Source organism: Misgurnus anguillicaudatus, chromosome 6 (assembly GCF_027580225.2).
Source record: "Misgurnus anguillicaudatus chromosome 6, ASM2758022v2, whole genome shotgun sequence".
Taxonomy (NCBI): Eukaryota; Metazoa; Chordata; class Actinopteri; order Cypriniformes; family Cobitidae; genus Misgurnus; species Misgurnus anguillicaudatus.
In genome coordinates, this window is record NC_073342.2 from 4535534 (window position 1) to 5040777 (window position 505244).

The 505244-nt window shown below is 43.5% G+C and overlaps 2 protein-coding genes, 4 long non-coding RNA genes, 628 other non-coding genes and 1 pseudogene across 634 annotated transcripts; 3 read left to right on the forward strand and 632 right to left on the reverse strand.

Annotated features, from left to right (window-relative positions):
- Positions 1 to 19146: 19146 nt before the first annotated feature.
- On the reverse strand, positions 19147 to 19287 carry LOC141364577 (U4 spliceosomal RNA). The gene has a single exon (XR_012370288.1). It is a non-coding gene; the product is annotated as a U4 spliceosomal RNA (small nuclear RNA).
- A 484-nt stretch (positions 19288 to 19771) lies between these two features.
- trnas-uga (transfer RNA serine (anticodon UGA)) lies at positions 19772 to 19853 on the reverse strand. The gene has a single exon. It is a non-coding gene; the product is annotated as a tRNA-Ser (tRNA).
- A 362-nt stretch (positions 19854 to 20215) lies between these two features.
- On the reverse strand, positions 20216 to 20297 carry trnas-aga (transfer RNA serine (anticodon AGA)). Its single transcript has one exon. It is a non-coding gene; the product is annotated as a tRNA-Ser (tRNA).
- A 94-nt stretch (positions 20298 to 20391) lies between these two features.
- On the reverse strand, positions 20392 to 20464 carry trnak-uuu (transfer RNA lysine (anticodon UUU)). Its single transcript has one exon. It is a non-coding gene; the product is annotated as a tRNA-Lys (tRNA).
- A 574-nt stretch (positions 20465 to 21038) lies between these two features.
- Positions 21039 to 21179, reverse strand: LOC129434646 (U4 spliceosomal RNA). Its single transcript, XR_008640917.1, has one exon. It is a non-coding gene; the product is annotated as a U4 spliceosomal RNA (small nuclear RNA).
- A 2833-nt stretch (positions 21180 to 24012) lies between these two features.
- On the reverse strand, positions 24013 to 47649 carry LOC129428184 (uncharacterized). Its single transcript, XM_073869084.1, has 11 exons — positions 46668 to 47649; positions 43835 to 44056; positions 42268 to 43635; positions 41959 to 42172; positions 40878 to 41462; positions 40559 to 40771; positions 40306 to 40469; positions 27900 to 28271; positions 27548 to 27810; positions 25459 to 25716; positions 24013 to 25342 (listed from the first exon to the last, which is right to left on the reverse strand). Exons 2-11 carry the CDS (start codon positions 44054 to 44056, stop codon positions 24013 to 24015), a joined length of 4989 nt encoding a protein of 1662 aa, XP_073725185.1. The 5' UTR covers positions 46668 to 47649.
- Positions 33621 to 38342, forward strand: LOC141364240 (uncharacterized). The gene is made up of 3 exons (XR_012369914.1): positions 33621 to 35962; positions 36177 to 36242; positions 36318 to 38342. It is a non-coding gene; the product is annotated as an uncharacterized lncRNA (long non-coding RNA).
- A 447-nt stretch (positions 47650 to 48096) lies between the features above and the next one.
- trnah-gug (transfer RNA histidin (anticodon GUG)) lies at positions 48097 to 48168 on the reverse strand. The gene has a single exon. It is a non-coding gene; the product is annotated as a tRNA-His (tRNA).
- Positions 48169 to 48360: 192 nt separating this feature from the next.
- On the reverse strand, positions 48361 to 48442 carry trnas-aga (transfer RNA serine (anticodon AGA)). The gene has a single exon. It is a non-coding gene; the product is annotated as a tRNA-Ser (tRNA).
- A 94-nt stretch (positions 48443 to 48536) lies between these two features.
- trnak-uuu (transfer RNA lysine (anticodon UUU)) lies at positions 48537 to 48609 on the reverse strand. The gene has a single exon. It is a non-coding gene; the product is annotated as a tRNA-Lys (tRNA).
- Positions 48610 to 49202: 593 nt separating this feature from the next.
- On the reverse strand, positions 49203 to 49343 carry LOC129434645 (U4 spliceosomal RNA). The gene has a single exon (XR_008640916.1). It is a non-coding gene; the product is annotated as a U4 spliceosomal RNA (small nuclear RNA).
- Positions 49344 to 49827: 484 nt separating this feature from the next.
- Positions 49828 to 49909, reverse strand: trnas-uga (transfer RNA serine (anticodon UGA)). The gene has a single exon. It is a non-coding gene; the product is annotated as a tRNA-Ser (tRNA).
- Positions 49910 to 50034: 125 nt separating this feature from the next.
- Positions 50035 to 50106, reverse strand: trnah-gug (transfer RNA histidin (anticodon GUG)). Its single transcript has one exon. It is a non-coding gene; the product is annotated as a tRNA-His (tRNA).
- A 192-nt stretch (positions 50107 to 50298) lies between these two features.
- Positions 50299 to 50380, reverse strand: trnas-aga (transfer RNA serine (anticodon AGA)). The gene has a single exon. It is a non-coding gene; the product is annotated as a tRNA-Ser (tRNA).
- Positions 50381 to 50474: 94 nt separating this feature from the next.
- Positions 50475 to 50547, reverse strand: trnak-uuu (transfer RNA lysine (anticodon UUU)). Its single transcript has one exon. It is a non-coding gene; the product is annotated as a tRNA-Lys (tRNA).
- A 593-nt stretch (positions 50548 to 51140) lies between these two features.
- LOC129434651 (U4 spliceosomal RNA) lies at positions 51141 to 51281 on the reverse strand. Its single transcript, XR_008640923.1, has one exon. It is a non-coding gene; the product is annotated as a U4 spliceosomal RNA (small nuclear RNA).
- Positions 51282 to 51765: 484 nt separating this feature from the next.
- trnas-uga (transfer RNA serine (anticodon UGA)) lies at positions 51766 to 51847 on the reverse strand. Its single transcript has one exon. It is a non-coding gene; the product is annotated as a tRNA-Ser (tRNA).
- A 125-nt stretch (positions 51848 to 51972) lies between these two features.
- trnah-gug (transfer RNA histidin (anticodon GUG)) lies at positions 51973 to 52044 on the reverse strand. Its single transcript has one exon. It is a non-coding gene; the product is annotated as a tRNA-His (tRNA).
- A 192-nt stretch (positions 52045 to 52236) lies between these two features.
- trnas-uga (transfer RNA serine (anticodon UGA)) lies at positions 52237 to 52318 on the reverse strand. The gene has a single exon. It is a non-coding gene; the product is annotated as a tRNA-Ser (tRNA).
- A 94-nt stretch (positions 52319 to 52412) lies between these two features.
- On the reverse strand, positions 52413 to 52485 carry trnak-uuu (transfer RNA lysine (anticodon UUU)). Its single transcript has one exon. It is a non-coding gene; the product is annotated as a tRNA-Lys (tRNA).
- Positions 52486 to 53078: 593 nt separating this feature from the next.
- Positions 53079 to 53219, reverse strand: LOC129434650 (U4 spliceosomal RNA). Its single transcript, XR_008640922.1, has one exon. It is a non-coding gene; the product is annotated as a U4 spliceosomal RNA (small nuclear RNA).
- Positions 53220 to 53703: 484 nt separating this feature from the next.
- Positions 53704 to 53785, reverse strand: trnas-uga (transfer RNA serine (anticodon UGA)). Its single transcript has one exon. It is a non-coding gene; the product is annotated as a tRNA-Ser (tRNA).
- Positions 53786 to 53910: 125 nt separating this feature from the next.
- On the reverse strand, positions 53911 to 53982 carry trnah-gug (transfer RNA histidin (anticodon GUG)). Its single transcript has one exon. It is a non-coding gene; the product is annotated as a tRNA-His (tRNA).
- A 192-nt stretch (positions 53983 to 54174) lies between these two features.
- Positions 54175 to 54256, reverse strand: trnas-aga (transfer RNA serine (anticodon AGA)). Its single transcript has one exon. It is a non-coding gene; the product is annotated as a tRNA-Ser (tRNA).
- Positions 54257 to 54350: 94 nt separating this feature from the next.
- Positions 54351 to 54423, reverse strand: trnak-uuu (transfer RNA lysine (anticodon UUU)). Its single transcript has one exon. It is a non-coding gene; the product is annotated as a tRNA-Lys (tRNA).
- Positions 54424 to 55016: 593 nt separating this feature from the next.
- On the reverse strand, positions 55017 to 55157 carry LOC129434649 (U4 spliceosomal RNA). The gene has a single exon (XR_008640921.1). It is a non-coding gene; the product is annotated as a U4 spliceosomal RNA (small nuclear RNA).
- Positions 55158 to 55641: 484 nt separating this feature from the next.
- On the reverse strand, positions 55642 to 55723 carry trnas-uga (transfer RNA serine (anticodon UGA)). The gene has a single exon. It is a non-coding gene; the product is annotated as a tRNA-Ser (tRNA).
- Positions 55724 to 55848: 125 nt separating this feature from the next.
- On the reverse strand, positions 55849 to 55920 carry trnah-gug (transfer RNA histidin (anticodon GUG)). Its single transcript has one exon. It is a non-coding gene; the product is annotated as a tRNA-His (tRNA).
- A 192-nt stretch (positions 55921 to 56112) lies between these two features.
- Positions 56113 to 56194, reverse strand: trnas-aga (transfer RNA serine (anticodon AGA)). Its single transcript has one exon. It is a non-coding gene; the product is annotated as a tRNA-Ser (tRNA).
- Positions 56195 to 56288: 94 nt separating this feature from the next.
- trnak-uuu (transfer RNA lysine (anticodon UUU)) lies at positions 56289 to 56361 on the reverse strand. The gene has a single exon. It is a non-coding gene; the product is annotated as a tRNA-Lys (tRNA).
- Positions 56362 to 56954: 593 nt separating this feature from the next.
- LOC129434648 (U4 spliceosomal RNA) lies at positions 56955 to 57095 on the reverse strand. The gene has a single exon (XR_008640920.1). It is a non-coding gene; the product is annotated as a U4 spliceosomal RNA (small nuclear RNA).
- A 484-nt stretch (positions 57096 to 57579) lies between these two features.
- trnas-uga (transfer RNA serine (anticodon UGA)) lies at positions 57580 to 57661 on the reverse strand. The gene has a single exon. It is a non-coding gene; the product is annotated as a tRNA-Ser (tRNA).
- A 125-nt stretch (positions 57662 to 57786) lies between these two features.
- Positions 57787 to 57858, reverse strand: trnah-gug (transfer RNA histidin (anticodon GUG)). The gene has a single exon. It is a non-coding gene; the product is annotated as a tRNA-His (tRNA).
- A 189-nt stretch (positions 57859 to 58047) lies between these two features.
- On the reverse strand, positions 58048 to 58129 carry trnas-aga (transfer RNA serine (anticodon AGA)). The gene has a single exon. It is a non-coding gene; the product is annotated as a tRNA-Ser (tRNA).
- Positions 58130 to 58223: 94 nt separating this feature from the next.
- Positions 58224 to 58296, reverse strand: trnak-uuu (transfer RNA lysine (anticodon UUU)). The gene has a single exon. It is a non-coding gene; the product is annotated as a tRNA-Lys (tRNA).
- A 593-nt stretch (positions 58297 to 58889) lies between these two features.
- On the reverse strand, positions 58890 to 59030 carry LOC129434647 (U4 spliceosomal RNA). Its single transcript, XR_008640918.1, has one exon. It is a non-coding gene; the product is annotated as a U4 spliceosomal RNA (small nuclear RNA).
- Positions 59031 to 59514: 484 nt separating this feature from the next.
- On the reverse strand, positions 59515 to 59596 carry trnas-uga (transfer RNA serine (anticodon UGA)). The gene has a single exon. It is a non-coding gene; the product is annotated as a tRNA-Ser (tRNA).
- Positions 59597 to 59721: 125 nt separating this feature from the next.
- trnah-gug (transfer RNA histidin (anticodon GUG)) lies at positions 59722 to 59793 on the reverse strand. The gene has a single exon. It is a non-coding gene; the product is annotated as a tRNA-His (tRNA).
- A 189-nt stretch (positions 59794 to 59982) lies between these two features.
- Positions 59983 to 60064, reverse strand: trnas-aga (transfer RNA serine (anticodon AGA)). The gene has a single exon. It is a non-coding gene; the product is annotated as a tRNA-Ser (tRNA).
- A 94-nt stretch (positions 60065 to 60158) lies between these two features.
- Positions 60159 to 60231, reverse strand: trnak-uuu (transfer RNA lysine (anticodon UUU)). Its single transcript has one exon. It is a non-coding gene; the product is annotated as a tRNA-Lys (tRNA).
- A 593-nt stretch (positions 60232 to 60824) lies between these two features.
- Positions 60825 to 60965, reverse strand: LOC141364466 (U4 spliceosomal RNA). Its single transcript, XR_012370176.1, has one exon. It is a non-coding gene; the product is annotated as a U4 spliceosomal RNA (small nuclear RNA).
- Positions 60966 to 61449: 484 nt separating this feature from the next.
- Positions 61450 to 61531, reverse strand: trnas-uga (transfer RNA serine (anticodon UGA)). Its single transcript has one exon. It is a non-coding gene; the product is annotated as a tRNA-Ser (tRNA).
- A 125-nt stretch (positions 61532 to 61656) lies between these two features.
- trnah-gug (transfer RNA histidin (anticodon GUG)) lies at positions 61657 to 61728 on the reverse strand. Its single transcript has one exon. It is a non-coding gene; the product is annotated as a tRNA-His (tRNA).
- A 192-nt stretch (positions 61729 to 61920) lies between these two features.
- trnas-aga (transfer RNA serine (anticodon AGA)) lies at positions 61921 to 62002 on the reverse strand. Its single transcript has one exon. It is a non-coding gene; the product is annotated as a tRNA-Ser (tRNA).
- A 94-nt stretch (positions 62003 to 62096) lies between these two features.
- trnak-uuu (transfer RNA lysine (anticodon UUU)) lies at positions 62097 to 62169 on the reverse strand. The gene has a single exon. It is a non-coding gene; the product is annotated as a tRNA-Lys (tRNA).
- A 593-nt stretch (positions 62170 to 62762) lies between these two features.
- Positions 62763 to 62903, reverse strand: LOC141364467 (U4 spliceosomal RNA). The gene has a single exon (XR_012370177.1). It is a non-coding gene; the product is annotated as a U4 spliceosomal RNA (small nuclear RNA).
- Positions 62904 to 63387: 484 nt separating this feature from the next.
- trnas-uga (transfer RNA serine (anticodon UGA)) lies at positions 63388 to 63469 on the reverse strand. Its single transcript has one exon. It is a non-coding gene; the product is annotated as a tRNA-Ser (tRNA).
- Positions 63470 to 63594: 125 nt separating this feature from the next.
- Positions 63595 to 63666, reverse strand: trnah-gug (transfer RNA histidin (anticodon GUG)). The gene has a single exon. It is a non-coding gene; the product is annotated as a tRNA-His (tRNA).
- Positions 63667 to 63859: 193 nt separating this feature from the next.
- Positions 63860 to 63941, reverse strand: trnas-aga (transfer RNA serine (anticodon AGA)). Its single transcript has one exon. It is a non-coding gene; the product is annotated as a tRNA-Ser (tRNA).
- A 94-nt stretch (positions 63942 to 64035) lies between these two features.
- trnak-uuu (transfer RNA lysine (anticodon UUU)) lies at positions 64036 to 64108 on the reverse strand. Its single transcript has one exon. It is a non-coding gene; the product is annotated as a tRNA-Lys (tRNA).
- Positions 64109 to 64701: 593 nt separating this feature from the next.
- On the reverse strand, positions 64702 to 64842 carry LOC129435911 (U4 spliceosomal RNA). The gene has a single exon (XR_008641667.1). It is a non-coding gene; the product is annotated as a U4 spliceosomal RNA (small nuclear RNA).
- A 484-nt stretch (positions 64843 to 65326) lies between these two features.
- trnas-uga (transfer RNA serine (anticodon UGA)) lies at positions 65327 to 65408 on the reverse strand. Its single transcript has one exon. It is a non-coding gene; the product is annotated as a tRNA-Ser (tRNA).
- Positions 65409 to 65534: 126 nt separating this feature from the next.
- On the reverse strand, positions 65535 to 65606 carry trnah-gug (transfer RNA histidin (anticodon GUG)). The gene has a single exon. It is a non-coding gene; the product is annotated as a tRNA-His (tRNA).
- A 193-nt stretch (positions 65607 to 65799) lies between these two features.
- On the reverse strand, positions 65800 to 65881 carry trnas-aga (transfer RNA serine (anticodon AGA)). The gene has a single exon. It is a non-coding gene; the product is annotated as a tRNA-Ser (tRNA).
- A 94-nt stretch (positions 65882 to 65975) lies between these two features.
- trnak-uuu (transfer RNA lysine (anticodon UUU)) lies at positions 65976 to 66048 on the reverse strand. The gene has a single exon. It is a non-coding gene; the product is annotated as a tRNA-Lys (tRNA).
- Positions 66049 to 66641: 593 nt separating this feature from the next.
- On the reverse strand, positions 66642 to 66782 carry LOC129435913 (U4 spliceosomal RNA). The gene has a single exon (XR_008641669.1). It is a non-coding gene; the product is annotated as a U4 spliceosomal RNA (small nuclear RNA).
- Positions 66783 to 67266: 484 nt separating this feature from the next.
- On the reverse strand, positions 67267 to 67348 carry trnas-uga (transfer RNA serine (anticodon UGA)). Its single transcript has one exon. It is a non-coding gene; the product is annotated as a tRNA-Ser (tRNA).
- Positions 67349 to 67474: 126 nt separating this feature from the next.
- On the reverse strand, positions 67475 to 67546 carry trnah-gug (transfer RNA histidin (anticodon GUG)). Its single transcript has one exon. It is a non-coding gene; the product is annotated as a tRNA-His (tRNA).
- A 193-nt stretch (positions 67547 to 67739) lies between these two features.
- Positions 67740 to 67821, reverse strand: trnas-aga (transfer RNA serine (anticodon AGA)). Its single transcript has one exon. It is a non-coding gene; the product is annotated as a tRNA-Ser (tRNA).
- Positions 67822 to 67915: 94 nt separating this feature from the next.
- trnak-uuu (transfer RNA lysine (anticodon UUU)) lies at positions 67916 to 67988 on the reverse strand. Its single transcript has one exon. It is a non-coding gene; the product is annotated as a tRNA-Lys (tRNA).
- A 593-nt stretch (positions 67989 to 68581) lies between these two features.
- Positions 68582 to 68722, reverse strand: LOC129435914 (U4 spliceosomal RNA). The gene has a single exon (XR_008641670.1). It is a non-coding gene; the product is annotated as a U4 spliceosomal RNA (small nuclear RNA).
- Positions 68723 to 69206: 484 nt separating this feature from the next.
- On the reverse strand, positions 69207 to 69288 carry trnas-uga (transfer RNA serine (anticodon UGA)). The gene has a single exon. It is a non-coding gene; the product is annotated as a tRNA-Ser (tRNA).
- Positions 69289 to 69414: 126 nt separating this feature from the next.
- Positions 69415 to 69486, reverse strand: trnah-gug (transfer RNA histidin (anticodon GUG)). The gene has a single exon. It is a non-coding gene; the product is annotated as a tRNA-His (tRNA).
- Positions 69487 to 69679: 193 nt separating this feature from the next.
- trnas-aga (transfer RNA serine (anticodon AGA)) lies at positions 69680 to 69761 on the reverse strand. The gene has a single exon. It is a non-coding gene; the product is annotated as a tRNA-Ser (tRNA).
- A 94-nt stretch (positions 69762 to 69855) lies between these two features.
- On the reverse strand, positions 69856 to 69928 carry trnak-uuu (transfer RNA lysine (anticodon UUU)). The gene has a single exon. It is a non-coding gene; the product is annotated as a tRNA-Lys (tRNA).
- Positions 69929 to 70521: 593 nt separating this feature from the next.
- On the reverse strand, positions 70522 to 70662 carry LOC141364468 (U4 spliceosomal RNA). Its single transcript, XR_012370178.1, has one exon. It is a non-coding gene; the product is annotated as a U4 spliceosomal RNA (small nuclear RNA).
- Positions 70663 to 71146: 484 nt separating this feature from the next.
- On the reverse strand, positions 71147 to 71228 carry trnas-uga (transfer RNA serine (anticodon UGA)). The gene has a single exon. It is a non-coding gene; the product is annotated as a tRNA-Ser (tRNA).
- A 126-nt stretch (positions 71229 to 71354) lies between these two features.
- trnah-gug (transfer RNA histidin (anticodon GUG)) lies at positions 71355 to 71426 on the reverse strand. The gene has a single exon. It is a non-coding gene; the product is annotated as a tRNA-His (tRNA).
- Positions 71427 to 71619: 193 nt separating this feature from the next.
- trnas-aga (transfer RNA serine (anticodon AGA)) lies at positions 71620 to 71701 on the reverse strand. The gene has a single exon. It is a non-coding gene; the product is annotated as a tRNA-Ser (tRNA).
- A 94-nt stretch (positions 71702 to 71795) lies between these two features.
- Positions 71796 to 71868, reverse strand: trnak-uuu (transfer RNA lysine (anticodon UUU)). Its single transcript has one exon. It is a non-coding gene; the product is annotated as a tRNA-Lys (tRNA).
- A 593-nt stretch (positions 71869 to 72461) lies between these two features.
- On the reverse strand, positions 72462 to 72602 carry LOC141364469 (U4 spliceosomal RNA). The gene has a single exon (XR_012370179.1). It is a non-coding gene; the product is annotated as a U4 spliceosomal RNA (small nuclear RNA).
- A 484-nt stretch (positions 72603 to 73086) lies between these two features.
- trnas-uga (transfer RNA serine (anticodon UGA)) lies at positions 73087 to 73168 on the reverse strand. The gene has a single exon. It is a non-coding gene; the product is annotated as a tRNA-Ser (tRNA).
- Positions 73169 to 73294: 126 nt separating this feature from the next.
- On the reverse strand, positions 73295 to 73366 carry trnah-gug (transfer RNA histidin (anticodon GUG)). Its single transcript has one exon. It is a non-coding gene; the product is annotated as a tRNA-His (tRNA).
- Positions 73367 to 73559: 193 nt separating this feature from the next.
- On the reverse strand, positions 73560 to 73641 carry trnas-aga (transfer RNA serine (anticodon AGA)). The gene has a single exon. It is a non-coding gene; the product is annotated as a tRNA-Ser (tRNA).
- Positions 73642 to 73735: 94 nt separating this feature from the next.
- Positions 73736 to 73808, reverse strand: trnak-uuu (transfer RNA lysine (anticodon UUU)). The gene has a single exon. It is a non-coding gene; the product is annotated as a tRNA-Lys (tRNA).
- Positions 73809 to 74401: 593 nt separating this feature from the next.
- LOC141364470 (U4 spliceosomal RNA) lies at positions 74402 to 74542 on the reverse strand. Its single transcript, XR_012370180.1, has one exon. It is a non-coding gene; the product is annotated as a U4 spliceosomal RNA (small nuclear RNA).
- A 484-nt stretch (positions 74543 to 75026) lies between these two features.
- On the reverse strand, positions 75027 to 75108 carry trnas-uga (transfer RNA serine (anticodon UGA)). The gene has a single exon. It is a non-coding gene; the product is annotated as a tRNA-Ser (tRNA).
- A 126-nt stretch (positions 75109 to 75234) lies between these two features.
- Positions 75235 to 75306, reverse strand: trnah-gug (transfer RNA histidin (anticodon GUG)). Its single transcript has one exon. It is a non-coding gene; the product is annotated as a tRNA-His (tRNA).
- Positions 75307 to 75499: 193 nt separating this feature from the next.
- trnas-aga (transfer RNA serine (anticodon AGA)) lies at positions 75500 to 75581 on the reverse strand. The gene has a single exon. It is a non-coding gene; the product is annotated as a tRNA-Ser (tRNA).
- A 94-nt stretch (positions 75582 to 75675) lies between these two features.
- On the reverse strand, positions 75676 to 75748 carry trnak-uuu (transfer RNA lysine (anticodon UUU)). The gene has a single exon. It is a non-coding gene; the product is annotated as a tRNA-Lys (tRNA).
- A 593-nt stretch (positions 75749 to 76341) lies between these two features.
- LOC141364471 (U4 spliceosomal RNA) lies at positions 76342 to 76482 on the reverse strand. Its single transcript, XR_012370181.1, has one exon. It is a non-coding gene; the product is annotated as a U4 spliceosomal RNA (small nuclear RNA).
- Positions 76483 to 76966: 484 nt separating this feature from the next.
- trnas-uga (transfer RNA serine (anticodon UGA)) lies at positions 76967 to 77048 on the reverse strand. The gene has a single exon. It is a non-coding gene; the product is annotated as a tRNA-Ser (tRNA).
- Positions 77049 to 77174: 126 nt separating this feature from the next.
- On the reverse strand, positions 77175 to 77246 carry trnah-gug (transfer RNA histidin (anticodon GUG)). The gene has a single exon. It is a non-coding gene; the product is annotated as a tRNA-His (tRNA).
- Positions 77247 to 77439: 193 nt separating this feature from the next.
- On the reverse strand, positions 77440 to 77521 carry trnas-aga (transfer RNA serine (anticodon AGA)). Its single transcript has one exon. It is a non-coding gene; the product is annotated as a tRNA-Ser (tRNA).
- Positions 77522 to 77614: 93 nt separating this feature from the next.
- Positions 77615 to 77687, reverse strand: trnak-uuu (transfer RNA lysine (anticodon UUU)). Its single transcript has one exon. It is a non-coding gene; the product is annotated as a tRNA-Lys (tRNA).
- A 593-nt stretch (positions 77688 to 78280) lies between these two features.
- Positions 78281 to 78421, reverse strand: LOC141364472 (U4 spliceosomal RNA). Its single transcript, XR_012370182.1, has one exon. It is a non-coding gene; the product is annotated as a U4 spliceosomal RNA (small nuclear RNA).
- A 484-nt stretch (positions 78422 to 78905) lies between these two features.
- On the reverse strand, positions 78906 to 78987 carry trnas-uga (transfer RNA serine (anticodon UGA)). The gene has a single exon. It is a non-coding gene; the product is annotated as a tRNA-Ser (tRNA).
- A 391-nt stretch (positions 78988 to 79378) lies between these two features.
- On the reverse strand, positions 79379 to 79460 carry trnas-aga (transfer RNA serine (anticodon AGA)). Its single transcript has one exon. It is a non-coding gene; the product is annotated as a tRNA-Ser (tRNA).
- A 94-nt stretch (positions 79461 to 79554) lies between these two features.
- On the reverse strand, positions 79555 to 79627 carry trnak-uuu (transfer RNA lysine (anticodon UUU)). Its single transcript has one exon. It is a non-coding gene; the product is annotated as a tRNA-Lys (tRNA).
- A 593-nt stretch (positions 79628 to 80220) lies between these two features.
- LOC141364578 (U4 spliceosomal RNA) lies at positions 80221 to 80361 on the reverse strand. Its single transcript, XR_012370289.1, has one exon. It is a non-coding gene; the product is annotated as a U4 spliceosomal RNA (small nuclear RNA).
- A 484-nt stretch (positions 80362 to 80845) lies between these two features.
- trnas-uga (transfer RNA serine (anticodon UGA)) lies at positions 80846 to 80927 on the reverse strand. The gene has a single exon. It is a non-coding gene; the product is annotated as a tRNA-Ser (tRNA).
- A 126-nt stretch (positions 80928 to 81053) lies between these two features.
- trnah-gug (transfer RNA histidin (anticodon GUG)) lies at positions 81054 to 81125 on the reverse strand. The gene has a single exon. It is a non-coding gene; the product is annotated as a tRNA-His (tRNA).
- Positions 81126 to 81318: 193 nt separating this feature from the next.
- trnas-aga (transfer RNA serine (anticodon AGA)) lies at positions 81319 to 81400 on the reverse strand. The gene has a single exon. It is a non-coding gene; the product is annotated as a tRNA-Ser (tRNA).
- Positions 81401 to 81494: 94 nt separating this feature from the next.
- Positions 81495 to 81567, reverse strand: trnak-uuu (transfer RNA lysine (anticodon UUU)). The gene has a single exon. It is a non-coding gene; the product is annotated as a tRNA-Lys (tRNA).
- A 593-nt stretch (positions 81568 to 82160) lies between these two features.
- LOC141364473 (U4 spliceosomal RNA) lies at positions 82161 to 82301 on the reverse strand. Its single transcript, XR_012370183.1, has one exon. It is a non-coding gene; the product is annotated as a U4 spliceosomal RNA (small nuclear RNA).
- A 484-nt stretch (positions 82302 to 82785) lies between these two features.
- Positions 82786 to 82867, reverse strand: trnas-uga (transfer RNA serine (anticodon UGA)). Its single transcript has one exon. It is a non-coding gene; the product is annotated as a tRNA-Ser (tRNA).
- Positions 82868 to 82993: 126 nt separating this feature from the next.
- On the reverse strand, positions 82994 to 83065 carry trnah-gug (transfer RNA histidin (anticodon GUG)). Its single transcript has one exon. It is a non-coding gene; the product is annotated as a tRNA-His (tRNA).
- Positions 83066 to 83258: 193 nt separating this feature from the next.
- Positions 83259 to 83340, reverse strand: trnas-aga (transfer RNA serine (anticodon AGA)). Its single transcript has one exon. It is a non-coding gene; the product is annotated as a tRNA-Ser (tRNA).
- Positions 83341 to 83434: 94 nt separating this feature from the next.
- On the reverse strand, positions 83435 to 83507 carry trnak-uuu (transfer RNA lysine (anticodon UUU)). The gene has a single exon. It is a non-coding gene; the product is annotated as a tRNA-Lys (tRNA).
- Positions 83508 to 84100: 593 nt separating this feature from the next.
- Positions 84101 to 84241, reverse strand: LOC141364474 (U4 spliceosomal RNA). The gene has a single exon (XR_012370184.1). It is a non-coding gene; the product is annotated as a U4 spliceosomal RNA (small nuclear RNA).
- Positions 84242 to 84686: 445 nt separating this feature from the next.
- Positions 84687 to 84768, reverse strand: trnas-uga (transfer RNA serine (anticodon UGA)). The gene has a single exon. It is a non-coding gene; the product is annotated as a tRNA-Ser (tRNA).
- Positions 84769 to 84893: 125 nt separating this feature from the next.
- Positions 84894 to 84965, reverse strand: trnah-gug (transfer RNA histidin (anticodon GUG)). Its single transcript has one exon. It is a non-coding gene; the product is annotated as a tRNA-His (tRNA).
- A 192-nt stretch (positions 84966 to 85157) lies between these two features.
- On the reverse strand, positions 85158 to 85239 carry trnas-aga (transfer RNA serine (anticodon AGA)). The gene has a single exon. It is a non-coding gene; the product is annotated as a tRNA-Ser (tRNA).
- A 94-nt stretch (positions 85240 to 85333) lies between these two features.
- On the reverse strand, positions 85334 to 85406 carry trnak-uuu (transfer RNA lysine (anticodon UUU)). The gene has a single exon. It is a non-coding gene; the product is annotated as a tRNA-Lys (tRNA).
- Positions 85407 to 85999: 593 nt separating this feature from the next.
- On the reverse strand, positions 86000 to 86140 carry LOC141364475 (U4 spliceosomal RNA). The gene has a single exon (XR_012370185.1). It is a non-coding gene; the product is annotated as a U4 spliceosomal RNA (small nuclear RNA).
- Positions 86141 to 86624: 484 nt separating this feature from the next.
- trnas-uga (transfer RNA serine (anticodon UGA)) lies at positions 86625 to 86706 on the reverse strand. Its single transcript has one exon. It is a non-coding gene; the product is annotated as a tRNA-Ser (tRNA).
- Positions 86707 to 86831: 125 nt separating this feature from the next.
- Positions 86832 to 86903, reverse strand: trnah-gug (transfer RNA histidin (anticodon GUG)). Its single transcript has one exon. It is a non-coding gene; the product is annotated as a tRNA-His (tRNA).
- A 192-nt stretch (positions 86904 to 87095) lies between these two features.
- On the reverse strand, positions 87096 to 87177 carry trnas-aga (transfer RNA serine (anticodon AGA)). Its single transcript has one exon. It is a non-coding gene; the product is annotated as a tRNA-Ser (tRNA).
- Positions 87178 to 87271: 94 nt separating this feature from the next.
- On the reverse strand, positions 87272 to 87344 carry trnak-uuu (transfer RNA lysine (anticodon UUU)). Its single transcript has one exon. It is a non-coding gene; the product is annotated as a tRNA-Lys (tRNA).
- Positions 87345 to 87937: 593 nt separating this feature from the next.
- Positions 87938 to 88078, reverse strand: LOC141364476 (U4 spliceosomal RNA). Its single transcript, XR_012370186.1, has one exon. It is a non-coding gene; the product is annotated as a U4 spliceosomal RNA (small nuclear RNA).
- A 484-nt stretch (positions 88079 to 88562) lies between these two features.
- Positions 88563 to 88644, reverse strand: trnas-uga (transfer RNA serine (anticodon UGA)). Its single transcript has one exon. It is a non-coding gene; the product is annotated as a tRNA-Ser (tRNA).
- A 125-nt stretch (positions 88645 to 88769) lies between these two features.
- On the reverse strand, positions 88770 to 88841 carry trnah-gug (transfer RNA histidin (anticodon GUG)). Its single transcript has one exon. It is a non-coding gene; the product is annotated as a tRNA-His (tRNA).
- Positions 88842 to 89033: 192 nt separating this feature from the next.
- trnas-aga (transfer RNA serine (anticodon AGA)) lies at positions 89034 to 89115 on the reverse strand. The gene has a single exon. It is a non-coding gene; the product is annotated as a tRNA-Ser (tRNA).
- Positions 89116 to 89209: 94 nt separating this feature from the next.
- On the reverse strand, positions 89210 to 89282 carry trnak-uuu (transfer RNA lysine (anticodon UUU)). Its single transcript has one exon. It is a non-coding gene; the product is annotated as a tRNA-Lys (tRNA).
- Positions 89283 to 89875: 593 nt separating this feature from the next.
- Positions 89876 to 90016, reverse strand: LOC141364477 (U4 spliceosomal RNA). The gene has a single exon (XR_012370187.1). It is a non-coding gene; the product is annotated as a U4 spliceosomal RNA (small nuclear RNA).
- Positions 90017 to 90500: 484 nt separating this feature from the next.
- On the reverse strand, positions 90501 to 90582 carry trnas-uga (transfer RNA serine (anticodon UGA)). The gene has a single exon. It is a non-coding gene; the product is annotated as a tRNA-Ser (tRNA).
- Positions 90583 to 90707: 125 nt separating this feature from the next.
- Positions 90708 to 90779, reverse strand: trnah-gug (transfer RNA histidin (anticodon GUG)). Its single transcript has one exon. It is a non-coding gene; the product is annotated as a tRNA-His (tRNA).
- Positions 90780 to 90971: 192 nt separating this feature from the next.
- trnas-aga (transfer RNA serine (anticodon AGA)) lies at positions 90972 to 91053 on the reverse strand. The gene has a single exon. It is a non-coding gene; the product is annotated as a tRNA-Ser (tRNA).
- Positions 91054 to 91147: 94 nt separating this feature from the next.
- trnak-uuu (transfer RNA lysine (anticodon UUU)) lies at positions 91148 to 91220 on the reverse strand. The gene has a single exon. It is a non-coding gene; the product is annotated as a tRNA-Lys (tRNA).
- A 593-nt stretch (positions 91221 to 91813) lies between these two features.
- On the reverse strand, positions 91814 to 91954 carry LOC141364478 (U4 spliceosomal RNA). The gene has a single exon (XR_012370188.1). It is a non-coding gene; the product is annotated as a U4 spliceosomal RNA (small nuclear RNA).
- A 484-nt stretch (positions 91955 to 92438) lies between these two features.
- Positions 92439 to 92520, reverse strand: trnas-uga (transfer RNA serine (anticodon UGA)). Its single transcript has one exon. It is a non-coding gene; the product is annotated as a tRNA-Ser (tRNA).
- Positions 92521 to 92645: 125 nt separating this feature from the next.
- On the reverse strand, positions 92646 to 92717 carry trnah-gug (transfer RNA histidin (anticodon GUG)). Its single transcript has one exon. It is a non-coding gene; the product is annotated as a tRNA-His (tRNA).
- Positions 92718 to 92909: 192 nt separating this feature from the next.
- Positions 92910 to 92991, reverse strand: trnas-aga (transfer RNA serine (anticodon AGA)). The gene has a single exon. It is a non-coding gene; the product is annotated as a tRNA-Ser (tRNA).
- A 94-nt stretch (positions 92992 to 93085) lies between these two features.
- Positions 93086 to 93158, reverse strand: trnak-uuu (transfer RNA lysine (anticodon UUU)). The gene has a single exon. It is a non-coding gene; the product is annotated as a tRNA-Lys (tRNA).
- Positions 93159 to 93751: 593 nt separating this feature from the next.
- Positions 93752 to 93892, reverse strand: LOC141364479 (U4 spliceosomal RNA). The gene has a single exon (XR_012370189.1). It is a non-coding gene; the product is annotated as a U4 spliceosomal RNA (small nuclear RNA).
- Positions 93893 to 94376: 484 nt separating this feature from the next.
- On the reverse strand, positions 94377 to 94458 carry trnas-uga (transfer RNA serine (anticodon UGA)). The gene has a single exon. It is a non-coding gene; the product is annotated as a tRNA-Ser (tRNA).
- Positions 94459 to 94583: 125 nt separating this feature from the next.
- trnah-gug (transfer RNA histidin (anticodon GUG)) lies at positions 94584 to 94655 on the reverse strand. Its single transcript has one exon. It is a non-coding gene; the product is annotated as a tRNA-His (tRNA).
- Positions 94656 to 94847: 192 nt separating this feature from the next.
- On the reverse strand, positions 94848 to 94929 carry trnas-aga (transfer RNA serine (anticodon AGA)). Its single transcript has one exon. It is a non-coding gene; the product is annotated as a tRNA-Ser (tRNA).
- A 94-nt stretch (positions 94930 to 95023) lies between these two features.
- Positions 95024 to 95096, reverse strand: trnak-uuu (transfer RNA lysine (anticodon UUU)). Its single transcript has one exon. It is a non-coding gene; the product is annotated as a tRNA-Lys (tRNA).
- A 593-nt stretch (positions 95097 to 95689) lies between these two features.
- On the reverse strand, positions 95690 to 95830 carry LOC141364480 (U4 spliceosomal RNA). Its single transcript, XR_012370190.1, has one exon. It is a non-coding gene; the product is annotated as a U4 spliceosomal RNA (small nuclear RNA).
- Positions 95831 to 96314: 484 nt separating this feature from the next.
- trnas-uga (transfer RNA serine (anticodon UGA)) lies at positions 96315 to 96396 on the reverse strand. Its single transcript has one exon. It is a non-coding gene; the product is annotated as a tRNA-Ser (tRNA).
- A 125-nt stretch (positions 96397 to 96521) lies between these two features.
- Positions 96522 to 96593, reverse strand: trnah-gug (transfer RNA histidin (anticodon GUG)). Its single transcript has one exon. It is a non-coding gene; the product is annotated as a tRNA-His (tRNA).
- A 192-nt stretch (positions 96594 to 96785) lies between these two features.
- trnas-aga (transfer RNA serine (anticodon AGA)) lies at positions 96786 to 96867 on the reverse strand. The gene has a single exon. It is a non-coding gene; the product is annotated as a tRNA-Ser (tRNA).
- A 94-nt stretch (positions 96868 to 96961) lies between these two features.
- trnak-uuu (transfer RNA lysine (anticodon UUU)) lies at positions 96962 to 97034 on the reverse strand. Its single transcript has one exon. It is a non-coding gene; the product is annotated as a tRNA-Lys (tRNA).
- Positions 97035 to 97627: 593 nt separating this feature from the next.
- LOC141364481 (U4 spliceosomal RNA) lies at positions 97628 to 97768 on the reverse strand. Its single transcript, XR_012370191.1, has one exon. It is a non-coding gene; the product is annotated as a U4 spliceosomal RNA (small nuclear RNA).
- A 484-nt stretch (positions 97769 to 98252) lies between these two features.
- Positions 98253 to 98334, reverse strand: trnas-uga (transfer RNA serine (anticodon UGA)). The gene has a single exon. It is a non-coding gene; the product is annotated as a tRNA-Ser (tRNA).
- A 125-nt stretch (positions 98335 to 98459) lies between these two features.
- trnah-gug (transfer RNA histidin (anticodon GUG)) lies at positions 98460 to 98531 on the reverse strand. The gene has a single exon. It is a non-coding gene; the product is annotated as a tRNA-His (tRNA).
- A 192-nt stretch (positions 98532 to 98723) lies between these two features.
- On the reverse strand, positions 98724 to 98805 carry trnas-aga (transfer RNA serine (anticodon AGA)). Its single transcript has one exon. It is a non-coding gene; the product is annotated as a tRNA-Ser (tRNA).
- Positions 98806 to 98899: 94 nt separating this feature from the next.
- On the reverse strand, positions 98900 to 98972 carry trnak-uuu (transfer RNA lysine (anticodon UUU)). The gene has a single exon. It is a non-coding gene; the product is annotated as a tRNA-Lys (tRNA).
- A 593-nt stretch (positions 98973 to 99565) lies between these two features.
- LOC141364482 (U4 spliceosomal RNA) lies at positions 99566 to 99706 on the reverse strand. The gene has a single exon (XR_012370192.1). It is a non-coding gene; the product is annotated as a U4 spliceosomal RNA (small nuclear RNA).
- Positions 99707 to 100190: 484 nt separating this feature from the next.
- On the reverse strand, positions 100191 to 100272 carry trnas-uga (transfer RNA serine (anticodon UGA)). Its single transcript has one exon. It is a non-coding gene; the product is annotated as a tRNA-Ser (tRNA).
- A 125-nt stretch (positions 100273 to 100397) lies between these two features.
- On the reverse strand, positions 100398 to 100469 carry trnah-gug (transfer RNA histidin (anticodon GUG)). Its single transcript has one exon. It is a non-coding gene; the product is annotated as a tRNA-His (tRNA).
- Positions 100470 to 100661: 192 nt separating this feature from the next.
- trnas-aga (transfer RNA serine (anticodon AGA)) lies at positions 100662 to 100743 on the reverse strand. The gene has a single exon. It is a non-coding gene; the product is annotated as a tRNA-Ser (tRNA).
- A 94-nt stretch (positions 100744 to 100837) lies between these two features.
- trnak-uuu (transfer RNA lysine (anticodon UUU)) lies at positions 100838 to 100910 on the reverse strand. The gene has a single exon. It is a non-coding gene; the product is annotated as a tRNA-Lys (tRNA).
- A 593-nt stretch (positions 100911 to 101503) lies between these two features.
- On the reverse strand, positions 101504 to 101644 carry LOC141364483 (U4 spliceosomal RNA). The gene has a single exon (XR_012370193.1). It is a non-coding gene; the product is annotated as a U4 spliceosomal RNA (small nuclear RNA).
- Positions 101645 to 102128: 484 nt separating this feature from the next.
- Positions 102129 to 102210, reverse strand: trnas-uga (transfer RNA serine (anticodon UGA)). Its single transcript has one exon. It is a non-coding gene; the product is annotated as a tRNA-Ser (tRNA).
- A 125-nt stretch (positions 102211 to 102335) lies between these two features.
- Positions 102336 to 102407, reverse strand: trnah-gug (transfer RNA histidin (anticodon GUG)). Its single transcript has one exon. It is a non-coding gene; the product is annotated as a tRNA-His (tRNA).
- Positions 102408 to 102599: 192 nt separating this feature from the next.
- On the reverse strand, positions 102600 to 102681 carry trnas-aga (transfer RNA serine (anticodon AGA)). The gene has a single exon. It is a non-coding gene; the product is annotated as a tRNA-Ser (tRNA).
- Positions 102682 to 102775: 94 nt separating this feature from the next.
- Positions 102776 to 102848, reverse strand: trnak-uuu (transfer RNA lysine (anticodon UUU)). The gene has a single exon. It is a non-coding gene; the product is annotated as a tRNA-Lys (tRNA).
- Positions 102849 to 103441: 593 nt separating this feature from the next.
- On the reverse strand, positions 103442 to 103582 carry LOC141364484 (U4 spliceosomal RNA). The gene has a single exon (XR_012370194.1). It is a non-coding gene; the product is annotated as a U4 spliceosomal RNA (small nuclear RNA).
- A 484-nt stretch (positions 103583 to 104066) lies between these two features.
- trnas-uga (transfer RNA serine (anticodon UGA)) lies at positions 104067 to 104148 on the reverse strand. Its single transcript has one exon. It is a non-coding gene; the product is annotated as a tRNA-Ser (tRNA).
- A 125-nt stretch (positions 104149 to 104273) lies between these two features.
- On the reverse strand, positions 104274 to 104345 carry trnah-gug (transfer RNA histidin (anticodon GUG)). Its single transcript has one exon. It is a non-coding gene; the product is annotated as a tRNA-His (tRNA).
- A 192-nt stretch (positions 104346 to 104537) lies between these two features.
- On the reverse strand, positions 104538 to 104619 carry trnas-aga (transfer RNA serine (anticodon AGA)). The gene has a single exon. It is a non-coding gene; the product is annotated as a tRNA-Ser (tRNA).
- Positions 104620 to 104713: 94 nt separating this feature from the next.
- On the reverse strand, positions 104714 to 104786 carry trnak-uuu (transfer RNA lysine (anticodon UUU)). The gene has a single exon. It is a non-coding gene; the product is annotated as a tRNA-Lys (tRNA).
- A 593-nt stretch (positions 104787 to 105379) lies between these two features.
- On the reverse strand, positions 105380 to 105520 carry LOC141364485 (U4 spliceosomal RNA). The gene has a single exon (XR_012370195.1). It is a non-coding gene; the product is annotated as a U4 spliceosomal RNA (small nuclear RNA).
- Positions 105521 to 106004: 484 nt separating this feature from the next.
- Positions 106005 to 106086, reverse strand: trnas-uga (transfer RNA serine (anticodon UGA)). Its single transcript has one exon. It is a non-coding gene; the product is annotated as a tRNA-Ser (tRNA).
- A 125-nt stretch (positions 106087 to 106211) lies between these two features.
- On the reverse strand, positions 106212 to 106283 carry trnah-gug (transfer RNA histidin (anticodon GUG)). The gene has a single exon. It is a non-coding gene; the product is annotated as a tRNA-His (tRNA).
- A 189-nt stretch (positions 106284 to 106472) lies between these two features.
- trnas-aga (transfer RNA serine (anticodon AGA)) lies at positions 106473 to 106554 on the reverse strand. Its single transcript has one exon. It is a non-coding gene; the product is annotated as a tRNA-Ser (tRNA).
- A 94-nt stretch (positions 106555 to 106648) lies between these two features.
- trnak-uuu (transfer RNA lysine (anticodon UUU)) lies at positions 106649 to 106721 on the reverse strand. The gene has a single exon. It is a non-coding gene; the product is annotated as a tRNA-Lys (tRNA).
- A 593-nt stretch (positions 106722 to 107314) lies between these two features.
- LOC141364575 (U4 spliceosomal RNA) lies at positions 107315 to 107455 on the reverse strand. Its single transcript, XR_012370286.1, has one exon. It is a non-coding gene; the product is annotated as a U4 spliceosomal RNA (small nuclear RNA).
- Positions 107456 to 107939: 484 nt separating this feature from the next.
- On the reverse strand, positions 107940 to 108021 carry trnas-uga (transfer RNA serine (anticodon UGA)). Its single transcript has one exon. It is a non-coding gene; the product is annotated as a tRNA-Ser (tRNA).
- Positions 108022 to 108412: 391 nt separating this feature from the next.
- trnas-aga (transfer RNA serine (anticodon AGA)) lies at positions 108413 to 108494 on the reverse strand. Its single transcript has one exon. It is a non-coding gene; the product is annotated as a tRNA-Ser (tRNA).
- Positions 108495 to 111226: 2732 nt separating this feature from the next.
- LOC129435903 (U4 spliceosomal RNA) lies at positions 111227 to 111367 on the reverse strand. Its single transcript, XR_008641659.1, has one exon. It is a non-coding gene; the product is annotated as a U4 spliceosomal RNA (small nuclear RNA).
- Positions 111368 to 111851: 484 nt separating this feature from the next.
- Positions 111852 to 111933, reverse strand: trnas-uga (transfer RNA serine (anticodon UGA)). Its single transcript has one exon. It is a non-coding gene; the product is annotated as a tRNA-Ser (tRNA).
- A 125-nt stretch (positions 111934 to 112058) lies between these two features.
- On the reverse strand, positions 112059 to 112130 carry trnah-gug (transfer RNA histidin (anticodon GUG)). The gene has a single exon. It is a non-coding gene; the product is annotated as a tRNA-His (tRNA).
- A 189-nt stretch (positions 112131 to 112319) lies between these two features.
- Positions 112320 to 112401, reverse strand: trnas-aga (transfer RNA serine (anticodon AGA)). The gene has a single exon. It is a non-coding gene; the product is annotated as a tRNA-Ser (tRNA).
- Positions 112402 to 112495: 94 nt separating this feature from the next.
- On the reverse strand, positions 112496 to 112568 carry trnak-uuu (transfer RNA lysine (anticodon UUU)). The gene has a single exon. It is a non-coding gene; the product is annotated as a tRNA-Lys (tRNA).
- A 593-nt stretch (positions 112569 to 113161) lies between these two features.
- Positions 113162 to 113302, reverse strand: LOC141364487 (U4 spliceosomal RNA). The gene has a single exon (XR_012370197.1). It is a non-coding gene; the product is annotated as a U4 spliceosomal RNA (small nuclear RNA).
- Positions 113303 to 113786: 484 nt separating this feature from the next.
- trnas-uga (transfer RNA serine (anticodon UGA)) lies at positions 113787 to 113868 on the reverse strand. The gene has a single exon. It is a non-coding gene; the product is annotated as a tRNA-Ser (tRNA).
- A 125-nt stretch (positions 113869 to 113993) lies between these two features.
- On the reverse strand, positions 113994 to 114065 carry trnah-gug (transfer RNA histidin (anticodon GUG)). The gene has a single exon. It is a non-coding gene; the product is annotated as a tRNA-His (tRNA).
- A 189-nt stretch (positions 114066 to 114254) lies between these two features.
- Positions 114255 to 114336, reverse strand: trnas-aga (transfer RNA serine (anticodon AGA)). The gene has a single exon. It is a non-coding gene; the product is annotated as a tRNA-Ser (tRNA).
- A 94-nt stretch (positions 114337 to 114430) lies between these two features.
- On the reverse strand, positions 114431 to 114503 carry trnak-uuu (transfer RNA lysine (anticodon UUU)). Its single transcript has one exon. It is a non-coding gene; the product is annotated as a tRNA-Lys (tRNA).
- Positions 114504 to 115096: 593 nt separating this feature from the next.
- LOC141364488 (U4 spliceosomal RNA) lies at positions 115097 to 115237 on the reverse strand. The gene has a single exon (XR_012370198.1). It is a non-coding gene; the product is annotated as a U4 spliceosomal RNA (small nuclear RNA).
- A 484-nt stretch (positions 115238 to 115721) lies between these two features.
- On the reverse strand, positions 115722 to 115803 carry trnas-uga (transfer RNA serine (anticodon UGA)). The gene has a single exon. It is a non-coding gene; the product is annotated as a tRNA-Ser (tRNA).
- Positions 115804 to 115928: 125 nt separating this feature from the next.
- Positions 115929 to 116000, reverse strand: trnah-gug (transfer RNA histidin (anticodon GUG)). Its single transcript has one exon. It is a non-coding gene; the product is annotated as a tRNA-His (tRNA).
- A 192-nt stretch (positions 116001 to 116192) lies between these two features.
- On the reverse strand, positions 116193 to 116274 carry trnas-aga (transfer RNA serine (anticodon AGA)). Its single transcript has one exon. It is a non-coding gene; the product is annotated as a tRNA-Ser (tRNA).
- Positions 116275 to 116368: 94 nt separating this feature from the next.
- Positions 116369 to 116441, reverse strand: trnak-uuu (transfer RNA lysine (anticodon UUU)). The gene has a single exon. It is a non-coding gene; the product is annotated as a tRNA-Lys (tRNA).
- Positions 116442 to 117034: 593 nt separating this feature from the next.
- Positions 117035 to 117175, reverse strand: LOC141364489 (U4 spliceosomal RNA). The gene has a single exon (XR_012370199.1). It is a non-coding gene; the product is annotated as a U4 spliceosomal RNA (small nuclear RNA).
- Positions 117176 to 117659: 484 nt separating this feature from the next.
- trnas-uga (transfer RNA serine (anticodon UGA)) lies at positions 117660 to 117741 on the reverse strand. Its single transcript has one exon. It is a non-coding gene; the product is annotated as a tRNA-Ser (tRNA).
- Positions 117742 to 117866: 125 nt separating this feature from the next.
- Positions 117867 to 117938, reverse strand: trnah-gug (transfer RNA histidin (anticodon GUG)). The gene has a single exon. It is a non-coding gene; the product is annotated as a tRNA-His (tRNA).
- A 192-nt stretch (positions 117939 to 118130) lies between these two features.
- trnas-aga (transfer RNA serine (anticodon AGA)) lies at positions 118131 to 118212 on the reverse strand. The gene has a single exon. It is a non-coding gene; the product is annotated as a tRNA-Ser (tRNA).
- A 94-nt stretch (positions 118213 to 118306) lies between these two features.
- Positions 118307 to 118379, reverse strand: trnak-uuu (transfer RNA lysine (anticodon UUU)). The gene has a single exon. It is a non-coding gene; the product is annotated as a tRNA-Lys (tRNA).
- Positions 118380 to 118972: 593 nt separating this feature from the next.
- Positions 118973 to 119113, reverse strand: LOC141364490 (U4 spliceosomal RNA). The gene has a single exon (XR_012370200.1). It is a non-coding gene; the product is annotated as a U4 spliceosomal RNA (small nuclear RNA).
- Positions 119114 to 119597: 484 nt separating this feature from the next.
- trnas-uga (transfer RNA serine (anticodon UGA)) lies at positions 119598 to 119679 on the reverse strand. Its single transcript has one exon. It is a non-coding gene; the product is annotated as a tRNA-Ser (tRNA).
- A 125-nt stretch (positions 119680 to 119804) lies between these two features.
- trnah-gug (transfer RNA histidin (anticodon GUG)) lies at positions 119805 to 119876 on the reverse strand. Its single transcript has one exon. It is a non-coding gene; the product is annotated as a tRNA-His (tRNA).
- Positions 119877 to 120068: 192 nt separating this feature from the next.
- trnas-aga (transfer RNA serine (anticodon AGA)) lies at positions 120069 to 120150 on the reverse strand. Its single transcript has one exon. It is a non-coding gene; the product is annotated as a tRNA-Ser (tRNA).
- A 94-nt stretch (positions 120151 to 120244) lies between these two features.
- trnak-uuu (transfer RNA lysine (anticodon UUU)) lies at positions 120245 to 120317 on the reverse strand. The gene has a single exon. It is a non-coding gene; the product is annotated as a tRNA-Lys (tRNA).
- A 593-nt stretch (positions 120318 to 120910) lies between these two features.
- Positions 120911 to 121051, reverse strand: LOC141364491 (U4 spliceosomal RNA). The gene has a single exon (XR_012370201.1). It is a non-coding gene; the product is annotated as a U4 spliceosomal RNA (small nuclear RNA).
- A 484-nt stretch (positions 121052 to 121535) lies between these two features.
- Positions 121536 to 121617, reverse strand: trnas-uga (transfer RNA serine (anticodon UGA)). The gene has a single exon. It is a non-coding gene; the product is annotated as a tRNA-Ser (tRNA).
- Positions 121618 to 121742: 125 nt separating this feature from the next.
- trnah-gug (transfer RNA histidin (anticodon GUG)) lies at positions 121743 to 121814 on the reverse strand. The gene has a single exon. It is a non-coding gene; the product is annotated as a tRNA-His (tRNA).
- Positions 121815 to 122006: 192 nt separating this feature from the next.
- On the reverse strand, positions 122007 to 122088 carry trnas-aga (transfer RNA serine (anticodon AGA)). Its single transcript has one exon. It is a non-coding gene; the product is annotated as a tRNA-Ser (tRNA).
- A 94-nt stretch (positions 122089 to 122182) lies between these two features.
- Positions 122183 to 122255, reverse strand: trnak-uuu (transfer RNA lysine (anticodon UUU)). Its single transcript has one exon. It is a non-coding gene; the product is annotated as a tRNA-Lys (tRNA).
- Positions 122256 to 122848: 593 nt separating this feature from the next.
- LOC141364492 (U4 spliceosomal RNA) lies at positions 122849 to 122989 on the reverse strand. Its single transcript, XR_012370202.1, has one exon. It is a non-coding gene; the product is annotated as a U4 spliceosomal RNA (small nuclear RNA).
- Positions 122990 to 123473: 484 nt separating this feature from the next.
- trnas-uga (transfer RNA serine (anticodon UGA)) lies at positions 123474 to 123555 on the reverse strand. The gene has a single exon. It is a non-coding gene; the product is annotated as a tRNA-Ser (tRNA).
- A 125-nt stretch (positions 123556 to 123680) lies between these two features.
- trnah-gug (transfer RNA histidin (anticodon GUG)) lies at positions 123681 to 123752 on the reverse strand. The gene has a single exon. It is a non-coding gene; the product is annotated as a tRNA-His (tRNA).
- A 192-nt stretch (positions 123753 to 123944) lies between these two features.
- Positions 123945 to 124026, reverse strand: trnas-aga (transfer RNA serine (anticodon AGA)). The gene has a single exon. It is a non-coding gene; the product is annotated as a tRNA-Ser (tRNA).
- A 94-nt stretch (positions 124027 to 124120) lies between these two features.
- trnak-uuu (transfer RNA lysine (anticodon UUU)) lies at positions 124121 to 124193 on the reverse strand. The gene has a single exon. It is a non-coding gene; the product is annotated as a tRNA-Lys (tRNA).
- A 593-nt stretch (positions 124194 to 124786) lies between these two features.
- LOC141364493 (U4 spliceosomal RNA) lies at positions 124787 to 124927 on the reverse strand. The gene has a single exon (XR_012370203.1). It is a non-coding gene; the product is annotated as a U4 spliceosomal RNA (small nuclear RNA).
- Positions 124928 to 125411: 484 nt separating this feature from the next.
- On the reverse strand, positions 125412 to 125493 carry trnas-uga (transfer RNA serine (anticodon UGA)). The gene has a single exon. It is a non-coding gene; the product is annotated as a tRNA-Ser (tRNA).
- Positions 125494 to 125618: 125 nt separating this feature from the next.
- Positions 125619 to 125690, reverse strand: trnah-gug (transfer RNA histidin (anticodon GUG)). The gene has a single exon. It is a non-coding gene; the product is annotated as a tRNA-His (tRNA).
- A 192-nt stretch (positions 125691 to 125882) lies between these two features.
- On the reverse strand, positions 125883 to 125964 carry trnas-aga (transfer RNA serine (anticodon AGA)). The gene has a single exon. It is a non-coding gene; the product is annotated as a tRNA-Ser (tRNA).
- Positions 125965 to 126058: 94 nt separating this feature from the next.
- Positions 126059 to 126131, reverse strand: trnak-uuu (transfer RNA lysine (anticodon UUU)). The gene has a single exon. It is a non-coding gene; the product is annotated as a tRNA-Lys (tRNA).
- A 593-nt stretch (positions 126132 to 126724) lies between these two features.
- On the reverse strand, positions 126725 to 126865 carry LOC141364494 (U4 spliceosomal RNA). Its single transcript, XR_012370204.1, has one exon. It is a non-coding gene; the product is annotated as a U4 spliceosomal RNA (small nuclear RNA).
- A 484-nt stretch (positions 126866 to 127349) lies between these two features.
- Positions 127350 to 127431, reverse strand: trnas-uga (transfer RNA serine (anticodon UGA)). Its single transcript has one exon. It is a non-coding gene; the product is annotated as a tRNA-Ser (tRNA).
- A 125-nt stretch (positions 127432 to 127556) lies between these two features.
- trnah-gug (transfer RNA histidin (anticodon GUG)) lies at positions 127557 to 127628 on the reverse strand. The gene has a single exon. It is a non-coding gene; the product is annotated as a tRNA-His (tRNA).
- A 192-nt stretch (positions 127629 to 127820) lies between these two features.
- On the reverse strand, positions 127821 to 127902 carry trnas-aga (transfer RNA serine (anticodon AGA)). Its single transcript has one exon. It is a non-coding gene; the product is annotated as a tRNA-Ser (tRNA).
- Positions 127903 to 127996: 94 nt separating this feature from the next.
- trnak-uuu (transfer RNA lysine (anticodon UUU)) lies at positions 127997 to 128069 on the reverse strand. The gene has a single exon. It is a non-coding gene; the product is annotated as a tRNA-Lys (tRNA).
- Positions 128070 to 128662: 593 nt separating this feature from the next.
- LOC141364495 (U4 spliceosomal RNA) lies at positions 128663 to 128803 on the reverse strand. The gene has a single exon (XR_012370205.1). It is a non-coding gene; the product is annotated as a U4 spliceosomal RNA (small nuclear RNA).
- Positions 128804 to 129287: 484 nt separating this feature from the next.
- On the reverse strand, positions 129288 to 129369 carry trnas-uga (transfer RNA serine (anticodon UGA)). The gene has a single exon. It is a non-coding gene; the product is annotated as a tRNA-Ser (tRNA).
- Positions 129370 to 129494: 125 nt separating this feature from the next.
- trnah-gug (transfer RNA histidin (anticodon GUG)) lies at positions 129495 to 129566 on the reverse strand. The gene has a single exon. It is a non-coding gene; the product is annotated as a tRNA-His (tRNA).
- A 192-nt stretch (positions 129567 to 129758) lies between these two features.
- Positions 129759 to 129840, reverse strand: trnas-aga (transfer RNA serine (anticodon AGA)). Its single transcript has one exon. It is a non-coding gene; the product is annotated as a tRNA-Ser (tRNA).
- Positions 129841 to 129934: 94 nt separating this feature from the next.
- Positions 129935 to 130007, reverse strand: trnak-uuu (transfer RNA lysine (anticodon UUU)). The gene has a single exon. It is a non-coding gene; the product is annotated as a tRNA-Lys (tRNA).
- Positions 130008 to 130600: 593 nt separating this feature from the next.
- On the reverse strand, positions 130601 to 130741 carry LOC141364497 (U4 spliceosomal RNA). Its single transcript, XR_012370207.1, has one exon. It is a non-coding gene; the product is annotated as a U4 spliceosomal RNA (small nuclear RNA).
- A 484-nt stretch (positions 130742 to 131225) lies between these two features.
- trnas-uga (transfer RNA serine (anticodon UGA)) lies at positions 131226 to 131307 on the reverse strand. The gene has a single exon. It is a non-coding gene; the product is annotated as a tRNA-Ser (tRNA).
- Positions 131308 to 131432: 125 nt separating this feature from the next.
- Positions 131433 to 131504, reverse strand: trnah-gug (transfer RNA histidin (anticodon GUG)). Its single transcript has one exon. It is a non-coding gene; the product is annotated as a tRNA-His (tRNA).
- A 192-nt stretch (positions 131505 to 131696) lies between these two features.
- On the reverse strand, positions 131697 to 131778 carry trnas-aga (transfer RNA serine (anticodon AGA)). Its single transcript has one exon. It is a non-coding gene; the product is annotated as a tRNA-Ser (tRNA).
- A 94-nt stretch (positions 131779 to 131872) lies between these two features.
- trnak-uuu (transfer RNA lysine (anticodon UUU)) lies at positions 131873 to 131945 on the reverse strand. Its single transcript has one exon. It is a non-coding gene; the product is annotated as a tRNA-Lys (tRNA).
- Positions 131946 to 132538: 593 nt separating this feature from the next.
- LOC141364498 (U4 spliceosomal RNA) lies at positions 132539 to 132679 on the reverse strand. The gene has a single exon (XR_012370208.1). It is a non-coding gene; the product is annotated as a U4 spliceosomal RNA (small nuclear RNA).
- Positions 132680 to 133163: 484 nt separating this feature from the next.
- Positions 133164 to 133245, reverse strand: trnas-uga (transfer RNA serine (anticodon UGA)). The gene has a single exon. It is a non-coding gene; the product is annotated as a tRNA-Ser (tRNA).
- Positions 133246 to 133370: 125 nt separating this feature from the next.
- On the reverse strand, positions 133371 to 133442 carry trnah-gug (transfer RNA histidin (anticodon GUG)). Its single transcript has one exon. It is a non-coding gene; the product is annotated as a tRNA-His (tRNA).
- A 192-nt stretch (positions 133443 to 133634) lies between these two features.
- Positions 133635 to 133716, reverse strand: trnas-aga (transfer RNA serine (anticodon AGA)). Its single transcript has one exon. It is a non-coding gene; the product is annotated as a tRNA-Ser (tRNA).
- Positions 133717 to 133810: 94 nt separating this feature from the next.
- On the reverse strand, positions 133811 to 133883 carry trnak-uuu (transfer RNA lysine (anticodon UUU)). The gene has a single exon. It is a non-coding gene; the product is annotated as a tRNA-Lys (tRNA).
- A 593-nt stretch (positions 133884 to 134476) lies between these two features.
- LOC141364499 (U4 spliceosomal RNA) lies at positions 134477 to 134617 on the reverse strand. Its single transcript, XR_012370209.1, has one exon. It is a non-coding gene; the product is annotated as a U4 spliceosomal RNA (small nuclear RNA).
- A 484-nt stretch (positions 134618 to 135101) lies between these two features.
- trnas-uga (transfer RNA serine (anticodon UGA)) lies at positions 135102 to 135183 on the reverse strand. Its single transcript has one exon. It is a non-coding gene; the product is annotated as a tRNA-Ser (tRNA).
- Positions 135184 to 135308: 125 nt separating this feature from the next.
- On the reverse strand, positions 135309 to 135380 carry trnah-gug (transfer RNA histidin (anticodon GUG)). Its single transcript has one exon. It is a non-coding gene; the product is annotated as a tRNA-His (tRNA).
- Positions 135381 to 135572: 192 nt separating this feature from the next.
- On the reverse strand, positions 135573 to 135654 carry trnas-aga (transfer RNA serine (anticodon AGA)). Its single transcript has one exon. It is a non-coding gene; the product is annotated as a tRNA-Ser (tRNA).
- Positions 135655 to 135748: 94 nt separating this feature from the next.
- Positions 135749 to 135821, reverse strand: trnak-uuu (transfer RNA lysine (anticodon UUU)). The gene has a single exon. It is a non-coding gene; the product is annotated as a tRNA-Lys (tRNA).
- A 593-nt stretch (positions 135822 to 136414) lies between these two features.
- LOC141364500 (U4 spliceosomal RNA) lies at positions 136415 to 136555 on the reverse strand. The gene has a single exon (XR_012370210.1). It is a non-coding gene; the product is annotated as a U4 spliceosomal RNA (small nuclear RNA).
- A 484-nt stretch (positions 136556 to 137039) lies between these two features.
- On the reverse strand, positions 137040 to 137121 carry trnas-uga (transfer RNA serine (anticodon UGA)). Its single transcript has one exon. It is a non-coding gene; the product is annotated as a tRNA-Ser (tRNA).
- A 125-nt stretch (positions 137122 to 137246) lies between these two features.
- trnah-gug (transfer RNA histidin (anticodon GUG)) lies at positions 137247 to 137318 on the reverse strand. Its single transcript has one exon. It is a non-coding gene; the product is annotated as a tRNA-His (tRNA).
- Positions 137319 to 137510: 192 nt separating this feature from the next.
- On the reverse strand, positions 137511 to 137592 carry trnas-aga (transfer RNA serine (anticodon AGA)). The gene has a single exon. It is a non-coding gene; the product is annotated as a tRNA-Ser (tRNA).
- Positions 137593 to 137686: 94 nt separating this feature from the next.
- On the reverse strand, positions 137687 to 137759 carry trnak-uuu (transfer RNA lysine (anticodon UUU)). The gene has a single exon. It is a non-coding gene; the product is annotated as a tRNA-Lys (tRNA).
- A 593-nt stretch (positions 137760 to 138352) lies between these two features.
- LOC129435901 (U4 spliceosomal RNA) lies at positions 138353 to 138493 on the reverse strand. Its single transcript, XR_008641657.1, has one exon. It is a non-coding gene; the product is annotated as a U4 spliceosomal RNA (small nuclear RNA).
- A 484-nt stretch (positions 138494 to 138977) lies between these two features.
- trnas-uga (transfer RNA serine (anticodon UGA)) lies at positions 138978 to 139059 on the reverse strand. Its single transcript has one exon. It is a non-coding gene; the product is annotated as a tRNA-Ser (tRNA).
- A 125-nt stretch (positions 139060 to 139184) lies between these two features.
- trnah-gug (transfer RNA histidin (anticodon GUG)) lies at positions 139185 to 139256 on the reverse strand. Its single transcript has one exon. It is a non-coding gene; the product is annotated as a tRNA-His (tRNA).
- Positions 139257 to 139448: 192 nt separating this feature from the next.
- On the reverse strand, positions 139449 to 139530 carry trnas-aga (transfer RNA serine (anticodon AGA)). Its single transcript has one exon. It is a non-coding gene; the product is annotated as a tRNA-Ser (tRNA).
- Positions 139531 to 139624: 94 nt separating this feature from the next.
- trnak-uuu (transfer RNA lysine (anticodon UUU)) lies at positions 139625 to 139697 on the reverse strand. The gene has a single exon. It is a non-coding gene; the product is annotated as a tRNA-Lys (tRNA).
- A 593-nt stretch (positions 139698 to 140290) lies between these two features.
- LOC129435912 (U4 spliceosomal RNA) lies at positions 140291 to 140431 on the reverse strand. Its single transcript, XR_008641668.1, has one exon. It is a non-coding gene; the product is annotated as a U4 spliceosomal RNA (small nuclear RNA).
- Positions 140432 to 140915: 484 nt separating this feature from the next.
- trnas-uga (transfer RNA serine (anticodon UGA)) lies at positions 140916 to 140997 on the reverse strand. Its single transcript has one exon. It is a non-coding gene; the product is annotated as a tRNA-Ser (tRNA).
- Positions 140998 to 141122: 125 nt separating this feature from the next.
- trnah-gug (transfer RNA histidin (anticodon GUG)) lies at positions 141123 to 141194 on the reverse strand. Its single transcript has one exon. It is a non-coding gene; the product is annotated as a tRNA-His (tRNA).
- A 192-nt stretch (positions 141195 to 141386) lies between these two features.
- Positions 141387 to 141468, reverse strand: trnas-aga (transfer RNA serine (anticodon AGA)). Its single transcript has one exon. It is a non-coding gene; the product is annotated as a tRNA-Ser (tRNA).
- Positions 141469 to 141562: 94 nt separating this feature from the next.
- Positions 141563 to 141635, reverse strand: trnak-uuu (transfer RNA lysine (anticodon UUU)). Its single transcript has one exon. It is a non-coding gene; the product is annotated as a tRNA-Lys (tRNA).
- Positions 141636 to 142228: 593 nt separating this feature from the next.
- Positions 142229 to 142369, reverse strand: LOC129435915 (U4 spliceosomal RNA). The gene has a single exon (XR_008641671.1). It is a non-coding gene; the product is annotated as a U4 spliceosomal RNA (small nuclear RNA).
- A 484-nt stretch (positions 142370 to 142853) lies between these two features.
- On the reverse strand, positions 142854 to 142935 carry trnas-uga (transfer RNA serine (anticodon UGA)). The gene has a single exon. It is a non-coding gene; the product is annotated as a tRNA-Ser (tRNA).
- A 125-nt stretch (positions 142936 to 143060) lies between these two features.
- Positions 143061 to 143132, reverse strand: trnah-gug (transfer RNA histidin (anticodon GUG)). Its single transcript has one exon. It is a non-coding gene; the product is annotated as a tRNA-His (tRNA).
- A 192-nt stretch (positions 143133 to 143324) lies between these two features.
- trnas-aga (transfer RNA serine (anticodon AGA)) lies at positions 143325 to 143406 on the reverse strand. Its single transcript has one exon. It is a non-coding gene; the product is annotated as a tRNA-Ser (tRNA).
- A 94-nt stretch (positions 143407 to 143500) lies between these two features.
- On the reverse strand, positions 143501 to 143573 carry trnak-uuu (transfer RNA lysine (anticodon UUU)). The gene has a single exon. It is a non-coding gene; the product is annotated as a tRNA-Lys (tRNA).
- A 593-nt stretch (positions 143574 to 144166) lies between these two features.
- Positions 144167 to 144307, reverse strand: LOC129435916 (U4 spliceosomal RNA). Its single transcript, XR_008641672.1, has one exon. It is a non-coding gene; the product is annotated as a U4 spliceosomal RNA (small nuclear RNA).
- Positions 144308 to 144791: 484 nt separating this feature from the next.
- Positions 144792 to 144873, reverse strand: trnas-uga (transfer RNA serine (anticodon UGA)). The gene has a single exon. It is a non-coding gene; the product is annotated as a tRNA-Ser (tRNA).
- A 125-nt stretch (positions 144874 to 144998) lies between these two features.
- Positions 144999 to 145070, reverse strand: trnah-gug (transfer RNA histidin (anticodon GUG)). The gene has a single exon. It is a non-coding gene; the product is annotated as a tRNA-His (tRNA).
- A 192-nt stretch (positions 145071 to 145262) lies between these two features.
- On the reverse strand, positions 145263 to 145344 carry trnas-aga (transfer RNA serine (anticodon AGA)). Its single transcript has one exon. It is a non-coding gene; the product is annotated as a tRNA-Ser (tRNA).
- A 94-nt stretch (positions 145345 to 145438) lies between these two features.
- Positions 145439 to 145511, reverse strand: trnak-uuu (transfer RNA lysine (anticodon UUU)). Its single transcript has one exon. It is a non-coding gene; the product is annotated as a tRNA-Lys (tRNA).
- A 593-nt stretch (positions 145512 to 146104) lies between these two features.
- LOC129435917 (U4 spliceosomal RNA) lies at positions 146105 to 146245 on the reverse strand. The gene has a single exon (XR_008641673.1). It is a non-coding gene; the product is annotated as a U4 spliceosomal RNA (small nuclear RNA).
- Positions 146246 to 146729: 484 nt separating this feature from the next.
- trnas-uga (transfer RNA serine (anticodon UGA)) lies at positions 146730 to 146811 on the reverse strand. Its single transcript has one exon. It is a non-coding gene; the product is annotated as a tRNA-Ser (tRNA).
- Positions 146812 to 146936: 125 nt separating this feature from the next.
- Positions 146937 to 147008, reverse strand: trnah-gug (transfer RNA histidin (anticodon GUG)). The gene has a single exon. It is a non-coding gene; the product is annotated as a tRNA-His (tRNA).
- A 192-nt stretch (positions 147009 to 147200) lies between these two features.
- trnas-aga (transfer RNA serine (anticodon AGA)) lies at positions 147201 to 147282 on the reverse strand. The gene has a single exon. It is a non-coding gene; the product is annotated as a tRNA-Ser (tRNA).
- Positions 147283 to 147376: 94 nt separating this feature from the next.
- On the reverse strand, positions 147377 to 147449 carry trnak-uuu (transfer RNA lysine (anticodon UUU)). The gene has a single exon. It is a non-coding gene; the product is annotated as a tRNA-Lys (tRNA).
- A 593-nt stretch (positions 147450 to 148042) lies between these two features.
- LOC129435902 (U4 spliceosomal RNA) lies at positions 148043 to 148183 on the reverse strand. The gene has a single exon (XR_008641658.1). It is a non-coding gene; the product is annotated as a U4 spliceosomal RNA (small nuclear RNA).
- Positions 148184 to 148667: 484 nt separating this feature from the next.
- On the reverse strand, positions 148668 to 148749 carry trnas-uga (transfer RNA serine (anticodon UGA)). The gene has a single exon. It is a non-coding gene; the product is annotated as a tRNA-Ser (tRNA).
- A 126-nt stretch (positions 148750 to 148875) lies between these two features.
- On the reverse strand, positions 148876 to 148947 carry trnah-gug (transfer RNA histidin (anticodon GUG)). Its single transcript has one exon. It is a non-coding gene; the product is annotated as a tRNA-His (tRNA).
- Positions 148948 to 149139: 192 nt separating this feature from the next.
- On the reverse strand, positions 149140 to 149221 carry trnas-aga (transfer RNA serine (anticodon AGA)). The gene has a single exon. It is a non-coding gene; the product is annotated as a tRNA-Ser (tRNA).
- A 94-nt stretch (positions 149222 to 149315) lies between these two features.
- trnak-uuu (transfer RNA lysine (anticodon UUU)) lies at positions 149316 to 149388 on the reverse strand. Its single transcript has one exon. It is a non-coding gene; the product is annotated as a tRNA-Lys (tRNA).
- Positions 149389 to 149981: 593 nt separating this feature from the next.
- LOC129449296 (U4 spliceosomal RNA) lies at positions 149982 to 150122 on the reverse strand. The gene has a single exon (XR_008646051.1). It is a non-coding gene; the product is annotated as a U4 spliceosomal RNA (small nuclear RNA).
- A 484-nt stretch (positions 150123 to 150606) lies between these two features.
- trnas-uga (transfer RNA serine (anticodon UGA)) lies at positions 150607 to 150688 on the reverse strand. The gene has a single exon. It is a non-coding gene; the product is annotated as a tRNA-Ser (tRNA).
- Positions 150689 to 150813: 125 nt separating this feature from the next.
- trnah-gug (transfer RNA histidin (anticodon GUG)) lies at positions 150814 to 150885 on the reverse strand. Its single transcript has one exon. It is a non-coding gene; the product is annotated as a tRNA-His (tRNA).
- A 192-nt stretch (positions 150886 to 151077) lies between these two features.
- On the reverse strand, positions 151078 to 151159 carry trnas-aga (transfer RNA serine (anticodon AGA)). The gene has a single exon. It is a non-coding gene; the product is annotated as a tRNA-Ser (tRNA).
- A 94-nt stretch (positions 151160 to 151253) lies between these two features.
- Positions 151254 to 151326, reverse strand: trnak-uuu (transfer RNA lysine (anticodon UUU)). Its single transcript has one exon. It is a non-coding gene; the product is annotated as a tRNA-Lys (tRNA).
- A 593-nt stretch (positions 151327 to 151919) lies between these two features.
- LOC129434663 (U4 spliceosomal RNA) lies at positions 151920 to 152060 on the reverse strand. The gene has a single exon (XR_008640934.1). It is a non-coding gene; the product is annotated as a U4 spliceosomal RNA (small nuclear RNA).
- A 484-nt stretch (positions 152061 to 152544) lies between these two features.
- Positions 152545 to 152626, reverse strand: trnas-uga (transfer RNA serine (anticodon UGA)). Its single transcript has one exon. It is a non-coding gene; the product is annotated as a tRNA-Ser (tRNA).
- Positions 152627 to 152751: 125 nt separating this feature from the next.
- On the reverse strand, positions 152752 to 152823 carry trnah-gug (transfer RNA histidin (anticodon GUG)). The gene has a single exon. It is a non-coding gene; the product is annotated as a tRNA-His (tRNA).
- A 192-nt stretch (positions 152824 to 153015) lies between these two features.
- On the reverse strand, positions 153016 to 153097 carry trnas-aga (transfer RNA serine (anticodon AGA)). The gene has a single exon. It is a non-coding gene; the product is annotated as a tRNA-Ser (tRNA).
- A 94-nt stretch (positions 153098 to 153191) lies between these two features.
- trnak-uuu (transfer RNA lysine (anticodon UUU)) lies at positions 153192 to 153264 on the reverse strand. Its single transcript has one exon. It is a non-coding gene; the product is annotated as a tRNA-Lys (tRNA).
- A 593-nt stretch (positions 153265 to 153857) lies between these two features.
- LOC129434662 (U4 spliceosomal RNA) lies at positions 153858 to 153998 on the reverse strand. Its single transcript, XR_008640933.1, has one exon. It is a non-coding gene; the product is annotated as a U4 spliceosomal RNA (small nuclear RNA).
- A 484-nt stretch (positions 153999 to 154482) lies between these two features.
- Positions 154483 to 154564, reverse strand: trnas-uga (transfer RNA serine (anticodon UGA)). The gene has a single exon. It is a non-coding gene; the product is annotated as a tRNA-Ser (tRNA).
- A 125-nt stretch (positions 154565 to 154689) lies between these two features.
- trnah-gug (transfer RNA histidin (anticodon GUG)) lies at positions 154690 to 154761 on the reverse strand. Its single transcript has one exon. It is a non-coding gene; the product is annotated as a tRNA-His (tRNA).
- A 192-nt stretch (positions 154762 to 154953) lies between these two features.
- trnas-aga (transfer RNA serine (anticodon AGA)) lies at positions 154954 to 155035 on the reverse strand. Its single transcript has one exon. It is a non-coding gene; the product is annotated as a tRNA-Ser (tRNA).
- Positions 155036 to 155129: 94 nt separating this feature from the next.
- Positions 155130 to 155202, reverse strand: trnak-uuu (transfer RNA lysine (anticodon UUU)). The gene has a single exon. It is a non-coding gene; the product is annotated as a tRNA-Lys (tRNA).
- A 593-nt stretch (positions 155203 to 155795) lies between these two features.
- Positions 155796 to 155936, reverse strand: LOC129434661 (U4 spliceosomal RNA). The gene has a single exon (XR_008640932.1). It is a non-coding gene; the product is annotated as a U4 spliceosomal RNA (small nuclear RNA).
- A 484-nt stretch (positions 155937 to 156420) lies between these two features.
- Positions 156421 to 156502, reverse strand: trnas-uga (transfer RNA serine (anticodon UGA)). Its single transcript has one exon. It is a non-coding gene; the product is annotated as a tRNA-Ser (tRNA).
- A 125-nt stretch (positions 156503 to 156627) lies between these two features.
- Positions 156628 to 156699, reverse strand: trnah-gug (transfer RNA histidin (anticodon GUG)). The gene has a single exon. It is a non-coding gene; the product is annotated as a tRNA-His (tRNA).
- A 192-nt stretch (positions 156700 to 156891) lies between these two features.
- On the reverse strand, positions 156892 to 156973 carry trnas-aga (transfer RNA serine (anticodon AGA)). The gene has a single exon. It is a non-coding gene; the product is annotated as a tRNA-Ser (tRNA).
- A 94-nt stretch (positions 156974 to 157067) lies between these two features.
- On the reverse strand, positions 157068 to 157140 carry trnak-uuu (transfer RNA lysine (anticodon UUU)). Its single transcript has one exon. It is a non-coding gene; the product is annotated as a tRNA-Lys (tRNA).
- A 593-nt stretch (positions 157141 to 157733) lies between these two features.
- LOC129434660 (U4 spliceosomal RNA) lies at positions 157734 to 157874 on the reverse strand. Its single transcript, XR_008640931.1, has one exon. It is a non-coding gene; the product is annotated as a U4 spliceosomal RNA (small nuclear RNA).
- A 484-nt stretch (positions 157875 to 158358) lies between these two features.
- Positions 158359 to 158440, reverse strand: trnas-uga (transfer RNA serine (anticodon UGA)). Its single transcript has one exon. It is a non-coding gene; the product is annotated as a tRNA-Ser (tRNA).
- Positions 158441 to 158565: 125 nt separating this feature from the next.
- Positions 158566 to 158637, reverse strand: trnah-gug (transfer RNA histidin (anticodon GUG)). The gene has a single exon. It is a non-coding gene; the product is annotated as a tRNA-His (tRNA).
- A 192-nt stretch (positions 158638 to 158829) lies between these two features.
- trnas-aga (transfer RNA serine (anticodon AGA)) lies at positions 158830 to 158911 on the reverse strand. The gene has a single exon. It is a non-coding gene; the product is annotated as a tRNA-Ser (tRNA).
- Positions 158912 to 159005: 94 nt separating this feature from the next.
- trnak-uuu (transfer RNA lysine (anticodon UUU)) lies at positions 159006 to 159078 on the reverse strand. The gene has a single exon. It is a non-coding gene; the product is annotated as a tRNA-Lys (tRNA).
- Positions 159079 to 159671: 593 nt separating this feature from the next.
- On the reverse strand, positions 159672 to 159812 carry LOC129434658 (U4 spliceosomal RNA). Its single transcript, XR_008640930.1, has one exon. It is a non-coding gene; the product is annotated as a U4 spliceosomal RNA (small nuclear RNA).
- A 484-nt stretch (positions 159813 to 160296) lies between these two features.
- Positions 160297 to 160378, reverse strand: trnas-uga (transfer RNA serine (anticodon UGA)). The gene has a single exon. It is a non-coding gene; the product is annotated as a tRNA-Ser (tRNA).
- A 125-nt stretch (positions 160379 to 160503) lies between these two features.
- Positions 160504 to 160575, reverse strand: trnah-gug (transfer RNA histidin (anticodon GUG)). Its single transcript has one exon. It is a non-coding gene; the product is annotated as a tRNA-His (tRNA).
- Positions 160576 to 160768: 193 nt separating this feature from the next.
- trnas-aga (transfer RNA serine (anticodon AGA)) lies at positions 160769 to 160850 on the reverse strand. Its single transcript has one exon. It is a non-coding gene; the product is annotated as a tRNA-Ser (tRNA).
- A 94-nt stretch (positions 160851 to 160944) lies between these two features.
- On the reverse strand, positions 160945 to 161017 carry trnak-uuu (transfer RNA lysine (anticodon UUU)). The gene has a single exon. It is a non-coding gene; the product is annotated as a tRNA-Lys (tRNA).
- Positions 161018 to 161610: 593 nt separating this feature from the next.
- LOC141364502 (U4 spliceosomal RNA) lies at positions 161611 to 161751 on the reverse strand. Its single transcript, XR_012370212.1, has one exon. It is a non-coding gene; the product is annotated as a U4 spliceosomal RNA (small nuclear RNA).
- Positions 161752 to 162235: 484 nt separating this feature from the next.
- On the reverse strand, positions 162236 to 162317 carry trnas-uga (transfer RNA serine (anticodon UGA)). Its single transcript has one exon. It is a non-coding gene; the product is annotated as a tRNA-Ser (tRNA).
- A 125-nt stretch (positions 162318 to 162442) lies between these two features.
- trnah-gug (transfer RNA histidin (anticodon GUG)) lies at positions 162443 to 162514 on the reverse strand. The gene has a single exon. It is a non-coding gene; the product is annotated as a tRNA-His (tRNA).
- A 192-nt stretch (positions 162515 to 162706) lies between these two features.
- On the reverse strand, positions 162707 to 162788 carry trnas-aga (transfer RNA serine (anticodon AGA)). Its single transcript has one exon. It is a non-coding gene; the product is annotated as a tRNA-Ser (tRNA).
- Positions 162789 to 162882: 94 nt separating this feature from the next.
- trnak-uuu (transfer RNA lysine (anticodon UUU)) lies at positions 162883 to 162955 on the reverse strand. The gene has a single exon. It is a non-coding gene; the product is annotated as a tRNA-Lys (tRNA).
- Positions 162956 to 163548: 593 nt separating this feature from the next.
- LOC141364503 (U4 spliceosomal RNA) lies at positions 163549 to 163689 on the reverse strand. The gene has a single exon (XR_012370213.1). It is a non-coding gene; the product is annotated as a U4 spliceosomal RNA (small nuclear RNA).
- Positions 163690 to 164173: 484 nt separating this feature from the next.
- On the reverse strand, positions 164174 to 164255 carry trnas-uga (transfer RNA serine (anticodon UGA)). The gene has a single exon. It is a non-coding gene; the product is annotated as a tRNA-Ser (tRNA).
- Positions 164256 to 164380: 125 nt separating this feature from the next.
- Positions 164381 to 164452, reverse strand: trnah-gug (transfer RNA histidin (anticodon GUG)). The gene has a single exon. It is a non-coding gene; the product is annotated as a tRNA-His (tRNA).
- A 192-nt stretch (positions 164453 to 164644) lies between these two features.
- On the reverse strand, positions 164645 to 164726 carry trnas-aga (transfer RNA serine (anticodon AGA)). Its single transcript has one exon. It is a non-coding gene; the product is annotated as a tRNA-Ser (tRNA).
- Positions 164727 to 164820: 94 nt separating this feature from the next.
- On the reverse strand, positions 164821 to 164893 carry trnak-uuu (transfer RNA lysine (anticodon UUU)). The gene has a single exon. It is a non-coding gene; the product is annotated as a tRNA-Lys (tRNA).
- Positions 164894 to 165486: 593 nt separating this feature from the next.
- On the reverse strand, positions 165487 to 165627 carry LOC141364504 (U4 spliceosomal RNA). Its single transcript, XR_012370214.1, has one exon. It is a non-coding gene; the product is annotated as a U4 spliceosomal RNA (small nuclear RNA).
- A 484-nt stretch (positions 165628 to 166111) lies between these two features.
- trnas-uga (transfer RNA serine (anticodon UGA)) lies at positions 166112 to 166193 on the reverse strand. Its single transcript has one exon. It is a non-coding gene; the product is annotated as a tRNA-Ser (tRNA).
- Positions 166194 to 166318: 125 nt separating this feature from the next.
- trnah-gug (transfer RNA histidin (anticodon GUG)) lies at positions 166319 to 166390 on the reverse strand. Its single transcript has one exon. It is a non-coding gene; the product is annotated as a tRNA-His (tRNA).
- A 192-nt stretch (positions 166391 to 166582) lies between these two features.
- Positions 166583 to 166664, reverse strand: trnas-aga (transfer RNA serine (anticodon AGA)). The gene has a single exon. It is a non-coding gene; the product is annotated as a tRNA-Ser (tRNA).
- Positions 166665 to 166758: 94 nt separating this feature from the next.
- trnak-uuu (transfer RNA lysine (anticodon UUU)) lies at positions 166759 to 166831 on the reverse strand. Its single transcript has one exon. It is a non-coding gene; the product is annotated as a tRNA-Lys (tRNA).
- Positions 166832 to 167424: 593 nt separating this feature from the next.
- LOC129441212 (U4 spliceosomal RNA) lies at positions 167425 to 167565 on the reverse strand. The gene has a single exon (XR_008643390.2). It is a non-coding gene; the product is annotated as a U4 spliceosomal RNA (small nuclear RNA).
- Positions 167566 to 168049: 484 nt separating this feature from the next.
- On the reverse strand, positions 168050 to 168134 carry trnas-uga (transfer RNA serine (anticodon UGA)). The gene has a single exon. It is a non-coding gene; the product is annotated as a tRNA-Ser (tRNA).
- Positions 168135 to 170031: 1897 nt separating this feature from the next.
- Positions 170032 to 193935, reverse strand: LOC129427044 (uncharacterized). The gene is made up of 11 exons (XM_073868397.1): positions 193710 to 193935; positions 190900 to 191121; positions 189333 to 190700; positions 189024 to 189237; positions 187943 to 188527; positions 187624 to 187836; positions 187371 to 187534; positions 174315 to 174686; positions 173963 to 174225; positions 171864 to 172121; positions 170032 to 171747 (listed from the first exon to the last, which is right to left on the reverse strand). The coding sequence occupies exons 2-11, from the start codon at positions 191119 to 191121 to the stop codon at positions 170376 to 170378; spliced, it is 5031 nt and encodes a 1676-aa protein (XP_073724498.1). The 5' UTR covers positions 193710 to 193935; the 3' UTR covers positions 170032 to 170375.
- Positions 181893 to 184628, forward strand: LOC129440643 (uncharacterized). Its single transcript, XR_008643161.2, has 3 exons — positions 181893 to 182575; positions 182791 to 182856; positions 182932 to 184628. It is a non-coding gene; the product is annotated as an uncharacterized lncRNA (long non-coding RNA).
- A 1204-nt stretch (positions 193936 to 195139) lies between the features above and the next one.
- On the reverse strand, positions 195140 to 195211 carry trnah-gug (transfer RNA histidin (anticodon GUG)). Its single transcript has one exon. It is a non-coding gene; the product is annotated as a tRNA-His (tRNA).
- A 192-nt stretch (positions 195212 to 195403) lies between these two features.
- trnas-aga (transfer RNA serine (anticodon AGA)) lies at positions 195404 to 195485 on the reverse strand. The gene has a single exon. It is a non-coding gene; the product is annotated as a tRNA-Ser (tRNA).
- Positions 195486 to 195579: 94 nt separating this feature from the next.
- On the reverse strand, positions 195580 to 195652 carry trnak-uuu (transfer RNA lysine (anticodon UUU)). The gene has a single exon. It is a non-coding gene; the product is annotated as a tRNA-Lys (tRNA).
- Positions 195653 to 196245: 593 nt separating this feature from the next.
- On the reverse strand, positions 196246 to 196386 carry LOC141364506 (U4 spliceosomal RNA). Its single transcript, XR_012370216.1, has one exon. It is a non-coding gene; the product is annotated as a U4 spliceosomal RNA (small nuclear RNA).
- Positions 196387 to 196870: 484 nt separating this feature from the next.
- Positions 196871 to 196952, reverse strand: trnas-uga (transfer RNA serine (anticodon UGA)). Its single transcript has one exon. It is a non-coding gene; the product is annotated as a tRNA-Ser (tRNA).
- Positions 196953 to 197077: 125 nt separating this feature from the next.
- On the reverse strand, positions 197078 to 197149 carry trnah-gug (transfer RNA histidin (anticodon GUG)). Its single transcript has one exon. It is a non-coding gene; the product is annotated as a tRNA-His (tRNA).
- Positions 197150 to 197341: 192 nt separating this feature from the next.
- On the reverse strand, positions 197342 to 197423 carry trnas-aga (transfer RNA serine (anticodon AGA)). The gene has a single exon. It is a non-coding gene; the product is annotated as a tRNA-Ser (tRNA).
- Positions 197424 to 197517: 94 nt separating this feature from the next.
- trnak-uuu (transfer RNA lysine (anticodon UUU)) lies at positions 197518 to 197590 on the reverse strand. Its single transcript has one exon. It is a non-coding gene; the product is annotated as a tRNA-Lys (tRNA).
- A 593-nt stretch (positions 197591 to 198183) lies between these two features.
- Positions 198184 to 198324, reverse strand: LOC141364507 (U4 spliceosomal RNA). The gene has a single exon (XR_012370217.1). It is a non-coding gene; the product is annotated as a U4 spliceosomal RNA (small nuclear RNA).
- Positions 198325 to 198808: 484 nt separating this feature from the next.
- On the reverse strand, positions 198809 to 198890 carry trnas-uga (transfer RNA serine (anticodon UGA)). The gene has a single exon. It is a non-coding gene; the product is annotated as a tRNA-Ser (tRNA).
- Positions 198891 to 199015: 125 nt separating this feature from the next.
- On the reverse strand, positions 199016 to 199087 carry trnah-gug (transfer RNA histidin (anticodon GUG)). Its single transcript has one exon. It is a non-coding gene; the product is annotated as a tRNA-His (tRNA).
- Positions 199088 to 199279: 192 nt separating this feature from the next.
- On the reverse strand, positions 199280 to 199361 carry trnas-aga (transfer RNA serine (anticodon AGA)). The gene has a single exon. It is a non-coding gene; the product is annotated as a tRNA-Ser (tRNA).
- A 94-nt stretch (positions 199362 to 199455) lies between these two features.
- trnak-uuu (transfer RNA lysine (anticodon UUU)) lies at positions 199456 to 199528 on the reverse strand. The gene has a single exon. It is a non-coding gene; the product is annotated as a tRNA-Lys (tRNA).
- A 593-nt stretch (positions 199529 to 200121) lies between these two features.
- Positions 200122 to 200262, reverse strand: LOC141364508 (U4 spliceosomal RNA). Its single transcript, XR_012370218.1, has one exon. It is a non-coding gene; the product is annotated as a U4 spliceosomal RNA (small nuclear RNA).
- A 484-nt stretch (positions 200263 to 200746) lies between these two features.
- trnas-uga (transfer RNA serine (anticodon UGA)) lies at positions 200747 to 200828 on the reverse strand. Its single transcript has one exon. It is a non-coding gene; the product is annotated as a tRNA-Ser (tRNA).
- A 125-nt stretch (positions 200829 to 200953) lies between these two features.
- Positions 200954 to 201025, reverse strand: trnah-gug (transfer RNA histidin (anticodon GUG)). Its single transcript has one exon. It is a non-coding gene; the product is annotated as a tRNA-His (tRNA).
- Positions 201026 to 201217: 192 nt separating this feature from the next.
- On the reverse strand, positions 201218 to 201299 carry trnas-aga (transfer RNA serine (anticodon AGA)). The gene has a single exon. It is a non-coding gene; the product is annotated as a tRNA-Ser (tRNA).
- A 94-nt stretch (positions 201300 to 201393) lies between these two features.
- trnak-uuu (transfer RNA lysine (anticodon UUU)) lies at positions 201394 to 201466 on the reverse strand. Its single transcript has one exon. It is a non-coding gene; the product is annotated as a tRNA-Lys (tRNA).
- Positions 201467 to 202059: 593 nt separating this feature from the next.
- On the reverse strand, positions 202060 to 202200 carry LOC141364509 (U4 spliceosomal RNA). The gene has a single exon (XR_012370219.1). It is a non-coding gene; the product is annotated as a U4 spliceosomal RNA (small nuclear RNA).
- A 484-nt stretch (positions 202201 to 202684) lies between these two features.
- trnas-uga (transfer RNA serine (anticodon UGA)) lies at positions 202685 to 202766 on the reverse strand. Its single transcript has one exon. It is a non-coding gene; the product is annotated as a tRNA-Ser (tRNA).
- A 125-nt stretch (positions 202767 to 202891) lies between these two features.
- trnah-gug (transfer RNA histidin (anticodon GUG)) lies at positions 202892 to 202963 on the reverse strand. Its single transcript has one exon. It is a non-coding gene; the product is annotated as a tRNA-His (tRNA).
- A 192-nt stretch (positions 202964 to 203155) lies between these two features.
- On the reverse strand, positions 203156 to 203237 carry trnas-aga (transfer RNA serine (anticodon AGA)). The gene has a single exon. It is a non-coding gene; the product is annotated as a tRNA-Ser (tRNA).
- Positions 203238 to 203331: 94 nt separating this feature from the next.
- trnak-uuu (transfer RNA lysine (anticodon UUU)) lies at positions 203332 to 203404 on the reverse strand. The gene has a single exon. It is a non-coding gene; the product is annotated as a tRNA-Lys (tRNA).
- A 593-nt stretch (positions 203405 to 203997) lies between these two features.
- On the reverse strand, positions 203998 to 204138 carry LOC141364510 (U4 spliceosomal RNA). The gene has a single exon (XR_012370220.1). It is a non-coding gene; the product is annotated as a U4 spliceosomal RNA (small nuclear RNA).
- A 484-nt stretch (positions 204139 to 204622) lies between these two features.
- On the reverse strand, positions 204623 to 204704 carry trnas-uga (transfer RNA serine (anticodon UGA)). The gene has a single exon. It is a non-coding gene; the product is annotated as a tRNA-Ser (tRNA).
- A 125-nt stretch (positions 204705 to 204829) lies between these two features.
- Positions 204830 to 204901, reverse strand: trnah-gug (transfer RNA histidin (anticodon GUG)). The gene has a single exon. It is a non-coding gene; the product is annotated as a tRNA-His (tRNA).
- Positions 204902 to 205093: 192 nt separating this feature from the next.
- trnas-aga (transfer RNA serine (anticodon AGA)) lies at positions 205094 to 205175 on the reverse strand. Its single transcript has one exon. It is a non-coding gene; the product is annotated as a tRNA-Ser (tRNA).
- Positions 205176 to 205269: 94 nt separating this feature from the next.
- On the reverse strand, positions 205270 to 205342 carry trnak-uuu (transfer RNA lysine (anticodon UUU)). The gene has a single exon. It is a non-coding gene; the product is annotated as a tRNA-Lys (tRNA).
- Positions 205343 to 205935: 593 nt separating this feature from the next.
- Positions 205936 to 206076, reverse strand: LOC141364511 (U4 spliceosomal RNA). The gene has a single exon (XR_012370221.1). It is a non-coding gene; the product is annotated as a U4 spliceosomal RNA (small nuclear RNA).
- A 484-nt stretch (positions 206077 to 206560) lies between these two features.
- trnas-uga (transfer RNA serine (anticodon UGA)) lies at positions 206561 to 206642 on the reverse strand. Its single transcript has one exon. It is a non-coding gene; the product is annotated as a tRNA-Ser (tRNA).
- A 125-nt stretch (positions 206643 to 206767) lies between these two features.
- trnah-gug (transfer RNA histidin (anticodon GUG)) lies at positions 206768 to 206839 on the reverse strand. The gene has a single exon. It is a non-coding gene; the product is annotated as a tRNA-His (tRNA).
- Positions 206840 to 207032: 193 nt separating this feature from the next.
- On the reverse strand, positions 207033 to 207114 carry trnas-aga (transfer RNA serine (anticodon AGA)). Its single transcript has one exon. It is a non-coding gene; the product is annotated as a tRNA-Ser (tRNA).
- Positions 207115 to 207208: 94 nt separating this feature from the next.
- trnak-uuu (transfer RNA lysine (anticodon UUU)) lies at positions 207209 to 207281 on the reverse strand. Its single transcript has one exon. It is a non-coding gene; the product is annotated as a tRNA-Lys (tRNA).
- A 593-nt stretch (positions 207282 to 207874) lies between these two features.
- LOC141364512 (U4 spliceosomal RNA) lies at positions 207875 to 208015 on the reverse strand. Its single transcript, XR_012370222.1, has one exon. It is a non-coding gene; the product is annotated as a U4 spliceosomal RNA (small nuclear RNA).
- A 484-nt stretch (positions 208016 to 208499) lies between these two features.
- trnas-uga (transfer RNA serine (anticodon UGA)) lies at positions 208500 to 208581 on the reverse strand. Its single transcript has one exon. It is a non-coding gene; the product is annotated as a tRNA-Ser (tRNA).
- Positions 208582 to 208706: 125 nt separating this feature from the next.
- Positions 208707 to 208778, reverse strand: trnah-gug (transfer RNA histidin (anticodon GUG)). The gene has a single exon. It is a non-coding gene; the product is annotated as a tRNA-His (tRNA).
- Positions 208779 to 208970: 192 nt separating this feature from the next.
- trnas-aga (transfer RNA serine (anticodon AGA)) lies at positions 208971 to 209052 on the reverse strand. The gene has a single exon. It is a non-coding gene; the product is annotated as a tRNA-Ser (tRNA).
- Positions 209053 to 209146: 94 nt separating this feature from the next.
- trnak-uuu (transfer RNA lysine (anticodon UUU)) lies at positions 209147 to 209219 on the reverse strand. Its single transcript has one exon. It is a non-coding gene; the product is annotated as a tRNA-Lys (tRNA).
- Positions 209220 to 209812: 593 nt separating this feature from the next.
- On the reverse strand, positions 209813 to 209953 carry LOC141364513 (U4 spliceosomal RNA). Its single transcript, XR_012370223.1, has one exon. It is a non-coding gene; the product is annotated as a U4 spliceosomal RNA (small nuclear RNA).
- A 484-nt stretch (positions 209954 to 210437) lies between these two features.
- Positions 210438 to 210519, reverse strand: trnas-uga (transfer RNA serine (anticodon UGA)). Its single transcript has one exon. It is a non-coding gene; the product is annotated as a tRNA-Ser (tRNA).
- A 125-nt stretch (positions 210520 to 210644) lies between these two features.
- On the reverse strand, positions 210645 to 210716 carry trnah-gug (transfer RNA histidin (anticodon GUG)). The gene has a single exon. It is a non-coding gene; the product is annotated as a tRNA-His (tRNA).
- A 189-nt stretch (positions 210717 to 210905) lies between these two features.
- trnas-aga (transfer RNA serine (anticodon AGA)) lies at positions 210906 to 210987 on the reverse strand. The gene has a single exon. It is a non-coding gene; the product is annotated as a tRNA-Ser (tRNA).
- A 94-nt stretch (positions 210988 to 211081) lies between these two features.
- On the reverse strand, positions 211082 to 211154 carry trnak-uuu (transfer RNA lysine (anticodon UUU)). The gene has a single exon. It is a non-coding gene; the product is annotated as a tRNA-Lys (tRNA).
- Positions 211155 to 211747: 593 nt separating this feature from the next.
- LOC141364514 (U4 spliceosomal RNA) lies at positions 211748 to 211888 on the reverse strand. The gene has a single exon (XR_012370224.1). It is a non-coding gene; the product is annotated as a U4 spliceosomal RNA (small nuclear RNA).
- A 484-nt stretch (positions 211889 to 212372) lies between these two features.
- On the reverse strand, positions 212373 to 212454 carry trnas-uga (transfer RNA serine (anticodon UGA)). The gene has a single exon. It is a non-coding gene; the product is annotated as a tRNA-Ser (tRNA).
- Positions 212455 to 212579: 125 nt separating this feature from the next.
- trnah-gug (transfer RNA histidin (anticodon GUG)) lies at positions 212580 to 212651 on the reverse strand. The gene has a single exon. It is a non-coding gene; the product is annotated as a tRNA-His (tRNA).
- A 193-nt stretch (positions 212652 to 212844) lies between these two features.
- trnas-aga (transfer RNA serine (anticodon AGA)) lies at positions 212845 to 212926 on the reverse strand. The gene has a single exon. It is a non-coding gene; the product is annotated as a tRNA-Ser (tRNA).
- A 94-nt stretch (positions 212927 to 213020) lies between these two features.
- Positions 213021 to 213093, reverse strand: trnak-uuu (transfer RNA lysine (anticodon UUU)). Its single transcript has one exon. It is a non-coding gene; the product is annotated as a tRNA-Lys (tRNA).
- A 593-nt stretch (positions 213094 to 213686) lies between these two features.
- On the reverse strand, positions 213687 to 213827 carry LOC141364515 (U4 spliceosomal RNA). Its single transcript, XR_012370225.1, has one exon. It is a non-coding gene; the product is annotated as a U4 spliceosomal RNA (small nuclear RNA).
- A 484-nt stretch (positions 213828 to 214311) lies between these two features.
- Positions 214312 to 214393, reverse strand: trnas-uga (transfer RNA serine (anticodon UGA)). The gene has a single exon. It is a non-coding gene; the product is annotated as a tRNA-Ser (tRNA).
- A 126-nt stretch (positions 214394 to 214519) lies between these two features.
- On the reverse strand, positions 214520 to 214591 carry trnah-gug (transfer RNA histidin (anticodon GUG)). Its single transcript has one exon. It is a non-coding gene; the product is annotated as a tRNA-His (tRNA).
- A 193-nt stretch (positions 214592 to 214784) lies between these two features.
- On the reverse strand, positions 214785 to 214866 carry trnas-aga (transfer RNA serine (anticodon AGA)). Its single transcript has one exon. It is a non-coding gene; the product is annotated as a tRNA-Ser (tRNA).
- A 94-nt stretch (positions 214867 to 214960) lies between these two features.
- trnak-uuu (transfer RNA lysine (anticodon UUU)) lies at positions 214961 to 215033 on the reverse strand. Its single transcript has one exon. It is a non-coding gene; the product is annotated as a tRNA-Lys (tRNA).
- A 593-nt stretch (positions 215034 to 215626) lies between these two features.
- LOC141364516 (U4 spliceosomal RNA) lies at positions 215627 to 215767 on the reverse strand. Its single transcript, XR_012370226.1, has one exon. It is a non-coding gene; the product is annotated as a U4 spliceosomal RNA (small nuclear RNA).
- A 484-nt stretch (positions 215768 to 216251) lies between these two features.
- trnas-uga (transfer RNA serine (anticodon UGA)) lies at positions 216252 to 216333 on the reverse strand. Its single transcript has one exon. It is a non-coding gene; the product is annotated as a tRNA-Ser (tRNA).
- Positions 216334 to 216724: 391 nt separating this feature from the next.
- Positions 216725 to 216806, reverse strand: trnas-aga (transfer RNA serine (anticodon AGA)). The gene has a single exon. It is a non-coding gene; the product is annotated as a tRNA-Ser (tRNA).
- A 94-nt stretch (positions 216807 to 216900) lies between these two features.
- On the reverse strand, positions 216901 to 216973 carry trnak-uuu (transfer RNA lysine (anticodon UUU)). The gene has a single exon. It is a non-coding gene; the product is annotated as a tRNA-Lys (tRNA).
- A 593-nt stretch (positions 216974 to 217566) lies between these two features.
- LOC141364517 (U4 spliceosomal RNA) lies at positions 217567 to 217707 on the reverse strand. The gene has a single exon (XR_012370227.1). It is a non-coding gene; the product is annotated as a U4 spliceosomal RNA (small nuclear RNA).
- Positions 217708 to 218188: 481 nt separating this feature from the next.
- trnas-uga (transfer RNA serine (anticodon UGA)) lies at positions 218189 to 218270 on the reverse strand. Its single transcript has one exon. It is a non-coding gene; the product is annotated as a tRNA-Ser (tRNA).
- Positions 218271 to 218396: 126 nt separating this feature from the next.
- Positions 218397 to 218468, reverse strand: trnah-gug (transfer RNA histidin (anticodon GUG)). The gene has a single exon. It is a non-coding gene; the product is annotated as a tRNA-His (tRNA).
- A 193-nt stretch (positions 218469 to 218661) lies between these two features.
- Positions 218662 to 218743, reverse strand: trnas-aga (transfer RNA serine (anticodon AGA)). The gene has a single exon. It is a non-coding gene; the product is annotated as a tRNA-Ser (tRNA).
- A 94-nt stretch (positions 218744 to 218837) lies between these two features.
- Positions 218838 to 218910, reverse strand: trnak-uuu (transfer RNA lysine (anticodon UUU)). Its single transcript has one exon. It is a non-coding gene; the product is annotated as a tRNA-Lys (tRNA).
- Positions 218911 to 219503: 593 nt separating this feature from the next.
- LOC141364518 (U4 spliceosomal RNA) lies at positions 219504 to 219644 on the reverse strand. The gene has a single exon (XR_012370228.1). It is a non-coding gene; the product is annotated as a U4 spliceosomal RNA (small nuclear RNA).
- Positions 219645 to 220128: 484 nt separating this feature from the next.
- trnas-uga (transfer RNA serine (anticodon UGA)) lies at positions 220129 to 220210 on the reverse strand. Its single transcript has one exon. It is a non-coding gene; the product is annotated as a tRNA-Ser (tRNA).
- A 391-nt stretch (positions 220211 to 220601) lies between these two features.
- Positions 220602 to 220683, reverse strand: trnas-aga (transfer RNA serine (anticodon AGA)). The gene has a single exon. It is a non-coding gene; the product is annotated as a tRNA-Ser (tRNA).
- Positions 220684 to 220777: 94 nt separating this feature from the next.
- Positions 220778 to 220850, reverse strand: trnak-uuu (transfer RNA lysine (anticodon UUU)). Its single transcript has one exon. It is a non-coding gene; the product is annotated as a tRNA-Lys (tRNA).
- A 593-nt stretch (positions 220851 to 221443) lies between these two features.
- Positions 221444 to 221584, reverse strand: LOC141364519 (U4 spliceosomal RNA). The gene has a single exon (XR_012370229.1). It is a non-coding gene; the product is annotated as a U4 spliceosomal RNA (small nuclear RNA).
- Positions 221585 to 222068: 484 nt separating this feature from the next.
- Positions 222069 to 222150, reverse strand: trnas-uga (transfer RNA serine (anticodon UGA)). The gene has a single exon. It is a non-coding gene; the product is annotated as a tRNA-Ser (tRNA).
- Positions 222151 to 222276: 126 nt separating this feature from the next.
- On the reverse strand, positions 222277 to 222348 carry trnah-gug (transfer RNA histidin (anticodon GUG)). The gene has a single exon. It is a non-coding gene; the product is annotated as a tRNA-His (tRNA).
- A 193-nt stretch (positions 222349 to 222541) lies between these two features.
- On the reverse strand, positions 222542 to 222623 carry trnas-aga (transfer RNA serine (anticodon AGA)). The gene has a single exon. It is a non-coding gene; the product is annotated as a tRNA-Ser (tRNA).
- Positions 222624 to 222717: 94 nt separating this feature from the next.
- trnak-uuu (transfer RNA lysine (anticodon UUU)) lies at positions 222718 to 222790 on the reverse strand. The gene has a single exon. It is a non-coding gene; the product is annotated as a tRNA-Lys (tRNA).
- A 593-nt stretch (positions 222791 to 223383) lies between these two features.
- On the reverse strand, positions 223384 to 223524 carry LOC141364520 (U4 spliceosomal RNA). Its single transcript, XR_012370230.1, has one exon. It is a non-coding gene; the product is annotated as a U4 spliceosomal RNA (small nuclear RNA).
- Positions 223525 to 224008: 484 nt separating this feature from the next.
- Positions 224009 to 224090, reverse strand: trnas-uga (transfer RNA serine (anticodon UGA)). Its single transcript has one exon. It is a non-coding gene; the product is annotated as a tRNA-Ser (tRNA).
- Positions 224091 to 224481: 391 nt separating this feature from the next.
- On the reverse strand, positions 224482 to 224563 carry trnas-aga (transfer RNA serine (anticodon AGA)). Its single transcript has one exon. It is a non-coding gene; the product is annotated as a tRNA-Ser (tRNA).
- A 94-nt stretch (positions 224564 to 224657) lies between these two features.
- On the reverse strand, positions 224658 to 224730 carry trnak-uuu (transfer RNA lysine (anticodon UUU)). The gene has a single exon. It is a non-coding gene; the product is annotated as a tRNA-Lys (tRNA).
- Positions 224731 to 225323: 593 nt separating this feature from the next.
- LOC141364576 (U4 spliceosomal RNA) lies at positions 225324 to 225464 on the reverse strand. The gene has a single exon (XR_012370287.1). It is a non-coding gene; the product is annotated as a U4 spliceosomal RNA (small nuclear RNA).
- Positions 225465 to 225948: 484 nt separating this feature from the next.
- trnas-uga (transfer RNA serine (anticodon UGA)) lies at positions 225949 to 226030 on the reverse strand. The gene has a single exon. It is a non-coding gene; the product is annotated as a tRNA-Ser (tRNA).
- Positions 226031 to 226156: 126 nt separating this feature from the next.
- trnah-gug (transfer RNA histidin (anticodon GUG)) lies at positions 226157 to 226228 on the reverse strand. Its single transcript has one exon. It is a non-coding gene; the product is annotated as a tRNA-His (tRNA).
- A 193-nt stretch (positions 226229 to 226421) lies between these two features.
- On the reverse strand, positions 226422 to 226503 carry trnas-aga (transfer RNA serine (anticodon AGA)). The gene has a single exon. It is a non-coding gene; the product is annotated as a tRNA-Ser (tRNA).
- Positions 226504 to 226597: 94 nt separating this feature from the next.
- Positions 226598 to 226670, reverse strand: trnak-uuu (transfer RNA lysine (anticodon UUU)). The gene has a single exon. It is a non-coding gene; the product is annotated as a tRNA-Lys (tRNA).
- Positions 226671 to 227263: 593 nt separating this feature from the next.
- On the reverse strand, positions 227264 to 227404 carry LOC141364521 (U4 spliceosomal RNA). Its single transcript, XR_012370232.1, has one exon. It is a non-coding gene; the product is annotated as a U4 spliceosomal RNA (small nuclear RNA).
- Positions 227405 to 227888: 484 nt separating this feature from the next.
- trnas-uga (transfer RNA serine (anticodon UGA)) lies at positions 227889 to 227970 on the reverse strand. The gene has a single exon. It is a non-coding gene; the product is annotated as a tRNA-Ser (tRNA).
- Positions 227971 to 228361: 391 nt separating this feature from the next.
- trnas-aga (transfer RNA serine (anticodon AGA)) lies at positions 228362 to 228443 on the reverse strand. The gene has a single exon. It is a non-coding gene; the product is annotated as a tRNA-Ser (tRNA).
- Positions 228444 to 228537: 94 nt separating this feature from the next.
- trnak-uuu (transfer RNA lysine (anticodon UUU)) lies at positions 228538 to 228610 on the reverse strand. Its single transcript has one exon. It is a non-coding gene; the product is annotated as a tRNA-Lys (tRNA).
- A 593-nt stretch (positions 228611 to 229203) lies between these two features.
- Positions 229204 to 229344, reverse strand: LOC141364522 (U4 spliceosomal RNA). Its single transcript, XR_012370233.1, has one exon. It is a non-coding gene; the product is annotated as a U4 spliceosomal RNA (small nuclear RNA).
- Positions 229345 to 229828: 484 nt separating this feature from the next.
- trnas-uga (transfer RNA serine (anticodon UGA)) lies at positions 229829 to 229910 on the reverse strand. The gene has a single exon. It is a non-coding gene; the product is annotated as a tRNA-Ser (tRNA).
- Positions 229911 to 230037: 127 nt separating this feature from the next.
- trnah-gug (transfer RNA histidin (anticodon GUG)) lies at positions 230038 to 230109 on the reverse strand. Its single transcript has one exon. It is a non-coding gene; the product is annotated as a tRNA-His (tRNA).
- A 193-nt stretch (positions 230110 to 230302) lies between these two features.
- On the reverse strand, positions 230303 to 230384 carry trnas-aga (transfer RNA serine (anticodon AGA)). The gene has a single exon. It is a non-coding gene; the product is annotated as a tRNA-Ser (tRNA).
- Positions 230385 to 230478: 94 nt separating this feature from the next.
- Positions 230479 to 230551, reverse strand: trnak-uuu (transfer RNA lysine (anticodon UUU)). Its single transcript has one exon. It is a non-coding gene; the product is annotated as a tRNA-Lys (tRNA).
- Positions 230552 to 231144: 593 nt separating this feature from the next.
- Positions 231145 to 231285, reverse strand: LOC141364523 (U4 spliceosomal RNA). Its single transcript, XR_012370234.1, has one exon. It is a non-coding gene; the product is annotated as a U4 spliceosomal RNA (small nuclear RNA).
- A 483-nt stretch (positions 231286 to 231768) lies between these two features.
- trnas-uga (transfer RNA serine (anticodon UGA)) lies at positions 231769 to 231850 on the reverse strand. Its single transcript has one exon. It is a non-coding gene; the product is annotated as a tRNA-Ser (tRNA).
- A 391-nt stretch (positions 231851 to 232241) lies between these two features.
- trnas-aga (transfer RNA serine (anticodon AGA)) lies at positions 232242 to 232323 on the reverse strand. The gene has a single exon. It is a non-coding gene; the product is annotated as a tRNA-Ser (tRNA).
- A 94-nt stretch (positions 232324 to 232417) lies between these two features.
- Positions 232418 to 232490, reverse strand: trnak-uuu (transfer RNA lysine (anticodon UUU)). The gene has a single exon. It is a non-coding gene; the product is annotated as a tRNA-Lys (tRNA).
- Positions 232491 to 233083: 593 nt separating this feature from the next.
- On the reverse strand, positions 233084 to 233224 carry LOC141364524 (U4 spliceosomal RNA). Its single transcript, XR_012370235.1, has one exon. It is a non-coding gene; the product is annotated as a U4 spliceosomal RNA (small nuclear RNA).
- A 484-nt stretch (positions 233225 to 233708) lies between these two features.
- On the reverse strand, positions 233709 to 233790 carry trnas-uga (transfer RNA serine (anticodon UGA)). The gene has a single exon. It is a non-coding gene; the product is annotated as a tRNA-Ser (tRNA).
- Positions 233791 to 233916: 126 nt separating this feature from the next.
- On the reverse strand, positions 233917 to 233988 carry trnah-gug (transfer RNA histidin (anticodon GUG)). The gene has a single exon. It is a non-coding gene; the product is annotated as a tRNA-His (tRNA).
- A 193-nt stretch (positions 233989 to 234181) lies between these two features.
- Positions 234182 to 234263, reverse strand: trnas-aga (transfer RNA serine (anticodon AGA)). The gene has a single exon. It is a non-coding gene; the product is annotated as a tRNA-Ser (tRNA).
- Positions 234264 to 234357: 94 nt separating this feature from the next.
- trnak-uuu (transfer RNA lysine (anticodon UUU)) lies at positions 234358 to 234430 on the reverse strand. Its single transcript has one exon. It is a non-coding gene; the product is annotated as a tRNA-Lys (tRNA).
- Positions 234431 to 235023: 593 nt separating this feature from the next.
- LOC141364525 (U4 spliceosomal RNA) lies at positions 235024 to 235164 on the reverse strand. The gene has a single exon (XR_012370236.1). It is a non-coding gene; the product is annotated as a U4 spliceosomal RNA (small nuclear RNA).
- A 484-nt stretch (positions 235165 to 235648) lies between these two features.
- Positions 235649 to 235730, reverse strand: trnas-uga (transfer RNA serine (anticodon UGA)). The gene has a single exon. It is a non-coding gene; the product is annotated as a tRNA-Ser (tRNA).
- Positions 235731 to 235856: 126 nt separating this feature from the next.
- trnah-gug (transfer RNA histidin (anticodon GUG)) lies at positions 235857 to 235928 on the reverse strand. The gene has a single exon. It is a non-coding gene; the product is annotated as a tRNA-His (tRNA).
- A 193-nt stretch (positions 235929 to 236121) lies between these two features.
- On the reverse strand, positions 236122 to 236203 carry trnas-aga (transfer RNA serine (anticodon AGA)). The gene has a single exon. It is a non-coding gene; the product is annotated as a tRNA-Ser (tRNA).
- A 94-nt stretch (positions 236204 to 236297) lies between these two features.
- On the reverse strand, positions 236298 to 236370 carry trnak-uuu (transfer RNA lysine (anticodon UUU)). Its single transcript has one exon. It is a non-coding gene; the product is annotated as a tRNA-Lys (tRNA).
- Positions 236371 to 236963: 593 nt separating this feature from the next.
- LOC141364526 (U4 spliceosomal RNA) lies at positions 236964 to 237104 on the reverse strand. The gene has a single exon (XR_012370237.1). It is a non-coding gene; the product is annotated as a U4 spliceosomal RNA (small nuclear RNA).
- Positions 237105 to 237588: 484 nt separating this feature from the next.
- On the reverse strand, positions 237589 to 237670 carry trnas-uga (transfer RNA serine (anticodon UGA)). The gene has a single exon. It is a non-coding gene; the product is annotated as a tRNA-Ser (tRNA).
- Positions 237671 to 237796: 126 nt separating this feature from the next.
- On the reverse strand, positions 237797 to 237868 carry trnah-gug (transfer RNA histidin (anticodon GUG)). Its single transcript has one exon. It is a non-coding gene; the product is annotated as a tRNA-His (tRNA).
- Positions 237869 to 238061: 193 nt separating this feature from the next.
- trnas-aga (transfer RNA serine (anticodon AGA)) lies at positions 238062 to 238143 on the reverse strand. Its single transcript has one exon. It is a non-coding gene; the product is annotated as a tRNA-Ser (tRNA).
- A 94-nt stretch (positions 238144 to 238237) lies between these two features.
- Positions 238238 to 238310, reverse strand: trnak-uuu (transfer RNA lysine (anticodon UUU)). Its single transcript has one exon. It is a non-coding gene; the product is annotated as a tRNA-Lys (tRNA).
- A 593-nt stretch (positions 238311 to 238903) lies between these two features.
- Positions 238904 to 239044, reverse strand: LOC141364527 (U4 spliceosomal RNA). Its single transcript, XR_012370238.1, has one exon. It is a non-coding gene; the product is annotated as a U4 spliceosomal RNA (small nuclear RNA).
- Positions 239045 to 239528: 484 nt separating this feature from the next.
- On the reverse strand, positions 239529 to 239610 carry trnas-uga (transfer RNA serine (anticodon UGA)). Its single transcript has one exon. It is a non-coding gene; the product is annotated as a tRNA-Ser (tRNA).
- Positions 239611 to 239736: 126 nt separating this feature from the next.
- On the reverse strand, positions 239737 to 239808 carry trnah-gug (transfer RNA histidin (anticodon GUG)). Its single transcript has one exon. It is a non-coding gene; the product is annotated as a tRNA-His (tRNA).
- Positions 239809 to 240002: 194 nt separating this feature from the next.
- On the reverse strand, positions 240003 to 240084 carry trnas-aga (transfer RNA serine (anticodon AGA)). Its single transcript has one exon. It is a non-coding gene; the product is annotated as a tRNA-Ser (tRNA).
- Positions 240085 to 240178: 94 nt separating this feature from the next.
- trnak-uuu (transfer RNA lysine (anticodon UUU)) lies at positions 240179 to 240251 on the reverse strand. Its single transcript has one exon. It is a non-coding gene; the product is annotated as a tRNA-Lys (tRNA).
- A 593-nt stretch (positions 240252 to 240844) lies between these two features.
- Positions 240845 to 240985, reverse strand: LOC141364528 (U4 spliceosomal RNA). The gene has a single exon (XR_012370239.1). It is a non-coding gene; the product is annotated as a U4 spliceosomal RNA (small nuclear RNA).
- Positions 240986 to 241469: 484 nt separating this feature from the next.
- On the reverse strand, positions 241470 to 241551 carry trnas-uga (transfer RNA serine (anticodon UGA)). Its single transcript has one exon. It is a non-coding gene; the product is annotated as a tRNA-Ser (tRNA).
- A 126-nt stretch (positions 241552 to 241677) lies between these two features.
- Positions 241678 to 241749, reverse strand: trnah-gug (transfer RNA histidin (anticodon GUG)). Its single transcript has one exon. It is a non-coding gene; the product is annotated as a tRNA-His (tRNA).
- A 193-nt stretch (positions 241750 to 241942) lies between these two features.
- trnas-aga (transfer RNA serine (anticodon AGA)) lies at positions 241943 to 242024 on the reverse strand. The gene has a single exon. It is a non-coding gene; the product is annotated as a tRNA-Ser (tRNA).
- A 94-nt stretch (positions 242025 to 242118) lies between these two features.
- trnak-uuu (transfer RNA lysine (anticodon UUU)) lies at positions 242119 to 242191 on the reverse strand. Its single transcript has one exon. It is a non-coding gene; the product is annotated as a tRNA-Lys (tRNA).
- Positions 242192 to 242784: 593 nt separating this feature from the next.
- On the reverse strand, positions 242785 to 242925 carry LOC129435904 (U4 spliceosomal RNA). The gene has a single exon (XR_008641660.1). It is a non-coding gene; the product is annotated as a U4 spliceosomal RNA (small nuclear RNA).
- A 484-nt stretch (positions 242926 to 243409) lies between these two features.
- Positions 243410 to 243491, reverse strand: trnas-uga (transfer RNA serine (anticodon UGA)). Its single transcript has one exon. It is a non-coding gene; the product is annotated as a tRNA-Ser (tRNA).
- A 126-nt stretch (positions 243492 to 243617) lies between these two features.
- Positions 243618 to 243689, reverse strand: trnah-gug (transfer RNA histidin (anticodon GUG)). The gene has a single exon. It is a non-coding gene; the product is annotated as a tRNA-His (tRNA).
- A 193-nt stretch (positions 243690 to 243882) lies between these two features.
- Positions 243883 to 243964, reverse strand: trnas-aga (transfer RNA serine (anticodon AGA)). The gene has a single exon. It is a non-coding gene; the product is annotated as a tRNA-Ser (tRNA).
- Positions 243965 to 244058: 94 nt separating this feature from the next.
- On the reverse strand, positions 244059 to 244131 carry trnak-uuu (transfer RNA lysine (anticodon UUU)). The gene has a single exon. It is a non-coding gene; the product is annotated as a tRNA-Lys (tRNA).
- A 593-nt stretch (positions 244132 to 244724) lies between these two features.
- On the reverse strand, positions 244725 to 244865 carry LOC141364529 (U4 spliceosomal RNA). Its single transcript, XR_012370240.1, has one exon. It is a non-coding gene; the product is annotated as a U4 spliceosomal RNA (small nuclear RNA).
- Positions 244866 to 245349: 484 nt separating this feature from the next.
- On the reverse strand, positions 245350 to 245431 carry trnas-uga (transfer RNA serine (anticodon UGA)). Its single transcript has one exon. It is a non-coding gene; the product is annotated as a tRNA-Ser (tRNA).
- Positions 245432 to 245557: 126 nt separating this feature from the next.
- On the reverse strand, positions 245558 to 245629 carry trnah-gug (transfer RNA histidin (anticodon GUG)). The gene has a single exon. It is a non-coding gene; the product is annotated as a tRNA-His (tRNA).
- Positions 245630 to 245822: 193 nt separating this feature from the next.
- trnas-aga (transfer RNA serine (anticodon AGA)) lies at positions 245823 to 245904 on the reverse strand. The gene has a single exon. It is a non-coding gene; the product is annotated as a tRNA-Ser (tRNA).
- Positions 245905 to 245998: 94 nt separating this feature from the next.
- Positions 245999 to 246071, reverse strand: trnak-uuu (transfer RNA lysine (anticodon UUU)). The gene has a single exon. It is a non-coding gene; the product is annotated as a tRNA-Lys (tRNA).
- Positions 246072 to 246664: 593 nt separating this feature from the next.
- LOC141364530 (U4 spliceosomal RNA) lies at positions 246665 to 246805 on the reverse strand. The gene has a single exon (XR_012370241.1). It is a non-coding gene; the product is annotated as a U4 spliceosomal RNA (small nuclear RNA).
- Positions 246806 to 247289: 484 nt separating this feature from the next.
- Positions 247290 to 247371, reverse strand: trnas-uga (transfer RNA serine (anticodon UGA)). Its single transcript has one exon. It is a non-coding gene; the product is annotated as a tRNA-Ser (tRNA).
- Positions 247372 to 247497: 126 nt separating this feature from the next.
- Positions 247498 to 247569, reverse strand: trnah-gug (transfer RNA histidin (anticodon GUG)). The gene has a single exon. It is a non-coding gene; the product is annotated as a tRNA-His (tRNA).
- A 193-nt stretch (positions 247570 to 247762) lies between these two features.
- trnas-aga (transfer RNA serine (anticodon AGA)) lies at positions 247763 to 247844 on the reverse strand. The gene has a single exon. It is a non-coding gene; the product is annotated as a tRNA-Ser (tRNA).
- A 94-nt stretch (positions 247845 to 247938) lies between these two features.
- On the reverse strand, positions 247939 to 248011 carry trnak-uuu (transfer RNA lysine (anticodon UUU)). The gene has a single exon. It is a non-coding gene; the product is annotated as a tRNA-Lys (tRNA).
- Positions 248012 to 248604: 593 nt separating this feature from the next.
- LOC141364531 (U4 spliceosomal RNA) lies at positions 248605 to 248745 on the reverse strand. The gene has a single exon (XR_012370242.1). It is a non-coding gene; the product is annotated as a U4 spliceosomal RNA (small nuclear RNA).
- A 484-nt stretch (positions 248746 to 249229) lies between these two features.
- Positions 249230 to 249311, reverse strand: trnas-uga (transfer RNA serine (anticodon UGA)). Its single transcript has one exon. It is a non-coding gene; the product is annotated as a tRNA-Ser (tRNA).
- Positions 249312 to 249702: 391 nt separating this feature from the next.
- On the reverse strand, positions 249703 to 249784 carry trnas-aga (transfer RNA serine (anticodon AGA)). The gene has a single exon. It is a non-coding gene; the product is annotated as a tRNA-Ser (tRNA).
- Positions 249785 to 249878: 94 nt separating this feature from the next.
- Positions 249879 to 249951, reverse strand: trnak-uuu (transfer RNA lysine (anticodon UUU)). Its single transcript has one exon. It is a non-coding gene; the product is annotated as a tRNA-Lys (tRNA).
- A 593-nt stretch (positions 249952 to 250544) lies between these two features.
- LOC141364532 (U4 spliceosomal RNA) lies at positions 250545 to 250685 on the reverse strand. The gene has a single exon (XR_012370243.1). It is a non-coding gene; the product is annotated as a U4 spliceosomal RNA (small nuclear RNA).
- Positions 250686 to 251169: 484 nt separating this feature from the next.
- trnas-uga (transfer RNA serine (anticodon UGA)) lies at positions 251170 to 251251 on the reverse strand. Its single transcript has one exon. It is a non-coding gene; the product is annotated as a tRNA-Ser (tRNA).
- A 126-nt stretch (positions 251252 to 251377) lies between these two features.
- trnah-gug (transfer RNA histidin (anticodon GUG)) lies at positions 251378 to 251449 on the reverse strand. The gene has a single exon. It is a non-coding gene; the product is annotated as a tRNA-His (tRNA).
- A 193-nt stretch (positions 251450 to 251642) lies between these two features.
- Positions 251643 to 251724, reverse strand: trnas-aga (transfer RNA serine (anticodon AGA)). The gene has a single exon. It is a non-coding gene; the product is annotated as a tRNA-Ser (tRNA).
- Positions 251725 to 251818: 94 nt separating this feature from the next.
- Positions 251819 to 251891, reverse strand: trnak-uuu (transfer RNA lysine (anticodon UUU)). The gene has a single exon. It is a non-coding gene; the product is annotated as a tRNA-Lys (tRNA).
- Positions 251892 to 252484: 593 nt separating this feature from the next.
- On the reverse strand, positions 252485 to 252625 carry LOC141364533 (U4 spliceosomal RNA). The gene has a single exon (XR_012370244.1). It is a non-coding gene; the product is annotated as a U4 spliceosomal RNA (small nuclear RNA).
- A 484-nt stretch (positions 252626 to 253109) lies between these two features.
- On the reverse strand, positions 253110 to 253191 carry trnas-uga (transfer RNA serine (anticodon UGA)). Its single transcript has one exon. It is a non-coding gene; the product is annotated as a tRNA-Ser (tRNA).
- Positions 253192 to 253582: 391 nt separating this feature from the next.
- Positions 253583 to 253664, reverse strand: trnas-aga (transfer RNA serine (anticodon AGA)). The gene has a single exon. It is a non-coding gene; the product is annotated as a tRNA-Ser (tRNA).
- A 94-nt stretch (positions 253665 to 253758) lies between these two features.
- trnak-uuu (transfer RNA lysine (anticodon UUU)) lies at positions 253759 to 253831 on the reverse strand. The gene has a single exon. It is a non-coding gene; the product is annotated as a tRNA-Lys (tRNA).
- Positions 253832 to 254424: 593 nt separating this feature from the next.
- LOC141364534 (U4 spliceosomal RNA) lies at positions 254425 to 254565 on the reverse strand. The gene has a single exon (XR_012370245.1). It is a non-coding gene; the product is annotated as a U4 spliceosomal RNA (small nuclear RNA).
- A 484-nt stretch (positions 254566 to 255049) lies between these two features.
- trnas-uga (transfer RNA serine (anticodon UGA)) lies at positions 255050 to 255131 on the reverse strand. The gene has a single exon. It is a non-coding gene; the product is annotated as a tRNA-Ser (tRNA).
- Positions 255132 to 255257: 126 nt separating this feature from the next.
- trnah-gug (transfer RNA histidin (anticodon GUG)) lies at positions 255258 to 255329 on the reverse strand. The gene has a single exon. It is a non-coding gene; the product is annotated as a tRNA-His (tRNA).
- Positions 255330 to 255522: 193 nt separating this feature from the next.
- trnas-aga (transfer RNA serine (anticodon AGA)) lies at positions 255523 to 255604 on the reverse strand. Its single transcript has one exon. It is a non-coding gene; the product is annotated as a tRNA-Ser (tRNA).
- A 94-nt stretch (positions 255605 to 255698) lies between these two features.
- On the reverse strand, positions 255699 to 255771 carry trnak-uuu (transfer RNA lysine (anticodon UUU)). Its single transcript has one exon. It is a non-coding gene; the product is annotated as a tRNA-Lys (tRNA).
- Positions 255772 to 256364: 593 nt separating this feature from the next.
- LOC141364536 (U4 spliceosomal RNA) lies at positions 256365 to 256505 on the reverse strand. Its single transcript, XR_012370247.1, has one exon. It is a non-coding gene; the product is annotated as a U4 spliceosomal RNA (small nuclear RNA).
- A 484-nt stretch (positions 256506 to 256989) lies between these two features.
- trnas-uga (transfer RNA serine (anticodon UGA)) lies at positions 256990 to 257071 on the reverse strand. Its single transcript has one exon. It is a non-coding gene; the product is annotated as a tRNA-Ser (tRNA).
- Positions 257072 to 257462: 391 nt separating this feature from the next.
- Positions 257463 to 257544, reverse strand: trnas-aga (transfer RNA serine (anticodon AGA)). Its single transcript has one exon. It is a non-coding gene; the product is annotated as a tRNA-Ser (tRNA).
- A 94-nt stretch (positions 257545 to 257638) lies between these two features.
- On the reverse strand, positions 257639 to 257711 carry trnak-uuu (transfer RNA lysine (anticodon UUU)). Its single transcript has one exon. It is a non-coding gene; the product is annotated as a tRNA-Lys (tRNA).
- A 593-nt stretch (positions 257712 to 258304) lies between these two features.
- On the reverse strand, positions 258305 to 258445 carry LOC141364537 (U4 spliceosomal RNA). Its single transcript, XR_012370248.1, has one exon. It is a non-coding gene; the product is annotated as a U4 spliceosomal RNA (small nuclear RNA).
- A 484-nt stretch (positions 258446 to 258929) lies between these two features.
- On the reverse strand, positions 258930 to 259011 carry trnas-uga (transfer RNA serine (anticodon UGA)). The gene has a single exon. It is a non-coding gene; the product is annotated as a tRNA-Ser (tRNA).
- Positions 259012 to 259137: 126 nt separating this feature from the next.
- On the reverse strand, positions 259138 to 259209 carry trnah-gug (transfer RNA histidin (anticodon GUG)). Its single transcript has one exon. It is a non-coding gene; the product is annotated as a tRNA-His (tRNA).
- Positions 259210 to 259402: 193 nt separating this feature from the next.
- On the reverse strand, positions 259403 to 259484 carry trnas-aga (transfer RNA serine (anticodon AGA)). The gene has a single exon. It is a non-coding gene; the product is annotated as a tRNA-Ser (tRNA).
- Positions 259485 to 259578: 94 nt separating this feature from the next.
- On the reverse strand, positions 259579 to 259651 carry trnak-uuu (transfer RNA lysine (anticodon UUU)). Its single transcript has one exon. It is a non-coding gene; the product is annotated as a tRNA-Lys (tRNA).
- Positions 259652 to 260244: 593 nt separating this feature from the next.
- On the reverse strand, positions 260245 to 260385 carry LOC141364538 (U4 spliceosomal RNA). Its single transcript, XR_012370249.1, has one exon. It is a non-coding gene; the product is annotated as a U4 spliceosomal RNA (small nuclear RNA).
- Positions 260386 to 260869: 484 nt separating this feature from the next.
- On the reverse strand, positions 260870 to 260951 carry trnas-uga (transfer RNA serine (anticodon UGA)). The gene has a single exon. It is a non-coding gene; the product is annotated as a tRNA-Ser (tRNA).
- A 391-nt stretch (positions 260952 to 261342) lies between these two features.
- Positions 261343 to 261424, reverse strand: trnas-aga (transfer RNA serine (anticodon AGA)). Its single transcript has one exon. It is a non-coding gene; the product is annotated as a tRNA-Ser (tRNA).
- A 94-nt stretch (positions 261425 to 261518) lies between these two features.
- trnak-uuu (transfer RNA lysine (anticodon UUU)) lies at positions 261519 to 261591 on the reverse strand. Its single transcript has one exon. It is a non-coding gene; the product is annotated as a tRNA-Lys (tRNA).
- Positions 261592 to 262184: 593 nt separating this feature from the next.
- Positions 262185 to 262325, reverse strand: LOC141364539 (U4 spliceosomal RNA). The gene has a single exon (XR_012370250.1). It is a non-coding gene; the product is annotated as a U4 spliceosomal RNA (small nuclear RNA).
- A 484-nt stretch (positions 262326 to 262809) lies between these two features.
- On the reverse strand, positions 262810 to 262891 carry trnas-uga (transfer RNA serine (anticodon UGA)). Its single transcript has one exon. It is a non-coding gene; the product is annotated as a tRNA-Ser (tRNA).
- A 391-nt stretch (positions 262892 to 263282) lies between these two features.
- On the reverse strand, positions 263283 to 263364 carry trnas-aga (transfer RNA serine (anticodon AGA)). Its single transcript has one exon. It is a non-coding gene; the product is annotated as a tRNA-Ser (tRNA).
- A 94-nt stretch (positions 263365 to 263458) lies between these two features.
- On the reverse strand, positions 263459 to 263531 carry trnak-uuu (transfer RNA lysine (anticodon UUU)). The gene has a single exon. It is a non-coding gene; the product is annotated as a tRNA-Lys (tRNA).
- Positions 263532 to 264124: 593 nt separating this feature from the next.
- LOC141364540 (U4 spliceosomal RNA) lies at positions 264125 to 264265 on the reverse strand. The gene has a single exon (XR_012370251.1). It is a non-coding gene; the product is annotated as a U4 spliceosomal RNA (small nuclear RNA).
- A 484-nt stretch (positions 264266 to 264749) lies between these two features.
- Positions 264750 to 264831, reverse strand: trnas-uga (transfer RNA serine (anticodon UGA)). Its single transcript has one exon. It is a non-coding gene; the product is annotated as a tRNA-Ser (tRNA).
- A 126-nt stretch (positions 264832 to 264957) lies between these two features.
- On the reverse strand, positions 264958 to 265029 carry trnah-gug (transfer RNA histidin (anticodon GUG)). Its single transcript has one exon. It is a non-coding gene; the product is annotated as a tRNA-His (tRNA).
- Positions 265030 to 265222: 193 nt separating this feature from the next.
- trnas-aga (transfer RNA serine (anticodon AGA)) lies at positions 265223 to 265304 on the reverse strand. The gene has a single exon. It is a non-coding gene; the product is annotated as a tRNA-Ser (tRNA).
- Positions 265305 to 265398: 94 nt separating this feature from the next.
- Positions 265399 to 265471, reverse strand: trnak-uuu (transfer RNA lysine (anticodon UUU)). Its single transcript has one exon. It is a non-coding gene; the product is annotated as a tRNA-Lys (tRNA).
- Positions 265472 to 266064: 593 nt separating this feature from the next.
- Positions 266065 to 266205, reverse strand: LOC141364541 (U4 spliceosomal RNA). Its single transcript, XR_012370252.1, has one exon. It is a non-coding gene; the product is annotated as a U4 spliceosomal RNA (small nuclear RNA).
- Positions 266206 to 266689: 484 nt separating this feature from the next.
- trnas-uga (transfer RNA serine (anticodon UGA)) lies at positions 266690 to 266771 on the reverse strand. Its single transcript has one exon. It is a non-coding gene; the product is annotated as a tRNA-Ser (tRNA).
- Positions 266772 to 267163: 392 nt separating this feature from the next.
- Positions 267164 to 267245, reverse strand: trnas-aga (transfer RNA serine (anticodon AGA)). The gene has a single exon. It is a non-coding gene; the product is annotated as a tRNA-Ser (tRNA).
- Positions 267246 to 267339: 94 nt separating this feature from the next.
- Positions 267340 to 267412, reverse strand: trnak-uuu (transfer RNA lysine (anticodon UUU)). Its single transcript has one exon. It is a non-coding gene; the product is annotated as a tRNA-Lys (tRNA).
- A 593-nt stretch (positions 267413 to 268005) lies between these two features.
- Positions 268006 to 268146, reverse strand: LOC141364542 (U4 spliceosomal RNA). The gene has a single exon (XR_012370253.1). It is a non-coding gene; the product is annotated as a U4 spliceosomal RNA (small nuclear RNA).
- Positions 268147 to 268630: 484 nt separating this feature from the next.
- trnas-uga (transfer RNA serine (anticodon UGA)) lies at positions 268631 to 268712 on the reverse strand. Its single transcript has one exon. It is a non-coding gene; the product is annotated as a tRNA-Ser (tRNA).
- Positions 268713 to 268838: 126 nt separating this feature from the next.
- Positions 268839 to 268910, reverse strand: trnah-gug (transfer RNA histidin (anticodon GUG)). Its single transcript has one exon. It is a non-coding gene; the product is annotated as a tRNA-His (tRNA).
- A 193-nt stretch (positions 268911 to 269103) lies between these two features.
- Positions 269104 to 269185, reverse strand: trnas-aga (transfer RNA serine (anticodon AGA)). The gene has a single exon. It is a non-coding gene; the product is annotated as a tRNA-Ser (tRNA).
- A 94-nt stretch (positions 269186 to 269279) lies between these two features.
- On the reverse strand, positions 269280 to 269352 carry trnak-uuu (transfer RNA lysine (anticodon UUU)). Its single transcript has one exon. It is a non-coding gene; the product is annotated as a tRNA-Lys (tRNA).
- Positions 269353 to 269945: 593 nt separating this feature from the next.
- LOC141364543 (U4 spliceosomal RNA) lies at positions 269946 to 270086 on the reverse strand. Its single transcript, XR_012370254.1, has one exon. It is a non-coding gene; the product is annotated as a U4 spliceosomal RNA (small nuclear RNA).
- A 484-nt stretch (positions 270087 to 270570) lies between these two features.
- trnas-uga (transfer RNA serine (anticodon UGA)) lies at positions 270571 to 270652 on the reverse strand. The gene has a single exon. It is a non-coding gene; the product is annotated as a tRNA-Ser (tRNA).
- Positions 270653 to 271043: 391 nt separating this feature from the next.
- Positions 271044 to 271125, reverse strand: trnas-aga (transfer RNA serine (anticodon AGA)). Its single transcript has one exon. It is a non-coding gene; the product is annotated as a tRNA-Ser (tRNA).
- A 94-nt stretch (positions 271126 to 271219) lies between these two features.
- Positions 271220 to 271292, reverse strand: trnak-uuu (transfer RNA lysine (anticodon UUU)). Its single transcript has one exon. It is a non-coding gene; the product is annotated as a tRNA-Lys (tRNA).
- Positions 271293 to 271885: 593 nt separating this feature from the next.
- On the reverse strand, positions 271886 to 272026 carry LOC141364544 (U4 spliceosomal RNA). Its single transcript, XR_012370255.1, has one exon. It is a non-coding gene; the product is annotated as a U4 spliceosomal RNA (small nuclear RNA).
- Positions 272027 to 272510: 484 nt separating this feature from the next.
- trnas-uga (transfer RNA serine (anticodon UGA)) lies at positions 272511 to 272592 on the reverse strand. The gene has a single exon. It is a non-coding gene; the product is annotated as a tRNA-Ser (tRNA).
- Positions 272593 to 272718: 126 nt separating this feature from the next.
- Positions 272719 to 272790, reverse strand: trnah-gug (transfer RNA histidin (anticodon GUG)). Its single transcript has one exon. It is a non-coding gene; the product is annotated as a tRNA-His (tRNA).
- A 193-nt stretch (positions 272791 to 272983) lies between these two features.
- On the reverse strand, positions 272984 to 273065 carry trnas-aga (transfer RNA serine (anticodon AGA)). The gene has a single exon. It is a non-coding gene; the product is annotated as a tRNA-Ser (tRNA).
- Positions 273066 to 273159: 94 nt separating this feature from the next.
- trnak-uuu (transfer RNA lysine (anticodon UUU)) lies at positions 273160 to 273232 on the reverse strand. Its single transcript has one exon. It is a non-coding gene; the product is annotated as a tRNA-Lys (tRNA).
- A 593-nt stretch (positions 273233 to 273825) lies between these two features.
- On the reverse strand, positions 273826 to 273966 carry LOC129435906 (U4 spliceosomal RNA). The gene has a single exon (XR_008641662.1). It is a non-coding gene; the product is annotated as a U4 spliceosomal RNA (small nuclear RNA).
- A 484-nt stretch (positions 273967 to 274450) lies between these two features.
- On the reverse strand, positions 274451 to 274529 carry trnas-uga (transfer RNA serine (anticodon UGA)). The gene has a single exon. It is a non-coding gene; the product is annotated as a tRNA-Ser (tRNA).
- Positions 274530 to 274920: 391 nt separating this feature from the next.
- trnas-aga (transfer RNA serine (anticodon AGA)) lies at positions 274921 to 275002 on the reverse strand. Its single transcript has one exon. It is a non-coding gene; the product is annotated as a tRNA-Ser (tRNA).
- Positions 275003 to 275096: 94 nt separating this feature from the next.
- trnak-uuu (transfer RNA lysine (anticodon UUU)) lies at positions 275097 to 275169 on the reverse strand. The gene has a single exon. It is a non-coding gene; the product is annotated as a tRNA-Lys (tRNA).
- A 593-nt stretch (positions 275170 to 275762) lies between these two features.
- LOC141364546 (U4 spliceosomal RNA) lies at positions 275763 to 275903 on the reverse strand. Its single transcript, XR_012370257.1, has one exon. It is a non-coding gene; the product is annotated as a U4 spliceosomal RNA (small nuclear RNA).
- A 484-nt stretch (positions 275904 to 276387) lies between these two features.
- trnas-uga (transfer RNA serine (anticodon UGA)) lies at positions 276388 to 276469 on the reverse strand. Its single transcript has one exon. It is a non-coding gene; the product is annotated as a tRNA-Ser (tRNA).
- Positions 276470 to 276595: 126 nt separating this feature from the next.
- trnah-gug (transfer RNA histidin (anticodon GUG)) lies at positions 276596 to 276667 on the reverse strand. Its single transcript has one exon. It is a non-coding gene; the product is annotated as a tRNA-His (tRNA).
- Positions 276668 to 276860: 193 nt separating this feature from the next.
- On the reverse strand, positions 276861 to 276942 carry trnas-aga (transfer RNA serine (anticodon AGA)). The gene has a single exon. It is a non-coding gene; the product is annotated as a tRNA-Ser (tRNA).
- A 94-nt stretch (positions 276943 to 277036) lies between these two features.
- On the reverse strand, positions 277037 to 277109 carry trnak-uuu (transfer RNA lysine (anticodon UUU)). The gene has a single exon. It is a non-coding gene; the product is annotated as a tRNA-Lys (tRNA).
- Positions 277110 to 277702: 593 nt separating this feature from the next.
- Positions 277703 to 277843, reverse strand: LOC129435908 (U4 spliceosomal RNA). Its single transcript, XR_008641664.1, has one exon. It is a non-coding gene; the product is annotated as a U4 spliceosomal RNA (small nuclear RNA).
- Positions 277844 to 278327: 484 nt separating this feature from the next.
- On the reverse strand, positions 278328 to 278409 carry trnas-uga (transfer RNA serine (anticodon UGA)). Its single transcript has one exon. It is a non-coding gene; the product is annotated as a tRNA-Ser (tRNA).
- A 391-nt stretch (positions 278410 to 278800) lies between these two features.
- On the reverse strand, positions 278801 to 278882 carry trnas-aga (transfer RNA serine (anticodon AGA)). The gene has a single exon. It is a non-coding gene; the product is annotated as a tRNA-Ser (tRNA).
- Positions 278883 to 278976: 94 nt separating this feature from the next.
- trnak-uuu (transfer RNA lysine (anticodon UUU)) lies at positions 278977 to 279049 on the reverse strand. The gene has a single exon. It is a non-coding gene; the product is annotated as a tRNA-Lys (tRNA).
- Positions 279050 to 279642: 593 nt separating this feature from the next.
- On the reverse strand, positions 279643 to 279783 carry LOC141364547 (U4 spliceosomal RNA). The gene has a single exon (XR_012370258.1). It is a non-coding gene; the product is annotated as a U4 spliceosomal RNA (small nuclear RNA).
- Positions 279784 to 280267: 484 nt separating this feature from the next.
- On the reverse strand, positions 280268 to 280349 carry trnas-uga (transfer RNA serine (anticodon UGA)). Its single transcript has one exon. It is a non-coding gene; the product is annotated as a tRNA-Ser (tRNA).
- A 126-nt stretch (positions 280350 to 280475) lies between these two features.
- Positions 280476 to 280547, reverse strand: trnah-gug (transfer RNA histidin (anticodon GUG)). Its single transcript has one exon. It is a non-coding gene; the product is annotated as a tRNA-His (tRNA).
- A 193-nt stretch (positions 280548 to 280740) lies between these two features.
- Positions 280741 to 280822, reverse strand: trnas-aga (transfer RNA serine (anticodon AGA)). The gene has a single exon. It is a non-coding gene; the product is annotated as a tRNA-Ser (tRNA).
- Positions 280823 to 280916: 94 nt separating this feature from the next.
- trnak-uuu (transfer RNA lysine (anticodon UUU)) lies at positions 280917 to 280989 on the reverse strand. The gene has a single exon. It is a non-coding gene; the product is annotated as a tRNA-Lys (tRNA).
- A 593-nt stretch (positions 280990 to 281582) lies between these two features.
- On the reverse strand, positions 281583 to 281723 carry LOC129435910 (U4 spliceosomal RNA). Its single transcript, XR_008641666.1, has one exon. It is a non-coding gene; the product is annotated as a U4 spliceosomal RNA (small nuclear RNA).
- A 484-nt stretch (positions 281724 to 282207) lies between these two features.
- Positions 282208 to 282286, reverse strand: trnas-uga (transfer RNA serine (anticodon UGA)). The gene has a single exon. It is a non-coding gene; the product is annotated as a tRNA-Ser (tRNA).
- A 391-nt stretch (positions 282287 to 282677) lies between these two features.
- trnas-aga (transfer RNA serine (anticodon AGA)) lies at positions 282678 to 282759 on the reverse strand. Its single transcript has one exon. It is a non-coding gene; the product is annotated as a tRNA-Ser (tRNA).
- A 94-nt stretch (positions 282760 to 282853) lies between these two features.
- trnak-uuu (transfer RNA lysine (anticodon UUU)) lies at positions 282854 to 282926 on the reverse strand. Its single transcript has one exon. It is a non-coding gene; the product is annotated as a tRNA-Lys (tRNA).
- Positions 282927 to 283519: 593 nt separating this feature from the next.
- Positions 283520 to 283660, reverse strand: LOC141364548 (U4 spliceosomal RNA). The gene has a single exon (XR_012370259.1). It is a non-coding gene; the product is annotated as a U4 spliceosomal RNA (small nuclear RNA).
- A 484-nt stretch (positions 283661 to 284144) lies between these two features.
- Positions 284145 to 284226, reverse strand: trnas-uga (transfer RNA serine (anticodon UGA)). Its single transcript has one exon. It is a non-coding gene; the product is annotated as a tRNA-Ser (tRNA).
- A 126-nt stretch (positions 284227 to 284352) lies between these two features.
- On the reverse strand, positions 284353 to 284424 carry trnah-gug (transfer RNA histidin (anticodon GUG)). The gene has a single exon. It is a non-coding gene; the product is annotated as a tRNA-His (tRNA).
- A 193-nt stretch (positions 284425 to 284617) lies between these two features.
- Positions 284618 to 284699, reverse strand: trnas-aga (transfer RNA serine (anticodon AGA)). The gene has a single exon. It is a non-coding gene; the product is annotated as a tRNA-Ser (tRNA).
- Positions 284700 to 284793: 94 nt separating this feature from the next.
- trnak-uuu (transfer RNA lysine (anticodon UUU)) lies at positions 284794 to 284866 on the reverse strand. Its single transcript has one exon. It is a non-coding gene; the product is annotated as a tRNA-Lys (tRNA).
- A 593-nt stretch (positions 284867 to 285459) lies between these two features.
- On the reverse strand, positions 285460 to 285600 carry LOC141364549 (U4 spliceosomal RNA). Its single transcript, XR_012370260.1, has one exon. It is a non-coding gene; the product is annotated as a U4 spliceosomal RNA (small nuclear RNA).
- A 484-nt stretch (positions 285601 to 286084) lies between these two features.
- On the reverse strand, positions 286085 to 286166 carry trnas-uga (transfer RNA serine (anticodon UGA)). The gene has a single exon. It is a non-coding gene; the product is annotated as a tRNA-Ser (tRNA).
- Positions 286167 to 286292: 126 nt separating this feature from the next.
- On the reverse strand, positions 286293 to 286364 carry trnah-gug (transfer RNA histidin (anticodon GUG)). The gene has a single exon. It is a non-coding gene; the product is annotated as a tRNA-His (tRNA).
- A 193-nt stretch (positions 286365 to 286557) lies between these two features.
- On the reverse strand, positions 286558 to 286639 carry trnas-aga (transfer RNA serine (anticodon AGA)). The gene has a single exon. It is a non-coding gene; the product is annotated as a tRNA-Ser (tRNA).
- A 94-nt stretch (positions 286640 to 286733) lies between these two features.
- On the reverse strand, positions 286734 to 286806 carry trnak-uuu (transfer RNA lysine (anticodon UUU)). Its single transcript has one exon. It is a non-coding gene; the product is annotated as a tRNA-Lys (tRNA).
- Positions 286807 to 287399: 593 nt separating this feature from the next.
- Positions 287400 to 287540, reverse strand: LOC141364550 (U4 spliceosomal RNA). The gene has a single exon (XR_012370261.1). It is a non-coding gene; the product is annotated as a U4 spliceosomal RNA (small nuclear RNA).
- Positions 287541 to 288024: 484 nt separating this feature from the next.
- On the reverse strand, positions 288025 to 288106 carry trnas-uga (transfer RNA serine (anticodon UGA)). Its single transcript has one exon. It is a non-coding gene; the product is annotated as a tRNA-Ser (tRNA).
- A 391-nt stretch (positions 288107 to 288497) lies between these two features.
- On the reverse strand, positions 288498 to 288579 carry trnas-aga (transfer RNA serine (anticodon AGA)). Its single transcript has one exon. It is a non-coding gene; the product is annotated as a tRNA-Ser (tRNA).
- A 94-nt stretch (positions 288580 to 288673) lies between these two features.
- Positions 288674 to 288746, reverse strand: trnak-uuu (transfer RNA lysine (anticodon UUU)). Its single transcript has one exon. It is a non-coding gene; the product is annotated as a tRNA-Lys (tRNA).
- A 593-nt stretch (positions 288747 to 289339) lies between these two features.
- On the reverse strand, positions 289340 to 289480 carry LOC141364551 (U4 spliceosomal RNA). Its single transcript, XR_012370262.1, has one exon. It is a non-coding gene; the product is annotated as a U4 spliceosomal RNA (small nuclear RNA).
- A 484-nt stretch (positions 289481 to 289964) lies between these two features.
- trnas-uga (transfer RNA serine (anticodon UGA)) lies at positions 289965 to 290046 on the reverse strand. The gene has a single exon. It is a non-coding gene; the product is annotated as a tRNA-Ser (tRNA).
- A 126-nt stretch (positions 290047 to 290172) lies between these two features.
- trnah-gug (transfer RNA histidin (anticodon GUG)) lies at positions 290173 to 290244 on the reverse strand. The gene has a single exon. It is a non-coding gene; the product is annotated as a tRNA-His (tRNA).
- A 193-nt stretch (positions 290245 to 290437) lies between these two features.
- Positions 290438 to 290519, reverse strand: trnas-aga (transfer RNA serine (anticodon AGA)). Its single transcript has one exon. It is a non-coding gene; the product is annotated as a tRNA-Ser (tRNA).
- Positions 290520 to 290613: 94 nt separating this feature from the next.
- On the reverse strand, positions 290614 to 290686 carry trnak-uuu (transfer RNA lysine (anticodon UUU)). The gene has a single exon. It is a non-coding gene; the product is annotated as a tRNA-Lys (tRNA).
- A 593-nt stretch (positions 290687 to 291279) lies between these two features.
- LOC141364552 (U4 spliceosomal RNA) lies at positions 291280 to 291420 on the reverse strand. The gene has a single exon (XR_012370263.1). It is a non-coding gene; the product is annotated as a U4 spliceosomal RNA (small nuclear RNA).
- A 484-nt stretch (positions 291421 to 291904) lies between these two features.
- On the reverse strand, positions 291905 to 291986 carry trnas-uga (transfer RNA serine (anticodon UGA)). Its single transcript has one exon. It is a non-coding gene; the product is annotated as a tRNA-Ser (tRNA).
- A 391-nt stretch (positions 291987 to 292377) lies between these two features.
- Positions 292378 to 292459, reverse strand: trnas-aga (transfer RNA serine (anticodon AGA)). Its single transcript has one exon. It is a non-coding gene; the product is annotated as a tRNA-Ser (tRNA).
- Positions 292460 to 292553: 94 nt separating this feature from the next.
- Positions 292554 to 292626, reverse strand: trnak-uuu (transfer RNA lysine (anticodon UUU)). Its single transcript has one exon. It is a non-coding gene; the product is annotated as a tRNA-Lys (tRNA).
- A 593-nt stretch (positions 292627 to 293219) lies between these two features.
- LOC141364465 (U4 spliceosomal RNA) lies at positions 293220 to 293360 on the reverse strand. Its single transcript, XR_012370175.1, has one exon. It is a non-coding gene; the product is annotated as a U4 spliceosomal RNA (small nuclear RNA).
- A 484-nt stretch (positions 293361 to 293844) lies between these two features.
- trnas-uga (transfer RNA serine (anticodon UGA)) lies at positions 293845 to 293926 on the reverse strand. Its single transcript has one exon. It is a non-coding gene; the product is annotated as a tRNA-Ser (tRNA).
- A 126-nt stretch (positions 293927 to 294052) lies between these two features.
- trnah-gug (transfer RNA histidin (anticodon GUG)) lies at positions 294053 to 294124 on the reverse strand. The gene has a single exon. It is a non-coding gene; the product is annotated as a tRNA-His (tRNA).
- Positions 294125 to 294317: 193 nt separating this feature from the next.
- trnas-aga (transfer RNA serine (anticodon AGA)) lies at positions 294318 to 294399 on the reverse strand. The gene has a single exon. It is a non-coding gene; the product is annotated as a tRNA-Ser (tRNA).
- A 94-nt stretch (positions 294400 to 294493) lies between these two features.
- Positions 294494 to 294566, reverse strand: trnak-uuu (transfer RNA lysine (anticodon UUU)). Its single transcript has one exon. It is a non-coding gene; the product is annotated as a tRNA-Lys (tRNA).
- Positions 294567 to 295159: 593 nt separating this feature from the next.
- Positions 295160 to 295300, reverse strand: LOC141364553 (U4 spliceosomal RNA). Its single transcript, XR_012370264.1, has one exon. It is a non-coding gene; the product is annotated as a U4 spliceosomal RNA (small nuclear RNA).
- Positions 295301 to 295784: 484 nt separating this feature from the next.
- On the reverse strand, positions 295785 to 295866 carry trnas-uga (transfer RNA serine (anticodon UGA)). The gene has a single exon. It is a non-coding gene; the product is annotated as a tRNA-Ser (tRNA).
- Positions 295867 to 295992: 126 nt separating this feature from the next.
- Positions 295993 to 296064, reverse strand: trnah-gug (transfer RNA histidin (anticodon GUG)). The gene has a single exon. It is a non-coding gene; the product is annotated as a tRNA-His (tRNA).
- Positions 296065 to 296257: 193 nt separating this feature from the next.
- Positions 296258 to 296339, reverse strand: trnas-aga (transfer RNA serine (anticodon AGA)). The gene has a single exon. It is a non-coding gene; the product is annotated as a tRNA-Ser (tRNA).
- A 94-nt stretch (positions 296340 to 296433) lies between these two features.
- On the reverse strand, positions 296434 to 296506 carry trnak-uuu (transfer RNA lysine (anticodon UUU)). Its single transcript has one exon. It is a non-coding gene; the product is annotated as a tRNA-Lys (tRNA).
- A 593-nt stretch (positions 296507 to 297099) lies between these two features.
- LOC129435909 (U4 spliceosomal RNA) lies at positions 297100 to 297240 on the reverse strand. The gene has a single exon (XR_008641665.1). It is a non-coding gene; the product is annotated as a U4 spliceosomal RNA (small nuclear RNA).
- A 484-nt stretch (positions 297241 to 297724) lies between these two features.
- On the reverse strand, positions 297725 to 297806 carry trnas-uga (transfer RNA serine (anticodon UGA)). The gene has a single exon. It is a non-coding gene; the product is annotated as a tRNA-Ser (tRNA).
- Positions 297807 to 298197: 391 nt separating this feature from the next.
- On the reverse strand, positions 298198 to 298279 carry trnas-aga (transfer RNA serine (anticodon AGA)). The gene has a single exon. It is a non-coding gene; the product is annotated as a tRNA-Ser (tRNA).
- A 94-nt stretch (positions 298280 to 298373) lies between these two features.
- Positions 298374 to 298446, reverse strand: trnak-uuu (transfer RNA lysine (anticodon UUU)). The gene has a single exon. It is a non-coding gene; the product is annotated as a tRNA-Lys (tRNA).
- Positions 298447 to 299039: 593 nt separating this feature from the next.
- Positions 299040 to 299180, reverse strand: LOC141364555 (U4 spliceosomal RNA). The gene has a single exon (XR_012370266.1). It is a non-coding gene; the product is annotated as a U4 spliceosomal RNA (small nuclear RNA).
- A 484-nt stretch (positions 299181 to 299664) lies between these two features.
- trnas-uga (transfer RNA serine (anticodon UGA)) lies at positions 299665 to 299746 on the reverse strand. Its single transcript has one exon. It is a non-coding gene; the product is annotated as a tRNA-Ser (tRNA).
- Positions 299747 to 300137: 391 nt separating this feature from the next.
- trnas-aga (transfer RNA serine (anticodon AGA)) lies at positions 300138 to 300219 on the reverse strand. The gene has a single exon. It is a non-coding gene; the product is annotated as a tRNA-Ser (tRNA).
- Positions 300220 to 300313: 94 nt separating this feature from the next.
- On the reverse strand, positions 300314 to 300386 carry trnak-uuu (transfer RNA lysine (anticodon UUU)). Its single transcript has one exon. It is a non-coding gene; the product is annotated as a tRNA-Lys (tRNA).
- A 593-nt stretch (positions 300387 to 300979) lies between these two features.
- LOC141364556 (U4 spliceosomal RNA) lies at positions 300980 to 301120 on the reverse strand. The gene has a single exon (XR_012370267.1). It is a non-coding gene; the product is annotated as a U4 spliceosomal RNA (small nuclear RNA).
- A 484-nt stretch (positions 301121 to 301604) lies between these two features.
- Positions 301605 to 301686, reverse strand: trnas-uga (transfer RNA serine (anticodon UGA)). Its single transcript has one exon. It is a non-coding gene; the product is annotated as a tRNA-Ser (tRNA).
- Positions 301687 to 301812: 126 nt separating this feature from the next.
- trnah-gug (transfer RNA histidin (anticodon GUG)) lies at positions 301813 to 301884 on the reverse strand. Its single transcript has one exon. It is a non-coding gene; the product is annotated as a tRNA-His (tRNA).
- Positions 301885 to 302077: 193 nt separating this feature from the next.
- trnas-aga (transfer RNA serine (anticodon AGA)) lies at positions 302078 to 302159 on the reverse strand. Its single transcript has one exon. It is a non-coding gene; the product is annotated as a tRNA-Ser (tRNA).
- A 94-nt stretch (positions 302160 to 302253) lies between these two features.
- trnak-uuu (transfer RNA lysine (anticodon UUU)) lies at positions 302254 to 302326 on the reverse strand. Its single transcript has one exon. It is a non-coding gene; the product is annotated as a tRNA-Lys (tRNA).
- Positions 302327 to 302919: 593 nt separating this feature from the next.
- On the reverse strand, positions 302920 to 303060 carry LOC141364557 (U4 spliceosomal RNA). Its single transcript, XR_012370268.1, has one exon. It is a non-coding gene; the product is annotated as a U4 spliceosomal RNA (small nuclear RNA).
- A 484-nt stretch (positions 303061 to 303544) lies between these two features.
- On the reverse strand, positions 303545 to 303626 carry trnas-uga (transfer RNA serine (anticodon UGA)). Its single transcript has one exon. It is a non-coding gene; the product is annotated as a tRNA-Ser (tRNA).
- Positions 303627 to 303752: 126 nt separating this feature from the next.
- Positions 303753 to 303824, reverse strand: trnah-gug (transfer RNA histidin (anticodon GUG)). The gene has a single exon. It is a non-coding gene; the product is annotated as a tRNA-His (tRNA).
- A 193-nt stretch (positions 303825 to 304017) lies between these two features.
- trnas-aga (transfer RNA serine (anticodon AGA)) lies at positions 304018 to 304099 on the reverse strand. Its single transcript has one exon. It is a non-coding gene; the product is annotated as a tRNA-Ser (tRNA).
- Positions 304100 to 304193: 94 nt separating this feature from the next.
- On the reverse strand, positions 304194 to 304266 carry trnak-uuu (transfer RNA lysine (anticodon UUU)). Its single transcript has one exon. It is a non-coding gene; the product is annotated as a tRNA-Lys (tRNA).
- Positions 304267 to 304859: 593 nt separating this feature from the next.
- LOC141364558 (U4 spliceosomal RNA) lies at positions 304860 to 305000 on the reverse strand. The gene has a single exon (XR_012370269.1). It is a non-coding gene; the product is annotated as a U4 spliceosomal RNA (small nuclear RNA).
- Positions 305001 to 305484: 484 nt separating this feature from the next.
- trnas-uga (transfer RNA serine (anticodon UGA)) lies at positions 305485 to 305566 on the reverse strand. Its single transcript has one exon. It is a non-coding gene; the product is annotated as a tRNA-Ser (tRNA).
- Positions 305567 to 305957: 391 nt separating this feature from the next.
- On the reverse strand, positions 305958 to 306039 carry trnas-aga (transfer RNA serine (anticodon AGA)). The gene has a single exon. It is a non-coding gene; the product is annotated as a tRNA-Ser (tRNA).
- Positions 306040 to 306133: 94 nt separating this feature from the next.
- trnak-uuu (transfer RNA lysine (anticodon UUU)) lies at positions 306134 to 306206 on the reverse strand. Its single transcript has one exon. It is a non-coding gene; the product is annotated as a tRNA-Lys (tRNA).
- A 593-nt stretch (positions 306207 to 306799) lies between these two features.
- Positions 306800 to 306940, reverse strand: LOC141364559 (U4 spliceosomal RNA). Its single transcript, XR_012370270.1, has one exon. It is a non-coding gene; the product is annotated as a U4 spliceosomal RNA (small nuclear RNA).
- Positions 306941 to 307424: 484 nt separating this feature from the next.
- On the reverse strand, positions 307425 to 307506 carry trnas-uga (transfer RNA serine (anticodon UGA)). The gene has a single exon. It is a non-coding gene; the product is annotated as a tRNA-Ser (tRNA).
- Positions 307507 to 307632: 126 nt separating this feature from the next.
- trnah-gug (transfer RNA histidin (anticodon GUG)) lies at positions 307633 to 307704 on the reverse strand. The gene has a single exon. It is a non-coding gene; the product is annotated as a tRNA-His (tRNA).
- A 193-nt stretch (positions 307705 to 307897) lies between these two features.
- On the reverse strand, positions 307898 to 307979 carry trnas-aga (transfer RNA serine (anticodon AGA)). Its single transcript has one exon. It is a non-coding gene; the product is annotated as a tRNA-Ser (tRNA).
- Positions 307980 to 308073: 94 nt separating this feature from the next.
- trnak-uuu (transfer RNA lysine (anticodon UUU)) lies at positions 308074 to 308146 on the reverse strand. The gene has a single exon. It is a non-coding gene; the product is annotated as a tRNA-Lys (tRNA).
- Positions 308147 to 308739: 593 nt separating this feature from the next.
- On the reverse strand, positions 308740 to 308880 carry LOC141364560 (U4 spliceosomal RNA). The gene has a single exon (XR_012370271.1). It is a non-coding gene; the product is annotated as a U4 spliceosomal RNA (small nuclear RNA).
- A 484-nt stretch (positions 308881 to 309364) lies between these two features.
- On the reverse strand, positions 309365 to 309446 carry trnas-uga (transfer RNA serine (anticodon UGA)). Its single transcript has one exon. It is a non-coding gene; the product is annotated as a tRNA-Ser (tRNA).
- Positions 309447 to 309572: 126 nt separating this feature from the next.
- On the reverse strand, positions 309573 to 309644 carry trnah-gug (transfer RNA histidin (anticodon GUG)). Its single transcript has one exon. It is a non-coding gene; the product is annotated as a tRNA-His (tRNA).
- A 193-nt stretch (positions 309645 to 309837) lies between these two features.
- Positions 309838 to 309919, reverse strand: trnas-aga (transfer RNA serine (anticodon AGA)). The gene has a single exon. It is a non-coding gene; the product is annotated as a tRNA-Ser (tRNA).
- Positions 309920 to 310013: 94 nt separating this feature from the next.
- On the reverse strand, positions 310014 to 310086 carry trnak-uuu (transfer RNA lysine (anticodon UUU)). Its single transcript has one exon. It is a non-coding gene; the product is annotated as a tRNA-Lys (tRNA).
- Positions 310087 to 310679: 593 nt separating this feature from the next.
- LOC129434664 (U4 spliceosomal RNA) lies at positions 310680 to 310820 on the reverse strand. Its single transcript, XR_008640935.1, has one exon. It is a non-coding gene; the product is annotated as a U4 spliceosomal RNA (small nuclear RNA).
- Positions 310821 to 311304: 484 nt separating this feature from the next.
- On the reverse strand, positions 311305 to 311386 carry trnas-uga (transfer RNA serine (anticodon UGA)). The gene has a single exon. It is a non-coding gene; the product is annotated as a tRNA-Ser (tRNA).
- Positions 311387 to 311777: 391 nt separating this feature from the next.
- trnas-aga (transfer RNA serine (anticodon AGA)) lies at positions 311778 to 311859 on the reverse strand. The gene has a single exon. It is a non-coding gene; the product is annotated as a tRNA-Ser (tRNA).
- Positions 311860 to 311953: 94 nt separating this feature from the next.
- On the reverse strand, positions 311954 to 312026 carry trnak-uuu (transfer RNA lysine (anticodon UUU)). The gene has a single exon. It is a non-coding gene; the product is annotated as a tRNA-Lys (tRNA).
- A 593-nt stretch (positions 312027 to 312619) lies between these two features.
- LOC129434655 (U4 spliceosomal RNA) lies at positions 312620 to 312760 on the reverse strand. The gene has a single exon (XR_008640927.1). It is a non-coding gene; the product is annotated as a U4 spliceosomal RNA (small nuclear RNA).
- Positions 312761 to 313244: 484 nt separating this feature from the next.
- Positions 313245 to 313326, reverse strand: trnas-uga (transfer RNA serine (anticodon UGA)). Its single transcript has one exon. It is a non-coding gene; the product is annotated as a tRNA-Ser (tRNA).
- A 391-nt stretch (positions 313327 to 313717) lies between these two features.
- trnas-aga (transfer RNA serine (anticodon AGA)) lies at positions 313718 to 313799 on the reverse strand. The gene has a single exon. It is a non-coding gene; the product is annotated as a tRNA-Ser (tRNA).
- A 94-nt stretch (positions 313800 to 313893) lies between these two features.
- Positions 313894 to 313966, reverse strand: trnak-uuu (transfer RNA lysine (anticodon UUU)). The gene has a single exon. It is a non-coding gene; the product is annotated as a tRNA-Lys (tRNA).
- Positions 313967 to 314559: 593 nt separating this feature from the next.
- Positions 314560 to 314700, reverse strand: LOC141364561 (U4 spliceosomal RNA). Its single transcript, XR_012370272.1, has one exon. It is a non-coding gene; the product is annotated as a U4 spliceosomal RNA (small nuclear RNA).
- A 484-nt stretch (positions 314701 to 315184) lies between these two features.
- trnas-uga (transfer RNA serine (anticodon UGA)) lies at positions 315185 to 315266 on the reverse strand. Its single transcript has one exon. It is a non-coding gene; the product is annotated as a tRNA-Ser (tRNA).
- A 126-nt stretch (positions 315267 to 315392) lies between these two features.
- Positions 315393 to 315464, reverse strand: trnah-gug (transfer RNA histidin (anticodon GUG)). Its single transcript has one exon. It is a non-coding gene; the product is annotated as a tRNA-His (tRNA).
- Positions 315465 to 315657: 193 nt separating this feature from the next.
- Positions 315658 to 315739, reverse strand: trnas-aga (transfer RNA serine (anticodon AGA)). The gene has a single exon. It is a non-coding gene; the product is annotated as a tRNA-Ser (tRNA).
- A 94-nt stretch (positions 315740 to 315833) lies between these two features.
- Positions 315834 to 315906, reverse strand: trnak-uuu (transfer RNA lysine (anticodon UUU)). The gene has a single exon. It is a non-coding gene; the product is annotated as a tRNA-Lys (tRNA).
- Positions 315907 to 316499: 593 nt separating this feature from the next.
- Positions 316500 to 316640, reverse strand: LOC141364563 (U4 spliceosomal RNA). Its single transcript, XR_012370274.1, has one exon. It is a non-coding gene; the product is annotated as a U4 spliceosomal RNA (small nuclear RNA).
- Positions 316641 to 317124: 484 nt separating this feature from the next.
- On the reverse strand, positions 317125 to 317206 carry trnas-uga (transfer RNA serine (anticodon UGA)). Its single transcript has one exon. It is a non-coding gene; the product is annotated as a tRNA-Ser (tRNA).
- Positions 317207 to 317332: 126 nt separating this feature from the next.
- Positions 317333 to 317404, reverse strand: trnah-gug (transfer RNA histidin (anticodon GUG)). The gene has a single exon. It is a non-coding gene; the product is annotated as a tRNA-His (tRNA).
- A 193-nt stretch (positions 317405 to 317597) lies between these two features.
- On the reverse strand, positions 317598 to 317679 carry trnas-aga (transfer RNA serine (anticodon AGA)). The gene has a single exon. It is a non-coding gene; the product is annotated as a tRNA-Ser (tRNA).
- Positions 317680 to 317773: 94 nt separating this feature from the next.
- trnak-uuu (transfer RNA lysine (anticodon UUU)) lies at positions 317774 to 317846 on the reverse strand. The gene has a single exon. It is a non-coding gene; the product is annotated as a tRNA-Lys (tRNA).
- Positions 317847 to 318439: 593 nt separating this feature from the next.
- LOC141364564 (U4 spliceosomal RNA) lies at positions 318440 to 318580 on the reverse strand. Its single transcript, XR_012370275.1, has one exon. It is a non-coding gene; the product is annotated as a U4 spliceosomal RNA (small nuclear RNA).
- Positions 318581 to 319064: 484 nt separating this feature from the next.
- Positions 319065 to 319146, reverse strand: trnas-uga (transfer RNA serine (anticodon UGA)). The gene has a single exon. It is a non-coding gene; the product is annotated as a tRNA-Ser (tRNA).
- A 391-nt stretch (positions 319147 to 319537) lies between these two features.
- trnas-aga (transfer RNA serine (anticodon AGA)) lies at positions 319538 to 319619 on the reverse strand. The gene has a single exon. It is a non-coding gene; the product is annotated as a tRNA-Ser (tRNA).
- A 94-nt stretch (positions 319620 to 319713) lies between these two features.
- On the reverse strand, positions 319714 to 319786 carry trnak-uuu (transfer RNA lysine (anticodon UUU)). Its single transcript has one exon. It is a non-coding gene; the product is annotated as a tRNA-Lys (tRNA).
- A 593-nt stretch (positions 319787 to 320379) lies between these two features.
- Positions 320380 to 320520, reverse strand: LOC141364565 (U4 spliceosomal RNA). The gene has a single exon (XR_012370276.1). It is a non-coding gene; the product is annotated as a U4 spliceosomal RNA (small nuclear RNA).
- A 484-nt stretch (positions 320521 to 321004) lies between these two features.
- Positions 321005 to 321086, reverse strand: trnas-uga (transfer RNA serine (anticodon UGA)). Its single transcript has one exon. It is a non-coding gene; the product is annotated as a tRNA-Ser (tRNA).
- A 391-nt stretch (positions 321087 to 321477) lies between these two features.
- trnas-aga (transfer RNA serine (anticodon AGA)) lies at positions 321478 to 321559 on the reverse strand. The gene has a single exon. It is a non-coding gene; the product is annotated as a tRNA-Ser (tRNA).
- A 94-nt stretch (positions 321560 to 321653) lies between these two features.
- On the reverse strand, positions 321654 to 321726 carry trnak-uuu (transfer RNA lysine (anticodon UUU)). The gene has a single exon. It is a non-coding gene; the product is annotated as a tRNA-Lys (tRNA).
- A 593-nt stretch (positions 321727 to 322319) lies between these two features.
- LOC141364566 (U4 spliceosomal RNA) lies at positions 322320 to 322460 on the reverse strand. Its single transcript, XR_012370277.1, has one exon. It is a non-coding gene; the product is annotated as a U4 spliceosomal RNA (small nuclear RNA).
- Positions 322461 to 322944: 484 nt separating this feature from the next.
- Positions 322945 to 323026, reverse strand: trnas-uga (transfer RNA serine (anticodon UGA)). Its single transcript has one exon. It is a non-coding gene; the product is annotated as a tRNA-Ser (tRNA).
- A 126-nt stretch (positions 323027 to 323152) lies between these two features.
- Positions 323153 to 323224, reverse strand: trnah-gug (transfer RNA histidin (anticodon GUG)). Its single transcript has one exon. It is a non-coding gene; the product is annotated as a tRNA-His (tRNA).
- A 193-nt stretch (positions 323225 to 323417) lies between these two features.
- trnas-aga (transfer RNA serine (anticodon AGA)) lies at positions 323418 to 323499 on the reverse strand. Its single transcript has one exon. It is a non-coding gene; the product is annotated as a tRNA-Ser (tRNA).
- Positions 323500 to 323593: 94 nt separating this feature from the next.
- On the reverse strand, positions 323594 to 323666 carry trnak-uuu (transfer RNA lysine (anticodon UUU)). Its single transcript has one exon. It is a non-coding gene; the product is annotated as a tRNA-Lys (tRNA).
- Positions 323667 to 324259: 593 nt separating this feature from the next.
- On the reverse strand, positions 324260 to 324400 carry LOC141364567 (U4 spliceosomal RNA). The gene has a single exon (XR_012370278.1). It is a non-coding gene; the product is annotated as a U4 spliceosomal RNA (small nuclear RNA).
- A 484-nt stretch (positions 324401 to 324884) lies between these two features.
- Positions 324885 to 324966, reverse strand: trnas-uga (transfer RNA serine (anticodon UGA)). The gene has a single exon. It is a non-coding gene; the product is annotated as a tRNA-Ser (tRNA).
- A 126-nt stretch (positions 324967 to 325092) lies between these two features.
- On the reverse strand, positions 325093 to 325164 carry trnah-gug (transfer RNA histidin (anticodon GUG)). The gene has a single exon. It is a non-coding gene; the product is annotated as a tRNA-His (tRNA).
- Positions 325165 to 325357: 193 nt separating this feature from the next.
- Positions 325358 to 325439, reverse strand: trnas-aga (transfer RNA serine (anticodon AGA)). Its single transcript has one exon. It is a non-coding gene; the product is annotated as a tRNA-Ser (tRNA).
- Positions 325440 to 325533: 94 nt separating this feature from the next.
- Positions 325534 to 325606, reverse strand: trnak-uuu (transfer RNA lysine (anticodon UUU)). Its single transcript has one exon. It is a non-coding gene; the product is annotated as a tRNA-Lys (tRNA).
- A 593-nt stretch (positions 325607 to 326199) lies between these two features.
- LOC141364568 (U4 spliceosomal RNA) lies at positions 326200 to 326340 on the reverse strand. The gene has a single exon (XR_012370279.1). It is a non-coding gene; the product is annotated as a U4 spliceosomal RNA (small nuclear RNA).
- A 484-nt stretch (positions 326341 to 326824) lies between these two features.
- trnas-uga (transfer RNA serine (anticodon UGA)) lies at positions 326825 to 326906 on the reverse strand. The gene has a single exon. It is a non-coding gene; the product is annotated as a tRNA-Ser (tRNA).
- Positions 326907 to 327032: 126 nt separating this feature from the next.
- Positions 327033 to 327104, reverse strand: trnah-gug (transfer RNA histidin (anticodon GUG)). The gene has a single exon. It is a non-coding gene; the product is annotated as a tRNA-His (tRNA).
- A 193-nt stretch (positions 327105 to 327297) lies between these two features.
- Positions 327298 to 327379, reverse strand: trnas-aga (transfer RNA serine (anticodon AGA)). Its single transcript has one exon. It is a non-coding gene; the product is annotated as a tRNA-Ser (tRNA).
- Positions 327380 to 327472: 93 nt separating this feature from the next.
- Positions 327473 to 327545, reverse strand: trnak-uuu (transfer RNA lysine (anticodon UUU)). Its single transcript has one exon. It is a non-coding gene; the product is annotated as a tRNA-Lys (tRNA).
- Positions 327546 to 328138: 593 nt separating this feature from the next.
- On the reverse strand, positions 328139 to 328279 carry LOC141364569 (U4 spliceosomal RNA). The gene has a single exon (XR_012370280.1). It is a non-coding gene; the product is annotated as a U4 spliceosomal RNA (small nuclear RNA).
- Positions 328280 to 328763: 484 nt separating this feature from the next.
- On the reverse strand, positions 328764 to 328845 carry trnas-uga (transfer RNA serine (anticodon UGA)). The gene has a single exon. It is a non-coding gene; the product is annotated as a tRNA-Ser (tRNA).
- Positions 328846 to 353289: 24444 nt separating this feature from the next.
- On the reverse strand, positions 353290 to 353901 carry LOC141364418 (ADP-ribose glycohydrolase OARD1 pseudogene; annotated as a pseudogene).
- Positions 353902 to 376060: 22159 nt separating this feature from the next.
- LOC141364241 (uncharacterized) lies at positions 376061 to 377686 on the reverse strand. Its single transcript, XR_012369916.1, has 2 exons — positions 377104 to 377686; positions 376061 to 376732 (listed from the first exon to the last, which is right to left on the reverse strand). It is a non-coding gene; the product is annotated as an uncharacterized lncRNA (long non-coding RNA).
- A 33876-nt stretch (positions 377687 to 411562) lies between these two features.
- Positions 411563 to 413291, forward strand: LOC141364128 (uncharacterized). The gene is made up of 5 exons (XR_012369802.1): positions 411563 to 411716; positions 412262 to 412358; positions 412455 to 412586; positions 412670 to 412770; positions 412881 to 413291. It is a non-coding gene; the product is annotated as an uncharacterized lncRNA (long non-coding RNA).
- The last annotated feature ends 91953 nt before the right edge of the window (positions 413292 to 505244 follow it).

The window sequence follows — 505244 nt, forward strand, 5'->3', positions numbered from 1 at the left end:
ACTGTGGGGTTAAAGGAACATCTAGTGCCCGGCCTTTCTGCCTTATCCTATTCTCCATTCCCTTAGGGGGACTTGGAGGGCTTTTTGCAGACACTGGAAGAGGTCAGTCCCTAGTGGCGTTTTGGTAGGGATTCCCAATTCGTCGGTCACGACGTGACGTCGTAGTGACCGACTGAAAGGGAACGTCTCGGTTACGGATGTAACCCTCGTTCCCTGAAGGAGGGAACGGAGACGTCACGTCCCGTCGCCACACGTGCTGCCACCTGCTGTTACGGCCGGTCACCTTTCCGGCTTTCTCAGCGAACAGAAGCTGATTTCCCTATTTGCACGTGCTCCTTATATACGCACCTGGCGGGGCGGCGCCAGCATTATGCAAATATCTCAATGCCAAGTTCATTGGCGTTTTAGTAGTATTCGAAGCAGATTGGTCTCTCTAAGCGAGTTCCCAATTCGTCGATCACGACGTGACGTCTCCGTTCCCTCCTTCAGGGAACGAGGGTTACATCCGTAACCGAGACGTTTTCATGCTTCATTGAGTCAGGTTTATTTATAAAATGTGAACTTTCATATTCAAAACAGACAAAATGAGTCAAAGACATAAAGATACAATATGATTTTATTTGATGAATTGTCACACAATCATGAGTGAATGAATAAAGCAGACATAGACTTGTGTTGTTTGTGAAAAGAGATGTGATATGAGAGAGAGAAACACAGTTAGTCTGTTAGTCTTGATGTGAGACAGAGGAGAGAGTAAGTGGATCTACTGTGAACACTGATCTCTCCTCAATTCTCCAGTGACTTTATCACGCTGGTCTTTCTGTGTGAGCTCACAGCTGACTGAGATCACTGAGCTCCACTCCTGCTCAGAGAGAGTCAGACTGCTGCTCCAGCTGTACAGACCGTCCTTCTCCAGGAGAGCAACACTGCTGTACTAAGACCTGCTGCTGATCCCGTCCACCTTCCAGTTCAGACTCCAGTCTGAGGGGAAGCCCTTGTTGGCCACACACATCAGTGTTGCTGTTTGCTTTGTGGAAATCTCTTCACTGGACGGCGGCAGGACGCTCACTTTAGGACAACTGTTACCTGACAATCACATCAATAATCAATAACTCACACAAGAAAGAAAATAACTTCACTCTTTCCACGTTAAACATTAAATAACCAATAATAATCAAGATGTTTTATTATATGGCTGACTTATACGCCTAATATATTTTTCTTTTTTGACGTGAAAGCTCATATTTACAGTATTTGATTTCACTTTTTGTCAGGTTTGAAAATGATCGTTCTTTAAACAATAATGGTAAAACTTTATTTTACAGTCTCTTACATGTAATTATTATAGTAATAACAGTAAATTATGCATAATTACATGCAGCTAACCCTAAACCAAACCCCAATCCTATAGTACGTACATGTTATTAATCATTATTACTCAGTATTTAAATGTATAATTACACTGTAAAATAAAGTAAAAAACAAAAATGTAATAAGAACATAAATGTAAATATAATTCTACAAAAACAACAATTAGAAAATCTTTACAGTTTAATTACAATATGTATGTATTATACGTAGATAATATAAATATATAAAATTTACATAACGTAAATATGTTGTACAGATACATGTTTGACATGCGCTTCTATCACGCTTAACACTTATTAACTTAAATTTTAGTTGTAGGTTAATACAGACAAAACAACCAAAATAATTTAATTGATTTACCTTACAGTTCACCATAAACTATTAATAAATAATAATGTTTTTGTAACTCAATTTTACATTTGTTGCTCCATATATAACAAACTGAATATTAAAATTTAGCTGTACTTTGTTAACAAAATATTGAGTCTAAACAAAATAAAATTAGTTGTCAGGGTTCATATTAATACTAGAAAATTTGTAACAAATTTTGTATGTGAAAACAGATTGGAAAATTCAACTTTATGTACTAATGAATATTAGTCACATTATTAAATTATACCAAAACATCAAAGTCAAAATTCTATGGTGATCTACACAATATATTATTAATACTTAAGGAATTATCAACAGCCTGCCGTGCATTAAAGGATTTTAACTCCTAATTTTATTCCATAAATCCATTTCAATCTAGTGTTTAATACCTGATGTATATATTTATAAACAGTTATATATTTTATTAAAATTATTATTGAATTATTTACTTACTGCCAACATCCAGTCTGGTGCCGCTGCCGAATGTGAACCACAGTGATACAAACTAATAGAGCGACTGTACAAAACCTCTACACACTTGACTGAACACAAACTACAGCAGAATATACAACACTAACATCACACAACACAAACAACTATTATGAAAAACTATGAATGATTTAAGGTCAAAAATGTTAAGCACAAAACGATTACAACATTTCTCCAGTTTTCACTCTTTATTATTCATTCTCATTAATTGTGTTGTGTGGATACTTTGTAACTCTTTAACCTGCACACACAAACCTGAAGCTTTAGACAAATTAATTCTGAACATTTTGGACATTTGTTTTTACTTTGATTCAAAACTTTATTTGTTATGTGTTATTATATGATTGTATTATTCAGAATATTTTAGCATGCAAGGTTGAATAATGATAGTGTAGTAGTCTGTACGAGCAGAAGTTTCCTGTCGTCTTCTTTGCATTGTGTTGTCATGCTTCAGTGATGTGTGAGTGTTTATAGTGCTGTGAGTTTAACACTTCATGACCGAGATCAGAACAGAACAGAATCTTCATCATCACACAAACCAAAAGAACAACAATGACTTTCATCATCATCTTCATCTGGACACTCACAGTCTTTACTCAAGGTTTGTGTTGTAACATTTTTATCATGATCATTAATTCATTGAAGAGAAATATTGATTTGTTTCAGTGTTGTCTTATATTTCATTCTTGTTGTTTCTTTCAGTGTGTAGAGGACAGTACACTCTTACTCAGAGTCCATCAATAACAGTTCAACCAGGACAACAAGTTCTGTAAAGTCAGCAGTGCAGTGCATGCTGGTATTTGTTTAGCCTGGTACTTACAGAAACCTGGAGAAGCTCCTAAACTCCTCATATATCACGCAACAACCCTATACACAGGAACTCCATCAAGATTCAGTGGCAGCGGATCAAACACAGATTTCACTTTGACCATCAGTGGAGTTCAGACTGAAGATTCAGGAGATTATTACTGCCAAAGTTTACACATACCTAGTGGCTATGTGTTGACACAGTGAAAAAGAGTGATACAAAAACCTCTGACAGTCAGACTGCAGAGTGACTGAACTCATACACCTGACAGATACTGCAGATGATCATACAACACAATAAAACACACACATATAGATCAGCTCTGTCTTCAGAGATGATCTTCACATCACAAGAGATGGATTTTACATTTACTGCTACATAAACATTTTCATCAACTATTAAAACTATTGAAAATCATGATACAGGACAGTGGAGGATTGCTACTTAAAGTGAAAGGTTGATGGTTAGTGCAATTTACAACTCCACTTTTTTGCCAAACAAAATAGCACAACATAAACATAAATCCTATTTAAATACTGAATATTATTTAAATGAACAATATATGGATATCAGAAACCAAAACTGTCAAACAGAAGGATGATATGACAAACAACATTTAAAACAGTTTGAGAGCTGCTGCAACCTGAATTATAACTTATATCTACAAAGTCTATTTTTGAAGCAGGTCAGCTGGGTAAATACAAGATTAGAACATAATGTAATTCTTATATTTCAGTCAACCTGATCTCGCGAAAATCCGTGTTATTGTCACAGAAAATTTGATCACTTATCCATGTCCATGTCACGGAATTCAGCTTTTCAGATGTCTTTTCCGTGTCACTCCCATGGATTTCTTGTGTCATTTTATGTATTGTTTCTCATTGTTTTTTCCTATTTTCTTACCATTGTTGCTTGAGGTTGGGGTTGACTGAGTAGCATGTTATAAAACGCAAGAAAGATACATCACAATAATGAAAATAAAGCTTTACAGAGTGATGATGGGGCCAAACATTACAGCGTCATCACTACATGGTGGGTTTCAGAAAACAACATACAGTAGGTAAATGCAAGTGTCAGCATTTATGGGACTATCTTTTTACTATTTTTAAAGTCTATTGTAAGGGACAAACTTTCTGCTGTCATATGTGCTACGACGTGATTCACAATAGCCACATCCATATGATCAGACCCAATGACCAAACACACAGCTGAAGTTTAATCTTTATCATTCAGTGCATATAAAAAATATAACATTTTCTGTTATCTTTATTTCACCTTAAATTTGTTACCTCACCATGTAAACATCATTCAAGATATCAAATATTTGTTTGTATAGTACAATATAGTGTTGCATGTTCAGTCTTCATATGATTTAACCCAGTTTGGTGACAGTCAGATGAATCCCTTAAGTATTAAAGCAACACTATGTAGTTTTTTACCTTTAAATAATGTCTCTAAAGTTATTTTAGTGATAGAACAACTTTTATCTGGACAAATTGTACTGTTGCTGCAACCAGAGCAGCTCTGAAAGTGGCGGTGGAGGGTAGGAAACACAGCCCCGCCCCTCCCCCTGCCTGCAGAAGAGTGTCTGATACCATGCACTGTTGCACTTTTCAACCACATGGGGGAGCTGTAAGTCATTTTTACCTAGAAACTACATAGTGTTGCTTTAAGAGTGTTTAAAAAAGTTAACAACACAAAATCCAAAATATGTGACTTCTATCTAATGTCAGTGTTAAAGTTATACAGGGCATTGAGCTTACGCCACACACTGACATGGGTTTTTTAGGTCATTAAGAACAAATAATATATCTAGTTTGGTACATGTATGCATAATATATGCAAAAGGTTTATGTGCTCTTACCAGTCACATATAGACCTGATATGTATTTAAAATCTAGTATGCAAAAATCAATATGTGAAATATGGCTTATACCGCGATAATCCACTAGATGATGCACTTACCTAATTTATAAAAAAAACTTAATTTTACACTTCGTGTATGTTTTGATAATCATTGTGAATCTGATCTTTATCAAAAATTCCTTCACAAAAATGCAATTATTTCAGCTTTTTGCTAAAAAAAATATTTTTGAAGAAACATACCCATATTTAAGAGTTTTAAGCAGAGAAAAGAATATAGATAGGATGAAAAGTTTTTTTTCTAATAGGCTAATAGCAAAACAGATTTTATATACACATTGTGCTGCTCTTATCTCAAAATTAGGTAATATGTCCATTCTTATTTTAACAATCCATGATTTATGAGGTTCTTTGTCCTGTGGAAATTTGTAAAAGTATGTATTTTCTGAGTTTTGATGGCTGAATGACCAGCATCCCAGTACAAAACAATACAATTAAAGCACACGCTCTGGACGTCTATCCCCACAGCCTCGTTTTAAAATCAACGTGGTGGCAGGCTGAATAAGGCATATAGCGGTATTGCGGATTGCCGGAAATACTCGTCATTGGCAGTGAAGCATTTTCTCTAAACTAACAAGAAACTCGTCAATGCCGAGGAAAGAGTTAAAGTTCAATTATAAAACGGCTCGTTCTGGTTCTTCATTCTGATTGGTTGAAACGCGTTCTAAGCCGTGATAAAATACCCCGGTAAACCCACGGTTCAAACCGCATCACAAGTATCACTGCGCCACTGTTGCTGCGTACTGATTTATGAAAATAAACACCTCAGTCTTTAATCATTTTTTAATTTTTCTACCTTTGCACAATTATGGCGATATCCAGATAAATGTCAATAAATAAAAAATTTCAATAAAGAGAAAACGTTCTCTGAGGTTTTTTTTGTCTTATTGATATTTCCGCTATTATCCACAAGATGGCAATCTTACCCAACTTAAACACTGAGGCATTCACTCGACACAACAGCGTTGTGGTGGATTTAGCGTGACGTGTGTTTTGATCAGGCTCTGAATCTGATCTCTTACAAAGTTCTAAAAAAAAAAAAAAAATCTCTTACAAAGTTCTTCACAAAAATGGAATTATCTCCGCATTTAGCTGAAATTTTGAGAGGTGATAACTGATAAGAGAACAAATTAAGGTAGGATGAAACGTTTTTTGATGTTGTTGGAAAGCGGATGGGCTGTTCTTTCATTTGATATTTTATGTTTATTTAAAGAAGATAATTTTTCTGTAAGGCATTCAACTAAAACTGGGTGGCAACTTAAAAAAAAAACCGCTGACGGGGAAAGAGTTAATCATGCGTCCAAGCATATTTGATCATCACAACAGTTGCACGATATAAATGTTAATGTATATTTTAGATGAATGTTGATATATAAAAATAAACACCACAGTTTTTAATCATATTTTCATTGCGCCTTTGCTGCATCTGTGTTGTTTGTGAACTGCGCTCTGTTTCAGTCACACTTGATTCTGAGGAACTACTTTGTTTGGCGGAAGACTAATATTTGTACTAATATAATTACAACTTATGTGTGTTTTATTTTATAAAATCCCGCTAACGTTATGCATATGAAGTAACCGTTTTATAAACGCAATAAACCCCGCGAAGCGTTGGGTTACCAGTGCATTTTATAACAGCTAAGGGGGTTTTAGGCACTCCGCTTCGCGTCGTGCCTAACAACGCCCCTTAGCTGTTATAAAATGCACTGGTAACCCACTGCTTCTTGGGGTTTATTGCTTTAATAAAGTCCTTGTGTCTGATGATATCTTACTTACTGTTTGATATTTATCTGCCTCCTAAATTTAGATTTGTTAATAAAACTTCAAAGACCCAGTAATACTGCTCATGTTTCTGTCTCTGAATCTATTAATGTAAAAATTTAGTTTGTATTTTTATCTGATCTCACTTTAGTTTCACAAAGAGCTCACATTTCACAGAGGTTTTTGCATACAGATGATGTTTTGCATGAACAACAAACGCTTCACTGCTCTGTGTGTGTTTATAACAAACATGACTTGATCAAGAGCTCTTCATGATAAACCAAATCACCATCAACAAAAATGAATTTCATCAACATCCTTGTCTGGATTCTGGCAGTGTTTTTTCAAGGTTTATGACAACAGTTTATAAAGATCTGGAGAGGAAATTACATTTCTGATTTTGTAGCCATATATTTTTGAGAGCATATTTAACTTCTGATCTTATTTACTTGACAGAATCCATTGGTCAGGTGACAGTGACCCAAACTCCCTCACAGCTTCAATCTCAAACAGGACAGCAGGTCATTATCAAGTGTAAAGTCAGCAGCAGTGTTCCCTGCTGTTGTGGTGGGAGTGGATGTCTCAGCTGGTATCTACAGAAACCTGGAGAGACTCCTAAACTCCTCATATATGGAGTGACAGTTGTGCAGTCAAGAACACCATCAAGATTCAGCAGCAGTGGATCAAACACAGATTTCACTTTGACCATCAGTGGAGTTCAGACTGAAGATTCAGGAGATTATTACTGTCAGAGTTATCACTATATCAACAGTAAACAAGTGTACACACAGTGATAGTGATACAAAAACCTCTTTCAGTCAGACTGCACAGTGACTGAACTCATACACCTGACAGATACTGCAAATGATGATGCTGATAGTTTATTTCACTTACAGCTAATTTATTTTGTACTATAATTTATATATATTAAAAAAACTTTATAGATAGTGATACATTTATTTGTTAATTTATTTATTTTAGTTAATCTTGTAATTTGTTTATTGGACCTTATTTTAACACACATTCGCACAAAGCAAGTGTCCGAATCCACTTTTGCTGTTTTTAATATTGTGCCTTGTGTAACTTGATCATGAATGTTTCTTTATTAAATGAGACATATCATGTAAATCTGATCTTTTTCATGTTTAAGTGCTATAATTGAGTCCCCAGTGCTTCTACCAACCTAAAAAAATTTGAAAAACATGATATATTTAATATAATATTATACATTATCTATATTGTATTTTGAGCTAAAACTTCACATAAGTACTCTGGAGACCAAAGATTTATTTGACATCTTAAAAAAGTCTTGTGAGATGTCCCCTTTAATATTATTTCATAATATTTTAAAAACTGATAATACTCGTTCAGAGAACAGTCAGTATACATGTCACACAATAAAGTGTTAAACAGTTAAACTGAGTGACTTCAGTTCATATTTACATAATCAGTTTGAGTGTTTGTGTTTCTCTCAGATCCATCAGCAGATGTTCAGCATCCTCACAGGAGTTTAATGTTACAGTAATACTGGAAACACACAGAATAACTATCAAACTAAACACACTGACACATCAATCATATCTGACTGTCACACATGTTTATACTTCAATATCTCTTTATAATCATTGATGAAGATCACTGCATGTCTGAGGTTCTTCATTTGACTGTCAGTTATGTAAAATTACTTCATCTGCAGGTGTTTTCATGCTTCATTGAGTCAGGTTTATTTATAAAATGTGAACTTTCATATTCAAAACAGACAAAATGAGTCAAAGACATAAAGATACAATCTGATTTTATTTGATGAATTGTCACACAATCATGAATAAAGCAGACATAGACTTGTGTTGTTTGTGAAAGAGATGTGAGATGAGAGAGAGAAACACAGTTAGTCTGTTAGTCTTGATGTGAGACAGAGGAGAGAGTGAGTGGATCTACTGTGAACACTGATCTCTCCTCAATTCTCCAGTGACTTTATCACGCTGGTCTTTCTGTGTGAGCTCACAGCTGACTGAGATCACTGAGCTCCACTCCTGCTCAGAGAGAGTCAGACTGCTGCTCCAGCTGTACAGACCGTCCTTCTCCAGGAGAGCAACACTGCTGTACTGAGACCTGCTGCTGATCCCGTCCACCTTCCAGTTCAGACTCCAGTCTGAGGGGAAGCCCTTGTTGGCCACACACATCAGTGTTGCTGCTTGCTTTGTGGAAATCTCTTCACTGGACGGTGGCAGGACGCTCACTTTAGGACGACTGTTACCTGACAATCACATCAATAGTCAATAACTCACACAATAAAGAAAAAACTCTATTCATGTTAAAATTAAAAATCATAATAAAAAAATTAAGAAAATTTAGGTCTCCTAAAGAATGTTTAGGTTTTTTTAATCATATAGCTGCACTAAATGGCTAATATCACTTTCGTCATGGTTATCTGAAGACCGAAATACTTACTTCAATGAAAAAATATTTAAAGGCAGTTTCTAAAGGACTAGGGCTTCATTGTATTATGTTATTTAATTACTTTTAACAAACATATCTTACAATAAACATTACTGGCGTGCACCTTCAGAGAAAACAATGGCACTGATATGTTAAGATATTTCAGTGCAAACTGTTTTCAGTTAAGACAGCTTAAACATACATTTTAGCGTGGGACAAAACTTAAGCTCTGTTTGGGAAACTGACCCATATTCATGATTATGAATGAAAATATTAAGAAATTTGAAATATTGTATAGGACAGACAGTTGAAGTCTTCGTAGTTGTGTAAAAATGTATAACATTTATAAATAAAAGTAATAAATAATATTCCATTTGTTACACAATACAAGTTTAGCATACACTTAAAAATCATTTGTGACATTAAGTTTTGCTCCTTTTAACACTTTCTAATTTGAATTTTAGTCTAAATTAAATTCTTGTGAATATGAAATCAGTCACATTAAAAAAACAAACACCTATATAAAAATCTGTTTTAAACAACTGCAACTGCAGTTGAAATGTGTAACTTACTGATACCAAATGCTATGACAAAATAGTTTTTGTAACCCAGTTAGTTTTAACTACACATCAAATAATGCAGCTGCACTTTGTTAACAAAACATAATGTGTGCCTAAACAAAATATGACTAAATGTTCAGTTCAAATAAATGTAAATAAATAATTAATAGAAAATCATTTTGAATTTAAAAAAATCTAAATGTATGAATTATTAAACACAAACAAACATTAATCACAATATTACACCAAAAACCTTAAAGTTAAAATTTCAGGGTGCTCTGCAGTACACAATGTCTTTCTAATACAAATAAATATGGTAAAACATGCATCACTTCTTGTGTTTCATACCTGATGTATATATTTAAAAACAATGATCTACTGTATTTAAATTATTATTGGATTATTTACTTACTGCCAACATCCAGTCTGGTGCCGCTGCCGAAAGTCAACCACAGTGATACAAACTAATAGAGCGACTGTACAAAAACCTCTGCACACTTGACTGAACACAAACTACAGCAGAATAAACAACACTAACATCACAACACAAACAAATATTGTGAAAATCTCTAAATGATTTAAGGTTAAGAATGCTAAGCACAAAACTATTATAAAATCGTTTGTTATGTATTTTCTCCAGTTTTCTCTCTGTATCATTTAATTCTCATTTATTTACTAGTGTTGTGTGAACACTGCATGCACAGCTTTAGACAGATAAATGTTGAATATTTTGGACATTTGTTTTTACTTTTATTCAAAACGTATTTATTTATTTTATATCTATATAAGATTTTATTATTAATAATATTTTCAGCATGCAAGTCCACGTTGAATAATAATAGTGTAGTAGTCTGTACGAGCAGAAGTTTCCTGTCGTCTTCTTTGCATTGTGTTGTCATGCTTCAGTGATGTGTGAGTGTTTATAGTGCTGTGAGTTTAACACTTCATGACTGAGATCAGAACAGAACAGAATCTTCATCATCACACAAACCAAAAGAACAACAATGACTTTCATCATCATCTTCATTTGGACACTCACAGTCTTTACTCAAGGTTTGTGTTGTAACATTTTTATCATGATCATTAATATTGATTGGTTTCAGTGTTGTGTTGTATTTTATTCTTGTTGTTTCTTTCAGTGTGTAGAGGACAGTACACTCTTACTCAGAGTCCATCAAAAACAGCAGTTCAACCAGGACAACAAGTTAAAATAAACTGTAAAGTCAGCAGTGCAGTGCATGGGGGTAATTTCTTACACTGGTACTTACAGAAATCTGGAGAAGCTCCTAAACTCCTCATATATTATGCAACAACCCTCCAGTCAGGAACTCCATCAAGATTCAGTGGCAGCGGATCAAACACAGATTTCACTTTGACCATCAGTGGAGTTCAGACTGAAGATTCAGGAGATTATTACTGTCAGAGTTATCACTATACCGGCAGTAGCTATGTGTTGACACAGTGATAAAGAGTGATACAAAAACCTCTGACAGTCAGACTGCACAGTGACTGCACTCATACATCTGGGCTGGGTTTCCCGATAACGATTGAACTTAGCACAGAGCACTTTCTACGAGCTACTTTGGTTTCTTTAATCAGATTCCATTTCCCTTCAAAACATTTTTTTTTTACTGTATATGAATTATCAGGGGCGCAATGAACCGTTTCAAGGGGGGTATGCAAGACAGAATTTTGGGCCCCTTCCTTTAGATGATTGTTTGATCTTCAAACCATAATGTGTAGCTACATAAAATTACTCAGTTGAGTGCGTGTATTTAATTTTACAGGTCGCATTTGCAACTAAAAGTAAATCCATGAAGCAAAAAATAAATAATTTTATTCGAAAAACGAATAGCCTACCATTTTAATCTGGAAAGGCAAAAAACATTCACGTGACTGATTTTAAATAGATCACTAAAAGAATAATTATGCATGGAGATGCATTTCTGAATCTATGAAAATAAGGCGCTTTGAAAGTCACGGCAGTCGAGTTTTCTGCACGGTTTTAGAAGCGAAATGTTTACAATTAGGTTTAGCCTAAAAGAGTTCATTCTTCAGGGTTCATATTAATGATCTTATTGTCCATTTAAACATGTTCTGAGGAACTGACTGTATTCGTCAGAAAAACACTATCTTTATGTTGCTGTTCTCTGTGTGGTATGTGTTCTGTCTTCCACTCATGACAAAAAGGGTGGCCGGCAAAAGTATTAAAAAATTAATATTACGTTGATCTTTAAGAGTGTGCGCTTCTCCCGCACACGCCCTTCGCCAGTGACACAGAAATTGCAAAAAGCACAATCGGCTAAAGTTTTAAATATAACGTTGATTTTTAAAAGTCAAAAGCATGCGGCAATAAAATGTGCTGCTGATGGACATGGACATGCAAATTTAATTTCTGTGCACTGAAGGCTGTTTTTTGAAAAGCGATTAAAGTGATATACTTCATAATAGGATTTTGCACATCCAACAACAGCTATATCATTACAAAGATAATACTGCATGTTTTGGCATTTGGTAGCATATTGCAGTAGTTTATATTTGTTACGTAATGAGATGCACGGTGTTCTTTTTAATGTTCTTTTTCTTTAATATTCACAACACTTATCAACAAAACATTGATTAAAATTAAGAGACAAATTATATTAAACGAAATTCATTTTAAGCAAACATTTGAAGCAAACAAAACCTAATTTAAACTTGAAAATTATGTCTTATGACTCACTCCATTTGTACCGTCATATTAGCCTTCAATCCATTACAATAAATGGCGTTTAAAATTACAGACTAATCTAATTAAATTGAAACAATTAAGAACATTACAACAATATTTAAGCACATCAATACTCAAACATAAATATAAAACAGACATTCTCTATTAGGATACATGTTAAAAACAATCTGATATAGCGTTTATAATAGCTGCACTAAGTTTACTATTTTGGGCAAAACCTCCTGCAAACCTGTATAAAAATAAATCACTTTCACTTTGAAAATGATGCGCTGTCACATTAAATCCAGCTCTTAGTGATTTAAAATTTAACTCAATTATGGCTTAGACAATTCTCCTATTTCATGTTTATTTAGAAAATAATATTTTTAACTACGCCTATTAAGATATTGTCCGTCTTAGAAATGCAATAGTTGTCAGCGGTCGCTATGCTAATATTTCCTTAAATAAAGCCCTTGCTGTCCTTTTGTATTAACACAAATATTTTTCATTTTTCATAAAACATACAGTTTAAGGAGCAGCATGAACACTTTTTAGTGGCATGTGAAATCTTACCTTGAAATGGCAAACTGTAGGGCTGTCGATTATTTGTGGTAACTTTGCATAGCAAACGCACCAAACTGATCCCAAACCAAAATGTTGCCTACCCACCCAAATCCATACCCGCAGAATCAAATTAAAAACCACCAGATCCGCCAAATATGTAATTGCATCTACTAGGTCATGTTTGCACGCTGTTTTTTAAAAGTGTCTCAATTGTACTTAACACAAAGTAATTTACAGTAGTTTTATATTAATTTACTTTACATTTTACTACAGTGTTAATAACTAAACATGTACAATAAAAAAAACGGAAAAGTGCTGACGGTGGGGCCCCCTAGCGTACTCATGGGCCCATATGCCTGGCATACTAGCAACCATTTATCAATTTGCTAGTACCAACTTTTACCAAAATTGTACCAAATACGTTTTCCTTCTTTATTAATTTATGTTTAGTCACTTAAATTTGATTTATCATTTAAATTTTAAATATATTATATTCAAGTAATTTAAACAAATGAACAAACATGAACCCAATAAATAAATATACATTTAAAACATTGAATTATTGTCATTGCAGGACTACAATTTGCTGGTTGTCCTGCAGGTGACCTTGTAACTTTGTTGTCTTATGATGTACTTATGAATTAACGGTTACTCCAGAGCACTCATAGATCTACGATGATTTTGCTACTTAAGTTACAAAGCTTTTGGAAAACGGCCCGTAATTCTAAGATGATTCGTACGATAGTTTTTACGATCTACTTAGCCTTATGATGCTTTGGGAAACCTGGCCCTGTTTTGTCAAATCAACATATATACTTATATAAAACTTAAATTAAGTTAAACAATTTCAACTTGTTTTTCTAAGTTATGTCAACTTATCACTGACCACAACTTTAAATAGTAGGTTGTATTGATTTGCAAAACAAAGTTGTTTTAACTGCATTTTTTTACAGTTTGCTGATGATCATGCAACAAATATTTAACACACAAGACTGAACACACAAATAACACAACATCTTATGGTCAACAGAAATCATGCTAAGGTTTATACAAGTATGTATTTATAATCAAATAAACACAGATTATTTTAACATCCATCTGTCCATACTGCTTATTCATCAAACCATATGCAGACTCATCAACTTCAAATGAGAATAAAACAGAGGATTTTTTTATATAAAATGTGTTTATTCCAGTGGAAAGAAAAACGTTATACTTTGTTATGAATTAGCTAGCACAATGCATTAGAAAAATGTTTGTGAGAATTATAAAATGAAATGTCATTTAGCAGAAGTGAAACTGGTTTGTTCCATTTTAGATGATTTATCAATCCAACAGTGACACTGAGGGCTCTATCTTACACCCGGCGCAATGCGCGACGCAAGTGTCTTTCGCTAGTTTCCACCCTAATTTTCACGTTTAGCGCCGCGTTGTTTAAATAGCAAATGCATTTGCGCCCCCTTTGCGTTCATGGGCGTTCTGGTCTGAAAAACGAGGTGTGTTCAGGCGCATTGTTGGCGCGTTGCTATTTTGAGGCAACTAAAATAGACTACGCCATTGACCAACAAAAACCTGGTCTAAAGTCTAAAGTCAATGGCGCAATATGTTTTATGTTATTTAAAGAGCGCATTAGTAATATGCGCCTATAAACGGGAGGACAACGCGGGTTTGCTTATCACAAAGTACATAAATGCGCAGCAGCACAAAAATGCTTTTAAATATGAAAGATTAAAGGATTGAATTTAAGAGATTATTATTGAGTCTCTTGGACATATTTATAAACGAGGACTGATTATGAGACGTTAGAAGGCGCAAAGAGCTGCTTTACCTGCAGCCTGATATGTAAATAAATGCTTTGCTTTGAACAAATGCGTCTGTTTTTAAATGTTTTTTTTTAACGCTACCTCACGGATTTATTGTATATGATGACTCTGTACCTGTGGATATGGCGAGATGAGAAAAATTTGTAAGTAATGCTTAAAAAAACTCTTTGATAAAAAAAACGCTGTCCAAAGTGCTGAAACGTGAGGAGAGCCGTTTGTAAATTCTTTATCTCCTGTTTGTTACAAATAAAGTATTTTTAGAGTACAAACCTTATCTTAGATACTTGTAAATTATTTTTTTGATGATATTGGATAGCCATACATTTAAAGCAATTACAAGCCTGCTTTTTACTTCCATGACTAAAAGAAAACGGGTTTTAAAGGTTTTAATAAAAAAAATAACAATTTCAATATAAGGGAAAAACAACACAATTATTTAACATTAATCTTAAACTGGGGATCTTCTACCTCCGCTTAGTTTTTCAGTTTACAAAGTCCGTCATCTAAATAGGGATTAGACATTAGCTTGCTTTTAAAGGGAATGAGAGCTGTGACTCTCATTGGTTTACTGCACGTTACGCCCAAAAGACTCCCATTACAATAGGACCTACCCTTTTCGACCATGCGCTCGGCGCAAAAACGATTTTTTCCGTCGTTAAATTAGCAAAAGTGGATTCGGACACGCCCAGTTAGACGTTACGCTGTGCGCTTTAGACAATGCGCTTAGATCGTTAAAATAGGGCCCTGAGAGTGTGAAGTGAAAATCACATTTTCCTTTATGTGCTGTGTTTGCTGAAACAGTAAATGCATCTTCTGAAAACTTTATTTGTGTCTAAGGTAACAACTTCAGTGATCATAGTGAAAATAACATCAGTAGTATTTGTGCAGGATTGTCCTGTATCATGATCTTCAATACTTTTAATAGTTCATGAAAAGGTTCATGTAGAAGTAAATGTAAAATCCATCTCCTGTGATGTGAACACATGACTACAATATTTCAAATTTATTTAAACGGTATTTAAAAACAACACAGTCTCACACCCTATTCGTCACATACTGCCGTTTGGTCATGACCCCCTCACGTTCATAGCCGACGTTGAGGACACCCCCTATTTGTCGCTTGAAAACGTAGAAGGTCGTCCTATAGATTTGAATTCAAACCCCTCATCTTTGAATTTTGACGAAATGGGTTTATCGGTTTGCCTGTGCAATATGGTTTTAGGCGATTGATTTTATGCTGCAAAAATGCATTTTGCGCAAGCGTGCGGCGCATATACGGTTACAATCATTATTGGTGCGGTGACCAAACATTTTCGTGGGACGGAAACCCTTGTCTGAATCGGTGTATCCCGACTTTTCTCTCTCTTTTTTATATAGATATATTTGGTCTACAATAAAATGACATGTTTACAGGGCTGTATTTGCTGCATGCCTTAATTAACGTAGGATATTTTATTATTTTCGATCACGTACAGGCTACTGTTGGTCATTCCCCCTCACGTCTATAAGCTGACGTTGAGGGTACCCCCCAATTCGTCGCTTGACAACGTAGAAGGGTCGTCCGAATCCAAGTCCCTCATCTTTGGATTTTGATGAATGCCTGCGCTGCAAAGTATGTTTTAGGCGATTGATTTTATGGTTCAAATGTGTATTTTGCAGTAGCGTGCGGCTGTTACATTCATTGGTGTGGTGACTATACACTTTCGTGGGGCAGAAACCCTTGTCTGAAGAGCATCACAACTTTTTTCTCTCTTTTTATATATTTTTGGTCTACATTAAAATTAATTTTTTAAAGGACTGTATATTTTCTTTATGTTTAATTAAGGTAGGATATTTTATTATTTTCGATCACGTATAGGCTACTGTTGGTCATTCCCCCTCACGTCTATAAGCCAACGTTGAGGGTGCACCCTATTCGTCGCTTGACAGCGTAGAGGGGTCGTCCGATATTTGAATGCAAATCTTTGGATTTTGATCATCTAGCGGTTTGCTTGCGCTTGAAAAGTATGGTTTTAGGCGATTGATTTTATGCTTCAAATGTGTATTTTGCAGTAGCGTGCGGCGCATATACTGTTACAATCATTATTGGTGCGGTGACCATACATTTTTTGTGGGGCAGCCAGAAACCCCCTTGTCTGAATCGGTATCATGACTTTTTTCTAGTGATGGGCGGATCGATCCAAAATTATCGATATTTCCGATCCTGCCTTGGTATCAAAAGGATCGATTCTCAAGTACAAGTATTGATTCTATTTGTTTGTTTGTTTTTAACAAGTGATTTTAGAATTTTAAGTAATAGTTGGACGGCGTTTTGTATATAAATACACTTAAATCGTAATGTCAGTGGGAACTATATCTTCTTCCGCTGTATCACCGCGTTCGCTCATTTAGTCCCATCTCCCTCCACTGCGTTCATTCGATCAGTCACTACCAGCACACAGAGTGCAAGCAGGTTTAAAAATGGGTTTAAGTGCATTGTTGCGGTCAGTTAATAATGCGAAGCCTCGTGTGACATTGAACAACAAAAAAATATGCCATTTTGGTAATACCACAAATATGACAAAGCATCAAGCAAAATATCTTAGAGAGCACGACGCAATGCAGCCTCACTGTCATCCCTGGTTTGATTTTCAGTGCATTCGAGTTTACTGACTTTTATCAGGGTTTAATTTTATTTTCAAAAGCAGTAGATTTTATCAGTATAAAAAATAGGCTCAAGAGGAAAATGTTCATGTCAGCATTTAATTGTTTTATCTCCAAAAAGTATAAAGGGAAGAAATCTTGTAATAATGTTCAGTGCAAAAAGTTGTCATGTCTATTTTATTTGATATTATTAATGATGGCTATCAAAAGACCCCATAAAATTACTTTAATAAACTTTAATACATAGATAAAAAAAATTCATAGAAGTATCGGAATCGGTATTGGTATCGGTGATACTTGTCTTAAAAGTACTTGGTATCGGATCGACAAGAAAATAACTGGTATCGCCCATCACTACTTTTTTCTCTCTTTATCTATCTATCTATCTATATATATATATATCTATATATATCTATCTATATATACACACACACATATACTGCCGTTTGGTCATTTCCCCCCTCACGTCTATAAGCCGACGTTAAGGGTGCCCCCCATTCGTCGCTTGACAACGTAGAGGGGTCGTCCTATATTTGACTGCAAATCAGGTTCGTAACATAAACAAAGTTTTTCTTCCAATATGACTTGAATATATTTTGATACATACATACATATATGTACGCTATATATATTGCTGTATGTGGGATAGTGAGCCTACAACTTTGCTTTTTCCCAACAAAATAGCCTACTTTTATAGAACTTTTTATAGAAAGTTGTGATCAATTAAATAGCCTACTGCAGAAATGTGTATTGCTTTATATGGACATATCCTTTGGCAAAGAGATCGATGCATTCTGGGAAGTGATGCTTAAATATAATTGCTACATATAATACCCGTGTTTCATTCACTAAGACATTTATGCTGACCACTTTAAAATTTTGAGCAAGAATAAAAAATATTAAGACTGTGCTTTTTAATTGTGATTGATATTTTGGCGCAATTTTGTGCAACACGTCACTGTGTGCGACCATAGCAGAAACCATTGCCCTGCGCGATTCCACCATGGTAAGTCGCTTACAACAGTCTAATAAGCAAGATAAATTAATAAGCATCTAATGTTACACGTCCAAAATTAATAAAAGTACGAGTTTATTTAAAAGACAATTTTATTGTAAACATAAACTCATAATGTTAATTTTGGTCGTGTAAATGCTTAGATATAGATATAACAGAAGTCTGGCAAGGCAAAGTTTATACAAGTAACGTTACCCTGATCATGTTATTCCTGCTTGTTTAACCAATTGAATTAAGGCAGAACCAGGGTGTGTTCCAAATATCATGAACCCTTGCTTCAGGAAAAGCAGTCTTCATCCAAAACGTCACCAGAGAGGCAACGTTTCTAAGCTCAAGGAAATGTAGCTACGTCTACGTAACATGCCGAAGTGACTCTTGAGCTGCACGAGAAAAAGCACATTTGACAAAACGTGAGCCTGCCAGTGAAAACCCAGCTAAAATCTTTTTTGTGATTTGGTCTTTTCTACATAAAACCGTCCAACATAAATAAAGGGTGTCGTGTGAAAACGTCACCGTGATATCCTTGGTAGTGATTGCCCGACCGAGGGGCGAAATCAATGCGATGTCAAGTACCGGAATCAAACTTTGACGCTTTTAATCTCGGGACTATAAACATCAAAACAAAAAACCACACACAACAAACTTCTCTTTTGCAACAAAGTCGTAAGTCTCTCAAGAGACTGGCAAAAATTGCCAAAGCTGACTGTATTTCAAGTCATCCTGGCGGGGTATTGGGTAAAGTTTTCAACCAGCAATGATCACGCCTTGGATAAACCTCATAGGCTACGATATTGCCTCTGCGAAAGAATGATGGAAAAGGTCACGACCTCTCCTGTTCACATTCCCGGACGCTGGACGACAGGGTGGTATTCAAGCTTAAAAACTGAAATTAGACTTCAGGTGCTGCTTTGCTGCATGTTGTGCCTTTTCAGCAGGTGAGAGATCTGCACAACAAGTTTGTTCATGATCCGCTTTCTACTTAGAAAAGCAAAAGTGCAAATACACGTTTGAATTATTTAAGGAAAACAATCCGGGGGAGAGAATGGTGGGAATCCCGAAAACAAAGAGGGTGGAGCCATAGTCCTTAACCTCTCGGAAAATGGCTCAGGTCAGGATCAACTGGATTAGCGACGACCTACAACAGTTGTAAACAAAGACCTGTTCCAGCTCTTCTATGGTTTCATGCTGTAAGTGCAGTATGTGGTCAAAACCATACACTTGAGCTGCAGAAATAAAGCAGCTCGTGAGCTGGAACGTACAACAAGAGCAGTCCAAAGCCAGGGAACAGACACTCGTAGTCGGCAGGGTTTGAACCTGCGCGGGGAGACCCCAATGGATTTCAAGTCCATCGCCTTAACCACTCGGCCACGACTACAACAGGGCAAACCTGTGAACGCTCTGGGCCTGGAGTGTGCTGAAAAAACCCGAAGGTCAGGCAACAAGCCGATCACAAAAAAGGGCAGGGGCGGCAAGACCCCAACAGACTTCCCCGGGAAGGGCTGCCGTGACCCGGATTCGAACCGGGGTTGCTGCAGCCACAACGCAGAGTACTAACAGGGCTGCCCAAGAAACCTGCATGCGGGTCTGCCTGAGTACAATGGCCGTGAGGGGACTGCCGTCTCTATGCAGAAGTCACAATCATTTTTTAGTTTTTTTCAACGGCAAAACCCCTGTCGAAGTAGATTCGGTCCCCGAGGCAGAAAGCTGCCATGAAAGCCAAAGGGAGAAGTCTAAAGACGTAGTCGGCAGGATTCGAACTTGCGCGGGGAGACCCCAATGGATTTCTAGTCCATCGCCTTAACCACTCGGCCACGACTACATGCCGCTGCTGTTGGTAAACTTTATTCTTTGGCCGTTCCCTCCGAAACGGAGCTCTAGACACACCAGCACAAAAGGCGATCGAGGTTACTCATCGCCCGAACAGGGACTTGAACCCTGGACCCTCAGATTAAAAGTCTGATGCTCTACCGACTGAGCTATCCGGGCTCACAAAAGAGTCCCAGGGCTTCACGCCTCAGCCAAGTACGGGATTTCATTACAATGACCTGTTAGCTACTCTTTGGTCTATGGACAGGGTAAATATTACTAGAATGTCAGAATGAGCAGGTAACTACTTCAGCCTTCAATTTAAGTGGAGAAATCTTGCTTCTGCTTGAGACTCTCTTTACTTCAGGAAAAGCAGTCTTCATCCAAAACGTCACCAGAGAGGCAACGTTTCTAAGCTCAAGGAAATGTAGCTACGTCTACGTAACATGCCGAAGTGACTCTTGAGCTGCACGAGAAAAAGCACATTTGACAAAACGTGAGCCTGCCAGTGAAAACCCAGCTAAAATCTTTTTTGTGATTTGGTCTTTTCTACATAAAACCGTCCAACATAAATAAAGGGTGTCGTGTGAAAACGTCACCGTGATATCCTTGGTAGTGATTGCCCGACCGAGGGGCGAAATCAATGCGATGTCAAGTACCGGAATCAAACTTTGACGCTTTTAATCTCGGGACTATAAACATCAAAACAAAAAACCACACACAACAAACTTCTCTTTTGCAACAAAGTCGTAAGTCTCTCAAGAGACTGGCAAAAATTGCCAAAGCTGACTGTATTTCAAGTCATCCTGGCGGGGTATTGGGTAAAGTTTTCAACCAGCAATGATCACGCCTCGGATAAACCTCATAGGCTACGATATTGCCTCTGCGAAAGAATGATGGAAAAGGTCACGACCTCTCCTGTTCACATTCCCGGACGCTGGACGACAGGGTGGTATTCAAGCTTAAAAACTGAAATTAGACTTCAGGTGCTGCTTTGCTGCATGTTGTGCCTTTTCAGCAGGTGAGAGATCTGCACAACAAGTTTGTTCATGATCCGCTTTCTACTTAGAAAAGCAAAAGTGCAAATACACGTTTGAATTATTTAAGGAAAACAATCCGGGGGAGAGAATGGTGGGAATCCCGAAAACAAAGAGGGTGGAGCCATAGTCCTTAACCTCTCGGAAAATGGCTCAGGTCAGGATCAACTGGATTAGCGACGACCTACAACAGTTGTAAACAAAGACCTGTTCCAGCTCTTCTATGGTTTCATGCTGTAAGTGCAGTATGTGGTCAAAACCATATACTTGAGCTGCAGAAATAAAGCAGCTCGTGAGCTGGAACGTACAACAAGAGCAGTCCAAAGCCAGGGAACAGACACTCGTAGTCGGCAGGGTTTGAACCTGCACAGGGAGACCCCAATGGATTTCAAGTCCATCGCCTTAACCACTCCAATTAAAAAGGGGCAAAATGGACTGCTTGTGGGGGGGAAGAAAAGAAAAGAGAGAGGAAAGAGGGGGGAAAGAGAGGGGAGAAAAGGAGAAAAAATGAAGAAAAACGTACACTATATCAATTTTTTATCCACTCTTTTATCTTCTCAACATTGTTTACACATAATTCTCCACTTTTTGCAAGGTTTATCATCACTTTAATTTTCATGTCTCTTGCGGGATTCGAACCTATGCCTCACTGCAGAACACGACATCCAGGGGGCGGGGTTGGATTCAGATCCAGGGGCGGAGCTGGAGCTCTTCCCACTGCATTTTGATTGGTCGGCAGTTTTACCACAAGACACGTCATACACGTGTGGTTGCGTTACCATTTCCCCATTGAGTTGTAACTAAATTAAGTTATTCTTTTGACAGAAAAACAAACTTTACTTATGACTACAAAAAAAGTAGTGACTTTAAGATGAAATGTAAGTGTTTTTACTATGTTTTGAAGTAAAACATTTCGGGCACTACGAGTAATCTTACCACATGCAGTATAATACCTATGAATGTATACAGTATAAATTTGCAGAATTATTAACATATATATGGCATATAGTTATTTAGAAATTAATAAATTGAATGTTTATCTTGTAGGGACTTTAAATTTGTTTTAACGCGTCTTTGATTACAGGCATTAGGAAACGGGTTTCCTAAACATGGTTTACGGTTTTTTTAACGTGCTAATAAAATATATCAAATAAATGTGTGTTTTTATGTGTAATAAGTGGGATAATGTACAGCCAAGCGGGTCGAAAATATATCCCTTCAGTGATATCACCCGGTCGGGAACGTATCCCTTACCTCCCCTTACACTAACTGTGATCATTACTTAATAAATTATGATTAATTCTTGACTATATTATTAATCAAACGTACACTTAAACTGATAAGAGCAAACGTTGTTGCGGGCTGCAACAACGCAAATTTACTGGTTCATTTGGCGGAACAAAGTATATTAAGTGGGAGGAGTTGGATCTAGATCGAACCCCGCCCCCTGGATCTCTTGTTCAGCAGCGAGGACCGAGGACCATCTCTCTTCGCTTGTAGTCTCGTAGTGCATTCCGGAAGTACACATGCAATGCATTTTGGGTAATGTAGTACTATTTTAACACAGGAACTATTTTCCATATGAAACACCACAGTAATAACCCTGTGATTATGCAATTATGCACATAAATGCATTTAAAGCTAATTCTTTTGTAAGTAAACATATTTTGTGATGTAAACAAATCATTATTCAAATATTTAACTCAAAATGTCACATGCTACATTTACAGCTAAAACAGTATTAACAGTGTATAGCTTTAAATGTAAATAAATCCCACATCATGTTTCCCCTCCTTTTTTTTGAAAACACAATTATATGAGAGACTACATCTGTGCAACACAAGTGAATAAAACATATTATAAATTGAGCATTGAGTGTTGGGTTTTGTGAATAAATGTAAAATGATTCTGCAAGTAATTCTGGCTATAGTTTTAACAATTACATTCAATGGATGACATTCACTGTCCTGGTATTCAAGAGGAAATTACATAAAAACGTCAAGGCTGTTCTTGGCTCCATAAAATTCCTAAACTTAATGGTAACAGACATACAAACGACATAGAGAGATACAAGTAATAGTGACAGCAACTATACACTCTTTCTCCAGACACCCAGGGTCAGTCCCCTTCAGCTGGGTGTGTCCAGTCCTTTTATTTTTGTCCTGGCCACACACCTTACAGGTGTAGTTGTACTTTTCCTTTGTCAGCCTCTTCTGTGCCGGTTCCCCCACTGACACTAGCTCCTCATCAGAAATTGCTATGAATTGATTAAATATGGCTTAAAAACAGATACAAATAGGATTGGTATGAATAATAATGCTTTGTTATGATAATTATGAGTGCGGGTATATCTAGTAATAATTATGAGAAAAGTAGAAAATGCAGATTAAATGATGTCATAAATTATTTTTTAATTAAATACTGATTGGGCCAACAGTTGCACACTCTTGCCAGGATTTGCACCTGGAGTCTCCCACCCAAAGGATGGACGTGTTGCTATTACACCACAAGAGTTGTGTTTTTTTTTTGTTTTTTTTTGGAAATAGTTGCATCAGCAACTAATATTTTTTTCCATAATTTTTTTTTTCCATTTGCAACAGCAAATGGTTTGAACAGTGATTGTGAAATATTAAAATAAATAAAAAATATGATTAATAAAAGTATAAATAAAAAAGAATGAATTTCTTATATTTACAAAGAGCTTCTCCACTCCTCAAGGGTCTGTCCAGATGCAGGGCAGTACCATTTGCCTCGTACCTGTGAGTGTCCAGTTTGCTTTGATTTAGGCTGACCACACAGCTTACACTCATAGTGATAGCTCTCTTTTGCCTTTCTGACCTTTGGGGGCTCACCTTTCCTCACTCTCTCCTGGTTTTCAAGTTCTGCCCTGCGTAACCGCCATTCACGCTGGCGATTAAAGGGATCTAGTGCTTGGTGAGGGAGCCTAGGTTGGTCAGGACAGAAAGAGGTGGATGACCAGCCCTGGGTGGATGCTGAGGGTGGTGGTTGGGTGGCAGGCCAGCCCTGGGAGGATGCTGAGGGTGGTGGTTGGGTGGCAGGCCAGCCCTGGGAGGACGCTGAGGGTGGTGGTTGGGTGGCAGGCCAGCCCTGGGAGGATGCTGAGGGTGGTGGTTGGGTTGCAGACCAGTCCTGGGAGGATGCTGAGGGTGGTGGTTTGGTGGCAGTCCAGCCCTGGGTGGATGCTGAGGGTGTTGGTTCGGTGGCAGGCCAGCCCTGGGAGAGTGCTGAGGGTGGTGGTTCGTTGGCAGGCCAGCCCTGGGTGGATGTTGAGGGTGGTGGGTGGGTTGCAGACCAGTCCTGGTTGGAGGACCAGCCCTGTGTCAATGCTGAGGGTGGTGGGTGGGTTGCAGACAAGCCCTGGTTGGAGGACCAGCCCTGGGTGGATGCTGAGGGTGGTGGGTAGGTTGCAGACCAGCCCTGGGAGGATGCTGATTGTGGTGGTTGGGTGGCAGGCCAGCCCTGGGAGGATGCTGAGGGTGGTGGGTTGGTGGTAGACCAGCCCTGGATGGATGCTGAGGCTTGTGTGTGGGTTGCAGACCAGCCCTGGGTGGATGCTGAGGGTGGTGGTTGGGTGGCAGTCCAGCCCTGGGAGGATGCTGAGGGTTGTGGGTGGGTGGAGGACCAAACATGAGAGTGTGCCAGGGGCGCCTGGTAGGAAGACCAGCTCTGGTACTGTGTTGGGGATGGCTGGTTGGCAGAGGACCAGCCCTCCGTACTGATGTTTTGAGAAGAAGCAGCATCGTGTTGGGCAATACTTGCTTCTTCCCCTCCACTGTGTGGAATAGCAGGTGTTCTGGAACTGTTTCGCCTGCGGATTTTTGCCTCACCCTCACGGTTTTCAGGCTCCTGGAACTCCAAAGGAGTGTGTCCATGCTGAACTGGCTGTGATGGTAGGTCACGAACCTCCAGGAGGGATTCTTTAGCCACGGCAATCTGCCGTGGAAGCCGCACGCCCTGAAGTAAAGAACCCTGTTCTGATGTCTTAGAGCAATCTTGCAGCCTGCAGAGACAGAAAACAAAACACACAAGAGTAAATTTTTCAGTGTGTTAATATTTAAAATTTTTGTTCAAATACGCAATTTAATCAATTTATGAAGATATTAAAGATTAACTCACCAGTCGGACACTGTGGTGTTGTTAATATTAACCAGTACGAGGTCAGTCCTGTTCATGATCTCTTGGCAGTACTCAACTAGCTGCTTGATGTGTGAGTAGGTCATTACAATGGACTGGGGTATGGCAAATCTCCTCCCTTTATTGTCCTTTGGCCTATTTCTGGGTTGCTTGTACTCTTTGTACAACTTGAGAGCAACACATTCAGAAATTCGGTTCTTGTCTGGTCTGTGAGCAGCCTGACCATGGACCATGAACAATCTGCAAATAGATGACCAGATCACATAGTGCTTATTATATATGCATGTTAACATATTGACATAACTATGAAGAGTTTGGTTTCAAAACGCGATAAACGCCATTTTAAAAATAAAATAAAAGTTACTGCCAAAAACAGTATTGTATCAGGTCAGTATTAAAAAGTAAATTCTTAATTTTACACACAATCCAATAACTGTCGTGTTATTCTGTCATCTTTTCTCCCTTTTTCCCAAAATGCGATAAACACCAGTCCCCCTTTTCTGCAGAATGCAATAAATCCGCTCAACAAATCACAGCGCACCATTCCACGCAGTGTAAAGAAACAATGGCGGTGCGTTGAATACACACATAATCCTAGTTTTCCTCATCTACTTTGTACTTCGTGATCAACAAACAAACAAAAACAAAATAATACTTTTGATGGCACTGATAAACCTGTGGTGGTTTTCTGAGACGGGGAAGAAACATAAGCCACTCGAATGGTCTGACTAGTTGCTAAACTGCTCTCTTGAACAAATGTCTCGTCGAAAATAACAAATGTTTTGGTTTCCTAGGTAATCTACGTGTTGCCTGTATATAAATAAACTACATTTAAAGAACTTTGTTGTAATTTATTCTTAGCGGAGTTTACCGGAAGTTACGTGCGGACTAGGGCTGTTGAAACGAATTTCAGTAATCGAATATAATTCGAATATTTAAAAAAATAATACTAATCGAATGTTAAAACTACTATTCGAATGGGATTTAAAAAAAAATGTATTAAAAAATATTTTTTATGTGTTCACTATCTAACGCATTTATGCTGTTAAATACAGCTAGCTACCTCGACCCGCATTTCCATCGGCTAATTCATTTGAAACAAGACCAGCAGCAGGAGGTACGTGAGAAAGAGAAAGCGGAGCTGATAGCGGTTGCGGAGGAAGGTTATGAGAAAGACGAGAACGAAGCAGCCAAGGTGAAGAGGACAGTGTCAGGAGAAAACCGCTCTCAGTGCTATGGACGACCGTTTTGGGAATGTCTTTAATGCTAATTTGTTTGGATAAGTTTGTCTTTTCGACCAGTAACAAAATACTTGTTCAAGATCACACTTCCTCTAAGGTGTGTTTAAATGAAAAAAGAATAGTGAAATTGGAGGCCAGGGGATGTGTGTGCTGTGTGTAGGTATTGTATAACTAATGATGCGATCTACGCAGCCCTCATACGTGAACAAAGAGAACTGCGTTGATAATGACATTTTTCATTAAAGTTGACAACTTTGTTAATTTTGTGTCTAAGCTTAGTCATTAATTAGCAAGAAAGATATCACCTGTTATTAAATAATTACATGTTTATTAGTAATACTGCAATGGACATAATTTAAAACAAGTCAACTATACGAGCTCATAGTGGCATTGGCAATGCATAAGCCCATTTTTACAACGTGTGTAGATAGGTATAGTAAATATTAATTAGTCAAATTTGAGCATTAAATAATCGATTATAAATCAAATTTAAAAAAAAAAATTATGAATGAAATTCGAATGGGATAATAGAGGAAGATTGACAGCCCTAGTGTGGACCACGACACCCGCTTGTTTATGTTGTTACTGCTGAAACCGTCTATAATAAATCTTTGAAAATCAAATTATGGATTTGAATTTTTTATATTATAAACTAAATATGCTATGTGAAAGTTTGTAACAGAAAATAGTGGTTTTTATCTTTTCACTTTCTTGGTATACAAAACATGTTTTAGTCAAATTAGTCAAAATGGATGTATTGCGTTTTGGAACCAAACTCTTTAAATATTGATATGAATACTAAGGAATACAGTTATATGAGATGTAGATACCTCTCAGCTGCTTGCTGGCCTGGAGCAGAGCCACTGCGTTTTCTTGAAGCCCTCCAAGGTCCTGACAAATTTTGTTTTTTGCTCTTGAGGGAGTAACTGGTGGGGGTCTTGTCAAAGGCACTTAGATGAGAGTATAACCTCAAAATCTCTGCCACTTCAGCATTGGAGAGTGCTGTTATGGTTCGGTTAAGGCCAACCAGGTAACCTGCCAAGGCATCAACTGCCTCCCATCCAGGAATCCCTCTGGCATCACACCTGGTGTCCTGTTACAAAATTAAACCAATAAACATCTGGTACAAGGGCAAATATAAAAAAGCCCACATTTCTAATGGTGAAACATTATCCACTTTACCGGAGCTGGAGTGACGAACCCACTTTCCTCAAATGGGGCGAGGACAGTCCTGGTAGAGGCATCACTCTCAATTGGGGAGTGGACGGGACTTGCAGAGGCATCTCTCTCCTCAAATGGGGAGCAGACGGGCCCAGCAGAGGCATCACCCTCCTCCAATGGAGAGTAGACGGGCCCAGCAGAGGCATCGCCCTCATCCAATGGGGAGTAGACCTGCCCAGCAGAGGCATCCCCCTTCTCCAATGAGGAGTAGACAGGCCCAGCAGATGCACCACCCTCCTCCAGTGGGTAGTGGACGGGCCCAGCAGATGCATCACCCTCCTCCAGTGGGGATCTGGGATCTGGCCTGGGCCTTTGGCCACCGCTTCCAAATTGCTGAGGTGATTAATAAAAGTATACACAGAATTATTAATAAAGAATAAATATTCTTTTAAATGCTTCTTGTGTCTGTTCTACATTAAAAATGAAAAACTGGCTATTAGTTTACAGGTCGATAGTAGAGACACTGATCAGCCATGCTGTGATTGCCCGATTGTTACTATGGCCAAGAACATGCCCTTTTATTGCCCCTTGCAGTGCGAAAGTATTAATGAAAGGTTTTTGTGAACTTTTTATGAGGCTGAATTTGTAAACCCAGTCAAAGCTATTTTTGTACATAAAATCACCCTACATAATGTAAAATATTTTAAGTAAATATAATCTTGATATCTTTACTATTCATGTTAAAGACAGAAATTAATGATTGTAATCAAACTTTGATGCTCCTAAAGTACTTTAAGTCTCTTTTAAAAACAGTTAAATGCTGTTTTGTCTGTTTGTAACATCAACCTAAGTATCTTCATGAAATGTGCTAGCAGGAGTGATGTCTCTAAACTGATTGATTGTACAGATCATCTCTGGAGGCAGTTGCTCTTTCTTAAACCCACAGCCAATGCAACAATTTAATTTCTGATAAATAAACTTTGAATTGTAGTTTATTAAAATATGGTGTTTTCCCTCTTTTGTGCAGTTGTTGATAATACACCAACACTTTTAGCAGTTCCCAATAATGTGTTAAATGAAGTATGATGTGCAGTAAATGAATGTAAATGTTATTCTACATCAAAATATTATAAAATGCAACTGTATTTGATAACAATAGGGCTGCAGCTATCGTTTCTTTTTGTAATCGATTAATCTAGCACTGAATCGATCGATTAATCGAGTAATCGGATTTGTGTGTGTTTTTAAACAACCAAAACAAATAATGCATAACGAAAATGACTTGGCTTGTTCAATGTTCAAGCATTTGGCTTTTATTTCTGAAAAAACAGAGGTATTTGGCTCCAAAAAATAAGCCTATTTATTTCAATTTTTACCCATTTAGTGTTTATAAGTGCCAGTGCCAACAATTAAACACTTTAATTTATTAATATGCACAACAGGTTTCATGCTGTAATCTAGCCCTGACATCAAAGTAAATATCTGGTTTATGTAAATTTCTACACCTGCAGCATTTACCATTAGGCTACTAACATATAATATATCATTTCTGGGGTGAGCCTATTTGCTATGGTAACAACCTGTGTGTGTGCGCACGCACGTGCACCTGTGTTTGTGTGTGAGGAAGAGTGACACCCCAGTCAGACGTTCAGTTGCTTCATTGCATTTTGGTACGGCAGAAATACATACATTCATTTTCAATAGAACGCTGCATTTGGTTTGCATCACTTGCATTGCGGTGCATTTTAGGTTAAGAATCCGTTCGAAAAATCACAACATCACGTCCCGCTGTATACAGTGAATGCATGCTGAAATTATTGTTGCGTGGCTACATAAAAGTTTAAGCATATGTGATGCACTGCGCGATCGGTCTGACTCGCGTGAGAGAGAATAACTTCCTTATGCTAAACTCCAATAAAACAGAGATTATTATTATTGAACGAAATATGTCAGATTACAAGTTGCCCATATATGATTGCACTGTGGTGCCGTTTTTTGGTACACACACCTGTAAAGTGCATGCGTGTGTGTGTGAAGGGGTTCTTTTTTAAGCTATACTCTCCTGCAATTGAACGTGAATACGTTTACTACTTAAAAACATCAAAGCTAAACATCATATCTAGTCAAACCGCATAACGACATCGCTACAAATACAGTATGGGATTAAAATCAGCGGAAGCTACGTTACCTTGTTTCATCGACGCTTGGTGAAACAGCAGTGGATGTTTTCGGTTCAGATGCTGAATGTAATGATAATGTAATGATACCAAACTTTAGACATTCTCTCTCTGTCGTTTATGGACATATTTGCTCCGCCATCGCGCCAACTAAATTCAAAATGTACCACGCGCTATGATGTGCTTCCTGAACATTGAACAACGGTCCGTGTGAACAATGTACATGACAGCAAAGAAATGCTCTCAGATGAAATGCATTTAGAGAAACTATATGCAAGTGGTTAAATAAGTTTAATTAAATTGCGTTTTTCTTATATAACTGATTTCTGACTATATTAGCAGTAGCCACATTAACTGAAAGTCTTGCATCTGCTGAGTCTGCACAGAAATTTGTTGTAAAGAAGATAAAGATGTGTGAAAATATGTGCAAAAAAAAACTTATTTGGTTATTGGCATTTTTGTCACAGGAAAGGGACAGGGTAACATCATTGTAGACAGAGTTTTAAAGATAGAATAGATAGAAATGACTAGGCAAACCCTTCATGCATGAGATTGTAAGCCTACTTGACAATCTAAAGACAAAGCTAAAATCAGAGATGAGTTTATTCAATGGAAACTTATTTCACATTGAGTAATATTCTTTATTGTACATAATGTTAACTCTATGTGGGAGGGGATATATTATCGCGAGAGTCTACGAGAAGTGAGACTGAGTTGCGAGAGTCAGTGAGGCTGGGGAGAGGAAGTTGTTCTCAGTCTGTAGAGTGTGAGTGCATGTGGGGGATTTGGGGCGTAAAACGGAATAATAAAATCTTTCTTTGGATCTACGTTGCATCTATAGTTATTTGCATGGTAGCAGAGGATGGTTTCCAACTACAGAGTACCGTCTAAGCTTGACGAAGCCCAACCATACGAGTGCTGGAAAAATGAAGTTAGTATTTGGAGACTTGTTACGGACTTGGACAAGAAGAAGCAGATACTCGCGGTGGTACTAGGGATCGAGGGGCGAGCCAGAGAGACCACTTTGGAAATACCTGCGAACAATCTGAACAAAGACGATGGTATGGAAACTATGGCAGCTAAGCTGGACGCAATATTCTTATGAAGCATACTCTAATTTCGTCTCGATTTAAAAAAAATGTGGTGTCCATGACGGACTACATCATAGACTTTGAGCAGAGATACAACTGCATGAAGAAGTACCTGACCATGCCTGACGCTGTGTTAGCGTTTAAACTTCTGGACACGGCTTGTCTGAGAAGAGTAGAAAGCTAGCACTTACAGCGTGCACGGATTTAACATTTGCATCCATGAAGTCAGCGTTGAAGCCGATTTCGGAGGAAAAACCAGTGTAGTAAGCGAACAAAATGCGTCATTTGTCAGACACGTACCATTGGCCAAAAGACTGTCCTCATCGCAGAAATGAAGTAAAGCTAGCAGAAGATGAAAATGTGGAAGAGTGTAACATTAAACTGTGTACCAAAGTCATGACAGACTCTGAGATCTTCCTAACTGAATCACTGGGATCAGCTATCATTGACACAGCATGCACACATACTGTTTGTGGTGAGAAATGGCTGGATAGTTATATAAAAGATCTGAGCCAAAGTCAAATAAACAAACTGTTGCAAACAGAATCTTCAAGCTGCAGACCGTTCAGATTTTGTGATGGTCAGGTGGTATACTCCCAACAAAAGGGTGAAGCTTCCCGCTAAGATCGGACCAACAAAATGTCACATTAAAACGGAAGTTGTTCCTGTTAATATTCCTTTACTGCTGAGTAAAATGTCTCTAAAGGAAGCAGGATCAGTTTTAGACATGGAGAATGACAGAGTTGTCATGTTCAAGCAACCAGTGCCTCTTGAGCTCATTAGTTCGGGAGATTATTGTGTTGACATTAGAGATGGTAATAATGAAGCGGACACCAATGAAAGTGAAGTTCTTGTTGTCACAATAAAGATGTCTACAAAAGAGGAGCGTAAAGTTCTCCTGAAGCATCATAAGCAGTTTGGCCACGCCTGCGCAGACCAACTGCAGAGACTCATCCACAGCTCTGGAAATACTGACAAGGACTGTCAGGGAACTACACTGCGACCATATGCCTCTGGTTTCTATGCCGATGGTTCTTGTTACACCCACGCGCTGCATTTTCTTTCTCACATTTTTTAAATAATCTTATTATTAATAAACCATATCTTTTCTAAAACCAATCATGTCACCGGGACAGCAACTAGACTTTTAAATCTGAAATAATGAGTGGATTAAGCTTTTTAAATTGGCAAGAGAGAAATAGAAAGATTGTTAATGGCAAAGAAAGTTTGGGGTGGTTAGATTAATGAAATATAATGTGAAATTAATATTAATTTTCAATAAATCAAAGTATTGTGTTGTGTCACACATTATTAGTTCTTCGTCACATGTATAGTAGACCATTATTTATCAGTGGGTAATGATTGCCCTTTTCACCAGCTACCACCACAAGTAAATTTCAGATCTGTGGGAAACACTGCAACGTTTAAGAAAACAAGAAGGCATGTGGTTTAAAAGATGGCAAGTAAAATAAAAAGCATATCTGTATGCAATACATTTCATTATTGTTCATTATTATCCAGAGCGCCTTAATATAATTTGAAAAAAATATGTGCGACCAAATCATATTTTGCGCCAGTAACTGAAAAAGTTGGTAGCGCAAGTGCCACCAGTGGAAAAGGTTAGTGTAGTTCCCTGACTGTCAAGTTATTCTGCAAGAGATCATCCGTGACTGTGAGGTATGTCAAAGATACAGCAAGACCAAGCCCAAGCCTGCTGTTGGTTTGCCTTTAGCCTCAGAGTATAATGAGACAGTGGCAATGGATCTATATGAGCTGGAACCTGGCGTATGGTACCTCCATATCATCGACCACTTTACACGCTTCAGCGCTGGAAACATTGTGAGAACAAAAAAAGCCTCGGAGATCGTCAACTCTTTCATTCACTCGTGGATAAGTGTTCATGGTGCCCCGAAAAGAATATACACCGACAACGTGGTGAGTTTAACAATGAGGAGTTAAGAGAGATGGCAGAAAAATTTAACACTGAGATAAAGACTACAGCGGGATACAGTCCTTGGAGCAACGTGCTGTTGGAGAGACACAACATGACACTGACTGAGATCCTCCTGAAGGTGAAAAAAGGAAACGGGTGTGGTTGGCAGACTTCTCTAGGCTGGGCTCTAATGGCAAAAATGGCATGGTTATAGTCCATATCAGCTTGTGTTTGGTTGCAGTCCTAATCTTCTCTCCGCTTTGGTGGATAAACTACCTGCTCTAGAAGGCACTTCTATTGGTACTAGAGTAGGACAGCACTTAGCAGCATTGCAAGCTTCCAGAAGAGCATTCACATAGGTGGAATTTTCAGAAAGGATAAGAAGAGCTTTACAAAAGAAGATCAGGCTGAAAAGTACGAGACAGGAGACAGTACAGAGTGGAAAGGCCCTGCTGTAGTTATCGGTCAGGATGGCTCTGTAGTATTTTTCAGACATGGGGGATTCTTGTCAGAGAACATCAGTCCAGGGTGAATAAAGTTAATGAGGATGAGGATAAACTTGTACTACTCGATAATCCTGAAAATAGTAAAGAAAATGAAAGCGTAATACACACGGATGTGTCAGACAATTCAGATGATGAAATGAGTGTTAAGGGAGATGTTCAATTCCCTGACAACACATAAACAGATGATAGAGAAGACGTAGGACAAACTAATGAGACAGATAGTACTAATACATTGGGTTCTACTGGTGTCAAACTGAGAACAGGTCAGACAGTGACATTTACAAACAGAGATGATGGTACTAAGCACACTGACAGAGTTTTAGGCCGAACAGGAAAAGCAAAAGGGCAATATAAAAACTGGTACAATGTGTAGTATCTTAAAACAAATGGCAGTGGGGGGTCTAAAGGAAGCTTTAGACATGTCATATGTTGATGATCTTCTCAATGAATGTGAAAACACAGATGCTGATGTACTGATTACCAAAGACATCTCTTTTGATGCTGCTAAACAGGAAGAGACTGAAAACTGGCAAAATAATAATGTTTACGAAGAGGTTACAGACAAGTAGGGGTGTCAACAATAATCGATGCGGCAATGCATCGCAATGCGCGCATGCACAATTCAGCATCGATGCAGCAAAGTGCCATAATCGATTATGCCACTGTTTATTTTCTGGCCTCGACAATAAAATTGTGAAGTTTCAATTACCTTCGGGGGCATAACAACAACAATCAAGATGGCTGAGGTGGAGAGAGATGATCGTGATAGACGGGTAAATAAAAACGCACCCTTTTCCATGGAAAGTGGACATACGAGCACATTTCGGATTCTATGAAGTTAATGGGAAACTAGACAAGACTTACACTGTGTGTAAAATTCTCATCTCAGATATATAATTGTCATTGTCTTAAAGCTGCTTAGCTTCCGTTTTTGTTGAGAATATTTGCACTTGACTTTACTACTTGACTGGTTAAAAATTTGCCTTGTTGTGTACAGTAGAATTAAATTCTGATGCATCGCAATGCATCGTAGAATCGAATTGAATCGTTACCTAGTGAATCGTAATTGAATCGAATTGTGAGGACAATGCCAATGCACACCCCTAAGGGTCAAAGATGTATTTCTACTAGATGGGTCTGTACGTTGAAGGAAACTTCTAATGGTTTTGATACAAAAGCTCGCCTTGTGGTGAGAGGTTTTGAAGAGGTCAATATCCATGAATTACAAAAAGATTCTCCCACATGTGCATCAGAGTCACTCAGGCTGCTGTCAGTTGTTATTTGTCAGAACAAATGGAAAGTGAATTCTATGGATTTTAAGTCTGCTTTTTTACAGGGAATGGAACTCTCAAGAGACATTTACATTCGTCCCCCACCAGAAGCAGGTGTGGACAATGTATTGTGGAAACTAAAGAAATGTGTGTATGGACTTGCAGACGCCTCCCTCTACTGGTACAACAAGGTCAAAGAACTCATGCTGAACAGTGGGGGTAAAATGTCACGGGTTGATTCTGCAGTGTTTTATTGGCAGGATGAGCAGTCTGAGGTGACCGGCATACTGGCATGCCATGTGGATGATTTTTTTGGGGCAGGTTCAGAGGATTTTGTTACTAATGTCATACCTGTACTTAAATCTGTATTTCACGTGGGTCGTGAAGAGCATGAGAATTTTTCATATGTGGGTATGAATATTGCTACTGTGGGTGGTATAGTGCAGGTGCATCAGCACAGTTACATTGAAAACCTACAACCAGTTCACTTACAGGCAGCACGAGCTGTACAGAGAGAGGCTCCACTAAACGAGAAAGTAAAATAACAACTCCGGTCCAAATTGGACAGATTTTGTGAGTTGCTAAACAAACAAGACCAAATGTAATGTTTGACACATGTAGCCTAGCATCCAACATTAAGAATGATACTGTTCAGTCCATACATGAAATGAAAGTCACACTTAAGTTCCAACACTTGGGAAACAGTGAAGATTTAAGTTTAGTGGCTTTCAGTGATGCCTCACTAGGCAATCTTCAGGATGGAGGTACACAGGAAGGGGCTTTAATTGTCCTCATGGAAAAAACAGTAAAGTGTTCCCCTTTGTTTTGGCAATCTAAGAAAATCAAACGTGTGGTAAGAAGCACGCTGGCAGGAGAAACCCTTGCGATTGTAGCAGCACTACCCAGACGGGTTGAATGATAAGTGCTTTAATTAGAGACAGGTGTGCTATGGGTGTAGGTGTGCATAAAAGGAAGGTTTCCAGCATTGTTTGAGGCTGACGGGTGGTTGCTGCTGTGACTTTGGACGTTGAATGCCTAATGTTTTCTTAGTGGATTTTTTGAGCCGTTTGGGACCAGCATTTGATTGTGGACTTGCTGCATTTTGGGTATGTCACAGTGGATAAATAACTTGTTTTATTTAAGACGAGCTGTTGACTGTATGTGCTTTGTTCATTTGTCTTAGTATTCATTCCGGGCTGTATTTATCATGCTGTGCTTTGGCGTTAGCAAGGCTGACTCTATTAATCAAGTTTGTAGACTATCGTGAGTTATTTAATATAAAGGAGCTGTTGTTTGTAAGCGCTCTATTTGTTTACATAGTATACATGCCATGTGGAGTTTATCCATCACTGGATGTGTCAGCAGTGCCGACTCTCTAATAATCAGGTGGGTATGCTACTGATTTATTGCATGCTGATTATGAAAATTCCATCGTTAATGCTGTACTTTTTCTTTTATCAGCTTAAAGCACTCCGGAGGTATATGCCCATATGACACTGGGTAGCGGATTTGGATGGTGGCCCAGCTTCCCCTTCTTGGTGTTTTATTATTATTTTTCTAATTTTTTTGTTTAAGTATCTGCCTAGCGGCTTACTTCTGTGACACCTGGTCCACCCCTTCATTTGTGCCGTCCGCATTAAGTGGCCTGTTCCTGGGAATAACTGTGGGACAGGGTATTAGTTTTTCTCAGTCGCTTTGGTGCATTTCTCACATCACTATTTACATTCGCACAACAGTTAGTTCAACCTCCACAACATTTAGTCATTTGTGCACGTCATAGTAGCAGTTTCTCATTCCTTCGAACAAATTGCAAATGCTTTTGGACATGCATCAATTGCTTTCATACAATTCTCTGCTGTTTTATAACATTATCATTTGTTTGTCATGTCAGTCAAAATTAACTATACTTGTGAATGCTGAATAGTCATTCCATGTAAAACTAATAGTCCTTATTTCATTGCTTCAGTCATTACATACAAAAATTTTCAAGTTTTTTTAAGTCTTTTTTTATCCGAAAAGTCTCCTAAATTGAACAATTTTTGAGATGATGTGGCCAGACAGAGGAATGTCTGGATGTACAAGAATGATTACAGTACTATGTCTGTTGTATGTTCAGTTCCAATATGTACTGCAATGTTTTTTACAGTTGTGCACAGCCAAAGTTTGTTGTAAATAAGGATGTATTTTTTTCTTTTGCACAATACTATGAACAGATTAGAATTGCAAATAGGGATGGGACGATTACCGGTTTCACGATTAACCATGATAAAATGTCCTGACGGTTAGTATTATCGTTTAAAATGTAATTATCATTATAACCGTGTTTGATTACCGTGATTTTGAAAACTCGCGGTAAATCCTGTCCAGCCAGAATCAGCTTGACGCAGGCGCTCGCATGCAACATTAGCTTTTGTGCGAGAAGGCGTGGCGGATGCAGTAACAGGTGCACTGTGTTTTAATGCGTTGCTTATGTGTGCATTTGTTTTTATTTAAGCTACTGTTCATTAAAACAGGTTCATACATTTCAGGGCTCCATGTTAATGTTCATTTAATGCAGGGGTGTCCAACACAACCAGTCGATCGCAAATGCAATGCGGGTAGATCGCCTATAAGTTAATAACTGTATGCTGCTCCACGCCTCCACGAGCTTCGGAAAGCAAAGCGCCAAATTGGCATTATGGTCTTAGAAGTCTTTTTGAGTTGTTGAGCATTTCTTCTCAAGTGTGTTTTTATAAATCTTATGCCTGCCCGCTGCAGCGGAGTCGTCTAACTTCCGAAATTTGAATGCACATACATGCTGGAGTTGATCCACACGTACGGTGTATGTGCGCGCGATCGATCGACCGAACGAGAGAGAAATGCTTCTGATAATGTTGTCAGTTTATTTCATCAAAACCGCATCTCTGCTATATGGTCTCACCATGTACTCAAGGATTTTTTTTAACTAAAAAAAGTAGATTGCCACACAAAAAAAGGCCGGACACCCCTGATTTAATGTTTATGCTTAAAGTGCATATAGCTGCTAATTGTATTTGTTGTTTGCTGATTTTCAAAAATAAAACTTGTTAAAATTTTTCAGTGTGTGTATCAGTTCTTTTTGAACACTTCCATCTCAATTTAAGAAAACCATGATAATATTGATAACCGTGATAACTTTGGTCACTATAATCATGATATGAAATTTTCAAACCATCCCATCCCTAATTGCAAAGAGCATATGCAGTGAAAATGTGAAACATACATATTCAGTGTCTTGTACTCAGTTACCTCACTAAATACAGTAATGTGTAACTTTATTGTATTTTTCAAATAGCTGTGGAAAAGTGTATAGTCTTGAGTATTTTCAGGTAGTGTCACCAAGATTTTACTTTTTTGCATTGGAAAACATTTATAAAGTAAACTGTCATAATGAAAACATGACTAAGCCACTTGACTATCTTGTTCATAAACAATGGTGTCAGGACTTTTCATTTTGATGACACTGACACTTTCATTGACATGAAAACTTGCATTTTTGAAATGACCTATCCATTTTGAGCAAGTGACACACTTTTGCAGGTTATCAACTAGGTTTTGCAGTTTGCACTAATTGTTTTGAGAACTGCATTAACTGTTGTGCAAATGTAAATAGTGATGTGAGAAATGCACCAAAGCGACTGGGAAAAACTGTAAGTTGGGCATTCGCTACCCCGTATTGTTTCAACTGGAGGAGGTTTGCGTGGTTGTATGGTACATTTGTGGTCGTGTGCATGAGTTAAGTTAAGGTGTGTGTGACTTATAGCGTGTGTATAGTGTGAGAATGACACGTCGTTTAATGTGCGTGCGTGAATTATAGAGGGTGTGCGTGTGGTAAATAGATTATGGTTTAAGTGAGGAATGAATGCTAGTTTGTTTACTTTTTGTATTTTGTTAAACTATGATGTGATTTTTGTTTTCTGTTTATTTTATTTAATATTGGTTTCACAAGTTGGTGTGTTTATTTGGTTATTTTGTGGAGCTGTGTTATTTTATTCAACTGTTAGATCGGTCAGGGAGGAGTGTTAACCTCAATTTATTTTTTTGTAATTGTTCACTGAGTAGTTTGTGTAACTTTGTTTCTTTGAAACACGTGTGGTGAAGTGAGCCCAAAGAAACTTGTATTTAAAGTGTGTTGTGAAGTGGAAATTTGCTTTTCTTTCTCCCTGTTATCCGATCTGAACTTTTGATGTCTGGAACCTAATCCAGTGTTTTTAAATGAAGCTAGCTTCACTAGTCTTGTGTTAAAGATTACATTAAATTGTGGTTTTACTTTCTGTATAAATAAAGTATTGTTGTTTTTGTATTCGTGTCTCCTCTGAATCTTTGTGGGAACTAACCTGTGTCCCATTTATATTTCCCTGGGTGTAATTCCCAGGGTGGCGTAGTCCGTTACAAAGACTTGGGTGTTTAGAAATCTTTTAAGAGGTTCCGAATAGTACCTTGTTAGAGGTAAATTGTGTGTAGAATAACACCTCTGGGTGCAACACTGTCAGATGGTATTGACACTGCTATGTTCTTGCTTACTACTGGTAAAGCTGATCTTAATGATCTTCCACTTATTTGTGTTACTGATAATCATTCCCTGTTTAACGCTCTTCAGTCTACAAAGCAGGTCACAGAGAAGAGATTAAGATTAGAAATAAAGTGGTGTCAAAGAGCTTCTACATGCTAATAAAATCGAAGTGCGTTGGTCAGAAGCCAAGTCACAACTTGCTGACTGTTTGATACAGAAAAGGTGCTTCCTCACTTGTGCTTCTTAAAGCACTGTATGAGGGTGTATGGAAACTGTATTATCGGGAGAGCCAGTGAGACTGGGGAGAGGAAGTTGTTCTCGGTTTGTAGGGTGTAACCAATGTGGCGAAATGGGCTTAAAACGGAATAACAATCTTTCCTTGGAACTATGTTGCATCTATAGTTATTTACACACAACACCTATTATTGCTAAAATAAATTTAAAATGAATGTGATCATAAGCATGTTTGTCTTGTCATTCGTTTAAGAATAAGTAAAACAGCTGCTCCACAAAAAAAGATGCACAAGTACATAAACATTTTTCTTTTATATATATTTTTTAAATAACATTGCTAAAAGATTCAATCTATCCTTTTTTATGTGTTGAATTTGAAATGCTTTTCATATTTATCGTACATCTTACGCAGATTGCCCTCGTATAATGAGAATACATAACTCTGACAGATTTTACGTATCACATCCGCTTAAAAAGGTGCGATCTAATGTTGTTTACATGAAATAAGCCTGCTCCCGAGCTGGTTTAATCTTACGGACCGGTTGCTATGACAGCAACTCTAGGATGAGTTTCGAAGAACTAAATAATTCAAGATCAAGACAAATCGACAACAATCAAATCCAGCTGACTGATTAATCCACGTATGAAGAACAGACCCCAGATATACTGTTGACATAATATTACCTGCAATGTGAGGTCATGAGCCTGTGGTACGGTCACATCAGGACATTCATCCTCAAGGTCTTCATCCAAGATCTCAGGCAGGATGTCAGCATTACCAGTCTGCTGGCTCAGAAGATCTCCTCTGTTGGATTGTGCCAGAAGATATTCAACAGCAATTCGCTCTCCTGCAATAGATATTCATCAAGGGAAAAATTGTTTACTTGCGTACCATGTCACAGTATAGGTCTGATCATCAACAGCAGACTTTTCTTACCTGTAGGTTTCCCAGGGGGGATAAACTCTGGAAGAAGAGGTTTTCCCAAGACTTTGTTGCTGAGCGCATTTACATTGGACATCAAACGAATGTCATACAGCTTTGTCCTGGATGTCTCAGTCATTGAAAGTGCTTGTGCTGACCGGTTTAAATTCCACCTTGACACACCCTCAAGCATGTACATCTGAGTGTGCAATGCATTGCATCTCCACCCTACTCAGACAAAAAACAGGATCACTGATTACAACAAATTACAACAATATTATGTCAACATTCAATAGCAAAATATACCATGTGTGTGTGTGAGGTTTTAACATGCCTGGAATGAAAGCACACTGGTGCTTATGAAAGCTTTCCAAAGAGGAGGACCCTCTGGCGCATCTTAGAACATCCAGTGTCTTGTCTCCTTTCTCCAGCCCTGACCCAATGTTAGTATAAAGCTGCACTCCTGGTGGATCCTGGATGCAGGCAAGGTGTTTTTGCTGTACCTTCCACACTTCAGACATGCGCTCGTGGTTAATAAGGTGTAGCCCAGTGCCGTCCACAAGGTTCCACATGGAGTCAAGGAGACTTTTGATGAGGGCACGGGTCTCCTCCACTCCCCGGGTTTTCCTGCGGCAGTGCTTGGCTAGTTCTTTAGGGCTGATGCTCGCCAACACCTGGGCATCTGTTGGCTCATAGCCCTGATGCTTTTGCCTCAGCTCTGACCGCTTCGCCTCCTTCAGATTACTGATGTCCTGGTAATCCCACTCAAAAATGCAGCTCGACAATTTGGAGCAGAACGTACCATAGAGTGGATGGTGTTCCGTGATGAGACCTTTGGTGAATCGCCTCATAAAGTGGAACACATCCAACCGCACAGTGGACGTCCATGGCCGAAACCAATGGAGAACTGGGCTCACCCCTGTGTAAATTCACAAGATCATGAATAAAAAAAATTTCCTCACAACATGTATGCATTCGTCATGTGTGTGGTTTGTCATTTCAAAATATGTGTTCGGTGGGTCGAGTGAATGTGAATCTATGTGCATCACGTGTTTTGTCAAAATAAGTGCCTGCTGCAGGGTTTATGGGTTTATAAAAAAGACACTTGTGTTTGCCAGATACTCATATAATCTCAAGTTCACTGTAAGGGAGTGTCTTGTGTGTATTTTGTGAATGTGAGCGTCTCTTTTATCATAAACGGTTTTGACACGTGTGGAGCAGGCACTTATTTTGACAAAACACGTGATGCACATGGTTCACATTTTTTGAAACCACAAGCGACACACATGACACTCCAAACCCATATTTTGAATTTGTGCCCCTCAGAAGAGCAGTCACCAGCAGCCACTGGTTTCTAGTGTCATCAACTGCATTATTTGGCAAAAAAACATCAACCCAAATTACAGGTAACCCACCTCTGTCACTGCAACAGTCTCTATCCACATAGATGGCGGCTGGCTGTGGCTCACCAGCATCCCTGTACCGTTGGACGATCCCTTGGCACAGGTCATCCAGTCCAGCCCCCTCGCCGGTTGTGAGGACAGAGTTGAGGACCTGACCATACTCGTTCCCAACATTGGTCATCCATGTTGCCGTGTTCTCAATACCACCAGCCAGTTTTTTGGTCACCTGTTATAACAAAAGAATATACATCATTAGCACATGTATTCTTATTAAACCCTAAAAGAACAAATGAGCTCAAGCTTATACAGGTTTACTTTTACCTTCTTAGTGGAATCGAGCTTCAGAATTCTGCCAAACGTTGAAGTGATGACACCTTTGAGTTCATCAAGGTGGCCGACAACATCGTTGGCATGCACTGTCTCAAACCACTGGGCCAGGGGCAAGGGAATGAAGGGTGGTGGCGGGGAATAAACAGCCTGGGACTGCTTCAGGCAGGATCTTTTGTGAATTTCACAATCTGTGAAATAGTCACAGGATCTCCTGGCCCACTCCTCACTGTGTGCCTCTTGAAAGGCCTGCTGCAGGTAACTGGAGCTATTCCCTGCTGTTCTAGGACGCAAAAGTGTCACACATTTTCTGTCCAGTGCCAAATGTGTAGTCAACACAGCAGGGAATTTGTTGCGGTTAGAGGGGTCCAGTTGCTTTAAAATATCACTACTCCAAGGACAGACAGGTAGTTTGCACTGGCTGCACCTTGGGTAATCTCCCCCTATTAAATAGTACTTGCTGTCCACATCAATGACCTCTCTGACCTTGGTGTAAATGCCAGAGTGGTGCATCTTTCGGTTGCACTGATTACATTTCAAAGGTATGCCCCACATGCGCATTGGTGCCCACAGGAACATCCTCTGACGAAAGTAATCATGTGGGTTTGGAGGTGCCACAGATCTGATTGGGCTTGGGGGGTGGTGCCAATTTTCCCTGACATTCTGTTTCAGCTGCCCTCTTGCGTCATAGAGAATGTGGGCAATCCACTCCAAATCACCTGGCTTGATGACCCGGAGGAATGGCTTTGGTAAAAACCTGGCCCGGCTTACCTCTGGAAAGCGCAGAGGGACTGGTAGTCCTGGTGCTGCTGGAGGAGGAGCAGAAGCAGGAGAAGATGGAAGTGGTGTGCCACTCTGAGTCGCTGGTGCCATCTCAGATAGGGTTGGAGGGGTAGGAGCAGGAGCAACTTGGAGACAGATGGTTGGTGTCGTCTCCTGGGCTGTGAGGCAGACTGTAGCTGGAGCATCTCGGGGAGAGACGATTGGTGTCGGTGTCATCTCTTGGGCTGGGGTAGTGGAGGGATGGGCTGAAGGTGAGGTTAAGACATGACACTTCTCAAGGTGCTCTGATAACCTGACAGCACCCATGGCCTTTGTGCCACAGTGCTCACACTCCTCCTGGACATGGAAGTCTGACAGATGCTGTGTAAACTGGTCAGAGAGCACTTCCTGAGCACAAAGGGAGCATGTCATTGTATTACCACTGGTCCCTGTCTGCTGTGGACCTGCTGCGGTCCCTGTCTGCTGTGGACCTGCTGCGGTCCCTGTCTGCTGTGGACCTGCTGCGGTCCCTGTCTGCTGTGGACCTGCTGCGGTCCCTGTCTGCTGCGGACCTGCTGCGGTCCCTGTGTGCTGTCCTGACTGGGGGAAACAACATTTTGTATTTACTCTCTATATCCTCTTATTCTCTAAATCACACAAAACTCTGCATCAAAACAAGTCATTTGGAGAATCAAGCACATACAGCGAAGAACCAGCCATGGGGAACAGCTGTAAAGGAAGCATTTGTCAGCATCGTTGTCTCACATCATATGTTTAAGGATTCAATGACATTACTTACATCATGGTAGCCACATTTGCAGGGAATATTTTTCCCAAAAATATCTTTTTTTCTGACCGTTAGGCCATATGCAGGGGTCAGCGGACAATTCTTTATCCTCTCTAACACTGCCTTCCAACGTCTGCTCCCGGGTCTCTGGCCAGTGGAAAATTTATATTTCCCCTGGGCAAACAGCATCATGACGCCGGTCCAGAATGAATCTGGCTTTCCTTGCTTTGGCATCTATAGGGCAAGAGGCAGTCATTTAGGCTGAGTATGCAACATGTAGGCCTACATGCACAGACAGATAAACAGACAGACAGGTAGATAGATAGGAAATTAAGCAGCTACAATATAAGGTTGTATGTTTTTTACAGTCTTAACTTAATATTTTAGTCTTAAGTGTGTCAAAATTCTAAGAATAATGTCATTTTACTCTTATGCCTAGACTTAAGCATAAGTTTGATTTATAAAGCCTCCTAAGTGTTAAGACTAGGTCTCAGATCCTAAATTATTTAAGAAAGCTGGAGAGGTCTTATGCACTTAGCAACAAAGAATGTGTTAGAATTACTTTAATTCAAATGTATTTCTATGGATGGTTTTAGCAGTAACAACATAAACACGCAGCTTTCGTGGTCATCACATAACTTCTGGTAAACTCTGCGTAGAATAATTAAAAACAAAGTCCTTTAAAAGTAGTTTATTTATATGTACAATGAGCAGAAAATAGACAGTAGATAGGAATTAATATAACATGAAATATAAAGAGTATAGGGTTTTTTATACAATGTATATTATATTACACTATATAATATACAGTATAAGATGTATATTAGTGAAACTTATTCAAGTGCTTGCACAGTACCGAGATTTTTTATGGGATTATCAAGACAGCATACTTAAAGGTATATAAATTTGCATAATATATACTGTAAAAAGTTAAAGTTGGATCAAATAATTGATATTGCCTAAAAATGTAATGTTTTTTCAACTTACATTTTCTGAGTTTAAGTGAAATAAATAAAGTTAAAATGTTTAATTATTAGGTGTTACTAATTGAAGTAAGTTTTTTTTAAGTAGAGACGCTTTTGGTTTTACAGTTTATGACAGGTAAATAAAATACCATAAAATGTAAATAACAACTACAATAGCATTATCAACCTAAAAAATTGTGAAGTATCTACAAGATTGCAGTGACATCATTACATGTAAAGTGATATTAATAGTGTCATGATTCTGCCCTCTTGTCATTGCTTTATTCTAGTCTTGAGGCAGAATCATGATAGACTCATGTTTTGTGTGCCTGTACGTGGCCTTTTTGTCTCGTCACTTTATCCCCGCTCCCTTGTCATCCTCTTGTCTTCATTGACTAATCCTTGTCACCTGTTCCCCTCATTATTTTACCCCTATTTAAGGTCCTTGTGCTCTGTGTTCTGTCTGGTATCGTTAGCTCTGTTCCTGATCTGTTCCTGTGTGAAGTGAAGTGAAGTGAAGTGAAGTGAAGTGAAGTGAAGTGAAGTGAAGTGAAGTGAAGTGAAGTGAAGTGAAGTGAAGTGAAGTGAAGTGAAGTGAAGTGAAGTGAAGTGAAGTGAAGTGAAGTCTAGTAAGCCAAGTCTAGTAAGCCAAGTTCTTTGAATGTTGTTATTGTGTTGTCTAGTCAAGTTCAGTCTAGTTAATGTCAAAGTCTAGTCAAGTTTAGTGTTAGTCAGTACTAGTTATTGTTGCTTGTTTAATGTTTTGCTCCCACGTGGGCTCTGTTTACTTATTAATAAAGTCATCTTTGTTTTCCATCTGTCTGCGCTTGGGTTCGTTCTCATTCTAATCATGACAAATGGAGTATAAAACCCTGACCCCAAACATAATGTTACAATATTAGCAATGAGCAAGCCAAATGTGAAAGTGACAAGATGGCAAAAATTACAATTGTGTTTAAGTGGAGAAATCCAGCTTAACTTGATCATCTTGTTCAGGCTTGATCATCAAAGTATTTTTTATCTAAGTGTTTGCAAACTTTTGTATTTTCTTATATACACCTTGCCAGTGAAATAAAAATGATATGATTCATCATCTTAATTTTTTAAATAGCACTACGTTTGTCTATTTCATTAACATGTTAAAATCTTAATCAAAATGGTGCAAAATCTTGTAAAATAAATGTATGTACTTATTTGTAATATTGTTAAACTTTTCTTGAAGCAAATTTAAATTAATATATTTAAATACTAATATAATTGTAATGTCTTCATGATTCATGAATGTATGGTGTCACATGCCGCTGTGACTGTATAACATTGCCGGCTTTCTATTGGCTTATACAGAGGTTAAGGGCGGCCATTTTAGGATTAAATCATTGTAGTCCTCAGTTTGCAGCACTTAAGTCAGCACTTAAGAATGAGTCTTACACTTTACTGAAAGTTGCTTTCAGCCTCTTAATAAATGTCTCCTATTCTCAGACTGCTCCTACTCCTTACTAAGAATTTTCTGACACTTAAGCCATAGCTTAAGACTATTCTTAAGAGCATTTCTGAGAAGTTTTATACATACGGGCCCAGGAATTTTTTAAGTCTTAAGTTTCTGAAACACTGTTTCATTTACATTGTTAAGATCACATTAGATGGCATGAACTCACCCTGATGGTTGTCGGTTATTAAAAAATGTAATCAAAACAGTTTAGTGATGAAAGAAATGGGGAAAATGATACTCTCTTACTCACAATCTCTCTATTGTATGATAACTGAACTAAAATCACAACACAAGTCAATCCTGTTTCTTCATTGATGTTATGAAATGTTTTTTTTGATACAGAATATGATGAATGACATGAATATATATTAAAATATCCATTTCAGTTTACCTTGATGGCTATTTTCTGTTTCGATCTCTTGTCCTATTGCTGCAGACGTTATGGTCAAGTGGTGTAACCAGTGTTTTGTCTGAAAGACTAATATTATACAAAAAAGATCATATGAATAATAATGTAATACTCTACTACACTGTAATAATGGGTATTTCAACGATTTGTACTTAAATGGTCAAAGAATAGAACAAGATGTTTACAGCATATGGTCTTACTCAGTACAATGAAAAACGCATACAATTTAAATTTAGAAATAAATATAACAAAAAACATATTCTCATAGGATATTACTAATTAAAGTACTAATTTCATGAGAACTCATGAGGTGTAAAAGATTAGATATTAGTCATTTTTTGTGACTATCTATCTATTGACAACATATTTTGTTAAAAATAGTATACATGTCATATTAAATAATAATTAACCGCGTTATCCTTAAGGTTTTGTGACCGTCTTATCAAACTTAACAGCGACATAAACACTCGACACAGACACAAAATTGAGCATCTCTGTTCTAGTTTAATTTGATGAACAAAAGACAGACACACAAAAGACACTTAAAAACGTCCAGTAAAGAAAATAATTAATATAGCGATTAGCATTATCCCTTAAGGTTTTGTGACCGTCTTATCAAACTTAACAGCGACATAAACACTCGACACAGACACAAATTTGAGCATCTCTGTTCTAGTTTAATTTGATGAACCAAAGACAGACACACAAAAGACACTTAAAAACGTCAAGTAAAGAAAATAATTAATATAGCGATTAGCATTATCCCTAAAGGTTTTGTGACCGTCTTATCAAACTTCACGAAAAACATCCAACGTTTATCAGAGCAGAATTATTTACAAAAACAACAAATACTTTTACGATTTCACTTCAGTGATTTATAATTATATTCAGATAATTTAGTAAGTTCTACTTACTTTTAGTGTCTAGAGATATTCGCCGACGGTATTAAATACAGTTACCTGAGGATGAACTGTAACATCGTCTCCGTCAGTAACCTATCAGAACACTGTTTGCACGGGGCACCTGTTTCGACGCATATAATTGGCTCTTTTGCCCCCCTTGAAGCGGCAATTTTTTTGAAGCATATGATTGGCTCTTTTGCCACGCTGTTGTTAGGACTCTGTTCGGATTTGTTAGGAACTGTTAGGACCTTGTTAGGACTTGTTAGGACTTGTTAGGAACTGTTAGGACTTTGTTAGGAATTGTTAGGAATTGTTAGGACTTGGTTAGGACTTGTTAGGACTTCTTAAAGCAGTCCAATTAGTGGAGGGTACGGCCACGACTACAACAGGGCAACCCCGTGCACGCTCTGGGCCTGGACTGTGCTGAAAAAACCCGAAGGTCAGGCAACAAGCCGATCACAAAAAAGGGCAGGGGCGGCAAGACCCCAGCAGACTTCCCCGGGAAGGGCTGCCGTGACCCGGATTCGAACCGGGGTTGCTGCGGCCACAACGCAGAGTACTAACCACTATACGATCACGGCGTGCCACCGGGCTGCCCAAGAAACCTGCATGCGGGTCTGCCTGAGTACAATGGCCGTGAGGGGACTGCCGTCTCTATGCAGAAGTCACAATCATTTTTGAGTTTTTTTTAAAAACGGCAAAACCCCTGTCGAAGTAGATTCGGTCCCCGAGGCAGGAAGCTGCCATGAAAGCCAAAGGGAGAAGTCTAAAGACGTAGTCGGCAGGATTCGAACTTGCGCGGGGAGACCCCAATGGATTTCTAGTCCATCGCCTTAACCACTCGGCCACGACTACATGCCGCCACTGTTGGTAAACTTTATTCTTTGGCCGTTCCCTCCGAAACGGAGCTCTAGACACACCAGCACAAAAGGCGATCGAGGTTACTCATCGCCCGAACAGGGACTTGAACCCTGGACCCTCAGATTAAAAGTCTGATGCTCTACCGACTGAGCTATCCGGGCTCACAAAAGAGTCCCAGGGCTTCACGCCTCAGGCAAGTACGGGATTTCATTACCATGACCTGTTAGCTACTCTTTGGTCTATGGACAGGGTAAATATTACTAGAATGCCAGAATGAGCAGGTAACTGCTTCAGCCTTCAAACAGAGTGCGTATTATCTATTTAAGTGGAGAAATCTTGCTTCTGCTTGAGACTCTCTTTACTTCAGGAAAAGCAGTCTTCATCCAAAACGTCACCAGAGAGGCAACGTTTCTAAGCTCAAGGAAATGTAGCTACGTCTACGTAACATGCCGAAGTGACTCTTGAGCTGCACGAGAAAGAGCACATTTGACAAAACGTGAGCCTGCCAGTGAAAACCCAGCTAAAATCTTTTTTGTGATTTGGTCTTTTCTACATAAAACCGTCCAACATAAATAAAGGGTGTCGTGTGAAAACGTCACCGTGATATCCTTGGTAGTGATTGCCCGACCGAGGGGCGAAATCAATGCGATGTCAAGTACCGGAATCAAACTTTGACGCTTTTAATCTCGGGACTATAAACATCAAAACAAAAAACCACACACAACAAACTTCTCTTTTGCAACAAAGTCGTAAGTCTCTCAAGAGACTGGCAAAAATTGCCAAAGCTGACTGTATTTCAAGTCATCCTGGCGGGGTATTGGGTAAAGTTTTCAACCAGCAATGATCACGCCTCGGATAAACCTCATAGGCTACGATATTGCCTCTGCGAAAGAATGATGGAAAAGGTCACGACCTCTCCTGTTCACATTCCCGGACGCTGGACGACAGGGTGGTATTCAAGCTTAAAAACTGAAATTAGACTTCAGGTGCTGCTTTGCTGCATGTTGTGCCTTTTCAGCAGGTGAGAGATCTGCACAACAAGTTTGTTCATGATCCGCTTTCTACTTAGAAAAGCAAAAGTGCAAATACACGTTTGAATTATTTAAGGAAAACAATCCGGGGGAGAGAATGGTGGGAATCCCGAAAACAAAGAGGGTGGAGCCATAGTCCTTAACCTCTCGGAAAATGGCTCAGGTCAGGATCAACTGGATTAGCGACGATCTACAACAGTTGAAAACAAAGACCTGTTCCAGCTCTTCTATGGTTTCATGCTGTAAGTGCAGTATGTGGTCAAAACCATATACTTGAGCTGCAGAAATAAAGCAGCTCGTGAGCTGGAACGTACAACAAGAGCAGTCCAAAGCCAGGGAACAGACACTCGTAGTCGGCAGGGTTTGAACCTGCGCGGGGAGACCCCAATGGATTTCAAGTCCATCGCCTTAACCACTCGGCCACGACTACAACAGGGCAACCCCGTGCACGCTCTGGGCCTGGACTGTGCTGAAAAAACCCGAAGGTCAGGCAACAAGCCGATCACAAAAAAGGGCAGGGGCGGCAAGACCCCAGCAGACTTCCCCGGGAAGGGCTGCCGTGACCCGGATTCGAACCGGGGTTGCTGCGGCCACAACGCAGAGTACTAACCACTATACGATCACGGCGTGCCACCGGGCTGCCCAAGAAACCTGCATGCGGGTCTGCCTGAGTACAATGGCCGTGAGGGGACTGCCGTCTCTATGCAGAAGTCACAATCATTTTTGAGTTTTTTTTAAAAACGGCAAAACCCCTGTCGAAGTAGATTCGGTCCCCGAGGCAGGAAGCTGCCATGAAAGCCAAAGGGAGAAGTCTAAAGACGTAGTCGGCAGGATTCGAACTTGCGCGGGGAGACCCCAATGGATTTCTAGTCCATCGCCTTAACCACTCGGCCACGACTACATGCCGCCACTGTTGGTAAACTTTATTCTTTGGCCGTTCCCTCCGAAACGGAGCTCTAGACACACCAGCACAAAAGGCGATCGAGGTTACTCATCGCCCGAACAGGGACTTGAACCCTGGACCCTCAGATTAAAAGTCTGATGCTCTACCGACTGAGCTATCCGGGCTCACAAAAGAGTCCCAGGGCTTCACGCCTCAGGCAAGTACGGGATTTCATTACCATGACCTGTTAGCTACTCTTTGGTCTATGGACAGGGTAAATATTACTAGAATGCCAGAATGAGCAGGTAACTGCTTCAGCCTTCAAACAGAGTGCGTATTATCTATTTAAGTGGAGAAATCTTGCTTCTGCTTGAGACTCTCTTTACTTCAGGAAAAGCAGTCTTCATCCAAAACGTCACCAGAGAGGCAACGTTTCTAAGCTCAAGGAAATGTAGCTACGTCTACGTAACATGCCGAAGTGACTCTTGAGCTGCACGAGAAAGAGCACATTTGACAAAACGTGAGCCTGCCAGTGAAAACCCAGCTAAAATCTTTTTTGTGATTTGGTCTTTTCTACATAAAACCGTCCAACATAAATAAAGGGTGTCGTGTGAAAACGTCACCGTGATATCCTTGGTAGTGATTGCCCGACCGAGGGGCGAAATCAATGCGATGTCAAGTACCGGAATCAAACTTTGACGCTTTTAATCTCGGGACTATAAACATCAAAACAAAAAACCACACACAACAAACTTCTCTTTTGCAACAAAGTCGTAAGTCTCTCAAGAGACTGGCAAAAATTGCCAAAGCTGACTGTATTTCAAGTCATCCTGGCGGGGTATTGGGTAAAGTTTTCAACCAGCAATGATCACGCCTCGGATAAACCTCATAGGCTACGATATTGCCTCTGCGAAAGAATGATGGAAAAGGTCACGACCTCTCCTGTTCACATTCCCGGACGCTGGACGACAGGGTGGTATTCAAGCTTAAAAACTGAAATTAGACTTCAGGTGCTGCTTTGCTGCATGTTGTGCCTTTTCAGCAGGTGAGAGATCTGCACAACAAGTTTGTTCATGATCCGCTTTCTACTTAGAAAAGCAAAAGTGCAAATACACGTTTGAATTATTTAAGGAAAACAATCCGGGGGAGAGAATGGTGGGAATCCCGAAAACAAAGAGGGTGGAGCCATAGTCCTTAACCTCTCGGAAAATGGCTCAGGTCAGGATCAACTGGATTAGCGACGATCTACAACAGTTGAAAACAAAGACCTGTTCCAGCTCTTCTATGGTTTCATGCTGTAAGTGCAGTATGTGGTCAAAACCATATACTTGAGCTGCAGAAATAAAGCAGCTCGTGAGCTGGAACGTACAACAAGAGCAGTCCAAAGCCAGGGAACAGACACTCGTAGTCGGCAGGGTTTGAACCTGCGCGGGGAGACCCCAATGGATTTCAAGTCCATCGCCTTAACCACTCGGCCACGACTACAACAGGGCAACCCCGTGCACGCTCTGGGCCTGGACTGTGCTGAAAAAACCCGAAGGTCAGGCAACAAGCCGATCACAAAAAAGGGCAGGGGCGGCAAGACCCCAGCAGACTTCCCCGGGAAGGGCTGCCGTGACCCGGATTCGAACCGGGGTTGCTGCGGCCACAACGCAGAGTACTAACCACTATACGATCACGGCGTGCCACCGGGCTGCCCAAGAAACCTGCATGCGGGTCTGCCTGAGTACAATGGCCGTGAGGGGACTGCCGTCTCTATGCAGAAGTCACAATCATTTTTGAGTTTTTTTTAAAAACGGCAAAACCCCTGTCGAAGTAGATTCGGTCCCCGAGGCAGGAAGCTGCCATGAAAGCCAAAGGGAGAAGTCTAAAGACGTAGTCGGCAGGATTCGAACTTGCGCGGGGAGACCCCAATGGATTTCTAGTCCATCGCCTTAACCACTCGGCCACGACTACATGCCGCCACTGTTGGTAAACTTTATTCTTTGGCCGTTCCCTCCGAAACGGAGCTCTAGACACACCAGCACAAAAGGCGATCGAGGTTACTCATCGCCCGAACAGGGACTTGAACCCTGGACCCTCAGATTAAAAGTCTGATGCTCTACCGACTGAGCTATCCGGGCTCACAAAAGAGTCCCAGGGCTTCACGCCTCAGGCAAGTACGGGATTTCATTACCATGACCTGTTAGCTACTCTTTGGTCTATGGACAGGGTAAATATTACTAGAATGCCAGAATGAGCAGGTAACTGCTTCAGCCTTCAAACAGAGTGCGTATTATCTATTTAAGTGGAGAAATCTTGCTTCTGCTTGAGACTCTCTTTACTTCAGGAAAAGCAGTCTTCATCCAAAACGTCACCAGAGAGGCAACGTTTCTAAGCTCAAGGAAATGTAGCTACGTCTACGTAACATGCCGAAGTGACTCTTGAGCTGCACGAGAAAGAGCACATTTGACAAAACGTGAGCCTGCCAGTGAAAACCCAGCTAAAATCTTTTTTGTGATTTGGTCTTTTCTACATAAAACCGTCCAACATAAATAAAGGGTGTCGTGTGAAAACGTCACCGTGATATCCTTGGTAGTGATTGCCCGACCGAGGGGCGAAATCAATGCGATGTCAAGTACCGGAATCAAACTTTGACGCTTTTAATCTCGGGACTATAAACATCAAAACAAAAAACCACACACAACAAACTTCTCTTTTGCAACAAAGTCGTAAGTCTCTCAAGAGACTGGCAAAAATTGCCAAAGCTGACTGTATTTCAAGTCATCCTGGCGGGGTATTGGGTAAAGTTTTCAACCAGCAATGATCACGCCTCGGATAAACCTCATAGGCTACGATATTGCCTCTGCGAAAGAATGATGGAAAAGGTCACGACCTCTCCTGTTCACATTCCCGGACGCTGGACGACAGGGTGGTATTCAAGCTTAAAAACTGAAATTAGACTTCAGGTGCTGCTTTGCTGCATGTTGTGCCTTTTCAGCAGGTGAGAGATCTGCACAACAAGTTTGTTCATGATCCGCTTTCTACTTAGAAAAGCAAAAGTGCAAATACACGTTTGAATTATTTAAGGAAAACAATCCGGGGGAGAGAATGGTGGGAATCCCGAAAACAAAGAGGGTGGAGCCATAGTCCTTAACCTCTCGGAAAATGGCTCAGGTCAGGATCAACTGGATTAGCGACGATCTACAACAGTTGAAAACAAAGACCTGTTCCAGCTCTTCTATGGTTTCATGCTGTAAGTGCAGTATGTGGTCAAAACCATATACTTGAGCTGCAGAAATAAAGCAGCTCGTGAGCTGGAACGTACAACAAGAGCAGTCCAAAGCCAGGGAACAGACACTCGTAGTCGGCAGGGTTTGAACCTGCGCGGGGAGACCCCAATGGATTTCAAGTCCATCGCCTTAACCACTCGGCCACGACTACAACAGGGCAACCCCGTGCACGCTCTGGGCCTGGACTGTGCTGAAAAAACCCGAAGGTCAGGCAACAAGCCGATCACAAAAAAGGGCAGGGGCGGCAAGACCCCAGCAGACTTCCCCGGGAAGGGCTGCCGTGACCCGGATTCGAACCGGGGTTGCTGCGGCCACAACGCAGAGTACTAACCACTATACGATCACGGCGTGCCACCGGGCTGCCCAAGAAACCTGCATGCGGGTCTGCCTGAGTACAATGGCCGTGAGGGGACTGCCGTCTCTATGCAGAAGTCACAATCATTTTTGAGTTTTTTTTAAAAACGGCAAAACCCCTGTCGAAGTAGATTCGGTCCCCGAGGCAGGAAGCTGCCATGAAAGCCAAAGGGAGAAGTCTAAAGACGTAGTCGGCAGGATTCGAACTTGCGCGGGGAGACCCCAATGGATTTCTAGTCCATCGCCTTAACCACTCGGCCACGACTACATGCCGCCACTGTTGGTAAACTTTATTCTTTGGCCGTTCCCTCCGAAACGGAGCTCTAGACACACCAGCACAAAAGGCGATCGAGGTTACTCATCGCCCGAACAGGGACTTGAACCCTGGACCCTCAGATTAAAAGTCTGATGCTCTACCGACTGAGCTATCCGGGCTCACAAAAGAGTCCCAGGGCTTCACGCCTCAGGCAAGTACGGGATTTCATTACCATGACCTGTTAGCTACTCTTTGGTCTATGGACAGGGTAAATATTACTAGAATGCCAGAATGAGCAGGTAACTGCTTCAGCCTTCAAACAGAGTGCGTATTATCTATTTAAGTGGAGAAATCTTGCTTCTGCTTGAGACTCTCTTTACTTCAGGAAAAGCAGTCTTCATCCAAAACGTCACCAGAGAGGCAACGTTTCTAAGCTCAAGGAAATGTAGCTACGTCTACGTAACATGCCGAAGTGACTCTTGAGCTGCACGAGAAAGAGCACATTTGACAAAACGTGAGCCTGCCAGTGAAAACCCAGCTAAAATCTTTTTTGTGATTTGGTCTTTTCTACATAAAACCGTCCAACATAAATAAAGGGTGTCGTGTGAAAACGTCACCGTGATATCCTTGGTAGTGATTGCCCGACCGAGGGGCGAAATCAATGCGATGTCAAGTACCGGAATCAAACTTTGACGCTTTTAATCTCGGGACTATAAACATCAAAACAAAAAACCACACACAACAAACTTCTCTTTTGCAACAAAGTCGTAAGTCTCTCAAGAGACTGGCAAAAATTGCCAAAGCTGACTGTATTTCAAGTCATCCTGGCGGGGTATTGGGTAAAGTTTTCAACCAGCAATGATCACGCCTCGGATAAACCTCATAGGCTACGATATTGCCTCTGCGAAAGAATGATGGAAAAGGTCACGACCTCTCCTGTTCACATTCCCGGACGCTGGACGACAGGGTGGTATTCAAGCTTAAAAACTGAAATTAGACTTCAGGTGCTGCTTTGCTGCATGTTGTGCCTTTTCAGCAGGTGAGAGATCTGCACAACAAGTTTGTTCATGATCCGCTTTCTACTTAGAAAAGCAAAAGTGCAAATACACGTTTGAATTATTTAAGGAAAACAATCCGGGGGAGAGAATGGTGGGAATCCCGAAAACAAAGAGGGTGGAGCCATAGTCCTTAACCTCTCGGAAAATGGCTCAGGTCAGGATCAACTGGATTAGCGACGATCTACAACAGTTGAAAACAAAGACCTGTTCCAGCTCTTCTATGGTTTCATGCTGTAAGTGCAGTATGTGGTCAAAACCATATACTTGAGCTGCAGAAATAAAGCAGCTCGTGAGCTGGAACGTACAACAAGAGCAGTCCAAAGCCAGGGAACAGACACTCGTAGTCGGCAGGGTTTGAACCTGCGCGGGGAGACCCCAATGGATTTCAAGTCCATCGCCTTAACCACTCGGCCACGACTACAACAGGGCAACCCCGTGCACGCTCTGGGCCTGGACTGTGCTGAAAAAACCCGAAGGTCAGGCAACAAGCCGATCACAAAAAAGGGCAGGGGCGGCAAGACCCCAGCAGACTTCCCCGGGAAGGGCTGCCGTGACCCGGATTCGAACCGGGGTTGCTGCGGCCACAACGCAGAGTACTAACCACTATACGATCACGGCGTGCCACCGGGCTGCCCAAGAAACCTGCATGCGGGTCTGCCTGAGTACAATGGCCGTGAGGGGACTGCCGTCTCTATGCAGAAGTCACAATCATTTTTGAGTTTTTTTTAAAAACGGCAAAACCCCTGTCGAAGTAGATTCGGTCCCCGAGGCAGGAAGCTGCCATGAAAGCCAAAGGGAGAAGTCTAAAGACGTAGTCGGCAGGATTCGAACTTGCGCGGGGAGACCCCAATGGATTTCTAGTCCATCGCCTTAACCACTCGGCCACGACTACATGCCGCCACTGTTGGTAAACTTTATTCTTTGGCCGTTCCCTCCGAAACGGAGCTCTAGACACACCAGCACAAAAGGCGATCGAGGTTACTCATCGCCCGAACAGGGACTTGAACCCTGGACCCTCAGATTAAAAGTCTGATGCTCTACCGACTGAGCTATCCGGGCTCACAAAAGAGTCCCAGGGCTTCACGCCTCAGGCAAGTACGGGATTTCATTACCATGACCTGTTAGCTACTCTTTGGTCTATGGACAGGGTAAATATTACTAGAATGCCAGAATGAGCAGGTAACTGCTTCAGCCTTCAAACAGAGTGCGTATTATCTATTTAAGTGGAGAAATCTTGCTTCTGCTTGAGACTCTCTTTACTTCAGGAAAAGCAGTCTTCATCCAAAACGTCACCAGAGAGGCAACGTTTCTAAGCTCAAGGAAATGTAGCTACGTCTACGTAACATGCCGAAGTGACTCTTGAGCTGCACGAGAAAGAGCACATTTGACAAAACGTGAGCCTGCCAGTGAAAACCCAGCTAAAATCTTTTTTGTGATTTGGTCTTTTCTACATAAAACCGTCCAACATAAATAAAGGGTGTCGTGTGAAAACGTCACCGTGATATCCTTGGTAGTGATTGCCCGACCGAGGGGCGAAATCAATGCGATGTCAAGTACCGGAATCAAACTTTGACGCTTTTAATCTCGGGACTATAAACATCAAAACAAAAAACCACACACAACAAACTTCTCTTTTGCAACAAAGTCGTAAGTCTCTCAAGAGACTGGCAAAAATTGCCAAAGCTGACTGTATTTCAAGTCATCCTGGCGGGGTATTGGGTAAAGTTTTCAACCAGCAATGATCACGCCTCGGATAAACCTCATAGGCTACGATATTGCCTCTGCGAAAGAATGATGGAAAAGGTCACGACCTCTCCTGTTCACATTCCCGGACGCTGGACGACAGGGTGGTATTCAAGCTTAAAAACTGAAATTAGACTTCAGGTGCTGCTTTGCTGCATGTTGTGCCTTTTCAGCAGGTGAGAGATCTGCACAACAAGTTTGTTCATGATCCGCTTTCTACTTAGAAAAGCAAAAGTGCAAATACACGTTTGAATTATTTAAGGAAAACAATCCGGGGGAGAGAATGGTGGGAATCCCGAAAACAAAGAGGGTGGAGCCATAGTCCTTAACCTCTCGGAAAATGGCTCAGGTCAGGATCAACTGGATTAGCGACGATCTACAACAGTTGAAAACAAAGACCTGTTCCAGCTCTTCTATGGTTTCATGCTGTAAGTGCAGTATGTGGTCAAAACCATATACTTGAGCTGCAGAAATAAAGCAGCTCGTGAGCTGGAACGTACAACAAGAGCAGTCCAAAGCCAGGGAACAGACACTCGTAGTCGGCAGGGTTTGAACCTGCGCGGGGAGACCCCAATGGATTTCAAGTCCATCGCCTTAACCACTCGGCCACGACTACAACAGGGCAACCCCGTGCACGCTCTGGGCCTGGACTGTGCTGAAAAAACCCGAAGGTCAGGCAACAAGCCGATCACAAAAAAGGGCAGGGGCGGCAAGACCCCAGCAGACTTCCCCGGGAAGGGCTGCCGTGACCCGGATTCGAACCGGGGTTGCTGCGGCCACAACGCAGAGTACTAACCACTATACGATCACGGCGTGCCACCGGGCTGCCCAAGAAACCTGCATGCGGGTCTGCCTGAGTACAATGGCCGTGAGGGGACTGCCGTCTCTATGCAGAAGTCACAATCATTTTTGAGTTCTTTTCAACGGCAAAACCCCTGTCGAAGTAGATTCGGTCCCCGAGGCAGGAAGCTGCCATGAAAGCCAAAGGGAGAAGTCTAAAGACGTAGTCGGCAGGATTCGAACTTGCGCGGGGAGACCCCAATGGATTTCTAGTCCATCGCCTTAACCACTCGGCCACGACTACATGCCGCCACTGTTGGTAAACTTTATTCTTTGGCCGTTCCCTCCGAAACGGAGCTCTAGACACACCAGCACAAAAGGCGATCGAGGTTACTCATCGCCCGAACAGGGACTTGAACCCTGGACCCTCAGATTAAAAGTCTGATGCTCTACCGACTGAGCTATCCGGGCTCACAAAAGAGTCCCAGGGCTTCACGCCTCAGGCAAGTACGGGATTTCATTACCATGACCTGTTAGCTACTCTTTGGTCTATGGACAGGGTAAATATTACTAGAATGCCAGAATGAGCAGGTAACTGCTTCAGCCTTCAAACAGAGTGCGTATTATCTATTTAAGTGGAGAAATCTTGCTTCTGCTTGAGACTCTCTTTACTTCAGGAAAAGCAGTCTTCATCCAAAACGTCACCAGAGAGGCAACGTTTCTAAGCTCAAGGAAATGTAGCTACGTCTACGTAACATGCCGAAGTGACTCTTGAGCTGCACGAGAAAGAGCACATTTGACAAAACGTGAGCCTGCCAGTGAAAACCCAGCTAAAATCTTTTTTGTGATTTGGTCTTTTCTACATAAAACCGTCCAACATAAATAAAGGGTGTCGTGTGAAAACGTCACCGTGATATCCTTGGTAGTGATTGCCCGACCGAGGGGCGAAATCAATGCGATGTCAAGTACCGGAATCAAACTTTGACGCTTTTAATCTCGGGACTATAAACATCAAAACAAAAAACCACACACAACAAACTTCTCTTTTGCAACAAAGTCGTAAGTCTCTCAAGAGACTGGCAAAAATTGCCAAAGCTGACTGTATTTCAAGTCATCCTGGCGGGGTATTGGGTAAAGTTTTCAACCAGCAATGATCACGCCTCGGATAAACCTCATAGGCTACGATATTGCCTCTGCGAAAGAATGATGGAAAAGGTCACGACCTCTCCTGTTCACATTCCCGGACGCTGGACGACAGGGTGGTATTCAAGCTTAAAAACTGAAATTAGACTTCAGGTGCTGCTTTGCTGCATGTTGTGCCTTTTCAGCAGGTGAGAGATCTGCACAACAAGTTTGTTCATGATCCGCTTTCTACTTAGAAAAGCAAAAGTGCAAATACACGTTTGAATTATTTAAGGAAAACAATCCGGGGGAGAGAATGGTGGGAATCCCGAAAACAAAGAGGGTGGAGCCATAGTCCTTAACCTCTCGGAAAATGGCTCAGGTCAGGATCAACTGGATTAGCGACGATCTACAACAGTTGAAAACAAAGACCTGTTCCAGCTCTTCTATGGTTTCATGCTGTAAGTGCAGTATGTGGTCAAAACCATATACTTGAGCTGCAGAAATAAAGCAGCTCGTGAGCTGGAACGTACAACAAGAGCAGTCCAAAGCCAGGGAACAGACACTCGTAGTCGGCAGGGTTTGAACCTGCGCGGGGAGACCCCAATGGATTTCAAGTCCATCGCCTTAACCACTCGGCCACGACTACAACAGGGCAACCCTCCGAACGCTCTGGGCCTGGACTGTGCTGAAAAAACCCGAAGGTCAGGCAACAAGCCGATCACAAAAAAGGGCAGGGGCGGCAAGACCCCAGCAGACTTCCCCGGGAAGGGCTGCCGTGACCCGGATTCGAACCGGGGTTGCTGCGGCCACAACGCAGAGTACTAACCACTATACGATCACGGCGTGCCACCGGGCTGCCCAAGAAACCTGCATGCGGGTCTGCCTGAGTACAATGGCCGTGAGGGGACTGCCGTCTCTATGCAGAAGTCACAATCATTTTTGAGTTCTTTTCAACGGCAAAACCCCTGTCGAAGTAGATTCGGTCCCCGAGGCAGGAAGCTGCCATGAAAGCCAAAGGGAGAAGTCTAAAGACGTAGTCGGCAGGATTCGAACTTGCGCGGGGAGACCCCAATGGATTTCTAGTCCATCGCCTTAACCACTCGGCCACGACTACATGCCGCCACTGTTGGTAAACTTTATTCTTTGGCCGTTCCCTCCGAAACGGAGCTCTAGACACACCAGCACAAAAGGCGATCGAGGTTACTCATCGCCCGAACAGGGACTTGAACCCTGGACCCTCAGATTAAAAGTCTGATGCTCTACCGACTGAGCTATCCGGGCTCACAAAAGAGTCCCAGGGCTTCACGCCTCAGGCAAGTACGGGATTTCATTACCATGACCTGTTAGCTACTCTTTGGTCTATGGACAGGGTAAATATTACTAGAATGCCAGAATGAGCAGGTAACTGCTTCAGCCTTCAAACAGAGTGCGTATTATCTATTTAAGTGGAGAAATCTTGCTTCTGCTTGAGACTCTCTTTACTTCAGGAAAAGCAGTCTTCATCCAAAACGTCACCAGAGAGGCAACGTTTCTAAGCTCAAGGAAATGTAGCTACGTCTACGTAACATGCCGAAGTGACTCTTGAGCTGCACGAGAAAGAGCACATTTGACAAAACGTGAGCCTGCCAGTGAAAACCCAGCTAAAATCTTTTTTGTGATTTGGTCTTTTCTACATAAAACCGTCCAACATAAATAAAGGGTGTCGTGTGAAAACGTCACCGTGATATCCTTGGTAGTGATTGCCCGACCGAGGGGCGAAATCAATGCGATGTCAAGTACCGGAATCAAACTTTGACGCTTTTAATCTCGGGACTATAAACATCAAAACAAAAAACCACACACAACAAACTTCTCTTTTGCAACAAAGTCGTAAGTCTCTCAAGAGACTGGCAAAAATTGCCAAAGCTGACTGTATTTCAAGTCATCCTGGCGGGGTATTGGGTAAAGTTTTCAACCAGCAATGATCACGCCTCGGATAAACCTCATAGGCTACGATATTGCCTCTGCGAAAGAATGATGGAAAAGGTCACGACCTCTCCTGTTCACATTCCCGGACGCTGGACGACAGGGTGGTATTCAAGCTTAAAAACTGAAATTAGACTTCAGGTGCTGCTTTGCTGCATGTTGTGCCTTTTCAGCAGGTGAGAGATCTGCACAACAAGTTTGTTCATGATCCGCTTTCTACTTAGAAAAGCAAAAGTGCAAATACACGTTTGAATTATTTAAGGAAAACAATCCGGGGGAGAGAATGGTGGGAATCCCGAAAACAAAGAGGGTGGAGCCATAGTCCTTAACCTCTCGGAAAATGGCTCAGGTCAGGATCAACTGGATTAGCGACGATCTACAACAGTTGAAAACAAAGACCTGTTCCAGCTCTTCTATGGTTTCATGCTGTAAGTGCAGTATGTGGTCAAAACCATATACTTGAGCTGCAGAAATAAAGCAGCTCGTGAGCTGGAACGTACAACAAGAGCAGTCCAAAGCCAGGGAACAGACACTCGTAGTCGGCAGGGTTTGAACCTGCGCGGGGAGACCCCAATGGATTTCAAGTCCATCGCCTTAACCACTCGGCCACGACTACAACAGGGCAACCCTCCGAACGCTCTGGGCCTGGACTGTGCTGAAAAAACCCGAAGGTCAGGCAACAAGCCGATCACAAAAAAGGGCAGGGGCGGCAAGACCCCAGCAGACTTCCCCGGGAAGGGCTGCCGTGACCCGGATTCGAACCGGGGTTGCTGCGGCCACAACGCAGAGTACTAACCACTATACGATCACGGCGTGCCACCGGGCTGCCCAAGAAACCTGCATGCGGGTCTGCCTGAGTACAATGGCCGTGAGGGGACTGCCGTCTCTATGCAGAAGTCACAATCATTTTTGAGTTTTTTTTAAAAACGGCAAAACCCCTGTCGAAGTAGATTCGGTCCCCGAGGCAGGAAGCTGCCATGAAAGCCAAAGGGAGAAGTCTAAAGACGTAGTCGGCAGGATTCGAACTTGCGCGGGGAGACCCCAATGGATTTCTAGTCCATCGCCTTAACCACTCGGCCACGACTACATGCCGCCACTGTTGGTAAACTTTATTCTTTGGCCGTTCCCTCCGAAACGGAGCTCTAGACACACCAGCACAAAAGGCGATCGAGGTTACTCATCGCCCGAACAGGGACTTGAACCCTGGACCCTCAGATTAAAAGTCTGATGCTCTACCGACTGAGCTATCCGGGCTCACAAAAGAGTCCCAGGGCTTCACGCCTCAGGCAAGTACGGGATTTCATTACCATGACCTGTTAGCTACTCTTTGGTCTATGGACAGGGTAAATATTACTAGAATGCCAGAATGAGCAGGTAACTGCTTCAGCCTTCAAACAGAGTGCGTATTATCTATTTAAGTGGAGAAATCTTGCTTCTGCTTGAGACTCTCTTTACTTCAGGAAAAGCAGTCTTCATCCAAAACGTCACCAGAGAGGCAACGTTTCTAAGCTCAAGGAAATGTAGCTACGTCTACGTAACATGCCGAAGTGACTCTTGAGCTGCACGAGAAAGAGCACATTTGACAAAACGTGAGCCTGCCAGTGAAAACCCAGCTAAAATCTTTTTTGTGATTTGGTCTTTTCTACATAAAACCGTCCAACATAAATAAAGGGTGTCGTGTGAAAACGTCACCGTGATATCCTTGGTAGTGATTGCCCGACCGAGGGGCGAAATCAATGCGATGTCAAGTACCGGAATCAAACTTTGACGCTTTTAATCTCGGGACTATAAACATCAAAACAAAAAACCACACACAACAAACTTCTCTTTTGCAACAAAGTCGTAAGTCTCTCAAGAGACTGGCAAAAATTGCCAAAGCTGACTGTATTTCAAGTCATCCTGGCGGGGTATTGGGTAAAGTTTTCAACCAGCAATGATCACGCCTCGGATAAACCTCATAGGCTACGATATTGCCTCTGCGAAAGAATGATGGAAAAGGTCACGACCTCTCCTGTTCACATTCCCGGACGCTGGACGACAGGGTGGTATTCAAGCTTAAAAACTGAAATTAGACTTCAGGTGCTGCTTTGCTGCATGTTGTGCCTTTTCAGCAGGTGAGAGATCTGCACAACAAGTTTGTTCATGATCCGCTTTCTACTTAGAAAAGCAAAAGTGCAAATACACGTTTGAATTATTTAAGGAAAACAATCCGGGGGAGAGAATGGTGGGAATCCCGAAAACAAAGAGGGTGGAGCCATAGTCCTTAACCTCTCGGAAAATGGCTCAGGTCAGGATCAACTGGATTAGCGACGATCTACAACAGTTGAAAACAAAGACCTGTTCCAGCTCTTCTATGGTTTCATGCTGTAAGTGCAGTATGTGGTCAAAACCATATACTTGAGCTGCAGAAATAAAGCAGCTCGTGAGCTGGAACGTACAACAAGAGCAGTCCAAAGCCAGGGAACAGACACTCGTAGTCGGCAGGGTTTGAACCTGCGCGGGGAGACCCCAATGGATTTCAAGTCCATCGCCTTAACCACTCGGCCACGACTACAACAGGGCAACCCCGTGCACGCTCTGGGCCTGGACTGTGCTGAAAAAACCCGAAGGTCAGGCAACAAGCCGATCACAAAAAAGGGCAGGGGCGGCAAGACCCCAGCAGACTTCCCCGGGAAGGGCTGCCGTGACCCGGATTCGAACCGGGGTTGCTGCGGCCACAACGCAGAGTACTAACCACTATACGATCACGGCGTGCCACCGGGCTGCCCAAGAAACCTGCATGCGGGTCTGCCTGAGTACAATGGCCGTGAGGGGACTGCCGTCTCTATGCAGAAGTCACAATCATTTTTGAGTTCTTTTCAACGGCAAAACCCCTGTCGAAGTAGATTCGGTCGGTCCCCGAGGCAGGAAGCTGCCATGAAAGCCAAAGGGAGAAGTCTAAAGACGTAGTCGGCAGGATTCGAACTTGCGCGGGGAGACCCCAATGGATTTCTAGTCCATCGCCTTAACCACTCGGCCACGACTACATGCCGCCACTGTTGGTAAACTTTATTCTTTGGCCGTTCCCTCCGAAACGGAGCTCTAGACACACCAGCACAAAAGGCGATCGAGGTTACTCATCGCCCGAACAGGGACTTGAACCCTGGACCCTCAGATTAAAAGTCTGATGCTCTACCGACTGAGCTATCCGGGCTCACAAAAGAGTCCCAGGGCTTCACGCCTCAGGCAAGTACGGGATTTCATTACCATGACCTGTTAGCTACTCTTTGGTCTATGGACAGGGTAAATATTACTAGAATGCCAGAATGAGCAGGTAACTGCTTCAGCCTTCAAACAGAGTGCGTATTATCTATTTAAGTGGAGAAATCTTGCTTCTGCTTGAGACTCTCTTTACTTCAGGAAAAGCAGTCTTCATCCAAAACGTCACCAGAGAGGCAACGTTTCTAAGCTCAAGGAAATGTAGCTACGTCTACGTAACATGCCGAAGTGACTCTTGAGCTGCACGAGAAAGAGCACATTTGACAAAACGTGAGCCTGCCAGTGAAAACCCAGCTAAAATCTTTTTTGTGATTTGGTCTTTTCTACATAAAACCGTCCAACATAAATAAAGGGTGTCGTGTGAAAACGTCACCGTGATATCCTTGGTAGTGATTGCCCGACCGAGGGGCGAAATCAATGCGATGTCAAGTACCGGAATCAAACTTTGACGCTTTTAATCTCGGGACTATAAACATCAAAACAAAAAACCACACACAACAAACTTCTCTTTTGCAACAAACTCGTAAGTCTCTCAAGAGACTGGCAAAAATTGCCAAAGCTGACTGTATTTCAAGTCATCCTGGCGGGGTATTGGGTAAAGTTTTCAACCAGCAATGATCACGCCTCGGATAAACCTCATAGGCTACGATATTGCCTCTGCGAAAGAATGATGGAAAAGGTCACGACCTCTCCTGTTCACATTCCCGGACGCTGGACGACAGGGTGGTATTCAAGCTTAAAAACTGAAATTAGACTTCAGGTGCTGCTTTGCTGCATGTTGTGCCTTTTCAGCAGGTGAGAGATCTGCACAACAAGTTTGTTCATGATCCGCTTTCTACTTAGAAAAGCAAAAGTGCAAATACACGTTTGAATTATTTAAGGAAAACAATCCGGGGAAGAGAATTGTGGGAATCCCGAAAACAAAGAGGGTGGAGCCATAGTCCTTAACCTCTCAGAAAATGGCTCAGGTCAGGATCAACTGGATTAGCGACGATCTACAACAGTTGTAAACAAAGACCTGTTCCAGCTCTTCTATGGTTTCATGCTGTAAGTGCAGTATGTGGTCAAAACCATATACTTGAGCTGCAGAAATAAAGCAGCTCGTGAGCTGGAACGTACAACAAGAGTAGTCCAAAGCCAGGGAACAGACACTCGTAGTCGGCAGGGTTTGAACCTGCGCGGGGACACCCCAATGGATTTCAAGTCCATCGCCTTAACCACTCGGCCACGACTACAAGAGGGCAACCCTCCGAACGCTCTGGGCCTGGAGTGTGCTGAAAAAAACCCGAAGGTCAGGCAACAAGCCGATCACAAAAAAGGGCAGGGGCGGCAAGACCCCAACAGACTTCCCCGGGAAGGGCTGCCGTGACCCGGATTCGAACCGGGGTTGCTGCGGCCACAACGCAGAGTACTAACCACTATACGATCACGGCGTGCCACCGGGCTGCCCAAGAAAGCTGCACGCGGGTCTGCCTGAGTACAATGGCCGTGAGGGGACTGCCGTCTCTATGCAGAAGTCACAATCATTTTTGAGTTCTTTTCAACGGCAAAACCCCTGTCGAAGTAGATTCGGTCGGTCCCCGAGGCAGAAAGCTGCCATGAAAGCCAAAGGGAGAAGTCTAAAGACGTAGTCGGCAGGATTCGAACTTGCGCGGGGAGACCCCAATGGATTTCTAGTCCATCGCCTTAACCACTCGGCCACGACTACATGCCGCCAGTGTTGATAAACTTTATTCTTTGCCCGTTCCCTCCGAAACGGAGCTCTAGACACAACAGCACAAAAGGCGATCGAGGTTACTCATCGCCCGAACAGGGACTTGAACCCTGGACCCTCAGATTAAAAGTCTGATGCTCTACCGACTGAGCTATCCGGGCTCACAAAAGAGCCCCAGGGCTTCACGCCTCAGGCAGGTACGGGATTTCATTACCATGACCTGTTAGCTACTCTTTGGTCTATGGACAGGGTAAATATTACTAGAATGCCAGAATGAGCAGGTAACTGCTTCAGCCTTCAAACAGAGTGCGTATTATCTATTTAAGTGGAGAAATCTTGCTTCTGCTTGAGACTCTCTTTACTTCAGGAAAAGCAGTCTTCATGCAAAACGTCACCAGAGAGGCAACGTTTCTAAGCTCAAGGAAATGTAGCTACGTCTACGTAACATGCCGAAGTGACTCCTGAGCTGCACGAGAAAAAGCACATTTGACAAAACGTGAGCCTGCCCGTGAAAACCCAGCTAAAATCTTTTTTGTGATTTGGTCTTTTCTACATAAAACCGTCCAACATAAATAAAGGGTGTCGTGTGAAAACGTCACCGTGATATCCTTGGTAGTGATTGCCCGACCGAGGGGCGAAATCAATGCGATGTCAAGTACCGGAATCAAACTTTGACGCTTTTAATCTCGGGACTATAAACATCAAAACAAAAAACCACACACAACAAACTTCTCTTTTGCAACAAACTCGTAAGTCTCTCAAGAGACTGGCAAAAATTGCCAAAGCTGACTGTATTTCAAGTCATCCTGGCGGGGTATTGGGTAAAGTTTTCAACCAGCAATGATCACGCCTCGGATAAACCTCATAGGCTACGATATTGCCTCTGCGAAAGAATGATGGAAAAGGTCACGACCTCTCCTGTTCACATTCCCGGACGCTGGACGACAGGGTGGTATTCAAGCTTAAAAACTGAAAGTAGACTTCAGGTGCTGCTTTGCTGCATGCTGTGCCTTTTCAGCAGGTGAGAGATCTGCACAACAAGTTTGTTCATGATCCGCTTTCTACTTAGAAAAGCAAAAGTGCAAATACACGTTTGAATTATTTAAGGAAAACAATCCGGGGGAGAGAATTGTGGGAATCCCGAAAACAAAGAGGGTGGAGCCATAGTCCTTAACCTCTCAGAAAATGGCTCAGGTCAGGATCAACTGGATTAGCGACGATCTACAACAGTTGTAAACAAAGACCTGTTCCAGCTCTTCTATGGTTTCATGCTGTAAGTGCAGTATGTGGTCAAAACCATATACTTGAGCTGCAGAAATAAAGCAGCTCGTGAGCTGGAACGTACAACAAGAGTAGTCCAAAGCCAGGGAACAGACACTCGTAGTCGGCAGGGTTTGAACCTGCGCGGGGAGACCCCAATGGATTTCAAGTCCATCGCCTTAACCACTCGGCCACGACTACAACAGGGCAAGCCTCCGAACGCTCTGGGCCTGGAGTGTGCTGAAAAAAACCCGAAGGTCAGGCAACAAGCCGATCACAAAAAAGGGCAGGGGCGGCAAGACCCCAACAGACTTCCCCGGGAAGGGCTGCCGTGACCCGGATTCGAACCGGGGTTGCTGCGGCCACAACGCAGAGTACTAACCACTATACGATCACGGCGTGCCACCGGGCTGCCCAAGAAACCTGCACGCGGGTCTGCCTGAGTACAATGGCCGTGAGGGGACTGCCGTCTCTATGCAGAAGTCACAATCATTTTTGAGTTCTTTTCAACGGCAAAACCCCTGTCGAAGTAGATTCGGTCGGTCCCCGAGGCAGAAAGCTGCCATGAAAGCCAAAGGGAGAAGTCTAAAGACGTAGTCGGCAGGATTCGAACTTGCACGGGGAGACCCCAATGGATTTCTAGTCCATCGCCTTAACCACTCGGCCACGACTACATGCCGCCAGTGTTGATAAACTTTATTCTTTGCCCGTTCCCTCCGAAACGGAGCTCTAGACACACCAGCACAAAAGGCGATCGAGGTTACTCATCGCCCGAACAGGGACTTGAACCCTGGACCCTCAGATTAAAAGTCTGATGCTCTACCGACTGAGCTATCCGGGCTCACAAAAGAGTGCCAGGGCTTCACGCCTCAGGCAGGTACGGGATTTCATTACCATGACCTGTTAGCTACTCTTTGGTCTATGGACAGGGTAAATATTACTAGAATGCCAGAATGAGCAGGTAACTGCTTCAGCCTTCAAACAGAGTGCGTATTATCTATTTAAGTGGAGAAATCTTGCTTCTGCTTGAGACTCTCTTTACTTCAGGAAAAGCAGTCTTCATGCAAAACGTCACCAGAGAGGCAACGTTTCTAAGCTCAAGGAAATGTAGCTACGTCTACGTAACATGCCGAAGTGACTCCTGAGCTGCACGAGAAAAAGCACATTTGACAAAACGTGAGCCTGCCCGTGAAAACCCAGCTAAAATCTTTTTTGTCATTTGGTCTTTTCTACATAAAACCGTCCAACATAAATAAAGGGTGTCGTGTGAAAACGTCACCGTGATATCCTTGGTAGTGATTGCCCGACCGAGGGGCGAAATCAATGCGATGTCAAGTACCGGAATCAAACTTTGACGCTTTTAATCTCGGGACTATAAACATCAAAACAAAAAACCACACACAACAAACTTCTCTTTTGCAACAAACTCGTAAGTCTCTCAAGAGACTGGCAAAAATTGCCAAAGCTGACTGTATTTCAAGTCATCCTGGCGGGGTATTGGGTAAAGTTTTCAACCAGCAATGATCACGCCTCGGATAAACCTCATAGGCTACGATATTGCCTCTGCGAAAGAATGATGGAAAAGGTCACGACCTCTCCTGTTCACATTCCCGGACGCTGGACGACAGGGTGGTATTCAAGCTTAAAAACTGAAAGTAGACTTCAGGTGCTGCTTTGCTGCATGCTGTGCCTTTTCAGCAGGTGAGAGATCTGCACAACAAGTTTGTTCATGATCCGCTTTCTACTTAGAAAAGCAAAAGTGCAAATACACGTTTGAATTATTTAAGGAAAACAATCCGGGGGAGAGAATTGTGGGAATCCCGAAAACAAAGAGGGTGGAGCCATAGTCCTTAACCTCTCAGAAAATGGCTCAGGTCAGGATCAACTGGATTAGCGACGATCTACAACAGTTGTAAACAAAGACCTGTTCCAGCTCTTCTATGGTTTCATGCTGTAAGTGCAGTATGTGGTCAAAACCATATACTTGAGCTGCAGAAATAAAGCAGCTCGTGAGCTGGAACGTACAACAAGAGTAGTCCAAAGCCAGGGAACAGACACTCGTAGTCGGCAGGGTTTGAACCTGCGCGGGGAGACCCCAATGGATTTCAAGTCCATCGCCTTAACCACTCGGCCACGACTACAACAGGGCAACCCTCTGAACGCTCTGGGCCTGGAGTGTGCTGAAAAAAACCCGAAGGTCAGGCAACAAGCCGATCACATAAAAGGGCCGGGGCGGCAAGACCCCAACAGACTTCCCCGGGAAGGGCTGCCGTGACCCGGATTCGAACCGGGGTTGCTGCGGCCACAACGCAGAGTACTAACCACTATACGATCACGGCGTGCCACCGGGCTGCCCAAGAAACCTGCACGCGGGTCTGCCTGAGTACAATGGCCGTGAGGGGACTGCCGTCTCTATGCAGAAGTCACAATCATTTTTGAGTTCTTTTCAACGGCAAAACCCCTGTCGAAGTAGATTCGGTCGGTCCCCGAGGCAGAAAGCTGCCATGAAAGCCAAAGGGAGAAGTCTAAAGACGTAGTCGGCAGGATTCGAACTTGCGCGGGGAGACCCCAATGGATTTCTAGTCCATCGCCTTAACCACTCGGCCACGACTACATGCCGCCAGTGTTGATAAACTTTATTCTTTGGCCGTTCCCTCCGAAACGGAGCTCTAGACACACCAGCACAAAAGGCGATCGAGGTTACTCATCGCCCGAACAGGGACTTGAACCCTGGACCCTCAGATTAAAAGTCTGATGCTCTACCGACTGAGCTATCCGGGCTCACAAAAGAGTCCCAGGGCTTCACGCCTCAGGCAGGTACGGGATTTCATTACCATGACCTGTTAGCTACTCTTTGGTCTATGGACAGGGTAAATATTACTAGAATGCCAGAATGAGCAGGTAACTGCTTCAGCCTTCAAACAGAGTGCGTATTATCTATTTAAGTGGAGAAATCTTGCTTCTGCTTGAGACTCTCTTTACTTCAGGAAAAGCAGTCTTCATCCAAAACGTCACCAGAGAGGCAACGTTTCTAAGCTCAAGGAAATGTAGCTACGTCTACGTAACATGCCGAAGTGACTCCTGAGCTGCACGAGAAAAAGCACATTTGACAAAACGTGAGCCTGCCCGTGAAAACCCAGCTAAAATCTTTTTTGTGATTTGGTCTTTTCTACATAAAACCGTCCAACATAAATAAAGGGTGTCGTGTGAAAACGTCACCGTGATATCCTTGGTAGTGATTGCCCGACCGAGGGGCGAAATCAATGCGATGTCAAGTACCGGAATCAAACTTTGACGCTTTTAATCTTGGGACTATAAACATCAAAACAAAAAACCACACACAACAAACTTCTCTTTTGCAACAAACTCGTAAGTCTCTCAAGAGACTGGCAAAAATTGCCAAAGCTGACTGTATTTCAAGTCATCCTGGCGGGGTATTGGGTAAAGTTTTCAACCAGCAATGATCACGCCTCGGATAAACCTCATAGGCTACGATATTGCCTCTGCGAAAGAATGATGGAAAAGGTCACGACCTCTCCTGTTCACATTCCCGGACGCTGGACGACAGGGTGGTATTCAAGCTTAAAAACTGAAAGTAGACTTCAGGTGCTGCTTTGCTGCATGCTGTGCCTTTTCAGCAGGTGAGAGATCTGCACAACAAGTTTGTTCATGATCCGCTTTCTACTTAGAAAAGCAAAAGTGCAAATACACGTTTGAATTATTTAAGGAAAACAATCCGGGGGAGAGAATTGTGGGAATCCCGAAAACAAAGAGGGTGGAGCCATAGTCCTTAACCTCTCAGAAAATGGCTCAGGTCAGGATCAACTGGATTAGCGACGATCTACAACAGTTGTAAACAAAGACCTGTTCCAGCTCTTCTATGGTTTCATGCTGTAAGTGCAGTATGTGGTCAAAACCATATACTTGAGCTGCAGAAATAAAGCAGCTCGTGAGCTGGAACGTACAACAAGAGTAGTCCAAAGCCAGGGAACAGACACTCGTAGTCGGCAGGGTTTGAACCTGCGCGGGGAGACCCCAATGGATTTCAAGTCCATCGCCTTAACCACTCGGCCACGACTACAACAGGGCAACCCTCCGAACGCTCTGGGCCTGGAGTGTGCTGAAAAAAACCCGAAGGTCAGGCAACAAGCCGATCACATAAAAGGGCCGGGGCGGCAAGACCCCAACAGACTTCCCCGGGAAGGGCTGCCGTGACCCGGATTCGAACCGGGGTTGCTGCGGCCACAACGCAGAGTACTAACCACTATACGATCACGGCGTGCCACCGGGCTGCCCAAGAAACCTGCACGCGGGTCTGCCTGAGTACAATGGCCGTGAGGGGACTGCCGTCTCTATGCAGAAGTCACAATCATTTTTGAGTTCTTTTCAACGGCAAAACCCCTGTCGAAGTAGATTCGGTCGGTCCCCGAGGCAGAAAGCTGCCATGAAAGCCAAAGGGAGAAGTCTAAAGACGTAGTCGGCAGGATTCGAACTTGCGCGGGGAGACCCCAATGGATTTCTAGTCCATTGCCTTAACCACTCGGCCACGACTACATGCCGCCGGTGTTGATAAACTTTATTCTTTGGCCGTTCCCTCCGAAACGGAGCTCTAGACACACCAGCACAAAAGGCGATCGAGGTTACTCATCGCCCGAACAGGGACTTGAACCCTGGACCCTCAGATTAAAAGTCTGATGCTCTACCGACTGAGCTATCCGGGCTCACAAAAGAGTCCCAGGGCTTCACGCCTCAGGCAGGTACGGGATTTCATTACCATGACCTGTTAGCTACTCTTTGGTCTATGGACAGGGTAAATATTACTAGAATGCCAGAATGAGCAGGTAACTGCTTCAGCCTTCAAACAGAGTGCGTATTATCTATTTAAGTGGAGAAATCTTGCTTCTGCTTGAGACTCTCTTTACTTCAGGAAAAGCAGTCTTCATCCAAAACGTCACCAGAGAGGCAACGTTTCTAAGCTCAAGGAAATGTAGCTACGTCTACGTAACATGCCGAAGTGACTCCTGAGCTGCACGAGAAAAAGCACATTTGACAAAACGTGAGCCTGCCCGTGAAAACCCAGCTAAAATCTTTTTTGTGATTTGGTCTTTTCTACATAAAACCGTCCAACATAAATAAAGGGTGTCGTGTGAAAACGTCACCGTGATATCCTTGGTAGTGATTGCCCGACCGAGGGGCGAAATCAATGCGATGTCAAGTACCGGAATCAAACTTTGACGCTTTTAATCTCGGGACTATAAACATCAAAACAAAAAACCACACACAACAAACTTCTCTTTTGCAACAAACTCGTAAGTCTCTCAAGAGACTGGCAAAAATTGCCAAAGCTGACTGTATTTCAAGTCATCCTGGCGGGGTATTGGGTAAAGTTTTCAACCAGCAATGATCACGCCTCGGATAAACCTCATAGGCTACGATATTGCCTCTGCGAAAGAATGATGGAAAAGGTCACGACCTCTCCTGTTCACATTCCCGGACGCTGGACGACAGGGTGGTATTCAAGCTTAAAAACTGAAAGTAGACTTCAGGTGCTGCTTTGCTGCATGCTGTGCCTTTTCAGCAGGTGAGAGATCTGCACAACAAGTTTGTTCATGATCCGCTTTCTACTTAGAAAAGCAAAAGTGCAAATACACGTTTGAATTATTTAAGGAAAACAATCCGGGGGAGAGAATTGTGGGAATCCCGAAAACAAAGAGGGTGGAGCCATAGTCCTTAACCTCTCAGAAAATGGCTCAGGTCAGGATCAACTGGATCAGCGACGATCTACAACAGTTGTAAACAAAGACCTGTTCCAGCTCTTCTATGGTTTCATGCTGTAAGTGCAGTATGTGGTCAAAACCATATACTTGAGCTGCAGAAATAAAGCAGCTCGTGAGCTGGAACGTACAACAAGAGTAGTCCAAAGCCAGGGAACAGACACTCGTAGTCGGCAGGGTTTGAACCTGCGCGGGGAGACCCCAATGGATTTCAAGTCCATCGCCTTAACCACTCGGCCACGACTACAACAGGGCAACCCTCCGAACGCTCTGGGCCTGGAGTGTGCTGAAAAAAACTCGAAGGTCAGGCAACAAGCCGATCACAAAAAAGGGCAGGGGCGGCAAGACCCCAACAGACTTCCCCGGGAAGGGCTGCCGTGACCCGGATTCGAACCGGGGTTGCTGCGGCCACAACGCAGAGTACTAACCACTATACGATCACGGCGTGCCACCGGGCTGCCCAAGAAACCTGCACGCGGGTCTGCCTGAGTACAATGGCCGTGAGGGGACTGCCGTCTCTATGCAGAAGTCACAATCATTTTTGAGTTCTTTTCAACGGCAAAACCCCTGTCGAAGTAGATTCGGTCGGTCCCCGAGGCAGAAAGCTGCCATGAAAGCCAAAGGGAGAAGTCTAAAGACGTAGTCGGCAGGATTCGAACTTGCGCGGGGAGACCCCAATGGATTTCTAGTCCATCGCCTTAACCACTCGGCCACGACTACATGCCGCCAGTGTTGATAAACTTTATTCTTTGGCCGTTCCCTCCGAAACGGAGCTCTAGACACACCAGCACAAAAGGCGATCGAGGTTACTCATCGCCCGAACAGGGACTTGAACCCTGGACCCTCAGATTAAAAGTCTGATGCTCTACCGACTGAGCTATCCGGGCTCACAAAAGAGTCCCAGGGCTTCACGCCTCAGGCAGGTACGGGATTTCATTACCATGACCTGTTAGCTACTCTTTGGTCTATGGACAGGGTAAATATTACTAGAATGCCAGAATGAGCAGGTAACTGCTTCAGCCTTCAAACAGAGTGCGTATTATCTATTTAAGTGGAGAAATCTTGCTTCTGCTTGAGACTCTCTTTACTTCAGGAAAAGCAGTCTTCATCCAAAACGTCACCAGAGAGGCAACGTTTCTAAGCTCAAGGAAATGTAGCTACGTCTACGTAACATGCCGAAGTGACTCCTGAGCTGCACGAGAAAAAGCACATTTGACAAAACGTGAGCCTGCCCGTGAAAACCCAGCTAAAATCTTTTTTGTGATTTGGTCTTTTCTACATAAAACCGTCCAACATAAATAAAGGGTGTCGTGTGAAAACGTCACCGTGATATCCTTGGTAGTGATTGCCCGACCGAGGGGCGAAATCAATGCGATGTCAAGTACCGGAATCAAACTTTGACGCTTTTAATCTTGGGACTATAAACATCAAAACAAAAAACCACACACAACAAACTTCTCTTTTGCAACAAACTCGTAAGTCTCTCAAGAGACTGGCAAAAATTGCCAAAGCTGACTGTATTTCAAGTCATCCTGGCGGGGTATTGGGTAAAGTTTTCAACCAGCAATGATCACGCCTCGGATAAACCTCATAGGCTACGATATTGCCTCTGCGAAAGAATGATGGAAAAGGTCACGACCTCTCCTGTTCACATTCCCGGACGCTGGACGACAGGGTGGTATTCAAGCTTAAAAACTGAAAGTAGACTTCAGGTGCTGCTTTGCTGCATGCTGTGCCTTTTCAGCAGGTGAGAGATCTGCACAACAAGTTTGTTCATGATCCGCTTTCTACTTAGAAAAGCAAAAGTGCAAATACACGTTTGAATTATTTAAGGAAAACAATCCGGGGGAGAGAATTGTGGGAATCCCGAAAACAAAGAGGGTGGAGCCATAGTCCTTAACCTCTCAGAAAATGGCTCAGGTCAGGATCAACTGGATTAGCGACGATCTACAACAGTTGTAAACAAAGACCTGTTCCAGCTCTTCTATGGTTTCATGCTGTAAGTGCAGTATGTGGTCAAAACCATATACTTGAGCTGCAGAAATAAAGCAGCTCGTGAGCTGGAACGTACAACAAGAGTAGTCCAAAGCCAGGGAACAGACACTCGTAGTCGGCAGGGTTTGAACCTGCGCGGGGAGACCCCAATGGATTTCAAGTCCATCGCCTTAACCACTCGGCCACGACTACAACAGGGCAACCCTCCGAACGCTCTGGGCCTGGAGTGTGCTGAAAAAAACCCGAAGGTCAGGCAACAAGCCGATCACATAAAAGGGCCGGGGCGGCAAGACCCCAACAGACTTCCCCGGGAAGGGCTGCCGTGACCCGGATTCGAACCGGGGTTGCTGCGGCCACAACGCAGAGTACTAACCACTATACGATCACGGCGTGCCACCGGGCTGCCCAAGAAACCTGCACGCGGGTCTGCCTGAGTACAATGGCCGTGAGGGGACTGCCGTCTCTATGCAGAAGTCACAATCATTTTTGAGTTCTTTTCAACGGCAAAACCCCTGTCGAAGTAGATTCGGTCGGTCCCCGAGGCAGAAAGCTGCCATGAAAGCCAAAGGGAGAAGTCTAAAGACGTAGTCGGCAGGATTCGAACTTGCGCGGGGAGACCCCAATGGATTTCTAGTCCATCGCCTTAACCACTCGGCCACGACTACATGCTGCCGGTGTTGATAAACTTTATTCTTTGGCCGTTCCCTCCGAAACGGAGCTCTAGACACACCAGCACAAAAGGCGATCGAGGTTACTCATCGCCCGAACAGGGACTTGAACCCTGGACCCTCAGATTAAAAGTCTGATGCTCTACCGACTGAGCTATCCGGGCTCACAAAAGAGTCCCAGGGCTTCACGCCTCAGGCAGGTACGGGATTTCATTACCATGACCTGTTAGCTACTCTTTGGTCTATGGACAGGGTAAATATTACTAGAATGCCAGAATGAGCAGGTAACTGCTTCAGCCTTCAAACAGAGTGCGTATTATCTATTTAAGTGGAGAAATCTTGCTTCTGCTTGAGACTCTCTTTACTTCAGGAAAAGCAGTCTTCATCCAAAACGTCACCAGAGAGGCAACGTTTCTAAGCTCAAGGAAATGTAGCTACGTCTACGTAACATGCCGAAGTGACTCCTGAGCTGCACGAGAAAAAGCACATTTGACAAAACGTGAGCCTGCCCGTGAAAACCCAGCTAAAATCTTTTTTGTGATTTGGTCTTTTCTACATAAAACCGTCCAACATAAATAAAGGGTGTCGTGTGAAAACGTCACCGTGATATCCTTGGTAGTGATTGCCCGAACGAGGGGCGAAATCAATGCGATGTCAAGTACCGGAATCAAACTTTGACGCTTTTAATCTCGGGACTATAAACATCAAAACAAAAAACCACACACAACAAACTTCTCTTTTGCAACAAACTCGTAAGTCTCTCAAGAGACTGGCAAAAATTGCCAAAGCTGACTGTATTTCAAGTCATCCTGGCGGGGTATTGGGTAAAGTTTTCAACCAGCAATGATCACGCCTCGGATAAACCTCATAGGCTACGATATTGCCTCTGCGAAAGAATGATGGAAAAGGTCACGACCTCTCCTGTTCACATTCCCGGACGCTGGACGACAGGGTGGTATTCAAGCTTAAAAACTGAAAGTAGACTTCAGGTGCTGCTTTGCTGCATGCTGTGCCTTTTCAGCAGGTGAGAGATCTGCACAACAAGTTTGTTCATGATCCGCTTTCTACTTAGAAAAGCAAAAGTGCAAATACACGTTTGAATTATTTAAGGAAAACAATCCGGGGGAGAGAATTGTGGGAATCCCGAAAACAAAGAGGGTGGAGCCATAGTCCTTAACCTCTCAGAAAATGGCTCAGGTCAGGATCAACTGGATCAGCGACGATCTACAACAGTTGTAAACAAAGACCTGTTCCAGCTCTTCTATGGTTTCATGCTGTAAGTGCAGTATGTGGTCAAAACCATATACTTGAGCTGCAGAAATAAAGCAGCTCGTGAGCTGGAACGTACAACAAGAGTAGTCCAAAGCCAGGGAACAGACACTCGTAGTCGGCAGGGTTTGAACCTGCGCGGGGAGACCCCAATGGATTTCAAGTCCATCGCCTTAACCACTCGGCCACGACTACAACAGGGCAACCCTCCGAACGCTCTGGGCCTGGAGTGTGCTGAAAAAAACCCGAAGGTCAGGCAACAAGCCGATCACAAAAAAGGGCAGGGGCGGCAAGACCCCAACAGACTTCCCCGGGAAGGGCTGCCGTGACCCGGATTCGAACCGGGGTTGCTGCGGCCACAACGCAGAGTACTAACCACTATACGATCACGGCGTGCCACCGGGCTGCCCAAGAAACCTGCACGCGGGTCTGCCTGAGTACAATGGCCGTGAGGGGACTGCCGTCTCTATGCAGAAGTCACAATCATTTTTGAGTTCTTTTCAACGGCAAAACCCCTGTCGAAGTAGATTCGGTCGGTCCCCGAGGCAGAAAGCTGCCATGAAAGCCAAAGGGAGAAGTCTAAAGACGTAGTCGGCAGGATTCGAACTTGCGCGGGGAGACCCCAATGGATTTCTAGTCCATCGCCTTAACCACTCGGCCACGACTACATGCCGCCAGTGTTGATAAACTTTATTCTTTGGCTGTCCCTCCGAAACGGAGCTCTAGACACACCAGCACAAAAGGCGATCGAGGTTACTCATCGCCCGAACAGGGACTTGAACCCTGGACCCTCAGATTAAAAGTCTGATGCTCTACCGACTGAGCTATCCGGGCTCACAAAAGAGTCCCAGGGCTTCACGCCTCAGGCAGGTACGGGATTTCATTACCATGACCTGTTAGCTACTCTTTGGTCTATGGACAGGGTAAATATTACTAGAATGCCAGAATGAGCAGGTAACTGCTTCAGCCTTCAAACAGAGTGCGTATTATCTATTTAAGTGGAGAAATCTTGCTTCTGCTTGAGACTCTCTTTACTTCAGGAAAAGCAGTCTTCATCCAAAACGTCACCAGAGAGGCAACGTTTCTAAGCTCAAGGAAATGTAGCTACGTCTACGTAACATGCCGAAGTGACTCCTGAGCTGCACGAGAAAAAGCACATTTGACAAAACGTGAGCCTGCCCGTGAAAACCCAGCTAAAATCTTTTTTGTGATTTGGTCTTTTCTACATAAAACCGTCCAACATAAATAAAGGGTGTCGTGTGAAAACGTCACCGTGATATCCTTGGTAGTGATTGCCCGACCGAGGGGCGAAATCAATGCGATGTCAAGTACCGGAATCAAACTTTGACGCTTTTAATCTCGGGACTATAAACATCAAAACAAAAAACCACACACAACAAACCTCTCTTTTGCAACAAACTCGTAAGTCTCTCAAGAGACTGGCAAAAATTGCCAAAGCTGACTGTATTTCAAGTCATCCTGGCGGGGTATTGGGTAAAGTTTTCAACCAGCAATGATCACGCCTCGGATAAACCTCATAGGCTACGATATTGCCTCTGCGAAAGAATGATGGAAAAGGTCACGACCTCTCCTGTTCACATTCCCGGACGCTGGACGACAGGGTGGTATTCAAGCTTAAAAACTGAAAGTAGACTTCAGGTGCTGCTTTGCTGCATGCTGTGCCTTTTCAGCAGGTGAGAGATCTGCACAACAAGTTTGTTCATGATCCGCTTTCTACTTAGAAAAGCAAAAGTGCAAATACACGTTTGAATTATTTAAGGAAAACAATCCGGGGGAGAGAATTGTGGGAATCCCGAAAACAAAGAGGGTGGAGCCATAGTCCTTAACCTCTCAGAAAATGGCTCAGGTCAGGATCAACTGGATTAGCGACGATCTACAACAGTTGTAAACAAAGACCTGTTCCAGCTCTTCTATGGTTTCATGCTGTAAGTGCAGTATGTGGTCAAAACCATATACTTGAGCTGCAGAAATAAAGCAGCTCGTGAGCTGGAACGTACAACAAGAGTAGTCCAAAGCCAGGGAACAGACACTCGTAGTCGGCAGGGTTTGAACCTGTGCGCGGAGACCCCAATGGATTTCAAGTCCATCGCCTTAACCACTCGGCCACGACTACAACAGGGCAACCCTACGAACGCTCTGGACCTGGAGTGTGCTGAAAAAAACCCGAAGGTCAGGCAACAAGCCGATCACAAAAAAGGGCAGGGGCGGCAAGACCCCAACAGACTTCCCCGGGAAGGGCTGCCGTGAGCCGGATTCGAACCGGGGTTGCTGCGGCCACAACGCAGAGTACTAACCACTATACGATCACGGCGTGCCACCGGGCTGCCCAAGAAACCTGCACGCGGGTCTGCCTGAGTACAATGGCCGTGAGGGGACTGCCGTCTCTATGCAGAAGTCACAATCATTTTTGAGTTCTTTTCAACGGCAAAACCCCTGTCGAAGTAGATTCGGTCGGTCCCCGAGGCAGAAAGCTGCCATGAAAGCCAAAGGGAGAAGTCTAAAGACGTAGTCGGCAGGATTCGAACTTGCGCGGGGAGACCCCAATGGATTTCTAGTCCATCGCCTTAACCACTCGGCCACGACTACATGCCGCCAGTGTTGATAAACTTTATTCTTTGGCCGTTCCCTCCGAAACGGGGCTCTAGACACACCAGCACAAAAGGCGATCGAGGTTACTCATCGCCCGAACAGGGACTTGAACCCTGGACCCTCAGATTAAAAGTCTGATGCTCTACCGACTGAGCTATCCGGGCTCACAAAAGAGTCCCAGGGCTTCACGCCTCAGGCAGGTACGGGATTTCATTACCATGACCTGTTAGCTACTCTTTGGTCTATGGACAGGGTAAATATTACTAGAATGCCAGAATGAGCAGGTAACTGCTTCAGCCTTCAAACAGAGTGCGTATTATCTATTTAAGTGGAGAAATCTTGCTTCTGCTTGAGACTCTCTTTACTTCAGGAAAAGCAGTCTTCATCCAAAACGTCACCAGAGAGGCAACGTTTCTAAGCTCAAGGAAATGTAGCTACGTCTACGTAACATGCCGAAGTGACTCCTGAGCTGCACGAGAAAAAGCACATTTGACAAAACGTGAGCCTGCCCGTGAAAACCCAGCTAAAATCTTTTTTGTGATTTGGTCTTTTCTACATAAAACCGTCCAACATAAATAAAGGGTGTCGTGTGAAAACGTCTCCGTGATATCCTTGGTAGTGATTGCCCGACCGAGGGGTGAAATCAATGCGATGTCAAGTACCGGAATCAAACTTTGACGCTTTTAATCTCGGGACTATAAACATCAAAACAAAAAACCACACACAACAAACTTCTCTTTTGCAACAAACTCGTAAGTCTCTCAAGAGACTGGCAAAAATTGCCAAAGCTGACTGTATTTCAAGTCATCCTGGCGGGGTATTGGGTAAAGTTTTCAACCAGCAATGATCACGCCTCGGATAAACCTCATAGGCTACGATGTTGTCTCTGCGAAAGAATGATGGAAAAGGTCACGACCTCTCCTGTTCACATTCCCGGACGCTGGACGACAGGGTGGTATTCAAGCTTAAAAACTGAAAGTAGACTTCAGGTGCTGCTTTGCTGCATGCTGTGCCTTTTCAGCAGGTGAGAGATCTGCACAACAAGTTTGTTCATGATCCGCTTTCTACTTAGAAAAGCAAAAGTGCAAATACACGTTTGAATTATTTAAGGAAAACAATCCGGGGGAGAGAATTGTGGGAATCCCGAAAACAAAGAGGGTGGAGCCATAGTCCTTAACCTCTCAGAAAATGGCTCAGGTCAGGATCAACTGGATTAGCGACGATCTACAACAGTTGTAAACAAAGACCTGTTCCAGCTCTTCTATGGTTTCATGCTGTAAGTGCAGTATGTGGTCAAAACCATATACTTGAGCTGCAGAAATAAAGCAGCTCGTGAGCTGGAACGTACAACAAGAGTAGTCCAAAGCCAGGGAACAGACACTCGTAGTCGGCAGAGTTTGAACCTGCGCGGGGAGACCCCAATGGATTTCAAGTCCATCGCCTTAACCACTCGGCCACGACTACAACAGGGCAACCCTCCGAACGCTCTGGACCTGGAGTGTGCTGAAAAAAACCCGAAGGTCAGGCAACAAGCCGATCACAAAAAAGGGCAGGGGCGGCAAGACCCCAACAGACTTCCCCGGGAAGGGCTGCCGTGACCCGGATTCGAACCGGGGTTGCTGCGGCCACAACGCAGAGTACTAACCACTATACGATCACGGCGTGCCACCGGGCTGCCCAAGAAACCTGCACGCGGGTCTGCCTGAGTACAATGGCCGTGAGGGGACTGCCGTCCCTATGCAGAAGTCACAATCATTTTTGAGTTCTTTTCAACGGCAAAACCCCTGTCGAAGTAGATTCGGTCGGTCCCCGAGGCAGAAAGCTGCCGTGAAAGCCAAAGGGAGAAGTCTAAAGACGTAGTCGGCAGGATTCGAACTTGCGCGGGGAGACCCCAATGGATTTCTAGTCCATCGCCTTAACCACTCGGCCACGACTACATGCCGCCAGTGTTGATAAACTTTATTCTTTGGCCGTTCCCTCCGAAACGGAGCTCTAGACACACCAGCACAAAAGGCGATCGAGGTTACTCATCGCCCGAACAGGGACTTGAACCCTGGACCCTCAGATTAAAAGTCTGATGCTCTACCGACTGAGCTATCCGGGCTCACAAAAGAGTCCCAGGGCTTCACGCCTCAGGCAGGTACGGGATTTCATTACCATGACCTGTTAGCTACTCTTTGGTCTATGGACAGGGTAAATATTACTAGAATGCCAGAATGAGCAGGTAACTGCTTCAGCCTTCAAACAGAGTGCGTATTATCTATTTAAGTGGAGAAATCTTGCTTCTGCTTGAGACTCTCTTTACTTCAGGAAAAGCAGTCTTCATCCAAAACGTCACCAGAGAGGCAACGTTTCTAAGCTCAAGGAAATGTAGCTACGTCTACGTAACATGCCGAAGTGACTCCTGAGCTGCACGAGAAAAAGCACATTTGACAAAACGTGAGCCTGCCCGTGAAAACCCAGCTAAAATCTTTTTTGTGATTTGGTCTTTTCTACATAAAACCGTCCAACATAAATAAAGGGTGTCGTGTGAAAACGTCACCGTGATATCCTTGGTAGTGATTGCCCGACCGAGGGGCGAAATCAATGCGATGTCAAGTACCGGAATCAAACTTTGACGCTTTTAATCTCGGGACTATAAACATCAAAACAAAAAACCACACACAACAAACTTCTCTTTTGCAACAAACTCGTAAGTCTCTCAAGAGACTGGCAAAAATTGCCAAAGCTGACTGTATTTCAAGTCATCCTGGCGGGGTATTGGGTAAAGTTTTCAACCAGCAATGATCACGCCTCGGATAAACCTCATAGGCTACGATATTGCCTCTGCGAAAGAATGATGGAAAAGGTCACGACCTCTCCTGTTCACATTCCCGGACGCTGGACGACAGGGTGGTATTCAAGCTTAAAAACTGAAAGTAGACTTCAGGTGCTGCTTTGCTGCATGCTGTGCCTTTTCAGCAGGTGAGAGATCTGCACAACAAGTTTGTTCATGATCCGCTTTCTACTTAGAAAAGCAAAAGTGCAAATACACGTTTGAATTATTTAAGGAAAACAATCCGGGGGAGAGAATTGTTGGAATCCCGAAAACAAAGAGGGTGGAGCCATAGTCCTTAACCTCTCAGAAAATGGCTCAGGTCAGGATCAACTGGATTAGCGACGATCTACAACAGTTGTAAACAAAGACCTGTTCCAGCTCTTCTATGGTTTCATGCTGTAAGTGCAGTATGTGGTCAAAACCATATACTTGAGCTGCAGAAATAAAGCAGCTCGTGAGCTGGACCGTACAACAAGAGTAGTCCAAAGCCAGGGAACAGACACTCGTAGTCGGCAGGGTTTGAACCTGCGCGGGGAGACCCCAATGGATTTCAAGTCCATCGCCTTAACCACTCGGCCACGACTACAACAGGGCAACCCTCCGAACGCTCTGGGCCTGGAGTGTGCTGAAAAAAACCCGAAGGTCAGGCAACAAGCCGATCACAAAAAAGGGCAGGGGCGGCAAGACCCCAACAGACTTCCCCGGGAAGGGCTGCCGTGACCCGGATTCGAACCGGGGTTGCTGCGGCCACAACGCAGAGTACTAACCACTATACGATCACGGCGTGCCACCGGGCTGCCCAAGAAACCTGCACACGGGTCTGCCTGAGTACAATGGCCGTGAGGGGACTGCCGTCTCTATGCAGAAGTCACAATCATTTTTGAGTTCTTGTCAACGGCAAAACCCCTGTCGAAGTAGATTCGGTCGGTCCCCGAGGCAGAAAGCTGCCATGAAAGCCAAAGGGAGAAGTCTAAAGACGTAGTCGGCAGGATTCGAACTTGCGCGGGGAGACCCCAATGGATTTCTAGTCCATCGCCTTAACCACTCGGCCACGACTACATGCCGCCAGTGTTGATAAACTTTATTCTTTGCCCGTTCCCTCCGAAACGGAGCTCTAGACACACCAGCACAAAAGGCGATCGAGGTTACTCATCGCCCGAACAGGGACTTGAACCCTGGACCCTCAGATTAAAAGTCTGATGCTCTACCGACTGAGCTATCCGGGCTCACAAAAGAGTCCCAGGGCTTCACGCCTCAGGCAGGTACGGGATTTCATTACCATGACCTGTTAGCTACTCTTTGGTCTATGGACAGGGTAAATATTACTAGAATGCCAGAATGAGCAGGTAACTGCTTCAGCCTTCAAACAGAGTGCGTATTATCTATTTAAGTGGAGAAATCTTGCTTCTGCTTGAGACTCTCTTTACTTCAGGAAAAGCAGTCTTCATCCAAAACGTCACCAGAGAGGCAACGTTTCTAAGCTCAAGGAAATGTAGCTACGTCTACGTAACATGCCGAAGTGACTCCTGAGCTGCACGAGAAAAAGCACATTTGACAAAACGTGAGCCTGCCCGTGAAAACCCAGCTAAAATCTTTTTTGTGATTTGGTCTTTTCTACATAAAACCGTCCAACATAAATAAAGGGTGTCGTGTGAAAACGTCACCGTGATATCCTTGGTAGTGATTGCCCGACCGAGGGGCGAAATCAATGCGATGTCAAGTACCGGAATCAAACTTTGACGCTTTTAATCTCGGGACTATAAACATCAAAACAAAAAACCACACACAACAAACTTCTCTTTTGCAACAAACTCGTAAGTCTCTCAAGAGACTGGCAAAAATTGCCAAAGCTGACTGTATTTCAAGTCATCCTGGCGGGGTATTGGGTAAAGTTTTCAACCAGCAATGATCACGCCTCGGATAAACCTCATAGGCTACGATATTGCCTCTGCGAAAGAATGATGGAAAAGGTCACGACCTCTCCTGTTCACATTCCCGGACGCTGGACGACAGGGTGGTATTCAAGCTTAAAAACTGAAAGTAGACTTCAGGTGCTGCTTTGCTGCATGCTGTGCCTTTTCAGCAGGTGAGAGATCTGCACAACAAGTTTGTTCATGATCCGCTTTCTACTTAGAAAAGCAAAAGTGAGAGAGAATTGTGGGAATCCCGAAAACAAAGAGGGTGGAGCCATAGTCCTTAACCTCTCAGAAAATGGCTCAGGTCAGGATCAACTGGATTAGCGACGATCTACAACAGTTGTAAACAAAGACCTGTTCCAGCTCTTCTATGGTTTCATGCTGTAAGTGCAGTATGTGGTCAAAACCATATACTTGAGCTGCAGAAATAAAGCAGCTCGTGAGCTGGAACGTACAACAAGAGTAGTCCAAAGCCAGTGAACAGACACTCGTAGTCGGCAGGGTTTGAACCTGCGCGGGGAGACCCCAATGGATTTCAAGTCCATCGCCTTAACCACTCGGCCACGACTACAACAGGGCAACCCTCCGAACGCTCTGGGCCTGGAGTGTGCTGAAAAAACCCGAAGGTCAGGCAACAAGCCGATCACAAAAAAGGGCAGGGGCGGCAAGACCCCAACAGACTTCCCCGGGAAGGGCTGCCGTGACCCGGATTCGAACCGGGGTTGCTGCGGCCACAACGCAGAGTACTAACCACTATACGATCACGGCGTGCCACCGGGCTGCCCAAGAAACCTGCATGCGGGTCTGCCTGAGTACAATGGCCGTGAGGGGACTGCCGTCTCTATGCAGAAGTCACAATCATTTTTGAGTTTTTTTTAAAAACGGCAAAACCCCTATCGAAGTAGATTCGGTCCCCGAGGCAGGAAGCTGCCATGAAAGCCAAAGGGAGAAGTCTAAAGACGTAGTCGGCAGGATTCGAACTTGCGCGGGGAGACCCCAATGGATTTCTAGTCCATCGCCTTAACCACTCGGCCACGACTACATGCCGCCAGTGTTGATAAACTTTATTCTTTGGCCGTTCCCTCCGAAACGGAGCTCTAGACACACCAGCACAAAAGGCGATCGAGGTTACTCATCGCCCGAACAGGGACTTGAACCCTGGACCCTCAGATTAAAAGTCTGATGCTCTACCGACTGAGCTATCCGGGCTCACAAAAGAGTCCCAGGGCTTCACGCCTCAGGCAAGTACGGGATTTCATTACCATGACCTGTTAGCTACTCTTTGGTCTATGGACAGGGTAAATATTACTAGAATGCCAGAATGAGCAGGTAACTGCTTCAGCCTTCAAACAGAGTGCGTATTATCTATTTAAGTGGAGAAATCTTGCTTCTGCTTGAGACTCTCTTTACTTCAGGAAAAGCAGTCTTCATCCAAAACGTCACCAGAGAGGCAACGTTTCTAAGCTCAAGGAAATGTAGCTACGTCTACGTAACATGCCGAAGTGACTCTTGAGCTGCACGAGAAAGAGCACATTTGACAAAACGTGAGCCTGCCAGTGAAAACCCAGCTAAAATCTTTTTTGTGATTTGGTCTTTTCTACATAAAACCGTCCAACATAAATAAAGGGTGTCGTGTGAAAACGTCACCGTGATATCCTTGGTAGTGATTGCCCGACCGAGGGGCGAAATCAATGCGATGTCAAGTACCGGAATCAAACTTTGACGCTTTTAATCTCGGGACTATAAACATCAAAACAAAAAACCACACACAACAAACTTCTCTTTTGCAACAAAGTCGTAAGTCTCTCAAGAGACTGGCAAAAATTGCCAAAGCTGACTGTATTTCAAGTCATCCTGGCGGGGTATTGGGTAAAGTTTTCAACCAGCAATGATCACGCCTCGGATAAACCTCATAGGCTACGATATTGCCTCTGCGAAAGAATGATGGAAAAGGTCACGACCTCTCCTGTTCACATTCCCGGACGCTGGACGACAGGGTGGTATTCAAGCTTAAAAACTGAAATTAGACTTCAGGTGCTGCTTTGCTGCATGTTGTGCCTTTTCAGCAGGTGAGAGATCTGCACAACAAGTTTGTTCATGATCCGCTTTCTACTTAGAAAAGCAAAAGTGCAAATACACGTTTGAATTATTTAAGGAAAACAATCCGGGGGAGAGAATGGTGGGAATCCCGAAAACAAAGAGGGTGGAGCCATAGTCCTTAACCTCTCGGAAAATGGCTCAGGTCAGGATCAACTGGATTAGCGACGATCTACAACAGTTGAAAACAAAGACCTGTTCCAGCTCTTCTATGGTTTCATGCTGTAAGTGCAGTATGTGGTCAAAACCATATACTTGAGCTGCAGAAATAAAGCAGCTCGTGAGCTGGAACGTACAACAAGAGCAGTCCAAAGCCAGGGAACAGACACTCGTAGTCGGCAGGGTTTGAACCTGCGCGGGGAGACCCCAATGGATTTCAAGTCCATCGCCTTAACCACTCGGCCACGACTACAACAGGGCAACCCCGTGCACGCTCTGGGCCTGGACTGTGCTGAAAAAACCCGAAGGTCAGGCAACAAGCCGATCACAAAAAAGGGCAGGGGCGGCAAGACCCCAGCAGACTTCCCCGGGAAGGGCTGCCGTGACCCGGATTCGAACCGGGGTTGCTGCGGCCACAACGCAGAGTACTAACCACTATACGATCACGGCGTGCCACCGGGCTGCCCAAGAAACCTGCATGCGGGTCTGCCTGAGTACAATGGCCGTGAGGGGACTGCCGTCTCTATGCAGAAGTCACAATCATTTTTGAGTTTTTTTTAAAAACGGCAAAACCCCTGTCGAAGTAGATTCGGTCCCCGAGGCAGGAAGCTGCCATGAAAGCCAAAGGGAGAAGTCTAAAGACGTAGTCGGCAGGATTCGAACTTGCGCGGGGAGACCCCAATGGATTTCTAGTCCATCGCCTTAACCACTCGGCCACGACTACATGCCGCCACTGTTGGTAAACTTTATTCTTTGGCCGTTCCCTCCGAAACGGAGCTCTAGACACACCAGCACAAAAGGCGATCGAGGTTACTCATCGCCCGAACAGGGACTTGAACCCTGGACCCTCAGATTAAAAGTCTGATGCTCTACCGACTGAGCTATCCGGGCTCACAAAAGAGTCCCAGGGCTTCACGCCTCAGGCAAGTACGGGATTTCATTACCATGACCTGTTAGCTACTCTTTGGTCTATGGACAGGGTAAATATTACTAGAATGCCAGAATGAGCAGGTAACTGCTTCAGCCTTCAAACAGAGTGCGTATTATCTATTTAAGTGGAGAAATCTTGCTTCTGCTTGAGACTCTCTTTACTTCAGGAAAAGCAGTCTTCATCCAAAACGTCACCAGAGAGGCAACGTTTCTAAGCTCAAGGAAATGTAGCTACGTCTACGTAACATGCCGAAGTGACTCTTGAGCTGCACGAGAAAGAGCACATTTGACAAAACGTGAGCCTGCCAGTGAAAACCCAGCTAAAATCTTTTTTGTGATTTGGTCTTTTCTACATAAAACCGTCCAACATAAATAAAGGGTGTCGTGTGAAAACGTCACCGTGATATCCTTGGTAGTGATTGCCCGACCGAGGGGCGAAATCAATGCGATGTCAAGTACCGGAATCAAACTTTGACGCTTTTAATCTCGGGACTATAAACATCAAAACAAAAAACCACACACAACAAACTTCTCTTTTGCAACAAAGTCGTAAGTCTCTCAAGAGACTGGCAAAAATTGCCAAAGCTGACTGTATTTCAAGTCATCCTGGCGGGGTATTGGGTAAAGTTTTCAACCAGCAATGATCACGCCTCGGATAAACCTCATAGGCTACGATATTGCCTCTGCGAAAGAATGATGGAAAAGGTCACGACCTCTCCTGTTCACATTCCCGGACGCTGGACGACAGGGTGGTATTCAAGCTTAAAAACTGAAATTAGACTTCAGGTGCTGCTTTGCTGCATGTTGTGCCTTTTCAGCAGGTGAGAGATCTGCACAACAAGTTTGTTCATGATCCGCTTTCTACTTAGAAAAGCAAAAGTGCAAATACACGTTTGAATTATTTAAGGAAAACAATCCGGGGGAGAGAATGGTGGGAATCCCGAAAACAAAGAGGGTGGAGCCATAGTCCTTAACCTCTCGGAAAATGGCTCAGGTCAGGATCAACTGGATTAGCGACGATCTACAACAGTTGAAAACAAAGACCTGTTCCAGCTCTTCTATGGTTTCATGCTGTAAGTGCAGTATGTGGTCAAAACCATATACTTGAGCTGCAGAAATAAAGCAGCTCGTGAGCTGGAACGTACAACAAGAGCAGTCCAAAGCCAGGGAACAGACACTCGTAGTCGGCAGGGTTTGAACCTGCGCGGGGAGACCCCAATGGATTTCAAGTCCATCGCCTTAACCACTCGGCCACGACTACAACAGGGCAACCCCGTGCACGCTCTGGGCCTGGACTGTGCTGAAAAAACCCGAAGGTCAGGCAACAAGCCGATCACAAAAAAGGGCAGGGGCGGCAAGACCCCAGCAGACTTCCCCGGGAAGGGCTGCCGTGACCCGGATTCGAACCGGGGTTGCTGCGGCCACAACGCAGAGTACTAACCACTATACGATCACGGCGTGCCACCGGGCTGCCCAAGAAACCTGCATGCGGGTCTGCCTGAGTACAATGGCCGTGAGGGGACTGCCGTCTCTATGCAGAAGTCACAATCATTTTTGAGTTTTTTTTAAAAACGGCAAAACCCCTGTCGAAGTAGATTCGGTCCCCGAGGCAGGAAGCTGCCATGAAAGCCAAAGGGAGAAGTCTAAAGACGTAGTCGGCAGGATTCGAACTTGCGCGGGGAGACCCCAATGGATTTCTAGTCCATCGCCTTAACCACTCGGCCACGACTACATGCCGCCACTGTTGGTAAACTTTATTCTTTGGCCGTTCCCTCCGAAACGGAGCTCTAGACACACCAGCACAAAAGGCGATCGAGGTTACTCATCGCCCGAACAGGGACTTGAACCCTGGACCCTCAGATTAAAAGTCTGATGCTCTACCGACTGAGCTATCCGGGCTCACAAAAGAGTCCCAGGGCTTCACGCCTCAGGCAAGTACGGGATTTCATTACCATGACCTGTTAGCTACTCTTTGGTCTATGGACAGGGTAAATATTACTAGAATGCCAGAATGAGCAGGTAACTGCTTCAGCCTTCAAACAGAGTGCGTATTATCTATTTAAGTGGAGAAATCTTGCTTCTGCTTGAGACTCTCTTTACTTCAGGAAAAGCAGTCTTCATCCAAAACGTCACCAGAGAGGCAACGTTTCTAAGCTCAAGGAAATGTAGCTACGTCTACGTAACATGCCGAAGTGACTCTTGAGCTGCACGAGAAAGAGCACATTTGACAAAACGTGAGCCTGCCAGTGAAAACCCAGCTAAAATCTTTTTTGTGATTTGGTCTTTTCTACATAAAACCGTCCAACATAAATAAAGGGTGTCGTGTGAAAACGTCACCGTGATATCCTTGGTAGTGATTGCCCGACCGAGGGGCGAAATCAATGCGATGTCAAGTACCGGAATCAAACTTTGACGCTTTTAATCTCGGGACTATAAACATCAAAACAAAAAACCACACACAACAAACTTCTCTTTTGCAACAAAGTCGTAAGTCTCTCAAGAGACTGGCAAAAATTGCCAAAGCTGACTGTATTTCAAGTCATCCTGGCGGGGTATTGGGTAAAGTTTTCAACCAGCAATGATCACGCCTCGGATAAACCTCATAGGCTACGATATTGCCTCTGCGAAAGAATGATGGAAAAGGTCACGACCTCTCCTGTTCACATTCCCGGACGCTGGACGACAGGGTGGTATTCAAGCTTAAAAACTGAAATTAGACTTCAGGTGCTGCTTTGCTGCATGTTGTGCCTTTTCAGCAGGTGAGAGATCTGCACAACAAGTTTGTTCATGATCCGCTTTCTACTTAGAAAAGCAAAAGTGCAAATACACGTTTGAATTATTTAAGGAAAACAATCCGGGGGAGAGAATGGTGGGAATCCCGAAAACAAAGAGGGTGGAGCCATAGTCCTTAACCTCTCGGAAAATGGCTCAGGTCAGGATCAACTGGATTAGCGACGATCTACAACAGTTGAAAACAAAGACCTGTTCCAGCTCTTCTATGGTTTCATGCTGTAAGTGCAGTATGTGGTCAAAACCATATACTTGAGCTGCAGAAATAAAGCAGCTCGTGAGCTGGAACGTACAACAAGAGCAGTCCAAAGCCAGGGAACAGACACTCGTAGTCGGCAGGGTTTGAACCTGCGCGGGGAGACCCCAATGGATTTCAAGTCCATCGCCTTAACCACTCGGCCACGACTACAACAGGGCAACCCCGTGCACGCTCTGGGCCTGGACTGTGCTGAAAAAACCCGAAGGTCAGGCAACAAGCCGATCACAAAAAAGGGCAGGGGCGGCAAGACCCCAGCAGACTTCCCCGGGAAGGGCTGCCGTGACCCGGATTCGAACCGGGGTTGCTGCGGCCACAACGCAGAGTACTAACCACTATACGATCACGGCGTGCCACCGGGCTGCCCAAGAAACCTGCATGCGGGTCTGCCTGAGTACAATGGCCGTGAGGGGACTGCCGTCTCTATGCAGAAGTCACAATCATTTTTGAGTTTTTTTTAAAAACGGCAAAACCCCTGTCGAAGTAGATTCGGTCCCCGAGGCAGGAAGCTGCCATGAAAGCCAAAGGGAGAAGTCTAAAGACGTAGTCGGCAGGATTCGAACTTGCGCGGGGAGACCCCAATGGATTTCTAGTCCATCGCCTTAACCACTCGGCCACGACTACATGCCGCCACTGTTGGTAAACTTTATTCTTTGGCCGTTCCCTCCGAAACGGAGCTCTAGACACACCAGCACAAAAGGCGATCGAGGTTACTCATCGCCCGAACAGGGACTTGAACCCTGGACCCTCAGATTAAAAGTCTGATGCTCTACCGACTGAGCTATCCGGGCTCACAAAAGAGTCCCAGGGCTTCACGCCTCAGGCAAGTACGGGATTTCATTACCATGACCTGTTAGCTACTCTTTGGTCTATGGACAGGGTAAATATTACTAGAATGCCAGAATGAGCAGGTAACTGCTTCAGCCTTCAAACAGAGTGCGTATTATCTATTTAAGTGGAGAAATCTTGCTTCTGCTTGAGACTCTCTTTACTTCAGGAAAAGCAGTCTTCATCCAAAACGTCACCAGAGAGGCAACGTTTCTAAGCTCAAGGAAATGTAGCTACGTCTACGTAACATGCCGAAGTGACTCTTGAGCTGCACGAGAAAGAGCACATTTGACAAAACGTGAGCCTGCCAGTGAAAACCCAGCTAAAATCTTTTTTGTGATTTGGTCTTTTCTACATAAAACCGTCCAACATAAATAAAGGGTGTCGTGTGAAAACGTCACCGTGATATCCTTGGTAGTGATTGCCCGACCGAGGGGCGAAATCAATGCGATGTCAAGTACCGGAATCAAACTTTGACGCTTTTAATCTCGGGACTATAAACATCAAAACAAAAAACCACACACAACAAACTTCTCTTTTGCAACAAAGTCGTAAGTCTCTCAAGAGACTGGCAAAAATTGCCAAAGCTGACTGTATTTCAAGTCATCCTGGCGGGGTATTGGGTAAAGTTTTCAACCAGCAATGATCACGCCTCGGATAAACCTCATAGGCTACGATATTGCCTCTGCGAAAGAATGATGGAAAAGGTCACGACCTCTCCTGTTCACATTCCCGGACGCTGGACGACAGGGTGGTATTCAAGCTTAAAAACTGAAATTAGACTTCAGGTGCTGCTTTGCTGCATGTTGTGCCTTTTCAGCAGGTGAGAGATCTGCACAACAAGTTTGTTCATGATCCGCTTTCTACTTAGAAAAGCAAAAGTGCAAATACACGTTTGAATTATTTAAGGAAAACAATCCGGGGGAGAGAATGGTGGGAATCCCGAAAACAAAGAGGGTGGAGCCATAGTCCTTAACCTCTCGGAAAATGGCTCAGGTCAGGATCAACTGGATTAGCGACGATCTACAACAGTTGAAAACAAAGACCTGTTCCAGCTCTTCTATGGTTTCATGCTGTAAGTGCAGTATGTGGTCAAAACCATATACTTGAGCTGCAGAAATAAAGCAGCTCGTGAGCTGGAACGTACAACAAGAGCAGTCCAAAGCCAGGGAACAGACACTCGTAGTCGGCAGGGTTTGAACCTGCGCGGGGAGACCCCAATGGATTTCAAGTCCATCGCCTTAACCACTCGGCCACGACTACAACAGGGCAACCCCGTGCACGCTCTGGGCCTGGACTGTGCTGAAAAAACCCGAAGGTCAGGCAACAAGCCGATCACAAAAAAGGGCAGGGGCGGCAAGACCCCAGCAGACTTCCCCGGGAAGGGCTGCCGTGACCCGGATTCGAACCGGGGTTGCTGCGGCCACAACGCAGAGTACTAACCACTATACGATCACGGCGTGCCACCGGGCTGCCCAAGAAACCTGCATGCGGGTCTGCCTGAGTACAATGGCCGTGAGGGGACTGCCGTCTCTATGCAGAAGTCACAATCATTTTTGAGTTTTTTTTAAAAACGGCAAAACCCCTGTCGAAGTAGATTCGGTCCCCGAGGCAGGAAGCTGCCATGAAAGCCAAAGGGAGAAGTCTAAAGACGTAGTCGGCAGGATTCGAACTTGCGCGGGGAGACCCCAATGGATTTCTAGTCCATCGCCTTAACCACTCGGCCACGACTACATGCCGCCACTGTTGGTAAACTTTATTCTTTGGCCGTTCCCTCCGAAACGGAGCTCTAGACACACCAGCACAAAAGGCGATCGAGGTTACTCATCGCCCGAACAGGGACTTGAACCCTGGACCCTCAGATTAAAAGTCTGATGCTCTACCGACTGAGCTATCCGGGCTCACAAAAGAGTCCCAGGGCTTCACGCCTCAGGCAAGTACGGGATTTCATTACCATGACCTGTTAGCTACTCTTTGGTCTATGGACAGGGTAAATATTACTAGAATGCCAGAATGAGCAGGTAACTGCTTCAGCCTTCAAACAGAGTGCGTATTATCTATTTAAGTGGAGAAATCTTGCTTCTGCTTGAGACTCTCTTTACTTCAGGAAAAGCAGTCTTCATCCAAAACGTCACCAGAGAGGCAACGTTTCTAAGCTCAAGGAAATGTAGCTACGTCTACGTAACATGCCGAAGTGACTCTTGAGCTGCACGAGAAAGAGCACATTTGACAAAACGTGAGCCTGCCAGTGAAAACCCAGCTAAAATCTTTTTTGTGATTTGGTCTTTTCTACATAAAACCGTCCAACATAAATAAAGGGTGTCGTGTGAAAACGTCACCGTGATATCCTTGGTAGTGATTGCCCGACCGAGGGGCGAAATCAATGCGATGTCAAGTACCGGAATCAAACTTTGACGCTTTTAATCTCGGGACTATAAACATCAAAACAAAAAACCACACACAACAAACTTCTCTTTTGCAACAAAGTCGTAAGTCTCTCAAGAGACTGGCAAAAATTGCCAAAGCTGACTGTATTTCAAGTCATCCTGGCGGGGTATTGGGTAAAGTTTTCAACCAGCAATGATCACGCCTCGGATAAACCTCATAGGCTACGATATTGCCTCTGCGAAAGAATGATGGAAAAGGTCACGACCTCTCCTGTTCACATTCCCGGACGCTGGACGACAGGGTGGTATTCAAGCTTAAAAACTGAAATTAGACTTCAGGTGCTGCTTTGCTGCATGTTGTGCCTTTTCAGCAGGTGAGAGATCTGCACAACAAGTTTGTTCATGATCCGCTTTCTACTTAGAAAAGCAAAAGTGCAAATACACGTTTGAATTATTTAAGGAAAACAATCCGGGGGAGAGAATGGTGGGAATCCCGAAAACAAAGAGGGTGGAGCCATAGTCCTTAACCTCTCGGAAAATGGCTCAGGTCAGGATCAACTGGATTAGCGACGATCTACAACAGTTGAAAACAAAGACCTGTTCCAGCTCTTCTATGGTTTCATGCTGTAAGTGCAGTATGTGGTCAAAACCATATACTTGAGCTGCAGAAATAAAGCAGCTCGTGAGCTGGAACGTACAACAAGAGCAGTCCAAAGCCAGGGAACAGACACTCGTAGTCGGCAGGGTTTGAACCTGCGCGGGGAGACCCCAATGGATTTCAAGTCCATCGCCTTAACCACTCGGCCACGACTACAACAGGGCAACCCCGTGCACGCTCTGGGCCTGGACTGTGCTGAAAAAACCCGAAGGTCAGGCAACAAGCCGATCACAAAAAAGGGCAGGGGCGGCAAGACCCCAGCAGACTTCCCCGGGAAGGGCTGCCGTGACCCGGATTCGAACCGGGGTTGCTGCGGCCACAACGCAGAGTACTAACCACTATACGATCACGGCGTGCCACCGGGCTGCCCAAGAAACCTGCATGCGGGTCTGCCTGAGTACAATGGCCGTGAGGGGACTGCCGTCTCTATGCAGAAGTCACAATCATTTTTGAGTTTTTTTTAAAAACGGCAAAACCCCTGTCGAAGTAGATTCGGTCCCCGAGGCAGGAAGCTGCCATGAAAGCCAAAGGGAGAAGTCTAAAGACGTAGTCGGCAGGATTCGAACTTGCGCGGGGAGACCCCAATGGATTTCTAGTCCATCGCCTTAACCACTCGGCCACGACTACATGCCGCCACTGTTGGTAAACTTTATTCTTTGGCCGTTCCCTCCGAAACGGAGCTCTAGACACACCAGCACAAAAGGCGATCGAGGTTACTCATCGCCCGAACAGGGACTTGAACCCTGGACCCTCAGATTAAAAGTCTGATGCTCTACCGACTGAGCTATCCGGGCTCACAAAAGAGTCCCAGGGCTTCACGCCTCAGGCAAGTACGGGATTTCATTACCATGACCTGTTAGCTACTCTTTGGTCTATGGACAGGGTAAATATTACTAGAATGCCAGAATGAGCAGGTAACTGCTTCAGCCTTCAAACAGAGTGCGTATTATCTATTTAAGTGGAGAAATCTTGCTTCTGCTTGAGACTCTCTTTACTTCAGGAAAAGCAGTCTTCATCCAAAACGTCACCAGAGAGGCAACGTTTCTAAGCTCAAGGAAATGTAGCTACGTCTACGTAACATGCCGAAGTGACTCTTGAGCTGCACGAGAAAGAGCACATTTGACAAAACGTGAGCCTGCCAGTGAAAACCCAGCTAAAATCTTTTTTGTGATTTGGTCTTTTCTACATAAAACCGTCCAACATAAATAAAGGGTGTCGTGTGAAAACGTCACCGTGATATCCTTGGTAGTGATTGCCCGACCGAGGGGCGAAATCAATGCGATGTCAAGTACCGGAATCAAACTTTGACGCTTTTAATCTCGGGACTATAAACATCAAAACAAAAAACCACACACAACAAACTTCTCTTTTGCAACAAAGTCGTAAGTCTCTCAAGAGACTGGCAAAAATTGCCAAAGCTGACTGTATTTCAAGTCATCCTGGCGGGGTATTGGGTAAAGTTTTCAACCAGCAATGATCACGCCTCGGATAAACCTCATAGGCTACGATATTGCCTCTGCGAAAGAATGATGGAAAAGGTCACGACCTCTCCTGTTCACATTCCCGGACGCTGGACGACAGGGTGGTATTCAAGCTTAAAAACTGAAATTAGACTTCAGGTGCTGCTTTGCTGCATGTTGTGCCTTTTCAGCAGGTGAGAGATCTGCACAACAAGTTTGTTCATGATCCGCTTTCTACTTAGAAAAGCAAAAGTGCAAATACACGTTTGAATTATTTAAGGAAAACAATCCGGGGGAGAGAATGGTGGGAATCCCGAAAACAAAGAGGGTGGAGCCATAGTCCTTAACCTCTCGGAAAATGGCTCAGGTCAGGATCAACTGGATTAGCGACGATCTACAACAGTTGAAAACAAAGACCTGTTCCAGCTCTTCTATGGTTTCATGCTGTAAGTGCAGTATGTGGTCAAAACCATATACTTGAGCTGCAGAAATAAAGCAGCTCGTGAGCTGGAACGTACAACAAGAGCAGTCCAAAGCCAGGGAACAGACACTCGTAGTCGGCAGGGTTTGAACCTGCGCGGGGAGACCCCAATGGATTTCAAGTCCATCGCCTTAACCACTCGGCCACGACTACAACAGGGCAACCCCGTGCACGCTCTGGGCCTGGACTGTGCTGAAAAAACCCGAAGGTCAGGCAACAAGCCGATCACAAAAAAGGGCAGGGGCGGCAAGACCCCAGCAGACTTCCCCGGGAAGGGCTGCCGTGACCCGGATTCGAACCGGGGTTGCTGCGGCCACAACGCAGAGTACTAACCACTATACGATCACGGCGTGCCACCGGGCTGCCCAAGAAACCTGCATGCGGGTCTGCCTGAGTACAATGGCCGTGAGGGGACTGCCGTCTCTATGCAGAAGTCACAATCATTTTTGAGTTTTTTTTAAAAACGGCAAAACCCCTGTCGAAGTAGATTCGGTCCCCGAGGCAGGAAGCTGCCATGAAAGCCAAAGGGAGAAGTCTAAAGACGTAGTCGGCAGGATTCGAACTTGCGCGGGGAGACCCCAATGGATTTCTAGTCCATCGCCTTAACCACTCGGCCACGACTACATGCCGCCACTGTTGGTAAACTTTATTCTTTGGCCGTTCCCTCCGAAACGGAGCTCTAGACACACCAGCACAAAAGGCGATCGAGGTTACTCATCGCCCGAACAGGGACTTGAACCCTGGACCCTCAGATTAAAAGTCTGATGCTCTACCGACTGAGCTATCCGGGCTCACAAAAGAGTCCCAGGGCTTCACGCCTCAGGCAAGTACGGGATTTCATTACCATGACCTGTTAGCTACTCTTTGGTCTATGGACAGGGTAAATATTACTAGAATGCCAGAATGAGCAGGTAACTGCTTCAGCCTTCAAACAGAGTGCGTATTATCTATTTAAGTGGAGAAATCTTGCTTCTGCTTGAGACTCTCTTTACTTCAGGAAAAGCAGTCTTCATCCAAAACGTCACCAGAGAGGCAACGTTTCTAAGCTCAAGGAAATGTAGCTACGTCTACGTAACATGCCGAAGTGACTCTTGAGCTGCACGAGAAAGAGCACATTTGACAAAACGTGAGCCTGCCAGTGAAAACCCAGCTAAAATCTTTTTTGTGATTTGGTCTTTTCTACATAAAACCGTCCAACATAAATAAAGGGTGTCGTGTGAAAACGTCACCGTGATATCCTTGGTAGTGATTGCCCGACCGAGGGGCGAAATCAATGCGATGTCAAGTACCGGAATCAAACTTTGACGCTTTTAATCTCGGGACTATAAACATCAAAACAAAAAACCACACACAACAAACTTCTCTTTTGCAACAAAGTCGTAAGTCTCTCAAGAGACTGGCAAAAATTGCCAAAGCTGACTGTATTTCAAGTCATCCTGGCGGGGTATTGGGTAAAGTTTTCAACCAGCAATGATCACGCCTCGGATAAACCTCATAGGCTACGATATTGCCTCTGCGAAAGAATGATGGAAAAGGTCACGACCTCTCCTGTTCACATTCCCGGACGCTGGACGACAGGGTGGTATTCAAGCTTAAAAACTGAAATTAGACTTCAGGTGCTGCTTTGCTGCATGTTGTGCCTTTTCAGCAGGTGAGAGATCTGCACAACAAGTTTGTTCATGATCCGCTTTCTACTTAGAAAAGCAAAAGTGCAAATACACGTTTGAATTATTTAAGGAAAACAATCCGGGGGAGAGAATGGTGGGAATCCCGAAAACAAAGAGGGTGGAGCCATAGTCCTTAACCTCTCGGAAAATGGCTCAGGTCAGGATCAACTGGATTAGCGACGATCTACAACAGTTGAAAACAAAGACCTGTTCCAGCTCTTCTATGGTTTCATGCTGTAAGTGCAGTATGTGGTCAAAACCATATACTTGAGCTGCAGAAATAAAGCAGCTCGTGAGCTGGAACGTACAACAAGAGCAGTCCAAAGCCAGGGAACAGACACTCGTAGTCGGCAGGGTTTGAACCTGCGCGGGGAGACCCCAATGGATTTCAAGTCCATCGCCTTAACCACTCGGCCACGACTACAACAGGGCAACCCCGTGCACGCTCTGGGCCTGGACTGTGCTGAAAAAACCCGAAGGTCAGGCAACAAGCCGATCACAAAAAAGGGCAGGGGCGGCAAGACCCCAGCAGACTTCCCCGGGAAGGGCTGCCGTGACCCGGATTCGAACCGGGGTTGCTGCGGCCACAACGCAGAGTACTAACCACTATACGATCACGGCGTGCCACCGGGCTGCCCAAGAAACCTGCATGCGGGTCTGCCTGAGTACAATGGCCGTGAGGGGACTGCCGTCTCTATGCAGAAGTCACAATCATTTTTGAGTTTTTTTTAAAAACGGCAAAACCCCTGTCGAAGTAGATTCGGTCCCCGAGGCAGGAAGCTGCCATGAAAGCCAAAGGGAGAAGTCTAAAGACGTAGTCGGCAGGATTCGAACTTGCGCGGGGAGACCCCAATGGATTTCTAGTCCATCGCCTTAACCACTCGGCCACGACTACATGCCGCCACTGTTGGTAAACTTTATTCTTTGGCCGTTCCCTCCGAAACGGAGCTCTAGACACACCAGCACAAAAGGCGATCGAGGTTACTCATCGCCCGAACAGGGACTTGAACCCTGGACCCTCAGATTAAAAGTCTGATGCTCTACCGACTGAGCTATCCGGGCTCACAAAAGAGTCCCAGGGCTTCACGCCTCAGGCAAGTACGGGATTTCATTACCATGACCTGTTAGCTACTCTTTGGTCTATGGACAGGGTAAATATTACTAGAATGCCAGAATGAGCAGGTAACTGCTTCAGCCTTCAAACAGAGTGCGTATTATCTATTTAAGTGGAGAAATCTTGCTTCTGCTTGAGACTCTCTTTACTTCAGGAAAAGCAGTCTTCATCCAAAACGTCACCAGAGAGGCAACGTTTCTAAGCTCAAGGAAATGTAGCTACGTCTACGTAACATGCCGAAGTGACTCTTGAGCTGCACGAGAAAGAGCACATTTGACAAAACGTGAGCCTGCCAGTGAAAACCCAGCTAAAATCTTTTTTGTGATTTGGTCTTTTCTACATAAAACCGTCCAACATAAATAAAGGGTGTCGTGTGAAAACGTCACCGTGATATCCTTGGTAGTGATTGCCCGACCGAGGGGCGAAATCAATGCGATGTCAAGTACCGGAATCAAACTTTGACGCTTTTAATCTCGGGACTATAAACATCAAAACAAAAAACCACACACAACAAACTTCTCTTTTGCAACAAAGTCGTAAGTCTCTCAAGAGACTGGCAAAAATTGCCAAAGCTGACTGTATTTCAAGTCATCCTGGCGGGGTATTGGGTAAAGTTTTCAACCAGCAATGATCACGCCTCGGATAAACCTCATAGGCTACGATATTGCCTCTGCGAAAGAATGATGGAAAAGGTCACGACCTCTCCTGTTCACATTCCCGGACGCTGGACGACAGGGTGGTATTCAAGCTTAAAAACTGAAATTAGACTTCAGGTGCTGCTTTGCTGCATGTTGTGCCTTTTCAGCAGGTGAGAGATCTGCACAACAAGTTTGTTCATGATCCGCTTTCTACTTAGAAAAGCAAAAGTGCAAATACACGTTTGAATTATTTAAGGAAAACAATCCGGGGGAGAGAATGGTGGGAATCCCGAAAACAAAGAGGGTGGAGCCATAGTCCTTAACCTCTCGGAAAATGGCTCAGGTCAGGATCAACTGGATTAGCGACGATCTACAACAGTTGAAAACAAAGACCTGTTCCAGCTCTTCTATGGTTTCATGCTGTAAGTGCAGTATGTGGTCAAAACCATATACTTGAGCTGCAGAAATAAAGCAGCTCGTGAGCTGGAACGTACAACAAGAGCAGTCCAAAGCCAGGGAACAGACACTCGTAGTCGGCAGGGTTTGAACCTGCGCGGGGAGACCCCAATGGATTTCAAGTCCATCGCCTTAACCACTCGGCCACGACTACAACAGGGCAACCCCGTGCACGCTCTGGGCCTGGACTGTGCTGAAAAAACCCGAAGGTCAGGCAACAAGCCGATCACAAAAAAGGGCAGGGGCGGCAAGACCCCAGCAGACTTCCCCGGGAAGGGCTGCCGTGACCCGGATTCGAACCGGGGTTGCTGCGGCCACAACGCAGAGTACTAACCACTATACGATCACGGCGTGCCACCGGGCTGCCCAAGAAACCTGCATGCGGGTCTGCCTGAGTACAATGGCCGTGAGGGGACTGCCGTCTCTATGCAGAAGTCACAATCATTTTTGAGTTTTTTTTAAAAACGGCAAAACCCCTGTCGAAGTAGATTCGGTCCCCGAGGCAGGAAGCTGCCATGAAAGCCAAAGGGAGAAGTCTAAAGACGTAGTCGGCAGGATTCGAACTTGCGCGGGGAGACCCCAATGGATTTCTAGTCCATCGCCTTAACCACTCGGCCACGACTACATGCCGCCACTGTTGGTAAACTTTATTCTTTGGCCGTTCCCTCCGAAACGGAGCTCTAGACACACCAGCACAAAAGGCGATCGAGGTTACTCATCGCCCGAACAGGGACTTGAACCCTGGACCCTCAGATTAAAAGTCTGATGCTCTACCGACTGAGCTATCCGGGCTCACAAAAGAGTCCCAGGGCTTCACGCCTCAGGCAAGTACGGGATTTCATTACCATGACCTGTTAGCTACTCTTTGGTCTATGGACAGGGTAAATATTACTAGAATGCCAGAATGAGCAGGTAACTGCTTCAGCCTTCAAACAGAGTGCGTATTATCTATTTAAGTGGAGAAATCTTGCTTCTGCTTGAGACTCTCTTTACTTCAGGAAAAGCAGTCTTCATCCAAAACGTCACCAGAGAGGCAACGTTTCTAAGCTCAAGGAAATGTAGCTACGTCTACGTAACATGCCGAAGTGACTCTTGAGCTGCACGAGAAAGAGCACATTTGACAAAACGTGAGCCTGCCAGTGAAAACCCAGCTAAAATCTTTTTTGTGATTTGGTCTTTTCTACATAAAACCGTCCAACATAAATAAAGGGTGTCGTGTGAAAACGTCACCGTGATATCCTTGGTAGTGATTGCCCGACCGAGGGGCGAAATCAATGCGATGTCAAGTACCGGAATCAAACTTTGACGCTTTTAATCTCGGGACTATAAACATCAAAACAAAAAACCACACACAACAAACTTCTCTTTTGCAACAAAGTCGTAAGTCTCTCAAGAGACTGGCAAAAATTGCCAAAGCTGACTGTATTTCAAGTCATCCTGGCGGGGTATTGGGTAAAGTTTTCAACCAGCAATGATCACGCCTCGGATAAACCTCATAGGCTACGATATTGCCTCTGCGAAAGAATGATGGAAAAGGTCACGACCTCTCCTGTTCACATTCCCGGACGCTGGACGACAGGGTGGTATTCAAGCTTAAAAACTGAAATTAGACTTCAGGTGCTGCTTTGCTGCATGTTGTGCCTTTTCAGCAGGTGAGAGATCTGCACAACAAGTTTGTTCATGATCCGCTTTCTACTTAGAAAAGCAAAAGTGCAAATACACGTTTGAATTATTTAAGGAAAACAATCCGGGGGAGAGAATGGTGGGAATCCCGAAAACAAAGAGGGTGGAGCCATAGTCCTTAACCTCTCGGAAAATGGCTCAGGTCAGGATCAACTGGATTAGCGACGATCTACAACAGTTGAAAACAAAGACCTGTTCCAGCTCTTCTATGGTTTCATGCTGTAAGTGCAGTATGTGGTCAAAACCATATACTTGAGCTGCAGAAATAAAGCAGCTCGTGAGCTGGAACGTACAACAAGAGCAGTCCAAAGCCAGGGAACAGACACTCGTAGTCGGCAGGGTTTGAACCTGCGCGGGGAGACCCCAATGGATTTCAAGTCCATCGCCTTAACCACTCGGCCACGACTACAACAGGGCAACCCCGTGCACGCTCTGGGCCTGGACTGTGCTGAAAAAACCCGAAGGTCAGGCAACAAGCCGATCACAAAAAAGGGCAGGGGCGGCAAGACCCCAGCAGACTTCCCCGGGAAGGGCTGCCGTGACCCGGATTCGAACCGGGGTTGCTGCGGCCACAACGCAGAGTACTAACCACTATACGATCACGGCGTGCCACCGGGCTGCCCAAGAAACCTGCATGCGGGTCTGCCTGAGTACAATGGCCGTGAGGGGACTGCCGTCTCTATGCAGAAGTCACAATCATTTTTGAGTTTTTTTTAAAAACGGCAAAACCCCTGTCGAAGTAGATTCGGTCCCCGAGGCAGGAAGCTGCCATGAAAGCCAAAGGGAGAAGTCTAAAGACGTAGTCGGCAGGATTCGAACTTGCGCGGGGAGACCCCAATGGATTTCTAGTCCATCGCCTTAACCACTCGGCCACGACTACATGCCGCCACTGTTGGTAAACTTTATTCTTTGGCCGTTCCCTCCGAAACGGAGCTCTAGACACACCAGCACAAAAGGCGATCGAGGTTACTCATCGCCCGAACAGGGACTTGAACCCTGGACCCTCAGATTAAAAGTCTGATGCTCTACCGACTGAGCTATCCGGGCTCACAAAAGAGTCCCAGGGCTTCACGCCTCAGGCAAGTACGGGATTTCATTACCATGACCTGTTAGCTACTCTTTGGTCTATGGACAGGGTAAATATTACTAGAATGCCAGAATGAGCAGGTAACTGCTTCAGCCTTCAAACAGAGTGCGTATTATCTATTTAAGTGGAGAAATCTTGCTTCTGCTTGAGACTCTCTTTACTTCAGGAAAAGCAGTCTTCATCCAAAACGTCACCAGAGAGGCAACGTTTCTAAGCTCAAGGAAATGTAGCTACGTCTACGTAACATGCCGAAGTGACTCTTGAGCTGCACGAGAAAGAGCACATTTGACAAAACGTGAGCCTGCCAGTGAAAACCCAGCTAAAATCTTTTTTGTGATTTGGTCTTTTCTACATAAAACCGTCCAACATAAATAAAGGGTGTCGTGTGAAAACGTCACCGTGATATCCTTGGTAGTGATTGCCCGACCGAGGGGCGAAATCAATGCGATGTCAAGTACCGGAATCAAACTTTGACGCTTTTAATCTCGGGACTATAAACATCAAAACAAAAAACCACACACAACAAACTTCTCTTTTGCAACAAAGTCGTAAGTCTCTCAAGAGACTGGCAAAAATTGCCAAAGCTGACTGTATTTCAAGTCATCCTGGCGGGGTATTGGGTAAAGTTTTCAACCAGCAATGATCACGCCTCGGATAAACCTCATAGGCTACGATATTGCCTCTGCGAAAGAATGATGGAAAAGGTCACGACCTCTCCTGTTCACATTCCCGGACGCTGGACGACAGGGTGGTATTCAAGCTTAAAAACTGAAATTAGACTTCAGGTGCTGCTTTGCTGCATGTTGTGCCTTTTCAGCAGGTGAGAGATCTGCACAACAAGTTTGTTCATGATCCGCTTTCTACTTAGAAAAGCAAAAGTGCAAATACACGTTTGAATTATTTAAGGAAAACAATCCGGGGGAGAGAATGGTGGGAATCCCGAAAACAAAGAGGGTGGAGCCATAGTCCTTAACCTCTCGGAAAATGGCTCAGGTCAGGATCAACTGGATTAGCGACGATCTACAACAGTTGAAAACAAAGACCTGTTCCAGCTCTTCTATGGTTTCATGCTGTAAGTGCAGTATGTGGTCAAAACCATATACTTGAGCTGCAGAAATAAAGCAGCTCGTGAGCTGGAACGTACAACAAGAGCAGTCCAAAGCCAGGGAACAGACACTCGTAGTCGGCAGGGTTTGAACCTGCGCGGGGAGACCCCAATGGATTTCAAGTCCATCGCCTTAACCACTCGGCCACGACTACAACAGGGCAACCCCGTGCACGCTCTGGGCCTGGACTGTGCTGAAAAAACCCGAAGGTCAGGCAACAAGCCGATCACAAAAAAGGGCAGGGGCGGCAAGACCCCAGCAGACTTCCCCGGGAAGGGCTGCCGTGACCCGGATTCGAACCGGGGTTGCTGCGGCCACAACGCAGAGTACTAACCACTATACGATCACGGCGTGCCACCGGGCTGCCCAAGAAACCTGCATGCGGGTCTGCCTGAGTACAATGGCCGTGAGGGGACTGCCGTCTCTATGCAGAAGTCACAATCATTTTTGAGTTTTTTTTAAAAACGGCAAAACCCCTGTCGAAGTAGATTCGGTCCCCGAGGCAGGAAGCTGCCATGAAAGCCAAAGGGAGAAGTCTAAAGACGTAGTCGGCAGGATTCGAACTTGCGCGGGGAGACCCCAATGGATTTCTAGTCCATCGCCTTAACCACTCGGCCACGACTACATGCCGCCACTGTTGGTAAACTTTATTCTTTGGCCGTTCCCTCCGAAACGGAGCTCTAGACACACCAGCACAAAAGGCGATCGAGGTTACTCATCGCCCGAACAGGGACTTGAACCCTGGACCCTCAGATTAAAAGTCTGATGCTCTACCGACTGAGCTATCCGGGCTCACAAAAGAGTCCCAGGGCTTCACGCCTCAGGCAAGTACGGGATTTCATTACCATGACCTGTTAGCTACTCTTTGGTCTATGGACAGGGTAAATATTACTAGAATGCCAGAATGAGCAGGTAACTGCTTCAGCCTTCAAACAGAGTGCGTATTATCTATTTAAGTGGAGAAATCTTGCTTCTGCTTGAGACTCTCTTTACTTCAGGAAAAGCAGTCTTCATCCAAAACGTCACCAGAGAGGCAACGTTTCTAAGCTCAAGGAAATGTAGCTACGTCTACGTAACATGCCGAAGTGACTCTTGAGCTGCACGAGAAAGAGCACATTTGACAAAACGTGAGCCTGCCAGTGAAAACCCAGCTAAAATCTTTTTTGTGATTTGGTCTTTTCTACATAAAACCGTCCAACATAAATAAAGGGTGTCGTGTGAAAACGTCACCGTGATATCCTTGGTAGTGATTGCCCGACCGAGGGGCGAAATCAATGCGATGTCAAGTACCGGAATCAAACTTTGACGCTTTTAATCTCGGGACTATAAACATCAAAACAAAAAACCACACACAACAAACTTCTCTTTTGCAACAAAGTCGTAAGTCTCTCAAGAGACTGGCAAAAATTGCCAAAGCTGACTGTATTTCAAGTCATCCTGGCGGGGTATTGGGTAAAGTTTTCAACCAGCAATGATCACGCCTCGGATAAACCTCATAGGCTACGATATTGCCTCTGCGAAAGAATGATGGAAAAGGTCACGACCTCTCCTGTTCACATTCCCGGACGCTGGACGACAGGGTGGTATTCAAGCTTAAAAACTGAAATTAGACTTCAGGTGCTGCTTTGCTGCATGTTGTGCCTTTTCAGCAGGTGAGAGATCTGCACAACAAGTTTGTTCATGATCCGCTTTCTACTTAGAAAAGCAAAAGTGCAAATACACGTTTGAATTATTTAAGGAAAACAATCCGGGGGAGAGAATGGTGGGAATCCCGAAAACAAAGAGGGTGGAGCCATAGTCCTTAACCTCTCGGAAAATGGCTCAGGTCAGGATCAACTGGATTAGCGACGATCTACAACAGTTGAAAACAAAGACCTGTTCCAGCTCTTCTATGGTTTCATGCTGTAAGTGCAGTATGTGGTCAAAACCATATACTTGAGCTGCAGAAATAAAGCAGCTCGTGAGCTGGAACGTACAACAAGAGCAGTCCAAAGCCAGGGAACAGACACTCGTAGTCGGCAGGGTTTGAACCTGTGCGCGGAGACCCCAATGGATTTCAAGTCCATCGCCTTAACCACTCGGCCACGACTACAACAGGGCAACCCCGTGCACGCTCTGGGCCTGGACTGTGCTGAAAAAACCCGAAGGTCAGGCAACAAGCCGATCACAAAAAAGGGCAGGGGCGGCAAGACCCCAGCAGACTTCCCCGGGAAGGGCTGCCGTGACCCGGATTCGAACCGGGGTTGCTGCGGCCACAACGCAGAGTACTAACCACTATACGATCACGGCGTGCCACCGGGCTGCCCAAGAAACCTGCATGCGGGTCTGCCTGAGTACAATGGCCGTGAGGGGACTGCCGTCTCTATGCAGAAGTCACAATCATTTTTGAGTTCTTTTCAACGGCAAAACCCCTGTCGAAGTAGATTCGGTCCCCGAGGCAGGAAGCTGCCATGAAAGCCAAAGGGAGAAGTCTAAAGACGTAGTCGGCAGGATTCGAACTTGCGCGGGGAGACCCCAATGGATTTCTAGTCCATCGCCTTAACCACTCGGCCACGACTACATGCCGCCAGTGTTGATAAACTTTATTCTTTGGCCGTTCCCTCCGAAACGGAGCTCTAGACACACCAGCACAAAAGGCGATCGAGGTTACTCATCGCCCGAACAGGGACTTGAACCCTGGACCCTCAGATTAAAAGTCTGATGCTCTACCGACTGAGCTATCCGGGCTCACAAAAGAGTCCCAGGGCTTCACGCCTCAGGCAGGTACGGGATTTCATTACCATGACCTGTTAGCTACTCTTTGGTCTATGGACAGGGTAAATATTACTAGAATGCCAGAATGAGCAGGTAACTGCTTCAGCCTTCAAACAGAGTGCGTATTATCTATTTAAGTGGAGAAATCTTGCTTCTGCTTGAGACTCTCTTTACTTCAGGAAAAGCAGTCTTCATCCAAAACGTCACCAGAGAGGCAACGTTTCTAAGCTCAAGGAAATGTAGCTACGTCTACGTAACATGCCGAAGTGACTCCTGAGCTGCACGAGAAAAAGCACATTTGACAAAACGTGAGCCTGCCCGTGAAAACCCAGCTAAAATCTTTTTTGTGATTTGGTCTTTTCTACATAAAACCGTCCAACATAAATAAAGGGTGTCGTGTGAAAACGTCACCGTGATATCCTTGGTAGTGATTGCCCGACCGAGGGGCGAAATCAATGCGATGTCAAGTACCGGAATCAAACTTTGACGCTTTTAATCTCGGGACTATAAACATCAAAACAAAAAACCACACACAACAAACTTCTCTTTTGCAACAAACTCGTAAGTCTCTCAAGAGACTGGCAAAAATTGCCAAAGCTGACTGTATTTCAAGTCATTCTGGCGGGGTATTGGGTAAAGTTTTCAACCAGCAATGATCACGCCTCGGATAAACCTCATAGGCTACGATATTGCCTCTGCGAAAGAATGATGGAAAAGGTCACGACCTCTCCTGTTCACATTCCCGGACGCTGGACGACAGGGTGGTATTCAAGCTTAAAAACTGAAAGTAGACTTCAGGTGCTGCTTTGCTGCATGCTGTGCCTTTTCAGCAGGTGAGAGATCTGCACAACAAGTTTGTTCATGATCCGCTTTCTACTTAGAAAAGCAAAAGTGCAAATACACGTTTGAATTATTTAAGGAAAACAATCCGGGGGAGAGAATTGTGGGAATCCCGAAAACAAAGAGGGTGGAGCCATAGTCCTTAACCTCTCAGAAAATGGCTCAGGTCAGGATCAACTGGATTAGCGACGATCTACAACAGTTGTAAACAAAGACCTGTTCCAGCTCTTCTATGGTTTCATGCTGTAAGTGCAGTATGTGGTCAAAACCATATACTTGAGCTGCAGAAATAAAGCAGCTCGTGAGCTGGAACGTACAACAAGAGTAGTCCAAAGCCAGGGAACAGACACTCGTAGTCGGCAGGGTTTGAACCTGTGCGCGGAGACCCCAATGGATTTCAAGTCCATCGCCTTAACCACTCGGCCACGACTACAACAGGGCAACCCTCCGAACGCTCTGGACCTGGAGTGTGCTGAAAAAAACCCGAAGGTCAGGCAACAAGCCGATCACAAAAAAGGGCAGGGGCGGCAAGACCCCAACAGACTTCCCCGGGAAGGGCTGCCGTGAGCCGGATTCGAACCGGGGTTGCTGCGGCCACAACGCAGAGTACTAACCACTATACGATCACGGCGTGCCACCGGGCTGCCCAAGAAACCTGCACGCGGGTCTGCCTGAGTACAATGGCCGTGAGGGGACTGCCGTCTCTATGCAGAAGTCACAATCATTTTTGAGTTCTTTTCAACGGCAAAACCCCTGTCGAAGTAGATTCGGTCGGTCCCCGAGGCAGAAAGCTGCCATGAAAGCCAAAGGGAGAAGTCTAAAGACGTAGTCGGCAGGATTCGAACTTGCGCCGGGAGACCCCAATGGATTTCTAGTCCATCGCCTTAACCACTCGGCCACGACTACATGCCGCCAGTGTTGATAAACTTTATTCTTTGGCCGTTCCCTCCGAAACGGAGCTCTAGACACACCAGCACAAAAGGCGATCGAGGTTACTCATCGCCCGAACAGGGACTTGAACCCTGGACCCTCAGATTAAAAGTCTGATGCATGGGCGGAAATCCCGGGGGGGTCGGGGGGGACAGGACCCCCCCTCTCTGAGGGTTGTCCCCCCTAAAATATCATTAGAATATGTGTATTGAAAATAATTTAATGATTCATAATACTTAAAATAGTTGTGTAAGAAGTGAAACAATACAAATTCAAACGGAGCAACAACAAAAAAACGTTTTAAACATTTGATTCCCCCTCCCTTGCCTCACAGTGGTTTGGTCCACTGCCCGCGCCCCTTTTACCTCACCACTGACACACAGTCCGGTGGTAGAGAAGTGTACGGAGCCGACGCGTTAATCAGCTATATACACAATACAACGTTTCCCATCACTTATCAGTTTATCCTCATATGTTTTAAAACATTTAAAAATTGACTATTTTGACATATAAACATGAACATATTTCGTTTTCTGAGAACAGAAGCAGATAAACGATCGAGAAAACATTTTTATGCATTCATGCAGAGGTGAGGCAGAGCTGAAAGTAACAAATTACATTTACTCACCTTTACTGTAACTGAGTTTTCTGTGTACTTTTACTTTGAGTAGTTTTTAAAATCTGTACTTTACTTTTACTTAAGTATGTTTAAAGTATTGTAGGCTACTTAGCTACATGTTAAATCATATCCGTTACTGAGTAAATAATAAATAAAAAAGTAAGGTGATAAAGATGCGCCACGGTCGGATGATGGATTGATGGGCGGGGGAACGCGCAAAAAGAACCATGGAGAAGGACGAGACAGGCGCGGGCTAATGCAGACCCTCAATTCAATTCTTACGAAAGAAACCCCTGGCCATTGACGCAAAGCGATTGTTTCGTTCAATTAGGGTTCATGCTCTTGAGTACGGAGTTTGAGAATTGCCGACCGGGTTTTAACCGCTAATTTGCACGATGCTTTTTTAATACATGCGCATTATCTTCCGAGGTCTAGCAGCTGCGCGTCAAGTCAAACAACTTAAGAACGTCCTCGAGAGTGCCCAGATCATTAGACATTGCAGAGAGAGAGAGAGAGAGAGAGAGAGAGATTGAAAGACACCAGGTACACAGGTCTGGGAGCTAATAAACGTGTAAAGGATGTGTATAGCCATGGCACTCATCTCATTATATGCTCATTTATGTATATAGTTTAATAACATAATGTATGTTACCAGCAATACATCAATTACAACCTTCATATAATGATTGTATTTACTAGCTGCTGACCTCATATTATTTTTGCTTCAAAAGTGCATAACTCACCTGTACAAATCATTAAATAATTCCATAAATGTTTCTTAGTTATAAAAAAGCTTTTTATTTTATTAACATTTGTTATTGCACTTTAATTGCAGAGATGTTTACAATTAAAAACATAGTTTGAGATGTACATATCCTTCCTTTGTGAACTATACTAGAAACCTCTCCCCGCTGTAAAAAAGTAACTTTTACTCTTAAAATTAAAATGACTTACTTTTTACTTGAGTAGATTTTTAGACCAGTAACTTTACTTAAGTAAAATATTATTAAAGTAACTTTACTCTTACTTAAAGGCGGAGTCCATGATGTTTGAAAGCCAATGTTGATATTTGAAATCACCTAAACAAACACGCCCCTACCCCAATAGAATCTGGACCTTCTGTTGATAGACCCGCCCCACACATACGCAACCCGGCATTTGATTTGATTTGATTGGCTATAAGTGTGTTTTGGTAGTCGGCCTGTCTCCTTTTCCAACGCGTTTTTCAAACATTGTGGACTCCGCCTTTAAGTAGAAAATTTTATTACTCTTTTAACCTCTGCATTCATATGTATTAAAATTAAATTTGCGTCCGTTCATAGAGAAAGAGAAACGTTTTCTATCTGTACCCATTTCCTTGCAAGTACAATTTTGCCTGTATTATTGGTGTCCCCTTCAAAAATTGTTCTTGAAAAAATTAATGTTTATTGTCCCCCCAACATATAGATGAGATTTTCGCCCCTGGTCTGATGCTCTACCGACTGAGCTATCCGGGCTCACAAAAGAGTCCCAGGGCTTCACGCCTCAGGCAGGTACGGGATTTCATTACCATGACCTGTTAGCTACTCTTTGGTCTATGGACAGGGTAAATATTACTAGAATGCCAGAATGAGCAGGTAACTGCTTCAGCCTTCAAACAGAGTGCGTATTATCTATTTAAGTGGAGAAATCTTGCTTCTGCTTGAGACTCTCTTTACTTCAGGAAAAGCAGTCTTCATCCAAAACGTCACCAGAGAGGCAACGTTTCTAAGCTCAAGGAAATGTAGCTACGTCTACGTAACATGCCGAAGTGACTCCTGAGCTGCACGAGAAAAAGCACATTTGACAAAACGTGAGCCTGCCCGTGAAAACCCAGCTAAAATCTTTTTTGTGATTTGGTCTTTTCTACATTAAACCGTCCAACATAAATAAAGGGTGTCGTGTGAAAACGTCACCGTGATATCCTTGGTAGTGATTGCCCGACCGAGGGGCGAAATCAATGCGATGTCAAGTACCGGAATCAAACTTTGACGCTTTTAATCTCGGGACTATAAACATCAAAACAAAAAACCACACACAACAAACTTCTCTTTTGCAACAAACTCGTAAGTCTCTCAAGAGACTGGCAAAAATTGCCAAAGCTGACTGTATTTCAAGTCATCCTGGCGGGGTATTGGGTAAAGTTTTCAACCAGCAATGATCACGCCTCGGATAAACCTCATAGGCTACGATATTGCCTCTGCGAAAGAATGATGGAAAAGGTCACGACCTCTCCTGTTCACATTCCCGGACGCTGGACGACAGGGTGGTATTCAAGCTTAAAAACTGAAAGTAGACTTCAGGTGCTGCTTTGCTGCATGCTGTGCCTTTTCAGCAGGTGAGAGATCTGCACAACAAGTTTGTTCATGATCCGCTTTCTACTTAGAAAAGCAAAAGTGCAAATACACGTTTGAATTATTTAAGGAAAACAATCCGGGGGAGAGAATGGTGGGAATCCCGAAAACAAAGAGGGTGGAGCCATAGTCCTTAACCTCTCGGAAAATGGCTCAGGTCAGGATCAACTGGATTAGCGACGATCTACAACAGTTGAAAACAAAGACCTGTTCCAGCTCTTCTATGGTTTCATGCTGTAAGTGCAGTATGTGGTCAAAACCATATACTTGAGCTGCAGAAATAAAGCAGCTCGTGAGCTGGAACGTACAACAAGAGCAGTCCAAAGCCAGGGAACAGACACTCGTAGTCGGCAGGGTTTGAACCTGCGCGGGGAGACCCCAATGGATTTCAAGTCCATCGCCTTAACCACTCGGCCACGACTACAACAGGGCAACCCTCCGAACGCTCTGGGCCTGGACTGTGCTGAAAAAACCCGAAGGTCAGGCAACAAGCCGATCACAAAAAAGGGCAGGGGCGGCAAGACCCCAGCAGACTTCCCCGGGAAGGGCTGCCGTGACCCGGATTCGAACCGGGGTTGCTGCGGCCACAACGCAGAGTACTAACCACTATACGATCACGGCGTGCCACCGGGCTGCCCAAGAAACCTGCATGCGGGTCTGCCTGAGTACAATGGCCGTGAGGGGACTGCCGTCTCTATGCAGAAGTCACAATCATTTTTGAGTTCTTTTCAACGGCAAAACCCCTGTCGAAGTAGATTCGGTCCCCGAGGCAGGAAGCTGCCATGAAAGCCAAAGGGAGAAGTCTAAAGACGTAGTCGGCAGGATTCGAACTTGCGCGGGGAGACCCCAATGGATTTCTAGTCCATCGCCTTAACCACTCGGCCACGACTACATGCCGCCAGTGTTGATAAACTTTATTCTTTGGCCGTTCCCTCCGAAACGGAGCTCTAGACACACCAGCACAAAAGGCGATCGAGGTTACTCATCGCCCGAACAGGGACTTGAACCCTGGACCCTCAGATTAAAAGTCTGATGCTCTACCGACTGAGCTATCCGGGCTCACAAAAGAGTCCCAGGGCTTCACGCCTCAGGCAAGTACGGGATTTCATTACCATGACCTGTTAGCTACTCTTTGGTCTATGGACAGGGTAAATATTACTAGAATGCCAGAATGAGCAGGTAACTGCTTCAGCCTTCAAACAGAGTGCGTATTATCTATTTAAGTGGAGAAATCTTGCTTCTGCTTGAGACTCTCTTTACTTCAGGAAAAGCAGTCTTCATCCAAAACGTCACCAGAGAGGCAACGTTTCTAAGCTCAAGGAAATGTAGCTACGTCTACGTAACATGCCGAAGTGACTCTTGAGCTGCACGAGAAAGAGCACATTTGACAAAACGTGAGCCTGCCAGTGAAAACCCAGCTAAAATCTTTTTTGTGATTTGGTCTTTTCTACATAAAACCGTCCAACATAAATAAAGGGTGTCGTGTGAAAACGTCACCGTGATATCCTTGGTAGTGATTGCCCGACCGAGGGGCGAAATCAATGCGATGTCAAGTACCGGAATCAAACTTTGACGCTTTTAATCTCGGGACTATAAACATCAAAACAAAAAACCACACACAACAAACTTCTCTTTTGCAACAAAGTCGTAAGTCTCTCAAGAGACTGGCAAAAATTGCCAAAGCTGACTGTATTTCAAGTCATCCTGGCGGGGTATTGGGTAAAGTTTTCAACCAGCAATGATCACGCCTCGGATAAACCTCATAGGCTACGATATTGCCTCTGCGAAAGAATGATGGAAAAGGTCACGACCTCTCCTGTTCACATTCCCGGACGCTGGACGACAGGGTGGTATTCAAGCTTAAAAACTGAAATTAGACTTCAGGTGCTGCTTTGCTGCATGTTGTGCCTTTTCAGCAGGTGAGAGATCTGCACAACAAGTTTGTTCATGATCCGCTTTCTACTTAGAAAAGCAAAAGTGCAAATACACGTTTGAATTATTTAAGGAAAACAATCCGGGGGAGAGAATGGTGGGAATCCCGAAAACAAAGAGGGTGGAGCCATAGTCCTTAACCTCTCGGAAAATGGCTCAGGTCAGGATCAACTGGATTAGCGACGATCTACAACAGTTGAAAACAAAGACCTGTTCCAGCTCTTCTATGGTTTCATGCTGTAAGTGCAGTATGTGGTCAAAACCATATACTTGAGCTGCAGAAATAAAGCAGCTCGTGAGCTGGAACGTACAACAAGAGCAGTCCAAAGCCAGGGAACAGACACTCGTAGTCGGCAGGGTTTGAACCTGCGCGGGGAGACCCCAATGGATTTCAAGTCCATCGCCTTAACCACTCGGCCACGACTACAACAGGGCAACCCCGTGCACGCTCTGGGCCTGGACTGTGCTGAAAAAACCCGAAGGTCAGGCAACAAGCCGATCACAAAAAAGGGCAGGGGCGGCAAGACCCCAGCAGACTTCCCCGGGAAGGGCTGCCGTGACCCGGATTCGAACCGGGGTTGCTGCGGCCACAACGCAGAGTACTAACCACTATACGATCACGGCGTGCCACCGGGCTGCCCAAGAAACCTGCATGCGGGTCTGCCTGAGTACAATGGCCGTGAGGGGACTGCCGTCTCTATGCAGAAGTCACAATCATTTTTGAGTTCTTTTCAACGGCAAAACCCCTGTCGAAGTAGATTCGGTCCCCGAGGCAGGAAGCTGCCATGAAAGCCAAAGGGAGAAGTCTAAAGACGTAGTCGGCAGGATTCGAACTTGCGCGGGGAGACCCCAATGGATTTCTAGTCCATCGCCTTAACCACTCGGCCACGACTACATGCCGCCAGTGTTGATAAACTTTATTCTTTGGCCGTTCCCTCCGAAACGGAGCTCTAGACACACCAGCACAAAAGGCGATCGAGGTTACTCATCGCCCGAACAGGGACTTGAACCCTGGACCCTCAGATTAAAAGTCTGATGCTCTACCGACTGAGCTATCCGGGCTCACAAAAGAGTCCCAGGGCTTCACGCCTCAGGCAAGTACGGGATTTCATTACCATGACCTGTTAGCTACTCTTTGGTCTATGGACAGGGTAAATATTACTAGAATGCCAGAATGAGCAGGTAACTGCTTCAGCCTTCAAACAGAGTGCGTATTATCTATTTAAGTGGAGAAATCTTGCTTCTGCTTGAGACTCTCTTTACTTCAGGAAAAGCAGTCTTCATCCAAAACGTCACCAGAGAGGCAACGTTTCTAAGCTCAAGGAAATGTAGCTACGTCTACGTAACATGCCGAAGTGACTCTTGAGCTGCACGAGAAAGAGCACATTTGACAAAACGTGAGCCTGCCAGTGAAAACCCAGCTAAAATCTTTTTTGTGATTTGGTCTTTTCTACATAAAACCGTCCAACATAAATAAAGGGTGTCGTGTGAAAACGTCACCGTGATATCCTTGGTAGTGATTGCCCGACCGAGGGGCGAAATCAATGCGATGTCAAGTACCGGAATCAAACTTTGACGCTTTTAATCTCGGGACTATAAACATCAAAACAAAAAACCACACACAACAAACTTCTCTTTTGCAACAAAGTCGTAAGTCTCTCAAGAGACTGGCAAAAATTGCCAAAGCTGACTGTATTTCAAGTCATCCTGGCGGGGTATTGGGTAAAGTTTTCAACCAGCAATGATCACGCCTCGGATAAACCTCATAGGCTACGATATTGCCTCTGCGAAAGAATGATGGAAAAGGTCACGACCTCTCCTGTTCACATTCCCGGACGCTGGACGACAGGGTGGTATTCAAGCTTAAAAACTGAAATTAGACTTCAGGTGCTGCTTTGCTGCATGTTGTGCCTTTTCAGCAGGTGAGAGATCTGCACAACAAGTTTGTTCATGATCCGCTTTCTACTTAGAAAAGCAAAAGTGCAAATACACGTTTGAATTATTTAAGGAAAACAATCCGGGGGAGAGAATGGTGGGAATCCCGAAAACAAAGAGGGTGGAGCCATAGTCCTTAACCTCTCGGAAAATGGCTCAGGTCAGGATCAACTGGATTAGCGACGATCTACAACAGTTGAAAACAAAGACCTGTTCCAGCTCTTCTATGGTTTCATGCTGTAAGTGCAGTATGTGGTCAAAACCATATACTTGAGCTGCAGAAATAAAGCAGCTCGTGAGCTGGAACGTACAACAAGAGCAGTCCAAAGCCAGGGAACAGACACTCGTAGTCGGCAGGGTTTGAACCTGCGCGGGGAGACCCCAATGGATTTCAAGTCCATCGCCTTAACCACTCGGCCACGACTACAACAGGGCAACCCCGTGCACGCTCTGGGCCTGGACTGTGCTGAAAAAACCCGAAGGTCAGGCAACAAGCCGATCACAAAAAAGGGCAGGGGCGGCAAGACCCCAGCAGACTTCCCCGGGAAGGGCTGCCGTGACCCGGATTCGAACCGGGGTTGCTGCGGCCACAACGCAGAGTACTAACCACTATACGATCACGGCGTGCCACCGGGCTGCCCAAGAAACCTGCATGCGGGTCTGCCTGAGTACAATGGCCGTGAGGGGACTGCCGTCTCTATGCAGAAGTCACAATCATTTTTGAGTTTTTTTTAAAAACGGCAAAACCCCTGTCGAAGTAGATTCGGTCCCCGAGGCAGGAAGCTGCCATGAAAGCCAAAGGGAGAAGTCTAAAGACGTAGTCGGCAGGATTCGAACTTGCGCGGGGAGACCCCAATGGATTTCTAGTCCATCGCCTTAACCACTCGGCCACGACTACATGCCGCCAGTGTTGATAAACTTTATTCTTTGGCCGTTCCCTCCGAAACGGAGCTCTAGACACACCAGCACAAAAGGCGATCGAGGTTACTCATCGCCCGAACAGGGACTTGAACCCTGGACCCTCAGATTAAAAGTCTGATGCTCTACCGACTGAGCTATCCGGGCTCACAAAAGAGTCCCAGGGCTTCACGCCTCAGGCAAGTACGGGATTTCATTACCATGACCTGTTAGCTACTCTTTGGTCTATGGACAGGGTAAATATTACTAGAATGCCAGAATGAGCAGGTAACTGCTTCAGCCTTCAAACAGAGTGCGTATTATCTATTTAAGTGGAGAAATCTTGCTTCTGCTTGAGACTCTCTTTACTTCAGGAAAAGCAGTCTTCATCCAAAACGTCACCAGAGAGGCAACGTTTCTAAGCTCAAGGAAATGTAGCTACGTCTACGTAACATGCCGAAGTGACTCTTGAGCTGCACGAGAAAGAGCACATTTGACAAAACGTGAGCCTGCCAGTGAAAACCCAGCTAAAATCTTTTTTGTGATTTGGTCTTTTCTACATAAAACCGTCCAACATAAATAAAGGGTGTCGTGTGAAAACGTCACCGTGATATCCTTGGTAGTGATTGCCCGACCGAGGGGCGAAATCAATGCGATGTCAAGTACCGGAATCAAACTTTGACGCTTTTAATCTCGGGACTATAAACATCAAAACAAAAAACCACACACAACAAACTTCTCTTTTGCAACAAAGTCGTAAGTCTCTCAAGAGACTGGCAAAAATTGCCAAAGCTGACTGTATTTCAAGTCATCCTGGCGGGGTATTGGGTAAAGTTTTCAACCAGCAATGATCACGCCTCGGATAAACCTCATAGGCTACGATATTGCCTCTGCGAAAGAATGATGGAAAAGGTCACGACCTCTCCTGTTCACATTCCCGGACGCTGGACGACAGGGTGGTATTCAAGCTTAAAAACTGAAATTAGACTTCAGGTGCTGCTTTGCTGCATGTTGTGCCTTTTCAGCAGGTGAGAGATCTGCACAACAAGTTTGTTCATGATCCGCTTTCTACTTAGAAAAGCAAAAGTGCAAATACACGTTTGAATTATTTAAGGAAAACAATCCGGGGGAGAGAATGGTGGGAATCCCGAAAACAAAGAGGGTGGAGCCATAGTCCTTAACCTCTCGGAAAATGGCTCAGGTCAGGATCAACTGGATTAGCGACGATCTACAACAGTTGAAAACAAAGACCTGTTCCAGCTCTTCTATGGTTTCATGCTGTAAGTGCAGTATGTGGTCAAAACCATATACTTGAGCTGCAGAAATAAAGCAGCTCGTGAGCTGGAACGTACAACAAGAGCAGTCCAAAGCCAGGGAACAGACACTCGTAGTCGGCAGGGTTTGAACCTGCGCGGGGAGACCCCAATGGATTTCAAGTCCATCGCCTTAACCACTCGGCCACGACTACAACAGGGCAACCCCGTGCACGCTCTGGGCCTGGACTGTGCTGAAAAAACCCGAAGGTCAGGCAACAAGCCGATCACAAAAAAGGGCAGGGGCGGCAAGACCCCAGCAGACTTCCCCGGGAAGGGCTGCCGTGACCCGGATTCGAACCGGGGTTGCTGCGGCCACAACGCAGAGTACTAACCACTATACGATCACGGCGTGCCACCGGGCTGCCCAAGAAACCTGCATGCGGGTCTGCCTGAGTACAATGGCCGTGAGGGGACTGCCGTCTCTATGCAGAAGTCACAATCATTTTTGAGTTTTTTTTAAAAACGGCAAAACCCCTGTCGAAGTAGATTCGGTCCCCGAGGCAGGAAGCTGCCATGAAAGCCAAAGGGAGAAGTCTAAAGACGTAGTCGGCAGGATTCGAACTTGCGCGGGGAGACCCCAATGGATTTCTAGTCCATCGCCTTAACCACTCGGCCACGACTACATGCCGCCACTGTTGGTAAACTTTATTCTTTGGCCGTTCCCTCCGAAACGGAGCTCTAGACACACCAGCACAAAAGGCGATCGAGGTTACTCATCGCCCGAACAGGGACTTGAACCCTGGACCCTCAGATTAAAAGTCTGATGCTCTACCGACTGAGCTATCCGGGCTCACAAAAGAGTCCCAGGGCTTCACGCCTCAGGCAAGTACGGGATTTCATTACCATGACCTGTTAGCTACTCTTTGGTCTATGGACAGGGTAAATATTACTAGAATGCCAGAATGAGCAGGTAACTGCTTCAGCCTTCAAACAGAGTGCGTATTATCTATTTAAGTGGAGAAATCTTGCTTCTGCTTGAGACTCTCTTTACTTCAGGAAAAGCAGTCTTCATCCAAAACGTCACCAGAGAGGCAACGTTTCTAAGCTCAAGGAAATGTAGCTACGTCTACGTAACATGCCGAAGTGACTCTTGAGCTGCACGAGAAAGAGCACATTTGACAAAACGTGAGCCTGCCAGTGAAAACCCAGCTAAAATCTTTTTTGTGATTTGGTCTTTTCTACATAAAACCGTCCAACATAAATAAAGGGTGTCGTGTGAAAACGTCACCGTGATATCCTTGGTAGTGATTGCCCGACCGAGGGGCGAAATCAATGCGATGTCAAGTACCGGAATCAAACTTTGACGCTTTTAATCTCGGGACTATAAACATCAAAACAAAAAACCACACACAACAAACTTCTCTTTTGCAACAAAGTCGTAAGTCTCTCAAGAGACTGGCAAAAATTGCCAAAGCTGACTGTATTTCAAGTCATCCTGGCGGGGTATTGGGTAAAGTTTTCAACCAGCAATGATCACGCCTCGGATAAACCTCATAGGCTACGATATTGCCTCTGCGAAAGAATGATGGAAAAGGTCACGACCTCTCCTGTTCACATTCCCGGACGCTGGACGACAGGGTGGTATTCAAGCTTAAAAACTGAAATTAGACTTCAGGTGCTGCTTTGCTGCATGTTGTGCCTTTTCAGCAGGTGAGAGATCTGCACAACAAGTTTGTTCATGATCCGCTTTCTACTTAGAAAAGCAAAAGTGCAAATACACGTTTGAATTATTTAAGGAAAACAATCCGGGGGAGAGAATGGTGGGAATCCCGAAAACAAAGAGGGTGGAGCCATAGTCCTTAACCTCTCGGAAAATGGCTCAGGTCAGGATCAACTGGATTAGCGACGATCTACAACAGTTGAAAACAAAGACCTGTTCCAGCTCTTCTATGGTTTCATGCTGTAAGTGCAGTATGTGGTCAAAACCATATACTTGAGCTGCAGAAATAAAGCAGCTCGTGAGCTGGAACGTACAACAAGAGCAGTCCAAAGCCAGGGAACAGACACTCGTAGTCGGCAGGGTTTGAACCTGCGCGGGGAGACCCCAATGGATTTCAAGTCCATCGCCTTAACCACTCGGCCACGACTACAACAGGGCAACCCCGTGCACGCTCTGGGCCTGGACTGTGCTGAAAAAACCCGAAGGTCAGGCAACAAGCCGATCACAAAAAAGGGCAGGGGCGGCAAGACCCCAGCAGACTTCCCCGGGAAGGGCTGCCGTGACCCGGATTCGAACCGGGGTTGCTGCGGCCACAACGCAGAGTACTAACCACTATACGATCACGGCGTGCCACCGGGCTGCCCAAGAAACCTGCATGCGGGTCTGCCTGAGTACAATGGCCGTGAGGGGACTGCCGTCTCTATGCAGAAGTCACAATCATTTTTGAGTTTTTTTTAAAAACGGCAAAACCCCTGTCGAAGTAGATTCGGTCCCCGAGGCAGGAAGCTGCCATGAAAGCCAAAGGGAGAAGTCTAAAGACGTAGTCGGCAGGATTCGAACTTGCGCGGGGAGACCCCAATGGATTTCTAGTCCATCGCCTTAACCACTCGGCCACGACTACATGCCGCCACTGTTGGTAAACTTTATTCTTTGGCCGTTCCCTCCGAAACGGAGCTCTAGACACACCAGCACAAAAGGCGATCGAGGTTACTCATCGCCCGAACAGGGACTTGAACCCTGGACCCTCAGATTAAAAGTCTGATGCTCTACCGACTGAGCTATCCGGGCTCACAAAAGAGTCCCAGGGCTTCACGCCTCAGGCAAGTACGGGATTTCATTACCATGACCTGTTAGCTACTCTTTGGTCTATGGACAGGGTAAATATTACTAGAATGCCAGAATGAGCAGGTAACTGCTTCAGCCTTCAAACAGAGTGCGTATTATCTATTTAAGTGGAGAAATCTTGCTTCTGCTTGAGACTCTCTTTACTTCAGGAAAAGCAGTCTTCATCCAAAACGTCACCAGAGAGGCAACGTTTCTAAGCTCAAGGAAATGTAGCTACGTCTACGTAACATGCCGAAGTGACTCTTGAGCTGCACGAGAAAGAGCACATTTGACAAAACGTGAGCCTGCCAGTGAAAACCCAGCTAAAATCTTTTTTGTGATTTGGTCTTTTCTACATAAAACCGTCCAACATAAATAAAGGGTGTCGTGTGAAAACGTCACCGTGATATCCTTGGTAGTGATTGCCCGACCGAGGGGCGAAATCAATGCGATGTCAAGTACCGGAATCAAACTTTGACGCTTTTAATCTCGGGACTATAAACATCAAAACAAAAAACCACACACAACAAACTTCTCTTTTGCAACAAAGTCGTAAGTCTCTCAAGAGACTGGCAAAAATTGCCAAAGCTGACTGTATTTCAAGTCATCCTGGCGGGGTATTGGGTAAAGTTTTCAACCAGCAATGATCACGCCTCGGATAAACCTCATAGGCTACGATATTGCCTCTGCGAAAGAATGATGGAAAAGGTCACGACCTCTCCTGTTCACATTCCCGGACGCTGGACGACAGGGTGGTATTCAAGCTTAAAAACTGAAATTAGACTTCAGGTGCTGCTTTGCTGCATGTTGTGCCTTTTCAGCAGGTGAGAGATCTGCACAACAAGTTTGTTCATGATCCGCTTTCTACTTAGAAAAGCAAAAGTGCAAATACACGTTTGAATTATTTAAGGAAAACAATCCGGGGGAGAGAATGGTGGGAATCCCGAAAACAAAGAGGGTGGAGCCATAGTCCTTAACCTCTCGGAAAATGGCTCAGGTCAGGATCAACTGGATTAGCGACGATCTACAACAGTTGAAAACAAAGACCTGTTCCAGCTCTTCTATGGTTTCATGCTGTAAGTGCAGTATGTGGTCAAAACCATATACTTGAGCTGCAGAAATAAAGCAGCTCGTGAGCTGGAACGTACAACAAGAGCAGTCCAAAGCCAGGGAACAGACACTCGTAGTCGGCAGGGTTTGAACCTGCGCGGGGAGACCCCAATGGATTTCAAGTCCATCGCCTTAACCACTCGGCCACGACTACAACAGGGCAACCCCGTGCACGCTCTGGGCCTGGACTGTGCTGAAAAAACCCGAAGGTCAGGCAACAAGCCGATCACAAAAAAGGGCAGGGGCGGCAAGACCCCAGCAGACTTCCCCGGGAAGGGCTGCCGTGACCCGGATTCGAACCGGGGTTGCTGCGGCCACAACGCAGAGTACTAACCACTATACGATCACGGCGTGCCACCGGGCTGCCCAAGAAACCTGCATGCGGGTCTGCCTGAGTACAATGGCCGTGAGGGGACTGCCGTCTCTATGCAGAAGTCACAATCATTTTTGAGTTTTTTTTAAAAACGGCAAAACCCCTGTCGAAGTAGATTCGGTCCCCGAGGCAGGAAGCTGCCATGAAAGCCAAAGGGAGAAGTCTAAAGACGTAGTCGGCAGGATTCGAACTTGCGCGGGGAGACCCCAATGGATTTCTAGTCCATCGCCTTAACCACTCGGCCACGACTACATGCCGCCACTGTTGGTAAACTTTATTCTTTGGCCGTTCCCTCCGAAACGGAGCTCTAGACACACCAGCACAAAAGGCGATCGAGGTTACTCATCGCCCGAACAGGGACTTGAACCCTGGACCCTCAGATTAAAAGTCTGATGCTCTACCGACTGAGCTATCCGGGCTCACAAAAGAGTCCCAGGGCTTCACGCCTCAGGCAAGTACGGGATTTCATTACCATGACCTGTTAGCTACTCTTTGGTCTATGGACAGGGTAAATATTACTAGAATGCCAGAATGAGCAGGTAACTGCTTCAGCCTTCAAACAGAGTGCGTATTATCTATTTAAGTGGAGAAATCTTGCTTCTGCTTGAGACTCTCTTTACTTCAGGAAAAGCAGTCTTCATCCAAAACGTCACCAGAGAGGCAACGTTTCTAAGCTCAAGGAAATGTAGCTACGTCTACGTAACATGCCGAAGTGACTCTTGAGCTGCACGAGAAAGAGCACATTTGACAAAACGTGAGCCTGCCAGTGAAAACCCAGCTAAAATCTTTTTTGTGATTTGGTCTTTTCTACATAAAACCGTCCAACATAAATAAAGGGTGTCGTGTGAAAACGTCACCGTGATATCCTTGGTAGTGATTGCCCGACCGAGGGGCGAAATCAATGCGATGTCAAGTACCGGAATCAAACTTTGACGCTTTTAATCTCGGGACTATAAACATCAAAACAAAAAACCACACACAACAAACTTCTCTTTTGCAACAAAGTCGTAAGTCTCTCAAGAGACTGGCAAAAATTGCCAAAGCTGACTGTATTTCAAGTCATCCTGGCGGGGTATTGGGTAAAGTTTTCAACCAGCAATGATCACGCCTCGGATAAACCTCATAGGCTACGATATTGCCTCTGCGAAAGAATGATGGAAAAGGTCACGACCTCTCCTGTTCACATTCCCGGACGCTGGACGACAGGGTGGTATTCAAGCTTAAAAACTGAAATTAGACTTCAGGTGCTGCTTTGCTGCATGTTGTGCCTTTTCAGCAGGTGAGAGATCTGCACAACAAGTTTGTTCATGATCCGCTTTCTACTTAGAAAAGCAAAAGTGCAAATACACGTTTGAATTATTTAAGGAAAACAATCCGGGGGAGAGAATGGTGGGAATCCCGAAAACAAAGAGGGTGGAGCCATAGTCCTTAACCTCTCGGAAAATGGCTCAGGTCAGGATCAACTGGATTAGCGACGATCTACAACAGTTGAAAACAAAGACCTGTTCCAGCTCTTCTATGGTTTCATGCTGTAAGTGCAGTATGTGGTCAAAACCATATACTTGAGCTGCAGAAATAAAGCAGCTCGTGAGCTGGAACGTACAACAAGAGCAGTCCAAAGCCAGGGAACAGACACTCGTAGTCGGCAGGGTTTGAACCTGCGCGGGGAGACCCCAATGGATTTCAAGTCCATCGCCTTAACCACTCGGCCACGACTACAACAGGGCAACCCCGTGCACGCTCTGGGCCTGGACTGTGCTGAAAAAACCCGAAGGTCAGGCAACAAGCCGATCACAAAAAAGGGCAGGGGCGGCAAGACCCCAGCAGACTTCCCCGGGAAGGGCTGCCGTGACCCGGATTCGAACCGGGGTTGCTGCGGCCACAACGCAGAGTACTAACCACTATACGATCACGGCGTGCCACCGGGCTGCCCAAGAAACCTGCATGCGGGTCTGCCTGAGTACAATGGCCGTGAGGGGACTGCCGTCTCTATGCAGAAGTCACAATCATTTTTGAGTTTTTTTTAAAAACGGCAAAACCCCTGTCGAAGTAGATTCGGTCCCCGAGGCAGGAAGCTGCCATGAAAGCCAAAGGGAGAAGTCTAAAGACGTAGTCGGCAGGATTCGAACTTGCGCGGGGAGACCCCAATGGATTTCTAGTCCATCGCCTTAACCACTCGGCCACGACTACATGCCGCCACTGTTGGTAAACTTTATTCTTTGGCCGTTCCCTCCGAAACGGAGCTCTAGACACACCAGCACAAAAGGCGATCGAGGTTACTCATCGCCCGAACAGGGACTTGAACCCTGGACCCTCAGATTAAAAGTCTGATGCTCTACCGACTGAGCTATCCGGGCTCACAAAAGAGTCCCAGGGCTTCACGCCTCAGGCAAGTACGGGATTTCATTACCATGACCTGTTAGCTACTCTTTGGTCTATGGACAGGGTAAATATTACTAGAATGCCAGAATGAGCAGGTAACTGCTTCAGCCTTCAAACAGAGTGCGTATTATCTATTTAAGTGGAGAAATCTTGCTTCTGCTTGAGACTCTCTTTACTTCAGGAAAAGCAGTCTTCATCCAAAACGTCACCAGAGAGGCAACGTTTCTAAGCTCAAGGAAATGTAGCTACGTCTACGTAACATGCCGAAGTGACTCTTGAGCTGCACGAGAAAGAGCACATTTGACAAAACGTGAGCCTGCCAGTGAAAACCCAGCTAAAATCTTTTTTGTGATTTGGTCTTTTCTACATAAAACCGTCCAACATAAATAAAGGGTGTCGTGTGAAAACGTCACCGTGATATCCTTGGTAGTGATTGCCCGACCGAGGGGCGAAATCAATGCGATGTCAAGTACCGGAATCAAACTTTGACGCTTTTAATCTCGGGACTATAAACATCAAAACAAAAAACCACACACAACAAACTTCTCTTTTGCAACAAAGTCGTAAGTCTCTCAAGAGACTGGCAAAAATTGCCAAAGCTGACTGTATTTCAAGTCATCCTGGCGGGGTATTGGGTAAAGTTTTCAACCAGCAATGATCACGCCTCGGATAAACCTCATAGGCTACGATATTGCCTCTGCGAAAGAATGATGGAAAAGGTCACGACCTCTCCTGTTCACATTCCCGGACGCTGGACGACAGGGTGGTATTCAAGCTTAAAAACTGAAATTAGACTTCAGGTGCTGCTTTGCTGCATGTTGTGCCTTTTCAGCAGGTGAGAGATCTGCACAACAAGTTTGTTCATGATCCGCTTTCTACTTAGAAAAGCAAAAGTGCAAATACACGTTTGAATTATTTAAGGAAAACAATCCGGGGGAGAGAATGGTGGGAATCCCGAAAACAAAGAGGGTGGAGCCATAGTCCTTAACCTCTCGGAAAATGGCTCAGGTCAGGATCAACTGGATTAGCGACGATCTACAACAGTTGAAAACAAAGACCTGTTCCAGCTCTTCTATGGTTTCATGCTGTAAGTGCAGTATGTGGTCAAAACCATATACTTGAGCTGCAGAAATAAAGCAGCTCGTGAGCTGGAACGTACAACAAGAGCAGTCCAAAGCCAGGGAACAGACACTCGTAGTCGGCAGGGTTTGAACCTGCGCGGGGAGACCCCAATGGATTTCAAGTCCATCGCCTTAACCACTCGGCCACGACTACAACAGGGCAACCCCGTGCACGCTCTGGGCCTGGACTGTGCTGAAAAAACCCGAAGGTCAGGCAACAAGCCGATCACAAAAAAGGGCAGGGGCGGCAAGACCCCAGCAGACTTCCCCGGGAAGGGCTGCCGTGACCCGGATTCGAACCGGGGTTGCTGCGGCCACAACGCAGAGTACTAACCACTATACGATCACGGCGTGCCACCGGGCTGCCCAAGAAACCTGCATGCGGGTCTGCCTGAGTACAATGGCCGTGAGGGGACTGCCGTCTCTATGCAGAAGTCACAATCATTTTTGAGTTTTTTTTAAAAACGGCAAAACCCCTGTCGAAGTAGATTCGGTCCCCGAGGCAGGAAGCTGCCATGAAAGCCAAAGGGAGAAGTCTAAAGACGTAGTCGGCAGGATTCGAACTTGCGCGGGGAGACCCCAATGGATTTCTAGTCCATCGCCTTAACCACTCGGCCACGACTACATGCCGCCACTGTTGGTAAACTTTATTCTTTGGCCGTTCCCTCCGAAACGGAGCTCTAGACACACCAGCACAAAAGGCGATCGAGGTTACTCATCGCCCGAACAGGGACTTGAACCCTGGACCCTCAGATTAAAAGTCTGATGCTCTACCGACTGAGCTATCCGGGCTCACAAAAGAGTCCCAGGGCTTCACGCCTCAGGCAAGTACGGGATTTCATTACCATGACCTGTTAGCTACTCTTTGGTCTATGGACAGGGTAAATATTACTAGAATGCCAGAATGAGCAGGTAACTGCTTCAGCCTTCAAACAGAGTGCGTATTATCTATTTAAGTGGAGAAATCTTGCTTCTGCTTGAGACTCTCTTTACTTCAGGAAAAGCAGTCTTCATCCAAAACGTCACCAGAGAGGCAACGTTTCTAAGCTCAAGGAAATGTAGCTACGTCTACGTAACATGCCGAAGTGACTCTTGAGCTGCACGAGAAAGAGCACATTTGACAAAACGTGAGCCTGCCAGTGAAAACCCAGCTAAAATCTTTTTTGTGATTTGGTCTTTTCTACATAAAACCGTCCAACATAAATAAAGGGTGTCGTGTGAAAACGTCACCGTGATATCCTTGGTAGTGATTGCCCGACCGAGGGGCGAAATCAATGCGATGTCAAGTACCGGAATCAAACTTTGACGCTTTTAATCTCGGGACTATAAACATCAAAACAAAAAACCACACACAACAAACTTCTCTTTTGCAACAAAGTCGTAAGTCTCTCAAGAGACTGGCAAAAATTGCCAAAGCTGACTGTATTTCAAGTCATCCTGGCGGGGTATTGGGTAAAGTTTTCAACCAGCAATGATCACGCCTCGGATAAACCTCATAGGCTACGATATTGCCTCTGCGAAAGAATGATGGAAAAGGTCACGACCTCTCCTGTTCACATTCCCGGACGCTGGACGACAGGGTGGTATTCAAGCTTAAAAACTGAAATTAGACTTCAGGTGCTGCTTTGCTGCATGTTGTGCCTTTTCAGCAGGTGAGAGATCTGCACAACAAGTTTGTTCATGATCCGCTTTCTACTTAGAAAAGCAAAAGTGCAAATACACGTTTGAATTATTTAAGGAAAACAATCCGGGGGAGAGAATGGTGGGAATCCCGAAAACAAAGAGGGTGGAGCCATAGTCCTTAACCTCTCGGAAAATGGCTCAGGTCAGGATCAACTGGATTAGCGACGATCTACAACAGTTGAAAACAAAGACCTGTTCCAGCTCTTCTATGGTTTCATGCTGTAAGTGCAGTATGTGGTCAAAACCATATACTTGAGCTGCAGAAATAAAGCAGCTCGTGAGCTGGAACGTACAACAAGAGCAGTCCAAAGCCAGGGAACAGACACTCGTAGTCGGCAGGGTTTGAACCTGCGCGGGGAGACCCCAATGGATTTCAAGTCCATCGCCTTAACCACTCGGCCACGACTACAACAGGGCAACCCCGTGCACGCTCTGGGCCTGGACTGTGCTGAAAAAACCCGAAGGTCAGGCAACAAGCCGATCACAAAAAAGGGCAGGGGCGGCAAGACCCCAGCAGACTTCCCCGGGAAGGGCTGCCGTGACCCGGATTCGAACCGGGGTTGCTGCGGCCACAACGCAGAGTACTAACCACTATACGATCACGGCGTGCCACCGGGCTGCCCAAGAAACCTGCATGCGGGTCTGCCTGAGTACAATGGCCGTGAGGGGACTGCCGTCTCTATGCAGAAGTCACAATCATTTTTGAGTTTTTTTTAAAAACGGCAAAACCCCTGTCGAAGTAGATTCGGTCCCCGAGGCAGGAAGCTGCCATGAAAGCCAAAGGGAGAAGTCTAAAGACGTAGTCGGCAGGATTCGAACTTGCGCGGGGAGACCCCAATGGATTTCTAGTCCATCGCCTTAACCACTCGGCCACGACTACATGCCGCCACTGTTGGTAAACTTTATTCTTTGGCCGTTCCCTCCGAAACGGAGCTCTAGACACACCAGCACAAAAGGCGATCGAGGTTACTCATCGCCCGAACAGGGACTTGAACCCTGGACCCTCAGATTAAAAGTCTGATGCTCTACCGACTGAGCTATCCGGGCTCACAAAAGAGTCCCAGGGCTTCACGCCTCAGGCAAGTACGGGATTTCATTACCATGACCTGTTAGCTACTCTTTGGTCTATGGACAGGGTAAATATTACTAGAATGCCAGAATGAGCAGGTAACTGCTTCAGCCTTCAAACAGAGTGCGTATTATCTATTTAAGTGGAGAAATCTTGCTTCTGCTTGAGACTCTCTTTACTTCAGGAAAAGCAGTCTTCATCCAAAACGTCACCAGAGAGGCAACGTTTCTAAGCTCAAGGAAATGTAGCTACGTCTACGTAACATGCCGAAGTGACTCTTGAGCTGCACGAGAAAGAGCACATTTGACAAAACGTGAGCCTGCCAGTGAAAACCCAGCTAAAATCTTTTTTGTGATTTGGTCTTTTCTACATAAAACCGTCCAACATAAATAAAGGGTGTCGTGTGAAAACGTCACCGTGATATCCTTGGTAGTGATTGCCCGACCGAGGGGCGAAATCAATGCGATGTCAAGTACCGGAATCAAACTTTGACGCTTTTAATCTCGGGACTATAAACATCAAAACAAAAAACCACACACAACAAACTTCTCTTTTGCAACAAAGTCGTAAGTCTCTCAAGAGACTGGCAAAAATTGCCAAAGCTGACTGTATTTCAAGTCATCCTGGCGGGGTATTGGGTAAAGTTTTCAACCAGCAATGATCACGCCTCGGATAAACCTCATAGGCTACGATATTGCCTCTGCGAAAGAATGATGGAAAAGGTCACGACCTCTCCTGTTCACATTCCCGGACGCTGGACGACAGGGTGGTATTCAAGCTTAAAAACTGAAATTAGACTTCAGGTGCTGCTTTGCTGCATGTTGTGCCTTTTCAGCAGGTGAGAGATCTGCACAACAAGTTTGTTCATGATCCGCTTTCTACTTAGAAAAGCAAAAGTGCAAATACACGTTTGAATTATTTAAGGAAAACAATCCGGGGGAGAGAATGGTGGGAATCCCGAAAACAAAGAGGGTGGAGCCATAGTCCTTAACCTCTCGGAAAATGGCTCAGGTCAGGATCAACTGGATTAGCGACGATCTACAACAGTTGAAAACAAAGACCTGTTCCAGCTCTTCTATGGTTTCATGCTGTAAGTGCAGTATGTGGTCAAAACCATATACTTGAGCTGCAGAAATAAAGCAGCTCGTGAGCTGGAACGTACAACAAGAGCAGTCCAAAGCCAGGGAACAGACACTCGTAGTCGGCAGGGTTTGAACCTGCGCGGGGAGACCCCAATGGATTTCAAGTCCATCGCCTTAACCACTCGGCCACGACTACAACAGGGCAACCCCGTGCACGCTCTGGGCCTGGACTGTGCTGAAAAAACCCGAAGGTCAGGCAACAAGCCGATCACAAAAAAGGGCAGGGGCGGCAAGACCCCAGCAGACTTCCCCGGGAAGGGCTGCCGTGACCCGGATTCGAACCGGGGTTGCTGCGGCCACAACGCAGAGTACTAACCACTATACGATCACGGCGTGCCACCGGGCTGCCCAAGAAACCTGCATGCGGGTCTGCCTGAGTACAATGGCCGTGAGGGGACTGCCGTCTCTATGCAGAAGTCACAATCATTTTTGAGTTTTTTTTAAAAACGGCAAAACCCCTGTCGAAGTAGATTCGGTCCCCGAGGCAGGAAGCTGCCATGAAAGCCAAAGGGAGAAGTCTAAAGACGTAGTCGGCAGGATTCGAACTTGCGCGGGGAGACCCCAATGGATTTCTAGTCCATCGCCTTAACCACTCGGCCACGACTACATGCCGCCACTGTTGGTAAACTTTATTCTTTGGCCGTTCCCTCCGAAACGGAGCTCTAGACACACCAGCACAAAAGGCGATCGAGGTTACTCATCGCCCGAACAGGGACTTGAACCCTGGACCCTCAGATTAAAAGTCTGATGCTCTACCGACTGAGCTATCCGGGCTCACAAAAGAGTCCCAGGGCTTCACGCCTCAGGCAAGTACGGGATTTCATTACCATGACCTGTTAGCTACTCTTTGGTCTATGGACAGGGTAAATATTACTAGAATGCCAGAATGAGCAGGTAACTGCTTCAGCCTTCAAACAGAGTGCGTATTATCTATTTAAGTGGAGAAATCTTGCTTCTGCTTGAGACTCTCTTTACTTCAGGAAAAGCAGTCTTCATCCAAAACGTCACCAGAGAGGCAACGTTTCTAAGCTCAAGGAAATGTAGCTACGTCTACGTAACATGCCGAAGTGACTCTTGAGCTGCACGAGAAAGAGCACATTTGACAAAACGTGAGCCTGCCAGTGAAAACCCAGCTAAAATCTTTTTTGTGATTTGGTCTTTTCTACATAAAACCGTCCAACATAAATAAAGGGTGTCGTGTGAAAACGTCACCGTGATATCCTTGGTAGTGATTGCCCGACCGAGGGGCGAAATCAATGCGATGTCAAGTACCGGAATCAAACTTTGACGCTTTTAATCTCGGGACTATAAACATCAAAACAAAAAACCACACACAACAAACTTCTCTTTTGCAACAAAGTCGTAAGTCTCTCAAGAGACTGGCAAAAATTGCCAAAGCTGACTGTATTTCAAGTCATCCTGGCGGGGTATTGGGTAAAGTTTTCAACCAGCAATGATCACGCCTCGGATAAACCTCATAGGCTACGATATTGCCTCTGCGAAAGAATGATGGAAAAGGTCACGACCTCTCCTGTTCACATTCCCGGACGCTGGACGACAGGGTGGTATTCAAGCTTAAAAACTGAAATTAGACTTCAGGTGCTGCTTTGCTGCATGTTGTGCCTTTTCAGCAGGTGAGAGATCTGCACAACAAGTTTGTTCATGATCCGCTTTCTACTTAGAAAAGCAAAAGTGCAAATACACGTTTGAATTATTTAAGGAAAACAATCCGGGGGAGAGAATGGTGGGAATCCCGAAAACAAAGAGGGTGGAGCCATAGTCCTTAACCTCTCGGAAAATGGCTCAGGTCAGGATCAACTGGATTAGCGACGATCTACAACAGTTGAAAACAAAGACCTGTTCCAGCTCTTCTATGGTTTCATGCTGTAAGTGCAGTATGTGGTCAAAACCATATACTTGAGCTGCAGAAATAAAGCAGCTCGTGAGCTGGAACGTACAACAAGAGCAGTCCAAAGCCAGGGAACAGACACTCGTAGTCGGCAGGGTTTGAACCTGCGCGGGGAGACCCCAATGGATTTCAAGTCCATCGCCTTAACCACTCGGCCACGACTACAACAGGGCAACCCCGTGCACGCTCTGGGCCTGGACTGTGCTGAAAAAACCCGAAGGTCAGGCAACAAGCCGATCACAAAAAAGGGCAGGGGCGGCAAGACCCCAGCAGACTTCCCCGGGAAGGGCTGCCGTGACCCGGATTCGAACCGGGGTTGCTGCGGCCACAACGCAGAGTACTAACCACTATACGATCACGGCGTGCCACCGGGCTGCCCAAGAAACCTGCATGCGGGTCTGCCTGAGTACAATGGCCGTGAGGGGACTGCCGTCTCTATGCAGAAGTCACAATCATTTTTGAGTTTTTTTTAAAAACGGCAAAACCCCTGTCGAAGTAGATTCGGTCCCCGAGGCAGGAAGCTGCCATGAAAGCCAAAGGGAGAAGTCTAAAGACGTAGTCGGCAGGATTCGAACTTGCGCGGGGAGACCCCAATGGATTTCTAGTCCATCGCCTTAACCACTCGGCCACGACTACATGCCGCCACTGTTGGTAAACTTTATTCTTTGGCCGTTCCCTCCGAAACGGAGCTCTAGACACACCAGCACAAAAGGCGATCGAGGTTACTCATCGCCCGAACAGGGACTTGAACCCTGGACCCTCAGATTAAAAGTCTGATGCTCTACCGACTGAGCTATCCGGGCTCACAAAAGAGTCCCAGGGCTTCACGCCTCAGGCAAGTACGGGATTTCATTACCATGACCTGTTAGCTACTCTTTGGTCTATGGACAGGGTAAATATTACTAGAATGCCAGAATGAGCAGGTAACTGCTTCAGCCTTCAAACAGAGTGCGTATTATCTATTTAAGTGGAGAAATCTTGCTTCTGCTTGAGACTCTCTTTACTTCAGGAAAAGCAGTCTTCATCCAAAACGTCACCAGAGAGGCAACGTTTCTAAGCTCAAGGAAATGTAGCTACGTCTACGTAACATGCCGAAGTGACTCTTGAGCTGCACGAGAAAGAGCACATTTGACAAAACGTGAGCCTGCCAGTGAAAACCCAGCTAAAATCTTTTTTGTGATTTGGTCTTTTCTACATAAAACCGTCCAACATAAATAAAGGGTGTCGTGTGAAAACGTCACCGTGATATCCTTGGTAGTGATTGCCCGACCGAGGGGCGAAATCAATGCGATGTCAAGTACCGGAATCAAACTTTGACGCTTTTAATCTCGGGACTATAAACATCAAAACAAAAAACCACACACAACAAACTTCTCTTTTGCAACAAAGTCGTAAGTCTCTCAAGAGACTGGCAAAAATTGCCAAAGCTGACTGTATTTCAAGTCATCCTGGCGGGGTATTGGGTAAAGTTTTCAACCAGCAATGATCACGCCTCGGATAAACCTCATAGGCTACGATATTGCCTCTGCGAAAGAATGATGGAAAAGGTCACGACCTCTCCTGTTCACATTCCCGGACGCTGGACGACAGGGTGGTATTCAAGCTTAAAAACTGAAATTAGACTTCAGGTGCTGCTTTGCTGCATGTTGTGCCTTTTCAGCAGGTGAGAGATCTGCACAACAAGTTTGTTCATGATCCGCTTTCTACTTAGAAAAGCAAAAGTGCAAATACACGTTTGAATTATTTAAGGAAAACAATCCGGGGGAGAGAATGGTGGGAATCCCGAAAACAAAGAGGGTGGAGCCATAGTCCTTAACCTCTCGGAAAATGGCTCAGGTCAGGATCAACTGGATTAGCGACGATCTACAACAGTTGAAAACAAAGACCTGTTCCAGCTCTTCTATGGTTTCATGCTGTAAGTGCAGTATGTGGTCAAAACCATATACTTGAGCTGCAGAAATAAAGCAGCTCGTGAGCTGGAACGTACAACAAGAGCAGTCCAAAGCCAGGGAACAGACACTCGTAGTCGGCAGGGTTTGAACCTGCGCGGGGAGACCCCAATGGATTTCAAGTCCATCGCCTTAACCACTCGGCCACGACTACAACAGGGCAACCCCGTGCACGCTCTGGGCCTGGACTGTGCTGAAAAAACCCGAAGGTCAGGCAACAAGCCGATCACAAAAAAGGGCAGGGGCGGCAAGACCCCAGCAGACTTCCCCGGGAAGGGCTGCCGTGACCCGGATTCGAACCGGGGTTGCTGCGGCCACAACGCAGAGTACTAACCACTATACGATCACGGCGTGCCACCGGGCTGCCCAAGAAACCTGCATGCGGGTCTGCCTGAGTACAATGGCCGTGAGGGGACTGCCGTCTCTATGCAGAAGTCACAATCATTTTTGAGTTTTTTTTAAAAACGGCAAAACCCCTGTCGAAGTAGATTCGGTCCCCGAGGCAGGAAGCTGCCATGAAAGCCAAAGGGAGAAGTCTAAAGACGTAGTCGGCAGGATTCGAACTTGCGCGGGGAGACCCCAATGGATTTCTAGTCCATCGCCTTAACCACTCGGCCACGACTACATGCCGCCACTGTTGGTAAACTTTATTCTTTGGCCGTTCCCTCCGAAACGGAGCTCTAGACACACCAGCACAAAAGGCGATCGAGGTTACTCATCGCCCGAACAGGGACTTGAACCCTGGACCCTCAGATTAAAAGTCTGATGCTCTACCGACTGAGCTATCCGGGCTCACAAAAGAGTCCCAGGGCTTCACGCCTCAGGCAAGTACGGGATTTCATTACCATGACCTGTTAGCTACTCTTTGGTCTATGGACAGGGTAAATATTACTAGAATGCCAGAATGAGCAGGTAACTGCTTCAGCCTTCAAACAGAGTGCGTATTATCTATTTAAGTGGAGAAATCTTGCTTCTGCTTGAGACTCTCTTTACTTCAGGAAAAGCAGTCTTCATCCAAAACGTCACCAGAGAGGCAACGTTTCTAAGCTCAAGGAAATGTAGCTACGTCTACGTAACATGCCGAAGTGACTCTTGAGCTGCACGAGAAAGAGCACATTTGACAAAACGTGAGCCTGCCAGTGAAAACCCAGCTAAAATCTTTTTTGTGATTTGGTCTTTTCTACATAAAACCGTCCAACATAAATAAAGGGTGTCGTGTGAAAACGTCACCGTGATATCCTTGGTAGTGATTGCCCGACCGAGGGGCGAAATCAATGCGATGTCAAGTACCGGAATCAAACTTTGACGCTTTTAATCTCGGGACTATAAACATCAAAACAAAAAACCACACACAACAAACTTCTCTTTTGCAACAAAGTCGTAAGTCTCTCAAGAGACTGGCAAAAATTGCCAAAGCTGACTGTATTTCAAGTCATCCTGGCGGGGTATTGGGTAAAGTTTTCAACCAGCAATGATCACGCCTCGGATAAACCTCATAGGCTACGATATTGCCTCTGCGAAAGAATGATGGAAAAGGTCACGACCTCTCCTGTTCACATTCCCGGACGCTGGACGACAGGGTGGTATTCAAGCTTAAAAACTGAAATTAGACTTCAGGTGCTGCTTTGCTGCATGTTGTGCCTTTTCAGCAGGTGAGAGATCTGCACAACAAGTTTGTTCATGATCCGCTTTCTACTTAGAAAAGCAAAAGTGCAAATACACGTTTGAATTATTTAAGGAAAACAATCCGGGGGAGAGAATGGTGGGAATCCCGAAAACAAAGAGGGTGGAGCCATAGTCCTTAACCTCTCGGAAAATGGCTCAGGTCAGGATCAACTGGATTAGCGACGATCTACAACAGTTGAAAACAAAGACCTGTTCCAGCTCTTCTATGGTTTCATGCTGTAAGTGCAGTATGTGGTCAAAACCATATACTTGAGCTGCAGAAATAAAGCAGCTCGTGAGCTGGAACGTACAACAAGAGCAGTCCAAAGCCAGGGAACAGACACTCGTAGTCGGCAGGGTTTGAACCTGCGCGGGGAGACCCCAATGGATTTCAAGTCCATCGCCTTAACCACTCGGCCACGACTACAACAGGGCAACCCCGTGCACGCTCTGGGCCTGGACTGTGCTGAAAAAACCCGAAGGTCAGGCAACAAGCCGATCACAAAAAAGGGCAGGGGCGGCAAGACCCCAGCAGACTTCCCCGGGAAGGGCTGCCGTGACCCGGATTCGAACCGGGGTTGCTGCGGCCACAACGCAGAGTACTAACCACTATACGATCACGGCGTGCCACCGGGCTGCCCAAGAAACCTGCATGCGGGTCTGCCTGAGTACAATGGCCGTGAGGGGACTGCCGTCTCTATGCAGAAGTCACAATCATTTTTGAGTTTTTTTTAAAAACGGCAAAACCCCTGTCGAAGTAGATTCGGTCCCCGAGGCAGGAAGCTGCCATGAAAGCCAAAGGGAGAAGTCTAAAGACGTAGTCGGCAGGATTCGAACTTGCGCGGGGAGACCCCAATGGATTTCTAGTCCATCGCCTTAACCACTCGGCCACGACTACATGCCGCCACTGTTGGTAAACTTTATTCTTTGGCCGTTCCCTCCGAAACGGAGCTCTAGACACACCAGCACAAAAGGCGATCGAGGTTACTCATCGCCCGAACAGGGACTTGAACCCTGGACCCTCAGATTAAAAGTCTGATGCTCTACCGACTGAGCTATCCGGGCTCACAAAAGAGTCCCAGGGCTTCACGCCTCAGGCAAGTACGGGATTTCATTACCATGACCTGTTAGCTACTCTTTGGTCTATGGACAGGGTAAATATTACTAGAATGCCAGAATGAGCAGGTAACTGCTTCAGCCTTCAAACAGAGTGCGTATTATCTATTTAAGTGGAGAAATCTTGCTTCTGCTTGAGACTCTCTTTACTTCAGGAAAAGCAGTCTTCATCCAAAACGTCACCAGAGAGGCAACGTTTCTAAGCTCAAGGAAATGTAGCTACGTCTACGTAACATGCCGAAGTGACTCTTGAGCTGCACGAGAAAGAGCACATTTGACAAAACGTGAGCCTGCCAGTGAAAACCCAGCTAAAATCTTTTTTGTGATTTGGTCTTTTCTACATAAAACCGTCCAACATAAATAAAGGGTGTCGTGTGAAAACGTCACCGTGATATCCTTGGTAGTGATTGCCCGACCGAGGGGCGAAATCAATGCGATGTCAAGTACCGGAATCAAACTTTGACGCTTTTAATCTCGGGACTATAAACATCAAAACAAAAAACCACACACAACAAACTTCTCTTTTGCAACAAAGTCGTAAGTCTCTCAAGAGACTGGCAAAAATTGCCAAAGCTGACTGTATTTCAAGTCATCCTGGCGGGGTATTGGGTAAAGTTTTCAACCAGCAATGATCACGCCTCGGATAAACCTCATAGGCTACGATATTGCCTCTGCGAAAGAATGATGGAAAAGGTCACGACCTCTCCTGTTCACATTCCCGGACGCTGGACGACAGGGTGGTATTCAAGCTTAAAAACTGAAATTAGACTTCAGGTGCTGCTTTGCTGCATGTTGTGCCTTTTCAGCAGGTGAGAGATCTGCACAACAAGTTTGTTCATGATCCGCTTTCTACTTAGAAAAGCAAAAGTGCAAATACACGTTTGAATTATTTAAGGAAAACAATCCGGGGGAGAGAATGGTGGGAATCCCGAAAACAAAGAGGGTGGAGCCATAGTCCTTAACCTCTCGGAAAATGGCTCAGGTCAGGATCAACTGGATTAGCGACGATCTACAACAGTTGAAAACAAAGACCTGTTCCAGCTCTTCTATGGTTTCATGCTGTAAGTGCAGTATGTGGTCAAAACCATATACTTGAGCTGCAGAAATAAAGCAGCTCGTGAGCTGGAACGTACAACAAGAGCAGTCCAAAGCCAGGGAACAGACACTCGTAGTCGGCAGGGTTTGAACCTGCGCGGGGAGACCCCAATGGATTTCAAGTCCATCGCCTTAACCACTCGGCCACGACTACAACAGGGCAACCCCGTGCACGCTCTGGGCCTGGACTGTGCTGAAAAAACCCGAAGGTCAGGCAACAAGCCGATCACAAAAAAGGGCAGGGGCGGCAAGACCCCAGCAGACTTCCCCGGGAAGGGCTGCCGTGACCCGGATTCGAACCGGGGTTGCTGCGGCCACAACGCAGAGTACTAACCACTATACGATCACGGCGTGCCACCGGGCTGCCCAAGAAACCTGCATGCGGGTCTGCCTGAGTACAATGGCCGTGAGGGGACTGCCGTCTCTATGCAGAAGTCACAATCATTTTTGAGTTTTTTTTAAAAACGGCAAAACCCCTGTCGAAGTAGATTCGGTCCCCGAGGCAGGAAGCTGCCATGAAAGCCAAAGGGAGAAGTCTAAAGACGTAGTCGGCAGGATTCGAACTTGCGCGGGGAGACCCCAATGGATTTCTAGTCCATCGCCTTAACCACTCGGCCACGACTACATGCCGCCACTGTTGGTAAACTTTATTCTTTGGCCGTTCCCTCCGAAACGGAGCTCTAGACACACCAGCACAAAAGGCGATCGAGGTTACTCATCGCCCGAACAGGGACTTGAACCCTGGACCCTCAGATTAAAAGTCTGATGCTCTACCGACTGAGCTATCCGGGCTCACAAAAGAGTCCCAGGGCTTCACGCCTCAGGCAAGTACGGGATTTCATTACCATGACCTGTTAGCTACTCTTTGGTCTATGGACAGGGTAAATATTACTAGAATGCCAGAATGAGCAGGTAACTGCTTCAGCCTTCAAACAGAGTGCGTATTATCTATTTAAGTGGAGAAATCTTGCTTCTGCTTGAGACTCTCTTTACTTCAGGAAAAGCAGTCTTCATCCAAAACGTCACCAGAGAGGCAACGTTTCTAAGCTCAAGGAAATGTAGCTACGTCTACGTAACATGCCGAAGTGACTCTTGAGCTGCACGAGAAAGAGCACATTTGACAAAACGTGAGCCTGCCAGTGAAAACCCAGCTAAAATCTTTTTTGTGATTTGGTCTTTTCTACATAAAACCGTCCAACATAAATAAAGGGTGTCGTGTGAAAACGTCACCGTGATATCCTTGGTAGTGATTGCCCGACCGAGGGGCGAAATCAATGCGATGTCAAGTACCGGAATCAAACTTTGACGCTTTTAATCTCGGGACTATAAACATCAAAACAAAAAACCACACACAACAAACTTCTCTTTTGCAACAAAGTCGTAAGTCTCTCAAGAGACTGGCAAAAATTGCCAAAGCTGACTGTATTTCAAGTCATCCTGGCGGGGTATTGGGTAAAGTTTTCAACCAGCAATGATCACGCCTCGGATAAACCTCATAGGCTACGATATTGCCTCTGCGAAAGAATGATGGAAAAGGTCACGACCTCTCCTGTTCACATTCCCGGACGCTGGACGACAGGGTGGTATTCAAGCTTAAAAACTGAAATTAGACTTCAGGTGCTGCTTTGCTGCATGTTGTGCCTTTTCAGCAGGTGAGAGATCTGCACAACAAGTTTGTTCATGATCCGCTTTCTACTTAGAAAAGCAAAAGTGCAAATACACGTTTGAATTATTTAAGGAAAACAATCCGGGGGAGAGAATGGTGGGAATCCCGAAAACAAAGAGGGTGGAGCCATAGTCCTTAACCTCTCGGAAAATGGCTCAGGTCAGGATCAACTGGATTAGCGACGATCTACAACAGTTGAAAACAAAGACCTGTTCCAGCTCTTCTATGGTTTCATGCTGTAAGTGCAGTATGTGGTCAAAACCATATACTTGAGCTGCAGAAATAAAGCAGCTCGTGAGCTGGAACGTACAACAAGAGCAGTCCAAAGCCAGGGAACAGACACTCGTAGTCGGCAGGGTTTGAACCTGCGCGGGGAGACCCCAATGGATTTCAAGTCCATCGCCTTAACCACTCGGCCACGACTACAACAGGGCAACCCCGTGCACGCTCTGGGCCTGGACTGTGCTGAAAAAACCCGAAGGTCAGGCAACAAGCCGATCACAAAAAAGGGCAGGGGCGGCAAGACCCCAGCAGACTTCCCCGGGAAGGGCTGCCGTGACCCGGATTCGAACCGGGGTTGCTGCGGCCACAACGCAGAGTACTAACCACTATACGATCACGGCGTGCCACCGGGCTGCCCAAGAAACCTGCATGCGGGTCTGCCTGAGTACAATGGCCGTGAGGGGACTGCCGTCTCTATGCAGAAGTCACAATCATTTTTGAGTTTTTTTTAAAAACGGCAAAACCCCTGTCGAAGTAGATTCGGTCCCCGAGGCAGGAAGCTGCCATGAAAGCCAAAGGGAGAAGTCTAAAGACGTAGTCGGCAGGATTCGAACTTGCGCGGGGAGACCCCAATGGATTTCTAGTCCATCGCCTTAACCACTCGGCCACGACTACATGCCGCCACTGTTGGTAAACTTTATTCTTTGGCCGTTCCCTCCGAAACGGAGCTCTAGACACACCAGCACAAAAGGCGATCGAGGTTACTCATCGCCCGAACAGGGACTTGAACCCTGGACCCTCAGATTAAAAGTCTGATGCTCTACCGACTGAGCTATCCGGGCTCACAAAAGAGTCCCAGGGCTTCACGCCTCAGGCAAGTACGGGATTTCATTACCATGACCTGTTAGCTACTCTTTGGTCTATGGACAGGGTAAATATTACTAGAATGCCAGAATGAGCAGGTAACTGCTTCAGCCTTCAAACAGAGTGCGTATTATCTATTTAAGTGGAGAAATCTTGCTTCTGCTTGAGACTCTCTTTACTTCAGGAAAAGCAGTCTTCATCCAAAACGTCACCAGAGAGGCAACGTTTCTAAGCTCAAGGAAATGTAGCTACGTCTACGTAACATGCCGAAGTGACTCTTGAGCTGCACGAGAAAGAGCACATTTGACAAAACGTGAGCCTGCCAGTGAAAACCCAGCTAAAATCTTTTTTGTGATTTGGTCTTTTCTACATAAAACCGTCCAACATAAATAAAGGGTGTCGTGTGAAAACGTCACCGTGATATCCTTGGTAGTGATTGCCCGACCGAGGGGCGAAATCAATGCGATGTCAAGTACCGGAATCAAACTTTGACGCTTTTAATCTCGGGACTATAAACATCAAAACAAAAAACCACACACAACAAACTTCTCTTTTGCAACAAAGTCGTAAGTCTCTCAAGAGACTGGCAAAAATTGCCAAAGCTGACTGTATTTCAAGTCATCCTGGCGGGGTATTGGGTAAAGTTTTCAACCAGCAATGATCACGCCTCGGATAAACCTCATAGGCTACGATATTGCCTCTGCGAAAGAATGATGGAAAAGGTCACGACCTCTCCTGTTCACATTCCCGGACGCTGGACGACAGGGTGGTATTCAAGCTTAAAAACTGAAATTAGACTTCAGGTGCTGCTTTGCTGCATGTTGTGCCTTTTCAGCAGGTGAGAGATCTGCACAACAAGTTTGTTCATGATCCGCTTTCTACTTAGAAAAGCAAAAGTGCAAATACACGTTTGAATTATTTAAGGAAAACAATCCGGGGGAGAGAATGGTGGGAATCCCGAAAACAAAGAGGGTGGAGCCATAGTCCTTAACCTCTCGGAAAATGGCTCAGGTCAGGATCAACTGGATTAGCGACGATCTACAACAGTTGAAAACAAAGACCTGTTCCAGCTCTTCTATGGTTTCATGCTGTAAGTGCAGTATGTGGTCAAAACCATATACTTGAGCTGCAGAAATAAAGCAGCTCGTGAGCTGGAACGTACAACAAGAGCAGTCCAAAGCCAGGGAACAGACACTCGTAGTCGGCAGGGTTTGAACCTGCGCGGGGAGACCCCAATGGATTTCAAGTCCATCGCCTTAACCACTCGGCCACGACTACAACAGGGCAACCCCGTGCACGCTCTGGGCCTGGACTGTGCTGAAAAAACCCGAAGGTCAGGCAACAAGCCGATCACAAAAAAGGGCAGGGGCGGCAAGACCCCAGCAGACTTCCCCGGGAAGGGCTGCCGTGACCCGGATTCGAACCGGGGTTGCTGCGGCCACAACGCAGAGTACTAACCACTATACGATCACGGCGTGCCACCGGGCTGCCCAAGAAACCTGCATGCGGGTCTGCCTGAGTACAATGGCCGTGAGGGGACTGCCGTCTCTATGCAGAAGTCACAATCATTTTTGAGTTTTTTTTAAAAACGGCAAAACCCCTGTCGAAGTAGATTCGGTCCCCGAGGCAGGAAGCTGCCATGAAAGCCAAAGGGAGAAGTCTAAAGACGTAGTCGGCAGGATTCGAACTTGCGCGGGGAGACCCCAATGGATTTCTAGTCCATCGCCTTAACCACTCGGCCACGACTACATGCCGCCACTGTTGGTAAACTTTATTCTTTGGCCGTTCCCTCCGAAACGGAGCTCTAGACACACCAGCACAAAAGGCGATCGAGGTTACTCATCGCCCGAACAGGGACTTGAACCCTGGACCCTCAGATTAAAAGTCTGATGCTCTACCGACTGAGCTATCCGGGCTCACAAAAGAGTCCCAGGGCTTCACGCCTCAGGCAAGTACGGGATTTCATTACCATGACCTGTTAGCTACTCTTTGGTCTATGGACAGGGTAAATATTACTAGAATGCCAGAATGAGCAGGTAACTGCTTCAGCCTTCAAACAGAGTGCGTATTATCTATTTAAGTGGAGAAATCTTGCTTCTGCTTGAGACTCTCTTTACTTCAGGAAAAGCAGTCTTCATCCAAAACGTCACCAGAGAGGCAACGTTTCTAAGCTCAAGGAAATGTAGCTACGTCTACGTAACATGCCGAAGTGACTCTTGAGCTGCACGAGAAAGAGCACATTTGACAAAACGTGAGCCTGCCAGTGAAAACCCAGCTAAAATCTTTTTTGTGATTTGGTCTTTTCTACATAAAACCGTCCAACATAAATAAAGGGTGTCGTGTGAAAACGTCACCGTGATATCCTTGGTAGTGATTGCCCGACCGAGGGGCGAAATCAATGCGATGTCAAGTACCGGAATCAAACTTTGACGCTTTTAATCTCGGGACTATAAACATCAAAACAAAAAACCACACACAACAAACTTCTCTTTTGCAACAAAGTCGTAAGTCTCTCAAGAGACTGGCAAAAATTGCCAAAGCTGACTGTATTTCAAGTCATCCTGGCGGGGTATTGGGTAAAGTTTTCAACCAGCAATGATCACGCCTCGGATAAACCTCATAGGCTACGATATTGCCTCTGCGAAAGAATGATGGAAAAGGTCACGACCTCTCCTGTTCACATTCCCGGACGCTGGACGACAGGGTGGTATTCAAGCTTAAAAACTGAAATTAGACTTCAGGTGCTGCTTTGCTGCATGTTGTGCCTTTTCAGCAGGTGAGAGATCTGCACAACAAGTTTGTTCATGATCCGCTTTCTACTTAGAAAAGCAAAAGTGCAAATACACGTTTGAATTATTTAAGGAAAACAATCCGGGGGAGAGAATGGTGGGAATCCCGAAAACAAAGAGGGTGGAGCCATAGTCCTTAACCTCTCGGAAAATGGCTCAGGTCAGGATCAACTGGATTAGCGACGATCTACAACAGTTGAAAACAAAGACCTGTTCCAGCTCTTCTATGGTTTCATGCTGTAAGTGCAGTATGTGGTCAAAACCATATACTTGAGCTGCAGAAATAAAGCAGCTCGTGAGCTGGAACGTACAACAAGAGCAGTCCAAAGCCAGGGAACAGACACTCGTAGTCGGCAGGGTTTGAACCTGCGCGGGGAGACCCCAATGGATTTCAAGTCCATCGCCTTAACCACTCGGCCACGACTACAACAGGGCAACCCCGTGCACGCTCTGGGCCTGGACTGTGCTGAAAAAACCCGAAGGTCAGGCAACAAGCCGATCACAAAAAAGGGCAGGGGCGGCAAGACCCCAGCAGACTTCCCCGGGAAGGGCTGCCGTGACCCGGATTCGAACCGGGGTTGCTGCGGCCACAACGCAGAGTACTAACCACTATACGATCACGGCGTGCCACCGGGCTGCCCAAGAAACCTGCATGCGGGTCTGCCTGAGTACAATGGCCGTGAGGGGACTGCCGTCTCTATGCAGAAGTCACAATCATTTTTGAGTTTTTTTTAAAAACGGCAAAACCCCTGTCGAAGTAGATTCGGTCCCCGAGGCAGGAAGCTGCCATGAAAGCCAAAGGGAGAAGTCTAAAGACGTAGTCGGCAGGATTCGAACTTGCGCGGGGAGACCCCAATGGATTTCTAGTCCATCGCCTTAACCACTCGGCCACGACTACATGCCGCCACTGTTGGTAAACTTTATTCTTTGGCCGTTCCCTCCGAAACGGAGCTCTAGACACACCAGCACAAAAGGCGATCGAGGTTACTCATCGCCCGAACAGGGACTTGAACCCTGGACCCTCAGATTAAAAGTCTGATGCTCTACCGACTGAGCTATCCGGGCTCACAAAAGAGTCCCAGGGCTTCACGCCTCAGGCAAGTACGGGATTTCATTACCATGACCTGTTAGCTACTCTTTGGTCTATGGACAGGGTAAATATTACTAGAATGCCAGAATGAGCAGGTAACTGCTTCAGCCTTCAAACAGAGTGCGTATTATCTATTTAAGTGGAGAAATCTTGCTTCTGCTTGAGACTCTCTTTACTTCAGGAAAAGCAGTCTTCATCCAAAACGTCACCAGAGAGGCAACGTTTCTAAGCTCAAGGAAATGTAGCTACGTCTACGTAACATGCCGAAGTGACTCTTGAGCTGCACGAGAAAGAGCACATTTGACAAAACGTGAGCCTGCCAGTGAAAACCCAGCTAAAATCTTTTTTGTGATTTGGTCTTTTCTACATAAAACCGTCCAACATAAATAAAGGGTGTCGTGTGAAAACGTCACCGTGATATCCTTGGTAGTGATTGCCCGACCGAGGGGCGAAATCAATGCGATGTCAAGTACCGGAATCAAACTTTGACGCTTTTAATCTCGGGACTATAAACATCAAAACAAAAAACCACACACAACAAACTTCTCTTTTGCAACAAAGTCGTAAGTCTCTCAAGAGACTGGCAAAAATTGCCAAAGCTGACTGTATTTCAAGTCATCCTGGCGGGGTATTGGGTAAAGTTTTCAACCAGCAATGATCACGCCTCGGATAAACCTCATAGGCTACGATATTGCCTCTGCGAAAGAATGATGGAAAAGGTCACGACCTCTCCTGTTCACATTCCCGGACGCTGGACGACAGGGTGGTATTCAAGCTTAAAAACTGAAATTAGACTTCAGGTGCTGCTTTGCTGCATGTTGTGCCTTTTCAGCAGGTGAGAGATCTGCACAACAAGTTTGTTCATGATCCGCTTTCTACTTAGAAAAGCAAAAGTGCAAATACACGTTTGAATTATTTAAGGAAAACAATCCGGGGGAGAGAATGGTGGGAATCCCGAAAACAAAGAGGGTGGAGCCATAGTCCTTAACCTCTCGGAAAATGGCTCAGGTCAGGATCAACTGGATTAGCGACGATCTACAACAGTTGAAAACAAAGACCTGTTCCAGCTCTTCTATGGTTTCATGCTGTAAGTGCAGTATGTGGTCAAAACCATATACTTGAGCTGCAGAAATAAAGCAGCTCGTGAGCTGGAACGTACAACAAGAGCAGTCCAAAGCCAGGGAACAGACACTCGTAGTCGGCAGGGTTTGAACCTGCGCGGGGAGACCCCAATGGATTTCAAGTCCATCGCCTTAACCACTCGGCCACGACTACAACAGGGCAACCCCGTGCACGCTCTGGGCCTGGACTGTGCTGAAAAAACCCGAAGGTCAGGCAACAAGCCGATCACAAAAAAGGGCAGGGGCGGCAAGACCCCAGCAGACTTCCCCGGGAAGGGCTGCCGTGACCCGGATTCGAACCGGGGTTGCTGCGGCCACAACGCAGAGTACTAACCACTATACGATCACGGCGTGCCACCGGGCTGCCCAAGAAACCTGCATGCGGGTCTGCCTGAGTACAATGGCCGTGAGGGGGCTGCCGTCTCTATGCAGAAGTCACAATCATTTTTGAGTTTTTTTTAAAAACGGCAAAACCCCTGTCGAAGTAGATTCGGTCCCCGAGGCAGGAAGCTGCCATGAAAGCCAAAGGGAGAAGTCTAAAGACGTAGTCGGCAGGATTCGAACTTGCGCGGGGAGACCCCAATGGATTTCTAGTCCATCGCCTTAACCACTCGGCCACGACTACATGCCGCCACTGTTGGTAAACTTTATTCTTTGGCCGTTCCCTCCGAAACGGAGCTCTAGACACACCAGCACAAAAGGCGATCGAGGTTACTCATCGCCCGAACAGGGACTTGAACCCTGGACCCTCAGATTAAAAGTCTGATGCTCTACCGACTGAGCTATCCGGGCTCACAAAAGAGTCCCAGGGCTTCACGCCTCAGGCAAGTACGGGATTTCATTACCATGACCTGTTAGCTACTCTTTGGTCTATGGACAGGGTAAATATTACTAGAATGCCAGAATGAGCAGGTAACTGCTTCAGCCTTCAAACAGAGTGCGTATTATCTATTTAAGTGGAGAAATCTTGCTTCTGCTTGAGACTCTCTTTACTTCAGGAAAAGCAGTCTTCATCCAAAACGTCACCAGAGAGGCAACGTTTCTAAGCTCAAGGAAATGTAGCTACGTCTACGTAACATGCCGAAGTGACTCTTGAGCTGCACGAGAAAGAGCACATTTGACAAAACGTGAGCCTGCCAGTGAAAACCCAGCTAAAATCTTTTTTGTGATTTGGTCTTTTCTACATAAAACCGTCCAACATAAATAAAGGGTGTCGTGTGAAAACGTCACCGTGATATCCTTGGTAGTGATTGCCCGACCGAGGGGCGAAATCAATGCGATGTCAAGTACCGGAATCAAACTTTGACGCTTTTAATCTCGGGACTATAAACATCAAAACAAAAAACCACACACAACAAACTTCTCTTTTGCAACAAAGTCGTAAGTCTCTCAAGAGACTGGCAAAAATTGCCAAAGCTGACTGTATTTCAAGTCATCCTGGCGGGGTATTGGGTAAAGTTTTCAACCAGCAATGATCACGCCTCGGATAAACCTCATAGGCTACGATATTGCCTCTGCGAAAGAATGATGGAAAAGGTCACGACCTCTCCTGTTCACATTCCCGGACGCTGGACGACAGGGTGGTATTCAAGCTTAAAAACTGAAATTAGACTTCAGGTGCTGCTTTGCTGCATGTTGTGCCTTTTCAGCAGGTGAGAGATCTGCACAACAAGTTTGTTCATGATCCGCTTTCTACTTAGAAAAGCAAAAGTGCAAATACACGTTTGAATTATTTAAGGAAAACAATCCGGGGGAGAGAATGGTGGGAATCCCGAAAACAAAGAGGGTGGAGCCATAGTCCTTAACCTCTCGGAAAATGGCTCAGGTCAGGATCAACTGGATTAGCGACGATCTACAACAGTTGAAAACAAAGACCTGTTCCAGCTCTTCTATGGTTTCATGCTGTAAGTGCAGTATGTGGTCAAAACCATATACTTGAGCTGCAGAAATAAAGCAGCTCGTGAGCTGGAACGTACAACAAGAGCAGTCCAAAGCCAGGGAACAGACACTCGTAGTCGGCAGGGTTTGAACCTGCGCGGGGAGACCCCAATGGATTTCAAGTCCATCGCCTTAACCACTCGGCCACGACTACAACAGGGCAACCCCGTGCACGCTCTGGGCCTGGACTGTGCTGAAAAAACCCGAAGGTCAGGCAACAAGCCGATCACAAAAAAGGGCAGGGGCGGCAAGACCCCAGCAGACTTCCCCGGGAAGGGCTGCCGTGACCCGGATTCGAACCGGGGTTGCTGCGGCCACAACGCAGAGTACTAACCACTATACGATCACGGCGTGCCACCGGGCTGCCCAAGAAACCTGCATGCGGGTCTGCCTGAGTACAATGGCCGTGAGGGGACTGCCGTCTCTATGCAGAAGTCACAATCATTTTTGAGTTTTTTTTAAAAACGGCAAAACCCCTGTCGAAGTAGATTCGGTCCCCGAGGCAGGAAGCTGCCATGAAAGCCAAAGGGAGAAGTCTAAAGACGTAGTCGGCAGGATTCGAACTTGCGCGGGGAGACCCCAATGGATTTCTAGTCCATCGCCTTAACCACTCGGCCACGACTACATGCCGCCAGTGTTGATAAACTTTATTCTTTGGCCGTTCCCTCCGAAACGGAGCTCTAGACACACCAGCACAAAAGGCGATCGAGGTTACTCATCGCCCGAACAGGGACTTGAACCCTGGACCCTCAGATTAAAAGTCTGATGCTCTACCGACTGAGCTATCCGGGCTCACAAAAGAGTCCCAGGGCTTCACGCCTCAGGCAAGTACGGGATTTCATTACCATGACCTGTTAGCTACTCTTTGGTCTATGGACAGGGTAAATATTACTAGAATGCCAGAATGAGCAGGTAACTGCTTCAGCCTTCAAACAGAGTGCGTATTATCTATTTAAGTGGAGAAATCTTGCTTCTGCTTGAGACTCTCTTTACTTCAGGAAAAGCAGTCTTCATCCAAAACGTCACCAGAGAGGCAACGTTTCTAAGCTCAAGGAAATGTAGCTACGTCTACGTAACATGCCGAAGTGACTCTTGAGCTGCACGAGAAAGAGCACATTTGACAAAACGTGAGCCTGCCAGTGAAAACCCAGCTAAAATCTTTTTTGTGATTTGGTCTTTTCTACATAAAACCGTCCAACATAAATAAAGGGTGTCGTGTGAAAACGTCACCGTGATATCCTTGGTAGTGATTGCCCGACCGAGGGGCGAAATCAATGCGATGTCAAGTACCGGAATCAAACTTTGACGCTTTTAATCTCGGGACTATAAACATCAAAACAAAAAACCACACACAACAAACTTCTCTTTTGCAACAAAGTCGTAAGTCTCTCAAGAGACTGGCAAAAATTGCCAAAGCTGACTGTATTTCAAGTCATCCTGGCGGGGTATTGGGTAAAGTTTTCAACCAGCAATGATCACGCCTCGGATAAACCTCATAGGCTACGATATTGCCTCTGCGAAAGAATGATGGAAAAGGTCACGACCTCTCCTGTTCACATTCCCGGACGCTGGACGACAGGGTGGTATTCAAGCTTAAAAACTGAAATTAGACTTCAGGTGCTGCTTTGCTGCATGTTGTGCCTTTTCAGCAGGTGAGAGATCTGCACAACAAGTTTGTTCATGATCCGCTTTCTACTTAGAAAAGCAAAAGTGCAAATACACGTTTGAATTATTTAAGGAAAACAATCCGGGGGAGAGAATGGTGGGAATCCCGAAAACAAAGAGGGTGGAGCCATAGTCCTTAACCTCTCGGAAAATGGCTCAGGTCAGGATCAACTGGATTAGCGACGATCTACAACAGTTGAAAACAAAGACCTGTTCCAGCTCTTCTATGGTTTCATGCTGTAAGTGCAGTATGTGGTCAAAACCATATACTTGAGCTGCAGAAATAAAGCAGCTCGTGAGCTGGAACGTACAACAAGAGCAGTCCAAAGCCAGGGAACAGACACTCGTAGTCGGCAGGGTTTGAACCTGCGCGGGGAGACCCCAATGGATTTCAAGTCCATCGCCTTAACCACTCGGCCACGACTACAACAGGGCAACCCCGTGCACGCTCTGGGCCTGGACTGTGCTGAAAAAAACCCGAAGGTCAGGCAACAAGCCGATCACAAAAAAGGGCAGGGGCGGCAAGACCCCAGCAGACTTCCCCGGGAAGGGCTGCCGTGACCCGGATTCGAACCGGGGTTGCTGCGGCCACAACGCAGAGTACTAACCACTATACGATCACGGCGTGCCACCGGGCTGCCCAAGAAACCTGCATGCGGGTCTGCCTGAGTACAATGGCCGTGAGGGGACTGCCGTCTCTATGCAGAAGTCACAATCATTTTTGAGTTTTTTTTAAAAACGGCAAAACCCCTGTCGAAGTAGATTCGGTCCCCGAGGCAGGAAGCTGCCATGAAAGCCAAAGGGAGAAGTCTAAAGACGTAGTCGGCAGGATTCGAACTTGCGCGGGGAGACCCCAATGGATTTCTAGTCCATCGCCTTAACCACTCGGCCACGACTACATGCCGCCACTGTTGGTAAACTTTATTCTTTGGCCGTTCCCTCCGAAACGGAGCTCTAGACACACCAGCACAAAAGGCGATCGAGGTTACTCATCGCCCGAACAGGGACTTGAACCCTGGACCCTCAGATTAAAAGTCTGATGCTCTACCGACTGAGCTATCCGGGCTCACAAAAGAGTCCCAGGGCTTCACGCCTCAGGCAAGTACGGGATTTCATTACCATGACCTGTTAGCTACTCTTTGGTCTATGGACAGGGTAAATATTACTAGAATGCCAGAATGAGCAGGTAACTGCTTCAGCCTTCAAACAGAGTGCGTATTATCTATTTAAGTGGAGAAATCTTGCTTCTGCTTGAGACTCTCTTTACTTCAGGAAAAGCAGTCTTCATCCAAAACGTCACCAGAGAGGCAACGTTTCTAAGCTCAAGGAAATGTAGCTACGTCTACGTAACATGCCGAAGTGACTCTTGAGCTGCACGAGAAAGAGCACATTTGACAAAACGTGAGCCTGCCAGTGAAAACCCAGCTAAAATCTTTTTTGTGATTTGGTCTTTTCTACATAAAACCGTCCAACATAAATAAAGGGTGTCGTGTGAAAACGTCACCGTGATATCCTTGGTAGTGATTGCCCGACCGAGGGGCGAAATCAATGCGATGTCAAGTACCGGAATCAAACTTTGACGCTTTTAATCTCGGGACTATAAACATCAAAACAAAAAACCACACACAACAAACTTCTCTTTTGCAACAAAGTCGTAAGTCTCTCAAGAGACTGGCAAAAATTGCCAAAGCTGACTGTATTTCAAGTCATCCTGGCGGGGTATTGGGTAAAGTTTTCAACCAGCAATGATCACGCCTCGGATAAACCTCATAGGCTACGATATTGCCTCTGCGAAAGAATGATGGAAAAGGTCACGACCTCTCCTGTTCACATTCCCGGACGCTGGACGACAGGGTGGTATTCAAGCTTAAAAACTGAAATTAGACTTCAGGTGCTGCTTTGCTGCATGTTGTGCCTTTTCAGCAGGTGAGAGATCTGCACAACAAGTTTGTTCATGATCCGCTTTCTACTTAGAAAAGCAAAAGTGCAAATACACGTTTGAATTATTTAAGGAAAACAATCCGGGGGAGAGAATGGTGGGAATCCCGAAAACAAAGAGGGTGGAGCCATAGTCCTTAACCTCTCGGAAAATGGCTCAGGTCAGGATCAACTGGATTAGCGACGATCTACAACAGTTGAAAACAAAGACCTGTTCCAGCTCTTCTATGGTTTCATGCTGTAAGTGCAGTATGTGGTCAAAACCATATACTTGAGCTGCAGAAATAAAGCAGCTCGTGAGCTGGAACGTACAACAAGAGCAGTCCAAAGCCAGGGAACAGACACTCGTAGTCGGCAGGGTTTGAACCTGCGCGGGGAGACCCCAATGGATTTCAAGTCCATCGCCTTAACCACTCGGCCACGACTACAACAGGGCAACCCCGTGCACGCTCTGGGCCTGGACTGTGCTGAAAAAACCCGAAGGTCAGGCAACAAGCCGATCACAAAAAAGGGCAGGGGCGGCAAGACCCCAGCAGACTTCCCCGGGAAGGGCTGCCGTGACCCGGATTCGAACCGGGGTTGCTGCGGCCACAACGCAGAGTACTAACCACTATACGATCACGGCGTGCCACCGGGCTGCCCAAGAAACCTGCATGCGGGTCTGCCTGAGTACAATGGCCGTGAGGGGACTGCCGTCTCTATGCAGAAGTCACAATCATTTTTGAGTTTTTTTTAAAAACGGCAAAACCCCTGTCGAAGTAGATTCGGTCCCCGAGGCAGGAAGCTGCCATGAAAGCCAAAGGGAGAAGTCTAAAGACGTAGTCGGCAGGATTCGAACTTGCGCGGGGAGACCCCAATGGATTTCTAGTCCATCGCCTTAACCACTCGGCCACGACTACATGCCGCCACTGTTGGTAAACTTTATTCTTTGGCCGTTCCCTCCGAAACGGAGCTCTAGACACACCAGCACAAAAGGCGATCGAGGTTACTCATCGCCCGAACAGGGACTTGAACCCTGGACCCTCAGATTAAAAGTCTGATGCTCTACCGACTGAGCTATCCGGGCTCACAAAAGAGTCCCAGGGCTTCACGCCTCAGGCAAGTACGGGATTTCATTACCATGACCTGTTAGCTACTCTTTGGTCTATGGACAGGGTAAATATTACTAGAATGCCAGAATGAGCAGGTAACTGCTTCAGCCTTCAAACAGAGTGCGTATTATCTATTTAAGTGGAGAAATCTTGCTTCTGCTTGAGACTCTCTTTACTTCAGGAAAAGCAGTCTTCATCCAAAACGTCACCAGAGAGGCAACGTTTCTAAGCTCAAGGAAATGTAGCTACGTCTACGTAACATGCCGAAGTGACTCTTGAGCTGCACGAGAAAGAGCACATTTGACAAAACGTGAGCCTGCCAGTGAAAACCCAGCTAAAATCTTTTTTGTGATTTGGTCTTTTCTACATAAAACCGTCCAACATAAATAAAGGGTGTCGTGTGAAAACGTCACCGTGATATCCTTGGTAGTGATTGCCCGACCGAGGGGCGAAATCAATGCGATGTCAAGTACCGGAATCAAACTTTGACGCTTTTAATCTCGGGACTATAAACATCAAAACAAAAAACCACACACAACAAACTTCTCTTTTGCAACAAAGTCGTAAGTCTCTCAAGAGACTGGCAAAAATTGCCAAAGCTGACTGTATTTCAAGTCATCCTGGCGGGGTATTGGGTAAAGTTTTCAACCAGCAATGATCACGCCTCGGATAAACCTCATAGGCTACGATATTGCCTCTGCGAAAGAATGATGGAAAAGGTCACGACCTCTCCTGTTCACATTCCCGGACGCTGGACGACAGGGTGGTATTCAAGCTTAAAAACTGAAATTAGACTTCAGGTGCTGCTTTGCTGCATGTTGTGCCTTTTCAGCAGGTGAGAGATCTGCACAACAAGTTTGTTCATGATCCGCTTTCTACTTAGAAAAGCAAAAGTGCAAATACACGTTTGAATTATTTAAGGAAAACAATCCGGGGGAGAGAATGGTGGGAATCCCGAAAACAAAGAGGGTGGAGCCATAGTCCTTAACCTCTCGGAAAATGGCTCAGGTCAGGATCAACTGGATTAGCGACGATCTACAACAGTTGAAAACAAAGACCTGTTCCAGCTCTTCTATGGTTTCATGCTGTAAGTGCAGTATGTGGTCAAAACCATATACTTGAGCTGCAGAAATAAAGCAGCTCGTGAGCTGGAACGTACAACAAGAGCAGTCCAAAGCCAGGGAACAGACACTCGTAGTCGGCAGGGTTTGAACCTGCGCGGGGAGACCCCAATGGATTTCAAGTCCATCGCCTTAACCACTCGGCCACGACTACAACAGGGCAACCCCGTGCACGCTCTGGGCCTGGACTGTGCTGAAAAAACCCGAAGGTCAGGCAACAAGCCGATCACAAAAAAGGGCAGGGGCGGCAAGACCCCAGCAGACTTCCCCGGGAAGGGCTGCCGTGACCCGGATTCGAACCGGGGTTGCTGCGGCCACAACGCAGAGTACTAACCACTATACGATCACGGCGTGCCACCGGGCTGCCCAAGAAACCTGCATGCGGGTCTGCCTGAGTACAATGGCCGTGAGGGGACTGCCGTCTCTATGCAGAAGTCACAATCATTTTTGAGTTTTTTTTAAAAACGGCAAAACCCCTGTCGAAGTAGATTCGGTCCCCGAGGCAGGAAGCTGCCATGAAAGCCAAAGGGAGAAGTCTAAAGACGTAGTCGGCAGGATTCGAACTTGCGCGGGGAGACCCCAATGGATTTCTAGTCCATCGCCTTAACCACTCGGCCACGACTACATGCCGCCAGTGTTGATAAACTTTATTCTTTGGCCGTTCCCTCCGAAACGGAGCTCTAGACACACCAGCACAAAAGGCGATCGAGGTTACTCATCGCCCGAACAGGGACTTGAACCCTGGACCCTCAGATTAAAAGTCTGATGCTCTACCGACTGAGCTATCCGGGCTCACAAAAGAGTCCCAGGGCTTCACGCCTCAGGCAAGTACGGGATTTCATTACCATGACCTGTTAGCTACTCTTTGGTCTATGGACAGGGTAAATATTACTAGAATGCCAGAATGAGCAGGTAACTGCTTCAGCCTTCAAACAGAGTGCGTATTATCTATTTAAGTGGAGAAATCTTGCTTCTGCTTGAGACTCTCTTTACTTCAGGAAAAGCAGTCTTCATCCAAAACGTCACCAGAGAGGCAACGTTTCTAAGCTCAAGGAAATGTAGCTACGTCTACGTAACATGCCGAAGTGACTCTTGAGCTGCACGAGAAAGAGCACATTTGACAAAACGTGAGCCTGCCAGTGAAAACCCAGCTAAAATCTTTTTTGTGATTTGGTCTTTTCTACATAAAACCGTCCAACATAAATAAAGGGTGTCGTGTGAAAACGTCACCGTGATATCCTTGGTAGTGATTGCCCGACCGAGGGGCGAAATCAATGCGATGTCAAGTACCGGAATCAAACTTTGACGCTTTTAATCTCGGGACTATAAACATCAAAACAAAAAACCACACACAACAAACTTCTCTTTTGCAACAAAGTCGTAAGTCTCTCAAGAGACTGGCAAAAATTGCCAAAGCTGACTGTATTTCAAGTCATCCTGGCGGGGTATTGGGTAAAGTTTTCAACCAGCAATGATCACGCCTCGGATAAACCTCATAGGCTACGATATTGCCTCTGCGAAAGAATGATGGAAAAGGTCACGACCTCTCCTGTTCACATTCCCGGACGCTGGACGACAGGGTGGTATTCAAGCTTAAAAACTGAAATTAGACTTCAGGTGCTGCTTTGCTGCATGTTGTGCCTTTTCAGCAGGTGAGAGATCTGCACAACAAGTTTGTTCATGATCCGCTTTCTACTTAGAAAAGCAAAAGTGCAAATACACGTTTGAATTATTTAAGGAAAACAATCCGGGGGAGAGAATGGTGGGAATCCCGAAAACAAAGAGGGTGGAGCCATAGTCCTTAACCTCTCGGAAAATGGCTCAGGTCAGGATCAACTGGATTAGCGACGATCTACAACAGTTGAAAACAAAGACCTGTTCCAGCTCTTCTATGGTTTCATGCTGTAAGTGCAGTATGTGGTCAAAACCATATACTTGAGCTGCAGAAATAAAGCAGCTCGTGAGCTGGAACGTACAACAAGAGCAGTCCAAAGCCAGGGAACAGACACTCGTAGTCGGCAGGGTTTGAACCTGCGCGGGGAGACCCCAATGGATTTCAAGTCCATCGCCTTAACCACTCGGCCACGACTACAACAGGGCAACCCCGTGCACGCTCTGGGCCTGGACTGTGCTGAAAAAACCCGAAGGTCAGGCAACAAGCCGATCACAAAAAAGGGCAGGGGCGGCAAGACCCCAGCAGACTTCCCCGGGAAGGGCTGCCGTGACCCGGATTCGAACCGGGGTTGCTGCGGCCACAACGCAGAGTACTAACCACTATACGATCACGGCGTGCCACCGGGCTGCCCAAGAAACCTGCATGCGGGTCTGCCTGAGTACAATGGCCGTGAGGGGACTGCCGTCTCTATGCAGAAGTCACAATCATTTTTGAGTTTTTTTTAAAAACGGCAAAACCCCTGTCGAAGTAGATTCGGTCCCCGAGGCAGGAAGCTGCCATGAAAGCCAAAGGGAGAAGTCTAAAGACGTAGTCGGCAGGATTCGAACTTGCGCGGGGAGACCCCAATGGATTTCTAGTCCATCGCCTTAACCACTCGGCCACGACTACATGCCGCCAGTGTTGATAAACTTTATTCTTTGGCCGTTCCCTCCGAAACGGAGCTCTAGACACACCAGCACAAAAGGCGATCGAGGTTACTCATCGCCCGAACAGGGACTTGAACCCTGGACCCTCAGATTAAAAGTCTGATGCTCTACCGACTGAGCTATCCGGGCTCACAAAAGAGTCCCAGGGCTTCACGCCTCAGGCAAGTACGGGATTTCATTACCATGACCTGTTAGCTACTCTTTGGTCTATGGACAGGGTAAATATTACTAGAATGCCAGAATGAGCAGGTAACTGCTTCAGCCTTCAAACAGAGTGCGTATTATCTATTTAAGTGGAGAAATCTTGCTTCTGCTTGAGACTCTCTTTACTTCAGGAAAAGCAGTCTTCATCCAAAACGTCACCAGAGAGGCAACGTTTCTAAGCTCAAGGAAATGTAGCTACGTCTACGTAACATGCCGAAGTGACTCTTGAGCTGCACGAGAAAGAGCACATTTGACAAAACGTGAGCCTGCCAGTGAAAACCCAGCTAAAATCTTTTTTGTGATTTGGTCTTTTCTACATAAAACCGTCCAACATAAATAAAGGGTGTCGTGTGAAAACGTCACCGTGATATCCTTGGTAGTGATTGCCCGACCGAGGGGCGAAATCAATGCGATGTCAAGTACCGGAATCAAACTTTGACGCTTTTAATCTCGGGACTATAAACATCAAAACAAAAAACCACACACAACAAACTTCTCTTTTGCAACAAAGTCGTAAGTCTCTCAAGAGACTGGCAAAAATTGCCAAAGCTGACTGTATTTCAAGTCATCCTGGCGGGGTATTGGGTAAAGTTTTCAACCAGCAATGATCACGCCTCGGATAAACCTCATAGGCTACGATATTGCCTCTGCGAAAGAATGATGGAAAAGGTCACGACCTCTCCTGTTCACATTCCCGGACGCTGGACGACAGGGTGGTATTCAAGCTTAAAAACTGAAATTAGACTTCAGGTGCTGCTTTGCTGCATGTTGTGCCTTTTCAGCAGGTGAGAGATCTGCACAACAAGTTTGTTCATGATCCGCTTTCTACTTAGAAAAGCAAAAGTGCAAATACACGTTTGAATTATTTAAGGAAAACAATCCGGGGGAGAGAATGGTGGGAATCCCGAAAACAAAGAGGGTGGAGCCATAGTCCTTAACCTCTCGGAAAATGGCTCAGGTCAGGATCAACTGGATTAGCGACGATCTACAACAGTTGAAAACAAAGACCTGTTCCAGCTCTTCTATGGTTTCATGCTGTAAGTGCAGTATGTGGTCAAAACCATATACTTGAGCTGCAGAAATAAAGCAGCTCGTGAGCTGGAACGTACAACAAGAGCAGTCCAAAGCCAGGGAACAGACACTCGTAGTCGGCAGGGTTTGAACCTGCGCGGGGAGACCCCAATGGATTTCAAGTCCATCGCCTTAACCACTCGGCCACGACTACAACAGGGCAACCCCGTGCACGCTCTGGGCCTGGACTGTGCTGAAAAAACCCGAAGGTCAGGCAACAAGCCGATCACAAAAAAGGGCAGGGGCGGCAAGACCCCAGCAGACTTCCCCGGGAAGGGCTGCCGTGACCCGGATTCGAACCGGGGTTGCTGCGGCCACAACGCAGAGTACTAACCACTATACGATCACGGCGTGCCACCGGGCTGCCCAAGAAACCTGCATGCGGGTCTGCCTGAGTACAATGGCCGTGAGGGGACTGCCGTCTCTATGCAGAAGTCACAATCATTTTTGAGTTTTTTTTAAAAACGGCAAAACCCCTGTCGAAGTAGATTCGGTCCCCGAGGCAGGAAGCTGCCATGAAAGCCAAAGGGAGAAGTCTAAAGACGTAGTCGGCAGGATTCGAACTTGCGCGGGGAGACCCCAATGGATTTCTAGTCCATCGCCTTAACCACTCGGCCACGACTACATGCCGCCACTGTTGGTAAACTTTATTCTTTGGCCGTTCCCTCCGAAACGGAGCTCTAGACACACCAGCACAAAAGGCGATCGAGGTTACTCATCGCCCGAACAGGGACTTGAACCCTGGACCCTCAGATTAAAAGTCTGATGCTCTACCGACTGAGCTATCCGGGCTCACAAAAGAGTCCCAGGGCTTCACGCCTCAGGCAAGTACGGGATTTCATTACCATGACCTGTTAGCTACTCTTTGGTCTATGGACAGGGTAAATATTACTAGAATGCCAGAATGAGCAGGTAACTGCTTCAGCCTTCAAACAGAGTGCGTATTATCTATTTAAGTGGAGAAATCTTGCTTCTGCTTGAGACTCTCTTTACTTCAGGAAAAGCAGTCTTCATCCAAAACGTCACCAGAGAGGCAACGTTTCTAAGCTCAAGGAAATGTAGCTACGTCTACGTAACATGCCGAAGTGACTCTTGAGCTGCACGAGAAAGAGCACATTTGACAAAACGTGAGCCTGCCAGTGAAAACCCAGCTAAAATCTTTTTTGTGATTTGGTCTTTTCTACATAAAACCGTCCAACATAAATAAAGGGTGTCGTGTGAAAACGTCACCGTGATATCCTTGGTAGTGATTGCCCGACCGAGGGGCGAAATCAATGCGATGTCAAGTACCGGAATCAAACTTTGACGCTTTTAATCTCGGGACTATAAACATCAAAACAAAAAACCACACACAACAAACTTCTCTTTTGCAACAAAGTCGTAAGTCTCTCAAGAGACTGGCAAAAATTGCCAAAGCTGACTGTATTTCAAGTCATCCTGGCGGGGTATTGGGTAAAGTTTTCAACCAGCAATGATCACGCCTCGGATAAACCTCATAGGCTACGATATTGCCTCTGCGAAAGAATGATGGAAAAGGTCACGACCTCTCCTGTTCACATTCCCGGACGCTGGACGACAGGGTGGTATTCAAGCTTAAAAACTGAAATTAGACTTCAGGTGCTGCTTTGCTGCATGTTGTGCCTTTTCAGCAGGTGAGAGATCTGCACAACAAGTTTGTTCATGATCCGCTTTCTACTTAGAAAAGCAAAAGTGCAAATACACGTTTGAATTATTTAAGGAAAACAATCCGGGGGAGAGAATGGTGGGAATCCCGAAAACAAAGAGGGTGGAGCCATAGTCCTTAACCTCTCGGAAAATGGCTCAGGTCAGGATCAACTGGATTAGCGACGATCTACAACAGTTGAAAACAAAGACCTGTTCCAGCTCTTCTATGGTTTCATGCTGTAAGTGCAGTATGTGGTCAAAACCATATACTTGAGCTGCAGAAATAAAGCAGCTCGTGAGCTGGAACGTACAACAAGAGCAGTCCAAAGCCAGGGAACAGACACTCGTAGTCGGCAGGGTTTGAACCTGCGCGGGGAGACCCCAATGGATTTCAAGTCCATCGCCTTAACCACTCGGCCACGACTACAACAGGGCAACCCCGTGCACGCTCTGGGCCTGGACTGTGCTGAAAAAACCCGAAGGTCAGGCAACAAGCCGATCACAAAAAAGGGCAGGGGCGGCAAGACCCCAGCAGACTTCCCCGGGAAGGGCTGCCGTGACCCGGATTCGAACCGGGGTTGCTGCGGCCACAACGCAGAGTACTAACCACTATACGATCACGGCGTGCCACCGGGCTGCCCAAGAAACCTGCATGCGGGTCTGCCTGAGTACAATGGCCGTGAGGGGACTGCCGTCTCTATGCAGAAGTCACAATCATTTTTGAGTTTTTTTTAAAAACGGCAAAACCCCTGTCGAAGTAGATTCGGTCCCCGAGGCAGGAAGCTGCCATGAAAGCCAAAGGGAGAAGTCTAAAGACGTAGTCGGCAGGATTCGAACTTGCGCGGGGAGACCCCAATGGATTTCTAGTCCATCGCCTTAACCACTCGGCCACGACTACATGCCGCCACTGTTGGTAAACTTTATTCTTTGGCCGTTCCCTCCGAAACGGAGCTCTAGACACACCAGCACAAAAGGCGATCGAGGTTACTCATCGCCCGAACAGGGACTTGAACCCTGGACCCTCAGATTAAAAGTCTGATGCTCTACCGACTGAGCTATCCGGGCTCACAAAAGAGTCCCAGGGCTTCACGCCTCAGGCAAGTACGGGATTTCATTACCATGACCTGTTAGCTACTCTTTGGTCTATGGACAGGGTAAATATTACTAGAATGCCAGAATGAGCAGGTAACTGCTTCAGCCTTCAAACAGAGTGCGTATTATCTATTTAAGTGGAGAAATCTTGCTTCTGCTTGAGACTCTCTTTACTTCAGGAAAAGCAGTCTTCATCCAAAACGTCACCAGAGAGGCAACGTTTCTAAGCTCAAGGAAATGTAGCTACGTCTACGTAACATGCCGAAGTGACTCTTGAGCTGCACGAGAAAGAGCACATTTGACAAAACGTGAGCCTGCCAGTGAAAACCCAGCTAAAATCTTTTTTGTGATTTGGTCTTTTCTACATAAAACCGTCCAACATAAATAAAGGGTGTCGTGTGAAAACGTCACCGTGATATCCTTGGTAGTGATTGCCCGACCGAGGGGCGAAATCAATGCGATGTCAAGTACCGGAATCAAACTTTGACGCTTTTAATCTCGGGACTATAAACATCAAAACAAAAAACCACACACAACAAACTTCTCTTTTGCAACAAAGTCGTAAGTCTCTCAAGAGACTGGCAAAAATTGCCAAAGCTGACTGTATTTCAAGTCATCCTGGCGGGGTATTGGGTAAAGTTTTCAACCAGCAATGATCACGCCTCGGATAAACCTCATAGGCTACGATATTGCCTCTGCGAAAGAATGATGGAAAAGGTCACGACCTCTCCTGTTCACATTCCCGGACGCTGGACGACAGGGTGGTATTCAAGCTTAAAAACTGAAATTAGACTTCAGGTGCTGCTTTGCTGCATGTTGTGCCTTTTCAGCAGGTGAGAGATCTGCACAACAAGTTTGTTCATGATCCGCTTTCTACTTAGAAAAGCAAAAGTGCAAATACACGTTTGAATTATTTAAGGAAAACAATCCGGGGGAGAGAATGGTGGGAATCCCGAAAACAAAGAGGGTGGAGCCATAGTCCTTAACCTCTCGGAAAATGGCTCAGGTCAGGATCAACTGGATTAGCGACGATCTACAACAGTTGAAAACAAAGACCTGTTCCAGCTCTTCTATGGTTTCATGCTGTAAGTGCAGTATGTGGTCAAAACCATATACTTGAGCTGCAGAAATAAAGCAGCTCGTGAGCTGGAACGTACAACAAGAGCAGTCCAAAGCCAGGGAACAGACACTCGTAGTCGGCAGGGTTTGAACCTGCGCGGGGAGACCCCAATGGATTTCAAGTCCATCGCCTTAACCACTCGGCCACGACTACAACAGGGCAACCCCGTGCACGCTCTGGGCCTGGACTGTGCTGAAAAAACCCGAAGGTCAGGCAACAAGCCGATCACAAAAAAGGGCAGGGGCGGCAAGACCCCAGCAGACTTCCCCGGGAAGGGCTGCCGTGACCCGGATTCGAACCGGGGTTGCTGCGGCCACAACGCAGAGTACTAACCACTATACGATCACGGCGTGCCACCGGGCTGCCCAAGAAACCTGCATGCGGGTCTGCCTGAGTACAATGGCCGTGAGGGGGACTGCCGTCTCTATGCAGAAGTCACAATCATTTTTGAGTTTTTTTTAAAAACGGCAAAACCCCTGTCGAAGTAGATTCGGTCCCCGAGGCAGGAAGCTGCCATGAAAGCCAAAGGGAGAAGTCTAAAGACGTAGTCGGCAGGATTCGAACTTGCGCGGGGAGACCCCAATGGATTTCTAGTCCATCGCCTTAACCACTCGGCCACGACTACATGCCGCCACTGTTGGTAAACTTTATTCTTTGGCCGTTCCCTCCGAAACGGAGCTCTAGACACACCAGCACAAAAGGCGATCGAGGTTACTCATCGCCCGAACAGGGACTTGAACCCTGGACCCTCAGATTAAAAGTCTGATGCTCTACCGACTGAGCTATCCGGGCTCACAAAAGAGTCCCAGGGCTTCACGCCTCAGGCAAGTACGGGATTTCATTACCATGACCTGTTAGCTACTCTTTGGTCTATGGACAGGGTAAATATTACTAGAATGCCAGAATGAGCAGGTAACTGCTTCAGCCTTCAAACAGAGTGCGTATTATCTATTTAAGTGGAGAAATCTTGCTTCTGCTTGAGACTCTCTTTACTTCAGGAAAAGCAGTCTTCATCCAAAACGTCACCAGAGAGGCAACGTTTCTAAGCTCAAGGAAATGTAGCTACGTCTACGTAACATGCCGAAGTGACTCTTGAGCTGCACGAGAAAGAGCACATTTGACAAAACGTGAGCCTGCCAGTGAAAACCCAGCTAAAATCTTTTTTGTGATTTGGTCTTTTCTACATAAAACCGTCCAACATAAATAAAGGGTGTCGTGTGAAAACGTCACCGTGATATCCTTGGTAGTGATTGCCCGACCGAGGGGCGAAATCAATGCGATGTCAAGTACCGGAATCAAACTTTGACGCTTTTAATCTCGGGACTATAAACATCAAAACAAAAAACCACACACAACAAACTTCTCTTTTGCAACAAAGTCGTAAGTCTCTCAAGAGACTGGCAAAAATTGCCAAAGCTGACTGTATTTCAAGTCATCCTGGCGGGGTATTGGGTAAAGTTTTCAACCAGCAATGATCACGCCTCGGATAAACCTCATAGGCTACGATATTGCCTCTGCGAAAGAATGATGGAAAAGGTCACGACCTCTCCTGTTCACATTCCCGGACGCTGGACGACAGGGTGGTATTCAAGCTTAAAAACTGAAATTAGACTTCAGGTGCTGCTTTGCTGCATGTTGTGCCTTTTCAGCAGGTGAGAGATCTGCACAACAAGTTTGTTCATGATCCGCTTTCTACTTAGAAAAGCAAAAGTGCAAATACACGTTTGAATTATTTAAGGAAAACAATCCGGGGGAGAGAATGGTGGGAATCCCGAAAACAAAGAGGGTGGAGCCATAGTCCTTAACCTCTCGGAAAATGGCTCAGGTCAGGATCAACTGGATTAGCGACGATCTACAACAGTTGAAAACAAAGACCTGTTCCAGCTCTTCTATGGTTTCATGCTGTAAGTGCAGTATGTGGTCAAAACCATATACTTGAGCTGCAGAAATAAAGCAGCTCGTGAGCTGGAACGTACAACAAGAGCAGTCCAAAGCCAGGGAACAGACACTCGTAGTCGGCAGGGTTTGAACCTGCGCGGGGAGACCCCAATGGATTTCAAGTCCATCGCCTTAACCACTCGGCCACGACTACAACAGGGCAACCCCGTGCACGCTCTGGGCCTGGACTGTGCTGAAAAAACCCGAAGGTCAGGCAACAAGCCGATCACAAAAAAGGGCAGGGGCGGCAAGACCCCAGCAGACTTCCCCGGGAAGGGCTGCCGTGACCCGGATTCGAACCGGGGTTGCTGCGGCCACAACGCAGAGTACTAACCACTATACGATCACGGCGTGCCACCGGGCTGCCCAAGAAACCTGCATGCGGGTCTGCCTGAGTACAATGGCCGTGAGGGGACTGCCGTCTCTATGCAGAAGTCACAATCATTTTTGAGTTTTTTTTAAAAACGGCAAAACCCCTGTCGAAGTAGATTCGGTCCCCGAGGCAGGAAGCTGCCATGAAAGCCAAAGGGAGAAGTCTAAAGACGTAGTCGGCAGGATTCGAACTTGCGCGGGGAGACCCCAATGGATTTCTAGTCCATCGCCTTAACCACTCGGCCACGACTACATGCCGCCACTGTTGGTAAACTTTATTCTTTGGCCGTTCCCTCCGAAACGGAGCTCTAGACACACCAGCACAAAAGGCGATCGAGGTTACTCATCGCCCGAACAGGGACTTGAACCCTGGACCCTCAGATTAAAAGTCTGATGCTCTACCGACTGAGCTATCCGGGCTCACAAAAGAGTCCCAGGGCTTCACGCCTCAGGCAAGTACGGGATTTCATTACCATGACCTGTTAGCTACTCTTTGGTCTATGGACAGGGTAAATATTACTAGAATGCCAGAATGAGCAGGTAACTGCTTCAGCCTTCAAACAGAGTGCGTATTATCTATTTAAGTGGAGAAATCTTGCTTCTGCTTGAGACTCTCTTTACTTCAGGAAAAGCAGTCTTCATCCAAAACGTCACCAGAGAGGCAACGTTTCTAAGCTCAAGGAAATGTAGCTACGTCTACGTAACATGCCGAAGTGACTCTTGAGCTGCACGAGAAAGAGCACATTTGACAAAACGTGAGCCTGCCAGTGAAAACCCAGCTAAAATCTTTTTTGTGATTTGGTCTTTTCTACATAAAACCGTCCAACATAAATAAAGGGTGTCGTGTGAAAACGTCACCGTGATATCCTTGGTAGTGATTGCCCGACCGAGGGGCGAAATCAATGCGATGTCAAGTACCGGAATCAAACTTTGACGCTTTTAATCTCGGGACTATAAACATCAAAACAAAAAACCACACACAACAAACTTCTCTTTTGCAACAAAGTCGTAAGTCTCTCAAGAGACTGGCAAAAATTGCCAAAGCTGACTGTATTTCAAGTCATCCTGGCGGGGTATTGGGTAAAGTTTTCAACCAGCAATGATCACGCCTCGGATAAACCTCATAGGCTACGATATTGCCTCTGCGAAAGAATGATGGAAAAGGTCACGACCTCTCCTGTTCACATTCCCGGACGCTGGACGACAGGGTGGTATTCAAGCTTAAAAACTGAAATTAGACTTCAGGTGCTGCTTTGCTGCATGTTGTGCCTTTTCAGCAGGTGAGAGATCTGCACAACAAGTTTGTTCATGATCCGCTTTCTACTTAGAAAAGCAAAAGTGCAAATACACGTTTGAATTATTTAAGGAAAACAATCCGGGGGAGAGAATGGTGGGAATCCCGAAAACAAAGAGGGTGGAGCCATAGTCCTTAACCTCTCGGAAAATGGCTCAGGTCAGGATCAACTGGATTAGCGACGATCTACAACAGTTGAAAACAAAGACCTGTTCCAGCTCTTCTATGGTTTCATGCTGTAAGTGCAGTATGTGGTCAAAACCATATACTTGAGCTGCAGAAATAAAGCAGCTCGTGAGCTGGAACGTACAACAAGAGCAGTCCAAAGCCAGGGAACAGACACTCGTAGTCGGCAGGGTTTGAACCTGCGCGGGGAGACCCCAATGGATTTCAAGTCCATCGCCTTAACCACTCGGCCACGACTACAACAGGGCAACCCCGTGCACGCTCTGGGCCTGGACTGTGCTGAAAAAACCCGAAGGTCAGGCAACAAGCCGATCACAAAAAAGGGCAGGGGCGGCAAGACCCCAGCAGACTTCCCCGGGAAGGGCTGCCGTGACCCGGATTCGAACCGGGGTTGCTGCGGCCACAACGCAGAGTACTAACCACTATACGATCACGGCGTGCCACCGGGCTGCCCAAGAAACCTGCATGCGGGTCTGCCTGAGTACAATGGCCGTGAGGGGACTGCCGTCTCTATGCAGAAGTCACAATCATTTTTGAGTTTTTTTTAAAAACGGCAAAACCCCTGTCGAAGTAGATTCGGTCCCCGAGGCAGGAAGCTGCCATGAAAGCCAAAGGGAGAAGTCTAAAGACGTAGTCGGCAGGATTCGAACTTGCGCGGGGAGACCCCAATGGATTTCTAGTCCATCGCCTTAACCACTCGGCCACGACTACATGCCGCCACTGTTGGTAAACTTTATTCTTTGGCCGTTCCCTCCGAAACGGAGCTCTAGACACACCAGCACAAAAGGCGATCGAGGTTACTCATCGCCCGAACAGGGACTTGAACCCTGGACCCTCAGATTAAAAGTCTGATGCTCTACCGACTGAGCTATCCGGGCTCACAAAAGAGTCCCAGGGCTTCACGCCTCAGGCAAGTACGGGATTTCATTACCATGACCTGTTAGCTACTCTTTGGTCTATGGACAGGGTAAATATTACTAGAATGCCAGAATGAGCAGGTAACTGCTTCAGCCTTCAAACAGAGTGCGTATTATCTATTTAAGTGGAGAAATCTTGCTTCTGCTTGAGACTCTCTTTACTTCAGGAAAAGCAGTCTTCATCCAAAACGTCACCAGAGAGGCAACGTTTCTAAGCTCAAGGAAATGTAGCTACGTCTACGTAACATGCCGAAGTGACTCTTGAGCTGCACGAGAAAGAGCACATTTGACAAAACGTGAGCCTGCCAGTGAAAACCCAGCTAAAATCTTTTTTGTGATTTGGTCTTTTCTACATAAAACCGTCCAACATAAATAAAGGGTGTCGTGTGAAAACGTCACCGTGATATCCTTGGTAGTGATTGCCCGACCGAGGGGCGAAATCAATGCGATGTCAAGTACCGGAATCAAACTTTGACGCTTTTAATCTCGGGACTATAAACATCAAAACAAAAAACCACACACAACAAACTTCTCTTTTGCAACAAAGTCGTAAGTCTCTCAAGAGACTGGCAAAAATTGCCAAAGCTGACTGTATTTCAAGTCATCCTGGCGGGGTATTGGGTAAAGTTTTCAACCAGCAATGATCACGCCTCGGATAAACCTCATAGGCTACGATATTGCCTCTGCGAAAGAATGATGGAAAAGGTCACGACCTCTCCTGTTCACATTCCCGGACGCTGGACGACAGGGTGGTATTCAAGCTTAAAAACTGAAATTAGACTTCAGGTGCTGCTTTGCTGCATGTTGTGCCTTTTCAGCAGGTGAGAGATCTGCACAACAAGTTTGTTCATGATCCGCTTTCTACTTAGAAAAGCAAAAGTGCAAATACACGTTTGAATTATTTAAGGAAAACAATCCGGGGGAGAGAATGGTGGGAATCCCGAAAACAAAGAGGGTGGAGCCATAGTCCTTAACCTCTCGGAAAATGGCTCAGGTCAGGATCAACTGGATTAGCGACGATCTACAACAGTTGAAAACAAAGACCTGTTCCAGCTCTTCTATGGTTTCATGCTGTAAGTGCAGTATGTGGTCAAAACCATATACTTGAGCTGCAGAAATAAAGCAGCTCGTGAGCTGGAACGTACAACAAGAGCAGTCCAAAGCCAGGGAACAGACACTCGTAGTCGGCAGGGTTTGAACCTGCGCGGGGAGACCCCAATGGATTTCAAGTCCATCGCCTTAACCACTCGGCCACGACTACAACAGGGCAACCCCGTGCACGCTCTGGGCCTGGACTGTGCTGAAAAAACCCGAAGGTCAGGCAACAAGCCGATCACAAAAAAGGGCAGGGGCGGCAAGACCCCAGCAGACTTCCCCGGGAAGGGCTGCCGTGACCCGGATTCGAACCGGGGTTGCTGCGGCCACAACGCAGAGTACTAACCACTATACGATCACGGCGTGCCACCGGGCTGCCCAAGAAACCTGCATGCGGGTCTGCCTGAGTACAATGGCCGTGAGGGGACTGCCGTCTCTATGCAGAAGTCACAATCATTTTTGAGTTTTTTTTAAAAACGGCAAAACCCCTGTCGAAGTAGATTCGGTCCCCGAGGCAGGAAGCTGCCATGAAAGCCAAAGGGAGAAGTCTAAAGACGTAGTCGGCAGGATTCGAACTTGCGCGGGGAGACCCCAATGGATTTCTAGTCCATCGCCTTAACCACTCGGCCACGACTACATGCCGCCACTGTTGGTAAACTTTATTCTTTGGCCGTTCCCTCCGAAACGGAGCTCTAGACACACCAGCACAAAAGGCGATCGAGGTTACTCATCGCCCGAACAGGGACTTGAACCCTGGACCCTCAGATTAAAAGTCTGATGCTCTACCGACTGAGCTATCCGGGCTCACAAAAGAGTCCCAGGGCTTCACGCCTCAGGCAAGTACGGGATTTCATTACCATGACCTGTTAGCTACTCTTTGGTCTATGGACAGGGTAAATATTACTAGAATGCCAGAATGAGCAGGTAACTGCTTCAGCCTTCAAACAGAGTGCGTATTATCTATTTAAGTGGAGAAATCTTGCTTCTGCTTGAGACTCTCTTTACTTCAGGAAAAGCAGTCTTCATCCAAAACGTCACCAGAGAGGCAACGTTTCTAAGCTCAAGGAAATGTAGCTACGTCTACGTAACATGCCGAAGTGACTCTTGAGCTGCACGAGAAAGAGCACATTTGACAAAACGTGAGCCTGCCAGTGAAAACCCAGCTAAAATCTTTTTTGTGATTTGGTCTTTTCTACATAAAACCGTCCAACATAAATAAAGGGTGTCGTGTGAAAACGTCACCGTGATATCCTTGGTAGTGATTGCCCGACCGAGGGGCGAAATCAATGCGATGTCAAGTACCGGAATCAAACTTTGACGCTTTTAATCTCGGGACTATAAACATCAAAACAAAAAACCACACACAACAAACTTCTCTTTTGCAACAAAGTCGTAAGTCTCTCAAGAGACTGGCAAAAATTGCCAAAGCTGACTGTATTTCAAGTCATCCTGGCGGGGTATTGGGTAAAGTTTTCAACCAGCAATGATCACGCCTCGGATAAACCTCATAGGCTACGATATTGCCTCTGCGAAAGAATGATGGAAAAGGTCACGACCTCTCCTGTTCACATTCCCGGACGCTGGACGACAGGGTGGTATTCAAGCTTAAAAACTGAAATTAGACTTCAGGTGCTGCTTTGCTGCATGTTGTGCCTTTTCAGCAGGTGAGAGATCTGCACAACAAGTTTGTTCATGATCCGCTTTCTACTTAGAAAAGCAAAAGTGCAAATACACGTTTGAATTATTTAAGGAAAACAATCCGGGGGAGAGAATGGTGGGAATCCCGAAAACAAAGAGGGTGGAGCCATAGTCCTTAACCTCTCGGAAAATGGCTCAGGTCAGGATCAACTGGATTAGCGACGATCTACAACAGTTGAAAACAAAGACCTGTTCCAGCTCTTCTATGGTTTCATGCTGTAAGTGCAGTATGTGGTCAAAACCATATACTTGAGCTGCAGAAATAAAGCAGCTCGTGAGCTGGAACGTACAACAAGAGCAGTCCAAAGCCAGGGAACAGACACTCGTAGTCGGCAGGGTTTGAACCTGCGCGGGGAGACCCCAATGGATTTCAAGTCCATCGCCTTAACCACTCGGCCAAAAAAGGGGCAAAATGGACTGCTTGTGGGGGGGAAGAAAAGAAAAGAGAGAGGAAAGAGGGGGGAAAGAGAGGGGAGAAAAGGAGAAAAAATGAAGAAAAACGTACACTATATCAATTTTTTATCCACTCTTTTATCTTCTCAACATTGTTTACACATAATTCTCCACTTTTTGCAAGGTTTATCATCACTTTAATTTTCATGTCTCTTGCGGGATTCGAACCTATGCCTCACTGCAGAACACGACATCCAGGGGGCGGGGTTGGATTCAGATCCAGGGGCGGAGCTGGATCTCTTCCCACTGCATTTTGATTGGTCGGCAGTTTTACCACAAGACACGTCATACACGTGTGGTTGCGTTACCATTTCCCCATTGAGTTGTAACTAAATTAAGTTATTCTTTTGACAGAAAAACAAACTTTACTTATGACTACAAAAAAAGTAATGACTTTAAGATGAAATGTAAGTGTTTTTACTATGTTTTGAAGTAAAACATTTTGGGCACTACGAGTAATCTTACCACATGCAGTATAATACCTATGAATGTATACAGTATAAATTTGCAGAATTATTAACATATATATGGCATATAGTTATTTAGAAATTAATAAATTGAATGTTTATCTTGTAGGGACTTTAAATTTGTTTTAACGCGTCTTTGATTACAGGCATTAGGAAACGGGTTTCCTAAACATGGTTTACGGTTTTTTTAACGTGCTAATAAAATATCTCAAATAAATGTGTGTTTTTATGTGTAATAAGTGGGATAATGTACAGCCAAGCGGGTCGAAAATATATCCCTTCAGTGATATCACCCGGTCGGGAACGTATCCCTTACCTCCCCTTACACTAACTGTGATCATTACTTAATAAATTATGATTAATTCTTGACTATATTATTAATCAAACGTACACTTAAACTGATAAGAGCAAACGTTGTTGCGGGCTGCAACAACGCAAATTTACTGGTTCATTTGGCGGAACAAAGTATATAAAGTGGGAGGAGTTGGATCTAGATCGAACCCCGCCCCCTGGATCTCTTGTTCAGCAGCGAGGACCGAGGACCATCTCTCTTCGCTTGTAGTCTCGTAGTGCATTCCGGAAGTACACATGCAATGCATTTTGGGTAATGTAGTACTATTTTAACACAGGAACTATTTTCCATATGAAACACCACAGTAATAACCCTGTGATTATGCAATTATGCACATAAATGCATTTAAAGCTAATTCTTTTGTAAGTAAACATATTTTGTGATGTAAACAAATCATTATTCAAATATTTAACTCAAAATGTCACATGCTACATTTACAGCTAAAACAGTATTAACAGTGTATAGCTTTAAATGTAAATAAATCCCACATCATGTTTCCCCTCCTTTTTTTTGAAAACACAATTATATGAGAGACTACATCTGTGCAACACAAGTGAATAAAACATATTATAAATTGAGCATTGAGTGTTGGGTTTTGTGAATAAATGTAAAATGATTCTGCAAGTAATTCTGGCTATAGTTTTAACAATTACATTCAATGGATGACATTCACTGTCCTGGTATTCAAGAGGAAATTACATAAAAACGTCAAGGCTGTTCTTGGCTCCATAAAATTCCTAAACTTAATGGTAACAGACATACAAACGACATAGAGAGATACAAGTAATAGTGACAGCAACTATACACTCTTTCTCCAGACACCCAGGGTCCAGTCCTTTTATTTTTGTCCTGGCCACACACCTTACAGGTGTAGTTGTACTTTTCCTTTGTCAGCCTCTTCTGTGCCGGTTCCCCCACTGACACTAGCTCCTCATCAGAAATTGCTATGAATTGATTAAATATGGCTTAAAAACAGATACAAATAGGATTGGTATGAATAATAATGCTTTGTTATGATAATTATGAGTGCGGGTATATCTAGTAATAATTATGAGAAAAGTAGAAAATGCAGATTAAATGATGTCATAAATTATTTTTTAATTAAATACTGATTGGGCCAACAGTTGCACACTCTTGCCAGGATTTGCACCTGGAGTCTCCCACCCAAAGGATGGACGTGTTGCTATTACACCACAAGAGTTGTGTTTTTTTTTTTTTTTTTTTTGGAAATAGTTGCATCAGCAACTAATATTTTTTTCCATAATTTTTTTTTTCCATTTGCAACAGCAAATGGTTTGAACAGTGATTGTGAAATATTAAAATAAATAAAAAATATGATTAATAAAAGTATAAATAAAAAAGAATGAATTTCTTATATTTACAAAGAGCTTCTCCACTCCTCAAGGGTCTGTCCAGATGCAGGGCAGTACCATTTGCCTCGTACCTGTGAGTGTCCAGTTTGCTTTGATTTAGGCTGACCACACAGCTTACACTCATAGTGATAGCTCTCTTTTGCCTTTCTGACCTTTGGGGGCTCACCTTTCCTCACTCTCTCCTGGTTTTCAAGTTCTGCCCTGCGTAACCGCCATTCACGCTGGCGATTAAAGGGATCTAGTGCTTGGTGAGGGAGCCTAGGTTGGTCAGGACAGAAAGAGGTGGATGACCAGCCCTGGGTGGATGTTGAGGGTGGTGGTTGGGTGGCAGGCCAGCCCTGGGAGGACGCTGAGGGTGGTGGTTGGGTGGCAGGCCAGCCCTGGGAGGACGCTGAGGGTGGTGGTTGGGTGGCAGGCCAGCCCTGGGAGGACGCTGAGGGTGGTGGTTGGGTGGCAGGCCAGCCCTGGGAGGATGCTGAGGGTGGTGGTTGGGTGGCAGGCCAGCCCTGGGAGGATGCTGAGGGTGGTGGTTGGGTGGCAGGCCAGCCCTGGGAGGATGCTGAGGGTGTTGGTTCTGTGGCAGGCCAGCCCTGGGAGAGTGCTGAGGGTGGTGGTTCGTTGGCAGGCCAGCCCTGGGTGGATGTTGAGGGTGGTGGGTGGGTTGCAGACCAGTCCTGGTTGGAGGACCAGCCCTGTGTCAATGCTGAGGGTGGTGGGTGGGTTGCAGACAAGCCCTGGTTGGAGGACCAGCCCTGGGTGGATGCTGAGGGTGGTGGGTAGGTTGCAGACCAGCCCTGGGAGGATGCTGATTGTGGTGGTTGGGTGGCAGGCCAGCCCTGGGAGGATGCTGAGGGTGGTGGGTTGGTGGTAGACCAGCCCTGGATGGATGCTGAGGCTTGTGGGTGGGGGGCAGACCAGCCCTGGGTGGATGCTGAGGGTGGTGGTTGGGTGGCAGACCAGCCCTGGGAGGATGCTGAGGGTTGTGGGTGGGTGGAGGACCAAACATGAGAGTGTGCCAGGGGCGCCTGGTAGGAAGACCAGCTCTGGTACTGTGTTGGGGATGGCTGGTTGGCAGAGGACCAGCCCTCCGTACTGATGTTTTGAGAAGAAGCAGCATCGTGTTGGGCAATACTTGCTTCTTCCCCACCACTGTGTGGAATAGCAGGTGTTCTGGAACTGTTTCGCCTGCGGATTTTTGCCTCACCCTCACGGTTTTCAGGCTCCTGGAACTCCAAAGGAGTGTGTCCATGCTGAACTGGCTGTGATGGTAGGTCACGAACCTCCAGGAGGGATTCTTTAGCCACGGCAATCTGCCGTGGAAGCCGCACGCCCTGAAGTAAAGAACCCTTTTCTGATGTCTTAGAGCAATCTTGCAGCCTGCAGAGACAGAAAACAAAACACACAAGAGTAAATTTTTCAGTGTGTTAATATTTAAAATTTTTGTTCAAATACGCAATTTAATCAATTTATGAAGATATTAAAGATTAACTCACCAGTCGGACACTGTGGTGTTGTTAATATTAACCAGTACGAGGTCAGTCCTGTTCATGATCTCTTTGCAGTACTCAACTAGCTGCTTGATGTGTGAGTAGGTCATTACAATGGACTGGGGTATGGCAAATCTCCTCCCTTTATTGTCCTTTGGCCTATTTCTGGGTTGCTTGTACTCTTTGTACAACTTGAGAGCAACACATTCAGAAATTCGGTTCTTGTCTGGTCTGTGAGCAGCCTGACCATGGACCATGAACAATCTGCAAATAGATGACCAGATCACATAGTGCTTATTATATATGCATGTTAACATATTGACATAACTATGAAGAGTTTGGTTTCAAAACGCGATAAACGCCATTTTAAAAATAAAATAAAAGTTACTGCCAAAAACAGTATTGTATCAGGTCAGTATTAAAAAGTAAATTCTTAATTTTACACACAATCCAATAACTGTCGTGTTATTCTGTCATCTTTTCTCCCTTTTTCCCAAAATGCGATAAACACCAGTCCCCCTTTTCTGCAGAATGCAATAAATCCGCTCAACAAATCACAGCGCACCATTCCACGCAGTGTAAAGAAACAATGGCGGTGCGTTGAATACACACATAATCCTAGTTTTCCTCATCTACTTTGTACTTCGTGATCAACAAACAAACAAAAACAAAATAATACTTTTGATGGCACTGATAAACCTGTGGTGGTTTTCTGAGACGGGGAAGAAACATAAGCCACTCGAATGGTCTGACTAGTTGCTAAACTGCTCTCTTGAACAAATGTCTCGTCGAAAATAACAAATGTTTTGGTTTCCTAGGTAATCTATGTGTTGCTTGTTATATAAATATACTACATTTAAAGAACTTTGTTGTAATTTATTCTTAGCGGAGTTTACCGGAAGTTACGTGCGGACTAGGGCTGTTGAAACGAATTTCAGTAATCGAATATAATTCGAATATTAAAAAAAATAATACTAATCGAATGTTAAAACTACTATTCGAATGGGATTTAAAAAAAAAATTATTAAAAAATATTTTTTATGTGTTCACTATCTAACGCATTTATGCTGTTAAATACAGCTAGCTACCTCGACCCGCATTTCCATCGGCTAATTCATTTGAAACAAGACCAGCAGCAGGAGGTACGTGAGAAAGAGAAAGCGGAGCTGATAGCGGTTGCGGAGGAAGGTTATGAGGAAGACGAGAACGAAGCAGCCAAGGTGAAGAGGACAGTGTCAGGAGAAAACCGCTCTCAGTGCTATGGACGACCGTTTTGGGAATGTCTTTAATGCTAATTTGTTTGGATAAGTTTGTCTTTTCGACCAGTAACAAAATACTTGTTCAAGATCACACTTCCTCTAAGGTGTGTTTAAATGAAAAAAGAATAGTGAAATTGGAGGCCAGGGGATGTGTGTGCTGTGTGTAAGTATTGTATAACTAATGATGCGATCTACGCAGCCCTCATACGTGAACAAAGAGAACTGCGTTGATAATGAAATTTTTCATTAAAGTTGACAACTTTGTTAATTTTGTGTCTAAGCTTAGTCATTAATTAGCAAGAAAGATATCACCTGTTATCAAATAATTACATGTTTATTAGTAATACTGCAATGTCTTCTAGTGGACATAATTTAAAACAAGTCAACTATACGAGCTCATAGTGGCATTGGCAATGCATAAGCCCATTTTTACAACGTGTGTAGATAGGTATAGTAAATATTAATTAGTCAAATTTGAGCATTAAATAATCGATTATAAATCGAATTTAAAAAAAAAATTATGAATGAAATTCGAATGGGATAATAGAGGAAGATTGACAGCCCTAGTGTGGACCACGACACCCGCTTGTTTATGTTGTTACTGCTGAAACCGTCTATAATAAATCTTTGAAAATCAAATTATGGATTTGAATTTTTTATATTATAAACTAAATATGCTATGTGAAAGTTTGTAACAGAAAATAGTGGTTTTTATCTTTTCACTTTCTTGGTATACAAAACATGTTTTAGTCAAATTAGTCAAAATGGATGTATTGCGTTTTGGAACCAAACTCTTTAAATATTGATATGAATACTAAGGAATACAGTTATATGAGATGTAGATACCTCTCAGCTGCTTGCTGGCCTGGAGCAGAGCCACTGCGTTTTCTTGAAGCCCTCCAAGGTCCTGACAAATTTTGTTTTTTGCTCTTGAGGGAGTAACTGGTGGGGGTCTTGTCAAAGGCACTTAGATGAGAGTATAACCTCAAAATCTCTGCCACTTCAGCATTGGAGAGTGCTGTTATGGTTCGGTTAAGGCCAACCAGGTAACCTGCCAAGGCATCAACTGCCTCCCATCCAGGAATCCCTCTGGCATCACACCTGGTGTCCTGTTACAAAATTAAACCAATAAACATCTGGTACAAGGGCAAATATAAAAAAGCCCACATTTCTAATGGTGAAACATTATCCACTTTACCGGAGCTGGAGTGACGAACCCACTTTCCTCAAATGGGGCGAGGACAGTCCTGGTAGAGGCATCACTCTCAATTGGGGAGTGGACGGGACTTGCAGAGGCATCTCTCTCCTCAAATGGGGAGCAGACGGGCCCAGCAGAGGCATCACCCTCCTCCAATGGAGAGTAGACGGGCCCAGCAGAGGCATCGCCCTCATCCAATGGGGAGTAGACCTGCCCAGCAGAGGCATCCCCCTTCTCCAATGAGGAGTAGACAGGCCCAGCAGATGCACCACCCTCCTCCAGTGGGTAGTGGACGGGCCCAGCAGATGCATCACCCTCCTCCAGTGGGGATCTGGGATCTGGTCTGGGCCTTTGGCCACCGCTTCCAAATTGCTGAGGTGATTAATAAAAGTATACACAGAATTATTAATAAAGAATAAATCATCTTTTAAATGCTTCTTGTGTCTGTTCTACATTAAAAATGAAAAACTGGCTATTAGTTTTCCAATATTTTTTTTATGTCAGGGGTCCGTTCTTTGTACGTCGCCTAATACATCCGAGATCAAATGAGACATCAGAGATGTTCAGATCTGGCTAATTATGATCTTGCTTATTCAGTTCTTTGAACACCTCTGCTGTTGATGATTAGTATGGCAGGGTTGAATTATTTGAGATCATTGCACTTTTGTTCACTGCAAGAAAAGGCAATACAGGTCGATAGTAGAAACACTGATCAGCCATGCTGTGATTGCCCGATTGTTACTATGGCCAAGAACATGCCCTTTTATTGCCCCTTGCAGTGCGCAAGGTATTAATGAAAGGTTTTTGTGAACTTTTTATGAGGCTGAATTTGTAATTTGCTATTTTTGTACATAAAATCACCCTACATAATGTAAAATATTTTAAGTAAATATAATCTTGATATCTTTACTATTCATGTTAAAGACTGAAATTAATGATTGTAATCAAACTTTGATGCTCCTAAAGTACTTTAAGTCTCTTTTAAAAACAGTTAAATGCTGTTTTGTCTGTTTGTAACATCAACCTAAGTATCTTCATGAAATGTGCTAGCAGGAGTGATGTCTCTAAACTGATTGATTGTACAGATCATCTCTGGAGGCAGTTGCTCTTTCTTAAACCCACAGCCAATGCAACAATTTAATTTCTGATAAATAAACTTTGAATTGTAGTTTATTAAAATATGGTGTTTTCCCTCTTTTGTGCAGTTGTTGATAATACACCAACACTTTTAGCAGTTCCCAATAATGTGTTAAATGAAGTATGATGTGCAGTAAATGAATGTAAATGTTATTCTACATCAAAATATTATAAAATGCAACTGTATTTGATAACAATAGGGCTGCAGCTATCGTTTCTTTTTGTAATCGATTAATCTAGCACTGAATCGATCGATTAATCGAGTAATCGGATTTGTGTGTGTTTTTAAACAACCAAAACAAATAATGCATAACGAAATGACTTGGCTTGTTCAATGTTCAAGCATTTGGCTTTTATTTCTGAAAAAAACAGAGGTATTTGGCTCCAAAAAATAAGCCTATTTATTTCAATTTTTACCCATTTAGTGTTTATAAGTGCCAGTGCCAACAATTAAACACTTTAATTTATTAATATGCACAACAGGTTTCATGCTGTAATCTAGCCCTGACATCAAAGTAAATATCTGGTTTATGTACATTTCTACACCTGCAGCATTTACCATTAGGCTACTAATATATCATTTCTGGGGTGAGCCTATTTGCTATGGTAACAACCTGTGTGTGTGCGCGCACGTGCACCTGTGTTTGTGTGTGAGAAAGAGTGACACCCCAGTCAGACGTTCAGTTGCTTCATTGCATTTTGGTACGGCAGAAATACATACATTCATTTTCAATAGAACGCTGCATTTGGTTTGCATCACTTGCATTGCGGTGCATTTTAGGTTAAGAATCCGTTCGAAAAATCACAACATCACGTCCCGCTGTATACAGTGAATGCATGCTGAAATTATCGTTGCGTGGCTACATAAAAGTTTAAGCATATGTGATGCACTGCGCGATCGGTCTGACTCGCGTGAGAGAGAATATCCTTATCCTTATGCTAAACTCCAACTCCTACAAGACAGAGTTTATTATTATTGAACAAAATATGTCAGATTACAAGTTGCCCATATATGATTGCACTGTAGTGCCGTTTTTTGGTACACACACCTGTAAAGTGCATGCGTGTGAAGGGGTTCTTTTTTAAGCTATACTCTCCTGCAATTGAACGTGAATACGTTTACTACTTAAAAACATCAAAGCTAAACATCATATCTAGTCAAACCGCATAACAACATCGCTACAAATACAGTATGGGATTAAAATCAGCGGAAGCTACGTTACCTTGTTTCATCGACGCTTGGTGAAACAGCAGTGGATGTTTTCGGTTCAGATGCTGAATGTAATGATAATGTAATGATACCAAACTTTAGACATTCTCTCTCTGTCGTTTATGGACATATTTGCTCCGCCATCGCGCCAACTAAATTCAAAATGTACCACGCGCTATGATGTGCTTCCTGAACATTGAACAACGGTCCGTGTGAACAATGTACATGACAGCAAAGAAATGCTCTCAGATGAAATGCATTTAGAGAAACTATATGCAAGTGGTTAAATAAGTTTAATTAAATTGCGTTTTTCTTATATAACTGATTTCTGACTATATTAGCAGTAGCCACATTAACTGAAAGTCTTGCATCTCCTGAGTCTGCACAGAAATTTGTTGTAAAGAAGATAAAGATGTGTGAAAATATGTGCAAAAAAAAACTTATTTGGTTATTGGCATTTTTGTCACAGGAAAGGGACAGGGTAACATCATTGTAGACAGAGTTTTAAAGATAGAATAGATAGAAATGACTAGGCAAACCCTTCATGCATGAGATTGTAAGCCTACTTGACAATCTAAAGACAAAGCTAAAATCAGAGATGAGTTTATTCAATGGAAACTTATTTCACATTGAGTAATATTCTTTATTGTACATAATGTTAACTCTATGTGGGAGGGGATATATTATCGCGAGAGTCTACGAGAAGTGAGACTGAGTTGCGAGAGTCAGTGAGGCTGGGGAGAGGAAGTTGTTCTCAGTCTGTAGAGTGTGAGTGCATGTGGGGGATTTGGGGCGTAAAACGGAATAATAAAATCTTTCTTTGGATCTACGTTGCATCTATAGTTATTTGCATGGTAGCAGAGGATGGTTTCCAACTACAGAGTACCGTCTAAGCTTGACGAAGCCCAACCATACGAGTGCTGGAAAAATGAAGTTAGTATTTGGAGACTTGTTACGGACTTGGACAAGAAGAAGCAGATACTCGCGGTGGTACTAGGGATCGAGGGGCGAGCCAGAGAGACCACTTTGGAAATACCTGCGAACAATCTGAACAAAGACGATGGTATGGAAACTATGGCAGCTAAGCTGGACGCAATATTCTTATGAAGCATACTCTAATTTCGTCTCGATTTAAAAAAAATGTGGTGTCCATGACGGACTACATCATAGACTTTGAGCAGAGATACAACTGCATGAAGAAGTACCTGACCATGCCTGACGCTGTGTTAGCGTTTAAACTTCTGGACACGGCTTGTCTGAGAAGAGTAGAAAGCTAGCACTTACAGCGTGCACGGATTTAACATTTGCATCCATGAAGTCAGCGTTGAAGCCGATTTCGGAGGAAAAACCAGTGTAGTAAGCGAACAAAATGCGTCATTTGTCAGACACGTACCATTGGCCAAAAGACTGTCCTCATCGCAGAAATGAAGTAAAGCTAGCAGAAGATGAAAATGTGGAAGAGTGTAACATTAAACTGTGTACCAAAGTCATGACAGACTCTGAGATCTTCCTAACTGAATCACTGGGATCAGCTATTATTGACACAGCATGCACACATACTGTTTGTGGTGAGAAATGGCTGGATAGTTATATAAAAGATCTGAGCCAAAGTCAAATAAACAAACTGTTGCAAACAGAATCTTCAAGCTGCAGACCGTTCAGATTTTGTGATGGTCAGGTGGTATACTCCCAACAAAAGGGTGAAGCTTCCCGCTAAGATCGGACCAACAAAATGTCACATTAAAACGGAAGTTGTTCCTGTTAATATTCCTTTACTGCTGAGTAAAATGTCTCTAAAGGAAGCAGGATCAGTTTTAGACATGGAGAATGACAGAGTTGTCATGTTCAAGCAACCAGTGCCTCTTGAGCTCATTAGTTCGGGAGATTATTGTGTTGACATTAGAGATGGTAATAATGAAGCGGACACCAATGAAAGTGAAGTTCTTGTTGTCACAATAAAGATGTCTACAAAAGAGGAGCGTAAAGTTCTCCTGAAGCATCATAAGCAGTTTGGCCACGCCTGCGCAGACCAACTGCAGAGACTCATCCACAGCTCTGGAAATACTGACAAGGACTGTCAGGGAACTACACTGCGACCATATGCCTCTGGTTTCTATGGCGATGGTTCTTGTTACACCCACGCGCTGCATTTTCTTTCTCACATTTTTTAAATAATCTTATTATTAATAAACCATATCTTTTCTAAAACCAATCATGTCACCGGGACAGCAACTAGACTTTTAAATCTGAAATAATGAGTGGATTAAGCTTTTTAAATTGGCAAGAGAGAAATAGAAAGATTGTTAATGGCAAAGAAAGTTTGGGGTGGTTAGATTAATGAAATATAATGTGAAATTAATATTAATTTTCAATAAATCAAAGTATTGTGTTGTGTCACACATTATTAGTTCTTCGTCACATGTATAGTAGACCATTATTTATCAGTGGGTAATGATTGCCCTTTTCACGAGCTACCACCACAAGTAAATTTCAGATCTGTGGGAAACACTGCAACGTTTAAGAAAACAAGAAGGCATGTGGTTTAAAAGATGGCAAGTAAAATAAAAAGCATATCTGTATGCAATACATTTCATTATTGTTCATTATTATCCAGAGCGCCTTAATATAATTTGAAAAAAATATGTGCGACCAAATCATATTTTGCGCCAGTAACTGAAAAAGTTGGTAGCGCAAGTGCCACCAGTGGAAAAGGTTAGTGTAGTTCCCTGACTGTCAAGTTATTCTGCAAGAGATCATCCGTGACTGTGAGGTATGTCAAAGATACAGCAAGACCAAGCCCAAGCCTGCTGTTGGTTTGCCTTTAGCCTCAGAGTATAATGAGACAGTGGCAATGGATCTATATGAGCTGGAACCTGGCGTATGGTACCTCCATATCATCGACCACTTTACACGCTTCAGCGCTGGAAACATTGTGAGAACAAAAAAAGCCTCGGAGATCGTCAACTCTTTCATTCACTCGTGGATAAGTGTTCATGGTGCCCCGAAAAGAATATACACCGACAACGTGGTGAGTTTAACAATGAGGAGTTAAGAGAGATGGCAGAAAAATTTAACACTGAGATAAAGACTACAGCGGGATACAGTCCTTGGAGCAACGTGCTGTTGGAGAGACACAACATGACACTGACTGAGATCCTCCTGAAGGTGAAAAAAGGAAACGGGTGTGGTTGGCAGACTTCTCTAGGCTGGGCTCTAATGGCAAAAATGGCATGGTTATAGTCCATATCAGCTTGTGTTTGGTTGCAGTCCTAATCTTCTCTCCGCTTTGGTGGATAAACTACCTGCTCTAGAAGGCACTTCTATTGGTACTAGAGTAGGACAGCACTTAGCAGCATTGCAAGCTTCCAGAAGAGCATTCACATAGGTGGAATTTTCAGAAAGGATAAGAAGAGCTTTACAAAAGAAGATCAGGCTGAAAAGTACGAGACAGGAGACAGGGTCTCACAGAGTGGAAAGGCCCTGCTGTAGTTATCGGTCAGGATGGCTCTGTAGTATTTTTCAGACATGGGGGATTCTTGTCAGAGAACATCAGTCCAGGGTGAATAAAGTTAATGAGGATGAGGATAAACTTGTACTACTCGATAATCCTGAAAATAGTAAAGAAAATGAAAGCGTAATACACACGGATGTGTCAGACAATTCAGATGATGAAATGAGTGTTAAGGGAGATGTTCAATTCCCTGACAACACATAAACAGATGATAGAGAAGACGTAGGACAAACAAATGAGACAGATAGTACTAATACATTGGGTTCTACTGGTGTCAAACTGAGAACAGGTCAGACAGTGACATTTACAAACAGAGATGATGGTACTAAGCACACTGACAGAGTTTTAGGCCGAACAGGAAAAGCAAAAGGGCAATATAAAAACTGGTACAATGTGTAGTATCTTAAAACAAATGGCAGTGGGGGGTCTAAAGGAAGCTTTAGACATGTCATATGTTGATGATCTTCTCAATGAATGTGAAAACACAGATGCTGATGTACTGATTACCAAAGACATCTCTTTTGATGCTGCTAAACAGGAAGAGACTGAAAACTGGCAAAATAATAATGTTTACGAAGAGGTTACAGACAAGTAGGGGTGTCAACAATAATCGATGCGGCAATGCATCGCAATGCGCGCATGCACAATTCAGCATCGATGCAGCAAAGTGCCATAATCGATTATGCCACTGTTTATTTTCTGGCCTCGACAATAAAATTGTGAAGTTTCAATTACCTTCGGGGGCATAACAACAACAATCAAGATGGCTGAGGTGGAGAGAGATGATCGTGATAGACAGGTAAATAAAAACGCACCCTTTTCCATGGAAAGTGGACATACGAGCACATTTCGGATTCTATGAAGTTAATGGGAAACTAGACAAGACTTACACTGTGTGTAAAATTCTCATCTCAGATATATAATTGTCATTGTTTTAAAGCTGCTTAGCTTCCGTTTTTGTTGAGAATATTTGCACTTGACTTTACTACTTGACTGGTTAAAAATTTGCCTTGTTGTGTACAGTAGAATTAAATTCTGATGCATCGCAATGCATCGTAGAATCGAATTGAATCGTTACCTAGTGAATCGTAATTGAATCGAATTGTGAGGACAATGCCAATGCACACCCCTAAGGGTCAAAGATGTATTTCTACTAGATGGGTCTGTACGTTGAAGGAAACTTCTAATGGTTTTGATACAAAAGCTCGCCTTGTGGTGAGAGGTTTTGAAGAGGTCAATATCCATGAATTACAAAAAGATTCTCCCACATGTGCATCAGAGTCACTCAGGCTGCTGTCAGTTGTTATTTGTCAGAACAAATGGAAAGTGAATTCTATGGATTTTAAGTCTGCTTTTTTACAGGGAATGGAACTCTCAAGAGACATTTACATTCGTCCCCCACCAGAAGCAGGTGTGGACAATGTATTGTGGAAACTAAAGAAATGTGTGTATGGACTTGCAGACGCCTCCCTCTACTGGTACAACAAGGTCAAAGAACTCATGCTGAACAGTGGGGGTAAAATGTCACGGGTTGATTCTGCAGTGTTTTATTGGCAGGATGAGCAGTCTGAGGTGACCGGCATACTGGCATGCCATGTGGATGATTTTTTTGGGGCAGGTTCAGAGGATTTTGTTACTAATGTCATACCTGTACTTAAATCTGTATTTCAGGTGGGTCGTGAAGAGCATGAGAATTTTTCATATGTGGGTATGAATATTGCTACTGTGGGTGGTATAGTGCAGGTGCATCAGCACAGTTACATTGAAAACCTACAACCAGTTCACTTACAGGCAGCACGAGCTGTACAGAGAGAGGCTCCACTAAACGAGAAAGTAAAATAACAACTCCGGTCCAAATTGGACAGATTTTGTGAGTTGCTAAACAAACAAGACCAAATGTAATGTTTGACACATGTAGCCTAGCATCCAACATTAAGAATGATACTGTTCAGTCCATACATGAAATGAAAGTCACACTTAAGTTCCAACACTTGGGAAACAGTGAAGATTTAAGTTTAGTGGCTTTCAGTGATGCCTCACTAGGCAATCTTCAGGATGGAGGTACACAGGAAGGGGCTTTAATTGTCCTCATGGAAAAAACAGTAAAGTGTTCCCCTTTGTTTTGGCAATCTAAGAAAATCAAACGTGTGGTAAGAAGCACGCTGGCAGGAGAAACCCTTGCGATTGTAGCAGCACTACCCAGACGGGTTGAATGATAAGTGCTTTAATTAGAGACAGGTGTGCTATGGGTGTAGGTGTGCATAAAAGGAAGGTTTCCAGCATTGTTTGAGGCTGACGGGTGGTTGCTGCTGTGACTTTGGACGTTGAATGCCTAATGTTTTCTTAGTGGATTTTTTGAGCCGTTTGGGACCAGCATTTGATTGTGGACTTGCTGCATTTTGGGTATGTCACAGTGGATAAATAACTTGTTTTATTTAAGACGAGCTGTTGACTGTATGTGCTTTGTTCATTTGTCTTAGTATTCATTCCGGGCTGTATTTATCATGCTGTGCTTTGGCGTTAGCAAGGCTGACTCTATTAATCAAGTTTGTAGACTATCGTGAGTTATTTAATATAAAGGGAGCTGTTGTTTGTAAGCGCTCTATTTGTTTACATAGTATACATGCCATGTGGAGTTTATCCATCACTGGATGTGTCAGCAGTGCCGACTCTCTAATAATCAGGTGGGTATGCTACTGATTTATTGCATGCTGATTATGAAAATTCCATCGTTAATGCTGTACTTTTTCTTTTATCAGCTTAAAGCACTCCGGAGGTATATGCCCATATGACACTGGGTAGCGGATTTGGATGGTGGCCCAGCTTCCCCTTCTTGGTGTTTTATTATTATTTTTCTAATTTTTTTGTTTAAGTATCTGCCTAGCGGCTTACTTCTGTGACACCTGGTCCACCCCTTCATTTGTGCCGTCCGCATTAAGTGGCCTGTTCCTGGGAATAACTGTGGGACAGGGTATTAGTTTTTCTCAGTCGCTTTGGTGCATTTCTCACATCACTATTTACATTCGCACAACAGTTAGTTCAACCTCCACAACATTTAGTCATTTGTGCACGTCATAGTAGCAGTTTCTCATTCCTTCGAACAAATTGCAAATGCTTTTGGACATGCATCAATTGCTTTCATACAATTCTCTGCTGTTTTATAACATTATCATTTGTTTGTCATGTCAGTCAAAATTAACTATACTTGTGAATGCTGAATAGTCATTCCATGTAAAACTAATAGTCCTTATTTCATTGCTTCAGTCATTACATACAAAAATTTTCAAGTTTTTTTAAGTCTTTTTTTATCCGAAAAGTCTCCTAAATTGAACAATTTTTGAGATGATGTGGCCAGACAGAGGAATGTCTGGATGTACAAGAATGATTACAGTACTATGTCTGTTGTATGTTCAGTTCCAATATGTACTGCAATGTTTTTTACAGTTGTGCACAGCCAAAGTTTGTTTGTTGTAAATAAGGATGTATTTTTTTCTTTTGCACAATACTATGAACAGATTAGAATTGCAAATAGGGATGGGACGATTACCGGTTTCACGATTAACCATGATAAAATGTCCTGACGGTTAGTATTATCGTTTAAAATGTAATTATCATTATAACCGTGTTTGATTACCGTGATTTTGAAAACTCGCGGTAAATCCTGTCCAGCCAGAATCAGCTTGACGCAGGCGCTCGCATGCAACATTAGCTTTTGTGCGAGAAGGCGTGGCGGATGCAGTAACAGGTGCACTGTGTTTTAATGCGTTGCTTATGTGTGCATTTGTTTTTATTTAAGCTACTGTTCATTAAAACAGGTTCATACATTTCAGGGCTCCATGTTAATGTTCATTTAATGCAGGGGTGTCCAACACAACCAGTCGATCGCAAATGCAATGCCGGTAGATCGCCTATAAGTTAATAACTGTATGCTGCTCCACGCCTCCACGAGCTTCGGAAAGCAAAGCGCCAAATTGGCATTATGGTCTTAGAAGTCTTTTTGAGTTGTTGCGCATTTCTTCTCAAGTGTGTTTTTATAAATCTTATGCCTGCCCGCTGCAGCGGAGTCGTCTAACTTCCGAAATTTGAATGCACATACATGCTGGAGTTGATCCACACGTACGGTGTATGTGCGCGCGATCGATCGACCGAATGAGAGAGAAATGCTTCTGATAATGTTGTCAGTTTATTTCATCAAAACCGCATCTCCGCTATATGGTCTCACCATGTACTCAATGATTTTTTTTAACTCCTCAAAAAGAATAGAGTAATGGTGACAACCCTAAATTCAACGTAGAGATAGTCCTCCTAACACACATTTAAAGTGTTATTAAAAAATGTAACTGTTTTGTTAAATGTTTTTTAGCAGGTAGGTTTTGTCAGCTTTATCATTTTAAAAGTAGATTCCCACACAAAAAAAGGCCGGACACCCCTGATTTAATGTTTATGCTTAAAAAAGTGCATATAGCTGCTAATTGGTTGTATGGTACATTTGTGGTCGTGTGCATGAGTTAAGTTAAGGTGTGTGTGACTTATAGCGTGTGTATAGTGTGAGAATGACATGTCGTTTAATGTGCGTGCGTGAATTATAGAGGGTGTGCGTGTGGTAAATAGATTATGGTTTAAGTGAGGAATGAGTGCTAGTTTGTTTACTTTATTTTGTATTTGTTATAAACTATGATGTGATTTTTGTTTTCTGTTTATTTTATTTAATATTGGTTTCACAAGTTGGTGTGTTTATTTGGTTATTTTGTGGAGCTGTGTTATTTTATTCAACTGTTAGATCGGTCAGGGAGGAGTGTTAACCTCAATTTATTTTTTTGTAATTGTTCACTGAGTAGTTTGTGTAACTTTGTTTCTTTGAAACACGTGTGGTGAAGTGAGCCCAAAGAAACTTGTATTTAAAGTGTGTTGTGAAGTGGAAATTTGCTTTTCTTTCTCCCTGTTATCCGATCTGAACTTTTGATGTCTGGAACCTAATCCAGTGTTTTTAAATGAAGCTAGCTTCACTAGTCTTGTGTTAAAGATTACATTAAATTGTGGTTTTACTTTCTGTATAAATAAAGTATTGTTGTTTTTGTATTCGTGTCTCCTCTGAATCTTTGTGGGAACTAACCTGTGTCCCATTTATATTTCCCTGGGTGTAATTCCCAGGGTGGCGTAGTCCGTTACAAAGACTTGGGTGTTTAGAAATCTTTTAAGAGGTTCCGAATAGTACCTTGTTAGAGGTAAATTGTGTGTAGAATAACACCTCTGGGTGCAACACTGTCAGATGGTATTGACACTGCTATGTTCTTGCTTACTACTGGTAAAGCTGATCTTAATGATCTTCCACTTAAACCCCATTCACACAGACCTCTGGTCCCAGAAAATACCCGTAAAATTGCCAGACAAGCGTCTGTGTGAACAAAAACTCGTTCCGTTTATCTTCTGGGATCGTTGCCGGAAAGAGGACCTAGTAAGATACGCGGGTAACCCTCTGTGTGAACAAGAATGCCGTAAAGGGCGTGTCGAAGTGAGGACGCGCGCGTCATCATCACATCACAACACGGTTCACCTCCTAATACAACGACAGATAGCATGCATATAAACATTCACCACGAGAAATGTTGCAAACTAGATTGAAGCAGTTATCAGGAAATGATATATGAGACGCATAAACAATGACGCACGTGCTGTAGTGAGGACGCGCGTGTAAGGGCAACATGAAGTTGGTTCAACTCTTTAAAATAAGGGATTTACAACATTCACTACGAGAAATGTCAGCAAACTGGACTGAAGCAGATATCAGGTAAGTTAGCTCGTTACTTACTGCATTGAAACGGAGATCATTCAGCAGCATAAAAGAATATCGTGTCACGTGCTCATTTGAGCTATAATAAACTAAAATACCTGCATGTCATTCCAACGAGATATATTGTTCAGCTCCTCAAAATGCGGGTTTTAAATGCATATAAACAATCACGATGAGAAATGTCTGAAAACTGTATCAAAGCAGAAATCAGGGAGCTCGTCAAATATCCACTCTGAAGCTGAGATCATTCACCAGCATAGAACTGTGCATTGCATTCACGCGCTCCTTTGTAGTCTTATCATAAACAAAAATGCACGCGAGTTGTTTCTGGAGAGAGAAATAATATATAATATGCAAACTTCAGACGCTGCGTAGAAGAGAGGGCGGGACTTTCAACATGTCACGTGTCTTTCCGGGACCATCAGATGCCGTGTAATCTTGGCAGTGTGAACGAAAGAAAACACTAACTATTCCGGAAAAATCCAGGATGCATTTTACGTGTATTTTATGGAATTTCTGTGTGAAAAGGGCTTTATTTGTGTTACTGATAATCATTCCCTGTTTAACGCTCTTCAGTCTACAAAGCAGGTCACAGAGAAGAGATTAAGATTAGAAATAAAGTGGTGTCAAAGAGCTTCTACATGCTAATAAAATCGAAGTGCGTTGGTCAGAAGCCAAGTCACAACTTGCTGACTGTTTGATACAGAAAAGGTGCTTCCTCACTTGTGCTTCTTAAAGCACTGTATGAGGGTGTATGGAAACTGTATTATCGGGAGAGCCAGTGAGACTGGGGAGAGGAAGTTGTTCTCGGTTTGTAGGGTGTAACCAATGTGGCGAAATGGGCTTAAAACGGAATAACAATCTTTCCTTGGAACTAGGTTGCATCTATAGTTATTTACACACAACACCTATTATTGCTAAAATAAATTTAAAATGAATGTGATCATAAGCATGTTTGTCTTGTCATTCGTTTAAGAATAAGTAAAACAGCTGCTCCACAAAAAAAGATGCACAAGTACATAAACATTTTTCTTTTATATATATTTTTTAAATAACATTGCTAAAAGATTCAATCTATCCTTTTTTATGTGTTGAATTTGAAATGCTTTTCATAATTATCGTACATCTTACGCAGATTGCCCTCGTATAATTAGAATACATAACTCTGACAGATTTTACGTATCACATCCGCTTAAAAAGGTGCGATCTAATGTTGTTTACATGAAATAAGCCTGCTCCCGAGCTGGTTTAATCTTACGGACCGGTTGCTATGACAGCAACTCTAGGATGAGTTTCGAAGAACTAAATAATTCAAGATCAAGACAAATCGACAACAATCAAATCCAGCTGACTGATTAATCCACGTATGAATAACAGACCCCAGATATACTGTTGACATAATATTACCTGCAATGTGAGGTCATGAGCCTGTGGTACGGTCACATCAGGACATTCATCCTCAAGGTCTTCATCCAAGATCTCAGGCAGGATGTCAGCATTACCAGTCTGCTGGCTCAGAAGATCTCCTCTGTTGGATTGTGCCAGAAGATATTCAACAGCAATTCGCTCTCCTGCAATAGATATTCATCAAGGGAAAAATTGTTTACTTGCGTACCATGTCACAGTATAGGTCTGATCATCAACAGCAGACTTTTCTTACCTGTAGGTTTCCCAGGGGGGATAAACTCTGGAAGAAGAGGTTTTCCCAAGACTTTGTTGCTGAGCGCATTTACATTGGACATCAAACGAATGTCATACAGCTTTGTCCTGGATGTCTCAGTCATTGAAAGTGCTTGTGCTGACCGGTTTAAATTCCACCTTGACACACCCTCAAGCATGTACATCTGAGTGTGCAATGCATTGCATCTCCACCCTACTCAGACAAAAAACAGGATCACTGATTACAACAAATTACAACAATATTATGTCAACATTCAATAGCAAAATATACCATGTGTGTGTGTGAGGTTTTAACATGCCTGGAATGAAAGCACACTGGTGCTTATGAAAGCTTTCCAAAGAGGAGGACCCTCTGGCGCATCTTAGAACATCCAGTGTCTTGTCTCCTTTCTCCAGCCCTGACCCAATGTTAGTATAAAGCTGCACTCCTGGTGGATCCTGGATGCAGGCAAGGTGTTTTTGCTGTACCTTCCACACTTCAGACATGCGCTCGTGGTTAATAAGGTGTAGCCCAGTGCCGTCCACAAGGTTCCACATGGAGTCAAGGAGACTTTTGATGAGGGCACGGGTCTCCTCCACTCCCCGGGTTTTCCTGCGGCAGTGCTTGGCTAGTTCTTTAGGGCTGATGCTCGCCAACACCTGGGCATCTGTTGGCTCATAGCCCTGATGCTTTTGCCTCAGCTCTGACCGCTTCGCCTCCTTCAGATTACTGATGTCCTGGTAATCCCACTCAAAAATGCAGCTCGACAATTTGGAGCAGAACGTACCATAGAGAGGATGGTGTTCCGTGATGAGACCTTTGGTGAATCGCCTCATAAAGTGGAACACATCCAACCGCACAGTGGACGTCCATGGCCGAAACCAATGGAGAACTGGGCTCACCCCTGTGTAAATTCACAAGATCATGAATAAAAAAAATTTCCTCACAACATGTATGCATTCGTCATGTGTGTGGTTTGTCATTTCAAAATATGTGTTCGGTGGGTCGAGTGAATGTGAATCTATGTGCATCACGTGTTTTGTCAAAATAAGTGCCTGCTGCAGGGTTTATGGGTTTATAAAAAAGACACTTGTGTTTGCCAGATACTCATATAATCTCAAGTTCACTGTAAGGGAGTGTCTTGTGTGTATTTTGTGAATGTGAGCGTCTCTTTTATCATAAACGGTTTTGACACGTGTGGAGCAGGCACTTATTTTGACAAAACACGTGATGCACATGGTTCACATTTTTTGAAACCACAAGCGACACACATGACACTCCAAACCCATATTTTGAATTTGTGCCCCTCAGAAGAGCAGTCACCAGCAGCCACTGGTTTCTAGTGTCATCAACTGCATTATTTGGCAAAAAAACATCAACCCCAATTACAGGTAACCCACCTCTGTCACTGCAACAGTCTCTATCCACATAGATGGCGGCTGGCTGTGGCTCACCAGCATCCCTGTACCGTTGGACGATCCCTTGGCACAGGTCATCCAGTCCAGCCCCCTCGCCGGTTGTGAGGACAGAGTTGAGGACCTGACCATACTCGTTCCCAACATTGGTCATCCATGTTGCCGTGTTCTCAATACCACCAGCCAGTTTTTTGGTCACCTGTTATAACAAAAGAATATACATCATTAGCACATGTATTCTTATTAAACCCTAAAAGAACAAATGAGCTCAAGCTTATACAGGTTTACTTTTACCTTCTTAGTGGAATCGAGCTTCAGAATTCTGCCAAACGTTGAAGTGATGACACCTTTGAGTTCATCAAGGTGGCCGACAACATCGTTGGCATGCACTGTCTCAAACCACTGGGCCAGGGGCAAGGGAATGAAGGGTGGTGGCGGGGAATAAACAGCCTGGGACTGCTTCAGGCAGGATCTTTTGTGAATTTCACAATCTGTGAAATAGTCACAGGATCTCCTGGCCCACTCCTCACTGTGTGCCTCTTGAAAGGCCTGCTGCAGGTAACTGGAGCTATTCCCTGCTGTTCTAGGACGCAAAAGTGTCACACATTTTCTGTCCAGTGCCAAATGTGTAGTCAACACAGCAGGGAATTTGTTGCGGTTAGAGGGGTCCAGTTGCTTTAAAATATCACTACTCCAAGGACAGACAGGTAGTTTGCACTGGCTGCACCTTGGGTAATCTCCCCCTATTAAATAGTACTTGCTGTCCACATCAATGACCTCTCTGACCTTGGTGTAAATGCCAGAGTGGTGCATCTTTCGGTTGCACTGATTACATTTCAAAGGTATGCCCCACATGCGCATTGGTGCCCACAGGAACATCCTCTGACGAAAGTAATCGTGTGGGTTTGGAGGTGCCACAGATCTGATTGGGCTTGGGGGGTGGTGCCAATTTTCCCTGACATTCTGTTTCAGCTGCCCTCTTGCGTCATAGAGAATGTGGGCAATCCACTCCAAATCACCTGGCTTGATGACCCGGAGGAATGGCTTTGGTAAAAACCTGGCCCGGCTTACCTCTGGAAAGCGCAGAGGGACTGGTAGTCCTGGTGCTGCTGGAGGAGGAGCAGAAGCAGGAGAAGATGGAAGTGGTGTGCCACTCTGAGTCGCTGGTGCCATCTCAGATAGGGTTGGAGGGGTAGGAGCAGGAGCAACTTGGAGACAGATGGTTGGTGTCGTCTCCTGGGCTGTGAGGCAGACTGTAGCTGGAGCATCTCGGGGAGAGACGATTGGTGTCGGTGTCATCTCTTGGGCTGGGGTAGTGGAGGGATGGGCTGAAGGTGAGGTTAAGACATGACACTTCTCAAGGTGCTCTGATAACCTGACAGCACCCATGGCCTTTGTGCCACAGTGCTCACACTCCTCTTGGACATGGAAGTCTGACAGATGCTGTGTAAACTGGTCAGAGAGCACTTCCTGAGCACAAAGGGAGCATGTCATTGTATTACCACTGGTCCCTGTCTGCTGTGGACCTGCTGCGGTCCCTGTCTGCTGTGGACCTGCTGCGGTCCCTGTCTGCTGTGGACCTGCTGCGGTCCCTGTCTGCTGTGGACCTGCTGCGGTCCCTGTCTGCTGCGGACCTGCTGCGGTCCCTGTGTGCTGTCCTGACTGGGGGAAACAACATTTTGTATTTACTCTCTATATCGTCTTATTCTCTAAATCACACAAAACTCTGCATCAAAACAAGTCATTTGGAGAATCAAGCACATACAGCGAAGAACCAGCCATGGGGAACAGCTGTAAAGGAAGCATTTGTCAGCATCGTTGTCTCACATCATATGTTTAAGGATTCAATGACATTACTTACATCATGGTAGCCACATTTGCAGGGAATATTTTTCCCAAAAATATCTTTTTTTCTGACCGTTAGGCCATATGCAGGGGTCAGCGGACAATTCTTTATCCTCTCTAACACTGCCTTCCAACGTCTGCTCCCGGGTCTCTGGCCAGTGGAAAATTTATATTTCCCCTGGGCAAACAGCATCATGACGCCGGTCCAGAATGAATCTGGCTTTCCTTGCTTTGGCATCTATAGGGCAAGAGGCAGTCATTTAGGCTGAGTATGCAACATGTAGGCCTACATGCACAGACAGATAAACAGACAGACAGGTAGATAGATAGGAAATTAAGCAGCTACAATATAAGGTTGTATGTTTTTTACAGTCTTAACTTAATATTTTAGTCTTAAGTGTGTCAAAATTCTAAGAATAATGTCATTTTACTCTTATGCCTAGACTTAAGCATAAGTTTGATTTATAAAGCCTCCTAAGTGTTAAGACTAGGTCTCAGATCCTAAATTATTTAAGAAAGCTGGAGAGGTCTTATGCACTTAGCAACAAAGAATGTGTTAGAATTACTTTAATTCAAATGTATTTCTATGGATGTTTTTAGCAGTAACAACATAAACACGCAGCTTTCGTGGTCATCACATAACTTCTGGTAAACTCTGCGTAGAATAATTAAAAACAAAGTCCTTTAAAAGTAGTTTATTTATATGTACAATGAGCAGAAAATAGACAGTAGATAGGAATTAATATAACATTATGAAATATAAAGAGTATAGGGTTTTTTATACAATGTATATTATATTACACTATATAATATACAGTATAAGATGTATATTAGTGAAACTTATTCAAGTGCTTGCACAGTACCGAGATTTTTTATGGGATTATCAAGACAGCATACTTAAAGGTATATAAATTTGCATAATATATACTGTAAAAAGTTAAAGTTGGATCAAATAATTGATATTGCCTAAAAATGTAATGTTTTTTCAACTTACATTTTCTGAGTTTAAGTGAAATAAATAAAGTTAAAATGTTTAATTATTAGGTGTTACTAATTGAAGTAAGTTTTTTTTAAGTAGAGACGCTTTTGGTTTTACAGTTTATGACAGGTAAATAAAATACCATAAAATGTAAATAACAACTACAATAGCATTATCAACCTAAAAAATTGTGAAGTATCTACAAGATTGCAGTGACATCATTACATGTAAAGTGATATTAATAGTGTCATGATTCTGCCCTCTTGTCATTGCTTTATTCTAGTCTTGAGGCAGAATCATGATAGACTCATGTTTTGTGTGCCTGTACGTGGCCTTTTTGTCTCGTCACTTTATCCCCGCTCCCTTGTCATCCTCTTGTCTTCATTGACTAATCCTTGTCACCTGTTCCCCTCATTATTTTACCCCTATTTAAGGTCCTTGTGCTCTGTGTTCTGTCTGGTATCGTTAGCTCTGTTCCTGATCTGTTCCTGTGTGAAGTGAAGTGAAGTGAAGTGAAGTGAAGTGAAGTGAAGTGAAGTGAAGTGAAGTGAAGTGAAGTGAAGTGAAGTGAAGTGAAGTGAAGTGAAGTGAAGTGAAGTGAAGTGAAGTGAAGTGAGCCAAGTTCTTTGAATGTTGTTATTGTGTTGTCTAGTCAAGTTCAGTCTAGTTAATGTCAAAGTCTAGTCAAGTTTAGTGTTAGTCAGTGCTAGTTATTGTTGCACGTTTAATGTTTTGCTCCCACGTGGGCTCTGTTTACTTATTAATAAAGTCATCTTTGTTTTCCATCTGTCTGCGCTTGGGTTCGTTCTCATTCTAATCATGACAAATGGAGTATAAAACCCTGACCCCAAACATAATGTTACAATATTAGCAATGAGCAAGCCAAATGTGAAAGTGACAAGATGGCAAAAATTACAATTGTGTTTAAGTGGAGAAATCCAGCTTAACTTGATCATCTTGTTCAGGCTTGATCATCAAAGTATTTTTTATCTAAGTGTTTGCAAACTTTTGTATTTTCTTATATACACCTTGCCAGTGAAATAAAAATGATATGATTCATCATCTTAATTTTTTAAATAGCACTACGTTTGTCTATTTCATTAACATGTTAAAATCTTAATCAAAATGGTGCAAAATCTTGTAAAATAAATGTATGTACTTATTTGTAATATTGTTAAACTTTTCTTGAAGCAAATTTAAATTAATATATTTAAATACTAATATAATTGTAATGTCTTCATGATTCATGAATGTATGGTGTCACATGCTGCTGTGAATGTACCGTTGCCGGCTTTCTATTGGCTGATTCAGAGGTTAAGGGCGGCCATTTTAGGTTGAAATCATTGTAGTCCTCAGTTTGCAGCACTTAAGTCAGCACTTAAGAATGAGTCTTACACTTTACTGAAAGTTGCTTTCAGCCTCTTAATAAATGTCTCCTATTCTCAGACTGCTCCTACTCCTTACTAAGAATTTTCTGACACTTAAGCCATAGCTTAAGACTATTCTTAAGAGCATTTCTGAGAAGTTTTATACATACGGGCCCAGGAATTTTTTAAGTCTTAAGTTTCTGAAACACTGTTTCATTTACATTGTTAAGATCACATTAGATGGCATGAACTCACCCTGATGGTTGTCGGTTATTAAAAAATGTAATCAAAACAGTTTAGTGATGAAAGAAATGGGGAAAATGATACTCTCTTACTCACAATCTCTCTATTGTATGATAACTGAACTAAAATCACAACACAAGTCAATCCTGTTTCTTCATTGATGTTATGAAATGTTTTTTTTGATACAGAATATGATGAATGACATGAATATATATTAAAATATCCATTTCAGTTTACCTTGATGGCTATTTTCTGTTTCGATCTCTTGTCCTATTGCTGCAGACGTTATGGTCAAGTGGTGTAACCAGTGTTTTGTCTGAAAGACTAATATTATACAAAAAAGATCATATGAATAATAATGTAATACTCTACTACACTGTAATAATGGGTATTTCAACGATTTGTACTTAAATGGTCAAAGAATAGAACAAGATGTTTACAGCATATGGTCTTACTCAGTACAATGAAAAACGCATACAATTTAAATTTAGAAATAAATATAACAAAAAACATATTCTCATAGGATATTACTAATTAAAGTACTAATTTCATGAGACCTCATGAGGTGTAAAAGATTAGATATTAGTCATTTTTTTGTGACTATCTATCTATTGACAACATATTTTGTTAAAAATAGTATACATGTCATATTAAATAATAATTAACCGCGTTATCCTTAAGGTTTTGTGACCGTCTTATCAAACTTAACAGCGACATAAACACTCGACACAGACACAAAATTGAGCATCTCTGTTCTAGTTTAATTTGATGAACAAAAGACAGACACACAAAAGACACTTAAAAACGTCCAGTAAAGAAAATAATTAATATAGCGATTAGCATTATCCCTTAAGGTTTTGTGACCGTCTTATCAAACTTAACAGCGACATAAACACTCGACACAGACACAAATTTGAGCATCTCTGTTCTAGTTTAATTTGATGAACCAAAGACAGACACACAAAAGACACTTAAAAACGTCAAGTAAAGAAAATAATTAATATAGCGATTAGCATTATCCCTAAAGGTTTTGTGACCGTCTTATCAAACTTCACGAAAAACATCCAACGTTTATCAGAGCAGAATTATTTACAAAAACAACAAATACTTTTACGATTTCACTTCAGTGATTTATAATTATATTCAGATAATTTAGTAAGTTCTACTTACTTTTAGTGTCTAGAGATATTCGCCGACGGTATTAAATACAGTTACCTGAGGATGAACTGTAACATCGTCTCCGTCAGTAACCTATCAGAACACTGTTTGCACGGGGCACCTGTTTCGACGCATATAATTGGCTCTTTTGCCCCCCTTGGAGCGGCAATTTTTTTGAAGCATATGATTGGCTCTTTTGCCACGCTGTTGTTAGGACTCTGTTCGGATTTGTTAGGAACTGTTAGGACCTTGTTAGGACTTGTTAGGACTTGTTAGGAACTGTTAGGACTTTGTTAGGAATTGTTAGGAATTGTTAGGACTTGGTTAGGACTTGTTAGGACTTCTTAAAGCAGTCCAATTAGTGGAGGGTACGGCCACGACTACAACAGGGCAACCCCGTGCACGCTCTGGGCCTGGACTGTGCTGAAAAAACCCGAAGGTCAGGCAACAAGCCGATCACAAAAAAGGGCAGGGGCGGCAAGACCCCAGCAGACTTCCCCGGGAAGGGCTGCCGTGACCCGGATTCGAACCGGGGTTGCTGCGGCCACAACGCAGAGTACTAACCACTATACGATCACGGCGTGCCACCGGGCTGCCCAAGAAACCTGCATGCGGGTCTGCCTGAGTACAATGGCCGTGAGGGGACTGCCGTCTCTATGCAGAAGTCACAATCATTTTTGAGTTTTTTTTAAAAACGGCAAAACCCCTGTCGAAGTAGATTCGGTCCCCGAGGCAGGAAGCTGCCATGAAAGCCAAAGGGAGAAGTCTAAAGACGTAGTCGGCAGGATTCGAACTTGCGCGGGGAGACCCCAATGGATTTCTAGTCCATCGCCTTAACCACTCGGCCACGACTACATGCCGCCACTGTTGGTAAACTTTATTCTTTGGCCGTTCCCTCCGAAACGGAGCTCTAGACACACCAGCACAAAAGGCGATCGAGGTTACTCATCGCCCGAACAGGGACTTGAACCCTGGACCCTCAGATTAAAAGTCTGATGCTCTACCGACTGAGCTATCCGGGCTCACAAAAGAGTCCCAGGGCTTCACGCCTCAGGCAAGTACGGGATTTCATTACCATGACCTGTTAGCTACTCTTTGGTCTATGGACAGGGTAAATATTACTAGAATGCCAGAATGAGCAGGTAACTGCTTCAGCCTTCAAACAGAGTGCGTATTATCTATTTAAGTGGAGAAATCTTGCTTCTGCTTGAGACTCTCTTTACTTCAGGAAAAGCAGTCTTCATCCAAAACGTCACCAGAGAGGCAACGTTTCTAAGCTCAAGGAAATGTAGCTACGTCTACGTAACATGCCGAAGTGACTCTTGAGCTGCACGAGAAAGAGCACATTTGACAAAACGTGAGCCTGCCAGTGAAAACCCAGCTAAAATCTTTTTTGTGATTTGGTCTTTTCTACATAAAACCGTCCAACATAAATAAAGGGTGTCGTGTGAAAACGTCACCGTGATATCCTTGGTAGTGATTGCCCGACCGAGGGGCGAAATCAATGCGATGTCAAGTACCGGAATCAAACTTTGACGCTTTTAATCTCGGGACTATAAACATCAAAACAAAAAACCACACACAACAAACTTCTCTTTTGCAACAAAGTCGTAAGTCTCTCAAGAGACTGGCAAAAATTGCCAAAGCTGACTGTATTTCAAGTCATCCTGGCGGGGTATTGGGTAAAGTTTTCAACCAGCAATGATCACGCCTCGGATAAACCTCATAGGCTACGATATTGCCTCTGCGAAAGAATGATGGAAAAGGTCACGACCTCTCCTGTTCACATTCCCGGACGCTGGACGACAGGGTGGTATTCAAGCTTAAAAACTGAAATTAGACTTCAGGTGCTGCTTTGCTGCATGTTGTGCCTTTTCAGCAGGTGAGAGATCTGCACAACAAGTTTGTTCATGATCCGCTTTCTACTTAGAAAAGCAAAAGTGCAAATACACGTTTGAATTATTTAAGGAAAACAATCCGGGGGAGAGAATGGTGGGAATCCCGAAAACAAAGAGGGTGGAGCCATAGTCCTTAACCTCTCGGAAAATGGCTCAGGTCAGGATCAACTGGATTAGCGACGATCTACAACAGTTGAAAACAAAGACCTGTTCCAGCTCTTCTATGGTTTCATGCTGTAAGTGCAGTATGTGGTCAAAACCATATACTTGAGCTGCAGAAATAAAGCAGCTCGTGAGCTGGAACGTACAACAAGAGCAGTCCAAAGCCAGGGAACAGACACTCGTAGTCGGCAGGGTTTGAACCTGCGCGGGGAGACCCCAATGGATTTCAAGTCCATCGCCTTAACCACTCGGCCACGACTACAACAGGGCAACCCCGTGCACGCTCTGGGCCTGGACTGTGCTGAAAAAACCCGAAGGTCAGGCAACAAGCCGATCACAAAAAAGGGCAGGGGCGGCAAGACCCCAGCAGACTTCCCCGGGAAGGGCTGCCGTGACCCGGATTCGAACCGGGGTTGCTGCGGCCACAACGCAGAGTACTAACCACTATACGATCACGGCGTGCCACCGGGCTGCCCAAGAAACCTGCATGCGGGTCTGCCTGAGTACAATGGCCGTGAGGGGACTGCCGTCTCTATGCAGAAGTCACAATCATTTTTGAGTTTTTTTTAAAAACGGCAAAACCCCTGTCGAAGTAGATTCGGTCCCCGAGGCAGGAAGCTGCCATGAAAGCCAAAGGGAGAAGTCTAAAGACGTAGTCGGCAGGATTCGAACTTGCGCGGGGAGACCCCAATGGATTTCTAGTCCATCGCCTTAACCACTCGGCCACGACTACATGCCGCCACTGTTGGTAAACTTTATTCTTTGGCCGTTCCCTCCGAAACGGAGCTCTAGACACACCAGCACAAAAGGCGATCGAGGTTACTCATCGCCCGAACAGGGACTTGAACCCTGGACCCTCAGATTAAAAGTCTGATGCTCTACCGACTGAGCTATCCGGGCTCACAAAAGAGTCCCAGGGCTTCACGCCTCAGGCAAGTACGGGATTTCATTACCATGACCTGTTAGCTACTCTTTGGTCTATGGACAGGGTAAATATTACTAGAATGCCAGAATGAGCAGGTAACTGCTTCAGCCTTCAAACAGAGTGCGTATTATCTATTTAAGTGGAGAAATCTTGCTTCTGCTTGAGACTCTCTTTACTTCAGGAAAAGCAGTCTTCATCCAAAACGTCACCAGAGAGGCAACGTTTCTAAGCTCAAGGAAATGTAGCTACGTCTACGTAACATGCCGAAGTGACTCTTGAGCTGCACGAGAAAGAGCACATTTGACAAAACGTGAGCCTGCCAGTGAAAACCCAGCTAAAATCTTTTTTGTGATTTGGTCTTTTCTACATAAAACCGTCCAACATAAATAAAGGGTGTCGTGTGAAAACGTCACCGTGATATCCTTGGTAGTGATTGCCCGACCGAGGGGCGAAATCAATGCGATGTCAAGTACCGGAATCAAACTTTGACGCTTTTAATCTCGGGACTATAAACATCAAAACAAAAAACCACACACAACAAACTTCTCTTTTGCAACAAAGTCGTAAGTCTCTCAAGAGACTGGCAAAAATTGCCAAAGCTGACTGTATTTCAAGTCATCCTGGCGGGGTATTGGGTAAAGTTTTCAACCAGCAATGATCACGCCTCGGATAAACCTCATAGGCTACGATATTGCCTCTGCGAAAGAATGATGGAAAAGGTCACGACCTCTCCTGTTCACATTCCCGGACGCTGGACGACAGGGTGGTATTCAAGCTTAAAAACTGAAATTAGACTTCAGGTGCTGCTTTGCTGCATGTTGTGCCTTTTCAGCAGGTGAGAGATCTGCACAACAAGTTTGTTCATGATCCGCTTTCTACTTAGAAAAGCAAAAGTGCAAATACACGTTTGAATTATTTAAGGAAAACAATCCGGGGGAGAGAATGGTGGGAATCCCGAAAACAAAGAGGGTGGAGCCATAGTCCTTAACCTCTCGGAAAATGGCTCAGGTCAGGATCAACTGGATTAGCGACGATCTACAACAGTTGAAAACAAAGACCTGTTCCAGCTCTTCTATGGTTTCATGCTGTAAGTGCAGTATGTGGTCAAAACCATATACTTGAGCTGCAGAAATAAAGCAGCTCGTGAGCTGGAACGTACAACAAGAGCAGTCCAAAGCCAGGGAACAGACACTCGTAGTCGGCAGGGTTTGAACCTGCGCGGGGAGACCCCAATGGATTTCAAGTCCATCGCCTTAACCACTCGGCCACGACTACAACAGGGCAACCCCGTGCACGCTCTGGGCCTGGACTGTGCTGAAAAAACCCGAAGGTCAGGCAACAAGCCGATCACAAAAAAGGGCAGGGGCGGCAAGACCCCAGCAGACTTCCCCGGGAAGGGCTGCCGTGACCCGGATTCGAACCGGGGTTGCTGCGGCCACAACGCAGAGTACTAACCACTATACGATCACGGCGTGCCACCGGGCTGCCCAAGAAACCTGCATGCGGGTCTGCCTGAGTACAATGGCCGTGAGGGGACTGCCGTCTCTATGCAGAAGTCACAATCATTTTTGAGTTTTTTTTAAAAACGGCAAAACCCCTGTCGAAGTAGATTCGGTCCCCGAGGCAGGAAGCTGCCATGAAAGCCAAAGGGAGAAGTCTAAAGACGTAGTCGGCAGGATTCGAACTTGCGCGGGGAGACCCCAATGGATTTCTAGTCCATCGCCTTAACCACTCGGCCACGACTACATGCCGCCACTGTTGGTAAACTTTATTCTTTGGCCGTTCCCTCCGAAACGGAGCTCTAGACACACCAGCACAAAAGGCGATCGAGGTTACTCATCGCCCGAACAGGGACTTGAACCCTGGACCCTCAGATTAAAAGTCTGATGCTCTACCGACTGAGCTATCCGGGCTCACAAAAGAGTCCCAGGGCTTCACGCCTCAGGCAAGTACGGGATTTCATTACCATGACCTGTTAGCTACTCTTTGGTCTATGGACAGGGTAAATATTACTAGAATGCCAGAATGAGCAGGTAACTGCTTCAGCCTTCAAACAGAGTGCGTATTATCTATTTAAGTGGAGAAATCTTGCTTCTGCTTGAGACTCTCTTTACTTCAGGAAAAGCAGTCTTCATCCAAAACGTCACCAGAGAGGCAACGTTTCTAAGCTCAAGGAAATGTAGCTACGTCTACGTAACATGCCGAAGTGACTCTTGAGCTGCACGAGAAAGAGCACATTTGACAAAACGTGAGCCTGCCAGTGAAAACCCAGCTAAAATCTTTTTTGTGATTTGGTCTTTTCTACATAAAACCGTCCAACATAAATAAAGGGTGTCGTGTGAAAACGTCACCGTGATATCCTTGGTAGTGATTGCCCGACCGAGGGGCGAAATCAATGCGATGTCAAGTACCGGAATCAAACTTTGACGCTTTTAATCTCGGGACTATAAACATCAAAACAAAAAACCACACACAACAAACTTCTCTTTTGCAACAAAGTCGTAAGTCTCTCAAGAGACTGGCAAAAATTGCCAAAGCTGACTGTATTTCAAGTCATCCTGGCGGGGTATTGGGTAAAGTTTTCAACCAGCAATGATCACGCCTCGGATAAACCTCATAGGCTACGATATTGCCTCTGCGAAAGAATGATGGAAAAGGTCACGACCTCTCCTGTTCACATTCCCGGACGCTGGACGACAGGGTGGTATTCAAGCTTAAAAACTGAAATTAGACTTCAGGTGCTGCTTTGCTGCATGTTGTGCCTTTTCAGCAGGTGAGAGATCTGCACAACAAGTTTGTTCATGATCCGCTTTCTACTTAGAAAAGCAAAAGTGCAAATACACGTTTGAATTATTTAAGGAAAACAATCCGGGGGAGAGAATGGTGGGAATCCCGAAAACAAAGAGGGTGGAGCCATAGTCCTTAACCTCTCGGAAAATGGCTCAGGTCAGGATCAACTGGATTAGCGACGATCTACAACAGTTGAAAACAAAGACCTGTTCCAGCTCTTCTATGGTTTCATGCTGTAAGTGCAGTATGTGGTCAAAACCATATACTTGAGCTGCAGAAATAAAGCAGCTCGTGAGCTGGAACGTACAACAAGAGCAGTCCAAAGCCAGGGAACAGACACTCGTAGTCGGCAGGGTTTGAACCTGCGCGGGGAGACCCCAATGGATTTCAAGTCCATCGCCTTAACCACTCGGCCACGACTACAACAGGGCAACCCCGTGCACGCTCTGGGCCTGGACTGTGCTGAAAAAACCCGAAGGTCAGGCAACAAGCCGATCACAAAAAAGGGCAGGGGCGGCAAGACCCCAGCAGACTTCCCCGGGAAGGGCTGCCGTGACCCGGATTCGAACCGGGGTTGCTGCGGCCACAACGCAGAGTACTAACCACTATACGATCACGGCGTGCCACCGGGCTGCCCAAGAAACCTGCATGCGGGTCTGCCTGAGTACAATGGCCGTGAGGGGACTGCCGTCTCTATGCAGAAGTCACAATCATTTTTGAGTTTTTTTTAAAAACGGCAAAACCCCTGTCGAAGTAGATTCGGTCCCCGAGGCAGGAAGCTGCCATGAAAGCCAAAGGGAGAAGTCTAAAGACGTAGTCGGCAGGATTCGAACTTGCGCGGGGAGACCCCAATGGATTTCTAGTCCATCGCCTTAACCACTCGGCCACGACTACATGCCGCCACTGTTGGTAAACTTTATTCTTTGGCCGTTCCCTCCGAAACGGAGCTCTAGACACACCAGCACAAAAGGCGATCGAGGTTACTCATCGCCCGAACAGGGACTTGAACCCTGGACCCTCAGATTAAAAGTCTGATGCTCTACCGACTGAGCTATCCGGGCTCACAAAAGAGTCCCAGGGCTTCACGCCTCAGGCAAGTACGGGATTTCATTACCATGACCTGTTAGCTACTCTTTGGTCTATGGACAGGGTAAATATTACTAGAATGCCAGAATGAGCAGGTAACTGCTTCAGCCTTCAAACAGAGTGCGTATTATCTATTTAAGTGGAGAAATCTTGCTTCTGCTTGAGACTCTCTTTACTTCAGGAAAAGCAGTCTTCATCCAAAACGTCACCAGAGAGGCAACGTTTCTAAGCTCAAGGAAATGTAGCTACGTCTACGTAACATGCCGAAGTGACTCTTGAGCTGCACGAGAAAGAGCACATTTGACAAAACGTGAGCCTGCCAGTGAAAACCCAGCTAAAATCTTTTTTGTGATTTGGTCTTTTCTACATAAAACCGTCCAACATAAATAAAGGGTGTCGTGTGAAAACGTCACCGTGATATCCTTGGTAGTGATTGCCCGACCGAGGGGCGAAATCAATGCGATGTCAAGTACCGGAATCAAACTTTGACGCTTTTAATCTCGGGACTATAAACATCAAAACAAAAAACCACACACAACAAACTTCTCTTTTGCAACAAAGTCGTAAGTCTCTCAAGAGACTGGCAAAAATTGCCAAAGCTGACTGTATTTCAAGTCATCCTGGCGGGGTATTGGGTAAAGTTTTCAACCAGCAATGATCACGCCTCGGATAAACCTCATAGGCTACGATATTGCCTCTGCGAAAGAATGATGGAAAAGGTCACGACCTCTCCTGTTCACATTCCCGGACGCTGGACGACAGGGTGGTATTCAAGCTTAAAAACTGAAATTAGACTTCAGGTGCTGCTTTGCTGCATGTTGTGCCTTTTCAGCAGGTGAGAGATCTGCACAACAAGTTTGTTCATGATCCGCTTTCTACTTAGAAAAGCAAAAGTGCAAATACACGTTTGAATTATTTAAGGAAAACAATCCGGGGGAGAGAATGGTGGGAATCCCGAAAACAAAGAGGGTGGAGCCATAGTCCTTAACCTCTCGGAAAATGGCTCAGGTCAGGATCAACTGGATTAGCGACGATCTACAACAGTTGAAAACAAAGACCTGTTCCAGCTCTTCTATGGTTTCATGCTGTAAGTGCAGTATGTGGTCAAAACCATATACTTGAGCTGCAGAAATAAAGCAGCTCGTGAGCTGGAACGTACAACAAGAGCAGTCCAAAGCCAGGGAACAGACACTCGTAGTCGGCAGGGTTTGAACCTGCGCGGGGAGACCCCAATGGATTTCAAGTCCATCGCCTTAACCACTCGGCCACGACTACAACAGGGCAACCCCGTGCACGCTCTGGGCCTGGACTGTGCTGAAAAAACCCGAAGGTCAGGCAACAAGCCGATCACAAAAAAGGGCAGGGGCGGCAAGACCCCAGCAGACTTCCCCGGGAAGGGCTGCCGTGACCCGGATTCGAACCGGGGTTGCTGCGGCCACAACGCAGAGTACTAACCACTATACGATCACGGCGTGCCACCGGGCTGCCCAAGAAACCTGCATGCGGGTCTGCCTGAGTACAATGGCCGTGAGGGGACTGCCGTCTCTATGCAGAAGTCACAATCATTTTTGAGTTTTTTTTAAAAACGGCAAAACCCCTGTCGAAGTAGATTCGGTCCCCGAGGCAGGAAGCTGCCATGAAAGCCAAAGGGAGAAGTCTAAAGACGTAGTCGGCAGGATTCGAACTTGCGCGGGGAGACCCCAATGGATTTCTAGTCCATCGCCTTAACCACTCGGCCACGACTACATGCCGCCACTGTTGGTAAACTTTATTCTTTGGCCGTTCCCTCCGAAACGGAGCTCTAGACACACCAGCACAAAAGGCGATCGAGGTTACTCATCGCCCGAACAGGGACTTGAACCCTGGACCCTCAGATTAAAAGTCTGATGCTCTACCGACTGAGCTATCCGGGCTCACAAAAGAGTCCCAGGGCTTCACGCCTCAGGCAAGTACGGGATTTCATTACCATGACCTGTTAGCTACTCTTTGGTCTATGGACAGGGTAAATATTACTAGAATGCCAGAATGAGCAGGTAACTGCTTCAGCCTTCAAACAGAGTGCGTATTATCTATTTAAGTGGAGAAATCTTGCTTCTGCTTGAGACTCTCTTTACTTCAGGAAAAGCAGTCTTCATCCAAAACGTCACCAGAGAGGCAACGTTTCTAAGCTCAAGGAAATGTAGCTACGTCTACGTAACATGCCGAAGTGACTCTTGAGCTGCACGAGAAAGAGCACATTTGACAAAACGTGAGCCTGCCAGTGAAAACCCAGCTAAAATCTTTTTTGTGATTTGGTCTTTTCTACATAAAACCGTCCAACATAAATAAAGGGTGTCGTGTGAAAACGTCACCGTGATATCCTTGGTAGTGATTGCCCGACCGAGGGGCGAAATCAATGCGATGTCAAGTACCGGAATCAAACTTTGACGCTTTTAATCTCGGGACTATAAACATCAAAACAAAAAACCACACACAACAAACTTCTCTTTTGCAACAAAGTCGTAAGTCTCTCAAGAGACTGGCAAAAATTGCCAAAGCTGACTGTATTTCAAGTCATCCTGGCGGGGTATTGGGTAAAGTTTTCAACCAGCAATGATCACGCCTCGGATAAACCTCATAGGCTACGATATTGCCTCTGCGAAAGAATGATGGAAAAGGTCACGACCTCTCCTGTTCACATTCCCGGACGCTGGACGACAGGGTGGTATTCAAGCTTAAAAACTGAAATTAGACTTCAGGTGCTGCTTTGCTGCATGTTGTGCCTTTTCAGCAGGTGAGAGATCTGCACAACAAGTTTGTTCATGATCCGCTTTCTACTTAGAAAAGCAAAAGTGCAAATACACGTTTGAATTATTTAAGGAAAACAATCCGGGGGAGAGAATGGTGGGAATCCCGAAAACAAAGAGGGTGGAGCCATAGTCCTTAACCTCTCGGAAAATGGCTCAGGTCAGGATCAACTGGATTAGCGACGATCTACAACAGTTGAAAACAAAGACCTGTTCCAGCTCTTCTATGGTTTCATGCTGTAAGTGCAGTATGTGGTCAAAACCATATACTTGAGCTGCAGAAATAAAGCAGCTCGTGAGCTGGAACGTACAACAAGAGCAGTCCAAAGCCAGGGAACAGACACTCGTAGTCGGCAGGGTTTGAACCTGCGCGGGGAGACCCCAATGGATTTCAAGTCCATCGCCTTAACCACTCGGCCACGACTACAACAGGGCAACCCCGTGCACGCTCTGGGCCTGGACTGTGCTGAAAAAACCCGAAGGTCAGGCAACAAGCCGATCACAAAAAAGGGCAGGGGCGGCAAGACCCCAGCAGACTTCCCCGGGAAGGGCTGCCGTGACCCGGATTCGAACCGGGGTTGCTGCGGCCACAACGCAGAGTACTAACCACTATACGATCACGGCGTGCCACCGGGCTGCCCAAGAAACCTGCATGCGGGTCTGCCTGAGTACAATGGCCGTGAGGGGACTGCCGTCTCTATGCAGAAGTCACAATCATTTTTGAGTTTTTTTTAAAAACGGCAAAACCCCTGTCGAAGTAGATTCGGTCCCCGAGGCAGGAAGCTGCCATGAAAGCCAAAGGGAGAAGTCTAAAGACGTAGTCGGCAGGATTCGAACTTGCGCGGGGAGACCCCAATGGATTTCTAGTCCATCGCCTTAACCACTCGGCCACGACTACATGCCGCCACTGTTGGTAAACTTTATTCTTTGGCCGTTCCCTCCGAAACGGAGCTCTAGACACACCAGCACAAAAGGCGATCGAGGTTACTCATCGCCCGAACAGGGACTTGAACCCTGGACCCTCAGATTAAAAGTCTGATGCTCTACCGACTGAGCTATCCGGGCTCACAAAAGAGTCCCAGGGCTTCACGCCTCAGGCAAGTACGGGATTTCATTACCATGACCTGTTAGCTACTCTTTGGTCTATGGACAGGGTAAATATTACTAGAATGCCAGAATGAGCAGGTAACTGCTTCAGCCTTCAAACAGAGTGCGTATTATCTATTTAAGTGGAGAAATCTTGCTTCTGCTTGAGACTCTCTTTACTTCAGGAAAAGCAGTCTTCATCCAAAACGTCACCAGAGAGGCAACGTTTCTAAGCTCAAGGAAATGTAGCTACGTCTACGTAACATGCCGAAGTGACTCTTGAGCTGCACGAGAAAGAGCACATTTGACAAAACGTGAGCCTGCCAGTGAAAACCCAGCTAAAATCTTTTTTGTGATTTGGTCTTTTCTACATAAAACCGTCCAACATAAATAAAGGGTGTCGTGTGAAAACGTCACCGTGATATCCTTGGTAGTGATTGCCCGACCGAGGGGCGAAATCAATGCGATGTCAAGTACCGGAATCAAACTTTGACGCTTTTAATCTCGGGACTATAAACATCAAAACAAAAAACCACACACAACAAACTTCTCTTTTGCAACAAAGTCGTAAGTCTCTCAAGAGACTGGCAAAAATTGCCAAAGCTGACTGTATTTCAAGTCATCCTGGCGGGGTATTGGGTAAAGTTTTCAACCAGCAATGATCACGCCTCGGATAAACCTCATAGGCTACGATATTGCCTCTGCGAAAGAATGATGGAAAAGGTCACGACCTCTCCTGTTCACATTCCCGGACGCTGGACGACAGGGTGGTATTCAAGCTTAAAAACTGAAATTAGACTTCAGGTGCTGCTTTGCTGCATGTTGTGCCTTTTCAGCAGGTGAGAGATCTGCACAACAAGTTTGTTCATGATCCGCTTTCTACTTAGAAAAGCAAAAGTGCAAATACACGTTTGAATTATTTAAGGAAAACAATCCGGGGGAGAGAATGGTGGGAATCCCGAAAACAAAGAGGGTGGAGCCATAGTCCTTAACCTCTCGGAAAATGGCTCAGGTCAGGATCAACTGGATTAGCGACGATCTACAACAGTTGAAAACAAAGACCTGTTCCAGCTCTTCTATGGTTTCATGCTGTAAGTGCAGTATGTGGTCAAAACCATATACTTGAGCTGCAGAAATAAAGCAGCTCGTGAGCTGGAACGTACAACAAGAGCAGTCCAAAGCCAGGGAACAGACACTCGTAGTCGGCAGGGTTTGAACCTGCGCGGGGAGACCCCAATGGATTTCAAGTCCATCGCCTTAACCACTCGGCCACGACTACAACAGGGCAACCCCGTGCACGCTCTGGGCCTGGACTGTGCTGAAAAAACCCGAAGGTCAGGCAACAAGCCGATCACAAAAAAGGGCAGGGGCGGCAAGACCCCAGCAGACTTCCCCGGGAAGGGCTGCCGTGACCCGGATTCGAACCGGGGTTGCTGCGGCCACAACGCAGAGTACTAACCACTATACGATCACGGCGTGCCACCGGGCTGCCCAAGAAACCTGCATGCGGGTCTGCCTGAGTACAATGGCCGTGAGGGGGACTGCCGTCTCTATGCAGAAGTCACAATCATTTTTGAGTTTTTTTTAAAAACGGCAAAACCCCTGTCGAAGTAGATTCGGTCCCCGAGGCAGGAAGCTGCCATGAAAGCCAAAGGGAGAAGTCTAAAGACGTAGTCGGCAGGATTCGAACTTGCGCGGGGAGACCCCAATGGATTTCTAGTCCATCGCCTTAACCACTCGGCCACGACTACATGCCGCCACTGTTGGTAAACTTTATTCTTTGGCCGTTCCCTCCGAAACGGAGCTCTAGACACACCAGCACAAAAGGCGATCGAGGTTACTCATCGCCCGAACAGGGACTTGAACCCTGGACCCTCAGATTAAAAGTCTGATGCTCTACCGACTGAGCTATCCGGGCTCACAAAAGAGTCCCAGGGCTTCACGCCTCAGGCAAGTACGGGATTTCATTACCATGACCTGTTAGCTACTCTTTGGTCTATGGACAGGGTAAATATTACTAGAATGCCAGAATGAGCAGGTAACTGCTTCAGCCTTCAAACAGAGTGCGTATTATCTATTTAAGTGGAGAAATCTTGCTTCTGCTTGAGACTCTCTTTACTTCAGGAAAAGCAGTCTTCATCCAAAACGTCACCAGAGAGGCAACGTTTCTAAGCTCAAGGAAATGTAGCTACGTCTACGTAACATGCCGAAGTGACTCTTGAGCTGCACGAGAAAGAGCACATTTGACAAAACGTGAGCCTGCCAGTGAAAACCCAGCTAAAATCTTTTTTGTGATTTGGTCTTTTCTACATAAAACCGTCCAACATAAATAAAGGGTGTCGTGTGAAAACGTCACCGTGATATCCTTGGTAGTGATTGCCCGACCGAGGGGCGAAATCAATGCGATGTCAAGTACCGGAATCAAACTTTGACGCTTTTAATCTCGGGACTATAAACATCAAAACAAAAAACCACACACAACAAACTTCTCTTTTGCAACAAAGTCGTAAGTCTCTCAAGAGACTGGCAAAAATTGCCAAAGCTGACTGTATTTCAAGTCATCCTGGCGGGGTATTGGGTAAAGTTTTCAACCAGCAATGATCACGCCTCGGATAAACCTCATAGGCTACGATATTGCCTCTGCGAAAGAATGATGGAAAAGGTCACGACCTCTCCTGTTCACATTCCCGGACGCTGGACGACAGGGTGGTATTCAAGCTTAAAAACTGAAATTAGACTTCAGGTGCTGCTTTGCTGCATGTTGTGCCTTTTCAGCAGGTGAGAGATCTGCACAACAAGTTTGTTCATGATCCGCTTTCTACTTAGAAAAGCAAAAGTGCAAATACACGTTTGAATTATTTAAGGAAAACAATCCGGGGGAGAGAATGGTGGGAATCCCGAAAACAAAGAGGGTGGAGCCATAGTCCTTAACCTCTCGGAAAATGGCTCAGGTCAGGATCAACTGGATTAGCGACGATCTACAACAGTTGAAAACAAAGACCTGTTCCAGCTCTTCTATGGTTTCATGCTGTAAGTGCAGTATGTGGTCAAAACCATATACTTGAGCTGCAGAAATAAAGCAGCTCGTGAGCTGGAACGTACAACAAGAGCAGTCCAAAGCCAGGGAACAGACACTCGTAGTCGGCAGGGTTTGAACCTGCGCGGGGAGACCCCAATGGATTTCAAGTCCATCGCCTTAACCACTCGGCCACGACTACAACAGGGCAACCCCGTGCACGCTCTGGGCCTGGACTGTGCTGAAAAAACCCGAAGGTCAGGCAACAAGCCGATCACAAAAAAGGGCAGGGGCGGCAAGACCCCAGCAGACTTCCCCGGGAAGGGCTGCCGTGACCCGGATTCGAACCGGGGTTGCTGCGGCCACAACGCAGAGTACTAACCACTATACGATCACGGCGTGCCACCGGGCTGCCCAAGAAACCTGCATGCGGGTCTGCCTGAGTACAATGGCCGTGAGGGGGCTGCCGTCTCTATGCAGAAGTCACAATCATTTTTGAGTTTTTTTTAAAAACGGCAAAACCCCTGTCGAAGTAGATTCGGTCCCCGAGGCAGGAAGCTGCCATGAAAGCCAAAGGGAGAAGTCTAAAGACGTAGTCGGCAGGATTCGAACTTGCGCGGGGAGACCCCAATGGATTTCTAGTCCATCGCCTTAACCACTCGGCCACGACTACATGCCGCCACTGTTGGTAAACTTTATTCTTTGGCCGTTCCCTCCGAAACGGAGCTCTAGACACACCAGCACAAAAGGCGATCGAGGTTACTCATCGCCCGAACAGGGACTTGAACCCTGGACCCTCAGATTAAAAGTCTGATGCTCTACCGACTGAGCTATCCGGGCTCACAAAAGAGTCCCAGGGCTTCACGCCTCAGGCAAGTACGGGATTTCATTACCATGACCTGTTAGCTACTCTTTGGTCTATGGACAGGGTAAATATTACTAGAATGCCAGAATGAGCAGGTAACTGCTTCAGCCTTCAAACAGAGTGCGTATTATCTATTTAAGTGGAGAAATCTTGCTTCTGCTTGAGACTCTCTTTACTTCAGGAAAAGCAGTCTTCATCCAAAACGTCACCAGAGAGGCAACGTTTCTAAGCTCAAGGAAATGTAGCTACGTCTACGTAACATGCCGAAGTGACTCTTGAGCTGCACGAGAAAGAGCACATTTGACAAAACGTGAGCCTGCCAGTGAAAACCCAGCTAAAATCTTTTTTGTGATTTGGTCTTTTCTACATAAAACCGTCCAACATAAATAAAGGGTGTCGTGTGAAAACGTCACCGTGATATCCTTGGTAGTGATTGCCCGACCGAGGGGCGAAATCAATGCGATGTCAAGTACCGGAATCAAACTTTGACGCTTTTAATCTCGGGACTATAAACATCAAAACAAAAAACCACACACAACAAACTTCTCTTTTGCAACAAAGTCGTAAGTCTCTCAAGAGACTGGCAAAAATTGCCAAAGCTGACTGTATTTCAAGTCATCCTGGCGGGGTATTGGGTAAAGTTTTCAACCAGCAATGATCACGCCTCGGATAAACCTCATAGGCTACGATATTGCCTCTGCGAAAGAATGATGGAAAAGGTCACGACCTCTCCTGTTCACATTCCCGGACGCTGGACGACAGGGTGGTATTCAAGCTTAAAAACTGAAATTAGACTTCAGGTGCTGCTTTGCTGCATGTTGTGCCTTTTCAGCAGGTGAGAGATCTGCACAACAAGTTTGTTCATGATCCGCTTTCTACTTAGAAAAGCAAAAGTGCAAATACACGTTTGAATTATTTAAGGAAAACAATCCGGGGGAGAGAATGGTGGGAATCCCGAAAACAAAGAGGGTGGAGCCATAGTCCTTAACCTCTCGGAAAATGGCTCAGGTCAGGATCAACTGGATTAGCGACGATCTACAACAGTTGAAAACAAAGACCTGTTCCAGCTCTTCTATGGTTTCATGCTGTAAGTGCAGTATGTGGTCAAAACCATATACTTGAGCTGCAGAAATAAAGCAGCTCGTGAGCTGGAACGTACAACAAGAGCAGTCCAAAGCCAGGGAACAGACACTCGTAGTCGGCAGGGTTTGAACCTGCGCGGGGAGACCCCAATGGATTTCAAGTCCATCGCCTTAACCACTCGGCCACGACTACAACAGGGCAACCCCGTGCACGCTCTGGGCCTGGACTGTGCTGAAAAAACCCGAAGGTCAGGCAACAAGCCGATCACAAAAAAGGGCAGGGGCGGCAAGACCCCAGCAGACTTCCCCGGGAAGGGCTGCCGTGACCCGGATTCGAACCGGGGTTGCTGCGGCCACAACGCAGAGTACTAACCACTATACGATCACGGCGTGCCACCGGGCTGCCCAAGAAACCTGCATGCGGGTCTGCCTGAGTACAATGGCCGTGAGGGGACTGCCGTCTCTATGCAGAAGTCACAATCATTTTTGAGTTCTTTTCAACGGCAAAACCCCTGTCGAAGTAGATTCGGTCCCCGAGGCAGGAAGCTGCCATGAAAGCCAAAGGGAGAAGTCTAAAGACGTAGTCGGCAGGATTCGAACTTGCGCGGGGAGACCCCAATGGATTTCTAGTCCATCGCCTTAACCACTCGGCCACGACTACATGCCGCCACTGTTGGTAAACTTTATTCTTTGGCCGTTCCCTCCGAAACGGAGCTCTAGACACACCAGCACAAAAGGCGATCGAGGTTACTCATCGCCCGAACAGGGACTTGAACCCTGGACCCTCAGATTAAAAGTCTGATGCTCTACCGACTGAGCTATCCGGGCTCACAAAAGAGTCCCAGGGCTTCACGCCTCAGGCAAGTACGGGATTTCATTACCATGACCTGTTAGCTACTCTTTGGTCTATGGACAGGGTAAATATTACTAGAATGCCAGAATGAGCAGGTAACTGCTTCAGCCTTCAAACAGAGTGCGTATTATCTATTTAAGTGGAGAAATCTTGCTTCTGCTTGAGACTCTCTTTACTTCAGGAAAAGCAGTCTTCATCCAAAACGTCACCAGAGAGGCAACGTTTCTAAGCTCAAGGAAATGTAGCTACGTCTACGTAACATGCCGAAGTGACTCTTGAGCTGCACGAGAAAGAGCACATTTGACAAAACGTGAGCCTGCCCGTGAAAACCCAGCTAAAATCTTTTTTGTGATTTGGTCTTTTCTACATAAAACCGTCCAACATAAATAAAGGGTGTCGTGTGAAAACGTCACCGTGATATCCTTGGTAGTGATTGCCCGACCGAGGGGCGAAATCAATGCGATGTCAAGTACCGGAATCAAACTTTGACGCTTTTAATCTCGGGACTATAAACATCAAAACAAAAAACCACACACAACAAACTTCTCTTTTGCAACAAACTCGTAAGTCTCTCAAGAGACTGGCAAAAATTGCCAAAGCTGACTGTATTTCAAGTCATCCTGGCGGGGTATTGGGTAAAGTTTTCAACCAGCAATGATCACGCCTCGGATAAACCTCATAGGCTACGATATTGCCTCTGCGAAAGAATGATGGAAAAGGTCACGACCTCTCCTGTTCACATTCCCGGACGCTGGACGACAGGGTGGTATTCAAGCTTAAAAACTGAAATTAGACTTCAGGTGCTGCTTTGCTGCATGTTGTGCCTTTTCAGCAGGTGAGAGATCTGCACAACAAGTTTGTTCATGATCCGCTTTCTACTTAGAAAAGCAAAAGTGCAAATACACGTTTGAATTATTTAAGGAAAACAATCCGGGGGAGAGAATGGTGGGAATCCCGAAAACAAAGAGGGTGGAGCCATAGTCCTTAACCTCTCGGAAAATGGCTCAGGTCAGGATCAACTGGATTAGCGACGATCTACAACAGTTGAAAACAAAGACCTGTTCCAGCTCTTCTATGGTTTCATGCTGTAAGTGCAGTATGTGGTCAAAACCATATACTTGAGCTGCAGAAATAAAGCAGCTCGTGAGCTGGAACGTACAACAAGAGCAGTCCAAAGCCAGGGAACAGACACTCGTAGTCGGCAGGGTTTGAACCTGCGCGGGGAGACCCCAATGGATTTCAAGTCCATCGCCTTAACCACTCGGCCACGACTACAACAGGGCAACCCTCCCAAAGCTCTGGGCCTGGACTGTGCTGAAAAAACCCGAAGGTCAGGCAACAAGCCGATCACAAAAAAGGGCAGGGGCGGCAAGACCCCAGCAGACTTCCCCGGGAAGGGCTGCCGTGACCCGGATTCGAACCGGGGTTGCTGCGGCCACAACGCAGAGTACTAACCACTATACGATCACGGCGTGCCACCGGGCTGCCCAAGAAACCTGCATGCGGGTCTGCCTGAGTACAATGGCCGTGAGGGGGCTGCCGTCTCTATGCAGAAGTCACAATCATTTTTGAGTTCTTGTCAACGGCAAAACCCCTGTCGAAGTAGATTCGGTCGGTCCCCGAGGCAGGAAGCTGCCATGAAAGCCAAAGGGAGAAGTCTAAAGACGTAGTCGGCAGGATTCGAACTTGCGCGGGGAGACCCCAATGGATTTCTAGTCCATCGCCTTAACCACTCGGCCACGACTACATGCCGCCACTGTTGGTAAACTTTATTCTTTGGCCGTTCCCTCCGAAACGGAGCTCTAGACACACCAGCACAAAAGGCGATCGAGGTTACTCATCGCCCGAACAGGGACTTGAACCCTGGACCCTCAGATTAAAAGTCTGATGCTCTACCGACTGAGCTATCCGGGCTCACAAAAGAGTCCCAGGGCTTCACGCCTCAGGCAGGTACGGGATTTCATTACCATGACCTGTTAGCTACTCTTTGGTCTATGGACAGGGTAAATATTACTAGAATGCCAGAATGAGCAGGTAACTGCTTCAGCCTTCAAACAGAGTGCGTATTATCTATTTAAGTGGAGAAATCTTGCTTCTGCTTGAGACTCTCTTTACTTCAGGAAAAGCAGTCTTCATCCAAAACGTCACCAGAGAGGCAACGTTTCTAAGCTCAAGGAAATGTAGCTACGTCTACGTAACATGCCGAAGTGACTCCTGAGCTGCACGAGAAAAAGCACATTTGACAAAACGTGAGCCTGCCCGTGAAAACCCAGCTAAAATCTTTTTTGTGATTTGGTCTTTTCTGCATAAAACCGTCCAACATAAATAAAGGGTGTCGTGTGAAAACGTCACCGTGATATCCTTGGTAGTGATTGCCCGACCGAGGGGCGAAATCAATGCGATGTCAAGTACCGGAATCAAACTTTGACGCTTTTAATCTCGGGACTATAAACATCAAAACAAAAAACCACACACAACAAACTTCTCTTTTGCAACAAACTCGTAAGTCTCTCAAGAGACTGGCAAAAATTGCCAAAGCTGACTGTATTTCAAGTCATCCTGGCGGGGTATTGGGTAAAGTTTTCAACCAGCAATGATCACGCCTCGGATAAACCTCATAGGCTACGATATTGCCTCTGCGAAAGAATGATGGAAAAGGTCACGACCTCTCCTGTTCACATTCCCGGACGCTGGACGACAGGGTGGTATTCAAGCTTAAAAACTGAAAGTAGACTTCAGGTGCTGCTTTGCTGCATGCTGTGCCTTTTCAGCAGGTGAGAGATCTGCACAACAAGTTTGTTCATGATCCGCTTTCTACTTAGAAAAGCAAAAGTGCAAATACACGTTTGAATTATTTAAGGAAAACAATCCGGGGGAGAGAATTGTGGGAATCCCGAAAACAAAGAGGGTGGAGCCATAGTCCTTAACCTCTCAGAAAATGGCTCAGGTCAGGATCAACTGGATTAGCGACGATCTACAACAGTTGTAAACAAAGACCTGTTCCAGCTCTTCTATGGTTTCATGCTGTAAGTGCAGTATGTGGTCAAAACCATATACTTGAGTTGCAGAAATAAAGCAGCTCGTGAGCTGGAACGTACAACAAGAGTAGTCCAAAGCCAGGGAACAGACACTCGTAGTCGGCAGGGTTTGAACCTGCGCGGGGAGACCCCAATGGATTTCAAGTCCATCGCCTTAACCACTCGGCCACGACTACAACAGGGCAACCCTCCCAAAGCTCTGGGCCTGGAGTGTGCTGAAAAAAACCCGAAGGTCAGGCAACAAGCCGATCACAAAAAAGGGCAGGGGCGGCAAGACCCCAACAGACTTCCCCGGGAAGGGCTGCCGTGACCCGGATTCGAACCGGGGTTGCTGCGGCCACAACGCAGAGTACTAACCACTATACGATCACGGCGTGCCACCGGGCTGCCCAAGAAACCTGCACGCGGGTCTGCCTGAGTACAATGGCCGTGAGGGGGCTGCCGTCTCTATGCAGAAGTCACAATCATTTTTGAGTTCTTGTCAACGGCAAAACCCCTGTCGAAGTAGACTCGGTCGGTCCCCGAGGCAGAAAGCTGCCGTGAAAGCCAAAGGGAGAAGTCTAAAGACGTAGTCGGCAGGATTCGAACTTGCGCGGGGAGACCCCAATGGATTTCTAGTCCATCGCCTTAACCACTCGGCCACGACTACATGCCGCCAGTGTTGATAAACTTTATTCTTTGGCCGTTCCCTCCGAAACGGAGCTCTAGACACACCAGCACAAAAGGCGATCGAGGTTACTCATCGCCCGAACAGGGACTTGAACCCTGGACCCTCAGATTAAAAGTCTGATGCTCTACCGACTGAGCTATCCGGGCTCACAAAAGAGTCCCAGGGCTTCACGCCTCAGGCAGGTACGGGATTTCATTACCATGACCTGTTAGCTACTCTTTGGTCTATGGACAGGGTAAATATTACTAGAATGCCAGAATGAGCAGGTAACTGCTTCAGCCTTCAAACAGAGTGCGTATTATCTATTTAAGTGGAGAAATCTTGCTTCTGCTTGAGACTCTCTTTACTTCAGGAAAAGCAGTCTTCATCCAAAACGTCACCAGAGAGGCAACGTTTCTAAGCTCAAGGAAATGTAGCTACGTCTACGTAACATGCCGAAGTGACTCCTGAGCTGCACGAGAAAAAGCACATTTGACAAAACGTGAGCCTGCCCGTGAAAACCCAGCTAAAATCTTTTTTGTGATTTGGTCTTTTCTGCATAAAACCGTCCAACATAAATAAAGGGTGTCGTGTGAAAACGTCACCGTGATATCCTTGGTAGTGATTGCCCGACCGAGGGGCGAAATCAATGCGATGTCAAGTACCGGAATCAAACTTTGACGCTTTTAATCTCGGGACTATAAACATCAAAACAAAAAACCACACACAACAAACTTCTCTTTTGCAACAAACTCGTAAGTCTCTCAAGAGACTGGCAAAAATTGCCAAAGCTGACTGTATTTCAAGTCATCCTGGCGGGGTATTGGGTAAAGTTTTCAACCAGCAATGATCACGCCTCGGATAAACCTCATAGGCTACGATATTGCCTCTGCGAAAGAATGATGGAAAAGGTCACGACCTCTCCTGTTCACATTCCCGGACGCTGGACGACAGGGTGGTATTCAAGCTTAAAAACTGAAAGTAGACTTCAGGTGCTGCTTTGCTGCATGCTGTGCCTTTTCAGCAGGTGAGAGATCTGCACAACAAGTTTGTTCATGATCCGCTTTCTACTTAGAAAAGCAAAAGTGCAAATACACGTTTGAATTATTTAAGGAAAACAATCCGGGGGAGAGAATTGTGGGAATCCCGAAAACAAAGAGGGTGGAGCCATAGTCCTTAACCTCTCAGAAAATGGCTCAGGTCAGGATCAACTGGATTAGCGACGATCTACAACAGTTGTAAACAAAGACCTGTTCCAGCTCTTCTATGGTTTCATGCTGTAAGTGCAGTATGTGGTCAAAACCATATACTTGAGCTGCAGAAATAAAGCAGCTCGTGAGCTGGAACGTACAACAAGAGTAGTCCAAAGCCAGGGAACAGACACTCGTAGTCGGCAGGGTTTGAACCTGCGCGGGGAGACCCCAATGGATTTCAAGTCCATCGCCTTAACCACTCGGCCACGACTACAACAGGGCAACCCTCCGAACGCTCTGGGCCTGGAGTGTGCTGAAAAAAACCCGAAGGTCAGGCAACAAGCCGATCACATAAAAGGGCCGGGGCGGCAAGACCCCAACAGACTTCCCCGGGAAGGGCTGCCGTGAGCCGGATTCGAACCGGGGTTGCTGCGGCCACAACGCAGAGTACTAACCACTATACGATCACGGCGTGCCACCGGGCTGCCCAAGAAACCTGCACGCGGGTCTGCCTGAGTACAATGGCCGTGAGGGGACTGCCGTCTCTATGCAGAAGTCACAATCATTTTTGAGTTCTTTTCAACGGCAAAACCCCTGTCGAAGTAGATTCGGTCGGTCCCCGAGGCAGAAAGCTGCCATGAAAGCCAAAGGGAGAAGTCTAAAGACGTAGTCGGCAGGATTCGAACTTGCGCGGGGAGACCCCAATGGATTTCTAGTCCATCGCCTTAACCACTCGGCCACGACTACATGCCGCCAGTGTTGATAAACTTTATTCTTTGGCCGTTCCCTCCGAAACGGAGCTCTAGACACAACAGCACAAAAGGCGATCGAGGTTACTCATCGCCCGAACAGGGACTTGAACCCTGGACCCTCAGATTAAAAGTCTGATGCTCTACCGACTGAGCTATCCGGGCTCACAAAAGAGTCCCAGGGCTTCACGCCTCAGGCAGGTACGGGATTTCATTACCATGACCTGTTAGCTACTCTTTGGTCTATGGACAGGGTAAATATTACTAGAATGCCAGAATGAGCAGGTAACTGCTTCAGCCTTCAAACAGAGTGCGTATTATCTATTTAAGTGGAGAAATCTTGCTTCTGCTAGAGACTCTCTTTACTTCAGGAAAAGCAGTCTTCATCCAAAACGTCACCAGAGAGGCAACGTTTCTAAGCTCAAGGAAATGTAGCTACGTCTACGTAACATGCCGAAGTGACTCCTGAGCTGCACGAGAAAAAGCACATTTGACAAAACGTGAGCCTGCCCGTGAAAACCCAGCTAAAATCTTTTTTGTGATTTGGTCTTTTCTACATAAAACCGTCCAACATAAATAAAGGGTGTCGTGTGAAAACGTCACCGTGATATCCTTGGTAGTGATTGCCCGACCGAGGGGCGAAATCAATGCGATGTCAAGTACCGGAATCAAACTTTGACGCTTTTAATCTCGGGACTATAAACATCAAAACAAAAAACCACACACAACAAACTTCTCTTTTGCAACAAACTCGTAAGTCTCTCAAGAGACTGGCAAAAATTGCCAAAGCTGACTGTATTTCAAGTCATCCTGGCGGGGTATTGGGTAAAGTTTTCAACCAGCAATGATCACGCCTCGGATAAACCTCATAGGCTACGATATTGCCTCTGCGAAAGAATGATGGAAAAGGTCACGACCTCTCCTGTTCACATTCCCGGACGCTGGACGACAGGGTGGTATTCAAGCTTAAAAACTGAAAGTAGACTTCAGGTGCTGCTTTGCTGCATGCTGTGCCTTTTCAGCAGGTGAGAGATCTGCACAAGTTTGTTCATGATCCGCTTTCTACTTAGAAAAGCAAAAGTGCAAATACACGTTTGAATTATTTAAGGAAAACAATCCGGGGGAGAGAATTGTGGGAATCCCGAAAACAAAGAGGGTGGAGCCATAGTCCTTAACCTCTCAGAAAATGGCTCAGGTCAGGATCAACTGGATTAGCGACGATCTACAACAGTTGTAAACAAAGACCTGTTCCAGCTCTTCTATGGTTTCATGCTGTAAGTGCAGTATGTGGTCAAAACCATATACTTGAGTTGCAGAAATAAAGCAGCTCGTGAGCTGGAACGTACAACAAGAGTAGTCCAAAGCCAGGGAACAGACACTCGTAGTCGGCAGGGTTTGAACCTGCGCGGGGAGACCCCAATGGATTTCAAGTCCATCGCCTTAACCACTCGGCCACGACTACAACAGGGCAACCCTCCCAAAGCTCTGGGCCTGGAGTGTGCTGAAAAAAACCCGAAGGTCAGGCAACAAGCCGATCACAAAAAAGGGCAGGGGCGGCAAGACCCCAACAGACTTCCCCGGGAAGGGCTGCCGTGACCCGGATTCGAACCGGGGTTGCTGCGGCCACAACGCAGAGTACTAACCACTATACGATCACGGCGTGCCACCGGGCTGCCCAAGAAACCTGCACGCGGGTCTGCCTGAGTACAATGGCCGTGAGGGGGCTGCCGTCTCTATGCAGAAGTCACAATCATTTTTGAGTTCTTGTCAACGGCAAAACCCCTGTCGAAGTAGATTCGGTCGGTCCCCGAGGCAGAAAGCTGCCGTGAAAGCCAAAGGGAGAAGTCTAAAGACGTAGTCGGCAGGATTCGAACTTGCGCGGGGAGACCCCAATGGATTTCTAGTCCATCGCCTTAACCACTCGGCCACGACTACATGCCGCCAGTGTTGATAAACTTTATTCTTTGGCCGTTCCCTCCGAAACGGAGCTCTAGACACACCAGCACAAAAGGCGATCGAGGTTACTCATCGCCCGAACAGGGACTTGAACCCTGGACCCTCAGATTAAAAGTCTGATGCTCTACCGACTGAGCTATCCGGGCTCACAAAAGAGTCCCAGGGCTTCACGCCTCAGGCAGGTACGGGATTTCATTACCATGACCTGTTAGCTACTCTTTGGTCTATGGACAGGGTAAATATTACTAGAATGCCAGAATGAGCAGGTAACTGCTTCAGCCTTCAAACAGAGTGCGTATTATCTATTTAAGTGGAGAAATCTTGCTTCTGCTTGAGACTCTCTTTACTTCAGGAAAAGCAGTCTTCATCCAAAACGTCACCAGAGAGGCAACGTTTCTAAGCTCAAGGAAATGTAGCTACGTCTACGTAACATGCCGAAGTGACTCCTGAGCTGCACGAGAAAAAGCACATTTGACAAAACGTGAGCCTGCCCGTGAAAACCCAGCTAAAATCTTTTTTGTGATTTGGTCTTTTCTGCATAAAACCGTCCAACATAAATAAAGGGTGTCGTGTGAAAACGTCACCGTGATATCCTTGGTAGTGATTGCCCGACCGAGGGGCGAAATCAATGCGATGTCAAGTACCGGAATCAAACTTTGACGCTTTTAATCTCGGGACTATAAACATCAAAACAAAAAACCACACACAACAAACTTCTCTTTTGCAACAAACTCGTAAGTCTCTCAAGAGACTGGCAAAAATTGCCAAAGCTGACTGTATTTCAAGTCATCCTGGCGGGGTATTGGGTAAAGTTTTCAACCAGCAATGATCACGCCTCGGATAAACCTCATAGGCTACGATATTGCCTCTGCGAAAGAATGATGGAAAAGGTCACGACCTCTCCTGTTCACATTCCCGGACGCTGGACGACAGGGTGGTATTCAAGCTTAAAAACTGAAAGTAGACTTCAGGTGCTGCTTTGCTGCATGCTGTGCCTTTTCAGCAGGTGAGAGATCTGCACAACAAGTTTGTTCATGATCCGCTTTCTACTTAGAAAAGCAAAAGTGCAAATACACGTTTGAATTATTTAAGGAAAACAATCCGGGGGAGAGAATTGTGGGAATCCCGAAAACAAAGAGGGTGGAGCCATAGTCCTTAACCTCTCAGAAAATGGCTCAGGTCAGGATCAACTGGATTAGCGACGATCTACAACAGTTGTAAACAAAGACCTGTTCCAGCTCTTCTATGGTTTCATGCTGTAAGTGCAGTATGTGGTCAAAACCATATACTTGAGCTGCAGAAATAAAGCAGCTCGTGAGCTGGAACGTACAACAAGAGTAGTCCAAAGCCAGGGAACAGACACTCGTAGTCGGCAGGGTTTGAACCTGCGCGGGGAGACCCCAATGGATTTCAAGTCCATCGCCTTAACCACTCGGCCACGACTACAACAGGGCAACCCTCCGAACGCTCTGGGCCTGGAGTGTGCTGAAAAAAACCCGAAGGTCAGGCAACAAGCCGATCACATAAAAGGGCCGGGGCGGCAAGACCCCAACAGACTTCCCCGGGAAGGGCTGCCGTGAGCCGGATTCGAACCGGGGTTGCTGCGGCCACAACTCAGAGTACTAACCACTATACGATCACGGCGTGCCACCGGGCTGCCCAAGAAACCTGCACGCGGGTCTGCCTGAGTACAATGGCCGTGAGGGGACTGCCGTCTCTATGCAGAAGTCACAATCATTTTTGAGTTCTTTTCAACGGCAAAACCCCTGTCGAAGTAGATTCGGTCGGTCCCCGAGGCAGAAAGCTGCCATGAAAGCCAAAGGGAGAAGTCTAAAGACGTAGTCGGCAGGATTCGAACTTGCGCGGGGAGACTTCAATGGATTTCTAGTCCATCGCCTTAACCACTCGGCCACGACTACATGCCGCCAGTGTTGATAAACTTTATTCTTTGGCCGTTCCCTCCGAAACGGAGCTCTAGACACACCAGCACAAAAGGCGATCGAGGTTACTCATCGCCCGAACAGGGACTTGAACCCTGGACCCTCAGATTAAAAGTCTGATGCTCTACCGACTGAGCTATCCGGGCTCACAAAAGAGTCCCAGGGCTTCACGCCTCAGGCAGGTACGGGATTTCATTACCATGACCTGTTAGCTACTCTTTGGTCTATGGACAGGGTAAATATTACTAGAATGCCAGAATGAGCAGGTAACTGCTTCAGCCTTCAAACAGAGTGCGTATTATCTATTTAAGTGGAGAAATCTTGCTTCTGCTAGAGACTCTCTTTACTTCAGGAAAAGCAGTCTTCATCCAAAACGTCACCAGAGAGGCAACGTTTCTAAGCTCAAGGAAATGTAGCTACGTCTACGTAACATGCCGAAGTGACTCCTGAGCTGCACGAGAAAAAGCACATTTGACAAAACGTGAGCCTGCCCGTGAAAACCCAGCTAAAATCTTTTTTGTGATTTGGTCTTTTCTACATAAAACCGTCCAACATAAATAAAGGGTGTCGTGTGAAAACGTCACCGTGATATCCTTGGTAGTGATTGCCCGACCGAGGGGCGAAATCAATGCGATGTCAAGTACCGGAATCAAACTTTGACGCTTTTAATCTCGGGACTATAAACATCAAAACAAAAAACCACACACAACAAACTTCTCTTTTGCAACAAACTCGTAAGTCTCTCAAGAGACTGGCAAAAATTGCCAAAGCTGACTGTATTTCAAGTCATCCTGGCGGGGTATTGGGTAAAGTTTTCAACCAGCAATGATCACGCCTCGGATAAACCTCATAGGCTACGATATTGCCTCTGCGAAAGAATGATGGAAAAGGTCACGACCTCTCCTGTTCACATTCCCGGACGCTGGACGACAGGGTGGTATTCAAGCTTAAAAACTGAAAGTAGACTTCAGGTGCTGCTTTGCTGCATGCTGTGCCTTTTCAGCAGGTGAGAGATCTGCACAACAAGTTTGTTCATGATCCGCTTTCTACTTAGAAAAGCAAAAGTGCAAATACACGTTTGAATTATTTAAGGAAAACAATCCGGGGGAGAGAATTGTGGGAATCCCGAAAACAAAGAGGGTGGAGCCATAGTCCTTAACCTCTCAGAAAATGGCTCAGGTCAGGATCAACTGGATTAGCGACGATCTACAACAGTTGTAAACAAAGACCTGTTCCAGCTCTTCTATGGTTTCATGCTGTAAGTGCAGTATGTGGTCAAAACCATATACTTGAGCTGCAGAAATAAAGCAGCTCGTGAGCTGGAACGTACAACAAGAGTAGTCCAAAGCCAGGGAACAGACACTCGTAGTCGGCAGGGTTTGAACCTGCGCGGGGAGACCCCAATGGATTTCAAGTCCATCGCCTTAACCACTCGGCCACGACTACAACAGGGCAACCCTCCCAAAGCTCTGGGCCTGGAGTGTGCTGAAAAAAACCCGAAGGTCAGGCAACAAGCCGATCACAAAAAAGGGCAGGGGCGGCAAGACCCCAACAGACTTCCCCGGGAAGGGCTGCCGTGACCCGGATTCGAACCGGGGTTGCTGCGGCCACAACGCAGAGTACTAACCACTATACGATCACGGCGTGCCACCGGGCTGCCCAAGAAACCTGCACGCGGGTCTGCCTGAGTACAATGGCCGTGAGGGGGCTGCCGTCTCTATGCAGAAGTCACAATCATTTTTGAGTTCTTGTCAACGGCAAAACCCCTGTCGAAGTAGATTCGGTCGGTCCCCGAGGCAGAAAGCTGCCGTGAAAGCCAAAGGGAGAAGTCTAAAGACGTAGTCGGCAGGATTCGAACTTGCGCGGGGAGACCCCAATGGATTTCTAGTCCATCGCCTTAACCACTCGGCCACGACTACATGCCGCCAGTGTTGATAAACTTTATTCTTTGGCCGTTCCCTCCGAAACGGAGCTCTAGACACACCAGCACAAAAGGCGATCGAGGTTACTCATCGCCCGAACAGGGACTTGAACCCTGGACCCTCAGATTAAAAGTCTGATGCTCTACCGACTGAGCTATCCGGGCTCACAAAAGAGTCCCAGGGCTTCACGCCTCAGGCAGGTACGGGATTTCATTACCATGACCTGTTAGCTACTCTTTGGTCTATGGACAGGGTAAATATTACTAGAATGCCAGAATGAGCAGGTAACTGCTTCAGCCTTCAAACAGAGTGCGTATTATCTATTTAAGTGGAGAAATCTTGCTTCTGCTTGAGACTCTCTTTACTTCAGGAAAAGCAGTCTTCATCCAAAACGTCACCAGAGAGGCAACGTTTCTAAGCTCAAGGAAATGTAGCTACGTCTACGTAACATGCCGAAGTGACTCCTGAGCTGCACGAGAAAAAGCACATTTGACAAAACGTGAGCCTGCCCGTGAAAACCCAGCTAAAATCTTTTTTGTGATTTGGTCTTTTCTGCATAAAACCGTCCAACATAAATAAAGGGTGTCGTGTGAAAACGTCACCGTGATATCCTTGGTAGTGATTGCCCGACCGAGGGGCGAAATCAATGCGATGTCAAGTACCGGAATCAAACTTTGACGCTTTTAATCTCGGGACTATAAACATCAAAACAAAAAACCACACACAACAAACTTCTCTTTTGCAACAAACTCGTAAGTCTCTCAAGAGACTGGCAAAAATTGCCAAAGCTGACTGTATTTCAAGTCATCCTGGCGGGGTATTGGGTAAAGTTTTCAACCAGCAATGATCACGCCTCGGATAAACCTCATAGGCTACGATATTGCCTCTGCGAAAGAATGATGGAAAAGGTCACGACCTCTCCTGTTCACATTCCCGGACGCTGGACGACAGGGTGGTATTCAAGCTTAAAAACTGAAAGTAGACTTCAGGTGCTGCTTTGCTGCATGCTGTGCCTTTTCAGCAGGTGAGAGATCTGCACAACAAGTTTGTTCATGATCCGCTTTCTACTTAGAAAAGCAAAAGTGCAAATACACGTTTGAATTATTTAAGGAAAACAATCCGGGGGAGAGAATTGTGGGAATCCCGAAAACAAAGAGGGTGGAGCCATAGTCCTTAACCTCTCAGAAAATGGCTCAGGTCAGGATCAACTGGATTAGCGACGATCTACAACAGTTGTAAACAAAGACCTGTTCCAGCTCTTCTATGGTTTCATGCTGTAAGTGCAGTATGTGGTCAAAACCATATACTTGAGCTGCAGAAATAAAGCAGCTCGTGAGCTGGAACGTACAACAAGAGTAGTCCAAAGCCAGGGAACAGACACTCGTAGTCGGCAGGGTTTGAACCTGCGCGGGGAGACCCCAATGGATTTCAAGTCCATCGCCTTAACCACTCGGCCACGACTACAACAGGGCAACCCTCCGAACGCTCTGGGCCTGGAGTGTGCTGAAAAAAACCCGAAGGTCAGGCAACAAGCCGATCACATAAAAGGGCCGGGGCGGCAAGACCCCAACAGACTTCCCCGGGAAGGGCTGCCGTGAGCCGGATTCGAACCGGGGTTGCTGCGGCCACAACGCAGAGTACTAACCACTATACGATCACGGCGTGCCACCGGGCTGCCCAAGAAACCTGCACGCGGGTCTGCCTGAGTACAATGGCCGTGAGGGGACTGCCGTCTCTATGCAGAAGTCACAATCATTTTTGAGTTCTTTTCAACGGCAAAACCCCTGTCGAAGTAGATTCGGTCGGTCCCCGAGGCAGAAAGCTGCCATGAAAGCCAAAGGGAGAAGTCTAAAGACGTAGTCGGCAGGATTCGAACTTGCGCGGGGAGACCCCAATGGATTTCTAGTCCATCGCCTTAACCACTCGGCCACGACTACATGCCGCCAGTGTTGATAAACTTTATTCTTTGGCCGTTCCCTCCGAAACGGAGCTCTAGACACACCAGCACAAAAGGCGATCGAGGTTACTCATCGCCCGAACAGGGACTTGAACCCTGGACCCTCAGATTAAAAGTCTGATGCTCTACCGACTGAGCTATCCGGGCTCACAAAAGAGTCCCAGGGCTTCACGCCTCAGGCAGGTACGGGATTTCATTACCATGACCTGTTAGCTACTCTTTGGTCTATGGACAGGGTAAATATTACTAGAATGCCAGAATGAGCAGGTAACTGCTTCAGCCTTCAAACAGAGTGCGTATTATCTATTTAAGTGGAGAAATCTTGCTTCTGCTAGAGACTCTCTTTACTTCAGGAAAAGCAGTCTTCATCCAAAACGTCACCAGAGAGGCAACGTTTCTAAGCTCAAGGAAATGTAGATACGTCTACGTAACATGCCGAAGTGACTCCTGAGCTGCACGAGAAAAAGCACATTTGACAAAACGTGAGCCTGCCCGTGAAAACCCAGCTAAAATCTTTTTTGTGATTTGGTCTTTTCTACATAAAACCGTCCAACATAAATAAAGGGTGTCGTGTGAAAACGTCACCGTGATATCCTTGGTAGTGATTGCCCGACCGAGGGGCGAAATCAATGCGATGTCAAGTACCGGAATCAAACTTTGACGCTTTTAATCTCGGGACTATAAACATCAAAACAAAAAACCACACACAACAAACTTCTCTTTTGCAACAAACTCGTAAGTCTCTCAAGAGACTGGCAAAAATTGCCAAAGCTGACTGTATTTCAAGTCATCCTGGCGGGGTATTGGGTAAAGTTTTAAACCAGCAATGATCACGCCTCGGATAAACCTCATAGGCTACGATATTGCCTCTGCGAAAGAATGATGGAAAAGGTCACGACCTCTCCTGTTCACATTCCCGGACGCTGGACGACAGGGTGGTATTCAAGCTTAAAAACTGAAAGTAGACTTCAGGTGCTGCTTTGCTGCATGCTGTGCCTTTTCAGCAGGTGAGAGATCTGCACAACAAGTTTGTTCATGATCCGCTTTCTACTTAGAAAAGCAAAAGTGCAAATACACGTTTGAATTATTTAAGGAAAACAATCCGGGGGAGAGAATTGTGGGAATCCCGAAAACAAAGAGGGTGGAGCCATAGTCCTTAACCTCTCAGAAAATGGCTCAGGTCAGGATCAACTGGATTAGCGACGATCTACAACAGTTGTAAACAAAGACCTGTTCCAGCTCTTCTATGGTTTCATGCTGTAAGTGCAGTATGTGGTCAAAACCATATACTTGAGCTGCAGAAATAAAGCAGCTCGTGAGCTGGAACGTACAACAAGAGTAGTCCAAAGCCAGGGAACAGACACTCGTAGTCGGCAGGGTTTGAACCTGCGCGGGGAGACCCCAATGGATTTCAAGTCCATCGCCTTAACCACTCGGCCACGACTACAACAGGGCAACCCTCCCAAAGCTCTGGGCCTGGAGTGTGCTGAAAAAAACCCGAAGGTCAGGCAACAAGCCGATCACAAAAAAGGGCAGGGGCGGCAAGACCCCAACAGACTTCCCCGGGAAGGGCTGCCGTGACCCGGATTCGAACCGGGGTTGCTGCGGCCACAACGCAGAGTACTAACCACTATACGATCACGGCGTGCCACCGGGCTGCCCAAGAAACCTGCACGCGGGTCTGCCTGAGTACAATGGCCGTGAGGGGGCTGCCGTCTCTATGCAGAAGTCACAATCATTTTTGAGTTCTTGTCAACGGCAAAACCCCTGTCGAAGTAGATTCGGTCGGTCCCCGAGGCAGAAAGCTGCCGTGAAAGCCAAAGGGAGAAGTCTAAAGACGTAGTCGGCAGGATTCGAACTTGCGCGGGGAGACCCCAATGGATTTCTAGTCCATCGCCTTAACCACTCGGCCACGACTACATGCCGCCAGTGTTGATAAACTTTATTCTTTGGCCGTTCCCTCCGAAACGGAGCTCTAGACACACCAGCACAAAAGGCGATCGAGGTTACTCATCGCCCGAACAGGGACTTGAACCCTGGACCCTCAGATTAAAAGTCTGATGCTCTACCGACTGAGCTATCCGGGCTCACAAAAGAGTCCCAGGGCTTCACGCCTCAGGCAGGTACGGGATTTCATTACCATGACCTGTTAGCTACTCTTTGGTCTATGGACAGGGTAAATATTACTAGAATGCCAGAATGAGCAGGTAACTGCTTCAGCCTTCAAACAGAGTGCGTATTATCTATTTAAGTGGAGAAATCTTGCTTCTGCTTGAGACTCTCTTTACTTCAGGAAAAGCAGTCTTCATCCAAAACGTCACCAGAGAGGCAACGTTTCTAAGCTCAAGGAAATGTAGCTACGTCTACGTAACATGCCGAAGTGACTCCTGAGCTGCACGAGAAAAAGCACATTTGACAAAACGTGAGCCTGCCCGTGAAAACCCAGCTAAAATCTTTTTTGTGATTTGGTCTTTTCTGCATAAAACCGTCCAACATAAATAAAGGGTGTCGTGTGAAAACGTCACCGTGATATCCTTGGTAGTGATTGCCCGACCGAGGGGCGAAATCAATGCGATGTCAAGTACCGGAATCAAACTTTGACGCTTTTAATCTCGGGACTATAAACATCAAAACAAAAAACCACACACAACAAACTTCTCTTTTGCAACAAACTCGTAAGTCTCTCAAGAGACTGGCAAAAATTGCCAAAGCTGACTGTATTTCAAGTCATCCTGGCGGGGTATTGGGTAAAGTTTTCAACCAGCAATGATCACGCCTCGGATAAACCTCATAGGCTACGATATTGCCTCTGCGAAAGAATGATGGAAAAGGTCACGACCTCTCCTGTTCACATTCCCGGACGCTGGACGACAGGGTGGTATTCAAGCTTAAAAACTGAAAGTAGACTTCAGGTGCTGCTTTGCTGCATGCTGTGCCTTTTCAGCAGGTGAGAGATCTGCACAACAAGTTTGTTCATGATCCGCTTTCTACTTAGAAAAGCAAAAGTGCAAATACACGTTTGAATTATTTAAGGAAAACAATCCGGGGGAGAGAATTGTGGGAATCCCGAAAACAAAGAGGGTGGAGCCATAGTCCTTAACCTCTCAGAAAATGGCTCAGGTCAGGATCAACTGGATTAGCGACGATCTACAACAGTTGTAAACAAAGACCTGTTCCAGCTCTTCTATGGTTTCATGCTGTAAGTGCAGTATGTGGTCAAAACCATATACTTGAGCTGCAGAAATAAAGCAGCTCGTGAGCTGGAACGTACAACAAGAGTAGTCCAAAGCCAGGGAACAGACACTCGTAGTCGGCAGGGTTTGAACCTGCGCGGGGAGACCCCAATGGATTTCAAGTCCATCGCCTTAACCACTCGGCCACGACTACAACAGGGCAACCCTCCGAACGCTCTGGGCCTGGAGTGTGCTGAAAAAAACCCGAAGGTCAGGCAACAAGCCGATCACATAAAAGGGCCGGGGCGGCAAGACCCCAACAGACTTCCCCGGGAAGGGCTGCCGTGAGCCGGATTCGAACCGGGGTTGCTGCGGCCACAACGCAGAGTACTAACCACTATACGATCACGGCGTGCCACCGGGCTGCCCAAGAAACCTGCACGCGGGTCTGCCTGAGTACAATGGCCGTGAGGGGACTGCCGTCTCTATGCAGAAGTCACAATCATTTTTGAGTTCTTTTCAACGGCAAAACCCCTGTCGAAGTAGATTCGGTCGGTCCCCGAGGCAGAAAGCTGCCATGAAAGCCAAAGGGAGAAGTCTAAAGACGTAGTCGGCAGGATTCGAACTTGCGCGGGGAGACCCCAATGGATTTCTAGTGCATCGCCTTAACCACTCGGCCACGACTACATGCCGCCAGTGTTGATAAACTTTATTCTTTGGCCGTTCCCTCCGAAACGGAGCTCTAGACACACCAGCACAAAAGGCGATCGAGGTTACTCATCGCCCGAACAGGGACTTGAACCCTGGACCCTCAGATTAAAAGTCTGATGCTCTACCGACTGAGCTATCCGGGCTCACAAAAGAGTCCCAGGGCTTCACGCCTCAGGCAGGTACGGGATTTCATTACCATGACCTGTTAGCTACTCTTTGGTCTATGGACAGGGTAAATATTACTAGAATGCCAGAATGAGCAGGTAACTGCTTCAGCCTTCAAACAGAGTGCGTATTATCTATTTAAGTGGAGAAATCTTGCTTCTGCTAGAGACTCTCTTTACTTCAGGAAAAGCAGTCTTCATCCAAAACGTCACCAGAGAGGCAACGTTTCTAAGCTCAAGGAAATGTAGCTACGTCTACGTAACATGCCGAAGTGACTCCTGAGCTGCACGAGAAAAAGCACATTTGACAAAACGTGAGCCTGCCCGTGAAAACCCAGCTAAAATCTTTTTTGTGATTTGGTCTTTTCTACATAAAACCGTCCAACATAAATAAAGGGTGTCGTGTGAAAACGTCACCGTGATATCCTTGGTAGTGATTGCCCGACCGAGGGGCGAAATCAATGCGATGTCAAGTACCGGAATCAAACTTTGACGCTTTTAATCTCGGGACTATAAACATCAAAACAAAAAACCACACACAACAAACTTCTCTTTTGCAACAAACTCGTAAGTCTCTCAAGAGACTGGCAAAAATTGCCAAAGCTGACTGTATTTCAAGTCATCCTGGCGGGGTATTGGGTAAAGTTTTCAACCAGCAATGATCACGCCTCGGATAAACCTCATAGGCTACGATATTGCCTCTGCGAAAGAATGATGGAAAAGGTCACGACCTCTCCTGTTCACATTCCCGGACGCTGGACGACAGGGTGGTATTCAAGCTTAAAAACTGAAAGTAGACTTCAGGTGCTGCTTTGCTGCATGCTGTGCCTTTTCAGCAGGTGAGAGATCTGCACAACAAGTTTGTTCATGATCCGCTTTCTACTTAGAAAAGCAAAAGTGCAAATACACGTTTGAATTATTTAAGGAAAACAATCCGGGGGAGAGAATTGTGGGAATCCCGAAAACAAAGAGGGTGGAGCCATAGTCCTTAACCTCTCAGAAAATGGCTCAGGTCAGGATCAACTGGATTAGCGACGATCTACAACAGTTGTAAACAAAGACCTGTTCCAGCTCTTCTATGGTTTCATGCTGTAAGTGCAGTATGTGGTCAAAACCATATACTTGAGCTGCAGAAATAAAGCAGCTCGTGAGCTGGAACGTACAACAAGAGTAGTCCAAAGCCAGGGAACAGACACTCGTAGTCGGCAGGGTTTGAACCTGCGCGGGGAGACCCCAATGGATTTCAAGTCCATCGCCTTAACCACTCGGCCACGACTACAACAGGGCAACCCTCCCAAAGCTCTGGGCCTGGAGTGTGCTGAAAAAAACCCGAAGGTCAGGCAACAAGCCGATCACAAAAAAGGGCAGGGGCGGCAAGACCCCAACAGACTTCTCCCGGGAAGGTCTGCCGTGACCCGGATTCGAACCGGGGTTGCTGCGGCCACAACGCAGAGTACTAACCACTATACGATCACGGCGTGCCACCGGGCTGCCCAAGAAACCTGCACGCGGGTCTGCCTGAGTACAATGGCCGTGAGGGGACTGCCGTCTCTATGCAGAAGTCACAATCATTTTTGAGTTCTTGTCAACGGCAAAACCCCTGTCGAAGTAGATTCGGTCGGTCCCCGAGGCAGAAAGCTGCCGTGAAAGCCAAAGGGAGAAGTCTAAAGACGTAGTCGGCAGGATTCGAACTTGCGCGGGGAGACCCCAATGGATTTCTAGTCCATCGCCTTAACCACTCGGCCACGACTACATGCCGCCAGTGTTGATAAACTTTATTCTTTGGCCGTTCCCTCCGAAACGGAGCTCTAGACACACCAGCACAAAAGGCGATCGAGGTTACTCATCGCCCGAACAGGGACTTGAACCCTGGACCCTCAGATTAAAAGTCTGATGCTCTACCGACTGAGCTATCCGGGCTCACAAAAGAGTCCCAGGGCTTCACGCCTCAGGCAGGTACGGGATTTCATTACCATGACCTGTTAGCTACTCTTTGGTCTATGGACAGGGTAAATATTACTAGAATGCCAGAATGAGCAGGTAACTGCTTCAGCCTTCAAACAGAGTGCGTATTATCTATTTAAGTGGAGAAATCTTGCTTCTGCTTGAGACTCTCTTTACTTCAGGAAAAGCAGTCTTCATCCAAAACGTCACCAGAGAGGCAACGTTTCTAAGCTCAAGGAAATGTAGCTACGTCTACGTAACATGCCGAAGTGACTCCTGAGCTGCACGAGAAAAAGCACATTTGACAAAACGTGAGCCTGCCCGTGAAAACCCAGCTAAAATCTTTTTTGTGATTTGGTCTTTTCTGCATAAAACCGTCCAACATAAATAAAGGGTGTCGTGTGAAAACGTCACCGTGATATCCTTGGTAGTGATTGTCCGACCGAGGGGCGAAATCAATGCGATGTCAAGTACCGGAATCAAACTTTGACGCTTTTAATCTCGGGACTATAAACATCAAAACAAAAAACCACACACAACAAACTTCTCTTTTGCAACAAACTCGTAAGTCTCTCAAGAGACTGGCAAAAATTGCCAAAGCTGACTGTATTTCAAGTCATCCTGGCGGGGTATTGGGTAAAGTTTTCAACCAGCAATGATCACGCCTCGGATAAACCTCATAGGCTACGATATTGCCTCTGCGAAAGAATGATGGAAAGGTCACGACCTCTCCTGTTCACATTCCCGGACGCTGGACGACAGGGTGGTATTCAAGCTTAAAAACTGAAAGTAGACTTCAGGTGCTGCTTTGCTGCATGCTGTGCCTTTTCAGCAGGTGAGAGATCTGCACAACAAGTTTGTTCATGATCCGCTTTCTACTTAGAAAAGCAAAAGTGCAAATACACGTTTGAATTATTTAAGGAAAACAATCCGGGGGAGAGAATTGTGGGAATCCCGAAAACAAAGAGGGTGGAGCCATAGTCCTTAACCTCTCAGAAAATGGCTCAGGTCAGGATCAACTGGATTAGCGACGATCTACAACAGTTGTAAACAAAGACCTGTTCCAGCTCTTCTATGGTTTCATGCTGTAAGTGCAGTATGTGGTCAAAACCATATACTTGAGCTGCAGAAATAAAGCAGCTCGTGAGCTGGAACGTACAACAAGAGTAGTCCAAAGCCAGGGAACAGACACTCGTAGTCGGCAGGGTTTGAACCTGCGCGGGGAGACCCCAATGGATTTCAAGTCCATCGCCTTAACCACTCGGCCACGACTACAACAGGGCAACCCTCCGAACGCTCTGGGCCTGGAGTGTGCTGAAAAAAACCCGAAGGTCAGGCAACAAGCCGATCACATAAAAGGGCCGGGGCGGCAAGACCCCAACAGACTTCCCCGGGAAGGGCTGCCGTGAGCCGGATTCGAACCGGGGTTGCTGCGGCCACAACGCAGAGTACTAACCACTATACGATCACGGCGTGCCACCGGGCTGCCCAAGAAACCTGCACGCGGGTCTGCCTGAGTACAATGGCCGTGAGGGGACTGCCGTCTCTATGCAGAAGTCACAATCATTTTTGAGTTCTTTTCAACGGCAAAACCCCTGTCGAAGTAGATTCGGTCGGTCCCCGAGGCAGAAAGCTGCCATGAAAGCCAAAGGGAGAAGTCTAAAGACGTAGTCGGCAGGATTCGAACTTGCGCGGGGAGACCCCAATGGATTTCTAGTCCATCGCCTTAACCACTCGGCCACGACTACATGCCGCCAGTGTTGATAAACTTTATTCTTTGGCCGTTCCCTCCGAAACGGAGCTCTAGACACACCAGCACAAAAGGCGATCGAGGTTACTCATCGCCCGAACAGGGACTTGAACCCTGGACCCTCAGATTAAAAGTCTGATGCTCTACCGACTGAGCTATCCGGGCTCACAAAAGAGTCCCAGGGCTTCACGCCTCAGGCAGGTACGGGATTTCATTACCATGACCTGTTAGCTACTCTTTGGTCTATGGACAGGGTAAATATTACTAGAATGCCAGAATGAGCAGGTAACTGCTTCAGCCTTCAAACAGAGTGCGTATTATCTATTTAAGTGGAGAAATCTTGCTTCTGCTAGAGACTCTCTTTACTTCAGGAAAAGCAGTCTTCATCCAAAACGTCACCAGAGAGGCAACGTTTCTAAGCTCAAGGAAATGTAGATACGTCTACGTAACATGCCGAAGTGACTCCTGAGCTGCACGAGAAAAAGCACATTTGACAAAACGTGAGCCTGCCCGTGAAAACCCAGCTAAAATCTTTTTTGTGATTTGGTCTTTTCTACATAAAACCGTCCAACATAAATAAAGGGTGTCGTGTGAAAACGTCACCGTGATATCCTTGGTAGTGATTGCCCGACCGAGGGGCGAAATCAATGCGATGTCAAGTACCGGAATCAAACTTTGACGCTTTTAATCTCGGGACTATAAACATCAAAACAAAAAACCACACACAACAAACTTCTCTTTTGCAACAAACTCGTAAGTCTCTCAAGAGACTGGCAAAAATTGCCAAAGCTGACTGTATTTCAAGTCATCCTGGCGGGGTATTGGGTAAAGTTTTCAACCAGCAATGATCACGCCTCGGATAAACCTCATAGGCTACGATATTGCCTCTGCGAAAGAATGATGGAAAAGGTCACGACCTCTCCTGTTCACATTCCCGGACGCTGGACGACAGGGTGGTATTCAAGCTTAAAAACTGAAAGTAGACTTCAGGTGCTGCTTTGCTGCATGCTGTGCCTTTTCAGCAGGTGAGAGATCTGCACAACAAGTTTGTTCATGATCCGCTTTCTACTTAGAAAAGCAAAAGTGCAAATACACGTTTGAATTATTTAAGGAAAACAATCCGGGGGAGAGAATTGTGGGAATCCCGAAAACAAAGAGGGTGGAGCCATAGTCCTTAACCTCTCAGAAAATGGCTCAGGTCAGGATCAACTGGATTAGCGACGATCTACAACAGTTGTAAACAAAGACCTGTTCCAGCTCTTCTATGGTTTCATGCTGTAAGTGCAGTATGTGGTCAAAACCATATACTTGAGCTGCAGAAATAAAGCAGCTCGTGAGCTGGAACGTACAACAAGAGTAGTCCAAAGCCAGGGAACAGACACTCGTAGTCGGCAGGGTTTGAACCTGCGCGGGGAGACCCCAATGGATTTCAAGTCCATCGCCTTAACCACTCGGCCACGACTACAACAGGGCAACCCTCCGAACGCTCTGGGCCTGGAGTGTGCTGAAAAAAACCCGAAGGTCAGGCAACAAGCCGATCACATAAAAGGGCCGGGGCGGCAAGACCCCAACAGACTTCCCCGGGAAGGGCTGCCGTGACCCGGATTCGAACCGGGGTTGCTGCGGCCACAACGCAGAGTACTAACCACTATACGATCACGGCGTGCCACCGGGCTGCCCAAGAAACCTGCACGCGGGTCTGCCTGAGTACAATGGCCGTGAGGGGACTGCCGTCTCTATGCAGAAGTCACAATCATTTTTGAGTTCTTGTCAACGGCAAAACCCCTGTCGAAGTAGATTCGGTCGGTCCCCGAGGCAGAAAGCTGCCGTGAAAGCCAAAGGGAGAAGTCTAAAGACGTAGTCGGCAGGATTCGAACTTGCGCGGGGAGACCCCAATGGATTTCTAGTCCATCGCCTTAACCACTCGGCCACGACTACATGCCGCCAGTGTTGATAAACTTTATTCTTTGGCCGTTCCCTCCGAAACGGAGCTCTAGACACACCAGCACAAAAGGCGATCGAGGTTACTCATCGCCCGAACAGGGACTTGAACCCTGGACCCTCAGATTAAAAGTCTGATGCTCTACCGACTGAGCTATCCGGGCTCACAAAGGAGTCCCAGGGCTTCACGCCTCAGGCAGGTACGGGATTTCATTACCATGACCTGTTAGCTACTCTTTGGTCTATGGACAGGGTAAATATTACTAGAATGCCAGAATGAGCAGGTAACTGCTTCAGCCTTCAAACAGAGTGCGTATTATCTATTTAAGTGGAGAAATCTTGCTTCTGCTAGAGACTCTCTTTACTTCAGGAAAAGCAGTCTTCATCCAAAACGTCACCAGAGAGGCAACGTTTCTAAGCTCAAGGAAATGTAGCTACGTCTACGTAACATGCCGAAGTGACTCCTGAGCTGCACGAGAAAAAGCACATTTGACAAAACGTGAGCCTGCCCGTGAAAACCCAGCTAAAATCTTTTTTGTGATTTGGTCTTTTCTACATAAAACCGTCCAACATAAATAAAGGGTGTCGTGTGAAAACGTCACCGTGATATCCTTGGTAGTGATTGCCCGACCGAGGGGCGAAATCAATGCGATGTCAAGTACCGGAATCAAACTTTGACGCTTTTAATCTCGGGACTATAAACATCAAAACAAAAAACCACACACAACAAACTTCTCTTTTGCAACAAACTCGTAAGTCTCTCAAGAGACTGGCAAAAATTGCCAAAGCTGACTGTATTTCAAGTCATCCTGGCGGGGTATTGGGTAAAGTTTTCAACCAGCAATGATCACGCCTCGGATAAACCTCATAGGCTACGATATTGCCTCTGCGAAAGAATGATGGAAAAGGTCACGACCTCTCCTGTTCACATTCCCGGACGCTGGACGACAGGGTGGTATTCAAGCTTAAAAACTGAAAGTAGACTTCAGGTGCTGCTTTGCTGCATGCTGTGCCTTTTCAGCAGGTGAGAGATCTGCACAACAAGTTTGTTCATGATCCGCTTTCTACTTAGAAAAGCAAAAGTGCAAATACACGTTTGAATTATTTAAGGAAAACAATCCGGGGGAGAGAATTGTGGGAATCCCGAAAACAAAGAGGGTGGAGCCATAGTCCTTAACCTCTCAGAAAATGGCTCAGGTCAGGATCAACTGGATTAGCGACGATCTACAACAGTTGTAAACAAAGACCTGTTCCAGCTCTTCTATGGTTTCATGCTGTAAGTGCAGTATGTGGTCAAAACCATATACTTGAGCTGCAGAAATAAAGCAGCTCGTGAGCTGGAACGTACAACAAGAGTAGTCCAAAGCCAGGGAACAGACACTCGTAGTCGGCAGGGTTTGAACCTGCGCGGGGAGACCCCAATGGATTTCAAGTCCATCGCCTTAACCACTCGGCCACGACTACAACAGGGCAACCCTCCGAACGCTCTGGGCCTGGAGTGTGCTGAAAAAAACCCGAAGGTCAGGCAACAAGCCGATCACATAAAAGGGCCGGGGCGGCAAGACCCCAACAGACTTCCCCGGGAAGGGCTGCCGTGACCCGGATTCGAACCGGGGTTGCTGCGGCCACAACGCAGAGTACTAACCACTATACGATCACGGCGTGCCACCGGGCTGCCCAAGAAACCTGCACGCGGGTCTGCCTGAGTACAATGGCCGTGAGGGGACTGCCGTCTCTATGCAGAAGTCACAATCATTTTTGAGTTCTTGTCAACGGCAAAACCCCTGTCGAAGTAGATTCGGTCGGTCCCCGAGGCAGAAAGCTGCCGTGAAAGCCAAAGGGAGAAGTCTAAAGACGTAGTCGGCAGGATTCGAACTTGCGCGGGGAGACCCCAATGGATTTCTAGTCCATCGCCTTAACCACTCGGCCACGACTACATGCCGCCAGTGTTGATAAACTTTATTCTTTGGCCGTTCCCTCCGAAACGGAGCTCTAGACACACCAGCACAAAAGGCGATCGAGGTTACTCATCGCCCGAACAGGGACTTGAACCCTGGACCCTCAGATTAAAAGTCTGATGCTCTACCGACTGAGCTATCCGGGCTCACAAAAGAGTCCCAGGGCTTCACGCCTCAGGCAGGTACGGGATTTCATTACCATGACCTGTTAGCTACTCTTTGGTCTATGGACAGGGTAAATATTACTAGAATGCCAGAATGAGCAGGTAACTGCTTCAGCCTTCAAACAGAGTGCGTATTATCTATTTAAGTGGAGAAATCTTGCTTCTGCTTGAGACTCTCTTTACTTCAGGAAAAGCAGTCTTCATCCAAAACGTCACCAGAGAGGCAACGTTTCTAAGCTCAAGGAAATGTAGCTACGTCTACGTAACATGCCGAAGTGACTCCTGAGCTGCACGAGAAAAAGCACATTTGACAAAACGTGAGCCTGCCCGTGAAAACCCAGCTAAAATCTTTTTTGTGATTTGGTCTTTTCTACATAAAACCGTCCAACATAAATAAAGGGTGTCGTGTGAAAACGTCACCGTGATATCCTTGGTAGTGATTGCCCGACCGAGGGGCGAAATCAATGGGATGTCAAGTACCGGAATCAAACTTTGACGCTTTTAATCTCGGGACTATAAACATCAAAACAAAAAACCACACACAACAAACTTCTCTTTTGCAACAAACTCGTAAGTCTCTCAAGAGACTGGCAAAAATTGCCAAAGCTGACTGTATTTCAAGTCATCCTGGCGGGGTATTGGGTAAAGTTTTCAACCAGCAATGATCACGCCTCGGATAAACCTCATAGGCTACGATATTGCCTCTGCGAAAGAATGATGGAAAAGGTCACGACCTCTCCTGTTCACATTCCCGGACGCTGGACGACAGGGTGGTATTCAAGCTTAAAAACTGAAAGTAGACTTCAGGTGCTGCTTTGCTGCATGCTGTGCCTTTTCAGCAGGTGAGAGATCTGCACAACAAGTTTGTTCATGATCCGCTTTCTACTTAGAAAAGCAAAAGTGCAAATACACGTTTGAATTATTTAAGGAAAACAATCCGGGGGAGAGAATTGTGGGAATCCCGAAAACAAAGAGGGTGGAGCCATAGTCCTTAACCTCTCAGAAAATGGCTCAGGTCAGGATCAACTGGATTAGCGACGATCTACAACAGTTGTAAACAAAGACCTGTTCCAGCTCTTCTATGGTTTCATGCTGTAAGTGCAGTATGTGGTCAAAACCATATACTTGAGCTGCAGAAATAAAGCAGCTCGTGAGCTGGAACGTACAACAAGAGTAGTCCAAAGCCAGGGAACAGACACTCGTAGTCGGCAGGGTTTGAACCTGCGCGGGGAGACCCCAATGGATTTCAAGTCCATCGCCTTAACCACTCGGCCACGACTACAACAGGGCAACCCTCCGAACGCTCTGGGCCTGGAGTGTGCTGAAAAAAACCCGAAGGTCAGGCAACAAGCCGATCACATAAAAGGGCCGGGGCGGCAAGACCCCAACAGACTTCCCCGGGAAGGGCTGCCGTGACCCGGATTCGAACCGGGGTTGCTGCGGCCACAACGCAGAGTACTAACCACTATACGATCACGGCGTGCCACCGGGCTGCCCAAGAAACCTGCACGCGGGTCTGCCTGAGTACAATGGCCGTGAGGGGACTGCCGTCTCTATGCAGAAGTCACAATCATTTTTGAGTTCTTGTCAACGGCAAAACCCCTGTCGAAGTAGATTCGGTCGGTCCCCGAGGCAGAAAGCTGCCGTGAAAGCCAAAGGGAGAAGTCTAAAGACGTAGTCGGCAGGATTCGAACTTGCGCGGGGAGACCCCAATGGATTTCTAGTCCATCGCCTTAACCACTCGGCCACGACTACATGCCGCCAGTGTTGATAAACTTTATTCTTTGGCCGTTCCCTCCGAAACGGAGCTCTAGACACACCAGCACAAAAGGCGATCGAGGTTACTCATCGCCCGAACAGGGACTTGAACCCTGGACCCTCAGATTAAAAGTCTGATGCTCTACCGACTGAGCTATCCGGGCTCACAAAGGAGTCCCAGGGCTTCACGCCTCAGGCAGGTACGGGATTTCATTACCATGACCTGTTAGCTACTCTTTGGTCTATGGACAGGGTAAATATTACTAGAATGCCAGAATGAGCAGGTAACTGCTTCAGCCTTCAAACAGAGTGCGTATTATCTATTTAAGTGGAGAAATCTTGCTTCTGCTAGAGACTCTCTTTACTTCAGGAAAAGCAGTCTTCATCCAAAACGTCACCAGAGAGGCAACGTTTCTAAGCTCAAGGAAATGTAGCTACGTCTACGTAACATGCCGAAGTGACTCCTGAGCTGCACGAGAAAAAGCACATTTGACAAAACGTGAGCCTGCCCGTGAAAACCCAGCTAAAATCTTTTTTGTGATTTGGTCTTTTCTACATAAAACCGTCCAACATAAATAAAGGGTGTCGTGTGAAAACGTCACCGTGATATCCTTGGTAGTGATTGCCCGACCGAGGGGCGAAATCAATGCGATGTCAAGTACCGGAATCAAACTTTGACGCTTTTAATCTCGGGACTATAAACATCAAAACAAAAAACCACACACAACAAACTTCTCTTTTGCAACAAACTCGTAAGTCTCTCAAGAGACTGGCAAAAATTGCCAAAGCTGACTGTATTTCAAGTCATCCTGGCGGGGTATTGGGTAAAGTTTTCAACCAGCAATGATCACGCCTCGGATAAACCTCATAGGCTACGATATTGCCTCTGCGAAAGAATGATGGAAAAGGTCACGACCTCTCCTGTTCACATTCCCGGACGCTGGACGACAGGGTGGTATTCAAGCTTAAAAACTGAAAGTAGACTTCAGGTGCTGCTTTGCTGCATGCTGTGCCTTTTCAGCAGGTGAGAGATCTGCACAACAAGTTTGTTCATGATCCGCTTTCTACTTAGAAAAGCAAAAGTGCAAATACACGTTTGAATTATTTAAGGAAAACAATCCGGGGGAGAGAATTGTGGGAATCCCGAAAACAAAGAGGGTGGAGCCATAGTCCTTAACCTCTCAGAAAATGGCTCAGGTCAGGATCAACTGGATTAGCGACGATCTACAACAGTTGTAAACAAAGACCTGTTCCAGCTCTTCTATGGTTTCATGCTGTAAGTGCAGTATGTGGTCAAAACCATATACTTGAGCTGCAGAAATAAAGCAGCTCGTGAGCTGGAACGTACAACAAGAGTAGTCCAAAGCCAGGGAACAGACACTCGTAGTCGGCAGGGTTTGAACCTGCGCGGGGAGACCCCAATGGATTTCAAGTCCATCGCCTTAACCACTCGGCCACGACTACAACAGGGCAACCCTCCGAACGCTCTGGGCCTGGAGTGTGCTGAAAAAAACCCGAAGGTCAGGCAACAAGCCGATCACATAAAAGGGCCGGGGCGGCAAGACCCCAACAGACTTCCCCGGGAAGGGCTGCCGTGACCCGGATTCGAACCGGGGTTGCTGCGGCCACAACGCAGAGTACTAACCACTATACGATCACGGCGTGCCACCGGGCTGCCCAAGAAACCTGCACGCGGGTCTGCCTGAGTACAATGGCCGTGAGGGGGACTGCCGTCTCTATGCAGAAGTCACAATCATTTTTGAGTTCTTGTCAACGGCAAAACCCCTGTCGAAGTAGATTCGGTCGGTCCCCGAGGCAGAAAGCTGCCGTGAAAGCCAAAGGGAGAAGTCTAAAGACGTAGTCGGCAGGATTCGAACTTGCGCGGGGAGACCCCAATGGATTTCTAGTCCATCGCCTTAACCACTCGGCCACGACTACATGCCGCCAGTGTTGATAAACTTTATTCTTTGGCCGTTCCCTCCGAAACGGAGCTCTAGACACACCAGCACAAAAGGCGATCGAGGTTACTCATCGCCCGAACAGGGACTTGAACCCTGGACCCTCAGATTAAAAGTCTGATGCTCTACCGACTGAGCTATCCGGGCTCACAAAAGAGTCCCAGGGCTTCACGCCTCAGGCAGGTACGGGATTTCATTACCATGACCTGTTAGCTACTCTTTGGTCTATGGACAGGGTAAATATTACTAGAATGCCAGAATGAGCAGGTAACTGCTTCAGCCTTCAAACAGAGTGCGTATTATCTATTTAAGTGGAGAAATCTTGCTTCTGCTTGAGACTCTCTTTACTTCAGGAAAAGCAGTCTTCATCCAAAACGTCACCAGAGAGGCAACGTTTCTAAGCTCAAGGAAATGTAGCTACGTCTACGTAACATGCCGAAGTGACTCCTGAGCTGCACGAGAAAAAGCACATTTGACAAAACGTGAGCCTGCCCGTGAAAACCCAGCTAAAATCTTTTTTGTGATTTGGTCTTTTCTACATAAAACCGTCCAACATAAATAAAGGGTGTCGTGTGAAAACGTCACCGTGATATCCTTGGTAGTGATTGCCCGACCGAGGGGCGAAATCAATGGGATGTCAAGTACCGGAATCAAACTTTGACGCTTTTAATCTCGGGACTATAAACATCAAAACAAAAAACCACACACAACAAACTTCTCTTTTGCAACAAACTCGTAAGTCTCTCAAGAGACTGGCAAAAATTGCCAAAGCTGACTGTATTTCAAGTCATCCTGGCGGGGTATTGGGTAAAGTTTTCAACCAGCAATGATCACGCCTCGGATAAACCTCATAGGCTACGATATTGCCTCTGCGAAAGAATGATGGAAAAGGTCACGACCTCTCCTGTTCACATTCCCGGACGCTGGACGACAGGGTGGTATTCAAGCTTAAAAACTGAAAGTAGACTTCAGGTGCTGCTTTGCTGCATGCTGTGCCTTTTCAGCAGGTGAGAGATCTGCACAACAAGTTTGTTCATGATCCGCTTTCTACTTAGAAAAGCAAAAGTGCAAATACACGTTTGAATTATTTAAGGAAAACAATCCGGGGGAGAGAATTGTGGGAATCCCGAAAACAAAGAGGGTGGAGCCATAGTCCTTAACCTCTCAGAAAATGGCTCAGGTCAGGATCAACTGGATTAGCGACAATCTACAACAGTTGTAAACAAAGACCTGTTCCAGCTCTTCTATGGTTTCATGCTGTAAGTGCAGTATGTGGTCAAAACCATATACTTGAGCTGCAGAAATAAAGCAGCTCGTGAGCTGGAACGTACAACAAGAGTAGTCCAAAGCCAGGGAACAGACACTCGTAGTCGGCAGGGTTTGAACCTGCGCGGGGAGACCCCAATGGATTTCAAGTCCATCGCCTTAACCACTCGGCCACGACTACAACAGGGCAACCCTCCGAACGCTCTGGGCCTGGAGTGTGCTGAAAAAAACCCGAAGGTCAGGCAACAAGCCGATCACATAAAAGGGCCGGGGCGGCAAGACCCCAACAGACTTCCCCGGGAAGGGCTGCCGTGACCCGGATTCGAACCGGGGTTGCTGCGGCCACAACGCAGAGTACTAACCACTATACGATCACGGCGTGCCACCGGGCTGCCCAAGAAACCTGCACGCGGGTCTGCCTGAGTACAATGGCCGTGAGGGGACTGCCGTCTCTATGCAGAAGTCACAATCATTTTTGAGTTCTTGTCAACGGCAAAACCCCTGTCGAAGTAGATTCGGTCGGTCCCCGAGGCAGAAAGCTGCCGTGAAAGCCAAAGGGAGAAGTCTAAAGACGTAGTCGGCAGGATTCGAACTTGCGCGGGGAGACCCCAATGGATTTCTAGTCCATCGCCTTAACCACTCGGCCACGACTACATGCCGCCAGTGTTGATAAACTTTATTCTTTGGCCGTTCCCTCCGAAACGGAGCTCTAGACACACCAGCACAAAAGGCGATCGAGGTTACTCATCGCCCGAACAGGGACTTGAACCCTGGACCCTCAGATTAAAAGTCTGATGCTCTACCGACTGAGCTATCCGGGCTCACAAAGGAGTCCCAGGGCTTCACGCCTCAGGCAGGTACGGGATTTCATTACCATGACCTGTTAGCTACTCTTTGGTCTATGGACAGGGTAAATATTACTAGAATGCCAGAATGAGCAGGTAACTGCTTCAGCCTTCAAACAGAGTGCGTATTATCTATTTAAGTGGAGAAATCTTGCTTCTGCTAGAGACTCTCTTTACTTCAGGAAAAGCAGTCTTCATCCAAAACGTCACCAGAGAGGCAACGTTTCTAAGCTCAAGGAAATGTAGCTACGTCTACGTAACATGCCGAAGTGACTCCTGAGCTGCACGAGAAAAAGCACATTTGACAAAACGTGAGCCTGCCCGTGAAAACCCAGCTAAAATCTTTTTTGTGATTTGGTCTTTTCTACATAAAACCGTCCAACATAAATAAAGGGTGTCGTGTGAAAACGTCACCGTGATATCCTTGGTAGTGATTGCCCGACCGAGGGGCGAAATCAATGCGATGTCAAGTACCGGAATCAAACTTTGACGCTTTTAATCTCGGGACTATAAACATCAAAACAAAAAACCACACACAACAAACTTCTCTTTTGCAACAAACTCGTAAGTCTCTCAAGAGACTGGCAAAAATTGCCAAAGCTGACTGTATTTCAAGTCATCCTGGCGGGGTATTGGGTAAAGTTTTCAACCAGCAATGATCACGCCTCGGATAAACCTCATAGGCTACGATATTGCCTCTGCGAAAGAATGATGGAAAAGGTCACGACCTCTCCTGTTCACATTCCCGGACGCTGGACGACAGGGTGGTATTCAAGCTTAAAAACTGAAAGTAGACTTCAGGTGCTGCTTTGCTGCATGCTGTGCCTTTTCAGCAGGTGAGAGATCTGCACAACAAGTTTGTTCATGATCCGCTTTCTACTTAGAAAAGCAAAAGTGCAAATACACGTTTGAATTATTTAAGGAAAACAATCCGGGGGAGAGAATTGTGGGAATCCCGAAAACAAAGAGGGTGGAGCCATAGTCCTTAACCTCTCAGAAAATGGCTCAGGTCAGGATCAACTGGATTAGCGACGATCTACAACAGTTGTAAACAAAGACCTGTTCCAGCTCTTCTATGGTTTCATGCTGTAAGTGCAGTATGTGGTCAAAACCATATACTTGAGCTGCAGAAATAAAGCAGCTCGTGAGCTGGAACGTACAACAAGAGTAGTCCAAAGCCAGGGAACAGACACTCGTAGTCGGCAGGGTTTGAACCTGCGCGGGGAGACCCCAATGGATTTCAAGTCCATCGCCTTAACCACTCGGCCACGACTACAACAGGGCAACCCTCCGAACGCTCTGGGCCTGGAGTGTGCTGAAAAAAACCCGAAGGTCAGGCAACAAGCCGATCACATAAAAGGGCCGGGGCGGCAAGACCCCAACAGACTTCCCCGGGAAGGGCTGCCGTGACCCGGATTCGAACCGGGGTTGCTGCGGCCACAACGCAGAGTACTAACCACTATACGATCACGGCGTGCCACCGGGCTGCCCAAGAAACCTGCACGCGGGTCTGCCTGAGTACAATGGCCGTGAGGGGACTGCCGTCTCTATGCAGAAGTCACAATCATTTTTGAGTTCTTGTCAACGGCAAAACCCCTGTCGAAGTAGATTCGGTCGGTCCCCGAGGCAGAAAGCTGCCGTGAAAGCCAAAGGGAGAAGTCTAAAGACGTAGTCGGCAGGATTCGAACTTGCGCGGGGAGACCCCAATGGATTTCTAGTCCATCGCCTTAACCACTCGGCCACGACTACATGCCGCCAGTGTTGATAAACTTTATTCTTTGGCCGTTCCCTCCGAAACGGAGCTCTAGACACACCAGCACAAAAGGCGATCGAGGTTACTCATCGCCCGAACAGGGACTTGAACCCTGGACCCTCAGATTAAAAGTCTGATGCTCTACCGACTGAGCTATCCGGGCTCACAAAAGAGTCCCAGGGCTTCACGCCTCAGGCAGGTACGGGATTTCATTACCATGACCTGTTAGCTACTCTTTGGTCTATGGACAGGGTAAATATTACTAGAATGCCAGAATGAGCAGGTAACTGCTTCAGCCTTCAAACAGAGTGCGTATTATCTATTTAAGTGGAGAAATCTTGCTTCTGCTTGAGACTCTCTTTACTTCAGGAAAAGCAGTCTTCATCCAAAACGTCACCAGAGAGGCAACGTTTCTAAGCTCAAGGAAATGTAGCTACGTCTACGTAACATGCCGAAGTGACTCCTGAGCTGCACGAGAAAAAGCACATTTGACAAAACGTGAGCCTGCCCGTGAAAACCCAGCTAAAATCTTTTTTGTGATTTGGTCTTTTCTACATAAAACCGTCCAACATAAATAAAGGGTGTCGTGTGAAAACGTCACCGTGATATCCTTGGTAGTGATTGCCCGACCGAGGGGCGAAATCAATGGGATGTCAAGTACCGGAATCAAACTTTGACGCTTTTAATCTCGGGACTATAAACATCAAAACAAAAAACCACACACAACAAACTTCTCTTTTGCAACAAACTCGTAAGTCTCTCAAGAGACTGGCAAAAATTGCCAAAGCTGACTGTATTTCAAGTCATCCTGGCGGGGTATTGGGTAAAGTTTTCAACCAGCAATGATCACGCCTCGGATAAACCTCATAGGCTACGATATTGCCTCTGCGAAAGAATGATGGAAAAGGTCACGACCTCTCCTGTTCACATTCCCGGACGCTGGACGACAGGGTGGTATTCAAGCTTAAAAACTGAAAGTAGACTTCAGGTGCTGCTTTGCTGCATGCTGTGCCTTTTCAGCAGGTGAGAGATCTGCACAACAAGTTTGTTCATGATCCGCTTTCTACTTAGAAAAGCAAAAGTGCAAATACACGTTTGAATTATTTAAGGAAAACAATCCGGGGGAGAGAATTGTGGGAATCCCGAAAACAAAGAGGGTGGAGCCATAGTCCTTAACCTCTCAGAAAATGGCTCAGGTCAGGATCAACTGGATTAGCGACGATCTACAACAGTTGTAAACAAAGACCTGTTCCAGCTCTTCTATGGTTTCATGCTGTAAGTGCAGTATGTGGTCAAAACCATATACTTGAGCTGCAGAAATAAAGCAGCTCGTGAGCTGGAACGTACAACAAGAGTAGTCCAAAGCCAGGGAACAGACACTCGTAGTCGGCAGGGTTTGAACCTGCGCGGGGAGACCCCAATGGATTTCAAGTCCATCGCCTTAACCACTCGGCCACGACTACAACAGGGCAACCCTCCGAACGCTCTGGGCCTGGAGTGTGCTGAAAAAAACCCGAAGGTCAGGCAACAAGCCGATCACATAAAAGGGCCGGGGCGGCAAGACCCCAACAGACTTCCCCGGGAAGGACTGCCGTAACCCGGATTCGAACCGGGGTTGCTGCGGCCACAACGCAGAGTACTAACCACTATACGATCACGGCGTGCCACCGGGCTGCCCAAGAAACCTGCACGCGGGTCTGCCTGAGTACAATGGCCGTGAGGGGACTGCCGTCTCTATGCAGAAGTCACAATCATTTTTGAGTTCTTGTCAACGGCAAAACCCCTGTCGAAGTAGATTCGGTCGGTCCCCGAGGCAGAAAGCTGCCGTGAAAGCCAAAGGGAGAAGTCTAAAGACGTAGTCGGCAGGATTCGAACTTGCGCGGGGAGACCCCAATGGATTTCTAGTCCATCGCCTTAACCACTCGGCCACGACTACATGCCGCCAGTGTTGATAAACTTTATTCTTTGGCCGTTCCCTCCGAAACGGAGCTCTAGACACACCAGCACAAAAGGCGATCGAGGTTACTCATCGCCCGAACAGGGACTTGAACCCTGGACCCTCAGATTAAAAGTCTGATGCTCTACCGACTGAGCTATCCGGGCTCACAAAAGAGTCCCAGGGCTTCACGCCTCAGGCAGGTACGGGATTTCATTACCATGACCTGTTAGCTACTCTTTGGTCTATGGACAGGGTAAATATTACTAGAATGCCAGAATGAGCAGGTAACTGCTTCAGCCTTCAAACAGAGTGCGTATTATCTATTTAAGTGGAGAAATCTTGCTTCTGCTTGAGACTCTCTTTACTTCAGGAAAAGCAGTCTTCATCCAAAACGTCACCAGAGAGGCAACGTTTCTAAGCTCAAGGAAATGTAGCTACGTCTACGTAACATGCCGAAGTGACTCCTGAGCTGCACGAGAAAAAGCACATTTGACAAAACGTGAGCCTGCCCGTGAAAACCCAGCTAAAATCTTTTTTGTGATTTGGTCTTTTCTACATAAAACCGTCCAACATAAATAAAGGGTGTCGTGTGAAAACGTCACCGTGATATCCTTGGTAGTGATTGCCCGACCGAGGGGCGAAATCAATGGGATGTCAAGTACCGGAATCAAACTTTGACGCTTTTAATCTCGGGACTATAAACATCAAAACAAAAAACCACACACAACAAACTTCTCTTTTGCAACAAACTCGTAAGTCTCTCAAGAGACTGGCAAAAATTGCCAAAGCTGACTGTATTTCAAGTCATCCTGGCGGGGTATTGGGTAAAGTTTTCAACCAGCAATGATCACGCCTCGGATAAACCTCATAGGCTACGATATTGCCTCTGCGAAAGAATGATGGAAAAGGTCACGACCTCTCCTGTTCACATTCCCGGACGCTGGACGACAGGGTGGTATTCAAGCTTAAAAACTGAAAGTAGACTTCAGGTGCTGCTTTGCTGCATGCTGTGCCTTTTCAGCAGGTGAGAGATCTGCACAACAAGTTTGTTCATGATCCGCTTTCTACTTAGAAAAGCAAAAGTGCAAATACACGTTTGAATTATTTAAGGAAAACAATCCGGGGGAGAGAATTGTGGGAATCCCGAAAACAAAGAGGGTGGAGCCATAGTCCTTAACCTCTCAGAAAATGGCTCAGGTCAGGATCAACTGGATTAGCGACGATCTACAACAGTTGTAAACAAAGACCTGTTCCAGCTCTTCTATGGTTTCATGCTGTAAGTGCAGTATGTGGTCAAAACCATATACTTGAGCTGCAGAAATAAAGCAGCTCGTGAGCTGGAACGTACAACAAGAGTAGTCCAAAGCCAGGGAACAGACACTCGTAGTCGGCAGGGTTTGAACCTGCGCGGGGAGACCCCAATGGATTTCAAGTCCATCGCCTTAACCACTCGGCCACGACTACAACAGGGCAACCCTCCGAACGCTCTGGGCCTGGAGTGTGCTGAAAAAAACCCGAAGGTCAGGCAACAAGCCGATCACAAAAAAGGGCAGGGGCGGCAAGACCCCAACAGACTTCCCCGGGAAGGGCTGCCGTGACCCGGATTCGAACCGGGGTTGCTGCGGCCACAACGCAGAGTACTAACCACTATACGATCACGGCGTGCCACCGGGCTGCCCAAGAAACCTGCACGCGGGTCTGCCTGAGTACAATGGCCGTGAGGGGACTGCCGTCTCTATGCAGAAGTCACAATAATTTTTGAGTTCTTTTCAACGGCAAAACCCCTGTCGAAGTAGATTCGGTCGGTCCCCGAGGCAGAAAGCTGCCATGAAAGCCAAAGGGAGAAGTCTAAAGACGTAGTCGGCAGGATTCGAACTTGCGCGGGGAGACCCCAATGGATTTCTAGTCCATCGCCTTAACCACTCGGCCACGACTACATGCCGCCAGTGTTGATAAACTTTATTCTTTGGCCGTTCCCTCCGAAACGGAGCTCTAGACACACCAGCACAAAAGGCGATCGAGGTTACTCATCGCCCGAACAGGGACTTGAACCCTGGACCCTCAGATTAAAAGTCTGATGCTCTACCGACTGAGCTATCCGGGCTCACAAAAGAGTCCCAGGGCTTCACGCCTCAGGCAGGTACGGGATTTCATTACCATGACCTGTTAGCTACTCTTTGGTCTATGGACAGGGTAAATATTACTAGAATGCCAGAATGAGCAGGTAACTGCTTCAGCCTTCAAACAGAGTGCGTATTATCTATTTAAGTGGAGAAATCTTGCTTCTGCTTGAGACTCTCTTTACTTCAGGAAAAGCAGTCTTCATCCAAAACGTCACCAGAGAGGCAACGTTTCTAAGCTCAAGGAAATGTAGCTACGTCTACGTAACATGCCGAAGTGACTCCTGAGCTGCACGAGAAAAAGCACATTTGACAAAACGTGAGCCTGCCCGTGAAAACCCAGCTAAAATCTTTTTTGTGATTTGGTCTTTTCTACATAAAACCGTCCAACATAAATAAAGGGTGTCGTGTGAAGACGTCACCGTGATATCCTTGGTAGTGATTGCCCGACCGAGGGGCGAAATCAATGCGATGTCAAGTACCGGAATCAAACTTTGACGCTTTTAATCTCGGGACTATAAACATCAAAACAAAAAACCACACACAACAAACTTCTCTTTTGCAACAAACTCGTAAGTCTCTCAAGAGACTGGCAAAAATTGCCAAAGCTGACTGTATTTCAAGTCATCCTGGCGGGGTATTGGGTAAAGTTTTCAACCAGCAATGATCACGCCTCGGATAAACCTCATAGGCTACGATATTGCCTCTGCGAAAGAATGATGGAAAAGGTCACGACCTCTCCTGTTCACATTCCCGGACGCTGGACGACAGGGTGGTATTCAAGCTTAAAAACTGAAAGTAGACTTCAGGTGCTGCTTTGCTGCATGCTGTGCCTTTTCAGCAGGTGAGAGATCTGCACAACAAGTTTGTTCATGATCCGCTTTCTACTTAGAAAAGCAAAAGTGCAAATACACGTTTGAATTATTTAAGGAAAACAATCCGGGGGAGAGAATTGTGGGAATCCCGAAAACAAAGAGGGTGGAGCCATAGTCCTTAACCTCTCAGAAAATGGCTCAGGTCAGGATCAACTGGATTAGCGACGATCTACAACAGTTGTAAACAAAGACCTGTTCCAGCTCTTCTATGGTTTCATGCTGTAAGTGCAGTATGTGGTCAAAACCATATACTTGAGCTGCAGAAATAAAGCAGCTCGTGAGCTGGAACGTACAACAAGAGTAGTCCAAAGCCAGGGAACAGACACTCGTAGTCGGCAGGGTTTGAACCTGCGCGGGGAGACCCCAATGGATTTCAAGTCCATCGCCTTAACCACTCGGCCACGACTACAACAGGGCAACCCTCCGAACGCTCTGGGCCTGGAGTGTGCTGAAAAAAACCCGAAGGTCAGGCAACAAGCCGATCACATAAAAGGGCCGGGGCGGCAAGACCCCAACAGACTTCCCCGGGAAGGGCTGCCGTGAGCCGGATTCGAACCGGGGTTGCTGCGGCCACAACGCAGAGTACTAACCACTATACGATCACGGCGTGCCACCGGGCTGCCCAAGAAACCTGCACGCGGGTCTGCCTGAGTACAATGGCCGTGAGGGGACTGCCGTCTCTATGCAGAAGTCACAATCATTTTTGAGTTCTTTTCAACGGCAAAACCCCTGTCGAAGTAGATTCGGTCGGTCCCCGAGGCAGAAAGCTGCCATGAAAGCCAAAGGGAGAAGTCTAAAGACGTAGTCGGCAGGATTCGAACTTGCGCGGGGAGACCCCAATGGATTTCTAGTCCATCGCCTTAACCACTCGGCCACGACTACATGCCGCCAGTGTTGATAAACTTTATTCTTTGGCCGTTCCCTCCGAAACGGAGCTCTAGACACACCAGCACAAAAGGCGATCGAGGTTACTCATCGCCCGAACAGGGACTTGAACCCTGGACCCTCAGATTAAAAGTCTGATGCTCTACCGACTGAGCTATCCGGGCTCACAAAGGAGTCCCAGGGCTTCACGCCTCAGGCAGGTACGGGATTTCATTACCATGACCTGTTAGCTACTCTTTGGTCTATGGACAGGGTAAATATTACTAGAATGCCAGAATGAGCAGGTAACTGCTTCAGCCTTCAAACAGAGTGCGTATTATCTATTTAAGTGGAGAAATCTTGCTTCTGCTAGAGACTCTCTTTACTTCAGGAAAAGCAGTCTTCATCCAAAACGTCACCAGAGAGGCAACGTTTCTAAGCTCAAGGAAATGTAGCTACGTCTACGTAACATGCCGAAGTGACTCCTGAGCTGCACGAGAAAAAGCACATTTGACAAAACGTGAGCCTGCCCGTGAAAACCCAGCTAAAATCTTTTTTGTGATTTGGTCTTTTCTACATAAAACCGTCCAACATAAATAAAGGGTGTCGTGTGAAGACGTCACCGTGATATCCTTGGTAGTGATTGCCCGACCGAGGGGCGAAATCAATGCGATGTCAAGTACCGGAATCAAACTTTGACGCTTTTAATCTCGGGACTATAAACATCAAAACAAAAAACCACACACAACAAACTTCTCTTTTGCAACAAACTCGTAAGTCTCTCAAGAGACTGGCAAAAATTGCCAAAGCTGACTGTATTTCAAGTCATCCTGGCGGGGTATTGGGTAAAGTTTTCAACCAGCAATGATCACGCCTCGGATAAACCTCATAGGCTACGATATTGCCTCTGCGAAAGAATGATGGAAAAGGTCACGACCTCTCCTGTTCACATTCCCGGACGCTGGACGACAGGGTGGTATTCAAGCTTAAAAACTGAAAGTAGACTTCAGGTGCTGCTTTGCTGCATGCTGTGCCTTTTCAGCAGGTGAGAGATCTGCACAACAAGTTTGTTCATGATCCGCTTTCTACTTAGAAAAGCAAAAGTGCAAATACACGTTTGAATTATTTAAGGAAAACAATCCGGGGGAGAGAATTGTGGGAATCCCGAAAACAAAGAGGGTGGAGCCATAGTCCTTAACCTCTCAGAAAATGGCTCAGGTCAGGATCAACTGGATTAGCGACGATCTACAACAGTTGTAAACAAAGACCTGTTCCAGCTCTTCTATGGTTTCATGCTGTAAGTGCAGTATGTGGTCAAAACCATATACTTGAGCTGCAGAAATAAAGCAGCTCGTGAGCTGGAACGTACAACAAGAGTAGTCCAAAGCCAGGGAACAGACACTCGTAGTCGGCAGGGTTTGAACCTGCGCGGGGAGACCCCAATGGATTTCAAGTCCATCGCCTTAACCACTCGGCCACGACTACAACAGGGCAACCCTCCGAACGCTCTGGGCCTGGAGTGTGCTGAAAAAAACCCGAAGGTCAGGCAACAAGCCGATCACAAAAAAGGGCAGGGGCGGCAAGACCCCAACAGACTTCCCCGGGAAGGGCTGCCGTGACCCGGATTCGAACCGGGGTTGCTGCGGCCACAACGCAGAGTACTAACCACTATACGATCACGGCGTGCCACCGGGCTGCCCAAGAAACCTGCACGCGGGTCTGCCTGAGTACAATGGCCGTGAGGGGACTGCCGTCTCTATGCAGAAGTCACAATCATTTTTGAGTTCTTTTCAACGGCAAAACCCCTGTCGAAGTAGATTCGGTCGGTCCCCGAGGCAGAAAGCTGCCATGAAAGCCAAAGGGAGAAGTCTAAAGACGTAGTCGGCAGGATTCGAACTTGCGCGGGGAGACCCCAATGGATTTCTAGTCCATCGCCTTAACCACTCGGCCACGACTACATGCCGCCAGTGTTGATAAACTTTATTCTTTGGCCGTTCCCTCCGAAACGGAGCTCTAGACACACCAGCACAAAAGGCGATCGAGGTTACTCATCGCCCGAACAGGGACTTGAACCCTGGACCCTCAGATTAAAAGTCTGATGCTCTACCGACTGAGCTATCCGGGCTCACAAAAGAGTCCCAGGGCTTCACGCCTCAGGCAGGTACGGGATTTCATTACCATGACCTGTTAGCTACTCTTTGGTCTATGGACAGGGTAAATATTACTAGAATGCCAGAATGAGCAGGTAACTGCTTCAGCCTTCAAACAGAGTGCGTATTATCTATTTAAGTGGAGAAATCTTGCTTCTGCTTGAGACTCTCTTTACTTCAGGAAAAGCAGTCTTCATCCAAAACGTCACCAGAGAGGCAACGTTTCTAAGCTCAAGGAAATGTAGCTACGTCTACGTAACATGCCGAAGTGACTCCTGAGCTGCACGAGAAAAAGCACATTTGACAAAACGTGAGCCTGCCCGTGAAAACCCAGCTAAAATCTTTTTTGTGATTTGGTCTTTTCTACATAAAACCGTCCAACATAAATAAAGGGTGTCGTGTGAAGACGTCACCGTGATATCCTTGGTAGTGATTGCCCGACCGAGGGGCGAAATCAATGCGATGTCAAGTACCGGAATCAAACTTTGACGCTTTTAATCTCGGGACTATAAACATCAAAACAAAAAACCACACACAACAAACTTCTCTTTTGCAACAAACTCGTAAGTCTCTCAAGAGACTGGCAAAAATTGCCAAAGCTGACTGTATTTCAAGTCATCCTGGCGGGGTATTGGGTAAAGTTTTCAACCAGCAATGATCACGCCTCGGATAAACCTCATAGGCTACGATATTGCCTCTGCGAAAGAATGATGGAAAAGGTCACGACCTCTCCTGTTCACATTCCCGGACGCTGGACGACAGGGTGGTATTCAAGCTTAAAAACTGAAAGTAGACTTCAGGTGCTGCTTTGCTGCATGCTGTGCCTTTTCAGCAGGTGAGAGATCTGCACAACAAGTTTGTTCATGATCCGCTTTCTACTTAGAAAAGCAAAAGTGCAAATACACGTTTGAATTATTTAAGGAAAACAATCCGGGGGAGAGAATTGTGGGAATCCCGAAAACAAAGAGGGTGGAGCCATAGTCCTTAACCTCTCAGAAAATGGCTCAGGTCAGGATCAACTGGATTAGCGACGATCTACAACAGTTGTAAACAAAGACCTGTTCCAGCTCTTCTATGGTTTCATGCTGTAAGTGCAGTATGTGGTCAAAACCATATACTTGAGCTGCAGAAATAAAGCAGCTCGTGAGCTGGAACGTACAACAAGAGTAGTCCAAAGCCAGGGAACAGACACTCGTAGTCGGCAGGGTTTGAACCTGCGCGGGGAGACCCCAATGGATTTCAAGTCCATCGCCTTAACCACTCGGCCACGACTACAACAGGGCAACCCTCCAAACGCTCTGGGCCTGGAGTGTGCTGAAAAAAACCCGAAGGTCAGGCAACAAGCCGATCACATAAAAGGGCCGGGGCGGCAAGACCCCAACAGACTTCCCCGGGAAGGGCTGCCGTGAGCCGGATTCGAACCGGGGTTGCTGCGGCCACAACGCAGAGTACTAACCACTATACGATCACGGCGTGCCACCGGGCTGCCCAAGAAACCTGCACGCGGGTCTGCCTGAGTACAATGGCCGTGAGGGGACTGCCGTCTCTATGCAGAAGTCACAATCATTTTTGAGTTCTTTTCAACGGCAAAACCCCTGTCGAAGTAGATTCGGTCGGTCCCCGAGGCAGAAAGCTGCCATGAAAGCCAAAGGGAGAAGTCTAAAGACGTAGTCGGCAGGATTCGAACTTGCGCGGGGAGACCCCAATGGATTTCTAGTCCATCGCCTTAACCACTCGGCCACGACTACATGCCGCCAGTGTTGATAAACTTTATTCTTTGGCCGTTCCCTCCGAAACGGAGCTCTAGACACACCAGCACAAAAGGCGATCGAGGTTACTCATCGCCCGAACAGGGACTTGAACCCTGGACCCTCAGATTAAAAGTCTGATGCTCTACCGACTGAGCTATCCGGGCTCACAAAGGAGTCCCAGGGCTTCACGCCTCAGGCAGGTACGGGATTTCATTACCATGACCTGTTAGCTACTCTTTGGTCTATGGACAGGGTAAATATTACTAGAATGCCAGAATGAGCAGGTAACTGCTTCAGCCTTCAAACAGAGTGCGTATTATCTATTTAAGTGGAGAAATCTTGCTTCTGCTAGAGACTCTCTTTACTTCAGGAAAAGCAGTCTTCATCCAAAACGTCACCAGAGAGGCAACGTTTCTAAGCTCAAGGAAATGTAGCTACGTCTACGTAACATGCCGAAGTGACTCCTGAGCTGCACGAGAAAAAGCACATTTGACAAAACGTGAGCCTGCCCGTGAAAACCCAGCTAAAATCTTTTTTGTGATTTGGTCTTTTCTACATAAAACCGTCCAACATAAATAAAGGGTGTCGTGTGAAGACGTCACCGTGATATCCTTGGTAGTGATTGCCCGACCGAGGGGCGAAATCAATGCGATGTCAAGTACCGGAATCAAACTTTGACGCTTTTAATCTCGGGACTATAAACATCAAAACAAAAAACCACACACAACAAACTTCTCTTTTGCAACAAACTCGTAAGTCTCTCAAGAGACTGGCAAAAATTGCCAAAGCTGACTGTATTTCAAGTCATCCTGGCGGGGTATTGGGTAAAGTTTTCAACCAGCAATGATCACGCCTCGGATAAACCTCATAGGCTACGATATTGCCTCTGCGAAAGAATGATGGAAAAGGTCACGACCTCTCCTGTTCACATTCCCGGACGCTGGACGACAGGGTGGTATTCAAGCTTAAAAACTGAAAGTAGACTTCAGGTGCTGCTTTGCTGCATGCTGTGCCTTTTCAGCAGGTGAGAGATCTGCACAACAAGTTTGTTCATGATCCGCTTTCTACTTAGAAAAGCAAAAGTGCAAATACACGTTTGAATTATTTAAGGAAAACAATCCGGGGGAGAGAATTGTGGGAATCCCGAAAACAAAGAGGGTGGAGCCATAGTCCTTAACCTCTCAGAAAATGGCTCAGGTCAGGATCAACTGGATTAGCGACGATCTACAACAGTTGTAAACAAAGACCTGTTCCAGCTCTTCTATGGTTTCATGCTGTAAGTGCAGTATGTGGTCAAAACCATATACTTGAGCTGCAGAAATAAAGCAGCTCGTGAGCTGGAACGTACAACAAGAGTAGTCCAAAGCCAGGGAACAGACACTCGTAGTCGGCAGGGTTTGAACCTGCGCGGGGAGACCCCAATGGATTTCAAGTCCATCGCCTTAACCACTCGGCCACGACTACAACAGGGCAACCCTCCGAACGCTCTGGGCCTGGAGTGTGCTGAAAAAAACCCGAAGGTCAGGCAACAAGCCGATCACAAAAAAGGGCAGGGGCGGCAAGACCCCAACAGACTTCCCCGGGAAGGGCTGCCGTGACCCGGATTCGAACCGGGGTTGCTGCGGCCACAACGCAGAGTACTAACCACTATACGATCACGGCGTGCCACCGGGCTGCCCAAGAAACCTGCACGCGGGTCTGCCTGAGTACAATGGCCGTGAGGGGACTGCCGTCTCTATGCAGAAGTCACAATCATTTTTGAGTTCTTTTCAACGGCAAAACCCCTGTCGAAGTAGATTCGGTCGGTCCCCGAGGCAGAAAGCTGCCATGAAAGCCAAAGGGAGAAGTCTAAAGACGTAGTCGGCAGGATTCGAACTTGCGCGGGGAGACCCCAATGGATTTCTAGTCCATCGCCTTAACCACTCGGCCACGACTACATGCCGCCAGTGTTGATAAACTTTATTCTTTGGCCGTTCCCTCCGAAACGGAGCTCTAGACACACCAGCACAAAAGGCGATCGAGGTTACTCATCGCCCGAACAGGGACTTGAACCCTGGACCCTCAGATTAAAAGTCTGATGCTCTACCGACTGAGCTATCCGGGCTCACAAAAGAGTCCCAGGGCTTCACGCCTCAGGCAGGTACGGGATTTCATTACCATGACCTGTTAGCTACTCTTTGGTCTATGGACAGGGTAAATATTACTAGAATGCCAGAATGAGCAGGTAACTGCTTCAGCCTTCAAACAGAGTGCGTATTATCTATTTAAGTGGAGAAATCTTGCTTCTGCTTGAGACTCTCTTTACTTCAGGAAAAGCAGTCTTCATCCAAAACGTCACCAGAGAGGCAACGTTTCTAAGCTCAAGGAAATGTAGCTACGTCTACGTAACATGCCGAAGTGACTCCTGAGCTGCACGAGAAAAAGCACATTTGACAAAACGTGAGCCTGCCCGTGAAAACCCAGCTAAAATCTTTTTTGTGATTTGGTCTTTTCTACATAAAACCGTCCAACATAAATAAAGGGTGTCGTGTGAAGACGTCACCGTGATATCCTTGGTAGTGATTGCCCGACCGAGGGGCGAAATCAATGCGATGTCAAGTACCGGAATCAAACTTTGACGCTTTTAATCTCGGGACTATAAACATCAAAACAAAAAACCACACACAACAAACTTCTCTTTTGCAACAAACTCGTAAGTCTCTCAAGAGACTGGCAAAAATTGCCAAAGCTGACTGTATTTCAAGTCATCCTGGCGGGGTATTGGGTAAAGTTTTCAACCAGCAATGATCACGCCTCGGATAAACCTCATAGGCTACGATATTGCCTCTGCGAAAGAATGATGGAAAAGGTCACGACCTCTCCTGTTCACATTCCCGGACGCTGGACGACAGGGTGGTATTCAAGCTTAAAAACTGAAAGTAGACTTCAGGTGCTGCTTTGCTGCATGCTGTGCCTTTTCAGCAGGTGAGAGATCTGCACAACAAGTTTGTTCATGATCCGCTTTCTACTTAGAAAAGCAAAAGTGCAAATACACGTTTGAATTATTTAAGGAAAACAATCCGGGGGAGAGAATTGTGGGAATCCCGAAAACAAAGAGGGTGGAGCCATAGTCCTTAACCTCTCAGAAAATGGCTCAGGTCAGGATCAACTGGATTAGCGACGATCTACAACAGTTGTAAACAAAGACCTGTTCCAGCTCTTCTATGGTTTCATGCTGTAAGTGCAGTATGTGGTCAAAACCATATACTTGAGCTGCAGAAATAAAGCAGCTCGTGAGCTGGAACGTACAACAAGAGTAGTCCAAAGCCAGGGAACAGACACTCGTAGTCGGCAGGGTTTGAACCTGCGCGGGGAGACCCCAATGGATTTCAAGTCCATCGCCTTAACCACTCGGCCACGACTACAACAGGGCAACCCTCCGAACGCTCTGGGCCTGGAGTGTGCTGAAAAAAACCCGAAGGTCAGGCAACAAGCCGATCACATAAAAGGGCCGGGGCGGCAAGACCCCAACAGACTTCCCCGGGAAGGGCTGCCGTGAGCCGGATTCGAACCGGGGTTGCTGCGGCCACAACGCAGAGTACTAACCACTATACGATCACGGCGTGCCACCGGGCTGCCCAAGAAACCTGCACGCGGGTCTGCCTGAGTACAATGGCCGTGAGGGGACTGCCGTCTCTATGCAGAAGTCACAATCATTTTTGAGTTCTTTTCAACGGCAAAACCCCTGTCGAAGTAGATTCGGTCGGTCCCCGAGGCAGAAAGCTGCCATGAAAGCCAAAGGGAGAAGTCTAAAGACGTAGTCGGCAGGATTCGAACTTGCGCGGGGAGACCCCAATGGATTTCTAGTCCATCGCCTTAACCACTCGGCCACGACTACATGCCGCCAGTGTTGATAAACTTTATTCTTTGGCCGTTCCCTCCGAAACGGAGCTCTAGACACACCAGCACAAAAGGCGATCGAGGTTACTCATCGCCCGAACAGGGACTTGAACCCTGGACCCTCAGATTAAAAGTCTGATGCTCTACCGACTGAGCTATCCGGGCTCACAAAGGAGTCCCAGGGCTTCACGCCTCAGGCAGGTACGGGATTTCATTACCATGACCTGTTAGCTACTCTTTGGTCTATGGACAGGGTAAATATTACTAGAATGCCAGAATGAGCAGGTAACTGCTTCAGCCTTCAAACAGAGTGCGTATTATCTATTTAAGTGGAGAAATCTTGCTTCTGCTAGAGACTCTCTTTACTTCAGGAAAAGCAGTCTTCATCCAAAACGTCACCAGAGAGGCAACGTTTCTAAGCTCAAGGAAATGTAGCTACGTCTACGTAACATGCCGAAGTGACTCCTGAGCTGCACGAGAAAAAGCACATTTGACAAAACGTGAGCCTGCCCGTGAAAACCCAGCTAAAATCTTTTTTGTGATTTGGTCTTTTCTACATAAAACCGTCCAACATAAATAAAGGGTGTCGTGTGAAGACGTCACCGTGATATCCTTGGTAGTGATTGCCCGACCGAGGGGCGAAATCAATGCGATGTCAAGTACCGGAATCAAACTTTGACGCTTTTAATCTCGGGACTATAAACATCAAAACAAAAAACCACACACAACAAACTTCTCTTTTGCAACAAACTCGTAAGTCTCTCAAGAGACTGGCAAAAATTGCCAAAGCTGACTGTATTTCAAGTCATCCTGGCGGGGTATTGGGTAAAGTTTTCAACCAGCAATGATCACGCCTCGGATAAACCTCATAGGCTACGATATTGCCTCTGCGAAAGAATGATGGAAAAGGTCACGACCTCTCCTGTTCACATTCCCGGACGCTGGACGACAGGGTGGTATTCAAGCTTAAAAACTGAAAGTAGACTTCAGGTGCTGCTTTGCTGCATGCTGTGCCTTTTCAGCAGGTGAGAGATCTGCACAACAAGTTTGTTCATGATCCGCTTTCTACTTAGAAAAGCAAAAGTGCAAATACACGTTTGAATTATTTAAGGAAAACAATCCGGGGGAGAGAATTGTGGGAATCCCGAAAACAAAGAGGGTGGAGCCATAGTCCTTAACCTCTCAGAAAATGGCTCAGGTCAGGATCAACTGGATTAGCGACGATCTACAACAGTTGTAAACAAAGACCTGTTCCAGCTCTTCTATGGTTTCATGCTGTAAGTGCAGTATGTGGTCAAAACCATATACTTGAGCTGCAGAAATAAAGCAGCTCGTGAGCTGGAACGTACAACAAGAGTAGTCCAAAGCCAGGGAACAGACACTCGTAGTCGGCAGGGTTTGAACCTGCGCGGGGAGACCCCAATGGATTTCAAGTCCATCGCCTTAACCACTCGGCCACGACTACAACAGGGCAACCCTCCGAACGCTCTGGGCCTGGAGTGTGCTGAAAAAAACCCGAAGGTCAGGCAACAAGCCGATCACAAAAAAGGGCAGGGGCGGCAAGACCCCAACAGACTTCCCCGGGAAGGGCTGCCGTGACCCGGATTCGAACCGGGGTTGCTGCGGCCACAACGCAGAGTACTAACCACTATACGATCACGGCGTGCCACCGGGCTGCCCAAGAAACCTGCACGCGGGTCTGCCTGAGTACAATGGCCGTGAGGGGACTGCCGTCTCTATGCAGAAGTCACAATCATTTTTGAGTTCTTTTCAACGGCAAAACCCCTGTCGAAGTAGATTCGGTCGGTCCCCGAGGCAGAAAGCTGCCATGAAAGCCAAAGGGAGAAGTCTAAAGACGTAGTCGGCAGGATTCGAACTTGCGCGGGGAGACCCCAATGGATTTCTAGTCCATCGCCTTAACCACTCGGCCACGACTACATGCCGCCAGTGTTGATAAACTTTATTCTTTGGCCGTTCCCTCCGAAACGGAGCTCTAGACACACCAGCACAAAAGGCGATCGAGGTTACTCATCGCCCGAACAGGGACTTGAACCCTGGACCCTCAGATTAAAAGTCTGATGCTCTACCGACTGAGCTATCCGGGCTCACAAAAGAGTCCCAGGGCTTCACGCCTCAGGCAGGTACGGGATTTCATTACCATGACCTGTTAGCTACTCTTTGGTCTATGGACAGGGTAAATATTACTAGAATGCCAGAATGAGCAGGTAACTGCTTCAGCCTTCAAACAGAGTGCGTATTATCTATTTAAGTGGAGAAATCTTGCTTCTGCTTGAGACTCTCTTTACTTCAGGAAAAGCAGTCTTCATCCAAAACGTCACCAGAGAGGCAACGTTTCTAAGCTCAAGGAAATGTAGCTACGTCTACGTAACATGCCGAAGTGACTCCTGAGCTGCACGAGAAAAAGCACATTTGACAAAACGTGAGCCTGCCCGTGAAAACCCAGCTAAAATCTTTTTTGTGATTTGGTCTTTTCTACATAAAACCGTCCAACATAAATAAAGGGTGTCGTGTGAAGACGTCACCGTGATATCCTTGGTAGTGATTGCCCGACCGAGGGGCGAAATCAATGCGATGTCAAGTACCGGAATCAAACTTTGACGCTTTTAATCTCGGGACTATAAACATCAAAACAAAAAACCACACACAACAAACTTCTCTTTTGCAACAAACTCGTAAGTCTCTCAAGAGACTGGCAAAAATTGCCAAAGCTGACTGTATTTCAAGTCATCCTGGCGGGGTATTGGGTAAAGTTTTCAACCAGCAATGATCACGCCTCGGATAAACCTCATAGGCTACGATATTGCCTCTGCGAAAGAATGATGGAAAAGGTCACGACCTCTCCTGTTCACATTCCCGGACGCTGGACGACAGGGTGGTATTCAAGCTTAAAAACTGAAAGTAGACTTCAGGTGCTGCTTTGCTGCATGCTGTGCCTTTTCAGCAGGTGAGAGATCTGCACAACAAGTTTGTTCATGATCCGCTTTCTACTTAGAAAAGCAAAAGTGCAAATACACGTTTGAATTATTTAAGGAAAACAATCCGGGGGAGAGAATTGTGGGAATCCCGAAAACAAAGAGGGTGGAGCCATAGTCCTTAACCTCTCAGAAAATGGCTCAGGTCAGGATCAACTGGATTAGCGACGATCTACAACAGTTGTAAACAAAGACCTGTTCCAGCTCTTCTATGGTTTCATGCTGTAAGTGCAGTATGTGGTCAAAACCATATACTTGAGCTGCAGAAATAAAGCAGCTCGTGAGCTGGAACGTACAACAAGAGTAGTCCAAAGCCAGGGAACAGACACTCGTAGTCGGCAGGGTTTGAACCTGCGCGGGGAGACCCCAATGGATTTCAAGTCCATCGCCTTAACCACTCGGCCACGACTACAACAGGGCAACCCTCCGAACGCTCTGGGCCTGGAGTGTGCTGAAAAAAACCCGAAGGTCAGGCAACAAGCCGATCACATAAAAGGGCCGGGGCGGCAAGACCCCAACAGACTTCCCCGGGAAGGGCTGCCGTGAGCCGGATTCGAACCGGGGTTGCTGCGGCCACAACGCAGAGTACTAACCACTATACGATCACGGCGTGCCACCGGGCTGCCCAAGAAACCTGCACGCGGGTCTGCCTGAGTACAATGGCCGTGAGGGGACTGCCGTCTCTATGCAGAAGTCACAATCATTTTTGAGTTCTTTTCAACGGCAAAACCCCTGTCGAAGTAGATTCGGTCGGTCCCCGAGGCAGAAAGCTGCCATGAAAGCCAAAGGGAGAAGTCTAAAGACGTAGTCGGCAGGATTCGAACTTGCGCGGGGAGACCCCAATGGATTTCTAGTCCATCGCCTTAACCACTCGGCCACGACTACATGCCGCCAGTGTTGATAAACTTTATTCTTTGGCCGTTCCCTCCGAAACGGAGCTCTAGACACACCAGCACAAAAGGCGATCGAGGTTACTCATCGCCCGAACAGGGACTTGAACCCTGGACCCTCAGATTAAAAGTCTGATGCTCTACCGACTGAGCTATCCGGGCTCACAAAGGAGTCCCAGGGCTTCACGCCTCAGGCAGGTACGGGATTTCATTACCATGACCTGTTAGCTACTCTTTGGTCTATGGACAGGGTAAATATTACTAGAATGCCAGAATGAGCAGGTAACTGCTTCAGCCTTCAAACAGAGTGCGTATTATCTATTTAAGTGGAGAAATCTTGCTTCTGCTAGAGACTCTCTTTACTTCAGGAAAAGCAGTCTTCATCCAAAACGTCACCAGAGAGGCAACGTTTCTAAGCTCAAGGAAATGTAGCTACGTCTACGTAACATGCCGAAGTGACTCCTGAGCTGCACGAGAAAAAGCACATTTGACAAAACGTGAGCCTGCCCGTGAAAACCCAGCTAAAATCTTTTTTGTGATTTGGTCTTTTCTACATAAAACCGTCCAACATAAATAAAGGGTGTCGTGTGAAGACGTCACCGTGATATCCTTGGTAGTGATTGCCCGACCGAGGGGCGAAATCAATGCGATGTCAAGTACCGGAATCAAACTTTGACGCTTTTAATCTCGGGACTATAAACATCAAAACAAAAAACCACACACAACAAACTTCTCTTTTGCAACAAACTCGTAAGTCTCTCAAGAGACTGGCAAAAATTGCCAAAGCTGACTGTATTTCAAGTCATCCTGGCGGGGTATTGGGTAAAGTTTTCAACCAGCAATGATCACGCCTCGGATAAACCTCATAGGCTACGATATTGCCTCTGCGAAAGAATGATGGAAAAGGTCACGACCTCTCCTGTTCACATTCCCGGACGCTGGACGACAGGGTGGTATTCAAGCTTAAAAACTGAAAGTAGACTTCAGGTGCTGCTTTGCTGCATGCTGTGCCTTTTCAGCAGGTGAGAGATCTGCACAACAAGTTTGTTCATGATCCGCTTTCTACTTAGAAAAGCAAAAGTGCAAATACACGTTTGAATTATTTAAGGAAAACAATCCGGGGGAGAGAATTGTGGGAATCCCGAAAACAAAGAGGGTGGAGCCATAGTCCTTAACCTCTCAGAAAATGGCTCAGGTCAGGATCAACTGGATTAGCGACGATCTACAACAGTTGTAAACAAAGACCTGTTCCAGCTCTTCTATGGTTTCATGCTGTAAGTGCAGTATGTGGTCAAAACCATATACTTGAGCTGCAGAAATAAAGCAGCTCGTGAGCTGGAACGTACAACAAGAGTAGTCCAAAGCCAGGGAACAGACACTCGTAGTCGGCAGGGTTTGAACCTGCGCGGGGAGACCCCAATGGATTTCAAGTCCATCGCCTTAACCACTCGGCCACGACTACAACAGGGCAACCCTCCGAACGCTCTGGGCCTGGAGTGTGCTGAAAAAAACCCGAAGGTCAGGCAACAAGCCGATCACATAAAAGGGCCGGGGCGGCAAGACCCCAACAGACTTCCCCGGGAAGGGCTGCCGTGAGCCGGATTCGAACCGGGGTTGCTGCGGCCACAACGCAGAGTACTAACCACTATACGATCACGGCGTGCCACCGGGCTGCCCAAGAAACCTGCACGCGGGTCTGCCTGAGTACAATGGCCGTGAGGGGACTGCCGTCTCTATGCAGAAGTCACAATCATTTTTGAGTTCTTTTCAACGGCAAAACCCCTGTCGAAGTAGATTCGGTCGGTCCCCGAGGCAGAAAGCTGCCATGAAAGCCAAAGGGAGAAGTCTAAAGACGTAGTCGGCAGGATTCGAACTTGCGCGGGGAGACCCCAATGGATTTCTAGTCCATCGCCTTAACCACTCGGCCACGACTACATGCCGCCAGTGTTGATAAACTTTATTCTTTGGCCGTTCCCTCCGAAACGGAGCTCTAGACACACCAGCACAAAAGGCGATCGAGGTTACTCATCGCCCGAACAGGGACTTGAACCCTGGACCCTCAGATTAAAAGTCTGATGCTCTACCGACTGAGCTATCCGGGCTCACAAAGGAGTCCCAGGGCTTCACGCCTCAGGCAGGTACGGGATTTCATTACCATGACCTGTTAGCTACTCTTTGGTCTATGGACAGGGTAAATATTACTAGAATGCCAGAATGAGCAGGTAACTGCTTCAGCCTTCAAACAGAGTGCGTATTATCTATTTAAGTGGAGAAATCTTGCTTCTGCTAGAGACTCTCTTTACTTCAGGAAAAGCAGTCTTCATCCAAAACGTCACCAGAGAGGCAACGTTTCTAAGCTCAAGGAAATGTAGCTACGTCTACGTAACATGCCGAAGTGACTCCTGAGCTGCACGAGAAAAAGCACATTTGACAAAACGTGAGCCTGCCCGTGAAAACCCAGCTAAAATCTTTTTTGTGATTTGGTCTTTTCTACATAAAACCGTCCAACATAAATAAAGGGTGTCGTGTGAAGACGTCACCGTGATATCCTTGGTAGTGATTGCCCGACCGAGGGGCGAAATCAATGCGATGTCAAGTACCGGAATCAAACTTTGACGCTTTTAATCTCGGGACTATAAACATCAAAACAAAAAACCACACACAACAAACTTCTCTTTTGCAACAAACTCGTAAGTCTCTCAAGAGACTGGCAAAAATTGCCAAAGCTGACTGTATTTCAAGTCATCCTGGCGGGGTATTGGGTAAAGTTTTCAACCAGCAATGATCACGCCTCGGATAAACCTCATAGGCTACGATATTGCCTCTGCGAAAGAATGATGGAAAAGGTCACGACCTCTCCTGTTCACATTCCCGGACGCTGGACGACAGGGTGGTATTCAAGCTTAAAAACTGAAAGTAGACTTCAGGTGCTGCTTTGCTGCATGCTGTGCCTTTTCAGCAGGTGAGAGATCTGCACAACAAGTTTGTTCATGATCCGCTTTCTACTTAGAAAAGCAAAAGTGCAAATACACGTTTGAATTATTTAAGGAAAACAATCCGGGGGAGAGAATTGTGGGAATCCCGAAAACAAAGAGGGTGGAGCCATAGTCCTTAACCTCTCAGAAAATGGCTCAGGTCAGGATCAACTGGATTAGCGACGATCTACAACAGTTGTAAACAAAGACCTGTTCCAGCTCTTCTATGGTTTCATGCTGTAAGTGCAGTATGTGGTCAAAACCATATACTTGAGCTGCAGAAATAAAGCAGCTCGTGAGCTGGAACGTACAACAAGAGTAGTCCAAAGCCAGGGAACAGACACTCGTAGTCGGCAGGGTTTGAACCTGCGCGGGGAGACCCCAATGGATTTCAAGTCCATCGCCTTAACCACTCGGCCACGACTACAACAGGGCAACCCTCCGAACGCTCTGGGCCTGGAGTGTGCTGAAAAAAACCCGAAGGTCAGGCAACAAGCCGATCACAAAAAAGGGCAGGGGCGGCAAGACCCCAACAGACTTCCCCGGGAAGGGCTGCCGTGACCCGGATTCGAACCGGGGTTGCTGCGGCCACAACGCAGAGTACTAACCACTATACGATCACGGCGTGCCACCGGGCTGCCCAAGAAACCTGCACGCGGGTCTGCCTGAGTACAATGGCCGTGAGGGGACTGCCGTCTCTATGCAGAAGTCACAATCATTTTTGAGTTCTTTTCAACGGCAAAACCCCTGTCGAAGTAGATTCGGTCGGTCCCCGAGGCAGAAAGCTGCCATGAAAGCCAAAGGGAGAAGTCTAAAGACGTAGTCGGCAGGATTCGAACTTGCGCGGGGAGACCCCAATGGATTTCTAGTCCATCGCCTTAACCACTCGGCCACGACTACATGCCGCCAGTGTTGATAAACTTTATTCTTTGGCCGTTCCCTCCGAAACGGAGCTCTAGACACACCAGCACAAAAGGCGATCGAGGTTACTCATCGCCCAAACAGGGACTTGAACCCTGGACCCTCAGATTAAAAGTCTGATGCTCTACCGACTGAGCTATCCGGGCTCACAAAAGAGTCCCAGGGCTTCACGCCTCAGGCAGGTACGGGATTTCATTACCATGACCTGTTAGCTACTCTTTGGTCTATGGACAGGGTAAATATTACTAGAATGCCAGAATGAGCAGGTAACTGCTTCAGCCTTCAAACAGAGTGCGTATTATCTATTTAAGTGGAGAAATCTTGCTTCTGCTTGAGACTCTCTTTACTTCAGGAAAAGCAGTCTTCATCCAAAACGTCACCAGAGAGGCAACGTTTCTAAGCTCAAGGAAATGTAGCTACGTCTACGTAACATGCCGAAGTGACTCCTGAGCTGCACGAGAAAAAGCACATTTGACAAAACGTGAGCCTGCCCGTGAAAACCCAGCTAAAATCTTTTTTGTGATTTGGTCTTTTCTACATAAAACCGTCCAACATAAATAAAGGGTGTCGTGTGAAGACGTCACCGTGATATCCTTGGTAGTGATTGCCCGACCGAGGGGCGAAATCAATGCGATGTCAAGTACCGGAATCAAACTTTGACGCTTTTAATCTCGGGACTATAAACATCAAAACAAAAAACCACACACAACAAACTTCTCTTTTGCAACAAACTCGTAAGTCTCTCAAGAGACTGGCAAAAATTGCCAAAGCTGACTGTATTTCAAGTCATCCTGGCGGGGTATTGGGTAAAGTTTTCAACCAGCAATGATCACGCCTCGGATAAACCTCATAGGCTACGATATTGCCTCTGCGAAAGAATGATGGAAAAGGTCACGACCTCTCCTGTTCACATTCCCGGACGCTGGACGACAGGGTGGTATTCAAGCTTAAAAACTGAAAGTAGACTTCAGGTGCTGCTTTGCTGCATGCTGTGCCTTTTCAGCAGGTGAGAGATCTGCACAACAAGTTTGTTCATGATCCGCTTTCTACTTAGAAAAGCAAAAGTGCAAATACACGTTTGAATTATTTAAGGAAAACAATCCGGGGGAGAGAATTGTGGGAATCCCGAAAACAAAGAGGGTGGAGCCATAGTCCTTAACCTCTCAGAAAATGGCTCAGGTCAGGATCAACTGGATTAGCGACGATCTACAACAGTTGTAAACAAAGACCTGTTCCAGCTCTTCTATGGTTTCATGCTGTAAGTGCAGTATGTGGTCAAAACCATATACTTGAGCTGCAGAAATAAAGCAGCTCGTGAGCTGGAACGTACAACAAGAGTAGTCCAAAGCCAGGGAACAGACACTCGTAGTCGGCAGGGTTTGAACCTGCGCGGGGAGACCCCAATGGATTTCAAGTCCATCGCCTTAACCACTCGGCCACGACTACAACAGGGCAACCCTCCGAACGCTCTGGGCCTGGAGTGTGCTGAAAAAAAACCCGAAGGTCAGGCAACAAGCCGATCACATAAAAGGGCCGGGGCGGCAAGACCCCAACAGACTTCCCCGGGAAGGGCTGCCGTGAGCCGGATTCGAACCGGGGTTGCTGCGGCCACAACGCAGAGTACTAACCACTATACGATCACGGCGTGCCACCGGGCTGCCCAAGAAACCTGCACGCGGGTCTGCCTGAGTACAATGGCCGTGAGGGGACTGCCGTCTCTATGCAGAAGTCACAATCATTTTTGAGTTCTTTTCAACGGCAAAACCCCTGTCGAAGTAGATTCGGTCGGTCCCCGAGGCAGAAAGCTGCCATGAAAGCCAAAGGGAGAAGTCTAAAGACGTAGTCGGCAGGATTCGAACTTGCGCGGGGAGACCCCAATGGATTTCTAGTCCATCGCCTTAACCACTCGGCCACGACTACATGCCGCCAGTGTTGATAAACTTTATTCTTTGGCCGTTCCCTCCGAAACGGAGCTCTAGACACACCAGCACAAAAGGCGATCGAGGTTACTCATCGCCCGAACAGGGACTTGAACCCTGGACCCTCAGATTAAAAGTCTGATGCTCTACCGACTGAGCTATCCGGGCTCACAAAGGAGTCCCAGGGCTTCACGCCTCAGGCAGGTACGGGATTTCATTACCATGACCTGTTAGCTACTCTTTGGTCTATGGACAGGGTAAATATTACTAGAATGCCAGAATGAGCAGGTAACTGCTTCAGCCTTCAAACAGAGTGCGTATTATCTATTTAAGTGGAGAAATCTTGCTTCTGCTAGAGACTCTCTTTACTTCAGGAAAAGCAGTCTTCATCCAAAACGTCACCAGAGAGGCAACGTTTCTAAGCTCAAGGAAATGTAGCTACGTCTACGTAACATGCCGAAGTGACTCCTGAGCTGCACGAGAAAAAGCACATTTGACAAAACGTGAGCCTGCCCGTGAAAACCCAGCTAAAATCTTTTTTGTGATTTGGTCTTTTCTACATAAAACCGTCCAACATAAATAAAGGGTGTCGTGTGAAGACGTCACCGTGATATCCTTGGTAGTGATTGCCCGACCGAGGGGCGAAATCAATGCGATGTCAAGTACCGGAATCAAACTTTGACGCTTTTAATCTCGGGACTATAAACATCAAAACAAAAAACCACACACAACAAACTTCTCTTTTGCAACAAACTCGTAAGTCTCTCAAGAGACTGGCAAAAATTGCCAAAGCTGACTGTATTTCAAGTCATCCTGGCGGGGTATTGGGTAAAGTTTTCAACCAGCAATGATCACGCCTCGGATAAACCTCATAGGCTACGATATTGCCTCTGCGAAAGAATGATGGAAAAGGTCACGACCTCTCCTGTTCACATTCCCGGACGCTGGACGACAGGGTGGTATTCAAGCTTAAAAACTGAAAGTAGACTTCAGGTGCTGCTTTGCTGCATGCTGTGCCTTTTCAGCAGGTGAGAGATCTGCACAACAAGTTTGTTCATGATCCGCTTTCTACTTAGAAAAGCAAAAGTGCAAATACACGTTTGAATTATTTAAGGAAAACAATCCGGGGGAGAGAATTGTGGGAATCCCGAAAACAAAGAGGGTGGAGCCATAGTCCTTAACCTCTCAGAAAATGGCTCAGGTCAGGATCAACTGGATTAGCGACGATCTACAACAGTTGTAAACAAAGACCTGTTCCAGCTCTTCTATGGTTTCATGCTGTAAGTGCAGTATGTGGTCAAAACCATATACTTGAGCTGCAGAAATAAAGCAGCTCGTGAGCTGGAACGTACAACAAGAGTAGTCCAAAGCCAGGGAACAGACACTCGTAGTCGGCAGGGTTTGAACCTGCGCGGGGAGACCCCAATGGATTTCAAGTCCATCGCCTTAACCACTCGGCCACGACTACAACAGGGCAACCCTCCGAACGCTCTGGGCCTGGAGTGTGCTGAAAAAAACCCGAAGGTCAGGCAACAAGCCGATCACATAAAAGGGCCGGGGCGGCAAGACCCCAACAGACTTCCCCGGGAAGGGCTGCCGTGACCCGGATTCGAACCGGGGTTGCTGCGGCCACAACGCAGAGTACTAACCACTATACGATCACGGCGTGCCACCGGGCTGCCCAAGAAACCTGCACGCGGGTCTGCCTGAGTACAATGGCCGTGAGGGGACTGCCGTCTCTATGCAGAAGTCACAATCATTTTTGAGTTCTTGTCAACAGCAAAACCCCTGTCGAAGTAGATTCGGTCGGTCCCCGAGGCAGAAAGCTGCCGTGAAAGCCAAAGGGAGAAGTCTAAAGACGTAGTCGGCAGGATTCGAACTTGCGCGGGGAGACCCCAATGGATTTCTAGTCCATCGCCTTAACCACTCGGCCACGACTACATGCCGCCAGTGTTGATAAACTTTATTCTTTGGCCGTTCCCTCCGAAACGGAGCTCTAGACACACCAGCACAAAAGGCGATCGAGGTTACTCATCGCCCGAACAGGGACTTGAACCCTGGACCCTCAGATTAAAAGTCTGATGCTCTACCGACTGAGCTATCCGGGCTCACAAAAGAGTCCCAGGGCTTCACGCCTCAGGCAGGTACGGGATTTCATTACCATGACCTGTTAGCTACTCTTTGGTCTATGGACAGGGTAAATATTACTAGAATGCCAGAATGAGCAGGTAACTGCTTCAGCCTTCAAACAGAGTGCGTATTATCTATTTAAGTGGAGAAATCTTGCTTCTGCTTGAGACTCTCTTTACTTCAGGAAAAGCAGTCTTCATCCAAAACGTCACCAGAGAGGCAACGTTTCTAAGCTCAAGGAAATGTAGCTACGTCTACGTAACATGCCGAAGTGACTCCTGAGCTGCACGAGAAAAAGCACATTTGACAAAACGTGAGCCTGCCCGTGAAAACCCAGCTAAAATCTTTTTTGTGATTTGGTCTTTTCTGCATAAAACCGTCCAACATAAATAAAGGGTGTCGTGTGAAAACGTCACCGTGATATCCTTGGTAGTGATTGCCCGACCGAGGGGCGAAATCAATGCGATGTCAAGTACCGGAATCAAACTTTGACGCTTTTAATCTCGGGACTATAAACATCAAAACAAAAAACCACACACAACAAACTTCTCTTTTGCAACAAACTCGTAAGTCTCTCAAGAGACTGGCAAAAATTGCCAAAGCTGACTGTATTTCAAGTCATCCTGGCGGGGTATTGGGTAAAGTTTTCAACCAGCAATGATCACGCCTCGGATAAACCTCATAGGCTACGATATTGCCTCTGCGAAAGAATGATGGAAAAGGTCACGACCTCTCCTGTTCACATTCCCGGACGCTGGACGACAGGGTGGTATTCAAGCTTAAAAACTGAAAGTAGACTTCAGGTGCTGCTTTGCTGCATGCTGTGCCTTTTCAGCAGGTGAGAGATCTGCACAACAAGTTTGTTCATGATCCGCTTTCTACTTAGAAAAGCAAAAGTGCAAATACACGTTTGAATTATTTAAGGAAAACAATCCGGGGGAGAGAATTGTGGGAATCCCGAAAACAAAGAGGGTGGAGCCATAGTCCTTAACCTCTCAGAAAATGGCTCAGGTCAGGATCAACTGGATTAGCGACGATCTACAACAGTTGTAAACAAAGACCTGTTCCAGCTCTTCTATGGTTTCATGCTGTAAGTGCAGTATGTGGTCAAAACCATATACTTGAGCTGCAGAAATAAAGCAGCTCGTGAGCTGGAACGTACAACAAGAGTAGTCCAAAGCCAGGGAACAGACACTCGTAGTCGGCAGGGTTTGAACCTGCGCGGGGAGACCCCAATGGATTTCAAGTCCATCGCCTTAACCACTCGGCCACGACTACAACAGGGCAACCCTCCGAACGCTCTGGGCCTGGAGTGTGCTGAAAAAAACCCGAAGGTCAGGCAACAAGCCGATCACATAAAAGGGCCGGGGCGGCAAGACCCCAACAGACTTCCCCGGGAAGGGCTGCCGTGAGCCGGATTCGAACCGGGGTTGCTGCGGCCACAACGCAGAGTACTAACCACTATACGATCACGGCGTGCCACCGGGCTGCCCAAGAAACCTGCACGCGGGTCTGCCTGAGTACAATGGCCGTGAGGGGACTGCCGTCTCTATGCAGAAGTCACAATCATTTTTGAGTTCTTTTCAACGGCAAAACCCCTGTCGAAGTAGATTCGGTCGGTCCCCGAGGCAGAAAGCTGCCATGAAAGCCAAAGGGAGAAGTCTAAAGACGTAGTCGGCAGGATTCGAACTTGCGCGGGGAGACCCCAATGGATTTCTAGTCCATCGCCTTAACCACTCGGCCACGACTACATGCCGCCAGTGTTGATAAACTTTATTCTTTGGCCGTTCCCTCCGAAACGGAGCTCTAGACACACCAGCACAAAAGGCGATCGAGGTTACTCATCGCCCGAACAGGGACTTGAACCCTGGACCCTCAGATTAAAAGTCTGATGCTCTACCGACTGAGCTATCCGGGCTCACAAAGGAGTCCCAGGGCTTCACGCCTCAGGCAGGTACGGGATTTCATTACCATGACCTGTTAGCTACTCTTTGGTCTATGGACAGGGTAAATATTACTAGAATGCCAGAATGAGCAGGTAACTGCTTCAGCCTTCAAACAGAGTGCGTATTATCTATTTAAGTGGAGAAATCTTGCTTCTGCTAGAGACTCTCTTTACTTCAGGAAAAGCAGTCTTCATCCAAAACGTCACCAGAGAGGCAACGTTTCTAAGCTCAAGGAAATGTAGCTACGTCTACGTAACATGCCGAAGTGACTCCTGAGCTGCACGAGAAAAAGCACATTTGACAAAACGTGAGCCTGCCCGTGAAAACCCAGCTAAAATCTTTTTTGTGATTTGGTCTTTTCTACATAAAACCGTCCAACATAAATAAAGGGTGTCGTGTGAAGACGTCACCGTGATATCCTTGGTAGTGATTGCCCGACCGAGGGGCGAAATCAATGCGATGTCAAGTACCGGAATCAAACTTTGACGCTTTTAATCTCGGGACTATAAACATCAAAACAAAAAACCACACACAACAAACTTCTCTTTTGCAACAAACTCGTAAGTCTCTCAAGAGACTGGCAAAAATTGCCAAAGCTGACTGTATTTCAAGTCATCCTGGCGGGGTATTGGGTAAAGTTTTCAACCAGCAATGATCACGCCTCGGATAAACCTCATAGGCTACGATATTGCCTCTGCGAAAGAATGATGGAAAAGGTCACGACCTCTCCTGTTCACATTCCCGGACGCTGGACGACAGGGTGGTATTCAAGCTTAAAAACTGAAAGTAGACTTCAGGTGCTGCTTTGCTGCATGCTGTGCCTTTTCAGCAGGTGAGAGATCTGCACAACAAGTTTGTTCATGATCCGCTTTCTACTTAGAAAAGCAAAAGTGCAAATACACGTTTGAATTATTTAAGGAAAACAATCCGGGGGAGAGAATTGTGGGAATCCCGAAAACAAAGAGGGTGGAGCCATAGTCCTTAACCTCTCAGAAAATGGCTCAGGTCAGGATCAACTGGATTAGCGACGATCTACAACAGTTGTAAACAAAGACCTGTTCCAGCTCTTCTATGGTTTCATGCTGTAAGTGCAGTATGTGGTCAAAACCATATACTTGAGCTGCAGAAATAAAGCAGCTCGTGAGCTGGAACGTACAACAAGAGTAGTCCAAAGCCAGGGAACAGACACTCGTAGTCGGCAGGGTTTGAACCTGCGCGGGGAGACCCCAATGGATTTCAAGTCCATCGCCTTAACCACTCGGCCACGACTACAACAGGGCAACCCTCCGAACGCTCTGGGCCTGGAGTGTGCTGAAAAAAACCCGAAGGTCAGGCAACAAGCCGATCACAAAAAAGGGCAGGGGCGGCAAGACCCCAACAGACTTCCCCGGGAAGGGCTGCCGTGACCCGGATTCGAACCGGGGTTGCTGCGGCCACAACGCAGAGTACTAACCACTATACGATCACGGCGTGCCACCGGGCTGCCCAAGAAACCTGCACGCGGGTCTGCCTGAGTACAATGGCCGTGAGGGGACTGCCGTCTCTATGCAGAAGTCACAATCATTTTTGAGTTCTTTTCAACGGCAAAACCCCTGTCGAAGTAGATTCGGTCGGTCCCCGAGGCAGAAAGCTGCCATGAAAGCCAAAGGGAGAAGTCTAAAGACGTAGTCGGCAGGATTCGAACTTGCGCGGGGAGACCCCAATGGATTTCTAGTCCATCGCCTTAACCACTCGGCCACGACTACATGCCGCCAGTGTTGATAAACTTTATTCTTTGGCCGTTCCCTCCGAAACGGAGCTCTAGACACACCAGCACAAAAGGCGATCGAGGTTACTCATCGCCCGAACAGGGACTTGAACCCTGGACCCTCAGATTAAAAGTCTGATGCTCTACCGACTGAGCTATCCGGGCTCACAAAAGAGTCCCAGGGCTTCACGCCTCAGGCAGGTACGGGATTTCATTACCATGACCTGTTAGCTACTCTTTGGTCTATGGACAGGGTAAATATTACTAGAATGCCAGAATGAGCAGGTAACTGCTTCAGCCTTCAAACAGAGTGCGTATTATCTATTTAAGTGGAGAAATCTTGCTTCTGCTTGAGACTCTCTTTACTTCAGGAAAAGCAGTCTTCATCCAAAACGTCACCAGAGAGGCAACGTTTCTAAGCTCAAGGAAATGTAGCTACGTCTACGTAACATGCCGAAGTGACTCCTGAGCTGCACGAGAAAAAGCACATTTGACAAAACGTGAGCCTGCCCGTGAAAACCCAGCTAAAATCTTTTTTGTGATTTGGTCTTTTCTACATAAAACCGTCCAACATAAATAAAGGGTGTCGTGTGAAAACGTCACCGTGATATCCTTGGTAGTGATTGCCCGACCGAGGGGCGAAATCAATGCGATGTCAAGTACCGGAATCAAACTTTGACGCTTTTAATCTCGGGACTATAAACATCAAAACAAAAAACCACACACAACAAACTTCTCTTTTGCAACAAACTCGTAAGTCTCTCAAGAGACTGGCAAAAATTGCCAAAGCTGACTGTATTTCAAGTCATCCTGGCGGGGTATTGGGTAAAGTTTTCAACCAGCAATGATCACGCCTCGGATAAACCTCATAGGCTACGATATTGCCTCTGCGAAAGAATGATGGAAAAGGTCACGACCTCTCCTGTTCACATTCCCGGACGCTGGACGACAGGGTGGTATTCAAGCTTAAAAACTGAAAGTAGACTTCAGGTGCTGCTTTGCTGCATGCTGTGCCTTTTCAGCAGGTGAGAGATCTGCACAACAAGTTTGTTCATGATCCGCTTTCTACTTAGAAAAGCAAAAGTGCAAATACACGTTTGAATTATTTAAGGAAAACAATCCGGGGGAGAGAATTGTGGGAATCCCGAAAACAAAGAGGGTGGAGCCATAGTCCTTAACCTCTCAGAAAATGGCTCAGGTCAGGATCAACTGGATTAGCGACGATCTACAACAGTTGTAAACAAAGACCTGTTCCAGCTCTTCTATGGTTTCATGCTGTAAGTGCAGTATGTGGTCAAAACCATATACTTGAGCTGCAGAAATAAAGCAGCTCGTGAGCTGGAACGTACAACAAGAGTAGTCCAAAGCCAGGGAACAGACACTCGTAGTCGGCAGGGTTTGAACCTGCGCGGGGAGACCCCAATGGATTTCAAGTCCACCTTAACCACTCGGCCACGACTACAACAGGGCAACCCTCCGAACGCTCTGGGCCTGGAGTGTGCTGAAAAAAACCCGAAGGTCAGGCAACAAGCCGATCACATAAAAGGGCCGGGGCGGCAAGACCCCAACAGACTTCCCCGGGAAGGGCTGCCGTGAGCCGGATTCGAACCGGGGTTGCTGCGGCCACAACGCAGAGTACTAACCACTATACGATCACGGCGTGCCACCGGGCTGCCCAAGAAACCTGCACGCGGGTCTGCCTGAGTACAATGGCCGTGAGGGGACTGCCGTCTCTATGCAGAAGTCACAATCATTTTTGAGTTCTTTTCAACGGCAAAACCCCTGTCGAAGTAGATTCGGTCGGTCCCCGAGGCAGAAAGCTGCCATGAAAGCCAAAGGGAGAAGTCTAAAGACGTAGTCGGCAGGATTCGAACTTGCGCGGGGAGACCCCAATGGATTTCAAGTCCATCGCCTTAACCACTCGGCCACGACTACATGCCGCCAGTGTTGATAAACTTTATTCTTTGGCCGTTCCCTCCGAAACGGAGCTCTAGACACACCAGCACAAAAGGCGATCGAGGTTACTCATCGCCCGAACAGGGACTTGAACCCTGGACCCTCAGATTAAAAGTCTGATGCTCTACCGACTGAGCTATCCGGGCTCACAAAGGAGTCCCAGGGCTTCACGCCTCAGGCAGGTACGGGATTTCATTACCATGACCTGTTAGCTACTCTTTGGTCTATGGACAGGGTAAATATTACTAGAATGCCAGAATGAGCAGGTAACTGCTTCAGCCTTCAAACAGAGTGCGTATTATCTATTTAAGTGGAGAAATCTTGCTTCTGCTAGAGACTCTCTTTACTTCAGGAAAAGCAGTCTTCATCCAAAACGTCACCAGAGAGGCAACGTTTCTAAGCTCAAGGAAATGTAGCTACGTCTACGTAACATGCCGAAGTGACTCCTGAGCTGCACGAGAAAAAGCACATTTGACAAAACGTGAGCCTGCCCGTGAAAACCCAGCTAAAATCTTTTTTGTGATTTGGTCTTTTCTACATAAAACCGTCCAACATAAATAAAGGGTGTCGTGTGAAGACGTCACCGTGATATCCTTGGTAGTGATTGCCCGACCGAGGGGCGAAATCAATGCGATGTCAAGTACCGGAATCAAACTTTGACGCTTTTAATCTCGGGACTATAAACATCAAAACAAAAAACCACACACAACAAACTTCTCTTTTGCAACAAACTCGTAAGTCTCTCAAGAGACTGGCAAAAATTGCCAAAGCTGACTGTATTTCAAGTCATCCTGGCGGGGTATTGGGTAAAGTTTTCAACCAGCAATGATCACGCCTCGGATAAACCTCATAGGCTACGATATTGCCTCTGCGAAAGAATGATGGAAAAGGTCACGACCTCTCCTGTTCACATTCCCGGACGCTGGACGACAGGGTGGTATTCAAGCTTAAAAACTGAAAGTAGACTTCAGGTGCTGCTTTGCTGCATGCTGTGCCTTTTCAGCAGGTGAGAGATCTGCACAACAAGTTTGTTCATGATCCGCTTTCTACTTAGAAAAGCAAAAGTGCAAATACACGTTTGAATTATTTAAGGAAAACAATCCGGGGGAGAGAATTGTGGGAATCCCGAAAACAAAGAGGGTGGAGCCATAGTCCTTAACCTCTCAGAAAATGGCTCAGGTCAGGATCAACTGGATTAGCGACGATCTACAACAGTTGTAAACAAAGACCTGTTCCAGCTCTTCTATGGTTTCATGCTGTAAGTGCAGTATGTGGTCAAAACCATATACTTGAGCTGCAGAAATAAAGCAGCTCGTGAGCTGGAACGTACAACAAGAGTAGTCCAAAGCCAGGGAACAGACACTCGTAGTCGGCAGGGTTTGAACCTGCGCGGGGAGACCCCAATGGATTTCAAGTCCATCGCCTTAACCACTCGGCCACGACTACAACAGGGCAACCCTCCGAACGCTCTGGGCCTGGAGTGTGCTGAAAAAAACCCGAAGGTCAGGCAACAAGCCGATCACATAAAAGGGCCGGGGCGGCAAGACCCCAACAGACTTCCCCGGGAAGGGCTGCCGTGACCCGGATTCGAACCGGGGTTGCTGCGGCCACAACGCAGAGTACTAACCACTATACGATCACGGCGTGCCACCGGGCTGCCCAAGAAACCTGCACGCGGGTCTGCCTGAGTACAATGGCCGTGAGGGGACTGCCGTCTCTATGCAGAAGTCACAATCATTTTTGAGTTCTTGTCAACAGCAAAACCCCTGTCGAAGTAGATTCGGTCGGTCCCCGAGGCAGAAAGCTGCCGTGAAAGCCAAAGGGAGAAGTCTAAAGACGTAGTCGGCAGGATTCGAACTTGCGCGGGGAGACCCCAATGGATTTCTAGTCCATCGCCTTAACCACTCGGCCACGACTACATGCCGCCAGTGTTGATAAACTTTATTCTTTGGCCGTTCCCTCCGAAACGGAGCTCTAGACACACCAGCACAAAAGGCGATCGAGGTTACTCATCGCCCGAACAGGGACTTGAACCCTGGACCCTCAGATTAAAAGTCTGATGCTCTACCGACTGAGCTATCCGGGCTCACAAAAGAGTCCCAGGGCTTCACGCCTCAGGCAGGTACGGGATTTCATTACCATGACCTGTTAGCTACTCTTTGGTCTATGGACAGGGTAAATATTACTAGAATGCCAGAATGAGCAGGTAACTGCTTCAGCCTTCAAACAGAGTGCGTATTATCTATTTAAGTGGAGAAATCTTGCTTCTGCTTGAGACTCTCTTTACTTCAGGAAAAGCAGTCTTCATCCAAAACGTCACCAGAGAGGCAACGTTTCTAAGCTCAAGGAAATGTAGCTACGTCTACGTAACATGCCGAAGTGACTCCTGAGCTGCACGAGAAAAAGCACATTTGACAAAACGTGAGCCTGCCCGTGAAAACCCAGCTAAAATCTTTTTTGTGATTTGGTCTTTTCTGCATAAAACCGTCCAACATAAATAAAGGGTGTCGTGTGAAAACGTCACCGTGATATCCTTGGTAGTGATTGCCCGACCGAGGGGCGAAATCAATGCGATGTCAAGTACCGGAATCAAACTTTGACGCTTTTAATCTCGGGACTATAAACATCAAAACAAAAAACCACACACAACAAACTTCTCTTTTGCAACAAACTCGTAAGTCTCTCAAGAGACTGGCAAAAATTGCCAAAGCTGACTGTATTTCAAGTCATCCTGGCGGGGTATTGGGTAAAGTTTTCAACCAGCAATGATCACGCCTCGGATAAACCTCATAGGCTACGATATTGCCTCTGCGAAAGAATGATGGAAAAGGTCACGACCTCTCCTGTTCACATTCCCGGACGCTGGACGACAGGGTGGTATTCAAGCTTAAAAACTGAAAGTAGACTTCAGGTGCTGCTTTGCTGCATGCTGTGCCTTTTCAGCAGGTGAGAGATCTGCACAACAAGTTTGTTCATGATCCGCTTTCTACTTAGAAAAGCAAAAGTGCAAATACACGTTTGAATTATTTAAGGAAAACAATCCGGGGGAGAGAATTGTGGGAATCCCGAAAACAAAGAGGGTGGAGCCATAGTCCTTAACCTCTCAGAAAATGGCTCAGGTCAGGATCAACTGGATTAGCGACGATCTACAACAGTTGTAAACAAAGACCTGTTCCAGCTCTTCTATGGTTTCATGCTGTAAGTGCAGTATGTGGTCAAAACCATATACTTGAGCTGCAGAAATAAAGCAGCTCGTGAGCTGGAACGTACAACAAGAGTAGTCCAAAGCCAGGGAACAGACACTCGTAGTCGGCAGGGTTTGAACCTGCGCGGGGAGACCCCAATGGATTTCAAGTCCATCGCCTTAACCACTCGGCCACGACTACAACAGGGCAACCCTCCGAACGCTCTGGGCCTGGAGTGTGCTGAAAAAAACCCGAAGGTCAGGCAACAAGCCGATCACATAAAAGGGCCGGGGCGGCAAGACCCCAACAGACTTCCCCGGGAAGGGCTGCCGTGAGCCGGATTCGAACCGGGGTTGCTGCGGCCACAACGCAGAGTACTAACCACTATACGATCACGGCGTGCCACCGGGCTGCCCAAGAAACCTGCACGCGGGTCTGCCTGAGTACAATGGCCGTGAGGGGACTGCCGTCTCTATGCAGAAGTCACAATCATTTTTGAGTTCTTTTCAACGGCAAAACCCCTGTCGAAGTAGATTCGGTCGGTCCCCGAGGCAGAAAGCTGCCATGAAAGCCAAAGGGAGAAGTCTAAAGACGTAGTCGGCAGGATTCGAACTTGCGCGGGGAGACCCCAATGGATTTCTAGTCCATCGCCTTAACCACTCGGCCACGACTACATGCCGCCAGTGTTGATAAACTTTATTCTTTGGCCGTTCCCTCCGAAACGGAGCTCTAGACACACCAGCACAAAAGGCGATCGAGGTTACTCATCGCCCGAACAGGGACTTGAACCCTGGACCCTCAGATTAAAAGTCTGATGCTCTACCGACTGAGCTATCCGGGCTCACAAAGGAGTCCCAGGGCTTCACGCCTCAGGCAGGTACGGGATTTCATTACCATGACCTGTTAGCTACTCTTTGGTCTATGGACAGGGTAAATATTACTAGAATGCCAGAATGAGCAGGTAACTGCTTCAGCCTTCAAACAGAGTGCGTATTATCTATTTAAGTGGAGAAATCTTGCTTCTGCTAGAGACTCTCTTTACTTCAGGAAAAGCAGTCTTCATCCAAAACGTCACCAGAGAGGCAACGTTTCTAAGCTCAAGGAAATGTAGCTACGTCTACGTAACATGCCGAAGTGACTCCTGAGCTGCACGAGAAAAAGCACATTTGACAAAACGTGAGCCTGCCCGTGAAAACCCAGCTAAAATCTTTTTTGTGATTTGGTCTTTTCTACATAAAACCGTCCAACATAAATAAAGGGTGTCGTGTGAAGACGTCACCGTGATATCCTTGGTAGTGATTGCCCGACCGAGGGGCGAAATCAATGCGATGTCAAGTACCGGAATCAAACTTTGACGCTTTTAATCTCGGGACTATAAACATCAAAACAAAAAACCACACACAACAAACTTCTCTTTTGCAACAAACTCGTAAGTCTCTCAAGAGACTGGCAAAAATTGCCAAAGCTGACTGTATTTCAAGTCATCCTGGCGGGGTATTGGGTAAAGTTTTCAACCAGCAATGATCACGCCTCGGATAAACCTCATAGGCTACGATATTGCCTCTGCGAAAGAATGATGGAAAAGGTCACGACCTCTCCTGTTCACATTCCCGGACGCTGGACGACAGGGTGGTATTCAAGCTTAAAAACTGAAAGTAGACTTCAGGTGCTGCTTTGCTGCATGCTGTGCCTTTTCAGCAGGTGAGAGATCTGCACAACAAGTTTGTTCATGATCCGCTTTCTACTTAGAAAAGCAAAAGTGCAAATACACGTTTGAATTATTTAAGGAAAACAATCCGGGGGAGAGAATTGTGGGAATCCCGAAAACAAAGAGGGTGGAGCCATAGTCCTTAACCTCTCAGAAAATGGCTCAGGTCAGGATCAACTGGATTAGCGACGATCTACAACAGTTGTAAACAAAGACCTGTTCCAGCTCTTCTATGGTTTCATGCTGTAAGTGCAGTATGTGGTCAAAACCATATACTTGAGCTGCAGAAATAAAGCAGCTCGTGAGCTGGAACGTACAACAAGAGTAGTCCAAAGCCAGGGAACAGACACTCGTAGTCGGCAGGGTTTGAACCTGCGCGGGGAGACCCCAATGGATTTCAAGTCCATCGCCTTAACCACTCGGCCACGACTACAACAGGGCAACCCTCCGAACGCTCTGGGCCTGGAGTGTGCTGAAAAAAACCCGAAGGTCAGGCAACAAGCCGATCACAAAAAAGGGCAGGGGCGGCAAGACCCCAACAGACTTCCCCGGGAAGGGCTGCCGTGACCCGGATTCGAACCGGGGTTGCTGCGGCCACAACGCAGAGTACTAACCACTATACGATCACGGCGTGCCACCGGGCTGCCCAAGAAACCTGCACGCGGGTCTGCCTGAGTACAATGGCCGTGAGGGGACTGCCGTCTCTATGCAGAAGTCACAATCATTTTTGAGTTCTTTTCAACGGCAAAACCCCTGTCGAAGTAGATTCGGTCGGTCCCCGAGGCAGAAAGCTGCCATGAAAGCCAAAGGGAGAAGTCTAAAGACGTAGTCGGCAGGATTCGAACTTGCGCGGGGAGACCCCAATGGATTTCTAGTCCATCGCCTTAACCACTCGGCCACGACTACATGCCGCCAGTGTTGATAAACTTTATTCTTTGGCCGTTCCCTCCGAAACGGAGCTCTAGACACACCAGCACAAAAGGCGATCGAGGTTACTCATCGCCCGAACAGGGACTTGAACCCTGGACCCTCAGATTAAAAGTCTGATGCTCTACCGACTGAGCTATCCGGGCTCACAAAAGAGTCCCAGGGCTTCACGCCTCAGGCAGGTACGGGATTTCATTACCATGACCTGTTAGCTACTCTTTGGTCTATGGACAGGGTAAATATTACTAGAATGCCAGAATGAGCAGGTAACTGCTTCAGCCTTCAAACAGAGTGCGTATTATCTATTTAAGTGGAGAAATCTTGCTTCTGCTTGAGACTCTCTTTACTTCAGGAAAAGCAGTCTTCATCCAAAACGTCACCAGAGAGGCAACGTTTCTAAGCTCAAGGAAATGTAGCTACGTCTACGTAACATGCCGAAGTGACTCCTGAGCTGCACGAGAAAAAGCACATTTGACAAAACGTGAGCCTGCCCGTGAAAACCCAGCTAAAATCTTTTTTGTGATTTGGTCTTTTCTACATAAAACCGTCCAACATAAATAAAGGGTGTCGTGTGAAAACGTCACCGTGATATCCTTGGTAGTGATTGCCCGACCGAGGGGCGAAATCAATGCGATGTCAAGTACCGGAATCAAACTTTGACGCTTTTAATCTCGGGACTATAAACATCAAAACAAAAAACCACACACAACAAACTTCTCTTTTGCAACAAACTCGTAAGTCTCTCAAGAGACTGGCAAAAATTGCCAAAGCTGACTGTATTTCAAGTCATCCTGGCGGGGTATTGGGTAAAGTTTTCAACCAGCAATGATCACGCCTCGGATAAACCTCATAGGCTACGATATTGCCTCTGCGAAAGAATGATGGAAAAGGTCACGACCTCTCCTGTTCACATTCCCGGACGCTGGACGACAGGGTGGTATTCAAGCTTAAAAACTGAAAGTAGACTTCAGGTGCTGCTTTGCTGCATGCTGTGCCTTTTCAGCAGGTGAGAGATCTGCACAACAAGTTTGTTCATGATCCGCTTTCTACTTAGAAAAGCAAAAGTGCAAATACACGTTTGAATTATTTAAGGAAAACAATCCGGGGGAGAGAATTGTGGGAATCCCGAAAACAAAGAGGGTGGAGCCATAGTCCTTAACCTCTCAGAAAATGGCTCAGGTCAGGATCAACTGGATTAGCGACGATCTACAACAGTTGTAAACAAAGACCTGTTCCAGCTCTTCTATGGTTTCATGCTGTAAGTGCAGTATGTGGTCAAAACCATATACTTGAGCTGCAGAAATAAAGCAGCTCGTGAGCTGGAACGTACAACAAGAGTAGTCCAAAGCCAGGGAACAGACACTCGTAGTCGGCAGGGTTTGAACCTGCGCGGGGAGACCCCAATGGATTTCAAGTCCACCTTAACCACTCGGCCACGACTACAACAGGGCAACCCTCCGAACGCTCTGGGCCTGGAGTGTGCTGAAAAAAACCCGAAGGTCAGGCAACAAGCCGATCACATAAAAGGGCCGGGGCGGCAAGACCCCAACAGACTTCCCCGGGAAGGGCTGCCGTGAGCCGGATTCGAACCGGGGTTGCTGCGGCCACAACGCAGAGTACTAACCACTATACGATCACGGCGTGCCACCGGGCTGCCCAAGAAACCTGCACGCGGGTCTGCCTGAGTACAATGGCCGTGAGGGGACTGCCGTCTCTATGCAGAAGTCACAATCATTTTTGAGTTCTTTTCAACGGCAAAACCCCTGTCGAAGTAGATTTGGTCGGTCCCCGAGGCAGAAAGCTGCCATGAAAGCCAAAGGGAGAAGTCTAAAGACGTAGTCGGCAGGATTCGAACTTGCGCGGGGAGACCCCAATGGATTTCTAGTCCATCGCCTTAACCACTCGGCCACGACTACATGCCGCCAGTGTTGATAAACTTTATTCTTTGGCCGTTCCCTCCGAAACGGAGCTCTAGACACACCAGCACAAAAGGCGATCGAGGTTACTCATCGCCCGAACAGGGACTTGAACCCTGGACCCTCAGATTAAAAGTCTGATGCTCTACCGACTGAGCTATCCGGGCTCACAAAGGAGTCCCAGGGCTTCACGCCTCAGGCAGGTACGGGATTTCATTACCATGACCTGTTAGCTACTCTTTGGTCTATGGACAGGGTAAATATTACTAGAATGCCAGAATGAGCAGGTAACTGCTTCAGCCTTCAAACAGAGTGCGTATTATCTATTTAAGTGGAGAAATCTTGCTTCTGCTAGAGACTCTCTTTACTTCAGGAAAAGCAGTCTTCATCCAAAACGTCACCAGAGAGGCAACGTTTCTAAGCTCAAGGAAATGTAGCTACGTCTACGTAACATGCCGAAGTGACTCCTGAGCTGCACGAGAAAAAGCACATTTGACAAAACGTGAGCCTGCCCGTGAAAACCCAGCTAAAATCTTTTTTGTGATTTGGTCTTTTCTACATAAAACCGTCCAACATAAATAAAGGGTGTCGTGTGAAGACGTCACCGTGATATCCTTGGTAGTGATTGCCCGACCGAGGGGCGAAATCAATGCGATGTCAAGTACCGGAATCAAACTTTGACGCTTTTAATCTCGGGACTATAAACATCAAAACAAAAAACCACACACAACAAACTTCTCTTTTGCAACAAACTCGTAAGTCTCTCAAGAGACTGGCAAAAATTGCCAAAGCTGACTGTATTTCAAGTCATCCTGGCGGGGTATTGGGTAAAGTTTTCAACCAGCAATGATCACGCCTCGGATAAACCTCATAGGCTACGATATTGCCTCTGCGAAAGAATGATGGAAAAGGTCACGACCTCTCCTGTTCACATTCCCGGACGCTGGACGACAGGGTGGTATTCAAGCTTAAAAACTGAAAGTAGACTTCAGGTGCTGCTTTGCTGCATGCTGTGCCTTTTCAGCAGGTGAGAGATCTGCACAACAAGTTTGTTCATGATCCGCTTTCTACTTAGAAAAGCAAAAGTGCAAATACACGTTTGAATTATTTAAGGAAAACAATCCGGGGGAGAGAATTGTGGGAATCCCGAAAACAAAGAGGGTGGAGCCATAGTCCTTAACCTCTCAGAAAATGGCTCAGGTCAGGATCAACTGGATTAGCGACGATCTACAACAGTTGTAAACAAAGACCTGTTCCAGCTCTTCTATGGTTTCATGCTGTAAGTGCAGTATGTGGTCAAAACCATATACTTGAGCTGCAGAAATAAAGCAGCTCGTGAGCTGGAACGTACAACAAGAGTAGTCCAAAGCCAGGGAACAGACACTCGTAGTCGGCAGGGTTTGAACCTGCGCGGGGAGACCCCAATGGATTTCAAGTCCATCGCCTTAACCACTCGGCCACGACTACAACAGGGCAACCCTCCGAACGCTCTGGGCCTGGAGTGTGCTGAAAAAAACCCGAAGGTCAGGCAACAAGCCGATCACATAAAAGGGCCGGGGCGGCAAGACCCCAACAGACTTCCCCGGGAAGGGCTGCCGTGACCCGGATTCGAACCGGGGTTGCTGCGGCCACAACGCAGAGTACTAACCACTATACGATCACGGCGTGCCACCGGGCTGCCCAAGAAACCTGCACGCGGGTCTGCCTGAGTACAATGGCCGTGAGGGGACTGCCGTCTCTATGCAGAAGTCACAATCATTTTTGAGTTCTTGTCAACGGCAAAACCCCTGTCGAAGTAGATTCGGTCGGTCCCCGAGGCAGAAAGCTGCCGTGAAAGCCAAAGGGAGAAGTCTAAAGACGTAGTCGGCAGGATTCGAACTTGCGCGGGGAGACCCCAATGGATTTCTAGTCCATCGCCTTAACCACTCGGCCACGACTACATGCCGCCAGTGTTGATAAACTTTATTCTTTGGCCGTTCCCTCCGAAACGGAGCTCTAGACACACCAGCACAAAAGGCGATCGAGGTTACTCATCGCCCGAACAGGGACTTGAACCCTGGACCCTCAGATTAAAAGTCTGATGCTCTACCGACTGAGCTATCCGGGCTCACAAAAGAGTCCCAGGGCTTCACGCCTCAGGCAGGTACGGGATTTCATTACCATGACCTGTTAGCTACTCTTTGGTCTATGGACAGGGTAAATATTACTAGAATGCCAGAATGAGCAGGTAACTGCTTCAGCCTTCAAACAGAGTGCGTATTATCTATTTAAGTGGAGAAATCTTGCTTCTGCTTGAGACTCTCTTTACTTCAGGAAAAGCAGTCTTCATCCAAAACGTCACCAGAGAGGCAACGTTTCTAAGCTCAAGGAAATGTAGCTACGTCTACGTAACATGCCGAAGTGACTCCTGAGCTGCACGAGAAAAAGCACATTTGACAAAACGTGAGCCTGCCCGTGAAAACCCAGCTAAAATCTTTTTTGTGATTTGGTCTTTTCTACATAAAACCGTCCAACATAAATAAAGGGTGTCGTGTGAAAACGTCACCGTGATATCCTTGGTAGTGATTGCCCGACCGAGGGGCGAAATCAATGGGATGTCAAGTACCGGAATCAAACTTTGACGCTTTTAATCTCGGGACTATAAACATCAAAACAAAAAACCACACACAACAAACTTCTCTTTTGCAACAAACTCGTAAGTCTCTCAAGAGACTGGCAAAAATTGCCAAAGCTGACTGTATTTCAAGTCATCCTGGCGGGGTATTGGGTAAAGTTTTCAACCAGCAATGATCACGCCTCGGATAAACCTCATAGGCTACGATATTGCCTCTGCGAAAGAATGATGGAAAAGGTCACGACCTCTCCTGTTCACATTCCCGGACGCTGGACGACAGGGTGGTATTCAAGCTTAAAAACTGAAAGTAGACTTCAGGTGCTGCTTTGCTGCATGCTGTGCCTTTTCAGCAGGTGAGAGATCTGCACAACAAGTTTGTTCATGATCCGCTTTCTACTTAGAAAAGCAAAAGTGCAAATACACGTTTGAATTATTTAAGGAAAACAATCCGGGGGAGAGAATTGTGGGAATCCCGAAAACAAAGACGGTGGAGCCATAGTCCTTAACCTCTCAGAAAATGGCTCAGGTCAGGATCAACTGGATTAGCGACGATCTACAACAGTTGTAAACAAAGACCTGTTCCAGCTCTTCTATGGTTTCATGCTGTAAGTGCAGTATGTGGTCAAAACCATATACTTGAGCTGCAGAAATAAAGCAGCTCGTGAGCTGGAACGTACAACAAGAGTAGTCCAAAGCCAGGGAACAGACACTCGTAGTCGGCAGGGTTTGAACCTGCGCGGGGAGACCCCAATGGATTTCAAGTCCATCGCCTTAACCACTCGGCCACGACTACAACAGGGCAACCCTCCCAAAGCTCTGGGCCTGGAGTGTGCTGAAAAAAACCCGAAGGTCAGGCAACAAGCCGATCACAAAAAAGGGCAGGGGCGGCAAGACCCCAACAGACTTCCCCGGGAAGGGCTGCCGTGACCCGGATTCGAACCGGGGTTGCTGCGGCCACAACGCAGAGTACTAACCACTATACGATCACGGCGTGCCACCGGGCTGCCCAAGAAACCTGCACGCGGGTCTGCCTGAGTACAATGGCCGTGAGGGGACTGCCGTCTCCATGCAGAAGTCACAATCATTTTTGAGTTCTTGTCAACGGCAAAACCCCTGTCGAAGTAGATTCGGTCGGTCCCCGAGGCAGAAAGCTGCCGTGAAAGCCAAAGGGAGAAGTCTAAAGACGTAGTCGGCAGGATTCGAACTTGCGCGGGGAGACCCCAATGGATTTCTAGTCCATCGCCTTAACCACTCGGCCACGACTACATGCCGCCAGTGTTGATAAACTTTATTCTTTGGCCGTTCCCTCCGAAACGGAGCTCTAGACACACCAGCACAAAAGGCGATCGAGGTTACTCATCGCCCGAACAGGGACTTGAACCCTGGACCCTCAGATTAAAAGTCTGATGCTCTACCGACTGAGCTATCCGGGCTCACAAAAGAGTCCCAGGGCTTCACGCCTCAGGCAGGTACGGGATTTCATTACCATGACCTGTTAGCTACTCTTTGGTCTATGGACAGGGTAAATATTACTAGAATGCCAGAATGAGCAGGTAACTGCTTCAGCCTTCAAACAGAGTGCGTATTATCTATTTAAGTGGAGAAATCTTGCTTCTGCTTGAGACTCTCTTTACTTCAGGAAAAGCAGTCTTCATCCAAAACGTCACCAGAGAGGCAACGTTTCTAAGCTCAAGGAAATGTAGCTACGTCTACGTAACATGCCGAAGTGACTCCTGAGCTGCACGAGAAAAAGCACATTTGACAAAACGTGAGCCTGCCCGTGAAAACCCAGCTAAAATCTTTTTTGTGATTTGGTCTTTTCTGCATAAAACCGTCCAACATAAATAAAGGGTGTCGTGTGAAAACGTCACCGTGATATCCTTGGTAGTGATTGCCCGACCGAGGGGCGAAATCAATGCGATGTCAAGTACCGGAATCAAACTTTGACGCTTTTAATCTCGGGACTATAAACATCAAAACAAAAAACCACACACAACAAACTTCTCTTTTGCAACAAACTCGTAAGTCTCTCAAGAGACTGGCAAAAATTGCCAAAGCTGACTGTATTTCAAGTCATCCTGGCGGGGTATTGGGTAAAGTTTTCAACCAGCAATGATCACGCCTCGGATAAACCTCATAGGCTACGATATTGCCTCTGCGAAAGAATGATGGAAAAGGTCACGACCTCTCCTGTTCACATTCCCGGACGCTGGACGACAGGGTGGTATTCAAGCTTAAAAACTGAAAGTAGACTTCAGGTGCTGCTTTGCTGCATGCTGTGCCTTTTCAGCAGGTGAGAGATCTGCACAACAAGTTTGTTCATGATCCGCTTTCTACTTAGAAAAGCAAAAGTGCAAATACACGTTTGAATTATTTAAGGAAAACAATCCGGGGGAGAGAATTGTGGGAATCCCGAAAACAAAGAGGGTGGAGCCATAGTCCTTAACCTCTCAGAAAATGGCTCAGGTCAGGATCAACTGGATTAGCGACGATCTACAACAGTTGTAAACAAAGACCTGTTCCAGCTCTTCTATGGTTTCATGCTGTAAGTGCAGTATGTGGTCAAAACCATATACTTGAGCTGCAGAAATAAAGCAGCTCGTGAGCTGGAACGTACAACAAGAGTAGTCCAAAGCCAGGGAACAGACACTCGTAGTCGGCAGGGTTTGAACCTGCGCGGGGAGACCCCAATGGATTTCAAGTCCATCGCCTTAACCACTCGGCCACGACTACAACAGGGCAACCCTCCGAACGCTCTGGGCCTGGAGTGTGCTGAAAAAAACCCGAAGGTCAGGCAACAAGCCGATCACATAAAAGGGCCGGGGCGGCAAGACCCCAACAGACTTCCCCGGGAAGGGCTGCCGTGAGCCGGATTCGAACCGGGGTTGCTGCGGCCACAACGCAGAGTACTAACCACTATACGATCACGGCGTGCCACCGGGCTGCCCAAGAAACCTGCACGCGGGTCTGCCTGAGTACAATGGCCGTGAGGGGACTGCCGTCTCTATGCAGAAGTCACAATCATTTTTGAGTTCTTTTCAACGGCAAAACCCCTGTCGAAGTAGATTCGGTCGGTCCCCGAGGCAGAAAGCTGCCATGAAAGCCAAAGGGAGAAGTCTAAAGACGTAGTCGGCAGGATTCGAACTTGCGCGGGGAGACCCCAATGGATTTCTAGTCCATCGCCTTAACCACTCGGCCACGACTACATGCCGCCAGTGTTGATAAACTTTATTCTTTGGCCGTTCCCTCCGAAACGGAGCTCTAGACACACCAGCACAAAAGGCGATCGAGGTTACTCATCGCCCGAACAGGGACTTGAACCCTGGACCCTCAGATTAAAAGTCTGATGCTCTACCGACTGAGCTATCCGGGCTCACAAAGGAGTCCCAGGGCTTCACGCCTCAGGCAGGTACGGGATTTCATTACCATGACCTGTTAGCTACTCTTTGGTCTATGGACAGGGTAAATATTACTAGAATGCCAGAATGAGCAGGTAACTGCTTCAGCCTTCAAACAGAGTGCGTATTATCTATTTAAGTGGAGAAATCTTGCTTCTGCTAGAGACTCTCTTTACTTCAGGAAAAGCAGTCTTCATCCAAAACGTCACCAGAGAGGCAACGTTTCTAAGCTCAAGGAAATGTAGCTACGTCTACGTAACATGCCGAAGTGACTCCTGAGCTGCACGAGAAAAAGCACATTTGACAAAACGTGAGCCTGCCCGTGAAAACCCAGCTAAAATCTTTTTTGTGATTTGGTCTTTTCTACATAAAACCGTCCAACATAAATAAAGGGTGTCGTGTGAAGACGTCACCGTGATATCCTTGGTAGTGATTGCCCGACCGAGGGGCGAAATCAATGCGATGTCAAGTACCGGAATCAAACTTTGACGCTTTTAATCTCGGGACTATAAACATCAAAACAAAAAACCACACACAACAAACTTCTCTTTTGCAACAAACTCGTAAGTCTCTCAAGAGACTGGCAAAAATTGCCAAAGCTGACTGTATTTCAAGTCATCCTGGCGGGGTATTGGGTAAAGTTTTCAACCAGCAATGATCACGCCTCGGATAAACCTCATAGGCTACGATATTGCCTCTGCGAAAGAATGATGGAAAAGGTCACGACCTCTCCTGTTCACATTCCCGGACGCTGGACGACAGGGTGGTATTCAAGCTTAAAAACTGAAAGTAGACTTCAGGTGCTGCTTTGCTGCATGCTGTGCCTTTTCAGCAGGTGAGAGATCTGCACAACAAGTTTGTTCATGATCCGCTTTCTACTTAGAAAAGCAAAAGTGCAAATACACGTTTGAATTATTTAAGGAAAACAATCCGGGGGAGAGAATTGTGGGAATCCCGAAAACAAAGAGGGTGGAGCCATAGTCCTTAACCTCTCAGAAAATGGCTCAGGTCAGGATCAACTGGATTAGCGACGATCTACAACAGTTGTAAACAAAGACCTGTTCCAGCTCTTCTATGGTTTCATGCTGTAAGTGCAGTATGTGGTCAAAACCATATACTTGAGCTGCAGAAATAAAGCAGCTCGTGAGCTGGAACGTACAACAAGAGTAGTCCAAAGCCAGGGAACAGACACTCGTAGTCGGCAGGGTTTGAACCTGCGCGGGGAGACCCCAATGGATTTCAAGTCCATCGCCTTAACCACTCGGCCACGACTACAACAGGGCAACCCTCCGAACGCTCTGGGCCTGGAGTGTGCTGAAAAAAACCCGAAGGTCAGGCAACAAGCCGATCACATAAAAGGGCCGGGGCGGCAAGACCCCAACAGACTTCCCCGGGAAGGGCTGCCGTGACCCGGATTCGAACCGGGGTTGCTGCGGCCACAACGCAGAGTACTAACCACTATACGATCACGGCGTGCCACCGGGCTGCCCAAGAAACCTGCACGCGGGTCTGCCTGAGTACAATGGCCGTGAGGGGACTGCCGTCTCTATGCAGAAGTCACAATCATTTTTGAGTTCTTGTCAACGGCAAAACCCCTGTCGAAGTAGATTCGGTCGGTCCCCGAGGCAGAAAGCTGCCGTGAAAGCCAAAGGGAGAAGTCTAAAGACGTAGTCGGCAGGATTCGAACTTGCGCGGGGAGACCCCAATGGATTTCTAGTCCATCGCCTTAACCACTCGGCCACGACTACATGCCGCCAGTGTTGATAAACTTTATTCTTTGGCCGTTCCCTCCGAAACGGAGCTCTAGACACACCAGCACAAAAGGCGATCGAGGTTACTCATCGCCCGAACAGGGACTTGAACCCTGGACCCTCAGATTAAAAGTCTGATGCTCTACCGACTGAGCTATCCGGGCTCACAAAAGAGTCCCAGGGCTTCACGCCTCAGGCAGGTACGGGATTTCATTACCATGACCTGTTAGCTACTCTTTGGTCTATGGACAGGGTAAATATTACTAGAATGCCAGAATGAGCAGGTAACTGCTTCAGCCTTCAAACAGAGTGCGTATTATCTATTTAAGTGGAGAAATCTTGCTTCTGCTTGAGACTCTCTTTACTTCAGGAAAAGCAGTCTTCATCCAAAACGTCACCAGAGAGGCAACGTTTCTAAGCTCAAGGAAATGTAGCTACGTCTACGTAACATGCCGAAGTGACTCCTGAGCTGCACGAGAAAAAGCACATTTGACAAAACGTGAGCCTGCCCGTGAAAACCCAGCTAAAATCTTTTTTGTGATTTGGTCTTTTCTACATAAAACCGTCCAACATAAATAAAGGGTGTCGTGTGAAAACGTCACCGTGATATCCTTGGTAGTGATTGCCCGACCGAGGGGCGAAATCAATGGGATGTCAAGTACCGGAATCAAACTTTGACGCTTTTAATCTCGGGACTATAAACATCAAAACAAAAAACCACACACAACAAACTTCTCTTTTGCAACAAACTCGTAAGTCTCTCAAGAGACTGGCAAAAATTGCCAAAGCTGACTGTATTTCAAGTCATCCTGGCGGGGTATTGGGTAAAGTTTTCAACCAGCAATGATCACGCCTCGGATAAACCTCATAGGCTACGATATTGCCTCTGCGAAAGAATGATGGAAAAGGTCACGACCTCTCCTGTTCACATTCCCGGACGCTGGACGACAGGGTGGTATTCAAGCTTAAAAACTGAAAGTAGACTTCAGGTGCTGCTTTGCTGCATGCTGTGCCTTTTCAGCAGGTGAGAGATCTGCACAACAAGTTTGTTCATGATCCGCTTTCTACTTAGAAAAGCAAAAGTGCAAATACACGTTTGAATTATTTAAGGAAAACAATCCGGGGGAGAGAATTGTGGGAATCCCGAAAACAAAGAGGGTGGAGCCATAGTCCTTAACCTCTCAGAAAATGGCTCAGGTCAGGATCAACTGGATTAGCGACGATCTACAACAGTTGTAAACAAAGACCTGTTCCAGCTCTTCTATGGTTTCATGCTGTAAGTGCAGTATGTGGTCAAAACCATATACTTGAGCTGCAGAAATAAAGCAGCTCGTGAGCTGGAACGTACAACAAGAGTAGTCCAAAGCCAGGGAACAGACACTCGTAGTCGGCAGGGTTTGAACCTGCGCGGGGAGACCCCAATGGATTTCAAGTCCATCGCCTTAACCACTCGGCCACGACTACAACAGGGCAACCCTCCGAACGCTCTGGGCCTGGAGTGTGCTGAAAAAAACCCGAAGGTCAGGCAACAAGCCGATCACATAAAAGGGCCGGGGCGGCAAGACCCCAACAGACTTCCCCGGGAAGGGCTGCCGTGAGCCGGATTCGAACCGGGGTTGCTGCGGCCACAACGCAGAGTACTAACCACTATACGATCACGGCGTGCCACCGGGCTGCCCAAGAAACCTGCACGCGGGTCTGCCTGAGTACAATGGCCGTGAGGGGACTGCCGTCTCTATGCAGAAGTCACAATCATTTTTGAGTTCTTTTCAACGGCAAAACCCCTGTCGAAGTAGATTCGGTCGGTCCCCGAGGCAGAAAGCTGCCATGAAAGCCAAAGGGAGAAGTCTAAAGACGTAGTCGGCAGGATTCGAACTTGCGCGGGGAGACCCCAATGGATTTCTAGTCCATCGCCTTAACCACTCGGCCACGACTACATGCCGCCAGTGTTGATAAACTTTATTCTTTGGCCGTTCCCTCCGAAACGGAGCTCTAGACACACCAGCACAAAAGGCGATCGAGGTTACTCATCGCCCGAACAGGGACTTGAACCCTGGACCCTCAGATTAAAAGTCTGATGCTCTACCGACTGAGCTATCCGGGCTCACAAAGGAGTCCCAGGGCTTCACGCCTCAGGCAGGTACGGGATTTCATTACCATGACCTGTTAGCTACTCTTTGGTCTATGGACAGGGTAAATATTACTAGAATGCCAGAATGAGCAGGTAACTGCTTCAGCCTTCAAACAGAGTGCGTATTATCTATTTAAGTGGAGAAATCTTGCTTCTGCTAGAGACTCTCTTTACTTCAGGAAAAGCAGTCTTCATCCAAAACGTCACCAGAGAGGCAACGTTTCTAAGCTCAAGGAAATGTAGCTACGTCTACGTAACATGCCGAAGTGACTCCTGAGCTGCACGAGAAAAAGCACATTTGACAAAACGTGAGCCTGCCCGTGAAAACCCAGCTAAAATCTTTTTTGTGATTTGGTCTTTTCTACATAAAACCGTCCAACATAAATAAAGGGTGTCGTGTGAAGACGTCACCGTGATATCCTTGGTAGTGATTGCCCGACCGAGGGGCGAAATCAATGCGATGTCAAGTACCGGAATCAAACTTTGACGCTTTTAATCTCGGGACTATAAACATCAAAACAAAAAACCACACACAACAAACTTCTCTTTTGCAACAAACTCGTAAGTCTCTCAAGAGACTGGCAAAAATTGCCAAAGCTGACTGTATTTCAAGTCATCCTGGCGGGGTATTGGGTAAAGTTTTCAACCAGCAATGATCACGCCTCGGATAAACCTCATAGGCTACGATATTGCCTCTGCGAAAAAATGATGGAAAAGGTCACGACCTCTCCTGTTCACATTCCCGGACGCTGGACGACAGGGTGGTATTCAAGCTTAAAAACTGAAAGTAGACTTCAGGTGCTGCTTTGCTGCATGCTGTGCCTTTTCAGCAGGTGAGAGATCTGCACAACAAGTTTGTTCATGATCCGCTTTCTACTTAGAAAAGCAAAAGTGCAAATACACGTTTGAATTATTTAAGGAAAACAATCCGGGGGAGAGAATTGTGGGAATCCCGAAAACAAAGAGGGTGGAGCCATAGTCCTTAACCTCTCAGAAAATGGCTCAGGTCAGGATCAACTGGATTAGCGACGATCTACAACAGTTGTAAACAAAGACCTGTTCCAGCTCTTCTATGGTTTCATGCTGTAAGTGCAGTATGTGGTCAAAACCATATACTTGAGCTGCAGAAATAAAGCAGCTCGTGAGCTGGAACGTACAACAAGAGTAGTCCAAAGCCAGGGAACAGACACTCGTAGTCGGCAGGGTTTGAACCTGCGCGGGGAGACCCCAATGGATTTCAAGTCCATCGCCTTAACCACTCGGCCACGACTACAACAGGGCAACCCTCCGAACGCTCTGGGCCTGGAGTGTGCTGAAAAAAACCCGAAGGTCAGGCAACAAGCCGATCACATAAAAGGGCCGGGGCGGCAAGACCCCAACAGACTTCCCCGGGAAGGGCTGCCGTGACCCGGATTCGAACCGGGGTTGCTGCGGCCACAACGCAGAGTACTAACCACTATACGATCACGGCGTGCCACCGGGCTGCCCAAGAAACCTGCACGCGGGTCTGCCTGAGTACAATGGCCGTGAGGGGACTGCCGTCTCTATGCAGAAGTCACAATCATTTTTGAGTTCTTGTCAACGGCAAAACCCCTGTCGAAGTAGATTCGGTCGGTCCCCGAGGCAGAAAGCTGCCGTGAAAGCCAAAGGGAGAAGTCTAAAGACGTAGTCGGCAGGATTCGAACTTGCGCGGGGAGACCCCAATGGATTTCTAGTCCATCGCCTTAACCACTCGGCCACGACTACATGCCGCCAGTGTTGATAAACTTTATTCTTTGGCCGTTCCCTCCGAAACGGAGCTCTAGACACACCAGCACAAAAGGCGATCGAGGTTACTCATCGCCCGAACAGGGACTTGAACCCTGGACCCTCAGATTAAAAGTCTGATGCTCTACCGACTGAGCTATCCGGGCTCACAAAAGAGTCCCAGGGCTTCACGCCTCAGGCAGGTACGGGATTTCATTACCATGACCTGTTAGCTACTCTTTGGTCTATGGACAGGGTAAATATTACTAGAATGCCAGAATGAGCAGGTAACTGCTTCAGCCTTCAAACAGAGTGCGTATTATCTATTTAAGTGGAGAAATCTTGCTTCTGCTTGAGACTCTCTTTACTTCAGGAAAAGCAGTCTTCATCCAAAACGTCACCAGAGAGGCAACGTTTCTAAGCTCAAGGAAATGTAGCTACGTCTACGTAACATGCCGAAGTGACTCCTGAGCTGCACGAGAAAAAGCACATTTGACAAAACGTGAGCCTGCCCGTGAAAACCCAGCTAAAATCTTTTTTGTGATTTGGTCTTTTCTACATAAAACCGTCCAACATAAATAAAGGGTGTCGTGTGAAAACGTCACCGTGATATCCTTGGTAGTGATTGCCCGACCGAGGGGCGAAATCAATGGGATGTCAAGTACCGGAATCAAACTTTGACGCTTTTAATCTCGGGACTATAAACATCAAAACAAAAAACCACACACAACAAACTTCTCTTTTGCAACAAACTCGTAAGTCTCTCAAGAGACTGGCAAAAATTGCCAAAGCTGACTGTATTTCAAGTCATCCTGGCGGGGTATTGGGTAAAGTTTTCAACCAGCAATGATCACGCCTCGGATAAACCTCATAGGCTACGATATTGCCTCTGCGAAAGAATGATGGAAAAGGTCACGACCTCTCCTGTTCACATTCCCGGACGCTGGACGACAGGGTGGTATTCAAGCTTAAAAACTGAAAGTAGACTTCAGGTGCTGCTTTGCTGCATGCTGTGCCTTTTCAGCAGGTGAGAGATCTGCACAACAAGTTTGTTCATGATCCGCTTTCTACTTAGAAAAGCAAAAGTGCAAATACACGTTTGAATTATTTAAGGAAAACAATCCGGGGGAGAGAATTGTGGGAATCCCGAAAACAAAGAGGGTGGAGCCATAGTCCTTAACCTCTCAGAAAATGGCTCAGGTCAGGATCAACTGGATTAGCGACGATCTACAACAGTTGTAAACAAAGACCTGTTCCAGCTCTTCTATGGTTTCATGCTGTAAGTGCAGTATGTGGTCAAAACCATATACTTGAGCTGCAGAAATAAAGCAGCTCGTGAGCTGGAACGTACAACAAGAGTAGTCCAAAGCCAGGGAACAGACACTCGTAGTCGGCAGGGTTTGAACCTGCGCGGGGAGACCCCAATGGATTTCAAGTCCATCGCCTTAACCACTCGGCCACGACTACAACAGGGCAACCCTCCCAAAGCTCTGGGCCTGGAGTGTGCTGAAAAAAACCCGAAGGTCAGGCAACAAGCCGATCACAAAAAAGGGCAGGGGCGGCAAGACCCCAACAGACTTCCCCGGGAAGGGCTGCCGTGACCCGGATTCGAACCGGGGTTGCTGCGGCCACAACGCAGAGTACTAACCACTATACGATCACGGCGTGCCACCGGGCTGCCCAAGAAACCTGCACGCGGGTCTGCCTGAGTACAATGGCCGTGAGGGGACTGCCGTCTCCATGCAGAAGTCACAATCATTTTTGAGTTCTTGTCAACGGCAAAACCCCTGTCGAAGTAGATTCGGTCGGTCCCCGAGGCAGAAAGCTGCCGTGAAAGCCAAAGGGAGAAGTCTAAAGACGTAGTCGGCAGGATTCGAACTTGCGCGGGGAGACCCCAATGGATTTCTAGTCCATCGCCTTAACCACTCGGCCACGACTACATGCCGCCAGTGTTGATAAACTTTATTCTTTGGCCGTTCCCTCCGAAACGGAGCTCTAGACACACCAGCACAAAAGGCGATCGAGGTTACTCATCGCCCGAACAGGGACTTGAACCCTGGACCCTCAGATTAAAAGTCTGATGCTCTACCGACTGAGCTATCCGGGCTCACAAAAGAGTCCCAGGGCTTCACGCCTCAGGCAGGTACGGGATTTCATTACCATGACCTGTTAGCTACTCTTTGGTCTATGGACAGGGTAAATATTACTAGAATGCCAGAATGAGCAGGTAACTGCTTCAGCCTTCAAACAGAGTGCGTATTATCTATTTAAGTGGAGAAATCTTGCTTCTGCTTGAGACTCTCTTTACTTCAGGAAAAGCAGTCTTCATCCAAAACGTCACCAGAGAGGCAACGTTTCTAAGCTCAAGGAAATGTAGCTACGTCTACGTAACATGCCGAAGTGACTCCTGAGCTGCACGAGAAAAAGCACATTTGACAAAACGTGAGCCTGCCCGTGAAAACCCAGCTAAAATCTTTTTTGTGATTTGGTCTTTTCTGCATAAAACCGTCCAACATAAATAAAGGGTGTCGTGTGAAAACGTCACCGTGATATCCTTGGTAGTGATTGCCCGACCGAGGGGCGAAATCAATGCGATGTCAAGTACCGGAATCAAACTTTGACGCTTTTAATCTCGGGACTATAAACATCAAAACAAAAAACCACACACAACAAACTTCTCTTTTGCAACAAACTCGTAAGTCTCTCAAGAGACTGGCAAAAATTGCCAAAGCTGACTGTATTTCAAGTCATCCTGGCGGGGTATTGGGTAAAGTTTTCAACCAGCAATGATCACGCCTCGGATAAACCTCATAGGCTACGATATTGCCTCTGCGAAAGAATGATGGAAAAGGTCACGACCTCTCCTGTTCACATTCCCGGACGCTGGACGACAGGGTGGTATTCAAGCTTAAAAACTGAAAGTAGACTTCAGGTGCTGCTTTGCTGCATGCTGTGCCTTTTCAGCAGGTGAGAGATCTGCACAACAAGTTTGTTCATGATCCGCTTTCTACTTAGAAAAGCAAAAGTGCAAATACACGTTTGAATTATTTAAGGAAAACAATCCGGGGGAGAGAATTGTGGGAATCCCGAAAACAAAGAGGGTGGAGCCATAGTCCTTAACCTCTCAGAAAATGGCTCAGGTCAGGATCAACTGGATTAGCGACGATCTACAACAGTTGTAAACAAAGACCTGTTCCAGCTCTTCTATGGTTTCATGCTGTAAGTGCAGTATGTGGTCAAAACCATATACTTGAGCTGCAGAAATAAAGCAGCTCGTGAGCTGGAACGTACAACAAGAGTAGTCCAAAGCCAGGGAACAGACACTCGTAGTCGGCAGGGTTTGAACCTGCGCGGGGAGACCCCAATGGATTTCAAGTCCATCGCCTTAACCACTCGGCCACGACTACAACAGGGCAACCCTCCGAACGCTCTGGGCCTGGAGTGTGCTGAAAAAAACCCGAAGGTCAGGCAACAAGCCGATCACATAAAAGGGCCGGGGCGGCAAGACCCCAACAGACTTCCCCGGGAAGGGCTGCCGTGAGCCGGATTCGAACCGGGGTTGCTGCGGCCACAACGCAGAGTACTAACCACTATACGATCACGGCGTGCCACCGGGCTGCCCAAGAAACCTGCACGCGGGTCTGCCTGAGTACAATGGCCGTGAGGGGACTGCCGTCTCTATGCAGAAGTCACAATCATTTTTGAGTTCTTTTCAACGGCAAAACCCCTGTCGAAGTAGATTCGGTCGGTCCCCGAGGCAGAAAGCTGCCATGAAAGCCAAAGGGAGAAGTCTAAAGACGTAGTCGGCAGGATTCGAACTTGCGCGGGGAGACCCCAATGGATTTCTAGTCCATCGCCTTAACCACTCGGCCACGACTACATGCCGCCAGTGTTGATAAACTTTATTCTTTGGCCGTTCCCTCCGAAACGGAGCTCTAGACACACCAGCACAAAAGGCGATCGAGGTTACTCATCGCCCGAACAGGGACTTGAACCCTGGACCCTCAGATTAAAAGTCTGATGCTCTACCGACTGAGCTATCCGGGCTCACAAAGGAGTCCCAGGGCTTCACGCCTCAGGCAGGTACGGGATTTCATTACCATGACCTGTTAGCTACTCTTTGGTCTATGGACAGGGTAAATATTACTAGAATGCCAGAATGAGCAGGTAACTGCTTCAGCCTTCAAACAGAGTGCGTATTATCTATTTAAGTGGAGAAATCTTGCTTCTGCTAGAGACTCTCTTTACTTCAGGAAAAGCAGTCTTCATCCAAAACGTCACCAGAGAGGCAACGTTTCTAAGCTCAAGGAAATGTAGCTACGTCTACGTAACATGCCGAAGTGACTCCTGAGCTGCACGAGAAAAAGCACATTTGACAAAACGTGAGCCTGCCCGTGAAAACCCAGCTAAAATCTTTTTTGTGATTTGGTCTTTTCTACATAAAACCGTCCAACATAAATAAAGGGTGTCGTGTGAAAACGTCACCGTGATATCCTTGGTAGTGATTGCCCGACCGAGGGGCGAAATCAATGCGATGTCAAGTACCGGAATCAAACTTTGACGCTTTTAATCTCGGGACTATAAACATCAAAACAAAAAACCACACACAACAAACTTCTCTTTTGCAACAAACTCGTAAGTCTCTCAAGAGACTGGCAAAAATTGCCAAAGCTGACTGTATTTCAAGTCATCCTGGCGGGGTATTGGGTAAAGTTTTCAACCAGCAATGATCACGCCTCGGATAAACCTCATAGGCTACGATATTGCCTCTGCGAAAGAATGATGGAAAAGGTCACGACCTCTCCTGTTCACATTCCCGGACGCTGGACGACAGGGTGGTATTCAAGCTTAAAAACTGAAAGTAGACTTCAGGTGCTGCTTTGCTGCATGCTGTGCCTTTTCAGCAGGTGAGAGATCTGCACAACAAGTTTGTTCATGATCCGCTTTCTACTTAGAAAAGCAAAAGTGCAAATACACGTTTGAATTATTTAAGGAAAACAATCCGGGGGAGAGAATTGTGGGAATCCCGAAAACAAAGAGGGTGGAGCCATAGTCCTTAACCTCTCAGAAAATGGCTCAGGTCAGGATCAACTGGATTAGCGACGATCTACAACAGTTGTAAACAAAGACCTGTTCCAGCTCTTCTATGGTTTCATGCTGTAAGTGCAGTATGTGGTCAAAACCATATACTTGAGCTGCAGAAATAAAGCAGCTCGTGAGCTGGAACGTACAACAAGAGTAGTCCAAAGCCAGGGAACAGACACTCGTAGTCGGCAGGGTTTGAACCTGCGCGGGGAGACCCCAATGGATTTCAAGTCCATCGCCTTAACCACTCGGCCACGACTACAACAGGGCAACCCTCCGAACGCTCTGGGCCTGGAGTGTGCTGAAAAAAACCCGAAGGTCAGGCAACAAGCCGATCACATAAAAGGGCCGGGGCGGCAAGACCCCAACAGACTTCCCCGGGAAGGGCTGCCGTGAGCCGGATTCGAACCGGGGTTGCTGCGGCCACAACGCAGAGTACTAACCACTATACGATCACGGCGTGCCACCGGGCTGCCCAAGAAACCTGCACGCGGGTCTGCCTGAGTACAATGGCCGTGAGGGGACTGCCGTCTCTATGCAGAAGTCACAATCATTTTTGAGTTCTTTTCAACGGCAAAACCCCTGTCGAAGTAGATTCGGTCGGTCCCCGAGGCAGAAAGCTGCCATGAAAGCCAAAGGGAGAAGTCTAAAGACGTAGTCGGCAGGATTCGAACTTGCGCGGGGAGACCCCAATGGATTTCTAGTCCATCGCCTTAACCACTCGGCCACGACTACATGCCGCCAGTGTTGATAAACTTTATTCTTTGGCCGTTCCCTCCGAAACGGAGCTCTAGACACACCAGCACAAAAGGCGATCGAGGTTACTCATCGCCCGAACAGGGACTTGAACCCTGGACCCTCAGATTAAAAGTCTGATGCTCTACCGACTGAGCTATCCGGGCTCACAAAGGAGTCCCAGGGCTTCACGCCTCAGGCAGGTACGGGATTTCATTACCATGACCTGTTAGCTACTCTTTGGTCTATGGACAGGGTAAATATTACTAGAATGCCAGAATGAGCAGGTAACTGCTTCAGCCTTCAAACAGAGTGCGTATTATCTATTTAAGTGGAGAAATCTTGCTTCTGCTAGAGACTCTCTTTACTTCAGGAAAAGCAGTCTTCATCCAAAACGTCACCAGAGAGGCAACGTTTCTAAGCTCAAGGAAATGTAGCTACGTCTACGTAACATGCCGAAGTGACTCCTGAGCTGCACGAGAAAAAGCACATTTGACAAAACGTGAGCCTGCCCGTGAAAACCCAGCTAAAATCTTTTTTGTGATTTGGTCTTTTCTACATAAAACCGTCCAACATAAATAAAGGGTGTCGTGTGAAGACGTCACCGTGATATCCTTGGTAGTGATTGCCCGACCGAGGGGCGAAATCAATGCGATGTCAAGTACCGGAATCAAACTTTGACGCTTTTAATCTCGGGACTATAAACATCAAAACAAAAAACCACACACAACAAACTTCTCTTTTGCAACAAACTCGTAAGTCTCTCAAGAGACTGGCAAAAATTGCCAAAGCTGACTGTATTTCAAGTCATCCTGGCGGGGTATTGGGTAAAGTTTTCAACCAGCAATGATCACGCCTCGGATAAACCTCATAGGCTACGATATTGCCTCTGCGAAAGAATGATGGAAAAGGTCACGACCTCTCCTGTTCACATTCCCGGACGCTGGACGACAGGGTGGTATTCAAGCTTAAAAACTGAAAGTAGACTTCAGGTGCTGCTTTGCTGCATGCTGTGCCTTTTCAGCAGGTGAGAGATCTGCACAACAAGTTTGTTCATGATCCGCTTTCTACTTAGAAAAGCAAAAGTGCAAATACACGTTTGAATTATTTAAGGAAAACAATCCGGGGGAGAGAATTGTGGGAATCCCGAAAACAAAGAGGGTGGAGCCATAGTCCTTAACCTCTCAGAAAATGGCTCAGGTCAGGATCAACTGGATTAGCGACGATCTACAACAGTTGTAAACAAAGACCTGTTCCAGCTCTTCTATGGTTTCATGCTGTAAGTGCAGTATGTGGTCAAAACCATATACTTGAGCTGCAGAAATAAAGCAGCTCGTGAGCTGGAACGTACAACAAGAGTAGTCCAAAGCCAGGGAACAGACACTCGTAGTCGGCAGGGTTTGAACCTGCGCGGGGAGACCCCAATGGATTTCAAGTCCATCGCCTTAACCACTCGGCCACGACTACAACAGGGCAACCCTCCGAACGCTCTGGGCCTGGAGTGTGCTGAAAAAAACCCGAAGGTCAGGCAACAAGCCGATCACATAAAAGGGCCGGGGCGGCAAGACCCCAACAGACTTCCCCGGGAAGGGCTGCCGTGACCCGGATTCGAACCGGGGTTGCTGCGGCCACAACGCAGAGTACTAACCACTATACGATCACGGCGTGCCACCGGGCTGCCCAAGAAACCTGCACGCGGGTCTGCCTGAGTACAATGGCCGTGAGGGGACTGCCGTCTCTATGCAGAAGTCACAATCATTTTTGAGTTCTTGTCAACGGCAAAACCCCTGTCGAAGTAGATTCGGTCGGTCCCCGAGGCAGAAAGCTGCCGTGAAAGCCAAAGGGAGAAGTCTAAAGACGTAGTCGGCAGGATTCGAACTTGCGCGGGGAGACCCCAATGGATTTCTAGTCCATCGCCTTAACCACTCGGCCACGACTACATGCCGCCAGTGTTGATAAACTTTATTCTTTGGCCGTTCCCTCCGAAACGGAGCTCTAGACACACCAGCACAAAAGGCGATCGAGGTTACTCATCGCCCGAACAGGGACTTGAACCCTGGACCCTCAGATTAAAAGTCTGATGCTCTACCGACTGAGCTATCCGGGCTCACAAAAGAGTCCCAGGGCTTCACGCCTCAGGCAGGTACGGGATTTCATTACCATGACCTGTTAGCTACTCTTTGGTCTATGGACAGGGTAAATATTACTAGAATGCCAGAATGAGCAGGTAACTGCTTCAGCCTTCAAACAGAGTGCGTATTATCTATTTAAGTGGAGAAATCTTGCTTCTGCTTGAGACTCTCTTTACTTCAGGAAAAGCAGTCTTCATCCAAAACGTCACCAGAGAGGCAACGTTTCTAAGCTCAAGGAAATGTAGCTACGTCTACGTAACATGCCGAAGTGACTCCTGAGCTGCACGAGAAAAAGCACATTTGACAAAACGTGAGCCTGCCCGTGAAAACCCAGCTAAAATCTTTTTTGTGATTTGGTCTTTTCTACATAAAACCGTCCAACATAAATAAAGGGTGTCGTGTGAAAACGTCACCGTGATATCCTTGGTAGTGATTGCCCGACCGAGGGGCGAAATCAATGGGATGTCAAGTACCGGAATCAAACTTTGACGCTTTTAATCTCGGGACTATAAACATCAAAACAAAAAACCACACACAACAAACTTCTCTTTTGCAACAAACTCGTAAGTCTCTCAAGAGACTGGCAAAAATTGCCAAAGCTGACTGTATTTCAAGTCATCCTGGCGGGGTATTGGGTAAAGTTTTCAACCAGCAATGATCACGCCTCGGATAAACCTCATAGGCTACGATATTGCCTCTGCGAAAGAATGATGGAAAAGGTCACGACCTCTCCTGTTCACATTCCCGGACGCTGGACGACAGGGTGGTATTCAAGCTTAAAAACTGAAAGTAGACTTCAGGTGCTGCTTTGCTGCATGCTGTGCCTTTTCAGCAGGTGAGAGATCTGCACAACAAGTTTGTTCATGATCCGCTTTCTACTTAGAAAAGCAAAAGTGCAAATACACGTTTGAATTATTTAAGGAAAACAATCCGGGGGAGAGAATTGTGGGAATCCCGAAAACAAAGAGGGTGGAGCCATAGTCCTTAACCTCTCAGAAAATGGCTCAGGTCAGGATCAACTGGATTAGCGACGATCTACAACAGTTGTAAACAAAGACCTGTTCCAGCTCTTCTATGGTTTCATGCTGTAAGTGCAGTATGTGGTCAAAACCATATACTTGAGCTGCAGAAATAAAGCAGCTCGTGAGCTGGAACGTACAACAAGAGTAGTCCAAAGCCAGGGAACAGACACTCGTAGTCGGCAGGGTTTGAACCTGCGCGGGGAGACCCCAATGGATTTCAAGTCCATCGCCTTAACCACTCGGCCACGACTACAACAGGGCAACCCTCCCAAAGCTCTGGGCCTGGAGTGTGCTGAAAAAAACCCGAAGGTCAGGCAACAAGCCGATCACAAAAAAGGGCAGGGGCGGCAAGACCCCAACAGACTTCCCCGGGAAGGGCTGCCGTGACCCGGATTCGAACCGGGGTTGCTGCGGCCACAACGCAGAGTACTAACCACTATACGATCACGGCGTGCCACCGGGCTGCCCAAGAAACCTGCACGCGGGTCTGCCTGAGTACAATGGCCGTGAGGGGACTGCCGTCTCCATGCAGAAGTCACAATCATTTTTGAGTTCTTGTCAACGGCAAAACCCCTGTCGAAGTAGATTCGGTCGGTCCCCGAGGCAGAAAGCTGCCGTGAAAGCCAAAGGGAGAAGTCTAAAGACGTAGTCGGCAGGATTCGAACTTGCGCGGGGAGACCCCAATGGATTTCTAGTCCATCGCCTTAACCACTCGGCCACGACTACATGCCGCCAGTGTTGATAAACTTTATTCTTTGGCCGTTCCCTCCGAAACGGAGCTCTAGACACACCAGCACAAAAGGCGATCGAGGTTACTCATCGCCCGAACAGGGACTTGAACCCTGGACCCTCAGATTAAAAGTCTGATGCTCTACCGACTGAGCTATCCGGGCTCACAAAAGAGTCCCAGGGCTTCACGCCTCAGGCAGGTACGGGATTTCATTACCATGACCTGTTAGCTACTCTTTGGTCTATGGACAGGGTAAATATTACTAGAATGCCAGAATGAGCAGGTAACTGCTTCAGCCTTCAAACAGAGTGCGTATTATCTATTTAAGTGGAGAAATCTTGCTTCTGCTTGAGACTCTCTTTACTTCAGGAAAAGCAGTCTTCATCCAAAACGTCACCAGAGAGGCAACGTTTCTAAGCTCAAGGAAATGTAGCTACGTCTACGTAACATGCCGAAGTGACTCCTGAGCTGCACGAGAAAAAGCACATTTGACAAAACGTGAGCCTGCCCGTGAAAACCCAGCTAAAATCTTTTTTGTGATTTGGTCTTTTCTGCATAAAACCGTCCAACATAAATAAAGGGTGTCGTGTGAAAACGTCACCGTGATATCCTTGGTAGTGATTGCCCGACCGAGGGGCGAAATCAATGCGATGTCAAGTACCGGAATCAAACTTTGACGCTTTTAATCTCGGGACTATAAACATCAAAACAAAAAACCACACACAACAAACTTCTCTTTTGCAACAAACTCGTAAGTCTCTCAAGAGACTGGCAAAAATTGCCAAAGCTGACTGTATTTCAAGTCATCCTGGCGGGGTATTGGGTAAAGTTTTCAACCAGCAATGATCACGCCTCGGATAAACCTCATAGGCTACGATATTGCCTCTGCGAAAGAATGATGGAAAAGGTCACGACCTCTCCTGTTCACATTCCCGGACGCTGGACGACAGGGTGGTATTCAAGCTTAAAAACTGAAAGTAGACTTCAGGTGCTGCTTTGCTGCATGCTGTGCCTTTTCAGCAGGTGAGAGATCTGCACAACAAGTTTGTTCATGATCCGCTTTCTACTTAGAAAAGCAAAAGTGCAAATACACGTTTGAATTATTTAAGGAAAACAATCCGGGGGAGAGAATTGTGGGAATCCCGAAAACAAAGAGGGTGGAGCCATAGTCCTTAACCTCTCAGAAAATGGCTCAGGTCAGGATCAACTGGATTAGCGACGATCTACAACAGTTGTAAACAAAGACCTGTTCCAGCTCTTCTATGGTTTCATGCTGTAAGTGCAGTATGTGGTCAAAACCATATACTTGAGCTGCAGAAATAAAGCAGCTCGTGAGCTGGAACGTACAACAAGAGTAGTCCAAAGCCAGGGAACAGACACTCGTAGTCGGCAGGGTTTGAACCTGCGCGGGGAGACCCCAATGGATTTCAAGTCCATCGCCTTAACCACTCGGCCACGACTACAACAGGGCAACCCTCCGAACGCTCTGGGCCTGGAGTGTGCTGAAAAAAACCCGAAGGTCAGGCAACAAGCCGATCACATAAAAGGGCCGGGGCGGCAAGACCCCAACAGACTTCCCCGGGAAGGGCTGCCGTGAGCCGGATTCGAACCGGGGTTGCTGCGGCCACAACGCAGAGTACTAACCACTATACGATCACGGCGTGCCACCGGGCTGCCCAAGAAACCTGCACGCGGGTCTGCCTGAGTACAATGGCCGTGAGGGGACTGCCGTCTCTATGCAGAAGTCACAATCATTTTTGAGTTCTTTTCAACGGCAAAACCCCTGTCGAAGTAGATTCGGTCGGTCCCCGAGGCAGAAAGCTGCCATGAAAGCCAAAGGGAGAAGTCTAAAGACGTAGTCGGCAGGATTCGAACTTGCGCGGGGAGACCCCAATGGATTTCTAGTCCATCGCCTTAACCACTCGGCCACGACTACATGCCGCCAGTGTTGATAAACTTTATTCTTTGGCCGTTCCCTCCGAAACGGAGCTCTAGACACACCAGCACAAAAGGCGATCGAGGTTACTCATCGCCCGAACAGGGACTTGAACCCTGGACCCTCAGATTAAAAGTCTGATGCTCTACCGACTGAGCTATCCGGGCTCACAAAGGAGTCCCAGGGCTTCACGCCTCAGGCAGGTACGGGATTTCATTACCATGACCTGTTAGCTACTCTTTGGTCTATGGACAGGGTAAATATTACTAGAATGCCAGAATGAGCAGGTAACTGCTTCAGCCTTCAAACAGAGTGCGTATTATCTATTTAAGTGGAGAAATCTTGCTTCTGCTAGAGACTCTCTTTACTTCAGGAAAAGCAGTCTTCATCCAAAACGTCACCAGAGAGGCAACGTTTCTAAGCTCAAGGAAATGTAGCTACGTCTACGTAACATGCCGAAGTGACTCCTGAGCTGCACGAGAAAAAGCACATTTGACAAAACGTGAGCCTGCCCGTGAAAACCCAGCTAAAATCTTTTTTGTGATTTGGTCTTTTCTACATAAAACCGTCCAACATAAATAAAGGGTGTCGTGTGAAGACGTCACCGTGATATCCTTGGTAGTGATTGCCCGACCGAGGGGCGAAATCAATGCGATGTCAAGTACCGGAATCAAACTTTGACGCTTTTAATCTCGGGACTATAAACATCAAAACAAAAAACCACACACAACAAACTTCTCTTTTGCAACAAACTCGTAAGTCTCTCAAGAGACTGGCAAAAATTGCCAAAGCTGACTGTATTTCAAGTCATCCTGGCGGGGTATTGGGTAAAGTTTTCAACCAGCAATGATCACGCCTCGGATAAACCTCATAGGCTACGATATTGCCTCTGCGAAAGAATGATGGAAAAGGTCACGACCTCTCCTGTTCACATTCCCGGACGCTGGACGACAGGGTGGTATTCAAGCTTAAAAACTGAAAGTAGACTTCAGGTGCTGCTTTGCTGCATGCTGTGCCTTTTCAGCAGGTGAGAGATCTGCACAACAAGTTTGTTCATGATCCGCTTTCTACTTAGAAAAGCAAAAGTGCAAATACACGTTTGAATTATTTAAGGAAAACAATCCGGGGGAGAGAATTGTGGGAATCCCGAAAACAAAGAGGGTGGAGCCATAGTCCTTAACCTCTCAGAAAATGGCTCAGGTCAGGATCAACTGGATTAGCGACGATCTACAACAGTTGTAAACAAAGACCTGTTCCAGCTCTTCTATGGTTTCATGCTGTAAGTGCAGTATGTGGTCAAAACCATATACTTGAGCTGCAGAAATAAAGCAGCTCGTGAGCTGGAACGTACAACAAGAGTAGTCCAAAGCCAGGGAACAGACACTCGTAGTCGGCAGGGTTTGAACCTGCGCGGGGAGACCCCAATGGATTTCAAGTCCATCGCCTTAACCACTCGGCCACGACTACAACAGGGCAACCCTCCGAACGCTCTGGGCCTGGAGTGTGCTGAAAAAAACCCGAAGGTCAGGCAACAAGCCGATCACATAAAAGGGCCGGGGCGGCAAGACCCCAACAGACTTCCCCGGGAAGGGCTGCCGTGACCCGGATTCGAACCGGGGTTGCTGCGGCCACAACGCAGAGTACTAACCACTATACGATCACGGCGTGCCACCGGGCTGCCCAAGAAACCTGCACGCGGGTCTGCCTGAGTACAATGGCCGTGAGGGGACTGCCGTCTCTATGCAGAAGTCACAATCATTTTTGAGTTCTTGTCAACGGCAAAACCCCTGTCGAAGTAGATTCGGTCGGTCCCCGAGGCAGAAAGCTGCCGTGAAAGCCAAAGGGAGAAGTCTAAAGACGTAGTCGGCAGGATTCGAACTTGCGCGGGGAGACCCCAATGGATTTCTAGTCCATCGCCTTAACCACTCGGCCACGACTACATGCCGCCAGTGTTGATAAACTTTATTCTTTGGCCGTTCCCTCCGAAACGGAGCTCTAGACACACCAGCACAAAAGGCGATCGAGGTTACTCATCGCCCGAACAGGGACTTGAACCCTGGACCCTCAGATTAAAAGTCTGATGCTCTACCGACTGAGCTATCCGGGCTCACAAAAGAGTCCCAGGGCTTCACGCCTCAGGCAGGTACGGGATTTCATTACCATGACCTGTTAGCTACTCTTTGGTCTATGGACAGGGTAAATATTACTAGAATGCCAGAATGAGCAGGTAACTGCTTCAGCCTTCAAACAGAGTGCGTATTATCTATTTAAGTGGAGAAATCTTGCTTCTGCTTGAGACTCTCTTTACTTCAGGAAAAGCAGTCTTCATCCAAAACGTCACCAGAGAGGCAACGTTTCTAAGCTCAAGGAAATGTAGCTACGTCTACGTAACATGCCGAAGTGACTCCTGAGCTGCACGAGAAAAAGCACATTTGACAAAACGTGAGCCTGCCCGTGAAAACCCAGCTAAAATCTTTTTTGTGATTTGGTCTTTTCTACATAAAACCGTCCAACATAAATAAAGGGTGTCGTGTGAAAACGTCACCGTGATATCCTTGGTAGTGATTGCCCGACCGAGGGGCGAAATCAATGGGATGTCAAGTACCGGAATCAAACTTTGACGCTTTTAATCTCGGGACTATAAACATCAAAACAAAAAACCACACACAACAAACTTCTCTTTTGCAACAAACTCGTAAGTCTCTCAAGAGACTGGCAAAAATTGCCAAAGCTGACTGTATTTCAAGTCATCCTGGCGGGGTATTGGGTAAAGTTTTCAACCAGCAATGATCACGCCTCGGATAAACCTCATAGGCTACGATATTGCCTCTGCGAAAGAATGATGGAAAAGGTCACGACCTCTCCTGTTCACATTCCCGGACGCTGGACGACAGGGTGGTATTCAAGCTTAAAAACTGAAAGTAGACTTCAGGTGCTGCTTTGCTGCATGCTGTGCCTTTTCAGCAGGTGAGAGATCTGCACAACAAGTTTGTTCATGATCCGCTTTCTACTTAGAAAAGCAAAAGTGCAAATACACGTTTGAATTATTTAAGGAAAACAATCCGGGGGAGAGAATTGTGGGAATCCCGAAAACAAAGAGGGTGGAGCCATAGTCCTTAACCTCTCAGAAAATGGCTCAGGTCAGGATCAACTGGATTAGCGACGATCTACAACAGTTGTAAACAAAGACCTGTTCCAGCTCTTCTATGGTTTCATGCTGTAAGTGCAGTATGTGGTCAAAACCATATACTTGAGCTGCAGAAATAAAGCAGCTCGTGAGCTGGAACGTACAACAAGAGTAGTCCAAAGCCAGGGAACAGACACTCGTAGTCGGCAGGGTTTGAACCTGCGCGGGGAGACCCCAATGGATTTCAAGTCCATCGCCTTAACCACTCGGCCACGACTACAACAGGGCAACCCTCCCAAAGCTCTGGGCCTGGAGTGTGCTGAAAAAAACCCGAAGGTCAGGCAACAAGCCGATCACAAAAAAGGGCAGGGGCGGCAAGACCCCAACAGACTTCCCCGGGAAGGGCTGCCGTGACCCGGATTCGAACCGGGGTTGCTGCGGCCACAACGCAGAGTACTAACCACTATACGATCACGGCGTGCCACCGGGCTGCCCAAGAAACCTGCACGCGGGTCTGCCTGAGTACAATGGCCGTGAGGGGACTGCCGTCTCCATGCAGAAGTCACAATCATTTTTGAGTTCTTGTCAACGGCAAAACCCCTGTCGAAGTAGATTCGGTCGGTCCCCGAGGCAGAAAGCTGCCGTGAAAGCCAAAGGGAGAAGTCTAAAGACGTAGTCGGCAGGATTCGAACTTGCGCGGGGAGACCCCAATGGATTTCTAGTCCATCGCCTTAACCACTCGGCCACGACTACATGCCGCCAGTGTTGATAAACTTTATTCTTTGGCCGTTCCCTCCGAAACGGAGCTCTAGACACACCAGCACAAAAGGCGATCGAGGTTACTCATCGCCCGAACAGGGACTTGAACCCTGGACCCTCAGATTAAAAGTCTGATGCTCTACCGACTGAGCTATCCGGGCTCACAAAAGAGTCCCAGGGCTTCACGCCTCAGGCAGGTACGGGATTTCATTACCATGACCTGTTAGCTACTCTTTGGTCTATGGACAGGGTAAATATTACTAGAATGCCAGAATGAGCAGGTAACTGCTTCAGCCTTCAAACAGAGTGCGTATTATCTATTTAAGTGGAGAAATCTTGCTTCTGCTTGAGACTCTCTTTACTTCAGGAAAAGCAGTCTTCATCCAAAACGTCACCAGAGAGGCAACGTTTCTAAGCTCAAGGAAATGTAGCTACGTCTACGTAACATGCCGAAGTGACTCCTGAGCTGCACGAGAAAAAGCACATTTGACAAAACGTGAGCCTGCCCGTGAAAACCCAGCTAAAATCTTTTTTGTGATTTGGTCTTTTCTGCATAAAACCGTCCAACATAAATAAAGGGTGTCGTGTGAAAACGTCACCGTGATATCCTTGGTAGTGATTGCCCGACCGAGGGGCGAAATCAATGCGATGTCAAGTACCGGAATCAAACTTTGACGCTTTTAATCTCGGGACTATAAACATCAAAACAAAAAACCACACACAACAAACTTCTCTTTTGCAACAAACTCGTAAGTCTCTCAAGAGACTGGCAAAAATTGCCAAAGCTGACTGTATTTCAAGTCATCCTGGCGGGGTATTGGGTAAAGTTTTCAACCAGCAATGATCACGCCTCGGATAAACCTCATAGGCTACGATATTGCCTCTGCGAAAGAATGATGGAAAAGGTCACGACCTCTCCTGTTCACATTCCCGGACGCTGGACGACAGGGTGGTATTCAAGCTTAAAAACTGAAAGTAGACTTCAGGTGCTGCTTTGCTGCATGCTGTGCCTTTTCAGCAGGTGAGAGATCTGCACAACAAGTTTGTTCATGATCCGCTTTCTACTTAGAAAAGCAAAAGTGCAAATACACGTTTGAATTATTTAAGGAAAACAATCCGGGGGAGAGAATTGTGGGAATCCCGAAAACAAAGAGGGTGGAGCCATAGTCCTTAACCTCTCAGAAAATGGCTCAGGTCAGGATCAACTGGATTAGCGACGATCTACAACAGTTGTAAACAAAGACCTGTTCCAGCTCTTCTATGGTTTCATGCTGTAAGTGCAGTATGTGGTCAAAACCATATACTTGAGCTGCAGAAATAAAGCAGCTCGTGAGCTGGAACGTACAACAAGAGTAGTCCAAAGCCAGGGAACAGACACTCGTAGTCGGCAGGGTTTGAACCTGCGCGGGGAGACCCCAATGGATTTCAAGTCCATCGCCTTAACCACTCGGCCACGACTACAACAGGGCAACCCTCCGAACGCTCTGGGCCTGGAGTGTGCTGAAAAAAACCCGAAGGTCAGGCAACAAGCCGATCACATAAAAGGGCCGGGGCGGCAAGACCCCAACAGACTTCCCCGGGAAGGGCTGCCGTGAGCCGGATTCGAACCGGGGTTGCTGCGGCCACAACGCAGAGTACTAACCACTATACGATCACGGCGTGCCACCGGGCTGCCCAAGAAACCTGCACGCGGGTCTGCCTGAGTACAATGGCCGTGAGGGGACTGCCGTCTCTATGCAGAAGTCACAATCATTTTTGAGTTCTTTTCAACGGCAAAACCCCTGTCGAAGTAGATTCGGTCGGTCCCCGAGGCAGAAAGCTGCCATGAAAGCCAAAGGGAGAAGTCTAAAGACGTAGTCGGCAGGATTCGAACTTGCGCGGGGAGACCCCAATGGATTTCTAGTCCATCGCCTTAACCACTCGGCCACGACTACATGCCGCCAGTGTTGATAAACTTTATTCTTTGGCCGTTCCCTCCGAAACGGAGCTCTAGACACACCAGCACAAAAGGCGATCGAGGTTACTCATCGCCCAAACAGGGACTTGAACCCTGGACCCTCAGATTAAAAGTCTGATGCTCTACCGACTGAGCTATCCGGGCTCACAAAGGAGTCCCAGGGCTTCACGCCTCAGGCAGGTACGGGATTTCATTACCATGACCTGTTAGCTACTCTTTGGTCTATGGACAGGGTAAATATTACTAGAATGCCAGAATGAGCAGGTAACTGCTTCAGCCTTCAAACAGAGTGCGTATTATCTATTTAAGTGGAGAAATCTTGCTTCTGCTAGAGACTCTCTTTACTTCAGGAAAAGCAGTCTTCATCCAAAACGTCACCAGAGAGGCAACGTTTCTAAGCTCAAGGAAATGTAGCTACGTCTACGTAACATGCCGAAGTGACTCCTGAGCTGCACGAGAAAAAGCACATTTGACAAAACGTGAGCCTGCCCGTGAAAACCCAGCTAAAATCTTTTTTGTGATTTGGTCTTTTCTACATAAAACCGTCCAACATAAATAAAGGGTGTCGTGTGAAAACGTCACCGTGATATCCTTGGTAGTGATTGCCCGACCGAGGGGCGAAATCAATGCGATGTCAAGTACCGGAATCAAACTTTGACGCTTTTAATCTCGGGACTATAAACATCAAAACAAAAAACCACACACAACAAACTTCTCTTTTGCAACAAACTCGTAAGTCTCTCAAGAGACTGGCAAAAATTGCCAAAGCTGACTGTATTTCAAGTCATCCTGGCGGGGTATTGGGTAAAGTTTTCAACCAGCAATGATCACGCCTCGGATAAACCTCATAGGCTACGATATTGCCTCTGCGAAAGAATGATGGAAAAGGTCACGACCTCTCCTGTTCACATTCCCGGACGCTGGACGACAGGGTGGTATTCAAGCTTAAAAACTGAAAGTAGACTTCAGGTGCTGCTTTGCTGCATGCTGTGCCTTTTCAGCAGGTGAGAGATCTGCACAACAAGTTTGTTCATGATCCGCTTTCTACTTAGAAAAGCAAAAGTGCAAATACACGTTTGAATTATTTAAGGAAAACAATCCGGGGGAGAGAATTGTGGGAATCCCGAAAACAAAGAGGGTGGAGCCATAGTCCTTAACCTCTCAGAAAATGGCTCAGGTCAGGATCAACTGGATTAGCGACGATCTACAACAGTTGTAAACAAAGACCTGTTCCAGCTCTTCTATGGTTTCATGCTGTAAGTGCAGTATGTGGTCAAAACCATATACTTGAGCTGCAGAAATAAAGCAGCTCGTGAGCTGGAACGTACAACAAGAGTAGTCCAAAGCCAGGGAACAGACACTCGTAGTCGGCAGGGTTTGAACCTGCGCGGGGAGACCCCAATGGATTTCAAGTCCATCGCCTTAACCACTCGGCCACGACTACAACAGGGCAACCCTCCGAACGCTCTGGGCCTGGAGTGTGCTGAAAAAAACCCGAAGGTCAGGCAACAAGCCGATCACATAAAAGGGCCGGGGCGGCAAGACCCCAACAGACTTCCCCGGGAAGGGCTGCCGTGAGCCGGATTCGAACCGGGGTTGCTGCGGCCACAACGCAGAGTACTAACCACTATACGATCACGGCGTGCCACCGGGCTGCCCAAGAAACCTGCACGCGGGTCTGCCTGAGTACAATGGCCGTGAGGGGACTGCCGTCTCTATGCAGAAGTCACAATCATTTTTGAGTTCTTTTCAACGGCAAAACCCCTGTCGAAGTAGATTCGGTCGGTCCCCGAGGCAGAAAGCTGCCATGAAAGCCAAAGGGAGAAGTCTAAAGACGTAGTCGGCAGGATTCGAACTTGCGCGGGGAGACCCCAATGGATTTCTAGTCCATCGCCTTAACCACTCGGCCACGACTACATGCCGCCAGTGTTGATAAACTTTATTCTTTGGCCGTTCCCTCCGAAACGGAGCTCTAGACACACCAGCACAAAAGGCGATCGAGGTTACTCATCGCCCGAACAGGGACTTGAACCCTGGACCCTCAGATTAAAAGTCTGATGCTCTACCGACTGAGCTATCCGGGCTCACAAAGGAGTCCCAGGGCTTCACGCCTCAGGCAGGTACGGGATTTCATTACCATGACCTGTTAGCTACTCTTTGGTCTATGGACAGGGTAAATATTACTAGAATGCCAGAATGAGCAGGTAACTGCTTCAGCCTTCAAACAGAGTGCGTATTATCTATTTAAGTGGAGAAATCTTGCTTCTGCTAGAGACTCTCTTTACTTCAGGAAAAGCAGTCTTCATCCAAAACGTCACCAGAGAGGCAACGTTTCTAAGCTCAAGGAAATGTAGCTACGTCTACGTAACATGCCGAAGTGACTCCTGAGCTGCACGAGAAAAAGCACATTTGACAAAACGTGAGCCTGCCCGTGAAAACCCAGCTAAAATCTTTTTTGTGATTTGGTCTTTTCTACATAAAACCGTCCAACATAAATAAAGGGTGTCGTGTGAAGACGTCACCGTGATATCCTTGGTAGTGATTGCCCGACCGAGGGGCGAAATCAATGCGATGTCAAGTACCGGAATCAAACTTTGACGCTTTTAATCTCGGGACTATAAACATCAAAACAAAAAACCACACACAACAAACTTCTCTTTTGCAACAAACTCGTAAGTCTCTCAAGAGACTGGCAAAAATTGCCAAAGCTGACTGTATTTCAAGTCATCCTGGCGGGGTATTGGGTAAAGTTTTCAACCAGCAATGATCACGCCTCGGATAAACCTCATAGGCTACGATATTGCCTCTGCGAAAGAATGATGGAAAAGGTCACGACCTCTCCTGTTCACATTCCCGGACGCTGGACGACAGGGTGGTATTCAAGCTTAAAAACTGAAAGTAGACTTCAGGTGCTGCTTTGCTGCATGCTGTGCCTTTTCAGCAGGTGAGAGATCTGCACAACAAGTTTGTTCATGATCCGCTTTCTACTTAGAAAAGCAAAAGTGCAAATACACGTTTGAATTATTTAAGGAAAACAATCCGGGGGAGAGAATTGTGGGAATCCCGAAAACAAAGAGGGTGGAGCCATAGTCCTTAACCTCTCAGAAAATGGCTCAGGTCAGGATCAACTGGATTAGCGACGATCTACAACAGTTGTAAACAAAGACCTGTTCCAGCTCTTCTATGGTTTCATGCTGTAAGTGCAGTATGTGGTCAAAACCATATACTTGAGCTGCAGAAATAAAGCAGCTCGTGAGCTGGAACGTACAACAAGAGTAGTCCAAAGCCAGGGAACAGACACTCGTAGTCGGCAGGGTTTGAACCTGCGCGGGGAGACCCCAATGGATTTCAAGTCCATCGCCTTAACCACTCGGCCACGACTACAACAGGGCAACCCTCCGAACGCTCTGGGCCTGGAGTGTGCTGAAAAAAACCCGAAGGTCAGGCAACAAGCCGATCACATAAAAGGGCCGGGGCGGCAAGACCCCAACAGACTTCCCCGGGAAGGGCTGCCGTGACCCGGATTCGAACCGGGGTTGCTGCGGCCACAACGCAGAGTACTAACCACTATACGATCACGGCGTGCCACCGGGCTGCCCAAGAAACCTGCACGCGGGTCTGCCTGAGTACAATGGCCGTGAGGGGACTGCCGTCTCTATGCAGAAGTCACAATCATTTTTGAGTTCTTGTCAACGGCAAAACCCCTGTCGAAGTAGATTCGGTCGGTCCCCGAGGCAGAAAGCTGCCGTGAAAGCCAAAGGGAGAAGTCTAAAGACGTAGTCGGCAGGATTCGAACTTGCGCGGGGAGACCCCAATGGATTTCTAGTCCATCGCCTTAACCACTCGGCCACGACTACATGCCGCCAGTGTTGATAAACTTTATTCTTTGGCCGTTCCCTCCGAAACGGAGCTCTAGACACACCAGCACAAAAGGCGATCGAGGTTACTCATCGCCCGAACAGGGACTTGAACCCTGGACCCTCAGATTAAAAGTCTGATGCTCTACCGACTGAGCTATCCGGGCTCACAAAAGAGTCCCAGGGCTTCACGCCTCAGGCAGGTACGGGATTTCATTACCATGACCTGTTAGCTACTCTTTGGTCTATGGACAGGGTAAATATTACTAGAATGCCAGAATGAGCAGGTAACTGCTTCAGCCTTCAAACAGAGTGCGTATTATCTATTTAAGTGGAGAAATCTTGCTTCTGCTTGAGACTCTCTTTACTTCAGGAAAAGCAGTCTTCATCCAAAACGTCACCAGAGAGGCAACGTTTCTAAGCTCAAGGAAATGTAGCTACGTCTACGTAACATGCCGAAGTGACTCCTGAGCTGCACGAGAAAAAGCACATTTGACAAAACGTGAGCCTGCCCGTGAAAACCCAGCTAAAATCTTTTTTGTGATTTGGTCTTTTCTACATAAAACCGTCCAACATAAATAAAGGGTGTCGTGTGAAAACGTCACCGTGATATCCTTGGTAGTGATTGCCCGACCGAGGGGCGAAATCAATGGGATGTCAAGTACCGGAATCAAACTTTGACGCTTTTAATCTCGGGACTATAAACATCAAAACAAAAAACCACACACAACAAACTTCTCTTTTGCAACAAACTCGTAAGTCTCTCAAGAGACTGGCAAAAATTGCCAAAGCTGACTGTATTTCAAGTCATCCTGGCGGGGTATTGGGTAAAGTTTTCAACCAGCAATGATCACGCCTCGGATAAACCTCATAGGCTACGATATTGCCTCTGCGAAAGAATGATGGAAAAGGTCACGACCTCTCCTGTTCACATTCCCGGACGCTGGACGACAGGGTGGTATTCAAGCTTAAAAACTGAAAGTAGACTTCAGGTGCTGCTTTGCTGCATGCTGTGCCTTTTCAGCAGGTGAGAGATCTGCACAACAAGTTTGTTCATGATCCGCTTTCTACTTAGAAAAGCAAAAGTGCAAATACACGTTTGAATTATTTAAGGAAAACAATCCGGGGGAGAGAATTGTGGGAATCCCGAAAACAAAGAGGGTGGAGCCATAGTCCTTAACCTCTCAGAAAATGGCTCAGGTCAGGATCAACTGGATTAGCGACGATCTACAACAGTTGTAAACAAAGACCTGTTCCAGCTCTTCTATGGTTTCATGCTGTAAGTGCAGTATGTGGTCAAAACCATATACTTGAGCTGCAGAAATAAAGCAGCTCGTGAGCTGGAACGTACAACAAGAGTAGTCCAAAGCCAGGGAACAGACACTCGTAGTCGGCAGGGTTTGAACCTGCGCGGGGAGACCCCAATGGATTTCAAGTCCATCGCCTTAACCACTCGGCCACGACTACAACAGGGCAACCCTCCCAAAGCTCTGGGCCTGGAGTGTGCTGAAAAAAACCCGAAGGTCAGGCAACAAGCCGATCACAAAAAAGGGCAGGGGCGGCAAGACCCCAACAGACTTCCCCGGGAAGGGCTGCCGTGACCCGGATTCGAACCGGGGTTGCTGCGGCCACAACGCAGAGTACTAACCACTATACGATCACGGCGTGCCACCGGGCTGCCCAAGAAACCTGCACGCGGGTCTGCCTGAGTACAATGGCCGTGAGGGGACTGCCGTCTCCATGCAGAAGTCACAATCATTTTTGAGTTCTTGTCAACGGCAAAACCCCTGTCGAAGTAGATTCGGTCGGTCCCCGAGGCAGAAAGCTGCCGTGAAAGCCAAAGGGAGAAGTCTAAAGACGTAGTCGGCAGGATTCGAACTTGCGCGGGGAGACCCCAATGGATTTCTAGTCCATCGCCTTAACCACTCGGCCACGACTACATGCCGCCAGTGTTGATAAACTTTATTCTTTGGCCGTTCCCTCCGAAACGGAGCTCTAGACACACCAGCACAAAAGGCGATCGAGGTTACTCATCGCCCGAACAGGGACTTGAACCCTGGACCCTCAGATTAAAAGTCTGATGCTCTACCGACTGAGCTATCCGGGCTCACAAAAGAGTCCCAGGGCTTCACGCCTCAGGCAGGTACGGGATTTCATTACCATGACCTGTTAGCTACTCTTTGGTCTATGGACAGGGTAAATATTACTAGAATGCCAGAATGAGCAGGTAACTGCTTCAGCCTTCAAACAGAGTGCGTATTATCTATTTAAGTGGAGAAATCTTGCTTCTGCTTGAGACTCTCTTTACTTCAGGAAAAGCAGTCTTCATCCAAAACGTCACCAGAGAGGCAACGTTTCTAAGCTCAAGGAAATGTAGCTACGTCTACGTAACATGCCGAAGTGACTCCTGAGCTGCACGAGAAAAAGCACATTTGACAAAACGTGAGCCTGCCCGTGAAAACCCAGCTAAAATCTTTTTTGTGATTTGGTCTTTTCTGCATAAAACCGTCCAACATAAATAAAGGGTGTCGTGTGAAAACGTCACCGTGATATCCTTGGTAGTGATTGCCCGACCGAGGGGCGAAATCAATGCGATGTCAAGTACCGGAATCAAACTTTGACGCTTTTAATCTCGGGACTATAAACATCAAAACAAAAAACCACACACAACAAACTTCTCTTTTGCAACAAACTCGTAAGTCTCTCAAGAGACTGGCAAAAATTGCCAAAGCTGACTGTATTTCAAGTCATCCTGGCGGGGTATTGGGTAAAGTTTTCAACCAGCAATGATCACGCCTCGGATAAACCTCATAGGCTACGATATTGCCTCTGCGAAAGAATGATGGAAAAGGTCACGACCTCTCCTGTTCACATTCCCGGACGCTGGACGACAGGGTGGTATTCAAGCTTAAAAACTGAAAGTAGACTTCAGGTGCTGCTTTGCTGCATGCTGTGCCTTTTCAGCAGGTGAGAGATCTGCACAACAAGTTTGTTCATGATCCGCTTTCTACTTAGAAAAGCAAAAGTGCAAATACACGTTTGAATTATTTAAGGAAAACAATCCGGGGGAGAGAATTGTGGGAATCCCGAAAACAAAGAGGGTGGAGCCATAGTCCTTAACCTCTCAGAAAATGGCTCAGGTCAGGATCAACTGGATTAGCGACGATCTACAACAGTTGTAAACAAAGACCTGTTCCAGCTCTTCTATGGTTTCATGCTGTAAGTGCAGTATGTGGTCAAAACCATATACTTGAGCTGCAGAAATAAAGCAGCTCGTGAGCTGGAACGTACAACAAGAGTAGTCCAAAGCCAGGGAACAGACACTCGTAGTCGGCAGGGTTTGAACCTGCGCGGGGAGACCCCAATGGATTTCAAGTCCATCGCCTTAACCACTCGGCCACGACTACAACAGGGCAACCCTCCGAACGCTCTGGGCCTGGAGTGTGCTGAAAAAAACCCGAAGGTCAGGCAACAAGCCGATCACATAAAAGGGCCGGGGCGGCAAGACCCCAACAGACTTCCCCGGGAAGGGCTGCCGTGAGCCGGATTCGAACCGGGGTTGCTGCGGCCACAACGCAGAGTACTAACCACTATACGATCACGGCGTGCCACCGGGCTGCCCAAGAAACCTGCACGCGGGTCTGCCTGAGTACAATGGCCGTGAGGGGACTGCCGTCTCTATGCAGAAGTCACAATCATTTTTGAGTTCTTTTCAACGGCAAAACCCCTGTCGAAGTAGATTCGGTCGGTCCCCGAGGCAGAAAGCTGCCGTGAAAGCCAAAGGGAGAAGTCTAAAGACGTAGTCGGCAGGATTCGAACTTGCGCGGGGAGACCCCAATGGATTTCTAGTCCATCGCCTTAACCACTCGGCCACGACTACATGCCGCCAGTGTTGATAAACTTTATTCTTTGGCCGTTCCCTCCGAAACGGAGCTCTAGACACACCAGCACAAAAGGCGATCGAGGTTACTCATCGCCCAAACAGGGACTTGAACCCTGGACCCTCAGATTAAAAGTCTGATGCTCTACCGACTGAGCTATCCGGGCTCACAAAGGAGTCCCAGGGCTTCACGCCTCAGGCAGGTACGGGATTTCATTACCATGACCTGTTAGCTACTCTTTGGTCTATGGACAGGGTAAATATTACTAGAATGCCAGAATGAGCAGGTAACTGCTTCAGCCTTCAAACAGAGTGCGTATTATCTATTTAAGTGGAGAAATCTTGCTTCTGCTAGAGACTCTCTTTACTTCAGGAAAAGCAGTCTTCATCCAAAACGTCACCAGAGAGGCAACGTTTCTAAGCTCAAGGAAATGTAGCTACGTCTACGTAACATGCCGAAGTGACTCCTGAGCTGCACGAGAAAAAGCACATTTGACAAAACGTGAGCCTGCCCGTGAAAACCCAGCTAAAATCTTTTTTGTGATTTGGTCTTTTCTACATAAAACCGTCCAACATAAATAAAGGGTGTCGTGTGAAAACGTCACCGTGATATCCTTGGTAGTGATTGCCCGACCGAGGGGCGAAATCAATGCGATGTCAAGTACCGGAATCAAACTTTGACGCTTTTAATCTCGGGACTATAAACATCAAAACAAAAAACCACACACAACAAACTTCTCTTTTGCAACAAACTCGTAAGTCTCTCAAGAGACTGGCAAAAATTGCCAAAGCTGACTGTATTTCAAGTCATCCTGGCGGGGTATTGGGTAAAGTTTTCAACCAGCAATGATCACGCCTCGGATAAACCTCATAGGCTACGATATTGCCTCTGCGAAAGAATGATGGAAAAGGTCACGACCTCTCCTGTTCACATTCCCGGACGCTGGACGACAGGGTGGTATTCAAGCTTAAAAACTGAAAGTAGACTTCAGGTGCTGCTTTGCTGCATGCTGTGCCTTTTCAGCAGGTGAGAGATCTGCACAACAAGTTTGTTCATGATCCGCTTTCTACTTAGAAAAGCAAAAGTGCAAATACACGTTTGAATTATTTAAGGAAAACAATCCGGGGGAGAGAATTGTGGGAATCCCGAAAACAAAGAGGGTGGAGCCATAGTCCTTAACCTCTCAGAAAATGGCTCAGGTCAGGATCAACTGGATTAGCGACGATCTACAACAGTTGTAAACAAAGACCTGTTCCAGCTCTTCTATGGTTTCATGCTGTAAGTGCAGTATGTGGTCAAAACCATATACTTGAGCTGCAGAAATAAAGCAGCTCGTGAGCTGGAACGTACAACAAGAGTAGTCCAAAGCCAGGGAACAGACACTCGTAGTCGGCAGGGTTTGAACCTGCGCGGGGAGACCCCAATGGATTTCAAGTCCATCGCCTTAACCACTCGGCCACGACTACAACAGGGCAACCCTCCGAACGCTCTGGGCCTGGAGTGTGCTGAAAAAAACCCGAAGGTCAGGCAACAAGCCGATCACATAAAAGGGCCGGGGCGGCAAGACCCCAACAGACTTCCCCGGGAAGGGCTGCCGTGAGCCGGATTCGAACCGGGGTTGCTGCGGCCACAACGCAGAGTACTAACCACTATACGATCACGGCGTGCCACCGGGCTGCCCAAGAAACCTGCACGCGGGTCTGCCTGAGTACAATGGCCGTGAGGGGACTGCCGTCTCTATGCAGAAGTCACAATCATTTTTGAGTTCTTTTCAACGGCAAAACCCCTGTCGAAGTAGATTCGGTCGGTCCCCGAGGCAGAAAGCTGCCATGAAAGCCAAAGGGAGAAGTCTAAAGACGTAGTCGGCAGGATTCGAACTTGCGCGGGGAGACCCCAATGGATTTCTAGTCCATCGCCTTAACCACTCGGCCACGACTACATGCCGCCAGTGTTGATAAACTTTATTCTTTGGCCGTTCCCTCCGAAACGGAGCTCTAGACACACCAGCACAAAAGGCGATCGAGGTTACTCATCGCCCGAACAGGGACTTGAACCCTGGACCCTCAGATTAAAAGTCTGATGCTCTACCGACTGAGCTATCCGGGCTCACAAAGGAGTCCCAGGGCTTCACGCCTCAGGCAGGTACGGGATTTCATTACCATGACCTGTTAGCTACTCTTTGGTCTATGGACAGGGTAAATATTACTAGAATGCCAGAATGAGCAGGTAACTGCTTCAGCCTTCAAACAGAGTGCGTATTATCTATTTAAGTGGAGAAATCTTGCTTCTGCTAGAGACTCTCTTTACTTCAGGAAAAGCAGTCTTCATCCAAAACGTCACCAGAGAGGCAACGTTTCTAAGCTCAAGGAAATGTAGCTACGTCTACGTAACATGCCGAAGTGACTCCTGAGCTGCACGAGAAAAAGCACATTTGACAAAACGTGAGCCTGCCCGTGAAAACCCAGCTAAAATCTTTTTTGTGATTTGGTCTTTTCTACATAAAACCGTCCAACATAAATAAAGGGTGTCGTGTGAAGACGTCACCGTGATATCCTTGGTAGTGATTGCCCGACCGAGGGGCGAAATCAATGCGATGTCAAGTACCGGAATCAAACTTTGACGCTTTTAATCTCGGGACTATAAACATCAAAACAAAAAACCACACACAACAAACTTCTCTTTTGCAACAAACTCGTAAGTCTCTCAAGAGACTGGCAAAAATTGCCAAAGCTGACTGTATTTCAAGTCATCCTGGCGGGGTATTGGGTAAAGTTTTCAACCAGCAATGATCACGCCTCGGATAAACCTCATAGGCTACGATATTGCCTCTGCGAAAGAATGATGGAAAAGGTCACGACCTCTCCTGTTCACATTCCCGGACGCTGGACGACAGGGTGGTATTCAAGCTTAAAAACTGAAAGTAGACTTCAGGTGCTGCTTTGCTGCATGCTGTGCCTTTTCAGCAGGTGAGAGATCTGCACAACAAGTTTGTTCATGATCCGCTTTCTACTTAGAAAAGCAAAAGTGCAAATACACGTTTGAATTATTTAAGGAAAACAATCCGGGGGAGAGAATTGTGGGAATCCCGAAAACAAAGAGGGTGGAGCCATAGTCCTTAACCTCTCAGAAAATGGCTCAGGTCAGGATCAACTGGATTAGCGACGATCTACAACAGTTGTAAACAAAGACCTGTTCCAGCTCTTCTATGGTTTCATGCTGTAAGTGCAGTATGTGGTCAAAACCATATACTTGAGCTGCAGAAATAAAGCAGCTCGTGAGCTGGAACGTACAACAAGAGTAGTCCAAAGCCAGGGAACAGACACTCGTAGTCGGCAGGGTTTGAACCTGCGCGGGGAGACCCCAATGGATTTCAAGTCCATCGCCTTAACCACTCGGCCACGACTACAACAGGGCAACCCTCCGAACGCTCTGGGCCTGGAGTGTGCTGAAAAAAACCCGAAGGTCAGGCAACAAGCCGATCACATAAAAGGGCCGGGGCGGCAAGACCCCAACAGACTTCCCCGGGAAGGGCTGCCGTGACCCGGATTCGAACCGGGGTTGCTGCGGCCACAACGCAGAGTACTAACCACTATACGATCACGGCGTGCCACCGGGCTGCCCAAGAAACCTGCACGCGGGTCTGCCTGAGTACAATGGCCGTGAGGGGACTGCCGTCTCTATGCAGAAGTCACAATCATTTTTGAGTTCTTGTCAACGGCAAAACCCCTGTCGAAGTAGATTCGGTCGGTCCCCGAGGCAGAAAGCTGCCGTGAAAGCCAAAGGGAGAAGTCTAAAGACGTAGTCGGCAGGATTCGAACTTGCGCGGGGAGACCCCAATGGATTTCTAGTCCATCGCCTTAACCACTCGGCCACGACTACATGCCGCCAGTGTTGATAAACTTTATTCTTTGGCCGTTCCCTCCGAAACGGAGCTCTAGACACACCAGCACAAAAGGCGATCGAGGTTACTCATCGCCCGAACAGGGACTTGAACCCTGGACCCTCAGATTAAAAGTCTGATGCTCTACCGACTGAGCTATCCGGGCTCACAAAAGAGTCCCAGGGCTTCACGCCTCAGGCAGGTACGGGATTTCATTACCATGACCTGTTAGCTACTCTTTGGTCTATGGACAGGGTAAATATTACTAGAATGCCAGAATGAGCAGGTAACTGCTTCAGCCTTCAAACAGAGTGCGTATTATCTATTTAAGTGGAGAAATCTTGCTTCTGCTTGAGACTCTCTTTACTTCAGGAAAAGCAGTCTTCATCCAAAACGTCACCAGAGAGGCAACGTTTCTAAGCTCAAGGAAATGTAGCTACGTCTACGTAACATGCCGAAGTGACTCCTGAGCTGCACGAGAAAAAGCACATTTGACAAAACGTGAGCCTGCCCGTGAAAACCCAGCTAAAATCTTTTTTGTGATTTGGTCTTTTCTACATAAAACCGTCCAACATAAATAAAGGGTGTCGTGTGAAAACGTCACCGTGATATCCTTGGTAGTGATTGCCCGACCGAGGGGCGAAATCAATGGGATGTCAAGTACCGGAATCAAACTTTGACGCTTTTAATCTCGGGACTATAAACATCAAAACAAAAAACCACACACAACAAACTTCTCTTTTGCAACAAACTCGTAAGTCTCTCAAGAGACTGGCAAAAATTGCCAAAGCTGACTGTATTTCAAGTCATCCTGGCGGGGTATTGGGTAAAGTTTTCAACCAGCAATGATCACGCCTCGGATAAACCTCATAGGCTACGATATTGCCTCTGCGAAAGAATGATGGAAAAGGTCACGACCTCTCCTGTTCACATTCCCGGACGCTGGACGACAGGGTGGTATTCAAGCTTAAAAACTGAAAGTAGACTTCAGGTGCTGCTTTGCTGCATGCTGTGCCTTTTCAGCAGGTGAGAGATCTGCACAACAAGTTTGTTCATGATCCGCTTTCTACTTAGAAAAGCAAAAGTGCAAATACACGTTTGAATTATTTAAGGAAAACAATCCGGGGGAGAGAATTGTGGGAATCCCGAAAACAAAGAGGGTGGAGCCATAGTCCTTAACCTCTCAGAAAATGGCTCAGGTCAGGATCAACTGGATTAGCGACGATCTACAACAGTTGTAAACAAAGACCTGTTCCAGCTCTTCTATGGTTTCATGCTGTAAGTGCAGTATGTGGTCAAAACCATATACTTGAGCTGCAGAAATAAAGCAGCTCGTGAGCTGGAACGTACAACAAGAGTAGTCCAAAGCCAGGGAACAGACACTCGTAGTCGGCAGGGTTTGAACCTGCGCGGGGAGACCCCAATGGATTTCAAGTCCATCGCCTTAACCACTCGGCCACGACTACAACAGGGCAACCCTCCCGAAGCTCTGGGCCTGGAGTGTGCTGAAAAAAACCCGAAGGTCAGGGAACAAGCCGATCACAAAAAAGGGCAGGGGCGGCAAGACCCCAACAGACTTCCCCGGGAAGGGCTGCCGTGACCCGGATTCGAACCGGGGTTGCTGCGGCCACAACGCAGAGTACTAACCACTATACGATCACGGCGTGCCACCGGGCTGCCCAAGAAACCTGCACGCGGGTCTGCCTGAGTACAATGGCCGTGAGGGGACTGCCGTCTCCATGCAGAAGTCACAATCATTTTTGAGTTCTTGTCAACGGCAAAACCCCTGTCGAAGTAGATTCGGTCGGTCCCCGAGGCAGAAAGCTGCCGTGAAAGCCAAAGGGAGAAGTCTAAAGACGTAGTCGGCAGGATTCAAACTTGCGCGGGGAGACCCCAATGGATTTCTAGTCCATCGCCTTAACCACTCGGCCACGACTACATGCCGCCAGTGTTGATAAACTTTATTCTTTGGCCGTTCCCTCCGAAACGGAGCTCTAGACACACCAGCACAAAAGGCGATCGAGGTTACTCATCGCCCGAACAGGGACTTGAACCCTGGACCCTCAGATTAAAAGTCTGATGCTCTACCGACTGAGCTATCCGGGCTCACAAAAGAGTCCCAGGGCTTCACGCCTCAGGCAGGTACGGGATTTCATTACCATGACCTGTTAGCTACTCTTTGGTCTATGGACAGGGTAAATATTACTAGAATGCCAGAATGAGCAGGTAACTGCTTCAGCCTTCAAACAGAGTGCGTATTATCTATTTAAGTGGAGAAATCTTGCTTCTGCTAGAGACTCTCTTTACTTCAGGAAAAGCAGTCTTCATCCAAAACGTCACCAGAGAGGCAACGTTTCTAAGCTCAAGGAAATGTAGCTACGTCTACGTAACATGCCGAAGTGACTCCTGAGCTGCACGAGAAAAAGCACATTTGACAAAACGTGAGCCTGCCCGTGAAAACCCAGCTAAAATCTTTTTTGTGATTTGGTCTTTTCTACATAAAACCGTCCAACATAAATAAAGGGTGTCGTGTGAAAACGTCACCGTGATATCCTTGGTAGTGATTGCCCGACCGAGGGGCGAAATCAATGCGATGTCAAGTACCGGAATCAAACTTTGACGCTTTTAATCTCGGGACTATAAACATCAAAACAAAAAACCACACACAACAAACTTCTCTTTTGCAACAAACTCGTAAGTCTCTCAAGAGACTGGCAAAAATTGCCAAAGCTGACTGTATTTCAAGTCATCCTGGCGGGGTATTGGGTAAAGTTTTCAACCAGCAATGATCACGCCTCGGATAAACCTCATAGGCTACGATATTGCCTCTGCGAAAGAATGATGGAAAAGGTCACGACCTCTCCTGTTCACATTCCCGGACGCTGGACGACAGGGTGGTATTCAAGCTTAAAAACTGAAAGTAGACTTCAGGTGCTGCTTTGCTGCATGCTGTGCCTTTTCAGCAGGTGAGAGATCTGCACAACAAGTTTGTTCATGATCCGCTTTCTACTTAGAAAAGCAAAAGTGCAAATACACGTTTGAATTATTTAAGGAAAACAATCCGGGGGAGAGAATTGTGGGAATCCCGAAAACAAAGAGGGTGGAGCCATAGTCCTTAACCTCTCAGAAAATGGCTCAGGTCAGGATCAACTGGATTAGCGACGATCTACAACAGTTGTAAACAAAGACCTGTTCCAGCTCTTCTATGGTTTCATGCTGTAAGTGCAGTATGTGGTCAAAACCATATACTTGAGCTGCAGAAATAAAGCAGCTCGTGAGCTGGAACGTACAACAAGGGTAGTCCAAAGCCAGGGAACAGACACTCGTAGTCGGCAGGGTTTGAACCTGCGCGGGGAGACCCCAATGGATTTCAAGTCCATCGCCTTAACCACTCGGCCACGACTACAACAGGGCAACCCTCCCAAAGCTCTGGGCCTGGAGTGTGCTGAAAAAAACCCGAAGGTCAGGCAACAAGCCGATCACAAAAAAGGGCAGGGGCGGCAAGACCCCAACAGACTTCCCCGGGAAGGGCTGCCGTGACCCGGATTCGAACCGGGGTTGCTGCGGCCACAACGCAGAGTACTAACCACTATACGATCACGGCGTGCCACCGGGCTGCCCAAGAAACCTGCACGCGGGTCTGCCTGAGTACAATGGCCGTGAGGGGACTGCCGTCTCCATGCAGAAGTCACAATCATTTTTGAGTTCTTGTCAACGGCAAAACCCCTGTCGAAGTAGATTCGGTCGGTCCCCGAGGCAGAAAGCTGCCGTGAAAGCCAAAGGGAGAAGTCTAAAGACATAGTCGGCAGGATTCGAACTTGCGCGGGGAGACCCCAATGGATTTCTAGTCCATCGCCTTAACCACTCGGCCACGACTACATGCCGCCAGTGTTGATAAACTTTATTCTTTGGCCGTTCCCTCCGAAACGGAGCTCTAGACACACCAGCACAAAAGCAGTCGAGGTTACTCATCGCCCGAACAGGGACTTGAACCCTGGACCCTCAGGTTAAAAGTCTGATGCTCTACCGACTGAGCTATCCGGGCTCACAAAAGAGTCCCAGGGCTTCACGCCTCAGGCAGGTACGGGATTTCATTACCATGACCTGTTAGCTACTCTTTGGTCTATGGACAGGGTAAATATTACTAGAATGCCAGAATGAGCAGGTAACTGCTTCAGCCTTCAAACAGAGTGCGTATTATCTATTTAAGTGGAGAAATCTTGCTTCTGCTTGAGACTCTCTTTACTTCAGGAAAAGCAGTCTTCATCCAAAACGTCACCAGAGAGGCAACGTTTCTAAGCTCAAGGAAATGTAGCTACGTCTACGTAACATGCCGAAGTGACTCCTGAGCTGCACGAGAAAAAGCACATTTGACAAAACGTGAGCCTGCCCGTGAAAACCCAGCTAAAATCTTTTTTGTGATTTGGTCTTTTCTGCATAAAACCGTCCAACATAAATAAAGGGTGTCGTGTGAAAACGTCACCGTGATATCCTTGGTAGTGATTGCCCGACCGAGGGGCGAAATCAATGCGATGTCAAGTACCGGAATCAAACTTTGACGCTTTTAATCTCGGGACTATAAACATCAAAACAAAAAACCACACACAACAAACTTCTCTTTTGCAACAAACTCGTAAGTCTCTCAAGAGACTGGCAAAAATTGCCAAAGCTGACTGTATTTCAAGTCATCCTGGCGGGGTATTGGGTAAAGTTTTCAACCAGCAATGATCACGCCTCGGATAAACCTCATAGGCTACGATATTGCCTCTGCGAAAGAATGATGGAAAAGGTCACGACCTCTCCTGTTCACATTCCCGGACGCTGGACGACAGGGTGGTATTCAAGCTTAAAAACTGAAATTAGACTTCAGGTGCTGCTTTGCTGCATGCTGTGCCTTTTCAGCAGGTGAGAGATCTGCACAACAAGTTTGTTCATGATCCGCTTTCTACTTAGAAAAGCAAAAGTGCAAATACACGTTTGAATTATTTAAGGAAAACAATCCGGGGGAGAGAATTGTGGGAATCCCGAAAACAAAGAGGGTGGAGCCATAGTCCTTAACCTCTCAGAAAATGGCTCAGGTCAGGATCAACTGGATTAGCGACGATCTACAACAGTTGTAAACAAAGACCTGTTCCAGCTCTTCTATGGTTTCATGCTGTAAGTGCAGTATGTGGTCAAAACCATATACTTGAGCTGCAGAAATAAAGCAGCTCGTGAGCTGGAACGTACAACAAGAGTAGTCCAAAGCCAGGGAACAGACACTCGTAGTCGGCAGGGTTTGAACCTGCGCGGGGAGACCCCAATGGATTTCAAGTCCATCGCCTTAACCACTCGGCCACGACTACAACAGGGCAACCCTCCCAAAGCTCTGGGCCTGGAGTGTGCTGAAAAAAACCCGAAGGTCAGGCAACAAGCCGATCACAAAAAAGGTAAGGGAATTTAGGGGGTTTGTGGGATTTTCGCCCATTCAAATAAATTGCCATTGTCTACTTAGTGGGTCCGTTGGCTTGCTCCCCTTTCGTGGTCACCCGTTGGCCCTTTAACTCGATGACTACGTGTCACTTTGCCCTTACTCGGGCGGGGAACGTGGGTTACATACGTAACCGAGACGTTCCCTTTCAGTCGGTCACTACGACGTCAGGTTGTGACCGACGAATTGGGAATCCCTACCAAAACGCCACTGAGGGCCGACCTCTTCCAGTGTCTGCGTAAACCCCTCCGGTTCCACTTAAGGATAAGGAGAATTAGGTTTTAAGGCAGAAGGCCGGGCTCTAGATGTTCCTTTAACCCCACAGTAGTGCCAGCGACTGGGAAGCGCCCTATCTAAGCGGTATAGGAATGCTGCGGAAGCCACCGCCCCGTTAAGGGCTATTGGTGGGCGAAAGTCAACCTTAGTTGAGGTATAAATGACAGCCGTGGCTCTGTAAGCAAAGCAGTGCTCTGCTGAGGGAAATGTGGGCTAGTAGGATTAACCTCACGAAAAAATACTCACAAAGGAACCCGGTGGGATGCAATGTGGATGCCCGAGCCAAACACAGGTTCGCGAGGATGCAGCTAGTGAGAGGCTGGCAGCGGATGCTCCGCAACATCAGGCTGCCAAGGCAGCGGAGGAAGGCAAAACAAGTTATTACGCATTTTTGCCTTGATGGTCTTCCATACTGAGCTCAGTTTGGAGCAGCAGTCGGAGGCTGCAAGCCGACCTGCGAGCCTGTTCTCTGTGCTTCCCCTAACAAGGAAAGAACACGAGAGGAGACAGGCTCGACACGAACACTGTAAAATCTAATGAACGTATTAGGTGTCGCCCAACCAGCAGCTCTTCAGATGTCTGTTAGCGAGGAACCACAAGCGAGTGCCCAAGATGAGGCAACACTTGTAGTAGAGTGAGCTCTCAAATTAAATGGACAAGGAATGCCCTGCAGATTATAAGCAAGGGTGATAGTATCAACTATCCAATGAGACATCCTCTGCTTAGTGACAGCTTTCCCTCTCTGCTGACCACCGTAACAAACAAAGAGCTGATCTGAAGTCCTGAGGCTTTAACTGATGCGTAACGCTCGTACGGGGCATAATAAAGGCATGGTTGGGTCTGCCTCCTCCGGGGGCAGCGTTTGCAAGCTCACCACCTGATTTCTGAAGGGAGTGGTGGGAACTTTGGGCACGTAGCCTGGTCTGGGTCTGAGTGTTACACTCGAGACATCAGAACCAAACTGAAGGCACGAATCGTCGATGGAGAATGCATGAAGGTCACCTACCCTCTTAACAGAAGCCAATTCGAGCAGGGTCAGTTTTCATTGATAAAAACTTCAGACTCACAGACTGCAAAGGCTTGAATGGGTTTCCCTGCAGGGCTTTCAGCACCATGGACAGGTCCCAAGGAGGAATAGAGGGAGGGCGCGAGGGGTTTAGCCTACGAGCGCCTCTTAAAAACCTAATAACTACGTCGTGCTGGCCGACTGATCTGCCGTTAATAAGTGAGTGATGAGCAGAAAGAGCAACGATATCAACTTTAATGGTGGAGGGTGACAGCCTACCATCCAACCGGTGTTGAAGGTATGAAAGCACAATATTAATGGGGCATTCTTGGGGGTCCTCGCGTTGTGAAGAGCACCAATCGACGAAAAGGTTCCATTTAAGTGCGTAAGCCCGTCTTGTGAAAGGAGCTCGAGCCGAGGCGATGGTGTTAGATACCGCTTGCGATAAATCACCTAAACCTTGGGTGCGCTCAACGACCATACGTGGAGATCCCACAGGTCGGGGTGCGGGTGCCATAATGTGCCCCCTCCTTGAGAAAGAAGGTCCTTCCTCAGGGGAATCCGCCAGGGAGGGGCTGTCGTGAGGAGCATCAGTTTTGGAAACCAATTCCTGGTCGTCCAGTAAGGTGTGACCAGTAGAAGGCTCTCCTCGTCCTGCCTGACTTTGCACAGTGTCTGTGCGATTAAACTGACTGGTGGAAATGCGTATTTGCGCATCCCCCACGGCCAGCTGTGTGTCAGCGCATCCACACCGAGGCTGCCCTCGGTTAGTGAATAAAACAGGCGACAGTGGGTATCGTCCGGTGACGCAAATAGAACTATCTGCGCACGACCGAACTTCTTCCAAATTAGCTGGACCGTCTGGGAGTGGAGTCGCCATTCTCTGGGGCGCGCAGCTCGGGAAAGCGCGTCTGCCGCTGTATTGAGCGAACCCGTAATGTGAATGGCACGAAGGGACCTCAGATGCTTCTGACTCCAAAGGAGGAGATGACAGGCTGTAAAACCCCGAGCTCATCTCGGCTGGAGGGACCGGCGCGATCGCGTCCTTCGCCAGGAGGACATTGAGTTCTGCACGCAGTACATGTGCATCGGACGCTTTCACTGTAGTGAAACGAATGCCCGAGAATTTGGGTGTGTGCCAGTTTAATTGAATTTCATAGCCGAGGCGGATCGTGCGTAATACCCATCGGGACGGGCTGGTAAGCTGAAGCCAAGCTTCCAGAGACCGTGCGAGGGGAATTAACGGCACAACCGGAGAGCTCGCGGTGGGGCAGACGAGCGGAACAGGTGAGACTGCCGGTGCGCGCCGTGAGAGCACACGCAACTACATTGGGTGTGTGTGTTGTGACACTGACCTGAGACCGCTGAGGGTGCTGGTGGTCCGGTCTCCGGAGTGGAGAGCTCGGACTCCTCAGAACACCCGCTGGCGATGGAGGAGAGGGAGGATGAGCAGATGAATGCCCCCTCACGGCTCTCTCGATCCTCTGAAGACCTGGAGAAGGAATAGGAATGCACTCTTTTTGTGGTTTTGTGGGTGCCGGCTGAGAAGCCGACGGAACAGAAACAAAACGAAACCAAAGATTCCCCACCCGGCCCTCCTCCGGGGGAAGGAACGGTGCGTTCACAGTCTCCCGAAGAGTGATCCCATCCCAGCCCGTCTCAGGGCCGCTTAGATCCCCGTTTGCCACCACGGGAAGCGAGTCGAGTGGGCGGGGCGGCTGTCGACGGCTGTTCCCCCTCCGTTGCCTGGATGACATCCTGGGGGGGGCGGAGGCAGCAGCCGCAGGGCGCCCTCGGCGAGGAGCAGACTGGGCAGCTGGTGCTGGTGGACGAGAGGCAGGCCTCTTGCGCCGGGGCATGATCTTGAAGATCGCTTCAGTCTGCTTCTGAGCGGCGGTGAATTGCTGAGCAAAAGACTCCACTGACTCGCCGAATAGGCCAGTCTGTGACACTGGAGCGTCCAGGAACTTGTTCTTGTCTGCTTCCGTCATGTCAGCCAGACATAACCATAGGTGGTGTTCTTGGACCACGAGTGTAGACATCGCACGACCAATCGCCTGCGCCGTCACCTTCGTTGCGCGGAGAGCCAAATCAGTGGCAGCCCGGAGCTCCGAGAAGACGGGTGAATCGTGCCCTCCCTCATGCAGATCTCATAAGGCCTTCGCTTGATGGACCTGCAGCAAAGCCATTGCATGCAGAGCCGAAGCCGCCTCTCCACAAGCCTGATGGGCAGCACCCGTTAAACCGGACGACTGTCTACAAGCCCGAGAGGGAAGGGTTGGGGGGGTCCCTCCAGGAGGCAGCAGTGGTCGGACACAGCTGCATCGCGACCCCCCGCTCCACAGGGGGGATCCCCGTATAACCCTTAGCGGCTCCGTTGGTGAGGGAGGTGAAGGGGAGGGCTGAATCGGCCATAACCGGGTAGAGTACGGCGACTTCCAAGTCCGTGACAGCTCCTCATGTACCTCGGGGAAGAAAGGTACTGGTGGAGAGGGCTGTGAAGCTCGGGCAGCTCCGAAGAACCAATCATCCAGGCGGGACGGTTCGGGCTGAGGGGGGTTAACCCACTCTAACCCTACGGTCTCCGCCGCTCGAGAGAGCACAGCCACCATCTCCGGGTCAAACTCCGGCGTCACGACCCGACCAGAGGGAGGAAGAACGTCGGAGTCAGCTTCGGAAAGAGGGGCTCCACCCTCGGGTGTTGCGGTCGAAGCGGGTCCAGAAGGAGGCACAACGGATTCTACAGCGCTCGTAGAACACGATGCTGCAGTCTCCATAGGCACCTCTACCGGCTGAGGACGGGAAAGCTGAGAGCCGGGGGACGAATCCCCCGACCGGCTCAGCACAGTTAGACGCAGATCGTCCTTAGAGAGCTTCGCGGCCGCACCGTGGTGGCGGTCAGAACTCACCGGACGCGGACGCCGTTCCCGTAGAAATGACAACCAGCTGCGTAAATCCAGAAGGGACATCTCCTCGCGGTGAGAACATGCACCCCCAGCGAAACGCAGCCTCCGCATGCTCGATGCCCAAGCATGAAAGACAGCGCTCGTGACTGTCCTTTGGACCCATGTACTTGCCGCATCCAAGAACACACGGACGAAAAGCCATCCTGAAAAGGACGTCGATCTCCGGTTATACGAGAGAGTGGCTGCCTTTAACAAGGCACAAAGCTCTCCATATCACTCTTTCAGGGAAATTCACTTTAGATGCTCAGTTGATGATGCGCACAGGGATCAGCAACGCACTCACTAAAACTCAAAACAAAAAAGATGCAGAGTAGTGGAAAAACTGTGGCGTCCGCTGTGGTACTGCTTGTCCAACCAACTTCAGCAATCGTTTCCCACCAGAGCAGAGAGTAGCTTCTCAGTAGCAGATTCTGCCGGTTTTCGAAGCGAAAAAGCTAATTTCCATATTTGCACCTGAGGCTTATATACGCACCTGGCGGGGCGGCGCCAGCATTATGCAAATATCTCAATGCCAAGTTCATTGGCGTTTTAGTAGTTATCGAAGCAGATTGGTCCCTCTAAGCGAGTTCCCAATTCGTCGGTCACGACGTGACGTCGTAGTGACTGACTGAAAGGGAACTAACAGATACAATAGGTGTCTACGCCACTTCGTGGCTTGACCCCTAATAATGTTACTAAATTCTGAACAAAAATGTAATTCAAAATAGTCTTGTATCGTGATGTGCATCGTATCGGGATATGTATCGTATCGGGAAATTGTTGGCGATACACAGCCCTATTCTTTACCTTATAATTTGGATTCTACTTTGTTTCTTTTAATGTTTTATTTTCTTCTTCAAAGCTTTCTTCAACAGCTTCACTTTTTTAATTCCCTTAAGCAATTGTAAATGACCTTTACAGGTCACATCTGATAATCGTCAGCCCCTCCCTTTTCCTCTTCTCTTTCTCTCTCTCTCTCTGGCTCTCTTCAATCATTTCTTTGTCTGTTAATTAACTCTTCTTTTTCTTTCTTTTAGTTTATATTTTTATTTAGTTATATTTCTGCTCACGCAATGCCGCATGAAATGTTTCCTCATTTGAACATTTAAGCTTCTTATCTTCCAATTCTCCACACAATAGTTGTTCAATCCTAATTGTTTCATTAATGTGACTGCCATGACTTTTCTTGCAATTCTTGCTTCTTTATATACTCTTCCAAATAGTTCATCAGATTCATAATGTGTCTTTCGAACAAGATTTCATTTAGAATATTTAATATTTAGATAATGTCATTCCCCATCACCCACTTTTGTCCTTTTTTGCACAAGCTAAACTTGTCCTATTGAGCACAATTGTTCTATTTTAATCAATCATTTAAATGAATAATTCAGTTTCTAGAAGTAGCTGTGTACTTCACACTTATTCATATGGTATTCATATTCACATACTTTCAAACTAACAGTCATTCCCTCCACTAGTGTAACACAACACCTCCCTGTTCCCTCTGTAGAGCCACAGAAGAAAGACAGACCCACTGCTCATTCAGCCCCCACTCTGCCTAATCTCTGCCATGCTCACACAAACTCATGCTATTACAGACACATACACTCTCACACAGAAACAAATACAATTAAACAACACAAAACTGTACTTTACTTAACTCATTCACCGCCATTGACGAGTTATCTCGTCATTTATGAGTTCATATTTAACTAATAAATATGCCTTTCTGGATGAATTTCAAAGTGAAAGTGTAATACCGCTTTTATCCACCAGATGGCGCCAAAACGAATTTATCAAAAACGGAAGTTAAAAAGATTTTATGATTTATTTTAACTGCCTTTATGTTTGATAGTCATTCTGAGTCTGATCTCTAACATAAATTCCTTTAAAAAAAACACAATTTTTTAAGCTTTTTGCTCAAAATGTTGTATTTTTGAAGAGAAAGATCCATATTTCAGTGGTTAAATTAAGTATAAAAAGTAAATATATAATGAAACGTTTTTTCCCCATTTTGTTTGTTTGTTTATTGTTTTTTTGAAAGCAGAGGGTGTGTTCTTTAATTTGATATAATTTGTATGTTTATATATTTATAGAAAATAATTTTTCCTGCAAGGAATTTTGTGAAAATTTTGTTAAAATCACAAAAATGCAGGTGGGCAACTTTTCTCAAAAAGGCTGGCAGTGAATGAGTTAAAGTACCTTGCTAACTCTGGTTATGTTTACATTAATGCTTTTACCTTTTAAAACGCATTAGTTTTGCCACGTTTACGCCTTGCATTTACACTATGCCACCGTTTTCGACCCTCATAAACAGATTCGTTCGTAAACGCTGAAGACCCTGTTTTAGTTTGAGAACTCAAGACGTTGGCCTGCAGTGTAAATGAACATAGATTGAGTCTTATGTAAACGATCAGCTGATGTTAACGTGACAGCGCATCATTTTCAAAGTAAATTTTTTTTTATTGCAACGGAGGTTTTGATAAAAATAGTAAACATCTACCAACCAGCTATTATAAACGCTATATCCAATTGTTTTAACATGTATCCTTATAGATAATGTATGTTTTATATTTATGTTTCAGTATTGTTGGGTTTAATATTGTGGTAATGTTGTATATGTTTTGTTTAAATTTAGTTAGCTTATTACGAAAGATAGACTGTAATTTCAAACGCCATAGGGCGTTGTAATTGTAATGGGTCAGACATTATTTTATTTTCCAGTTTATTTTAAGTTTTGTTTGCTACTTTAAAATGAATTTCATTTCATATAATTTGTATCTTAATTTTAATCGATGTTTTGTTGATATAGTTTTGTGAATATAAATTAATAAAAACAATAAAATCAACGTCATTAGCCGCTAGCGCTTTTTGCTATTTCTGTGTTGCTAGCGGAGGACGTGCACGGACCTCGCACACTTTAATAAATTAAAGCAATAAGTATTTCTGTCAGCTAAAGCTATACTTCACCTCTTATTATGTTTGATTGAAGTTTGCATTTGCTGAAATTTATTTTTGCTTCAAGTTCGCTACTGTTTAGTACTGTTCACTTAAATGCTTCCTTTTTAAATCATAAAGACCTTTATGTTTGGTTATAACATCACAATTAACCTATTAATTATATTAATATGTTGTTGGGGGGAGTTAGAACAATATAAGACTTTCCCAAACACATTTTTATAGTTTCAAAAATAGTGTCTATTGTAGTGGCCAGCAAAGGATCCAGGTATGAATTTTTGTCAATATCGCACACCCCTAGGCTGCATAAAAGCGCAAAGGTAAGCTATTATTAGAGTAATAAGTTATTTCTCACTTTTATGCGCAAGCCCAGATACGTGGTTGGTCATGTTTCATGCATTTATGGTTGTGTATAGTGTGGATGAAGATTCTTTTTTTAAATGCCAGTATAAACGAGGATCGTTTTGATTTTAAAATGCCATTTTAAAACGCAAATGCTCTAATGTAAACAGGGTCTCTGTATCACCAATCCACTTCCTTAACATGGCAATATAATTAAAACAAATAACAGTGTTTCCGCTATATACATTCAACCGTGGCGGCCCGCCACTCCTAAAACATCCCCGCCACGCCTGTGGTTGTGGATAGAAGGGATACAGCAAACGAAATCTCGTTGGATGAGCACTGTTTTATCCTAATCCTTTAACCAAACCCAACTCTAAACACAAAATTTCACACGATTGTAGGATGTATTTGTATCTAATTTAGCCAGAACCGCTGTTTTCATCCTAATAATCCTATCTCCAAATCTAATCCTTAACTTTTCGGCATTTGCTGTATCCCTTCTAGACAAAACCCACAGCGGCAGCTCGCAAAAAAGCTACCGAAATGTCCGCCCTGCGAGACTGGCTGTCTAGAAATAAATTCCTTTCTGGATTTGCGTTGTTCACTCATTTATAAATAAATCTCCTAAAATATCATAATTTCCTCCATGGTTTAGTTTCATGCACAAATAGATTTAAATCAACAGAGGATTATTAAGCTACTTCTCTGTTTTGAGAAATAATAATAAAATAAATAAGCCTATACGAAATATGTTGCACTTAAATAATTATTAAATTGACAAAACGAATAAAAAAGTATTTAAGTTTCTGTTCTTTTTTGTGACGCGCTCTAAAACCAAAGCAGCAGAAGCAACGTCATGTTTTTAATGATTATAAATAAGCACAAGGTTTTCTCCTTATTGTGAGTTTACACAAATAAAAATACATCATTTGAAGTTTCGAATGTTGTTTTACTTTTATCTTTATGACTATAAATTTAAGGTAATTTAAGCTGCAAGGTCATCACGCATATGATGTTCACCGGCGCATATCTACACCAACACAGCGCAGGGCTGCGAGAAAAGACATTATTAAACTTTTGATTTGACATATTACGAGTTTTTTGGACATTCATTTGGAATCACTGTACTCATATTATCAACTTATCTGGCCATTAGTTATTCAGAATATAGGCTATAAGCGCAGCGCGCTGCTGACCGCTCAGCTGTCAGTCAATCGTCTGTGCTTTAGATCGACACTCACAAAGTTTCACATTAAATGATATGATATTTGTCCAAAAACAAAAGGCTAAATACTGAATACTACTTATATGCGACTGCAAGACATTAATAGTCGAATCTGTTTGTAAGGAAACTTACATTATTCTCGTGGAAGAGAAAAACGTTGGTAATAGAAACTTGAGGCAGACGGTAAGACTGTTTTATCTGTTTTCAGACGAAACAGCAGGGTCGGGGTACCCGCTGGGTGAACCGCATAATATTTGATCTAACGGGTGTAATAGGCTATTCGCGTGTCATTTGTGTTGTAGATGCAGGTCGGGACTCAATAGACAAGAGTAAAATGCGGGTCTAACATCCAAGCGTTTTTAAATGTCCCGTGCTTATTTGTGTTTAAGATCTGTCTGAAGACCGGTAAAGGTTTATATTTAACTGCGCGATTTGCGGTGTGACCGGCTCGGGGTCACAGTCTTTATGTCAAATGGTACGGGTGTGAAATAAAATTGCTGCTGATGTCGGATAACTGGTCGGTTGTTCTGTCAATCACAGCGGTGCGGATTATCAAACAGGACTGCATGACTTTGCAACAGCTCTGTACGCTAAACACGAGGACGAACTTGCAATGCACACTACATTAAAACTATGAAATATCCGAACTACGTACCTAGCTATGTAACGTTTTTTTAAGAAAATACAGTTTAGATCAAACATAGAAAAGCAATATGCTATAAATATAAGGAAAAGTAAATGACACCGTGAAAATTATAAAAAAAATACATGTTAGTTTACTGTAGCCTATGTTCTACATAAAAAAAATTACATTTATAATCATCATTGGCGCCCCCTGCCGCCACAGCTGAAAAAAATCCTAGCGGAAACACTGAATAACCATTGCACCTCCAACAACATGGCTCTAAAACTAAAATAAATTATACCACTATACTTCCACAACATCGTATAACTTCTATGCCATGAAAACTTCCCACAACATGTCATAAACAATATACAGATACACTTCCCTACACGCTGTATATTCACTCTTACGCGTTTTTTTTCACTTAACATTAAAGATCTGCTTCAATTTATTGTGATCATCAAAGCCAACTCATCAGTAAATAAAAAGATTTACATAATAAAAAGAGAACAGATTTCTTTTGTAAATGAAACCCTTAATTCTTAATCATTTTGTCTCATAAACTTTATTTTTTTCTTTTAATTCTTAAATTTGTAAGAGCATTTGTGATTAATCTTACCAACACGAGCCATCTCAGGTGAACAATACAATCTTTAAATAAGCAAAACTGCTTACCTCTTTTAGGTGGCCACCTGATTGCATCACCCAGCTGTGGTCTCTGGTTCTGTACTCTTTTTTTGTGTCCCATCTTGGTCGCCAATTGTTGTGTTTTTTTTGTTCTTTAAGAATAAAATACTCAAGCAGTAGGTTTCATTTTCAAAAGATAGACTTTTATTAACCAGACAAAAAAAGCTGAGCAGTCCTGGTGAGCCATCCTGAGGGTATGTTTACATTAATGCGTTTATGCTTTAAAACGCGTTACTTTTGCTACGTTTACGCCTTTCATCTACACTACATTACCGTTTTCGACCCTCATAAACGGATTCGTTCGCAAACGCTGAAGACCCTGTTTTGGTTTGAGAACTCAGACGTTGCTCTGAGTGTAAATGAACGTAGACGGAGTCTTATGTAAACGAACAGCTGATGTTAATGTGACAGCGCATCATTTTCAAAGTAAAAATTATTTTATTGATGTAAATGTTGGTTTGCAACGGAGGTTTTGCCAAAAACAGTAAACATCTACCAACCAGCTATTATAAACGCTATATCGGATTGTTTTAACATGTTTCCTTATAGATAATGTCTGTTTTATATTAATGTTTGAGTATTGTTGGGTTTAATGTGTTTATGTTTTGTTTAAATTTAGTTAGCTTACGAATGATAGACTGTAATTTTATACGCCATATAGGTGTTGCAAAGGCCAATATGAAGGGAGAATTGTAATGGGTCAGACATTATTTTCCAGTTTAATGTAAGTTTTATTTGCTACTTTACAATGAATTTCGTTTCAGATAATTTGTCTCTTAATTTTAATCGATGTTTTGTTGATAAGTTTTGTGAATATAAATTAATAAAAACAAGAAACTCAACGTCATTAATATAATGCTCGTTTAGGCGCTTGGCTTTTAGCTATTTGTGTGTTGCTAGCGGAGGACGTGCACGGACCTCGCACACTTTTAAAAATTAATGCAATAAGCATTTCTGGTAGGCTAAAGCAATACTTCACTTCTTACTATGTTTGATTGAAGTTTGCATTTGCTGAAATTTATTTTTGCTTCAAGTTCGCTACTGTTTAGTACTGTTCACTTGAATGCTTTCTTTTTAAATCATAAAGACCTTTCTGTTTAGTTATAAAATCAAAATTAACCTATTAATCATATTAGTATGTTGTAGGGGGGAAGTAGAACAGTATAAGACTTTCCCAAACACATTTTTATAGGTTCAAAAATAGTGTCTGTTATAGTTGCCAGCAAAGGACCCATGTATGACTTTTTGTCAATATCGCACACCCCTAGGCTGCGTAAACGTGCAAAGGTAGGCTATTATTAGAGTAATAAGTTATTTTACACTTATATGCGCATGCCCAGTTACGTGATTGGTCATCTTTCATGCGTTTATGGTGGTGTATAGTGTGGATGAAGATTCTTTTTAAAATGCCAGTATAAACGAGGATCGTTTTCATTTTAAAATGCCGTTTTAAAACGCAAATGCTCTAATGTAAACATGGCCTGAATAAAAACCCAGGACAAAACTCCAGGACCAGCTGAAAAACATTTTCCCTGTACTGCAGTATTTAAGACTTGCTTTGCACATAATCCGTGACCTTTACTTTGTCCTTAGCATATGCTTCTAAACACAAGGGTTTGTAACATGAAGAAACATATGGCTTATATCATACAGAAACACATGGTCACATTCCTGGGACTGTACGTCTTTTGTCCCGACCCTCAACATCTAGACCTATACCATGTACTTTTTGAACAGACTGCAATGCATGCTGGTAATTTTCCTACACACACAATGGTAAACTAAGTGATACATATAACTGGTTATATTCATATAGAAAAAACATAATGGTAAAGTAATTGATACACATTGGTCCGTGTACCTTTTGATAGTTTGTTTTTCAACTTCAAATGAAATAAGCAGAAACGAGAAAACGGCCCCTTTTTTAGTTTTTTACCGAAAGACGAAAAACAAGATTTCGGGGTTGATTTTTTGTTTTTGTTTTTTGTAGTTTTGAATAAATATTTATTTCAGAAATATTAATCTGGACCTGGACTGTTTAATTTTATTATGTTATTTTATTTTAGATGTTTGGTAAAGCACGCTTCCCATTATATACAGCACCGACTAGAGGAGGTAGATAAATGTTCAGCCAAGTGTAATACAGTCGTAACTTTTCTTAAACTTCTTAAAATCATGGAGGTAAAAGTGAAAAGTTTTATGGATGCTGCAGCAACAGCTAGCGTTGCCACATATCACATAAAATACAGGATTGTCCGGAATTATTTATTATATATAATGTGATAAATAATTGATGTGTACATAATCTTACAGTCTCTTACCATATACAGTACACAAATTTAATAAACACACAAAGAAAATAATTTGGACCTGATAGTAAATAATAACTAACCAATTTCTAAAAACAGAGAAACTTAAAATATCCAGACAGAAACAGTTCTGCGGAATTGCTCCTGATTGAGCTTCACGTTTCTTTATTGTCGGAGATCGCCCGCATTGGCTTGGCTAAAATTATCAAGCTCATACCGTCGAACATTGCAGGATTTTTGTTGGTACAGGGCGCATCCTTTTAGATCAACACCGTATGGTCACACGCTTTGCGTTTACACTGAATTAGTGAAGTGTCTTTCTTTTTGTGAATGTGAATGATCATTAACAACATGAATGTGCAGCGCATTTGGGTGTTTCGAATTATAAACTCCCATATCCACCGCGAAATCTTCATCCAAACGTACTAGATTTATCACGAAGGATGCATACATATTTCTACAGACATCCTCATGAAAACAATTTCGTTGAAATAGGGCTATAGTAACTGCCTACAGTTTAAATTTTTGCTCATAAAATTGTACATTTTAATATTTGTTTTATCTATTTAAGCTCTTTATCTATTTTATATTATAGCCTATATAATAACCTATATAATAACCTATATAATAACGTATTCTGCTTCGGGCAGATCTCTAGTTTTTAGCAAGGCAGAATAATATTCACAGTGCAATATTTGCTACTGGCTGTATGAGTACATGACTAAAATGGCTTGTTTTTAGTCACATGTTTGTATTGAGGACAGTCACGCATGTTTGGGAAGTAACAATGCTTTTAAGTAAGTAGATTTTTCAGTATTTCCACCCCTGCAAATATGACTCTTGCAGATATAATAGAGAGTAGGCCAACATTTTTATATTTCTCCATAAACCTTCGAATAATAACAAAAAATTATTAAATATAGTAAACTATATTATATATTTATTATTGAAATATATTTTAATATATTTCATATAATTCCACAAATTCTATTTCCCAAACTCAGAGTAATAAAACATAGGCCTAAATAAGAAACATTATTGCAAAATTGTTCTCGACTGTGTGTAGATCACCTTGTAACTTGTGTATAGATTAACCGGTTCCATGAATATACTCAGAGATGTTAGAATGCCTTAATAAATATATAAATAAATGGTAAATAAACGAAGCCAATTAGGCTACCTAAAACATTCAAAACATAATTTCCACAGAAAAGATTATAGAGATTTATTGTAAATATATGAATACATTTTATAAGTAATGTCAATATATTCATTAAATTCCTTATCAGTTGGTGTTGCAACCCTACCTCAAGGCATTCTGTGGTATAATTACGAAATATTTTATATTTATTCGTATTCATGGACACGCTTTTCTGCTTTTTCGTGTCACCACATTTATTTCTATAAATAGTTTTTCGTGTCCCGGCTCGCACGACTTTATTTTTAAAGCCCCACTGTGTAGGATCTACTCCCATCTAGCGGGAAAAATCTATATGACAACCAACTGATTACTACGCTCTAGCCCCCACCATTCGGAACGCGTTTTAACTAGTACGGTGGCCCTGTCATGTCAAGGTTAACATGGCTTCCAGTAGCTAAAGCTAAAGCAATGAAAAAAATGAACAATTTGCAATCGTGTGATCCGTCAAAGCACACAGATTTATGTTAAACATGTAAAAAGTCTGATTGTCATGATATGTCCGCTTAAAATCACATACAAAAAACAACCATAAACGTAGCTTAGACACTCCTTTTTCATCCACGCGAGGAAAAATATCACAGGGGCTGTTACACTTGGTATTTAGATGTGTTTTCGTCGATCAGATCACAAGTGGACGAGAGAGACACATTACGTTTACACTTGGTGTTTAAATCCGTCTCTTTTTGTCCATTTTCGACCGCTTCTCTCCAGATTACTGAGGAGATGGTCTGTGGACGAGTCCCTCTCCTGTCATTTAATTATGAGCTGAAGTAATCACAGGTTTAAATGGACGCGAAACTAATATGTCAGAGTCCAATGCTTATGTTTTAAGTAAACGTTACATGTCCGTGTATATGTAAGAGCTTTCTCTGATATTGGTGAAATAAGATTGCACAACTTTCACACGCTTGTAAAATGAAACGAACGACGCGCAGATAAGCGGCGTTTTATCAATGAAAGGCGAAAAATAGAGCTGTCACTGTGTGTTTGTGCGACGTTAGAGGTAAGAAAAGATGAACAACATTTATCTCAGTACCTCAGAGTACAGACATGGGCGGAGAGACGGCGTGTGGAGCACACAAAACCACATGCGTGTTTACACTAACTGCATAACCATGCTTTAGTTATCCATGGAACTATAAAACTTCAAGTTTACAACATCGACTTTATAGCTGTAAACGAATATGCTTAATTACCTGTGGTGAAGATATAAAGTAACTTAGCAACTTCAGTGTCCATTGTTGAGCCCCATCTTGGAAAACTAACTCCAATATTGACTTTGGTCTTGATGTTTTTCCTGTCGCGTTGTTGATTAAAATCCCCGTTTCGCTTCCTTGGCGACTTGTTTTAATGTCCTCGAGAATATGTCTTCAACAGGCTTTCAAATCAAAGCATTAGATCGCAGGTAACACGGCGTGCGGCCGAAGGATTCAGTCTACGCAGGTCGCAGGCTGCATACGTCATCAAGCCTGGTTTGTTTAAATTAACTGAGCATTACATTCGCAAGTCATAAGCATATTACATCAATTTACAATTAACTAAGAATAATTGTCAGCTTTATAATTGTTAATATTCTGAAATAATAAGTCTTGATGACGTATACCGCCTACACATGCAACCTCCGTGCAACCAGCGTGAGTGTAGTCTGAAAGCGCGAAAGGCGGAGCTTGAATTTCAGGAATGTCCCTCGTCGGCGAATGTATTTCAAAGATGGAGGCACAACATGGATTCAGCCAGAGAGCGATACGGCGGTATGTATTTTAAATAGCAGATTCTACACTTACGAGAATACTTTGATTAGTGGGGTGGAAGTAATTACACATGAATGAGCACATACTTTTGAAAGAAAACATGGGTTTTTGCTAAGAATTAACTAAAAGAAGTACACAGTGGAGCTTTAATGTCATTTTAAGTATTGTTTTTCCTGTTTATTTTCTATTTTTAAATTATTGCTTGGACAGAGGCGTCATGCCCATTCAAACTAAGGGGGCACGTGCCCCCTTGGTTTTTTTGAGCCAATGGATTTTGCAAACAACCTCAAAATCAAATAAGCGTCCATTAATCTGTTATTTGACTTTTAATCTATTTAATATGCACACTATTATACATTCTGTGCTGCATCCTTGTCACTTTTCGGAGATTTTCGCCGTTTTGATAGTGTTTTGATCATGTTACATTACTTTTATTCTGGCGGCAGCTGGTGCTGCAGTCAGCACAGTCGCAGACGTCACCAGCGTCTGGGCGCGCTCACGAGCTCTCTCCTGTTGCTGGCTTGCTGCTGCATTTGGCTATCTGAAGAATTAAAACGTGTTAGAAACGCTCACAACATTTCCAAACCCCAGTACGGTAATGTGCAGTTAACCTCCTCTGTGTAGAAAATGTATGGTTTTAAATGTGACCGTCTTAACGTTATATTTGTAGAGATTCATCTTCTTGGCACAACGCCAAAGTTCGCCAGAGTTCTTCACGCGGGCGTGGAATCTCACATGCTCACATATGAGGTAAAATTTAATGCAAAAATCCGTTCCTCTAATAATTTTATCTAAACATATTTTTTTAAATCATTATTGAACATTAAAATCAATCACGTGGCTATAGCTTATGTCAATTTCGTTGTTTATATACTTTATGGATTTAAAATTACATTAATTTTATATGATAATGCAGTTGTTGTGCAAAATGCATTAATGACACAATTAAACAAGCCATTAAGACTTAAATAAATAAAACATGCCGTTTCAGATGTAAATATGATGCAAATGTGTCATTATTCCGATTGAATAGTATTTGATATTAAAGTTAGTCATCACTATGTTGGAGGTTTTTGCGTGAAAGCAGGGGTTTTCAGATTGTTAGAAATGAAAGTGCCATGGAAAAGACTGAAAGCTCTATAATATTTCGTTTGATGTCTGTGTATGCACAAATTTCTGTGAGCTGTTGACACTGTGCCCCCTTAAAAAGAATTGGTGCATGACGCCCCTGTGCTTGGGGTTGGGGTTAGATTTGGGGTTCGGGTTAGGATGTAATTTTATGTATTGGTATTGCAAAACTATGAAACGAATTTTTTTGTTAGTATTCGAAGGTTTATGGAGAAATATAAAAAGATAAGCTACTTGTGCAATTGTCATATTTGCATGAGTGGGAATACTAAAAAATCTAATTACGGAAAAGTACTGTCATACTTCCCAAACATGCAGTGTGACTGTACTAAATACAAAAATCTTTGACTAAAAAGAAGCCATTTAAAAAGTACTCATGAGTATAGCCATGGCAAATATTGTACCGTGTGAATTCCGCTTGTTATTGTACCATGTAATTTGCAAATGTATCTTTCATTCATGTTTTTTTGTTGTTGGTGCTAACACTAAAATTAGAGACATAAAAATAAATATATCTAAAAATAGATTTTTTTTATAAATAGGCCTAACAGTCAATATGAATTAAATATAAATGAACAATTATTACAAATCTATTTAATTACCTAATAATGTCTTAATAATTATCATCTTTCTTACCAGCAATGAGCTTAGCTCAATCATTATAAGCCAAGCCAAAGTTTAAGAAAGTCTGGTTGTAAAATGTAATATAATATTAAGATAAAAATATAACAAAAAATATTATGTTAGTTATAATAAACACATTAAAAATAAGATAATTTCCCCTTCACAAGAACGCGATTTGTGGTTCATTCTTAAAAAACAAAAGCGCGCACACAGAAAACAACCGAAGACAAACCGAAATCATCACTTCAACAAAATTACCACATGACATTGTTTTTTTTTAATAACTTTTCATATCTGTCATATAAATCAAACTTTATCTCTTGTCCAAAACTTAAGAAAGGTGCGTATTTACACTTGGTTGAACATTGCACTTAAGAGCGCTTTCTACAAGCTACTTAACGAACATTCGTTGTTCATTTACGTGCATTTCCCAAAGATGCACGTATAACGATCGAAGCATCCACCAAACTACTTGCTTTTACATTCATGATTTTAAAAAGTTTAAGAAAGTCTGGTTGTAAAATGTAACATAATATTAAGATAAAAATATAACAAAAAATATTACTTTAGTTGTAATAAACACATTAAAAATAAGATAATTTCCCCTTCACAAGAACGCGATTTGTGGTTCATTCTTAAAAAACAAAAGCGCACACACAGAAAATAACCGAAGACAAACCGAAATCATCACTTCAACAAAATTACCACATGACATTGTATTTTTTAATAACTTTTCATTTAATTTACGTGCGTTTCCCAAAGATGCATGTATAACGATCGCTCGCAGTCGCAGCTGGGTTTTAAAAAACAAGTTCGGTATTTTACACTTAAAGCCCTGTTTTCAGATTGTTTATGGTGAAATAAAACGGTTTTGACTGAATTTTCCACATGTGCGGCTGCCCTGAGATTTTTCGCTTGTTTGCGTTTCGCCTCGCGGCTCTGCAGTGGGTTTGGTGGTGCACTGGAGCAGTCCTTCCTAAAATGCATTAATCTTTCGTTTACAAAGAGGTGAAACTCACAGAGTGGTCAGGGGTGTTCACTGATATGCTCACACAAAAAATTGCTGCAAAAGATGCTTTCCAACAGCTGCTTTAGCATTCGTTGTTAACTTGTGGACCTATTTTCCCAAACGCCTCACACCCGTACATTATTCAGCTTAGAGCTTGAATAATAGACACTCCAGCCCACATGGTGGCGCTAATCCGCCATTGCCAATTGCAAGAATAGAAACAAAGTTCCCGGCGCGGAGTAATACCGTACCTCACAGCACATCTTATACAAGTCAATGGAGTTGGCAAAAACTACGATAAAACCTGTTGGAAAGCGTATTTTGCAGCGATTTTTGTGTGAGCATATCAGTGAACACCCCTGACCACTCGGTGAGTTTCACGTCTTTGTAAACAAAAGTTTAATGCATTTTAGGAAGGATTGTTCCAGTGCACCATTAAACCCATTGTAAAGGTGGGAGGTGAAACACAAACACGCGAAAATTCTCGGGGCAGCCGAAAGGTCGAAATTTCAGTCAAAACCGTTCCATTTCATCATAAACAATCTGAAAACAGGGCTTTAAGTGTAAAATACCGAACTTGTCCTTTAAGTGCTACTTACGAGTCGCTATCCATTTGTCAAGTGCTGAAATGTCACCAATAGAATGACTCAAATTTGTAGCAGAAGCTTGTTTAGGCTAATGATCTTTAGCCGATGTGCACTAATATTTTAATATTATTAATCATAATTGATCAATGACTTGTTTTATGAAATGTTTTAATAATTTGTGCATAATGAAATATTCTTTCCCGTATTTAGTTAGGACTCGTTCCACCTCGAAATGCCTTCTGCATTTTATATTATAGTTTAGATTATTATTATTTGTTTTTATATATGTTTATTTATTATTATGGATTATTGCATTGTCCTGTAAATATTTATGTGGTTTCTTTAATTAGATGCCATTTCCCTTCAAAACATTTTTAGATAAAGCAGCAATCGGTAGGAACCATTTATCAATTTGCTAGTACCAACTTTTACCAAAATACAAAAAAAAAACTTTTACCAACTTGTACCAAATACGTTTTACTTCTTTATTAATTTATGTTTAGTCATTTAAATTAGATTTCTCATTTGAATGTTTAATATATTATATTATATATTTAAAGGTGCAGTGTGTAAGTTTTAGCGGCATCTAGTGGTGAGATGCTGGTGAATTACAACCAATGGCTCAGTCCACTGCTTACCCCTCGTTTTTAATCACATAGAGAAGCGTCGGTAGCCACCACTGGACAAATATAATTGGAGACAACTTAGTCATTTGTCCATTAAGGGTTTCTGTAGAAACATGGCGGCACAAAATGGCGACCTCCATGTAAGGGGACCCTCAGTATATGTAGATAAAAACGTCTCATTCTAAGGTAATAGACACATAACGGTTCTTTATACACCACTGATAATATAGTTTTGTATATTATTTTGCATTTCTGTCAAGAGATCCTTCTAAAAATTACACACTGCACCTTTAATATAAAATAAACAAATAAGAACCCAGTAAATAAATATAGCCTACATTTAAAACATTACATTATCGTCATTGCAGGAGTGCAATTTGCTGGTTGTCCTGCAGGTGTCCTTGTAACTCTGTTGTCTTACGATGCACTTAAGAATTAACGATTACTCCAGACTACTCGTATATCTATGATGATTTTCAAGTGCTACTTGTTACGAAGCTTTTGGGAAATTCTAAGATAATTTGTACGATCGTTCCCTTAAGAAAATTAACCATGGTTTTACTACAGTTAAAACCAAAAAACCATGGTTACTGTAGTAAAACCATGGTAACCACAAAATACCCATGGTTTTGACAAATATAGCTTGAGTGACCGAATGGAATTCAAGCGTAGTTCAGGCAGACCACTGATCGCTAACAACTCCAGCTGACGCTCAGCTGCTTAATCACTCTCACCTGCTTTAATCAACAGTATTTAAGCAGTCAATCAGACGCTCTGTAGCTACTCTGTCGCACAGACAATTTCACCGAGTCTGTCGCACAGACAATTTTACAGAGTCTGTCGCACAGACATTTGCATAGCAGATTGTAGACTGAGCAGTACTCATGCGATTGATATAATTTTATTCCTTACCCTTTCCGGCGTTACCATGGCTTGCTCGGATTCGGAAGATGTTGCAATACTCTCTGTGGAAGTGCCGGAAGACATCCATTCCGTACAGGTATTAAGATAATTTGTGCGTATATCTCCTGTCAAGCCCAAAAAACTTATGTTTCCGTGATCTTTGAACGCGCTTTTCAGTGCGTGAGCTTTGAGTTTGTGCACGTATGCGCATTGGAAAAAGTTCACTTTAGTATCTTCGTCGCTAAAATAGTCTAAAATCGCTATGTCACTGTTAACAATTACTTTCTTATCAACAGTATAGCAGGATGTTCTATTAACAGCATTTCATGCAATATTTAGCAGTTTTACCATATCTACATTTACGTATTTACAGCAGTAGGTCAGTAACGTTAGACCAATGTGACTACAAGCAAGGAGTATGTCCGTCATTCGTCCAATTCATTTCGATATAAAATCGTTCAGGTCACCTTGCAGTGTCAGTGTATATATGTTGTTTTAATTGATTGCCTCAAAATTCGACAGTTATAGTTTTACAGCATTTCGTGTCTTAAACTTGATTTAACGTCCCGAAGGCAGTCGCTCTACGCATCTTCAACAAGCATGTAAACTAGCATAAGAAACCAGTGTTGCCAACTATTTTCAATGGAAAGTAGCTAAAGCTTGCTTGGAAAGTCGCTAAATGTCGCTAGATTACGTCATTGCGTCATTTGCATAACAGTGACGTCATCACGTCACATTTGCATTTTTACTACACTGGCTTACTACATTATTTCACGTTTCTCTTTCTCTCTGAACTGTCAAAAATGTTATTTTAAGACACATGAATGCTTGGAAATGCTTTCTCGTTTGTTTATCTGCTTATGTTCTCATAAAACGAAATGTGTGTATGTTCATGTTTATATGGCCAAACAGTCCAGTTTCAAACATACACTGATAAATGATGGGAAACGTTGTTTTGTAGGTAAATAGCCCATTAACGCGTCAGCTCCGTACAGTTTGTCTGTTCTAAATGCGCTGCTGCTCAGCTCCCTCAAGTACATTTATTTTATGTACAGTGATTCATTTTATTCAAAGACCATTTTATATTTATATCTCGCCATTAATGTAAGCCATCGCGGGATCCGCCTGCTCCGGCTTCCCGCATTGCACGATTATGCCGTCTGGACGCGGATAGATAACCACTTCTCCTGCCCTGATTGCAACTGGGAGAGAGACTCTGCTCTGCTGCGCAAGGACTAGACCGCCTGTGAATGCTTTGGGTCGGGGGTGGAGCCCACAGAAGCAGCGGTAGCTGCTTATTGAGAAGAGTGAATGTCACGTTAAAAGTCTCCAACAATGCCAAGATGTAAGAAACATCTTGCACGCGTTATCTTGTGTTGGGGGTCCGTTAATTAATGATTAACTAATGTCAACCTCAGCTGTCCTTCATTTTATTTCTCTCCTCTGAACCTGCCTGTTCCTAATCTGATGAATATCAGGGAACCGCGTTCCCTTTTGAGGTATGCTACCCAACATGCCAGGAGCCGCGTACTCCGAGACAAGCAGTCTCTAGAAGTTATGCAGTCAACTACGTTGTTGTGTTTGGGGGATATATGCAAAGGATGCATCTTAAAGGTGCAGTATGACAACCGAGCCCCTTGATTCCTCAGCCTTTGGCCAAATTCAGATATTTGTTATAATATATAAATATATTATATAATTTGGTATTAAGTGGTCCTGACTGAAATATAGCTTGAGTGACCGAATGGAATTCAAGCGTAGTTCAGGCAGACCACTGATCGCTAACAACTCCAGCTGACGCTCAGCTGCTTAATCACTCTCACCTGCTTTAATCAACAGCATTTAAGCAGTCAATCAGACGCTCTGTAGCTACTCTGTCGCACAGACAATTTCACCCACCACCTCCCCTTCACCTCCAATATCTCAGTTTCACAACCATTGCACCCCTTTTTAATTATTTTTTTTGTAGCATACTAAAATGTTGGTTATGAAAGGCTGGGGGATATATGCAAAGGAAGCATCTTAAAGGTGCAGTATGACAACCGAGCCCCTTGATTCCTCAGCCTTTGGCCAAATTCAGATATTTGTTATAATATATAAATATATTATATAATTTGGTATTAAGTGGTCCTGACTGAACTATGGTTTTTAAAAACCATAGTTAAACCATGGTTAGTGTAGTAAAACCATAGTTTTGCTGATAGTAATCCATTCACCAAAAAAACATGGTTACTACACTTTTACCACAATAAAACCATGGTTAATTTTCATAAGGGTTTTTACGATCTACTTAGCCTTACGATGCTTTTGGGAAACCCGGCCCTGTACTTTACATCCTCTTTGCGCTGTTTATAAAGGGTAGCGCAGCTTCACCAAATATCTAAAATAATAAAATAAAACAATGCAGGTGCAGATTAATATTTATGAAATAAATATTTGTCCGAAACCCGTTAAGTTACACAGAAGAAAGCACAATTTAATACCTGACCTGTAAAGTTTAAAAATTAGTAGCCTATTGCTACAGCGGCGGAGGACTTTTATTTTGTTGAACAGACTTGAGGATGTTGGACTTTAAGGCGTCCAATGCATGTTCATAATTTGAGAAAGACACAAATATCTAAATTGAATATTTATTGATCAGATATGAAAAAGTTACAGCATGCTGGGCCGTCTCAAGCCATAACAGCAGGATTCGACGGACTACCCGCTCAGGACAAAAACATGAGTATTTATCGTCGTTCTTTCTTCACAATTCCTCCTCCCCCAATGGGCTGTTCTCGTTCATCTGACTCCATCTCCACATACCTGTGGGGGTTGCATATCACACAGACAGAAAGACATACACAGACCATTCTGTTCCCTAAGGCATTATGTCCTTATCTGGACATCTTTGTAACTTTAACACTTTTGGCAATCATCATGAAATGTAGGCAGTAAATATGTAAAACATAATTATTCAACAACACAACAATACTCCATTGTTCATAAATTGGTTAAATGCATTCATTAGTTACTAATTTTCACTTTCTCTAAATGTAACATAGTTATAAAGCAAGCAACTTGTTTATTCAAACCATCTGTTCTGGGTGTTTTCCCTCCAGGGCTTTTTACAGCCCCCCGGCTCCCACACACACACACACACACACACACACACACACACTTTGTGCCCTCAAGCATTTCATCCCTATATGGCAATGTCTTATTACAGGGCAATCTTCTACATTAGTCATGGGCACAAAGGCATAATCATTTATATATTTTAACACATTAATATTCATAGCAACATATAATTTTATAAATCCAAACACCTCTACATGTAACAATCTGGAAATGAATGATTGCCAGTGAACTAATATCAAAAGCATGCACTTCTTTGTCTGTGTGTTTTCTCCTTCAAGCTTTGCTCTTATCTTGACAATTTCCAGATGTACATTCCTCAGCATATGCTGTTTCTCCCCCAACCGAAACCACAGCCTCTCAACTTTTACACACCCAAACAGACAACTTTCTTGTACTCAGCACAGAAATCACAATACACATGAATTAAGATTATAAACAGCACTATTAGTAAAACAAAATCAAATCCCACAATTCCCTCTCAGAGGTCACACATTTTCTTCTTCATCCTCATCCAGGTTCTGTAAACCTAATAGGGGCATGCTATATGGGGGTGGATTGTTCTCTTTTTTCTCTATTGCAGATACTATTAATCTGTTGCACAGGGATCTAAGACAGGGAATGCAACAACATCCACCGATCACCAGGATGGCCACGAATACACCAATGGACACTACTATGGAGGTTACTATTGCCCTCCACAGTCTATCACACTGCATAAATCAAAAGGTGTATGATGTCGTTGAATTTTTTGTGTGATTCAATTCAATTCCCCCATATCTCTTTAAGCACTGATCTTGTGGTGTTGTTTTGGACCTTTTGTCAATTTTCAGATTACCTTCATTGTTTATGCTAAATATTATGGTGATTATAATTGCAGTTATAACCCCTAGGGCCCACAGAACCTTCCAATTTCCATATAGCTTCATCTCTGTGGAAAAAATACACTTATGCCTATTGGCTTAATTCAAAAAACACTCTTAAATTGAAACTTAATAACAGGTAAGATTATAGCAAAAGAAGTAAAACGATGGGAAAGAAAAAATAAACTTATATGACGTTTACAATGAATAAACTGTAATTGTGATGTTCAGGTCCCTGAACACTTCTGTCAGGATCTCCACCACCTTATGGAAATCCAATTTATCTAACCCACACCCCAGCCGGGGAGTGGATACACTTGTTATTCCTTTTTCCTTTTTTTTACACCAATCTCTCATGCATCTAAGGCTGTTGGTAAAATTCTCATATGTTGGTAAATCAGTACAGTTTTGTTTGGTTATTAAATATAAAATCAGTCTGCCGTCGTCCTCATGAGTAACTGCACATTCACCTGTGTGTTTGTTTTGACTTACAACCTTTTGTGTACCGTACTTCGCTTTGAATTGTACGGCTATACCTGCTCCATAGGCACAATCTGCACACTGTGCACAATTTTACAGAGTGTTTGTTGACTTTGTTGTTGGTGTTGTGTGAGTGTTACCACTGATGTTTCACTTCCTGTTTGTTCTCTCTGTATTCCAGCTGATTCACTTTCACTTTCAACACTCTCCCTCTCTTGGACCTGAGTCCTCAGGTCCACACCTGTGTCTGTTAGAAACCCAATCATCATTTGTAACAGCTGGGTCGTTCTCCCAATTTCGTTGTGTGGTAGCCTGGCAGGAAAAATGTTTAATCAGAGCAGTTAGTTTGTAGAAATAAACATCATTAGTTAGTGGCAGGATTGGATCCTACACCAAGGCGTTCCGTGGGCCTGGAAACTGTCGACCTGTAAGCAATTCAAAGGATGTGAAACCAGAAATCTTGTTAACAGAAGAGCGAATAGACATTAATGCAATTGGCAATGCGTCAAGCCATGTTATTTTTGTCTGTGCACAGATTTTGTCAAGTCAAGTTTTAATGTCAAGGTCAGGTTCATTATTTCAGCTTTGCTCTGTCATTGGGGTGACAAGCAGCCCCGAAACTATATGTCAATTCCAGTGCGTGTTTGTCAATTTTGTCAGATCTAACTTTGTCTTGGGAAACCATGGTTGGGGATATAAGTGGTTTATTAGGCAGTTTACAACAGCCACTTCATTAGGTACCTTCACAGCCTGTATTATGTGTCAGGCTTCGCTAGCATGTGTTATAGGGCGGCCTTTCCTGGTTTCAAACCCACCTATCTGCCATGGCAGTTCCATATATACTGCACCAATCACATATGCAGAGTCACTATAAATAATCACCCTCTCTTCACCAGCGTAGTGCAAGGCTTTGATAACAGCTATCATTTCAGCTCTCTGTGCTGACTGTTTACCTTTCAATCTACCACTCAGTCTTGTTACAAAATCATTTTCAACCTGTTCAACAACTGCAAAACCTGCCTTCAATGGGCCATCTGCTGCTCTGAAACAACAACCATCCATAAATAACGTGATTACCGGTGGGGGAGTTGTCAGTGGTACCGCGAACAAACCATCTCTCAATTTGTTTGCTTTTTCAGTCAATGGTATGCAATCATGTGGCTCACCCTCAGTGATTAGATCAGTCATGTTTACACCCCCATGGACATAATTTCAGGTTTGGTTGGCCAGGATTTTTTTGGTAAACTTTATCTAAGACACCGTTTTATATATTGGTACATACCTTGTTATCTATTGTTTGTTGTTTATAAGCCCCCCCCCAAAAAATAAAAAAAAATAATAAATAACAACATAAGTCTCTGGTCCTGGGTCAGACATAAGGCTCTATCTCTCCATAGTTTAATTAGCCATTCATTTGTGCCCCGTCCGTCCGGGGGCACATTACAACATTGACAGGTCATTGTAATTTCTAGGTCCCTTTCTATTATTAACAAGTGTGTTGGAGGAATACAGAAATGCGTGCGAACTAGACTGGTTTGCTACCTTATAGGGTAGTGATTTGTTGATAGTCACTTTTCAATTTTACCAGAAACCCATTATCCCCACCGTTGTTGTTTTTTTTACGGTGGACTATTTAGGCCCATTATCCACTAGGGCTCTTAGTGGTCCATGAGAGGCCCAGCCATTCCTTTCATGGTGGGTTCCTGTGTGCCCCGTCATTCATCCGCACCACTCCCTTTGGCCCCATGTTGGGTGCATAGGCGCCATTAAATCTGGTTGTGATGGGTTGTGCGATCTCGGTGGCCCCCTGCCATAGCCACCTGCTCCACGCCCGGCACCACCTCCTCGGGGACCCCATCCCCCCGCAGGTGGTCCGTTAAGTGGGCTCGCACCTGAATTTTGGGCCTGTGACCAATACATGGGACAATCACGTCCCCAATGACCCTCCTGTCCACACACATAACATGTATTCCTGCCAAAACCTCCAAAACCTCCCCGTTTTGGTCTACTACTCCTTCTTGGCCTTCCCCTTCTCTGTTGGTTATATCCCTCCCACGGGTTTCCTGTATAGGGTGGGCCTTTATATGGATCTATGGGCTGATTGGGATATTGGGCGTTATCCTGGACACTAGTTGTCATAGCTACTAGTGTTGGTTGGGCCTGCTGGGGCATTTGTTTCTTTTTTGTGTTGGCCTGTTCCAGCTGCAGTTTCAAAAGCTCATTCTTAATCTTATCTACCTCTGCAAGCTCTTTTTGTCTGATTTGTTTATGGCCCTGTCTGTGTAATACACAAGATCTCTTTCCCATGTTGTTGTCATTTATATTTCTCTGTAATCTTAATAGAGTTGTGATTATCTCTCCCTGTGTCATAATTGTTTGTTGTAATCTTTCCATTTTTCTTTTCAGGGCCTTTATATCATCAAATTCAACATCTAGTTCACCGCTGTTTACTGTTAACACCGGCTGTTGCTTTGAGATCGAAACAGACTTTTCCTCATAAGGAGGAGGTGTGTGCAGTGAGGGGTATAGTGACTTCACTTGAGGAGGAGCCATGGGTGGGGCTGAGGGTACTGACTCAGTGCTTCCTTGTTCTACTTCCTTTTGCCTGCTCACAGCATAACTGTCAACTTCCCCTTTTTTCTTTGATTTAATAGCCTGCATGGCAGCAGCAACCAGAGCTAATCTCGTCCAAATTCTCAACTCTTTCTCTAAGCTTGTCACATGTGGCCCTTTACCAAACCACTTTTTTCCTTCTGCTTAACATCTTTAGGATCAGTTTGGACCATCGATTTGTTTATTTTTTGCCATTGCACATACACTGGTGGACACCCATATTCATCACACTCTTTCTGAAACTCTGCCATTCTTCACACTCACCAAGTGACAAAGATTATAAAAGAAGAGATACCAAAAATGTCACTATTACGTAGGAAAGTTATGTACACCAGTAGTTTTCAGGGATTTCACCCGCGCGACTACTGACCCGTCTTTTTAGCAAAAATTGAAAGCAATTAACAATATGTACACCAGTAGTTTTCAGGACTTGCACCCGCGCGACTACTGACCCGTGTATTAGCAAAACTTAAAACAATTAAAAAATATCCGGACACACCAATTCACTATTTACGGAACTTTCATCCGAGGGACTTTAACCCAAAATAATAAATTTACGGGACTCTAACCCGAGGGACTTTAACCCAAAAATAATAAATTTACGGGACTCTAACCCGTGGGACTGTAACCCAAAATAATAAATTTATGGGACTCTAACCCAAGGGACTTTAACCCAAAATAATAAATTTATGGGACTCTAACCCCAAATAATAAATTTATATATATTTTAAATCCCCCCTTTTTTAAGTTTTTCAAATCTGATCTTTTACACTAAATTATTTTCAGTTTGGATCTCCTTATCAACACAATTAATTTGGTATATGTCCAATAGCAGAATTTGATAAAACAGGTTTCTGCTTACCTTTGTTTTAGAAGACCGGTCTTTTGTGTTGAAATGGAGTCCTGCCTTACTCGATCTTAAGCAATTCGAAACTTCTCTTAATCTTCTTTTCCCTCCAACAACGTCGGGGATCACCAATTGTTGGACTTTAAGGCGTCCAATGCATGTTCATAATTTGAGAAAGACACAAATATCTAAATTGAATATTTATTGATCAGATATGAAAAAGTTACAGCATGCTGGGCCGTCTCAAGCCATAACAGCAGGATTCGACGGACTACCCGCTCAGGACAAAAACATGAGTATTTATCGTCGTTCTTTCTTCACAATTCCTCCTCCCCCAATGGGCTGTTCTCGTTCATCTGACTCCATCTCCACATACCTTTGTAACCTGTGGGGGTTGCATATCACACAGACAGAAAGACATACACAGACCATTCTGTTCCCTAAGGCATTATGTCCTTATCTGGACATCTTTGTAACTTTAACACTTTTGGCAATCATCATGAAATGTAGGCAGTAAATATGTAAAACATAATTATTCAACAACACAACAATACTCCATTGTTCATAAATTGGTTAAATGCATTCATTAGTTAAACATACTAATTTTCACTTTCTCTAAATGTAACATAGTTATAAAGCAAGCAACTTGTTTATTGAAACCATCTGTTCTGGGTGTTCTCCCTTCAGGGCTTTTTTACAGCCCCCCGGCTCCCACACACACACACACACACACACACACACACACACACACACACACACACACACACACACACACACACTTTGTGCCCTCAAGCATTTCATCCCTATATGGCAATGTCTTATTACAGGGCAATCTTCTACATTAGTCATGGGCACAAAGGCATAATCATTTATATATTTTAACACATTAATATTCATAGCAACATGTAATTTTATAAATCCAAACACCTCTACATGTAACAATCTGGAAATGAATGATTGCCAGTGAACTAATATCAAAAGCATGCACTTCTTTGTCTGTGTGTTTTCTCCTTCAAGCTTTGCTCTTATCTTGACAATTTCCAGATGTACATTCCTCAGCATATGCTGTTTCTCCCCCAACCGAAACCACAGCCTCTCAACTTTTACACACCCAAACAGACAACTTTCTTGTACTCAGCACAGAAATCACAATACACATGAATTAAGATTATAAACAGCACTATTAGTAAAACAAAATCAAATCCCACAATTCCCTCTCAGAAGTCACACATTTTCTTCTTCATCCTCATCCAGGTTCTGTAAACCTAATAGGGGCATGCTATATGGGGGTGGATTGTTCTCTTTTTTCTCTATTGCAGATACTATTAATCTGTTGCACAGGGATCTAAGACAGGGAATGCAACAACATCCACCGATCACCAGGATGGCCACGAATACACCAGTGGACACTACTATGGAGGTTACTATTGCCCTCCACAGTCTATCATACTGCATAAATCAAAAGGTGTATGATGTCGTTGAATTTTTTGTGTGATTCAATTCAATTCCCCCATATCTCTTTAAGCACTGATCTTGTGGTGTTGTTTTGGACCTTTTGTCAATTTTCAGATTACCTTCATTGTTTATGCTAAATATTATGGTGATTATAATTGCAGTAATTGTGTGTTTTCTCCTTCAAGCTTTGCTCTTATCTTGACAATTTCCAGATGTACATTCCTCAGCATATGCTGTTTCTCCCCCAACCGAAACCACAGCCTCTCAACTTTTACACACCCAAACAGACAACTTTCTTGTACTCAGCACAGAAATCACAATACACATGAATTAAGATTATAAACAGCACTATTAGTAAAACAAAATCAAATCCCACAAGGAACAACGGATGATGTCACATATTCACATTTTGGTTGACCAATTGGCGGAGAGGTGCGTCTAGCGACCGCCCACGTCACAACGAATTTTAGAGTGGTTTATTCGTTTTGTACAAAAAAAAAAAAAAAACCGAAAAATCAACCCGAAATCTCGTTTTTCGTCTTTCGGTAAAAAATGAAAAAAGGGGCCGTTTTCTCATTTCTGCTTATTTCAATAGAAGTTGAAAAACAAACTATCAAAAGGTACACGGACCCACATTTATATAAATTTACTTAATTCCTTTATATTTGGATTAAAACAAACTTGCCTGCTCATCTGTAATATCTTCTTATCAAACTGGTAATTTAGGCTAATGTTAAAGTATTAATTGATCAAGAACTGTTTTCTGAGCACACAAAACACTAGTCAGACAGGTGGTATTTTAAAGTGCAACTATTTTTAAGCACTTTGGCAAGTAAAGTTACATGGTCTAGCCTGCGAGTTCGACACGATCCGCATCTTTCTCGTACGTGTATTTTTGCTGTTTTGTCGAAAACAAATTTTTACGTTAAGTTTGTTGGTTTATTTTTTTCACTGGCTTGCTACCGACACTGTCCCGTTTTACCCATTCGAGTTCATGTGCATGCTGTGGTCTAGTGGGGCAGAGTGTGCGACAGGACAACCATTTTAATCAATCTGGTGAGTAAATTTAGGTGAAGTCAATTTATCATCAAAAGTAGTGTCCCAGCAAACAGATAATTGTTCTAAGAATGTTCCCAATAACGTTCTGCCAACATAGAAAGTGTCCAGTTTTCTTGACATTCTAAAAACGGTTTTGGGTTGTCTAAATGTTAAAGGGATATTATATTCCACCATTTTTAAACGTTATGACAATGTCATGTTAAAACATTATAAAACAACTTTTTTATATATTGACTTTTTTGCTTGTTATGTAAATGATGAAGACACATTGCATTTTATTCTTTTAAAACTGTTTGTCTTTTTAAAACTGAATGTTCTCTAAAAAGATTGCTGAAGAAAACACAATTCAATTATTAGGTTTAAATGTTGATGTTTTGTTTTGTTTTATTTTAAGTCACCATTATTCTGATAAGTATTTGTTTTAGTTGGACTTTTCATCAACATCTAAACCTAATAAGTGAATTGTGTTTTCTACACCAATCTTTTAGAGAACAATCTTTTAGAGAACGTTTATAACCGTTTTAAAAGAATAAAATGCAATGTGTCTCTATTATTTACATAAGCAAAACAAGTCAATATAGAAAACAGTTGTTTTAAACATTGTGTGAACATTAAAACATAACATTGTCATAACGTTGAAAAAATGGTAGAATATAACATCCCTTTAATGTTCAGACCACCCAGAAACATTCTTAGAACGTCAAGAAAACTGGACACTTTCTATATTGGCAGAACGTTTTTGGGGACATTGGGAACTTTCAAGGAATATTCTTTGAGAATGTTCTTTAAGAGAAGAAACTTTTCTCTGTTAGCTGGGGTAGACATAAGTGGACGTTCTATAACAATACTTCTTTTGTGGCAAGGTGGCAAGAAGAGATGCAATGGAAGTGTAAGTATTGTTCTTTTAACTGTGAAAAAAGATCACAGCTATTTAAACATTAAAGGCTAAAACATGGTAGTTAGGCTAGAAATGAGCCATTGATTACATCAGGAATGTCAATGCACATTTAAATCATTTAATAACTTAAAAGTGCACTTAATCCGAAATTTACACCAAACTGTCTTGTCAACAGCCAAGTGATGAACCAGTTAAAACTTCTTAACCAGCACCGGCCCGGCGGCGGGCCCTAGGGGGCATTTTTACGTGTTCTTGTACTTTGTTTAACATCAAATATTCAATCAACAATCATAAACTTTGCATTATTTGAAAGTTTAAACACTCCAAATTCATGTTCTGAGCTTATTTTTGCAATCAATACACTGGTGTGGAAAGGGTTAAATGAAATGCAGACGGAATGCATATAAAAATGGTTGTGGGTACTCACAAATCTTGCCATATGGTTCTGAAAATTTCTGACAATTCCCAAAAACTTCAACGTACATTGCAACGTAAGGGTCCACTCTTCAAAAAGCTTTTAATCCAAAACAATGAAAAACAGTGAGAAATCCAGCAATATCCTCCCTTGTTTACATCCGCTAAGTATGATCAATCATGTTTATTTTGTATCAAATATCGATTTTTATCAGTGAAAATCCATCTCTTCCTGCTTCGTTAGACTGTTCCGATAAATATCCCGCCCTATTTTTCTGTTCTGTCCAATCAGAAAAGGTTTGACAACTCAAAATGCCATGGGATCCCTGATTTGAAGAGCCAGATGTCATTCAGCTCACCATAGGCTTTTGACTGGATTACGCCAAAACGAAGCCAGCCAATGCATAGCCAGCAAAGTTTGAAGGGCAGGGGTAGTAACCAATTATGAAACGATTACAAGGATTCAACTTACGTCAGTAAAGTGTATTCTGCGCAAATCTATAGAAGCGCATGGAGAGAAATGCCTACGCCCCCTCCGTGCGCGTTTGTTTGTTTGGGTAGCATAGCAGCCGGCTAGGCTCTCCAGAGCCACTGAGAAACCTCTCCAAAGGTTAGATATAACATCTCCATTGTGGATCGTCGACTGCAGATGACTTTTTGTGTTGAGAGTGTTTTGGAGAAGTTGATAAAGAGCATGATCGCGGAGCAAAAATGCAAGACTGGATATAAACGAAACCGCGTTGTCGAGGAGAGATGGACCGGACTATGAGCTCAGCTGCGCTCGCTTGGATAAAGTACGTTTGGATTCTTTTGTTCATTATTTATTTTATGTTACATTTCTTGTTTCTTGTTAGCTGTTTTGATTATAAAGTAACATTGAAGATGACTAAGATACGAGTTTTACATGGTTTCATTTTTCTATGACATGTTATATAAATGCATCATATTTATAGCTATATGAATCCAATGCACAAAATGAAAATATGAGTATTACCAGCTGAGAAATATAGGTTATTTGGCAAACATAAGACATTTGTCATTATAAATAAATATATTCATGTAATGTGTGTGTGTGTGTGTGTGTGTGTGTGTGTGTGTGTGTATTATGTTCATTTATATTACATAATAGTGTCTAATACAAATAGCTGTATATCTCTTACTTTTGACTCAAACTAAAATCCTCTCTTGCTTTGTGTGTGTGTTGTAACAGGGCTTCAGCTGCACAGAAGAAGACTGGAATCTGGAGTCCATTCCTGAGCGACCAAATTCAAAATAACAAGTGTTTTGTTATAATGTGCAAATGTTTTTTTTCCTGAAAGAGTTTTTTCTGTGTGCTTTGGTGGGCAGAGAAGTTCTGAATTGATATACATCATGTAATATGTAGTCCTGACTCATTTTCTTTTTATAATCATGTCATTTTGTTATCATGTGTATATTTGGAGTTTCCAAGTGCACTTTTTCTGAAAGGACGCCTGGACTTTTTTGAAATAAAAGCTCACAGAAACAACATTTTTTGGAGTGTCCTTCTCAAATTTGAATCACAGCATGGTCAGACATTCAGTTCACCTATATGGTGTCCCCAGGTGTCTTACATGACCATTTAATACCTTTTTTGCTAAGTGAATGTTATTTAAAGAAAAACGGAAGTCATTTAATGTATATTTTACCTTGTTTTACTCTGTTTCTTTACTACACTGAGTTGTTATGACTATTAGGCAACAATATGTCAAGTGTCTAGTTTCAAACAAGACCAGAATTGTGAATATAGACCATAGGGTTTAAGAGCTGCAGATGTTTTAGTTTGGAGTTGTTGTTTTTCAGAAAATGCTCAAAAATAGAAGTGCTGGCTAACAGGTTAAGTTTAGCTGTCCTTCATGTGGGTTTGCAGAGTATTGTTCTGAGGTTAATTACTTAATTCACCTGTGCACTGCACATTTAAAAGTAAATCATAAAGTCAAGTGCCCTTACAAAGAGTGCAACTTTGAAAGCAGTGCCTACTCCACTTTCAGAGCGCACATGAGTAAGTTACACAAGAAACAGAGCTGAAGAGATTCAAATCAGAAATCATTGGTCATAATTTCACAAGCTCTGCCATTGATCTTGCCACATGTCACATGCTGATGATCTGGAAGAGTTAGAATTATTTTCTTGCAAGAGATGTTTGCACAATTGGTTTGGGCCTTTACATAGAAGACTTCGAAATTGCCAATCAACTTGGTACATCAAAAGCTCAAACACAAAATGTGTGCTGTGTATTCTGTATTGGGTCATTGCCAACATACCTGTGAAGTATAGGTCAACCCTCAATTCAATTCAGCTGGCTTTACTATGCAATACATCAACTGTCAAAAAGTGTGGTTCTGCAAAAGTTCTGCAACCTCTTCTTTATGATCTAAAGATGTTGGAGCAAAATGGTGTTTACCTGGAAAAACTTGGTAAAACTGTGCAAGGAACTGCATAATTTGTTGCTGCTGATAATCTTGGTGCCCACTCACTTGCAGGATTTCTGGAGAGCTTCTCTGTTGAAAAATTCTGCAGATTCTGTTTGGCAAGCAGTGGTGACGCTCTGCAGCAAGAGGTTAGTTCTGGTTTCTTTTAACCCAGAGACAAAGAGTCCCATGATAGGCAGGTGCAGGAAGTGATAGAGCACCCAGAATTGAGTCGAACTTATGGGGTGAAAGGTGCCTGCCCACTAACTGAGAATCTTGATCACTTTCATGTGGTCAGTGGGTACCCTCCTGACATCATGCATGATGTGTTAGAAGGCATTGTTCCAATTGAGTTGTCCCTCTGTCTTACAGACCTGTTAGGCAAGAAATAATTTACTCTGAATGTATTAAATCATGCCATCAAGTACTTTAATTACACATTTGCTGACAAAAAAGGCAGATCACAAGTGATTGGAAAGGGTTTTCCACAAAGGGACCATTGGTGGGAATGTCCATGAGAATGTGTCTCATACGACGACTTCCGTTTCTCATTGGTAGTTATGTACCTGAGGCTGACAACACTTGAGAAATTATCATGCTTCTGAAAGATATCACTGATCTGGTTTTAACACCAGAGCATACTGAAGAGACACTGCATTACCTGAAATGTAAGATAGCAGAGCCCAGACAGCTGCTGCAGTTAACATTTACTACATTTTGTTTAAAGCCCAAACACCACTATTTAGAACATTACCCTGAGCTAATGAGGAAATTTGGGCCCCTATGTGATGTTTGGACAATGCGCTTCTAGGGGAAGCACAAGTTCTTTAAAGGTCCATTCGCAGTGTACAGAACGTCAAAAATGTTGCAATGACACTTGCTACCAAACACCAGAAAGCAGTCAATTACCATCCTGATTGTAGTTCATTTTTCTGGATCAGTCTGGATCTGTTCTTGATGCATCGTCTGTCTGTTTAGATGGAATCCAGGCGTGATTCTCTGTCCTGAGTCATGCTCAGGTCTCCCTGAATTGCCCAGATGGATAAGATTGTTCTTGCTAACACAGAAATTTTATTTGTTTGTCTTAAAATGACAGCCTGGTACTGTGAGCACTTAAGATCATACCAACTTCTCTGCTGCAATGTGACATCAATGTGTGTAGTTAGGATTTCAGAGCTGAATAATGTACTCCCATTATCAGCATACAAGGTGCAAGGAGAACTTATGGTGACTCTAAGACGATATGTTATCTGCTAAAAAATTCTTTATTGTTCCCTATATGGATGTGCAACAGAATCTAACCATGAAAGTTATTGTCTCAGAGGGAGATATAAGAAAAATGATTATGACACCAAGGCCTGACAGACTTGAAGATTTGATTGAGTGGCTCAGATGCACTTCCCAGCAAACTACAGCTTCTCTTTGCCGTACCAAGATCCTGAATTTAACAATTAACTGTGAAATCTTACTGATCTTTCTGAGCTTCAAGACAAGCCAACCATCAAAATCATTTCAATAATTGAGCTTACAACAGTATCTGCCCAAAATGATATTAGTGAAACAAGCAGCCAGGCAGACACGGATATCATCTCCGTATGTTCTCAGGATAGAATCTGTCAGTGGCCAGATCCATATAGCATTCCAAAATTTTCAGTGGATGTCAAGTATCGACTTCGTCAAGGCAACCTACTGTATATGAGGGATAAAAACAAATCTTAAAGTCCCAAAAGAGATGAAACATGATATTCTGTAGAAACTTGCTGAGACCATATAAGTTTAAAGCATATCCAACAAAAGAAGAATTTGAAGCTGCCCCAAAGCCTTGATATGAACCCGCCCATGTCTTAAAGAGACAGACTCATCCTCTGGTTGGAAAGGATGGAAAAATAGCTTAAAATTCAAAATGGGAAATTACAGAAACAAAATGCACCAGCAGGATCGACTTGAAGTCACTGTCAACACTGGTAGGCGGGTAAGGCACACTACAATTGGCAACCCTCCCAACAAAGACATAAAGAAGCAAAGGAAAGGGGAAATAAATTTCTTACCTGAAAATCCAGATGGGATGGATGACCAAAATCTAGAATGAGTATATGAAGTCCTTGTCAATAAAATGAAGAAGGCAAAGCCAAATGGATCCCTTGTCAAGAAACACATGGACACAACATTTGCGACAAGCCTCGCATCAGCCACATGATTATTCAATGGATCTCTTTTTACAGAAAGTCAGGTACAATTGTTTCAGAGAGAGCTTCTTTGATGCTCTTGACTGTTTCTCTCCAAGCTAATGGACTTTTTCAGGAAAGAAGAAAGGCCTTACTGGTCAGCTTTTGGCTGAGCTTTTTCGCCAAACAAAGGTGGATGTATTTGTCTAAATTAAATTAAAACTAAATTACTCTTAACTGTTGTCATTCCACCTGTTTCTTCTTATTTCTTCTTTGTATTGTTTTCTTGTTTGTGCAGTTTTTTTCTACTTTGTATTTTCCTTTAATTTTCTCTTCTCCATGCATAAAGTTCGTAATTTAATATTTTTGTCTGTATCCCAACCAAACTGTTTTGAAAAATATCTGCAATATCTTCCAGACCACTGAACCAACGGATGTTATGTCCCTTTGCCTTCGTGGACTGCCAGTCATTTTAGGGGACGACTCTTCTGCCTTCTTTAAGACCTGTTTTGTAAGTTTGTAAATTTTTTGAACATGTTGCAGGTACAAAGTGCTTTTCAAAACCATTTCATGAATATTATCCAGGCTTTCTCTAAGTATTTTTATAATTTCACTTCAAAACAGTCTATGCAATGCATTCTCCAAAAACCTGTTTCCAGCGTTGTTTGGCCGTTGCCTACAATTCTGTCCCAAATGTTCCAATCTTGGCGATGGTCAAATGAATTAGTAAATGAATATTCCACAGTCTGTCTGTCTGCATGTAATCCAATGGCTTTTCCCACACGCATTTAGCGGTTGAACTTATCATATACAGTCTAATAGAGTACCTTGACTCAAGACCTTTTTGACATATATTTAACATGAGGCTCAGAGATTCAATAAAATAAATATTTTCCCATCTCTGGCCTAACAAAGGATACAAACAGTCAGTCACATTTCAAACATCCTGCCTTTGTCTTAAAAAACTCCTTCTTTCCTTTCTTATATTGGAGCTCTCACCATAATACTGGAGGACATAGCCCCCTAGTGTTAAGGAGAAGAACTACATTAATAGTGAATTCAACATAGAACTGTTACACAATCACCAACCATTGTCCTTAATACTGGTGCCCCTCAGGGGTGTGTACTTAGCCCATTACTTTTTATTCTTTACACAAATGACTGTCAGAGTCCAGTTACAAATACTCACTTTCCCTTTCAATATGGTTCACTTCGCATTGCGTCAGTTAGCTGACGCTAGGGGGAAAACTCCTGTTTACTACGTGATTGAAGCCTATTGGTTAACGTCTGTACAAAGTACAGACCAATGACATTTGAACCCGCACACGGGATGCACACGTCCTTATATAAGCGCAGTTCAAGCATCAAGAGCTCATTAATTTTCTCCTTCAGCGCGAACCTCTCGCTGTTCCGAAGTAGAAGAAGCCTTACCTCGCCGTCGACAAAAGCCCTGCAGCGGAGTCCAGGCCTAGCGTCTTCCCCTGCCGTTATCCGGCTGAGAACCGAAGATAGCAGAGTCCAGGTCTAGAGTCTTCCCCTGCCGCTTTCCGGCCGAGAACCAAAGATAGCCTTCGCTTGCCGTGGTACGAGCCCTGTGCAGTGGACACATGCCTGACGAGGTCTCCCCTGCGGCCGCCCGGTAAGATCAATATTTTTAATATAAAGCTATAAGCTAAAAGAGCAGGCGCTGTTGTAATAGCGTCCAGCACAGCGGCTTGAGTGAGCCTCTCTGCTATAAATTTCCCCCGAGCGCGTCACCGGTCTGGCACCTCCCACGCCGGGATCGCGCTTATATGCATCGGTTGCCCTATCCATGTTTTGTGCTCCCCCTGCTGTTCCTCTCTCGCCGGGATGAACACACGGTGAGCCATGTGACTAGATGGATGCATAGACAAGTACACACAGACTAACCCCCCCTGTGTTCTGTCACATCGCAACCGTTCATGCTTACACTCACAGAGTCCCTTCACTCCTCTCACATTCAGTGGCGAGATCTCTGGCACATATATGAATCCCCCGAGTGCATCGGGTGATACCGTTCATACGAGGCATGGCTGTTCTGTCTGTGTTGCTGCTCCCCTCTGCCGTTCCTCTCTTGTTGAGATGAACAAGCGGGGGAACCATAGAACTAGATAGATGCATACGACAAGCAAACACGGGCGGGTCTGCCCCTGTTCCCTGTCATAGCACAGCCACTCGTGCTCCACGCTCGTGGAGTCCCTCGCTCCTTTCCCCGCAGTGGTGAGGTCTCTTAACGGCTTCTTAGAGTTAGCACGCGGCCTTACGGCACAGCACAGCTGCGTTGACAGAGAACGAACTGTCTGGGAGAAGAGGGGTTAAGTCGCGCCTCGGCTGGACTGCCCTGAATACTGAGATACCCGAGGCACAGCGCTCTGGAACTGTCCAAGGTCCTGTATGACAGATATGTCTGATGTACATCAGACGATCAGCTGTTCATCTGCGTCACATATCACTCACTAGCGCACCTGTCAATATAGGTTATTTATGGATCGTTGACGTTATCACCTCCCGTGACAATGATGCTCACTCGTGGTTAGTCTACTCCATGTATGGATTAGCTCCTCGGGCATGGTCTTAGAGGTTTCTCATTTGACATTTGTGACACGGCCGGCTGGTCCCCGCCGTCCATGTTGTCAGTTTACAGCTTCGACATCCCTGCTTCGCGCACTACTGAGGTTTTGTTGCATTAAAGGTGCGCCCGTAAGCTCACCTGTATGCACGATATGCACGCCATAACATTCCGGTATACACTAAGATGCACTCGGAAAAGCTCATCTGTATACGGCTGTGACACATACATACATTGATGTTCATCTGTGTACGTTCACGGTGCGTTGGGTGTTCACGGCGCGTTCTGTTCCCTGATTTATCTATACGTATTCACGGTGCACTGAAGGGTTCACCCGTGTGCGCACAACTTATTATCAGAACACATGACGGCGCGCTCGAGAATCTTGCCGGCTGTGCATTATAACACTCTGATTCATCTATATGCATTCACAATGTACTCAAGTGTTCACCTGTGCCCGTGCAATTTATAGTCAATACACATTTACGGCGCGCTTGGAAAGCTCACCGATCTGTGCACTATAATACTACCTATATGCATCCCGAAGCGCTCGAGGGCGCACCTGGGTTCACGCTATTGTGGTATCTGTATAATCCCATGCTACGAACCATTCTGCCGGATATTATAGTCAGATCACTCACTACGTATATCTATATTTGATATCTGCTACGCGGCCGGCTGGTCTTTGCCGTCTACGTTGTCAGATTGTACAGCTTAGACGTCCCTGCCCTATAAGCGCAGGTTCTCTCGGCTTCATGCACGCTCATGCGTTTTATGTGTACACCACGGTGCGCTCAGCGAGCTCACCAACATGACTCGGAATTTACTTATCTCGCACACCCGCGGCACGCTCGGTATCTCGCCGTCTTGTGCTATGTTATGTGCCCCCGGTGCGTTTAAAACCTCACCGTATGCGCGTCAACATTTTATATGGTGCTTACACATTTGCTTTAAAGCTGTGAATATGCTGGGTATAGGGCCACACGCAGTGTCTCTCCGGTAAGGCACTTCAGTACATTGTGTATGCACGGCGTGATGGGATTACGTTCCCCCATATCGTCAGCTAACTGACGCAATGCGAAGTGAACCGTACTGAAAGGGAGCGCTTAGGTTACTCACGTAACCCTGGTTCCCTGAAATAACGGGAACAAAGCATTGCGTCTCTTGCCATGCTACAAACGTCTACGCAGCGAGTGTTATTCGGCTGCGCGCTTCAGTCGAATAATAATGAGCTCTTGACGCTTGAACCGCGCTTATATAAGGACGTGTGCATCCCGCGCGTGGGTTCAAACGTCATTGGTCTGTACTTTGTACAGACGTTAACCAATAGGCTAACTGACGCAATGCTTCGTTCCCGTTATTTCAGGGAACCGGGGTTACGCGAGTAACCTAAACGATTTTAAATATGCAGATGATACAGCCATTCTTGCTTTGCTTAATGAGGACAATGACTCTTTTGTGAACTATCAATGTTCTATAGCACATTTTAGTATGTGGTGTGAGAATGACTTTTTCACCTCAATATTTTAACCCATTTCAGCCCACCGGCAACTATAGTTGCCACAGTGCATAGTTGTCATTTTCCTTTTTTTAAGAATTTTTTAGATGTTATCCATGTTTTATTTCTCAATGACATGCAAGCTAACAATCAAATAAAGGATTTAAAAAAGAAAGAAAAGGTATTTATCTCCTTCCTGTCACATGAGGCTGTCAACTTCTTACCTCTTCTTCCAAGAAACATGGCGAAGGCAAACCCTCCCAAAGAAAGGTAATTTTCATTTTACTAACAAGTATTTTTGGTTGACATTTATGTATCTACATAATCATGAAGGTCTCTAGAGTCATCAAAACAAAACAAATCTTACAAGAGATCTAGAGTTTTTTATATACTTAGTCAAAAGTCCAAGCGGCAACTATAGTTGCCGGTGGGCAAATGCCTTGTAAGTACATATATCATTGGGAAATGGTGTATACTGTGTCAATAGGTTAATAATCAAGGTTATTGGTCTTTTTAGTGCCTAAAACCCTTTAACTAACATATCTACTGTCCATTAGACCTTAATTTGATATAGGGAATAAAATCCATTCATACAGGTCATTTAAAGAGGGAGACAGAGATCTCCTCTTCTTCCAAAGACTGGTTGCCCATTTTATTGATTTATTTTCATATTATTTTCATTAAAGGACAACTCCGGTGAAAAATGAACCTAGGGGTAATTAACACATGGTGACCGAGTAGATCGTTCTCTGGGATGCGTTTTCATGATAATCGAATGTAAAGAGTTTTTTATCAATAAAAACAGATTAGCATATAGTGCTAGTATATGGGGCAAAGAGTAAGTACCAGTAAATCGCTAGTTAATACCACTAACAAGGCTCAAAATATCACACTACCACAGTAGGGGTCCTTACATGCAAACCGAAGCATTGAGAACTTTGTAAGTGTACAAACAGTTTAATAAGAAGCTACTTTATAAAGACAGCACTTTCCGCGTATTCAGACAGCAGACATCTTGAAAAACAGACTCGACAAGTCGAGCCACGAACGATGTGCTAAGTGATATGAACCAAGTGATATGAACTGATTTGGAGCTGACATATGATCCGTTGTTTCTGGAAGAAAGCACTGAATGCAACAGAGAAAATAAATAAATAAAAATAATAATAAAAAACCTGAACATGTCACAGTTTATATCACTTAGCACGCGTTCGTAAATCTAAACTTAAGACATTCTTCTTTGACAAAGCATTCACATAAAATGTCCAGTAATTGTATTTGTCCCGCAATAGTTATTTTGTCTTGAACAAAGCACTCACATACCTCATATGGGTAATATACTATTGCTGCAATAGGTAGCCTGTCTGGAACCGAGCGTTTTTAAACTACAATACTGCATGACACTTGCGTTTCATGCGACTGGCCCCTACACTAATAGAATTCTGTTTCTCTCTCCCTGTCTCGTCCTCGACCTCGAGGACAATGGGACAAACAGACCCATTTCCTGTTGCTGTGAAGGTCATCACACCACTGATCTACTGGCTGTCCTTCAACGTGATGCCCAGCTGATTCGCGACCACCGGCTGAACCAGTTTAATCCGCTTACCTGCCTTCTATCCCTACCCTGTTTATATATATAAATATATATATTAATTTCTCCCAAGGGTTTTTGTCCTTCTAGGAGTTTTTCCCACAGGGTTTTCTCCTAGGGGGTTTTCGTCCCCGAGAGAGTCAGCCAACTTTGGCTTAACTTAGCACTTTACTGTATACGTTACATTATTAATACGCTCGCTTGTACGGTTTATCTTTAGCTGCTATATTCTACTTCTTATGTTATCTATTGATTTTCTGTGTTCTCCTTTACATCTACTCATGTAAATCTGCTCTGCAACAATTAACAATTGTGAAAAGCATTATATAAATAAAATTGAATTGAACAAGAGATTATAAGCTAGATGCATTTTTATTTGGGGGGGGTTCACATCGAATGTTCTTTGACTGTTATACATAATAAATGTGTTTATGAATAAAGGTTGATCTGTTGAAAGCCGTTATTTTGAGTAAGATGTCAAATGTATTAAAATTTGACATTAAAGGGGTACATACAACCTTTTTGCCCACCGGCAACTATAGTTGCCGCACATTCAAATACGATTTTCAAAAAAATAAAAATAAAAATGGGGAAAATAAATGAAGAACATGTTTACAGAGGACACTATTAACACAATTATATGCATGAAACCATTCAGAAAAATTTGGGCACAAATGGGTTAAAGACTAAAGAATTGGCCTTTAGCACCTCAAAAAGACAGAACCATGTTTCTAGCACTATCATTAATGGAGAGATAGTTGAGAGAGTAGAGCATTTCAAATATCTTGGCATTATTTTGGATCAAAATCTCAATTTCAATCAGCACACTTTAGGGGTTTACAAACCCTGTCAACAAAGACTGACAGCTATCCGTAAACTTAGGCACTTGTCTGTATAGCCACGTCGTCTTCTGCTTCTGTATCACAGTATTATCGAGCCAGTCCTTACTTATGGTGCCATTTGTTTTTTCTATATGCTTACAGTTACCAACAAGAATAAATTCTTAAAGATAACTCATTTAGCAATTAAAATGAATGGCATCTCTGTTCTAAATTGATCGGATAGTGTCTCGACATTCACGTTGCGAAAGGCACAAACAATCGTAAATTATTCAAAACATCCACTTTACAAATATTTTATTTGTCTGCCCTCTGGCCATAGGTTTAGGAAGTGTAGAAAGGCCAAGTTTAGTAATATATATGAAACCGTTTTGGTTGTTTGTTTGAAAGCAAAAGGTCAGTTTTTTATTTGATATATTTGTATGTTTATATATTTTTAGAATAAAAAAGGCTGGCAGTAAATGAGTTAAGAACAGTAGTATGTATAAACATTAATACTGGGCCCAGAAATGTTGTTTGTCAGGCAATGTGATATCCCATACAGTCTGTAATTTCTCATTGATTATAACATCAGCAGTCGCCACTGTGTTTTAAATTGCACACCCTACAATGCTCTCATTAATGTAAATATTAAATTTATATATTTGTTTTTATCCTATTTAGTTATTTTATTCAACTTAAACGTATTTATATGCATTGCACATTTTAAATTTGTTATTTCCCAAAGTGCTTCACAAATTAAAAACCCATACAAAAATAAAACAAATAACATTTAACAGCTAGTCTAATTCTAATCTACTTTATTTTTCAAAATATTGATATATCTTATGCTGGAACTGTATTTTCTTCACAATAAGATGTGGGTTTACATGGGCAACATCTCAAGGTTTTCATTAACATACCGAGAATGTTGTGAGACAATAAATTTACACTGCCTGTGTTTGTTACAATACCACGTGTTAAATCTGCTTCTAGTCAGACGACCATTAACGAAGCTAAGCTGAGCTTTTTGCACAGCTGAGATGATTCAGTTAGCCATCTTTATCGGAAACGTGAGTTGTTCTATTCTTATGAAGGAATAATTCACTATTCTGAGGAGCACAAGGAGCACATTGTTGCTAGGGTGTGAGAACAGTGGATGTGTGGGAAAACGCAGAAGATTATATTGATTCAGTAGTGAAAATGCCGCCGAAGAAGTTAAGTGATGTGGCTGAGGAAATGACATTAGAGTTACGTTGGACTTCCTCAAAACACAGCTCATGGAGGTAAAGGAGCAACAGATCCATATTTTGGATTGGTGAAGGAGGTCCATTCCCTACGCATCCAGAATGCGGAGAAAGACATGAAAATAGTGCAGCTGGAGAATCTGGTTGCAGACCTCGAACAATATTCGAGGATGAATGACATCATAATAACCGGGTTCACGGTGAAACCCCGATCGTATGCTCGCGCGGTGGACGTAAACATCAAGTGATCAAGTAGCTGAAATTGACAACAGTTCGACAGAGCAACAAGTGGCGAGCTTTCTACAATCAAAAGGAATTGATTTGGATTGCAATAATGTTGAGGCTTGTCACGTGTTGCCGAGGAGGAAAGCCAGCGATAAATCTACTGTCATCATGAGATTTGCAAACAGGAAACACAAGATCGCGATTTTGAAGGAAGGAAAAAAGCTTTATATCAAACGTTTATATCAACGAGCACCTCACAAAGCACAATGCAGACATCGCAAAGAAAGCTAGGTACCTGCACTCTAAAAATGGTTGGGTTAAAAACAACCCAATTGGCAACCCTGCGCTGGGTAAATATTGGACAGAACACATGCTGGGTTAAAGTAACACATTTTAACCCAGCAGGTTGGGTTGTTGAGAAAACCCAACATCAGTGTTTCCTCTAGGATTTTTTCCAGCTGTGGCGGCAGGGGGTGCCCATGATGATTACAAGTGTACTTTTTTATGTAGAATATAGGCTACAGTAAACTAACATGTATTTTTTTTATCATTTTCATGCTGTCATTTACGTTTCCTTATATTTATAGCATATTGCTTTTGTTTGATCTAAACTGTATTTTCTTAAAAAATACGTACGTTTTATAGCTTCATACGGATCTTTCATTGTAGTTTCAATGCAGTGTGCAAGTTCGTGCTCATGTTTAGCGTTACAGAGCTGTTGCAAAGTCACGCAAAGTCCTGTTTGATAATCCGCACCGCTGTGATTGACAGACCCGACATCAGCAGCAATTTATTCCAGCATTCCACACCCGGCCTGTTTGACATAAAGAGCCCGACCCGGTCACAACGCAAATCGCGCAGCTAAATATAAACTTTTAACGTTCTTCAGACAGAGCTTAAACACAAATAAGCCAGTTAAAAACTGCTACCTATCGGAATCGAGTCGAATTTTGGTCTTGGATGCTAGACCTGCAGTTTAGCCTACTCTTGCTTATTGAGTCCCGACCTGCATCTACAACGCAAATGACACGTTAATATTATTACACCCGTTACCTCAAATATTATGCGGTTCACCCGCGGGTACCCTGATCCCGCTCTCTGAAAACATATGAAACCGTCTCATCGTCTGCCTCAAGTTTTTATTACCAACTTCCGTCTCTTACACGGGAATAATGTAAGTTTCCTTCCAAACAGATTCGCCTATTAATGTCTTGCAGTCGCATTTAAGTAGTATTCAGTTTTTAGCCTTTTGTTTTTGGACAAACATCTTATCATTTAATGTGAAACTTTGTGAGGGTCGATCTAAAGCACAGAAGATTGACTGACAGCTGAGCGGTCAGCGGCGCGCTCCGTTTATATCCTATATCCTGAATAACTAATGGCCTGAAGTTGATAATATGAGTACAGTGATTCCAAATGAATGTCCAAAAAACTTGTAATATGTTGAATCGAAAGTTTAATCATGTCTTTTCTCGCAGCCCAGCGCTGCGTCCGTGTATATGCGCATGTTAAAAGCATACGCGTGATGACCTTGCAACTTAAATTACCCTTCATTTATTGCCAAACAGATAAAAGTAAAATAACATTCGAAACTGAAAATTGTTTTTTTTATTTGTGTAAACTCACAATAAGGAGAAAACCTTGTGCTTATTTAAAATCATTAAAAACATGACATGCTTTCTGCTGCTTTGGTTTAACAGCGCGTCACAAAAAAAGAACAGCAACTCAAATACTTTTTTAATTGTCAATCTGATATTTATAACATATTTCGTGTAGGCCTATTTATTTTATTATTATTTCTCAAAACAGAGACGTAGCCTAATCATCATCTGCTGATTTAAATCTATTTGTGCATGAAACTAAACCCATGGGGGAAATGATGATATTTTAGGAGATTTATTTATTATAAATAAGTGAACAATGTGAATCCAGAAAGGAATTTATTTCTTTAAAACAGCCAGTCTGGCAGAGCGGACATTTCGGTAGCTTCATTTATTTTGCGAGCTGCCGCCGTGGGTTTTGTCTAGAAGGGATACAGAAAATGCCGAAAAGTTTAGGATTAGATTTGGAGGTAGGATTTTTAGGATGAAAACAGCGGCTCTGGCTAAATGAGATACAAATACATCCTACAATCCTGTGAAATTTTGTGTTTAGAGTTGGGTTTGGGTGAAGGATTAGGATAAAACAGTGCTCATCCGGCGTGATTTCGTTTGCTGTATCCCTGCTATCCACAACTGCAGGCGTGGCGGGGATGTTTTAGGCATGGTGGCCCGCCACGGTTGAATGTATATAGCGGAAACACTGAACATGTAGTCATTTTAACCATTTATGGGATTAATATTCTGGGTTTTGGGTTATTCCTGCTGGGTTATTTTTATCATGTGCTTTATTGTAAATCAAGACCATTTTTAACAGCAAATAAATGTTTATTTGACTGCAAAATAACTACAAACTCTTACATTTTTACAGTTGTAAGTTGCAAAATCATTTAAAGGACTGCTTACTGACCCAAGCATAAATATATTTATAAAATATCATAAATTATGCACATTGAAGTAACAATGTAACAGGTTGAATCAATTAGTTTGAATTTAAGACAGAATTTGTAATTTTACAGTATATAAATGAAATACTGAAATGTACATAAACAAAACTACAGCAGTGTAAGAAAAGAAACAATGTAATTGTTAAATTAAAAGTAAAATCATTCATAGATGTGTAAAGTTTTTTTACAGAACGAATGTTAAAAGTAAAATCATTCATAGATGTGTAAAGTTTTTTTACAGAACGAATGTTTTAAGTTTCACAGAATGTAATGTATTTGACTACTTCATTTATTAAAGTTACTCGTCGCAAACAAAGATGTACAAAGGATTCGAACAGGAGAGGATTCATCCATTTGAAAAATGACAGACTACAGGAATTCCCATAGAAGCACATTGCCTGGTGTATTTATTTTTAAGCACTTAAAATGCCTTTAAACCAGAGACTGTAAAAAATATGCAAGTAGTGTCTGTGCAGTCACCCATTGGTTTGTGAAGAGCATTTTTTAAGCTTAAAGTAGGCGGTGCGTGCCATCGCCATCTTGGCCGAATTGCAGTTTAAGTCACTTCCGTATTGGCTCCATCAGAGAGACTGATTGAGAAAAAAGATTGAGAGATCTGCTGCATGTTTCCCATGGCCAGGACGAAAGGAAAGGGTTTCGAGGATTCTGTCCAGAGAAGAAATTCCACCACATTTGTTGCAATCTACAAAAGAGGAAAAAACTTTTAGTGGTCTGAACTGAATTATCAGATTTAAGTATTCAGAAAACCATGTGGGCCAAGTGAATTATACATTTTATAAAAATTATAAGGCTTTCTTTTGCATCCCTGGGCGCATTACCACCATGTGTGAGATTTTTTTTTCCAAAAATGCAATTGCCTTTTGTCAGTTTGCATAAGACTTTGGTGTTGAACTCCTTTAACTGATGTGCCAACAACAAAGGCTGCAAACCACCCAGACTGCCAAATAGGATGACCTGACTATAAAGAATAAAGTACTGTAGAACTAAAATGTAGCAGATAATTAAGACATTCCCAATACATTATAAATAGGAATTATTAAATGTTATACTTACTGGCTGAAGTTGTATGAAGGTCTCGCTAGCCTCATCAATGGATGGACGTAAAAACTCTGCACACTCTAAAAAAAGAATTGGAAAACAACATCACATCTAATCTCTGCTAAAAACATAACATCTCTATTACAGTATCAGCCACAGATCAGAGGGTTGGTCAGTATAAATTTGAAATCACAGGAGACAACCCAAAAATATTATGAAATGAATATAAAATAGTAACTAAATACGACTCAATAACACATCTAATTTCATATAACACATATACATGTTTGTTAACCGATAGTCACTTCCACACAGCCTCCGTCTTGGTGACAAATATGTTTATTTCAAGTTCATGTCCAAACACTTAAATTATTGTTTCATTTTAAAAGAGCGGAACAAGCAATATACATAAAAGACAACGGTTCTTGGAAACGCTGTTTCGTTTTCATTTATCGACGCGTTACCTGCCGTACCGACTGTGAAGTGAATGTGCTCCATGTCCCTGCCTCAGTGACAGAGTAGACGGCGGCTCCGTGATCCTCCGCCGGCGCCGCCGGTAAAGTTAACATGTGCTCGCGGTATGTCTTTACATATAGAATGACAAGAAAGCAACTCGTTTGTCGCTAAATTTAATTAAACAGCGTTGCAATCGCTTGTTAAGCTGGGAAAGGGAAAACTGTGCGCGTGTGTGACACAAGAAGCCGAAGTGGGGGTTGCGGAGGTCGACTCGGTACCGGTTTTGACTCGCTTTGTTAAAGGCTTACAGATATTGTCATGAGTTAACGTAATCAACCGTGTGATGGGGATTTTGTAACACCGACTTTATTAATTTTATTAATATGCCATATCAAACATCTTAGAACGATTATTGGAGTCAATTTGTGTAAATGGCGATCTGAGGTAACAGTCTCATTCCTCAAAATTACACCCGTCGTCTTAGTCTGTATAAATTAACACGTTGCTGTCTCGCAAAATGTTATAATCTTGTTTATATTCATGAAATGTTTACAAAAACATATAAACTTACCTTCAAACAACTGCTTCCAGACAGTGACTCTGTCCTTTCACGACGACCGTTGCTGAGCACATTCAAACATCAAGGGCGCGAAGCACATGAGCCTCTTCAAACAACCCAACATAATAACCCAGCAGTTTTAACCCAACACCTAGAAAACTGAAACTACCCAAAAAGTGTTTAAAATGTAAAAAAAATAACCCAGCAAAACAACCCAACAGACTCAACCCAGCATTTTGGGTTAAAAAATAACCCAGCCATTTTTAGAGTGTGAGGAAAATGAAGAAAATACAACATACTTGGACTACCAACTGTAAAATGAAAGCCCAGAAGATGCGAAGGTATTGGTGGTGAGGGGTTTGGAAGAGCTGACTGAGTATGAGTAAAAAAGGTTGTCAGGCTACTGGAATACGAGGTAAGCTGACTGGCATACATACTCAAATAAAACACTCAGCTGAAGTAAAAGATACAACCAGTCTGGAGTTGCAAATATTTGAACATACTGATTGCATAAGTTTGGATATGGAATATGATATTGATCCGGACAAAAACTTTTTTAATTGTGCCAATAAAAACTGTGGTTACTATACAGATGAAACGCACAAAATCATCATCAAACGCACATCAAATTAACAAAGATGGCAGACTCTCCGTTATACATAAAAACAGTCGAAGTCTCTATGCAAATTTTGAAAATATTAAGAACTATCTGCAGGGGTTGGTACAACCATTTGGTATAATTGCTTTATCTGAAACTTGGATGCATAAGGAGAAAAAAGAAAATTTTGAGTTGGATGGATATGATTTTGTACACATGGACCGAAAACATGGAGCAGGAGGAGGTGTTGCATTATTTGTGGACACTAACTTGAGATTTAGTGTTGTGGAGGATATGAATCTCACTGTTGAAAATATATTTGAATGTTTAACAATTGAGTTGCATAGAGAATATAGGAAGAATGTGATCCTAAGTTGTATTTATAGAAAACCAGGCTCATGTGTTGAAAAATTTTGTGAATATATGGAGGAAATGTATACCAAAAAAGCTAGTTAAACAATTATTGTTTGTAGAGATTTTAATATAGTTATGCTCAATCCAAATAAGCATAAATTGACAGAAAATTTAATTAGCACAATCTATAGTTTGAATTTGTACCCCAAAATCACTAGACCTACGAGGATAACGACCCATAGCGCTACATAGGGTTGCCAACTTTCTGAAATGGAAATAAGGAACGGGGGTGGGGGGGGGGGGTTGAGGGGGTTTGCCTGACATGCCCCCACGGAAGAGAATTTTGAAAAAAATAACCCCTGAAATAAAGACTTCTGGTGAAAATAGTGGAAACTAATTTATACATTTAGATAAATATATTTCATACAACTTCTTAGGCCTAAATATTTAATGAATAGCAAAGTATGCCTAATAAGTATACAAGACTGAACCACATATATGTGAAATATAAAGGCTATCATGATCATTTTGCCAACACCATGGTTTTATTTAACCCTTTAACTGCCACACCAAGAAAAAGGCATTTGAAAAAATTTTTGTTTGCATTTCTGATCTCCTTATGTCACCACTTAACACAATCAATGTATTTTTTTTCAACACATCCCATCATTTTTTAAAAATCAGCCTCTACCAAACGGTTGATATGTCACTTAAAGGAATTCAAACACATACTATGGAAATTAGAAAATATGAACTATAATACTAATTTTTTACAAACATAATCCAAATAAAATGGTTTTGTATATTAAATCTTCTTTATTTATTGAAGTATAACATATTAAAATATTTCAGGTTTTCATTTTAACGCAGGACATGACATGTTTTCATGTTTTTTGCAATAAAAATGACCAAAATTAACAAAAATAAGGATATTCTGCATTTAAAACCTAAAATAAAAGAAGGCCAAAGATAGTAATACAATGGCATATTAGTATTTTATGATTTAAGAAACACACTGTCAAGTTTGGTAGTGCAAAATAATGTTTTTTGTCTTTTTTTTTAGATAAATTAAAGGGGTCACGGCATGAAAATCTGAGATTTTCCATGTTTAAGTGCTATGATTGGGTCCCCAGTGCTTCTATCAACCTAGAAAATGTGAGAAAGATCAATCCAGTAACTTAGTTTTGGTAAACCATTCTCTGTAAGCATGTGAAAAAACAGGTAATTGAAATGTGGCTCCCCTTGTGATGTCAGAAGGAGCCCTTATTATAATAATACCACCCCTTAATTTGCACTTTCCCACCACAGCACTGCCATTTCCAGTCTTTTAATCCAGAGAGGGAGAGACAGAGAAAATAATTCACAGCACAACTAAGTTTCAATTTCAACAAACCACCATCATTGTGATCGTTGTTTGCACTTCATCCGCTCATTTGCATTTTAAAGGACACACCCAAAACTGCACATTTTTGCTTATACCTGCAAAGTGGCAATTTTAACATGCTATAATAAATTATTTATATGATATTTTGAGCTAAAACATCACATATGTGCTCTGGGGACACCAAGGATTTATTTGACATCTTAAAAAAGTCATGTGGCATGGCCCCTTTAACATTTATTTTTAAACCAGCAATGCTGTGTAGAGTACGTCAACGTTGCAAACAATCCTTCAAACAATTTAAAACATCATTTAAGAAGTAATTATTGATTAATTAATGAGTAATTATGATTTCCATACATTAATGATATGAATTCATTATAGTTATTTCAAAAAAATATCCAGAAGTGGCAAAAATACATACTTAAGAAATGATCTCAATATATTAAATAAGAAATAAAAATAGCTGTGTCATATTCATAGCTGTGAATGTTCAGAAATGTATATTTCATAGAAAATAGTACATTCTGACTGCAGAAATGGATGATCTGAAAACATTACCCTAGCTTTTTTACTTTTACCATTAAGTGACAAATCAACCGTTTGGTTGAGCATGTTTTTGAAAAATTATTCAAAACATACGAAAGTTTTTTCATGGCACCAAGTAACATAATTTTGTAAAGTTAGGGCTCTTACAGTGTAATATGTCAAAAAAATATGGTTTCCTTGCAAAATTTCAACAAGAACAGTTCATAAAACAGAAGGGATTTTTTAATTTCAAAAAACCACATAACAAGATGTGTTGTGACAAGTGCTGTTGATTGATACATTGATATCTAGTGTATTTTTTTGGCAAAACATATCTTACACAAATAGTAGAGATGGCTCAATCAGCTTAAGTTAAGTTAGGTACTCCTCTCAATAAAATATAGGGACTCAAAATGTGCTCAACCGTTTGGTTGAGCTGGCAGTTAAAGGGTTAAGTTTATAATACGCCCTCTTCAAAGACCCCACCCTTTTTAAACCTTGAGCTATCTAAATCCATAATTATTTAATAAGAAACCCATCAGAAATGATTGACACATTATGAGACGTGAGGGAGCGGGACACAGGAACAGGGGGAGAGCACTGGAGAGATATATATGTGGATATATATGTTAGGCTAAACATGTACTATCTCTTTTAATTATAATCACTTTCTTATCAACTATATTTGAGTTTTAAAAATCCACATAATTACATACCATATGAGCCTCTGGAGACGACTGATGGACAATGAACCTTGACATTGCTCCATCCTGTGCCCACAGCCTCTCGCTCCTCTTGTGATTATCTCCTCATGCGTGCTGCTTTATATCACACACTCCGCCGTGACAAACAGAAAAAACGCGACGGCATATGGTCCAATTGGCCTTGTATTCATTGTCCCTCACGCATTTCAGCCACGGGTAGTCATTTTCCCATTCAATTCTATATTTTTGTTCTCGTTTCTTTTTCGCTGGCTGCTCGGATGCAGTCATTTTTACATTTCCCGCTGTTGTCACTTGTCGTCATCGTTGCTATGATACGTGACATCACAATGACTGAAACGACCAATTAAAAGGGCATTCCCTGATGGGGCTGCAAGATGTTAAAACGCTATACGCTGAAAGACAAACAGAGGGAGAAATTACCGCACCGTCAGGGTTTTCTTATACAAATGACGCGGTCTTCGTTCATAGCTGACATATTATAAGCTATGTGTCTGTCATGTATTTGCACTGAATTAATTTTCATAAAATACGGAACAAACTGCGTCCCGTATCAGTTCAATACGGAACAAGAATTTTATGTGTCAAATACGGGACGATTCTGTATTATACGGAACGGTTGGCAACCCTAGCGCTACACTAATCGATAATATTCTAACAAATGAAATCTTTAATGATGCAATAAGTGGAATATTAATAAGTGACATCAGTGATCATTTGCCCGTATTTACAGTGTTTGAGAGTGATTGTAAGCCTCATCAGAAACCACTAAGTAAATTCAAAAGATTAAAATCAGAAGAGTCCTTGAATGTTTTTAAGAATGATTTATTTGAACAAAATTGGGATGGTATATATCAGTGGTTCCCAAACTTTTTCAGCCTGTGGCCCCCCTTGTGTACGGTGCATTCCTTCGCGGCCCCCCCAAAGAAAATTTGTGACAAAAAACTGTTCTTAAACTCAACATTTTAATAAAAAAAATAGTGATTTTGGTTAGTAGCCTTATTTTTTAGATTTAATTACACAGAACTCACAATAAATTAATGTATTTAATAAAACTGGGGCCTCCCTGGCACCATCTCGCGGCCCCCCCTGGGGGCCCCAGCCCCCAGTTTGAAAACCACTGGTATATATAACAAGAGTAATGTACATGATGCTTATGATGAGTTTATGAGAATATTTAAACAACTATATGACAAAAATTGTCCATTGAAGGAAATGTGTACAATGTCCAATAAAAAAGGTTATCCCTGGATTACAAAGGGATTGACAAATGCAATCAAAAAGAAGAACTTGCTTTATAAGGATTTTTTTAAAGAGTACTAAACCCTAATCCAACTTTTTTTAGTTACTGATCTGTAAGAATGATGGTTTATTACTGTTCATTGATTTTAGTACGTTTTTTGACATTTGGATATAAAGTGTTTCAATACTACAATATATGGTGTAAAAACGTCTGAGTGCTGCCCTCTTCAGGTTGAACGGTGGCTACTGCAGTTGAATTTTCCTATTGGATGTTGGGTCCAAAAAATGACTCGTGACGTAAGCAGTTTCAAGCTTACCATGCCCTTGTTACGATCTCATCACACACTTGGTACGAGCTTAGGTCGTCCCCTCTATCTCTTTTGGGATCTGCCTACTTTTCTTGCATTTTTCAAATATTGCCAGTGGGTGGAGTCAGGCTCTGACCAGGGGTTTAGTTACGCTTTAAACAAAGAACCAAAGAGGCGGAAAATAAGTATAAGAAATACAAAAATAAATTAACTAATATCTTGAGGAAAACTAAGAAAGATTACTACAATAAATTAATAGAAACTAAGAATTCTGATGTGAGGGAAATGTGGAAAATATTGAAAAAAATCTTCTGGCCAGTTAAATTATCCTAAATAGTTTAATATAGGAGACAAAGACAATTATAATATGATAGAGGTGGCAAATACATTCAATACATTTTTGTCAATATTGGGAAAGAGTTGGCAGAGAATGTTCCTGACCCCAGAAGTAATCAATATGGTTATTGTTCTATTGAAAGAAATGTAAATTCCATGTTACTTTCGCCGGTGGAGGAAAGTGAGATAATTCAAATCGTTTCAAAATGTAAGAACAAAACCTCAAATGATTGTAATAATGTTGATATGGTAGTGGTGAAAAATGTTATTGATGTCATTTCAAAACCTCTTACTTATATTTATAACTTTTCATTTCAATCTGGTAAATTTCCTAATCAAATGAAAATAGCTAAGGTCATTCCACTTTATAAATCAGGAGATAAACATCAATTTACAAATTATAGACCGGTTTCTCTGCTTCCACAATTTTCAAAAATTCAGGAAAAACTTTTTATCACTCGTCTTGATAGCTTTTTGGAAAAAAATAATATATTTAATGAATGTCATTATGGATTTAGAGCAAAAAGGGCAACATCACTGGCATTGTTAGATTTTATAGAAGAAATATCAAGTTCAGTAGACAACAAAATGCATACTATTGGAATATTTGTTGATTTACAGAAGGCGTTTAATACCATCAATCATGAAATTTTGTTGGGAAAATTAGAGCGATATGGGATTAGAGGAACGGTATTAAACTGGATAAGAAGTTACTTGACTCAGCGAAAGCAGTTTGTGAAGTTGGGAGATTATTGTTCTGAATGCTTGGAAATTTCTTGTGGAGTTCCACAGGGGGCGGTGTTAGGCCTGAAACTGTTTCTTATTTACTTTAATGATTTATGTCAAGTGTCAGAAGTATTGAAATTAGTGCTGTTTGCTGATGATACTAATATTTTTTGTTCAGGCAATGATCTACAGTTGCTAGTGCAGGAGACAAATAGGGAATTAGAGAAGATTAAATTATGGTTTGATACAAACAAATTATCGCTAAACTTAAAGAAAACTAAATTAATGATGTTCGGAAATGGTCGAAATAATTTGCAAATTGAAATCAAGATGAATAGAGTGGTCATTGAAAAGGTCAATGAAATAAAATTTTTAGGAGTTATTATTGACAATAAAGTGAACTGGAAATCACACATTAGTTATGTTAGGAGTAAGGTTTCAAGGAGTATAGCAATAATTGGTAGAGCAAGACCATTTTTAAATCAAAAGTCTTTACGTATGCTTTATTGTTCATTAGTTTTGCCATACTTTACTTATTGTGTGGAAATATGGGGAAATAATTATATAACAACACTTCAGCCACTTGTTATTTTACAGAAGAGAGTTTTACGGATCATTCATGGAGCGGGTTATAGGGAACATTCTAATATATTTTTTATGGAGTCTAAATTACTAAAATTTTAAGATTTGGTGGAGTTACAGACTGTGCAAATTCTATATAGGGCAAAGTGTAATGATTTACCTCAAAACGTACAGAAATTATTCACTTGGAGAGAAGGAGGGTACGTGTTGAGAGGAAAATTTAATTTCATATTACCAATGGTACAAAGTAGGAAGAAAAGTTTTTGTGTTTCCATTAGGGGTGTAACGGTACGCAAAAATCACGGTTCGGTGCGAACCCCGGTTTTGAAGCCACGGTTCGGTTCATTTTCGGTACAGTAAGGGAGAAATGCAAACATTAAACTGCAGGTTGTTTATTACTATAAACTTTTTTTTACAATTTGTTTACACTTTTTAAACACTTTTTATTAAAATATAACATATAAAATATATATAATATGAAAAAAATAATAAATAAAATACTACTGCAAAGTTCTATTTTACATTATTTTATAACAGAAGGTAACCCTTTTCTTAACCTTCTCTTAAACTTTTTCTACTAAAACCTTGAACTAACAAATTCAATTCCTGAATACATTTATGAACTATTAGCCTACATTTTTGCCACTAAACATTTTCTGTTTTGATTTATTTTGGATTGTTTAACTCACAGTATTGAATTGGCTATGCAACATCTCTGTATAAAAATAATATTACTGCTCTATGTGTAACTGCATAGCAAGCAACATGATGATATACTTATTATACACTCATTTTGAGATTAGTGAGCTGCATACATAGCCATCTTTGATCTTTTGCACGTTTCTCCTAATCTTTGCTTGTGTTGTCAATGTAAGCTGTGACTTTACTTACGAACCCCTCCGCAGCTGAGTAACAGCTGAGAGCCCGGGTTACAGCTCTTCCGTGTCCCGACCAGCTGATCGCATTGTGACAATGATATGATTGACGTGAGGTGCAGATGAAAAATCTGATCACGCATTCTTTATTCTCGCTGTCACAGAAAGCGCGTCTCATGAATGCGTAGCAACGAAAGACGTGCATCCTCTCACGCACTTTTGAAAGAACAAAGCAGCGCGTTGACACGCGTTTAACATGCGCTTTTAGATGCGACCCGTAAACGTTTACATCAATAATCAAACGGATATACAACTAAGTAAATAAAAATCTTTCTGCGGGCCGAATTATAAATATGTTTGACAGAAGACTTGCGCTGAACGCGGAGACTTCCGCCACTTAATATGTTCGTGCGGAAACGCACGTATTATGTTCCGCACAGGCGCACACAAAATGCATTCGGCCTTTGCCGAAAGCCCTGAACCGAAACGGTCCGGTTCGAATACACGTACCGTTACACCCCTAGTTTCCATACAAGGGGTGAATCTGTGGAATAACCTAAATGAGAAGCTTAAGAAATGTCGAAATATAAAACAATTTAGGAAAAGATTTAAAGAAATGATTTTTGAATGTTATAAAAATATGAAATAGGAATATGAGTTGGTTAAGCCAGATTGCCTGTTGCTATTATATTGTATAAATGCATGAAGATTATGTGTTTGTGTTGTGTAAGAAATGTAATTTATAAGTTGTGTAAGGAAATGTAATGTATTAAGAGTTTGAAAGAGGGGTGGGAATTAATAAGTGTTAAACTTCAGCCCACTCCTTTTCAAGCATGCGATGAATCTTGTTTGTTGTTTTGTTTTGTTTTTAATTGTTGTTGTGTTGTGCATATTGTACATTTTGCATTGTATGCTTGAAATAAAATAGAAAAATAGAAAAAAAATAGAAACAATTATTATTATTATTACATCACATTGTCTCCTTCCCTGCTGTATATTCTCTTCATCTCTGTATCTGCCTTATAGTTCATTTGAAGTATTAACTTACAACACAGTTGATATTTGATTATTGACTGTAATTGGACCCATTCTGCAAGCCATATCCATGCTATAGATTTTGGTTGGATCTATCACGTTGATTCTTAATGTTTTCCATAGTTTTTCGTTTTTCTGTAGGCATCTGAGAAGAAACAAGGTAGACCCTAAATATTTATAATTTGTTGTACACTTAAAAAGTGTTATATAAGGTCAAATGCAGTTTCATTTTACAGTGCTGTCTCCTGAAGTTGGATATATTGCTTTTTATTGTCATATTACTTTATACCTTGCTACTGTATAAGACAAGAACACTTACTCTGCTAAGAATTTAACTATGCATCTGCATCGTCCATAAGATACAACATAATACATTTAAAGGCCAATTGTGTCATAATTTTAAGGTTTGGTTTTTGCTTGGTTGGGTTCCTAATTGTAGTTTTAAAGTATCAAAGAACTAGTCTGACGTTGTCATACTCAATTCTAGTCAGAATTTGAGTCTGATACCGCTCCATTGGGCTATGATTATGAGGCGTGTCTTAACCGAAAAATGCCTTTGCACTCAATTGGATAGACCTACGACCAATCAGAGCAACGGAGTGTGTGACGTATGTTGAAATGCCGTCTTTTGCAGCCTGACCGAACTGTGCTAGTTATTTCGCTACCATGACACTAACATTGTGATTATACTAAGTCTGAGTTAGCGAACGTACATCAACACCTACTATGTTTACAACATTTAATTTATATCACAACATTAAGTCATACAGTAAGACTATCTCTTACCATTTGTACTTTAGTTGAACTTCATCCATGACGATACCCATTACCCACGATTCCGGGGTTCCGAAAAGAAGCTGGCAATGACCGCTATTTATATCCATCTCGTCGTGCACGCCGAGTTGCATCGCCGTGATACCCATTTCAATTGCTTCTTTAACTTTGTCCTCCATAAGTGCGACCGACTTTTGCCGAATCCTGTAGAAAGGACTGCAAAAACATCTTTCCGATCAACAAATGCCTTGCTTGCGATTCTCTGTTCCTCTTTTAAAATCAATCTGTCGATATCTTTTAGAACAGACTCAAACAGTCCACACATCTGAATTCTACAGCGGCACCCATTTCATTGTAAACAGATTCAACACACGCGCTCTTTGGTGACATGGTTGATTACGTTACTGTTGATCATCTGTCCGTCATCATATAAAGCCCGCCCTGACAATTTGATTGGTTCCACCACTTTTGGGTCTAGCATAGATGCTCCTCAACGGAGAAACCCCAGACTGATCTTCTCATCTTTTAAAATGTTGTGGGCGGGGCTAAGATCGGCTGGCACCCAGGCTATCAAAGAACTTTCTTTGCTTTTCATTCCATGTGATTGTCTGCTCTCCACTCACTGATTTTACCTGTGCTATATTTTTCTGCATATTTACTGTATAGACCACAGTTTATCATTTATTACTTCTCAGAATGTCTGTGGATTTTACCTGTATCTGACCTTAGTTTGTCGCTATTGTTTTACATTTTGACACTAGCCTGCTTTTTTCATTTTTAGCTTTTAATTCCAATAACATTTTCTTTGACAGAGAATCCAAGATCATTAAATAGAAAAACAGATGATTTGACAGGCAACTTCATTGAAAACTTGGACTCAAAACGTGACCATTTTGCATGTCCACACTGCACAGCTGTTCGACATATCAGAGATGTGCAGTATTTGGACAGTACACCCATGATATGCATGGAAGAAATGGAATTAATGTTACACCAAAGTATCAACACAGTCCATTGTTTCCGATTCATGTCATAAAGTCAACAAACCCACCAAACATAGATTGTGAGGTTAAGAACTGTTGTAGATTCATGCAAATTGTATGGTCCTCTGGGAATCCAGGGAAAAAATGTGTACACCTTGAAAGGACCAACAATGCAAAAGTGTACAACAAGCCAGCTGTACTACAATCTACTTCACTGCAGGACATGATTAGCAAAGGGTTGATGTCATCTGAGTGGGGTATGAAATGTGAAGAACTCCGTAATGCTGCACCGAACCATGGAACAGATAGTGTGTTTCCTGTGTTTTTTGGAGATGGATATTCTGAACAGTGGATTTCTTTTCAGTATACACAAACAAAATAGACAACTGGTGCCGATTTGGGCGAGCAATGGTAACGTTTGATGTGGTAGTAGGACAGTGGAACTGTCAGTGCCAGGGAACTGGAAGATCACACCTTTGCATTCATAGTATGATGGCTATCTGGATTTTCCAGGAGTCCCCAGGTATCCTAGTGGCCACATCAGATATTCAAATGGAGGATATTGACAACTTGGATAGGCCTATGACAGAAACCAGCATCATTTGCGAGCCACACAATGCTAACCATACAAAAGTAAGGGTTATGACAGAATATCTGTTTACTCCAAAACGCATTCCATGCCTGCAGGATCTCCCGCTTAAGCTAAGGAAGCAAGAGGAAAAACCACCAGAATGTTTTGTTCTTTTTAAAAACACATGTGCCTACTGTCCTGGGCCTACCCCTCCAGCACTGAAACCTTTTAAAGTTATTACTACACAGGCTGTGGTGTACAGGATGAATTACGTCCAAAAATGTAAAAAATTTAGATTATAATTTTGCATGGATACAATGTTGGAATTTCCAGTAAAGATTTTAACACTCTGGGGTCGACGGTGGCGCGGGCGCCGCAAAGTCTTTATTTTTCAATCACTCCGCAAAGAGAGTTAGATAACTCTGCTGATTTTGGTCATACAGACATGATTTATACATCATTTAAAACGTTAAAGTGTCTAGTTTTTTTCTGTCCACTCCCAATAAAAACAGAATGTTGTGCTTTTCGCAAAATTAAGAAAATAAACATGATGCGTGTTTTGTTCTCTCTCCCTCAGTGAAGTCCTTTCAGAAACACGTCAGAAAAATTAACTGTAACTTAAGGAATACTTGTCATATCAACAAAAGATACATATCTACATAATGCTTGGAATGTCTGCTTTTGGAAGATGTAAGTGAAATCGAAATCAAATATTGTAATTCGTTGTTAACTGTGTTAGAAGAGGGAGATGTACCGTCTTTCTCGTGTTCCTGCATTATCTATAATGAGCCACGCCCCGCTCCATTGAAGAGAAGAGCAGAGATCATCCATATTCATTAGGTCAACCCCAGTCAATGGAGACTCCGTCTCTGTAGCCATTCAGTCAGTGGCAGACAGTGCTGTGTTGAGTTTTAATCCAAGTGTTGGTGACATGACATCTACTTGTTTACTCAGACTGTAACTTAAGTTATCTCCAGACGCGAGTGTGTGTGCTTCATCAAACAGACGCGATCGACGTCCAAACGCACACACAAATAACTTACCTCATATTTGACGCGCATTGTGGTATCATTATAAGATATGCGATTGTAAACATTACATCTACTTGTTTACTCGCGCCTAAAGTTATCTCCAAACAGACGCGAGTGCGTGTGCTTCGTCAGTGACGCGATGTCCAAACGCACACACAAACACGATGCCTCATATTTGACGCGCTTTGTGGTATTCTCATAAAAGGTGCCATTGCAAACATCACATCTACTTGTTTACTCGCGCATAAAGTTATCTCCAAAAAGACGCGAGTGTGTGCTTCGTCAGTGTGACGGGATCGAGGTCCAAACGCACACAAAAACACAAGATGCCTCATATTTGACGCGCTTTGTGGTAAAATTATAAAGTATGCTCTCTCGCCTGTAAATACAAGTTGTCTCCAGGCGCTTATGTTTTCTTTGTGCTTCCGTCAGACGCGGTTGACGGCCAAACGCACACACAAACACACAATGCCTCATATTTGACGCACTTTTGTATTAAGACGGATCTAAACACATCTAAAACCCTGTTTGTTCGCGTATATCTCTACACGGTAAGTTTATTTAACGCAGGATCACGCATGGGAAGGCATTTCTTTTGTGTTGCTTTCACAAACAAACACGTAACAAGGCGTCGTCTTACGCAGCTCATTATGCAAGTGTTTTGTTCTTCAGCTGTCAATCACAGATTATTCAAGAGCTTCCAGCCTCCTTGCATATTGCCTTCCTAACCAAAAAGTGACTTTGAAATTGTAAATCAATATTATTGTCTTATGTAAATGAGTAAGCAGATTTTCACTAGGGATGGGCATAATTAATCGACGATCGATAATTGATTATTAAGAATTTCGTCGATTTCGTAATTTGTTATCAATTAATCAAATGCATTTTTTTTAATCTAACTCCTGTTTCACAAATACTCCGTATGCAGTGCGTATGTGTGCGGCGAATCCGTCAAGCACTCGTTGCAGTGCGCTGCTGACCGCTTATTCTGCATATGAAACGTTCATGTGATTGACACTTTCTGTGAACACTTTTCCGCATAAACAATAGAACAAAGCATCATTTTTTTTTTACAAAACAATATATTTTAGATATTATTTGACAGACCAGTAAGTGTGGATTAAGGATGTTAAAAATCTCTAGCCTGGTGCAGGATCTGAATGGATCAAATCAGCAGTTTTGCAATGCTTTATTTATCTCCACATATATCATAAATAAAAATAAGCAGAGTAACTTTGCAAGTCTACCCTTCCACATTATATATTTCCTACCATGTATGTATATGATTTCCAAATGATAAACGAGAGTATTCAACGACAAAAAGCGTCTCATATGGAAATAAATCCTCACAATATTATTATTTCTCAAAACTTTATGAGAAAAATAAGCAACTGTATTCCTACAGTTATTCAAAGATGCACACATTATTCCGCATATAATTTGAATATTATACAAAAGTATTTATATAACGGCACGTTTCATATGGCAAATAAATATCATCACATTAACATAACAGCATAATGAAATGAATAAACAGACAATGAAACAGGATTGAAATATAAATTTTATTATTACCGGAAAAAAGCAATATTGCTAAAATAATCTCTGAGGTAAATGCGTCAAAAATGCTGTTACCCGCACAATAAGCCTAGATGAGCAATAAATGTGAAAAAAAGCATTATTAGGCCATGTCTCAAAACTTAATATGACAAAAATATATTTGAAATAAATGTATACTTACAGTTATTCAAAGATGCACACATTATTCCATATTACTCCAGTTTATGAGCACGTTTGTCTCTGGCCTCGCTCTGTTATGTAATAGATTGACAGGTGCGCATCTCCGTCTTTCAAACATATATAATTTTGTAATTACTACCTTAGGAAAATAAGCCATGATTTTATCAATGTGAAAATGTTTTTTTTTTTTGCAGATTAAAACGATTTGTATTTCCGCAATTTTACTACAAATACCATGGTTATGGTATATTGTGGAGTTGGAGACCATAGTAAATTTGTGTCTACTGTTGTTTTACAACAAATAAAAACTAAAAGACTATGTTAGTATAATTATACAATGGTAAATGGGGCTCACAAAACGCACGCTGTTTCACACGGAATAAGTTAGCGCTGAGGTACCTGTGCATCCCGGTCAGTCTCCTCGGAGCGGCTGTTTTCGGCGGCAGCTAGACTGACGGTCACCATGGGTTGCGGTCGCGTCTGACCCCAAAACATGCTTTTTTTTTTTTTTTAATCAGTAGACTGGTGCAGAAGTTTTATGCGAGTTACTAAAGTTAGTTATTTTTCACGAGGCTTTAAGTAGCCTAATTTGTTATAGCCTAATGTTAGGAAGGCTAATATGCACTTTCTTCTGGCTTGAATAATTTTGAGTTACATTTTGACAAAACCTTTCAGATCTAAGTATTATGTTTTTTGTTTAATTTAATGTTAAACATGAATCTGTTTTTTTATTTATTTTATAACTAATGAGGTCTCTGTTTAAGAACGCTGGCTCGCAGCTGCAGGTTCCGCTGCTTTAGAGCACCGCACATGCACGCACATATATGTTTGAAACATAGTTTAACTGTCTGCCACAAGTTGATCTTGTAATAAAGGTCTCATCGAGGAAAAACACGCTGTATATTTGTATTCATTGCATTTTTTAAGTATAAAAGTTAAATAACAAATTTTATTATAAAAATATTAATGATTAATCGATAGTCGATCGTTAATTCTCCCGACGATCGACAAAGAAAACTTAGTCGAATGCCCATCCCTAATTTTCACATCATTTTAAAGAAAAAACTCTAGACTACTAGATCCTGTATTGAAAAGTCTTGGGAAAACATGTTTAGTATGAGTTTTTTTTACTTATATCAGTCACTTAAAAATTTAGCTTTTTCAAAAACCACGCATAAACATTTTTCTCTCAAAAATACAAACATGTACATACATGTTGATCATATAATATAGTAGCCCAGTTTGTGCTGAACACAGTGTTATAAGACTTTTGCCATTATTATGTTTTTAAGCAACTGAAAAAAGCACAAATGTCAGTGCATGTCAAAACTTCTCCAGGGCCCTAAAAACCCCTTAGACCCCAGAGGGTTAAGGTGTATATCTATACTAGTGTTTGCTTTTTTTAAAACATAATTATTGATTCTTCGGGGTTCAGACAGCTTCTCCTGTCTGGACTGGCAGTAAAGGGGCTTTCACACGGTATGTACTTCCAAAGTATTCTTTTTCCTACTATGGAAGTGGTTTGGTTACAAACATTTCTCAAAATATCTTCCTTCATCAGAAGGAACAAATCAGAACAAAGACATTTTTACAGGTTTGTAACAACATGAGGGGGAGTAAATGATGACATAATTTTCATTTTTGGGTGAACTCCCAAAATAATAACTAATGATCTCTTTAACTCATTCTCTGCCATTGACGAGTTATCTTGTCAATTATGAGTTAACCCTCTGGGGTCCGACCATTTTGGGACACTCTCAGAGGTTCTGACATGCTCTTACATTTGGTCTTTTTTCAGTTGCTTTAAAACATAATAATGGGAAGTGTCTCATACCACTGCGTTCAGCACAAACTGGGCTAAAATATTATATGAGCTACATGTATGTACATGTTTGTATTTTTGAGAGAAAAATGTTTATGCGTGGTTTTTAAAAAAGCAAAATTTTTAAGTCACTGATATAAGTCCACAAAACCCATACTAAACATGTTTTAACAAGACTTTCCTAAACAGAATCTAGTAGTCTAGAGTTTTTTTTTTTAAATGATGTGACAATCACCATGGCTGCTTATTCACATAAAACAATGTATTCATTTAGAAATTGTAAGACACTTTTTGTTTAGACGGGCTGTATGCGAGAAGGATTGATTGACAGCAAGCAAACAAAGGCTCGCATAATGAGCTGCATAATAATGAGGCAGGAATGTGAGAATGAACTACAGTGAAGAATGTGAGGACAAATGTATACATGTTTGTTTGAGGTTTATTAAGTTAACAATATAATCAAAATAGAAATGATGGTTAGTAGGACATTTTAAGTTTATTTGGAAACATACCCTATTCCTAAAACTTTGTATAAACTAAGAAACTGATACACAACAGAGCTGTAAACTTCATGTGGCTCATGTTACCATATAACTTTGTCCAAAAAGTGTTTTTCCACTTCATAGTTTTGTACTGATGAGAGAGATGCAGACCTCTAAGAGAGTTATAAACAGCTGTTAGCATAAATTGTCCACAGAAATACCCTTACATATATAACTGATGGGTAAATATGATACTACATTCATAAACTATATTGTACATAAACTTAATCTCAGATAAACATCTGCAGCAATTAATATAAACAGCTGTTTTCAGATGACTGTTTTCAGATGCCCATCCCCTTATCGTCTAGCTTCTGTTTTAAACGTGTTTCTGTAAGCGCGTATGAACTTTAAAAACACATCGCATGTGCGCGAGCTCGCGTCTCCGTGTAACGCAGCGCTCATAAAAACGGTGTCGCGTGTGAAGCGCAATGTATGGAATTACCTTGCATGTAAACAATATGGAATCATTTTACAGCAAATCCCGCAGTGCAGCATGAGTCAAAGTTGCCATGACAGATACGAAAGTGAATAACTGTGTCTTAACACTGTACAACATGTAACAGATATCCGCCATTATGGGAGGTCACGTGTACTCGTTTGTAAATAAGCATGTAAACATGGAATCATATTACAGCACACACTTAAAAGATACAGCAGTTTAGGCTTACTGAAAGTTTCCACGAAGGATATAAGTGAAGTACTGTTTTTAACACTGTTACAGCATGCAACAGTGAAATCCGCCATTACGCGAGATCGCGTCCGTTTGTAAACAATGCAAAACTTTTTCAATCCGAAGCGTGTAGTCTGCTAAGGTTGCTTAACGTTACTGTATGTAGGCTGAACTGCACAAGCCATGAGCATATTAAGTTACATGATAGCAAATATAAATGGTATAAATTAACTGTTAACGTTACTTACTTCTAATCCAGCAGTGCGTTCTTCATTGTTCTTCTTAGGTAACGTTAAAGATAAATGCTTCTCTTCCTCAATGTCCAGACATAAATGAAGATATTCCTCACGTGTGTGAACAAAGTTTATAATCCAAACATGCGGTAAAAAGTCTTTAAATCTGATCAAACTTTACGCTTTGCTTGTTATGGTTGAACAGCTCGTGTCTTCATTACCATGTCAACAGCTGTGGGCGTGACCAAATTACAGATAATGAAGTCAGCCAGGAAAAACGGTACACTCTTTACTTCAATGCAGATTACATAAACTGGCAATATTTGTTTTCGATTATATTTAGCTTGTTTAAAAGTAGACATTTCAGGCTTTCTTTGGATGTGTGTATCATGCTTGTGTGACAAGTAATCGCGGAGTTTCAATTGATTTTTGTAACGTGTTTTGAGAGACAGCTGGCAGAGACAGAAATGTCTGGATGGACACCCTGTTTATTTTCTTTATTTGACAAAAACACAAAGATCTGTTGTTATTGTGAATGAACACATATTAAAGAAGACCCTTTACCGTTTCAAATGATGTCAAACACGTAAGTGTATGATTATTAATGATGGAGTATTTTAAGTTGATTCTGCCATGATAAGGAAAAAAATCGTCAAAACGCGGCCCCGCGTTTTTGGACCACAGGGGGTTAATATTTAACTAATAAATATGCCTTTCTGGACGAATTTCAAAGTGAAAGTGTAACACCGCTTTTATCCACTAGATGGTGCTGAACCGAATTTATCAAAAACGGAAGTTAAAAAGATTAGATTTATTTAAACTGCCTTTATGTTTGATAGTCATTCTGAGTCTGATCTCTAACATAAATTCCTTTACAAAAACGCAATTTTTTTTAAGCATTTTGCTCAAAATGTTGTATTTTTGAAGAGAAATATCCATATTTCAGTGGAAAAATTAAGTGGAAAAAGTAAATATATAATGAAACGTTTTTTCCCCATTTTGTTTGTTTATTGTTTGTTTGAAAGCAGAGGGTGTGTTCTTTAATTTGATATAATTTGTTTGTTTATATATTTATAGAAGATAATTTTTCCTGCAAGGAATTTTGTGAAACTTTTGTTAAAATCACAAAAATTCCAGTGGGCAACTTTTCTCAAAAAGGCTGGCGGTGAATGAGTTAATAACTTAAATCTCATTATCATTTGTTTCATGGTCTTAACTCTGTTCTTTGTTGTTTTTCTTTGGATAGTGGAGAAAGTGAGGAAAAAATGGAAAATCCTCAGAGACAAATTTATAAAAGAAGAGCCATAAAGGACAAGAAGAGTGGGTCAGGAGCAGAAAATCAGAAAATGTGGAAGTACTTTCATATGATGACATTTCTTGAGCCCCATGTTAGAAAGAGACCAACAAGCAGTAACATTGCATTAAGTGAAGAAGAACAGGAAGTTATTATCACACTTGAGCCAGTCACAGAGCAAAAATTGAGTGATCTTACAACAGGAGATTCATTTGCTGAGAATAAAAAAGAGAACTGCTCACACATTCCTAAGCAATGTTCATCGGCTCTTCAGGTTCAAGGAAAAAGAAAGAGACAACAGGAAAATGTGTTCTTGAAAAGGTGGATGAAATCTCAAAGCAGCTCAAAGAAAGTGGAGATGAGGATGAGTTATTATTGTACCAATTTTTGTAGGATGAGAGTTTTGTACCAATTGTTAAGAGACAAAAATCGACTGCCCGCATAAAAATTATGCGGGTCTTGCATGACATTCAGTTTAAAGAGCAGAATTAACTTAAAGCAGATATCTGGTATGTTCTCAGACACAATGTTAGTAACCAAACTTATGTTTTAGCTCTTGGTTACCTGTTAAAGTATTTAAGCTGTCATTGCTGAATTTGTTTCTTAAACGCTCTCTTTTAAACATGCACATTGTTAATTTTGTAAACATTCGTTCACTTGTATTTTCATTTACCTGAGACAGATGGAAAGGCGCTCCTTTGAACTGATGGGTAATACATATTTGAGAAACATTATAGGTTTAGGCATGGGTGTGCTTCACAAACATATTTTGTGTGATGCAGTTACAATGTTGTGTTTTTTAGGAGAGTCCATGGCAAATCCATATTACATACCTGTTCACCACTCCACCTTAGCACTGTGGATGGGGGGGCATACCAGAATTGGAGACATTCTACCCAAAACTGAAGTCAAGAAGGCATTAATAAGACATCCACCAAAAATGATGAATGAGGACATGATACTTGAACTCATTAAATTAAAGAAGGTACATTTGCACACGACAATACAGATTTCCATGAAATTTTATTATTTAGTAACTTTATTGTTTACTTGTTCTGTATTTTTAAGTCATGCTCATAGTTTGATATGATTTTAATGGGTCTTTTCCATGTACAGCCTCAAAAAAAGAACCCGAAGATGCTTGTTACGCACTGGGTGTGTCATCAGAGGGGTCCATTGCAGATCTGCTCAACAGGCTCCAGGAACTCATAAACTTTAAAGAAGTTTATTCAAAGCTTTTTTTGAAGCTACAGAAAGCTGCTATTTTTTATTAAAATATATGTGGGACAACATAACAATTATAGGGTCATTTTTTTATTCTTTAGGTGGTGTCCTTCACTTCTCTTGGGTGCATGGTGTAGTGTACTCAGGGGCGCAACTACCCAGTGCCAGAGTGGTATGCAGCAACAATTTTGGCGTGCCCCCCACAAAAAAATACATTTACAATTTGGATTTTAAAAAGTACAAATATGGAACAAACACACACACACACACACACAACGTTAATTAATAAAGTTTGCAAACACTAACCAGTCTGTTAACATTAATATTTGCCAGCCTCCAAGTTTGGTAGCAAATCTATGCATGATTCCATGGTAAACCAGAGATTGCATCTGTAAGTGCTCTTTTTCCAAATCCTTTTTTGCCTTGTCCCGGTGAGCCTGCAATATCTCTTGTAATATGGATGAAGATGTTTCAGAACTATGTTAGTAATCAATGCAACTGGAGATTCCTGGCCGGAAGCCAGAAAACGTGTGTTACTTCTTCATTGTCTTGGAACTGAAGGTCAGAGACTGTTTTATACATTGCCTAATACTGGTGACAATCTGGTAGATGCTATTAAAGCTTTGGAAGAGCACTTCATTCCAAAAAGAAATGTGGTTGTGGAAAGACATGCCTTCAGGAAACGTGTACAGAGGACTGATGAAACTGTGGTGCAATACATAGCTGCATTAAGAGATTTGGTTACAACTTGTGAATTTGCTGATAATCTGGATGACATGCTGCGTGACTAGTTAGTTGAAAACATTGCTAACCCTCGCATTCGTGAAAGATTATTAGTAGAATCTAAATTGACACTGGAGACTGCTATTACAATTGCAACACAACTAGAGGCCGCTGATGCACAGGCAAAATCGATGTCTACAAGCACCTCTGCTCCAGTACAAGCTATACATACCACTCCTCCATCTGGACGACAACATCCGAAGGCCAAAGCACATACCTCTTCAAAGCACTCAGCTTCTGCTCCAACAGCTTGGACATGCTTCCGCTGTGGCTCTGCTTGACATCTGGCAAATGCACAGAACTGCCCTGCTGCATCTGCTAAATGTAAGAATTGTAATAAGACTGGACATTTTGCAAGAGTTTACCGTTCTGCTCCTACTTCAATTAAATTACCAGAAGTCTGTATTCTATACCTACCTGGACCAAGTGACAGATTAATGTGTGATGTAACCATAACGGCTACACCTGCTGCTACACCAGTGTCTCTGCAACTCACAGTTGACTCTGGCTCGTCAGTGTCCATCATGCCGAAACAATTGTATGACCAGCATTTTCGCACTGTGCCGACAAAAGCTCCTACTGCCCACTTATTTACTTATCTACAAGGGCCAATTTCCGTACTAGGATGTTTGCCTGCATCTGTAACTTAATATGGCCTTACCCGTCCTGCACACTTCTTTGTCGTGGAAAATGGCACAGCTTTGCTAGGCATGGACCTGATTAAGGGGCTCCAGCTTCGATTTGACCGCCACAATCTGCATCAGTCTGTTCCCTTTCCCGCCCTTACAACACAGCGCCCTGCAATGGGCTGTGTAAAAAATTTTACACACAAGGTTAATATTTCTGACTCTGTACACCCTGTCAGACACAAACTGCGTTGCTGTGAGAGATGCTGTTTCTGCAGAACTGGATCGGCTCCTGCATGCAGGCATAATTGAAAGGATTGACTCATCTCCATGGGTTTCTCCTATTGTTGTGGTCCAAAAGAAAATGGGGGGGGGGTTCGCATGTGTGTCGATTTGCGAGGGCCCAACAAGGCAGTTATAGTAGACAGCTACCCATTGCCTCATATGGAGGAGATGATGACATTACTGCAAGGTGCGACTGTATTTTCAACTATAGACTTGGAAAGTGCATACCATCAGGAATCTCTTCATGAAGACAGCCAGGAGCTCACTGCATTCATTACACATGAGAGTCTCTTCAGGTTCTGCAGGGTACCTTATGGTTTGGCATTGGAGTATCGTGCTGGATCTGAAAATTATACAGCAGATTGTTTATCACGTCTGCCCCTGCCTGTTACTTCAGATGCTGAGTCAGATACAGAGCCCGAGTTTGGTGCTTTACTAGCCACTGGCCCGACTGCCATATCTCAGGAGGATTTTGCTGCTGCATCTGCTCGTTGCCCCGAACTATCTGCTCTGCGCACACATGGTGCGTGGCTGGCCTCCATCTTCTGCTACTTTGGATCCTGTTCTACACCCATATTACAAACTAAGACATGAGTTCAGTGGGCAAGATGATTTTGTGTTCAGAGGGTCTCGATTGGTAGTACCTGCGGAACTGCGTGAGTCCCTAGTATGCATTGCTTATGAAGGCCATCAGGGAATTGTGAGAACGAAACAACGTATGCAAGAAATGTATTGGTGGCACAAAATGGACACACTTATGGAAAACAAAAAATCTACCTGTAAGTTATGCCTTTCTCTGGATAAATCGGCAAAAGCCTCTGCTGTTTCACTCCAGCCTGTTCCTTTACCCTCTGCACCCTGGGAAAACTGTCGAAAGACATTGTGGGCGCTTTTGAGACTGCTGTATGGGACTGTTGATAAGCTCTGACACTCACTGATTATTATAGCAAGTGGCCCGAGGTAGCTTTCACTCCATCTATTGCAACCAAACAGGTGACTGCATTTCTTAATTCTGTCTTCACTTTGTCTTCACGGCAATCTGGCCACTTTGGGAAGTGATAAAAGGCCTCAGTTTGCTTCGCCAGAGTTTACTGCTTACTTAAAAGAGAGAGACATTAAGCACATTCGCACATCAGTGTATCGCCCTTCTGCAAATGGAGCCATTGAACGCTTCCACGGAGTTCTTAAAAGTACAATTCAATCAGAAATCCTCCAATCAGCACCATGGAAAACAACAGTGACTGATTTCCTGCCGATTTATCATGCTACACCCCATGCTGTGACAGGAGTTTCCCCCTTCGAATTACTGATCATATATACTTAAAATTGTTGATACATTACAGATTTAATGTTCTTTAATTCTGTTTCATGCCTTTTGTTGGTTGTAGAAGGAATTCATTTAACTAAAGGTTCTATGAGGAATATACTTCTGTGCTTGCTTTCTTACATGAAGACATAACAATATCCTTCCCCAAAGAAACCCAAACGGCTCCAGGATGATAAACAAAGGTCTTCTGAGGGTAATCCGTGTGGTGGTGTTGTAGAAATATCCATATTTAAAACTTTATAAATGAAAACAACTACCTTCCAGTAGCGCCGCCATCTTAGACTCCTCTGTATTCAGGAGAGAGTATTAGCGTAGTGTACGCACTTGTCTTAGTGACGTATGACAAATTCGGAGGGCGGGGGCACAGAGGAGCAGAAACCTCCATAAGCTGTTTAAGCTCTCATCCTGAATGCGGACGCGACTAAGATGGCGACATTACCGGAAGCAAGTTATTTTTGTTTATAAAGTTTTAAATGTGGATATTTCTACAACAAAGCGGCGCTGATTACCCTCAGAAGGCCTTTGTTTATCATCGTGGAGCCGTTTGGATTTATTTTGTGAAGGATAGATGCACATTTTTTGGACTTAAAGGACGTGGACCCCATAACTTCACATTTGATTAACTGAAAGATCTAAAACATTTTCTAAAATAACTGAAAAATGTGTAAAAATTATGGACATATGCATCTCGGACGGCTTCGGGGTGAGTAAATCATGGGTTTAATATAATTTTTGGCTGAACTGTCCCTTTAATCCAAACTCAAACTGTGAAAACGTAGTCTATTTAGCTAAACACATTTGCAGTGCTATGCACATTTTAATGTAATACATAGACCTGTTTGAGTCGTGACTCACTCGGATCTTTCACCCAGATCTTTAAATTAACCCATGAGTCACGAGTCTCTAGTATCATTAACCCGGATCAGTTGAGTCCTACTACAATTCAATGTAAAACCATAATGAGTGAATGAGTTAATGAGACTTCGCTCGCTCTACATATCCACTCGTAACCTGCGAGCCGCAAACTGACCTGAGATTCTCACTCAGAGCCGGAAACAATGCGGACTCGAGAGACATGTGAATCTGATTTGACTCGAGAATCTCTCAACTCGTAACCGGCTGATCCGTAACCGGCTGATCTGCGCGAACTGTCTCTCGAATCAGAGCCGGAAACACTGCAGATTCGCAGATCTGCCGGAAACATTGCAGACTCGAGAGTCTCCGGCTCGGGGGGCTACATAATCAGGACACAGTTTTTTCTATATTTTCTCTATATTATTATGCTATTATTATTAGGCCTATTTTTTTAAATGGTCGACCATACACACCAAACCTAAAACCTATAAGCATGTTATTATAGTAGAAGTGAAAGGCTTTTGTTGTGGATTTGCTTTTGAGGAGACTTCAGTCGCTCTATAGATCCACTAACCAGCCGGAGCCGGTTAGTGGATCTGTAGAGCGAGTGAAGTCTCATGAGTCCCATGGTCTGCGAGTCTGCAATGTTTCCTGCTCAAGTCGCGTGTATCAGCCGGTTACAAGTGGGTCTGTACTGGGTTTCGTTGGCGATTTAGCAATACTGACTCAAGTGACTCACACAACCCGGATCACTTTAGTGAGTGACTCACAATAACCCAGATCCTTAAAAGGAATCGAGTTTGCCAGGCCTAGTAATACACTGTTGTTTATTTAAGCAAACGTGGTTTCTTTTAAAACTATGCTTAGCTTTTTTTAAATGACATATATTATTGTTTACAGTGTTATATATTATAACAGAATAAAAAACGTTGTTGTGGCTTTTGTTGTGGATTTGCTTTTGAGGAGACTTCAGTCGCTCTATAGATCCACTAACCAGCCGGAGCCGGTTAGTGGATCTGTAGAGCGAGTGAAGTCTCATGAGTCCCATGGTCTGCGAGTCTGCAATGTTTCCTGCTCAAGTCGCGTGTATCAGCCGGTTACAAGTGGGTCTGTACTGGGTTTCGTTGGCGATTTAGCAATACTGACTCAAGTGACTCACACAACCCGGATCACTTTAGTGAGTGACTCACAATAACCCAGATCCTTAAAAGGAATCGAGTTTGCCAGGCCTAGTAATACACTGTTGTTTATTTAAGCAAACGTCATTTCTTTTAAAACTATGCTTAGCTTTTTTTAAATGACATATATTATTGTTTACAGTGTTATATATTATAACAGAATAAAAACGTATGAAGATTTCATCATTTTTTCAACGCAATGTAAACTTTATGGTAAACATAAGAGCATTCGTCTTGTAACTTTTGAATGGATTTGAAATCATCGTGTGCTGAGTGCTCGCATCACATAAAACAGAGTCAAGCGAGATCTGATTAACTCAGCTGTAGTTTTATTTAATCTCAAATATCAAATGGTTCGTGCTCTCTATCACTAAAAACAATCACAGCACACGCAGGGTTTGTCAATGCCACTCACAACGCGAGAGATAGGCTATGTATTTGTGCTTGTTGTCAATGATGGTTACTGGTGAAAAACACGTTCAAGCACGGGATATGTGTGCTTGTCAATTAAATCCATGGAGTTCTGTGGGCGCGGATTCCATTTGGCTTTGCCTATCGCCAGGGGTGATTCCAAGTTTTTATAAATGGGGGGCACAGGGGAACCAAGAACCAGTAAGGGGGGGCCAGTCAGAAAATTTAAAGGGCGTGTTGCAGGCAGTGTTGGGCAAGCTACTGAAAATTAGTAATTAGTTACAGTTACTAGTTACTTCTTTTAAAAGTAATTGAGTTACTTTACCAGTTACTGTATATCAAAAGTAATTAGTTACTAGGGAAAGTAACTTATAAGTTACTTTTATGTCTGCTTTTTAAATGTAAATATGAACAGTACTAAACAGTCAAACAATAAAATGATATGGATGGGTTATTTTACACGTAAGACTCTAATATATCACATACTGTAGGAGTCTATTTTGCTTTAGATTCAGCCGTTGAATATTTTTGTTAGAAATTATCTTAATATGTAAGCTTAGTTTATTTATGTATATCATTTAGATCATTTAGACAAATATTCTGTATGTTTACATTGAAAATATATAGTGTGTTAAAATTGTGTATTGTCTCTTTAAGAATTTGGAGACAATTGTGTCAACATGTCATATTTTCTAAAATAAATTATAATTTTTCTGATTCCATATTTATTTTAATAAGCCAAAAACGTCTCCGCTGTGTACTGCTGACAGGCGCGGTGTGCTCGTGCAGCAGCTGGCGCAAATTATGGGTCCTCCGAAGATTAGACCGTCTCATTTCAGTTCTCTTCGCGAACTTCTGAGGCTTCCACCTTGAAAGACCGAGTGCTCAATTTTTTAGGTCGCATGCTTAACAGGGCGCGGCCATGGAATTGGAACACAGCTTGTGAACCTTGCGGCGGTAGTGCGCTCTTTGGTCATATATTGTTTGTATATGTTTTCTGTTGGATTTAAATGATACACAGGATTAAAGGAAGATATTTAATCAGGAAACGGAGTACGTGAATTGTTTTGTCCGACAGACACAGAGCGAGTGGATTGTTTTGTCGGATAAGGAGCGAGTGAAACTGAAACTGAAACAAACTGCGCACTCACACACATGGAGTTTTAACACGTTTTAACAGTTGTACAGCGCATATCGCGGATCGTTCTCTTCCATGAAGTCCGATGTAAACATCTAAGATATATATTAACATTTCTCAGATTTATTGCTGTTGTGGACTACACACGCAAGTTAATGCCATACTGGGATTGCTTGGCAAAGATAATTTACAAACATGAGACCGGATGGATTATGACTTGCACACAATTTTTAAACAAAGGTATGTTGTCCTGTTTAGATTTTTCACGTTCATTCTATATGCAGTGTCAGCCATGATGAAGTTTAATTCATTGCGCCGCCCACCACGGTCATGCGACGTTAAATCAGAAATGTCTTGTCTGTAAGTGTTATTTTTTTACAAAATAGAGTAACGCGAGTAACGAACTCATTTAAATTTCAGTAATTAATTGCATTACTTGATTTAAAAAAATACTTCATTACATACTCGTTACTGATAAAAGTAGTGGAATTACAGTTACTCCCATCACAGGTTGCAGGTTACATTTTTCAACGAATTTGTGCAATTTGCTTGTTGATAATAAACATTTAAACTGTTATCCATTGTATTTTATGTTGTTGGGTATCACAAAACCCAAAAAAGTATAAAAAGGAAAGCGGTTTGCAATGATTCTCCTTTCCCCCACAACGCACTGTATGACGTCACGCTGGGGAGAGAATTTACCAAAGCCGCCTTGAGAGCATTGACGAGTAAAGTACAGTTCTGATAGCGCAGATTATAGATAAATACATAGATAGATAGATAGATAGATAGATAGACAGACAGACGCATAGGCTAGTATAGAGAGATAGGCAGACAGCCAGATAGCATAACGTTAGCATATCTTCGTGTAGAAAGTAAACAAACGATTAACATACTTGTGCATGCTGTCTTGAGGGGGTCCATGATTCTGCCTGAAATGGGTGTAACTTTATGCGATTTTCAGCACAAACGGATTTAGGCAGCATGTCTCTAATCCTGGAAGCTGAGTGAGGCACGTCACATCTGTTCGCGGGGACCAGCGACCCAAACGCACTCACTTTCTTACAGACAGTAGCGGAGTGGCAATCAGGAGAGTCGGGACTTTCCCGGTGGCCCGATCTGATAATAGTTATACATTTCGAGTTATATTAGCAACACCGTCTGGCGGCGTGATGTGCGGCCGGTTCCTGCAGCCCACTGGTCAAACTGTGCAGCCTCTCTGCTCAACAAAGTATTTTAAAGTGCTCAACCTGTTCGGCAGGTCCAAACATGTACAGGATTTATAAAAATACGGTGATCAATGAGCAGTTCCTCCTCAAATGGCATAGTCTGTCGTGATGTAAAAAGCCGCCGAACGCCTGTTTATTACAGTATGTATGCTGTCGGATCCGAGTGTGCTGCAGCTGCTGACTGCTGCTGCGTATAAAATGATCTTGTGATTCGTTATAATCACATAAACAATATAACAAAGCATCCTTTTATTTCACAAAATAATATATTTGAGATATTATTTGATAGACTAGTAAGTGTGGATTAAGGATGTTTAAAAATCTCTAGCCTGGTGGTCAGGACATAAATGGATCAAATCAGCAGATTTGCGAAGTTTTATTTATCTCCACATATATCATAAATAATAATTAGCAGGGTTACTTTGCAGTATAACACATTATATATTTCCTACGATGTATATATGATTTCCAAATTATATACGCAAGTATTAAACAGCAATAAATGTCTCATCTATCTCTATGGCTCTGGCTGAGGCTTTCTCCACTTCTCCCCAACGTGACGTCATCGCAGAATTGCGTAAAAAAAACGTTAATACCAAAAACGTAAAAATAGTGGTCTTTAAGACCATTTTTGAGACATTTTAAAAATTATACACATATCTTGAGTGATTTATGTACCCATTAATCGACAGTGGTGGTTAACCTGCAACATGCCCTTTAACTGAAAAGAAGTACTGGTTTAGAAAATATTAACCATGATTTCCAAAATCTTGTGCAATGCCACATGCTCTATTATGATGTAGTTGGGTTTGGAGAAAAGTTTCTGTAATTCCCCAATAGTAGAGTCAAGGATTGGATAGATGTTTTTCCATCTTTGTCACTTGTATGCGCGCCAACAGTGGATGTCACTACAGATCCTTCTAGTCTAGAGCTGGTCTTACGTTGCCTTTTTTTTCATACTTTCAATGCTGATGTTAAACTTTTGAGCTGTGTTTAAGATTTCTCTCCATAGCTCATCACAAAAGGATTCTTCTCTGTTATTCTTAAATGTATCCTAAAGTGCTTCAATCAGCTCAACAGCTCTCGCTAGGTCTAGTGATGGTGATTGAAACATATCAGATAGAAGCACGTTGCAGAATGTTGCTAGAAGCCCAATGAAAGGCAAGTCAATTTGTGCAAGAAGACCCCGTGCCTCCACAGACCGGTCCCCACTTCTCTCTTCAGCAATATCTTCAAGGACACACAGCATGGTGTTGTGGTTTCCCCTTTTCAGATGAAACAGTCTTCAGTCTTAGGTTTTGATTTCAAAGATGGACTTTATTGTTGGCGAAATAAAGCCGTGAGGAGATCTTGCAAGATCCACTAAAGTTTTACTGTACCACAAGTGTATATATATAAGGTGGCAATCCCACCCCCATAAATGTGAACTCCATACATGTACTCCATATATGGTCTAATATTCAGAAACATATGGTTTGTATCATATAGAAAACATATGGAATCAATTTGTCAAGATTACAGTATGTCTTTTGTCTCGGCCTTCAGCATGTAACGACCTTCACCATGTATAAGCCTTCAGCATGTAACGACCTTCACCATGTATAAGAACAGACTGCAATGCATGCTGGTAAATTTCATACACACACTGGTAAACTATGGTTATATTCATATAGAAAACATAATGGTAAACACACACTGGTGAACTATGGTTATATTCATATAGAAAACATAATGGTAAAGTAAAATTATAGTTAATTCCTTTATATTCGGATTAAAACAAACTTCATCATAATCCCCGCTCTGAGGCTTATTTAGCCTCACTTTCCTGTTTATTTATTTTAATCCGGAGTGCCGTTTCATAATTCAGTTTCTCAGTTATCACTATACATCGTGGTTAAAGAAAACCACTATACATTACCAATTACTAAATTATGCCACTGCACTTCGAACTATGGACAATAAGAGCAAACATCTTTCCATTCTTATTTTGTCTTTGAATGTAAAAGTAAAAGAACTTAAGTCCCCTTTATAAACAGTTTAAAGACTGTGTGTGCAATTGGTTCTGCACTTGCATGCGACTATCATAGTTATATTGAATATATGTGGTAAAACTAGGTAAATAAATGATATAGAATATATAGGATAATCATACCGTATATATAAATGTTGGCAAATGAAAAGTAATAATATAGTAAGTAATAAAACAAAAATAAAGTATGCATAGAGAACAAATAAATGTAAAGTAAAATCAAACCAAGTAAGTAGAAATTAACAAGATTAAGTAAAGCATGCATAATAATTATAAAGTGAATATAAAGTTAAATCAAATAAAATAAGTAACTAGAAATAATCAACAAAACTAAGTATGTATGATAACCATAAAGTAAAATTTAAAATTTAAATCAAACCAAATAAAATAAGTAAATTGAAATAATTGATACTAAAATCTAAGTTAGGTATGCATGATAAACACGAGAGAAATGTAAAATTAAGTTGAATAAAACAAGTGAATATAAAATTCCCAAATATAAACTGAAGCTAAGCATATGTCACACAGGTCGGAGCGGACTCGAGATAGCTAAAGGGTCACGCCCCTTCCTAGTTTCCACCTCGAGGAGGTTCCCAAAGCCACCCCAATGACCAGACAGACAGAGTGAACTACGTTTAAAACAAATCTAATTTAAATATTTAAAAGTAAAGGGGAAGGGGGGAAAAGCAAATTAAAACTACTCTCTTCCTTCTTGCTCCCAGGACTGAACTCTGCAGGAAGCAGAGGGTGGGGCTCCTTTCTAGGGCTCTCTGCTAGTCGTGGCGCCCTCCGCTTCTCCTGGAGGCAGAACAAAGGAAATGCAATGAGTACTTGATTCAATGGTTCTCAGCTACTTGCCAGCTAAGCTCGTGGAGATTGTATCTAAGATGGTGTTTGCTTTTCTCGCCCTTAGGATTCTCTTCCAGATCGTGTTGGAACAGGGGTCGAAGATCTGCGTTCCAGGCTCTCTCGTCCTTCTTCGGAGTCGTACTGCAGATAGAGGTAAGTAGGCACCACAAAGGTAAGTTTGTCCTACGCTGGGGCTCTTCGTTCCTCCCCACAGGCGTACTGAAAGCAGAGGTGGGTTATACTTCACAGACCTACATGGTACACAGACTGGAGCTTCCCATTTCTCCTCACAGGTATGCTGAAAACAGAGGTAAGTTGCACTTCCTAGCTGTAAGTGTTACACAGACTGGGGTGTTTCCATTTCTCTCCACAGGCGTGCTGAAAGCAGAGGTACGTTTTATTTCGTAGGCACACATGATACACAGACTGGGGCTTTCCGTGTCTCTTCACAGGCTTCCTGAAAGCAAAGGTAAGTTATATCTCATAGGCATACGTGATACACAGACTGGGGCTTTTCGTGTCTCTTCGCAGGCGTGCTGAAAGCAAAGGTAAGTTATATCTCATAGGCATACGTGATACACAGACTGGGGCTTTTTGTGTCTCTTCACAGGCGTGCTGAAAGCAGGGGTAAGTCACACTTCATATGACATATGTTGATATCATACCTCACCCAATGCTTCTCCCGGGGGTGGTGGACTTACAGGGCCACGGCAGACAGGGCGTGCGGGGCTGAACACTTCCCTAGCTCTCCCTCTCTTATCTGGTTCCAGGGATGCTGAGCAGGGGCGAACTTTCTGAAGAGGCTCCGCACACAGGTGGTTAATATGAAAAGCTGCCCACAACAATGGCCTTCGGCCCAAACAGTAAATACTCGTAAGTTACTCACTCAGATACACAATGTGTTTCACCACCGCCCTCTCTCAGGATCGGCGATGGTTCAACTGGAGATACTGGTAATTGTTTCCCCTCACTTGCACTGGGCTATACTCGACAGGTTGTTGCTCTCACACAGGGTCTCTGGGCTAGGGCAGCCTCTATCTCTAAAAGCACAGCACTGCGCTGCAAGCTTTAGTGTACATACACAGAATAAAAATCAAGACTCACCCACAGCATCGCACACACTTCGTGAACTAAGGATATGGCCTGCTAGGTCCCAGGTTCCTCGTGCGGCTCGTCGGGCGTGGTCTACAGCACAAAGAGAAAGGTGGTTAAAATTTATCGGTGGATCTCTTGTCCGTTTTCACCATGCGACCATCAGCTCACCCACACTTTTTTCTCCGGTGGGGCCGAAGCAATATAATGACATTCACAACACACGCCAAACAGTTCCTCCTTCTCAATGTTTGTATGATACTCCAACGTTACTCACATGTCAGCATATCAGTGAATCCATACTGCTTATCCTCCTTTACCCAGTACGTAATACATCGATCTCCTGTTCGCCCAGTCACCTTCAATGTGAACTTCTCCTAGCTGGAACGATTTGTAGTCATCCACTTCTTTTCCCCAAGGGAATAGTTTCGTCGCACACCAGCCTATAGCGCAGCCAAACACAGCACAATAACACACCACCACGGGCACAACAGAGAAGCACGTTCCGGTGTGGTGCTCCTTTAACTCGCACAGCTCCGTCCTTTTCGCCTCTCTTGGCTGCCGCACTCTTTCCTTTCCCTATAAGCGCTTCGCGGATCAACGGCGCCCTCCGGCCCCTCCAGGGACGGAGCGTGTGGTTTGGTCTGCCCTAGGCATCAAGGAGCTCACGCCAGAAAACAACTCTGCCCTTTGTGTGTTGCTACAGCTCTATTTATGTTGCCCGTCCTCATTTCCTCTTCCAATCGGAGCTGCCACATTAATTTGCCGCACCTGTTGCTTGTTCACTCGTAATTTTTGTTGTCAGGGAGACCAGGAAGTAAGGAGGTGTTTTAAAAATCGGGTCCGGCGGAAACCATCTTCAGGCGGAACCTTTCTCCGCCACTTTTGGTTCCGCCCTACAATAGTCACCCTGTGACACATACATATAAATTCCAAACAAAAAGTAAAATCAAGTCAATAAAACAAAAGTACTACCTAATAATAAAATTTAAGTAAGGTTCGTGTAATACGTTTTGATTATAATTAATCTACATGTGCTTGAGGTTTGCTTTAATTCCTCGTTTTCATCCTCCTCAGAGGTGCTTGAATATTCATTTACTAACTGTAGGTTCATTACTGTTTTGTAAAGTAAGTTCTGGTAATGCACGGATTGATCATTTTGTGCCTTTAGTTTTTTATTGTCCTGATAAGTTATCATTTCCATTTGTTTAACGGTAGCTTTGATAACGAATGATTTTAATAGCGGTATTACACAACAAAATAATAGTCCTCCGATGCCTATCGCCACTCCTACAAATATTCCTAATTTTGCTAACCAAGCTCCCCATGCTCCTAGTTTTAAATCGAACCAATCCCACATTTTCTCATCCCTTCCGGCATTAGTTGCCATTTCTATGTGTAATTCTTTGAGTTTGGTCATGGCTTTTGTAAATGTACCTTCTGGTGCTGTATTATTCGGAATGAAAGTACAACAGTAATTAGAAAATAAAATTCACACTCCTCCTTTATCCGCTAATATCCAATTAAGCGCGAGTCTATTTTGCCATGTCATTTTACTGGTTGCATCTAGTTGCTCTCCAAGCGAAGTTTAAGCTTCATTGGTGTGGTTAATGAATCTCTGCTGGTTATAGTATATATAATTGATCCATTCTGTATTTTTATTTTGTGAAATCCAAATGAACATTGACTCAAAACCTGCTTTAAAGAGCACCTATTATGAGATACACGTTTTTAAACATCCTTTTGTGTGTAAGTGTGCAATAGTACATGCTAACGATATTCAAAAAGTACATACCTCAAAGAAAATGATGACGCGAGTTATCGTCTCTAATGTTCGAGGACTACAAAAAACACTCGGATTGTAGGCAACAGTTTACTTCCTGGGATTAGTGACGTAGAGAAGACCAACATTATCATAGTTCAGCCCTCTCTGCTTTGCTTGGGTACGCCCTCAAAGACGGGGGTGGAGAGCGCCGAGTCAGAAGAGAGCTAAAATGACGGAGGTTGGGAGTCCCTGCTTTGACTCTGTTTGCAAACTCTTGTTTCATTGTTTAAGCGATTAAATCTCACTTTATAGACTTCCACAGAGGACATCATGTTTAATACGGTTCCGGAAAAATCCAGTCAGAAGTTGTTCACACAGTTTTCACAATAACTGCTTCTCATGAACCGAAGCTGGATTTGCGCGACGTTTCCTCCTGAAAGTTGGATTACCGTGCACTTCTGGATCACAGGCTGTAAGTATTCATGTTTATTATTTGCCTTTACTGTAAGTTACGTGACCGGTAACCGGAGCTTAACATTATGTGCGTGTAGAGCTCTGATATATATCTATATGTAGAGCTAAGCTTGCAAGCTAATTGTTTTATGTTGCAATAATGTATTTCATAAACAACGTACCATATTTACACACGTGTATGTTGAATTATGCAGACTATCGTTTTTATCGATGTTTATTTAGACGTGTTTACAAACTTACTAAGCTGTTCCGGCTAAACTGTTACCGGTAAAGTTTGTTCTCATGATCAAACTCAAGAAACTCTAAGTACAGATAATTTGTTTAACGTTATATATATTTTACTGTTGTTTTTAAGTTACTTGAAGCTTTCTTAGATTTTGAAATGAAGTAAACACGTAATGTGTGTTGCTAATGTTGGGCCATGTAATATGTAATACATTAACGTTTTAAGGAATAGTCTAACGATTTATAGTCGTTGTACTCTATTGTTATAATATGTCTTTTTGACTAAATACATGTTTGTTTTATATGTCTATATCCTAGATTCGCAGCTGGACACATCCTTCTACTACACTGTATGCAAACATGCAACATCATTACACACAGTACAAGGAGTCAGACTGGCATATGAGGAGCAAAGGTGTGTAACACATATGATGTATTTAGCTAGTGAAACCACTACCAGTCTTAAATGTATAACTGATGATGACAAAGTTTTTTCTCTGCATAATCATAGGAACCCAGGCAGTAGCATCGTTTCACAATGTTTCCATCACCATCATCAGTGGATGCCTTTGCCGTCCGTAGCCTGAGATTTCAGATTTGCAGCAAAAAATTAGATTTTCCCATTTATTGGAATGCTGTGCAGGTATTTAAGTATTTTAATAACTGTGTTAAATAAAGTAGTATTTACTTTCACAATAAATGAATTGCTTGTTTATAGTTTTACAGGTTGTACCTTGCAGCCATCCATTACAATGTCACCAAGCCGTAACAAAAGCAGGAGAGGGAAAGTACAAGGCTATGTTCCCAAAACACACAAGTGACATACCGTAAGCAGTAATGTTTTATTTCAAATACATTCATAATTAAAAACTTAATGTATGAAGCAGGGAAATAAATAATCAAAACAAAAGATTTATTGACTGCAATATTTGTACAGTTATGTGGATGATGTGATCAGGCTTGTGTTTGCTGAGGTATTTGAAGATAAGCTGAAGGAAACCCCGATTCCAATGGACCTGGCATCACAGTTTTAGAGACCTTCAAAGGAGGACGTGATTGCATGCCATCTTCAGTGCAGGGGTCGTCGGAAGCCAACATTCTGATCAGGAAGCTCCAAGCATATCTGGAGAATAACACACGACAGGATAATAACCCTAAAGTGTCGTCTTAGATAGCACCAGCTGACAAAGCTTTGATATGCCATTTATCTGAATAGATAGCTGTAAGAAGTGAATTGAACAATTTTTGAAAGAAGAGCACAATATGGTTACTAAAGTATGTTTATTTGTATATTGTTTAACATTTAAATATATATTTGTAATAAATAAATAAACTTTTGACTGACTACTATATTTTCTTTAAAGTTACATCTTTTGTTCTTTTGGATACTTTGTTACTATAATAATACTTTAGTGTTATTGGTTTAATGTAATAAAACTTACTCTAGTCCTGCGCCTCAAAGGCTTATAGTCGGTACAATAAATGTTCTGTGTGTAGGGATTTAGACAATTTGTGCAAAACTGGATGATGAATCACGCAGGTAAGAGGCCCTGGAACCTGTTGCATTCTCCTTAAAACGTAATAAGTAAAAACATAGCACTTATAAGTAAGCAGTCTTTCATAATAAAGTTTACTATAGTGAAATAATGTAGAACATTCATTTCAATTAATACTTTCTTTGTGCTACATTTGGTGTTTCCATATAGTTTGCACAGTAAAATAGTATGTAAGCAGTCTTTTATAATAAAGTTTACTATAGTAAAATAATGTAGAAATTACCAAGTGAAATCGTTTTATAATCATTTCAACGAATACTTTCTATGTGCTACATTTGGTGTTTCCATATAGTTTGCACAGTGATATGGTATGTAAGCAGTCTTTTATAATAAAGTTTACTATAGTAAAATAATGTTAACAAATTAAATAGTTTTATAATCATTTCAACAAATACTTTCTATGTGCTACATTTGGTGTTTCTACATTTGGTGTTTCCATATAGTTTGCACAGTAATATAGTATGTAAGCAGTCTTTTATAATAAATTTTACTATAGTAAAATAATGTTAACAAGTGAAATAGTTTTATAATCATTTCAACAAATACTTTCTATGTGCTACATTTGGTGTTTCCATATAGTTATGTAGTACGGTATAATTACCTTTTGGATGTCTTTGCAACACATTTTCGTCCAGAGCTAAGGACACCTACAAAAGTTAAATCCAATCGCATTCATTGACGGAGATCGTTTATATCGTAACAGCCTTCTGAACTCTCTGGATCAAGCTCGAAGTGGTAAGGCAGTACAGACACCATCGTTTATAGAGAAACATAACGCTTGTTTACATTGCCTGTGACTCTCACTCAGACCGGAAACCCACGTGTAGTCAGGGGCGTAACCTTTCAAACACAAGCCGAACCCAGTTGACCAATAACAGTTGAGTAGTCATCTGACCAATCCGAATACACTAGACATTTTGGGAGGCGGAGACAGGAACTAAATCCGAGCGTTTTCCAGACAGTGAGAAATCGGTGAGGTATGTAAGCAATTTATAAGACTCACAATGCATTAGTTCAAGTTTTAATAACATGTATGTACTAGGGGATATTACAATAACGTGCTAACGTGCTAATTTATTAGCATAATTGGTGCTCTTTAACTTCATCTCGGGCCTTAAATTGATTTGGTATACCTCTGGGTTGACCTATTGCGTCTATGTATACTGTAGGATCTGATTCGTAACCTCTCTTAACTCTATGGTTACTTGTGTCCTTTGGTTCTGACTTGTAATCGAAATCCCATTCCATTATATGAATCTCCTGTATTAGTCGTACTCTTGTACATTTTCCTTTCCATCCTAATGGCAAAGAAGGTAAAAGTTTTCTATGTCCGCAAACCCAGAAAAAAATCTGCTATCGCTTGTGTTTGATCAGTATAGGTGTCTACATCGGGGAATGCTGTAGTTTGATTTTCACAGTTTTTTTCTTGAATTATTTTCTTCCCATTTCTTATTCCTGATGACCTCATAGGTGGGATATCTAAGGAATCACTGACGTGTCGAATTTTTGTCTTATCTAAAGTCCAAATTACTTTGCATTTTCCTTTAAATTGTCCCATATTAATATTCCCTGTGGTTTTTACAAAGCACTCATATTCCTTACTATAATCTATGATGTACCATTGTGGGATTTCTATTTGATCATTTTGTATTTGCATAATTTTTGATACACCGATACCTCGACATCTAGCTGCTAACGATCGTATGTGTCGATACATAAGTCTTTCTCTGCTATTACTTAGCGAACCCAAACATTCTGCTGGACAAATAGGTGTGAACAGTTTCACATTACAATGGAGTCTATTCAGCTCAGCACATTTTTCAAAATCAAATGGATTTGGCACTAGTTTGTGTGGATCCAAACGTAGTTGACGTAAAGGAGGTATGGTTCAGAGTCTGTGTGGTTGCACGCTCCGTTGATGTAAAAGTTGTAAGATTAAAAGGCTGTGTGGTTGAAAGTGAAGTTGATGACAGGGAAGTGTGGTTCAGAATTGGAGTTACAGGTGTTGGAGTCAATGGCAGGGTGGTGTGATTCCGGGCCTGAGTAACTGGAGGCGGAGTCGTGGTGTTGTTTAAAGCAGTGGTTCCCAACCTTTTTAGCCCTAAGTACCCCCACAGCCCTATCAGCAGGGCCGGTTTTTGCTATGGGCAATGTGGGCGAACGCCCAGGGCGCAATCTATGTGAGGGCGCACGAGCGCATTCAAAAAAAAAACAAACATCAAAGCGTTTTTTTAGACTAACGCTCATTTCCATGTCAAGTTAGTGTCATATACACAGGTTGTGTGCATTTCAGAAGAGGCACGGGAGAAAGGGGCGGGCCAACTTGCGACTGCAAATCGCTCGCTCGCCTTATACGGGGCGAGCGAGGGATAGACTGATCCCAGACCAGAGGCCACACAACACAAACTGCTGCGTCTGCTTCCAGATAAATTGTATTTTTCATTCCTAAAATTAACATAGACCCATATACCTACGAACATGTTATCAAGTTGATTTTGTGAAAAAAAAAATCTGTAGAGTCATCTACGTGACTCACGTCACGTGAAACCGGTTGATTGAGGGGCGAACGTACGTTGTTGTTGTCAAAATGTTATGCAAAGTTAATGATGTCGAGTCTTCATCATCATCATGCCATGGATCGAGTTAAAAGACCAAAGAAGCCATAAGTTGCCCTGATCAGAAAAAGAAGAAAAGAAGATGAAGAGAAATTATAAAGATAAAGGTATGCCGATTTCTATAAGTGACGAGGTGAGTGACAGTAGGAAATAGGCTAACGTTATTTATATTAGCCTCGCCCTCTTGCTAATATGTTGCTATTAGCCACAGAACACGACTGTTTTTTTGGTTTTAGTTTTGCTGAACTAGCAACTATTAGAATTGAGGCACCATGTCATGCAACTAAATTCACCCAACACACAGTCTAGTTTATCTGTGCAAACTCACACAGACCTCCTCTTGACTGTGTCCTTTTTTATTGCTATATACGCTATATGTGCACTTAAATAACTTCTAATATAAATTGACATGCCATTTTGTAAGCTACACAGTGATAGCTTTTTAAATAATTTGTAGTGTATGCTTAGCATTTGTTAACATCCTATAAACTAATAAAATATGTGTTATGGTCATTTTAATTGGGTAACTGATGCATGTGTGATGTAAGTGTATCTAACTTCTGAAATATTTTGGAGTTAGAGCACCCACTGGCAAAAATGAGGAGTCAGATACTTCCACAGCAGCCATGGCCAACAGACATGGTTGTGTAGTCTGATGAGGAGTGTGTGTGTGTGTGTGTGTATTTGTTTATATACTGTATTACATTTATTTATCTTGTTTTTCTCTGCTATTGTTACCTTTTTGTATTTAAGATGATATATAATAAACAGTGTTGGGGGTAACGAGTTACAAAGTAACGGATTACAGTAACTACATTACTTTTTTGGGTAACGAAGTAAAGTAACGCATTACACTAATAATATTGGTAACTACACTACTTTACTAGACTATAGGAACGCGCTTTCCTGCGTTACCCAAGCAGTGTTTGCCTGGGTGTAAAGTTCTGTCTATTTAAGTGGTGCGTGCATGCGTGTCCCTGTACGTGTGCCGTTGCCATAGAGATTGATTTGAAGGAGCTGCTGGTGCAAAGGGGAGCGGGAAATGAAGACGGAGGGTTTCAGCCAATGGGGCGATATTCACATTACTTTCAGCGTATTGCTCGAAAGGACAAAAATATTCGTGTGAAATGCACACTATGCCCACACGACAAGTGTCTTTCAACTGCTGACAACGCGATGAGCAACCTGTCTGAGCATTTGTAAGCCCAGCATGGCAATACAACACTTGTGGCGAAAGATCCTGTTTAACTTACCGGTCAGGGATCGAGAGGTCTGAACCCGAAGACGGAATTAGGTAATGAACCTCAATCGAGTCAGAGCCAGAGCATAATTCTTTTCAAGAAATTATTTGAACGTAACCCGAACAGCAATGTCGCGTGCGCTCAATTTATAGAAAAAAGCCAGGAGTCAGGACCGCTGTTTTCTTCATAATCTTACTTCCAAATCTAATCCTATAAACTTTTCGGTGTTTGATGTATCGCTGTTACCGCCCTGCCAGACTGTCTTAAATAGAGAAATAAGTTAATTCCTTGATTTGCGTTGTTGATTCATTTATAAATAATTCCCCCAAGGGTTTAGTTTATGCGCAAAAAGCATTAAAATGAATAGAATGTGATGATTACGTATTTCTTTGGTGAAAAAATAATAAAATAAATAAGCCTATATGAAATGTGTTTCCCTTAAATAATTAGCAAATTAACAAAACGAATTCAAAAGTAGCCTATAGCCTATATGAGTTTATTTTTTGTGTGACGTGCTCCCAAACCGATGCAGCACAATTGCGCACAAAACACTTTTTACCTATTTAAAAAAGCACAATGTTTTGTTATTATTGCGAGTGTAACTTTACATAAATAAATTTACACATTACAGTTTTGAATGTTGTTTTACTTTTATTTGTATGACCATAATTTAAGGTAATTTAAGGTAATGCAAAATGCAAGCTCCTCACGCGTTTCATGCCATCACCCGCGTGGGTTTACACAGGGCAGCGTGAAAGAGACATTAAACTTTAAACATTTAACATTCTACTTGAGTTTTTTTGGACATCCCTTTGGAATTACTGCAATCATATCATCAATTTATAAGGTAATAATAAATATAAGCGCAGCGCTTATGAGTGTTCAAACACTGCTGACCGCTCAGCTGTCAATCAGCCGACCCTCACAAACTTTCACATTAAATGATAATATATTTGAACAAGCATGGTCCTGTGCTTATTTCTGTCAATGTTCTGCATGAAGATCTTTAAAGGTTTCTACTTACATCACGATTTGCGGTGCGGCCGGTCGCAGTCTTTATGTAAAACGGGTATGAAATAAATTGATGCTGATGTCGGATAATGGGTCAACTGTTATTTTAATCGCGCGGATGCGGGTTATCAAACAGGACTGTGCATGACTCGTATGAGGAAAATGGAATGACAACATGAAAATTATAAAATAGCCTACATGTTTATATTCTGTATGAAACCACCATGGGCGCTAAACTTGCGGTGTTAAAGGGACAGTTCACCCAAAAATAAAAAATTCTGTCATCATTAACTCTCCTTCATTTTGTTACAAAACTGTATAAATGTCTGTGTTCTGGTGAACATGAATGAAAATATTTTGAGGAATGTTTGTAACCAAACCAAGCATGAGCCCCATTCACTTCTATAGTAGGAAAAAATAATACTATGGAAGTGAATGGGGCTCATGAATGGTTTGGTTACAAACATTCCTCAAAATATTTTCATTCATGTTCACCAGAACAAAGACATTTATACAGGTTTGTAACAACATGAGAGTTACAAACCTGATTTTCAAATAAATTATACAGAATTTTAATTTTTGGGCGAACTATAAATCCGATGGGGTCAAAAATTAGGGTGCACCTAACTTTTGTGCTGGTGCACCTAATAAAAAATGTTAGGCGCACCAGTGCAACCAGTGCAAAAAGTTAGTCTAGAGCCCTGGCCGGTCATTTAAAGTAGTCACTCATCATCAGCAGACCCCGCCTAAACATGTCCATGTATCTATGTGGTAAATTAAGAAAAAAGAAAAAAAAGGAAAGTAAAGTAATAAGTAGTGAAGTTACTTTTCAAATGCAGTAACTAGTAAAGTAATCTCATTACAATTTTAAGAAGTAACTAGTAACTAGTAACTAATTACATTTTTTGAGTAACTACCCCAACACTGATAATAAAATAATACATGTTGGTGGCGGGATTTGGGGGTAAAAACAATTTTCTGGGGGCGGCGAAGGGATGGTTCGCCCAGGGCGTAAATCTAGCCAGGACCGCCACTGCCTATCAGTAAGGCTCAAGTACCCCTTCATCGAAACTAAACCAAAGTTGTGTTTTAAAGACAAATAATTAGTCATTTTAATTAATTAATTAATTTTAAACATTAAAGTAAAAAGCACTGACGGATTAAGCATGTTTATTTCATTAAATCACTACCATTGCGATCAGTGTTTGCATTTTATCAGCTCATTTGCATTTTAAAAGACACACCCAAAAACAGCATATTTTGCTCAGGCCTACAAAATGGCAATTTTGACATGCTATAATTAATTATCTGTAGGGTGTTTTGAGATAAAACTTCACATATGGACTCTGGGAACGCCAAAGACTTATTTTACAAATTAAAAAAATTCATCATATGACCCCTTTAAGGGCCAGATTTACTAACAGCTTGCACAAACCATCATTTTGGCATTAAATAACGACTGAACTTAAAGACACGCAATAGATATTTAGCTCTGAAAAGGTGTTATTTTTGCGACCTTATTGCATATGCATTTGTGGAAGTTTTCCTACATTAACATTAATGCGAGGAGAGTATTACATTTTGCCGGAGGAACATACTTTAAAATAAATATATAGTTTGCCAAGCCATGCTATGTTTAATTTGCTGGAGAAAAGAGGAGGAGAAGTCACGAGGAGAAGTAAAATCAGGTATTTCAAGACTTATTTTACCCTTTATCTTTCGTCCTCCGGTTCATAGTGTACTTTTACTTAGCTGGATTTTCACACTCCGCAGTCCGCATTTTCATGCGATGTCCTGCCGAGGTCTCTTATTTGCGACCCTGTACTAATTTGCACTGCTCTTAGTAGATTGCAGTGGTCATTAGAGAAATTTGCTTATGTCATTATTGTGCCTGTGTATTTTATTTGCGCCTTTGTAGTAAATCAAATGCAAATTTTCAACTCTGGCACTTATTTGTAATTGAGCTCTCACGTCCTTTTAAGTAAATGCCCTAAATTTACTAAAATCTCAATTTAAGTTACTGATAATTAAAGTGTGCAAATAAGTTAAATTATTCTGTTCAAATATAAAGAGAAACAAAATGTTTTAAGGCATTATCTATAAATACAAAAGACATCATACGGGACAAAATATGTTAGCCAAAAACAATGCAAACGTTTTTTTTTTTTTTTTGCATAATTTGAAAATGCAATGGCAGCGGGAATGAATATTATAACATTACTAAAACATTAATTATAGTTAATTAAAGGGTTCATTAAAAATAGTCAGATCGTTCTTGAGTTGGACATCGCTATTGCGTTTTGGATCATGCAGCGCATTTACTCTTGACGGCTAATTATATTAATGATAAGATTAAAATTACAAAGTTGTCCTTTTTACAATGCTTTCCTCACAAAAATCAATCGTAGGTCAATGACTGGACAAACGAAAGACATTTTTATTAAAAGTAAATGAGATCAAAGCAAAATGTAAATCTTTTCGCGTACCCCCTGGAAACTCTTCACGTACCCCCTGGGGTACGCGTACCCCCTGTTGGGAATCACTGGTTTAAAGCATGAACTGGCCACAAGCATATGATGATCAGTCGTCAGATGTGTTCTGTCCATGGTCATTTCCTGATGCCACATCTTGTGCATCATTGCTTTTAGCAGGAGTTTCTTGGTTGTTTGTTCCAAGGCTATCCTCTCCAGTCACTGTTTTTTCTTTATGAGCTTTAGTGCAGTGGTTTATGTGGTACCACGTGTTACTGCCTTCCATTTGCAATTGCTCTAATGGAGGCCCAGAATATGGACCTCTGCAGTGTGGAGCAGGCATAGGTCGACCTGTAAGCATTTCATGCGGTGTTAGATGTGTAGTTCTGTTAGTTTGCATGCGATAGCTCATTAGTGCAAGAGGTAAAGCATCAATCCAGTTAAGTTTAGTACAAGCACATATTTTGTTGAGTTTTGCCTTAATGATTCCATTGGCTTTTTCAACCATCCCTTGATATTGTGGATGATAAACACATCCCTAATCTTTGCTTTATTCTAAAATGTTGTTGTACTTGTTTTACTGTTTTTTGAATGAACGTTGATCCATTATCTGAACTTATTTCTGATGGTATTCTGAATCTAGGAATAACCTCTCTTGTCAGAAATTTGATTACTGTTCCTGCTCCTTCGTCAGCCGACGGTACAGCCTCCACCCAACGACTAAACCTACAAATAACAACAAGCAAATATTTCTTACCCTGCACTCTCTTGATCATATCCACATAATCCATAACCAAGTGTTTAAACGGTCCCTCTGGTACCGGAATATGACCCATTGCTGTTGTAATTCCTTTTCTGACATTGTACTTGGCACAAATTTCACATGTTGACAAAAATTCCTCTCCTGTTGCATACAAATATGGAGACCAATATCCTTGTTCTTTAATTTTTCTAATCACTTCTGCTCGAACACAGTGGTCAAATCCATGTGCGTCTGTGATTAGAACATTTAAAGATACAATATGTAAAATGCGCCGAAAGATGGCGCCAGATCAAACAAAAACAATGATGTTGTTTACTTACGCTCTGAAGCAGCGTGGAATTATGGGATTTGTAGTCTTTAACTTTAGCCATATCAGACGAGAACGAGAAATCACGTTGATGGATAAGGTAATCAAGTCTTATAAATGTTGCGTTTGATGACAACGTTTATTTCATTATGTAAGTTTATATGTGATGTTCAAAACGAAATTGTTAGTCATATTGATATTACAGTATTAGTCCAAATTCGATGGTAAACACAGCTCAGAATTAAGTTTTCAACTTACAATCTACAATGATTTTTCACATAATGTATTGACAGTACAAATCTTATTGTGAAGTGTCTTAAAATGACCATTTATATTGCTGTACAATACCTTTTGATGTGCATATCGTCCGCGGGAAGACGCGCTGATTACACTAATGTTGTGATCAATATAATAGCATACGTTTTTTGAAGGGTTACGAATCAAAACAACTCACCCATCGCGTAAAACACAAGCAGGATCAGAATCTCACAATACCTTTGATGTGCATATCGTCCGCGGGAAGACGCGCTGATTACAATCTACACACTAATGTTGTGATCAATATAATAGCATACGTTTTTTGAAGGGTTACGAATCAAAACAACTCACCCATCGCGTAAAACACAAGCAGGATCAGAATCTCGGTCTAGTTAAATGTTGTCGTGAAGCTCTCTCTATCCAGATAATGCAACACCAAATTGATCCTCCCTCGTTTTGTTCCAAACTTTTCTTGGGTCGTTTGGTTGGCCCGTACGCTTACAGGAGCTGACACAACCAGCGGCAGACGGTACAGAGATATCCATAAGTCCATAAGCAAGCGCATAGTTCCGCATTTGTCCACGACACTGGCTGCGTCCGAAACCTCAAGACTGTGAGGACTTGTGGCCTTGCTCCCTCATGAGGACATGACTTCGGCCTCGGAGGCCTGAAGGCCGCTCAGAGAAAGGCTCTCTGACGCACTTCAAAGGCAGCGTGTTTGAAATATGAACAGAGAGCGCCTTTGTGATAACTAATCACATATTTGAAAACTACAATACTAATTTCTCGCTAGAAATGAAATTAAAATGCTTAAAAAGTGAAAATATACGTTTATTTTCACTAAATTTGTGCTCCAGCCGCTTCCTTGGCCGCCATTTTATTTTTTTGAGCTCGACCACTGTTCTCATGTGGGTTACGTCAGTAAAGGCGGTGACAAAGGGTCACATGGATATTAACGTCATTGACAGGAGACTGCACTGCCCCGTGTCAATGTTTTGAATGGAAATTTTCTCACGATTTACAAGTAGTTGAAAACATTACAGATATTGATAGTAATCAGCTGGACAAAATATATAACACTGGCCTAGTGGTTTTTGGAGATTTTACTGCAAATATCTTACAAATTGCACCTTTAACAGTGCTGTTGGTGCAACAATGTGACCTTCATGCGACCGCCAAATGTTTTGGGAGTCTTTTGTGGCCCCTCTTCGGTGCCACATAGATTGCTCATATGGTCCTGCCTGTTGTTGGATCCGAGCAATATCATCAATGGTTGGGTTGGGTTCAATAAGAACTTCTGGAGCTATTATTGCCACCTGACACCCGGAGGCCTTTTTAGCCTCCAAATCTGCTGCATTATTACCCTTGATGACATAACTATTTCCATTTTTGTGAGCTTGACATTTGATAATAGCCAGTCTTTTTGGCATCATCATAGCTGAGATTAATTCAACTATCTGTTCAGCATGTTGAATAGGAGTACCATCACTCCTTTTGAAACCTCTTTGTTTCCATACTGCCCCATAGTGGTGACAGACGCCGTGGCTATAGGCTGAGTCGGTCAGAATGTTTGCTGTTTGCCCTTTTGCCAATTTACATGCTGCTGTAAGAGCTTTTAATTCTGCCAATTGAGCTGAGCACGGCTGTGTGCAGTGTTGGGACAGTACAGACACAAAATCCTCTCCCTCTTTTTTCACAACTGCATAACCAGTATGAATTCCTGAATGATCCCTGAAACTGGATCCATCCACAAAGTAAGTGACTTCTGCTTCAGTAATTGGGACAGATTCGAGATTGGGTCATAACCTGGTGAATGCTAACGAGTCAGCAACACATTCATGTGGCTCACCTTCATAAGCCAAAGGAATCAACTCTGCAGGATTCACTGTGTTACACCGTTTAATGGTTACATCTGGATGTGTCAGTAGTAACGAATATGCCATTCAATGTTTACAAACCTTGAAGGGGTCTATATGACAACTGGATACCCCATAGTTATTGAAGAGGCCTTTTCATATGTCTGAAATACTGCTGCCAGACCTTGCTGATAACAAGGTGGATATCCTTGTGCCACATTGTCTAGTTCAGTGTTTCCCAATCCTGGTCCTCGAGCACCCCCTCCCATAATGTTTTAGATGTCTCCTTATTTAATACACCTGATTTAACTCATCAGCTTGTTAGGGAGACATGTTTTCCATTTTGGAAGGAGGATAATAAGTTAAATCAGGTGTTTTAAATAAGGAGACATCTAAAACTTTCTGGGAGGGGGTGCTCGAGGACCAGGATTGGGAAACACTGGTCTAGTTTAGTACTGAAGTATGCTATTGGTTGCTTTTTCTACCACTGCAGGTTTCTTGCATTAATACTGCAGAAGCATATCCATCAGCTCTGTTGGCAACAAACAGGTGGAAGGGTTTAGTATAATCAGGTGTACTTAAAGCAGGTGCTTTTTGAAGCTCCTGTTTAATTGACTCAAAGGCTGCTAATGCATCTGTAGTCCACTTTAAGAGAGCACTACGATTTTGTAGCCCAGCCTGTTTCATAATGTCTCTCAATGGTGCTGTTCTGATTGCATAATCTTCTATCCAATCAGCATTGAAACCTGTCATGCCCAAAAAAGTCATCATCTGTCCTACTTTTTGTGGCAATGGTGCTTTACTTATGCCTTCTAGGTGTGCTGGGGCTATGCCTTTGTTCCATATGAGACTAACCGCCCTAAATATTCCACCTGTGGCTGGCAATATTGTAGTTTGGTTTTGGATACTTTATGACCTCCTTGAGCTAGTTTAGTCAGTACCGTTATTGAGTCTCTATGGCATTGTTCCAGTGATGTTGAACAAATCATCAAATCATCCATGTATTTCAGCAAAGTGGTGTCTATTATGAGATCTTCCAAATCAGCTTTGAGTACCTGATTAACTATTGTTGGTAACATTTTGAACCCCTGCGGTAATTTACAATAGGAATATTGTTTACCCACATACGTAAATGCAAACAAATATCTACTTTCCTCAGCAATTGGTACACTGAAGAATGCAGAACATAGATCAATCACAGTGAAGTATTTGGCATCAGGGGGGACATTTGTTAGCAGAGGGTGTTGGTTTGGCACATCAACTTCACTATCCTCTACTATGTCATTTATTGCTCATAGATCATGTACGGGGCGCCATTTAGTTTTGTTTGCTTTAAGTACAGGATAATTGGAGTATTACAATAGCTGTTTGTTTCAAAAAGTACCCCAGCTTTCAATAATCCTTCAATTGTATCCTTTATACCTAATTCAGCCTCTGGGCGTAATGGGTATTGTGCTTTCCTGGGAAGGCAAGTGTTTGGTTTAAGCTTCACTTTCACTGGGCTGGCTGATTTTACCAAGCCCACATCTGTTTCATATTTGGACCACAGCTCTGATGGGACTTGTCGTTCTACATCCTGTAGTAATTCAGCAGTATAACTCTCTTCTGTTTCAGGTTTTGTCATCATTTGAATTTGTTTCTGCTGATTAATAATTACTTCCTGAGAAATTCCTAACAGTGAGGTTCCATACAGAATTTTAATGTAATTTTTATCAGCAGAATGAAAAATCAATGGATTTTCTGTTATCTCCCATTGACTTTGTGAAGCCTTTTTCAGCATAGGCCCAACATCTTTTGATTTCCAATTTTTCCCTACATTCAGAGATATATGTGGTACAGAATCTGCTATAGTAAACCATTTGTTTGTGAAGTCATTCTCCATTAAAGGACAAGTTCGGTATTTTACACTTAAAGCTCTGTTTTCAGATTGTTTATGATGAAACAGAACGGTTTTGACCGAAACCTCGACATTCCCGGCTGCCCCGAGAATTTTTGGGTGTTTGTGTTTCAGCTCCTACATTTACAATGGGTTTAATGGTGCACTGGAACAATCCTTTCTAAAATGCATTAAACTTTCGTTTACAAAGACGTGAAACTTATCGAGTGATCAGGGGTGTTCAATGATATGCTCACACAAAATTCGCGTTAAAAGATGCTTTCCAACAGCTGTTTTAGCATTCGTTGTTAACTTGTGGACCTATTTTTCCAAACGCCCCACACCCGTACATTCTTCCGCTTAGAGCTTGAATAATAGACACTCCAGTCCAGTTGGTGGCGCTAATCCGCCATTGCCAATTGCAAGAATAGAAACAAAGTTCCCGGCGCGGAGTAATACCGTACCTCACAACACATATAATACAAGTCAATGGAGTTGGCAAAAACTACGATAAAACCTGTTGGAATGCGTATTTTGCAGCGATTTTTGTGTGAGCATACCAGTGAACACCCCTGACCACTCGGTGAGTTTCACATCTTTGTAAACAAAAGTTTAATGCATTTTAGGAAGGATTGTTCCAGTGCACCATTAAACCAATTGTAAAGGTAGGAGCTGAAACACAAACAGCCAAAAATTCTCTGGGCAGCCACATATGTCGAAATTTCAGTCAAAACCGTTCTATTTCATCATAAACAATCTGAAAACAGGGCTTTAAGTGTAAAATACTGAACTTGTCCTTTAAGGTTATAACTGCTCCCTGTTTACCTATTATGATAGAATATGAAATTAACTCAATTTGTTGCCCTTTGGTTTCTTCCTGCCATCTCGTTTCAAGTTCTGTACTTCTTAGAGTGTCATACATCATTGCACAATGGAACTGTGATCTTGGTATTTGTGCATCAGGAATCTGTGCTTCAATAAATTTACCCCATTTATCAAATGCTTGTTTAACATCATTCTCAATCTGTCCTAACCAATAGACATTAGCTTTTGGCTCAGAGATCATCATTTGAGTTCCTTTTATATCCACATACACTCCCTCTGCAGAACACCAAATTTTAAGACCTAATTTACACAAAACATCTCTTCCTAAAAGGTAAATATGAGTCTGGTTTGATATCCGGATTGGTAAGGTCACACGGTTGTTTTTAGTTTGTAGACAAATCGGAGCGGTCATTGGAATTAACTGAATTTGTCCCGAGAATCCTATTGTCTTTACAAATTTGCCAGACATGGGGAGATGTGATGCATAATTAGAATTTACACATGTATAAACCGCTCCTGTGTCTACCATCATGGGTATGTTTTTTTTCTTCTACTTTAACCTGTAAAATTGGTTCTTGATTTGCATTAGTGGTTAAAATTGGTAACTGACTCTCCCCAATAGGATTCTCTGGGCATCCCTAAAAATCTGGGTTTGTGCCTACCCAGGGGTTCACAGGACCTCACACAGACCACTGCCAATTCTTCCTCCTTCTACCCCCAGGGGACTGGGTCCACGAATTGCTCGGGCAAGCACTCTTGATATGTCCCAGCTTTCCGCACCCCCAACAGGTTATTTCAGAAAATCTGTCTGTTCCTCTCCTGTCCCCTTGTGGTGGATTTTTTGTCCACCCCATCGGCCCTGGCTGTTGAGTGTATACATTGATGATGGGCATGGGGGTCTGGTGTGCATTAGGAGGGTTTGTTGTGGGCGGAGTCGGCTGAACAGCTGGTGGAGGAGAAGTCACAGGAGCCATCACTGACATCTGGCTGGGTTCGTCTTTCTGCACTGCTGCTTGAATCTTTCTCTTGTTTTTGCTTGAAAGTTCTTCCAGCTGTAACTGTGTCAGTTTTGTTCGCAGTTCTTTCTCTTGCATTTTCAGTTTTTGTTCATTTTTTCTAAATAAGTCCACAGCAGGAGACACATGGTCACAAAACTCTTTGTGTGATTTAGAGTTTAGACCTACCACATCTTCTAGTTTGCTTTTTACAGTCTGTGGCATAGCATCCACTATGGCATTTCTGAAAAGTGTGGTCATCAGAGGATCCCCCTCGGGGGTCTCCCTCAGTCTCTTGTTTCCATCTCTTTAATTGTCTTTGAACGTAAGTGAGGGGATTTTCTGTTTCCCCCAGTTCCTCCCCCTTCAGTGCCTTGGGGTCGATTCTGGTTTCATATTCAGTTCGTAAAACTCGCCACACTGCAGGGCGGTATGCATCAAAAACAATCCCATCCATGTCGTAGGAATTCACGGCTCTGTGTAAATTAGCATCTTGAAGGATCTGATCAGTCTTAGCTCCCCCTACGATCTACGCTAGGAGGGCTTTGATGTCTCCTACTGCAATCAGCTTCCCAGCTAATTCCTCCTCCAAAATCCTGATGAACTTACCAGCCCCCTCCTGGATGTCTGGGAGTCGGTTGACGAGTCCTTTGAGATCCTGTGACGCCCAGGGGACGTAATTCCCCTGCGCTCCTTTAATTAAAATGGGGGAGCTGTTTTGTTAAAGGTCTAAGTGATTTTTCTTCCCGTGACCATTTCCCCACATCAACCAGGGACTCCGCTCTCGCCCTCCCTGCTTTTTACATATGTTTCATCAAATAAACATTCTTCTTCACTAACTGCTCTTTCTAATAAGTTCTCTTTTTTACTCTCTTCTTTTTCTTTTTCTGCCTGCTCATATGATTGCTTTGCACTTGGTGTTTTTATGTTATATTGCGTTTTCATCTTTTCTAGTGCTGTTCGTGCTTGTTTGTAACAGTCTAACTGTAATGTTTTTTTCTTTTGTTGCAATAGCTGATTTGGTTTTAGGTCTTACAACTTGCTCTCTCTCCTCTTCCTCCTCATCTTCTTTATCCACAGTTCCTTTCATCTGCATCTCACCCAAAATCCCAACAGTTCCCCTGAGCAATGGAAACTGCATATTGAGCAAAGGGGGGTCTGCATATTTTTGTTCCTTAGCCTTGGTTTCTTGTTCCATGTCTTTCAACAGCCTTCTGGCCTGTTTTAAATGTTTAAGCAGACTTTCCTCTTCTTTTTTGAACAACGCTAAAACCTCTTGTTCCCTTTCACATTTTTCTTGTCTTTTTTGATTTTCTTACTCATCTCTTTGGTTTTGTAATTTTTAACCAATGTTTCCATCTCCTCACACAATGCCACATCAAAAGTCCCCTCTTCTGGCCATCTGGTGACCATGTTTCTTGTACGTTTATGCCATTTTTTAGACAGTTTATTTATAAGATCCTTACACAATGGATACTTTGATCCCAAAGTTTCAACAGGACTGAATGCCATGTCTTTATTATATAATACAGAAAAACCCTTAGAACACTTTGTGGGTTTATTGAATTTTATACGTTTAATTGTTTATTCTCCTATATGTTCCCTCAGGATTTTATGCTTTGAAAGGAGATTGTATAATCCAAAACATATCAAACAACAATATCAGCCATCTTTATTTCTTAACTATACCTTTATTTTTCATACAGAAACTTTGTTTTGACCAAACCTTCAGTAAGAAACTCGCATTCGTATCAATCCCTTTATTTCTTTGGGCTCCCTTTATTTTTAGGGCTCATAACGCACACTTTAACCCTTTATTATTTTTAGGGCTTATGCAGTCAGACTGTTATCCCTTTATCTACAGGGCTTATCAATCATACATATCCCTTATAGGACTTATCAAACAATCACCTCACACCCACCAGACAGCAATTACACACACCCCTTTTTCAGCCCTAAGGACTGTCCAAGGGAAACGCTCTCACTGCCTGCGAGATGCCAAGTTTATTTAACACTCACACACTGCAGCTTGCAACCCCAGTCAAAATTCCCACGCTCACAGACACAGAGTACTCCAACACTTAACACCGAAAAACCACACAGTTTAACTTATACACTAAAAACAATTAATCATTGCACCTCCATCCATATGATTAATAAACAATATACAGATAAAACTGTATATCAACTCGTAATATTGATAAACACTTCCACAAAATATTACCTTATGTGTCTATAAACACTTCCCCAACATGACACATAAACAATATACAGATCAACACTTCCTCAACACTGTACATTACCTTATGGGCCAATAGCACTTCCACAACATGACACAAAAACAACGCGTTCTCTTCACTTAAGAATCTGTATCAATTCACTATGATCATAAAAGCCAACGCATCAGTAAGTCAATACAGATTCATGCATGCATGCCTTTGTTAAATTGTACCCGTGAAATCAAAACCCATTTCACATATATGGTTCTTAAATTTAGAAGCGCTTAAATGTCTCACCACTTTGGGCAGTTCTGGCAAACAACACAAACCTAATTAATAAGCAAAAAGTGCTTACCTTAGTATATGGCCATTCTTGTTTGTGTTGTTCGTCAGGTCCGCCCAGGTGGTTCGGTACTTCAGCCCTTTTCTATCCTGTTCATGACGCCAAAATGTTGTGGTTTCCCCTTTTCAGTTGAAACAGTCTTCAGTCTTAGGTTTGGATTTCAAAGATGGACTTTATTGTTAGCGAAATAAAGCCGTGAGGAGATCTTGCAAGATCCACTAAAGTTTTGCTGTACCACAAGTGTATATATATAAGGTGGCAATCCCACCCCCATAAATGTGAACTCCATACATGTACTCCATATATGGTCTAATATTCAGAAACATATGGTTTGTATCATATAGAAAACATATGGCATCAATTTGTCAAGATTACAGTACGTCTTTTGTCTCGGCCTTCAGCATGTAACAACCTTCACCATGTATAAGCCTTCAGCATGTAACGACCTTCGCCATGTATAAGAACAGACTGCAATGCATGCTGGTAAATTTCATATACACACTGGTAAACTATGGTTATATTCATATAGAAAACATAATGGTAAACACACTCTGGTAAACTATGGTTATATTCATATAGAAAAACATAATGGTAAAGTAAGATTATACTTAATTCCTTTATATTCGGATTAACTCAAACTTCATCAACGGCAGGTAACCTGTCCATCATACCATGGCAGGCAAAGTGCCTGCATGCCCATCTTGTGTCACTAAGCTTCTGAAGCTCTCTAGGCTGACCTCCATACATTTATTTCTGAACTTCAAGCCATTTGTGGTGAATGTATAAGCCTGACATGAAGACATATAGCTTTTCCAGTGAAGAAAAGAAACATGATGCCTCAGGTACTGACTTGACAGTATCAACTAAAACTAAATTCAGACAATGTGCATTGCAGTGCACATAGAACGCATGTTTTGCCACTGCCTTTATGTGCTCATTACAGATGCTCCATCATATCCCTGGCCTACAAGATTTCTTCTGTAATCCAATCCATATCTCTCAAGACAATTGATGATCTTCTCTGTCAACCCTTCAGCATTTAAACTATCAGCTTTCTGAAAATGTAAAAAACTGTCATGTACTGCACCCTTATAATAATTAGAGATGCACTGATCCGATATTCCGATTTTATGCATTATAATCAAAGTCATCTTACACTCAATAACTTCATGTGAAGGAAACAACACACATTTAAAGATATTTAAGTTCACAGAGACACTGTAACTTACTTGCAAACTGAGTTAATGCACTGGTGAAGCGGACGAAAGAAACGCGTCATTTAACGCACGCACAGTAACTGTAGGCTTTATTAAAGATCTGATTTTATAAAGTCTCAGTAAGCTGTTGGATGGATGGGTCAGGGGATCTCTGGATAATTCGTAATTCGTTTGAAAGTATAAAACGAAAATACAGCTTTTCTGTTTTTTGTTTCAAAATGAAAAACCAAATACCCGTTATGTGTGTCAGAAACAAAAAACGAAAAACCAATTAAAAACGGCCGGTTTTTCGTTTTTTGGCGATCAGTTTGATCGTTATTCCTTTTTGAACAAAGAATGAAGAGAGTCTTTGAACTTTAGTTAATTCGTTTTTCGTTTCTTGCAAGTTGTGCTCGCTGTAGAGCCAAATGGGCGGAGCTGGAGCTCCAGCCTCGCCTTACTGAAGCTCCCCCTCGCTGGAGCTCGTGGGTGTGGCAGCATCAAGTGCGCAGGCGCAGATAGAGTTTGTTTAAACTTACTGTACAGGCTGTATCAAGTAATCCGGAGTATTGCACGGTAAGAAAACTGTAATTTAAAGATAAACTGAACTTTAATATGTATATAAAATCTTAATCTTACAATTATCGCTGTCTTTCGGGAGTATGTTGAGTTTCGCGTTAAACACTCGATAGCTAATGTGCTAACATTCTCCCGTCTATCACAAGTGGTACGTAGTGTTTTTATTGTAGTTTTTATTTTTGTATTTAAATATTTGTTTAACCCTCTGGGGTCTAAGGGGTTTTTAGGGCCCTGGGGAAGTTTTGACATGCACTGACATTTGTGCTTTTTTCAGTTGCTTAAAAACATATTAATGGCAAAAGTCTCATAACACTGCATTCATCACAAACTGGGCTACAATATCATATAATCAACATGTATGTACATGTTTGTATTTTTGAGAGAAAAATGTTTATGCGTGGTTTTTGAAAAAGCAAAAATTTTAAGTAATATATATATATATATATATATATATATATATATATATATATATATATATATATATATATATATATATATGGGCCATTCTACTGAATTGGTGCAAATTGACACTTCAAAACTTCTTGAAAAAAGTGTGTTTTTTCCTGCAAGCTTTGTAGTCATAAACATAGTAGAACATCTAAGGAACACTAATCTACTGATTGGACACTTTAGTTTCTTAGCATGTTTTTATACAGTTTCGAAATGTTTTCTCTCTCCCAGAATTTGTCACTATCGAAACACAACAACATTTGATATAAAAATTTGGTTTTTAATAGCCTATTCTGATTTTCTTTACATTAACCTTCTAAATATATTTTTTACATTTTTTTAAAGACAGTGTCATGGTTATATTGATTAGAAATATTATTTTAACAAAACTATAAGAGTGGTTCATCAAATAAAATGCATTTTGAAAGCAATATTTCTCTGTAATTGCCATACATGCACTTATACAGTTTTCAAATTCAAGGATTCATTAGTTTAAATTTTTATCTAACTAATTAAATTATGTCATCTTTTCTGATAACAAAACCTATTTTATTTTTCCAGAACATTATTTGTTTCAGTCGTGACATCAAATGTTCGGTAGTGACGACCATATTGGATTTTCCATATTTTGTGTAAAAAAAAGTAATTAGTTAGTCAAAAATGGTTGGCATTATGCAGTCAAAACATACAGCACAAAGAATATCTAACGCAACACCACATAAAAGACTGATATTACACTGAAGAGATGGCGGATAGTTCAGACCTTGAAGGGATGCAAGATGCTGTGTTTATTTTCACATCTCTTGAGAAAAAGATGACATAATGTATGTCCATATAAAACTTCAGGCCCACAGTATAAACTACAGAATTTGGTGTGTGTGCACCCATGTCCATCTGTAATGTTGGTGTACACATGTGTGCCTGTTTTTCTATTACACATTCTAACTTCTCTAAACCTCCTTAACTGATTCTCTTGTTGCTGAGTTTGACTTTTTTGAGTTTGAAGTAAACTTAATTTTTTATTTGATTTGAGGTAGGTTGAATCAATTTTCATATAAAAGAACTAGTGATAGACCGATATATCGGCCGATTTTTGCGAGTTTTATTGGCATTGGCCGATTTGTGGCTGCTGTGTTCACCGAGTTTTTCCGGCATTATTTACAGACAGAAATATAGTTTTTTAAGTTCAATTAATGTTACTTTTTTAAATTGAGGCTTATAAAAATGACACGATGATGCAAAATTTTACAAGTAAACTGAGTGAGCAAAAGAAGTATCGGCTCAAGAACATAGGCTCTCTCAGTCTGTCCGCTCTACTTTCATCTTTCCGTCTATGCATGTTGGTGATTCCTCTCTTTCTGTAGCTATCTCTACAAATTAACCAAAGATATTTACATTTACATTATTAGTGTGAGCCTGCCATGTCTACACTTAACCCTCTGGGGTCCGACCATTTTAGGACACTGTCAGAGGTTCTGACATGCTCTTACATTTGGTCTTTTTTCAGTTGCTTTAAAACATAATAATGGCAAGTGTCTCATACCACTGTGTTCAGCACAAACTGGGCTAAAATATTATATGAGCTACATGTATGTACATGTTTGTATTTTTGAGAGAAAAAGGTTTATGCGTGGTTTTTAAAAAAGCTAAAATTTTAAGTCACTGATATAAGTCCACAAAACCCATACTAAACATGTTTTAACAAGACTTTCCTAAACATAATCTAGTAGTCTAGAGTTTTTTCTTTAAAATGATGTGAAAATCATCCTGCCTACTCATTCACATAAACCAGTATATTGATTTAGAAATTGTAAGACACTTTTTGTTTAGAGTGGCCGTATGCGAGAAGGATTGATTGACAGCTAGCAAACAAAGGCTCGCATAATGAGCTGCATAATGAGCTGCATAATGAGGCAGGAGGGAACTACAGTAAAGAATGTGAGGACAAATGTATACATGTTTGTTTGAGGTTTATTAAGAAGTTAACAATATAATCAAAATAGAAATGAAGGTCAGTAGGACCCTATTCAAAAACTTAACTTGTATAAGAAACTGATAAACAACAGAGCTGTAAACTTCATGTGGCTCATGTTACCATACAACTTTATGTCCAAAGAGTGTGAATATGTTTTTCCACTTCATAGTTTTGTACTGATGAGAGGGATGCAGACCTGTAAAAGAGTTATAAACAGCTGTTAGCATAAATTGTCCACAGAAATACCCTTACATACATAACTGATGGGTAAATGATAGCACTTGTAACGGTGGTCGCCTAAACTCAATATACTGTATAAAAAAAAATTGGCCTAGGCGGGTTTCGAACCCGGGTCTACCACATGGCGGCCTAACGCACTACCGCTGCGCCACCATTTGGTCAAGTGATTGGCGTCTTTCACACACCTAGGTAGACTGGCCAAGGTAAATTTATAATTAAAAAAAAAAAGGCGCGACTCCGTGTAAACAACGCGGAGCTCATAATAAAACGGTGTCGCGTGTAAAGCGCAATGTATGGAATGCATTGCATGTAAACAATATCATATTACAGCAGATCCCCCAGTGCAGCATTACTCAAAGTTGCCATGAAATATACGAGAGTGTCTACTGTACAGCATGTAACAATGAAATCCGCCATTACGTGATCACGCGTACTCGTTTGTAAATAAGCATGTAAACATGGAATCATATTAACTTACAGCACACACTTAAAAGACATAACAGTGCAGCATTACTCAAAGTTGCCATGAAGGATATGAAAGTGAATAACTGTGTCTAACACTGTACTCAATGAAATCCGGCATTACGTGAAATCACGCGCCCTCGTTTGTAAACAATGCGAACGTTTTTCAATCCGAAGCGGGCAGTCTGTTGAGGTTGCTTATGTAGGCTGAACTGAACAAGCCATAACATATTACATGATAGCAAATATAAATGAAGACAAATGACTTACAGTTTCCTCAGGAATATATCCGCCTCCATTGCGCCTTCCATTGTTCTTCTTCTTAGGTAACGTTAAAGATAAACGCTTCTCTTCCTCAATGTCCAGACATAAATTAAGATATTCCTCACGTGTGTGTATAAAGTTTATAATCCAAACATGCGCTAAAGTCTTTAAATCTTATCAAACATTACGCTTTGCTGGTTTGAACAGCTCGTCTCTTCATTACCATGTCAACAGCGTGTGGGCGTGACCGCATTAGAGATAATGAGCTCAGCGAGGAAAAACGGTACTCTCTTTACTTCAATGCAGATTATATAAACAGGAAATGTTTGTTTTTGATAATAATTAGCTTGTTTAAAAGTAGACATTTCAGGCTTTCTTTGGATATGTGTATTATGTTTGTGTGACGAGTATTCGCGGAGTTTCAACTAATTTTTGTAACGTGATTTGAGAGACAGCTGGCGGAGACAGAAATGTCTGAATGAGTACCCTGTTTATTTTCTTTATTTGACAAAAACACAAAGATCTGTTGTTATTGTGAATGTACACTAATTAAAGAGGACCCTTCAGAGTTTCAAATGATGTCAAACACGTAAGTGTTTGATTATTAATGATGGAGTATTTTAAGTTGATTCTGCTATGATAAGGAGAAAACACGTCAAAACGCGTCCCTGCGTTTTTGGACCCCTGGGGGTTAACAATGACATGTCAATTTAGAATGATACTGATAAGTGCTATCTGTTATGTCATTTATATAAAGCAATCAGTCAAAGTCCCGCTTAATTATCTCAGAAAGTTTTCCTAGAGACCAGAGGTAGAATCATATAGCCTTCATTTATATCAATAATGAGTCAAGCTACTACTGTATGAATTAATTAAATTAATCTGGCCTAGTTCATTTTATCTTAGTTTGTAGTAGTCAAATCACGTACAATATTACAGAAATTGACTGACAAATTATTTGTACTGAAAAAGAATATATGTGCAGTTGAAATTTTCTATTTATTAATTAAAATAAAGAAATAAGTGTCATTTTGTCACTACCGAAACAATCACGTCACAACCGAAACGTCAACAAATGTTTCGGTTGTGACTGTTTCGGTAGTGACGATTTAAGCTAACTTTGATCCTACTGCTAAGATGCTAATCAGTACGTAGTTAGCTAGCACAGTTCTCGACATTGAAACATGAGTAAAACCTAAATGACCAGTAGAAAAAATAAAAAAACTGAATTAATCATTGAAAATGTGTGATCGGTAGTGACATTCATAAATGTCACACACTGATTTCCAAACTTTTGATCACATTTACTTCAAAACCATGAGACTGATCTAATCACCATGTCACCACAAGAAAGAGAGGCACAGACAAAGTTTCTGGTTCAAAATGGAGGGGAGTGGCTTAAAGCAGTATTATATTATTGACCAAACTATGCAATGTTTCGATAGTGACGTGAAAATGTGGGACAGTGTTTTTTTTACATGATTTTACATGATTTTCACTGAAAATATCCAACAAATATATTTTTGGTTTTAATTAACAAAAGTATTCAAAATGATACTTCTTAAAACAATGATAAAAAAAATTACAAAAATTATTTCATATTTTCTTTCCTATGGTGAAATTCAGACCTTGGGGTTTGGGACAACCACCTCTCAATTGAAAGCACCATATAAACGATGATATTTTATATATAAAACCTGACGCTACCTCAAATATTACTTTGGGTTTTGATTGCTATTTGCTTATATTTTTGTATTATCAAACATTTTCCTACATTAATGCTTTTTAAATTAGTATTTTGGTTCCGGGACAGCAATTTGCACGAATTCGGTAGAAAGGCCCATATATATATATATATATATATATATATATATATATATATATATATATATATAAAAATAAATATATATATATATATATATATATATATATATATTTCTATTGATATTATATTAATTTCACAAGTATAAGTTACCTTTTAAAAACCATAGTAGCCTTATCATGGTAAAGGTACTGTTTGGCAATCGTAAAGTGAACCCAGGGTTTGTGTTTGGTTGGCCAGCAAGAGGTTTACTTTTGTGCAGTAAAAAGCTCAAATGAACAACTGCCTATCGTTGTTTGGACTCTTATTTGTGTTTTTGTAATCATTATAGTAGAAACACAACAAGGGACAAGCGTGATAAACTTATCAATGTTTGTTTACAGCCGCCGCCATTACCTCACGTGTTGATCATGAAAGCAGTAAATGTGTGCACATGCGAGTGATCCTGTGTTTAAAAAACGTGCTGTGCGGAGATTTGCGCTTAGACGCAACTAAATAAGGATTGTACTGTTTGCAGTCGCGTAGTTTATAAGAATACCAAAAAACGCGTTGATTTCCTGACTCGTGTGTTTGTTTATGTGCGTTTCCCATCGCGTGAACTGTTTGACAGAAGACAAAGAAAACACTCGCGTCTGGAGATAGTGACACACATACGCAAGTAAATAAGGATTGTACTGTTTGCAATCACGTATTTTATAAGAATACCAAAAAGTGCGTTGAGTTTCCTGACTCGTGTGTTTGTGTATGTGCGTCTCCACTCGCGTGAAATGTTTTACGGAAGAACAAAGAAACACTCGCGTCTGGAGATACTGACACACATACGCAAGTAAATAAGGATTTAGATGTCATATTTTGGTGCAATCGGATGAAACAACAAGAAATGGAGAGACTGGGTTGTGGATTGCGTATCCATTGACTGCAGGAGGCACAAGTTATGTTATGCATATGGATGTTTCTGCTCGTTCACTTCAATGGCGTGGGGGTGTGGCGATCTCTTCTCATTACAGATAATCAGGTAACATTAGAGAGACGGTCCCTCTCCTACTTCTCATACAGTTTACACCGAATGACAATATATGTTTCCGATCTCACTTATATCATTTAAAAGCTGACATTCCAAGCATTATGTAGACATTTATCTTTTGTTTATATGACATGTATTCGTGAAGTTACAGTTAATTTTCTGACGCGTTTCTGAAATGACTTCACTGAGGGAGAGAGAACAAAACGCGCATCATGTTTATTTTCTTAATTTTGCGAAAAGCACAACATTCTGTTTTTATTGGGAGTGGACAGAAAAAAACTAGACATTTATCTTCTACAAAAATGTAGTTGAAGCGAATGCCTCACTAATCTCAAAGCACATCGTATATCCTCTACAATGGGAAGTCACATGGTTGGTTTTATACTACTTGTCTGCTTATTCATTGAAAATAGCATAATGCATAGCCTATCACATAAAGGTTGAATCTATCCAAAGTTACAGTCGATATTTCATTTAAATTTGCTATATCATTTTTACAGCATATGCTTTCACATTTACATACAATAAGGGCAGATTAGGTAACCTAGTCTTATTTATTATTATTATATTTACTTATTGAATTAATCAGATGATTTGGTAATACAACAAGGTCGTATTAAACATTAGTAAATGCATTAGCTAACATGAAAAAACAATAAACAATATAGCTTTTCAGCAAGTATTAATTCTTGTTAATGTCACGGTAGGAAATCCTCTGTTTCCTCCGTGTCATGATTGTGTATGTTTGTTTGTTCACTCACCTCTGCCATGTGCTCGTTTGATTAAGTGTTGTCACCTGTGTATGATTGCCTCGCTCCAGCTGATCCTCATCACCCTGCAGCTAAATATACTCACCCAGTTCTCTTCCTGTTGTCAGATCCTCATTTCATGTTGCTGCTACCACTTGGATTATCGTCTCTCGTCGTCGTGTTGGATTTGTGTTCGTGTTGTCGTCTCCGTGTGAGTGTTTGGTTTGTTCCTGGTTATATCCACTGGCCATCATCACACTCTTCACCGACTTCACGATTCAACACTCTTCACGCCACCGTAGACCTTCGATCACCATTGCCAACATCCTGGACTCAGTTATTCATTCTGTTATTTCACTGTTTAACCATCATTCTTAATAAATCTGTGTTGATCGTCTGCGCTTGCCTCCTCCACATTATTGTATCGTTACAGAAGGATCTGAACATCATGGAGGCAGCAGGCGATCGCTCCCCATCTCATCTAGAAGAATTTTTACAGAGAGCTGTAGGTCGTATGGATCGCCAGGACAAGGCGATAGATGAGATGGGTCGAGCCTTTCAAGCAATGGTGACGAAGGTTTCCGAGCTCGCCCTCCAGGCTCAACAACAACATCTACCGTCACCCACTGCGCCCCCCACGCCACCCACACCGCCGATCGCCACCGGGGGTATTCCCCAGTCCGAACCACGCCTTCCGATTCCGGAGAAGTATGCGGGTGAGCCGAAATTTTGTCGATCATTTCTATCTCATTGTTCTTTGCATTTCACATTACAGCCCCGCACGTTCACCACCGAGGAGGTGAAGGTGGCGTTCGTGCTCTCTTTGCTTACGGGGAAGGCTGCCCTCTGGGGGACGGCGGTGTGGGAGAACCACGACAGCTGCTGTGCTTCGTTCCACGCCCTCTCGGAGGAGATGAAACGGGTCTTCGACCGCTCCGTCGCCGGGAGGGAGGCGGCCAGACTGTTAGCGGACCTGCGTCAGGAGGAGAGGTCCGTTTCTGATTATTCCATCGAGTTCCGCACCCTGGCGGCGGAGTGTAAGTGGAACGAAGAGGCGCAGTGGGATCATTTCCTGCATGGGTTGGCTGACCGCATCCAACAGGAGATTCGAGCCGTGGAACTTCCCTCTTCACTCAATGGTCTTATTGATCTCACTATCCGGATTGACAACCGGCTAGACCAAGCCGCCAGACGGAGGGGGAGAACCACTCGCACAACCAGTCCCGAGGTTCAGCATCGGTGGCCAGAGGTTGCGGTCAGCCCACCTGGAGATCTGGAACCCATGCAGGTGGGGCGAGCTCGGCTCTCCCGGGAGGAGAGGATCAGGCGGAGATCCCTTGGACTGTGTTTATACTGTGGCAGCCCAGAACATCACATCCAGCGCTGCCCAGTAAAAGATCAAGCCCGATAATAAATCTGAGGCTACTATCGGGTGGGATCTCTGCCAGGAAGACCTCATCCACATCGACACTCCTTCCGGTGAGACTACGGTGGTCCACCAACACACTGGATCAGCACGCTTTGGTGGATTCTGGGGCCGAGGGTAGTTTCATGGACTTCAACTACGCAAGTAAAATCAAGATTCCTCTCACCTCCCTCAAACACCCCATTGCACCTTTTGCACTTAATGGACACAAGCTTCCAGTCATCACCCAGACCACCATTCCTGTTTCACTCATCACATCTGGTAATCATACGGAGAAGATTTCATTCCTCATCACAGACTCACCTCAGACTCCCATTGTTCTCGGTCACACTTGGCTCCATAAACACAACCCCAGGATTGATTGGCGTCTCGGATCTGTGGTTAGCTGGAGCGAGGAGTGTCATTTGTCTTGTCTTTTGTCTGCTGGTGTTAATGTTTCTGAGTCTGTGTTTCAGGGGGAAGCAGTGGATTTGACTAACGTGCCCGCGGAGTACCACGACCTGAAGGAGGTGTTCAGTAAGTCGCGGGCTGATTCTCTTCCTCCTCATCGTCCCTATGACTGTGCGATAGAGTTATTGCCAGGTACCTCTCGGCCTAAGGGCAAGTTATATTCCTTGTCTATTCCAGAGACGGCGGCCATGGAGAAATATATATCCAGTTCTCTAGCAACGGGGTTCATTCGCCCTTCCTCTTCTCCAGCGGGGGCGGGGTTCTTTTTTGTGGGAAAGAAGGACGGATCCTTGCGACCTTGTATTGACTACCGAGGGTTGAACAACATAACGGTAAAGAATACTTATCCTTTGCCGCTTATGTCTTCAGCTTTTGAGAGGTTGCAGGGAGCGGCCGTTTTCACTAAATTGGACTTACGTAACGCTTATCATTTGGTCCGCATTAGGGAGGGGGACGAATGGAAGACTGCTTTTAACACCCCTCGTGGCCATTTTGAGTACTGCGTGATGCCTTTCGGGCTATCTAACTCGCCGGCAGTCTTCCAAGCACTCGTTAATGACGTGTTGCGAGACATGGTCGATCAGTTCATATATGTTTACCTGGATGACATATTGATTTTTTCTTCGTCTCTCCAGGAACACGTGCAACACGTACGACGAGTGCTTCTGCGGTTGCTAGAGAATGGATTGTTTGTCAAGGCGGAGAAATGCATTTTTCATGCACAGTCTGTTTCTTTTCTAGGACACATCATTTCGACTGAGGGTGTTCGCATGGATCCTGAGAAGGTTAAGGCTGTGGTAGATTGGCCATCCCCAGAGTCTCGCAAGGCCCTGCAGAGATTTCTGGGGTTCGCCAATTTTTATCGGCGTTTCATTCGCAATTTCAGCCAACTAGCCGCACCTCTGACCGCTTTGACCTCCCCTAGTTTGACGTTCAGGTGGTCAGACGCAGCTGAGGCTGCGTTTGCCAAACTGAAAAGCTGCTTTGTTTCAGCTCCTATTCTTGTCACCCCTGATCGCTCACGTCAATTCATAGTGGAGGTCGACGCGTCAGAGGTGGGGGTAGGAGCAGTGTTATCCCAGCGCGCATCCTCAGACGGAAAGGTTCATCCTTGCGCGTATTATTCTCATCGTTTATCTCCTGCGGAAGTTAACTATGACATTGGCAATCGGGAGTTGTTGGCCGTCAAATTGGCACTGGAGGAGTGGCGTCACTGGCTTGAAGGGTCGGGTGTACCTTTCATTGTATGGACGGACCATAAGAATCTCGAATACATTAGAACTGCTAAAAGACTTAACTCCAGGCAGGCTCGGTGGGCATTGTTTTTCGGTCGTTTCGATTTTACACTTTCTTACCAGGCGGGTTCCAAAAACATCAAACCCGATGCTTTATCCCGTCTTTTTGAGCGTTCCGATCGTACTGCTACTCCCGAGCCCATTTTACCGGAGACCATCATTATCTCCGCGCTCAGATGGGAGGTTGAATCGAAGGTGTTGACTGCCTTAGAAGGGGTAACGCCCCCGGCTCGTTGCCCACCGAACCGTTTATTTGTGCCGGAGGGGTTACGGTCAGACGTTCTCCAGTGGGGTCATTGTTCCAGTGTTGCTTGTCACCCAGGGGTTAGTAGAACTAAATTTCTAGTCAAGCAACGATTTTGGTGGCCTGGTATGGCTCGCGATGTCCACAACTTCGTCTTGGCTTGCTCGGTCTGTGCTGTTGGTAAGACTTCCAATCGACCTCCAGATGGGTTACTCTTACCGCTGTCTGTCCCTTCGAGACCCTGGTCCCACATCTCGCTAGATTTTATTACCGCCCTCCCACCCTCCAAGGGTAATACGGTGATTTTAACCGTAGTGGACCGGTTCTCGAAGGCGGCTCATTTCATCCCCTTGCCCAAATTGCCATCAGCCAAGGAAACAGCGGTAACTGTCATTGACCACGTCTTCCGTATACATGGCCTTCCGACAGACGTGGTTTCTGACAGGGGTCCCCAATTTGTGTCCAAATTCTGGCGAGAATTTTGTAAATTGTTAGGGGCGACTGTTAGTCTTTCATCCGGGTTCCATCCCCAGAGCAATGGTCAAACCGAGCGAGCCAATCAGGATGTCGAAAGGGCATTGCGGTGTTTGGTCTCCAACAATCCTTCATCCTGGTGTCAACAACTCTCAATTGTGGAGTACGCACACAATTCTCTGCCAGTGTCATCTACGGGCATGTCTCCATTTAAGTGTAGTTTAGGGTACCAACCACCTAATTTTGTTAGTACTGAATCCGAGGTGTCGGTCCCCTCCGCAAACGCACTAGTCCAGAGGTGTCACCGTACCTGGACCAGAGCTCGTAAAGCTCTGCTCCAGGCAAGGTCGCGCACCAAGGCTAAGGCAGATCGCCACCGGTCGAAGCCTCCCGTCTACGTCGTCGGTCAAAGAGTTTGGCTTTCTACCCAGAATATTCCGATGTGTTCCGTTTCGAACAAGCTTGCTCCCAAATTTATTGGCCCGTTTTCTGTTACCAAAATCATTAATCCGGTAACAGTGCGTCTTAGCCTTCCTCCTGCGTACAGGAGGGTTCACCCCGTCTTTCATGTGTCCAAAATTAAACCGGTGATTTTTTCCCGTCTTAATCCGCCTGCCCCGGTCCCCCCCCCCCCCCGCCTCGTATCGTTAATGGGGAGACCACGTATTCGGTTAATCGTATTCTGGACTCTAGACGGAGGGGACGCGGATTTCAGTATTTGGTGGAGTGGGAAGGTTACGGTCCGGAGGAGAGAAGGTGGGTTCCTGCTCGGGACATACTGTATCACCGCCTTATTGATGATTACAATCTTCAGGTAAAGCAGGCTGGGAACGCCAAGGGGCGTTCCTAGGGGAGGGGGTACTGTCACGGTAGGAAATCCTCTGTTTCCTCCGTGTCATGTGTGTGTATGTTTGTTTGTTCACTCACCTCTGCCATGTGCTCGTTTGATTAAGTGTTGTCACCTGTGTATGATTGCCTCTCTCCAGCTGATCCTCATCACCCTGCAGCTACATATACTCACCCAGTTCTCTTCCTGTTGTCAGATCCTCATTTCATGTTGCTGCTACCACTTGGATTATCGTCTCTCGTCGTCGTGTTGGATTTGTGTTCGTGTTGTCGTCTCCGTGTGAATGTTTGGTTTGTTCCTGGTTATATCCACTGGCCATCATCACACTCTTCACCGACTTCACGATTCAACACTCTTCACGCCACCGTAGACCTTCGATCACCATTGCCAACATCCTGGACTCAGTCATTCATTCTGTTAAAAATCACCTTGGAGAAACTCAACAGAGGTGCAGAATATGAAGAGACAATGCAGAAAAGCTGAGCGCATGTGGCGGAAGACAAAACTTGTAGTCCATTGTAATATCTATAAAGACAGCCTTCGTGCTTTCAGTGTGGAACTAGGCAAAGCTAGACAGACTTTCTTTTCAAATATTATAAACAAAAACATAAATAACACACGCACTCTTTTTGCTACTATAGAGAGACTAACAACCCCACCAAGTCACATTCCAAGTGAAATGCTCTCAGACAGCAGATGTAGTGAGTTTGCTAACTTCTTCTCTGAGAAAATCAATAATATCAGAAAGGTGATCAGCACATCCTTGAGCTGCGCCGGGGTCAGACAAATCAGACCACAACATCAGAAAGTAGTTACGATGTCTGATTTCGAAGCAGTTGATGGTAAAATTTTGGAAGAAACAGTACAGCATCTTAAAACATCAACCTGTGCCCTTGACACACTCCCAACATCTTTTTTCAAAAGTGTCTTTAACTGTTTAGAAGCAGATCTCCTAAAAGTGGTAAATTCATCACTTAACTCTGGCACTTTTCCAAAGTCCCTTAAAACTGCAGTTGTTAAGCCCCTCCTGAAAAAGAGCAACCTAGATAACACTGTATTGAGCAACTACAGACCAATCTCAAATCTTCCTTTCATAGGCAAGATCATTGAAAAAGTTGTTTTCAATCAGCTGAACAAATTCTTAATTTCTAATGCTTACTTTGACATTTTTCAATCTGGTTTCAGACCACACCACAGTACAGAGACAGCGCTCATAAAGATAATAAATGATATTCGCCTCAACACAGACACAGGCAAACTATCAGTGCTGGTGCTACTCGACCTCAGTGCTGCTTTTGACACTGTCGATCACAACATACTTCTTGACAGGCTGGAAAACTGGGTCGGGCTTTCTGGGGTGGTCCTGAAATGGTTCAAGTCATACTTAGAAGGGAGAGGTTATTATGTAAGTATAGGTGGCCATAAATCTGAGTGGACATCCATGACATGCGGAGTCCCGCAAGGCTCAATTCTTGCGCCACTCCTGTTCAACCTGTATATGCTCCCACTAAGCCAAATAATGAGAGAGAACAAAATTGCCTATCACAGTTATGCAGACGACACTCAAATCTACTTAGCTCTATCCCCTAACGACTACAGCCCCATTGACTCCCTGTGCAAATGCATTGATGAAGTTAACAGTTGGATGTGCCAAAACTTTCTTCAGTTAAACAAAGAGAAAACTGAAGTCATTGCGTTTGGAAACAAAGATGAAGTTCTCAAGGTGAATGCATACCTTGACGCTATGGGTCAAACAACTAAAAATCAAGTCAGGAATCTTGGTGTGATTCTGGAGTCTGACCTTAGTTTCAGTAGTCATGTCAAAGCAATAACTAAATCAGCATACTATCATCTCAAAAACATCGCAAGAATTAGATGCTTTGTTTCCAGACAAGACTTAGAGAAACTTGTGCATGCTTTCATCACCAGCAGGGTGGATTATTGTAATGGCCTCCTCACTGGCCTTCCCAAAAAGACCATTAGACAGCTCCAGCTCATTCAGAACGCTGCTGCCGGGATTCTGAGCAGAGCCAGAAAGTATGAACATATCACACCGGTCCTCAGGTCGCTACACTGGCTACCAGTTACATTTAGGATTGATTTTAAAGTATTATTAATGGTATATAAATCACTCAGTGGACAAGGACCTCAATACATTGCTGATATGCTCATTGAATACAAACCTATCAGATCACTCAGATCATTAGGATCACATCAGCTAGAAATACCAAGGGTTCACTCAAAGCAAGGAGAGTCAGCTTTTAGCTATTATGCCAGTCGCAGCTGGAACCAGCTTCCAGAAGAGATCAGATGTGCTCCAACAGTAGCCACATTCAAATCCAGACTCAAAACACATCTGTTTAGCTACGCATTTACTGAATGAGCACTATGCTGCGTCCGAACTGATTGCACTATATTATATATGCACTATTTTAATTATTTTCTATTTCTATTGTTTTTATTCTTATTTTTAACTGTTTTATACTTTTATTCCTGTTTTATTCTTTTTCACACATTTAAACAGTTTTTTATTAAAATCACATTTATTTTCTTTTAATTGATATTTTAAATTCATGTATCTTTGATTTTTGTTTTCTCATTTCTATGTAAAGCACTTTGAATGACCTTTGTGTATGAAATGTGCTATACAAATAAACTTGCCTTGCCTTGTTATTTCACTGTGTTTAACCATCATTCTTATTAAATCTGTGTTGATCGTCTGCGCTTGCCTCCTCCACATTATTGTATCGTTACAGTTAATGTAAGTTAATGTCAATACAGTTATTAAGTTCATGCAATAAATAGTGTTAACAGTTACAACGCTTGATTTTATAAATGTATTAGTAAATGCTGAAATTAACATGAACTAAGATTCATAAATGCTGTAGAATTATTGTTATTTGATAAGTTAATGCATTAGCTAACATGAACTATCTAAACAAATACAACCTTATTGTAAAGTATTGTAAACCTTATTGTCACATAACCGTGCTGGGCATGTGGAAAATAATCAGTCATAGTCATGACAGACAAAGATTAGAGTAAAATAGTGCATTAACTATGTCAGCAACTTGCGCACTGTTAGGGAGAATTAAACATTCGTAAGACCATTGGTGACCTGTAACTTCAGAATAAGACAAGTGAACTCATTTTATATGTAGCTAAGAATAGCATGTAGCCTATTTATTTATACGTTTCTATTATTCAATTCACACGTTTCTATTATTCAATTCACATTTTAGTTTTGTAACATATTTATAGCCCTTCTTGCTATGTGGAAGCTCAACCAGCAGGTCACTCTACCCTCTTCTGTGCACCGACTCTTTCTGTGGCGAAAACAGGCAACAAGTCTTTGACCTTTTGACTTGTGTTTATATCAAAGACAAGGCAAGCACTGCTACCAACAGAAGCTAATCACTAAGTTTGAAGGGTGTGCAGAACTTCACCTGCCTTCCAGCTGCTCTTTCTATGGCACTATAGCTGCTAAAAACTCTCAGCATCCACCATCTACTGTTACCCCTTCGGTGCCAAAACAAAACTCTTCCAAAACAAATCTATAAAGTTGTATACTTTTTATTTTCCTTTGCAATTTTCTACAGTCTAATATACTTATTATGTTAGTTCTAATTAGTTATGAAGACCCACTTGTGTGTGAAACCTAGCCTTACTCAGTCAAAAATGATCTCTAGCTATGGGACTTTCAGATCTTTTAGTGCTTTTTTGGGGGGGTTAATTCTGTTTGATGAACCACTGGGGAAATGCAATGCTCTGTACTCTTGGTTCTTGTGTAAAGTAAAATAAAAGTGAAGTTAAATCATTTAGTTTTTCTCCCTGGTACTCGTGTCACAGCCTCCCAGAGTTTCCCCAATACCTGGAGGATGTGAGCCTGTGCACTGTGTACAGGGTTTAAGGACTAAGACTGGCCCCAGTCACCTACCATCACTCTCTCTTCAAATAAATGCTGGACTGGCAGGACAAAGCAGCACACCACTCCTTCATCCGGCACCATAAAAGGGCCTTGTTGTTACTTTCAGATACTTACATAATGGTTTATGGTAAGCCACATTTTTAAATTGTGGCACTACTTTTGTCGAATTGGATGATGTCAACTTGATGTCTTTAAATACAATGTACAATACAATACAATCATAATGTACAACGGTACAGTGAAGCAGGGCTCTGCATTGCAACTCTTTCACTTGTATATATGCACTGAAATGATTTACAAGCATAGTGGGTGAGTGAAGACTAAAATCTACTGTAAATGTTTTAATGTTAAGGTTATATTATACTTTTATACATTTATACACTGTAAAAAATAAATTGTTGGCTCAATGAATTATTTTTTAGTAACTAGTTCCACAGAAATTTTACGTTCACTCAATTTCTGTCTCCAAAGTGTTTCCTGGATTGATGTTTTTTAGTTGGCCCAAACTTGACTCAAATATAAAAAAGTATGTTTGCTCAATTAGCTTTATAGTTCATTCAACTAAAATGTTTTAATCAGTTGAATCTTTAAAAACTTACAGCTAATTGACTCTGTCAATTAAAATTTATGTATTTACTCAATGTTTTATGTGTTACTTCAATTAATATTTATTATTTGGGATTTTTTTAATAACATTTTTAAATTATTTATCATATAATTTATGCTGGTGTTGTTAACAAAATAACTTCAGTCACATAAAAACCGAAGCTTTTTATTCACTAATTCACTTATCATACAGACTGAACATACAGAATTAAAGGGATAGTTCGGCCAAAAACGATATTAAACCCATTATTTACTCACCCCCAAGCTGTCCAAGTTGCATAATCAACAGAAAGATCTAAAATATTTTGTAAAATATCCGAAAATGTGTTTGTCTGAAAAACGATGGACATATGCAACTCGGACAGCTTGGGGGTGAGTAAATCATGGGTTTAATATTGTTTTTGGCCGAACTATCCCTTTAAGTCTTTTTTTAAATAGAGGGCATAAAACAGTCCAAAAAGCACTCCAAAGTCAGTCAGAACATCTGCAGGGTCATTTAGAAGACTTTCTTCAGCCCTCTGGTCTGCCTCTCGCCTCTCACATCATCTCCGCTCTGGTTTGATAAACAGAGGAATATAAACACACACACATACATAAATAACATGTTTAATATACAGTCTTGTTCAAAATAATAGCAGTACAATGTGACTAACCAGATTAATCAAGGTTTTTAGTATATTTTTTATTGCTACGTGGCAAACAAGTTACCAGTAGGTTCAGTAGATTCTCAGAAAACAAATGAGACCCAGCATTCATGATATGCACGCTCTTAAGGCTGTGCAATTGGGCAATTAGTTGAAAGGGGTGTGTTCAAAAAAATAGCAGTGTCTACCTTTGACTGTACAAACTCTTTTTTTCTGGGATTTAGCAATCCTGTGAATCACTAAACTAATATTTAGTTGTATGACCACAGTTTTTTAAAACTGCTTGACATCTGTGTGGCATGGAGTCAACCAACTTGTGGCACCTCTCAGCTGTTATTCCACTCCATGATTCTTTAACAACATTCCACAATTCATTCACATTTATTGGTTTTGCTTCAGAAACAGCATTTTTGATATCACCCCACAAGTTCTCAATTGGATTAAGGTCTGGAGATTGGGCTGGCCACTCCATAACATTAATTTTGTTGGTTTGGAACCAAGACTTTGCCCGTTTACTAGTGTGTTTTGGGTCATTGTCTTGTTGAAACAACCATTTCAAGGGCATGTCCTCTTCAGCATAGGGCAACATGACCTCTTCAAGTATTTTAACATATGCAAACTGATCCATGATCCCTGGTACGCGATAAATAGGCCCAACACCATAGTAGGAGAAACATGCCCATATCATGATGCTTGCACCTCCATGCTTCACTGTCTTCACTGTGTACTGTGACTTGAATTCAGAGTTTGGGGGTCGTCTCACAAACTGCCTGTGGCCCTTGGACCCAAAAAGAACAATTTTACTTTCATCAGTCCACAAAATGTTCCTCCATTTCTCTTTAGGCCAGTTGATGTGTTCTTTGGCAAATTGTAACCTCTTCTGCACACGCCTTTTTTTTAACAGAGGGACTTTGCCGGGGATTCTTGAAAATAGATTAGCTTCTCACAGACGTCTTCTAACTGTCACAGTACTTACAGGTAACTCCAGACTGTCTTTCATCATCCTGGAGGTGATCATTGGCTGAGCCTTTGCCATTCTGGTTATTCTTCTATCAATTTTGATGGTTGTCTTCCGTTTTCTTCCACGTCTCTCTGGTTTTGCGCTCCATTTTAAGGCATTGGAGATCATTTTAGCTGAACAGCCTATCATTTTTTGCACCTCTTTATAGGTTTTCCCCTCTCCAATCAACTTTTTAATCAAAGTACGCTGTTCTTCTGAACAATGTCTTGAACGACCCATTTTCCTCAGCTTTCAAATGCATGTTCAACAAGTGTTGGCTTCATCCTTAAATAGGGGCCACCTGATTAACACCTGTTTCTTCACAAAATTGAAGACCTCAGTGATTGAATGCCACACTGCTATTTTTTTGAACACACCCCTTTCAACTAATTCAACTAATTGCCCAATTGCACAGCCTTAAGAGCGTGCATATCATGAATGCTGGGTCTCATTTGTTTTCTGAGAATCTACTGAACCTACTGGTAACTTGTTTGCCACGTAGCAATAAAAAAATATACTAAAAACCTTGATTATTCTGGTTAGTCACATTGTACTGCTATTATTTTGAACAAGACTGTAATAAAGCTTGACGGTGAAAGACTTTATTCCCTAAATGACGTTTACGTTAGGACAAATTTCCCTCAGACATAACACATAATTAAACACTATTGGGCGGATTTCTCGGAAAGGACTTTTCACTGACTAAAATAACTTACTGACATCTCTTAACATATGAGTGCTATTGTTTTGTCTCAAAATGCACGCCAGTATTGTATTTTATAAGGTTTGTTTGTAAAAATGTCCCAATTATAATAAAGACAGAGTTCTAAACCCTGTCTGTTAAACCAACCCTATATCCAGGCTATCTTAACTAAAATAGCTCCACTTTACTTTGGACACATAACATAACACCTTCTAAATATATCTTTACAAAAAAATCATTACAAAAACATCGAGTATTTGCGTCTTTGCAGATTAATATATTCTAAAATTAACATTTAATTACAAACACTTACCTGACGTGAACTTGAGGAAACGGCTGATGACTTGTCGTGTGAAACAGTAAGTGATTCCGGCTGTTATATGTGCGGGTATATTCAGAAGTTTTATTTAAGATTGTTATGATATTGGGACTATTTCTCCACTCGCTCCTTCAGCTCTGAAGTTCAAATTCGCAGGCAGTACGCAGCCCAGTTATAACAAATGTGAAAGATATGAAATATCGTTCAACAGCGATATCATTTAAGTGCAATCCTAAAATATGATTTAAAACATAGCCTACCGGTAAACATTTTATTATTGAGTATAAGAAATTAAAATGAATTAAATCGCATGTTTAAACGCCACAGAGATATCAGAGCCAGCAGTCTGATGGGCTTGCCGAGGCTGCGCTTAAGCGCCGGTAATTTTCTGGAGCTCTTCTCCGTCCGAAAGTGTCCGAGCACATTTTTAAATAGACGCTATCTTTATTAACCGACCGCATATTTAAACTTAAAGCACATACATTCACGCCTGAACAACTCTTAAAATTACATTTTGTGACCAAATAACAGTAATATTATGAGCATAGCTGTCATAAGTCCACATATTGACGAGATTTCTTTTAATTAGTTCAGTCAACATAGCCATTCTGAATGTTGACTGAATTTGAAAATAACCATTAATTTAATGTTTTAAACACAGATTTATCTAGACTTAAAATAATATGTCTACTCAACTAAGCCCAAACAAGAAAATTGGTTTAACTTATATATTTTTGCCCTTCCAACATTTCATTAATTGGATTTTTTACAGTGTACTTGTTCCTCCTCCAGGTTGTGGTTATAGCCTCTGCAGTGGACAGATGTAGATTTAGCCAGAGCCAGGATGTCATTGTGCCAATACAGCCTCCTCTGAGAGCAACACATTCACCTTGTAGTGTTTTACATCTGCTTTACTAAAGTTAAAAAAAATGTTCACCAATCTTTTTTACATAAAATGTGGTGTTGGTTGTGCATGTGGCAAAATCAGTATGAGTGTCAGGGATCACTGGTGAACCCGAATTATTGTTGTTCAAACTGCATTGCTCATCAAAACATTACTCTTTACTTGATCTGGACAAAATCAGCATCACTGGACAAAATCAGGTTTAAGACTCCAACATAGATATTTGACCACTGTTTATGATTAAACTGGTTTGCAGTGACATTAATTTCTAAATTTATGCTAGGAGTGCAAAATAATGAATCTGTAACGTTCGTTATTTTGAATAGAAATTATCACTCACACAACATTCATTCTCGTCTTCTCCGGTTTATTTGTGCTCAGATACATATAATACACAGAATCCGACAGGGCAATTATTACAATGCTGCGCATATTTGGAGAAATGCACTGGACAGTGAATAAACCCTCTTAGATAATTGTCATATGAAGGAACTAGCCTACTTGCAACAAGTGCATAAATAACTACTTAATTTATACTTATATGCTTTATGGCTGCAATATAAGTTGCAGGATTCCCAATCTACAGAAAGGCCTACAGAGAAGTCTGCACAGACAGAGGAGACAGGCCTACAGGTGGGCAGTGTATAGCCAACTTTTACTTTAAATTTGTTGCATGAGGCATGTGTCTAATATCTCTTGTTGCAGGCCCTTGACCACTGGCTTTTCTTTACGTAGAACAATTTAAATATTGGCATTGAAATGTGTTCAGGCCAAGACCCTTATCAAATATGTGAAGTGTGGGGCAGATTGGACAAATTGTATGCCATATTTATAACAACTTCCTGTTTCATGCGAAAATGGTAAAATTTATCAGGCCGCCACGGACACACTCTCCAACGAAAAGTCAAAAGCTCCAAAATTTAACATCGCAAAGGCCTTTAGATGATACTGACCAAATAAGATGATGATCGGATTAAATCTGTGGGAGGAGTTCATTAAAGTACGAAGCCTGGAAATGACAAAATTTGCATAGAAATCCCGACGAAAATTCTAAATGGTCAACTTCCTGTGGGGTTCCAAGGGACTTTTTTATAGATCTTGAGGTGATAGATGACCCTACCAAATTTCTTATTGGTACGTTTTTTGTAGCAAGATGGTTCTTCTGAAATTTTGCAGGAGCCGCTGTCGAGTCATTTCTAAACTCCCAATTCTGATGCCTATACCACACGAAAATTTTCGTCAGTTCTGACGCGTGTGCAATGTTTCATGAGTTTTTGAGCATGTTTAGGCCTTTAAAAATGTGATTCATTTTGGAGAAGAAGAAACTGAGCAAAAACAATATAAAAATAGTACAATATAATAATAGGACTTTGGACCCACATTACAGGCCATTCGGGCCTGCTCCTCGGTGCTCAGGCCCTAATAAATCTCAAGGAACTTAGCATATTTGTCTTTTATTAAACATTTAAAATGCTGTTCTGTTAGGATCATCTTAAGTGTATGTAATACAGTGAGCTTGATATTTAATTGGGGAACTTTCCTTAACACTTTCAAATAATGTGCATAAATGTGAATCTCTGAAAATTCTTAAGTCATGCACAGATCCTGGCAATTTGCTTTCACATGTGTTATATGGAAGATTTTAGTCAACTGTCTTTTTTTATTTGATATATAATATTAATATTCTGGAATATTGAGAATCACAATAGTAACTGTGCTGCACATTTACATTGTGAACCCCTTTTCTGTTCACATAGTTTAATCCCCTTCATTGAGTTCTTGATGGAAGTCTATGGCCTAGTGAAACCTGAGTGACGTAGCCTACTGTAATAATTGCATGATCTTCATAAAAAAATGATAGCCTAAAAAAACTACTTTAAAAAAATTATTTAGAACATTGGAACTTAAGTGGCTTAGGTTTTTAAACCTAAAAGCGACAGCACTTGCCATCAAGTTCAATAGTTTAGGAAAGAGCCACGCGGAAATAATCTTAGGGCAACGCAGTTTGTACTGTTGTTAAAGCCCAATTCCGACAAGTCGAAAATAATTGTGCGTTTCCAACAAATTAATAATGTAAACGACAATCTCAAGAGTAAAAATATATATATATATCTCAGAAAGTGCACTTATCAGCTCCGTTTATGAAGCTGCAGTCTAATCCTGTGAACATGAAATAAGCCTGCTCCAGAGAAGGTTTAAGATTGCACACCTGTTGCTATGACAGCAGGTCCAGGATGAGCGTCGAAGAACCAAACAATCCAAGATCAAGCTAAATCAACAACAATCAAATCCAGCTGAGTTAGCGACGTACGAAGAACGGGTCCCTGATCATCTATAAAAACAGCCTAGTTATCAAACTGAAACCTTTTAATCCTTGTGTGTCTGTGTTATTTAGCAGCTATATTATATACCAATGCAACATACAGAGAGGTATACCATTAAAAGCTTGCTGCCATCTATAATAAACAAAAAATATTCCTCAAGGACCAATAATAGACACAAACACTTTTTTGGGTTATTTTAAGTCACATTTTAACAATGAACACAAATACAACAAACAAAATAAACATGAACAAACTCAATCCAGTACCTTTCATTCCTATTCCCCAACCCACTCCCAAACTGGTAGAAATACATACAAATAGATGAACATTTAAACACGTAACACTTAAAACAGGTAATTAATTTCTAAACAAGCATGAACAAAACTGAAACCTAAAAAATATCATTTATAGAAACTTAATCCCGAACTGTGTCCCTTAAAATGTTAATAACATCTTCCATCCCCGTCACCTCAAAATGAACCCCTTCAAAACTGTCGTCCCTACATTTAGGGCAGCTGGATTCATTCACAAGCCATTGTTGAATGCAGCGTTTGCATCCAATCATGCTGCGGCAGCATGAGGTCGCAACGGGGTTTCTCATGGCATCTGCAAGATTCATAATAGAAGAAAAATGTGATCACTGTGCTGTCCTTATACAGAAAACACAAAATTAAAGTTTTACCAAACCTGGCTTTGAAACACAATTAACTTTGTTCTTATTATATTATTGTTTCGAAACAGACAGGAGACCGCATGCGTTTAACGTAACTTTACTTAAACACTCTCTTCCAGCGCACACCAACATATGTGCACACATCCATAACATCCTATCAGTACAGTTATTGCAAGTAAGGTGTGGAAACTGATTTGGTATGAAAATTGAGGTGTGAAAATCTTATTTAACACATTAAATGCACAAAGCTAAGCTTAGGATGATGATTGAGTAATAATTTGCTTATGAGTAGCCTTAAATTGGCGTTCAATATCTTTTGCATATCAGCATTTTTTATTATACATCACATACTTGCATGTTGTGTTGAGTCATTGTATTGATTAAATTAAAATTAACTAACATTTAACTTAACGTACTGAAGACGTTGTCACGATGTCGGTCGTAGCGACCTCTTTTGTTGTTTCACTTGTGGTGGTCGTGGTGACATCATATGCTAATGTAAGCGTGACTACGTGACAATGTCATATTACATATGAGAGCAGCTGGGTTGGCTCCAGCTGAAGTAAACATCTCCACCTAAATGAGGGAGTTTGGGCTTTTAGGGAGGAGTGGGGAATGCCACTGTAAAGGATATGGTGCTGGATTTACAACACAATACAAAATGAGGGTTACTGTGTTATCTCGGTTAACTTGTTTTGATAATCGTTGGAAGACAAAATAGAAATTGTCATTAAAATTAGATAAATTGCACAGCTCCAGCTACACACTGTCAATTCCATGGCATGGATGTTGGAGAAGACACGCATGGTGTGGCTTTTGTCCTTTATGTGCAGAACCAGGAAGTTGTTTGTTCAGTCTGTTACCAGCCTTAAAACAAAAAGTGTATATGCAAACAGGATTTATGTGAGAGGGTTAACATGTAGCTTACCTCTGCATATGACACACTTGAATGTATCCCTGACAGAGGTGATTTGTGCCTCTGTTAGAGCCACAGTTGACACCCTGTCCCTGGCATATTGTCCCAGGTCCCGCAATGCTTTTGAAATTGCTGGCAGCTCATCTGCTGCCAGCACCAGCTCTTTAATTTTCTCTTTTGTTTCCTCTTCATGGAAACTTGGAAATAGGGAAAAGTACAGTAAAAGTTCATTATAACAATTCACCCTTAAAATTTATTAGTGGCAGGTAGATAAGGTACAAACTGAAAAAGCACTGTGAGCAAAGCAGAAAGGAAACACAAGGAACAAGTAACTTGGACAAATGAACCAACACAGGACTACAAACATAAGGAGGCTAAATAGAGGAACAAACTAATGAGGGAAACGAGAAGGACAGGTTGGAAAAATTATTATAATCAGATAAGATTGGAGGGGTTAGACAATAGACAGGAGACCACATAGCACAAGGGAAACACATGACAAGCCATGTGCTCACAATAAAGGTGCGTTCGACATCGGCTGCGGCTGTATGTAACTGACCGGCGAGATTAGCCGCATGCAGGCGGGGAGGAGCTGAAAACGGAGACGTGAAGTCGGACATGCTGTGGTTCCCGTAGTTTGCTGCATTTACGTCAGGCATGGCTGATCACATTGCATTTGCTTGCTTTATCGCAGTAAACATGATTTGTAAGATGTAAACAACATAAAAAGTGAATTATACTGTTTTGAATGTCCGTGTATAAGCATGGGTGGAACTGAGGAGGCTTACGGCATATATTATTTAAATACTAATGTAGTGGGGTCTACGTTTTTTATCCATTTAATTTTGATGAACATGACACAATATAACATCGTGACTACATGAAAAGAGCTTTAACTGTTATAAAAATACAGATTTGTGAGCATTCGAGGAACTGAGGGCGTGAAAAACACGAAACACACATGATTGTTGTCATGCGGTGAATCCGACCAATCGTGAAACAGCTGTGTCGTTATTACAGCCCGTGCAGCTCCTCATCGCGAACTGCGCTGGCTGACTCAGGCGGCTGATCTCGAATCGCTCTCGCGGTTCTTTAAAACCATATGACACAGTCACGTGCCTTCAGCGTCAGCTTAAGTCGGACAAAATTACTAACCACAGACCTGCCAACCTGTACGCATTTTGCGTAGCAGGTACTCATTTTGACCTCAAAGTACGGTGGTACGATTTGTCACTCTAAACCACGCAAAAATCTGATGACGCCTCTGCCGCGCGAAGTACTCGAAACAAGCAACAGAAAAAATTAAAAAATGTCCAATCATAGCACTGGGCTCATCCACCACATAGAAAGTGTGGATGATTGACAAGTCGTATGGCCAATCAGTAACAAGAGTCTGCTATCGACGGAACCTTAAAATCCCGTGTGATCTCTTTCCTCCACCCGCTGTTTCTGACAATCTTTTTCAACGGAGAGTCAAGACGTCTGACCCCCTAAGGTAAACTGGTCAGGGTGGATGTGCAAAGTTGAAATAATGATTTAGTTTAATTCTATGAAGTCGACGGTCTCGCGGGCTCCGTTTCATAACGTGCACTTGACGGCAAGATGCGCTAACATTACTTTTGATTTGTAAATTAGCATATTTTATAATTGAGCGCTTACGAAAAAGTACCATGATTTTACTATGAGGGAGAGCATCTAGTTTAAGTCAAATAAAAACGGAAAATTCACTCTCAGTAAAGGGAATCCACCTGACATCCGAGTGAAGCGGATTAAATGCGCTCTACAATAACGCGCTCTTGATAATTGTCAATAAAATAAAACGTCATATACAAACCACATCAAATAAAGTTTTATACATGGAGAATATCTCGTGTCTCGAGCACCCACGTGATAGGTGTCTATGCCGTACTGTACTGTAAACAAAGCTACAATAAATTAAAGACAGACATACAGTAAACAGCAGTACTGTCACAGTTATGGTTGAATTTAAAGCAGTGTTAAAATACTGTCTTAAAGGGGTAGTTAACTTAAAAAATGTAAGTCATAGTTTACATTATTGTGTGGAACACAAGTTATTTTGAAAAGTGTTGGTAACCAAACAGTGTCTGGTTCCCACTGCTCTCCATTGTATTTTTTGCTAGTCAGGAAAAAACAAAAATTTTTTGTGTTTCACTCATGAAAGATATCATGACGGTTTGGAACAATATGAGTTAATGATAACTGAATGTCATTTATGGATGAACTATCACCCACTATTTAACAGGAATATCACTTTAACAGTGTTTGTGCAGACATGCTAAACTTTGGAGAATACAGTATTTAACATTAATAATGTTATTAATCACCATGTATGGCAAATTTTGTTAAACATGATTTTATTCACCTTTATAATTATTTTTAAAGCAGATTATGGCTGGATGGGAAAAAAGTGAGTGCAATGTGCAGCATGTTACCTTGAAAGTTACCAAGAGGTGTGTGTGTGTGTGTGCGTCTGCATGTGTTAAATTGTATGTTAAAAACCCGTGTTCTGTCCTTTCGGCCGATGCTACTGTACTCAAAAAAACATTTTCAAGGTTGGCAGGTCTGGAACCAACATGCACTGCTTCAAGTCAGCAGCCGATTGGTCTGCGCAGCGCAGCATGAAGTCGAACACACCTTATTAGAACTAGAACACAAGCACATGACAACCCAGACACTGTGACACCTTGTCTCTCAAATTTTCACTTTAAGGTAACCAGGTTGGGAGCAATTTACAAGGTCTTTACATCAAGTAAAATCTTAAATAATCTGTTAGACATTTCTATTTCTTTTGGTTAAATGCAATGCTTACTACCTAGTCCTCCTCCTCTTCCTCTTCTGTAGCTCGCTGTAAGAGCTTTCGCAGATGGAAACAATTTTTCTGGCGTTTTGTTTCCAAACCGCCACTCCTACAAGAAAGAACAAACATTGATTGATTTTTAACATTGATACACCCACTGCTGGCGTCAAGAGATAATCTGTACAGATAATGACATTAGTTAGTCAAGTCTGACTATGTTAATTCATATCTGCATTTATAATGTCTGTAAGTTACTATAATTGGAAGAAGTATCTTAGGTAAAAAGGGATTGGGTAAGGGAAAAACCCTAAGTTAAATAGGCTGGGCTTTGACTGCAAGGCAGACATGAAATGTATACCAGGGTATCTGCACAATTTTTAAAGTCAAATTTAAGGCTTTTTAAAGGAGCCATGGCATGAAAATCTGACTTTTTCCATGTTTAAGTGCTATGATTGGGTCCCCAGTGCTTTTATCAACCCAGAAAATCTGAAAAAGATCAACCCAGTAACTTAGTTTTGGTAAACAATTATGTACAAGCACATGGAAAAATAGGTTGTTGAAATTTGGCTCTCCTTAATGATGTCATAAGGAGCTCTTATTATAATAATACCACCCCTTAATCTGCACTATCCAACCACATCACTGCCATTTAGTGCAGAGAAAAAGAGGGAGAAAATAATTCACAGCACAATTGAGTTTCAATTTCAACAAACCACCATCATTGTGATCAGTGTTTGAATTTCATCAGCTCATTTGCATTTTAAAGGACACACCCAAAATGGCACATTTTTGCACACACCTACACAGTGGCAATTTTAAAATGCTATAATAAATTATTGATATGGTATTTTGAGCTAAAACTTCACATATGTGCTCTGGGGACACCAAAGATTTATTTGACATCTTAAAAAAGTCTTGTGACATGGCATCTTTAAGACATGAAGAAATCAAAATGAATACTGTACCCGTAGGGGTGTGCAATATTGACAAAAATATGTCTCGATATTTTCAACGTTTTGTTGATAATAATTAGGTGATAGATTGTGTTTTTGTACTGGTACCCTGGCTGGTTTATGCCTGGCTCACACTACAGGATTTTTAAAATCCTGGCAGATTATGAAATCTGGTTGCAGCACACACATAAGGAGAATCTTGTCAGATATTCTTCTCTCAAATCTTAAACATGCTCACACTACAGGATTTGAAAATCCTAGTCCATCACACACTACAGGATATTATTAAGATTATCTTGCCAGAGCAAACACTTCACGTCACCTCAGGAGAAAAGGTTATAAAGGAATGAAGATTATGATTATAATGCCTGGCTCACACTACAGGATTTTTAAAATCCTGGCAGATTTTGAAATCTGGTTGCAGCACACACATAAAGAGAATCTTGTCAGATATTCTTCTCTCAAATCTTAAACATGCTCACATTACAGGAATTTAAAATCCTAGTGCATCACACACTACAGGATATTATTAGGATTATCTTGCCAGAGCAAGCACTCCACTTCACCTCAGGAGAAGAGTATATAAAGGAATGAAGATTATGACACATTTATTATTATTTCTTTTTAAATATTTACATTTGCCAACAGCTTTCTTTTTGAAACCTAGGCGATTTCTCCTCTTCAGCTCTTGTTTATGAGGCAACGATCATGATATGTTTTAAGGATGTGTTATGCAGTTTGAATGCATACTGTAGATGTGTGCACAATCTAGCACCAACTCAAGTCTAATCCTTATGCAAGATTTATTTAAATTTAAATACATCTATTTAAAAACATATTTTTAATATAATTGGCTAGACTGTATATCATTATTTTTTGCACATTTAAGAGTTATTATAAGTGATGTAGGCTATTTCTATTAATGCTCTGTTTTCCTGTTCCTTCCTAACAGGAATATTATTGTAGGCTAAGCGTTAAATGACTGATACTTGGTTAAACTAGTTTTTGCACTGTTGTTTGCATTATTTAATTCCACTGTATATATACTACTCTGCGGTGATATTGTTTTGTAGCTATATACTATGTGGATTCTTTTTTTGTTGTTTATTCTTCTGAGGCTGCTGGTCTTTGAGATTTTATTATAGTTTTATAATGACAGTAAAGTTTCTATTCTATTCTATTTTATCTTGCAGTGTAGGGTCTAGTGTATAATTCAGTATTTACATTACCAATGGTTTTGGACAAATATGTTATTTAATGTGAAACGTTATGAGGCGCATCAGATTCTCAAGTGTGCAGTATTTCAGCAATCAGCGCTGCACTTGGGTGAGGCTCAAGCGGATCATTTATATTTCGAACAGCTAATGGCGTGATAATGTTTGTTAGTACATATCATACATGCCAGTGAACACTGAACAGCAATGCATGCATGATGATCTTAAATTACTTTTATGGTTATATGGTCATACAGATAAAAACTTTGTGCATCTGTAAAGTAATATTTAAAACATGATGCTATTTCTGCCTGCTGCCCATTCGGATTCTGTGCGTTTGTGGAGCGCGTCACAAAAAAAGAACTGAAAATCGTCATATAATTTTAAATTCATTTTGTTAATAAGCTAATTATTTAAGTGCAACTTATTTCGTGTATGCCTATTTATTTTATTAAATTTCCTCTATAAACATAATAGCTGCAGGTGCGTGATGTGACTGACCATCATCATGTTCTGTTGTTTTTAGGATATTTTAGATAATGTTTATGACAACGTGAATCAAGCAAGGAATTAATTTCTATATTTTAAATACGTAGTCTGTCTGCCCCAACGAGCTGCAGTTGTGGCGGAATGAGTCCGGCTGCGCTGTCTACCCGCAGCAGCTTGATTCGCGGTGCCGAAAGCTGTCAATCATCTCCGTCTCTCAATGATTATTGTGAAAGTATGACGTAATTATGCGGATTTAAAATCCTAAATATCAAACATGTTTGATAAGATCGGGGCGGCCCCGATTCGCTTGAGAGCATATCGGAAGGTGTAAGTTTAGATTTTTAAACGTCTCACATTACAGGATAATCTGGGCCGAACTTCGGAGCCGATCAAGGTCCATTGCCCGATTTTCCCTCGGATTCTCGGGAGGGGAAAATCGGGGTAAATTCGCCCCGATTATCCTGTGGTGTGAGCCAGGCATAAGTTTATTATGATTTCTTTTTAAATATTTACATTTGCTAGCAGCTTTCTATTTGAAACCTAGGCGATTTCTCCTGCTCAGCTCTTATTTATGGCACCGAGCATGATATGTTTTAAGGATGTATTATGCAGGCAGTGTTTGAATGCATACTGTAGATGTGTGCACAGTCTAGCAACAACTCCAGTCTAACCCTCATGCAAGATTTATTTGAATTTAAATACATTTAAAAACATTTTAAATATAATTGGCTGACCTATACATCACATTTTTTTTGCACATTTAGGAGTTACTATTAAGTGATGTAGGCTATTTCTATTAATGCTCTGTTTTCCTGTTTCTTCCTAACAGGAATATTATTGTAGGTTTATAAGCGTTGCTGCTAAATGACTGATGCTTGGTTAAACTTGATTTTGCACTGTTGTTTACATTATTTAATTCCACTTTATATATACATATATATATATATATATATATATATATATATATATATATATATATATACTACTCTGCAGTGTAGTGTCTATGTTAAATTCAGTATTTACATTACCAATGGATTTGGACAAATATATCATTTGATGTAAAACGTTGTAAGTGTGGGTGTATAAGGCGCATCAGATTCTCAAGTGAGCGGCGTTTGTTTCAGCAATCAGTTTCTGTGCGTATGAGGAGCGCGTCACAAAAAATAACAGAAAATCGTCATATCATTTTTTAAATTCGTTTTGTTAATATGCTAATTATTTAAGTGCAACATATTTCATGTATGCCTATTTATTTTATTCAATTTCCTCTATAAACAGAATAGCTGCAGTTGACTTCCACAAACTGTTTCTCCGGCTGCGCCGTCTACCCGTAGAGCAGCTTGTTTCGCAGTCCCGAAAGCTGTCAATCATCTCCGTCTCTCAATGATTATTGTAAAAAGTACTGATGTAATTATGCGGATTTAAAAATCCTAAATATCAAACATGTTTGATAAGATCGGGGCGGACCCGATTTGCTTGAGAGCATATCGGAAGATGTAAATTTAGATTTTTAAACGTTTCACATTACAGGATAATCTGGGCCGAACTTCGGAGCCGATCAAGGTCCATTGCCTGATTTTTCCTTGCAGTGCAGAGGTGACACAGAAGCGGCATTAAAACTGGCATTAGCCTACTATATTTACACTTCATTTACAATTGCATAAATAAAGCTATTCAATATTTAAATATGAAATGATTTATATTTTAAACGTTTTATTGAAGGATACTTTAAATATGAAACTAAAACCCCCAGTAGGTGTGGCAAGAGTGAGCGAGTTGTTTTGTAACTATAGCAACCACTTCTCCGCTGCCGTGTTTTGGCAGAGCCTATCGTAAATAGTATAAACACTTACGTAAGGGTGACAGTTAAGACCTTTGTTGCAACGCTCTTAAATAAATCCTTTACCTCAGGGATTTTTTCTCCCTCAGGGAAACTCTAACTTAAGGAGTTTCATGCAACCGGGCGCTGTACCTGGGTTGTCAGTAAGTTAATTTATCAAATTACATTATAATTTACCATTTAAATACCTGTAACACTACGAGTCAAATACAAAGATTTTCAACAAATCTAGAGTTGGACAAACTTTAAAAATACTCTTATGTACCAGTTGTCCCGCTTGACTCTGCCAGACGATTGCCCTGTGCATCGCACAGGACAACATTTTCTTCTGTTTGGAGTTCTGCTTTGACCTTTAAGGTCATGGCTGGCACATTCGCATCTTGGCTGGTGAACTCCACGTACAAGGTGGTGCCATCCAAAATGAGATTTCCCCTCTCCACCCTTCCAATGGATATGTTCCTTTAAAGACAGAGAAAGACACACAGGGGTGGGTGGTGTGGTTGCAGAGAGAGACCAATTTTACAAACAAACCCTCTATTATTTATTTAAGCAACACATCTTACAACTAATTCATGGTTCCCACCATGGCCGTAGCCAGATATGAGGTCACCGAGGTCCAGCCCTTTGTAATTTTTTCACATTAAAAAATTAATTTTGAAGTTCTCTGAATGACTAATTAGTTTTTCAAAATTAATCCGCATATATAATTAAGTTTGGACAGTTTACTGTATAGTTTAGTGTAAAATGACGAAGATTGGCTTAAGCTGCGACAGCGGGTATTTGCAGTGTTGCCAGATCCCATTGTTAAAATGGGATACATCTGTAGTTGGTCTTATTTCTAACAGAGACGAGTCTGACTACCGCAGAGAAGTGGATGGGCTGGTGAAATGTGCGGAATTTTTAATTTACAACTTAACATCTCAAAAACCAAGGAACTGGTAGTGGATTTTAGAAGGACCCATAGTCCCCTGCCTACGCTCTCCATTAAGGGGGTGGAGGTAGAGAGGGTCTCTTCCTTCCAGTTCCTTGGGACCACAATTCATGAATCCTTATCATGGGAGAACAACACTAATATTAAGAACAGTAAGGCTCACCAGCGTCTCCACTTTCTGCGGCAGTTCAAAAAATTTAGAGTTAGCCGGGCTGCCATGATCCACTTCTATAGGTCAACTATTGAAAGTGTGCTCACTTTTTCTATGACTGTCTGGTTCGGTCACACAACCGCACAGGACAAAATTAGGATGGAAAGAGTAGTACACAGAGCATCAAAAATCATAGGCTGTAGCCTTCCTTCACTTTTTCCATCTAGAATAATCAGTAAGGCTAAAAAAATCATTGCAGACCATTCTCACCCTGCTCACTATTGCTTTAATCTCCTCCCATCAGGAAGAAGATTTAGGAGCATCAAGACCTCCACTTCACGCTTTAGAGACAGCACTTACCCTCTGGCCATTAGATACTTGAAATGCACTGATTGCTAGCAGCACTTTTCCACCTGTACACAAGTTGCCCTTTTCTCTCTTTTTAATGTTTGCAGGTCTGGTCTCATTGTCTACTGTCTGCTGTTGTTGTTGATGTATAGTGTTTGTCTGTTATTCAATGTTTACATCTGATGATATGATGTGATGATGATATTTATGTCTGAGGGTATGGTACAAAGACAAATCCCTATCAACTCTGTTGACATGGCAATAAATTTATTGAATCTTGAATCTAAAAATCCTCTTTAGACATAGTGTTTCAGCAATTAATGTGACACTTTGACATTATCTATAAAGTGATTGTTAGGTGTAGGTTAGTATTAGCGATTTCTCTGATTTATTTCTGAAATACAAGGTTTGGAAGAACTTTGTTTTTTATGGCCAATTATTTTTGCTTGTTCTGCGTACTAATATCTGGCGACATGGAAACTGAAAGTTATCAAATAAGACGCATCATTCAGCGCGAGCAAGATGTAGAAGAATTGGGTTTAAATAAAATATGCTAAATATGTTAAAACGTAGTGTAAAACGGTAAAGGTAATCTCAACAAAACATAAGCATTAAGAATTCTGTTATTTCATTTTATTTAGAAGTTAACCTTCAACAAAGTCGTGCTGAAAACAATAAGAGCACTAAAAAATTCTTGCTTAAAATCTTGTAACGTTTTTGTTATATAATATTGCTTATTAAAATGATTACAAAAATAAACATTGTTGCATGAAAAAGTCCCAGTCCATCCCCCAAACAGAGTGTGTACCCAAACTGTAAAAAGGTTAAGACATATTTACTATCTACTTTAAAATAATGTCAAGCTCAAACTCACAAAGAAATAATTTAAAAAAAACTCATGGAAACCCTGTGAATTAGGTTTTATTTACCAGTTGTATTCCCTGGGTTAATGATAATGCTTAGGTTATTTGCACTGCTGTCCAGCCAGACACATTTGACAAATAGGTTATTATCATTGTTTCTGTGCAGGACATAAGTCAAGAAAAGCTTTTCACTGTAAAACCTAAAAGTTAACCCAACTCAAACCATTTAAGGAAACGGGTTGCATTAAACCATTTAAGTTTTAAAACACATGCATTTGAGTACTGTGAATTTAAACAAATTGAGTCATATGCAGTTATGCACTTATATTTAAGTTTACACTACTCGAGTAATGTCCAATTATGCACTTATATTTAAGTTCACAGTACTTAAATGTATGTGTTTTAAAACTTAAATGGTTTAAGGCAACCGGTTTCCTTAAATGGTTTGAGTTAAGTTGACTGTTAGGTTTTACAGTGTATTAGCGTTTTGTGTGATATATAACAAACAATCCATACAAACTGCATGCACAGTATTGGTAAAAGTATTTTGTGGGCAATTTGTTACAATATTTTTTTCCTTGGTTTCATACCTTGTAAACATTCTGGACGGACGTGGGGGTGGAGGTCCAGTATGGCCAGTTGAAGCTGCCGGAAATCTAAAATTTGCTGCAGTTTTTACTGCAGGCTGAGCTGCAAAATGAATTAACAGATTAGATGTCAACTAATAAATATATAATAAATTGATAATTGATTAATGTAAACACAATATCTTTGGGTTGTGGACAAAACAAGATCTTTGAAGACTTGATGTTGTGACATTTTTCACTATTTTCATACATTTTATAGACCAAACAACTACTTGATTAATAAAGAAAATAATAGTTATTTGCAGCCCTACTTGGTAGTGATGGGAAGTTCGGATCATTTTTCTGATTCGGATCTTTGAATCTCTTTCATCAAAATGAACAAATCTTTTTTTGAGTCATTTCGTTCTTTTCGTTCAATTAAAATATGATTACCTATAATTTCACAAATTACCCCAAAATAACCACTTATGCAAACAATTATGACATTTCTAACAAGTTATGAGAAATAAAAATCCTTATTTCATTATTTGACACAAGCTCTGAAACCTGCACAAGAGATATAAATGATTAGCTTACCTCCTAAGTCAGTCCTCGTGTACAAGTCAGGGTAATGCAGCCAAAGCCAAATTATAAGAAACTGAACTTCATATTTATCACATTTGTACGCCTCCTCTCGTGTCTACAGATGTTAGTTGTCAACTCGTCACTGTCTTACTGACTCTTTGTGTTCGTCCATGCTGTGCCGTGTGATATATTCGGGCCGGAAAGAGAAATGATTAGTTCATAATTCTCTCTCGAGTTCGGGACGGGTTCGAGTCCTTCGTTCTTCCTGTCAGCCTCATAGAGGCTATGCTTTCAGGACCGGAAAGATAAATGATTAGTTCATCTTTCGGTTCCGAGTCCTCTGTTCTTCCTGTCAGTCCCACAGAGGCTATGCCGTCAGCACCGGAAAAAGAAATGATTAGTTCATTCAAGTCTTGAGTTCGGGTTCGGCCGGGTCCGAGACCTTATGTCACGTGATCGCTGGTATATCGCATTAAATACAACATTAGATTTGTATTATTGATTGCGTCTGAATGTATCCTATATTGTTTTATATTTAGTAATTAAAATACAAAATATGTGCAAAAACATTATTTGAAAAATAAAAGTTCCATCTTATTGAAGAACGAAAGACTCGGACCCGACCGAACTCGAACGGTGAACTAATCATTTCTCTTTCCGGTACTGGTAGCATAGCCTCTATGGGACTGACAGGAAGAACAAAAGACTCGAACCTGTCCCAAACTCGAGACTCAAGAGAATGATGAACTAATCATTTCTGTTTCAAATTCAGAACCCATATGTTGCGCAATGCGCATGTGCGGTCAACACAAAATGAACGAATCACTCTCTGAGACAACCCGGTAGTCCCGAGTCATATTAAAGATTCGTTCGAAATGAACGAATCATTCATGAACGACACACCACTACTACTTGGTTGGCTGGGCAGGGCAGTATTACATCCCCGCTGTCATATACTAAATAAATACTTGATGGAATCAGCTGAAAGTACAGTTACAAGATGTTTAGGTTGTTATCACCTATATAATTTTTTATGGCACACACATGCGTGCACACACACACACACACACATTCTGGTTTACATGTTTTATGGGGACATTCCATAGACGTAATGCATTTTATACCGTACAAACTGTATATTCTATTCCCCTTACCTACCCCATTCCCTAACCCTAACCATCACAGAAACCCTTCTACTACTTCTCATTTTCAAGAAACATCATTCTGTTTGATTTATAAGCTTGTTTCCTCATGGGGACATCAAAATGTCCCCACAAGGTCACAAAAACACCGGTATTCCTATCTTTCTGGGGACAATTGGTCCCCACAACGTGATAATTACCAGGTACACACACACACACACACACACACCTGTTCCTAGTCCTTAACCTTCCTGTCCTTCACTTCTGTATATACAGGCACACAAATACACACAGTATGTTTCGCAGACAACTGCTAAGTCGTCACATAAGGATTTTGATTTAGCTCAGGTAAACTTTGGTGATATGATCTGAACTTTGGTACAAAATGTAGGCTTGTAAACATTTCCTGTGATTGGTCATGATATGTCGGGTGCAGTGCTAATGACTCATGACTAGATTAGGATTTAATAGTAATATAGTGAAGTAAATGTAGGTTGCCCGTATATGGGCAGGTGACCGTTGAGGAGTTTTAAGTAGGCATATGAATTAGGCAATAGGAAGAATAGAACTTGTTAATGAATGTATGCTTAATACACACAAATGTTTGAGAAAGCACACCAAAAACTGCAGACCAAGTGCCCAGGATGCAGGGAGCAATAAAATCTAGTAGTTGTATTAGAAGTAGTAGTTATAGGGCCCTATTTTAACATTCTAAGCGCATTGTCTAAAGCGCACAGCGCAATGTCTACATGGGCGTGTCCGAATACACTTTTGCTAATTTAGGCCCAATCCCAATTCTACCCCTTCCTCTTTGTTTTGCACATTCACGTGAAGTGGTAGGGGTGTCTCAATTCTCTTTTGGCTGGAGGGGAAGGGGTAGGGGGAAGGGCCAGGTAGCCCTTTCAAATGAAGATTTTTGGGGAGCACACTTCATACGAAGGGGTATGATAAATTTCCAATATGGCCCATAAATTTATGTATTTATTATATATACATTTTATTTGTATTATTACATCGACGCATCTATGACGTTGGATCTAGCAACGACTTATGATGACATGTAACAGTCTAGTAGTGGTGTCCCATTTCTTAAGGGAATATTTTCAGCCCTACCCCTTGACACTCTGTTTCAAGGGTAAGGGCAAGGGGGAGGGGTATAAAATAGAATTGGGATTGGGCCTTAATGACGGGGAAAATGGTTTGTGTGCTGAGCACATGGTCGAAAGGGGTTGGTCCTATTTTTTATTATTATAAAGTAATATTTGGGAGTATTTTGGGCGTAACGTGCAATAAACCAATGAGAGTCTCAGCTCTCATCTCCTTTAAAAGCCTGTTGCGCCGGTACTATGTCTAATCCCTATTTAGATGACGGACTTTGTAAACTGAAAAACTAAGCGGAGGAAGAAGATCCCCAGTTTAAGATTAATGTTAAATAACTGTGCTGTTTTTCACTTGTATTGAAATTGTTATTTTTTTATTAAAACCTTTAAAACCCGTTTTTTTTGTCATGGAGATAAAGCATTTACAAACGACTCTCAGCACGTTTCAGCACTTGGACCGCGTCATTTTTTTACTTAAAGCTCCACTGTGTACTTTTTTTAGTTAATTCTTAGCAAAAACCCATGTTTTCTTTCAAAAGTATGTGCTCATTCATGTGTAATTACAAAGTATTCTCGTAAGTGTAAAATCTGCTATTTAAAATACATACCGTCGAATCGCTCTCTGGCTGAATCCATGTTGTGCCTCCATCTTTGAAATACATTCGCCGACGAGGGACATTCCTGAAATTCAAGCTCCGCCTTTCGCGCTTTCACGCTGGCCGCTAGCTGAAGCCTCCCGAGGTTGCATGTGTAGGTGGTATACGTCATCAAGACAGTCTTATTTCAGAATATTAACAATTATAAAGCTTACAATTATTCTTAGTTAATTGTAAATTGATGTAAAATGCTTATGACTTGCGAATGTAATGCTTAGTTAATTTAAATAAACCAGGCTTGATGACGTATGCAGCCTGCGAGCTGCGTAGACTGAATCCTTCGGATTTTACAACAGCCGCAAGCCGCCATAAACCTGCGATCTAATGTTTTGATTTGAAAGCCTGTTGAAGACATATTCTCGAGGACATTAAAACAAGTCGCCAAGGAAGCGAAACGGGGAGTTTAAACTAGGCTTGCCGCGATAGTCGGTGAAACGGTGATTACCGGTGCTTCAGCCTCTCACCGGTTATATCACTTGCCCACCACGACACCGTCTTTCACCGTCGTTTTGATATTTACGTGTAATTAAATCATTTAGTTTCATTAGAGAGAGCAAACACTTACAACTGAATGTGTCTGTTGTCTGAATTCAGTGGGGCTGAACGCGCCTCACGTCACAGAGCAGACGCAGGTGTCAGATTTCATTTATTTGTGTCAGATTTTGCAAGGAGCGCTGACTTACCATATGCTTTCATATGACGCGTGATTTTCTCGTTTTTTTTATAATTTACATATATGATTTTTAATATAAGCGAGATCGTTTTCTTGTTGTTTTTCATCAAGAAAAATATTAAACCCATCATTCAAGCAGCGCTTTTACGGAGAAATAGCCGGTTGCTCTGCTTGGGACTGGCGGGTTCTGTGAGAATTACCTGCTCACATTGACTCAAGCACTTAAGAAAACCAGCTGTTGCACTCACATTGTACGCAAATTCATAGATGATTTAACGCAGCTTACGCAAGCGATGCATTTAAACAGTTGCGTAATTCAAAAGTGAAAGTAAAATGTGCACGTCTGCATGCGCATTTATAAGCCCCTCCCACTCGGTGATACCGGGATCACAGAGTTTGTGACGCGCTGATTAACCGGTGGGAAAATTACGTCACCGCGGCAACCCTAGTTTAAACGACAACGCGACAGGAAAAACATCAAGACCAAAGTAAATATTGGAGTTAGTTTTCCAAGATGGGGCTCAATGGACACTGAAGTTGCTACTTTCTATTTTCTCCACAGGTAATTCAGCATATTCGTTTAAATCTATACAGTCTATGTTGTAAACTTGAAGTTTTATAGTTCCTTGGCTAACTATAGCATAGTTATGCAGTTAGTGTAAACACGCATGTGGTGTAATGTGTTTGAACAGCCACACGCCGTCTCTCCGCCCATTTATGTAATCTGAGGTACTGAGATAAATGTTTTTCATCTTTTCTGACCTCTAGCACAAACACACGGTGACAGCCCTATTTTTAGCCTTTCATTGATAAACCGCCGCTGATCTGCGCGTCTTTTGTTTCATTTTACAAGCGTGTGAAAGTTGAGCGATCATATTTCACCAATATCAGAGAAAGCTCTTACATATACATGGACATGTAACGTTTACTTAAAACATAAGCATTGGACTCTGACATAATATTAGTTTGCGTCCATTTAAACCGGTCATTACTCCCGCTCATGATTAAATGACAGGAGAGGGACTCGTCCACAGACCATCTCCTCAGTAATCTGGAGTGAAGCGGTCGAAAATGGACAAAAAGAGACGGATTTAAACACCAAGTGTAAACGTGATGTGTCTCTCTCGTCCACTTGTGATCCGATCGATGAAAACACATCTAAATACCATGTGTAACAGCCCCTGGGATATTTTTCCTCGCGTGGATGAAAAAGGAGTGTCTTAGCTACGTATATGGTTGCTTTTTGTATGTGATCTTAAGCGGACATATCATGACAATCAGACTTTTTACATGTTTAACAAACATCTGTGTAAACAGGAAATATCGAATTGTTTTCGATTATAAGAAGTTTGTTTAAAAGTAGAGATTTCAGGATTTCTTTGGATATGTGTATCATGTTTGTGTGACGAGTATTCACTGAGTTTCAATTGATTTTTGTAACAATGCGCATATTCGGCCGCACATACAGGCACTCAGCAACATGACAGCTGATCAACAATTAGCCAAAAACAGTATGCTAGGTAAGGGTGGGTTGAACTCAGACTAAATTTCACTGCATGTATCAATAAATGTAATCCAACAATGCACACTGTGTGCATAGTGTCACATACACATGCCACAGTAGGCTACTATCAGTGCAACACGAACCACTCAATAACAAAGTGCATAAGCCCTTAATAATGCTTATTATCAAATACAAACCACAATCTGCATGATACAATACTTGACAAGTAGTAAAGCACTCACCCGTCACTTTTCAGTCACATACCCGATGAAGCTGCGCTGTGCTACTGAAGTCAGTCATCTCATCCACCATAACTGCCACAAAATTTGTGTCTTTAATTTCTTCTTTGATGTGATCATTTAACACTTCTTCCACTGCATTTATTATATTGTTTTGATTTTTCCTGACGGTCCTGTAAAAACTGTGGCCGTGGCAAGATGATGTCGCAAGTCAGCATCATGCTCCGCTAATAACTTCAAGTAATTACCCCTGTTCAGTGAATCTCTGGATTCATCGTGTCCCCTGATAATTTTTGCTGTCCCAAAAAGAGAACAGAGTCAATAAGATGCTTCAGAATGTCCCGGATCTTTCTGACCCTCTCATTGTGGACGCTGATCTCCCGTTTTCTCTACTCGTTAAGTTCCACATCCACACGACTTTCACCAAAAGTTTTTAAATGCATGATTGACATTATTATGGCGCTCGGAGCCTTGGTGTTTAAGAGCTGCCTTCGTGAAGCTGTTCAGACTGTCAAAGCCAGAATCATTCCATGTCCCTTTACTCGTATTAAAAAGTAAACACGGCCAACAAAATAACTTCTTGTGCTGGGCAACAAGATCGGGTGTATCTGCACCAGCGGATGTCATTTTCTTTAAAAACTGAATTTCACGTTGGAAATTGACGACATACGTTAGGGGTAGCGCTGGGCACGTCTCTAGACCCAGAGGACGTGCTGTCAATAAACGTCAAAATTTGATTGGTTGATGTTTCTGTCACTAATGTTTGTAACAAATCAGATGTGTTGTCCTTCAACAAAAGCCTAGCAGTATCTGTAGAGCTGGTCCCAGCTTAGTCAGCTGATTTTGTTGGTTCTCCAGTTCAACCTTAACAAAACTAATGAATTTTGCAATTTTGGGGACATTACACCAATGAAAAGAAATAAATAGCATACTAAAGAACAACATTTAACACTTAAAAAAAGTATTTTTATTTTTTATAGGGCCAGCAGAGAAGGCCGTCAGGACCCATGGCCCACCATATACCTTTGTGTCCAAAAAGTGAATGTTTTTCCACTTCATAGTTTTGTACTGATGAGAAGGATGCAGCCCTGTAAGAGAGTTATAAACAGCTGTTAGCATAAATTGTCCACAGAAATACCCTTACATATATAACTAATGGGTAAATATCACTGATGGTACATTCATATAAACTATCATGTACATAAACTAAATTCAGAACATCTCAAATAAACATCTGCAGTGATTAGTTATATAAAAAGCTGTTTTCAGATGACTGTTTTTAGATGCCCATCCCCTTGACTTGAGACACGATCGCTTGAATGACTTGAGTGTTAATCACATCATGTTTTCAGTTTGAATATAAAATATATAAATTATAAATAAAAAAAAAAGTTGACCCAGCTTGAGCGCAGGCTGAGAATAGCGTTGTCATGACTGGATCACGACACTATCATCAGTCACGCCCTCTCGTACCTTACGCACACCACGCCCACTTAGATCAGATATCACATCAACATGTCAGCTGGAGGGGTACCAAGGGTCGTCGCTTTCAGCTTTAACAATTATTCTGAAGATGGCAAGAACAGCGAGTTGCAAGACATGCAACATTATAACAACCTATAATAATAATAGCTAAAGTAGCCACTAGCCATTAACCAGGGGTGCAAACTTGTCACCTTTCTGCGAAATTCTGCATTCTTGATCCAAAATAGGTAATTCTTGTGATTTGTCTAGATCCGATGAGTTTTTTTAAATGAGGGGGGGGGGTCTGTGACAGTAAATGAAATTATGAAAATCATGTCCAGCTATTGTTATGTTTTACAATTTATAGTCACCTTATTTGCTGCCGAAGTTTAACCAGTCTGTGCAGATTGAGCACACACACTTTGGAGTATTTTCTCATTCGAGGTTACGTGCCCACGTCACGTTGCTGTGCGCATGGTTACAAAAGCTTACAGGTGACATAGAATGATTGAACGGAGTATTTATCCTTGTTCTGTGATGTGACATGATGACAACAAAATTTTGTTTGGGTCTGTTATGCCTTAGAAGATTCATAAAAACATCTCTCATAAAGATATATTAGGGTGGTGGATTTTAAACAAGTGGTTTTGCACCTATTTGGCTCCCCCTACTGGCTTAACTTGCAATCTTATTACTGATTGGCTGACTTTGCTGTCACTCAAAAAATGTAGCCAATTATTTTAAAGTGGAAGGGCAGTTAGATGCCTGTGATGTCATATGCATCAGTTTGATAAAACATTTAAATGCTAAAATTGATTAAGACACCAGATGCAAACAAAGACACTTTAGGTTTTAGCTCTCTGAACTTAGTGGAATAATATTTTTAATGTAGTAAAGGAAATATTAAATAAAACATAAAAATAAGCATAATTTATATAGGAAATATGGTACTTTTAGAGGTAAATACATACTTACTTATTCATTTAGCTGAAGCTTTATCCAAAGCAACTTACATTTGCTATATATGTCAGAGGTCGCACGCCTCACTGAAAAAAATATTCATTAAATTTACTCAATTTTTTTAGGTAAGTAGTTGCAATCAATTTATTTAAGCTACATTTAAACAAAACTTTTTTATTTTATTTTACTTTACTAATCTTTTTGTTTAAATATAGCTTAAATAAATTGATTGCAAACACTTACCTTAACCCTAAGAGCCCTAAGGTCATTTTTACAATGTATTGTCCGTCTGGTTTTATTTTCTAAAAAAGCTTGTAAAACATCATTCCTGTTGTGCACAGACAATCTACAAACATCTTTTTTTTTAGGACAAGTTGGACTGTCAGAATGTTTGTGTTGTGTTGATGTCACATGAATGTAAAATAAGTTATGGGACCATAAAGACAAAAAAAAAAACAGAAATTGAATCACTCAGATATTTATTTTAATCACACAATAAAAGCTAAGCATATTTCATCTGTAAAACAGTTGTGTCATGTCTTTGGAGTCCTGGAGCACAGAAATGAACATTATAAATTATACAGATCCAAAACTATTTACATTTTTACAAAAAAAAGTCCAGGCGGTTTTTTTTTTGCCCTCATGACATTTATTGATGCCAAGCCCCAACACAGTTCCTGTCTGCAATAACACAGAGGGCCACATCACATGCTTTGCATTTCCAGGGGGTGGCTTGTTGGACCTGCCTTGTCTGCCTGCAGTTCACACATGGTCTTCTACCATATGAGGCCTTCTTGCTGGTTTCAGTTTGGTGAGACGTTGGCACAGGTACATGGTCACTTTGTTGCTTTGTGGGGGGAAAAGCAACTGTAACATCACAGAGCTGGGCTGTCAGCTCCTCCAGAAAATCCCTGTGGGACATGGGCTGTTGCTGCTTCTCTGCACAAATATCCTTGTGAAGCAAGTAACTGTTGGTCGCAGCAATGTCCAGAAAATGAAAAAACAATGTCCTGTACCATTTCATTGTTTTGTGGTGAACTGAGTAGTATTGGATGAGTTGATCAAAAAGATCAACACCTCCCATATTCTTGTTGTATTCGGTGACAGGGGTTGGGCATGGAATGGATTTGGTGTGCCAGCCTCCATCCTGAGTTTTTACCCTTCTCTGAACCGTGTCGCCTGAGAATGCCGTGTGAATTGTGGAGCAGACAGAGACTTCCCGAGTGTCCATCCACTTCGCAAAAACCAAAGGGCCATCACGGATCCACCTGATGGTGCCCCTCGGATCCTTTTTTTATGGCATTTGTGGTCGTGCGTGGGCATCCTCGTCTGTTGTCCCTGTAGGTGCCACATGCTCCAAAGTTCATGTTGTACAGATCCTTGAATAAGTTTGGACTTGTGTAGAAGTTGTCTACATACACATTGTAGCCACTGCCTAGGTGTGCTTTGTTCATGAGGGACATAACCGAGTCGTATGCCAATCCTACACCAGAAGCAAACACAGACTTTCCCGTGTATACCAGTACAAAAAGTTTGAAGCCCCACTTCGCCTTCATGTATTGTGTCATGCCAGTATGGGCCTTTGTTGCCACCATCCTCTCGTCCACTGAAAGGTTCTGCCGGGCCTGGTAAAAGGCTTTGCATGCATGCCTGATGTCATCTAAAAGGGGCTTCAGTCGAAATAGCCGGTCATAAGCTGGTGTCCCTTTCTTCCTGTCATTTTGGACATCTTCATCAGGGTCACTCATGTGAATGTTCCAGGAAATGACCTGATACCTGTCACGTGCCATCACTGAGTGGGGAAACTTGTGACTGAAAATTGTATTTGTTCTCCAGTAGTCTCGGATATTTGTCAGTCTCACCAATGCAAAAAAGAAAGTGAGTCCTAAATATTTGAAAAATTCTTCAATGGTGAAGTTTTTCCAAGAATATTTTTTGCCACTGGCAATGTTTTTTTCAGCATTTTTGTTTGTGTTATTACACAAAGTGATTGCTACATTTTCACTGATGAAAAGTTTGAACAGGTCCAGTGGTGTGTATATGGTTGTGAGGCTGAGCTGATGTCCTGGGATTCTTGCTGGGACGAACCTTTTGGGCACTGGAGAGATGTCTGGTTCATTCTCTGTGTTCCATGACAGAGTTGGAGCTGTTGGCTGTGGTGATCTCGATCTATAGGATTCAGGACTGTGTCTCTGTTGACCATTCAAGTTGCCAGATCTGGATCTTGACCTTGATCGCCCTCTCCCTTGTGACCTTGACTGCATCTGTCCATCACCAATTCCTAGCAGCTGCTGGGATGCTGCAGAAGAAGTTAGTTGAAGGGCCCTCCTCATCAGAAGAATATGATCTTTCTTGTCTTGCTTGAGTGGGAGGGATGGTGTTTTCTTCATTATCACCACTGTAAAACAAATAAATAAAGTATTAGATCATACATATCAGACCAATTAGTTTTTTTTGTAATGTATTTGTAATACATCTCAAATTATTTCTCTCTTTTGTATTTCTAAAACTTATTTTTAAATGTTTACATACATGCACATTTCTATTTTATTGTATTACTTTTACATTTTTTATATACTTTTACAGTAAATAAATAAATGGTACTTACATTTCTATTTTATCGTATTACTTTTACATTTTTTTATATATACTTTTACAGTAAAAAAATAAATGGTACTTACTCTTCAGCAGGGTCTAGACCATCCTGGTAAGTCAGTTCATCATCTGTCAAAAAACTCTCTTCTCCCGAATCTCTTTCATCCCCCAAAGACCAAAAAAGTTCCAGTGCTGCATTTACATCCATATTTCTGTGATATTCCATTTTTCTCTGTGTTTCTCTCTTTTTTTTCACAAAACCAAATTTTCCTCAGTGTTTCTCTCTCCACTTTATCAGAGCTTTGATTCATGCGTAATGACGCACACATGCGTGATGACGCACACAAACACAAAGCATCAGCGGACATTGTAGCATCGAGTTAGCGGCAAAACCAATAGAAAAATTGATAAATTATGGACATCAAGTGGATAAATCTAGGATGTAAGAGTTTGGATGCATTGCTGAACAACTCAGAAAAGAGGCACAAGTTACAGGCTGGATAGAAAACCTTGTGTAAAGGCTAAAAAGACACAACATATATCCCCGTGATGGCTTACTCCTCAGCTATTAGCAGAAAAAACGGTAAGAAGCTACATTTTACGGTTATTAAATTATTTAAAAATAAATCAGAGGTGCCGTTTTCAATCGTCGACAATTGATTAGGTTTCTGAGGGTTAAAAAAATTGAGTAAATTGAATGAATCATTTTTTTCAGTGCTCTGGAGCAACTAGGGGTTAACCTGATAAGGAACACTGTGCCGTACACAGTACACCCCCTCCCTTGCACGTGAGGCTGCATTACGTCATTGTAACTTTGAAGCATTAAATCTTCAAAATATACGGTCATGCGGCACATCGTTGGAAAGCTTAGACTTTAGGGATTCCATTAATCGCACACACAAAGCATAATATGATTTGTAAACTAGTTGTTAGTTACCTGAACCGGGCGGCACCGATTTAGGATATTTACTTACCTTCAAAATCTTCCCTTTATCCTCTTTGGTGAAATTGTCCAAAACAAATTGTTCATAAATCCCCAAAAGTCCAAGGAAATGGAATATCCAAGCCTTTTAATCCAAAACGATTTGTTCATCTCACATTCGTTCGAATCTCACTTTTCATTCACGATTTATAATGAATATATTTCGATGTCACGTTTATTGTGCAATGCCTGAGGAACAAATATGCCCCCTTGTGGAATTTCAGCCATTCCATAAGAGGCTACACGTTCAGGGACACAATCAGTGTTTGGAAAGTTCACTTTCTACATTAACTAGGTCAGTTCACAGTTCACAAATTTTAAAATGAACTAGTTCAGTTCATATTTCAAAAATTTGAACTAGTTCACAGTTCCAAAAATGAACTGATTTATTGTTCTTTTTCCCCATATTATAAAAAAAAAATTATTGCCTTTATAGCCCATATAGAACCACAGACAGCAATTATTTTAATAATTATAGAAGCTAAATGCGTCAGATTTCATTTTCATATCCAACTTTAAATCTTTATCCAACCAGGGTTTACATTAGCATTGACTGTCTTTTAATTTTTGTATTTGCTTGCACATACCTTGAAAGGCTAGCCGGGTGCTTCAAGGGGATCTCAGACAGGACAAGAAGTGCTGCGAGACATTGCGTGTAGGACAACTTACAGATATTGCACACCGCACGTGCATGTTAAATAGCGTGACGTTAGTCAGAGTCTATTTCAAGATCCAGAATATGCGTTAGCAGCCAATGTTAACCGTTAACCGTTTAAGACAAATATGATGTTATTTAATGTTAAACTATGTGAGTGGTGCGGCAGGGATTTCAGCAGCGTACAGAGTCAGGGTTATTTTGATGACGCATGCAGCCGTGAAACGCTGTTGTTGCCAGATTGGGTTTTTTCCGCTACACATTAAAGCCTTTTTACAGTGTGTTTTAGCCGGGTTTTCATCTGGAAGACTCTATAGAAATCTGGCACCCTATTGAATTACGTTAAACTAATTGAGCGTGCCGTTCACAAGGACCAGAATGAACGAGTTCACAGGAACGTTCATCAGGCAGTAATATGGTACGTTCAGTTCACGTTTGCCCAAAATATGAACAAGTTCATGAACTTTCGTTCGATGAACTCGTTCAGGCACAATACTGGACACAATGGTGTGTCACAGTGGATCCGAACCCAGGTCTCTCACAGCAAAGTTCTCTGTCTTATCCACTGCGCCATCACCACCCTTTAATAAATTCAAAAATGCCCCAAAAATAAAATAAACATTATTTGATAGACAGTGTTGTTTTTGACAACAATGACGATAACGAAATTATTTCGTTGACGGACCTTTTTTAATGATGATAACGCGACGATGACTAGCTAAAAATAGCTCTAAGGTGACGAAAGCATGACGAGACTCTTTCGAGTTTTCGTTGACGAGACAAGACGGAACGAAAATGATTATAAGTCTGACATTCACAATGCATGTCATTTCTACCTATTTTGCGTGAGATCTATCTGTTTTTAGCTAAAAAGTATTCAGCAATGCTGCCGCTTCCTATCCTTGTTTTGGCTACACCCACCACCCGGCTGCCACCATGCCGCGCACGCACACCAGATTTCACACAACAACAACAACAACACATCTGTGGCTGTGGCGAGTTCGAAGGACCGTGGCTGTGACGCCAATAAATGGAAACGACGAGATTATTTATGGACATACTTTCAGTATAATCCATCAGAAATAAAAACGTAATGCATATTGAGAGACGACGGTAAATGTGGCCACAAACTAGGTGGAAAGAATACCACCAACCTCAAGAGGCACCTGAAGGCTCATCACGCTAATATTTTTTTAAAGGTAACAAACAAGTCACGTTGTTAACATATCTTATACATAAAATTTTTCTTGACAATCGGCTTGTGACACATTTCATGGTAAGCTTAAGGTTTTACATATATCTACTTGTCAAACCTAAGCCCATTTCCAATACTTTTTGTGGTGTATTTAAATAACAAGGCAACAATGCATTTCTCAACTTTATAAGCGAGGTCTCAGCGTAACACACAAACTCAACATGAGGGTATATCAGGCTCAACTTTTTTGTTATGACATACGCAGAAGGCACAACGACTAAAACAACGGCAAGCCCTCAGGGACAACATTAATGCACATTTTAATAGTATTAAATACACCACACTTTTTTTAACCTAAAGTAATTTGTTAAAGACTACCTTTTATTACCTTTTATTACTACCTTTGATTACTCTTGCAATCACTGAAAATGGACATTTCCGACATTTCATGTCTGTGGCTGACTCCAAGTACCAGCCTGCCTGTCATAGGACAATAACTTTAAAGATAGAATCCCTTGTTGCAGAGACTAAAGAGAAAATAAAAATGTTTCTTGCTTGTGCAGACCATGTATCAGTTACAGTGGATATTTGGTCAGACAGGAGAATGCGTGGCTTTTTGGGAGTCACTGGCCATGTTTTGCCAACATCTGAGGGAGTTCAGCTGAAATCATACTTGCTTGCCTGCAACAGATTCCAAGGAACTCACACAGGAGAATGGATATCAGAAGCCTTTGATTCCATATGTGATGAAAATGCCATCAGACAAAACTTGACCATGTTATTTGTGACAATGCCGCCAATATGAAACGAGCATTTACAGTGTCTTTTCCAAAAGAGCAAAATGGTGAAGTAACTGATGATGACAATCTGGATGATGCAGAGTTTTGAGAAGACCCCTCTAAATGTGAATTGGAGACTGTGGACCGCTTGATCAACAGAGGAAGTCTTAAACGTCAGCAATGCTTTGCCCATATGCTGCAGTTAACTGCAGAAAAGCTCCTCAAGGACAGACCTGAGACACTCTACTCTGACTTATACAAGAATGGAGAGGTCAGTAACGCAATATTTTACACAAAAGAGCCAGAAGCTTGGCATTCAGCAGTAAGACAGCATTTCATTACTTTCATCAGAAAGGGCATCAGTAACGGGTGGAAACTGCAGATCCAAGAAAAATATAATTCTGATTCGTCATCATAACAGTTAATTTGTACAAAAATGGGACTGTGATGATTCAGGGCGGTCTGAAACAGTTTGATTTTTTTCTTCCAAATTAAAGAAAAGGCCCAGCTGAACAAAACAAACCAAAATACACTGAAACAAACAGAAGACACGACTACCTGTCAAAGCACCAATGAGCAGTCAACAGATGACAGTGAGATCGCCCTTTTACACAGCACCATCAACGATATGAAAGAAAAATTCTGAGAGATTGAGATGGAACTCATACAACTGAGAGAGGAGCTACACAAAGTAACAAAACAGACTGATCAAACAGAGAATGAAGAAGATTACAGGAAAGAAATAGCAATTTTAAAAGGAGAACTTAATGAACTGAAAATGCAGAGAGAGGAGGACAAACAAACAACTATCTGTAATAAAAGAATAGATGACAGAACTGATAGAGTACAGAGACAGTCCTACAGAAAACAACTGTCCGATCAAAAAGAGCAGCATCTGACACAAAAAAAAGAACAACAACAACATAGTCAAAACCTGACTCCTTCATCAGCTCCAACAACTATCAACCACAGCAGCCCTCCTCCATCTGACTCCAACCGTCAAACACCGCCTGAAATCATACTTCTGATAAACTCCAATAAGAAGTTTATTAATGAAAAGAAACTGTTCCCAAAAAGAAATGCTAAGAAAATATAGTGCCAAAACACACAGAAGGCTCTGGAGCACTTATGTGAAGAACAGCTGGGTTCCACCAGTCATATTATCATCCATACCGGCACCAACGACCTGAGAGGCCTGCAAGAGAGAGTAGCTACAGCTCTCATACACATTACAGAGAAGGCATCCTCCAACTTCCCTAACTCCAGAATTATCCTGTCCACCCTGCTACAGCGCTCTGATTTCCATGACAGTGTCTCCCCTCAAAAGACATCACACGACCATGCCTGCAATTAATACTACAGGAAACATGGAATCAAAAAGATTTGTGCACTGGCTGTCCATTTGGATTAAATAAATACTTTTACCATCAACCAAAATGAAGGGGTGACTCAGGGCAGAAGCTCAGCGGGAATGCTTATATGGGACAGAGCACAGCTCTCAGACTTGATCAAGTCTATAAAAGTTATTTTACATTTGTTTAAAAATCCAAAAAGATATCATGTCCATGGACCTTGACATATTCTTGTGTGCTACATATGTACCCCCAGCTGATTCTCCTTATTACAATGAAGACACCTTTACCATCCTAGAATGAGATCTGCCATTTCCAGACCAAAGGCAATGCAATATTGTGTGGTGATCTAAATGCCAGTACTGGAAATGAACCAGACTTTGTCAATACACATGGAGACAAATATATTACAAACACCATGTACCCTCTCTGCCCGCTCACCATCCCAGAAATAATTACGACGAACTCACCAACAGAAGTGGGAAAAGTCTCCTAGAGCTCTTTCAATCACTGGGCTTGTATATAGTGAACAGTCTCATTCGAGGAGACTCTTTCGACTGTTACGCCTTTAATTCTTTTCTGGGTAACAACACTGTAGATTACTTAATTACAGACATTGATCCAGTGCATCTCAGAGCATTTACAGTCAGTCCTTAAACACCTCTGTCAGACCACTGTAGAATTACACTATACCTAAAACAAACTCAAAACAATACACTAGGGGTGCACCGAAATTTCGGTCGCCGAAAATTTCGGCCGAAAATGGCATTAACGGTTTCGGGCCGAAATAAAAAATCCAGCCGAAAATGTAAACCGAAAATGAATGTCAACCGCGCCCCTCCCATCTGTGCGCTTGGGTTTCACTCACGGTGATAAGTCGTCTCCCACCCCTCCCCTTCGTGCTCAAGCAGGTTTCACTCACGGTCTAGCTGTTTGCACGCGTCTGCAAAGATTAAGCATGTCTTGATGTGTAAACTTTAGAGAGAGTCGCGTAATGTGTCTCATACTGCAATCCATTAACATACATTTGGCGAATAAAGCAATGAAAAACAACGTAACATTTTTATGTGGAGCGACTGTTGCGCTGTTTGCAATTCACCCTCGGTCTCTGTATGTGCACGCGTTTAAGTGCCCTCGGTAGTGCACATACGATAGAAACGCGTTAAAAAAAACAAGCAAACATAAAATCTGGCTGTTATTGACAGGGCACATATAAACAAAATGATCTCCACAGTATTCTTTTTCCAATAAAAACATTTGTTTATGTCTTAAGTGTATGTATAGATTACAGTCAGATTAACCTACTTAAGTCTGTGTCATTAATGTTGATCAAACAACCCATGACAAAGAGACAAATAGCTCTAAAAAATAATAATATATTTAATTTATTGTGTTATGATTCATTTAATTTGATTTCTGTACCTAATGCTAATTTCAGACCTTATTAATGTACAACTTTGTTCTCTTTTATAAATGTTTGCAATTTCTTTATTGTTTATTAGATTTTTCCCACCCGCTTTTTGCTGATCCGAAAAATAATCTGATCTGTGCCTCAAAAACTGTAATGTGATCCGAACTCTGAGTTTTTTTATCCGTCACACACCCCTAGTAAAGTTAGTACACAGTGATAGCCATAAATGCAATTGTACTAATAATTAGCATAATAATTTATTTCGGTGTTTCGGTTTTTCGGCCTTGGTTTCCTTTTTTCAGTTTCGGCCAATAATTTTCATTTTGGTGCATCACTACAATACACTATACAAACAACCCCCTCTATTAGAAAGACTGCAACAATATTACAAGTGGACAAAAAAACCCCACCAAAGAACATTATCAAAGTGCAATGGAAAATCAAGATATCAACCTATTATTGGACACATTTATAATAAACTCTAATCCACAAAATAAAGAAGGAATAAATCTGGCTGTAAATGACATCACTTATATATCACTTATGCCACAAATTGGCATTGATCTGCAAAAAAATGATCAAAAAGGAAACCAAGAAACAACACAGAAAAATGGTTTGACCATAAGTGTAAAAGTATTAGGAACACAGTACGAAAGCTTTCAAATCAAAAACAGAGATCCTGACAATCAAGAACTCTGCCATCAATATCATCAAGCTCTTAAAGAATACAAACAAACTCTCAGAGGAAAAAAGGAACAACATACAGAAGTAATGTTCAATGAAATGGAGAAGTAAATAAATACAAGTAACTTCTGGAATTACTGGAACACTCTCTATTGAGCAAAACAAGAAGAACTGGCCATTCAAAATGGAAACATTTGGAAGACACACTTTGAACATCTGTACAAAACAACTGACATGAATCCTGCTCAAATAAAATCAAAACTAAATTAGAAATCCTGAAAGAAAAAATGAAAGACAATTAGAATCCACAGGATTTCCCATTCTTTCACAATTAAAGAGCTAACCGATAGATTGCATGCATTAAAACCAAACAAAGCATGTGGCATTGATGGAATATTGAATGAAGTTATTAAATACACCAATAACAAATTTAAGACTGCAATAATCATATTATTTAACACTGTACTGAGTGTAGGATATTTTCCAGATGCCTGGAATCAAGGCCTCATTACGTTCATCTATAAACAAGGAGACAAACATGAGACAAACAATTACAAAGGCATGTGTCAACAGCAACCTGGGGAAAATCTTCTGTTCCATTATTAATCAAAGACTGCAAAACTTTCTCAAAACCCACAACATCTTGGAGAAAAGTCAAATTGGATTTCTCCTCAAATACAGAACTTCGGAACACATCTATACCCTCCACACTCTCATTGATAAACATGCAGGGGCGGACTGGCCATCTGGCACACCGGGCAGTTTCCCAGTGGGCCGATGTACTTTTTGGGCCGATACATCTCATACTATCTTTGTATGAGCAGCCCAGTTAGCGTCTTTTTTTTCTAGACAGACCGGCCCACTGACATTTAGGCAGCAGCCCATTGGTTATTTTTTTTATGACATTAAGCTGGCCTGGCCCAATGACTGATCAGCCCAGTCATCGTCCTTTTTTTCCTAGATAGACCGGCCCACTCAGCAGCAGCCCATTGGTTATTTTTTTTGAATGACATTAACCCCCTGGGGTCCAAAAACGCAGGGCCGCGTTTTGACGCATTTTTTCCTGTTTCCTGTGACATCCACTTAAAATACTCCGTCATTCATAATCATACACATACATGTAATACATCATTCGAAACTGTGAAGTCTCTACTTTAATGTGAGTGCCTTCATAATAACAACAAAACTGTGTGCTTTTGGCAAATAAAGAAAATAAACAGGGAGTGCATTTTGACATCTCTGTCTCCTTGACCATTTTCCTCAAACACGTTTCAAACATGAACTGATAACTTCGCCAATACGTCCCCTTGGAATTATAAGGTTCTATCTGCGTTCTGAGCAGTTTTGAGATATTGAGCTTCAAAGTTTTTGCATTACATATAGGAAAACTTACATGGGGAAGAAGTTTCTTTCAAACATGAAAATAACAGGGACCCTAAATGCATTCTAAATATACAATATCAAAATCCTCTCAAATTTCTAAATGTGGATTTTTGGAAGGGGTCAAATGCAGATAGAACCTTCTAATTCTAAAACAACACTTTTCGCTAAGAATTATAAGGTTCTATCTGCCAAAACATTATTTAAACATTAAATATAAAATTAATGTTGTAACAATTTTTCAACATGTGTTAGAAAGTAACATTTTAATCCTTTCTATGGCATTTTATATTTTTATTTTTAGCACTTTTATCTCTAAAAGTCTGATTTTAACATTGCTCTTTTACAACATTGCTCCTTCCCTCTTCTGCCTCAGTTTCTCTACACTCCTCCTGGATATGTCGGGTTCATTACACAATTTTGTTTTAGCATGTTATACCATTCCCTACCGAAAAATCCAGCTAAGACCAGCACAAGCTGGTGAGCTGGCCCGAGCCGGTCTCAAAACTTGGTTTCAGCAGGTCTCCCAGCTTGGCCTTAGCAGGTTTGCTGGTGTAGTAGCTGGTCTAGCTGTGTTTTGGTCACTTTTTAAGCTGGTCTAGCTAGACTTAGCTACTGCCACCTTAAACCAGCTAAAACCAGCTACCAGCTTATGCTGGTCTTTGCTGGATTTTTCAGTAGGATTAAGCAGCTACAGGCTACAATCATTCTGAAATAATTTTAATACTGAGGTAACTGCTTTAACAATCTTTCACATGTTTACATTTTGACATAACAATCATAACTTACTGTAAACACACTTTTTTTGGGTAGGATAGGTTAGTTCGTTTTTTCTGTATTTTTTATCTTAGTGCTTGCCTCTTAATATCAGGAACTAAGAAGCTAGCACTGCTGGCTAGTGTGGTGTCTAACTATGAAAACAATCTCCTCAGCAAGACCTAAAAAAGACTGCCCCTACTGAAAAATCCAGCAAAGACCAGCATAAGCTGGTAGCTGGTTTTAACTGGTTTAAGGTGGCAGTAGCTGGTGTAAGCTGGTCCAACCAGCCTGGCAAAGCTGGTCAAGCTGGTGGGTCAGCTGGTCTTCCAGCATGACCAGATAAGTCCAGCTAGACCAGCTTAAAAAGTGACCAAAACACAGCTAGACCAGCTTAAAAAGTGACCAAAACACAGCTAGACCAGCTTAAAAAAATGACCAAAACACAGCTAGACCAGCTTAAAAAGTGACCAAAACCAGCAATATCAGCAAAAACCAAGCTGGGAGACCAGCTAAAACCATCTCACCAGCTTAAGCTGGATTTTACAGTAGGGTGAACTTGCCTAAAATTCGGGCTGTCGATCTTAAGGTTTCTTCAAAACTTTGCGTTCCGTGCCATAATCCTCACAGATATTGTGTGTCTGTGATTTTTCCTATCGTCAAGGACAAAGCCGGCAGCACCACATATAGGGACAGTTTCACAGACAGGGATTAGACTAGTCCTAGAATAAAATAAATGTAAGAGCTGTCCAATCTGAAAACCACTTGCACTGACATATCTTAAAATACATCAGTGCCCTATGTTTAGCCTCAAAATGCACACAAGTAATACTTTTAGTAAGGCATGTTTGCTAAATATTTTCTAATGAAACTAAGTTCTAGTTCTGGCTTAAGCTAATCCCTGTCTGAGAAACCACCCCATAAAGTTGATTCTGATTGGTCCCCTTCTGTGCATTCGAAGTGCTGATTAGCTCACGCAGATAGAACCTTATAGAGCCAACTTAGAGTTCGATTTTGTAGATAGAACCTTTTTGTTTTTTTTATAAAACGTCCCAAAATGTACAAAACTTAAAATAAAACATCACATAATGTAAATAAGTTGTCACAGAGTAAGAATATGTGAATAACTCAATTTTGACAAAAATGTTAGATAGAACCTTATAATTCCAAGGGGACGAATACTTGTCACACGAACATGATACATATGTCTAAAGAAAGCCTGAAATGTCTACTTTTACATGATGTAATTAAAATCTGAAGAACTCATTGTCTGTTTGTGTAATCGACATGTAAGTAAAGAGAGGTACAGTTTTTCTGTCTCGACCTCATTAGTGCTAATGTGATCCCACCTACCGTGTGCGCGCCATTCATATGGAAATTACCTGATGCGGGCTATGCAAACAAGATCAACGCCCCCAAACAATGCTTTAAGAAGCAGCGAGTTTTGACAGTTTCATCCACTTATCAACGCGCTGGGAAGATGACAGGCTTTACAGGTGAGGAAGCTATACAGATGCTCCTGGCAGCGAGGAAGAGTTCACTGTTTCTTCAGACAAAGAGCAGGACTCCGACGATGAACGTTTGTTTTTTGAAGAGCGACTTGATCCAGCTGAGGATATAATTTCTGAAGAGTAAGTTTTACCTACATTTGTTGAAATGTTGTGTGATGTAAACTTTTATATACTGTATACTGACTATTTGCACGCAGATATTCATAATGACTTTATAGAAACGTCTCGTAACTGGCAACTTGTTTACATTAAAATGATAGTTCTTACATTAAACCGTATGCTGATTAGTGTAATGTGAATATGTTATAAAGCAATATCACTACTATAACTATAGTGTCCATGCCGACTTATCAATAAGGCTTCTTTATTTGCTCGGGTGTAACATTGTGCTGTAAATGAGCCCGGAGATATGTCATGCGTTAAATAGTATGATTGTATGGTGTGCTGTAAATATACAATATGGCATAAAACAATATCACTATTTAGAATATATTTTGACTAGTGTTTATGCCTCAACAAGTCTTGTTTACGCGACTATCTGTTCGGGTGTAAATGTATCGATGTAGTATCGATGTGCTGTAAATGTGTCCGGAGATATGTAATGTGTTAATGTTTAGCCATAAATATGTCCGGTAATAGCCCGTTAACAAAGATATACCGCATCTATGTACCCAATTATCTTATCTCAACTATGCTTTACCGCCTTAGTATTGCTTTATAAGTTTGTTACTGTGGAGAATACATTATATTAATTATTAAAAACTTTTGTAGGAATGTGGCAGCATCACTCTCCTCTTCAGCGGGCATTTGCAGAAATGCGACGGACATTCATAAAGGGTAAGTCACATTTGCGGGCTTTTCTGTTTTATTAGTAGACTTTTACTGATGTTTTGCGTAGTAATTTGGAAAATACAAGATGTATATATATATATATAAACATATCTGTATTTTCCGATGATTTTTTTTTAGTAACGTGGCTTCATCGTCATTTACTCGCACGGGGGCATGCAGAAACGAACCCGAAATTCATAAAGTGTAAGTTACATTTACCGGCTTTTCTGTTCTCAATATTAGTATTACTGATGTGTTGCTTGATTTTTTTAATGCATAAAACTATGCATAAACATAGAACTTATGCATTCACAATATTTGTATTACTGACATGTTGCTTACATGATAACAGTAAATGTGCCCAGAGATTGTCATCATGCTCAAATATGCATGTATCTGTTCGCGTGTAAATGTTTCGATGTAGCCTAGTATTGATGTGCTGTAAATGTGCCCGGAGATATGTCATGTGTTAATTTTTAGCTATAAATATGTCCGGTAATGGCCCGTTAACAAACATATACAGCGCATCTCTGTACCCAATTATTTTCTGCTTTACTGCCTGAGTTATATAGCAGTATATATTTGACTGTGGATGCATTTATATATATTTTTTAAGGTAAAATGTAAGGCAACATTTGTTTAATTATTCCTCATAACATTTTAATTCCACGATCTACAGAACATCACACAAAAAAACATTTTGAGAACTAAACCTAAAAAATAACAATGGTGATCCTGCCTTGGAAACCCCAGCTACAATTTAGTATTTTTATTTAATTTGGAGATTAAGCGCGTCAAAGCCATGACCAAAAAAAAGACAAATGACAAATAATTTGTGATTGTTACTGTAAATGATAAAAACTAAGCTTTGTATTAGGGATGTCCCGATCCGATCACATGATCGGAAATCGGCCCCGATCACGTGGTTTCAGACTCGATCGGAATCGGCCGTTACCTCCCGATCAGGACTCGGATACATATGCATCCATTAAGGTCTCGCTCTGCTCCGCGCCAGTGTACGCGCTGCGCTGGTGCGTGTTAACTGATGAGAAGAGAATAGGCTTGTTTGACTTCATGCAGCGCCCCAACAACCAGCAGCCGGATGACGTCCAAGTTCCGCGAGAGCGATTTAAAAGCAAACTCCTCCGTATGATTTCGCGGATCACTCTCGCGGTAGTTTGCCGTCACCCGGCTGTCGATTGCTGCGGCGCCACATGAAGCCGAACAAGCCTACTGACGTGCTACGGTGCTTTCAAATTCATTCATAGGCTTCACACTCGTGCGTGCAAGGAACCCACGACAAAACCGTGTTTTTACCGCTCATTTAAACGACGCGTTGATCGTTTTTGTCACCATGTGCTCAGACGCAGCTCCGCGTCTCACTCAGAACCTCAAGAACGCGCATTCGCGCAGGATACTGTAGAGATGACATGAGAGATAGAGAGAGAGGTAAGAATGGTGCCCACGTCGAGAAAACTTAATAGAAGTCTAGAAACAAAGTATTAAAGCATGTCTAGCCATGTCACTCATCTCATTACAATATGTTAACTAGATAACTGGATACAACTGATTGTATAGTTTAATAAAATAATGTATTTTGATTATAGGCCTACAGATTAATTACGACCTAACTATAGGTATTTTTTAACTAACTGCTGACCAGCTTAGGGAATCTCTATGGCTAATTTATAAGATATATTGCTGAATCAGTATGTTGTTTTTCTTGTTAATTGAGTCTTTTTGGGTAGCCTATCTTATGCCTAGAATTAGTCAAGGAGGTTGATTCTTATAACTTCCTTCAAAGTTTGATCAATTGTGCATAATGACATGTGCAACAAATGCATATAGGGTGTCAGACTCATAGATTTGCATAATTTAAAGTTCAGGTTTTAAAGTTTGGGTCAACATGTGGCAAAGCTTTAAAACTGAAACTTATAAAATCCTATCAGAGGTCCAAAATGTCATTGAAACACACCAGTGGCTTTGCTGTCATCAGGATTAAACATTTTACCCCTCGAACCCTCCCTCCCAACAGAGCATCCCCACAAAACAAATCCCAATTTAACCCCTGTACATATACTATATTCTCATTATTTTTTTTAACACATCTGTAGTTATGCGCTGGCACAGAGTTAGACTCTTTTGACTCCAGAAACAGCAATGTGGCATGACATAAGGAACATCCTGGTTCTGTTTTTTTTCGCTCTTATTTATTCTTTTTTATGTATTATAGAAGTATCGGATCGGGACTCGGTATAGGCAGATACTCAAAATCAAATGACTCGGACTCGGACTCGAGGGCAAAAAAAACTGATCGGGACATCCCTACTTTGTATACAATTCATTAAACGTTAATTTATAACAAGAAAAACACTGAAATTAATGATTTTATAGACACTACGCGTTATTGTTTAGCACAGAAATGCTTGCTTGCTTTGACTTTGATCATCTCTGTATTCACTTTAGATACAGAAAGACCTGATGATATTATTTATTTCAGGAATCTCTTTGCTATCATTTGAAAGTGAACACCGACCATAATAGATAACCACTCGGTTTTAAATACATTTTAAAACGTATACCCGTCGAAAAACATCCGTTTTGTAATGTTTAGTTCGATGAACTTCTAAATATGAGACGTAGAGCACCTAGCACTTTCGGCTAAATTGCATGCGCAAACATGGCCAGAACACAATAGCGCAACGTCGATAGAACGAAAAACAATCCAAAATGTACAGACTTAAATTATATCAGAATTTACGTTTATAATAAATACATTTTTTAAATAAAATAAGGTCAGAAGTAACAACGTGCAGAACAAATGTGCAAAATGCCTCAAGTGCACGGAAACAAAACACAAGCCAAATAGATAAATCAGGTAACCCAGAGTGATTTATAAATAAAATAAAAAAAAATTAATAAAAAACTAAAGTATTGCCAGAATTGCCAGCTTTGTCTTTTAAATGTAGAAACAAAGATGCAATGGTTTATTAACATAGAAACCCTTTATGGACGTGTAGCCCCATCACAGGCTGTGTTAGTTGGATTTAACGCATTTTAAAAATATTTATTGAAAGCTGCTACATCACATATTATTTGCAGCATTATAATAATATACTGTATATTAATATATTGGGAGAAAGCTGTTATATCATAATGTGTGCACCCATATACGGCCAAAATTGAATGATCCTCATTTCATAACACATCTGCAACGATTCGACTGTGAGATTGGTAGTCGAATCCGGCTTCTCCGATGCATCGAATCTTCAACTATTCGGGGTCACCCCTATTAATTATTTAAAAAAGTTCTCAATATTAGTAATACTGATGTGTTGCTTTGTACTTTGAAAATACATGATATTAATTAAGATATGTTTTCAGGAATGTGTCTGCAACACCAACTTCGTCTGGTACCTGCACGTTTTGAACAATGGGACGACAACATTTAACTCCATTCCCAAAGACTTACAGTGTGTGATGGTTTACAAATGTATACCTTATTTTTTTATATTTGGAAGTATTTTTAGATGCACACCAAACTTTCACAGCTGACCATTTAGAATCATTTTCTTTTAATTAGAGCCATATTGTACTGGTCATATAGAATATTGTTACATGTATACATATTGTTACTTTATTATTTATAATTACAATGAAGCTTCTTCATTTATAATTATAATAAAGCTTCTTAAATCTATTGTATTGTTCATATTTTTAGCATTTTTTTGCAAGCCTATAAGACTTTTATTTTACTAAAAAAGTATTTTGTACTTTATTTTAACCTATTTTTTTTAACTACAAGCAAAAGATTTTCTCTTTAAGTCTCCCCACAGTCACAGTTCTTTTGTCCCAACATTCCTCACTGAGCCATTAGGGGGTTGGGTCTCCTCAGGTGTGAAACACATCAATATTCATGACCATTGACCCTCCCTTGCATATTGCCTTTACACAGCAAAAAGTGTCTTACAAAAGTTAAATCAATGTATTTTTTCATGTGAATGAGTGGGTTAAATGGTTTTTACATCTTTTTGTAGCAAATTCTTTACTCTACAAGAGTAGATAACTTTTTTACTTGTTAACAAATGTTTAGGATGTGTTTCTTGGCCTTATTTCAGCAACTTTTTGTTTTCTTTTTTTTACTAACCACGCATAAACATCATTTACTTAAAAATACAAACATGTACATACATGTATCTTACATATTATTATAGCACAGTTTGTGCTGAATACAGTGTTATGTGATATTAGCCATTAATGTGTTTTAAAGCAACTGAAAAAAGACCAAATGTGAGAGCATGTCAGAACCTCTGACTGTGTCCAAAAAGGGTCCGACCCCAGAGGGTTAAGCTGGCCCAATCACAGCACTGGTTTCTGTGCAAGCGAGCGTGACTCGTCGGTCAGTTCACGTGTCAAAATAGAGAGAGAGAGAGAGATGAAGAAAAAACGCAAGGGAGGCGCAGAAAAACTGCGCGACAAAAAGAAGCAGACTCTTACAGACGCTGCAAAATGTGTTAAAATAACACAGCAAGACCTTCAACTCGCATCGCTGGTGATGATGATGAAGGTGGCGGTGGTGGCACTGGCAGCACCAGCACGCAAAGTGTCATTGAGGAGAGAGAGAGAGACGAGGGAGAAGTGAGTGTAGTCCCTGCGGTAAGCAGAACTGCTTTCAAAACACAAGTTTAGATAGATACCCCTTGATAAAACTGAGTCAAAAACACAAAATTATGGTGATAAAGCTGCAATAAAATAATTGCACTCTTTGCTCTGTGACTACGAGCGTGTATCTAATTCGTAGATTTTTCGTTGATTGTCTGTTTCAAAACGTATAATTTCTCTTCAAGCAAAATCAAACAATCCAAGAGATCTGCTTACAGAAAAAGATATGTTTATTGTATATAACAATAAACTTGACAGGTAATGTTAAAAATCTCTGTTACTGTAATCACACTAGTTTAGTTCAGTGAATGTAGTGAATACTTCCTGTAAGTATTGCAAGTAATAATCAGTTTTCAATATTACTGTAAGCAGCACTTGTATTTTGTAAAATGTCAGCAATTATATGGAAAATTTTGCCAATTGCATGAAGCTTGTTTTAGGATTCATAAGTGTGGATTACTAAACTAAACTAAACTAAACTAAACTAATAAATAACACGTTCTAGAAGTGTTTGTTGTGTCAACTCTCACTCTTTTCTACCTGCTATTAACTGGGATTAGAGCTTTTATGGAATTGGAGTTGCTATTGCTATACATACTTAAAGACGTGCAAAGTTGGGTGGTATTTGTAATTATACACTGCAAAAAAGGATTTTCAAGAAAAAAATTCTTAGTATTTAGCTTGTTTTATGCACAAAATCACTTAAATTTTATATTTTGGTCTTAAACTAGACTTATTTTCTTGGGTCATTTTTAGGGATGCACCGATAGGATTTGTTTGGGCCGATACCGATGCCGATTTAAACAGACAACTTCTGGCCGATACCGATGCCGATATTAAACACTTGTATACAATACTATACAGTTGGTCTATTAGCTAGTTTATTTCTGCATCAAATTATTTTTACTGAACATGGATTGGATCTAATTAACATTCAACTGACCAACATAAGAGAGGCACAAATTAAGCTAAAACAAATATAATAAGACAGCATGACAACCTTCAAAGGTGGTTTTTGCTATTCAGCATTTATTTGATAAACAACATTAACTCATTTTTTTACATATAATGGATTTCTTTATGCAGTTAATTAATAAACAAACGGTATCGGCCTTTCTCGTGCTATTGCCGATATGCCGATGGTTTCAAATTCGTCAAAAATCGGCCGATAAATATCGGCGGCCGATACATCGGTGCATCACTAGTCATTTTGTTCATCAAGAAAAAGCATCTTAATTTTAAGAATTCTTGGATATTTTTACTGAAAACAAGACAAAAATACTAAGATTTTTTTTCTTGATAATCATTTTTTGCAGTGTATGTAGTGTGGGCCGATTTGGGCCAAAATGCCAGGGCCGAATTTTTGTCCCAGTCCAGCCCTGTAAACATGTACACCAAAACAAAGCCAAAGTTTTCACTTGCTTTGTTAATTTTGCGAAGGCTTTTGATTCGATCTGGCATGAGGGACTCTTCTTAAAACTACTGGAAAATGGGATTGGAGGGAGAACATTTGATTTAATCAGTAGCACAAAAACCACTTATGTGCGATGAAAATAGGGAACAATCGCACAGAATTCTTCTCACAACAACGAGGAGTCAGACGAGGTTGCTGAAATTCTACAAGCACTTACAATCCAGTGACCCAAGCTCATATCAGACTCAAGCCCTGCAATGTGAAGAGCAGAACCTGCATAGATCCAGAGGCCTTTCACAACTCATGCTAGAACTACATCCAGACCAGCAAAGCACTATTTGTCCCAACCAAATTATAAAAGTACAAAAGCAAAAATATCGCCTATTGGAAAGATGTCACACAATCACAAAAGAAGATGGAACTTTATTTACAACTGAGAGACGATTACAGGCCAGCGGAATACCTGAACTGTGTGAGAGATCATAAAATGAGAAAGACACTAACTAAATACAGATTGAGTGATCATTATCTGGCCATAGAGAGAGGACGTCACAAACAGAGATGGCAGCCACGAGAGCAGAGACTTTGCTGTGGAAACAAAAGAACACTTTTTGGCAAATAATACCAAATTTTATGACACTATTAAACCCAGAAAAATTTAAATATATTTTTGGGGAAAATCCAGCTTGATCACAACAGCAACAAAATATGTAACAGCCTGCCATAAACAGAAAGAGTCAGCCATTGTACAAAACTAGAGAGAGAGAGAGAGAGAGGTTTGACAACCAAAATAAAAACCAAGAGAATAAAAAATAAATAACAGATGCAAAACATCTACATACACACTTTAAAGATTCACAACAAGAACGTCCTCATACACTGTACATAAAACCTCATTAAAACACCAGACATCACAAAAGCACATCATATTATTTTTAAGCTTATAATACGCAAACTAAATTTTCAATCTTCCCTCTACCAAATATCTAAACATCATCTCAGGTTCAGTTGTTGCAAGCTGTAACCCTTTATTTTTTTCCAAAATTGCTAGTTTAGCTGTTCCAATCAAATAACTTAGTAGACACATTTTTCTTCTCATTGAAACATTGTATTTCACCTTTCACCAGAAAATTCTTCATCAAACCCTCTAAAACAAGCTTTAAGCAATTCAAAAAGATCTTTTAGTCTATTACACCTTAAAAACAAGTGTTCTACATCTTCTTGCCTCCCACAAAATCTACATACCCCAACTACCGCTGGATTCAGGTGTGCCACATGCCCGTCTGTAGCTATGGCCCCATGAATAATCCTCCACTGCAGATCAGCAGTCCGCTTCTCTACAGGGGGTTTATACAGGGCGCGCCACCTGTCCCTCACGAGAAGTTCTGGTTGTAACAGTTCTGTCCATCTAGAAGCTTTTTGATGCTTCAAGGATTCTCGATGTGTAATTTTAACTAAGATGCTATAAATTGCTTTCTTACTCACATCTTTGAAATAATCCAATTCAGGAGTCTTAAAAGTCAATATGGAATCCACAAAATCCCCTTCATCTTCCTAATTTTTGGAAGAAACTGACCATCACTCATGTCTTGTGTTTGTCTCAGTTCTATCCAGGTCCTGAAACCACTTGGTAATGCATGATGTATTTCCGCCTTCAGTTTAGAAACAAGACGCAAGGACTTGAAGCCTGTCATCTCTTGAAGAGTCTCAATAGATTTCCAGCCCCGCTTACCCAAAAGATGTCCAAGTTTCCGAACACCATTTTTCAACAAACATCTCCTTACACTGACCGAGGACAGCAATCTAGTCTGGATCAATGGGTTAAAAAACAGTGGTTCTTCTGAAATCCAGTGTCCTACATCATCCATATCTCTTTCCACTTTGAAGACAGCTTTCCACATTTGCAGCATAGACTTATAAAAAGGTGGGAGCTCCGACAGGCTTACTGTGCAGCTGCATGGATCCGATGTCCTTTGTATATTTTGAATAATTTCTTCAGGTGGCTCCATAGCTAAAGTCCTGTGCCACAACATGGATGCAGTGAGATTATTAACAACCAGAACTCTCCCCTCTATAGAACAATTGTGGCAATAGCCAATTCAATTTCGACAATTTGGCAGACACCTTCTCCAGCAACCCTCCCAATTTTTCTTTTGAAATTGGTCGTTCCCCAAATAAACTCCTAATAGTTTTAATCCATCCTGTCTCCACTCTAACCCACCTAGGAGTTGCGGAAACCCAATACCTTCCCACCTACCAAAAGTAAGCCATTCGCTTTTAGCCCAATTTACTCTTGCAGAAGAGGCTTTCCCATATAGACCAATAGAATGATTTAAAACTCTAATATCCTCTTGATTTGTAATAAAAACAGATATATCATCTGCATATGCTGATAGAGATAATTCAAAATTGTCATTTGAATTAGGAATCACAAACCCTTTAAGATTCTCTATCAATCTGCAAAGCAAAGGTTCAGTAACCAAACTATATAATTGCCCAGGAAGTGGACAACCTTGCCTAATGCCTCTGGACCCAGATATCGGTTCACTTAGTCCACCACCTGCTTTGACCATGACAGAAACATTAAAATATAACAACTGAATATACAATATGAATCTCTTGCCAAACCCAAAATGTTTTAAAACACTAAAAAGATATTTATGATCTCTGGATCAAACGCCTTTTCTTGATACAGTGACAAAACTCCAAGATTGATATTGTATAACTGACTCATATTAAATATATCCCGCAACAAAATGTATTGTCCATCATAGATCTTTCAGGTATACAGTATGTTTGGTCATTGAGAACTAACGAATCTAAACAACATTTAAGTCTATTTGCTAAACATTTAGAGGCGGTTTCCCGGACAAGAATTAGCTTAATCCAGGACTAGACCTTAGTTTAATTAGGAAATATAACTAGTTTTAACAAACATGCCTTACTAAAAACATTGCCTGTGTGCATTTTGAGGTAAAACAAAGGGCACTGATGTATTTTAAGATTTGTAAGTGTAAGTTGTTTTCAGTTTGGAGAGCTCTTAAAAGTGTTTAAGTCTAGGACTAGTCTAATCCCTGTCCGGGAAATGGCCCCTTAGAGAATCATTTATAATCAGATAGGGGTGTGACGATCGCAAGATTAAATGTGTCTCGCGAGATTTCTTGTGGAGGTGAAATGCTGGCCGTTTCTCAAATAAAAGACTGCATCCTTCAGAGGTCGCATTTTTAAACTGCATTTACTTCATAAAGACTGTTTTATTAGAGACTACTAACAATTATAATATAAGTTTACTAATAATTTAGTTAATTGCAAATTGTTGTAATATGCTCACAACTTGCGAATGTAATGGTCAGTTAATGATCTGAAATAAACCTTGATGACGTATGCAGCCTGCATATGCGACCTCCGGAGGATGCAGCTTCCTGTTTGACCCTTTTAGGGGCCAGTTACACCAAAAGCATTTATAGCAGTTGCAAGCGGCTTTTTTGAATGATATTCTATGGGAAGGGAGTGTTTGCGCGCTGTTTATGTGCGCTGAGCGCCTTGCGATTTTTGCCGCTGGCCGCAGCACGCATCCTTTGAAGGAACGCTGAGAGCGGAGAAGCGCCCAACGTCATTCGCGTCTTTCCATTGTCCAATCGAATGAGGGGAGAGGCGGGCCTTACGTTGTGGGGATGGAAGTTTACAGTTGCTTTGAAGAACCGGACTACAATCGCTCACTCTCTCCTGCGCATTTGTGCACCTCTCACCCTCAAACAAGGTCAGAGCAAGCGTCCTCTTTTATAAGTTTCTGCTAATATGACAGTTAAAGCAACACTAAAGAACTCTGGCTCTTTGCTCCCCCTACAGGTTAGAAGCGTAATTGTTCATTACCACTGTCGTAAATACTGCAGCATAGCTGGCTCTGATTGGATTGTAGGTCTGCCGTAAAGCAAGTTTTTGTAGTTTTCACTCGAACTACAGGACCACTACCCGACGGTTGGAAACTTCTTTAGTGCGGTTTTGGCCGGTAGAGGGCTGCAAAGCGAATGTGAAAGTGCCATTCACCCTGTTTTGTGTGGATGAACCACTGAAACTTTATTGGAAACGTTATTTTAAGGTAAAAAAACTCTTTGGTGTTGCTTTAACAGCAAAAGAGCGCACGCTTCAATATTTGATTGACAAGACAGCTGACTCGGTGGTTGCTTAGCAATATAAAAATCCGCGTCGCACTGCTCTTTTTAAAAAAAAAACGCGTCACGCCTTGCGTTCGAAGCGTTTAAAGCACGGTTGGTGTGATTAGCCCTTTACAGTGCATGCATTATATTCTGTCTTTTACTGCATTTGCTTTTTTGTTTGGGTTTCCAATAATGTTCCTTTGGAAACTCGTATGAAGTCTAAGACGCGTTGTGTTTGTTGATCAGTGTCAGATGTGAAGTCTCAGCAGATTAAACCATCACAGAGTTTACATGATTTAATGTCTGCATGTTCTTGCTCAAAAATGACAGTAGCTGTATCATTTCTATTGTAAAGAAATGGACGTATATTGAATATTCAAATGGATTTAAACATTGTTTGGCTAAAAATAAGCGTTTCTCTCCGTCTAAAGTGAAAGTGAAGATAGCGTCCACGAGACGAGTCCACTATCGCCCCCTGCAGGCATTTGTTATAATATATACTATATATTATAATATATAATGCTTTTTATTTATAGACCACAAATGTAATGTGTTTGTTAATGTAATGTTGTTTAATGTAAATTGGTTTTAATACTTTATTTGAACCAATTATTATTGCATCTTCGTTATTATGTAATTTTAAAGGCTACTGCTCACTTGGGCTATTTTTATTACCCAAAAATAACAAATTACTTCATTATCAGTTAGTAAAATAATTGTTAGGGCCAGTCCTTGATTAGTTAAAACATTTAAAAATAACATGATTTCATTTACTTATTCATTTATTTTATCATTGAGGGTTTCTTAAAAAGTGTAAAAATATCGTCTCGTTCTTGTGAACCCAATCTCGTGTCTCGTCTCGTGGATTAAGTGTCTCGTCACACCCCTATAATCAGAGGAGCATAACAAAGAAACGGGTCTATAATTTTTAAGAAGACCCAAGTCCCCTTTCTTCGGAAGCAGAGACAAAACTGCTCAACAACAGCTTGTGGGAAGAGTTTTGATTCGAATACATTCTAAAAACACCTCATACAAATCCTGCCCTGATATAGGCCAGAATTTTTTATAAAAGTTTATAGGCAATCCATCGATTCCAAGAGAACGTCCAATAATTAACTGTTACGAGGCTCATGTGAGTTCATTAAAAGTAATAAGAGTGCCTTTTTTGTTGATCACCAAGTTGAGGTAGTTCCTTACGCAAATCATCACCACTTTCAACGTCACAACTTCTAAAAATCTTTTGTTATATTTCTCATTTCAGATGGATCTGAAGTTACTGAACCATCATAACGACGAAGATGACACATTTGCTTTTTATGAGCACTTTTTCTTTCAAGATTAAAAAAGAAGGCACTTGGAGCATCCATGTCTTTGATTGAGCAAAATCTTGTCCTTATCAATGCCCCTTTTGCTTGCTCTTGAAAAAAAGAGTTCAGCTATTGTTTCTTCATTTTTAAAACATCACAATGTACACCTTCATTATTAGGATCAATAATTTTTTTCTAACAAATCGATATCCTTTTGTAGATTTTTAACTGTTGTTTTAACCATTGTTGATGTGTGAAAAGCATAATTCTGACAAAGTAATCTTATATTCTCCTTTCCTACATCCCACCATTGGCAAATGTCCTCGGATAAAGGGTTTTTCAACTTCCAATTACTCCAAAATACTTTAAAAGTTTCACCAAAAAACATCATGTAATTTTTCACATTTAAATGCCAGTAGTAATAACATTTCAATGTCTTTTTTTTATCTTTTTATCAATTACTTTGTTATTCCAAATCCACACTTTCAACCATGTATTCTGTCTTACACCCAAATTTCTTGCTCTCCACACATCAGTTAATTGATTTTCATGCATAACTTTTAACAAAGTGAGACCTGATTGACAATAAGGTGCCTCCTTTTACAAGACATTTCCTAATTTCACAAAAAAAATCTTGCCGCTCTGTACCACTATTCGGAGCATAAACATTGACAAAAACAAACACAGTACCCTCATACTCAATCTGTACTAATAATAATCTACCTTCTACCACCTCTTCAACATTTAAAATATTAACATTCATATTTACAGAGAATAAAATGGCTACCCCAGCACTATTGTTTGTCCCATATGACCAGGGCCAGACGGAATCTGCCACCTCATCATACACTTGTTTATTCACATTGTCATTTATTAGACCATTTTCACTTAGTTCTAAATCGGTAACAATATTGTCATCTTTGTCATTTTGACCACTTTTGTTTTCCAACTGCTCAACAGATTGAGCCTCACGCTCCTCAACAACAGAAAGCAGCGCTTCCTCTGGGGAATTAGCCACGACGGCCGAAGTACCCGGTCGCGCATTTTCCCCACTAGTCCCAGCTTTTTGCGGGCCTGATAGTCTTTTATGAACCACATCCCCGCACTCAAAGCATTTCAAGCTTCCAGCGTTAGCATAAATCATATAAGACTTTCCTTCATGAACCACTCTAAAAGACACATCCAAGTCTGGTTCATTCAGAAACATAAACACCTGTCTTCTGAAAGACATGACGTGTTTTAACACTTAATTTTTATATCCAAGTGGAAATTTCCATAACGTGAAAGTCCCCGTTCAATTTCATCATTAGAGACAAAAGGGGGCACGTTAGATATTGTTACCTTTTTAGTTGGAGCGACAAGAGGTGAAACTGTAACAAACTCTCCACTTACCACAATTACTTTGCTTAACAGGCGGTTTACTTGAGACTCATCTGTCACAAAGACTACCAAGGCCTTATTCATATGAGAAGCCGATGAAATATTTCCATACCCGATCTCCTCTCCAACAGCCATTAATACATCCTCCACAGTCACACCACTAGCAGGAACACACCTGATGCCATGGCGAAGTGAAACAGGTGGCGCTGTTCTTGCTGAGGCAGATGCCATCCTGCTCCCAAAAAAAGTTTACTAAAACTCACTGATAACTATATTGTTGTTTGCATCCAAATTGTTATTGTTATTGAATAAAAGGAAAAATAAAAAATATTAGTAATAGACGCAAAAAGCCCCAGTTAATCGCTCCACCTCGTGAGAACCCTCACACACACCCAAACCCTCCCAGCACGCACCAGAAGTGAGAGTGTGTGTGTGTGTGTGTGTGTGTGTGTGTGTGTGTGTGTGTGTGTGTGAGAGAGAGAGAGTTCAGAGGCAGCAGCAACAAAATGAGCTCCTGATTTATCATTATTTTTGCCAGATAATGTATGTTTTCTTACTCAAACTTAAGCCCTATTCGGACGGGATTAGTTTTACATGGGTAGATGGCAATATAATTTTACCACAGGACGTCTGTAATATAAATGGTCAATTTGGACGGGATTAAAAATCTCAGTAAAACATTCAACATCTCGCTTGCGCAGCGCGTAACCTCTCGTCTTCCGTGCACGTTACCTTGCTTCCTGATATCAGATGTGCAAACAACATGATACAGACAAGGAAAACCTGAAACACTGTTTAATTTCAGTTTGGGGAGAAGGGCAGTTTCATAAACAGTTCCGCGCCTCCGAGAAGTAAATTTGACTTTTTTTTTTTAAGTTTGTGTCGTGTTATTCAGGAACTGACTTGCCATTGACTAGTTTTTCCGCCTAGAACACAAGTAAATGCTTCTTTAAGCACTTTTACATTTAAAAGAAACCCGCAAATTAAACGGAAATGACGCGATTTATGTGTATATTTACAGCTGGTCTGTTCGCACTGGATTAGTATTACCTGAGGTAATTTCTTCGGACCTTTTTACAGAAGATAAAAGTCGCCGTAATCTTTACTGACATTGTCCGTAATGATTACTGACATGGAGCATTCGGACTGGAATAAAATCACTGAGAAGCTCTGATAAAAATTGCTTTACCCCACCTACCTATGTAAAACTAATCCTGTCGGAATAGTACTTAAAATCACTGAGAAGCTCTGATAAAACTTGCTTTACCCCAGCTCCCTATGTAAAACTAATCCCGTCCGAATAGTACTATAAAGTACATGACTGGCTACTAAATTAAGAACAAAAGAGGCAGAAGATTTTTAAGGTAAGACCTCCAATTACATTTTTGGAAACCCCTAGGGGCGGTTTCCCGGACAGGGATTAGCTTAAGCCAGGACTAGACCTGAGTTTAATTGGGAAATATAAGTAGTTTTAACAAACATGCCTTACTAAAAAGATTACTTATGTGCATTTTGAGGCAAAACAAAGGGCACTGATGTATTTTAAGATATGTCAGTGCAAGTTGTTTTGAGTTTGGACAGCTCTTACATTTGTTTTAGTCTAGGACTAGTCTAATCCCTGTCCGGGAAACCACCCCCTAAAGTTAGAGCAAAAGGATCTTTTAAAAATGAAGAGGAGCTGGATATAATATATCCACCAGATATTAAATCTAATAAAGACAAGAAAATGATTAAAGAGAAGATCTTAAAAGACAATCCAGAGACACTACTACTGTCTGACTACAGTGGATCAGAAGATAAGAGAGTTCGGTGTAATCTGCTTTTCTTCACTGAAAACCCTTCAGCATGGCACACAGTCCTCTGCTCTATTATGGCCTGTAGCAGAAGAGGTGGCATCAGTAAAGGCAGACAACTCACTCTGGAAGGAGACCATGACACAAAGATCATTGTGAACCTTTATCACAATGGCACAGTTATGGTACAAGGACCAGAAAACAGTCTTGATGAATTTCAGAAGAATTTTAGACACTAAAATCATCTTAAAGGAATAGTCTACTCATTTTCAATATTAAAATATGTTATTACCTTAACTAAGACCTGTTGATACATCCCTCTATCATCTGTGTGCGTGCACGTAAGCGCTGGAGCGCACTGCGACGCTTCGATAACATTTAGCTTAGCCCCATTCATTCAATTGTACCATTTAGAGATAAAGTTAGAAGTGACCAAACACATCAACGTTTTTCCTATTTAAGACGAGTAGTTATAAGAGCAAGTTTGGTGGTACAAAATAAAACGCTTTTCTAAGCGGATTTAAAAGAGGAACTATATTTTATGGCGTAATAGCACTTTTGGGAGTACTTTGACTCGGCGCAGTAACACCCTCCCTCTCCCATTATGAGAGGGAGAAGGGGAGCGGACTTTTCAGGCGAGTCCAAGTACTCCCTAAAGTGCTATTACGCCATAAAATATAGTTCCTTTTTTAAATCCGCTTAGAAAAGTGCTACGTTTTATTTTGTACCACCAAACGTGCTTGTATAACTACTCGTCTTAAATAGGAAAAATGTTGATGTGTTTGGTCACTTCTAACTTTATCTCTGATTGGTACCATTGAATGAATGGGGCTAAGCTAAATGCTATCGAAGTGTCGCAGCGCGCTCCAGCGCTTACGTGCACGCACACAGATGATAGAGGGATGTATCAACAATTCTTAGTTAAGGTAATAACATATTTTAATATTGAAAATGAGTAGACTATTCCTTTAAAGCTCACATAAAACACCACACACTGTTTCTGTTAATGTTAAAGGAGTAGTTCACTCAAAAATGGTCCCCATTGACTTGACCATAGTAATTTTTCCTACTATGAAAATTCAATGGGCCCCATTTTAAGAATGGACTACTCCTGTAATCTTATATACCTATAGAGTAGTATTGCGCCCTTCAAATATATAAAGACCTTTTAGTTTTATCAGACTTATAAAAGACAGATCAGCGGTACGGATTCTTTAGGCATAAATCAGGGCGGGAGCAAATGTAAGTCCCTTTGCTTACATTTACAAGTATACATTTACTTATGCTACAACAATGTTATCTTGCACTGAACGATTATAACTAGGCACATAATATAAGCACATAATAACTAGGTCTCAAATCAAGCATTTGAAGTATTTTAATAATTGGGGCTAAAAACAATGTTAAAATGTAGAAAACCCCTTTTATAATTAGTTACCTACTTGGATTAATCATGATTGACTTTTTGTAAAAAAAAAAAAAACTTGTTGTAATGTTGATGTTTATATAGTTTTTTTATGTTTTCACGTAGATGCTGTGACCAAAAAGCAACCAGGACACCACATCTGCAGTGACAGAGAGCAGGATGGGGGAGGAGTCAGAAGGACCAGAACATATCAACTGGTGCCCCTGAGGAGATTCACATTGTTCTGTTTCTTTTGTTTAGTAATAAGTGGTTTTATGTGATTTTGTAAAATAAAAGAAATTCAGTATTCAATCCACATGTTTTGCACATAATTTTCTATATTTTACTTCCATGTATTTACAGCCAGGGTGCCTACCATATTTATTGCCCAATGTGTCCACACGTTGCCCACAGTTAGCCCAAACTTTGCCCAGTGTGCCCACATTAAACCCACACTTTGTCCACAGTAAGCCACACTTTGCCCACAGTTATCCCACACTTTGCCCAATGTGCCCACAGTAAGCCCACACTTTTCCCACACTTTGCCCAATGTGCCCACAGTAAGCCCACACTTTGCCCACACTTTGCCCAATGTGCCCACTGCCCACAGAAAGCCCACACTTTGCTCAATGTGCCCACAGTAAACCCACACTTTGCCCACACTTTGCCCAATGTGCCCACATTAAGCCCACAGTTAGCCCACACT

What these genes read in the sequence shown, in the direction of transcription:
- LOC129427044 (XM_073868397.1), bottom strand. Translation starts at nt 191,121, where the DNA reads ATGCCAAAGCAAGGAAAGCCAGATTCATTCTGGACCGGCGTCATGATG. An exon ending in AGACTGTTGCAGTGACAGAG is followed by an intron (nt 188,528 to 189,023) that starts GTGGGTTACCTG and finishes GAATTTACACAG; the next exon opens with GGGTGAGCCCAGTTCTCCAT. An exon ending in CTCATGACCTCACATTGCAG is followed by an intron (nt 174,687 to 187,370) that starts GTAATATTATGT and finishes TAATCACCTCAG; the next exon opens with CAATTTGGAAGCGGTGGCCA.
- LOC129428184 (XM_073869084.1), bottom strand. Translation starts at nt 44,056, where the DNA reads ATGCCAAAGCAAGGAAAGCCAGATTCATTCTGGACCGGCGTCATGATG. An exon ending in CCCCCCTGGGAAACCTACAG is followed by an intron (nt 40,470 to 40,558) that starts GTAAGAAAAGTC and finishes TATCTATTGCAG; the next exon opens with GAGAGCGAATTGCTGTTGAA. An exon ending in GGCCAGCAAGCAGCTGAGAG is followed by an intron (nt 25,717 to 27,547) that starts GTATCTACATCT and finishes ATCTATTTGCAG; the next exon opens with ATTGTTCATGGTCCATGGTC.